Below are 576,716 nucleotides of genomic sequence, written 5' to 3'. Positions count from 1 at the left end.
TGGCTGTGAAAGTGTATTTATTGTCACTGGTGATTTCTGTGGAACTCAGTAAGCACATGCACATGGCTGAAACCCCGTAAACAAATAAATCGCAGTGTAAGAGTTGTAACACAGGCCTCTTCCTCCCCTTTGCCTAGAAGACGCAGCTGGCCGTAGGCAGGCTGCTCTCGTTGATTGGCTGTGGTGGCAGGATGGTCTGACTGACAGAGCTTTGCTTGTGAAACTGGTTTTTAGAGGAAGTCTGGCAGGCTCCAAGATGCCTATGTCGGGCACAGTACCAGTCCTGTTTCTTTCAGCAGGTTTATCCCTCCCACCCCACCATCCTGAGCTCTCTTGGGTACTCACATCCCTGCTTCCGCTGCTCCCTGCTCCATGGGCTGCCTTGGTCTCTGTCTTGGTTCCTGTAGTTTAGCTGGTATAATTTTGAGCTGTTGGTTTCTTCTTCTGTTTTTTATCAAGTAATACTTCAATGCCTGATTGTATGTAATACATTATGTCCAAAAAACCCCCCAAACAAAACAAACCTCCCACATCAGATAGATAGACATGTTTGCCCATAATCTTTCTTGCAACATCTGACTTGGCTTACGCTGCTTAGCTGGAGTTCCAGGAGGAGCAAAGCCCATGTTTGTCTGATTGCAAGGCAAAAGCTAGTGATAAACAAACCATTGCAAATGTATATTTGAAAAGATTAGGAGCAATGTATTACCAACCCATGCAATATTGTAATCCAAGGTCCTTTAAAAAAGCAGCGTTGATTAATTTTCTCGATTATCCACAGAGTCTGCTTTTAACAGGTTTCCCTCGTTCCCTAGCATCAGACAAACTGCTGATCTCTGCAAAACTTCTTTCAGTTTAAGTACAGGGTTCCCCTGAAAATTAGTGGGTTTTTCAGAGTTAATATGTTAATCTCCTAATGCACCACAGCAGGCATCTGGAAGAGATCTTACCAGACTGTTTACACTGTACTTCCTTCCAGGGTGGTTAGAGGCAAGGGAGCACTTGTGGCAAGAGCTGATGTGGTGTAGGGTTTGACAGCATCTTTCCACACCTAGTTGTTGCTTTTGTGGAGGAGGAAGGAGGGGAGGTTCCCAGTACGGCTCCCAGTATGGCTCCTCAGCTTCTTCCCATCACAGGGCTGTCGCAGATTAGGGCACCAGCCCCTGCTTCATTTTTCCCCTAGCATGCCCAGGGTGGCAGAGGTTTCCTTTGCCACCTTCTCCTGGAAGAAAAGGAGAAACCTGGTGGAAGAGTTTTACTTTCTGTCTCCGGGGCAGAAAACAGTTTGTTAAACCCTTTGAGGCCAGATGAGCATGCCGGGTGCTCCATCCGACAAGACAGCTGCTGGGAATGCTCTCAGCACCACACCTGATAGCAGCCTTCGTGCTAAAGCTGACAGTCTCTCCAGATGGATGGTTGTAGTAACTTTGCACTTTGTGGCTGTCATCATTTTTTTATCCTCTCAACCTGCCCCCCGGAAGGTAAAGAAGTGCTATTCATCATTTTATGGGGAGAAACTGAGCCACGGTGTGATGAGGCCACACAGGGAGCCTATGGCGTAGCCACTCAGCTAGCAGGCCCTCCTCTCCCTCCTTATCAGCTCTGCCTGATACCTGTGTGTAAGTAGGATATGGGGAAATGGCTCCTGAGTGAGGAGTGGGAAGGAGCCAGTTCCCAGTGCCAAAACTGGGCTGCCTGAAAGCCTTTCATACACTGAATGACGACAGATTTGCTCCAGCACCATGTTTTCAGTGGAGCAGATTTTTTCCCAGTTCTCTTGTTAGACTCTCAGTCTTGGTTTTCCAGCCACCGCCAACACTGTCTGGGCACAGGTCCATGTTTACTCTAGCTCTACAGCCAGAAATATGGTGATCTCTGGTTCATGCTAGTGTGTGGTTGTGCTGAATGCATCAAAATGCGTCATCAAGAGTCACCAGCTACATAAAGTGCTGAGCTGTGGCAGGGAAATCAGAGAGTATATAGCACAACATTGACGAGAGTAACAGCACTGGAAGCCAGAAACTTGCCCAGAAGCCTCTGAGGTTTAAAATCACTTTATCAGAAGGCCATTTCCTATAGTAAAACGTTTCTTTTGGAGTGCCATGTTTTGATTTCTGTGCTGGATCAGGAGTACAGTTTATTTTACAAGAGCCAATGGTACCAATTACAGCCTGAGACTTTTAGAGCAGCACAGGGGACTCAACCACACGTCTTCCATTAATTATCTCTTGGCCAAGTTAACTCTGCAATGATAGCACAAGTAATGTATCACAAGCTCATTTTCTGTCATTAAAATCAGCAGATATGACTCTGATCCTTGCTGGGAGCACATTTTCTCAGTAAGAAGATGCTATTTTATTGCAGGCGCTTTTCAAAGAACACAGTTTTAATGCCAGGTTGTGCTGAAGCAGAGCCCGGCTGCTGCTTTCTCAGACCTCCTGAAGCAGGGAAGAACTAAGAGCCTGCACCAGCCCTTTTATCAGTGCAGAGCCTGGACTATGCACGTCTTTGCTGGCCTTCTCCTCCTTCTCTTGGTGTACAACAAAGAAATAATCTTTGTTTCAAAAAGCTGATGTGTAGGTACAGCTGGCAGGCATTAGCACTTCAGTTGTGTATTGCTGGAATGCAAATAATTTGGCGGCTGTTTTTTTTTACTTGCTTGACTCCTTGGTGTATATGCTTAAAAAATTTTGGAAGCAAGTGCCCTGGATTCCAAATCCAACATTCTGGGCTCCATGATGAGGCAGCTTCACCCTGGGAAAGGGTGTCCTCTGCCCCTACAGCCATGGTCTGGGGTCAGAGTGTTGAACCAGGAGTTGCCACTGTTGTCCACCTGCAGAAATTGTTTCAGCTTTTCATGCTCCTGTTCCCTCTCCCATCATCCCATATAAGCTCTGGGGACCAAAAAGCATCTATTTCTAGGTAGCATTCAGTGCCTGCCTCTATGCATTAAAATCCAGCAATGCACTAACTGCTAGCAATGACAACTTATGCAGCAGCAGCTTGCTCTGCCAGCCAATTCAGTTTGTATCTGGGAAGGAAAAAAACCAAAAAATGCTCTGTCTGGAATGAATAATTCCATAACATGTGTGAGATTGCCATTTTAAAAAGAAAAGGTTGAAAAAACAGCCACTGGTATTGGCCATATCCTTCTCTTACCCTTCAGGAAGAGCAGTGCTGATGACTAGATGTGTGCATCCCTCAGTCCATCTGGCTGCACGGTGCCTCTGAAGACAGCAGCTTGGCTGAAAGTGGGAAGGAGGTAACCTGCTGAGCAAAGATGTCCAGATAACAAATTAGCCCCCCAAATCCTAAAAACAACAAGAAAGAAACTGCACTGTCCAGAAGCAGAAGTTAAAGAGGACAGGATTACACTATGTTAAGCAGCCTCTTCTGTTTGCAATTAGCAGTAGGCGTCAGTGGCAATGGAGGAAGTTTTCTACCAGTTCCTGGGAGGTGCTTGAGCAGGATGAACGTGGAGACTGAGTGGCAGTGAGAACCAGCTGAGCCTCAGCATTTTAGAGGGGATTGGACCTGTGCAGGTTTCTGGCAGACCCCAGCTGGAGAAGGTGCCACGTGGCTCAGGTAGGGTCTGCAATCCTGTTGGGATGCTGTGCTAATTCAGGCAGTATTAGTGGAAGGATCCAGCTTTAATTTCTTTCTGCAAATACCGATGGTTTTTAAAATTTATTTTTAATTATTGGAGTTGTCACAGAGTAAGTCTGATCCTTCCTTTACAGAAGCTACTCCAAGATTACCAGAAAGTCAGCTTGGAAGATGCACTCCTCCCAATGCACAGGGACTGATGAGGACCCCTACCTAAGAAGAGCTTCATGCAGACAGAGCCTGGCTGAAGTCAGAGCGGCTATGTGTAAGTGTGGAGTTTCCTCCTCTCCTGGAGTCCCAGTAAGATCAGAGGTGGGACTGTGTGCAAGTGCCTGCAACCTAATTTCAATTGCAGGGTTATAAATGTGCCTTGGACCTTTGCATGGAATCTGTGTGGCCCAGGGGCTCTGAAGCACCTCTCTGAATTGCTGTCACGGCTAGGAGGATCTCCATCCCTGCACTCATCCATGGCTACAGGCACAGAAAAACAATCCATCTCTTGGACTGATGTAACTGCAGAAGCTAAAAGCTTCTGTTAAAAGGCCAGTGAGAAAAAATATTGCTCTTTCCTTCCTCCATGTGCTACAGAGCCTTTCCTAGAAGGGCTCCGTGACGTACTGTGGAAGGGTGCTGGGGCTGGTTTCCCACCCGATGCCACAAGCATAAATGCGAGCACAGGTGAGTAAAGGCTGGTATTTCTTACCCAAACCAGCATAGATGAAGAAATAACTGTTTGACAGGAATGTCTTAAAGCAAAATACATTAAAGATTGTGGTGAGGTGAAATACAGTACCAGTGAGAACTGTACATATTTGCAGTGGGCTGTATCCAGTGAATGTTACAAGAAAGCCAGAATTTCAGGAATAAGAGGAAACTTTTAAAGCTGATTCCTAGTAACACAGGCTTACGCAGTTGTGTTATCTGTCTCTCTGCCTGCTTATACCCTCCCTGTTCTCCTCAATACTTTTGCCTCCAGTAGGGTCACTATCAAAGACGGTGATGATCCCACCAGGCAGCAATGTGGCTGGGGAGAGACGTGAGGAAATGCTGCCTGTGGACAATCAGTATTCACACAGCTCCAGGATCTGCTAGGGCCAGTGGCCATGGCCAGCCTCCCTTCAGCTACTGGCTGATGTAAACTTCCAGTGATGGTTTTCACCCTTTTCCCAGGGGAAAGACCTCTGCTTTTCTCTGCTTCCTTGTAATGCAGAGACTAATCTTCAAAATCTATGACATAAGTTGGTTTCACAGATGACTTCCAGGCTTATTTTTTTAGGGTCTGTTTTAAGCCAGGAGAAATATCGGTAGAGTCTGTGGCTGGTGTGGTCTTGCCTGACTCTCACGCTCTCGGGAAGTCAGTTATCAGAGAGAATTTTAATGGCTCTTTCGGGCTGTATGAAAGACTAGTGATATCAGAAGGAATTCTTAAACAGATTTGTTCCGAGCTTTACATGATGCCTTTTTTTTTTTCCTTGCTGTGGAAACGCAAGCCCTAGTTGCGTGCTGCAAATCGGCACAGCTGATGGGTGCTCTGGGGAGCTGGTGCTTGGGAGGACTTGCCTCCGTTGCTGGTTCTGCCTGAGGGGTGGGCTTGCATTTGCTGCCAGTGATGATAACCTGGCTCACGGGCTGTGCTCTTCTCCTGTGAAAGGGCTGTACATCGCACTGCCCCTTGTCCTCCTGGATGGAGCGAGCCGTCTCTGGATTTGTGGTTTAAAATCTGAGTGCTGGCAAGGGGGGAGAGGAAGATCAATAATCCTTCATAAGGGGATAAGTAAGACAGTGGCTTAAGGGAAAGCTCCAGAGAGCTCATAGTTATCATTAGGAGGGACAAGCAGTGATGTCTTATTGGCATATCTCATTAGAAATTGCTGGGAGCCACTGGACTGGACAGTCGCTTCAAATGCCAGCAACCCTGGGGGAGCTGGATGTAAATGTTGTAATTGATATAAGAATGGAAGCTGCTCCACTACAAAGTGACATTTCAGATATTGTGGGAACGGATGGTGTGAAACATCCTCAGTGAGATCTGTTTCCCTCAACTCTTTTGACTCCTGTCAGAGGTGCATGTTTGAGCTTTTCTCTGGGCAGATGGCTTCTGCAAATAGAACCAGCTTTGAAATACAAAGTTTTGCTGAATTCATTATATGCCTTCTGACTTCAAAGCTTTGCACTTTCCTCTTTAGTTTTAAATAGAGCCACTGGCCTGCTTTCTGGCCTGTTACATTTGCGATGGGTGCTGCCGTGGATGTCACCAGTGAAGCACAGCAGCAGTGGAAGAGTTATTTGGGGTACACTGAGCAGCAGTGTGCCCACTCAGCACTGCGTCTTACCTCTGCCCACATCTGGCCAGGAGGGACATGGTCCATACACGTACATGGATCTCAGGGGCTCTCCCCGTTGGGAACTTTCCTGATTTTCCCATTCCTTAGCAAGGCAGACAGCTGCACTAGCCTGTCCCTGCACCCACAGCTTTCCTGGGGTGCAGGGCGCTGTGCAAGGAGGAGGATGGGACAGGCTGGGGATGGTGTTCGCAACAGGAATTGTTCTGCCCAACTCGGCATAAGTCCTCTTTATTGAGGACTTCACAACAGGAAGCTTCGTCCCTGATAGGGAGGTTCTATATGAATTAATCTTTAAAGAGCTTTATATTGAATTTACCTTCTGGAGCATGCTGGTTTTCCACCTCAGTTTAGGAAGTGGATACTAGTAGTCAGTAATTATTGTAAGCATAAAGCTGTCTTCACTACTTTACTTTGGCTATGTGTACTTCACTTTGAGTGAAGTGATGGGTTTTGAGTTTCATATCTCACTTTTGAGGATGTGTTGGAGTTGCTCAAAGGGATACAAATTGGAGAGCTTTCTATTTGTATCTGCTTGCTACACAGAGAGATGACATTTTGTTGGCCAAAAGTTTTCTTGGGAAGAAAATGTCACTTTGGAGACTGAAATGTCAGTTTAGTCAAATTGTTCATATGCACAAAGGGGGGAAGAAATGAGCGCCCAAACTTCAAAGCAGCTGAACCATTCCTTTCAACATCATCTGATTTGCCACAACTTTATTTAAAAATCCTTCAGGTTCAGTTTGGAAGTTTTAAAGGATCAAAGCCAAAATGTTCAGACTGAACAAAATGTTTGCATCACCCACAAACTATTTTTTTCTTTTTCTTTTCTTTTCTTTTTTTTTTTTTTAGAACTGGCATCAAACAGAAAATCTATTACTTGCCCTGTTCTGGTTGCCTACAGCATCTGGGTAAGTTGGAGGCAGAACTTGCTAAACTGAAAAGCATTTAGGCAGAAAAAGTTCTTCATTTGTACCTCAGCTTTCAGCAGCTGGATCCTTTATGGGCACTCTAAAAGAGCAGTATATTACAACTTTCAGTGTTCTTCTGAATACTTTTGAACTGAGAAACTTTTGTGGGTACAGCAGTACATTATAAAAATGTCAACTTTTCCCAAACCTTTATCATTTCATTGGAAGGACTGTTCTTAATTTCAGCCCTGGAGTCAGTTTATGTGTGGTTTGATCATGTGTTTTCCTCCTTTCATACAGATGCTATCAACATGCGCAGCAGAGCAGCCTTGTCACACAGGATTAATAGCAGCGTGGTGTCATTTGTGGAAGCAAAGTAAGTAAAGGTGAACAGTAATATCGTACCATATGAATAAAAATTGGAATAATTTTTCTAAATGTTTCAGCATCCTAAGTACAAAGTAATAACCCTGTCAGGAACAATATTCACTGCTCTCTCATCTGGCTGTGATGGAATTAGTGGCAGCCTCTTGGGAAGAATGCAGGTATGTCAGTGATGGAAACCCATCATGTGGCTGTGTTAGAGCAAAAAACAAACAAATCTCTTGGCCACAGTATGGGGGGAGAAACTTAATACTACTTGGAAAATCAGCACTGCTTTGAATATGGTGTTTATCTTGGTTTGTGGGCAATGAGGAAACACTGAGTACTCTCTGCCTTAATACAAAATGAAGGAGGAGCAAAGCCTCAATGAAGGATGAGACTTAAAAATATTCCAGTTCACTTCACAAAAATAGAAATAATTCTGCAGCGTTATCAGGGTGAGGGGAAGTTACTCAGCCATTTTTCAAATTTGTTAAACTAGGTTTTTTCCATGTGCATTCATTTTTAGAGGTGCCAGCCAAAAGATGTTTGGCGCTGAGGAAATTGTAAAAAATCTAGCTCTTCCTAGCTGCTCCAAGGTCAGTGCTTAGAGCGTTTAAATTTTGGAAATGTCAAGTTGAGGCACTTGCATAGAAAAAAACAGATGCGCAATTACACTGTTTATCCTATCTACTCACAAACATGTTGAGCCCTAGTCATCTTTGAAATAAAATCTTCTTTCACAACATATTGTTGCCCAGTAGCATGTATCACGGAGCATATTTAAGATTTCTTCAGAAGAAGCCAACATCAGCCACTGCCAGGAATCAGATATTCAATTAGACACTCTCATGCTTCAAGCCAGTATGGCGAGGGTACCTCTTCATGAAAAAATTGCTGCTGTGGGAACAGCTGGGATTAAGTGATTATGGAGAGAGAATCTTTACATCAGCAACATGTGGTCCCTTGCATGTATGTAAAGGTGGGTTCTGAAGAGGACGGCCATGAAGCTTGGTGCATGTCTGATGTTGGCCATGAGTGCTCTTTTCCAGTCTGCAACTGTGATCTAGCCTGACTCTGGAAAATCACAGGGGAGGCAAAAAATTGTCTGTCCTCAGATGATGGCTTTACAAGAAGCAGTTGCACTCTGGGTATGGCTTTGAAAGAAGTGCCTGTGCTGGGACTATGGCTTTGAACCTTGTTTCTGACCACACAAGTTTGTGCATTCACTGCTTCTCCACCCTTCTGCTAGGCTGGCCCTGTCCATGCATAGGGGCTGTCCCAGCACTGAACTGCGTCACAGAGCGGAGCTCACACCCTCCCCCTTTCCCTTTAGCTTTCTCCACATTATTTTTCCCACCAGCTCAGCTCCCTGGGACCATTTGCAATGCACCCAGTACCTCGCCACAGCTGGGGATTACCAGGCTGGGACAGAAACTGTCCCAAGGGAACAGAAGATTTTCTGTGCCTGTGGGCGGATGTGTGAAGCATGGGCTATTTTATTTGCCTTTCGACCTAACTGTCTTGGTTTAGGTATTGTCAAACAACTGAAAGGGCTGACATTAGCTGCCTGGTTTCCATTAGCAAAACCACTTTAAAATCTTGTTGCAATCACTTTGTTTTCTAACATGTAACTGAAGGCCTTTCTACCGCTCCTTTACATGACGGCTGCTTTCTACAGTGTGAGCCATGCGAACAGAAATCAGCCATATGCATCTTGCTGATACGGGTATTTTGAAACCCTTTCCACTTCTGCCAGTGACTGCAGAAAAGCTTTTGTATCAGTAAGAATGTGTATATTGGGCTTTCTTCCAGGAGCTGTGAGAGGGGCACGATATGTGCTGCTGGATTATTTTACCAACTGAATAAATGTCATATTTTTCAAATAAGAAACTTGGACTATGGCAGAAGTACTATTTAACTATGTAAAGGGGTTCTATACATCCTGAGCGGGAACTCAATGCCTTCACTGGGCAGAGATGCTCAGATATATGCAGATAAAGCACCCCAATATTTTTATAATTCTGGCAGATTTCAACTGTCCAATAATGCACATGGGGTTTTTCCCCCCCTCCTTGGAGGAACTGACTCTTTAAAGCAGCAGCTGAGACCAAGGGGAATACGTGAGGCCTGAGGGGAAAAAGAAATCTTTAACAAAATCTCAGACTAGGCCTCTGATTTGGGGCCACAGGATTGGAAATGTGAATCCTGGAGTTTTACCTTGTTCTGGGGGATGACTGGGCTATATGCTGTTGTGTATAAGGCAATGGCTTATTGCAGGTACAAGTTTCACTGAAATATGTAATCTTTCTACCTGCTGGTATATCGTTGGGGTATACTTCATTCGCAGGATGAGAACGTACCAGGAAGCCACAGGTCTCCTCCAAGAAATACATTGAGAGGTTTAAAACGTAATGTACAGTGAAGGGAAGTATTACATTGAAATGAAGCCGTCTGTTTCTAATTAGGAGATTAGTTAGGTGCTGTGCTCTGCAGCTCTGGAAAAGTCACACGCAGCAGCTGAAATGCCCTGGGAAGGGCTGTAATAAGTACCTGTTCCTAAGCACCACCTTGTACTTAGGAACCAGCCCGTGGCCAGCTGTGTGTGTGCCCTGAAGTGAGATGTCCCACGGACCCTGCTGAGCTTGTCCTTGAAGACAGCTACCATGCCAGCCTTGCTGTGCTCCGTGAGGCTACTGCAGATTTCCTGTACAGATGGTGACCCCAGGGAGTCCGTCTCCTAAATGCTCATCCGGACGCTCGAGCCAGTGGCACTGTGCAGTGAACGCAGTGTCCTGTGACTGTGGAGGCTGTGGAGCCAGCTTCTCCACTGGTCTCTTTTTAGAAAATAACATCTGTATAAACCTATTCCTCTCCTTCCTCGCTGTAGGACTTTGGAAAGGGCAGAGGAACGTCTATCATCTCTGCAGCTCTGTGCCTGCTAGGATGCGAGCTGGGCAGTGCAAGGCCACCACAGATGCTGGTACCCATGGCAGATGCTGGTACCCACCCACCACCGGTACCCAACAGCCCAGACAAACCTGCAGCACACAAGTGCTCTCTGCTCACCAGCAGGTAAAGCACCTCTGTTGCACACCCTTGTTAAAAATTCACAGGTTGTGGCATTGTAAGAAAGAAATCAATGCATTTCTGTTTGAGTACGGTAAGTGTATTTTGCTTTTGTGGGTAGCTCCTCTGAGGCTTTAATTGGCATTGACTGGTGATGACTGGGGTGTAGAGGGAGAGCCAGAAGCAGACGGTTTCTCAACCACAAAGAAGCAAATAGCTTTTAGCTCAGTGTAGAATTAAGCTGGTTTCTTCTGAAGCTTTCCTAGAAAAACCTTGAATTTGTTCTCTAGTTTGTCTCTTTGCTAGATGGGGTACAGGAGATGTTTGTTTGAGCTTGCACGGAGGTTAGTTGGGGCTTTTTCTTTCCCATTGTCAGCAAATGAGACAGCGCTTTTGTTCCCAGACAGTTTTTAATTTTTAAAGCTGATGAGTGCCTCACTTTGACAGAGTGTTAAACATTTAAATGCACCGATAGGGTGCCTTCTTCATATCAAACTCAGATGGCTCATCTGTAAAAATAACCCCCAAAGCAAACTGAAAACAATTCTTTTCATATGCAGAAAACTTGGCCAAAAAAAACTTTCTTCCTTCTGTGATCAAAGCAGGAACTATATCGTTTGGTTTGTGTAACGGGGTTAGATTTTTCTTCCTCTCTGTAACATAGCTTCAGTCAGTTGTCAGCCAAGAGATATGTTTGGATTTTTCATCCCCATGTGGATTTGTGGGAACACGCGCTAGGAGACCAGATCAACATTGTAATAGTGCCTGCATTGATCTAACACAGTGTTTATGTGGACTCCAGCCATCATTCATTTATTCTCCAGCATCCAGGGGCTATAATGGATTATTTTATACAATAATCATGATAGTACTTAGTTGCTGTCTAGCATTTGCAAGGCATTTTATGAAGAAGGTCAATATAATTATCTCCATTTTACAGTTGGAAAATAAAGGCACAGAGAGATGAAGTGATTTGTCCAGGTCCATGAGTACCACAGCAGTGATGGGACTAGGCAGAAGATCCGGGCCCCAGGAGTCCCAGAGCAGGGCTCTGGCTGGTGTGTCCTGGCTGTGCTGCTAAAATGAGCCCCCTCTTTTCCACTCCAGTAGGACTGTGTAAGGTCAGCCCCCTGAGGCTCTGGGATCAGTGCCCGCCCCGGAGGCCCACGCCCTGGGAGGGGGTATCACCCCGAGAGCACATGGCTGCTTAAGAATACCATATGATTTTCCAAAAAAACAGTTACTCTTTCATTTGGTCGCTGCAACGACTACGTGGAGGTGTGCGCAAAAGGGAAGCATCTTTGTCTCCCTCCCCTAGCTGTCTTTTCTCTTTGGGAAATCCCATGAGTGAAGTTTGGCTGGAGCCCGCTTCCTCTGAGGGCACAAGGAAATGGGTCCCATCCTTCCTCAACCCTTCTCTCACGAAGTCCAAGGAAGTTTGGGAGGCCAGCACAGCCACCTGTGAAAACTCCATCCCTCCCAGCCCATCCGCAGCTCGCTGACAAGATGTGAGAATACAGGTGTTTCCTAACATTAAGCTGAAATTAAGATCTGAACCAGATGGAGGCGGTGGGCTGTCACCATCACCACAGAGCTTCTGTGCTTGGGGGTAACAGGCTTTGCAAATTCAGAGTCTGTGGAGAGCTTCTCTTACTGCCTCAAACTCAGTTTAAAAAAAAATAAAAATCAGAAAATTAGTCTTTAATAGGGCCTAAAACATCTGTGCTTACAAACTGGGCCCCAGGTAGCTTGTGCTGTGTTTGCAGCATATGCTTAACAGCTACGCAAGGGACAGGAGCAGGGGCTAAGTGTGTCATTAGGTTTTCCCTTCCACAGTCCTTGTAACTACAGGATAAAACCACATGAGCATGCTTAACCCACACCTCCTCCCAGGCCTGGAGTGGACTCCCGTCCTGTATATACAGTCTCCTTCAGCATCCAGCAGCTGTCGAGTGCGAGCCCTTCCCAGCCCCTGCTTCGGGTACTGGGAACGTTATTTTCCCTTTGCAGCTGACATCAGCGTATGCCTGGCATCCAGGTATATCAAACTGTCCAACAGGGGACTCTGGAAGGAGAAAAAGCTGTTTGTCTGGAGAGGTATTTTGGCAGGTTTCTAAATAGGATACAGGTCATTTGAGAGCTTGCGATATGAAGCAGAAACAGCTCCCAGCCCTTTCCCTTGCTTCTGCAGTGCTTGCTTCCCAAGCCTTTGGGCATCTGCAAATGCAAGAAATACTCGAAATTACAAAAATTGGAAGAGGCAGTTTGGTAGCTCATATTTCTTAAAGTACATGAAATGCCAGTAGGTCGCTGTCTGGATAAAGGGATAAAGCATAATCCTTGTGCAGAACATAAATAGGTTGTCTGCTCCCAGCAATGGGAGGGAAAGAGGGAGAGAGGGTGGAGAAAGTGGGGATTATGGGTTGATTAGGGGGAAAGATTTCCCACAAATATGCTATTATTTGCTCACATGTGTGAAATCAGGAGTCTATAGTAACTTCCCAATTCCTGAAAACACAGTTACTCAATTCAGAAGCTGCAGCAGCTTCGCAGGAGATGTCTGCTCCCGTGTGGAGCCCACCAGCCTCACGGGGCGAGTCCTCGATTTTGTTAAACCGATTGTAACCTCCTGCAACCGCATTCCCCAAAGCAGACAGCTGGCCTTTCCCTTCCCATCTTGCTGCACCCTCCGCTTCTGAGTCACCAGGGTACCTATGCTAGACGGGGCTGCGCCATGTCGGGGCCCCATGGGATGATGAAACAGGTGATGAAATGCACCTCATGACGGAGTTGGGAAATGTCAGTTCTCATCGCACAGTGCTCTCCTGTTAATTTAAAAAAAATCACTACTAATCCTAAAAAAAAAGAGGTTTGTAATTATATGTTGCTATATTTATACATAATATATATTTAGCTATATTTAAGAAAAATTTTGATTTTTTAATGTAAACTAGCAAGGATGCTCCCTTGTCTCTCCCATGTATTGAGATATGGTTTGTTGTTGAACCTGGTAGACTGCAGTGAGGTAACATCTTTCTGCAAGGAAAAGCGCTGACAGCAATCTGAGTTTTCCTGGAGTTAGTTCATACTAGGTTTGAGGCAGGTTGGTTTTTGGGTTTGGTTTTTTTTTTTTTTTTTGCTAATGTATTTATGGGCATTTCAGCAATACTTTTGGTCAGTCAAGGAATGAACAGAATGCTGTAATGTTAAAAAAAAAAAAAAAAGGAGATTTGATCAGTTTTTGAAGGGAACTGCAAGGCAAACATGCAAAAGAAGTTGCAAGTGCTAGGACAAAGGAAAGGGAATGGCACAATACTGCTCAGTTGCTTAAATGTTACCTTATTCCAAAATGGCTAGGTTTTGTTTTCTTATTTTCAAGGGAAGAAAACAACCCCTTCATATTAAAGTGACTTCTTTTGTGTGCTTTTTTTTTTTTTTGGGATTTGCCTACAGATAGAAAATTCTCACTTAGTATCAGGGAATTGTATTAGTCTCTTATCTTAATTATGCTTTGTAATTGTGTAGGCCAGGGGCTCATTAATGCCTTTCCCAATTATTGCAGAAAGGAAGGGGGAAAAAATCCTTGCCTACTTAAATAAAAAAAGTCTGAGGTTGGGAACCTGTGTGCAAAGCCCCTTCTCCTGTAAGTGGACTGGCGGGTGGTGGTGGAAGAGCTGCTCCCCACTGAGACGATGCCAGCTGACGCACAGCCTGGGGCTTCTCATCCCACTGCCCACCCACCGACAAGTTGATGTGGGACCCAGTGAGCTCTGCCAAGGCAGGAAGGCCACGGGAGACACAGGGAGCAGGACCTCAGCCATGGTAGTGTGCGTGGTGGGGATGGGAGCTTGTGGTGCAGGAGAGATCTTCTACATGGATGGCAAGGTCGTTCGTCTATCTGCAAATGCCCCCTTAAAAAAAAAAGAAGAAAAAAAAAAGCATTAGATGGGGAAATTAAGAAAGTCTTTGCTCGGGACTTTCCTTCATCAAATAGCACCATCTGGGAACAGGCTTAACTAACTTTGCTTTTTAAATGTTTTTTTAATAGCAGAAATGAAGGTAAGTCCTAAGTATTGACAAGAGGCAGAGGTATGAATGTACAGATAACCTTCTGTAGTTCTTTTTTTCCCCTCTCTGTTTTAAAAGAAATCCCCATGAGTGGGGAAAGTGGAGAAGACAGCTCACATCCTTCTCCCACCCTTCCCTTCACACGTTCGTGAGAGGGAAAGGTCATATCATAGAAACTGTACCTCCTAAAATTGCATGTAAGACTGTTTATGGACTAAGTACCATGAAGAATCATATTTGAAACACACAAAAATACCACTTTTCTTTTTAAATTGTTAACAAGGGCTAACAAATACAAATACAACCCCCAGAGGAGAAAGGAGATGCATTGTGAGGCACACGGCAGTCGGAGTGAGTGCTAGACCCAGCTTGTCACCTCCTTGCAGCATCAGGATGCAGCAAGCGTGGTTGCCTAACTGTGAGGCTGGGTCCTTGAGCAGTCTGCTCCTTAAGGAGACAAAACTGCCATTCCTGAGCTACCAAGTATGAAGGGGATTTCCGTGGTGATGCATAGGCAGGGAGGAGCAGCTACTTAAAATGGTAGAGTATGTTAAACCATCTCTACGCTGGATGTCCTCCTAAGCAAAGAGTAAAGGGACAGCCAACTCGACAGTGCCTGCTGATCTCAAGCATGTTTGTCACCTTTAAATTGTTTTCTCATACAGCCATGCATATGGCCCTTATGCAGGTTTGTTGTGTCTTGGGTGGGAATGGAAATTACCACTGGCTGAACAGAGTGTTTCCTTGTCTCTGTCCTCTGGGAAGCCTGCTATTCCTGTTTCCTTTGGTTCTGATCAAAATGTAGTATGTAAGTATAACCTTATTGCACATACAGCATGCAAACACTTTTTGGAGTGGTACGGCGAATTGAGAAGCACCTACAGCTGGGGGATAACGAGATATATATTCTGCTTGGCTCTGTCAGCTTTTAGTATCACCTAAGATAAGACGAGACAGAGATGCCAGTCCAATCCACTGATGAAGTACGAGAGCATCTTTTTATTCTTTAAATTTGTGGCAAAGAAAAGGTTAGTTTAGATGTTAGGGAGGCTGTTTTGAGCAGTAGGCTTATTTGGACTTGGAAACAGATCATCCAGGGAAGTTGTAGACTCTTCATCATGGATGGTTTTAAGAAGAGAATAAAACCTGTCAAAATCAATGTAGAGGTTGCAGTCGATCTTTGCTTAGAACGAAGAACAAGATCCAACATCTTGTAAAGACAGTAAGTGCTGCTGCGCTGGCTGCACAGACCTCTGAACCAAGCTGCACTTGTGAATGGGTGGGAGTGCCTTTGGCTGGTGTGGGATTAAGGGCTTAAACCAAAGGACTGCCCTGGGGGCTCCAGTCCTCTCTCTGCAGTGCAGTCTTTCCTCTCACAGCCACCGATGACACACCCCTGAGGAACCGAGTGATTATGAAGTGCTCCTTCCCCTGGCATAACCTCCCCATTTCTGGCAAACAGCTGTTGAGAAACTTTCTGAAATGAAGACTGCATCTGCATCATTGTGTTTAATAGTTACGAGTGGTCTTAGCCTCCAGGAATTTGTCAGATCTCTTTCTTGGATTCATTTATGCTTTTGGCTTCCAAAATGTACCATGGCCCTGGGCTCTACAGCTTCATTGTATGTGGTGAGATTTGGTTTTGGCTGGTGGTTTCTCTGAGTGTCCCCAGTTAGTGGCTTCAGAGAAACCTGGAGTAATCGTTCCCCTCCACGCCAGGCATGAGTCTATGCATCTCTAACTACCTCCACTCTCAGTGCAGGGGGGGTTATAGGGACTGCAGGAAAAAAAGGCTGGGAAAGGTTTTGAGCTCAGTGGGAAGTAGAAGCTGCTGCTTCTGCACAGCAGATGAGAACAGCCGGGCAGCTGCCCCTGGCTAAGCAACAGCCAGCAGAAATTCAGGGGCAGCCCTTTTCCTTAGTGTCTGCAAGAGAAGCAGCCGATCAGCTGAACCTTGCTCCTCTGTGGGGCAATGCCTCCTGCTGAATCCTTACCGGGGATCCTAATGCTGCTAGTTGCTGAAACCAGCATGATGGGGCTGATCGGGGGAAAAAATGGCATCCAGCCACTGCAAGTCCTTCCCTCCCACTCACGCTGGAGGCACCACCAGTGCCTCCCTTCCAGCCAGTGAGCCGGTGGCCTCATTGTGTCACTCACCCTCACTCCTTTCGGTGTTGTACCCGTTGGAGGAGCAACACCAAAGTCATCTCCCTGAGCCTGCTCGTCTGAACGGCTGGCAGCAGTGGCCCAGCGGCCCTGCAGGGATGACGCTACCTGATGCCAGTGCTGGGTTCCTTCTTTGATGGGATGGGAGATGTCTTCACAGCAGACTGTACACATGCCTCAGCCCCAAAGGCTCCTTTGCCAGGGGTATGCATTTCACACCTGCTTTACAGGTACAGGATTACAGCCTTGCTCTGTAAATTAACCCCCGTGTGATGAGAAACATTAGCACTCCAAGTTCCCCAGCACTATCAGCAAGGCCTCACAAGGCTCGCTGCTTGTTCCTTGCAGTAGGAGACACCTCGGGGGGATCCTGTGAATGCTGCTTTTGGTCTGAGCTGTTACCACAGTGCAGCACATTGAATTTTGAATGCAGAAATTGCGTGGAGCAGCCTGACCCTAGGTACATTCCTGTTCCATCTGGCAGTTTGCTGTCATGTTTTTCCCTACAGCTCTGAAGAAGATGCCATTTGCGGGCAGTTGACTGGGTGGGGACCGAAAGAATTGTGGCACTTACTGCTCTCCCCATACAAACACCAACTTCCCATTCACTTAAATTTGCCCTGAGCACCTTTTAAAAATGTGGTTCAATTTCCCTCTTTCAGAGTTTTTGCTGGCACTTATCATCCTGGAATGGTACTTAATCAGTCCCTGTCTGAATTCTCTGTAAGGATAATTGATGTCCATGTCTCCAACAAGCTGAAAATTGTTTTCCCCCTCCCAGTCTTTGACATATAAAGGGACTTTGTTTTCTTCAGTGGATGGTTTTGTCTAATAGGCAAATGACCTCGGCTTGCGAGTGGGGTACAGCTGCAGACACCTGCCTTTCAGCCCAGGGCGGGAGAGGTGTGGTGCCCTTTCTGGATTAAAGCTGAGGACTGTCTCAGCTCAGAGCTCACCCCATGCAGGCACTGGACATGTTGCAGGGGTGTGTTTCTCTCCAAACTGTTTGATCCCATCTTTTCCCAGGGCGATTTCAAGAACGAAGTCACCTTGTCTCAGGAGCACTTTCAGATGTCCTTCCAAATCATGCTGAAGCCCGCTTTGGGACACAGCAGCCGGAGTATCCACACCTGGGCAGGCGAGATCTTTCAGGTACTGAAAGATCACCGGACATCCAGAACAGCCACTCTGCACTGATTTGAATTTCCAGCCCTTTCAATGAGAAGGTAATTAGTCTTCTGAAGAAATGAGTCAGAAGCTCTCACTGCCACTTTCGAAAGTTTGAACCAGCCCAGTGCTGCTGACATGCCTTTGGTCTGTCCAAGTGTCGCAACATTTTCCGAACCGGTGGCGTGACTGGGAATCAAAGCTGCCATGTGTAGAGTGATGCACATCTCGTTGTGCAACACAAAATATCTAGTAAATACAAATATCACAAATATCACAAATATCACAAATATCTAGTAAATACAAAATATCTAGTAAAGCCCAGTATTTTGCTTTCTGAATTAAAACAAACAGAAAAAAAAAACCAAAACCCAACCTCTTCTGAAGTACAAACTGGCTCTGAGTCAGCAGCATGAATGCCTGAGTCTGCACACAGCCTGAGACAACTATCCACTTGTCATTTACCCTGTTCATCTCAACGCATGGTTAATGCTGTAGCCTAAAAATGATGCAACACCTAAGGCTGGTGTTGACCTCCAAAGCACCGTTTTTCACAAAGCCTGGTGAACAAACCACCCAGCTTACCTGTTCCATCCTCCCTGGACGCCTACCTTGTGTCTCTGTGAAGCCCAACAAACAGTTTACTAGAAAACATCCCAAACTTGGACTTTCCCTGAGTTTGACCTGCTGTCACGTGAGCTCAGGGTAAGCAGTTCTGGCGCTTTGTGAAAGCGTAGGGACAGAGCGAGCTGAGTAGAGTCTGTAAGAAAAACATCTTGAGGAGTTCAGTCCTGGCAGTGCCTTCCTTCTCCTCCCAAATGGAAACATGGATTTGGAAAGACACTGCACTGAAGTGCTGAAGACACCAGAGGGCTCTACTGCGAGGCGTACAGCTGGATGGCCACAAAAGTCCACAGGATTTTGCTCTCAAGGCACGCTCTCATTTTTGATCTCCCCCTCCCACCCCCAAGACTAGCTGCTGCTGGCAGCGTGGGCCTCACCTTCTTTCTTGCAGCATGACAGCAGCTCTAGTTCAGGCTGCTCCTGTCCTCAGCTCTGCTATTTTTTACCAGGATACGGTGGCATTTAGGACTTCTGTGGGAACCTATTGTGCACAGCGCATCTTCTGGAAGGACCAAGGCTATGCTGAGAAACCAGTTCCTGACAGCGCTCGACTGCATTTGGAAGGCAACCCCCTCTCGGTGTTTTTGGTGGTGTCATAGTTTTCCCCAACCTGTTGGACAAATGAGCCTACCTGTAGTTGCGTCCGTGCCTTTCCTGTAGGAAGTTTATGTTGAAGGATTGCCAGGCTTCGCTCCCTTGGATGGGGAAACCTCTTACGTGACTCGCCTTGTCTGCTCAAGAATTTGGGCCGCCTCTGTTGGCACGATAGAGAAATGTGTTTGCTTCGCTTTTACCCTTAAAGGGATAGAATCTCACTGATATTTTACACTAAAAAGGATATAATGTTTCTTCAAAACTGGAACGCACAAGCATATGCATTCCCAGTCTCTTGCCTGGGATATTAGCCAAGCAACTCCTAATAACGCTAAAGCCTGGCAATGTGAGATTAAAAGACATCAGTGGGGATAAACTGTTCATATATTGCACAAAAATCACAGTGCGCATGGGAAATGCGCCCTAAGCCCAATACAGATCTGAGCTGTCAAAGTCTCCGTGACGCTTAGGGGGTTAATGTCAAGAACGTCTAAGGGCTTTATTGCACTTGACTTAATTATTTGGGAATCCCTCCTCCTGACTCAAGTGACGCCCGGTATTCTTACTCGGCAGTTTTTGCTTGGTATCAAAACACCGGGACCGCCTGTGCTGGGTTTACAGCAACGCCAGGAAGCGGCTGGAGCGGGGCTCCCCGTCGTGCGCCCGGGGAAGGGCGCTGCGGGGCGTAACGCAGACCACGCATCCCGCCCTGCTGTGCCCCGCCGGGAGGGAGGGGCAGAGGGCACGGTTAGGCCGCGCTCCTCCCCGGGCCTCGCCACGCACCCACCCGCCGGCGGTGCCGCTGGGCCGACGGCGGGTTAACGCGCCTGCAGTCTGCAGCGCCCAAAGACCCCGCCTTCGGCACTGGGACGGCGACCCCCCAGCCCCTCGCTGCGCCGTGCGGAGCGCTGCTCCGCGCCCCGCGGAGGCGACGGGAGGAGCCGCCAGGCGCAGGGCGCCGCCCCATTGGCCGCCGGGCGCGGCGCTTTGCATGTCTCCGCCCCCTCACCGTGCCATTGGCCGTCAGCCGGAGGCACTTTGCATGGCCCCGCCCACCCCCCCCCGCCGCCTGGCCGGCGCGGCGCTGCGGTGCTGTGTCGGGCCGGCGGCGCGGCGCAGTGCAGGAGCCGGAGCCGGAGCCGGAGCCGGGCCGCGGGCAGCACCCCCGCTTCCCTGGCGTCTGGCGGAGCGGGGCAGCAGCAGGCTGCGGCCGGCGGGACTCGCCGCGCCCCCTCGCTGTTCTCTCCCCCCCCTCCGCCCCCAACCCCCCCCTTCTTCTTTCCTGCGAGCCGCTCCCCGCCCGGGTCCCGCGGGTGCAGCATGAAGTGCAGCGATGGCCCGGAGAGGTAAGACGGCGGTGAGGACGCTGGAAGACCTGACGCTGGACTCCGGGTATGGTGGGGCGGCGGACTCGGTGCGCTCCTCCAACTTGTCGCTGTGCTGTTCGGATTCGCACCCCGCGTACCCCTATGGAGGAAGCTGCTGGCCGCACCTAACTGACTCCATGCACAGTCGGCACAACAGCTTCGACACCGTCAACACCGTCCTAGCGGAAGACTCCGAGGTGCTGGACTGCGCGGGGCAGCAGTGCTCCCGGCTCCTGCCCGACCTTGAGGAGGTCCCCTGGAGCCTGGAAGAGGTGGAGGCGCTGCTGCTGCCGCCGCCGCTGCCTCCGCGCCGGGAGCCGCGGGCAGCGGGTGCCTGCGCCGCCGCCTCCAGCCCCGGGAGCCGGGATGCGGCGGCGCGGCTGTCGACGCTGGTGAGCCGTGCGCTGGTGCGCATCGCCCGGGAGGCGCAGCGGCTGAGCCTCCGCTTCGCCAAGTGCACCAAGCACGAAGTGCGGAGCGCCATGGAGATCGTCCTGGGCTGGACGCTGGCGGCCCGCTGCACGGCGGCCGCCCTCAGCGCTCTCTCCCTCTACAACATGAGCGGCAGCGGCGGCGACCGCTTCAGCCGGGGCAAGTCGGCGCGGTGCGGGCTGGCCTTCTCGGTGGGCAAGTTCTACCGCTGGATGGTGGACAGCCGCGTGGCCCTGCGCATCCACGAGCACGCCGCCATCTACCTCACCGCCGGCACCGAGAGCCTCTTCCGCGACATCCACGCCCGGGTGCTGGCCGGCTCCGCCGCCCCGCTCCCGCCGCCCGGACGACCCCCGCCCGCCGCCGCCAACGCCGCCGCCGCCGGCGGCCCGGCCGAGAAGGAGAAGGAGGGCGGCGAGGCGCCGCGGTTCACCCTGGAGGCGCTGGAGCAGACGGTCAACAACGACCCCGAGCTCTGGGGTTTGCTGCAGCCCTACCAGCACCTCATCTGCGGCAAGAACGCCAGCGGTGAGTTGTCAGCGCAACTGGGCGCCGACGACCACCTGTTGCGCCGGGACCTCCCCCCCCCCCCCCCCCGCCTCCATCCCCCGTCTGTCCGTCCGTCCCGCCGGGCGGGCCGCCGCACCTGCCGCCGGGGAGAGGGGAGGAGGGGGGCAGCGCGGCCGGTTCGCCCCTTCCCGGCGGTTCCCAGGCCGGAGAGCGGGGATGGAGCAGCCGAGCATCCCCGCCCGGCTCTGCCAGCCTGCGGGGGTGGGGGGCGGGGGGGACGGAGCCTGTCTGCGTGTGTATGATTTAGGGGCAGCTGGCAGGGGTGTCGGGGAGGGCTGGGTGAGAGGCACCGTTCAGAGCTTCAGTTTTCCACAGGAAATGGCAGAAGCGCAGCTGAGCGCTCGCGAGCGAGATCAAACTTTTGTTACATACGCAGTGGTTTGGCCAGAGATTGCGTGGTTGGCGCTGAAATGCAGTCTTTCTGGACAGATTTCATTCATGTTGCTGCTTGTTTACCCAGAGCTTGCCACAGATGCAACACGGTGATGCATCAACTTCCTGGGGATTTTTTTTTTTTTTTTTCCTCCTCTCTTTTTAATCGGAGAGTCCGGTATTTTGAATGACTTGTCGTTCGGGAAAGCAGGATGCCAAAGTTGACGTTTCTCGTTTCAGCTCCCTCTGTTTGTCAGGGAAGGGAAAAATGGAACGAGCCGCCTCGCAGGGAATCCGAGTGGAAAGCGGGTGGTTTTCTCCTCTTTGCACATGCAAACACTTTTATTCCGCTTAGATACAAAATCCCTGTCAAGCTGAGATGCAAATATTGGAGGGGGGAGGGGGGAGGAACTGGGAGAACAAGGATAACTGGAAGTCTAGATCAGGTCTGGAGATAAGCCCTGTGAAGTTCTTGCAGCCAGAGAGGATGCGTTACAGCTAATTAACCATTGTGTTCAGACACCTTCTCTCCCGTAAGAGACCCAAAGGAGGATGCCAAGCAGGAGCACAAGAAAGGGGCGAATCCTCCTCCCCGGTGTAAATAGATGTGGCTGTGTAATGTTCCTCCGGTGGCTTTACTCCAGCCGTGGATATCCTCCCCAGAGACGTCCCCTCGGACAGCGTCCGCTGTGGGGGCCGTGTGACAGGACCCTTGCGCTTTATTCTAGGGGTGCTGCAGGCGGGTGTGTCATCCCCAGGAGTGCCACCCTTGTTTTTTTTTTACCTCGAGTCCTGGTGCTGTGCCTGTAGGTTTCAGATGGCACTGTGTTGCATTTCTGACATTGCAGCACTGGCTGTGCAGGCTCCTAGCGAGCCTTTCATTTTGTTTTGCAGATCTCACAAACTCCCTCTGTATCAGCTCGGTGGATTTAAATGAACTTCATTCTGACCCTCATTTATCTCCTTTCCAGGGACAGGGTTTGGAGTTTCTGTCTCCATTTTGTTGTGGCTTTACCTGACACAAATCTCCTGGCTAGCTCAGTCCCGGCTCGAGCAAATGGTGTTTTCCTAAGATGTTCAAATCAGACCCAAGCAAGTTGTCCATTTTGTTTTGCCTCTCTCCCTGTGTCATCATGCTTTCTGCGCAAGTGACTGATGTTGTTTTGCTCTTTCGCATCTTGTAACACATAGTTTTACATCTTATTATATATATTTAGAGCTACAGGTGCCAACAAAAGTCAGGCCTTCTTGAAATAAAAGCCCTTTTTTATTGCTGTTTACATTATTTAGATTTAATCCGAAGACGTGTTGCCTGCTCTTAAGTACTTTCATGGCAACTAAAACAGCCATTATAAACCATTAAACACATCAGTCTGTTTCTTCACCAGTGAGATACGTATCTGTTTATATAGCCCTCACCATTTTGATGTCTGAGTGCTCCACGGTTGGTTGCAAATGTTTCCTTCTCAGGCACTTAAAAGGTGGGGAAATCTGATGCGGGAGATTGTTTGACCTGCTCGAAACTATTTGGGCCATCTGTGGTAGGAGGCTAGGACTGCTGGAAGCTACATCTCTACAGGGTGGCGTAACCACAAGTTCATCCTTCCTCTGTACTCAGTACTTGAAACACCGTGATAAAGAAGCTTAATAGGTAGCAGGCTTCTCGCATCTCTCTGTGCTCCAGGAGGAGAGACAGGTCTTGTACTCTGGAGGTTGGATAAATCGGGGTGCCATTCCCCAGTTGGGTGGCGTGTGGGACACGCAGGCACTGAAATTTGCGGACCAGGTCCATCAGACGTGGATAAGACGTGGTGCCTGGGTCCTTTCTGGAGGTACCGTGGCCAGTATGATTTGAGTGAAGGGAGGGGGAAGGAAAGCAGTGCAAAAGCAGAGCCCCTAGCAGCACCTTATCTGCAGGCAGTTTTTTGGGGGGAGAGGCAGCATCTCTCTGGCAGGCCAACATCAAACCTTTAAAATTTTTCCAGGCTAAGTTCATCACCTTAAATTCCATCCAGACAGCGAAACAGACAACCCGTGAAGATCATGGGATGCCAGTATGCGAGGAACATGAGTTTGTGCGTGATGTAGTGCGAGACTGGTCTAATGTAGTTTGTGAACACGAGTGTTGGGGAAGATGGTCTGAGGATCTGCAAGACACAAACCAGCCTTTCAGGGCTTCCCCGTCAGCTGTGCAGAGTGTTTAGTGGTTTCAGCTGAGGTTTTTAGCCTGCTGTCACACACAGTCATCTTGGAAGCTGCTGAATAAAGTCAGTATTGCGAGATAACCTTCTCCTTCCTCTAAATGATGGTCATGCACCTTCGAACAAAGATGATGTTTGAGCTGATTCTTCGGTGGGTGCTTCAGCCTGCTGGGCTTGTCCCGGATGCGTCTGGCCTGCACTCAGACAGCCACCTCGACAGGAGCCCAGCTCTCCAACAGCAGCAGCCTGCTCATTCCTCATTGTGCGGGGATGAAGGTGGTGGCACTCCTTCGTGCGTTGCAGGCTGTAGGCCACATCTCCTTGGTGAGCCTCCTGACAGCCTCTTGTGTGCTGTGGGAGAAGGGATGACAAAGGAGGAGCAGGCAGCAGCGTCAGGACCAAGCCACTGGATTACGCCGGCAGCTGCTGGCATCTTGGCTCAGCTTATCCTGGTTACTATATCGGAAATAATAGACCTTAAAAGCACTCTGAGGTAGTAATTTTTTTTTTCCCCCCTGCACAACCAAAATTTTAATGTCATGGTTGAATGAAAATTAAAAACTTTACGTTTGGGATTTCACTGCCGCTCAAATGTTTCAATTACGAGCTGCGTCTGAGCAGCACAGTACACATATTACACCCTATAACAGTCGTGCGAAGTGTTATTTCCCTGCAAATAGTGGGAACAAAATACTGTGCACTTGATGAAAGGCAGTAAAAGCTGGCACCTCTGTGGTTTGAGCTATACTATTTTTGTTTCTCTAGCGCTCATCAAACCCCTACTTTTAGGCCAGATCTGAGAGCTACTTTGAGATGACTGGGAAGTTTCCCCAGGTCTTGGATCCAGCGCAAATCGTAGGAGTGAGTCTACATATTTCATTTTCATGGGGAATGCTTGGATGGCAGGTCTGAGGAGCTTCAGGTCACCTATGCTGTATTATAAAGGTCCTCTTTCACCAGGCGGAGGAATGGTATTAGACAACGCTTAGATTAACATAGGGTTTAGAAAATAGGTTGTTTTCATTTCAGTCTTAGGGGTCTCCTTATCTTGTGTTACGGGACTCGTGGTGGGAAGGGCAGAGGACAGGAAGGAGACAGCCAGGGAGCCGGGGATCGCAGGGAGGAGGTTTTTTTGGAGCAGCCAGTGTGTGCAACTTGGCCTTGTCTGTTTGTCTCCAGCTACTAAAAATAGTTGTTTGGAACCCAACTGCGTCCCTGTGGTTTCTTCCTATTCTTAATATTATTTAGAGAGGAAGACACAACAAGTAGGAAGAAACCCAAGATTAGGTCAGGCTTGGCTGACACATGCCAGCTAACCTCAATTTAACCTCAGCCTCTTCTCCCAGTCCAAGTGAACTAGAGGGACTCCAAGCAAATGTGCGATACCAGCGTATTAGCATGGCTTAACCAAATCAGTTAATGCTTTTAAGTTCTGGTACATATGTACACATACACGTGTGTGTATGGAGACCATTCCCTTTCCTTACTGGTGAGCATTCTGTTATCTGTTTGTTACTTCTCTGCTTTTCATTGTAATTGAACCATGCAAGATGCTATTACAGCTTTAGGGGCAACGTAAAAATCAATCTAAAACTTATTTCAGCTAGGATGATAGAGGAATATTTGGGCACAAAATGGAATTTCATGCCTTTTTCCTGGGCTTTTTTTAACTGCAGTTTCAAGAACATTCTTATTCCTCGCATTGTATTTCAATCTTATTTTTCACTCGTAAAGCGAATACAGTTGGAAGTTTCCTCTATGTGCCTGTAGGTTATACTTAGGGGTCTTTGCTGCTATGTTTTTCCCGTCTGCTTCTGGACGCTTCAGTCCCTTGCCCACAGGCTGACATCAGTAGCGGTGTGACAAATTATGTGTATTTTTGCTTGATTCTCCTAACGGACAGCCTCCCAAGCAAACTTCCACAGCCTCTCTGAGCAAGGTGGGAATTTGTCCCCTCTCCAGATGGGAAGGAGAGTCACCTGCCCAAAGGGAAGAAGAGATGTGACTGTGGCTTGCAGCCACTGATGCTGGTGGGAGATGGGATGGCACTGAGGAGATCATGCTCCTTCCCTGGAATGGGGTGGGTTGCTTGAGCACCCGGCGTTGGGAGGAGCGGGACGGATGGAGGCTCAGTGTGTGTGCGCTTGTTGCAGACCTCTGTTGACTTGTGAAGCAATGGTGGGACTGGGAAGTAGAGACCCAGTGGGAGGTTGCAGTTTGACTGACTGGCTGATGAAGATTTGTTTCCCTCTGGACATTTTTATTTGTATAATTTGTTTCAGTTATGAGTGTAACGTTAAAAAAAAAATCCCAGAAATGGTTATACCAGAAACACCCAAAATAATCATAAGGATGATGTGTGCCAATATGATTGTTCCCTTTGTCATGTTGGAAAGTACGTTAATAGGAGTTATAGCCGTGGCCACGCTAGGGAGTTTTAGGGCTGCAGCTCTGCCACTTAGTTGCTGACGTAAACGAGGCTTTGGACTTATAACTGGGAAATATGACTGTATATGTTGGGGAAATAACAGTGTGACTTTAGCAGTGTATTGGGTTCCTGCTTTTTTGCTGAATGCTAACAGGCTTCACCTTGACTTTCAGCACTGCCGTGAGCTGATGACACACAGTGCAGGTGAGTCTTAGGGACGACTACGCCCCTTTCCCTATCACTAGTGCAGATGCTCTCTCTTCTGTAGCTGCTCAAAGTTGGCTTGAGTGAAAAAGACACCATGGTTAGAGTGTTGGCCTTTCTGCAGCGTGTATTGAACCAAGCTGTCTGTTATCAGTTAGAAATCTTCCACCTTGTCCAGAGGTGATACCCAGGGGTGCATCAGCTGGGGATCTGCAGAGCCTGAGCCTTTCCTCCCTTGTCCTCCCTTCTGGCAAGGGACCTGGTTGTCTCTCAGAAGCTAGAGGAAAGCTTTATGGTCTTTTCCCCACCTTACCCACAATGAGAGTGTGAAAGGAGAAAGCTGTGCTTGATGAGAAGACACCAGAGGAAAACAGAGCTCTTTCCTTGAGCATGTGGGCACTGGGAATTAAATCCTCTGCCTGGAGTGATTTCCTCTGGCTGATGTGTAGTGCAAAAAGAGTGGGGGCTCCTTTCAGGTGGCTTGCTGAAACTAGCAGCTTCCACCCAAAACAGCTCTGCTGCTGGCCTGGTAGAGTCTGTAAGGAAAAAGCAGGGAGTGGAGGGATAAGGGAGTTCTCTCTTGCTGCGGGGATCACGAGTAGCAGCGCTGCCACTGTTTGTGTCCCTGAGCAGGTTGGCTCTCTGCGTGCCCACGGGCCGAGATGGCTGCTTGGGAGCCCGCCGAACGGCTCCCGTTGCCTCTTTGAACACCAAGTGTTAGCGTTAACTGCTGGGCAGTGAAACAAGCAGGTGCTTGGTCCTGTGGGCTGAGTTTTCCCATGCTGTCGCCTGCGAAATCTCACATATGATCTTTACAGCATGCATCAGTGCCTGCTCACTTTCCCAGTCTCCCTCCCAATTTCAGGACTTTGCTGGTGCCTCTCCCAGTCTGGGTTGCTGTGTCCAACCCTGGCAATAGTGCTGTCCTGCCCGTCCCTCTGTCCCAGTGCTCCTGCCCCTGGCTCTGTCTGCAGGGTGTTTTCCTTTGCCCTGGATGTAGGAGGTTTCAGCATGGTATGAGGAAAAAGTAGGGATTTTTTTTCTTCCTTTGCTCTTCTCCTTGTTTTCTTCCTCATTGAAAACAACTCTGCACCATCTTCATATAAATCTGTAATTATAATTGGTATGTACCTGATAAGTATTTAAAAGACATACAGATGGAGTAAAAATTACCCCAGAGCTTGCACGGTCATCTTAACCTGTAGTTACTTTGCCAGAGAATTGGACAGCCTGGAAAAAACACAGAAGTTATAGAGGACTATGCCAACCAAAGCCTCAAACTCAGCTCTCTATCTATCCTTGCTTTCAGAGATCTCCTACAACAAAAACTTTCTATCAGTGGGCTCAGCCTGGTGACATCTGTCTGTCAACCTGTAAGCTTCCATTTTCCCAGAAGGCAGTACGGCAATCCTGCTTCTGTAGGCTGCGAGGAGATACAATCCGGTGGTCACTCACTCCTTTTGCTTTCCATAAAGCTAAATCTTCTGTAAAAACAGAAGAGAGAAGGCCACTCATCAGGTGGAATGGGTCAGTGAGAAGGCAGGTCTGGTCTCACTTTGATAGCAGGAGTGAGGAGTATGTTTCTGGAAGCAGGTGAAAAACAAGGAGCCATCGTCGGCATGGATGGGGCACAGGCATTTAGCCTGATACATTGCTGAGGCTGCAGAGGCTTGTCTTGGTTATTTTAATTAATTTAACCTGTTATATTGAACTGGTGCTTTTGAATCATCATGCTCCCTTCCCGTGGCAGTTTGTGGGTGAGGAGCAAGTTGGGCAGCATGGCTTATGGGAGGTGACCGCTTTCTTGGGCTCTGTTCAAGCGGTGCCTGTCATCTTGATGATATTTTATTCTGTTTCTTGATTCCTACACTCAGTTCGTAGTAAGCATACATTTTTTTTTGGTGTAATTATTCCTGAAACAACCCAGGAGGTTTTATAATAAAGTACTGTAAGAGGGCTGTTGGCATCCTGTGGTAAATACACAGACCAACTTGGGGGCTGACAAGATGTTTGGGACACTTGCAGTTTCCCATGGGGATTCTCTTGGCTCATCACTGATACAGAAAAGAAATCGCCTTTGACTTGATTTAGAGTCATACGATACTGGGTTGGTAGTAAGGAAGAGGAAGAAAATGACACCACTCTCAGGACAGGTGATCATGCCCCTGCTGATCCGAGCTGGCAGAGACAGGTGAGGGAGGACCAACTGGGTTCCAGGCCATTTAAAAACTTGGTGTTAAATAGCATCTTACTTGTTTAAAAATTTTGGGCCAGATTCTGATCCTGGTGGCTCTCACAGAGACCTGGTATAAATCTGCATGCATGGTGGCGTGTGGCTGGCTGTCGTCAGTGAGCGTAACTGATTTGCTTGGTGGGAACTTTGCTGGTGTGACACTTCAGGACCGGGCTCTTCCTACCATTGTGCTTAAGGCGGTAATGGATGTTGATGCTGGGATCCTTCAAAAGATGGATGGAAGCACAGGAGGCAGGTATAAGCTCTTTTTTTTCCTTTGTGTTGTAAGGCAGCTGAAAACGAAAGTGCAGAGAGGGACCAGTGCTGCAGGATGTGTGGGAGGTGGGATGCTCGCCAGGAGATGGGAGCATACAGAGGCGTTGCAGCCAAGCCAGGAGGGATGGGTGATATTTTTGGGTCAGCAGATTCGCAGCCTGCTCCCAGAGCCCTTACGTGATCTCATCCGTGTGAACCGCACATGGACTTCACACGGCCATAAAAGTCTCGGGACCAGCTCGTGAGTGAGCAGGCGAACAGGAACCTCGGAGAAGATTAGAGAGGAGGCCTCTTCAAGGACTGGATTTCTGTCCTCGAGTGCTGTGGAGTAGCACCTGGACTTGCGAGCGTCTGAGGCTTTAAAATTAATAAAAACACCCTGCTTTTAAATTGTGCTACAATGAAATATTGCTCCCAGGTGGGGGAAGTGAATGGGGCCGGGGTTGCAGCAGAGGTATGGTGAATGCATTTGCATTTTCAGGGCGGTCAAATAACTGGAGGAAACTTTGCATCCTGCAGTGTTTCGCAGTTTCTCTGGCCCCGTGGTAGTCTTGGATAAACACTGCTGGGCTGTAGTGCCTTCGCTAATATATTGTGTTTGGCTGTGAACGAGGAGCTGAAGTTGGGGAAGGTCAGCTTTTCCTCACAGAGGGCTGAGCAAGCTTTGCAAACTTGTCTCCAGGATCTTATCCGGCAGGGATTTGGAAAAATAGAGGTTGTGGGGCTGTGGGCTGTATCCACTCCTCAGGCTGCAGGTCCTTCGCCCCAGGTGAGGCATCTTCACTTCTCTGTCACCTCAAAGCAGACGACATGGCCAGTAGCTAGGCAAGCTGTCACCAGTGAGGTGGTTCAGATGCCCCGGGACTGATGCTGGACTCAGCCCTTTGGTGGGAAGTGCTGCTAACAGAAAGGAGAGAGATTTCAGAGGTCGGAGTCATTTTGGGTACCCACTGAGATGCTTCTTGTGGATTTGTGGAGGATGCTATGAAGATTATTTTATTTATTTATTTGTAATACAGGGCATTTTTTTTTGCATGCCAGTGTATCACAGAAATTACTTTCACTGAATCATTCACTGTGAGTCTGGGTAGGCAGATTATTTTGCTCTGGGTTGCAGTATAGTGAGTAAAATTGTTAGGGGCTTCATGCAGGTACCTCCAATGCTGTTACTTCCCGTGATGTTTATAAATTAAGGGTCACAAAACTCAGTACTTCAGAAAAATTATCCAGTGCTACTGGTGTTATTTCACTTCTCTAGCATACATTTTGTGTGGAGCAATGTATGATACAAGATATTCCAAAGGTTTTGCTAAACCCAATCCTGTAGTCCTCACCTGGGCAACATTCCCACTGATTTCGGGGTTGAGGGCAGCCCGTCAAACACCAAGATGGGCTCTCACATTTGGTGACAAATTAAAGAAACTCCGGAGTCAAAGCTGTAGGTACAGTTTAGTTTTGCTAAAAATAAGCTTTTAAAAACTGAAGATCAGTATCAGTACCTCACTGCAGATGTTTACTTATAATTGAAAAGAAAATTTTTTTTTTTCATTGTTTTACTGATTCACGGTGTTCAGCTTAAAGACTGCAAAGTGAACTCCACTCGGCGCAACCTGTAAGCCCTCACGCTAACTGGCTAGCCTATTTCCGCTGGCCCACATAAGGAAAATGCTAAAAATAGTCCAGCAGCGTATGTTTTCAAAAGTAAATTAGATTTTAAAAATAAGAGCTTCAGTTTAATTATCTGGCATGCTCTCAGTAAGGAGGAGGCTTTTCAAAATATGCAATTCCTTGAACACTGGGGAAAAAAAAACCCAACCCAAACAAGCTGCCCCTCAGTAGTGAGGACCCGCTGTTGCTTTGTTGTTGTGCTTTACCTATTAACTAGTTCTTCGTTATGCCAGCGCGCTCCCAAAAGAAATTGCCTTGTGCATCGAATGCTTTTGGACAGTGAAAACAATTTTGCAAGCTGAGCGAATGCAGGAACAGACCCCAGCAATGTGCAGGCTATTTTTAATGAAAAAAATCTCGCCTGTGTGAATGCGTACGATGCCTTGCCTTCCATCTTAAAGAGCGTGGTTGGTGAACCACAGGTGAGACAAGCAGGAGTAATTTCAACCATTTCACAGGTTTAAATGTAGGAATGAGATAAACACCTACCTAATGCAAAGGATGCTGAGCTTACGTAGCAATGTTCCTGCAGCCGAAAGCTGGGAGCCAAGGTAGATAAGTTGGTGACGCTGTCTATCTGACATATGTCAGCAGTTAAACTGTGGTGGCTGAATGCTTCTAAAGCAAGATAAAATACAACAAAGAGAAAAATACCCCAGCCAAAGCTCATTCCCCTTTAAGCGTGCAGATAGTCTAATTGGACTATCACCTCTCTTTGGCACATAGAAACTGCGTATGCGTGGGCTAATTGACGGGTTTTATAAGGAGACCTGTGGTGATGAGAGCCATCAAACCGCCAGAGCAGATGGGGATGCTCATGTCTGCTAGCTCTGCCTCCTCTCTGCTGACCAGGGATGTCACAGGGAGAGAAGAGCTTGAGACGGAGCTTGAGGTAGTGGAGAGACTTGGCAGTTATCAGATGGGTGGGAAAACACCACCTTATCAGGGCTGGTGAGATTCTATCGAGACACCTTTAATTACAGGCTGTGCCTGTGTGAGGCAGGAGCTGGTGACTCACAAATGGTTTTCTAAGGTTTTGGGCTGGCCCTGGATCCTCAGGCGTCGGCCACTATCACAGGTGACTTCTCTTTCATTCGGAGGGAGGAGGCACAGCCATGGCAGGGTTTTCCTTTGGAAGGGACCCTACCACCCTTACCCTTGCCTTTGTCACCTTGAGAGTACATCGCTCTGGTTTGCCCAACCTAGGTCTATACTTTGAGACTCCCTGGGAGTTCACCTGGGAGGCTGCTGCCTGCTTAATACCTGCTTCTCATGCAAACAGTGCAAACACACCCAAACTGCAAAACTGGCTACAAAGCCAGTTGCTGAGCAGAGTTAGACCTGTACCGTCGAATGGAGCTGCAAGGCCACGGGAAGCTTGTGCAATCTGTGTTGCATACTCCCAACAGCGTGGCCGAGACATCCCCAGCTGGAGCGAGAAGGTGCTGTGGGCATGCTGGGGTCTTCAGGGTTGGGATTCGCACCTTTCTGTGGTCTGTTAGGGTCTGAGTTGGATGAGCCCCTGGGAAAACGTCTGTTTTGGGGGTAAGGAGAGTGTTTAAGGGAAGAGGGGTTGAGAAAATGAGGACTTCTTTGTTTACTTCTCCCCTTGACTATGGCTTGAGGAGCATCATGAGGACGAGTTGTGGTCTTCGTTCCCCATGGAGGTTCGCAGTGCTGCTGGCATTGCACTGATACACTGTGATAGTTGTCGATATTTAAACAAACACACGGGTGTTAGCCGTGGCAGAAGGAAAAATGGGAACAATTCAGCACCGCCATAAAACATCCTCTGAGCCTGGAGTAATTAGTTCAGTTGCAGTAGCCTCATTTCCAGAAAGAGAAAGAACAGGGCAAACAGCAGAAAAGATAATGAAAGTCGGGGGCCCAGGGGAATATTTCGGTATGGCGATAGTCAACCAGAGTGGCGTTATTTGGTCCAGGAGAAGCTGTGATTGCACCGTGCGAGAGCCTGAGTGGCAAAGCGGGAACTGAGCAGCCACCTCATTTTTTTTGCAGAGAGCCAGAATGCGAGAAGATTAAATGAAACCGAAAGAGAGTAAAGCTCTCTCCGTTTCGCAACGTGCTGGGGTTTTGTGGAGCTTTATACTGCAGGGAGTGACTGGGAAACGATTTGCTGGGGTTATGCACGTGAAGGAGAATGTTTCTAAAGATAGGATTAATACTCGCCTGTGTTGCAGGGGAAGTACTGTTCGATGTTTTACGCCAGGCTTTACTTGGACAGCCTTCCCATGCATTGCACAAGATGTGGTCGGTCTTCCTGGCCTTCCTCCGCGCTGCGGAACCATTCGTGGCTGACCGGCTGCTCTGCAAACAGAGGCTCTTTCCTGCAGGATTGTTCACACAAATAAACTTTTATTCCTTTCAGTAGCCCCTCAAACGAGCAAGAGCCGCAGGACCGCATGATCTGTTGCTCTGAGCTCCTTACGGGATAACTTCTGTAGGCTTGCTTCTGCAATTTTGACATAGGCAAATCTTCCTTCCCTGGCTTTCATATGTGCTCTCCTCATTAGGAGCGGCGACCCTCTAGATATAGCGGCTTTTTTTCCCCCCTTAACTTCAAAGAAGTTCAGTATTTACGTAAGCAGCTTGCTAATTTACTGCATTTCGGCTTAATCTCTCTCAAATGCCTTTCTGAAAATAGTCTGTCCAGATGAGGTAAAAATATTCACTGTGGAAGCAGAGTATTTAGAAATAGCTGTAATTTTGAGTTGTATCAAATAGAAACCCAAGCATTTGCATTTGATTAAGGACAGGTGTTTAACTTTTTGCGCAGCTGGTTTTTAGGTTGTCAACTGGAATTTTTGACCTACTGGAAAAAAAAACCCTCACTGAATTTGGCATCGGTGCTATAAAGCCATGAACTTGGTCTTCAGTAGGAAGAGGGATGCAAAGCACCACTTCATTACACTGGCCGTTTGCATCAATAATGTAGTAACATAATGTCTTGGAAGGAAAATAATGGGCTCTAGTAGTGTAACCAGTGTGCTTACTGATACCGTAGCACAATTAATTGTGGCTTTTTTGGAATTGAGTGCTGCGAACAATTTCTTTTAAGCTCAAATTCCCTGCATCCACTTTTAACCTCCTCCCTGCAAGGAGGCCGGTAGCCTTACCCTGTTCCCTTGAGGCGATCCACAGAACAATAAAAACAGGGCTTGTTAATTGAAAATGATGGGAGTGGGTTTCTCCATTCATCGTCTAGTGGTGTGCAAGAGGCCAATTCTCTGCTTTCTCAGGCCTGTGTTTTGTGCCTCCGTGATAAGCACAGGGACTGACTGGTGGGAGAAGGGCCATGGAGGAGCTGTGGACTTCAAGGCTTTGCCCCCATGTCTTTCCCCATGGGACTATGGATAACAGAACAGAGGTCTTGGAGGAGGTCTGTCATCCTTCTAACAGCATGGAATTTGAGAGGCTGGCAGTGCTTGCTAGGGTACTGTACCCTCTGGGAAGGATTTGATCTCACTGAGAAAGGCAGCTGGCTTGTGGTGGCCCCTTGAGTGGTACCCAAGCATGGCATGGGGAGGAGGCCCTGGGGAGGGCTGAGCCAGCCGTGAGGCAGGATGGGCTGCTGAGACAGCAAGTAGACTCCATGCTTTATTCAATTGTTGAGTTATTTGTTATTGTGGCCAAAACCCAAGGGTGGAGGGATGAGGAGGATTTTGCACTTGGGTTGATGAAAGCTTTTTCTGTCTTTGCGTCATGCAGCACATTCCTGTGCCGCTTCTCCAGTGCCTGACAAAGGTACAGCTTGCCACCAGCATTCCCCTCCATAGGGGAATATGGTAATGTCTCTCCTAGATCTTTGGCTTCCATAACATTTGCAGAAATGCAGTTGTCAGTGGCCATTCTTTCTGCCACAGTCCTTGGCCAGAGTTACTTGAAATCTGCCTGTGAGCTGGAAGGTTACTGGGGGACAGTGGTGGGACTGGCAGGCACATACCAACTGTGTGAATATCTTTCTTAGAAACTAGATAAGAAAGAAATGCCACTTCCCATTTTGCAAGGATTTTGAGAAATAATCTTCATGTGCTCATTCGCATTTCTTGTAAACTCATGTAACAGTTGCACTCGTGTCACGTACGGAAGACAGACGCTTAACAGGAACTGCAGCTCAGGCTCCGAACACGGTGGTTTTTAGGCACCCGCAAGGATCCTGATGTCTTTGGCAGGCAAAGCTCTCGCTGGTTTTGTATCGGTGGGCTCCAAGATGTGTCCTGCTTTCTTTGCTGTGTATTACTGGGGGGGCGGGTGATCCAGAATAGGCAGGAATACATTTCTTAAAGCACTTTATAATGAGCCTTTGTTTCCACTTTGAAAGAAAACAGGGTGTTTCTGAAGGGATTTTAAGTGACAGTTGTCTGTTAGAAGATTTCTTTCCTATTATGAAATGAAAGAATTCTTCAGTTTCATATTTTAATTTGTTATAAAAGAGCCAAAAATGACACACTGAATCATTTCGTAACCACATGCTTTCAAAACTGTATTTATCTGATCTTTTTGCCACAGAGGATAATTGGTTTATATAAAACTAAGTATTTTCTGGTAGCGGATTACTTGCTTTTTCACATCTATGTAGCAACTTTGTTTTAAAAAGACTGTGCCAGGGAGAGGTCATACTTCACTTCACAGAAGTGACAGTGTGCATTTAAAAAGTGGGACACACTTTTTATGCAGCATGAAGAAGCAGTCAATAGGTATCAGTGTGATGCAGACTTGGGACTGGGACTTACTGGGGAGATTCACCATTTAATTACCTGAGAGTAGGAGTTCACCCTTTCACGGGATTTTGCTGGTGGCCCTTTCCGTTAATAAACATTTACCTCAATACCTGAAGATCCTAGGTACAGACAGACAATTTAATGTATTGTAGACTACCTGTAGCCATAAGCCCCCAAGGGCATAGCCAATTAATGGTGTTGGTGGAGTTTCCTCCCCGGGAACAAGGGGAACTTCATATGTGCTTGGGCCACAAGCCAGGCTTTTTTTTTTTTTTTTTTTTTTTTTTCTTACATTCACTACATGAATTTGGTGTCAGCTTTCTTCCAAAGACTACAAAATCGTAATTTATTTTATTTATAGAGCTGTGTGATTTATACCCTGAGATATGTCTCGGTGGTTTCAAATTACAGAGAAGCATGGAAATACTGGCTGATTTTTCCCTTACCCAGTCCAGAGAATCCAAGCTGCAGGTCTAAGCCTAAATGCCAGCAGCTGGTAATGAAAGCAGAATTTAGTTTCACAGCCTCAAGTCTTGCTGTAGACCTTTCCTAAATTTGTGCTCCCTAATATCTGATGAGGACATGCTGCAATGATCTTCCTTAGGCTTATTGTTATTGTGAGAGAAAGTGACTTTGGTTCCATTCAGGTCAGATGTATTATCAGGCTGATCTAGTGGTTGAAGGATGGAAAAGTTCCATTGAAGTCAATATAGCTGTGTGTTTAAAAAAAAAAAACCAAACAACCCCCCCCCCCCCAAAAAAAAAAAACAACCCAAAAACCAACCCACAAAATGAGTCTGTGACCTGGTATCTTAAGTTATTGAGAGTTGACCTAGAAAAGATATATCCATCCTTCTGTTAATCACCGTGTTTTACTGGGATTTCTATTCTTGGAGCGTGCTTGTCGGAGAAAAACATCTCTTATGTTTGAACTTTCATATAGCACTTCCCTCCTTAGACAATTTTCAGTGATACCAGCGTTTGTGTTTGAAGTGCCACTGTTGATGGAAGCTGTCCTTAAAACGCACACACTTGAACTACCTCAAAATGAATGACTGATGGGGACACTAGCGCATAGCAGGTCCCGGCTTTGGCGTGCCACTTGTTTGCGAGGGCAGCTTAAGGGATGCTATCCTGATGTAGCCAATATGCCATAGCCTGTTGCTACGAGGTTGCCTGATGCCTTCTCTACGTGAACACAAGTGGTTCTCCAACATGGAGTCATTTCAGGCAGTCTTGCTGCCTCAGGGTGCCGGATAAGCTGTCAGCTAGTTGACAATTGTCTCTGTTTTACACATGTAAATGCAGCATTGGGAAGCATCACCACGTCCCTTGAGCATGCACATAGCAACCTTATGCTTGTGCAGGTATCTTAGTCTGGGGATGTTGAGGTTTGCCGTCGCCTCACTGTTTGTGCAGGAGAGCACCCACAGGCAGGCCTAGCTGTAGCTAGTTATGGCAGTAGTCAGCTTGATGCCTCTTATTTTGGTGTAGCATCTGCTGCTTGACTGCGGGAGCTCTTTTCCCTGACTCTTGGGAAGCTGGAAGGGATGTAAAGCAGGGGTGGTTATTGCCTTCATGTATGGAAATGCCGCATCTCCTGGCCTGCCCTGCCTGGCTTGGTGCCCTGCTCCAGCCCTGGGCTCTGCCAGGTGGAAACCATGCAGAGATTATGGGTAGTTCGAGTCTCTTTGCTCCCCTTAGTTGTATGTCTGTCTCAGGAGGCTGGTGGGCCTGTACGGTGATGCTCTGGTTGGTGTCTAGCTTTCTGTCTTTGTTAGCAGGACACCTGGCTTTACATGTCTTCAAGAACAGTATCTTGGAAGCCTAGTGTAGAAAGTGACTTCTTGATCTTCCTTGCAGAGCCAAACTGCTCCTTTCATCCCCGTGCATTGTGTAGGCAGTCACTTCTGCAGTCTAGTCATTCCCAAAGAGCCGAGGCCAAAGCTGAGGGTCTCTGGAAGCCTTTCTGCTCAGAGGTGACCTTCGCTGCCAGCGCCGGCTCCTTTCTTAGCTCGGCAGTGCCGGAAGGCTGGCATGATCCCGCGGGAGGCTCCAGCGGGAGGTACGTGAACTCTGAATTTTTTTTCTGAGACCGCAGCAGAGCTTTTGCACGGCAGCTGATCGCATTCAGAAACTCTGCACCTTTTTATGGCAGCAGAGGGAACTAGAAGGCTTAATGAGTCCTGTTGGTTCCTCCAGAAAAAGAAGGAGGGATTTATGTTATTCTGTAGGCCTTTAAATAAAAATAATAAAAAGCCAAATATGTTTTCTGACTTGTGCGAGGTGAATGCCTAAGCTCAGTGGAAACTGAGGGGAGATTTATGCATCATCTGCTGTCCTGCATGTACCTGAGTAATTCCTCGAGAGGAAGTAAGGGTTAAGGAAAGTGGCAAAGAAGGACAGATCCCTGCAGGAGTAGCAGTTGCCGTGCTGTGGGAACGTGGGATGTTTCCCCTTCTGTTGTTGCACACATATGCACTGAACGTGTAAAGACACCTGGAATCAGTGTAACATTTTGGGCCAAGACATCTATCCAGAAAAAAGACATAGACAAGGCGGAATAACTTCACTCTCCTGAGAAGATGTATACCATTTGGGTGTCAGGATCAGTACCTGTTCCTGAAGAAAAACAAACACTCTTCTGGAATTGTGCATGCGTGTGGAAGAGAAAATGCATCCAGCCAGGAGCACTGTGGAAATGAAGAGATCTGATGGACCAACTAAATTGAATTTTGGTTTTGGTTGCTCAGGAGCACTGCAGTGAGTAGCTTCCATACCTGCTCAGCTCAGGACCACTTCAAAATGTGGGTAGCAGATGTCTTAGATCACATCTTCAGTGGGGCCAGCTGTTGATGTGCCTCGAAGAAAAGCAAGCAGTTGTTAGTTGCACAGGTTTGGCTAATGGTACTGAGCTGCCTGCATTTGAAAACCTGGCTCAGCATCCACCTCCATGGTTTGCAAGGTGTTGGTGGTACCTGAGGCATGGTGGTGCTCCACTGCCTTGCGGGGTGTGCGCTGCTATGGCTTCAATGGGAACAGAGCTGGGCCTGCAGCACATACGATTGTCAGCAAGCGGTGAGGATAAACTGTCAATCTGGAGAAATTCTGATCTTGCAGTATTTCAGTGATGGGCCCATAATTGCTTCTTTAGTCATCCTAGATGTCTGCTGGGTTTGTGATCTGTAGGAAAATAGGGAAAGGGGAAGGAGTGAATAATGTTCCTGTGACAAAAGCACTCGCTGAGTTAATGTGGGGAGTGAGCTCTGGGGCCTTCTTCCAGTCCTCCTCTTCTGTGACTCTGCACCAACTGACCTCTGTGGGAACTGAAGTTTCCCTCTCTGTCTCACTCCTCCTCAAGTAGCAGCTCTATCTTGAGGCTGATAGTCCCATGTTTCTTGTTAGGATGATGCTGTGCCAACTCCAAGTCTCTGCAGCTGCAGTTACGGTGAGTGATAAGCTATCGAGTGCTGCTCTTTGCCACGTTCACTCCTCCCTCATCCCCATTAGTAAACTCATGACTAGGTGGATTTTAAGGCTGAAACACAGAACAGGGCAGGGAGGAAAACCTTTCCGTCCCTGTCTAATGCAATGTCCCCAGAGCAGTGCAGTTAGAAACCACAGCGTATCCGCTGTGCAGCTCTCCTCCCACTCCTTTCAGGGGTGTCTGGAGGGAACGATGGGCTTTGTGTGGTGCCCCGGAAGGTTGCAGCAAATCTATTCAGTGCTTGAGAGCTTCACCAGCTATCGAGGCCGATTGCCTATTTTTACCCATGTGTACGCTGCAGGAAAATAAGAAAGGTGGATTCTTAAAAAGCAGGCGTTTCTGAGTGAATTATCTTCTCAGCACCTCTTTCTTCAACGTGTAAATAGTGGAGGCAAACAGCAGTGTCAAAGCTAACGGTGGGTGAAGATGGCATATAAAAGCGCTCTCCCCTTATTTGATAGTGACAGGAGCTGCAGTACATTTAACTGGAGGCGATAGCAGCAGCTGCCTATGCTAGTACATCCGTAGCAGCGTCCCTTCTGCCATCGTTCCTCCAAGGCATGCTGCAACACAGTCTTTTGCCTGCGTCGGTGCTAGACACCTTCCTAACCATGTCCAAGGCAGCACTCCCAGGGAGTGGCTTCTTCACAAGATTTCTGCTTTATGTCTAAATTTGGATCGAGAGGTTTCATTTAAAATGCACAGGCTGCAGGAAGCAGTGGGGCTGATTTGAGGTTTTCACTTGAAACGTAACATCCAGCTTGGATTTTTGTTGACCGTCACTGTGATGCATCCTTCAAATAAATTAGTGAAACTAAAACTGAATGTTGGTTTGGGAGGTCTAACCTCGTTCCTCTTTCACTGAATGGGAGGTTGCTGGAGTGACAGTGTCACGTACCATGTGTGGTGCAGCGTGTTACTAATTCTTGTGCACGGGTGCGGGCAGGCCCATTCCATACATTCTCGTTTCTGTTTGTTCCTAATTAGGAGTCATCATGCTGCCGGTGGTCTCTGGTGCTCCCCACGTATCATCTGTAGGGTAGGCATCTGTCAAAAGGTGGTGTTTACTTCAAACTGGAGCTAAGCAGCCATTTCCCCGCTCCCGCCACTCCTCCAAAGTTTCAGACTTCCCTGGCTTTAAAAATGTGAAATACCTACGAGCATATCAGTGGAGAATTACAGGTAGCCACTTTTGTTGTGAAGCATAACCTGATGCAGAGGAAGGTTGGGAACACCAGGCTGTGCAGTACAGTCCTACCAAGAATTAAAGGATAGTTAGGAGATAGAAAGCAAGTGTGGGTATACATGGTGAATTCTTGAAGGTGACCTGTGACGTGCTATAAAAATGAAATTGTCCCTTTAACAATATGCAAACAGCAACGGGAAAGGAAGCATTTAGTCACATACTTTATATATATATAATTATTATTTTTTTTTTTAAACCTATGAAGTTCTCAGAAATCGCTGCAGCAGGCTGTCCCCGCTGTGCTGCGGTGCCCCAGAATGCTCTGATGTCGCTGGTGCCCCGCTGGGCAGTTGATCTACCCCATACAGGTTCTGCGTGGTGGTGATTGCGAATTATGAGATGGCATAGCTTAGCATGGCCTATGATCACACTATTTTATATCCTTTTGAGATAATATATACAGAATTTTTTTTAGAGATTGTGAAAAACTGTTTCTCTCTTTAAGCAGTATTTTTCCATCCTTCTTTCCAAATCCATCGTTTTTCCAGTGAGTGGAGAAGTGAAATGAGTGGAGGTAATTGCCTTGGCCATATGGGCCAGCAAACCAAGTGGATGCACTTCATAGTCTGGTATTTTAATTTCCAAGTTTCTATCAGTGCTGGTGAAAACAGCTTGCTCTCTAGGTGCTCTTGGTTCTGCTCCTTTGGGATGGCATGAAATGCATCCGTATTGTTTTGCAGCTTTTAGCTTTTGTAGTTCAGCTTCTGATGGCTGAGTTGCTTCTGTTTTCTCTCGATATGTCTTCAGCTGGGCTGAAACTTGTGTTGTGCAGGGACAGTGGAGGAGCCACAAAAGTTCTTTCCTAACTGGGGCCCACAAAACTTACTCTGGTGAATTGGATCTACTGAGCATGGTTGTATGGGTTAGATGTAAACTTTTAACGTGTGTAATACCTGACTAGCTTGGGAGGTTAAGGGATAAAGCAAATCACCACCGCAGCACCAAATGGACTACGATGAGTGGTTTTGTCACCTTTTCTACTTACTTCTGTGCTTCATAAATGGTTGCAGAGTACGTGTCATGCACTAATTTACTGCAAAACATCATCGCACTGTGCAGCTGGTTAAAAGGAAAATGGACAGTGACCAATTTGAATAAGTCCATGTACTGTCACTGGAAGATATATGCTGATACAGACCCAAAGTTATTAAAGCCATATTTCCAAAGACTTTTTGCTTCCTCTTAGTGTGCTGCTTTCCTAACCCCATGGCCTGCAAGAGCCACCAATGTTGACCAGAGCCCTGGAAAATTGCAAAAATTAAGGAAGTCAAGGCTGGTGGGGAGGAGGTGCACTCCTCCTGCAGCTCATTTGGTGATGCTGCTGGTATGACAGCCAGTGCCGAGGCTCATTGCCACCAAAAGACTGGGCTTTCGGCACCCTTGTGCAGTGATTTCTTAAGAGCCTGTGGCCAGTGTCTCCTGATGCATCACCTGGCATTGTCTCTAAGCCTGCATCACCCAGCTTTCTGGGAAGGTTGCTTGATGTTTGCTCTTGGAGAAGGAGTCCCAGAAACTTGAGTGAGAGCAGAGAAAAGCAGCTAAAAAGAGATGTAGGGAGCAGCCCAGCTTTTAATAATCCCTGACTAAGCCACCTGGCACCAGGCTTATCCCCTGAGTTGCTGATACAACAGTTGGAAATAGCCTCTCTGTAAGGCCTGGGACTTCCCGAGAAGATAGGTTAAGGGTAGATGTACTGCAAATCCACCCCCCTCTCAGCCTTCACTCTGGAAATGCCCGTCATCTGTGAGCAGTGAAGGGGTCAGCTGCGGAAAAAAAAAGCTGTTTTCAGAAGGGCCATGAACTCCATAAAGAATGGGTGAGCCAGAATAAACTTGTTCTCCCATTCCTGTCTCGACAAGGTAAGCTGCCCTTAGAAAAACACAAAGTGTACACAACCACTTGTAGTTACTCCTTCAAGAAACAGAAATGACCATGTTGTGGGCCTTTTGATTGATAGCTGCTGTAGCAGCCCTAGTCTGGTGTGTAAGTGCCGTATAGCTTGTCAGAGCTATCGAGTGGGTCGCGCAGAAGCCATGGCAAACATCAGGCGTTGGACCTGCAGTCAGTGCGTCCCTTCAAAGCCAACGGCAGGATGGGGTGGAGGTCCAGTCCCCTCCCGTGGGTGTTAGGTGCCAGTTGGGAGGCAGAGGGATGAGTTGAGCATGTGGGGAGTTGCCTCAAGTGGACAACTTGAAATGTTGCAGGGAGCTGTCACTTGCTTGTGTGTTATTAAGGATGGTTTATTTACAAAGTACCTCCCCAGGCAGGGCAGATAATGTCAAATAAAAAGTGATTTTGAGGTAAGGTGCTAGTGGAGGAGATGTTTGGGTAAGTGCCAGGAAGCCCGCATCCTGGCAGCTTGGTCTGAGACTGGTTTACCATAGCCTACAAAAATCTTTCTTTCAAGCTGCTTATGACTTTTCATCTATTGTACATTATCAATCCCCTCGCTGTTATATATTGCTATTTTTTTCAATTAGGCGTAAATTGTCTCTGCTTCCTCTTCTCTTCCTGAAATATAAACTAATTTCCTCAAACCCACTGATCCTCTTTGTGGCATCTCCCCAGTTGTGCCTCTCTTCCATCCCCACAAACCTGCAGCCTTTGGCACAAAATTGTGCCTTTTGGCTGAATGAAGGCTTGCCCTTCCAGAGTGTGTCTGTCTCCCCGGCCTGCGGGCTCATTGCATGGTTTCACGCAGTCTTCCCCTGTGCTGGTGGTTCTCCATCACCTGGTGACCTCCTCAGTGGTCATCAGAGTGAAGTGGGTTTTCTTACCAGGCTGTAAGAGGAGGACTGGAGCAGATGCACATCAGCCCTCTTCCTGTCATTAGGTGCTGGTGCTGTTTGCTGCCTTTTGTAAATGTGATTTGATCGTGACATTTGCTTGATATTTCTGGTCTTTAGGTCATTTTTTTTGTAAAAACACCTTGTATGAGTGTTCTTGATGTGATAGCGCTTGGAGATCAAGTGGTTCTGCGTAGAGGTTGTGGGTGCTATAGGAACTCCTTCCTCTTCTACCAATATTGTAAATAGGCAAAATTTTGCATTATAATATTATGAAAATATATATTTGTGTGTGTACACACACACTTTTGTTCTAAATTGCCAACTGGCTAATTTACCCACATTTCTGATACATCTGGGTTATTTAAGCTCACAGTAAGCACGCCAGCAGATGTGGATCTGTGATTCATGTAGGTGACTGAAAATCTCCAGGCCTGCTCCCAGTGGTAATGCTGGTCTCCAGTGGAGAGAGTCCACAATCTGAATTCAGTTTTGAATCCATCTGTATCAGTCTTCATAACCAGCTCCTCCATTTGGCACCCTGAGGTCTGACCACGCTCGGTGATTTATGGTTCCTCTGGCATGAGTGGCGGTTCACTTTCCAGGACGAGCAGAGAACGTAGTTATCACTGTGTGCTAAGTTAGCACCTTTCCTAAGAGCATTAGTTCACACTGTGAAGGGATTAGGTCCCAGGCTGGTCCAGCCTTGGCTTCCAGCTCTGCTGAGCTACATCCGTGGCAGCCAGTGTATGCTGTCCAGATTTACAACAGTGTAGATGAGTGTAGACTGTGACCGAGGACTTTCCCCTTATCTCTGGTTCTGTGAGGTTATTGCTGAAAGCATGTTCTTTTGTGTATGTTTGTAATCCCATAGGAATAAGTAGTAAGGAGCAATTAATTAATTTAGGAGTTATTCCCTTCGAGATACTTTAATGTTTGGAAGATGTTCAGGTTTCTCTGGGCAGAATCATTCTTTATTGAGCCTTTCTTTTACTTGTCATGCTGTTTTATGTTGTGTATTTTATTTCTTCTAATAAAGCAGTTGATTGGAATTTCCTAACTCTATGTCTTACCCTATCCCCATGTCGTACCTCTTTTTTACAAACTGTTTATCTCCAAACTGCTCATATCTTCGTAGTTCCGTATGAGCTTCAAGACTGCTCAACAGCAGTTTTACGGTCTCAGTGTATATTTGGTTTCTTTAGGTCCCTTCTGTGCCTGTCGTTTGGTGTTATTGAGTTATAAAACGTAGGCTAAATTTATCCCTTGTTTAACTCTGTTGACTTCAGTAGATGTTTGCTATAGAAAGAATTTGGCACATTGATTAAATGGATATACTTTCACATTTCTTCTTCATTTTTTTCCCCCCAGGGTTATCTAGATCATGAATTTTATCTCCTACTTAATACTTCAGTGTCCTTTGCACAGAATACATAGGGAAATAACTATTGAGTGCTTCATCCGTCTGGATTCTTGTTATGTGATCCCCTGCCTTGTACAACAATAGAGCTATTCTCTCCCCTGTATTTTCCTTGGTTATATTTGTAAAAACATATACTCGTTTCCCATTACTCTTTCAAGCTAAAGGCAAAACAAAAACCCTGCTGTTTGTCCTCTTAACTTTATGCCTTGTAATATTTTACCTCCAGCGTATATTCAAACTTCGTAACTTCTTTTCTGTTTCCTCTCTCGTTTCTTTTCTCATTTAAGAAATGAGCTTGCTCCATGCCAAGAACCAGAGGAGCCATTTATTTTGACCCATGTGTTTCTCCCTTGCAGTGGAATTGCTTTCACATGTATTTCTTCCAGGTTAGCCTTTAGGGTAGCCCATTCTTTGCATTTTGAAATGCAGGCCACTGTTTTCTCAAATTTTTTAATTGAAGATAAATTTCTTTTCCTGAAGAGAGATTGTAAGTCCCTTCTTTAGTATTTGGTTCATGCAGAAAGGCCACCAAGATTTTTCTTCTAGGTTTTTAGTAAACACCTCCCTGCTAGCACCGAATTTAGCATTATCTCATGTCTCATTGCATTCCCCATTGAACATGTTATCGTTACCTTCACAGTTCACAGTCCTCTGACCTATATATTATAGAATGGCAGGTCTTTCCCAAGAGCTAGCTCAGCAATTAAAACTTCCCAGTGGCACAGATGGTTATGATAATAGGACATCATATATTTATATATAGAGAAGGTGAGAGAGGAGAGAGATGGCACTCCTACATTTTTCAAAGCAGTGTATAAACATTAGCTAATTAACCCTAATAACAGCTCTGTAAGGAAATTAAATGTGATTATTCCCATTTTATAGATGGAAAAGCGCAGGAAAGCAAACCAAAAGACATGCCAAAGGCCAGCACAAGATGTCATTATTCAGGGGTGCGATGAGATTTGAAGACCAAGAGCCATCCTGGCATGGCTGCTGTTCAGTCCAGCAGATTGCTAAATGCCAAGTGAGTTCTTTCCTGAAATCTAGCTGGTTTACACCCCTTGTATGGTTTTGAATTGTCCCTGGTGTGATCATTTATTTGAGAGAGTTAAACTGTTATTTTCAAAGTTTGTCCTGCTTTGTGTGGCTTGCATTAGTCACTACCCTGAAGCCAGGAGAGATGCTTGGTGCTGGAAGTTTATTTTCTATCCACATTTTTTGGAAACAAGCAGGTTTGTGTGGTAGGTGCACCGAGGACATCCACCTGGTTTCAGTGCAGGGAGCTCCAGCACTGTTTTCTGCACACGGCTGCAGTTGGAGTTGAAATGCAATCACTGAGACTGTTGTCGGAGGCTCTGACCTGCTGAAAAGAATGTCTAAGTAGCTGAATAGTGAATTGTTATTTAGTTTAAGTGACCTTTTTTTTTGTCATCTCATCCGCTTCACCCGCTGTGGAGGGGGAGTGTGTGTCCCAGTCCATGGGTGAGACAATTTGTGCTTCAGTGGACACAGTGCTCACCCCATAGCAGCATGGGGTGGCTGCACCTTTCGCCTGCTCTCAGTCCCCCATTGAAGCAGCATGACATCAATGTGCTTGCTCTTAGAAGGATGAACAAGGGGCTCAACTCCTTTAACACCTACCCGTTACCAGCCCTGTCTGTGCATTAGCTTACTCACAGCTTAACAGGGCAGCAGCTTTTGTGGAAGCTCCTTTATGCAAAGGGAGTTTGAGGTAACAGCCATGTTAGGCTCAAGTGGCCTTGAGGCTATGATGGTCTGGCGTTCCGGATGGTTCCTAGGATTTGAATGTAAAATTTGGATTTAGTTTTCCTAATGAAATAAAATGTGAAATCCAGTAGCACTTTCCTAATCTTTTCTCACCTTGCCTGTCACTTCTGGTTTTTGAGAACTGGGCAGAAGTGTTGTATCGTGTTATCAGCTGCTATTTTTAACCCGTGCAAGCAGCACCATGGATAACCTGCACACTTTGCGACTGTTCCTGGAATGTAAGTCTTTCAAATAACCTTCATCTCAAAGAGCACGTGCAAAATCCGATGCAGAGGTCGCAAGCGTTTTGGAAAAAGATGGTGGAGTTTTTAATGTCATTTGCTTTTTATTTTCAGGTAACCATCTGGCTGAACACCTGAAAGTGGAGTAGTATGGTGTTCACTCTTTCATTATTAGTCACTGGCAATAGGAAAACTTTTCCCTGGGGAGTTGTCCTGGTGAGGGCACAGCAGGAGCATTTGAGTTGAAAATGGCTGTGCTATCTGACTTTTTCTGTGCATAATGGAAACTACAGTGGGGAGCTGGAGGAAACAAAAACCATTTCTTTTTCTGTGACATCACTATCATAACTTAGAGTGTAATGAAGCCCAGTTTATCTCTAGTTGGCTTTCCACCTGGAAAACAGGGAAGCAGTGCAAAGCCATGCTGGGTGATGAAGGGCTCTTACTCACCCTCCCACCCCTCTGCACAATAGAAATGCTTTCTCAGCAGTAGGCATCTGCAAAACCTAAAATCCCTCCAAGGGCGAGTGCTGCACTTGCACCCAAGAGCTGAACCTGTGTGTGGCCGCCTGTGCCTGGGACTGGGACGTATCTGGGGGCTTCCTCAGGTCCCTGCCACTGTGGGGAACCCATTTTGCCTCCTTGCCGTTGCCCTGTGAGCTGGAGAAGCTTTGTTATTCCTGTGTTATGGAAGGAGGGGAATGCTTTTGGGGGGCCAGAGGAGGAGTAGGACATGGGTGGATGCCCTGGGAGGCTCTGCTCCTGGTGAGCTTGGAAGAGGGCCAGGGACTGAAGCAGCTGTCTGGGAGAATTGCCCTGGGTCCTGCCCAGCCTCCCCGGGTGACTGCAGCAAGCACGAAGAGGAGGCAGAAAGTGGGTGGCTGGTGAACTTTAAGGATTTGTGCCACAGACCAGGCCTCTCTGAAGTAAGGAGAGGTGAGGATGCACGGCAGTTTCCCCTCAATGACTGTAGCCTCGTGCTGCCATGGGTGCTGGCAGGGAGGTGGACCCCACTGCGGGGGCTGCCGTCCCACAGCAGTGATCTCTGCCCTCATGGGCCCCGGCCTTAACGCCTTCAAGACCTCTGCATTATGTTACTCCTCCTTGGTTTGTGCTGGGCTGGGCTTCATCATTTACATGGGTCATTCAACACGCAGGTAGAATTGGACTCAGTGAGTCCTAAACCTCGGCTAGGGTTAGGGTTTGGATTTGTAGGAATACATAGTAATGTGTATTTGGTTTATGAAGGAATGTAAAGCTAGCAGTGCTGCTTTCAGAGGAGCCTCTTTTGGAAAGTGACTTCACTCCATCAGGCTGAATGTTCTAGTTTGTTTGCTTTCTTCTTTCTCAAAATGCAGCATTTGTGAAGTTATTTCCATGCATTAGGAACTATACCAGCAAATGTCTGCCGGCTGGTGGCAAGGTCCTGTCTAGGCAAGCCCCATCTAGTGAGCTGGGCCTGCGAGACGGGTACATCACCTGAGCGGAGATTTTTAGTTGTCTTTTAAGAGCAGAATCATGCGCTACTGCCCTAAATCCCTGCTTTACCTATGGCTTTGGCATGTGGCCTGAAGCTTCTCCTTATGTTTCTGAGCCCATGGGAGCTGAATGCCTGGCCGGGGTTGTTTTCAGTGTGCTGCAGCAAATGGATGATGAGCAGAGGCTGTGAAAGAGCAACGTGTTACAAAGCAGCATCACAAGAATACGTGGGATTAAAAATGGTCTCTGGAGTTGCTATTGATATTCTGAGTTAAATTAAGGTTTCTGAAATTTGGAGTCAAGGGGGAAAAGGAGTTTCTTGGGAGGTGTAGCTCACAAAAGCTCATTACAGAGGCCTGAGTAAAAATGCCCTTAGGAATGGAGTGGTTATATGAAATATTGAGGAAAACTAGACCATATTCCTGACTTTGCTGTTAAATATACTTTCCTGTCTTCATTAAAGTCAGTGGTAACCGTGCATATACGTCTGAGGTCAGAGTTTCACATACTAAAAGAGGCAGGCTTAGGGTGTTTATTATTGCTGCGCAGATTGACTCTACAGGGGATAAATGCAGTTTATTTTCATATGATGTAGTGTAAGAATGCTTCAAGGAATTGCAGGCACCAGCCGGGGCTTAAAGCAAAATCTGGAAAAATACTCACATACTTAAAAAATTAAAGTACAAATCATAATTTTATTTCAAGCTTAGCATTATGATATTTTTCATTCTGCAGAAAAATAAGATTAAAAACTTGGTTTTCATATGACACTAATGGATTGGTTACATAGTTTGAGCAGATCTAGGCTCACGCTATGAAAAATCTTGAAACGTGGCTGTATAGTGTGAAAGAATATCGGTGCTGTCTCTGTTAAGTTTTCTATGCATTGACAAGTGGCCTGGATGAAGCAGGAGTGAGGTGTATAATACCCAGTTATCTGAAGATGGCAAATTGGGCATGCTTTTCACATAGCGATAGCAGCTGTGAGACAAAGTGTAGGAAGACGAGGAGAGTGAAGAAGAATGGGGAGCTGCTTGTGGTGTTGGAATTAGCATAGGTGTGTAGAAATACTCATGGGGTGAAAATACTATCAGCCAGAAATTAAAAGGAGAAAATTAAAATGCAGAGGAGCAGAGAAAGCCCGAGGATACCTCACATAACTACCTAATCAAATGCGAGTATTCAGTTTGATGTGTTGCAGAAAGCAAATGTTATTTGCCTTCCAGGACTACAGGAGAATATGTCCAAGAGCAAATAATACATTCTTAAGTGGACCTGCTTAGCATTCCTGTGTGCTAGGGTAAAATAAGCTGGTTTGTACTTGAGGCAGTGTGAGAAAGGACCTGGATTTCTTTCTTGATGTTGGTTATGCCAGTGGGAACTGGCTCTGGCTGGAAGTCACGCTTAAACTTATTGTACTCTCTTCTGTCATGCAAGCAGCTTAAAATTGCAGTCACTTTGGCAATGGTATTTTTCTTCATTTTATGCCATTTTTCAAAGGTTCTGGGAAAGTGGAAAAGGACGTGATGTTAGATGTCTTATTTCTTGACTGAGGGGACACCCTGCTGATCCATTGCTTTGGTGCTTGAGTATGCTTCCAGCCTTAACAGACCCTTCTCAACCTGTTTGCATGGCTCTCATTGGTTAATTCTTGCTGCCTGCCTTGTTTGAATGGCCTGACAAGGGAAGCTTTGCTGCTTTTTTCTCCTGCTATACTCACATGGCAAAAAACCTAAAAGGTCCTCTATCTGCTCATCTAAGCACAGAAGGTAGGGCTTTTGAGGGTTGTGACCAGGGTGCCAGCAAAGACTTGCTATTCTCTTTTCAAACTACCTTACTTTTCAGGTGTGTTTGCTGATAATATGTGCCCTGTGGCCCCTTCTGTCATTCCTGTGTGCTTGCAACCTGTCAAGGTCACTTCTCCTGTTTCTGGGACTTCGCAGCAGGTGAAAGTTAAGCGATGAGTGAGTTCTCCTTGGCCCCAGCCCAGTTAGTAATTTCCAACAGGGTAACACAAGATTGGCATGTAGTTTGTAGGCTTCTGATTTGGAGCGGGTAGCATCTACCTTCTCACGTGTGCCAAACAAGTAGGTTTACCCTGGTTTTATTCTCCAGTCCCTGGGGTGCTGGTTCACGTCTTGTACTGGAAACTAGAAGCCAGCTGTGCTTCTGAGAGGCTTCCATAAATACAGGCTGATGGTGTGGGAGTTTTTTTTTCCTTCATTCCTCTGTGATACTGCAAAATGTTTTATGTGAATGTCAGCGAAGGTCTTAGTAAATACCTATAACACAGTTGCTTTGTTGTTTTGTGATTATCCTCGTGCTTTTGCAACAGCAAACACCTTGGCTGGAGCGAGGTTCTTGGCTCAAAAAGCAGTTTGATGGATGTGTATATGTGAGCGAGATGTGATCAACTATTTGACTTGTGTTCTTCTCTGCCATCAGCCTGTCTTGCCAGTGTTGCCCTCTGTGAGCACTAGCCAGCCTGTGGGCTGTGACACCAGGGTGTCACAATTTGGTGGTGCATAGGGGCAGGGGAGACCATTGCTTTGTCCCCAGTAGTACCCCTAGGTACAGCATGACCTTCCACTGTGCGAGGCAGCTAGTGCTGCTTCCCTTCCCTTGTGCCTCCTAACCTGCACACCCCAGCCGCGATGTGCTCAAAGTAGTCTGTGCAATACGTGCACCCTTGGGTCCTCAGGATGGTTAAAATACCTCTGGTGTGCTGCACTGCCTGGTGAAGCGTGGCTGCTGCTGGCGGGACAGGTGATTGCTCACTGGCAGAGGTGGATGGACACAGTATTTGTGGAGGTGTAGAAGAGTCAGGGCAAACCTGTGTATTGGGGAGAGGTAGTCTACACCGAGGGTGAAGATGGCATGGGCATAGAAATCTCAGAATGTGATTTTTTTCTTCTCTATCTCGTTGTCTCCCTCAACCAGCTACTGAGAATGTCTTTTTCCTTAATCTCCTTTACCCCTTCCTCCAAAAAACTCCCCCAGAACAAAACAAACAAAAAACCCCCAGCAACAGCAGCAGAACTTATTTCTTCAAACTAATTGGCCGGGGGGGGGGGGGGGGGGGGATTCACTGCAAAGCGGACTTTCTTGCTGAGCAGCTTTTGTCCAGCACCTTGAAACTTGTTTCAGGTTAGCCTGGTGCTGGGGTCTGTCCTCCTCAGCCACAATCTCCACATTACATTGCTTCCATGCATTTTCTCCAATTGCAATGAATATTTCTATCTGTTATTCACTTTCTGAGCTTCTTGGTCTTATCTTCAAGCAAAGCCCAGGATGTGACATCCCAGCTAGACTGAAGGATTTTGCAGCACCCAAACATGAGGATGTTTCTGTGATACTGAGGCCTGACTCAGTCGCAGAGCGCTCTTGATGGCTTGAGCTGTAGAGACCAGGCTTGATGACCATATCTTACAGGACATTGCAGTGATGAAGCAACCACCTTGACTTCCTCAGGGCCCAAATACTATCCACTGGAAATTACATCTTAGTTTTCATGTGGTGAAGGGCCTCCTTTCCTTCCTCCCCCAGCCCTGAGTTTAAATCCTGCCCTCGGAGCCTGCTGCAGTGGCAACAGCTGAAATATAATGAGTGAATACTTATTAATTCAGGGAGCCCTTCAGGGACATAGAAGAACATTTAGGGTGACTCTCTTCCTTTTTAATAATTGCACGTGAGTGTTTCCACGTATATTCCTCTCTGCAAGAGGCTGAAACTGCTGCTGACAGCTCTGTCCTCTGTATTCTGATGCAGTGTTCAGATAACTCCCTCCACTCGAACCAGATTGCATCCCGAGAGAAAATCTCTCTGGGAATGAAGTCAGGCAGCTTGACTGTATCATTTTATATTGTCATTTGAAAGAATCATTTCTCTGCAGCTGGGACTGTTCCTCTGAAATAAGTGAAGGTTATAATTTACTTAGCTCCAGCAGGGCAGGGGATGCTGCACAGCCATACGCACAATCTTATTGTTTTCACAGCGTTGAGCAGCACCATCTTCTCCAACTCGGAGCCTAGGGTTTAATATATTTTATGAGAAACGGCAACTTTTGCAAGAAAATAGAATAAAAGTGTTAATCTGCATGCCTTTATGATTCCCACATGAAGTGAAAATTAGCCTCCTTCCACTTTGCAGGAAAAAATTTACCAAGAGAGGATCTGAAGAAAAGATTGTTTTATTTCTACTTAATATGCTATATTACATTTACTTGCTTGTTATCAGTGCCTGAAACCGAACTGCTGTTGTCAAAATAGGCAAAGCACGCTTTACGTATGTATAGAAGGGTGTCTGTGTATATTGAGTTAGTGCTTGGTTCTTGATGGTCATGACTGACCACCACATACATGTCCACCTACTCCTCTAGCCTCTTGGGACAGCGTTTGTGGTTGCTTGTGGTCCAAACCAGCTCCTGGGTATGTCACTAGGAATGCTCTTGCTGACTTAATTTGCAGTGGACTTGGGCCCCACGCTTCAAGATGCTGCGGGGTTGCTTGTATGTTGAGAGGCACAGAACTTAGTACTCCACGCTGAAATGAGTTATTTCAGCGTAACATCCAGAGCCGTGCTGGACTGTTCATTCTTGAGGGTGGTGGGAAGAATTTTCTCACCGGCAGTGGACTGGGGCCAGGGAAACATTCCTGCCCGTCGTGCAACAACTGGCAGAGGAAAGCACCTGCTGGGGATCCCATTGCCTGGTGTGCTGTTACTTCTGCTTTAGTCTGTCAGCTGTTGGAACAGGAGTTACATTTACTGGCTGCTGATGCCGTGGGGTGGGGATCAAATTGCTTCTTCTGGGCTGGAAGACTTGAATGCATTGGTAGATGCTCCCATATAAGGTGTGCTGTCTGCTTGATAGATAAGTGTCCCAGCAAGATTACCAAAATAGCGCAAGAGCGGAAGGTACGTAACCAACTGCTCTCTCCATCCCGATGTGAAATGTGATGGCTTCGGAGACAAGTGCAGCCACGCCCCGTCGGAAAAGTCAATTAGAGGTTAACAGTGAAGGACCCAGGTATGGAAAGTTGAGAGTATATGCCGTACTGCAGCTCTGTGGGCAAGTCCTCTGGGCCAGTGAAGTGGGTTTTTTTGATGGGCACAAAGAGAGGACATGCTTGGCAGAAGTCAGGCAGTGAGTTGGATGAACCCCAGAGGTCTCGTCTCCCAGGAGCGTGCTCTGGCCATTGGCAAACTCTTCCTCCTTGCAGAACCAAGGACAACTGTTAGATCAAGAATTATTGCAGGAGCTAGGTAATACTTTTATTTTTTTAAAAATAATGTTATACAGGTTTCCATTCAATAGGCAGATATGCTTGAAATCTGATTACAAACAGATTTTTTTTTTTTTTGCACTGAAAGATAAGGCTGTTGTAATTTGATTTTATTTTTCTCTTTTTTTTGTATTTGGCACAAGTTGGCTCTTTTGTGAGATGACTGGGGACACTGCAGGCGTTCTGAAGATGCAGGTGTGGGTAGACATAAGCATCCCATATAGTAAATACACATGCACACATAGAAGTGTGTATAGAAGTACATATATTTGTGTGAATTTAGCAAATTGTGATGGTAAATTCTATGCATTATTAAAAAAAATAGCATGTTATTTCCAGTTTCAGCCATTTGAATGCAGGGTTTTTCTGGCTGGACTACTCTGGAAACATAAGTCCAATATTTACACACATTGCTCATTCTGGAAATGCTGTAGACCTATTTCAGAGCAGTTTAGTCATTGATACCAGTGTAGGTTCACAGAGGTTAGATGATGTAAACATAAATCAGCAGAAGAAGGTTCCAGTGAGAGTTTAAGTTTTCAGAGCCCTGGAAGGCACTGGCATTCATCTTGACGTGGAAAACTAACACACAGATCATAAATGTGCTGAGTGCAGTGCTTTTTGTGGCCATGAGCAAAGCACATAATTTTTCTTTTTTAAAAGGAGCTATTTGTGTATATTTTTGCAGCATTTTACGTTGTCACTGCCAATCTAGCTTCCCTCTGCCCCCTTTGTCAGCCGTAATAAAGAAATCTACTTCTCTCCTCCCCCTTACTCTTTTTGGGGAACCCAAATGTCACTGTATTGTGCTTAGCAGAGATAAATGAAGCAGCAGCTTAGGAGATGTGTTGATGTGCTGCAGCTTGTATGTCCATACTTCTCTGAGCATTGGTTTTGCCCCACCTGTCCAGGTGGCTTCCCCCCGCTGTGGTTTCACAGCCCTTTGGAAGTGGTGGGAAATAGTTACACGTATCCCAAGTAGCCGTAAATTATTTATCCACTTTTTTTCCTATCCTTTTCATTTGCAGCACGTTTTCCCGTATAGATTTTTGGCTTTCAGTCTTATAGTCTTGTGGGAGGAGGCTTGCTCCTCTTCTGAGTTAAATAAGCTCAACCCATGCTGTCATTGATACGCTCTCAAATCAGACCTTGTAATCTCTTCATAAGCTGTCTCTTGACCAGATCATGAAGTTTGCGCTGAAATCAATAGGCGTTTGCCTGAATAAAAACCTCAATGTAAGGTTTTTGCAGGATGAGCTTATTATGTGAATTTAACCCTTCCCTTTAAGACAACGGTTGTGTTTTGAAGTGAATATTCATCCTTGCCTCCAAGTGCTTTGTTTTTCTTTCACAAAGGCTTTTGGTTTGATCCTGACTGCTGCTCTCATGTGCAACCATGAGGGTCTTGGTGCCTCCCCTGGGTACCTAATGTCCTGTCTGTCCAATATCTTTAATTCAGGACTTCAGGCATTGCATTTTCGTGGCTTAGCCTTTGGCTGCTGAAGCAGCAGACCCTCCTCTTCAAAAATGGAAAGAGGACAGCCTCTGTATAAAAATGTAACTCTGTAAGGTAAATTATCACCACTTCTATGTCATGGTACTCCAAAGAAATCCGTGTAAGAGCACAAATGCATGTCATGGCAGAAACTGGGCTATGTGTTTTAAGCCTATGTTTTGGAGACAAGCTTGTAAGGTGGGTGATCGTCCTTCTCCCCCCCCCCCCCCCCCCCCCCGCCCCCGTTTGTTTTTTGTTCTCGAAAGCTGTCAAAGTAGAGCATGGTTGTAGGCCTTTTAAAATACTTGTACTTAGGAGCTAAGAGAAAAAAAAAGATGTGGTGTGTTACAGTAATAAGTAGCTCTGAAAGAAGGATGTAATTGTGCTGGGCTTTTGGTGACCTCATGAACCACATGAGCGGGTTTGGGGTGGCTTCTCACCACATACCCCAGATGGGAGGTGCTTCGTTTGCATGGTTGTATTTGAAAATGAAACCAGTTATACTTTGGTCGCTTCAGCTCACTTTCTGCACTTCTCCTTACTTGTGATTGTCTCAGACCTTCCCCTTCTTCCATCCAAGAGTGACTTGAACATGTGCTGTCTTTCAGTGTCAGGAGCCAAACCTGTACGACGTGGGTCTTCAGCTACTGTCTTCTCTTGCTGTAGCATTTTCTGCTGAGATAGTCCCCCTTGGCTTCCTTGCCAAGCCCTCCGTGCATCCTCCCTGTGCTTCCAGTTAAACACCTTTCCATTGCTCACCTCCTCTGGCAGCTCCTGCCTGCCCTTTGGCCTTCAACCTCCTCGCTTTCCGCTTCCCCAAATGCTGTTTTTTGTTTTGGCTGGGAATTCTGAACATATTTTATTTGTGTGCAAAATATGGCACTAGCTAGTGGGACAAATTACCCAATCTGTGTTCATTGATGACCTCGCAAAATCCAATGTGTGGTGCAGCAGTACTTGAGCGTACGCGCTCTCGTGTCCCAGCGCGCGGGTGGTACAGTGACATGCTGCTCTTGGTGCCGCACACGGAGGAGAGGGCGAGCAGCGACCTGTAGGCTGCCAGGTGCCAGAAATGTGGTTTTATGCTCTTCTTGCATACTCAGCCTCCGCTGCAATCTGCAGGTGGGGTGGGTTGGTGTAGCAGTAGCTTGACTGGAAGCAGCCGTCCATACATGGGACTTCCCCAGGGCCAGAGTTGGGCTGGTGCGCTTCTGCTTGGGATTTTCGCCAAGGTCAGCAGGACCACTTGGATTCAGGGGTGGAAGCTGGTCCTACCCCAAGTTATGTTTGTTAAACCACAAGTATGACTCCAAACCAGTTAAATTTACACGTAGATGTTCCTGGGCTGACTGAGGGCTACCCAGTCCAAGAGATTTGTCTCAGCCGAGCTAGGGTGGTTCCTTTTACTGCTTTCCCTTGAATTTGTGCACAAATGACGTGTAAACTTTGTGATGGGAATGCATGTGGGGCATTACAGCCCAGGGTGCAGATTTCCAGGGGACTTTCACTGAGCTGAGTTTACAGAGCAGTAGGTTGGCGCTGCTTTCATATGGTACTTAACAGTGCTGATAACAGGGATTGCCTTTGGGTTTTGGTTTTTTTTTCGGTAAGGAGTGCCTGTTTAGAGGGAGGTGTGGTGACTATGAGCCGATGCATACAGCTTTGCTTGATAAATGGCACCTTAGCAAACGCTGGTCTGCATACAGTGCTTTGTTCCTTGGTTCAGAATTTCCATTTTTCTCCCCAAGGTTTGCTGATTTGTAATGCTAAGTGTGAGACCTTTGCTGTAAGGCAGCCTCCCTGTCAGGAAAAAACCCTGGTGAGCAGATGCCTGCCGCACTCAGCTCCACCAGCTGTTGCGCAGGCCGACAGCTAAAGATACATGTTTTGCATCTTCCGTGGGGAGTGTTTCATGTTAGTGAGTAATTAGCATTAATAATAATTAATGTTGGATAGAGATAGTTTGTACCTCTACAGTGCATTTATTTTGAGAATCTCAAAATGCATGTAGTTGCGGGCTGGCGGCCTGGAATAAATCTTGGTGCAGTTGGGAAAAAAAGAGTTTAGCAAATGGATTGACGGCTTTAACCCCGCTGTCCCTAATGAAAAGTGTGGGAAAGCTGGGAGGAAGAACTTGATGACTCCACTCCTCATCGCTAGTGTGGTAATTTCTGGGTAACATCCCTCCTATACCCACACAGGGCTGCTTGTTATGTATTGTTTTTTGTATATATGTTTTATAATAGCTCTTGTGAGCATCACAGGAGATCCATTATGCTCCCTGCAGAGCAAATTGTAAACGGGAGGTGATCGCAGCCCTGCTCATCGGAAGCAGTGTGCGGCTGCCCTGGTGTACCCCTGCCAGCAGCCAGTGCCGGCACCCTGCTTGCGAATGCTCGTTGGGTGCCTGCAGAAACCAGGTGCTGTTCAGTGAGATGGAGTGAGAGGGACAGAAGCAAATGGAGCGCGATGGTGGGGGCAGCTCGGGAAGTCCGCGGCGGAGGTGGCGATGGAGCCCGGCACTGCCTGCTGCAGCATGGATGCTCAGCCCGCACGTCTGCCACAGGCTGTGGGTTGTGAGCTCAGTGGAGAGTACCTGGAGCAAAGCAGAGCTGTCACAGCCTCGTTTTATTTAATGGGCAAAGCCTTGTGAAGGCACAGATTCATTTATTGGATCTTTTCCCTGTGTTTTTTTCCTAGCGCTTAGCTGTGCTTTACGTGTTCCTTGGAAGGCTGAAAAGCAGGATCATGTCTATTTATTAATCTTCGCCTAATAAAGATGACTACCAGATATGTTCTTTGGCCTTAACAAAGGGGTATAATTAGTGATGAGATTAGACATGACCCAAGAGGAGGTGCTTTGCTTAGGAAAATATTCAGCAATGGCTTATAATACAGTCTGTCTGAGGCACCACCTCCTCCCTGGAGGCCTTGGCTTGAACTGAGCAGTGACCCTTCCCAGCACTTCAGTGCCGTAGGAAACCTGGGAAGAATATTAATGACAAAGGGATACACAAAGCAAGCTTTGCCTCAGTCAAACAACGCACCGCCAACCTAAAATTATTCAGCAGAAGTTTAGTTGACAAAGTTAATAATTTATGGTTCTGGCTGATAGCACCCCATGCAATGGCAGTGTATTCAGCAGCCCCAGACCTGATTAAATATGCATGGGCTTGGATGCAATTTCAGTGCAATTAGTGTATGAAGGCAGAAGGACCTGTATCATTTCTGGAATTGTACAAAAAGGCTCTGGTAGTTCTCCCATTATAATGTTTTACAGGATAGTAATTGTTCCACATCAGCTGTGTTTAAGTACGCTGTTTTACGGAGCGCCTGCCTGCCGTGTTACATGTGATACGAGAAGACAAATACCCTGCGTGTCACTAGGCACGGAGATGGCTTGGAAATACTAAACTAGTGCAGAACGAGAGAAAACTTGTTGCAGTAGATGTTCTAGCCTCACACGCACCAAATTTGTATGCGCCAGCAGTGATGAGCGCAGCCTGAGGGAAAGGTTAGACTAGAGAAGATCATCGATCTCATTTGTTTTTTCTTTCTTTGCTGTAAAAACTTGTGTATCGTGCTCATCACTGGAACTTCTGGAGCTTAAATATTTGTAGAAATGCTTTAAGAAAGAACAGGTTAAAAATGGTACTGGATGTTCCACAATCAGCATTGTCAGCATCTGGGTGCGTATCCTGGCAAAACACCAGTCGCTCGAATGACTTTCCTTCCTAGAGCCACATCGCCGACGCTTGTGTTTCATCCATCCCCAGCATGGCCAGCTCTGCAGATGGAGACGAGTCTGACCAGTCTGCACCAGTTGACAATCTGGCTCATTCTGTTTAGTGACCAAGCAAAATTCTCGCTCTTCTCTGCAGCTTCCTTCGTTCTTTTCTCTCTTTTGGTCTCCTTGTTGTCCCTCCTTCTCTGCACTGGCTTCTTTCACCTTCCTCCTAGCTGTATGCTCTTCAGTCTGCTGCCCACCAGCGATTTGCAAGGCTCAGAGTGCCAAAAATGTCCCAGTGCTGTGGTGGAGAGAGTCAGAGAAGAATTAAGGTTGGAGTAGGCTGCTGCAGAGCATCTAGTTCAACACCTGGCTGGAGGCAAGGCTAACTCCAAATTTAGGTCACTTTGCTCAAGGACTGTCCAGTCAAGGGTGTTAGAAGGAACAAGAAAAAAGAAAAAGAACCTGTGTTCCTGCTCAGCAAATAAATGTGTAATTCACCTGTTTTGGCCTGTGTAAGTGAATTGTTCAGGCCATGGGAAGAACTTTCATATTCTTACTTTGGTTAAAAACCTGAAGATGTGCAACCTATATTTACTGGTCTGAGATCATACAGGTGTCTGCTCACCTGGTTGTTTGATCTGGGTGTGTTATTGTGTCTGTCCCGTGGAGGCTTGGTTTCGTATTATTTTTTGCAGCGTGGCAGTGCAGAGAGGGGATGGCTGCATGGTCCTGAGTGCGAGGCTTGAGATGGGGGGCTTCTCATTCAGAGTTTTGGTCCTCTGAGGACATCTCCAGCACTGGAGTTTTGAAAAGAGCCTGGGGGAAAGCCAAAAGCAGGATGGGATTTGGACATTGAGGACTGTGTTGATGCTTAATTTCACTGAGGTGCCTGTGGCTGCCCTGCCCTTCACTCATCAGTTCTCAGCTGGCCTCCAGAAACCTTTGGGGCCGTTGATGTCTGTCTAGGTACAGGGACCTGGGAATTTAGGGCAACTGAATGCCGCCCTTAATGCCTCGCAGTCCCCTTGAATATTCAAGCCTCCAGCTCCCTCCCTTGGCTTCCCAGTCAGTAATTTGTGGATAACAGAGGTGTCTGCTTCTCAGAAGTGCTGGCAGGATTAATGAATGAGTGTTTGGGAAGCGCTTTGAGGAGGAACATGTGGGTGGTGGTGTTGCAGGGTGGCAGCTGGGATTTGCTCTGTGCATGTGGAGGGGAGGATGGCTTGAGCCACTTCTGGCCAAAACTGCAGTCCCACCAGCATTTGTAGCATGTGCAGAATAGTTTGTAGCATGTAGACTGTGCTGCCTCAAAATAAGCATGCACCCTGTTTGCCACACCTATTACCAGCTTTGCAGATGCAAACACAGCTCTGCTGACGCGAGTCTCTTCTTTGGCCGTGATGGCCATCTGCTGGGTTGCAGGCCCTAGGAAGGGGTTCAGAGGTACGTGCATTGAACAGCAACTCTGTCTCGTTTGTGGAGCCCGGGAAAGGTTATGCCTGCGTGGTAGTGCTGGAGTTTAACGTATGATGTCTCAGTCAGCTGTCATGCCTGTAAAACCCCAAGAAGTCACCGTGTTGATGGTGCTTTGGAGGAAGGTCATACAAATAGCTTGTTTCACCATGGGCACAGCAGTGTTGACCTTTACCAAGCACTTAGTGCTTTTCATCATGGAAAGTGTTACTCTCAGCTGCAAAACAACCTTTTGAAGGAGAGAGCTGTTGTTAGGATGTGCTGTACAGATGCAGAGATCGGACACTAGGCAGTCTCTCGGGATATTGCATAGGAAAACCTGGAGGTGAGCCGCCCTTGAAGCCCTGTATGCCCTATAATCCTATATAGGTTCCTGCCAGACTCGCCTTCATTTCCCCCTTTGCTGTCCAGATTTGTTGAGGTACGGTGAGGTATGGTTGTCATTGACATGGACAGTGGGATAGAGTGCACCCTCAGCAAGTTTGCTGATGACACCAAGCTGTGTGGTGTAGTCAACACGCTGGACAGGCTGGAGAGGTGGGTCTGTGTGAACCTCATGAAGTTCAAGAAGGCCAAGTGCAAGGTCCTGCACAGGAGTTGGGGCAACACGCAGTATCAGTAGGGGCTAGGGGATGAAGGGAGTGAGAACAGACCTGAGGAGAAGGATTTGGGAGTGCTGGTGGATGAGAAGCTCAACATGAGCTGGTAATGTGTGCTCGGAGCCGAGAAAGCCAGTCGCAGCCTGGGCTGTGTCAAAAGAAGTGTGGCCAACGGGTCAAGGGAGATGATTCTCCCCCTCTACTCTGCTCTCGTGAGACCCTACCTGGAATATTGTGTACAGCTCTGGAGCCCACAACATAAGAAGGATGTGGACCTGTTGGAGGGAGTCCAGAGGAGGGCCACGAAGATGATCAGAAGGCTGGAGCACCTCTCCTATGAAGACAGGCTGAGAGAGTTGGGGTTGTTTGGCCTGGAGAAGAGAAGAGAAGGCTCCAGAAAGACCTTATAGTGGCCTTTCAGTACTTAAAGTGATCTTATAAGAAAGATGGGGACAAACATTTTAGCAGGGTCTGTTGTGGTAGGACAGGGGGTAATGGTTTTAAACTAAAAGAGGGTAGATTTAGACTACATATAAGGAATTTTTTTTTTTTTTTTTTTTTTTTTTTACAATGAGAGTGGTAGAACACTGGAACAGGTTTCCCAGAGAAGTGGTAGATGCTCCATTCCTGGAGATGTTAAAGGGCCAGGTTGTGCAGGGCTCTGAGCAACCTGCTCTAGTTGAAGATGTCCCTGCTCCTTGCAGGGGTGGTTGGACTAGATGGCCTTTAAAGGTCCTTTCCAACCCAAGCTATTCTATGATTGCATGAAGTAATAAGATTTTAATGGGTGTTGAATGGATGGAGACTCTTGAAGTTAGGAGAATCCTGTACAGAATTCCCTGTATAGGGGAATTCCCAGAATTTTTCCTCCTGCAGGAATAGTTTGTTTTCTTTCACTTAAAGGTTGTGAAGGTTACAGGAATACATTGCCTGAAAGGGTGGGCAAGGAGTTAGCTGCTTTAGTGCTTTACAAAGCATTTAATAGCAATTTGGAAAGCTGAGTAGTATTTTTCTTTACAGCATTTGTGTGTGGCAAGTGTAATGGCAAAATTCTCTCGTTAAAAATGGCCTGAGAGTTTTCCAGAACATTTTAATAAAAAATAATTATTGCAATTATTCATTAGAAGAGGCATTCAGTAACAGAATGAAGTATATATGCAGGGAACAGATTACTGCCTGTAAGGCGAAGATACATTCATATTAAGTTTTGCATAAACATAAATGGATATTTAATCAAGTAGACCAGTTCTATTGAGGTTCTGCATGTTCAGCAACTCTGAAAGAGAGGTTTGTTCTTATCTTCCATCGTTCTTCAAGAATGGAAGCATGTAAATAATTGTCCCATGAAAATTTAAGTTAGAGTAGCAACGTTATTTTCTGATTCCTCAGAACAACTTCTTCAAAAGCAAGGATAAACCAAGGAGCTAAATACTTGCCTTCAAAAACAAAACCAAAAGAAGCAGAATTTTTCAGTGGAAAGTATTGGTTAGTTGCGGCCATGAGAACTGTTTATTTAATGATGTAACTTTTAATGTAGTGGTGGTTTGAAAGAATTGGATAGGAAGGATTTAAATACTTTTTTTTTTTATTTCTAGAATATCAGCTGGTAACTTGAATGTAAACAGGAAAATAAGATTTCTTCATCCACCCAAAGCAGGGTGATACCTTCATATAACTGAAGTGGAGTTATTTTGGATTGCAAGCAGGAATGCTAGACTCATTTAAAAAAATGCTATTAGCAAAAACTATAGGGTGTTTTTGATTAACCAGTTATTCCTGGCCTCTTGAGGGAGAGTTTGGAAATTCAGAGCAAGAAGAAATAGCAAGACAAATGGAAGAGTTTGACATTGTTCTGGTTCATATCAGCGTGGACGGTGTTGGGGATAGAACTGATGTGATTGAAAACTTGACCACAAAGTCTGTCTTTGACTGTGGGTTTTAAACCTGCTTTTCTTTTTGACAGGAAGCAGAAGTTTAGTTGTCAAAGTTGAAAGCATGCTGCTGTTTGTGTATATCCTACAATTTTTTTTAAAATTATTTTTCAGTACTATTTGGTGATGATGATCATAGACCTCCAGTGTACTGAGGTCTGGATGCCGGTGCTTTTGTGTATCTTGAATAGTGACACTATTGCCAGCTTCTGTGATTTTATTGCTGGTGCTTCAGGGAGTGTTCCCTTACTCCCTGTAAAGCCCCAGCTACTACAGTGGGATTTCAGAAGCATTGCTGCATTCGTTTAATTTTCCTCCTTCCCTCAACATCCACCCCCACCACACGTGTCAATTTTTACATTTTGAGGCTGTGCAAAAGAACTTAAAAAATAGGAAGCATGTGTGCTCCAGAGACTCAGAAATCTGACAGCAAATAAAAAGAATTATGGTTTGAAAATATATACATCGGGGTTTTTCAGCCAGTCGCACATTAGGGGGAAAGAGGGCATGTGGCAGATGAAGTTTAAACCTTTGTGGTTGGCTGATCTGAGCCCCTGACCCCAGGTACTGATTATTTTTGTCAAAGGAGCTTTGGCCAGGCGAGCACAGCACGTCGGGAAAGGTGTTGGAGAACATACTGAGCATGAACTTCACATTTTGGTATAAATGCAGTTCAAACAGTCTTTTATTTAAATTAGTAGCCTGATGCCATTGCCACAGTTGCCTCTAAAACATAAGCTTTACCCAAGGATTAACTGATCAGAGATGTACAGGAGTATAATCTAGTTTATTCAAGCGGGTCTTCCAGGTCATGAAGAAAATGTATAAAGGGATATATGGCAGGGCTTTTCTGCTTGTACTGTGGCTGCTGAGTGGGTTTTAAGTTAGTCTCCGCCTGTAGAGGCCATCGAGACCTGGCTGACGTGGGTGGGCTCAGAACCAGACCCGTGCGGAAGCTTTCTTCCAACTCGTCGTCCGACAATGCGAGGCCCCGTTACCCAGCTCGTATGCTATATTTCTTATTTGAAATGTCAAAACACAGCTTGATGTTTCTTGGGGTATATGGATGCATTTGTCATGGACTCCCTTTTTCTCCCAAATCCTTATTAAGTAAGAAGCAGCAGTAGCTGGTAATCAAAGACATGAAATACATTTATTATCTGAAGACTAACAACCTGCCATACAAACTGATGTCTTGAATCTGCAAATACAGGAATTGTATGAGGCGCCAGGATACCATACAGCACTATAATTAAGTGCTTTTACCTGGGGCTTGTCCTTATTTAAAACAAGCAAGACCGTTGAAGGTAAAAATGATGGAGAAAAGTCTGCCAAAGGAGGTGAGCGTTTTCTACCTGTCATGATCACTAAAAATACACAAAGTCAGTTGTGGGAAAAGTGCATTTCAGGCAATGAAAGTTCTGTAGAAAATTGTAGTTTATCCACAATGTTCATTTAAGGGGGAGGCTGAGTGAGCAGCAGTTTGGAAAATGTACCCTAATGAGCCTTGCTGGACTGCAGTTCCTTTAGGCGTCTTGAATATTCAGAGCAAAATTTGTGGCACTTTGAGTTTGCAAGTCACAGGGTTGCTCCGAGATGATGTTGGCGTTGCCTGCCATGTCTGGTTCAGGCTGTTCTCCATCTTCTGTCTGAGCATAATGTCCTAAAAGCCTTGCGATGCCAGCGGCCCCGAGTGCCGGGGCTTTCGAGCTTGGCTGGCGGCCTCTTGGGATTAGGCAGCAGAAGCACTTATTGATTGAAGGTGGATATGGTGGCATTATTTGGGGAAAGCATGTGAATGTGACTTTTTGGCTGAAATTGTGTGCAGTAGCCGTTAGTAGGGTCTCATTTGGGTGGACAAAGAGGTCCTACCTTCTCTTGGCATGTGGAGGGGCTCCCTAGTACTTGTTCAAGTTTTTGCATAGTGTTGAGATCCTTGAGAATCTCCCTGCAGTAATGGGTCTGTGTGGTATGTGTGTACAGCATCTGTTGATTTACTCAAAGAGAACACTGTTCTTTGCATGATACTTTCTGGTTTGGAAGTACTTATTAATCCATAGCCTGTGTTGAGATTTTGGAGATGTGCTGGTGCTTCTTAGTAGGCATGTTTCTTTGCCACATGGCTACAGGGAAAAGGTACCATTTTCGGCTTCTCTGTCTTTCTGGAAGGCTTTTTTGCTTCCCATTCAACTATGACAGTTGTCTTCTATCAGCGCTAATGAGGGGTCACTTTAAATTCAGATTTTCTGGGATGTATCCCTTTTTCTCTGGATTTGTGCTGGATTTGAGAACTGTAGATTTGTCCATGTTTCTGACACTCTGAGGCATGTCCTGATGCCTGGAAGTGTCTGTTGTGCATGCTGAGACCATCTCTGTAGCACATGCCAAGAAGGTGCAGTGGATAGATAGGATGTATGGCGCACGTGTGTTGTACTGCATGTCTGTGGACATCAGACATCCACCTCAAGTGTGGACCATTCAGAGGTGTGGACGTGCTGCCCGCTCAGAGCTTCCCAGGAGCGTGGAACTCGCTGTGCTTGTGTGGCGCGGTGTGCCTGCAGTACTGCTTCTGCAGAGTTGCACCATTTGATGAAAGAAGGTGATGGAGATGGGAATATTTAGTTGTCTCTCAAAGAGGTTGGCCTCAGTAGGGAACAGCCCCAGGTTATTTTTGCATCAATTCTGGTTTAATTTTGCTGGCAGTTAGGAGCTCTGGTTATAGGTCAGGACTCTATTGTGCTGTAAAGAGCAAAGCGATGGATTTCCACCTCCCAGGCTTATTTATTGGGCTGTGCATTGGCTTGCTGACTTGTCCCCACCGAGCCAGTGACGGTAAGGAAGTTTTTGGACCTCAGGCTGGAGAAAAACTTCATTGAATAGGATTGGGCTTAAGTGCATGCAAAATTGTGAGTTATCGCTGGGTTACTTGAGCAACCCTGGAAGGGACCTGTGTGCTACGAAATGTCTTGTTTTATAAATTAAAAAGTTACTAGTTTTAGTTTTTTTAAATTATTTACTAAAATTCAAAAATTCTGTTTAAAGTGAAGTCTTTTAGGGAGTGATTGGACAAATCGCTCAAAGCTGATGAAGAAAGAGTGAGCAAAGACACAGCGTGATTCTGGCAGGAAGCAATATTTAAATATACAGAGTGTAAAGACATGTTAAGTACAGAGTTAGTGGCCCAGAGAAGAGTCGGGGTCTCAGGATGGTTTACCTGAGTGTTCCCATGATGTGGTCTTCAGAGAGGACTGAGGTTTGAACCTCCAGCTCTGGCTGTGGGAAGTCTACTTGAAATAACCAGCTGGATGGGTTCTTTTGGTTTTTATTTCAGAAGTAGTCCTTGATACTGAGTACTCCTTGTGGAAAAAAAAAAAAACCTCTATACTTCTAAGAGGTGATGTATTGTGCCTTTTGAAAGCCAAGCCTCTCCTAGTTCCCTTGGAGCTGGCATTCAAAGTTGCTGGTTGCTAGTGAGTAGCTGGCTTGTCAGATGTAAAGCAGGGTAATTTATTACGCTCTGCTCCCAGTACTGCTTCCTGCGCTGTATTTACTTGTGGGTACCATTGTTGATCTAAATGGATATACTAGAAAATAGTCAGAGGGGAATCAACAACAACAACAACAAAAAAAAACACCAAAAAAAAAAAAAACCCCAACCAAATGAAAAAGACGAAAGATTTGGAAGCAGAAGGCTTGTAATAGGAAAGGTTGAGGATGAGCTCAATGCAGAGAGATAAACAACTTGAGGAGAAACATGGTATCTGTAAATACATAAAGAACAGTTTCAGAGCAGGCAGGGATCAATTATTTGCAGCCAATTGGGACATAAATAGTGATGAATGCAGCAGTAGGGGAAAAAATAGGTGGAATTAATGGGAAAAAGCTTAAGATAACTTTGGGAAGGGCCATGGGACCTCCCTTGTAGGTGTTGCAGGCTTCCGGTAGCAGGGACTGCCTTTCACGGAGTGATGGTGCCCTGCTGGGCACAGCCAGTGGGCATCCCCACGGGCAGAAATAATTTCAAGCCCGAGTCCCAGTGCTAAGGAGACACCTGAGTGTCTGCTGGGATTGAGGTGCCTGCTGGAGTCCAAGTGGTGGCAGCAGGAGCTCAGTACCCACTTTGCTGAGTCATGGCTGTCCAAAAATATAACTCTTCAACTTTTTGCAAGTTTAGATCATTTCAAAGTGAGTTTTTTAAATGGTAGAGGGAACCCAGAGCATCAAAGGAGATGTTTCCAGTGGCATCTGAAGCTGGAGCATGTGGTGTTAGTTCCAGTTCAGGAGCTGTGCCTTTAAAGACCCTCAAGCTGGGCTGACTGGTGGTAGCCTGTGGAGGAACATGAGTTGTTCACAAGGGGTTGGAAGTTATTTCCAGTGTCTGTGTAAGGAATCCTTGGGTGCCAGGGGTGTAAATAATTACAGCAATGTTAACTTGGTTGGTGGTGAGGAAAATGCTAGTGGCAGAGAGAAATTAATGGTTCCATTTATATTTTTTGAGCGTTTCTTTTTCTTCTGTGAGCGTGGCTCACGCTCCACATGCCATCATCTGAAAGAGCTGAAGAGGTCCTTATGGGCTTGGGACAGGTAGGAGCCGTGTTCCGTGCAAACACATAGAGATTTTTTTTTTTGTGTGGTTTTTTTTTTTTTTTTTTTCGGAAGTGCTATCTACTTATAGAAATGAATGTTTCTCCCTCAGAAACCTGGCCACCAGCTCTTCCCACAGGGCTATTGTCTCTTCTTTGGGGAAACATAGGCACCTTTAATGCTGCAAACTGAAGCTGCCAACAGGGCAGGCGTTGACTTCGCTTCAAGCTGGATGCACTCAGCTCTGCTAAGGTCAGGCTTTCGGTAAGGACAGTTTTTGAGTAGATATCCAGCTTGAAAAGGTGTTAGCTACAATCCTAAGCATAGATTTGCTTGTTGGGGTAAGCTTTTTATTATGTTGATACCTGCCACACTAAAATCCGGTTTGTTTGTGTAAGAGTTGTGAACTTGTCCTGTGCCGTGGAGTCAATTTGGAGTTTTTGAGTATGAGGAGCGTGTCTTCAGGTGCCCCGGTATGAGTGTGTAGCCACGTGCGTTTGAACAACCCAGCCCTGCTCAGACAACAGTGTCCTTCTGCCTGCTGCTCCTTCTGGGATGAGAACAAATGGGTGAGAGATGGTAGTAATTCAGCTTCAGCAAACAGGAGAGTAGAGTGCCTCCTGTCAGAAACCGTATAGATTGGTGTATTTATCAGTATTGACCCGGTACCTTCACAGCTATGCCCAGACTTCTTACCTGTGGCAATTGCCATCCATCTTGCCTTTCTCTTTAGTTTCATTGTAAGCTGCAGAGAACCAAAACTCAGTTATCTGCACACAATTGTGCACAATGCAAACACCGCTGTAGAAGTTGCAGCCTGTAGTCTTCAGCATTTCTCATCCAAATGCAGTTATTCCGATTGCCACATTTCAAGCCTTTCTACAGATGTTAACCCTCTCCTACGACCTTTTTGTTCCTCCTCTATAGAGCCTTTAAATCCATATCAGCTGCTGTGGCAGATATCATGGTCCTATGCTCGTCCTTTGATTTTGATATTTTTGGTTTGGTTTGGATTTTCCTCCACAAGGAGGCCTTGGGCTGAGTTGAGGTCCTTCAGGGTCTGAGCTGTGCAAATCTAGTATTTAATCACGTGCCTTTGTACCACTGACTTCAGTGTTACTTAAAATCGTGTGCCTAGACACCAAGGAAGACCCTTTGTGATGACATGGGAAGATGTGGGAAGACGCAGCCACAGCCTAGAGGCGACAGAGCTCAGGAAAATAGAAATTTTAGCATCTGTGCTGCTTTCATTCCTTTTCTTCATCTGTTTTCCTTGGCACTAAAAATACACAAAACTTCATTATCTTAGAAACAAATATTTTTTTTAATTTCTTTTTAAAAATTCTTTTCTTTATTCCTGAACTAATGTCGGTTTTGAAATCTCATCAGGAGGACGGAAGGGAGAAAAAAAAACCACATTCATTTATTTATTTGCTTGCTGGGTTGTTTATCTCCACTGGGTATGCTGGTAGAAATCCTGCAATAGGCACTGCAAGGCAAAACGTGTTTCAGGAGACTTCCCAATTTAGCACCGTGATTCAGCGGGGTCCTAGAGCAGAAGCCGCAGTGCGTGGTGGAATTAGGAGCTAAAATCAGGCAGAAGGGAAAAAAAGCAGCAGAGCCTCAGATGGAAAGCAAGCAATTTGTGATTAGCTGTTAAGAGCGGCTTTCTCAATGGATTTGTGTATGCCTGTGTCACCCAAGCACGGAAATCCCAAATCTCTCCTCGCCAAGCCCCCTGGTCCCCTGTTTGTCCCCCTGTGCCCAGGCTCTTTCCAGCCCCATCCCGTCCTCCTCACTGCAGGCAGGCGAGAAGCGGCGTGCCTGCTGGCTCCTTCTGACCCTGTGTCTTGTTGTCAATTTTCATTCATTTTGAAGAGACTCGACATTTTGGAAACCTCGCTGCCTCCCTCAAACAGGGCTGAGGGTGGCCACAGGTTTGAAAGGGGACCTCAGGAGACCAGGGAGGCAGAGCAGGCTGCTGCAGAGGGGCACAGCCAGGGTAAAGAAGGGGAAAGATGTTTGGGAAATTCCTGTTTGGATCGAGAGGCAATGTTTAAGCTAACACAGTCAGCTAACTGTTTCTGAAAAGAAAATGGAAAATGAAAAAAAAATGAGCTTTTCTGTTTTGTATTGAAAAAACGTGGTACAGATTTATACACAATAAAATTTCACGTGTGAAAGAACATCTAAGAGTGAGAGATTTGGCTTATCAACGCTGATTATTTTTTTCATTTTCTATTCTCCTGAAATTATGTCTAATAACATTTTTAATTACCTTTTCAATGTTGTTCATTATCATAATAGTTTTACTTTTTGAGGCCGTTCTGGGTTTTCTACTTAAAAATCTTTTCCTTAAATTTCCTCTCTGCTTTCATGCTCGTTAGGATGTCGTTGAGTCAAGTATCAAAATTATTTTTCTTTTTTCTTTTTTTTTTTTTTTCCTAGGGATTATATAATTTTATGTCAGATACTCTGTTATGCATATGAAAACAGAGCTAAACAAATTTGATGCTTCGGGATATAACTGCTTCTCCGGAAATGAGGAGAGATGGTTTGCCGCATTGCACAGATGCCTGGGTGCCTTGGTCCCACAAGTGGCTGGGGAAGTGCTGAGCATCTTTGCCTACCCGGTGAAGGCTGGGAGAGCTGGGGGCACCCAGCACCGTACAGGATTGCTCAGGAAGTGGCAGCACTGAAGCCTGAAGACTTTCACCTTTTGCTGTAGTGTCAGGTATTGCTCGCTGCGGGAGGCAGGAACATCAACCTGGTGATTAAGTTAAAGCGAAGCACATACTTCTCTGTAGCTGCTAGATAGTTCTTACATGTTTTACGGTGGGGATCCTGTCTCTGCTTCTGTAGTTTTAAAAGATCTATGTAATATGCAGTGCAGGTAACAATCTCTGCAAATCACGTCCCTTGACTGACTTCTTGCACTTTGGGACTTTATCGTCTGTTTGTTGTGTTGCCAGATTGTAAATCCCTGTGCTGATATTTCCCAGGAAGGTCAGCAAAACCAATGATTTTACATATTTTATTTTAATTTTGGAGTGGGAGGGAATTTCAACTAAAAAAGCTTAGGTATTTCCAAGAGTGAGATTAAGGGAAAATAGGTTGAGTGGCCCAGGCGAGATACTTTGGGAGCGAGGATTTGGGATCTGGCAGAGAAGCTGCCTGGTAGCAGGCCTGCCTTCTCCCTGTCCTTGCGAGGATCTGCATGCAGTAGGTGAAGTGCAAAGCCTTGGGGAAAAAATGTCATGCTGGGAAAAGACCAGATTTGGCAGCTGGCTTCTCACCCCATCAGCATGCCCCTTTCCTGCACAGTGGCCATCCCCACCGGGGCAGCCCTTGCTGCCGGGCTTCTGGTCCCCGGGGCAGGTGAGTGACCTCGCCTTGCTCCCTCGGCTCCCGGTGTCACGGCAGTGTCACGGCAATGTCACAGCTATTGTGGAGCTGCTCCTGATGGGATTACCAGGCTGCTGTGTCCTGCTCCTGTTCTCCCTGAACTCCGGCCTCTGGTCTGTCACAGGTTTAACAGGTGCATCACGTAACGCACAGGTGATTTTGCACACCTTTTTGAGACAAATTAATCCTTGCTTAGGTAATGTGGGTAGATGTTACTGATATCCACAAGTCCTTCATGCATTTTCTTACCTCAGTGCATTTCTCAGTTCAGAGCTTTCATTGGTCTCACGTGCCTGGGGTATACCTCCAGCAACCACAGGCATGGCCAGCGTGTCTGGGAGCATCTCGTCCCCTCCCCGAGCAGCTCGCTTCGCCCTTGGCAGGGCTGGCAATGAAACAGCAATGCTGCCTGCTAAGAAAGGATGTTTTTTCTCTTTGCAGCCTGATTTCCTACCTGCCCTACAGCGGAGTGTGATCAGCAGGTTGCTCAACCCCCTGCCAGGGCTGTGCCGTTCCCAGCTACCGCAGATCCCATCACAGCGGTGGCTCTGCTGGATTAGTTTTCTCCCTTCAAGAGAGATTTTTTGATAGGTGTCTGCTGCTGTTTTGCGGTCCTGTTCTCCTGTGCTTCAGCTTAGAAGTGCAGGTTTTTTGCTTCTGCAGTTTTCTGATAACTGAGCAATAGTTTATGTTCGCTCCGCAGTAAATTTAATTTTCTCTGTACTGGCCTAGTTACATAAGTGATCCGAATCCCTCTGGATCTCTCTTGTGGTTGCTTTGTATTTACTACTCCTTTCAGTTTCATGTCATCAGCAATTTAGCAATTTTACAGCTGGTTTCTCCAAGTAATTTATAGACATTATCAACAGGGTGGAATAGATACTGAAAATTTGCTGCATAGATCCCACTGACTCTAAATGAACTACTGTTGCAGGAGCAAGAGTATTTGATGGTGGGTGATGGCAAATATTCATATCTCAGGTGGGCAACATGTGCAGATGGATGACCGGGAGGTAGTCCAGCCATAAATTTTAGTGCCAGCGTTGGGGAGTTTGGGATCAATGACTTCTGAATGTTTCCAGCTGGATACCCACGCTGATATATATAAGCTATTGCAGCTGCATTAACAGCAGACAGTATTGTCAGCATCACCTTGAAGGATGCTTGCAGTAAGATACTAGCTTAATTCCTTCCCCTGGGAGACACAGGTATTTCTTCCACCGCTCCTTTGGAAGGAGCGCTTAGGGCAAGGATGCTAAACCTCTCCACAAGATTAGAAAAGGAGAAGAGATCATAAGAACTATACAGCTGAAAAAGTCTTCAGCTTGGCAGCATGAGGAGTGAAAAAAGAAGTGGAGGGACATCTGTACAGAACTGCCTGGACATTTTTCCTGTGGCTACTGCTCTGGGAAGCAGAAATTGCCCAGGATTGGGCTTCTCTTCCATAGGGTGCCATAGCTGCTGGCCTCTTAGAGAGTGTGTAGCAGGAGCGGGCTCTGTCCTCCAGGAAAGTCCAACCCTGAGGCGTTTCACCTTTTACGTTGTGCGTAAAATCTCCGGCATTGCTGACCTCAAGGCTGTGACGACGAATGCGAAACTGGGAGGATGACTCACTCCATCTGGTAATTCAGGCTGAAATCTGGTGTTCACCAACCTTTCTTTGCCGTTTAAGAGATGTCCCACTTCCACTCTGAAGAGAAGTAAACTCGGAATGCCCCGGCCAGTCTCACTATTGCTGTGTTGTGTCCAGGACTTTCTTTACGACCGCAGGCGCTGAGGACGGAGTTAAAACAGTCAAATTAAAGCTGGCAGTGGGAAATAGTGGGAAGTGCAGGTCCCTGCCCCAGCTGGCTCACTCTTCCTCTTTGTGGGGGTGACCTGCACTTAGAGAGATGTTACCGCGAACATTTATTCTGAAGGGCAACAAAACACATCCGTTCTCATGGGGAATATTAAACGTTGACCTTTAGCAATAATTTAATGAGTGTTAGAAATTTTTAGTGAATAATACATGGGCTTCCCCAAGAAGCCTCAGATTATCTAGGGGGAAAAAATATCTCACCTCTTCTTTGGGTGAGAGTGAGATGCGTTGCGAGTGCTGCACACTTTGGTAGGGACCCACTGAGTATGTGCTGCTGGAGAGCCCTCCATTTCCAGTGGGAAAGTGTTATGAGGATCACAAAAACTTGTTTTGAATGTTGGCAAAATTTCTCTCGCCCGTGCCACCACTTCAAAATAATAATAATAATAAAAAAAATCAAACAAATCAGCCCTTTGAAAGTTGTTAGGATATTAGCTAGTTCTAATTGCTTTTCTCTGCAGTGTGAAAACAGTCCCCTCCCTGCCGAACACACCTGTTATCACTGATATTTTCTTTTTGCTTATCTGTGCATTACTGTGCCGTATTTTTGTGGTGACATTTCATACCTGGTTTTGATATTCTTTGTTTCGCTGCTTTTACTTTGAATCTCAAAAGGAATGAGAAAAATTCAGCCTTCCGCGGTACAAATAAGCCTCTTATCATCATAGTATCAAAAGAATGATTAAGAGAGAATTTCAGGTTCCTTTTCTGGTTGATTTTCAGGTCCTTTTCCAGTTTTCCATTTGCCTAAGTAATTCCTTGATCCCAGAGTTGACTCTCTTGATTTCTCAATTGATTGGAGCATTACTGAAGCAAAGAGCAAGACCAGCAAAATTGGTCTCTAGAAGAGCACCCTAGTAATTTAATAAATAGTATGGAGTGGATATTATTTAAAACCCAGCACACGTTCCAGTTCCTCATCGGCTTTGAACAGCCGTATCGGTGGATGTTTCTGTAGTTTAGTCCAGGAAATTCAGGAACAGGCACAGTCGGCGGTAGCGGTGAGGGAAATGTCTATAAATGTATAAAAACACATTTATGTACTGTTGCAAATACTTTTAATACAGCAAAGGTCTAATTTCTGAGGTTTTTCTTCAAAGTGTGGACTCAATAGCCTGCCTTGCCAGGCGTTTGCTGACTTATTTGCCCTGTATTCATTACTGCATCCTGCAAGTTGTTAATGGGTCAGCTCAGGAGGTGCTGGAATGTCCTGTCTGAAGACCATTAGTGAGGTGCACACATGCCTTTGAGCCCCGTGCACCTGCTCCTCTCCAAAACCTGCCCTGCAGCAATGCTGCCTGCACCTCCCTGCTCAACGTGGGACTTATTAGCATAGAAGGGCTGCATCTCTCATAGGGTTCCCCGCTCCCCCCCGTGATTTTACAATGCAAACAGGACCAGACCTGCCATGGGTCAGAGGAGCCAGGCAATCACGGAGGCAGAGTTTTCCCAAGGGGGAATGGACTTGCTGGCTGACGGGGTAATGAAACTGCTGGGGAGAAATGTCAGCTTAAATGAGTGTGTGCAAAAAGCCCGTTATTGCAGCAGGACTAGCGGGCCGTGGCCGTTTGCAGGACAACATGCTGGTTTGGTTTCACCGATGATTGGTTTGTAATGTTGTAAGGATGACTGCTTGCCAGTGTAAATAGGTGGATAAACAAATGTACAGGAGAGCAACTGTGGATGTTAATAAGCCACTCTATTTAGAGGATGTGAGAAAATGTGTAACCCTAATCAAATTTTCTGGGGAGGTTGACCGCGGAGGGCATTTGGGTGTGATGAGGAAATGGAAATGTTTGCCTGGAGGAGAAGAGCAGCTCAGCACCGTGGCGGAGACCCAGGGGCAAGGGGGCAGGAGACCCTGCCGGAGGGTAGTGCCTTTATCCATGGGCTCTCCATCAGTGGTGGCGAAGGGCTTTGAGGGGCATTGTCCCTGTGCTGCTTTTGGGGCTGAGGCTATGGAGTCAGAGCAGTGGTTTTCATGGCTGCGAGCAGCCCTGGGGACACAGCTGGTGGACAAAGGGAGGGTTTTTTTTTGTTTCCTTCCCCTGGGCACTGGCCAGCCTCCATGCCAAGCTACAGGGGTTGCGTGAAGCCTCCTCCGGTTGCCCTCCCCACTGCTTGCCTGTGAGGGTGATGCGAGGTGAAGTGCAGATTGGGATCCGTTGGGTTGGGATGCTTCTCTGCAAAGCTGGGTGGAAATCAAGGGCAAGCTGAAGCTCAGCAGAAAACTTTGCAGTTCTGTGCTAAATTTGTAGCCACTAGGACTAAGGGTGCTTTAATTCAGTGAGTCATCACTTGTTCTTATTAAAGAGTCTGTGGGGACAGCTTTTCTGGCACATGTGGCAGGGCTGAGGTACAAAGGGGAGCTGCTGTGGTGCATAGCCAAAAAAACTGGTCCCAAATGCATTGCCCCAGCTGGAGGAGCTTGGAAGGGCATTTTCTCACAAGAGACAATTGATAGCCCGGGACCAAACAAGAGAGACCTGGTGAGACATGACAGTACTCAGCTCAGGAGGGTCCTGCCTGCAGGTGGGGGTAGGGGCTGGGGTGCCCCAGCTGTGGGATGTGGGAGCAAGGGCAGGATGGATGTGCCAGTGGGGCTGGGAGACTTGAGTGCAGAAGCATTTATTCTTTCTCCTCCAATTTCCCCTGCTAAGACAGAAAAATACAGAATTTCAAATTGGACCATGCTTTCCATCTTCCCCCCCCCCCCCACCCCGGCAAGCAGAAGCTTGTAGTTTGCTTTCTAGAGTTGATGCCTAAATGTATATAAATAGATGATGTCTGAAGGGAAGAGCTTTTAGGGAACGGTGATGTTAGCAGTGCTTTTCAAGAAGTTAGCTACTGTTGAAGTACCTGGCGATATCTTATTACAGTTAAAGGTTTTGAGGATGGGTAGACCACAGAAGTAGCAGTAGGATGTGCCACGGGTTGTGTTACCAGTCTCTTGCTGCTGATGATTTAATGTGCGGCATTGCAGAGAAACCTTGTTGAAGTTGAGATGCAGTTCCACAAAGTCCAGTGCAGGTCAAACACAGACCTTCTCCAAATAGCTTATGCTGTTGATTTAATAAATGACAGTAATGATTCTTTTTTGGTCTGCAGCTACTTGATATAAAACCCATTGCATAGTTATGATTTCGTAGGGTCTGCAATCTTGTTGTCCATGTTGGATGGTATTTTCAGCTTTGAGAGGGTACCCCAGAAAACCTGTGAGCAAAGCCCTTGAAAAATTGGTGCCATGTGACTCCAACCTGTACTTTATATGTCTTAAAATTTGGTGGGAGACATCTTCAAATGGACATTTAACATGAATAGTTAGAAATAATCTTAATTTTTGTTGCATTCAGAACAAGCAAGTTGTTGCATGAGCACTCAGTAAAGCAAAGCTGTATTAGATGAGTGAAAAGCAAGGTGCAGTGCCATGCAAGGCAATAAAAAAGAGGCATTCATATAGATGTATCTTTTTATCCAGTAACATTTTCTGTGAAAATTAATTATATGTAAATACATAGAAAGTTAAACTGATGTTCACCTAATCTTCATTGCTAATTGGAACTCCAAATAGCTGTATTATGCTTGATAACAGATTGATTGACCTGAGCAAAGCTTGCGTGTCTCTAGGATGGAGACAATTGAATTACCATTCACAAAAATGCCAAGATGATTTTATCGTATCCGATGGTTCATAGAAGCTTTCTTCAGTAGTATTGCCTTTAGTTTTTAATAAGTAGCAGTCTGCTTAATATTAATGTTGCTGTGATTGTAATACGGCCTTTAGGGATGCGGGAATAGGTTCAGGAAGCACCACATCCTGTACTGGAAGTCAGACTTGGAGACCCGATCCCATCACAGTGGGCGATGAAAACTTGAACTAAATCAGTTGTCAGCTTTTTTTTTTTAAATGTTGAGTTGATGTCCAAAACCAGCACCTATAACAGCAGCATCCTTAAGAAGAGGAGTAAGAATGATTGAAAGCACAAACTTGTACGTAAGTTTATTGGATTCGGTGTATACTTGCAACTGAGAGGAAGTGTTAGGCTACAGGGCACAAAGTGCCGCATCTTTGTAGGTGGTCCAGAGTAGCAACTTTCAGGCAGGCACTTGGATGCTTTTTGATACTCATTTTCCTTTAGAAAAGTTTTAAGATCTCAGGTACACAGGGTAAAGAGCTCTGGAAGTTCCTCAGTTGAAGACAGCTGCAAGAGGATAATAGGACTGAGTCTAATTGGACTGGTTTTGGCACTTTTCCTCTAAATAATTAACGATGCTGTTTGCTGAAGCTGAGCATGTTTTGATTTCAGAAGGGTTTTCTTAGATTCTGAAATTCAAAATGGACCCCCTTCATCATCTAACACTTGCAAGGAGGTGGTAAAGGGCGTGCTGGGGTGAGGAAGGGAGGAAAAGGGGAGAGAAACAGAAAATCTGACCTATTCAGTCTGTCATGTCCCATCTTGAGTTTCCTTGCTACTAGTTGTGTTTGTAAAGCTTCCAGCTTACTAGCACAGAGACAACCAAAAAAGGTAAACTAAATTTAATTCTCAGCTTGAAAACAGTTTTTGTCCTGGTAAAAAAAAATTCTAATGAGCAGCTGCTCCTTCTTGGGCAGCTCAGAAGCTTTGGAGCCTGCCTTGAAGGGATAGTATTGATGTCTCCATATTCAGAGGATTGACAGGAAAATGTCTTTTGTCACATTAGAAGGAGCAATCCCTTGGGTAGGAAGAGCTGATGTTAATATCTAAGGGAAATCCATGTTCCATGGCTATATTGTACTGAATGCAGCACATGGTAAAATCTTAATAGGTTGGAGGAGGTTTTAGATAAAATAGATTGTCAGATTACTCCAGCAGCTAAGTAAGGTAGGAAAATAACAGCTCTATGGGCAATGTAGTGATTGAAATGTCCTGAAGATGTCTTCAGACAGCTAGTCTGAAGACATGGGGTGCGTGCTTATAAGGTAAGACGTCAGAGGCTAAACCTCCAGGGATAAAAACGGGGCTGCGATCTGTCGTTGTTTGACAGCCTGCTGCTGAAACGTGGTGCTGAGGAGCGCTGGATCTGAAAGCTGGATGCTTGCAAGGACGGTGGTCATGTTGCCTGTAGAGATCTGGATGGAGTGGCTGGATGAGTGTTCGTTGGCGGGTGGCAGGACCCTGAGATAACGCCTTCGTTATCACAGTTCTTGAAGTCCTGCCAAAACCTGTGTTTGAAATGATGTAGGAAAGTGGCACTTGCTGTGAGCAAGTGATGCCCTCTAGGAAAAGCTGGGAGCCGAGCATCATTGCACAAAGCATGTGTTTCATGCTGCTAAGTCTTTGTTTGAGAAACTCAATACATTGATTGGGTTTCTTCAACATAGCATAAAGCTTCTGGTGACAAGGCTTGTGTCTTGGAGTCATCTGAAAAGTCCTCAGGAGCAGGAAGCTGTGACTGGCGGTGAGGGACTCTACCTACTTACAGCAGCTGGCTTTCAAATCACTTTGCTGAAGTATTGCTAGTGTGCAACGAGTGATTTTTAGTCCAACGTATTTCATAAACTTGGAAATGAGACTCAAGGAATAAATTTCCCTTTTGACCGCTGTCAGAGAGTCTCAACAGTTTGTTTACTGAATCTGTACCAGCTCTTTCGTGAGCCTGAGAAATGGTGGTTTGGGACGTTATCTCCTTTCCCAAGCCTCTGTTTGCACCAGAGTGGTATTGTCTTTCTTGCTGGGGACAGCAAACACGTGAGCAAGTGCTTGGAGCTGGTGGTACTGCGAAACTTAACTGCACTGTTATTCCTTTCAGTTGGAAGTGTGCTTGTAATTTTAGGATTAGCAACAGAGATTTGGGTAGAAATGTTGCTTGACTTATTTATAAAGACACCTACATGGCAAATTCTTTTTTATTTATATATATTTTTAAATAAATGTCCTTTAATACAAAACAGAGTGCAGGTGGAGGTGACTGAAACATTGCTCGTATCCTGGGCTCCCAGGTTCATCAATGTTAGCTTTCTAGTTTTCTAAGTCCCCGTTTTTAGTGGAAAAAAAACAAGACACAGACATCTGAATCTGGAAGCTAACACAGTTCCAGAGCCCACGGAGCTCCTGGAAGCCATCTTGGGTCTTTTGTCAGATGCTTTCAGACCCCTTTTTTCCCCAGTGAGTTACTTCTCAATCCTGTAGAGTCCCTGCTGTTCTTCAGTTTAGGGAAGATGCTCTGCGACCTCAGGTAGTCATCAAAAACTCAGGGGATTTATATCAGCTGGAAATCTCATGGCGGTTAAAATAGTGCTGGGTGCTGGGAGGATGTGAAGATGGCAAACGCTTTGTCTGGGGTATCTGTACCTCCTGCCACCACAGCCTGGCTGCAGGCAGAAAACCAAGCCCTGTCTGCCTCACCCCTCTGCGTGAAGCGGGGATGTCAGCACCTGCAGTGGGAGCCTGGTTGAAGTGTGTTGAGGTCCTGAGACAGAAGGATCCACACTTTGTTGTCCATGTATTTGTCAAAATGGTCATCTTGTTCTTTCACCTCTAAGTCTGTGCTAAACAAGCAATGCATGGATTGTAGAGTCACTAGTTTACCTTCTTGAGCCTGATCAATACCAGCCAATGAGAGTTTTGAAGGCAAATGGTGTCCTTCCACCCTTTCGTCAGCATTGTCCTTCCTCCCATCCTCGCCCACAAACAGGAGGAACTCCTAATCTCCGTTCTTGATCACAGCATTTACCATCTCTCAGTCCAAGACTCTACTATATACTCATAAGAATAGCTCTGGGAATTATTTCAGGAGTCCACCCCTTTATGCCCAGTAGAATATCTTTGCGGTTTTTGGCAGAGTTTGCCTGTTCAGTTTATAAAAGACTTCAACATAGGATATTCCACAGGCGCCTTCAGCAAACTTGCCCAGGGTTATCTTTACCATTGGAAAAAAAGCCTTCCCTAATGCCTAAATTAGATCTTCCTTGCTGTAGCTTGAGTCCGTAAGTTCCTGTTCTGTGCGCTGTCATTGCTGAGAACAAATCAGTTCATTTCTATTTGCAGCAACCTTTGATGTGTTTGCTGACCTCAGAGCAAATCTGATCACTTCACTCATCTTTCCCAGGTCCAGACCTTTGATTATTCTTGTCCTCATCAAAGTGCTTCCTTCAGTTATCCGAATTTTTTGTTCCAAGTGCGGATGGCACAGATTTAGGATTTTTTTTTGATGAGATTAGTTTGTTAGATATGTATGAGTTCAACTAAGGAGCATACTTGCCTGACCGAAGTATCTTATGAGTCTTGAAAACTTTATTTTATAGACTTGGTCCAGTGGCCATTTTATTAATTCTATGTCCTTATTTCACAGTCTTGCTCCCCTAAGAAATCAAGTTGTTATTTTTGAGAGTTGAGGCTTCTAGGTGATCACTTGTTTTGCCTCCTTTTGAGATTAAATGCTGTGTTTTCTTTCCAATTTCAGATGACAGCAGGTAATCAGCAAGGGCATAACAGAAACATGCATAGAAATTGTGGGTATGGGCAGCTGGGGAGTCTAAATGTTAAGAAAATCACACAATCCGGTAAACTCTGAATTCTCCTTTAATGTCTGTGCTAGTTGGACATTATCTGACCTGTTCCCTGTGGGATTTGCTTGTATGGCTGCTTTGCTTCCTAGCCCTTCTGTGCAGTAATTTTCAACCTCTATTTGACAGTTTACAATGGATTACCTATGAGGTCTCTGCAAAAATAAGTCTAAAAACTGTGCATCCACGGTGCTACTAGAGAGCTTTAAGGAACTGAAGAGTGAAAAAAGGTTAAAACCACCCCTCCTGTTGCCCCCAAAAGTCCCTCCCTTTTCTAAAGTAAATAAATGCTGGTCATATTCTGTCACTCCGCTCTAAGCCCCTTTCCTGGAGAAGCACTTCTCTTCATCCTCAGAGTTCCAGCAGGAAAAAAAAAACAAACCAATTTTAGATATTTTGATTGTGATCCATCAATTGGGATAATTACTGTTGTTTAAGTTTTTGGATATTCAAAATGGACAAGATCTGGTAACCTTTATTGTTAGCTGTTTGTTAAATGGGGTAGTGAGACCAAGAATATTTTGTAGGTTAAGATTTTTTTGAGAGCAAATATAGCCACAATTACAAATAATCTGGGTTATTGTATTTTTTTTTTTTTTTTGCTTTTCTGAAAGTGGAGGGTGTTTTAACAGTAAGCATACATTTTAAAATAGTACCACGTGAGGAACACTAATATGTGTGTGGAGCTGCACTTCAGTCGTTTGCCAGACTATGCAGGTTGTAAATGACTCCCTGTCACTTCGAAAAGCTGCTTTTCTACATCCTACAATAAAATAATTCACAAGGTCAGAGAACATTTGCAAATACTCACAGGGTACCATTCATGCAGAATGGCAGGTGAAGATGGAGTCATAAATAATTACAGAGTCTTTTCTTTGCCTTCGGTGATCGGGACATGGTAACTAGCTGGCAAATGAAAACTGAGCTAAAAATATTTGCATAAACTATTTGTTTCATGGCCATGAATGCTGAATACACTGGGAACCTTTACAGCCTCTTTGAAGATCACTTGAAGCATATAAATATAAATTATTTAGGTAAATAACGTGCAGCTAGCAATTTGACAAGATTTGGGTTTTGCTGCTCTAAAAGGCAAGTGCTTAAATATCTTTGTAATGTGCAGATGAAAAATATTGACTTATTATCCTGTGAAGTTTGAAAGAGCGCGGAGGTTTGCTGAGCCTCTAGGAAGTCTTGTAAATCTCCTGTAATAGGGGTCTTGCCATGACACTAATAAAAAGGCAGTGACTTGCCCAGGTGCATTTATAGAGCACTTTTATAGGGACTGAGATTGCAGTTGACAGAAATGAGAGAGAATTTACCTAGGCAGAGAAGACCTGGTGGTTTTCTTGTCTCCCTGTCAAGGCAAAACTGATGTCAGGCGACGGTCAAGTAAGCTTAGGGATGCATCAAGAAGAGCGTGGCAGCAGGTCGAGGGAGGTGATTCTGCTTCTCTGCTCTGCCCTGGTGAGACCCCATCTGGAGTACTGTGTCCAGTTCTGGAGCGCCAAACATAAGAAGGACATGGACCAGTTGGAGGGGGTCCAGAGGAGGGCCACAAAGATGATAAGAGGGCTGGAGCACCTCTCGTATGAGGACAGGCTGAGAGAGTTGGGGCTGTTCAGCCTGGAGAAGAGGAGGCTCCAGGGAGACCTTATAGTAACCTTCCAGTACCTCAAGGGGGCCTACAGGATAGATGGGGAGAAACTCTTCAGTAGGGCCTGTTGTGACAGGACGAGGGGTAATGGTTTTTAAATAGAGGGAGGTAGATTTAGATTACATATTAGGAAAAGATTGTTTTACAATGAGGGTGGTGGAACAATGGACCAGGTTTCCCAGAAAGGTGGTGGATGCCCCATCCCTGGAAACATTCAAGGCCAGGTTGGATGAGGCTCTGAGCAACCTGATCTGGTTGGAGCTTTCCCTGCTTCTTGCAGGGGGGTTGGACTAGGTGATCTTTAAAGGGTCCCTTCCAACCCAAATTATTCTATGATTCTATGTTCAAAAACCTGTTGCATTCTCCTAATTTACTTGTGTCATTTGGCTACAGCTGGTGGTATTTTGGTGTTGACACAGGAGAGGTGGAGTCTCCCAGAGGTGTGCAGGTTCCCATCCCACCCTTTGTGGCACAGCTGAATTTTCAGCTTATGCCGCGCTGAATACCGGGGTCTGGCAGTCCTGGCATACGGGGAGGTGGCTTGGAAAGAGCTCTTGTAGCAATGCTGAGAAACAGTGGCTGCTGTTTAGCAGTCAGTATTTATTTGCAAACCTTGAAAAACTTTATTCTTTGTTCTGTTTTTTTTGTATTTTGAATCCTGCTCTTGGTAAACTGGTGGCTTTCCAGAGGGGTCAATAATAGTTAGATGCGTTGGTTAGAGGGGTATTTTCTTTGATGTTTTTTAGGACTGATGGAAGTAAACAGATGGATGTGAAGAAAGTTGTCTATAGAGAAACTTCAAAGTTTTTCTTAGTCTGTAGGAAGCAAATCTGCAAATTGGAGCTGGAATTAATCAGTGATATTTTTTTTGTGCAATTCTTATAAGCAGACTGTCACCTGCATGCAACAATGGCTTTGGTATTCTTTCGGGGTATTTTTTTGTTTGGGAATTAAAGCCGCTGTACCTGTAACTCACCTCTAAATGTGTAATTTCAAAGAATAACATAAATTTCTTTGCCTGTTGGTGTCGCGAACTTGAAGAACGACTGAATGTGAAGTTTTATTAACTGTAGCCCTAGCAATTTCAAAGATACTGGTTGTGCTGGAAGCTTTTCTGACAGGTCTTATTCATAATGGCCTGAATGTGTCCAAGACAGCATGATCTATAGCTTTTAATCGGCTAATGGATTGAACCTCACAGCGAAACTTGGCTGTATTCAGGAGGTTTAGAACAGAAAGGATTTTGCAATTTTACAGTCTTTGAGACTGGGACAAGTTTGTGAGGGAAGCAGCAGCATCGTTCCTGGCCACCAGTGAATGACACAGCAATGCTGTAACACAGAATAAAAGATTGCGTTTAGCTCAGCTTCACCAAAGCCTTTGTAATGGCCTTTACCATTGTCCTGTTTTAGGATTTTAAAAATCTTTTTATGGCTGTGTTTTGGTCTGGCTACGGGTAAGAGCAAGTAAGGCAGACAGGGAGATTACCCCAATTCAGGGATGGATTTCTACTGTAAAGCTTTATAATCTGTCCTTTTCTCCTGGACAGGAGTGTGGGGTGTGCGCTGTCTGAGAGACCTTTCAGGGACGTATGCGTATACATAGGATCTCTTGAAGCAGTATACTGGAGTCTGTAGAGGTTCCCTTGTCAGGATTTCTTCATGTCTGAGAGCTCTTCACGTTGATTAATGAGGTTCCACATTTCCATTTTTAGTTCTTCTGTCAGCTGTTTCCTTTTGTCTTTTAGTCCAAACTTACAAGACTGGGGAAAAGAAAGAGAAAAAAAGAAAAGAGAAAGAAAAATCAGACAGGTTGATTTAGGTCTTGGGGAGTAGGAGTTGCTAAGGGATAGAGAGGAGGAGTCATTCTGCTTTGAGCAGAGTAAGAAAATGAAAATTACCCTGTAAATATGAATTCATCAACTTTAACGTGAATGTGATGAAGGCCCCAAGCTCTGTGCCTCTAGTCACAAGGTAAGATGAGCCTTTATTTTTTTTTTTTTTCTCCCTTTTAAAAAATAGGTAAGGTACTGACCTCGGGATTGGCCAGCACGACTGCAGGTGATGCCCTGGGTGCCGGTGATGCTATTCACAGCCACACTTACTCTGTTGTAGGTTGGAGCTGGCTTGCCTGCCCTTCCGAATTCTGTGCCTGTAGGGTAAAACAGACTCTCTTCTCTTTAAACAGTCTCAGATTTCTTAAATGTTAGATGTGATATTCACACCTGGCATTGCACAATGAAGGCACTGTATTGTTGGTTAAAAAAAACTCAAAAAAAAGCGAGAGAGAAAAAGCTCCATTCCTTGATATTTTATTCTTTTTTCTTTTCTGAAGAGGTTTATCAGTCCCTGCAGAGTTGGGTGCTGAGACGACGGTTACAAACACAGGCGTGCAGAGCCGTCAGGCACCCAAATACTCCATTTAAGTCGTTGGGTCACTGGTGCAGCTGGGAGCATCCGAACCAGCTCCCCTGCCTGTTGGTAGCGAGGCAGATCTGTGCAGTGGCTTTTTGGGGGGCTGTCCTGCTCTCCACCCACCCCTGTGTGCAGAGCACAGCCAAAGCTGCCCAGAGGGCTGTGGCAGAGATGGATGAAGAGGAAGGGGTTTCTGGGGTCTTCCCTTCACCCAAGGAGGCCGCGGCAGCTCCTGGGGTGAAACAGGCAGCAGTGGGTGCTGGGGGACATGGCTGACCCCCTGCCCACTCCCAGCCATGCCCTGCGCACCCCTCCATCTCGGCAGGATGATGCAAGAGAAGGAGATGGTGGCGAGGAGCTGTGGCAGCGCAGAGCCTCCCTCTCCCCGTCCCACTGCTGCGCTGGGGTAGGTACCTCGAGCGAATGTTTAAAGGGATTATTTTACACGCTGTTACTACACAAGCTGGAACATGATTCAGCCCTTAATTAAAATGCCGTAGTAGGGAGCTGGCTGCATACAAGCAGCGCTGTTTTCCCACACGCAAAAGGCTCGTACTTCAGCTTTGTAGGGAGACAGCCCAGAAAGATGGGTTTTAAACTGTCGTGGAGAAACTTGTGTTTGCAGAGCATCATCTGTGAGCAGTGGTAATCTGTGCTCAAGGGCTGGCCCTGCCAGCAGCCAAACTGTGCTGAGCCTCATATCTTACACTGGAAGTTGGGGTTTTCTTTGCAATGATGGGTGGAGGAGGAAAAAGAGGAGAAATAAAGCCATGTTCCACATGGGACAAGAGTCCACATGGGACACAGCCCACCTTTGTTATTGCTGTGACTTAGCGTTTGCCTTGCCCAGGAGGTGTGTTCCAATGTGTGTTTCAAAGGGATTGCTCTTTTATATGATGTTTCTACAAGTGAAAATTGCAGCAGACCCTCTCATTCATGGCTGGTAGCTGTTGGCTCCACCTGTCCCCTGGCAGTTGTCTTTGAGGGATGGCGTGCTGGGGAGGTGGTGGCAAATCCATTGCCATGGGCAATTAGCAGGGATGGGATTTGTGCCAGGGCTGTAGGAGCGCTGGAGTCTTCCTCACTACTTCTGAAAGTCATTTAACACCAAGTGCTTTCCCTCATCAAGATAAATGAGATAGAAAGGTAGTTTTCCTAGCTTTTTTTTTTTTGCGTATAGAGACCTCATTATTACCCTTGAGTGGCTGTGAGTATGTTTGCATGCTTGTGGTTTGCAGAACACCTGTGATCATGGCTGGTTTCATGGTTACTAGGAGCAGTTTTTAGGGAGGCTTTTCTTGATCTGAGGCTTAGGTCCTGAACTGATGTAGATGTGTAACCCCCCAGTATTTAGAATGGGAAGCTGATAGCTGATGCCTGAAATATCTGGGTGGAAACTGAGCTGTGGGTTGGAGGGGCTGCTGGGGAATGCTCCAGGGAGTCGCAAGGAAGGATTGTGGATGAGCAAAGTCAGATGGCAGATCCCTTTGGATAAGGGATAGGGTTGGGCTTGAGTAGATGGTGGTGGGCTCATCCAAGACTGCCTATGTGATCTTTGGTACAGATGCCAAGATTTGTCCCATTTAAGTTTAGGCACTTGACCACACCTTTGGAAGGAGAAAGGGAATTTTCTACCATTGACTCTGTGAGAAGCAAAGTTCAAGCGCATCTCTGGAGGTGGCCATCTCTCCCCCTGGATTTCAAGGGGAACATTTGGGAAACGAGCGCGCTCTTCTAACCATCGTCCTGCTCAGCCCACGGGGAGAGTTTCTTCCTCAGAAGAAGGTTCTTTCTGAGGGAGTTGGGGCTATGGTGGAGCTGGCGCCTTGGGGCTCTGCCCATGGGTGGGAAAGGGGCTGTGGTGGATGTTGTTTGGTTATCCTACCCTCCCCAAGGGTTTGAGAGGAAGACAGAAGGCTGAGCTTGGTGGAGGAAGGAGGAGAAATTATTGGAAGTACAGTTAATCTTTCTTTAATTAGAAGACATGCTAAATTAAAAGGCCCAGGAGTGATCCCACAGATGTCGGCTTACTGAGAGATAATAATTGGTATAAGAATCTAATGTTTTGCTAAGCTTCGTATCTGCATTTGATAGCATTGTTATGCTTTTACGTACTTTGTTTAAACTGAGAGAAACTTGACCCAAATAGAGAGCTTAAGCTTTGTGTTCTGTCTTCTTCAGGACTGACATTGGACAGGTTTACTTAATAATGATATTGATGGTGATAACTATAATAAGCAGCAGCAGCATCTATTGTCTATAATCTTGGAGAAAATAACAGCTAGCTTTAGAAACCTTTGGAGAGCAAATCTCTCTGATGGCAGCTATGGACTTAAAATTTTTATAGCAGCACCTGCAAGTAAATTTCCAGGGGGATAAATCTGAGCCATGGGAGGCAGGACAATGTTTGCCCAGAGCAGGCAGCCCCTCACTTTGGGCATGACGCAGCAGAGATGCCCCAGCTCTGCTCAGTGGCAGGCAGGAAAATCTGCTGTCTCCTTTTCAACGTACAGCAAGAAGTTTTTCCCATTTTATTCTAGGGTATTATAAAAAATTCCTCTTCTACTTTGTGAGTGGGGGCTGGCTGACCCAGGCTTTGTCAAGTCCTTTGTCGGTCCTATGGGGTGACCTGCTGCCCAAGTCCCCGTCCAAGTGCCCCTACGCACCCCTCACTGCAGGAGCCCAGCATGGATCTGAGCATATCAGAGTGCGGCGTGGGACATCATCCTGTGTGAGCACACAGCAAGAGGCAAGCATCAGATCCTGGCTTGAGGACTTGCCTTTCATATATAAAATTTAAGCCACCAATTCATTTTTTCTTTGAGTGTGGCAAAGGATCTGTACTTTCCTTACTGTTAGTAGGAAATATCAGCTCTTGCTTTATGGGACATGAGTGTTGCTGAGGCCGTGCCTTAAGCAGAAAGAAGTCCTCTTTTCGTGCATGAAAGGAGAATCTCAGTGACCGTCCTTACAGAAAGTAGGAGAAGCACTTCCACTTCTGTTGAGAGAGGAGCACGAGAGCGGGGAAGATGATGGTGTTCACACCTGAGGATCGCTCAGGGTGCTGGATAAGTTACAGCTGATGACGCCTTCAGCCTGGGCGTTCTGCAGAAATAAAGCTTGTGGCACATGAGAAGGAAGCTTGTGGATTTTTACAGGCCTTTGGATTTTGACTTGAAAGCACTTTGTGTTACAGTTTGAACCGTGCAATGGCATTAGAACAAATAAAGATAATAATGTCAATTTTATTGATGTAGATGTAGTTACAAGGAAGTAAAGACTGTTCTTTTGAAACAGGTTTTCCAATACAGTAACATGTTCAACCCAGTGCTTTTCCAACTTAAACCAATTTTATACTAGTGTTTACATCAACGGTGATGGAATTATTCCCAGTTTACATTGGTAAGTGAGAGGAAAATCAATCGCAGCATATTGATCTTGAAACGCACTAATTACTTGCTGTACTGAGCTGGGTGCAGCGAAGAGCCGCTTTCTGTGTCCCACAGGCCTCACCTGGCCTTCCTACCCCCCGCTCCCCGCAGCAGCCGGGGACGCCTGTGGTTTAACGGCTCAAACAATCAGCAAAGTTTTCCTGCCCCTTCAGATAAGATTTCTTTTTTGAAAGATTCTAACTCTGGAGCCCTTTTTTCAGCAGTCTGCACTGTGGGCAGAGGAAGGGCAGGTCCTGCTTTCACAGGCGTTGGCATGGCCAGGTCCCACATCCTGGGGAAGACAAAAGTCTGGGAGATACTGGCGGCGTCTTCCATTTGCCGTGCAGACCCAGCGGGTGATAATGGAAGGCGCAGTTCCTGAGGGGAGAGTCCTGGCAGAGCCTAGAGCCAGGGCTGGAGGTCAGCGAGCGGGACTGGGACGGTCCCCTGGCCCCCACAGAGTGGCACTGGAAAACTGGGAGGCTCTCACGGCCTCATCCCAACCCCAGAAACACCACCCCATCATGCAGCTCTGGCCAGCATGGTTTTTTTTAGAGTCACTCTGAATCTCACTCAAGTGTGAAGTGAAACCTGAAGTTGTACCCAACATTACATAAACAGTTAACCATTCTCTCACATGCCTGTTTTTGTGTGTGATGTATCTTCGGGACGCAGAAGGGGGCTTTTTCTCTCCGTGCTCAGGGGCTTATGGTCTGGCTCAGACGTAGGATTAGATACAAGTGAAAAAGAGATCAAGATTTCGATTTCGCAAAGCACTTACACTTAATCCTGTGCCTCCCCTTAACAACAACAATCATACTTGTAGTGTGATTATAATCAGTATTTACCGCCTGAAATTTAAGTGTATGCCTTTGTGCTTGGCTGAATCAGCATCTGATTCTATATTTATGTAGCGGAAAGGGAGAGGAGTGCTGCCTGAAGAGCAGCTATTACAAGTGCTCGCTTATCTCATCGAGACCTTGACATCCATGTGCTCACACCGACTGGGGTGCCTTGCACCCATGCAGCTGGGTGGCTCTCAGAGCAGCACATCACCCTGCTCAGGGTCCAGGGGGTGGTCTCAGGGTGCTCTGCTGGGTGGTGGGAATCGTGGACCTCACAGAGGTGGTTGCCCATTCCATCTTCCATCCTCACAGAAGGTGTTTCCTTTTGCATTGGCACGGGCTGTGGTGACTGATCTGAGAGGCAGAGCAAAAGCCTTCCAGCAAATGAATGGCAGCATTATTTTATTTTTTTTTTTTGAAGCCTTCAAGAAAAACTGTTACTGATAACCGTACAGCCTCTAGAACAAGAGCTGCATTCACCTTGTGTTTAAAGCAAAGGCTGCTCCGTTATCTGGAAGGTATGTCTTCCCTTTTAATTTCAAACACAAGGAAATCCTTTTCTGTGTGGCAGTTGAGAAAGAAAACCACAGAAGTTTCCTCTTCTTTCAGTGCAGTCGGCCCAAAACATGCTTTCAGGAAATACGTGTTCCTGCCTGAGAAAGGAGAGCGCTGGAAGCTCTGCGGTTCATAGCCACGGCACAAAATTTGTGCGGGTAGATAATTTTGCAAGCTGTCCTCATACAACCATCAGTAGTTCTAAAATGAAGGAAATTAGGAGACTAAATAATGTCCAGTAGCTAATAGCAGTAATTTAAAGAAGGCATGCAAATAAGCAATTTTTTTTTCTCTAAAATAGCTCATGAAAATATTGTTAGTCCCGCTACTTTTAGGAATGCCAGCCTGCAGCTTCTGGCTCTGTGTGTCATTTGTACAGCCTTGTTGTATCGATTTGAAACATTCGTTACCTAGTTAAAAACATTCATGTTCATAGCTTTTTCTCTCCTGCTCTTCCCTGGGAGAAGAGTAAAGGTTTTCTGCCCAGTAAAACAAACTTTCAGGTTCTCACGTGTTTAGGGAGGCGGCTGCTGGCCTGCCTTTCACCAGCAGCACTGAAGAAAAGAATTAATGGGTAAATGAAACAGTTTTCTCCAGTGGGCAAAGGCCATTCATCTGACTTTTGACTAGAGCACTGGCTCTGTCAGTTTTGTTTTAAAATCTTTCAGCATTTCACATTCAGTGAGAAGTCCAGTGTAAAATGACATAAACCCGACATCTCCTTTTCCAGTCAGCCGTGCCATTTGATTGATTGTTTGTATAAATTTTGTGCAAAGGCCAACATTACGAATTGATGGCACTTCGCTTGTCCATGACTGATGATGATTGATGTGTTTTGGCATGCCGTATTTGTTCATAATTCATGAACTTGCCTTTCTGCCTGGGTTCATATGTGGCCAGAGTCTACAGCTGTGTAAATCAAGGCAGCACTTGAGCAGTCAGCGTCCCTGCTGACCTGAGACTCTTTCTCTTAAAGATGAGTTAAGATTGTCTCATCTCATTTTCAGATGTGACGTTTGCGTCGCCGTGGGGCACGGAAAAGGTGCTTGTGGTGGAGAGGTGGTTTGTGATTGCTAACCTCTTTGCATTTGAATTTGTACCCAGCCCAGCTGGCAGAGCAGTTGAAGCCGGGGTTGGACACCGATGTGAACAGACAGCGTGCTACCGGCCTCTGCTTTCTGACAGACAGATCTGCATCATGTTTTATACATAGGCTATACGCAAGGAGGCTCTGCAGTGAAAGAAATAAATGTTTTGGTATTGCAGAGCAAGTTTCTGCTCTCATTGTCATTGCAAGATCTATGCTGATAGTAAGCTCTGGTTTTAGCAGGGTTTTCTTGCTTTTGACCCAGCTAGTGACCCTCAAAGTGCCCTAATCCACACAGTACGGTCTCTGGACAATGTTCTAGCCAAATTACTCATCATGGCGGTACGGTCCCCGAAAGGCTTTAAATGATGCATTAAGCAATGCAGTAGCATCTGCCACATGTGGTTTCTCCTCTTGGGGATGTTTACACGCAGGCAGCTCTTTGTTTTGCTTTGTGCTTTGGAAGGATGGGGATGCATGTGAGCAAGGGAGAAGCGCACGTTGCTTGTGTTTGCGTGGATGGTGGTGAAGGGCTGGTGTCAGAGCTGCAGTGTTGACTCGACAAAGCCTTTAAGCTCCTAAGGTGTGAACGGTGTCGGAGAGTTCAAGGAGGTGCCTTACGCGTCTTCCTGGATGAGAGCCCAATTACTCAGCACCTTTCGGGTCTGAACCCCTGGAGTGGAGGGAGGTTAGGAGATCTGTGGGTGCTGAAAGCAGTGGAGGTGAAGCAGCATTTCTTGGGCAGCCTCTAGCAAGCAGTAAGCATGGTGAAGGGTCAGCAGTCATTCCTGTCTCATTAGCAAGGGCTCCATTCTGTAGATGTTTAACACTGCAGGCAGTGCCGCTGGAGCCTATTGGGCTGCCCCTTGCGTGGGACCTGGGCAGGAGGAGCCTGCAGTGGAGGTAAAGCTGCTGAAATTGTCCCAGCCGGGGTGAGCTTTTGCTCCGGTGACACCCAGGAGTGTTGCTGTGACAGTGACAGTGTGTATTACCCTCCAGGTTCACCATTGACGTGGCAGGGTGACCTCCCTGTCACATTGTGAAGGCGCAACTACCATTGCTGCAGACCATGTGCAGGGCTGCAAGCGCTTGTGTTGTGCTGCGCTGCGCGGTGTAACAGCTACACGTGTGTGCAGCTAACTCAGTATAAATACATGGTCTTGTGTGCAAACAGCTCTTTAAGCACTCTTATCCTTAAGGTTAATAGCACTGAAGGTGCTTGGCCTGAAGGAAAAGGAAGGTGCAGACTTCTGTACCTTGGTAAGTTCATGCAACGATTACTACAGAATTTAAGCATGTCCGTAGTGACAGAGATGTATTTATGAAGAGGAAGATTTGCCTTAGCAAATTCAGACCCGGAGCACAGGTGAGTTTTTCTTGAACCTTCAGTGTTTGGGATGCTGGGATAAACAGCTGTGGCTTTGACTTGTACTTGAGGAATAGCACTGAAAATGGTCTATCTACCAGTTGAACTTAGATGCTATAGTGACTATCACTGATTTTATTATATTATCCACATATAAGATTATAATATATATTACAATATCTAGTATTATCCAGAAGGTCCTGCTGCTGCTGGTTGTGTAGACGTGGTTTTGTTTTGGTTTGGATTTTTTTTTTTGCATTGGGAAAGATTAGCTCTTTTCCCTGCAAGCCCAGTGTCTTGTGAGCAGATGAGGACCAGGAGAAGATTGGAGGTTCACACAGATACCTTGTCCAGGGCCCCTTGAGGAGTTTGTAGAAGTGGACTTAGGACGAGAGGTAATGGTAATGGTTTTAAAATAGAGGAGGGTAGATTTAGATTAGAAATTAGGAAAAAATTTTTTACGATGCAGGTTATAGAACACTGGAACAGATTGCCCAGAAAGGTGGTGGAGGCCCCATCTCTGGAAGCGTTCAAGGCCAGGCTGGATGAGGCTCTGAGCAACCTGACCTAGTCAGGGATGTCCCTGCTCCTTGCAGGAGGGTTGGACTAGATGACCTTTGAAGGTCCCTTCCAACCCTAACCATTCTATGATTCTATGATTCCATGACCCCAGTGTTCCCTGTTTCAGTCTAGTGCCTGAATACAGAGATGGACTTTGTTAATGACACAGCATAACATAATGACTCAGTGAAAAGCATGGTGTCTGTAACACTGACAGATGCAATGTGATGATTGTCGGGATCCAGGGCTTGATAATTCCTTCAGTATAAAGAACCTGAGTGGGTTCCTTGATGAGATTAACACCTCCAAATCAACCCAGTGTACAGCAGGAAAAATACACAGATTGCCAGTTATTCTAGAATGATGACAATATTTCAAATCCCATTTGGATTTGGAACGGTATCAAAATAATTAGTGGAGTGTTTCTGAGTCTCTGCCTCCCTCCTGGAGAGAGTGGAATAGGAAAAAACCACTCTTGTCAAGGTTCAAGGTGGTGCAAACCTTTGCATTAATGGGTCTGGTTGGCAGAAACCTCGGTTCAGACCGTTGGTCCCCTCCAGTAGCTGCAGTTCCTACAGCAGTGAATACAGACACACCTGTGGGAGATGCCGTGATGCAGAAATGTCGGGGGGAGGAAGGGTACAAATAAGAGTCTATTATTTCTTTTTTTTTTTTTTTTTTAGGTAAGGGAGAGGGAGATACTTCTACAACATTATGCCGCTTTCCCCCAGTATTTGAGTTGCAAAAATCCTTACTCTCTTGGAAGAAAACACAAGGTAGTTCCATCCTGAGATGTGAAATTGGGAGACCAAAGGAAAATTTTAACTCTCTACCTGGAAGTGTAATTTTTAGCGCAAGGACCATCAGGATGACCTATTTCCCTCCTTTATCTTGGTAGTGCAGCTTCCCTGAGTGCAGGTGACATTATTGTTAAATTACTTTTTCAGTATATGTTCCTCTGTATTATCCTAATCTTGGGGAAAAAAAAGAAAAAAGGAAGAAGACGAGGCAAAAAATGCCAGAGTTAATGCATGTCTGTGGAATTTGTGTCAACACATTGAGTGATTCTCAGGTTATGTTGTAGTCCGTTGTGGAGATATTTAAAACCTTGTCAGTGGCAATGCTGGGAGAAATAAAGGGTTTAGAAAACAGAATATAGCTTCATTTGGCACAGAGTAGGTGCGAGCCATATGGAGCCCAGATGTTCCCGGTGCCTTCCGAAAAGGTAACAAATCCAGAGTCACTGAAGGAGGAATTTCAGACTAAACAAATGAGAAAAATATGTGGCTGAACACAACAGAGCTTTTCAGCACAGCAGTCTCTCCTGCCTTTCTCACCTTCTCGCCATTGCTCCGTTTCGGTGCCTTCTGTGGGAATTTTTAAATTCAAAGTAGCGAAAACCACATCTTGATAGGCAGAATAGTGTCTCCGTATCTGTATGCAGTTTGAAGCTGGCGAACAAGGCGAGGTGCTCTGTTTCGAGGGATTATAAATAGAAAAATGTTTAATAGGTGGAAATAAATAGAATAAATAGAAAATGTGAAACATTTTAAAAAAAATCCGTAATATTTCTGCTTCTTTCTTTCCACATAGGTCTCAATATTTTAGCTTTAAATCCTCCGTGCTGATTTGTAACTTTTTATCAATAATGCATAATTTGCATTTGCCACACATTGCCTCATTTGCATTTTACTTGTCAAGCAACTTGAATACAAAGAGGTGGAGGCCCCAGCTCTGCAAACTTCTATACGTATGAGTAACAGTTCAATTAAGCAAAGATATACATATGCATGTACTTGTAGGGCGGAAGCCTGTGCATTCCTCCTGAGGTAAATTTGGAAGTTCAGGGTTTATTCAAGTTGAGGATAGAGTCCATGTCTCTTGATAGCCAGAATACTCCGAAAACCACTCTTCATTAAATAAGTGAATCTGCCTTGCGTTTGCATGGAAAAGAAGTTTCCTGATAATTTAAGTTGCTTTTCTGGACGTGAAGAAGAAACAAGGGATGATGGAAATGTGTGACAGGGAGCACTTAGACATTCAGGACCATATTCCTCAAACCCTACACCACTGTTGCCTCGTCTGGCTTGTGCTGGCTCCATTTGTATGCTAAATTTACCAGATCCTTAAACTTTGTGTTACCTCTGGCTGGGATATCTGTGCCAGCAGAAGACTCATGGCTAAATGCGGACATAAAGGCATATTGTATATGTTGTCAGGGTAATTATTTTGCTTAAGGTGGACAAGGGGTGAAAAAGGAGTGGTAGAACTGTAAAACTGCTCTTGAGTTTAAGCAGTTGAGATTGTCTAGGTGTTAAGAAAAAAAACACTTCTGTAAGCTGCATCTCCTGGCAAGATGCGGCCACTGCACACCTGCTGTAGGAGCGTGTCTGGTGTGGAACTGCACCTTGAAGCATACCTCACATTTCCCTGACCTTCATTTCAGGGATGGATAAACCTAATCTGCAGGAAAAAAAAAAAAAAAAAAAGGTGAGGTCTCCTGGAGTGGGCTCTTTGTAAAACAGGAGCCCTAAGTTTGACGCCAGCAGCCTCCCTCTGCCCAGAGTTTGTGTGAGGGAGCAAGTGTAACTGCAGTAACTTCTTGTCAGGTTCACCTTGTCCAAATTAAGCGAGGAAATTGGTTTTCTTGAAGCACGCTCCCAGCATTTACCCTCATTAAGACTTCCTGCTAATATGAGTACTCAGCGGTATTTTGCCTTTGCAGATTACAAAGCTAATGGGTGAAGGCTGCAGCTAATGAATGGCCTCCTCAGCCTCCTGTGAGCTGAGAAAAACACCACTCGACTTGGGAGGATTTGGCGTGACTCGCAGCATTTTGCACTTCTGGATAGCTCTTGCTTTGGATGTCGATGAAGCTCAGGTACCACGGGCCAAGCGCACCCCTGGTGTAAAGCCGCGTGCGGTCAGGAAGAAATGGCCTTGGACCCCTGAATGCAGGCAGTCACAGCCAACATGGCTGTGAGACCCTGAGAGGGTCAACCTGTCCGCAGAGGTTCTTACCCTATGCCAGCTGCCCAGGTGCTTTCATAGCACATTGCCAAAAATGACAGCCCCCTTGCAGAGCTATCAACCGCCCAGCTCGTCTGCTCGCTCCCCAGCCCGCTGTGGTTGCAGGCCCCAGCCATTTGTGTGGCTGGGCAATTCAGGTTCAGCTGGCAGCTGGTGGGGAGTCCCTGTCCCCAGCCAGGGAGCTGCCATGAGCAGATGGAGACAGGCTGGCGCGGTCAGGTTGTCAGGGACACAGCTGGAGCCAGGGAGGATGCGCCTCTCACTGGTCTCGGCCGGAGGGAGGGATGGAAGGAAAACATCTGGGGGATTTGCTCTTGCACGCCGTTGAAGGTGCAAAAAGACCAGCGACGTGGGTAATTCTCTCCAAGTCTGAGCCACTCGTGTTCCGTTTTGTTCTCTCTAAATTAAATAGAAAACAGCAAAAGAAGGTAAGCTGGTGTAAAACACTAGGGTTGAAGTGCATCTTCTCAAAAAACAAAATGAGTTTTCAAAGAGCTGCTTTCTGAGGTTTAAAAAGTTTTGCTTTTTCATGTGTGTCCGCTGCTTTATTAAGATGCTTTGAATCTCAGTCTGGAATTGAAGTTGTGCTTCCTTGTCTACTTAAGTGAGGTGTTGTTTTGTTCCTACTTTCAAAGCTCTTGGTGTCAGGTTTGGCTTTTTTGATGTCCTGATCCAAGCGTGCCGGCATTGCAGCAGCATCTGGCTGGCATTTTTCCGGGAAACTACATGCTTTTTTTACTCCAGGCTTTAAATCAACAGTTTTTCTGACATTTAGGCTGTTTGTTTATTACGTGCATGCTCTTGAAACATCTGTAAGGGTCTGTTGTGGTGTAAGCAGTCTTGAATCTACCTGGTTTGGGTCTGGAAGCATTTATCGTCTTAAGGTTGTGAAGTCTTAAATTTTCACTCGGGCTGTTTTCGGTATTAGCTGAGAGTGCCTGAGCCTGTGACTATGCAGAAATACGTGGAAGATGATCAGAACTGTGGTTTAGTATCTGTTGCCTTTGAGACCACAAGTGGAGCCCTGTTTTCTGTGTTAGTGGCATTCAGGGACAAAAATGCCATTAAGTCATTTTGTTTCTTGTCTCGCAGCTTCTCAGATTTTCTTGATTTGTTCATCACTTGTTTCACCAAGGTGAAGTTTATGCTACTGATCCTGCAGGAAGATCAGAGAGGATGATTAAATGACTGAAGAAGAGCAGTTGAGGACACAAGTGCTGGTCTAGATTCAGTCACCCCTGTTTCTGACCACAAATAAACATGAGATTTGGGATGTATAGACCCACAGGCGGTTCTTTAGGTGTTAAAAAATGACCACAGCAGCTCTGTAGTCTTCATCACCCTGTGCTTTTGGTGAACCTTGCCCTTGAAATGTGTGCTTTTTGTGCTTTGTAAAGATCCTCTTAAATAACCTGTAATAATGCAAACATTTTTACCTGGAATTAGAAGGAGTCAGCAAGCTCCTCCAGAGGATTTTAGCAGTAGAGCTGGGACAGGTGATTCAAGGAACTGAATTTATAGTTGCCAGGAAGTGCTAATGATGGTGATAATGAAAGACAGCGCTTTCCCTTGGAGATTTAATGATGGAGAGAACAAACTGAAGGCTCCTAACCTTCTTGCCGTCAGGGTCCTTAGAGACGCCAGGCAAATCTTTGCTCAGTGCAGCAAAAAAAGGCTCTTGGACATCAGCCGTCCCTGAGTTCTCTGGGGTTTTGTGCTGCCTGTTAGAGCACAGAACCTGCATGATGACCCAGATGGGCTGTTTAATGAGATGTTCCTCTAATGAGAGGTTATCATTTTAAAGGCGAGAGAATAAAGGGTGAGATTTAGTTTCAGATGCTTCCTTTTTTGGGGTTTTACTGGGTGTTCAACTGTCCTACTTAGGGTGAACAAAACTCTGGCATTGCAGAGCAGTATTTCACAAAAGCAGATTTGTCCTGTGTTTTCATATTCCCTGAATATTACCTCTTACAAATGGAAAAAGATATATATATATATATGTATTTTTTTTTTTTTCCTCTCAGGAGAAGGTACTGTACTGTAGGTGTTCAGCCAAACGTGGCTAACTGTACTTTGGAAATACGTTGAGGTGAAGCCATCCATCTCAGTGACATGAGGACAAGGAAACACAGATGGCGATTGAGTTTCTTTTTCTTTCTTTCTTACTGTTTTTCTCTAGAACTGGGGACTAATCGCTGTAATCTTGTGTTATTTCTGCTTTCCTTCCAACTTCCCAGCGTTTTCTGAAGGTCTCTTGATAGTATTGTGAAAAAAATAGTATGCAGTTGTGGAGTAAAATCATGTGTGGTAGTGTGCATGCACAAGAGAATAAAATTATGATTACAGTAGTAAATTTAATCTGGCAGTTTCTAATTTTAGAATACTTGACTTTGTGACCTTAACTTTCCTTTAGTGTGGTTTGGATGTACACTTAACTAAGTTGTTCCAAAAAATTACATTTTCTGATTGCAGTGTGTGTGGACTATATTGTTACTTAAGTGAGTTATCAACCCAAAAGTATTAATTTGTCTCTTACGTTTTATTACCTATATATTGATGAGTACAATCGTTTTCCTGCATATGTGGGAGGGGTTTTTTGAGGTTTTAGGATTCTTTGGTTTCATGTAGTGCATATGTTAAAATATGTGCAGTTTTTGTCAGCGATGTAATACTGGGCTGTGAGGTTTAATTTTAGTCCAGTCATGCTCACACTGGTCACTTAAACGCTAGTGAATTGCTAGTAGGTGCAGTATATTATAAGGTATAGAGCCCCTTTGCCATTTAGGGGGATTTACATTGCTTTAAACATTCACTCCTGTTTTAAAATTAGCTGTCACAGTTTAAAACCGTACAATAAAGGCAGATACTATGTGTATGCAGAACATTTATAGAAAAATTAAAATTGTAAGGACAGAAAGGAGGAATCCCTTCACGTCACATCTCATTTCTAGTTGGTAAGCCCCTCGTCTCTTAAGCAATGACTTTTTAAAGTATCCCCAGTTTTGTAGCACAGCTCTGTAAAACCTTTAGTTGAGCAAAGATCGGTTATATGAGGGGATGGATTTATTGCTGTTCCCCCATATGCTTGCTGGTGGGCAGTTTTGCTGTGAATATCGCTTCCAAGGGTGCAGGATGGGGCGGTATTTTTGCACGTGTGAGAGCGCAGCAGCAACCCGTGTTTACTGGGGAAGGAGCAGAGCGGCGGCTGAAGCCGTGTTGGGGCTGGAGTGGCTGTCAGCAAAGAGTTACTGCCTCCGGCTGGCAAAGCCTGACCGGCAGAAAGCCCAGAGTTGAGATGCCGTTACACAAGCAAAATTACTGTTTTTTGAGTGTCTGTATTGCTGTGGCCAGGATCTAATGATGCAGCTTTTTATCTGCCTATGTAGCTGAAGATGAGGAGGCACTACTCCAAAAAGCCACCTGTGCTTGCAAAACTTCTAGTGTCATTTCCACTTTTCTCAGCTTTTTTTCCTCCCCTATCTTTTTCTGTGCAAGTTGCATCCCTACCATGCTTGCCAAATGTTTCCACCTCCTTTTCTGGGTAACCCTACAGCTAACAGACAGCCTTGGAGTAAATCTTTGCATCTCTTATCAATTAATTTTATGCTATATGCAGGATTTTCTGATACATTTGCTTCTAACAGTGTTTGTCTGTACCCTTCACAGATTTATAGCTTTCTTGTCTGTATATCAAGGCAGGAATAACATTTTGAGTTTGAAGACTTGGAATCTTCACGAGTTTGAGCCATAGATAATTTTTTAAATGAGTGTACCCTATTTAAGATGCTAAGCACAAATACCCTCTTTTCAGTTGGTGAAATTATCCCAGTTGACTCTGAATTATGGCCAATTACTATATAAACTGCATCACTTCTTCTAAGGCAGAAGTTATGTTTTAATTGCATTTTTTCTTCTGTAGCAGGCTCCTAATTCCATCTTCCTCCAGTGCTGGATCCAACTGTTGGCCTTTATCAGTCTTGCACGTTGGGTGGGATACACTTGGAAGACTGGGGGACGTCAGCAATGGCTGGATTTTGAAGGAGATTGTTGTTAAACCGTAGGTTGTTATAGTTATGTTTATTTTCCCAGTGAAGTCGATTGCAGTGCCCAGCTACAGAAGTGAGTGAATTCTTGCTGATCTGACACCAGCCTTTATGTTGAACCCTGTACTTAAATCTGCATTTGCTTTAAGTATTCAAGCTGCAGCTTGGTATAAAGGCTTGATGATGTAATTATTTTTGTTGGCAAGCCTAACACTTCAAGATGTTCCAGAGTGAATAGTGATGGAGTCTGTCAAGTGCTTTCTCGAAATCTCTGAAGTTTATGATGAGTGAATTTTGCCATTCTGTGCTTTCTTCAGTGATTAGTCCTACAGTGAAAATCTGGTCAACACATGAGCTTTCAGGTCGAATTATTCAGTCCCTTCCTCTTTCAGATTTTCATGGATATTATTCTTTCATTTTTTTTACTAAAATGAGTTCCTTGAATTCACTAAAGAAAAGTTTACTGAACTTGATGTAAAGTTTACATAAAATGACAGAGAAAAGCATGTCTGAAAAAATTACCACCAAGCTGTATTATTGCCATGGAGAATGTTGGTCAGCCTCTGTTTTTTTTTTTGTTACGAGGAGTGCCCGTCACTGAGGCTGCAGAGGCTGAGTATGGCTGCCAAATGTTGTTTCCAGCAAAGAGTAACAAACCCCACAACGAATTTTAGGTTAAATTACTTGTAAATGCTTGTCATCTGCCTGTGTTTTCAGCTGGGGTGGTTAAACAAAGGCTTTGCAGAGATAAGTCTGTTCTGCTGTGGAGCAAGAGGTCATGTTTGGACGGGCTGAGCGCCTTCCGGATGGCTCCCTTGGCGTCCGCTGCTTCCCCTTGGGATTTTGGAAGTAAACGCTTAGCAAGCTGCTGATGAGATCTAGTGATGCCCAAAAAAGAAAAAGGACACTGTATTTTCCTGAGTGTTTTGCTCAGTGTGATCTCAGTGACTCTGTTGATGTTCCCCTCATTTTTCACTGTGCTGATGGAGAGCTTGATCTGGTACATTGTTTTTATGGTAGGATTTAAAAAAACAAAAAGCAAATGAGCTGCCATCTTTGATCTTTATTGTGCTGATGATAAAATTGGTATGAGTTTAGCCTTGTCTGAAGCCTGTTTCCTATGGGCTTCATCTGATTCAGAATATTCTGCTAAATCAGTGGTTGAGTTAGTCGTTTATCACTGTCCCTTGGCGTTTTCATTAAACTTTCTCTTAAGAATGAGAGGGTGGTGCTTTTACATCGTTAGAAAAAAAACTGAAACCAAGGAAATGCTCTGACATTCAAGACTCAAATTTTCAAATTGCAGTGCTGTATATTAAATTTTAAATCGCCATGTTTTACACAATCATTAATTTCTAGTAAGTTCCTTCTGGCATGTTTGCATTCAAAGCATTACCCTGACAGGGGTTACTTCATTCTGCCGAGCACTTGGGCTCGCCAGTCCCACCACCGAGCTCCAGTCATGAGGGGTCGTGGGACCCTGCCCCAGCCCTTGGCCCACAGACCCAGTGGCTGTGCCTCTGTCCCCAGACCTGCAGGGATTTCTTTGTGTTAATACCAGCGAACACTCACAAGGACAGCTTACCAAAAAAAATGATCTCTGGTCCTGGGACTGTTGTGTGAATTGTATTTGTCTTATTTCATATTTTTATCAACTTTTATGGATTCTTTTTCCTAGCACTGAATTGTTTTCACTGTCTTCCTTTTCCCTGTCAAACGGGACAAGCTTTTCTTTGGCATTCTTCTTTATCCTTTTTCTTTTTTTCTCCACAAAAGATGAAAGAAAAGCAGAAGTCTTTGCTAGATTTATAGCCTTTAAATCTATGAAAGGTGCTACTAAAAACCTTGGACTGAATGGCTGAGATACTGGTGAGGATCTAGTTAAGGACCATGGCTGATGTGGTCAATAAAGGTCTCTGCCTGTTTGAGGGTTTTCCTAAAGCCTGAGCTCTCAGGATGCTAGGTTTTCTTGAGAACTTTTCCTCTGACATGCAGGAAGATGTAATTTTTGTTTTTCTTGTTTGAAGAGATAAGTTTGACAACATGACTAGAGCAGAGCGTGTGCTGAAAGCTGTGGAAATAAAGCACCAAATGAAAGAACTCCAGTTTTACTCATAAAAGTGTATTTATTTTTAAGCCAATTTCAGGATTTTTGACATTTGGATTTCCCAATAATGAAATGTTTAAAAGTAACTTTGAGACTGTTAAACAGTTCTACTGAGCTACTTCATAACATTTAACTGCCCTTGAATATTTGCCCTGTATGATTTAAAACGTCTGTACTTTGTATTTTTATTTTTTTTTTTCTTTCCTTCAACTCTCCCAGGTAGACTGTGCAGTACTCTGAGGTCTTTAATGAATGTAAAGTGTGCTTTCCTGCTCACATTTTTCTTTTGATTTTTTTTTTTTATTTTTACAAGGCATGGTTTTAAGAATTGAAATATTAGACATCTGGATTTATTAAAGTCCACAGCGTGGGTGAGGGGAGTATTTTTTTTTAAGAGCACTTCATTTTCACCTCTGCATAGCAGAGTTGTCTTTGAAATGCACCCGAGGAGCAGAGCGCGTGCCCTTCTGCTGTCAAGGCCAAATCGTCCGCCTGCGTTTAAATAAGCCACCATGAAGCTCCTGTTTTCCATTTTCACTGTTTCTTTTGAGAATTGGTTTATTGATAAACCTACGGGGGGGATGTTTATGTAGCATAGTCCTTCTAAAGATGCTTTTCGAACGTTACTGAAGCAACCCTCCATGGCATCACCACTTCTACAGAGGGGTAAATTGGGGCATGCGTAGGTCTGTGGGCTTGTTGGAGGCCAAGGAGGCATCCGTGGCAGACTGCAACTGGAGGTGGGAGTCCCGGGTCCCAGCTCATTTTTGGAGGTGTGCTATGGAGGAGCTTGCGCTTGCTGTAGAAGATCCTTGGACCTGGACAAAGTGTACGTTCCCTGTGCAGCGTGCTCCTCTGGATATCTCTCATTCTTCATCATGATGCGTGTTTTGGGCTCATACTTAGGACTGATTTGGGACCACCAATATTGTAAATAAGGGGCAGTGCCCCCAGTGTCAGCATACGTACACTGGAGTGAAGTCACTCAGTGTGACATCAAGCTAGAATGTTGCTTCTTGAATGAATTTTTGTTGGCTTTGAGTGTTACAATGTCTACTGGGTGCGTGGTTCATGCTGCCTGCTCTCGGTGTTTGTGGTCCTGAGCTTTGTGTTGCTGGCTTTGCCCAGGGAGTGTCTAGCGCCTTGTTTTGACTCTGCTGCTGACTTTTGCACTTCTGGTAGAGAAGGGGGTTTGGGCTGGCGGATGAAGACCTCTGACCTCTGGTTTTGTCACAGGTACAGGTATCTCTGCACATGTTCAAGGCAGGAGATTTGAAGCATTACATTGTATAGATTAAAAGAGACCTAACCATACTCACCCGAGCTACACAGGTCTGAGGAAAATTAATGCCCTAATATTAGTTAATTGCTTTGAAGATATATATTGAAAATAAAGTTATAAGCGTCTTGGCAAATATTGTTTCCTTTATTACAGGAATGTATCTCATTTTATGGGAGTCATCTGCAGTAGCATTTAGTCTGGGGTGATAAAGCAAACCCAGCAATGTGCTTTACAAACCCCCGCCAGCGCAGGGCTGGTTTGCACTGGTGGCTCTTCAAAGCCAGAGGATGCTCACTGGCACGCACGGCTACGCAAGCGCACCCAGGCAGCCCTTGCCTGTGCGCTGCAAAAAACTGAACTTGTTTTCGTGCCTGCGTGCTTGCAACCACAGCCTGCAAACCACAGCACCTACAGATGTCACGTACGTCCCTCGATGGGATGAAGGAGGTTGCTCCATTCTCATAGGCTGTGATCGGTGCAGAGCCATCCTGAAGTGATGGGGAGCCAGCCCAGCTTGGCGACGGTGCTGGTTTCCCCGCTCTCGGGCCAGCAGCAGTATGTCTGTGCCATCAGCCCCCATGCTGTTCCCCCATCGCCCTCACAGATTCCTGGCTGTGGGCTACGGCATGTGGAGATTTGGTCAATGGCCAAAATAAACCAACAGAGGGAATTGAATAAAGAGTGGGTGTTGGCACATGCACAGACGTACCAGCGGGAAGCTGTCGCTAGAACAGGATTTCCACAGGCGGACAGCTCATTGGCATTTGCCACCAGCTGAGCCCGGGCACAGCAGGGCATTTTGCATGCCTGCAGGAGTCACCTTCTACACCCAAACATCCTCGGTCCACCCAGCTTAGTGGCAGCTTTTCCAACATGTCCCGCTGGCCTCTGGATTTGATATCCAAAGAGGATATTAGTCAAATAAGTAGTTATTATTAGCCAAGTACCTTGCACCTGGACTGCAAGTTGATGGGACACCATGGGGCTTGTAGTTCTGGGGGAAGTGCGATGACTTAGGTGCTCGCAGGAGCCTAGGTGTATGAGACAATGTGCTGCATGAGTTGGGGCTTGCCAGGGCCTGAACGCTTCATGATCAGTAGATGAACTGCCCTTTTCCAGCTGAGAGGTGACAAAAATATGTTTCTCTGAACCTAGTCTAGGTTCATCTCTAATAATGTATTTCTTGTGTTTGGACAAGACAGCATCTCGGTGATTGTCCTGGACATTGTCTTCTTTGGATGAAGACCTGGATGTTCTAGCTTCCCCCAAGACGTGTAATCTTTCTCTGCGTTAGTTTTACGTATTTTGAATGTTTCTCCTTGCTTTGCTTCAGAGTCATTTCTTGGTCAGTCTGCTTTTGAAGCACCCAAATGAAGGTTTGCTGAGATTTGGTGTAAAGTTTAAGTGCAAACTGGTGTTTGCTTCAACAGAGCTGTCCTGATATGTTCCTGCCGTGCACACCAGTCAGTCAGTGTTAACTCATAAAAAGTAAGAATAGGTCAGAGGACTGTTATTGCACACTCAGCTGTCAGTTCATTCCCCAAAAGTAAGCAGAGTGGCTTAGTGTGAGGATTATTTTCCATCATTTATGTTTTTACTGTTTTCCTTCTCTGTAGCTGGGTGCATTAATCTTGTATGTCCTATCGATAAACCACAGTTCACGAGTTCCTTATCTCTCTTGTCTACATCATATTGCTCTGTGCTGACGCTTGAGTTATGTGCCTAAAGACATTTTAATCATACTTCCACTTGCACATGAAAGCCACTGCTTCATCCTGCATATTTCCCATGATTCTGAAGTCATCTCAAAAATATTTTACTTTTTTTTTTCTCCTTAGAGTTGCAAGCACTGTCTCTAGCAGTCATGTTTTTCTTTCTCCCCATCATGATGTGCATACCCCAAATTGTATTGTTCTGCTGTATGAACAATTACGATTGGAAAGGTTCAAAAGTATGCAATGAAGACCAAGGCGATGGATTCCGAGAAACCAGTTCAGGGCAGTCTGTGTCTGCATCTGCATCTTGTTTCACTATCTCAGAGTGTGCTGGGGAAAGCCATGCTGCTGGACTTATCCTTTCTGAATCAGATCCCTTCTGAAACTTTTTTTTTTTTTTTCTTAAAAACTGCAGTGGGTAGACTTTACAAGTGGCAATGTTATGATCCGTCCATAACCAAAACTGAAGGACAATTTCCAGTTCCCTTTTCCATCTCTATTTGAAAAAGAAAACCTTGTCTCAAAATGTCCCCTTCATTTCTTGATAAGGGCAAAGTCAAGGTTACTTGGGGATCCTGAAATGTGAACTTGTACAACTTTTAGCGTTTACAGTGTTGAATGTATGGTGAAACCTAAATTCACAATCTTCATAATTTTGAGAACTAGTCTTAAAAGCTTTTAGATTGTCACATCATCATTGCTTTTGCCGTGATTGTTGTACTCATCTCTTTAAGTCATTTGAATTGGAGACTTTTTTTTTTTTTCTCGTCAGTTGACACTAAAGTTGGTTGTGAATTCAGAGTTTCAAGTAGTGGCTGTTTAAGCAGAGGTGGGGAAAAAGCCCAGTGATCATATGGTAAGTCAGTAACTACCCGTGACGTGTACGTGCACAGTTGATTTTGGAAACTAAATAAAAATGTGTCAAATTCTCTAGTGACGTTTAGTGGACAGAGTGTACCACCAGAGTGCTGAAGAAAGACGAAACTGTCTGAGAAAGGAACTTAGGGATATATTAAAAGAAAAAGTTTCAGTGCTTTGCTGTGGTCTGGAAATACCAAGAATAACAATTTCCACATGCAATAAAAAAGTAGTTCACCTCTTTTGTCAAAATTCCTTTTCATTAAATGTAGTCTTTCAGTTCTCATACTGAAGGCTTTGCCCACTGCAGCCATGTTCATGGTGACCTGCATATTTTGGAATATTGCCTTTATAGTACCATACCCTTCCACTACAGGAGATGGGTAGAAGGGAGGTTGCTTCCACCTCTACCGGGGTAAAAAAACAACTGTTTACTCAACAAACCATTTTGAGCATCCACTAAATCCATCATTAGTCACCCAGGGATGTGATTAATGTGAGGAATTTGGGCCAGAAGAACTGTCTTTTTTCATTACGCAAATCTCATGTCAGAAAAGATGTGTTTCAAGTGTTTTGTCTCTGTAACTTATATATATATAATGGAGCAAGAAAAAAATGATATTGTTTTGAACAGTTTAGTTCTGACTATGAATAGTCTGTAGTTAGACAGTATATTTTTGTCCCTGAGTGCACTAAAACTTAGTTTAAAAGACCACAGCAATGAGAGAAATAGCATTGATTTACTTAATACAGTACCTTCTTGCTGATGGGTTGGTGCTGTGCGCATTATGTTCAGGAGCTGGCAGTATCCTAGGCACTGTGCTGTGGCTTAGCCCTTGCAGGAGAACACATGCTTTTAGGAGAAGAGTCGGATCCTGTTACCTGTTAACTCTTGAGATGAAATGAGTGTATAGAAAAAGAGGAGACAGGCATTGTAACTCTTTTTTTGCATGTTGTCTGTTGGCTCCAGAGGGGCCATCCACCAAGAGGGGTACATGTGGAGGTGGCTTTGCAGGCATCTTTCAGAACAGCCAAGTCCAACACATTTTCAGACTCTTGGCAACAAGTTTTCTTGATTACATATTTTTAGGCAAACGAGCTCAAAGTAGGTGACAGTTCTCCAGCAGAATGTACTCTCTGGGAAGTCTGGTGCATGCAGAAGCCTACTTTAATTTCATGGTGTGTGTGTGTGTGTGTATATATATATATATATATGAACTCTATTTAATTTCTTAATGAAGCTCATAGATCACTCTTGGCCTGCGGTAGTGGTCCCTGTGGCTAGGGTCCATGGTAGTGTGTTGTCCACTCATGGCTGGAGGCCATGAATCTACAAATGATTTAAATTGCAGAGTTCTGCCTTTTCACTGGAATAGAATTAAAATAATTAATTGCACATTTATTTTCAAACTAGAAATTTAGTCTATTTTTGTTCATTTTCCTCATGACGTGCTGTGGAGATGATGAAAACTTGCTAGTAATTCTTGTAGGTTTTGCAGTGTTGTGCATTGCAATTACCATTTCATGGCATGCAAAATAGTAGTTCTCGTTTAATCTATCTCTTTTCCAAATATTATGATCTTCATAATTCTCAAACTTTTATAATTCTCTATGGTTCATAGCACTGTTAATATTAAGAAAAATGAACCAAGGAGCATTTTGTTGTGCTTATCCACAGAGAATGGGATTGGAATAAATATAACTTTACTTCATTTAGTAACTGTAACCACCTGCTGTGAGGACTTCCAGGCTGAACCATGGGGTTGGTTTGTTGCAGGTATAAGATGATGCTCACAGTAAAAGGACTGGACATCTTTCTGTTACAGCCCTGGAAAAGATGCTGAGGAATGGGTCCCAGGGATGCTGAGAGCAGGTAGCTGTCATGAGCACAGCCTCTGTAAGATGGAGGGAAGCTCAATGAGGGTAGAAATGATGTCATGAACAGGTGACTGTTTGGGGACTGTACCTCAGTGATAGAAATGGAGTTTATTTGATTTTTGGGAAAATGGAGTACAATTAAGAGCTTACTTTATATTCGTTTATTGTGTGGGGTTTCTTTTGTATCTAGGATTTTGACTTGAATCGATCTCCAAGATTTATATTCGATTTCTGTATTTCTGTGTCCTGTATAGCCCATGTTGCTCCTTAGTCAGCTTATGTAATGCTAACCCACTGAAGCCGTGTCTGGAAGTTTCCAAATACCGTTTACTTTCTGTCAGTCTGCTTAAAAGAGAAAAGGCTAAATAAAATCAGCAGATGAGATGCAGCTGGCGAGGCAGTTAGCAATGCCTACTATTGTGGCTACCTGCTGATCATCGTTTTATGTCCCCAATTTCAGTTGCTTCTGATATGTTCCACTTGCATTTAGCTTTTTCTAGGCCAGTCAGTTCGCCTAAAATGATTTTAAAATACCTTTTTTTTTTTTTTTTTTTTTTTTTCTGAAAGAATTTGGACAAGTTGTCTCAGCCATTTCCAAGACCAAGGTTGTGAGGGAAAAACTGTTGTGCAGTTTGTTACCCTCCCTGGTTTTGGTGCTTTAGTACTGGGGAAGGGCTGGTGAAGCAGTGCCGTGGGTCAGCCGAGGCATCGCTGAGGATAAAGCTGTGTCCCATCAGGGCTTTTCCCATGGGAAAAGTTGAGCCCATGGGGAACAACATTGTGCTTTACGCGAAGCAGAGGATGGATAAGGTGCGGTCGTGTCAAAATCATGCCAAAGACCACATTGAACCAGAAGGATAAAACAGTGAGCATCTGTTTCTTCATGAACTGCTGTCTGTTTGGTACGCTGAAGAAGGGTCTGCTGTAGAGATGATTATATCCTTTTACTCTACGGTTTTGAGTGTTTGTGGATCTGTGTGTGAGTATCTAGGTGAAAAAGTGAAGGAGACTTGTAATGCAGAGGTTCAAATCTGAAGATTATGCATAAATGAAAACTGAGTTTGACCTTTAACCACTCTGAGAATAAACGTGCAGGCTTTCCTGTTTGGAAAAAGTAATAGAAGGCATCATTTTCAAAAAATGAGTGAGATATTTTAGGAAAAAAAACTGTGTACCTTGATATCATAAAATTCAGAATGTACAAATGGACACTCTGCAGGAATAAAAAATGAGTATTAAATCTCTGTAAAGTAACTTTTATAAGTCTTTTTCAGTAGCCATGTAGTGAGTTCGTGCACCTGAACACAGTTAGTTTGTGTTATAGCTGGATGGGGAAGAGGGTGTCCATCTGTAAAACCTGAATTATTTGAAATGGCTTCAGCCAGCCAATCTGTAGGGCAGGCAGTGATAAAAATATGCTAGCGACATAGTCTGATGTCTCTTGTAAATTTTTTTTCTTGTCTGTAATGATTTTACCATATATAATCTGTATATAGGTTAGCCTTTACTGGTCAGAGCTGATTTATTGTTGTAGGTGTCTCTATCAAAGCTCTGGATGGTGAAACGCATGCTATTAACAAGCCATTTCTACTTAGTAAGCCAAGTGGAATTTTTGAAAAACATAAAGGTTACTTTTAGAAATGACATCTGGCCAGCATCCGGAGTTTCCAGTCAGTGAAATTTCTAGGTGAATATTTGTCTTTAAATACGTGGCAGAAACCAGTTGAAGCACATGCTGAAGGCAGAGGGTTATTCCTTTGCTGAAGGTGGGAGCTGAGTACCTTGGTCCCCCGTAGGTTACAGCTGTCGGTGCCTGAGCTCGGGTGTTTGCAGGTGAGAACCTCTCTCCTGCTAGGGGTACCCCAAATGACGCAGCAAACCTGGCTTGGGGAGGGGGGGATGCAGGCTCCTGCGCTGGGGTTGTCGACAGCTCAGGAGATCGCTGTAGTCTTGTACTATACGCTGTCAAGGGTAGGTGGTTTTTATCTTGGTATGCTCCGTGCTAGCCTTAGCAGGGTGGGAGGGAGCATAGTAAATGCTTGGGTGATGGGATACTGCCCTAAAGCCAGTAAATAAAAGCGTGTGTTTCTAAAACATCTTATTCTTTACTTTCATTAAGTGTGGGCTTTCATGGTGAGGGTGGAGAGGCTAATCTGGTATTCATCTGTGCAAGCAGTTGAAAGGAAATTCTAATTACTTAACCTTTACTGTGGGCTCTGGGCTCCGCAGGCTCTCCACACGCTCAAGTTTACCCAAAAGTCATTGCTTGGGGGTAAAATCCCGACCCTTACGAAGTCAGTAAGTGTTCTGCCAGAGCCGCCTGCATTTCCCTGCTGAAGCACGGCAACGTGAGGCGGCAGGGCAATTTTGCTTACCAGTGTGCTGTAGTCCTAGGGGCCATCACAGCCCCTACATGCCCTGTGTTTTCACCTTTATGGCCTACCGACTGCAGATCTTACTTATTTTATTTATTTATTTATTTTATTAAATCACATATCCTAGTGCCCTCCCAGAAGCCTTTGGAGCTGGTGATATAGTAATTCAAAGTTGAAGGATGGTGATGGTTTAGCTGCTTTTGGATATTAGGGCAGCATTCCCTGGGACAGAGCCCAAGGCTTTGGCCTTGTGGAAGATGACTTAACGGAGCAAACACCAGGCAGCCAGCTCCGCAGAAAGGAGTGTCATTCTCCCATCAACCAGTCACCCCACCCTCGTAAGGTCAGGTGTTTCACCAGTTTGAATTGTAAACTATCCTTACTCCTGTAGGTACGGTTTGCATAAACTTTTGCATACATAACTGGCTCCCAAGCGCAAGGTGGTGATTGCTCCGTAGACCGCGGATGCCTTGTCCCGCTCCCGTTGATCCTGTTTCCAGCTGCTGCCCGCCTGTGAAATGTGGAGTGTGCAGCTGGTAACTGTGATGGGATTGCCCTGTGCTCAGTCTGAGCACCGAGTCTCTGCTCTGGTATGTATTATTCATGGGGTTTTGTACAACCTGATGGTCTTCCAAAGTGAAAGGTGGAGTTTTGGCAAACAATTCCTTCTCCTGTAAAAAGCAGACTAACCTTTACAAATATTGAAGCAAATGGAGGAGGTGTTTTTTAAGGTATTCCAAATATTCTTGGTAAGCGTGTTCTGTAGTATTCAGCGCATCTCCTCAGAAATGTAAGCGCGTGGGTGTTTTTGAAAGATGGGTCTAACCCTTGAAGGCATCTGACATGTGGTGCTTATGCCAAAGGAACGGTGACACATAGAGAAAGCAGTGGAAAAAAAAATATTTTTGCAACAATCACTTTGTACTTCTTTACTATAGCTGCAGTACCTGGTACAGGGGCCTGTTTGGATAGTAGGTCTTGAAAAATGGGGGATTATGTGCTTGCATGGGGTTATTCATTTGCAATTGAAATAGTCTCTCTTCTCAAGAAGTCCAAACCAGTATTGTTAGAAGAAACTCACAGCTCAAAAAAAAAAGAGATTCGAGCATATACCTATGCAATAGTACTTAATTAGCTGCTGGTGTTTTGTCTGTCAAATATTGGACGAGACTGGACTGGGTTAGGAAAATGCTGTGCCAGTGCTGTTGGGCTTTTTGGCCATTCCCATGTCATGGTTGCTGAAGGAGAAGTAGTCTGTGGTGGCTGGGAATTTTGGGGGGCTGATGGTAATGAATGAAGGAAATTACAGGCTCTAGGAAAGCATATTAAGCTATGAATCACTGAATCCTCTTGTTCTGCTGCTATCAGCTCATAGGCCTTTTTTTTTTTTCTGTAAAATAAAACCTTAACATGTTCTTTGTCATTTTCAGTGACTCAAAGGCTTAAACCTCTGTGAATTCTCGATCTAATAGAGGATTGTGTCTGTTTTTAGCTAAATCTGTTTTTTCATGAGTTACTACTCTTGTGTATGTCCAGAGTCTGTGTTTATACCAATGCGCGTCCTTTCTCCCTTGATTATGTGTCTGCCATTTTGAGTACTTGCTGGTAGCTGCAAGAAGCATCTCGTGGTTAGACTGGATACTGTCAAATCCACATTTCTCCGAGCTTCTTCACTAGTCAGCGCTGCCAGCACGTTCATTGTACTCTTTTCTTCCTACACATTCTCCACGACCTCTCAACTTCTTGCTTGTGTCAAGACACAGAGGGCTGCATTTGTTATGTTTATTTGCATGTAGCAGAGAAGGAACATGATACTGGCATTTTTAAATTTTATTTTCTGTATCGGGATGTCTCCTGTCAAAGACTGTAATAGAAAAATATTCTCCTCCAAATCACCAGGTCCAGGGTAGCATTGCTTAAGATCAGGGTAATCTCGAGCTGATGGGTACTTGGCGTGAAATAAATGCGCTGTGTCAGCTCTAACATCTCTCTGCCAAAAAAATCACAACTCGCACTGAAACTTTTCTGGTCACTGTGACAGTGGAATAGTGTGGCTGAGCACAGTGTGCTGCTGCACAATTTTCCTGTTCTGAAGTCGATAAAATGCCCCTTCATGGTCAACAGGAAGAGTGATAGTGAAAATCACAAGTAGGTGAAGGCTTGTGGCGCACATTGGTCTCCTCACGAGGCAAAGGGAGGAGGATACAGCCGTTGTATCCTGCAGCTCACTGTGCTGTGAGCACACGTATTGTCTGTCCAGCGCCGGGATGCATGCCCACCTGGCAGTAGTACCACAAAGACAATGAAGGGAACTAGGAGAGACCTTGGGATAAGCATGAGGGGATCGATCTCCATTTCTTCTCTTGTTTGTGGACTGGCTTGCTTCACGTTCACTGTTTTTGTTTTGGGGTCTTGTTGGTTTTTGTGGGTTGTTTGGTTTTATTTTTTTATTTTTTTTTTTTTTTTTTTTTGTGGTGATTTTGAGTATTTTGAAGTTTTGCAATGGATTTTGGCAGGCCCAAGATTTTATTTTCTCTGTATCCTAATAAAAATAAATGTAAAGCTGTAGCTGGTGATTTGGGAGCTTAGTTTCTACATTTAGTGGGATCTAATCTTCTGATTCTTCTTTGTTTTGTAATGCATAGCCTAAACAATCAAATCCATCCTGCGTTCCACTTGGTTGTGCACCACTTAACTGCTTGGTACTAGCAGAATATATCCTAATTTACTTGAGTTGTTGTTCCTTCTATGCCATTTTAAGCAGCAGTGATTGCCACTCATTATCATTAGGCTAAAACGATTGCCTTAGAAGGATCCTAATAAAGAGGATGTCCCAATTAAGTAGAATGTGTTGTGCTAAGAAACTCCTTACGAGAAAAGATGTCACAGCTGCCTATTGTAATATAATTCTATTATCTCGTCTTCCTATAACATCTGCTCTAGTATCTTGCAGAGGTACTCTCTGCTTTGGATGATGATCATCTGTTCTGGCTTTTGATGAAATCCAAATCCCAACTCAGCTGGGATACTGGCCTGAAAACGATCACATGTCTTTGGAAAAAACTGGTCTGCAGATATGCAGCTACTAAAATTTCCGATTGCAAGGAGCCAGAGACAAAAATGTAATACAAAACTTCCAAACTTGACCAGGTAGAATAAAAAAAGTTGCCCTTGTGTGGCTCAGAGGATCATTCTTCGCAGTGGTTCTGGAAGTGAAGTTCCTGCTGGTGAGAACCCAAAATCTGCAGAGTTTTCATTGTTTATCAGTGGTTACTGCCATTGATAATTTTTTGGCAGATTTTCTTAGGCTCTCAGTTCTTTCATTTTTAAGCATTATTCATTTGCTCTTCTACTGATTTTCCAGGAGAGAAAGGGTGATCTCTTGTGGTTAAACTGCATAACTAGAGGTCTTACGCTCTTTTCCTGGTTTTCTCTGACACTTCTTATTTCACCTTGAATTGGTTACTAAGCTCTCTGGTGCTTTACTTTCACTCTGTCTATAAATTGGACATGAATACTACCTTACCTGCTTAATGCCGGTGGCTTGAGGCTAAGTGGAAAGCCAGTAGTGGTTATTAATGTTGTTGGGCAGTAGGTGTTAAAGACACAAAAAGCAGTGTCCCTTTAGTCTTTTGCATCTGATTCCTGTGCCTGTTCCACCCTTCCTCATTTGGGCTGCTCTGCCTACTCTAAGGCTCAGATTCTGGAAACTTTATCTCACCACCTAGCTTTCCCAAGTGCTTTGCATTTTCTCCATGCAAAGCCACTCCCTGTTATTTAACCGTGCTGGAATGTGTGGAAAGAAGACACTTTGCACTCCTTGCCTTGAATGCTTTCCAGGTCTTCCGTTAACTGAAAGCACTGGCTGATATGATTAGCATTAAGGTTTTCCCTGTAGTCTCATTTCTGTAGGGGGAAGTCAAGATGTTTTCCATCTGCCTTGCCGGCCAGGTTGACAGGCTGAGCTAAGGAGTCAAGGTGCAGGTTGCTTCAAACAGCAGAGACCATAGGGTTTCTTTCCAAGTTTGAGCTTCTGCATGGTGGTTGGTATCACCTTGTATTCACCAGCTCCTTCTCGCTGGTGTCGGGATGCTGAGCTTGTAGTGCTGATGGTTCCCACACTGTGCTTCAGGATCTGGTGTGTACCTGCATGGTGCATCATCCTGACATACTCATGGTTCCCACAATTTCCGAATACGGGGTCAGGGCAGTTTTTCTGCATGTTGGAGTACCAACCAAATAGGATACTAGTGAAGTATATTGCTATTGCAAAGGCAGCTGGCAATACTTTTGTCTCTTTTTATTTCTTTCCCATATGCTTTTACGTTGTAGATCTCAAGAACGCTCTCTGGTGCTGGGAAATAATTTTGGTACATGAGCTCGTGGAAGAGAAGGAATTGTTTTTTTTTTAGTTGGATGTTTCATGAGCTCTTGAACTTAACATGATTCTTTATAAGAGCACTGAACTCAAAGACCTTCTAGTCCCGTGTTCCTGTGTAAAAAAAAAAAAAAAAAATTAAAAAAAAATTATGACAGTTGAGTGAATTTCCTATTCCTAAACATAGTCCTTCTAGGTAAGGTGAGCATTTACTTGGGCAGCGTAACGAGCAATGCCACATTTTGGAGACTGTTCAGGGTTAACTACCATTTTCAGGCTCATTTTGTACAGCAATTTGCCTGATATCTATCCTGCACACTTCATTACTATAAACTCTTAGTAGGATCCATATTCCTTGCAGTGGGAGTATAAGCTGTTTTCCAGATATGTACATTTGCTTAAGATGTAATAGATAGATAAAGAGGGAGGTCAAAGATACCTTGGAATTATTTTATCTTGAAAGTAGGAACACTTAATTAAATAAAAATAACAAGAGAGCAGCAAAGTCTTCATGCTTCTACCCACACTGTAAATTAATATACAGAGAGAAATCTGACACTCTTTTCAAAGGAATGAATGGTGAAATGTGCAAAAAAAATGTTTTATGGTCTTTATAGCACTTGTATTTTTAGTGAAAACAGTTACATTTGTGTTGGGTTTCTGCTAGATGCCTCAACACAGATCACTTGAGTCACATTGTCCAGTGGACATTTTTATTAATTTAATGTCATTGGAAATTTGTTTTGGTTTAGATAGTGGGATTTGAATACTAAAGGAGAGGGAGGAGGCAAAGAATTTGAAACATGTCTAACATTAGATATTGTACACCCATGCATGTAGGCAGTGCAGACTTCTTGCCTGCCCTGGTCTGTTGCTTTGTATATGGATACAGGTACAAAACTGAATTGAGTGATAGTTGAGGTATTACTTGATCGTGGAGAATTTGCTATATACTAAAGCAGTAGCGTGATTAAATGTCTTCAGATTCCTTGAAAGACAAATAATAGCTTCAAATGTGGTGGTGTATGGCACTAAAGCATGTTTACAATAGGTGAGAAGGGGAAGGTTAGAGCAGTAACTTGAGACCTGCAATAACTGGAACTGCAAGTTTAAGTTCCGTATCCCTCTCATTCCCTTTTTTTCTGAAATGGACTCACTGTTGAAAATGCTGCTTTACGTGGCAAAGCTGTTTTGGGACCAAACTATGTTTGAGGATACAACACAGCCTTGCCCAGAACTTTACTGCCCATTTCAATTAAAAGACTTGCCATTTTATTGCTTTCCATGTTGTGTAGTCATTCATGGTGGTATCCAAAAGACTGCTTGTCTTTTTGCTGGTTTTGTCATTTGATCTGTCTTTTCATGATGCAAATAGCTGTGCGGTGCCAAGTGCAATACATGGCCCATGGAAAGCCAGCAGCCTCTATGCCCAAGAGAAAGTGAAGTCCAGCCGCTGGCCCCGGAGTATGGGCACCATGGGTGCCAGCACTTCAGGAATCAAATGTTTTGCAACAGCTGGTATAGAAGTAAGTGCAGATATCTAAATAAAGGAACAGTGGAGGGGGCTTAGATTTTTTTAATGACTCCTCTGTATTTAGGTGAGATTTGGGCTACAAACCCCACATTTCTCCTGCCCTGAAAGCCAAAGAGGTGACACAACTGCTGCTGCATCCAATGTTGGAGTTGCTCTTGGCCATCAAGTCCTTCAGCCTGTTTTGCTGGGGTGGCACTTAGGAGCAGGGACAAGCTCCATTGGCGCTGCTGCTGGGTGCTGAATTTGGGATGTTTATGTGATGCACACAAACTTGTGTCATGTGCAAAGACGGCATGGGCAGCTCCGCGGCAAGCTCTGAAATAAGTATCCAGGAATGTATGTATATTTCTGCCAAAATATGCCTTGCAATGGAGGGTAGTCCATCAGCCAAGCCCAAGAGGTGGGAATGTGCATGGGGAAACTGGAAGGAAGCTACCAGGTGCCCCTGGCTTCAGATGAGTTTGCATGAAGATTTAAAATAACCGCTTCTTTTATAAGCTAAGACATTTTCAGTCTTGACTTTGTAAGTTTGTGCAATGATTCTTTGGTTTGAGATTTTTGAGTCCTTGGGGACAGAGCTCTGGCAGAGCTCAGCTGAGCCCAGAGGGCAGGAAAAATGTGGAGTGTATTAATTGTACACTGAATTTTCCCTATGATGTTGTTTTTTCTTTAGAGATTTGGGAGGGGGAGCGTTAAGAGGTAGTCACTGTGAAATTTTTTGTCATCCTACTGATTTTAAAACATTTCCTTTGTGGTTTTCTTCAGTTTTTTACCTACAGACTGCAGGGCACTCTGAGGCCAAGGGCAAAGTGAAAACTTAGAAAGCAAACTGGGTATCGCCCATTCTGGATATGTCTCCTTGCAGACAAGTCCTAGACAGATCCCTGCCTCAAGGAGGGTACAGATGAGGGGAAGCAACAAAGAGGTGACAAAATCCAAATATACCTGAGGGCTTTGGTTATCTCACCTTGCTCCAGTGGTTCACAGCAGTCATAAATGCAACGTATGGCTGCTGTACATTGCTGGGTTGCACAGAGCAGCCAGGGGCATATCAAATAAGTCTGGCCCTGTATTCATCAGGCAACAACTGACTGCTTAGTTTCCACTCTAGTGAATTAGAGGGAAGAAGAGGAATAAAATAATGGGCAAAGAAGCGCACATGGTTGAGTAACCGTGCAGAAAGGAAGGACACTGAACAGTGCCGGTTGAGGGAAAAGACAGATACTGCCATTCATTTCTGAAGATGCTGCATAGAAATCTTCAGTGTGGAATGACAGATAGCATCAGCAGCGACAGCCAGAAAACCAAGAGGGGAAAAAGTTCTATTTTTCAGGCCATTGGAAACTTGAGACCCTCACTTGTTTGTCAAGTACAACATAGTATGGCTGAGGCCACTACTGAAAAAGCAAGTGGTTAATACCAATTGGCAGAGAATTAAAATAAGGAAGTTGAAGTGTAGCCAAACCAGTGAAAGCTGGTGGTGGCTATTTAAATGTTTCTATTTTTAAAAAAGTATAATCACAAAGTTTTTACCTTTTTTCCCCTCCCTCAATTTGACTTGCTTTCTTGTTGCCGGGGAGAAATTATCTACCATAGTCTTTCATCAGTGAATATGAGCTTTACATCAAACACTGATAAAGAGAGGAACTTTTTTCTTCTAAAAAGCATTTTGTTCACTTTTCTTTAATCACTTTTGGGGAAAACAGCTGAAGGTAGAAAATCAGCAGAGTTCCATGCCTGAGCCATAGAATTCCCTTTCTCCATACTGGCCAAAACCAGATCTGATCCAACAAAATTCTTAAGAGTTATAAACAGATCTTCCATCACCCCACTGGTCACCCGCTGTGGTCAATTATAGTTTTGAAGCTGGCATATAAGTATCAGATGTTTGGCTATTGCATGTCTTTGCTAATCTCCAACCCAATGCTTTGGCGTGACAGATCCTATAATTTGCTAAGTTTTCGAACAATGGCACATTTTGCATTTCATTTGCACTTTTCATCCAAGAACCTAAGAATACACTCCCCTCGCTGAAGAACAGAGTAATTAATCATCAGAGCTGTTTGTAAGGAAAAAGCCCGGCTGTGGGAACGGAGTCAGAAACAAAGTAGAGGATAAAATGTCTATATCTCACTGCTTTAATTGCTTGAAGAAATATCTCCTGTACATATTATGCTTTTAAATAATTTGAATCTTATTTGTACAGGTATCTTAAACCAGTATTTTTTCCCACACTTAAGGTATGTTTTCACTCAAAGAGATTTTCTTGTTGGTTATTCATTTTTTTAAAGATGCCATAAAGCTGCTTGTGCTCTATTTCTTGTTTTTAGAAATATCTTTGAGTATTAGATCTGTTACACATCTGTTTTCTGCAGGGAAGACTCTTCCAATTTTGCCTAAATTTCTAGTCATTAAAAGTATAAAGAATAATTTGAATAAATGAGAAAGATTTCCAAGAGAGAATACTTATTAAAATCTGCATTTTAAATCCAGGTGTTATACTTCTTGAGCTCTATACATTCCCGGAATTTAAATGTTGATAAGTGCACCAAGAGAGTATGCGAGTCAGCTCCTTAGTGATGGCAGGAGAACCTGGAGAGCTTGTTTGATAAGCTGTTGTCGCTTTTTATCCCTTACCTCTCTGCTTTTAATTCTTTCCTCCCTGTTGCCGTGTCAGATGTCCTGCTCTTTCTCTCCAGGGTGCCTTCTCGTGAGTTGTGTTGATCTCTCGTGACCTTCCACATGTGCATATGGTTTTACTGTGGTTGTTACAAGCCAGGGCTGGGATTAAGGCTCCTCCATCTCCAGCGTTCAAACAGGCTATGAAGGAATCTGTTCTGGTGTTGCTATTGTGTGTGGAAGATGATCCTAGTTTAGGTTACTGTCTTCCAGCCATGGCAGACAAGACCTTTGGTCCTGGTTTTCCCAGCGTACATCCTTGCTTTTTTTGTTTTGAACGTGCTCACTGAACCTGCGCCGCCTCTCTCCTCCCGGGATGGGTGTTCTTAGGTCCATGCTGCAGATATAACTGCAGGGAGCAGGTGGATGTGAGGAGGGAATCCAAAGCAGTTTGGTGGAGTTAACAAAGTGGCTGAGAAGCAACCCTTCTCAGGCGTGTTAACTGCTGTTGCGGTGCTCCAGTGTAGTGATGTTTGTGGGGCTGTGCCGTTACTGAAGTAAACAGGGATTAAGGTGGCCGTTCTGCCCAGGATCTCCAGTGTTACATCTACTGGTAGAATTATTCATCAGTAGGGTTAGATGCCGTATATTTACTGAGCTGAGAAACTAGGTAAGTTCTTCCCCCAAAGAAAAACACTAAATATGTGCCTTTTCCTTAATGTATTTTCTGAAGTCTGCTTGGCCTGTGAGGTAGAACCTCTCCCCTGTGCTTAAAAGGAAGGAATAGTAAAAGCTAATGGAAAAAATACATTTCCTACTCTGGCTTCTTTTCAAAGGTAATTGTTGCATGTCACATAATTAAAGATAAGATGCAATTTAATCAACATGAAGAGGTACAATTCTACTGCCTCTGGCAGGTTTCCACCTGCGCGTGTCCCAGCGGGACTGGGAAGGTGATGCTGTGGAGAGCATGGCCATAGTTGGCTGTTTATAGACCACAAGAAGGGAGGAGAGCTTGCTCTTCTAAGCTGAACTTTTGTGCATCTGTTACCCAAGGGTGGTAATGCAGTCTTTGCTCTTGCAAATAAGTTCTGGTTTTTAGCATGACAGTGATTTTGACTAATAAACGTTGTGCCCTCTATCTGCGCCTGAGAGTTGGGATGTCGTGGCAGAAAGTGACTTTTGTGCCTGAATGAATGTGGATGTAAATTATTTTTTTTGTCAGTAGCTTTACTTAAGTCCTGCGCCACAAAAATTCACAGCTGTAAGGGCTTCTGAATAACAAGGTTTTGAAGCCCAACCGGTTCAAATGCCGAGTTGTATTTACAAAAGAAATTCAGTAAGCCCACCAATGACACTGCAAGCATCTTGACTCAGTCTGTTATTTTGGCAATTGCTGCTGGAGTTCCCCTTACAGGAAAATCCTGTAAATATATCATCTGTCTCATATAATTTTAAAGCCAATCTTTAAGAATTTTGTTGCTGAGATACCATTTTCTGGTAAATTTGTATGGGTTTGGAGTAGTTTCTAGGAGGCTTCTTTGTAACTCTCTTGAGCTCCTCCTTGGGCAATTCTCTAGGATTTTCTGTAAGAATTATTTCTAGATGACATCATAAGTGACTTGAGGATATTCAGAAGAGCATACAAGGACCACTTCTCAGAGCATGAGTCATCTGTGACATTCAAGTTATAGATGTTGATTGTCTTTGAGCTCTGAGCACACAGGCTTCATCTTGGAATGTCCACAGAATGATGTGGTGATGGCAGCAAAGTCATCCATACTGGCTGAAATTACATTGGGCTTCTCCTTTCTTTTTGTCCACTGTAGGTGTTCTCTGCCTGCCGGACAGCTTGAACCTTCACAAAGACCAGCAAAGGTCAAACAAGCCTGGGGAAGTGCAGATGTTCAGCCAGTCAGAGCTAAGGACCATCGAGCAGTCTTTACTTGCTACGCGTGTGGGGAGCATCGCTGAACTCAGTAAGTACAAGGTTGTTGATAATGTTTGGGTTTCTTTCCTCAGAGTAAAGCAAAGCAGCTTGCATTGCCTGGTTCTGCAGAGAAGAGACGAGGGGGCACGTATAATGTCCAAGGAGACAGTGGGTCAGATCCAGCCATGCTTATGCTCCGTGGCCAGTTTGAAGGCTGAACCTGAAGCCATAGGAGAAAAGCAGTCTCGTGCAGGCTTATAGCGATGCCTATGACTTGTTTGCATACACTGCTCTAATTTTTAAAGGTGAAATATGCTTTATTTCATCTTCCCTACTTTGTGTTTGAAAGCACCTCACAGCTTGGCCAGACTTGCAAATGTCTGTCATATTTGTGTCCTGTCTCGTTTCACTGGGATGTTTATTTTGAGATGGGCAGGCAAAAAAAGCTGAAGGTTGCAATGAGTGAGGGAAATATTGTCACAGATTTAAAGCAGAGCTAGTCTGACCTGTGTTATAGAGGGTCCTTCACCCTGCCTTTCCTTCTGCAATTCTAGCAGAGGAAAGAACCACAACTCAGACCTGCACCTGAAGAATTTGTCCTTGGAAGATAAATTGTTTGCTGTTAATCAAAACACTTTTTGAGAAATGTGAGAATCTATGATAATTGTCAATGTCTGAAAGCTTTGGTTTCAGCACAAATAAGTTGTAGGAGGCAAATGCTGTGCAAATCCTCATGTGACATGGAGGTAAAATTACCGGAAGTGCCTTTAAAATTTTTTTTTTAAATTAAGATAGAAGCCTTCCAATCACATGTTTATGGTATAGTTAGAGAGATGAAGCTGTGGGTGAGAAAACAGAAATGTTGAGACAAAAAAGGTTGCTTTTTTTTTTTTCCTGAGGTCTGTTTCAAAATTTTGGGGAGAAATTGAAGAGACTCAAATCTATGAAGACGCGGGCTGCCCAGCTTACTGTTGTTCTTATTACTGAATTCTGTGTTACCAACATCGTAAAGAACATGTATAGGTATCTCACGTTCATTTTCTTGGCATTTTCTGTAGCAATGGGGCTCTCCTGTGTAGCTCCATTATATCATCAGGGCTCAGTTTACGTTCATGAGCCCCGTGGATGTACCATGAATGTTTGTCTACAAGCCGCAATATGCATTTCTGGTTTCAGCTTGCTAATTTTTCTCTGTTCTGGTGAAACATCAACAAGCCAAGAGCACTTACATGCCTTGGCGTGAAGTGTTGTTCCGTCTCTGGAATCAGGTGTTTGGCGTTATTCAAGTTAAGTAATTTATGCTTATTTATTTCATGCACATGAAACACACAACAGTACTGTCTGTATGCCATGCCAACTAAATTATGCATGATACAGCTCTTTCTTAAAGTACATATGATTGTGTTTTAATAAATAAGTAGTCTGTGGATATTTAAGGTTGGGTTTTTTTTTTTATTATTTATTTTTTGAACCTCTGTGTGAAGCCCAAAAAGCCAGACTCCTTAATTACCCCCCTTTCCTCCTTTAAAATTTGATTTCCAGAAATCTGTCATCTCTAAGTAGTCTTACCTTAGATTCAAATGCTTGGTTGATAGGGTTTGCTTTCTGTACGTCTGTTGACTGCAAACACAGGCAAAACACTCTTCAGGGTGGCCAACTCGAAGAAAAGAGCGCATCAGTGGGAGTTAGATGCAGCTGTCAGAGCGGTTGGCACCTCCAGCATGCTGGTAGCCCTCCAGAAAGCCCTCTGGACAACCGTCGAGGGTGCCTCCCCAGCCGCTGCAAGCAGATGCGTGTCGGGGAAGAAGCAGTGGGAGGAGTGGTAGTTGGCAAAGCTTCCAAGGCGTGATGCTTAGCTGGGTAGAAGTCTTTGCTGTGGAGCAGTGCCGGTGCGGAGTTCAAAACATGGGGAGAGGCAGAGTATGCCGGTGGGCAAAAAAACCCTGTGACTTTGGGGGGAAAAATAATGAAATGGAAGGAAAATGGAAGAGTGGAGGGGTACCAAGGGGGTTTGTGTTTTGTTCCGTGCTTGTGTATCTGTCTCTGGCATCAGCGGAGGCTGTGACCCTGGGGGTTACAGCAAAGCCTCTGCCACGGAGGGAGGCTGGGGAACCGCAGCGTGGGGGCAGAAACGCTGAGCAGCAGGGAGAGGCCAGGGGGTAACACCTGGGGGTCAGAGCACGTTGGCGGGCAGGGAGTAGGCAAAGGAGGATTTATCGTTTCTCCGGTGGTGTGAGGGGGATGGAGAGCTTTAGAAGTGGTGGTGTGGAGAGGAAAGAGGATGTGGCAAGCTCTGGCGTGGAGAAAGTGGGGTATGATGGAAGTGTTAGGTACACAAAAGCCCTTACTCTTGTGGGGATGAGTAAAGGTGATGAGGGAGACTCTCTCTGGATAAGAGGGAATTAAGAGGATGGCACTTGTGAAGAGGAGGAGGTGGCAACCAGAAGTGAATGGCAAGAACAGAAGTTGGCCTGCTGGACCAGCAGAGCAGGCAGTCCCCGGGCCCGCGTCCACAATGTCCCACCGGCTTGCAGTATCCCAGGAGTCAGGATTTCATTTCTGTTCTCTTCAAAAGAGCACAAAAAACAAGGGCAAAGAATGATCTTGCAATGAAGCAATTTAATTTTATCTCAGGAAAAAAAAAAGAAAAGGAAAAAAAAGCAATTCTAATTGAATGAGATTTCCTGTAGTTTATCAACATTAATAATTAAAGCATTGCAAGTATGCGTTATAACTAGAATTAACAAACGCCTGCATGCAGAGGAAAGGCTTCCCCTGCTCTCAGTTCTGCCCAGCATCCTCACACTCAGCGACATGGCCAGCTGCTGAGCTGCTGGAGGCTTTGAGACCAGGAAATCAAATCTGTCCCCTGGAAGACAACAGCTGGCAAACGGGGCCTGTTTACTGCCCAGCACCTGTATTTTGGCTCTCGTCGTCTTTCTGTCTTCACAGTGTGTCCCAGGTGGAAAGTAGATTCCCAAGGTGAAAAGCCTTGTGTCTTGTGGTACCTTCTTCTTGCCCTATACTTGATGGCCGTCGTTTGTGTGTTCCCTTAATTTTTCCGTGTATGCTGTTTGTGTATTAGAAAAGACTGTTCAGGTGAGCTGTGTCTGCCTAGGGGGTGACAGAGGGGAGAGAAAATTGAGGAAAGATGGAATGGTGGACGTGACCACAGAGGAAGGGCAGCGCCCTCTGCGAATGCTGCAGAGGAGGAGATCAACCCAAGCTTCCATTGAGGGGTCCTCTATGGCCGGGCAGGTGCAACTGGACTTGCAGGTGCTGCTCTGGTGCCCCCCAAACCCTGCTTGCCTGCTTCTTCTGCTCTCATCTCCTGGGCTTAGCAGGCAGTGGGTGCCAGTCGTCACTGGGATGGCCCTGCCCTGCCTGGCAGTGGTGGGGCAAGGTAGCGTCACTGGCCCTGGGGTGCTCTCCCGAAAACAGGAAGAAGAGACGATGTTGCTGACCTAGGGAAAAAAATCAAAGGAAGCTTTCGTCTCCAGGATTTAGGAGGAGAATGTAAATAGAGACCTAATTCTGCAACAAAATTACAGTGGTAATGTGTGATTCCAAGGAAAAGGCTTGAAAAATTAATGTGAAACCTTATTCATTAAAATATAATGAACATGGCACAAAGTTAAGGAACAACAATAAATCTGGCCTATGTTATATTGGCATTTAGTATTCAGGAATTGTAATTGCCTACTACAGTGTGTTTTAAAATAATGTAATTTCATTTGAAATGCTTATTATATAGAGAACATTGGGAAGAACTGAAGCACAGCAAGAATAATAGGATTTTAAACAGTAGCCTGACGGTATTTCACTGTTTAATCTTAGAGAAAATATTTCACAAAAATTTTTTTCAATTTTTTTTCCCAGTTTTTCTTAAGGTTTCCTGTATTTCCAGACCAGACCTAGAGAAGAAGGGGAATAGATCTGTTTGGAATTTTTTTCAGAAAGTTTTGGGATTTTTCTAGATTTCTAGTTCCTCTCTTTTATTTCCTCCCCGTTAGAGAGGAAAAGATACGTAGACTGAATAGAAAAAGAGAGGAATATTAGGGAGAGCTTTGGCTGTTGGGAGATCCCGTGGTACTGCATTTTGACCTTTGAATATTTTTCCCAACTTCTTTGTATGCATGTTTGCCATCCACAAGCATTTATGTTATATTTAACTGCATAACATTCCGACACACCTATTCATCACACATCTAAAAATACCGCTGCGGGCTTAAAGACCAGATGCAGAAGGGATGAGGCTCACAATGGGAGGTCACTGGTGTTTTGCTGGATGGAGTATCCTCTTTCTCTTGTATATGCACATAGGTGGTGAGAAGGAAGAGCAGAGCCTTAAGGTGTGCTGGGCACCAATCCTGGCAGCAAGAAATATTCTTACCTTACTACCTTGGGGTGAAGACCGTAAGGTGTTAGTGTACGGCCAAACTGGGACAGCCACCCCATGTCGACATGCATGTGTAGGGCTGTAGAAGGATTGTGTCTTTCAAGCTGCACGGAGGGATAAACTGTTGCTTAGAATGTCATACAAAGCATGTCTTCGCACATGTCTTCAGGTTAGAGCAGAAAAATGTTTGGGGCTTGCGTTGAGTCCAGAGATGGCCAGTCCACTGTGGCTTTTCTGAGTGGGAAGCTGGCCACCCAGTCTTGTGCAAACCATGGTGATGGGTGGTGGTAGTATTACTCTGAGTATTAACCACAATGAATAGGCATTTTTATTTTAAGCTAAGATAATCTGAAGGTGAGGATGCAACTTAACAGTGCTCACCTCAGAGCTTTTTAGCTTTTCAATGGTGTTTAACTTTAGAGCAGCTCCCAAATGTGATGTTCAGGCTGTATTTCCTCCATGTCACCACTCAGGTCTCAGCAAGGTTTTCCTTTTTGCCATTCGAAAAACACCACCCCTCCTCATCGTCCTCTCTTTGTCTCCACAGTGCTGAATGTATATATTTCCAAAATAACAGCCTCCTAGTGGGTATTGGAACACTTTTAGGGATGAAAGGAAGGGTTACTGCTCGAGTGTAAGTAGGAATGTGATTGCACATACCAATACTGTTTTTCATTTCTCCTCGCAGCCCCAGCTGAGGAGATGATGAAAGTCGGCATCCCCTCCCTTGCCTTTTCATCTAGTCTCAATCCTCTGCAACCAACAGGAAGGAGCGCTGCAGGAGCCCTACAAATTGATTCATGTTCTGTAAATAAGAGGTTAAACGTAGGCTTAGAAGAGAATGCCAGGGTAGAGGTGCCTGCTGGAAGGGTGGCATCTGAAGGAGGATTGTTGTAAGTGCTCTGCTGATTTACTGTCAGAACAAAAGCCCTGTTTGTCAGGTATTTTTCTCAGACTAAGCAGCAGTATAGAGAAAGACCAAAGCTTATTCCCTGTCAACGGTTTGGTTCATGCAGCGCAGTGCTGAGCTAAGCGGAGGTACTAACCCAAACCTGCGATTCAGATGGTAGCCCTCCCTTCAGCGTGGCGTTTGGCAATAGACTGGCAGCCTGTGTGGGCACTCTCCAGATTGATACTTTCCTTAGTTTTTGAGAGCCCTCCGCTGGGTTATTTTACAAGATCTCTACATCCTCACTCTCCCACCACTCTCTGGGCCTCTTGTTCGCGCTTCCTCCTCGCTGTGATCCACAGGTGTGTAAAAGCTAAAAAGAGAAGTTATTGAGGTGCTCCTTCACCCCCCGGCAGAGAACAGAAGACAGATTAGTACAGTGCTTAAATGCTAGGTAGTTTCTTGCCCCCATGAAGTGCTGGCTGGTTGCAGGCTCCCCTAGCTGCTGCTCCATTCCCTTTGCAGCTCCTTCCAAGTGATGGACCTGAGTCTGTTCACTGTCTGCATCTGTGCGCAAGAAGGGTTATGGGTTACTCAATAGCCCCAAACAACCCCCTGCTTTTCTTCTCCTCCCCCTGAGATACCCACTATCGTAAACCATAAAGCAATGCATTTATTTATCAGTAGAAACAAAGTGGGAGGGAGGATAATTTGAAAATACAAGTCTGCACCTGTGGAGGCTTTATCTTCCCTTTCACTGCTCTGCTGACCAGGGAGGTGGGTTTCTATTTTGGGTTATAGGGGCTGAACAGAGGCAGCTATTGCTTGCCTGGGTCCCAGCCTGCTATCAGCAATCCTTTCGGGGCTCCACTCACAAGTGAAATTCAGCGCCCTTGACCTTCCTAGGGGCTGAGCCCAGATCTGTCCCCACGCAGGTGGTTTTGTTCCTCTGGTGTATCTACTTTGTGCATTTAAGCCCACTAAGATTTAATGGTTAAGAGGCAAAAAACATTGCCTTAGTGGCTGGGGGATGCTGGAGCTCCCACCCTCTACCACCCTTCCCCGATACAGCAGTGTTTTGGCTCAGGACACCCCTGCGTACATCTACCTGACTTCTCTTCACCCCTGAACTCCTGTGCATCACAGCATGCTCAGAGTTAAAACAGCATTTTCCTCTCCTTAAGTTTTCGGTCCTCCCTGTCCATGCTGTGCAGAGCACAGGCACTCGATCAGGCCAGGGTGAGGACTCTTCAGCTGGCCTGCTCGCCATGGTGGCCTCTTAAATTCAGAGTTTGAGGATATGGGTCTACATCAGGCCAAAGAAAATCCAGGAATGGTGGTCCATAAGGCAGTGGTGGTCCACAAAGGGAAGGCTCTGCATTAGGTCGGCAGATGAATAGCTCATCCGAGTCAAAGCTTGCTTTGTTTGGAGTTGACGTGGTTTAAGGGGAATCAGAACACAAACATCATGTTTGCCACATAGGATAGGAGATTTTGAAGGTAATGGTGTTGTTACAAATAGGTTTGTGAACTTGAGAAGGTTTAATTATTATTGTGGCTTTTTAATGGGATATATCCAATCCCTAATTTCTCAATCTTCAAAGGCTTTGCGAACACTAAATCGCACACAAACACTTATTCTGTAATATAAATAGAAGCTTCTTGCGATGGTGTGATAAGTGGAGATAAAAGGTTAAACAATCTGTGGGAGGCCACAGGGAAGCCACTGTGAGGAAATGGGCTACTTATATCCTAGTCTTGTCTTTTGACGCTGAATTCAGAGTCTGGGACCACAGCTCCTTGATTTGCTCTTCTGTGCGAGAGGTGAATGGCTGTTAGGGGAAGAAAAGGTTGCATGGGTTAGCAAATTCATATAGGGGCATGACATGGGCAAGTGGAGATGGCAGAAATGGAGAGGTTTCTGCAAGGTGAGCTTGACGGTGAATCCGTTGCGTGTGGGATGCTCCACTGACTGTGGGTTACGGCACCCCAGGTGCACCCGCAGCCCCAGGCAATGGGCTCTTGGATTTGGATTATACTGTGTGCCAAGAATAGCATAGCTTTATGTTTGAAGATACTTTGTGCTAAGAGGATGTGCGCAGTGAAATACATACTAAATACTTTCTAGTTTGCTCCCACCCTAGCTCTCTGCACACTCCTTTCCTGGTACAGCTGGGTTACCTTCAGTTAACGATAGAAAGGCCTCCAAAAAATAATTTCAGTAAAGGTTTCACTCAGCAGTTTTTGCTCGGCTGACTTTTAAAACACAGAGATTGATACAACACCGCAAGCGGAGCAAACGCGGAGGAACAGCGCAGCTGAACTCAAGAGTGTAGGGATGGCTGGAGGTGGTCTGTCATGGCACGGGAGACATAGTTCAACTGCTCCTGTTCACCTGCAGTCATGCACTTACAGGCACGTGCCAGGGTGAGCTGTAGCAACACATCACTTCGGTGCAGAAACAGGCAACAGGGAGGTAGAAAGGGAGAGAGGCTTAGCTACGGTATGGGAAGGATGCAGAATGGCCATGGCTGCCAGGTAGCAGTGTGATTGAATAGACCATGGTTTATTATCAGGGTTAGAATTTGTGTTTTCAATACAATCTCTCAGGAGCTGGTCATGGGCAAAAACATAGATCCAAGACTTCTATACTAAGGTGTGAAATTAATCCAGGTCAAGCGAGTTCTGCACCTGGCTCATACGGCTTGTAAGGAGGCAAACTTTGGAAACTACTGGCCATGACACAAAGCTGGCATTTGGAGTCCAGCTCCCTGACTGATACTCCTCCTTTTCATGTTCTGACCAGGACAGAGAAGGAGGAGGTTAAGGGCAATGAAGGACAGACACAACTTCAGTCTATGGCTCTGGCCCCCTCCTTGCAGGAGAAAAAGTTCCCTCAGGTAGCACAGCAAAGCAGTAACGACGCTGCTGTCAACGTGCCCCACCACTGGGCGTGATTCCCAAGAGCAGGCTACACAGACTGCAGTCATGGACAGCTGGAAGGATGATCAGATCAGCGTTATCAAACTGATGAGTGCTGCCTGCAGGATGCTGTCATGCTGGAAACATGGCTTGCTGCTGCTTTGCATGGTGCCCTTACGAAGTGGAAATGGAGATCCTCCTCTCTCCCCTGGGCTTTGAAGGAAAGACACAGGCCAAAGAACCTTGTAGTTTGTTTTTAGTGTGCAAAAAGATCACCATTAAGTTGTTCTTGTGGTTTTAGGACATGGTTTTGGAGAAAAAAAAAACTCAAGGTAGGCATCATAGGCAGTGGCTGTGTAAGGATCAATCCGGCGTTACTCACCTCCAGGTCGTGGTTGTGCAAACACACACCCAGCCGAATGTTTTAGGCTGTGGAAGTTTATCCCTCTGAAGGCAGTGAGCCTGCTCCTAGGTGGGAATGTTTGCAAGATCAAGTCTGTCACGACAGACCATAAAATCCCTCAGAAAGCTTCAGAAGTGGGCATTGGACATCTATAGTTTTTGCTTTCTTTCTCCTCTTCTTGCTTTTCTACTTTTTCACACCCTCCTCTATTATCATATTGGAAATGAATATGTTATTTTTAAAACTTTGGGCTCTAGAATAGTAAGAGCAGTGATAGTAGTTTTTACCAAAACCAAAGACAGTAAATAAAAATGCTTAGCTGGTCACTGTGGAGAGGGCTCAAGCTGTCCGGTCAAGTACTGTATGTTGTTGAACGTACCACCCCCATACAGACTGGTGCAGCTTAACTTGCTCTGTCACATCACATCTTTGGCTTGAAGTCAGTGAAGCTGTTCCGTAAATATTCAGTATTGCATTAAACCAGGCCCGTGTCACAATGTGTGCATTGCATAATATTTTCAATCTTTAAATCAAATGTATGTTTACCTTGCATTCGTAAACCGTGCTGAACTGACAGCAGCAGTGATGGGCAAGTCCTGTTTTAGTGGTGAAAAGGATGAAATGCTGGTAGCTACGGCGACAGTTCTCTACACACTGTGGTGTGTTGATGGTTTTGGGGGTGCTTTGCTAGCCAGCGTGCGAGGCACAACGTTTCTCCTCTAGGCTGACAAGCTCCAGTGCAGAACCTCGTTGCTGGAGCTCTTCTCCATCCTGATCTAGGGCTGCAAGGCCATGCCAGCCTGGGGCTTGCCTCTGTCTTTGCTGCACTCTGGGAGCCTGCCCTCCAGTTCTGGCTTCCCAGCTTCTGCAACAAAAATATCCTCAAATATCCCCACCCACCTCGCTGTTCATTTTTTCCTCTGTGTGTGTGTGTGTGTCTACCCTGCACAACGTGATGTCTTCCTCTCCCCGGCTCTGCCAGCAGAGCAGTTTGTGCATTGGCTTGGTTGGCTTACGTTGCATAAATTGTGAAAGTGTTTATTTGGTTTAAATTAAAAATGAAATAAAATTGGCAAGGTCTTTTGTCGGGCAGATCAGCTCCCCAGGCTGCTTCTCAGATGGGTTGCAGGTGGTGGTACAGGGGCAAGAATGAGCACAGGGCAGGGATCCCCCCCGAGCCCCTTGTGTTGTGACACTACAGCCCTCGAGAACAACATCCCTGGAGTTACAAGATTGACTCAACTGCTGGGATTTTTACTTTTTATGATTTTTTTTGAAATTATGCACTTGGGAATTTATTGACCTTCCAGATACACTCAGTTGATATATCTGAGACATGTTTTCAGGCCCCAAAATATGCAGAAGAGCCAGCAATGGTGTGAGCAGGTAACCTCACTTGCATAGTGTTGCTGTAGCTGAACACAGCTCTGAAGAGCAGAGATGGCTAACACAAAGTGATGAAGGGGACTTTCTTCTCTATACTTGGCTACAAATTCAAGGTTGCCCTCAGTATTCAGATGTACTGTGGCTTTTACAGCTGGCAAGGAGAGCAAATATAGGTTGGGTTTCCCAGATGAGACTTGAGTTGGGTGACTGCTGGAGACCAGATCAGTGAGTCCCGTCGTGGAGCTGGTTTCATGTCCATGGGCTTTGGAGAGCCCTGGCCAGGATCAAAGATAATTTCAATTCTTGGTGTATTCTTTGGAAGAAAATAGGAGGAGCAAAATTATATTTAGCAAGGAAAAATAGAAGCAAAATGTGGCAGGGATTGAAACACACGTGCATCTTGCACCAGATGTTAATACTACGCTCCATTTTACCGAGTATGCATAAGTACTACCATACAGCGTGTGCGTGCGCCTGTCAGCTCCCTCGTCCCTTCTTGGCACTGATCCTGGTGCACAGATATGCTAAAGCACAGTCTCTGCCCTGAAGAATTTGCATCGTAACTGGATGCAGCTGGAGGAGGAGAAGGGCACCAGGACATGCAGTGGCTTGTCAGATGTTACGCTGTGGAATAAAATAGAGAGCAGCGATTCCCACCCTGCCTCCAGTGCTCTGCCTGTTGGGTACCAGGATTATAATGCAGCTTTTGCTTGCTTACTGTCCTCTGTGAAGCTTGATGCTTTCTAGGTATTGATTATTTAAGCCTTGAGTTGTCTCTGATAGAGGAATGTTACAATAATTGTTAATATAGAAATTATTTGAAATGCAACTAGAGATAATATGGCAAAGGCAAAAGCAAGATCTAAGCCAATCAGTTTTTGGTATAATGTAATTAAATGAGGCTTAAACATAAAGAGCATTAATTCAGCTTTAGTAGCGTGAATTGGTTTGGGTTTCTTAAGAAGCAGTTGAGGAAATACAGAATAAAAGGATGAACTCCTGGTCATATTGAAACAGATGGGAGCTTTGTCACTGATTTCAGTGAGGCTCGAGTTCCTCCAGCCTTGCATCAGCATCGATGCTGAGCTGCCCGCCCTGCCTGCGACTCTCTTGCTGCCACTTTCCCTCCTTACTCACGGTCCAGCTTCCTCTGGCACTGGATGTGTCATCCAAGTCACATTGCCCCAGCGCTCAGGGAGGAATGGGGATGAAGCAATGCTGCTGCCTGAATCTGGGCCTAAATTGCATCCTGATTTTTATTCATCGTTTGGTACAGAAGCCAGAGGAGTTCCCTGGTGCCTACTGTCTCAGTCCGCTGAAATAAGACTAGTCATGTGCTGTGGTGGTTAGCGAGACTTTAACGAGACTTGGAAAGCCAGACAGTGTCCTTGGTCTCATTAACAACAACTCGTATCATCAGGGTGTTTTTATCCACATTCTTCACATGTGAAATCCAAAACACACTGGCTACTGAGAGGAAAATTAACTCCATCCCTGCCAAAAGCAGGACATGTGCTTTAGTGCCGTAGTGGCTTGGGTCTGAAGAGGCAGAATTCAGTGGAACTCCTTTTTCTCTGCTTTTGCTATTATTGTTAAATCTGCATATTGCAGCCAGCACTTCTGCACATTTTTTTTTTCCTTTTGGAGAGAAAAAGAGCAATTTTCTTCTGCTATGAGCAATGTTGCTGGCAGTTAAATTGGGCTGTGCTAGGCTTGGCAGTGCACGTCTGCTGTGACAGTGGGCTGAGTGAAGGGGGTCCCAAACTTTCCTGCTGCTGTGGTCGCCTGCAGATAATTTTCTGCAGGACTGGGGAATCATCTCAGAGGCACATCTGTTTCTGCCATGGACGTGATCTTGCAGGCTTTACGCATGCACAGCTTATCTCGGAAATTTTGAGCATACAGGGCTGCAAGATTGGTCCTGTCATGACAATTTTCTGGCAGAGGGAAAAGACAGAAACTATTTTTAAATGAAAGCTTTGAATCAGTGGAATATTGCAGAGTGCAGCAAAAAATTGTGTCAAAACCCTGAAATCATGGACTCGGCAGTTTTCTTATGCCAGCGGTTTTCTTCTCTTCATGGTTTTAAGGCTGTGTTTTTGGAGGACTGGCTGAGAGTTTTTCAGCGAGATGTTTCTGTTCTCCATGGTGTGCATTATCGCAGCAGCAGCATCATTTTCTGTGCAAGCCAAGCCAGAGGGAGGTGATGTGCTGTGATGTGTTCACAGGGGTCGGACTTTGCAAAAAAAACCCCGTAGCTCTGCCTTCCACACAGTCAAAATGGTTCTCCTTTAAGTTTGCCCAGGAGTTTGTTGTTCAGCCTCTTCCTTTCCCCCCACCTCTAGATTTGGTTTTATGTTCCTACCTTGGTGTACATTTCCAACTTTTCCTTCCAAGTTTCAGTGCTCAGTGATCGCTTGGGAAAAGGAAATAACAGAAAGTGTGTGACTTCTTCGTAACACTGGAAAATTATGTCCTCTTTTCCCCATCACTTGCTTTTGTATAGCTTAAGAATGACCCAAAGGGCTCTTGCTCAGATTTTCATTTAAAACAAACCATCTGATTTGATCCGAGATCATTATTTTCCCCCAAAGCACTCTCAGGGTGATTTGAACATGTGAAAACAGGCAGTTTATAACCACAATTGTTTCCTTGCCTTTGATAGAGTGGTCACTAGTCAACAAACGTAGAATTCACTGCCTCGGAGGGAGATGCTTTAGTTAATTAGTTACAATCAGTATTGTGCTCAGAGACTCACTGCTGCCTGCCTATATATTTGCCTGCTAATCTCGCTTGCTGGCTTTGCTGATCCTGGTCCGTATATTGTGGCTGGTTTCCCATTCCCGCCCTGTGAGGAAGCGCAGGGAAAACAACCATCTTGGGCCATTTTCTGTGCTCTGGAAACCTGAGGGGCTGGATGAGCCTACTTCACAGGTTTTGCTCTTCTGCTACCATGAAATTTTCCAGGCTCAGCCTGGGCTTACAAACTGTAATTTTGCTTGCCTGCTTCTGATATTGTCTTTTAGCTATTTTTTCCCCTTTTTTTTTCTTACCCGTCTGTCCCTTTGCACATTCCCGCATACATTTTCTGACTGCTTCCTTCCTCGTTGCAAGGGGCTACATTTCCCTGCCGCTCTCTACCCAGGAGCATGCGACTTTTGATGCCACTCTGCATTGTCTTCACTGATCATTTTTGGGACTATGGGTTTTTGGCAGCCTCCAAGGACTGCCTGTAGGTAGCTGTGACCCCAGCCCTGGTGTACTGGCTCTTCTGGTGGTGCTGAGATGGTCCAACCTGAGGCTGCTGACACAACTGTATTTGCAGAAACCCATCCCCCCCAGGCTTTCGGGGGCTTGTCTGCAGCCCAGGCATGTCATGCTGCGCTGTGTAAACCACCATGCAAAGTCTGACCTGGCAATGAGCACCATACAGGATCCTGTCCTTTGCTTTACTGTTTGTGTATGCGAAGTTAAATGGAAGGGAAAACCAACCTGGCACACCTTTTGCTTTGTACATTTGGGGAGAGGCAGCTGAAAAGCCTGGCAGTCACCCCGCTTTTGCTTTTTTCCCAGGTGACCTGGTGTCTCGAGCGATGCACCACCTCCAGCCCCTCAACGCCAAGCAGCATGGGAACGGGACGCCGATGCACCAGAAGCAGGGATCGCTCTACTGGGAGCCAGAGGCTCTGTACACCCTTTGCTACTTCATGCACTGCCCGCAGATGGAGTGGGAAAACCCCAACGTGGAGCCGTCAAAAGTCACGCTGCAGACCGAGAGGTAAGAGCCACTGCACGGTGCTTAGTGTCATGGCGAAGACGTTTTGTTAATAAATCAACCTGGCTGGCTAATTGCTAATTACAGCTTGCGCGTGAGAGGCTGCGGAGCAGTCTGGTTTGGTTTAGGATCACCTCTTTGAAATCTGTTTCTCTCGCCGAAGCGCTGCATGGCTGACCCAGTATATATCAAAAGTGACACCCAGTGGCTACATACAGCAAATTGGTTCCAGATGTGCACTCAGGAGAGATTTCCTTTTCCTTTCATTGTTGCTCAGCTATTCTGTGTTTTGGAAAAGAAAATGAGAACTTCTATTTCTGGCCTAGCAGGTTCAGGTTTAAATGTGTTTTTTCTGCCTGTTAATAGGGCTTGACAGCTGTGATTGGGGAAGTGGAAAATGAATGGAGTAGTGTGTGGAAAGGAGAGATCATTAAAGATGCTGGGCTCCAGCTGTGCGAAGTACCCAGGCACAGGAGTAACCTTGGGGCTGCCCTGGCTGAGGACGTGGCAGGCTCTGGCTGTGCTGCTCTTGTCCCTGCTCCAGGGATGGCCAGGGCAGGGGAGGCACGCCTGAGGCCCCGTCCTGACTCAGGGTCTGCTGTAAGGTGAGAAGGAGATGCCACTGAAGCTGGTGATGGGGTTACCAAATCCTGGCAGGCAGGCAGACGCCCAGTATAGGGCAGCTCTGCACCCGGGCACTGCGGAAAGGAACTGGGACAGCTTGCTCGCCGAGAAAATAAAGCCATCTCCTGTCAGAAACCCAGCAGATCCTCTAGTAACACAAGCCTCCACTTGTGTGCTAGGCACGCCATGCTCGTTCCCTGCCGTGCTTCTCACCAGCTCTAAACCAGATTTCTCCAGTACGGAGACCAGAGGAGTGGCTGGTGCTTGAAAAGTGCTGAGTATTCATTTTTAGGATGGGTATTGTGGTGGTGCAAATGCAAGCCGCTTTTTCAAGCTGTGCACCACATTTACGTCCTGATGTACGTACCACACTGTACGTGTGAGCCAAACTCTGATCCGCACGTGTGCCCCGAGAGCTGGGCATATGGGGCTTGTTTATTGTTTCAGTATGAGGTCTGCATCTCAAAAGCAGCAGCTGAGAATCTCGTTGTATGTGTAATCGTAAATAGTATATAATATGATATCTTCATTGAAATACTTTTATATTGATTCACAGAAAAGCATACAAGATGAAACTCTGGCATTAATGGTGTTGCTGGGAATTTTGCCATTTGCATTTGGATGGCATTTTGTTTCTTTTCAAGTTTGGGTCTCTCCGTGAACATGTTTGTCACTTTTTGCTCTATTGTTTCCAAATTTGGGGGGGGGGGGGGGGGGGGAGGGAAGAAAAAACAGGAGGGAAATGACAAGAATCTGGAATTTTCTCATTTTTCTAAATTAATTTTAATTTCATGATTTGTCATCCAGGCTTGTTATTGCAGAAGGCCTAACTTGTGTCCAAGATTGGTTAGTATGCACAAAAAGTAACCAAAATAGAAAATACCCATACCTTGTCTGTAGTCCCCATCTGTGAGAGTAATGCCACTCACTGGAACCAGTGGGAATATAAAAGTGAATAATGCTGAGGCTCTGGTTTTGTCAGAGTTCTGCAGACTTCCCTGTAGAAAGTGAAAAGGGGCAGGAATATTTGAAAAATCACTTTTAGCATCTGCTTTAATAAGTTTTGCTTTCTCTGGGGTCGCCTTAATACATGTTCTCTTCGTCGGAGCACTTGGAACACTGATTATTTAAAGCAATTGTTCTTCTTTGCTTTATTTTGAATACTCCATCTGGCGAGATGTCTTCCTTTGGCAGGGCAGTTTAACAACTGTGGCGTGCGGTTAGGGCCGGAGCAAGTACTTGGTGTTACTGCCAAGAGCTTGTGGTCACTTTTGGAAGGAGCAGATACTCCTCCTGTTGCCTAATCAAACATGAGTTAGTACTTAGCGCTGGAGTAGGAGTGATGCAGGGTTAAGCTTGAGCCTGGATATTTCCATGGGGTTGTGCTCTGGAGCTTCACCAGCTGGATGTAACCATCCTGTGCTGCTCAGAAAGGAGACCAGTGAAGCTGACTTCTCCTTAGTGGTCTGAGGAGCCTTCCTACCTATTTCCCATCCCTTTTTTACATGCAAGCATGCTTTGTGGTCCATGACTTATTTCTGGTGGTTTCAGTTTCCATGATAGGTTTTTGTGCGTTGCGAGGAAGTGGGTTTGTTAAACATGACTTTTTTATATGCAGAATATTTGCAAGCTTTGTGCCTTATCTGTGTGCCGTATTCCCTCTCTTCATCTCTGGCTGCAACAACTGCTTTTTATGTTGGAGGAAGCCCAGAAGGAAGCAGGGAGGTCCAGGTGACTTTCCCCATCCTTGGCCTCTCTGTGTCCCTGCTGGCACAGAGAAGCCAGGAGTGTGTGGATCTGGCAGTAGGCAGTGTTTCCTTGTAACGGGGGTTGTCCTTGGCTCATGTGAAGCCAGCCTGGCTACTGTCTTGGCCCTCTTCTTCCCTGACTGTGCATGTCCAGGCTGGAGGGGGTAGCAGGATGCGGCCAGAGAGCTGCCCCAGCAATTGCAGGGCTCGATGGCCCGGTGAGAGCTGATCCCATCCTTTCCACCCATCTCCAGCCCACCTGGGTTTCAGCTCTGAACTGGGTTGAATTAGGGAGCTGCAAAGGCTCTGCGTGTCCTTCTGCGGAGGTTGGAGGTTGGATACGGGAGGAAAGCCGGTACCATGGCGGTCCTGCCTGGCTTAACACTTCCCAGTGCAGAAGGCAGTACCTCCCTCAAAGTCTTGAGGGACGTGTAAAATGGGATGTTTGCCTTTGAATAAATCCGGCACTTTGTTTCTAGGGAGTGTTTTCTAGGGAGTGTTTCTCTGTGTTTGCTCTTCATGGAGGTAGAGAAACGAGAATGTGGTGTGTTTTTAATAGTGTTTGTCTTTACGTAAATAAAAGGGAAAAGTTATTATACAGCAGAGCTCTTGCGAGGAGGGGCAGCTTTCTTTCATGGGAAGGGGGAGGAGGTGGAAAGTGGCCAGGATAGCTCAGAGAACCTGGAAAGATTCCCCACTTCATAAATGCCAACAAACCCAACCATAAGATGGATGTGTGGCCCCCTCCCACCTCAGATTCCTGTTCTTCTTTCAGTCTGGTCACTTTGGAAGAAACCCTCTGATTTTTCAGCTGTGTTTGGACCCGTTTGTGGTGATGTAGATGACTTTTTTTTTTTTTTTTTTGTCATGGAGGTACAGGGAGGGAGTGGGGTGAATCTTTTCGTGGCTTTCTCCTTCCCTAATGTACCCAGCTGGGATGTGTTGGAGACATTTGTCTTGTATGGGGTGTTGCCTGGGAAGGCGGTGCTCCTCCTGTGCCTCCACCTGTGGGCTGCTGCAGATTATTTAGGTTTGTTCATTCTTTGCATTCCTGGGAATTAAAAAAGAAGAAGAAATTGTAGATGAGACCAGTGTTAATAAGATTTTTTTCTTACTTGCTGCTTCTGGTTTAATAAAAGGATCTGTCCTATGGTTCTGTTTTGCTTCTCAGCCTCTATAATGATTCCAAAATTATTGCAAGTAATTTCTTAAGCACCGGAAAGCACAGAATTTGTAGTTGCAGATTTGTGTGATGGTCTTTTCTTTAAGTGGTTCCTTACCCACTTTTATCCACAGCTGTATTGACAAAGTCCTCATTACTTCCTAACTCTCCATGTTCCCCATTAACAACTCATTGAGAAGTGGCTGCTCAGCAGCTCAGCCGGTCCACAACCACCCATTAATTCTTTTCACACAGCAGCAAAGTTCCTTCTCCAGCGTTTCCTCTGCTGCTCCGCCTTGGAGGAGCATTAACTCCCCGGCAGCCTTTAGCCTTTCCCCCGCAGGCTTTAATTGAGTTGATGGATACATGTCTGGCTTTAACCTTCTTTTCCCTTTTCCTTCATGACTTTTCCCTGTATACTGAACAATCCCTTAGGAAACTCCCATGGGCTATTGCTTGCTTTTTATTTTTTGGCCTGCTTTAACGCATGCACACACACTGCCACACAAATGTACACACCCCCACCACGTGCACACACGTGTAAATTGTAGCCTGTAGTCATCTATGATTAATGTGAATGATTTAGGTTATGATCTGACTTTTGTTTCGTGCTTTGAATAGTTATTAGTGTACCTGGCTAATTAATATGATACAGCACTCTTAAAGAGTGAGATGTTCCACTGCTCTAAAATAACCTGAACTTGAACCTTGGTAACTGATACAGCCATGTCCGTTGTACAGATTATACCCGGAGAAAAATTTCACTAGGAAGATAACTAGGGAAATGTGTCCCTGATTTAAATTATTTTGTGGTACAAACCCTCTGCTGGTCTCCAGCAAGGGCCAGTAGGGAGTCAAGGGAATGATGGGCAATGCTGAATAAGAACAGGTAAAGCGTTAGCACTGGGAAAGTGGAAGTCCTGCTGCGAAACCTGAATGAACCTTGCAACGTCTGTCTGAAGAAGGGATTATACATGCTTGATGTACCAGTATGGCATAGCTCTGTGTAAACCTATATATTTTTATTCACTATTTAATTGAAAACCTCATGTGGTAAAATCGTGGCCTCCCTGAACTCAAAGTTAACACCACGGTTGATTAGACTGGGAACCACTGAAAAGAAATCCCCAATCTATCCTTGCCTAAATCCTCTAGGTTTGCATCTTAAATATCAAACTTCCCACCTTTAAGAAATACCTTCAGAAATGGTATTGGCAGCTGCCTGCAGCGTGTGAGGTTGCACATGTTACAAGAAATAGTTCGGGCAGTTTCTGTAGCTCAGCTGTCAGACAGTAAGGCTGGGGCTGTATTCAACATCTAATTTATCAAGCTAGGCTTAAGTTGCCCATGGGATGGCTGTACGATTTTTTTAAAGAGAGAAAACTGTGTGCAGCACTGTGGGAACAGTGCGTTACCTGTGCTGTTCTGCACCATACTGCCAACGCTGGCATCTCTCCAGGAATTTACACCAGAGCCAGTCGTCTCAAATCTGTCAAAACTGCCTGTGACATATTTCCCCGTTGTGGCTGCTGGCCGAGTCATCACTTTGACTCAGTTGCATTTCAAGTCTCAGCCATTTATGTGTTTAACGCGGGAGAGGCAACAGGGATGGCGCATTTGAATGCTGGATGCAAGTTCAGAAAACATGACTTGCAGATACCCTTGTGCGGACTCTGGAGCACCAATGTCTTGGTAGATGAAAGCCTGAAGGTAAACCCTCCCTCCTCCTAGGCTGGTCTCACTGAGGCTTGTGTGAGGGCAAGGAGGATTGATCCTTCAGCCTGAAAAAAAATGCAGAATTGGCTTTTTCAGAGGCTGGTTATAGCCGGATCACCCTTAGCTGGGCTTCTGGGCTGGTGGAGGAGCTGCCCAGCGTGGGAAAGCTGTGTGGACTCGCGTGGTGCATCAGTCAGCCCTGCTGGGTCCCTGGACAGGAGCGGGGCTGGCAACTGTCTGAAGGCATCAGCAGGCATTTCCTCGCCAAGAAGACAAGTAGCTTATGGTGTAAATATAAAATTAGTTTTGCAGCCTGAAAACACATCTGAAATGTATGCCAGACATTGGAAAAAACATGCTTTTCTGGCCTCCAATAATGCTAAAAACGGACTAGCATTGCGTATATGGTTTCATCGTATTTCTAAATGAAAAGTGTCAGAACTGAGAATGCTTTTAATTTATACGCTGGGATTTTCTTTAAAAACCACCCATGAAAACATAAACATAAAACCAAACAAATGAAAATACTTTTTTATAACATTAGAGTTGCTGACTCATTTCTGCAAGCAGAAACATCTCCCTACCTTTGTCTAGATAGGCTTTTCCTTGTGAAAGTACAGCCTGCTGCTTCTCAGAAGCACTGTTAACTCTAAAATTGCAAAAGCAATCAGTAAAAGAGCAGTGACCTGCATGGAGCACGTTGGCTGCCATTGCCATGCAGGTTTGCAGTCACCACTCCTTGGCTGGAGTGAGTGAAGAACTCACTACCACCCACAACAGCAGCCTCCTCTGCAGCCAAAAGATCCTGCAGACAGAAATCATTCAAAGCAATTGTGATAACTGAACCAGACAGAAGGTGTTTAAATGAGGTCAGGTCTATGCAGCTGTGTACGCTTCACAGCTGGTGAAACTGAGGGAGGGACAGCACGAGGCGGCTGTGGGGATTCACATCCAAATAGGATTCTCCCTCAGGAATTTCTGTGTTCCCATTGTGATGCGGGCCATCAAGGCAGTCCTCTCCGTAGCAGTTGATTACAATAGATGTGGTGAGTTTGTGCGTGTGGTGGGGCAACGGCTCAGCATCTGAAGAAGAGCAACGTGGAGTGCCCCTGGAAATGGAGAGGCTGCTGTGCTGCACTTGAAACAACGATTTTTTTTTTTCTTAGAGTTCCGTGATTAATTGGGAAAGTCTCTTGTGCGTGCTTGATGAGCTCCTGGACCTGCAGTGTGCTGCAGACTCTGCTGTGAGCCAGGGGCTGGTGGCCTGTCCGGGGTTTGTGAGCCACGGCGGTGGAGGCGGGCCGAGCCTGGGTTAGGAGCATTCGAAAGTGAAGATTGTTTAAGTCTACGTGCCAGAGAAGGTTGAGAGGCAATAGTCACTCCTTAGGGACTCTCATCTCCTGGCACAAATGATTAGAGAGTCACTGGCTGGATGGGAGCTTGGGAAGAGTCACCCCCAGAGTGGGAACTGGGAGGGGTGATACAGGACACCGCTTTCCTGGCATTGGGGTCTGTCCAAAAAGGTGGATTATTCTCTGCAAGGGAGAAGGAGCGACTAGGGAGAGGAAGAACTGCTTAACCTGCTGGGAAATCAAGAAAAAGAAAGTGGGGTGTGCATGGTGGCCCTGCTCTTGAAGGACTGGGCAGCAAGGTGAACCATGAAGTCACAGTCAGCGGGCAGCAGGGAGGCTGTGTCCTGCAAGGTGGTAGGGACTGAGAAAAACCAGGGCCAGGTGTTACTGGGAGCTGGGATCTGTAGGAGCGCTGGCTCTAGTGCTTTGCAACTCCAGCATTGCAGCAGGCGGCATCCAAAAAGGAGCTCCGTCGGTCTCCTCACAGACCCACGCAAAAGCAATGCAGCATCCTGTTGCATTTTGCACTGCACATTTCTCCTGCTCTTCCATCCGATGATTCCTCCTGTTTATATACAGGTATACTGCTACTGATGATAATAATAATAGTAGTAGTAGTAATAATAATAATAATAATGAAAAAGCCTGAGCTATTGCATACTCATGATGGCACTTTTAATATCTCTGTGTGCCAGCAAGCCATGGAGGGAAATGTGCGGCAGCCTAGGACTACTGCACACATCTCAGGATGGGTGTGGTTTTTTGGTAAAAGGTGGCACAGTTGAGCAGGTTAGGCCTTACATTTATTTAGGCCCCTGAATAACATTTCCTTTCCTGATGGGCCATTCTGTAAGTGAAAGTGCTCCAGAGACATCAGCCCTGTAAAAAAAAAATGAGAGAAGTTTGAGGTCCCATCAGGCGTGGAGGGGTTGTCGGCCCTGCTCCGGAGGGAAGTGTGCTGGGGAGAGGCATGGAGGGGTGCCGATGGGGAGCTGCCACATCTGAGGGCAATGCAAAAAAAGGACATATGGTATCTAGGATTGGAGAGGAAGGCGAAGAAGGTGAGCAGTCATCCCTCGTGGTGGCGTACCAACTGCTTGTTGCCTGCAGATGTCTGCAAGGCACATGAGCTTTCGGGTTCCCGAGCCATCCTGAAATAGCTGTGAGAGGGGCATGGGGCGGCGTGAGGGATACTACTTGGAGGGAAGGAGTGTCAATGTGAGGGTTTGTGGGGCTCTGATAATTCCTATTTCTGTTTAAGTAGGGACCCAGGGAGAGAGGGCATGCTCCAAGAAGAGTCAGCTGTCCCCTTGCCAAGGACTGGGGAGACAGTGCCCAGAAGGGTCTAGCCCTTTGGGATCTGCTTTTTGTTGGCCTCTCCCATCTCTCCCCGACCTCCCAGCTCTTTTGTGTGGGATAGGGATTGCTCTGTGCAGAGACCTGCATCCGCATCTGGCACATTTTTTTCCCTTACGTGACAGGTCAGGAAAATACAAGCCTGTGCCGAAATCCGTCTTTTATTTGGGACATTACTTAAGGTCATGCTTAACTTTGAACTGCAGTGAATTAAAGAGGATGGGAGCATGCATTTATTAAAGTCAAGCACAGGTACAAAGATGGACTGGAGGAGGAGATCAGAGTGCTTGCTGACCTGCACCCCTGTAAGCTGTTTCTGCAGCAGTCGAGTTACTCCTGACTTTCCATGTCATTCAGGTCAAGCCCAGCATGTTCCTACCGTGGTTAGATTGTAGAATCATAGAATGGTTTGGGTTGGAAGGGACCTTAAAGATCATCCGGTTCCAACTCCTCCGCCGTGGGAAGGGACACCTTCCACTAGACCAGGTTAATTGAATTAAGGCGTGCACTTTCAAAATGTGTAACTAGCTGACTTAACTCCTACATGTCTGTGCTGGAACACAAAAGTACCGAACTCTCCTGGTTGTTACCTGCCTTTGTACAGCAGAGATAAATCTGTGTATACGCCAATAATGTGATGCATTTGCCTAACCCGTTTTTGCACGGTGTCATTTGGAAAGTGAAATATGTCTTGCTGATGTCACATTGTCTTATGGGTTGTCACCTCTCTATAACTTTGTGTTCCTCTTTCTCCTTTGGCACACAAACAGCATTAAAAAAAAAATCCCCTTCACATGGTGCACAGACTCTTAAAGGGTATTTTTAACCTATTGCACTCAACCATATTTGGTTCTCTTCTCAAAATACAAGTTCTCTGACATGCTCAGATATGCAGTGATGGGGATTTTTTTTGCCTTGGAAAATGGAATGTAATATATTCTGAGTGAATTCCATGTCCTCATGTGTGGACTGAAATTGGCCTTTAGAGAAAATCTCTCTGCTTCTGCTGAACACTAATTCTCTTCCCTTTCAGGATTTATTGCACCAAATAGCCACCTTCATTTCTATTTCTTTGTTGAAGGTTGCAAGACCAAGAAAGGGGGGAAAAAAAAGGAATTTCTTAGTGCAATTATGACAATTCCTGTAAATAATTTTGTTTGCTATGCTCTGTACTGTGGTGAGGCAGACCTTCTGCTGAGTGAGTTTCTGATGTGCATGAGGGAGAAGAAGGGATCGTGAACCCCTGAGCCCCCTGTTCATCTACAGCCCTCTGCTTTTCTGTTTGCCCAGCAGATGTTACGGAAAGGCTCCATACAAATGTATCTTCATTTCTCTGATCCAGACCATATTCAGTCATGCAAAGTGTACCCTAGAATTGAGTTTCCCTTTAATTGTTTTCTTAGCACCAAGTTTTGTGGGTGTCTGTATGCGTTTTTACACTTGCAGTGTGATTTGCAGCTCCTTTCTGCAAGTGATGAAAACAACTCCCACCGATCGGTTGTCCCCAGCTACTTAACACTGCGAGAGGGTCCCTTCTGCTTCGAGAACACATGGGAAGCAGGTCACCTTCCAGAAGCAGATAGACCCCTGGTTCTCCCCTCTCCCTCCTCTAACTGCCGCCACTGTCACGACGAATGAGCTGGGTTATGGAAATAGTGAGGGGGGGGAGAAGAATTTCTGTTCTTATCTGCCTCCTTACGTGGCTGCGGCAAGTCTGGGGAAAGTAAAAAGCCTTGGAAGCAAATCCAGCCTGGCCTTGAGGTGATGGCGATGTGTTTGAATAGAATAATGATGAAAGTGGCAAGTCAGCCAAAGATGTCATATTTCAAAAGGAGGTTGTTCATTTAAGCGCTCGTGAGATTTGGGAACTCTGCGTCCCAGGGAAAGTTAGTGGCCTCAGGGCTTCTTTGTCCTTCGGCGCTTGTGAAGTATCTCATTGCTCCTTAAGCATATTAATATGAGAGCTATGTAAAGTCAAGTCTTCAAAGGAGAAATAAATGGCATAAAGAGCTATATATAGGAAAAGGATATTCCAGAATAAACATCTTCTTAAATAATTTTTCTCAGGGTAGATCCTTTTGGGGTAAAGTTATATATTTAAGATGTAAAGTATTTGCCTGCTGGGCACCTAATCCAGACTTCTCCTCCCTCCACCTCTAGAAAAGGGACCACATAAGGGAAGGCAAGTAAGGGAAAGCAGTATCACATTAGAAGGAGCAGGAGAAGTGAAGGGAGCAGAAGTAGGGGACGATGCTGAACTAAAATGAAGATTTCTAGTGTTAGGGTGATATACTGAGTTAATAAACAGAGGGAATATGGGAATGCTTAGTTAAAGAGGAGGGGAAAGGGAGCCACATAGAAAATGAGACAAAAGAAAAAGGTTTGGAAGAAGAAGGCAAGAGCAGGTTAATTACAGACATTCTTTGAGGACACTAGTCCTTTACAAGTTTCATTTCGTCTTTTTTTTTTTTTTTTTTTTTAATATTATAGCAATCTCTATTAACATCCCTTAGCCGTGGTATCTGCTTCACAGTGTGGATGAAACAGTCTCACTGTGTCTAAATAGTTTTCAGCAGTCCTGACTAAATACAGGACTTTCAGCATAGTTTTCAAGTAGCTCTTGGACAGTTTTATTAATTTTTAAATGATTTTACAATGTTTAGAATTTTATAGTATATTTTTATAAAGAGGAATTTTTTCCTACTCTTCCCCATCCCTTCGCCACACAGACTTTGTCTCCTGTGTACAGCCACAGAGGAGACACCCATTTTGGACAGCCCAGCTAGGAGATGAAGCGGGCACAAAAACTTATTGGGAATGGGAGGGCAGTTGCTGCAGCCTGCATTGCTCTGGGGATTTTGTCCACCTTGATCTAACAGGCAGTGACCTTCTAAGATATTCAGCTGCAGGTTTGTTTTTTTTTTTTAACTCTAAACTAGGACTTGAAGCTGTGGTTCTCATTTAAGGTTTGGCGTATTTTACTTGGTCCCCAAATAATTTTTAGCATAGATGGGGGCAAGCTGTGTGTTTTGCGTAGGGCTTGGGCAATTCACGCTAGGACATGGGGCTGTCCAGGTCTTGTGGAGCGAAGGACCGTGTCTCTGATAGTGTCCATGCCTTGTTCAGGTGGAGGCTGCGGCCCAGAGTCCCACCATCCACTCTGGGGGGTGGTTTTGTGTATTTTTGCTCAGGTGTCAGAACAGCTGATACCCAAAGGTGTAGCGGATTGATGTCGCTAAAAATGAAACGAAACAGTCTGGTTTCTGATGGTGCTCACAGGTAATCTCAATAATACAGTGGGATCAGCTGCAAAGGTCCCTGCTTTCAGCTCTGAGCACAAGATGTGCGCTGCATTGGTAGGAGATGTTGGAGACTTCCTTGCGCATCGCCTCTCTATCCTTGGCATCTTGGTGTGGGGGCATCCCCTCTCGCTGCCCTAGTTTGTTCTCCTGTCCCTATTGCCAAGTGGCTGGGGAACGTACCCAGCCCGGCACGTCAGCCGGAGCAGGATGTGGTCTTGTGCCAGACTCCTGCCCTCTTTTTGGGATACAATGTGCGAAGGGTGGGGGGGAGGGAGGGCTTGCCAGGCGGGTGCACTGACCTCACAGCAGCCCCATAAATGAGCGTGGCTCATAAATCTCACTCTTCAAGTAATCCTGCTCCAGAGACAGGATGAGACATCTTGATTTAGACCTGCTTGAAATTTGCTGAGCTGGTTTGCTCCTGTGCTTTCATTTTGCCCGTTTCCTTTTCCCTCTCTCTGTATATGTATTCTCATATACATATATACACAGGCAGACACACACAGCCCTCTACCCCCTCTCTACCTGTTATTTTGATGGTGTTGTACTGTAGCATTCATGTCTGTGTGCTTTCCCAGGCCGTTCATTGTGCTGCCTCCCCTGATGGAGTGGATACGGGTTGCCGTGGCTCACGCGGGGCACCGTCGCAGTTTCTCGGTGGACAGCGATGACGTACGGCAGGCAGCGAGGCTCTTACTGCCGGGAGTTGACTGCGAACCTCGACAGTTAAAGTAAGTCCACAAAAAAAAAAAAAAATCAGCTGCTTTGTGCAAAATGTGTCTCTCTTTCCTAGTGACAGCGAGCGAGCAGGCAGGCAGAGGGCTCTGTTATTGCCTTGAGAGGTGCATGGATGCTCGGGCTCGTCGCTGTGTGCGTTGCAAAATCGGCTCCTGGTATTTGCTCACATCCATGGATAAGCCAGTTGCATGGTAATGGGTTCCTGAATATCTCACAGCTGGATCGAGCCTGTAATCAGCTCATCAGAGCTCATATGGTAGTGGGGTTTTTTTTCTCTTACTATTAGGTTCTGCTTGCTAATGAGGGGCTGAAATCTTCTGCTAATTGTCTGCTTCACATTGCTTTGCTACAAAATACTGAGCTGCAGATATTTTTCAGTGCTTTGTTTTCAGCGTTAGTGCTTAAAGGGCACCTTTAAACTTATAGGTAAGGTACTCTTGCAGTAAAATTGTATTTTTCATGCTAATGTCAGTTCAAATTAGTTGTAAATGTCAGCCTAGATAATTTGACGTTTTCATGTATGAGATGTGACCTTTCAGTTTTCTAATGAAGTCTTAAAGTATTTATTGCCAGGATATGTTTTTAGTGTCTGTTTTGCCTTACTATTATGTACCTGTATAAAAGCATGATCTAGGGCTATTCTGCAGTCAAGAATATATTTGGTTTTGATTTTCATATGAAAAGGCATTTTGAGTCTGCCAAAGCAGAAATTACTCACTGCTATTGCTTCACAAATTTGTACACAAACCCCGATTTTCAGCAGTCTGCCTCTTCATACGGCAGTAGGTGCATTCTTTCCTGCGAGATGAGAAAGCAGAGGGATGATGTACTTAATTAGCTGGGACAGCCTGCGTCGGAGCATGTGCCTTCTGTTGACTGTGGCCTTGACATGCTCTTTTACCAAAGAGTATACTTTACTTTGAGATCTGCATAAGCTTTTTATAGTCACAGCTATTCAGTATTTAATTGAAGAAATATGTTGAATTTCAAAAGCAAAATCTGGAGTGTTTCAGATTTCAAATCTTGGCTGTAATTGCTTCCCTTTGGTGTGACCATCTTGGCCCTCATTTCCAGAAGTGCAGCGTTCTGTGTCTCTTCTGAAATGTCAGGACTTAGAGGTAATATGCACTTTCTGAACAGCTAGCACTTGTTTTTGAAAAGGCACAATTAATTCAATATCCATTCCAGTATTTAGGTAGAATTGCAAATAAGGCTGTAATGTTTCTACTCTGTCTTAAAAATTAAGGTAGATACAGTTAAATATTTGTGGGTTAAAAAAATCACAATATACTATTCTTAAAGTTATATTTTGTCTGTGTGTATGTGTGTAGAGATATATATGTATATATAGATATATATATAAAATGCCATTAACTGTTAGACAATTTTCCAGGAATTTCAAAATCATTTTAAGTTGAGTCAAGTTATATTATGCTGCACAACAATTTATTAACTATGAGGAACAAATCAGCACTTAGTTTAAAGTTGCCATCAAGAATGAATTTCATAAAGTACAGAAGTGATTGCTGCTGTCATGCTCATCTTGCAAGGGAGAGTGAGCCTGAGGAGCACAGCCTGGGATTAATCAGGTGGGAATGAAAAGAGAAAATTCCTGAGAAAAATTCTGGATTTTAGAGAGACCAGACTTCATGGTTGTGCCCTTATTTGTCTGCAGGGACCCGAGTCACTCACTGATGTCCTGAAATGACAATCTCTCTCTCTCTACTGTGCTGGTAGAGGTCTGCCAAGGAGTGTCCATGTACTTTGTGTTTCTTTTAAGGCCTGTGCGTACTGCCGGTGTAGTGCGGCAGCATCTTTGTGTAGCTACAAATCAGGCCCCGTCTGCCTGTAATCCTGAGATCAAAGGAAGGACTGAGCTTTTCTGAAGAATAATGTGAGGTATCAGGATGTTAATTTGAAACCTTGCAGCTTGTAGTTTTTTATTTGTATTCAGTGCAGACTCTCAGCGCTTCTCATTTCCACTAAGCCAAGCCACCAATCTTTCGTGCCTCCCCATTAGGGAGTGAGTATTTCCAACTGTCAACTCTTCAGTGAGCATTAATTCCATAAAGGCAAACACTGGGAGGGAGGGAAAAATACAACAACTTTGCAGGGGATGGCTTTTCAAATAAGCTGTGTGACGGATGGCAGTTGGAGGATTTTAAGTGCAGTTAGCTTGATGTATTTTGTGACTTTTATAGAAACAGCTTAATAAGTAGAACCTTGAAACTGGTTCAATTTCTAGGCTTTTCTTAGCAGTCATCTTAGTCCCTAAAATATAGAGACCCACACTCAAAAATTCCCATGGTCCCATGTGATATTGCATCATTCCACAGTGTTGATTCACAACCTGTCATTGCAAACACATAAAGCAAAATCAGCTTCCATGCTGGAAAAACATGCATATGGGGAGAGGCGAGGAGAGAGAGACAGATTGGCAGGATCTCAAAGGCTATAAAGTGCAGGATCAGTTCGGATAAAAACCAAATGTTCAGTTTCTTATCTGAACTACAGCACGGAGGTCTCTCAGCAGATCCGTGTGACGCTTCCCAGCACAATCACATACTCCAGCAGTGAGGTTCCCGATCTGTGGCTTTGTAAATCATCTCTCCTTTTGTCCTGCCTTTCATTGCAGTACTTATCTTTCTCCTCTCTTCTGATCCTTTTTTAAAAATCATTCACCTTAATTTCTTGCAATGTTTTCATCTCCTGAAAGAGGAGCTGCTGTTGCTCTGAGTAGAGAGAGGAGTGAGGGTAGCTGGACTCAGGCAGAAGCTGCCTGTCTCCTTCCTAATCTCTCTTCATTTTACAGCAGCAGACGTGCCAGAAAGTTTATTCCCTTTCCTCAGCTTTGGGAGATGAGCAGGGATATAAATGTTCCCCATTGCCCAGGAGTGGAATCTTTAAATAGAGTAGTTGTCTCCACCTTTTGCAAGGAGATGAGTTTCACAGATGGACTGACTGCTGGATGCACAACAGCTAGCTGAGACAGAAGCCCAAGTTGTGTCAAAATACTCTTTGTCATAGTGGGAGATCAGACTTAAATAAAGCCCTGCCTGTACCCAGGCATAAATCTGGTGAAGGTGGGCGCTCTTCTCCCTGTTCTAGATCTTCTATTAAGGCATCAATGATGAAGGTTATTTGTTGCCAAAAAGGGGCACGGTGCTAAAAAACTGTGTTGACCTGCATTTCTGCTGCAGTAAGGTAGCGTCACGTCTCAGTCTGCTCTGGGTCTAGCTGGCTGTAAACAGATGCCTGGTTCTGACCGCTCTTCATTGTTGCATCTGCAAGGGGTACCTGTCCACTTGCTCCACCTAAACAGAAGCAACTCTTTGCATATCTTTCCTTCTTCCACTCTGTGGTACTTCTGTTTTGAAAAAAAACCAAACAAACCCCAATGTGTTAGACATGCTGGGAAGGATTGCTAATGGATGACTACATCTAAGGACTGGAGGCTGAGGGCAGAGAAACAGAGCAAGGGAGGAACATCCTGTATTGCTCAGCACAAAGGCTGCCATGCTTTTTACCAGGGTGAGTGGCTTCATTTCTGGTTGCAATATGTCTTGGCAGTCCCGGAGGATGTACAGCTGCTGGAACAAACTCACCCAAGAGAGGAGGTAATGCTGGGGATTGTTATTTGGTCATTTCTGCACCTGACTGGATAAAGGACTACCTTCTGGCCAGTCAGAGGTTAAAAGAAGGATATAGTCTGGGGTGTGTATGCAGACATTCATGTTCATTCTGATACCAGAAACAAAAAAAAAAAAAAAAGTGAAGAAAAATCTAGTCTTGGAGACTCGAGTGTAGTCCCTCTCTACAAAGGGGGGAGTTATTTGAAATAATTTTACCTACCCTCAGCATTGCCTCAGACCTCTTTGATTCCAAGTCATCCCCTTTCCAGCCTCTCTGGGGAAAGCTACTTTTCCCAGGTGTTTGTTTCTGGGTCTGGCAAGCAGCCCCTCACCCCTCCGAAGGGCTCTGCCATCTGCTGAAGGGAGTCAGGTGGGCAGTGTCTTCACTCCTGGGACTTACACTGGTGTGGGAGGAGGCATTTCAGGAGATGCCAGCTTCTAGTGTCTGAGGGTGGGGTTCTGGCTCCTGAACCTCAAATGTCCCAGCTGGACATCTGACCCCCAGCTTGGCTGAGGAAGGAATGGCCTGTGGGGTTGCTGACCTAGCCCATGTCACGTCCAAGGGACCTTCCTGGCATCTAAATGAAGAGGAACACTGAATGTGGTCTCATGGCACTGAGATCCTCCAGGAGCATCGCCCATGAGGCTGGGTGTTTCTCTGCAGCCACAGGGATGTCTGGAAGCCCTCTCATGCTCATTAGTCCCCCATCAACTTGCCCAGAAGGCTGAGATTTGGAGGAGGAGCAGAGTTTAGTTATCTTGAGGAGTGGTTTCTTATCCATAGATGAAAAGGCTCATGTCTTTCTCTTGCACACTGGAGAAGTGAGGTTGCTCCCTGCAGCATTCATTACCGTCCACCACGGGCCACAGGTGCTTCACTGGAGCAAGTGTTGGCAGGGGGAGCCCAGGACAATTCTGTAAGGAAATCTGAAGTCCCTTTTTGGCAGCTATACCCAAAAGGCAGCGATGGGAAATGGCATTTTTGCCATCAGGCTCCTCATGAGTGGAGTCCCCCAGAGGTCTGTTTTCTTCTTGCCCCATTCCATATTGATGTGCAGCCTGTGGAGACTCCTCTGGCTCTGGTACCACCAGAAGGATTGTGCGGTCCTTTGTTAGCAGTCCCTGATCTTTGAGGTTGGAGCCCGGAGGATGGAGCTAGGCAGTGGGATTTACATATACCGACCCCACTGGTGTTGTCAGTGGCCCCCTTACATTCAGTCAGATTTAGTTGGAGGTGGCAGCAGTGCTGCCAGTTGAGGCAGAGCGCTGCCGAGAGTTGGAGCTGGCACGACAGGGCTTATGCCTGCACAGAGATGGAGAGGCATGATAACCTGATCCCCTTTAATTACTTGCTTGTACACTTCAGCAGCGTTTCTGAGTTATGGCTGGCTTCTCTGAGGATACTGGGCTCACTACTGTGTAGTGAACACAGCAAATAACCCTTTTCTTCTCTGAGTGGCTCTGAGTCTGGGTCCTGTCTCTGCTCCTGAACACAGACATTGCACATTTTTTCTCCTCTATTCCAGGCATACAGAGGTGAAATTGGTATCTGTAAGTGCTGGCTTGAGAAGGCACCTGTGAGAGGCGCGCGTCAGTGGCAACAGGGGCCATCACCCAAGAACTAAAGTTAATACTTTGCCTCTTTTTTCAGGGAGAAAATCCTTGGGGGAACCAGAAGAATAGATTAAAACAACAAGGTTATGAAAATGGAAAAAACAGTAATCAAAAGGAGAGCAAATTATGCAGCTTAATGCACTCAAATTGGAGTGACCAGATAACCTCTATTCCAGTGATGAGAAAGAGCTGCCTCGCAAAATCAGAGGGTCAGAGGGAAATATTTTTAACAAAGCCCAGAGTGGTGCCATAACTCTAAGGATTAATAATAGTGATGCCCAACATTTGAAAAGGTTGAAAAACAATCCAAGGAAAATTCCAGGCTGTTAGTGCAAGGCCTTTGAATGTTTTTTCAAGCAAAGATTGATTTAAGTCATGTTGTTGAGGGAAAAATGGCATAAAATGTGACACAAATTTTCTAAAGATAGATCTTGCCAGACTAATCTAATAACTTTTTTATAAGATAACTGGTTTTCTATCCCAAGGAAATTCAGTAGACTTCATCTATTTGGACTTGAGTGAACAATTTGATGCAGTCCATGCAGGGAGCTATCAGTTAAGACAGAGAAGATGGGGATTAGTAAAAGGACTGGAAGGTGAGCAGGGACTGGCTTCAAGAGAGGTGGCAAGGGCTAGGTTGGCTGTGGTGGTGTTACAAGCAGAGATCTTCAGCTCTCCATCTTAAAAACTGGTCTTTTTTAATTTTCAGAAAGGGTTTTGGCACCAATCTGAGCAGTGTGCTCATGAAGTTAAAATTTGCTGATGCCACAATGCTGAGAGGCATTGTCCTGACAGAGGAAGTTTGGGAAATCATCCAGGAAAAAGTGGATGACCTTGAGGGCTGGGAAAAAAGAAATGGGATGAAATGGAGTTTTCCACAAATGGAAACACGTGGAGATTAATTACAAAAATACATACTGCGGTGCATATGTAACATATACGCTATATATACAGTATAATATATACAGTATTTGGAGCTGCATATTGGAAAGGTGGTGGTGAAGACTGTAGTACAGTATTTAATCTCAGAATGATTGTGGACATCAAAAGTGGCTTTTTCCTTAGCCATAAAAAAAGCAAATGCATTTTGAGGATGCATCAGGAAAGGTTTTTCCAGTAGAAGCAGGAAAATATTGGTGCCTCTGTAGGTGGAGGTGGTAGGAAATGATGTGGAATCACAAATCCTGTGTCTGGGTCAAGAAAATATTCACACTGGACGAGGCAGAGAGAAACGGGTTGGGGTAATTTGAGTTTTGAGAAAATATTCTCGTGGAGGAAGACTAGAAGAAAGGGGCTCATTGAGCTGAGTGAGGTGGGTGCTGAGGGAACATGTGACTCTTCTCCAGAAATACATCGGGAGTAAACACCACAGAAGGAAAAATACACTCTGTTTAAAGGGCAGCACGGACACAGGAATATGTGGATATTAACAGGTCATGAGTAAGTTCAAACTGAAAGTGTAGATGGATTCAAGCCTTGCTGCAGCGTAGGGCTGGTTTTATAAACCCTTCAGTCCCATGTGCTCCCGCAGCCACACGCTCGTCGCAGTCTCATCCAGGGCTCCGAGTTGCATTTACAGCTCAAATCCAGAAGGATCTCTGGGCAACTGCACTGTCTGAGTGCCTTTGAAAACCTGTCTTTAATTGAAAATCGGCCCTAATTTATTAATTAGCCTTGGCCTGAGAATACCTAAGTCTACTTTTCTGTCTGGGACCATCTCTTTTAATGAAGGCTGTCTAAGAAAACAGGATTATTGACCTCAAGAGTGAAGCTTATTTAACGTGAGCATCCTTGGCGCATTCTAGAGGGTTTTCTTAGAATGTGGAAAGGGAAAAATACTGCAATATAAAGGGAAGATGTGCTATTTCATTCTTTCAGAGCAGTCTATACCATTTGCTGTGTCATCTTAATACTATACCACACATATGCAATTCGAACTTGAAAGAGGAAGAGTTGCATTTAATGTTTTATTTATGGAAATCCTGTGCTTGTACTAAAGCATGAAAATATAAATAGACTTCAATAAATAGAGATTTGAAGGCAGAAGAATGTTTCCACTGCTCTTCACTATCTCTTAAAATGTGCTGGGTAAGGGGCTGATATTCTAGAGAGGGAGAGAGAGTAGAAAACTGCTGAGAAATTCTGATATTTAATTAGATACAGCCACTTTTAAGTAGGAATGGTTGATGTTTGCCTAGCTCCTTGAACGTCCTTGTTCTTCCCACAAATTTTCACTAATCCTTTAACACCAGCCTTGGCTATTGCCATAATCAGACACAGAAATGCCAAACCAGGGAGCGGTAGCAAACAAGCTACTTGACAAAATCCAGCAGTTCCTTGGGGCAGATGATACCAGTGGATGAAGGAGATTTTACTACTTAAAAGGTAGAGCACGGGTTTCCTGAGGTGAAATCTCAAACTCTCCTGCCAACCAGCTGCTTGAAGACAACCGTAATAAAAAAAAATTATTGAAAGGGAAGACCTTGTCCTCGTGCTGTCCTTCACTTTTAGGGCAGAACAGGGATTTTTACGGGCTTTAGGATCCAGCCTTCTTGGATTTTCTCCATTGCAAGCAAGTTCATCAGTGTTTCATGTGCTCTGTCTGTATACACATTCCTGAATACAATAATGAGAATACAGATAATATACTGTCTTCCCCTCATTAGGGAAAACTTGTGCTATCTATTTATTATGAAAGATTAATTATACCAAAATTTTCCTTTGATATATTGATCTTGTTCAAAATCTGAAGTCAGATTTAATTTTGAACATGATTCTTGGCCTATATACATGGAACTGTAATATTTAGAGTTTTGAAATATAGATTTGGATCTTGATTTGATAGTCACATCACTTTTAAAATGTATTTTACAATATCTGTAACCAATTTATTCTCAGGCCTCTGACGAGAATAAGAGGGTGGCTAATAAATATCCAGAGTAGTTTTATTTTTTTTTGTCTTAATTTGGGTCCTGATTAAAGTAAATGGAGATATTTTATGTCTGCATTAAAAAGTAGCACTCTTCATCACTTTGATCAACATGTTTGTGCTTATGTTTTCCTCTGTCCAAAACTGAAAATGCAAATAATTGTCTCAATATAGTATTTATATTGCACTCCTATTAATATCAGCATTATATTCCCTTTTAAAGCACCACATTGGCATTACAGAGTGCTCACAAGTTTAAATTGAATCATCTGCTGCTCCTGCTATTGCTGTTTGTGTCTATCATCTCGCTGAAGAGCCTCAGGACAGGACCCTTTTGTGCTACGGGCTGCGCATACCCAGATCAAAACTGTGATCCCTGACCCAAGAAATTCAGCATTGCAAATGCATGTATGTTGTTGGCTAAAATATTACTCCTTACATATTCCCAGCCAGCTGCACTATAATTTCTGACTTGAGACCTTATTCATATTTAGGACAGAGGCAGACTGAATAAACTCCACAGAGCTCAAGAGATGGGCTTAATTAATAGATTATCAGTCTCTTAATTGAAAGGGCTGGCGATTGAGTCCAAGGTGGACAAACAAGGTTTTGGTGCTTGGCTACCAGGATGATGATCTGTTCATTTCAGCAGAGGGGAGCATTTGTCTTGCTGCTCGTCGTAGTCTGCACTCCATTTCTTTTATATCAACTATTAGCATGCTATGCCAGCACATAGAGCTCGGAACGTTATTAGGATGTTCTTACTTTTTTTTTTTTAACATTTACAGAACATTTTTTATTTTTATTTGTTCACTACTGACTGTAGCAATAATCCCCTTGCAAAGAACGAATAATTAAAAAGCTATGTAATAAGAGAGCTGCTGTGTCTACCAGTTACGATGGAAACACTTCGCCTTTGAATCATCCATTTTCCCGAATGTATTCAATCCATGAGTAACTTATTAAAGATCTACACAGACCCTATCTTAGCCAATCTGAGTGAAAACGGAAAAAAAAAAAAAACCAAACCTTGCATTTAAACTGTTGCTGTAGAAGTGCTGCATTACATTTTCATAATGTGAGTTTGGGAAAAGATAAAAATAATTTGCTGTACCGCTAGAACCCATTGTAAATGAAGAAGATTATCTCTGACTCCTTTCAGAGGTTTGAGTATTTCGGAGTACGATAGAGTGTCATGGTCACCATGCAGCATTTGACAGTGACCATTTGCAAATAATTAATGTTACCATGGCATTCCCCATATAAAGCCATAGCAAAGTTAATTACGTGCAGTGGCAACACTGTAGTGATCTTGAAGATAACTGATGTAGAAGTATCTATGAGGAATTAAAAGAGGGCTTGGGGAAAACGGTATTGCATTGTAAGTTAAAAAACGTGGTCACAGCTTTGCTACAAATATAAAATCAGGGAGATTTCACCAGTTTCTAATTTTCCTTTTACTTATAAAGGCAATTGTTTGCTTGATTCAATGTAGAGAGGGACCAGTTAGGGAGTTTACAGGCCTTGTGATGGAACCCCTGAATTAGAGGGGTGGATTTGCTGTTGAGCGCGAGGACTGTGATCAGTGTATATTATTAATTCAAGCATATTACTTCTCAATTCTGGGAGTTGGAAGCATGTGTACAGTGATGGTGGTGCCGAGGAGCCTGCCCTGCTCCACAGGTTGCTAAATAGGGAAATCCAGAATGGGCTCCGAGGCTGCTCAGTCCTGCCTTTGTCACTGTCACCTCCTGCTGACCTGACGGAGCTACCATCTCAGGTGGTGATGTCTTGCCATCCTGAGACTGTCCCTGGGGAGAAGAGCGTTGGCCCCCTGTGGTCTTCTGCTTCTCCCATTGGCTTTCCCTGCCCCTTGGATGAAAAAGCACATTTTCTACAGGGTGAGGTCTTGGGGAAAGGGTGTGAGCCCTGGCAGCTGGTAAAATCTGGCAACAAACCCAGGTGGCCTTGTAGGGGACATCCCGCTGTCGGGCCGGTGTCAGCGTCCTGTGAGACTGGAAAGATCACAAAGACTTTTTGGCAAAAGGGCCGTGAACTGACTGTGCAGCTGGGGAGGTTTCCAGCTCTGTTTGCACTTACACTGGCTTCCCTCGCTTTGCAGGCAGAGTTTCACAACTCTAAAAAGTGACCCTGTATATTTAGCTGACTTAACTGTTCCTTGTCAACCTTGTTTTTCAAGCTTCTTCCCACCCCTTTCCCACCTCTTCATAGCTTGTCAGTGTATTTGTTGCAGTACGAAGTTAAGAAGTCTTGAGTGAGTCAAGCCTGGGTGCCTATTCCCTTCCTCCTTTTTTTATCGTGCATCCTTTAATGTTTGTGATTCTGGATGGTGCCTGTGATGGAGTGGCATCCCTTTCTACAGTAATATGGAGCAGAGACCTTCTGCTGCTGTTGGAATCAACATTCCGCAGTTAATGATATGAAAGAGGACTTGGGAGCAAATGCAGTGTTGTGTTGGCTTAGGGTTGATTTTCTGATGGATTGGAGCAGAGGGGGGAGTGTTAATTTTTCAGTTTTCATTTTGAAATGCGACTGCTTGGTCTGTCTGCTGTACTGTCTTCCCAGCTGGCTTTCTCCAGTGTTAAAAGTGATGCTGTGTTCTCCTATTCTGTACTTGTAGTTCCCATCATTTTTGATCTGTCTCTTCACTGCTTTTTATCTGTACATGTTAAATCTCCTTTTCCTTAACTCATTCATCTCTCTGGCTTTTCGAGGCATTGCTACACTTTCTCTTCTGAACCATTCTCTGTACCTTTCCCTTGTGTCATGCTCTTGTTTTATTAAACTCCCCAGTTTGATCATTATCCATTTTATTAGTCAACATATGACAACGGTAGCACCAGCAATGATCTATGTCGAATTTTGCCATTCAGTTTCCTATGCCGTGTCCCATAAATCGAGTCTATAACTCACTCATGATGGATCTTTATCTTTTTGAAGTGTAAAAAGGCAGTGGAGCACTGGTAATGGCACTGAGTTGTGGTTTCTTGCTCTGTGGTACTTGGTCTAGGTCCTGTTTCATCAGTGCTGCCCAGGAGCCGTGCAGCTCAGGCACTCCCTGCATCCGTGTTATTGTTGCAGTGTTTGTACAGCTGTAGCATCCCAGAACCCTTGGACCAAGACCTTTATCCCCCGAGTTGATTGAGGAGTACTAATTTGCTCATACCCAGTATCAGCAGTAATTAATGAGTCTCCTTCCTTGGCTATAAGCAGGTGAGCTGATGTGCTTTTAGGGGACCAGGGCCAACTCACGGAAGGGTTGCTTATGGAGAAGTAATTTCTGAACCCATGCCAGAGTAGAGACTTGGGCAGCCCATACAGGATAGCTAAGATTCCTCATTCCTCCCTTGTGTGGGTGTGCAACCCAGGTCAAAAATCTGACTTTTTTTTAAAGAGGAGATCATGAACTAGCATTTTGCATGCACCAAACTGGGCTGACGTCAGTGAAGCTCTGCCTGTTTCTGCCAGCACTGAATCTGACCCATTTTATCCAGAGTCTATGTTATATACCTCAGTACAAATAATGAAGCTTAACACAGGCAGTGATTCATAGTGGCAGACACCTCTGCAGTCCTCAGAGACTGTCTAGATCTTTCCATAGCTGCACTTTGCCAAGGATCCACCTCAGTTTCAGCCCAGAGTCATCTGGAAATGGCCAGCTGGAGCTGGGAAGTCCAGACTCTCTCTCCATGCACCAAAACCCCCAGAACCTAAATTCTGAGTGTGCCATACGTTAAAGGAGGGCACAGATGATCACTAGCATCTCATGCCATGAGGATAACAAGTACTAAATGTTTCTGTAGCTCTTGTGTCAGGAATGTGCCATACGGTGTGAAAATGTTAAAGATGCATGCTTCTGTGGATCTTGGTGTCATTGAGCTCAGCCCTGCATATCTGTGCTGGTTTTGCTTTTTAAACTTGCTCAGAAACTACTGCAGAAAACCCAGCCTTGCTATGCGTTGCTTTCATCTCTGTTGTAGGCATATCACTGGTGCAGAAGCTGTTATTGCTGTTATGGTGTATTTATCGTGATCAAGTGTTACACATTAATCTTGCAGCATAGTGCTGTGATGAAGCATCATCCTTGTTCCCCTGAGTAATGATACTCCAAGCTTATGTTGTTTGCATTCATAGGACATCAACTTTTTAGCAGTTAAAATCCAAACCAAGCACTTAGAACGAATATCGCCAAAATATCTGTTGTCTTCCCAACTGCTTGTGGCCCAGCGTGGTAGAGAGCAAGCTTGAGCTCCGATGCCACTTTCAGTTCTGAGTCCTGCAGAAGCTTTGATCAAAATACTTCGTATTTTCTGTCTACTGTCCTTCCTCTGCTGGAAGAGTGGTAGCTATTACTACATACTATTGCTTCTGTATAAACAGCATACTCATTGCATATTGCTGTTAAATATTAAACAATGTTATATATTTTATAAAGCTCTGATAAAGCACTTTGAAGAAGACATTTAAATGATAATGATGTACTGTTTATATTTTTCTTTTGATTTGCTGCATTTTTTTACATATGAAATAGGAAACAAATATTTGATGTATGTTTGACTTTTTCACTTTTGATCTTTATTTTGTTTTTCATTCATAAGTAGCCCCTCGTTTTCTGACCTAGCATTTTTGGAGAATGAAAGTTATGTTTTTCCAAACAGTCCTTTATCCAAGTTCACACCAAAAGCACTGTGGATTTGGACTCCACCCTCTGCCACAGACACTCCTCAGCATGAAAGAAAAGCAAATCTGTCTTTTAATAAGATGAAGTGGAGTTGGATAAACATCAGACTGGAATTGCTTGGCTCTCTCTGGAGCTGTAGTTTCATGTCTTGGCTAAATAACTCCTAGCCCTTCTTCCATTTGAAATTGATATCTTAAGCAGTTTACAGTTTGGGGATCTTTTGAATAAGACCTTAAAAGAATGACATCTCACCTGTTACGCACAGCCAGCAAGGATTTAGAATCATAGGATGGTTTGGGTTGGAAGGGACCTTTAAAGGTCATCTACTCTAACCCCCCCTGCAAGAAGCAGGGACATCTTCAACCAGATCAGGTTGCTCAGAGCCTCATCCAACCTGGCCTTGTGGTGTTTTGCCACAATTATTTGGCAAGATTGCCTTCTCCTTCCTCATGACATGGTGCCTTGCCTGTCTGCAGGTGGCCCCTGCTTGAGCAGGGGGGTTGGACCAGATGACCTCCAAAGGTTCTTTCCAACCTCAGCCAGCTTTCTGAAACTACTGAAACTTCTCAGAGATCAAGGGACTAGATAACTTCACCATGTAGAGAGACATCTTGCGGTGGGAATGTGTTGTGTGTTGTTAAACAGGGTAACAAAATCAAGTGAAAGCTGTGCACTTTTTTTGCCCAATTTTTAATGAAATCTGTAATTTGTCCTATGAAAGAGAGGCCAAGGGCAATCGCTGTTAGCTTGCATTAGCATTTTCCATTCAGCCCTTCCCTTCAACATACAGGTCAAAGGAGAGTGAATGTGTGCACGACCTACATCCTTCAAAGATAGGGCAAAGTATTATTTTGCTAGGGACAGTGAGGTCTGTCCTCTGATTGTCCTCTGAGGGAGTTTATTTCTTACATCCACAGAATTGACGACTGTTTTTGTGCATCTCGGAAACTGGATGCAGTTGCCACTGAAGCGAAGTTCAAGCAGGACCTGGGTTTCCGGATGCTCAACTGTGGCCGAACAGATCTGGTTAAACAAGCTATATCCTTGCTGGGGCCGGATGGGATTAACAGCATGAGTGAACAGGTAACGAGACAGAAACATAAAAAAGCAATTGTGAAATGTGAGAGTTTTGTCTGCTTGTCAAAGAACATGAGCACCAGCTTCCAGCTAAACATAGAGAGGACCTTAATGCTTTCCCTGCAGTACTTGCATTGAGTTAAAGCCCCGCCAGGTGAACATCTACATTAAGTTTGGTCTTTTCAAGTTGTATTGCTTCATTAGTACTGAGGTAACTCAGCATGAGGTCTAATGCATCCCCTTAAGTCATCTTAACAGTGAACTGAGGTGGGTGAAGCCAGAGGACATCTCAAGAGAGCTTAACGTTGATCTGGATACTTAAAACAGCTTTACTGCCATGAACAGTGGTGTGGGGCAGGGCTTTGTGAGGTGAACGTCCTTCCATTGAACACTGTCCTGGGATCTGCATTTCACATCCACCACCAAACCCTTGCAGGAAGCGGTTAATCACTGGCACTCTAATAAGTTGAGCCCAGTTAGAACTGACCTTCCAGATATGAAAGTCTCTCTGCAATGTTACCCCTCTGTTAGTCATTATGGCCAATGTCTACCAACTGAGGAGCCTAAATTTCTCTGGAGTTACATCTCCATGAGGCTGATGGTTGTGTCTGGTGATAAACCTGCCTCTGTGGCTGCCTACCAGTAGCAGTCTGGTTGACTGTGGTGCTCACTGAGCTCATTCTCCCTTCCCAGAGGGAAACGATAGCAAGGGATACTACCATTTTCTTTTGAAATGGAGTTCCCTGAATTTTCTTGTGCCCCTGATGAAAGTGTCACTGCGAGAACTGTGGCATCCCCTTTGGCAGAAGACAGGTGGCTGCTGCCCCTGTTGCAGCTGCTTGGGACAGAAGCTGAGTTGTTAAGTTGGTTTAGGTCTTCTGAGAGGAAAGCTGCTTCAGGAGTTGTTGCTGTTCAGTAGCTTCAGTCTGAGCCAATATGGTGGATTCATTTGAAAAAGGCTTTAGAAGAGGGCAGTGCTCCCCCCAAAAAATTGTATCAGAAAGTTATTTCCAACATTCACACATTATACTTTTAAAAATATGATTATTTTAAGTTAGTCTGAACCTGGAAACTTTTCACAGTGTATTTCCTCTGTCCTCCAGACTGAAACCTGGGAACTCTCTGGCTTGATTCATCGAAGTACCTAATCAATATGCTTAACTCTGAACACGTGCTTACATCTTATTTGAGTGAAAATTAAGCTTAAATGCTTCGCTAGGTCAAACATCTCACATCTTGCAGGATCCTACATCTTGCAGGGCAGAGCCCTAAGTGATACAAGGCTGAAAGAAAGAGGGTAATGTTTTATTTTGCCAAAAGCCAAATGCCCTTTGAGTTGTTTGTACACGTTGTTACCGTGTTCCTGCATGTGTGTCAAGCACTAATGATGGGCTGATTAAAAAACCATTCCTCCCACTTGCAAAGAGAGGGGGCTGAGTGATGCTGCAGCACAAGGCTGAGCTGCAGAGCAAGCCTGGCAGGGACAGCAGTGCAAGGGAAGGGGAGGTTAGAAACCTTGTTAACTTTTCAAACCCCTGATACTGCAGCAGGACATTCTGGGCCCCTTTTACCTGTGTAAGTCCCTCTTTGGCTTGAGAACAGCCAAAATATCCTGTGTGGCCCTCAGGCAGACCGTTTACTCTGGACGTCGCTGTGGGTTTCTTTGCCGTGGCTGCCCACGTGCTGCATCTTGCCAAGGAGAGCCCCAGCATGGGGTGTTCAAATTCTTTTCTTCAGATCTGATTAGACTCCTTGTGCTAAACACTTGATTTAATTGTTGAATGACATCACTCACAGAAGTTGAAATAATAGTTGAAGGAACATGTATTTAATTTTAAGCTGCCATCCCGTCCCCGTGTTTCAAGATCCAAACACAATTATTTGTAGTTCTCGTGGTCTTGTTTGTTCCTATAATGTTTATTGACCGCCAAAGAAAATGTTTTGCCATGGACTGTAGCTGAAGTAGTTTCAAATTCTCTTTGCAAGTAACTTCAAGTCACCCAAGAACTCTCCTTGCTTGGGGTGAACTTGTTTTTTCTTACTAATGGCATGAGGCCCCAAATGCCTATTCCCTTACTCTGTATCCCCCTAAATACACTGTGAATTTGATCCTGTGAAATACTCAGTGTGTTTTAAGGGGGCTCTAAGTACTTTGTAGGGACAAACCTTAATTTAGATTTTCTCTACAAAGGTGGCCTTTATATACATAAGCACCCACGCTACCTTTAACCCTGCATGCAAACAGGAAAAATGGGGTAGTTCAGCAAAAATAATGGTGCTGGCCTCTTGCTAGGAAGAGTGGTGTCATCGCTCTGTGGCTGGCCATGCTGGTGCATCCAGTTTATCTGAAAATAATTTTATTTCACGGTAGCACTCAGGTTAAACAGCAAATGGGGTATCATCTGGCGGTAAATTTACCAGGGGACCTCAAGGTAGGCTATAAACATGCATCAGAGGTTGCTGTGTGCTGTGGTAGATTTACTGCAAAACAACTAGTGGCTGTTGATCAACACCTCCTACTGTATTTAATAAGCAGCTTTTTCTGTTACAATTTACAGTAGATTTAATGATTTTTTTTCATGGTTTCATCTGGAGTCATTACCACAGCCACAGTAATACTTATCTTAAGAGAAATAGTGATCGGCTGCAGTAGCTATTTCAGGTTAATACAAATTGCATTGTGCTGGTTCTGTATGAAGGGTCACTTAATCTGCTTTTTCTCCAAACAGGGCCATCAACTTGCAACAATGCTGTCTGGCATTTCATTTAAAATTAAGTCCTTGATTGCTAGGGAGCACTATACAGAGCCTTTACATTTTCAGCCCCTTAAGGTATCTGTGTTGAAAAAGCTGTGCCCGAATCTAATCTATCTTCAGAGGAGCTTGGGATGTTTTTAAAGGCTCTTTCAGTAATTACAGAGTTAGATTTTATGGAACTGTGATCATAGAAAACTGAATAGAATTATTGTCTTTTTAAAATACCAATGGAAATACAGTTGCTTTGATAAGAACATTTATTCTCTACTGGGGCCCCAAAGATAAAGATGCTCAGTTTGGATATATAGAGCCTAGTTTCACTCACCGTGCTGAAGATGATGAGGATAATATGTAAAAAAAAACCAGTCAACACAAGTGACAACAAAAATTGTTGGCTTTTGCTAGTCTGAGGGGCATGTCTGTAACAGAGGTAATGGCTTTTGTTAAATGCATACTGATGTTAAATGCATAGTGATGATATATACTTCAATAATTGTTATTAAAAAATCAGAGTTCTGTGTTAAATTTGTCAATTCCTTTGTTTTTTAACTCCAAAAAATGACTAGGGCATGACTCCACTGATGTATGCTTGTGTCAGGGGTGATGAGGCTATGGTGCAGATGCTGCTAGATGCTGGAGCAGATCTAAATGCTGAGGTGAGGACTTTTTGTTGGTTGTATCTTTGTTCTGTTATTTGTTTACATCTTAAACTACTGCCTGAAACTGTAGCGGAGTAAAAATGCCAAGAATTAAAAAGAAAACTAATTTGTCTTATCCTGGACGACACCACTTGAAATGAATAGTGAAATCAAACTGCATTAGGTTAACACTGGGATTCACTGCACAGAAGGGGTCAAGTCATCGGACTTAGCCCACAGGTAATATTGATTTAGTTGTGTTTGCACACTGAAACGAATACAGGCATTAGCGCTTGCACGGAGCACCGCTCTAATGATATTGGAAGGAATCCCTGAATCTCAGCTGAGTTAAAATGAAGAGGGTGAAAGAAATACCCATCTGATAACCTGCCAAAGCTCGAGCATTTCTGTGTGTTGGGATGTTCCAGCTAAGCGTCCCCAGCACACAAGTGCAATGTAGGTTCCACTGTTTTGTTTTACAAAGTGCCTTGGGCTAAAAACTGTCGGATGAGGAGCCTGAAGCTTCCAGAATATAAACATCTCTCTGATGAATACACATCACAATCTGTCCACCAAGCAGGTTGTGGTCCAACTCTGTGCAATGCAGGTATGTACATTTTTAAAGAGCCATTTGAAAATCCACGAAAGAATTATTTGTTCATGATTCCAGTTTCAATTTGTTGAGGTCATGAGTAAATTAAGCTGTCTGCTTCACTTATCTGTGTTCCATCTGTTCTGTTTGGACTTGAGCGAGCTGATAAATTGTAGTCACTGCTTTCAGCCAGGCATTTTGCACTTTTAAGAAGTCTAATTTAAAAGTAGAAATGGATGTCACCTGTAAGAGACTGATAGTCGTTACTATCTGATTGCTGTTCAGTGCCTTATGTGAAATCAGCTGATGATTTCAGTTCCCCGAATTCAAGCATGCCACCATCAAGAGCTGGCAATAATTGAATACTTGAACCCTAGTTAGCACTCTCAATAGGCACACCAAAGGCACACTGGATGGGCATGGAGACTGATCTCTCCTTTAACCCTGCCTGTGGCTCAGAGGTGAGATGGCATTATTGGGTTCCTAGGACAAGTTTTCATTAGGACCAGTCCTCCCAATTGCTCCAGTGATCTTCCAGACTTGAGCCAAATGCAAATTTAAACAGTTTTATCTTCCTGAAACTGCTGACACATGAGAGAACAGCTCCAGTGAGGACTGTTAACCTTCCTGATTCATTTTTGTAGAGTGTTTGCTCTAAAATCAAATGAAAACACTTTGGGGACAAGAACTGTGAATAATTATGGTGTGCAATTATAAGATGATTTGTGCACACCACAACCAACTGTGCAAATTGGGCAATTACGGAAAAAAAAAAAGGCAAATCAACCATGAACAAAAATAAATACTCTGTCAGGTGCCTGCATAATTTTCCCCCTTTCACTTTGCAAATCAGTTTTATATATATGTTTCCAAAAGTAGCCTCAAATACTGGATGCCTCCCTTTCTGATTGCCCATCTTTAGTGAAAATGGACTCATTTCCAGATGTACTGACAAGCTGCAACTTGCTCTGGAGTCAGTGGGACCTGTAGCTGCTCAGCAAATCTCAACTGAGGCTTAAAAGCCCAGTCAAACGCAGGTCTTTTGCAAACACTGTGTCAACTCGAAAGAACAAAAAAAAAAAAAAAAAAGGAGCAAAGGAGTTAAAATGACTTGATTTTCTTTACCACTTGCTGTGGGCTGCCCTGAACAGCGGTGGGAATCCGTGCTTTAGGAGGGGCTGGATGCGTTCACTGAACCGTCACCCTGCCCATCTTTACCCTCTGCTGCTCTTGCTCCCCTGCCTAAACCCCAAGGCTCAAGCTGCTCAGTCCTCTTCCCTCTGAGCAAACCCAGACCCAAAGAATCCCCGTGCCTGTGCTCAGACACCGGCACGCTTCTCCTGTTGCACTTCAAGCTCTCCCTTTGGCAAATCTGGACAATAACAGCCAGGTGCTGGTGCAGATCCGCTTGTCTGGCAAGCTGCGGGATCTGCATGGTCTCTTCAGATTTTGCCCTCATCCCTGTCCTTGGGACTGAGGGCCGGGTTGTGTGCTTCTAGCAAAATGCTGCATGTGGCGCTTGGAAATGCGATCTGCTAATGCAACCGAGCATTTAATGACTGGCCCTGCTCCCCTACATGGATAAAAGTACTTCAGACAAGGTAGTGAAAGCATAGCTGGCTGATGAGACCGAGGGATGGTGTATCTTCTACTCTGATTTTCGTCTTCCTCTGAAGGTCAATAATAAGATTTTGAATTTTAGTGTCACACACCATCCGAGTGTGCAGTCTCAGATTGCAAATGTGCATTAGATTTTACCATCTCTACGAACCTCATCAATATTAATAACCCCCTTTTTAAGACAGGGAAACTGAAGTAAAGAGTGGTTATTCATCTTCCCCAATGTCTACATTAGAGGCATCAGGCACTAAAGCATAGAAAATGGAAGGAGCAATGTGAAAAATACCATTTTGTTTTCTAAGGATGTCATTTGCATCTCTTTTGACTGTCACCACCCTGCTCTTTTGACTCAACTCAGACAGGAGAAGGCAGTAGAAAGGAGCTTGCTTAAAACATCTCTGAAATGCCACTCTGCGTCATCACTTCTCAGTTGTCTTTTTAACTCCACTGGGAAAGGAGGAGCCTGGAAGCAAGGTCTGTGAACTCCTAGGGTAGGGCTTGTGATGCGTCTTTCTTCATGGCAGTGACAGAAGTCATACTGATTTATGTGGAAAGAATTTCTTTGGGCCTGGAGCAATCCCAAGACCCAGGGCTGTTGAGACACAGTCTAGAGAGTGGTCCTTAGCTGTAAGCGTCCTAATCCGTCCCTGCTTCCCCAGTATGTGCTACTGTAACCAGCTGTGGATGTTTTTGACCTTGTGCAAAAGTATCTGGTGGCCAGTGGTTTAGATGGAGCTACAGTAGTTGGTAAAAAGACTTCATTTGGTATGAACTCTATTCAAGCTGTCAAATCAGCATGAACAGTTTTAATACTGAGAAAATTTTTGCAGGAAAAAAATGAAGCAAATCATTTTATAAAACAAGTTTCCCAGGTTTTCTATTTCACTTACTCCCTCACATGCCTGGCTTTCAGGCAGGTTGAACTTTATTACGTCTAGCTCTTTAAAAAAAATAACTTTAATTTGTTTGTAGGTTGTCAGTACTGCTCATAAATACCCATCCGTCCACCCCGAGACCCGCCATTGGACAGCTCTGACATTTGCTGTGTTGCATGGACATATTCCTGTAGTTCAGGTATTATTGTATTTCCCTACCTGCATCTCATTCTTTTGTTTCTCCTCTTCAGTTCTAATTACATCCATCTCAAACCAGTATCCTCTTGTCATACTCGTATTGGTTACTTCTGCTTTTTCTAGAGTGTACTGATATATAACAGACCTATTATATAACGAATACGGTGTTCAAACCTTAACCAATATGAGGTTTAAATAGGAGAATTTTAACGCAAAGTTGCACCAAAGAAAGTCTGACAACTCCTTGTGCTCCTTCCTGACCACTGTTTTATATGTTTGTTTATTCATTCTTTACACTTTCTTACACTATAACATTCTAGCAAACACAAAACCGCTGCCTTGGTTGGGGAGAGGTGAACAACAGCCCTTGAGCTGCTCCAAAGTGGGAAAAGCACTCGCTCTCCTTTCCCCAGCGAGGTGTCGCGTGGGATATGCTGGTTCTGTGCTTTGGCATCTCAAAAGTCGAGAAGGTTTATTCTGCAAAACAGCTGTGTCTGTGGCACACTTAATGAAGTGCCAAAACTGTGAAGGCCTCGAGACAGAAGTGGCCAAGAGAGGGCTGGAGCACAGACTCCATCCTGCTCTCCTTGGCCACTTTTGTTTTCAGCTCTGTTGTTATTTACATAGAAGTGTCCCCAGTGGAGATCACAGCTTTTGGACTCATTGCTGCAATTCATTCCTAAGAATTGCCCTTCTTTTTGGCCGTGTCTTTATATAAAAGATGGAGGCAATTGGAATCCAATCCATTTTAGGCTGGTGCTGGGCTTCTGGAAGACAGTGAAGGAAGGATACTTGTCGGGCTAATTTTCGATATTTCCATCTTCAGTGCATTACTTCCTAACACTGACCTTACCCCATTTCCCATTCAGAAACACTGAGTTACACTTTTTTGGCTCTGAAGTTGGATACTAGTGCTCCTGGTGTCTGGCAGTGTAAAATGAGCGAAAAAAGGAATCAATTTGCCTCTGTGCAAAAAAAATGGGCAGAATTTGCATGTCACTTGTCTCCATCGTATCTGGTTTGCAGATAACAGGAAGCATTAGACTCTCATTCGTCACTGTTCATGAACTCTGAAAACTGTGATACCCTCAGTTGCTCTAAATGGTGAATTTTCTTTCTAGCTGTTGCTGGATGCTGGAGCAAAGGTAGAAGGTTCCTTGGAGCATGGAGAGGAAAATTACTCTGAAACTCCTTTACAGTTGGCAGCAGCTGCTGGTAAGGACTTTCTCCTCCCACTGTAATAAATTCTTCAATTGAGATGTGTGGTTTAGGTGAACAAATATTTAATTTTAAAAGAAGTAAAAATGCATCTTTTGACTTGCAGGAAATTTTGAACTGGTCAGTTTGCTGTTGGAGCGAGGAGCTGACCCCATGATAGGAACGATGTACAGGAATGGCATTTCCATGACTCCACAAGGTGACATGAACTCTTTCAGTCAGGCTGCTGCACATGGACACAGGTAGAGTGGGAACAAGTCTAGTGGCATCCTTCAAGTGCTTGTTTTTTTGCTGGGGCGTCCGGTTTGAGCAGATGGGTGAAAGTTCTGCATGAACAATTGAACATGCCACTAACTGAGCAGAGATGTAAGGCTTATTGCTAGCATGTAAAATTAACCAGTTGGTGATACAAGCTGCTTTTTGATAGCTGATGGAAAAAAAAAGGAAGGAGACTCCTTGTGATGTGTGGCAATGCAGTGGTTGTTAAATGGTAGCTGATGTGATGACAGAAAGGAATGCCAAAGACATTCCTTCTGAATTTCTTGTCAACATATTTCTCAGGTTTGGGGTGGATTATGTCTGTACTGCTGCAGCCTTAATTGTCGTTGAACAGAGTTTCTGCATCTTTGTTTACTGTTAAGTCCTGTGTGCCTTAATGTTGTATGTATGCTACAAATTTTTTTAAAAATTTAAAAGTCATGAAATGAGCACCTGGCATGCATGGTCTTGCAACGCTCAGGAGTTGACTGCAGTGTAATGGATTAGTATTATGATCTTCACATTCCTACTTTTCTGATTGTAGCCATCCAGAGGAACATAGATACAGGTTAGAGACAGTACCTACCGTCTGTTTGCTTAGAGACGAGCTGCCAGTCTAACAACATGCTAACGGCATGTCAGGGCAGGTTCGCACAACACTGCCCATCTGGACCCTGTGAGAGATCTCTGGGACAGAGAGGACAGTTTGGTTATTGGAATCTCACGTTCACTACTCTAACCTTGCTGTCATCTAGTGTGAGTGGGAGACGCATGCCTGAGGAGGACCTGCTGGCTGTGCATGTCACAGGTCATGGCTCTTACGATCCTACCCATACACCACACACACACACTCCCTCCTCTGTCCCCAAATTTGTTTTGGGACATGCCATGCCCCGCTGCCACCCCATGCTGGCGTCTGAGTAGGTGCAGGGAGGACGTTGGAGTATGAGGGAGGTGGGATGGGAACCACTTTGGTTTCTTGTCTCACAGCTGCAGAAACCGAGAGCGACTCTGTTGAAATTTATAAGTTACACTGGTACAAACCTCAGGGCATGGAGTTTGGGCTTTGCTATTTGATGGCCCAGCCGGATCAGTGGCTTTGCAGAGTAGTCCCAGATGTGCTCGAACCTGCCCTGACTGGCCTCATTGAATGTCTAGCTGCTCCAAGCTTTCCCAGACTGCTTTGAGTGTTAATCGAGTGGTGGTGCTTTCAGTAGCTCCAGGCAGCTCCCTTCTCAAGTGGCCTCTATGGTGAAAGCCCTCAGAGCTTGTCCAGAGGCACCTTGGCCTTCCCTGATTGTGAGAAGAAATCTTGAGTCACATTAAGCTCATGGGTCTCTATTCCCACAAGATGCCGCCATGTGTGCGACATCTGCACGGTTCCTGTTGCAACAGCAGCATCTTGCAGACATGGCCCAGGCAGTGCAGGTGGGCTAGCAGTACTAGTGCTTGCCCTCAGCTGGTCCTGCCATTACTTAATTTCCTGGATAGGTGTCCTAACTTGCTACGTAGCAGCAAGTATCCTGGGCACAGTGAAAGCCTGGCCACTGACTCTGCTCTCCCACCCTCTCTTTCTCTCCCTCTCTCTCTCTCTCTGTTGTGCTGTGTTTGACAGGAACGTCTTTCGTAAGCTGCTTGCTCAGCCGGAGAAGGAGAAGAGTGATATTCTGTCACTGGAGGAGATCCTGGCTGAGGGGACAGACTTGCCCGACTCGGCGGCGGCTCCGCTCTGCGCCAGCCGCAACAGCAAGGCCAAGCTGAAAGCCCTGAAGGAGGCCATGTACCACAGCGCTGAGCATGGCTACGTAGATGTGACTATTGACATACGAAGCATAGGTCAGTCTCAGTGCCCTCTCTCCTCTCCTTCAGGGAAGGGACTGTGATAAATGTGTCTCTCTTGATGGGCCGTTGCTTAAAATGACCACAGTTCCTCAACTGTTGTGGAAGCAGAAGGTGATGGGGGAATCCAGCAGGTTCCCAACTCATTTCGGTACCACAGTGTACCCTGCTCAGGGGCCGCTGACACTTTTCTGTAGGACAGGGTGGTTTCCACCAGCAGCCACCCTCACTGCTGCTTGAGCAGTTAGCTAAGGCTCTGGGGCAGTGTTCAGCTGCTGTGGGGTTCTTCCAACAGTTCGTCTTTTACACTCCACCATAAAGCAGTCCACCATTAAAACATCTTTATTATCTGAGGTTTGTGAGCCTCTGAGGGCAGGAGCAGGGAACTGGCTTCTCACTGTGCTGACTGTCCCAACGTGGGGCTTGAACATCGTACCAGACTGCTGGGAAGTTGCTTCTACCTGTGGGGGAGGGTGGTTGGGTGGCGGAGAGGGGAACCAGTCTGGACTGTATGTTTACCATCCCCACTGATCTGCATTCAGAGAGAGTACCCAGGTACCCGGCATGCCTCTGCCTGGTGCGCTGCTCCAGCCCTGGAGACATCTGGCGTGGGTCAGGGCACGCAGTGGTCTGTGCAGACAAAGCACCGGGGCAAGGAGGGAGACGAGAGTGACAGGATTGCTCTCCAGTTGCTGGACATTTGCTGAAGTGGAAGGAAAAACCTTTTATAGCCAAACGCCAGGCCTGCGTTTCCTCCCACTCAGTTCTGCAAGAGCAGAATCTAGGTCACCTCCAGCCTAGTGCCTGCAGAAGTAAATTAGCTTTGTGTGCCTTCTCACTCAGTGCATGGGAGCAGTTGCCTTTAAATTCCTGGAGAGTGGTTCTGACTACTTGAAAAGGCTGATCTGCCCAGTGCTATTTAGGGAAAATAGTAATGATCAGGAGAGGACATGGGATAGTGCTTTAAGAAAGTTTTAATCTGAAGACCACCAGTTTGAATCCAGGTGGGTAGTGACCAAAATAATTTTTTTACCATTTAATGTCTCTCCAGGGCCACATTCAAACAAATGAGCTAGTGTAAATCTAGTTTCCAAAAGGCTTTTGCATCACAGAGCACCACAGCAATTACCACAAATTGGCAGTCTCAGCAGAGAAGCTGAAAGCTAAATGAGCAGAGAGACCAGTGTCTTCTCTTAGCACTTGGAGGAGATCCTCTGTGCATTAGATCTGGGATGTCCTGATAACCACCAGCCTTCTCAATTGGAGATAAATAGGAATTTGATTTCTAGGGTTATTTGACAGCTTTTGCTTAAAAACTTAAGATTAACATTACAAAAGGTAAAAAAGCAGAAGGGCACATCCTTCTCTGAAGCTGGCAGTGAGCTCTTTCCTCCATCCATAGGTGTTCCCTGGACGCTGCACACGTGGCTGGAGTCCTTGCGCACATCCTTCCAGCAGCACCGACGACCCCTCATCCAGTGCTTGCTAAAGGAATTCAAGTCCATTCAGGAGGAAGAGTACACAGAGGAGCTCATCACACAAGGGTTGCCTCTGATGTTTGAGATACTGAAAGCCAGCAAGGTAGGATAAATGATGCGTTTTAAAGAAATCTACTTCATTCCCATCCTGTAAGACACAAAGCTTACAATAATGTTTTTGCATAGCTGTCCCAAAGCTTGTTTAGACTGTATAGGATTATTATTATTTGTATTATATATCTCAGATCTTTTTCACTGTGGAAGCATGGGTTAAAAACACACAAGCTACTCACGTCTCCTGCTAGAACAGCTTAATACTGATGCTAACAGTAAGCTGGAGAGACAACAGACGCTGATGCGTAGTGGCGAAATTAAAGTCAAAAGGATCACTGTAGTACGACAAGAGATGTTGATAACCGAACCAACTCAAAGAGTCATTTTACCTAGCTTGTTTTACAGGACTGTGCAACAAAGCTAATATTCATGTTTGTTTTGGGTTTATTTAAGGTCTCACGTGACTTTCTCTTCCCTTCATGTGGGATTTGGACTCTTAAACTTGTGGGGAGACTGGTTTCTACAAGCACACAGCAGGATGATTTTTTTAAAATCTTCTGTGTGAGTGTTTGTACTTGCAGCCTCCCCAGACTTATTCTTTCAGCTGACATTTTCTTAGCCAGACAAATCAGACTAACAAAGCCTTTTGAGGGGAGGTACCATTGACTCTGGAAGTATAATAGCAAAGGGGATGATCATGGGGCAAGCAAGGAGAGGAAAATGTCTTACCTAGTGAAGGCTGGATACTTTTAAAACTTGCTATAACCAACATTCTCTTCTCTGCTGGTCCCCTTGACAGTGAGTGGCTCCCAAGAAACGCCCAGTCAGCTTTACTGTTACCAGAAAATCATTTTAGTGATGAAAAGCATAAAAAGGATTTGATTGCTGTTCTTTTTCTTGTGCACTACAACAAATGTTGGTATGGTCTTCTAATTGTTTAAATGGGAAGTAAGTAACATTTCTCACCCAACTCTATGTAACGGCAAGGAGCAAATATTTTTTAGCACCTGCAGCAATAACCTAAACCATATGAAAAGTGAAGGGGTTCTGGTGCTAAATACTAAAAAGTTGCAGACTTAGTTCATCTAGGGAAAGCCTACATGGATTTATTTCTTGTATCCTGCTGCACGAGAGGGCTTGGACTACAGTCTCAAGCAAATCCTAACATTTCTTCCAGCAATTGTTCTGATTTTTGTTCCCACAAGCCTTCCCTTTGGGATTAGTTTGTGTTGGATGGACATTTATGGAGAATATTTAAGATAGCTTTTAGGAAATCATTCCAAATCCTAGGATTTGCAGATGCCTTGTTCTGAACTTGTTTGAGTTGATGCATTTTCATGCAGAAAATACCAGCAAGGTGCTATTTGGTTTGAAAGCTGATATGAAACTAATCGTATTGAAAACTTAACAGAGATTAAGTTTAGGCCTTGTAATCTAGGATGAGGGGTGGCTTTAATTGCTCTTCTCCTTGATGTCTGATGCCAAAGCCAATGATCATCATTAGAATAAGGTATTTACATAGGATTTTACCTTTGGAACATGGCAAACTGGGTCTTCCAGAGTCTTTTGTAGGAGACATGGAAACAAATAAGACTGCTACCTTCTGCTTTGGGTTCGCTTAAAACCTAAAATGTGGAGAGGTGAAACAGCTGAAATACCACCAAAAAACCTGACATGAAAAAGAACAAATCTGTGCTGATCTTTATGCCTGCCTCTGGGCCTAGGGGAGTTGCCTATCTTCACTCTTCATGAGCATGCATATTCACAAACACACACACATACCCTGCTTCATATTCTTAGAAAAATAATGAATCATTCTGGGACACTGTAAGGGTTTACAAATTGTCTGCAAATGGCATGAGTTATTGCGTCGGTCTTGTCCAAATGGCCTCTCACAAAGCTCTCCCAGAAAGAAATGAGGACAGACTCTATGCAACCCTTTGGAAGGAATCAAAATAAATTCAGCTGTAGGAGATTGAGCCAATAAAAGTTCTCCCTGGTCACTCTATAGAAGGCAGCTGAGGAAAGCAGAGATTCAAAGGATCTTCTGTTCCCCTTCTGTGGAAGGACTGAGGGCAGAGACTGTTATTTATATATACCCACAGAATGGAAATCTCCTTTAAGTGATGCAGAAGCGGCTGTAACTGTGGTTCACATCCCTCTCTTTCAACAGCAAATTGTAAAGCCCTGCATCTTGTAGAGCTGTGGGGAGACGAGGTTGATTTGCTCACATGGACATCCTTTTCCCTGTGGGCTGGGAACTTTGAGAGAGATTACAGCTCTTGCTAAGCATCACGGTCTGGCCCAGTACATTTCCTTAATGAGTTTTTTTCAGGGAAAAAAAAGAATAAAATAAGCAACTAGGAAGCACAGAACCACTTGGCTGATGTAAGACAAGATGTCCCATTTGCTACATATTGTGATGCTCGGTATATTTTAAATTGCATGGCAAGGTGCACCTAACAGAAATGGCATTTTGCATTCCTGTACATAGTTCCAACTATCCCATAATCTCAGAACAATTTACAGATATTAATGAGTTGAGATGTAGAAGATGATCTTATCCTTCCTTTACAAACAGGGAAACTGAGGTAATTAAACAGACAGATTTTCAGTGCCTCGTAGAGTAACAGTCGCGGCTTGAGGAGCTGTGTCAACCTGGATAAGCTGGACAGCAATTTGTAATTTGAGTAATCTGGCCAGAGAGTAAAATGGTTTAGAAACACAGAGTGGGTCTCAAAGTGGGAAGCACGCCTTCTGCCCCCGCCTTCTACTTTACATTGTCAGACAAAATGTTCTTGAAGGTTCCTAGGCTGTGCACAAAGGCCAGATACTAGAAAAATGAAAAGATTAAAGAAAAAATAACCAATACTTACAAGAACACCATCAGATGTAAGGAATCACTTTTATCTCATAGGTATTTTTTTAAATGCCTGTTCCTAGAGGGTCCAGCTGTGAGGGTTTCTGTGGGAACTCTGCCACCAGCCAGCACTGATGCTGGTGTCCTGCAGGGTGGCACTCCATTCCTATTTATGTGCTGGGACACTGACAATAGAAATAAAAAAATATGCGTAAGTCCTGATGCTGGAACACTGAATGGCAAGAAAAATTGGCAAATCAGGCAAAACTGGCTAAGCTGAAGCCCCTGGTTTTATTGCCTCTCTTCAAGCTGTGAAATAAGCAGGGAAGAACAGTGAATAGATTGAATGTTGGTTGCTCGCTGCTGCACTAAAGCCCTGGAGGAAGACTTCTAAAAGCACAAATGAAGGTTCGATACCCAGCTCGTGGTGGCTTCCAGGGGGACGGAGTGCATTCATTTCCTTTCATGCCTTTAAATGCCTTTATCAGCTGCACCATTGAGAATTGGATGGAGAGTGGAGAAGTGGCAGTATTTCCATGCTGGTGAGGCAGAGCTATGAGAACAGGCAGAGAATTGCTCTGCACTTGCTCCCCCCACTGTTCCTGCTGTCGCGCAGTGAGCTTGGGTCCTTACCAAACCAAAGACCAGAGACGAGGTACTCCAGAGAAAGCACCATCAGTGCAAAAGGACACGGAGAGCTCAGTTTAAGGCACTTTCCTAAGCAAAGCTCAAAACTGGGAAAGCTCTGACACTAAAAATGTCAATGATGTGGTGGATTTGGGCCATCAGATGAGGAGGTAAGGCACTGCCATTCTGGGATGGATTGAGTCGCTGTGGCAGACAACCACAGAAACAAAGCCTGCTAAAAGTGGTTTGGACAGGGCTGCGTGAGACAAAAGCCAGAGAGACGCTTCTGGGAGTGAGTAGCCCTGAGCTAAACTTTAGCTGCAGCGTAGAGCAGAGTTGAGTCCCTCAAAGCTATGATGACACTGACGATCTTGTTACAGAAGAAGGATAGGAAGATAGAGCCAAATTTCTGCCTGTTGGAATCTGTGTTGTGCTCTTCGTGGCCTGTGGAAACCCCCAAACTTCTCACTGGAAGCTCCCCTTTGCCTCCAAACGAGATTGACATTTGCTTTGCGTGAGCTTGGCTCTGAGCTGGATTGCCCTCCTGGCCCATGGTGGAGGACCATATTTGTCTGAGGAGGGCTGGCCACAGCTTGGAGATTGGGCCGCCCCAAATAGAGACTTTTCTAAAGGAGCTGCATGGAGGCCGCACCCCAGATCTGTGGGCGTATAGTGCCTGAGGTGGTGCTTGCAGGTCAGCTCTTCTGTTTTTGCAGGGAAGTTCTCTTGAGGATAAGGTGCTGAACATATGGGATGCTTCTTTGTCCTCTGTGTACGAAAATCCTGGAGCTGTTTCAGTTTGATCTTGACATTTCCACAACCTGAAAAGAGAGAGGCTCACAACCACAACCTTGGAAGTTAAACAGATCTGGCCTTTGGAGGAGGTTGGTTTTAGATTTCCACTCCGCAGCTCAGCGTGAGCTTGAATTGTCATTAAAATCACCCAGTTCCATCCATGCAGAGGAGCCAGCACCATTGCCGGTAGTATGAAGTTATGAGCCAATTTCATCCACTGCTTCTTCTGTGTACGCCAATTTAGATCAAATTGTCCTTGGCCTAATTTTTTGAGGAAAAAACCACAATCTTTTAATTCCAAATACTCTCTTACAACTTTGCCCTTTCCCCCTGTAGTATGGGCGAGGAGCTGCTATTTGCCATTACTTTGGATCCTTTATGGGCACACATCGCTGAAGTGCATGTGTTAGTCCACACGTGCATTGAGCACACTTGCTGAAGCATTGTCTGAAGCTCCACCTGACACTGGACATGCTTCATCCCAGGAAAACCTGGCTTAGGACTACAAGTATTCCTGCTAGTGGATGGTCCAAGACAAAATCAACCTGAAAAGTCATGGGACTGGTCCTTCATTGCCATTCCTCAGTTGCATTCTGCAGCTTTCTCTTCATCCTTTCCATCAGTAACAAGGTAGTTTATTTTAAATTTAGCCCATTAGTGAGGTGTTGATCACACTGCACAGCCAAGCTTGTTGAAAGATGCAGGAAACTCCTTTGCAAAGATGTTTCCTCAGAATTTAAAAACCTACAGAGTTTCATAAACTCTACAAATTTGCATTGCTGCCCAGAGGCACCTGTAGAAAGCTGCAGGGGTGCGCAGACTCTTTTGGAAGGCTGAACTGTTTGAATAACAGCCATCAGTCTGGTGTTGACAGTCATTGAGAACAAATAACAATTCAAAACAATAAGCAGTTTTTAAAATTCCAGAAGGATTCAGGCATGTGAGCATCTTGAGAAGCCTGGCCTATACTATTTAAAAGCTGAAGTACTTTTTCAACAGTGACTTAGCCATTTAGAACCCAAAATCTTTTAGAAAATAAAGTTTAGGGGGTTGTGTTTTAATATATCTTTTCAGAAAGAGCAGCATGTAGCCTCTGTCACAGATGCAGTAACTACTGAAAAAAAAAATTTCACATCTCCAACAAACAGGAAGCAGAAGGAAAAGCTGACATACCTGCCTGCTCTGTTGCAGCAGAATGTTCAAAAGCTGGCGCTTGAAATGGGTGGCCTGTTTCTTTATTGCTATGGTCTTTCTGGGCTTAATTCCTCTAAAACAAATGTCGGGAGAGGTCCCTCAGAGAATGTCAACACACTCAACTCGTGACTCTGTTCTACAGAGTCGAGGCACAGTGGTCAGCAAACATCTGCTTTTCCCCTAGGTCTGCATGTGACCTAGGAAGTGATGTTGGAAGATGAAGGAGCTAGAAAATTCCCCTTTTTGTCCCTTGCTTTATGATGGGCTGAAATGAATATTTAAGATGGGTTTGAGTGAAGCTCTGTTTTGCTATGTGCAGCCAGACTGCTGTGTTCTGCAGGAAGGGCTTAGGTTGGAGGGGAGAGGTGAACCCAGGCGCTGGGTCTTGCTCAACCCCTAGAGGAAAGCCCTCCCGTGGGAGAGCGCTGTGCATGTTTCTGCCTGGAGACGGATCAGGAAAGACCCCTGGATGCTGGGTGAAATTTTACTTCCTTGTTAAACTGCTTTTCAACAGAAAATTGAAGTTTTACTATAATGACAAGTTTCATTAGAATATTTGTTCTCCACATAATATTTTACCATTCTTGAAAAAAAACCCCACCTTAAAATGGAGTATTTTGGCTGACGACTGAAATTTTTTAACTGAAGAAAAATGTGGACTTTCTGCAGAGCAGACAGACACACCAAAACCTGTGCTAAAAATAACCCTGAAGATGTTCCAGGATGCTAAAGGGTTCCATGGAGAGGCTAACGCCCTTCTGCGTGTCAGCTAGCACCCAGCCTGTGCTCAGTGACTGATCTTTTGGCTGAGATTTTGAGTGATTTCTTAACACAGGCTTCACTGTTTTCAAGTAATTGCAGTGATCTGTAATGTTGCCCATTGTCATTTGTAGTACTTCTGTGTCTAAACAGTTCAGAGTAACCAGGACGCAAGTTATCCACACATGTACGTCGTGCATTCTCCATGTGAGATGTGGACGCCAGGTACCGAGTGGCATGTTAACAACAGTGTTAACCCTGTCTCGTGTTTTCATAACGCAGATTCAGCTTCGTACTAACACAAGTTTGATGGTTTTTTTTTTTTCTACCCCTGTCTGCCTTCTAAAATGTTTCCCTGCCAGAGGCAGGAGCCGTTTCTTCATTTACAATAAATAAATGCCATAGATGTGACACCTGCCCTTTTCTGGGTTCTCACCCAGGGACTAGACTGTGCCCAGGGATCTGTGCTTTTTACATACAATGCACAGCTGTGATATAAAGAGCCTTTTGAACGGGAGGCTTGGCAGCTTTCCCAGAAGCTAACTGAAGAGTCCATTTGTGCCTTACCTGTGATTAATTCTTTTCCATTTGTATTTGCAGTGGAAGGACTTGAGCCCAGCACTAACAAAACCCATTTTGTTACTCAGTTCACTGCCTCTAACTGTATCTCCAACCTCCTGGGCTTCACTACCTTTGCAACTGTTGACTAATATTAATTATGTGTATTCTGCTTAATCATCTTGGAGTGACCCTCTAAACTGGCATTTAATCAGTTTTGAGGCAGCTGGCAAAAGTGAATTATGCTAGAGGACTGTAGCAGAAACACCTAGGCAAGGATGGAAAAAGTTCAGGGAGATGGTGAAGAAAGTCTCATACATTTTGAGTGCTCAGGGCTTGGGGGGTCTGCAAAAAGCCCTCTCTGTTGCTTCACTCTTCATCTGCTCTTTCTGGGAAGAGGCGAGCATACACAGAGAAATAATTCAAGGATATCCCACCGTGTCGTGGAAGGAAGTTCATGGATGAGTCCTCAGTGGGCTTGGGTACTCTGAAACTCTGCCACTGCTGGAACAGCTCTTGGGGACCACATGTGAGATGGGTGACTAGAAACAGCGCTCCTGCCACTCTGCATTTAGCAGAGAGTTGGGTCCCCCAGCATCCTTAGGACCAGGGAGGAGAAAGATACCTTTGCTAGCGCCCTTGTTCCCTGAGCAGTGTGGTTTCACTGCTTGCTGAACAGGCAGACACTGAGCCCAGAAAAATAAATGTGTTACTTTTCTGCCTAATGTGGTGAGCTTTTGGTTTTGGGGCTTTGTGGTAGAGGAATTTGAGGGCTTGGCACACTTAGGTTAAAACAGTGTTAATGGGGCTGAGCTGGTGAGGGTGACATCAACAGAAGGAAAACCTAAAGTACTGTTTGGGATTTCAGAGGCAAAGAAAAGCAGCCTAACTTGTTACCACTGTAGAGGGCAGCCACATGGCGGTGGTGGGGTATCTATAGGCCAGTAAGGAGAACTAGACATTGGGTTTTGAGCGGTCCAGAGAGATGTGGTCTGGGAATCGGGGAGCCTATGAACAAGAGGCAGCTGAAGCAAAGTGTTGTGAAAGAAGAGCGAAACCATAGCCTAACTGCTGAATCCAACCTGAATTTTCCTCTTGAGAGTTTGGAGCATAGCCACCAAGATGACACATAACTTCTACAGGTACTGGAGAAAACTGGCTATGTATTTCCCAGCTGTGTCCAGTACCTTGTAGGACCACATCCCAGAATGGCTAGGCTGGGTTGAACCAGGTAAGCTGGAATGGAGCACGTTCTCCCAGGGTATGTGCCAAAGCCTGGAGGAGCCTTTCTTGAGTCCTGCCACAGACCTTCATCGGATGGAGATTCAGGAAAAAATAGCCCTGCACTTCCCACCCAGGTCTTCACTTCTTTTCAGATGAATAGACTAGTCATCTCTGCTCCAGCAACTTGAAAACCTTCAGCTTTGCTTCAAAAGAATTTATGAATTCCCCTCGCAGTTCAAGTGCATTCACCAGGAGTGGGGAATTCCTTTAGATCTCTGTTGAAGAATGCTTGTAAGTCAGGAGACCGCTTGTATCTACAAAGCAAAGTTGCTTGCTCACTGACCAGCTCTCTGCTGGAAGCACCGTTTCCCTCAGAAGATTCCCCGTTGTTCCCTGTTCCCTCTTGTCTGTCTGTAAACTACCCCATGGCTAGGTAAATATTTTTATTATATCCTATGCCAAGCTTTCTTCTAGAATATGTGCATTGGCTCCCTTTGACTGTGAATAAACGCCCTTGTCTGAAAGGAAGCTGGCCTCGCTCCAGATCTCAGCCTGGCACAGCCTGGCACGATGTTTTCCAACATCAAACTGTAGCAAGAAAACAAACTTTGGTTTGCTCCTCCGCTGTTAATACAGCCGCCCACCACTGCCGCAGCAAGCTCTCACAGCCGTTCTTTCACAGTCAGCTGGTAGGGTGATAAGATAAACAGGGAAGAATTATCCACCTCAGTCCTTTAAATGTGGTTACCAGGGTTACCAGGATGTGGTTACCAGGGCAGCTTCCGGGCATGGGTACTGTGTGAAGGGGAAGGTCGAATAGGCTGGACATGTCATCTTCTCTGCTAGAGCAATGCTGATGCTCCAGGTCGTGGACTCTTGCCGTTGTTCCCAGTTACTTCACAGGCAGCCCAGCTCAGCCCGCTCCAAGAGCAGGATTTGGCTTTAAAAAGCCACTTTTTTCCCCAACTATCCGGTCGCGGACTGTCCCTTTGACAAAGCATCCCGTTTCTCTCTCCTCTTTGCTACCCCTTTCTGCCTGGCTTATTCGTAAAAGCCAGCAGAGGCTCTGCATGGAGCAGACCCAAGGCCACAGCCCTGCGAGCTTGGCTGCGTGCGGGGTGGTGTGGGAAGCAGGCTTGCTGTGCTGCAAGAGCTCACCGCTCCCCTCCCTGTATCTCAGGGAGAAAACTTGCTGCTGTTTGTTAGCAATTACTCTAAATGAGCATGTGCCTCAGCTTTCTAGCTGTGCAGATTTTTTAGTCTTTTGGTGGCATGCATTGTAGGTATTTAATGTTATCAACAGAAGCTAAAGGTTTCCAACCTCCTCTCTGCCAAATGAGAGCAGTGTCCTGTGTTGGAGCTCTAAAGCTCTGCAGTGCATCCAGCCACTGTCTGTTTGATGGTCCTGCTTTCTTTGACACACCAATCCCAAGATCTTTCCTTTTTTGTCTCTTCTCCGTTTGTCTCATCTCTGTTCTGTGTCTTAGGGTTTTCGAGCAATCTCTCATATGAATGTATCACATCTTGAGCTAATTAGAGCTTAGTTTACACCAAGTTTTTTCACAGGCTTGTGGGCAGTCAATGGCAGGGTGGCTTTATAATGGGCTTGTATCTGCAGGCCACAGGGTTCATGCCCCATTGGTGACCCAGGGAGCTGGCAGTGCCTCACCTGTGTAGGCAGGCTCCCGTGGGGTTGTCTGTGTGCATGACCCTTTCATCATGCTGGTTGGAATTATGGGCAGGGATCCCCTTGTCACACCTGCATGACTAGGTTTGGCCCATTCTTCCCCTGTCTTGGTGCATCTGGATGTCCCGGTATGCGGTGCTGTGGCTTGGACCAGTGAGTGAGATCTCCAGCTCCTAACGAGGTGCTGGCTGGTCAGTACCCAGATTTTCCATCACCATATTCCCACAGGCACCCCTGGAAGGAGGAGATGTGTTTTCTTTGGTGATGTATCTGTGTGTTTTAAAAAAGCTATTGCCCAGGCACAGCTGTGGCTGGAACTGCTGCCTCCATGGACCCATTAAAGCCACAGTGGCACAGACTGGAGCTGTGCACCCCAGCAGATTTCAGAGGCAGCTGCCAGTAGCTATCCGCTTTAGTGCAGTTACTCTGCTTTTATTCACTGTGGATAAAGGTGAGCATTGTTCTTCCAATTATGCCTCTCCTCTCCAGAAGCTTCCCTCCGCTCTGAACCACGGAATTATCTCCATCCTCCATTGTATTTACTGACTTCTTAGCATCTGCCGGATCCAACTGGGAGCTGCCCTGCTGGTAATCAGCATCCCCTCGGACGCGCTCCTCCCTGACTGACTCAGTCGGCCGCGATGCTTCGGCACAGCCCTTCCGAGCAGAGAAGCAATTGCTCTTTCTTCCCTGTCTGTCTAGAACTCTCCCCGCCGAGCCCTCTCGGTGGCTGAGTCACTTCCTTCTTTAAATCTGGCCTTAAATCTTCCTTTTCTCTTCTCCCTGTGATTTCAGTCCCTTTGTTAAAGCACTTTGCAGAGCTCCGGCTGGAAGATACTGAGTAGAGAGATGCTCCCAGTGCGGGATGTCCTCCTTGTCTCAGAGCCATGTTGCTGAGCCCCTCTCCGAGGGCTGATCTCTGCGCTGTGCTAAATGGTGTCTCTTAGTATCAGTATTTCTCTTATCTTAGCATTTCATTCAGTGCTACATCTGACGTAGTAATAGGAGCCAACTCCTGCCTGCAGGCGAGCACGTGTAATTTCCTTTGACATCATCCTGTGCCTGTGAGGGCTCAGCTCTACACTTTTCCCACCCGGTTTGATTAGATGCAGTAAGGGAGTCATTACAGCATCTCTGCCACTCCTCCTCACCCCTTGTGGGATTTAAGGAGCACCACTCTTAGGACTGAGCTGAAATGTGCTCAGAGAAAGGAAAGCTTGAATTTCTGTTCTCTAAGCCTGGAGATATTCTTAGTGCAACATCTACACTCCTCGAATTTTTATATTAAGATTATGTTTCTCCCTTACCTGCTTATTTCCTTGGCCTTGGACCGTCTCATATGTAAGTGCCTCACCTTTTTGCAGTTTCCTAGTGTGGAAGGGAATCGCCAACCAACAGAGCAGTTAAAAAACATTGTCAGCAATTAGCCACATGGCACCATTGAACTTTGCTAGACCTCCTCCAGTTACCAGCAAAGAGTGGGATAAAATTTGCCAAAGCTTTTAAATCCTGTTTTCGGCTGTGACTCAGAGAGTTAAGCACTAAATGCATTTCACTGTCATTGCAGCTTAGGCGTGTGAGTACTCAAATTGCTTTGGTGCTTGGGAAAGCATCCTCAAAACTCATCTTTAGTGTTGAAATGTGGCTGATCTTCAGGTTTAAAGTCTAGATTGGGGCTGCCATCCTCATTCAGAATTCATCAAGACATAGAGCCAACAATTGGATATTTGGCCTCATAAACATTGTTGAAGATACCGTGCAGGGACTTCAGTTCCTCTTCTGAGTCCTGTCGTGTCATGAGTAAGGTGCCTTGCCCCAGAGTCTCAGCAGAAATGGGTAGAGCCAGGGACCAGACATTGTTCTGTGAAGGTCTGGTAGGGCTTCTTCAGGACAGTGGTGCCCAGGCCAGTGCCAGCGGTGTAAGAGGACATTAATGAAACCTTTGAGATTCAGTGAGGAAATTCTGAGACAGGCTGTGATGCTTCAGTCACTCTGCAAGGGAGGGTCTGTTTGTGAGACTGTTGCACTTAGGAAATGTATGGCAGGCTGTGCATTTGTATCTGTTTGTAGCTCTGCGTTTCTAAAATGTGACCAATGACCATTTTCTAAAGAGCAACAAGAAGTTATTTTCCAGTACAGTAACTTTGCAAATTAAATGAAATTGCTATTGTAAAGTAGCTCCGTTTCTACAGAGGAGACAGGGGCTATGGAGTTTGTTGGGGAAAGAAGACCTTGTGTCCAAGAAGAGGACTTTTCATTTTACCCGATTCCTACAGGAGACGTAGCAACTGTGCAAATGAGAATTGCAGTTTCTAACAAATACTGATAATCCTCAGCTCTGTTTTTTTAATAAACCTTCAGTAATCACGTTTTTTTTGGCTTCAAAACAAGCAGCTCTTGTGAACAACATAATGTCTGCCTTTGCATGCTTATCTTACATTGCATACTAAGCTTATGTTGCATGTATTTGTTTTGTTTTACTTAGAATGAGGTGATCAGTCAGCAGCTCTCTGTCATTTTCACTCATTGCTACGGACCCTACCCTATTCCAAAGCTTGTTGAAATTAAGCGCAAGCAGACCTCTCGCCTAGGTAAGCATGACTTGAAGATCCTCATTGGTTCTCTAAGGAGAGCTGTGGGAAATCTGTGTCACTGGCCGGGTGGTTGAGGGTACACAAGTCAGAGAAAGACCTGAATTTGAAAGGCAGAACTAGAAAAAGGAAGGGCCCTGAACTTAGCCTGACCTGAAATTCCCGCTGAAATCAGGAGGGTCATCAGGTGTGTTAGAGTAGGATTGTAAATCTGCAAAGATTTGTCTATGTTGCTAATTAGGTTGGGATCTGAGCCTGGGGCCCAGAGCCAAATGTCTGTCTGCATCTCAAACTGCCGTGGCTGGCTGCGGGTGATGCCGCGGCGGCACAGCCCTCCCAGCCCCGCTGACAGAGCCTGGGTTGTTTTAGTGTGACCCAGAGAAGACCTGAGCGATTTTCCAGGACCCTCTTCCCCTTGGCACAAAGACTTCCCCAGAGAGGGAGAGGGGCATAACAGGGTATAAATGAGCATGGGGCCCTCCAGCGTCCAATCAGCTGCAGGTTGCTTTGGGTAGCAGAGCTGGGAGGCTGTGCCAGCTCCTGTCATCTCAGCAAAAGTTGTCACAGACTTCAAAGCTTTGAATTGCCTTTGTCTGAGCTCCACATGGTTGTCTGGGAGGCTTCTGTCTCAGGCTGTCCAAAATAGCTTTATGGGCTTTACTCATTAAAAACAATATCCTTTTATGCTATTCTCTTCTTTTGTCAAAACAGGAAAATATTCTGTACGTTCACGACCTCTGCCAAACTAAAGTTATTGGCTTTTTTTTCCCTTCTTTTTGTGATTCTAGATCCCCATTTTCTCAACAACAAAGAGATGTCAGATGTTACCTTTTTGGTGGAAGGAAGACCATTTTATGCACATAGAGTGTTGCTGTTTACTGCATCGCCAAGGTAAAATATAGAAACATTTCTGGTTTTTAACAAAAAATAGAATTTGATTTTGTGGTTCTGCTTTTTTTTTTTTTCCCCCTGCTGTTAAGATTCTTTGAGGGCTAATGGCCCAATCTTAGTTTTTCCTAAGCAGAACATCTCAACAGCTTGTTTCTAGTTGATCCGCAGGATGTTTAACAAGTGCCCCCATCACTAGATTCCCACCCAGTAAATGATTAATGCTTCTGGCCATGCATCTGACTTCATTCAATGGAGGCACACTTGCATGGAGCTCGTTGCTGCATCCAGCTCTGTATCCTACAGGAGTCTTAATATTTTGATTCTTAATGATCATTTATCCTGTGAGTGGCTAAATCCTGCCTTGGATCAGTGTAGGCAGTCTCCAGGAAAACCAAGCTACTGTCAGACAATTCATTGACAGCATTTGACATTTTAAAAATAAAATTGAATAACTATGAAACGTATCATACTGCATCCAAAGGCAGTATTTATAGTCTGTTCCCTGTGCTCAGAAGGCTGGACGTGGGTTACCCAGCTCAACTCAGCCTTAACATTGCCGTGGCTCACAAACCTTATTTGTATGCAGCTTTATAATTAAAGGTGTGCAAATTTAGCTGGCCCTCCATCAGGGTTTATTTCAAGATGTGGCAAGGGCAAGCCAGTGATTTTTTGGTAGTTTGAGCAATGTGGGAATTGATGCCAAACGTGCTGCAAACCCACAGCACAGAGTAAAGAGATTTGCATAAAGCAACTGCAGTATCTGACCCTGCCTTCAATTAAAAAAAAATGGGTATTTTGGTTTAGAGCTTATTAGTAGAGGTACAAACATGTTTCAAACTCCAGCTTTAACCCTACTAAATTGTGTTCATAATAGAATTTGACACTAGTAAAAGCAAATCAATTGCTATCCGTATTTTAATTAACAAGATGCAGTTGTAACATAGAAAAGGTTACCATCCAGCAAATGCTGATCTTGATAGATAATCCAAGCTTTGCACTACCACTAGAAGGTCAGATGAATTATCAAAAAGAGAAAATACAAGGGCAGATGTTTCTGACAGTCCATTTCCCATTTTCACCTTCTAATCAAATGGGAATATCTAGTTTTGAGAAGTAGGTAGCTACATATGTATGTGTGTCTCAAATCTGCAATTATTAACTTAAAATGTGTTTTTTTCCTAAAACTTGTGTCTGAATTTCAGGTTTTGATAATCAGAGAAAAGCAACCTATCCAGTTTTCTCTCCTGCCTCTTCTTACACAATTGTATTGAGCCTGCATAGAAGCATTAAAAGTCTTACTATAATTGTTTTAATGTTTTTGTTTCAAAACAAACTGGATTTTTAAAGCATCATAGTGAACATAGGCCAAAATTTATTTCCTTCAAAAAAGGTGTACAAGTTTTAAATGTTGCAGGTCTTCCTAAAAGATCATTTTGCCTCCAAGAAAAAAAAAAAAGAATAAAATTATTTTGTTTTGTAATATGCATCATTACAATATCTGAATTTCCTGTGTACATTTTATTCTATTGTGATAGTAGATGTATTTTTCAAAAATTTCAAAATGAAATCTTCTAAAAGAGAGGCTTCTTCCTTTTGTTTTGAACTCTGTTTTATGTCAGTGTCTGAATCTTGATGCTTTTCGATGACAAATCTATTAATTTCAGTGTACTGTTTTTGCAAGAGCTGATACTGTCCTTCCACTTTGCCATACTTTTTCACAGAGGTAATTGGGCTGGTATTTCAATCTTGCTCCTTTTTATTTAGGTTTAAAGCACTGCTGTCTAGCAAGCCCTCATCTGATAGTACTTGTATTGAGATCAACTACGTGAAGTACCCCATCTTTCAGGTAAAGTCAATTTTCACATTGAATTTGAATGGACGAGTAATAGGAACATCGTACACGCCCTGTACAAATTAGTACATATGTACTTGATAAACATGTAGCTCAGAGTAGTGGTTTCTTGAGCACAGGCTTAATTTCCATTCATTCACTAAGGTGCAGAGTGCTGTTCATTGCAAATGTTGTGCCTGAGCAGATACAATCACATGCATTTCACTTATATGAGGTATGCAGACAAAGCAGTGCATGTCAAGGTAAAGCACTTGATTCTTTTTTCTCATCTTGGTTCTTTCTGTATTTAATGGACAGGCTTGGAAGAGACAGTTCATTCCCTTCCTTAGCAGTACTGTTCAATCAATTTTTTTCCACGAAAATACAGAGCTTGCTTTCTGTATTTGTAGCATGTACGTGTATATGCTTCCCTTCATTCGAGTCAGAGCTCAGACAGTTCCATGTACTGACTGTTACTGCTGCAGATAATTCCCAGCTGCCTACAATAACTTTAGGCTTGCTGGAAGCTCACTGCAGAGGGATCTTAGCTGGCTCATATTACAGTGCAAAGCCTCCCCCACTCTTTCTTATCGTCCATGCGTGCCCACACACAGCTGGGTGAAGGTGGGAGTGCCATTGCCAGGGAAGAAATAAGGGAATACCTATTATATATGCTGTATCTTCCTGATTCAATGATGTACTAAACATACTGGAAAATAAATTGAACGTTCAGAATGAATTAATCAATTTCCTGCAAACTATTTGGAGCTCACCAGAAAGTCCGGACAATGTGGCTGGTGAGGACTGAAATGTTAGGCTACCTGTGAGAAGGAAACATTGAACTGTGCAGAGAGAGTATGCAAATATATCATGAAATCAGGAGATTTGGGCTAGTTTTACCTACAAAGCTTTGGTGGTGTTGGAGAGCCTCGGGTATTGCCCGCAATCTTTACATCACCCCCCATTCCTTGATGTCCTGGATTGCTTTTTATAAACACTCCCTTTGTTTTATTACAGCTGGTTATGCAGTATCTTTATTATGGAGGTGCAGAGTCACTCCTGATTAAAAACAATGAAATTATGGAGGTAAGAGACATTTATCTTAATTACAGCAGGATCAATGCTAAGTGATCTGTGTACCGTTCACCCAAGGGCATGTGGCCATTGGGCGAGATGTGAGCAATCCTGTAAGAGCCAGCAGTGCCTCACTCGGAGCGCCCAGGCTGTCTGCAGTCCTGCGGGAGACACTCAGTCTCCTTCTCTGCCAGTTGCCCCTTATAGTCACTTTTGCCAGTATGAAGTTGACTGTCAGAGAAGAAGTAGAAAAATTATGATCATCATGCAAAAAAAAAGTATCTGAAATAAAAATATCTAGTTAGATGCTTTGAAAAGCTCTTTCAAGGAAATGCAAATGTGGTATTGCCAAAATCTGGAAGCAGCTCCTGGCAGCAAAGTATACTATCCTCTCCCTCTCTCAGCCTGACAGGTGAGGTACTCTGCTCCACCTAGGCTGGTCAGCTTCTCTCTGCCACACTCTTACTTTTGGCTCATTAGCTCAGGCTTACATGTCCAGACCTATTTCAGCAGCTTAAAAGCATCCAGTTTGATTCCTCAGGAGAATTCTTGGGCGTGTACTTGGCTTTAACGCTGGGAGAAAACCCACTGGAGTCACAGTTTAGTTCAATTTCAAGCATATGACTGTCAATTTTTCTGAATCAAATCTTAAGCTGCTCCCTAAGATAGAGACTTCTTTGCCCCTTTCTCACTGGATGTAAAACATTCAGTGCTGTTGTGCCCATTTGCAAAAGCCAAACGAAGCTGGCTGGAGCTGACTGAGCCTTCAGCGTAGGCACGCATCCACAACCTGTATGGGTGTTAAGTCATCCTCCTCCAAATACTTTGTTCTGTCATTGCCAGCTATGACCAGCCTAACAACTCCCAACTGTATAGAACTTCGAGACATTTGAGCAAATTCTTGATAGTCATTCAGGGATTTTTCCTGTTGACAGTCACAAATTATAGCAACCAAAAATAATACAGGACAGTAAATACGAAAATCAGAGCTACTTAAACAGCTCTAAGCATTACTGTGTGGATTATAGTCTGCCACCATAATGTTTTATTGTTGCCTACATTACTTAGTCTGTCCCTATGACACTACTGTCTGGGGCATCCTTGCAAGGCTTGACTTTTACCAAAGTACTGCTATCCAGAAACTGGGGTACGAGTGGCCAGGGTGATTCAATTCTGATGGGTACTGGGACATCTCTGCCAACCCTGCTGGCAGCCAGAGGATGGTACCAGTCTGGACTGAAATTGTCCCTCTCCAATTCAGGCAGTGGATTTTTAACTAAGTGTACCCACACTGACTTTTCTCAGCTTTATAGGAAAAGGTCACTGATTCTCTATTTTGCTCATAGTTTTGAAAGAAGCTGCTGAATTTCTAACCCTTTCTGAAATAAGGAGTCTCAGAGTAGGCAATGCAACAGCTTTATAGAGATGCATGTGTTACCACCTAGGCAGTTAAAAAGCTTGTGCTGCAGTTCAGCTGGCTGCTTGCTCTACTTTTGTGACATCTCAAAACTTCTGTGACTCAAGAATGTGTGACTGATTGATTGATCTGTTGATAACAGATCTCGCCACGGTTCCTCAGTTTAAAGTAATTACAAACTGCTTGAGCCACAGAGGCAGCTGGAATAGGATTTGGCTTTATCTTTCAAAACTGCATTTAGCAACTTGCCTTATTACAAATATGATAACAAGAAGCACCAGAAATACTCCACAGAAATCTTTGCTGCAACTCATAATTGGGGCCAGCTGGCTGCTATCACATCAGCACTGCAGATTTCCATCACTTGGATTTATTTATGGGATTAAAGTGGAGCTTGAGCGGACTGCATAGAAGTCAGAATAGTGTCATGGAAGTTTCAGGGTTTGTCCCCCAGTGCTTCTACCTAGCCGCATGAGAGCCCTTTTGGGATTCACAGGGTAGCTTTTTGTCATGGAGCCTTAGATGATAAGAGCCGTATAAATCCCTAAACACCTTGGCCTAAGAGACCTGGCTGGGTTAAAGCAAGGTGTCAAGCAATGAAGAACCCCAACTGGCTTCCTAAGCCAGAGCAGAGAGCCAGAGGTGATGACCTACCATAGAAAGACAAAAAAATGAAATTCTTTTTCCCAGCCGTAAAAGGACAGAAAGGGGGCAATAGAGGAAATCCTAGCACTACTGAAATCAATTGGAGATCTCAAAATTTAAGCCATTTTCACCCTACAGGCTTCAGGTCATGCCCACAGTATACAGCGGCATGCAGAGGTCCCTAACGCGGTGACAGTCCAGGTAGCATATCCGTGGGGTAGATGCAGAACCAGAGAGGTCAGCTCAGCTCGAATCCTGATGGCAGGAGAGCTGTAGTAGTGCAGCGATACAGGCACGTGACACAAACATGAGCGTTAACTAGGCAGCGCCTCCTCCCATCTTTGCATCGTATCCCGCTGTGCACCCGCTCGTTGTGGTAGCGTGGAGCCAGACAGTGTTTCAGTGCCCATGGCCCAGAGGTGACCTTACTGCTGCTCATGAGCTAGAGCAAGGAACATATGGAGATCTGACTCCCTTTCCTTGAGCCTGCTGAGGTGACAGATTTGAGGTTTATTGCCTCTCTAAATTTTGAAGACAGCCCAGGGTGGTCATCATAATCTAGTTTGAATTCCTGTGTACTCTTGGTCCTGGCCCTACTGCTGGCATCTCCACATCCAGCCCAGGTGCTCTGTTTCAGCCAGAGCTTGGGGAACAGTTGAACCAGAACCATTTTTCTCCTGGAATGTAATTGCATATGCCTCCTTGCAGAGGCATGTTTGCAAAGTGATCAAAGACTCACCAGGCTGCCATTCTCTTTCTCTCTCACCCACCGAAACTCCGACACCCCACCCCATTCAAAGTCAGCATGTGGACCAGAGCATCCTGTGGTGGCCTCTCCGTGTACAGCTTTCCACAGTGTGATCTAGAGGGGACTGCAAAGCAATCAAGCAACCTTCTCATTCTGTTTGTCAGTACTTTCATGCTAATTGAAGCAGGGGCAGAGAAAAAAACATAATGAAACAGTAAAGAAGCAAGCTCTGATTCTGTATAGCTCAGCAGTTCTGACTATTTTTTCCTTGCCTTTTTTTTTTTTAGCTTCTCTCTGCTGCTAAATTTTTCCAGCTTGAAGCTTTACAACGACACTGTGAGATCATTTGCGCAAAAAGCATTAATACAGAAAACTGCGTGGATATTTATAATCATGCCAAGGTAAAAATAACCACATATGCTTGCATGGTCTGTTGTCATGCTTGTAGGTCAGTTTTATGCTACGTAGTGATAGCTTGTTATGTATTTAAGATTTGTTATTTTCTAGGACTGAGTGGCTAATGGGTACCTAATACAGTGACAGTCCTAAATCACGTAGTGTAAGAGCATCTGTGGCAACTACTCACTCCCTTCTCTAACTGCTTCAAACTCAATTTGAGTGTACCCCCATGTGGCAGACCTATTCCTTATCGTGGCAACTCAAGCTGCTGAGTTACTCAGCGGGATTCACCTAACTGAATAAGACACCTCTCTTTTACCTTCCAAGCTGCATTTTCCCTTTACAATTTCCTGTTTCCTCCTGCCTGAAGCCCACTGCGGTGATATACTCAATGCTGGTGACAGCTTGTCAATATATAAAAATGCTGCTTTGACAAAGTGCAACATGTCTGAGCCGTGCAAGGGTGGTAATGAGAATTTAATGTCTTGGAGAGAAGAGATTTGCAGCTTCTTATTGGAATCAAATTATTTACTTAGCTTGTGAAGTGGCCTAAGTCATTTGGTATAAAAGCATAGCATTTTTTGACCTAGAAAACCTATTTTTGCTCATTGATGGAGGTGGTTGCCACATTCATTAGTTTCAGTTTTTCTCCTCCTCTTGTGTGCTTAGTAGTTGGACTTTAACTTGGAAGATGGAAATGATACACAAATAGTTGCAATGAAATATTTTAAAAGCATTCCTTAGATGATTTTTTTCCTATAACTTACATGGTCTATATGAAAGATAAAATGATGCAGCGTGGCACGGAGCTTTGATTGAACAGAGTAATCCTGCAGATTGCTCCAAACCCCTGCAGATCTGACCTCCATTCCCATCATCAGGTGTTTCCTACAGAGAGTAGCAATGTTAGATCTTGATGTACAGGCAATTAGTGTTTGAAAGAGCGTAAAGTTCCACCTGTAAAATGAATGAGAAATGAGACATTTCTGCAGGTCTGTTTATTGTAATAGGACAAAATATCAACAGTGCAGGAATCTTTTGAGAAATATTTGATTTTTCTTCTAGCTCATATAGGAACTTTTCAATTTACATTACTGTTACTAAAAGTAAAATTAATAATTTTGTTTTAAAATGACGTATTTTCTTTGATTTGTGAAGCGTGGCTGTTATTTGCATCCTGATTGACGAATGTTCTTACACCAAGCTTTAGACCTGTCTCAGGAATTTGTACACTGCTGATGCTGGGACTAAACAACCCCAGTGGCTGTATCCAGCTCTTTGTTTGCTCGCAAGGGCCTCAGCCTGCAAGTTTTCTGTGCCTGCAGTGGAGTCAGTGGAAACAGTGTACTTCAGAGGCTTTTACGTCTGGGGTCATGTTTGCACTGACCTGGGCAGTGCATTGCAGAGATAGCCGAGCTAGCTGTGAGTGAGATCTTGACTTCTGGAATTAGTTAAGCCACATGACACTAGAGCTCTGCGTGGACTAATTTACCCTCCTTCCAGTAAATTACCGGCGCTGTTTCATACTGCTATAGCTAGAAGGTTTCCAAGACCTGAACTACCACATTTAAAGCTAGTTCATTTACCTCTCTACTACACTGTCTGCAGAGCAGATAAGATGCTCCATCTTTTTGCTCCCAGTCTGTGTGATGTGCAGGTGGTTAATCTGAGCAGAGATCATTCTGCCCAGAGTGCTCCCGTCACACAGTCACTTTGTTTGTTTGTTATGTGAATATGAGATAATGGTGATAATGGTATGTGGCGGAGGAGGCCAGATGGTCTTGATGAGCCAGGGGAGCTCACAGGCAGTTCAAGCACAGCTAGCCAGCCAACCATCTGCCTTTCCATGTTGCTTTCCGAAGTGTGGATGAAGCTTGTGTTAAACCGCAGTGAGGATGGGAGTAAGGTGAGCAGGCACTGAAGCCAGGAACCACCGCGTCAGCCAGGAGTAGGTTTTGAGTAACTTGCTCCTGTTGTAGGTCCTTTCTAGTCCTTGCTACTTTGCAAGCTCAGCTGCACCTGCAGGAACTCAGGCGATGCTGAGACCTGCCTTTCCAGATGGGGATGTGCGAGCAGGTAGGCCCAGAGACACGTGGAGCACAGTCTTTGTCATCGTGATTGAGAGAAATATAGGTGAGCTGCGTAAAGAGAGAAAGGTGGTGAGCTGTGTAAAAGGAGCTGTAGGAACAAGAGATTGAGACCTTGCGTTAAACAGGTGAAGTACTGGTAGGAAGGTGAGACGATGTAGATTTGGTCACATTTACAATGTAAAAGCTGCATTGAGAGCATTAGAATAATCTGTGGCCTCCCTACGGGCTTTCCGTTCTTAAAATCACATCATCTACAAAGGCAGTCATTTGATTAGTATCACTTTAATGATTTCATTTTTCAAAGCCTTTGTCACTGTTCTCTACTTCCAGAAAGAAATTAAGTAACTGGACAAATTGGAGAGTTACAATGGTGATTGATTAGTTACCACTAGATACCAGTTGTGTTTTACATGAATGCCGGCAAACTCCCAGCAAAATCATTTGGAGTTTCAGTTACATGCCTAAAACACTCAGCACTCACACAGATTACAATCTGGGACTCAGAACAGTCCGGAAAAGAAAGAAAAGTACATTATTTCCTCAATGTCGTGAATATATTGAAATAATGAATAGGGATGAATGGTGTTTCAGAGAAGAATACAGATTCACACATATGCTGTCACATGCAGGTGCAAAATAATGCACTCATAATTCAATGAAAACTTGCATGGTTTGAAATCAAGTTGAAGTAATTCATTTTCCTTAGGAAGACAGATCCTGCCTAGCCCTAATCTGTTTTGACAGGGTTTTCATTATTAATTTTTAAAAAATTTTTTTAGCAATTGCCATTCTTAGTTCCAAATGTGATTTTAAGGTGATGCTGTGTAGTTGTTCCAGGCTGGACCCAAAGCTATACAATGCCCCAGCAGGTCTGGCCTTTCAGGACCTTGCAGCCAGAGGTTCCCGCTTCACTCAGAGCTCAGACCTAGCAGGAGCTTACCTGGGCAAGAGGACGGGCTGAGCACTGCCCTCTACGCTTGCCTGGTTTTTAATTAAATCATGGGAGACAGGCAGCAGGTGGTTACCAGTATGGGTCATCCATCAGATGACCAATGTGGGTCATTTAAGGTTTGCTCATACATTTTTGCTCACACATTTAAGGTTTGCTCACACATTACAGTATCCCTATTACCCAGATGCAGTGTACAGCATAAGGGGAATACTAACAACCCCAGACCGCATGCTCTACAAACCTCCATTTCTCCTCCAAAGATTCTTCAAAGCATGAAATTTGCATAACGGGTTCCTGCAGTCATGCGTCCCAGCCTTGATCTGCAGTAAGTTGACCCAAACCTGTAGGTTGAGGGTGTAACTTCAACCATTAAAATCATGGTTCTCGTGAACTCTGTGGTGAAACTCCCACCAGTTTCCAAGGCAGCAGATCTTCAGCCCTGGAAGTTTTTTCCTGAAGAATCAGGGCCTCTTCACATGGAATTGTGACCAGAATCATCAGTGTAAAATACTGTTTGATTAACTCCTTCCCCTCCCCACATATATATTCCTATAAGTTGAACTGTGCCTGTCTGAAAGGCTTAGCTTGTGTATTTGTTTGCGTGCCGCTCTTATGCACTGTATTTGTTCAGTGAGTTTTATCAGAATGGTTATCTTTCTCTAATTTCACTTCTTGTAGTTTCTCGGAGTCACAGAACTATCTTCTTATTGTGAAGGCTACTTTCTAAAAAATATGATGGTCCTTATTGAAAACGAAGCTTTCAAACAGCTGTTGTATGACAAGAACGGAGAAACGTCTGGTCAAAATGTACTACAGGACTTACAGAGGACGTTGGCCACAAGGATTCAGTCAATTCATTTGTCTTCTTCAAAGGGCTCCATTGTATAAAGCTGAGGAAGATGGTAACCCTCCAATAAAGACCCTGCAAGTCTGCTGTTGCAGTTGCTTAAACCTGTTGCAGTTGCTTAAACGACTTAAAAAAAAAAATTTAAAAATTCTACTTTGCATCCAAATAGTTCTGTGTTGGCCAAAGGTGCTGCGCTGGGGCTGCAGCCCCGTTTGGATGAGGGAATGCAGAAAACAAAGTTCCTCCCTGTTTTTGAGCAAACGGGGTTCAAGAATATCCAGTGAATCGCTGTTGTACTCAAATTGCGAACACACACACGCAAACACACACACACATGTGGAGCTCAACGCCAACAAAAGCCAGAACTCACATCAGTGAACAGCAGAAGCCTCTGCCTGAGCGGTGGTGCCGGGGAACACCTGAATTGACCGATTAATCATTTAAGGTGGATTTGTTTCAGTGTTACACATTTAAGAACTGTATCTATCCCGGAGTCCATTATCTCGTGCATTTAAGAAATGTAAGAACTGTTATTGCTGTCGAGCAAAGATCAACTATATTAGAGAGTGGGTAAGACTGTTACAGCTGAGGAAATATACTGGCAGATTTTTAGGGGTGGGAACTTTTTAAATTGTTCATAAACAATAACGGGGTGGCCTTGTAGTTTAAAAACTATTTCTTAAGCTTAAAATTTCATTTTGGAAAGAGCTGTGTTTGAGAATCTATGTAACATGTTTTGGTTTTTTTAAATGGTAAAATGTACATTGTGCAAACATACATATGATCAGGTTTTGCTTGTATTCTTTCCTAGGGTGGTATAATCTCGCCTAACAGGCTATGGTTACACCAAAGAGGTACATTACCCAGACTATCTCTAATACAGTGGGGGGGGGCAGGAGAACTGCATGCTACTCGTGATTTGGGGTTAAAAACAATGACAAACTCAACATGCATTTGCATGGTAACTGTACCTGTGAGATGTTACGTTTGTGCTTCGTTTCGCCAAGACAAATGCAACGTTACTTCTTGTCAAACTTCATTTGTGAAATTAGCCTATTTTTTAATTTGGTGCGATTGGTTGTGATATGATAACCCTGGAGACCCTTCTCGAGATGCTGATTTCTCTTTGTTACAGAGAAGTGATAATAACAAATCTTTACTTCAGTAACGTGTCAATACTTCACTACTGGCCAGAGATTGTGTCCGAGTTAGACTTTTTTAAATTATAATTAAATATGTACTATAGAATGATTTCTCACTGTATCCTGAGAATGTATAGGTTATCTACAATGCAGGGTTTGGGTGGGGTAGGGTGGGATGGGGGGCTGTGATTTAATGTCGAAGCTTTGTTTATTTTGCAGTGTATTGTTAGCAAGACAAATCTGCGACATGCCACAACATTCCTGATGCTCTGTCTCTGAAAACCACAGCAAGAAGTAGGCAAACATGTTGCCTTCTTCATGGCAAAGTGACATTGATATCTTTATTTCCTAACATGCCGTTCAGAAACTGTGCCCAGTTCATAGACTGTAGAAGTTTTATTTTGACAGTGCATGTTAACCTCTTGTTCTTTCGTTGAAGTATCTACGTCAGGTGCTCTTCCATGTTGATAGCTTTTGGCATGCTTAGAGAACACAGTTTTGACTTTAGTTATCAACACGGTAGGAAGCTGTTTCATGACTCTGAGGTGTAAATCCTCCTGTGTGCTTGGTCTTTTAAAGCCTCTACAGTTTCTGCAACAAATTATAAAAATGTTGGAACTGCCACTAATGCCACAAAGACATAGCAGGGTAGTCAATTAGACTTTTTTTTTTTCTGCACAGTAGATGTTCACACAAGATGTCGTCTGGAACCTTTAGGTAATGACAACTTCTGTGTGAATGTTTTGATCTTAGAGAAGCAAGACCGTGGTTCATGCAGCAGCAGCACGCAGGGGTGCTTGTGTTGTTTGGTGTAACTCCTCATCCATGGAAACCCATCCTTCCATGCCAATGAGAACTAGATAGAAGCAGACCTCACCCTGCAACTTCATGCTTTAAAATGGCAAAGTTTTTCTGATACTAATCATGATACTACAATTCATCCCTCGGGTACATGTGTACTGCCCAGTGAGGTCATCAGGAGTTGCATACGCATGTGTCGATAGGCAAAATACCTTTATCTGGGAAACGTGCCCACAGATGTACCTGTGGATAGGCAGTCTGGTGCCTAATGCTATGATGTGCAGTGTCCCTATTTCTAGCTTAAAAACTAACTGTGCTTTGGTGAGGAGATGTAGAGTCCTGTGTGCAGAGGTTGCCCCTGGAAGGTGATGTCTTTTGAGCATTTGTAGGAAGCTTCTTGGGACTCATTAGGAAGGAAACGCTGATAACTCTGTGCTAGTCATTCGTCTGATGACTTGAGAGTGTCTGTGGTAACCTTTACTGGTTTTCTTTCAGAGATAAAGGGCTTAATGTGTCCTTGTGGCTGTGCGTGAAGTGAGTGGTCACTGTGTTTGGGCACTCAAAGGCAAACACAATCCAAAGGCTCTACCAGCTGAGTGCAGCCACCTCCAAACACACGCTGCGTGGGTCTACCAGCAGAGCTGTGTCAGCCCACGCATGCGTGTATCTCATTGTTCCTTCGGAGGCTTTTGTGAGTCTGGATGGCTGAGTACAACAGAAAGTGTGGCACCCATTGCTGCCGCGAGATCTGCTTTCCTGGTGTCTAGCAAATGGTAGGAGAGAAGAAGCCCCAAGAAGCTGTCGTTCAAAGCTGTTACAGGAAGGGATTGCAGCTATTGATTTATAAAGGAATAACTTTTACCCTTCAAAACACTGCTGATCCCAAAGTCATAGATGTATAGCTGAAAGGAACCTTAATTTAAAAAAAAAAATAAATTTTCAATTCTTTTTTGACCTGTGACCCCCATCACTTTTGCCAGAAGAAGAGCCAGTCCCTGTGTAGGCCTGGCATTCATTTCTCCTGGAAGCAGTCAGCAGACCTTTGTGGATCCATAGACCAGTGTTTGAAAGCTGCTATTTTAGTCCACCTCTCCTGCTATGAGGCTGGGTGAGGTCTAGCAGAACCATGCCAGACAATGTGCAGCTTGCAGTCTCTTGAAACATCCAGTGATAAGGATCCATGATCTTCAATATCCTTATAATCACGAGGTTTTCCTAAGAGACTGGAATTTCTTTACTGCAAATTGAGCCATTTTTCCTTCAAGCCCTGATTGACAGGAAGACCAGATGTTCTTACAAGATTTTCTTGGAAGAGTATTCTGTGTATGAGAGGAACTATCCTACTTTCCTCACTAGTATCAGTCTTTCCCAGTTCCTTTGTTATTATTTTCTAGGTCTCTCATTTTTGCTGCCATTCCCCAAAATGCAGAACTCCAGCAGAGGGGTTTATACAGTAACAAGCAAAGGAGAGTAACTGTTCCCTGAGGTTTATGTACAGCATATCAGAAAATATATCCCAGAATATTTTCTACAAGAACATCCCATGGCTGACTTTGATCTAGTCTGCCTTCCGCTATAGTTCCTGGGTGATTCACTGCTGCTTTCCCAGGAGTTCCCATTTTTATTTCTGCATTTGTTTACTACACCTTCCAAAGTATAACACTTTCAACTTGTCTTTATTAAATGTATTCTCCTTTAATTGGGGCAATTTCCCCACTTCATCAAGATCAGTTGCAATCCTGATCCTGTCTTCTAGCCTGTTTTGTAATCTCCAAGCTTTATTATACATGGCTTCATGCATGGATTCTTCATTCCATTAATCTGGGGCTGGGGGGGAAGGGCTCTGTTGTCGATTTAATCTAAAAAGCAGTGTGAGTTTCAGTGGGTGCCCATGAATACCATCCCTATCAGATAAGGCACTTTCCAGCAGAGCATTTTATTAGCATTTTTTTAGAGAGATGGTGTTATCATCTTAGAAAATAAAAAGCCTTCTGCTTCTTTAGTCTTTGTATGAGTTGCATAATTTACAAATTTTAAGAGAAAATATTGCCTCCAATCTAGGTGAAATGGAAAAAAATACAACATCCTTAGAAAAACTTCTAATTTTCTTTTTCTTTTTTTTCCAATCACAGCTTCCCATCCTGTAATGAGTGAAGGGTTGGTTTTTGTTTCTTGCCATCTGTCTTTTTTTATACTAATCCACTGCTGTAATATTTGTGGACTTACAAGCCTCCTGCCCCTGCCTCATGGCAGATCTTTCCTTCTGCCTCTCTACAAGGTCTTCCCTTAGTTTCCAGAATTTCCTTACATTTCCACTTTCCCTCATCTGTTGCCAGTTTCCACACTTCCCAGTTTTATTTTTACTCTAGAGTCCTGCTGTATCCCTCCCCAAGCCCAGAAAACATATCTGAATAGGCGATTTTCCAGTAATTGACTTGGGACCTGGGAAGAGAAAAGGACAGGGAATGTTGGGGGGCAAAGGTTTTGGACATCGGAGAGGAAGGCTGGTATTCTTTTCACGACAAATTTCAGCACTGCCTACTTGTTTCTCAGATTTTCCCCTGATCTATTCCTTACGCTTGCTGTCCTCTAAACACAGCTGGTGGCCAGATGCTCTCCGTTCTGGAAAAGGGCCAGCTTTCTAACAGCTTAGACTTTTTTTTTTCCCCTAGCTAAAACTTTTGCCTGCTCGGTCTCGGCTTCAGAGTGGATTTGTGCAAATGTCTATTAAAGACAGAGGAAACATCTTTAAAGAGGTGTGAAGGCTTAGTAGCCAGGCTCCTGTTGGCACTAATGAGAGCTGCTTGCTGAATCCTCCACATGCTGCTTGTGACGCTGAGCCTTTTGGTACTGAATATCCACTGGTTTCGTAGCAAACGTTGCACAAGCCCTGGATGGGCCACAGCGTGTGGTGTGCTGGGGGCTTTTGGACATTCTCGTTTTGTTTTAGAGCGTAGAACGATGTGCTGCTTTTTGAAGAGTAAGAGAAAAAGGGAAATCCGCAGTTTGTACTGAAATAAGCTGCTCTGATGTGGTGTGGTGAGAAAAAACGAAAGGGCATCTCTTCTTCTCCCTGGTACCTGTCTAAAGTCAGAGGAGGACTGTGTTACGACATGCAATGCAACTAGGTCTGTGGAGACTCGGGCATGCAGGACGCTGTTTAAGTTGGTTTTTTTTATGGCCAAGAAAAATACAGGTGGTGTTAAAGTTCACACATCCTCATACTCAAGGGAAGGCTCAGGCCATCCTAGAGAAAAACCTGTTCCTAGTACTCTGGTCTATGGGTTAAATTCTTGGAGGGGCTGAGAACCTGCAGAACTTGTCAAAGTCGGTTGCAGTACTCAGTGTTCCTCAGGAGCTGGCTCTGTCTTAAAAATATTGTTGAAAAATGACATCCTGAAGGCTGCATTCGCTAAAGCTGCCTAAAGTCAGTGGATGGTATTTTTTTTTAATGAACAAGAGTAAACTAAAGTCAAAGACTTGAAGTTTGTTTGACAAAGTGTCCTTCATGTGAGGCTCTGCAAATTCTTTACAGAAATGAAGAGCCTGATGTTGCTTTCATCCTCTGGCCCAGAGATGTTGAAATATATAAGCATTTAAAAAGCTGCTTTGGATTTGACCTAGTATTTAATAAACCAGCTTGCAGAAAGTTAGCCTTGAAATAGCATTCAGATAATACCTGAAGCCCCATAGATGAGAACATCACTAATTTTAGATGTCTGCCTATAAGCACATTTGTATCTCTAACTTGCAGCTTTTCCAATCACATCTTCCATACATTTATAACAAAATTAATGTTTTTTTTTTATTTTGTAACTTGTTATTTATTTTGAGGTAAGGCCCATTATCTTCAGTAGATGAAAATTGAGGCTGCCCACTCTGACTAGATTATCACGTTTCAGTAGAATTGCACCTGACCAACCATTTATAACTGGCCTCCAAGGGCAAAAAGTAGTGAAGCTGAGTCTTCAGCTGTGAGTCAGTGATCCATGAGTTCAATGAGACCACTGCTGGAAACATTACGAATATAATGCCCAAAGCAGAAGGAAAATCTGTAAACTCACAGAAGCTAATGGGCATCTGTCAGCTGCCTTCAGTGAGCCTAAGAACTGAGGAAGCTCAATATGGATAAGAGGGCGATACGCAATTTCTTTTTGTTGCCATTAGACTGTCATTCTTTCAGCTTGGTTCAAGGCTTCTTGCATGGAACAGCTATGGATGGCCTGGTGTGTATTTCTCTTAGGTGCATGCAGAGGGCTCAAAATGTGGTTTCTCACTTTCTCAAGTCGGTAGTCTCGGTAGATGATGCTGTTTGTGGTTTGCTTGGACTGCTTGTCACTAGAACACCCAGGAGACTTGGCAGCAACTTACAAAAGAGATTGCATTGTCTGGATAGGTTAAATTCTACAAACATCTTGTGGTTTGCAAGCTATGTTGTTCAGTTAGCTAAATCTGTCCACCTGATTGTACATGATGTACCAGAACAGTAATTTCAGTGTTTGTTTTCCTTTGAAGAAGCATTTTTTCATCTTTCTTTGGGCTTACGGTTTTGTTCTTTCATCCTGCAGAGGTGATGACACTATGAATGGGCATGCTTAGACTAGGCACAGGTTTTTGTCTGTGTTGGATGGCATGCTAACGAAGAGATCTCAGTAAGGGAAGAGGATTAGATACAAGATTTTGAATGTCTAATCCCAGATCTTTGCCTTGGATTCCAGAGGTATAGTGTTCCCTATTTCATTTGTTCTCCAACTCAGAGTTTCCATGAAATCAAAGGGGAGGGGAGGAGGAAGCAGCCCCATCTCCCACCCCTTGCTTGGCACCCCCAACAAGCCCATTTGGCTCTGGTCTCCTCAGTGTTCACACAGAGGGTTTGCTCAGTCCCACTGCTTGGATATGGCCGTGGAGCTGTAGCAATTCATAGCTTTTCTTTGTCCTTATGAATATCTCCACTGCTGCAGCTGCAGGAGCAAATTTGCCTGAACCCCTTTGTGTGCGGTTAACTTTGGTCTTTCCACTTCCCATCATCTCTGCTGCTGTGTTTTCATTAAAACTTCCATTACCCGACTTTGCCCATCGCAGTGAGAGGCAATCTTGTTTCTTATTGCCTTTCTAAAGCAAACAAAGACGGGGGAAAAATCTGAAATACTCAATCAGAAATAATTCATGGTTTAAAATAAGCCACATTAGAAAATGGAGATGTTCAGCTTAAAAAAAAAAAAAAGACAGCCACCTTAGAAAAAGCTAGTGCACTAGGAGGTCATTTTAATTAATTAAGGTCAAAGCCTTAACACCTCATATGTTCTGGCAGGGATGGATTAACATGGTTCAAAACATCTGGACTTGTTCAAGCCACAGGTTCAAGACAGTCCAGCTGTACCCTTTCCGCCTCCCAGCAGTGGATAAATTGACTATCCTATAGATTACTGTGCGAGAGGCTTTCAAATGAGCCTTTCCAAAGTCTGGCTCTCTCTGCTCTGCGTAGCTTTTAAAGAATTCCCAGCACACCTGCAGGCTGAGAGTTGCTCCTGACCACAGTCGAAAGCCCCCTGCCCCCCAGTGCTGGCTGTGCCTCACTGGGGCAGAAGGTAGGAAGGAGCACAGGAAGCCCCTGAAGCCTCATCGGAGGGAAAGCTTGCTTTCCCAGCATCCAAGTATTCAGCTGATCAAATATCCAGCTTAACCTGCTCAAGCCTGGGTAGACCACTGATAGACAAATTAAGGACGGTAGGTTCAGTAACTTGGGAACTGATTTTTGCCTTGCAATTATTGAGCCACTAATTGTGCCGTTTTGAGGATGTGCTAAAATGTGTAGTCCTCCTTGAGATGTGAGTTTATGTTCACTGAGGAATACAAGAACTAAAGGAAAGTATCTGAGAACTTTTTGACCTCATGTTCCTGGCTAAATTCCAATTAATGCTAGAAAAACTTGACTTAAATTAAGTCCCATCAGTACATTTTGGCCTGTATGTTGCTTCCTGGCCATATTTCTCTGAGTGTTGCCTATGTGCTGTGCCAGTGGGGAACAGAAGTGCTTGGGCATTATGCATACAATAAATAAGTAAATTCCACTCTCTGCATGCAGGACATTCCTTCTACTGATCTCTTCAGTGTTATGTGGAAGGTTGAATAATGCATCTCTGCTGTTTACAGCCCCAAGATAAGGTCAACGCTCTTTTTCCCCACTCTCTCTTAACTCGGCCAGCTACCCATACACCAGAGGGATCTGGATTCTGCATATCATAGAATCATAGAACAGTTTGGGTTGGAAGGGACCTTTAAAGGTCATCTAGTCCAACCCTCCTGCAAGAAGCAGGGACATCTTCCACCAGATCAGGTTGCTCAGAGAGCCCTGTCGCACCTGGCCTTGAACATTTCCAGGGATGGGGCATCAACCACCTTTCTGGGCAACCTGTTCCAGTGTTTCACGACTCTCATTGTAAAAAATTTCTTCCTTATATCTAGTTTGAATCTACTTCCCTCTATTTTAAAACCATTACCTCCTGTTGTATCACAACCCTGTTAAAAAGTTTTTCCCCATCTTTCATACAAGCCCCCTTTTAGGTACTGGAAGGCTGCTATAAGATCTCCCTGGATATAATGAAGAGTAGCAGAGAATAAACCACAGGAAATAAAACATTCTCCCACAACCCCCCACAGTAACAGGTGGGCTACTAGAATGTCCTTCAGTCTCACTCATCTGAAAGCTTGTTGGAATGCCATTTGTGCATTACTTATCCTCAGAGCAGGCTTTTTCCAGAGTCTGGAAAGCATCTTAAGTCATTCAGGACAGAAGTGGCATTGTAAAATAATTTGTTCTGTATCATCCGAGCTGTGCATTTCCTGCTTCTTTGTGAGTTTTGGTGTGGTGGTGTTTGAGGTTTTTTTATTGGAAAGAAAAGGTTAAGCATATGCAAATACTTTGGATTTTCTGTTTGTAGTTATCTTTGTGTGTTTGTATGTTCAAGAGAGAGAGATGGACAGTAAATAGATCTACGGGGTCTGTTATGAGGCATGAAATCATGTTTGTAATGAGATTTCTTGTTAATGGCAGTCAGCCTTCCTTGATGCTCAGCATTAACGTAATACCCATTAGTGCAGCTAAACCTCCCTCCGCTCCACGTTCCCAAGCAGGTTTCACTTTGTACCTAGTTTAGCCTTTATACATATTTGATACAAGGTTCAAGAAGTAATTTACATGTTAAATGAAGGATGTATGAATGTTCTAGAAAAAAATGCAAGTTAAGATTCTACTGTAACATCATTCACAAACCAAACATGAAAGCATGGTGAAATTTGACCCATTAAAATTGTTGGAAGCCTTTTCATTGATTTTTCTACTCTGTGGATTAGGTCTGTTTTCTCTTTCATACTATGTCACCTTTGAAGCCTTTGCGCATCTTGCACTTTCCAAGCCGAATGCATATCTGTCCTTAGAAAGCACAGTCTTGATCTTTTAACTGGGAAGTGATCCTTCCTCTGTCATTCACTTCTGAATTGGCTGGTTTGTATCTTTATGTTTACCATTGAAAACAGCAACTGAATGGAGAGATCCCAATGTGAGCATCCTGAAAAGACAGAAGATCTAGCACCATCTGGGGAACAACTCTTTGCTTCCTCTTCGCATCCACTCCCACTTGTCCCTGAGATGTCTTTGAACTTAAAGCTAGAAAAGAAAACTGAAAACAAGAGGAAAGGATATGCTAGAAATATTTCTAGAAATAGGTTTCTAGAACAGTGCAGAATCATTGAGTTAAATCTTAATTTTTTGCATTTTTCTTTTTAGGCAGACCCCTACTTTGTGGAGTATAAACCCAGGAACGGTTATGATTGTTTTGCATTTGTTATGATTGTCATTAATTTGAGTTTTTTTTTTTTTTCTAGCAGAGTGGTTTTGTTTGCTGCCATTTATTGTTGGGGTTTTACAGGAAGGTTTCGCTTCACTTTTTATTCAGAAGCAAATGAAAGATCACACAACCCAACAGTAATCGTCAGCAAACCACAGAGATATTGTCCTCCATCCCACAGATGTAGCTTAAATACTGGTTTGTGGCTTCACAGGCATGTTTGAGATCATCTGCAATTGAAAACACAGGTGAAACTTTCTTCTCCTTTGCTTATCCGTTTATGATGGATAAAAATAAAATAGCAGAGGCAGAGTACAGACAACAGGATGGCAGAAGTTTTTCGGTAGTATAGCTAAGAAATACCAATGTTTCTGGAACCAAATATTTTTCCTCAAAAAGACACAGACATCTGTAGCTTATTTGAAGATGTTAGTCTCTCAAGTCTGTTAGATGCTTTTGAAAATTGCCTGTTTTGTACTGTTAATGTTCCAGAGCAAACTATTCCACTGAAGGACACTAACTGAGGGCCCTCTGAAATGAGACAGAAAGGAATGTATTAAAAATAGAGGAGCTCAGACATAATTTGAAGCGGCAGCTTTTGTCCACTGTGTCCACAACTTTATTTTTAAATGTATGTTTGTACTTAATTTCCTTTTTAAAAAATTACTATTTTTAAAATTGGCATAATTTTCCCTTGAGTATAATGTATTCAGTCAGCAAGGTCAGAAACCTTTACATGTTCTATCACATAATCATATCTTCAGCATAAACATTGGGAAGACTCATGAATCTTCTCCAAGTGCACCTTAGATTGTCTTAAATCCCATTCTGTCTGATGCTGATCTTTGTAACATTTCCAGTGAGATTATGATTCATTTGTCATTGCTAGATGTCATTTTGTCAATACTGTACAAAGGCAGGACAGCATGTGAAACCAGCAACTTGGATTTTTATTATGGTATTGCTTTGGAAAAAAGAAAAAATAACCAGATCTTTGTTTCTAGTGTGAAATATTCCCCTTAGCTTGAGAGGACATGTGCAAAGCCTCTGCTCTGAATGCCTTGTTGCAATCAAGTTACAAAATGGAGGAAAATTCTATTAGAGAAAGATTTTTAAGAAACTTAATTCCAGCAGTGCAGAACATGCACTTGTTAAAGTCTATTCTCTCTCATGAAGTCAGCGGGAATCTTTAATTGGAGTTACTGCAAGGCTGTATGTTTTTTTAATGCACTAGCAGATATAATTTCCCATCCAGTCATCTGCACAGTTGTGGTTGGTACACCATGAAGGCTGAAGGCCAAATCCTGCTGTCATTGCACACAGCAGCCCTGCTTTGGCAGGGATCATAAACCTGTACTTATGTTACATGAGTTAGTTGGACAATTTTGAGGTTTTTGCTGAAGAGAAATAGGAGAGGGTAGGCTTTCCTTCTGCTCGTTGATCACAGCCTTTGCGTTTCCAATTACTTTATTAGAAGCATCATATATTTACATGCTGCAGAATGAGGCCTGCATGGGGTGGGAAAGATTTTTATGAATTTAGACCTGGCTAAGGAAACATCAACCATTCTAATTTTAGGCAAGTTGCATTCCATATCCATCTGTTTAGTGGATCAGTCTGGTGTTTACTGTTTAGTAAATTACATTTGGTCTTTTTTTTTAAGTTTCTTTGAGGGCATTGCCTGCCGTCAACTAATGTAAAATAGTGCCAAGGACTTCCAGACGTACCCTTAGGGCCAAACTGTGCTAGCTTCACATACCGCAGTCCCATCAAAAGCAAGGAAATCTGGACTGGGCACATGAACTGCAAACCCCTCGATGTCCAGTTACATGTCCTGGCTCATTTAATAGAGATTGATGACTTCCTGGGAAAAAAAAAAAATACAAAACCAAAAACAAAACCAAACCACGTGGTGCCAATTCACCCCAGTTAAAAATGTATTGAAGTCAAGGAAATTATATTAGACATGACTGTAGCCTACCAAATCCAGTCCTGTGCGTAGGCAGAACTCCAAGGGAAAGTAACGGGAGTTTCTGTTACGGGATTTGCAGAATGAAGCCTATGTGATGAACTATGACAAAATGTCAACTTTGTGTAAACTCTCCTGGTGGGTCTGTGTAAAGTTTTTTAAGAAATCTTCATTGGAACACACCAGAGAATAATAAACTTGCACCTTGATAGAATAGCTTTATTTGTATATACTCTATGTAAATTTTAAACCAGAGGATACATGTCATTTCTTGTACATATCTGACTAGAATGGTGGCAGTGCTGTGCACTGCTGTTTAGGAGATCCAGGTTCTCCAGTCTTGGGTTTCCAACTGTAAAGGCTGCAGGAGACTGCTTGGGACCAGCCAAAACATGGGATGGATAGATGCTCACCACCCACTGCTTAGAAATGAAGGAGCAGGAACTGGAACAGACGTTGGCTATGGAGAAGATTGCTTGCCTCCACTCCTGGCTAAGGGACAAGTGCCTCCTTCGCTGTCATCTCCAACAGAAGTGATTTATGGTGAAAGAGTGTGGAGAACATTCAGAGCCCTATTTGCATCGGTCTTTCATAGGGGCCTGAGCTTATAAGGAACCCGCACTTCTGGTGTAACATGGGAAGGTTCTACAAAAAAAAAGCAGTGTGTATATACATCTACCTATCTGTCTGTCTGTTACCTAATTCCCAGTGTTTCTATAGTGAATGGTTTCAGTAACCTGTAAACAAGTGATTGCTCCTGTTGTGTTACTGCTTTGAAATTCTTTGCATGCACTCTGGCATATAATTCTTTAAGAAAGGAAATTATACATATTATATATATATATTGTAGCTTGCAAAATATTCATGTTGAAGAGCCATGTTTTGTGCAAATTGTACATTTATGTTGTGAGCAATATTGCAATATGAACTTTTATTAGTTGTTGTCATTAAAACATGTTTTTATTGATAGTAAATTTGTCACATTATTTTTGAGCGTATGCTTGTATCCCAAGCTTTCAAACTCAGGCATTAGATCAACTACTGAAGGAGACTTTTTCTGTGCAGCAGAAATAGCACAGGCTTTCAGTAAATAGGCAGGTATGCAAGTCCCATTCTGTTTAACGCAAGTTGCAAGGCTGATTCTTCATGCAGTTTGTCAGGCCAATATTTCTCTTTTGTCAGTGCTGGAATTTGTGTTTGGTACGAGGACACTGTTGCCCTCATCTGTAACAGAACTAAAACCCCAACCTTGCAAAACACAGTGCTAAACTCCTGCTGCCCTCTGTTTCCGCAGGTGCTTCGATATAAATACAATGAGGACTTACGAAACTTCCGATTTCCTGCCAGATAGCCAATGTTATATTTTCAAATGTTCACGCTAGATAGTTTTCAATGTAGGGGCTAGATAAAAGTGTAATACCACTATGGCTTTAGGAAAGCTACAGTGTTTGGAGCTTGACCTTGAAACTTTTACCTGATTTCTGAACATCATTGGTGGCTTTGTTTGCTCAATGTTTACCTCTGATAAATGTATGCTGTTGATTTAAATGTTTAATATATTGACTGCCTTTTTTGTATATTTGTTATCATAAAGGTTTGGTTTAAATGCTAACAATTGTAGTCTATTTTCAGACTTTAAATAACATACAGTTCTGTATTTGGAAGGCAAAAGTTATTAATGAATATAGCAATTTGGTATTTTATTCCTATTTTATACAGCTGCCCCCATAGGTTACTATCAGATGGCCATGAATATTGCTGAACAGCAGGTGGAACTCCTTTGAGTGTGTTTATGAGCCATCTCTGTTCAATAAAAATTCCATTGTTTTCTAGCCCAGGAAATGGCTGCTGTGAGTGTTTTTGTTGTTTATTCTCCTCTTCAGATGTTACTCAATGTATTTCAGAGAGCAGCAGGACTTGGGTTCTCCCAAGAACCATCTCCCATACAATGCTGTCAGTATGGTTGCTGTGTGCGTGTGAAGAAGTGACTCGAAGTCTGTTCCCAAAAATTTTTCTTTGAGCCCCAATCTGGCAGAAAGTGGGCACGTAAGACCCAGGAATGGAACTCCATGTTGCTTAAAATTAAGCATCTGCAAATGCATCACAACCCATTTGGATGCATGAAGACCCAAAAGGCTGGAAGCTCGCTTCATTACACAGTATTGCTGGAAGTGCATACAGATAACTTGCAAATGGGTATCTCAAGGAGAAGTCAGAAGTAAATAGGGGCAACTGATTTATTTTACTTTTTAACTAATTAACTTAGCATAAGTGTGAAAATCAGGCTTTGAAAATCATTTTTATTTTAGCTTTTATTTTATAACTTTTAAATTAATTTACAATGTTTTCTGTCTTCTATGTTTTAGTGGATTTGGAGTTAAGAGTCCTTTCTTCATAATGTACCTGATTATTAAGAGATAGGTTGGTCCAGGAGGCAAAAGGTGGTAATATCCTTTCAAGTTTGGCCTGTGTGTGAGTCGTGGGAGTGAAACACCGCTCACACCAGGCTGGCTGATTGTTCACACCAGGATCGTGACTCTGTCAGGTGCGTTTGGGCTCTGCAGGCTCGGCTGCCCAGGAGCAGAGTTTGAAAAACAGCTCATAGGGAACCCTACAGTTGTCAAAATTTCGTAAGAGATGTCAGCCACCTTGCCTGCCTCCCCAATATCTGGAAAAAAGCAAACCAAGCTTTTTATGTAGCAAACTGGGCTGATCTGTCTCCTTTCCCAATCAGTGATACCAGGGCAATTTTAAAACATTATTTCTGGGCATCTGAGTTAACTCTTCACTGAGAAAAATAGGGAAGTTCAGATATAATTGATAACACCATTTCTCTGGGTTCTCTCTAATCTGATCTATGCTTTTGCTACATTCAGTTCATGTTTTTTGAGCTTTTCTGGACAATCTTAACATGTAGAGACGGAGGGCTATGGCACATGTTCAGTGCGCCAATTAAGGTTTAGGACAGTCTCACCCACTGCTGTGTTTTCTCCTCTACAGGGCAGAAATGGGCAGCAATGTCTAAACCACCACTGCTACCTACAAGGCTTCAGAGGAGCCTCAGGTTTTGTCCTGAGGCAAAAGCACTGTCAGAAGTGCTTGATGTAGGTCTGCTGATGGAATCTGTAGCAGAGGCATCTGTATACCACAAAAAAAAAAAAGATCATTGTATGTCTCAGTTTGACTTCTTAGAAAGTAACAGTAACATTTAAACCACTCAGAGAAAAATATTTAAAAAAAAATCTGCATAGTGGCTTATACAGGTATATTTCTAGGGGTGTAGCAGTATCAGCCAAATTTTTCAATGTCACCAGAGCCTTATGTTTTAATGAATGCTTCTGCAGTGGCTTTCATTTTGTCTACTGAATGCTTCAAGGCAAACGTTCCAGAGTAAGTGTGTGGGCTGGCTATCTCTAAGCTTTGCTACAAAGATGTAAGACTACAAGGTAAATGATGTCTGAGAACCTGTGCAGCTGGGACACTGCCATACCCAGCACAATCCTACTGCCTGGCTGCCTTCCTAGAGCTTATCAACCCCTCTGCTGTACAAGCCCAGTGGCTTGTGTGAAAATTTAGGAGTCTTCTCCTGGAATAATGAATATTTGAAGCAACCAGTACTCAGCAATATAGTTGGACGTGGAGGAAATAAAGAGGTGCCACCATTGAGACAAATACAGGCTCTCTTCCATTGCTCGCATGGTGCTGGAGAGGTGGGAGTGCTCAGGTGTTTTGGTGTGTTCATCTGCCCTCAGAGGCATGATATAGCCCTGCCACATGCACATGTGCCACTTCTGCCAGTGCTCACCCCAGTGTACGCTGACACTGTGGACCTCTGGTTGGCAAAGCCTAGTGCTGGAGGCCGTAGTGACGGCTGGGGAATGCACACAGACCCCATTTCCCGTCTGCTGTGAGAACAAGCCTTACGGGGCAGAACTCGCACAGCTTGGCTGAGTCCCAGCACGTGGAGCACTGCCCGTTGGTTTTATTCCCATATCCATATGTTTACTGACTTTCCTTTACTAGTAAATCTTTAGCATGTTGTATCATTCCACACTTTTTTCAACTTCTTTCATTTTCTCTAAGTTGGCCAAGAATGGCTTGCTAGGTCCTTGACTGTGTTCTGCCTTCATGTGCAGAAGGTTCTTTCTCTCCCACACACCTCTTTTCCTCTCAGCTCTCTCCTTCTGGATCCTGGTAGACCAATGCATTTAAAGTTATTTTTCTCTATTGGCTGTATGTGGCAATCGTGACTATTCTCCATATCCAGCCATCTTTTCTCCAGCTTGCTGAGAGGCCACTGACAATATTTCTTTCCCTTCGTTTATGTTGATTCCAGCACTATCTGACAGCAGTCATTGCAGGGATTATGGGATTCTCACTCCCAAGCTCTCAGAACACATTTTGGGGAAGCACATGCTCCGTAAGCACTCCTCTCTGCCCTTATAATACATTCACTATATCCCAATAAGGATTTGATGCCTCTAATGTCTATCTGGTTCACACTGACATCACGATTATTACTAGACATAGTTAAAAGATAAGTGACACACCTAGTTTATTCCATAAAGTTAAGCAAAGAGCACCAAAACCAATATGTAAGATCTGGGAGAACAAGCCTTAGCACAAGGATGTTCTATCTTTTAAAGTGAGGAGGTTGATGGTCTCCCGGAGAACTCCTTAAGGAGATCATAGATGAAAGAAAACCAAAGCAGCCTTGTTTCATCTACCAGAAAACTTAACTTTGTGCTTAGCAATCAGTTCAAGAGTTCTTCCCCCCAGGCTATGCTGCTGTGTGCAAACAGAGTATGTAGTCTCCCTTGACAAGATGCTGCCCTACTGAGGTCTGATCTTCCTTTGGTTTCCTCCCACTTGTTCATCCTCTGTATTTCACAGAAAACACCCAGAGAATGCAAATAGACAATCAAAGGTAACCTTGAGGACTTTTATGACCACCCTTGGTGTTTCAAAGGCAATCCCTAAGTACTCCCTTCTTTATTTCCTAAGTTAGAGGATTTCTTGATGTTGTGACTTTGCTTTTAGCTGTTCAGCATCTCTGGGATTGCAACACTAATATTTTGCAGCACACTTGAGAAAACAGAAATTTTTTTTTGAGTGAGATGCCATGCTAGTGTATTCATCCCTTTCCCCTCTTCTCATCTGAAGAGGTTATATGAACCACAACCATAAGCCTACAGCATAACTTCTCTCAAAACACATAAAATTCCTTTTGTTTTCTTGCTTACAGCCTGTATGATTTGCAGTATGAACCTTTTCATGGTCTTGTAGTGCCTTCCAGCTGTCATATTAGAAATATTTACAGCATCTCTGACAGTTTCATGATTCATAGTATATCAAGGTCCCTGCAGAGTCTTGGACACTGGAGCTTTTCAAGTTTTCAAATAGTTATTGGAGAACCTGCTGGCACCAGCTTCTTCAACATCTCTCCTTCATCAGCCAGCTCTGTTCTCTCTCCATCCTTACTTAGTGTGAAGAGGAGTACTGTAGCAGCCTGGGTACCTTGACATATCCCCTAAAAAAGAAGTTGGACCATCCCTTTGGACTTTTCCCACTGACTCTGTTTTTCTTGACCTGGTAAATCCACAGAAGATTGCTCTCCTGAGCTAGGTAACTTAATCCAGCCGAACCTTTCTGAGTGTTTATGACAAGACCTTGAACAAGATGATACAGGCACACTCTTCCTGCTGATGAGAACTATATGGCACTTGCATCCTCAGGTGAAAAGCAGTAGGTAGGGATGGGTCAAATGCAGATCCAGAAATAGGGCAAATGTTTTAGTGCTTTTCACTTCAGACACCAGACTCTGTGACTAAACTGAAACAGTGAAAATCACTACTGTCAACTCTCGCCTTACTTTGCTGAGGTCTCTCAGGAGAAAAAAGAACTCAGCTCTGCTCATCAGAGGATAAGAAATGGGCCTAAGAGAGATTCCAGGCACAAACCAGGTCTGGAGGAGAAATACTGTTCTGCCTAATTGTGCTCTGATGAGGAAAAAATAAAATGAAGCCTTTAAGTTTTGGAAGAAGCCTAAGGCCAGTTCAGAACAGACTGTGGCATGAGAATGTTTGATGAAAATTCTTCTCATCAAAGACCTTCTATTTCCACAAGAACTGAACTTGGTCCTCGCAGGCTTCCCAAGACAGCCGTTCCAGTCCTTGCCTCCTGTTGCATGTATCCTTCTTCATGGCCTTTTCTTCCACCTAGCAGAGGTTCAGAGAGACTTCTGTCAGCTGTACAGCCTTGTTCCTGATTAGGACAGCTCTTTGGGTTCATCACAAAATTCCTCCAACGGTTGTGTCAGAATTCCATCCAAATTAAAAAATAAACATCTGCTTTCTTTCCCAAGCCTCGCAGCTCTGTGTTTGAGTCCTCTTTGGAGGACCATTAAATACCAAAAAGACAATTTTCTTTACTGGTGTGTTGTGACCTCTGCGTCATTGTGGCCGGTTCCTTGGGGCAAGTGGGCTGCACTGTAGTAGGTGTCAGTTATTACCAGTGACTGTCTCAGGTGTCTGCAGGGAGCTTCATGCCTGGGGCACCACTCTTTCAGCCCCATCTCAGTGACTGCCAAGGCACAGTGGAACAATAACATATCTTATAGAACAGTCTTTCTTTTCTTAAGAAGACCCTGAGACCCAGCTCCACATCTCCAGCAAGTGTATGATGGAGAGAAGTACTGGAATCATCCTGCATTTATGGACTGGGTCTCAAAAGAGAAGAAAAATTATTACTACTAACTGCAATTCTCTAAGCTGTAACAGCCATATGCACAGTTGCTGCTTATTTTCCTTCCTTCCTTCCTTCCTCTTTCTCCAAGTGTCTTTTTTTGGTACTTCTGTTGTTGACCCTCACCACAGTACACTGCTATTTTGTGATTATGTACGCGGCAGGAGGGAAGGTAGAGCATGTGTGCCCCCTCTGGGTATTGCTTCAGTAAAAACAAGTCTGGCTCAAGTGTTTCTTCTGCAAACCTCCACACTGTAAATGTATATATCTGCAAAAAAGCATATGCAGGAAACACTGGAAAGTAACCTTGCTTTCTTCCTCTTGGCTGCATATCATTCCCTTCTGCCTGTCCTTTGGGAATAGCATCCCCTTACACAAAACTTCCCTCAGAATCTGGAGGAAGACTGACAGTCAAACTGTAGCCAACTCACGTGTGGGAGAACAAGAAGGATTTCTTGAACACTAGAAGAGAAGGTGACCAGGAAAGCAAATAATAACAGCCCAGCAAAAAGGCAAGCATACCAAAATGCAAAATTGGTGATTATCTCAACCGTAGGTAGGACCAGGATGCCTGTGCTACAGGACACTATAAAAAATAGCTAGAAAGACACAGTGCTGTGCTGTGTGTATGTTTTACACTGAGGGTGGTGGAACACTGGAACAGGTTGCCCAGAAAGGTGGTTGATACCCCATCCCTGGAAACGTTCAAGGCCAGGTTGGATGAGGCTCTGAGCAACCTGATCTGGTTGGAGATGTCCCTGCTCCTTGCAGGGGGGTTGGACTAGATGACCTTTGAAGCTCCCTTCCAACCCTAACCATTCTATGATTCTATAAAATGCAGCAAATGAGTGAAAGGTAGTGAAGAGGTAGTAATGTTTTGATAGATATTTATTTCTTTCTCACACCAGAATCACAGAAGAATTGGGATAAAAATACCGAAAATGCTACAGTGGTGCTGTCTAGAGACATGTGGATGAAATAATGTAGCCATCCTATCTGCCAAGCTGGCGTTCGGTTGCCAAGTCCTTGAGCTTTACCATGAGAAACGCTCCCTCCCCTGACCCCAGCTTCCCATCCATGTAATCTGCCGTTATCCGCTGAATTAAGATTTCAGTGATGGAAACAGCAGTGGTTTCTGCCTGTTAGTAAGAGATGACCTTCCTGTGTATTCCAGCTGACATTTTATCCATTTTCTCCGATTTTAATGAGTTAGCTGGTGTATGGCGCTGACATTTGGGCAGGCAGAAAGCAGCCCCTCAGGTGAAGACACCAGTCCCTCACAACTTCCTGAAGCTCCTTCTCGCCTCTGACTCCATCCATCGGCTTCTTTCCCTTGGATACGTTTTAGACATTGGTAACAAAAAGGTTTTCCTAAACCTTTAATTTTGGGGGGGTCGCTGCTGGGGTATTTCAGAGCCAAAGTGGCAGCAGGGCAGGTGTCTCCCCATGGGTGGGGGGAAGCCATGATCCAGTGCCGGAAGCGAAGGACTGGAAGAGCCTGGGGCAGCACCTTGCTTCACCGGGGCACCCTGGAGGAGTGGCTGCGCAAGGAATTTTATGAAATTTTATGACATTTTATTTATTAATTTTATGAAAACCAGAGCAACTGCAGCTCAAGGCAATCAGTCTCCCAGCAAGTTCCCTCAGGAACCGACCGGTCGCCGCTCCTCGGACCAGGGCCCCTGGCAGCCGGGCTCCACCCTCAGCAGGCAACACCACCTCGAACCCGCGAAGGCCCCGCCCCTTTCGTGCCCCGCCCCTTCAGGCCCCGCCCCGCCGCTGGCCAACCCGTAGCCCCGCCCCCCATCCCGGGCTTTCCCGGCGCTCCGAGATGACCTCACGCGGCTCCGTCTCCGCCCCTTCCGTTTTCCCCACGCCGTTGCGGGCGGAGCCGCCACCCACCGGTGACGTCACTCGGGGTGCGCCGGAGCCGGTCGCACGTGCCGCACCGCACCGCACCGCACCGCACCGCACCGCACCGCACCGCACCGCACCGCACCACTCGCGTGCCGCCGTCGCCGCCGCCATCATGAGCTGTCCCGTGACGTGCGCCGCCTGGGTGCGCTGCGGCGTTGCCAAGGAAACGCCGGACAAGGTAGGGGCGGGGGGCCGGGCCGAGGGACCCTTCCCCGCCCGCCGCCCCTCGCCGCTCTCGCCCCCCTCACTCTCTGTGTGTCCGCCCCGCAGGTGCAGCTCAGCCAGGAGGAGCTGAACGGTCTCATCGAGGAGGCCCAGGACAGGCTGGGGTGAGCCGGGGCAGCGGGGTGGGGGCGGCTGGGCTGAGCCGAGCCGAGCCGAGCCGAGCCGGGCCAGACCAGGCTAGGCCAGGCCAGGCCGCGTCTCCCGGGCCTCGCCGGTGACTGAGCTGTCAGGGGGAAAGGGCGTTCCCCCGGGCCCGGGCACCAGCCCGCTGTTCTCGCTGGAGTTGCCGTTCCCGCCTGAAGTGAGGAAATGGGGCTGGGCCTGTAACCGTGGGTGCTGGGAGCGGATCCGGATTTGCTTCGGTGATGCGGCAAACAGAGGTGAAAGTCCCAACCTGATAGTGTGACAAAGTGGGTGCTGAGGGTGAGATGTTACGCTGGAAGCAGGTCAGGAGGCCGCAGTGGAGCTCGGAATGACCTGGTGTTGATACTTTGGCAATAAAGGCAGAACGTCACTCCGGGGTGTATTTGTGGTTCCCATGTGAAACGGGAGCCATCACGACTCTGCTCAGCACTGAAAGTCCTTGGTTGTGTCGTTGTGTTTTGTGGCTCTGCTTTTAAGAAGCTAAATGAACTTATGAAAAGAATAACAGAAGTGAGGGATTTAAGAAACATAACCTATGGAAGACAATAAAGCGATGGCTCTCTCTTGTCTAGAAAACAATGAGAGATTGGGGTCTTACTCAATTTTCTGGCCTTTTTCAGTTAGATCTGCTCATGGGTTTAGGTTTCTGATTCTGGTTCAGCTATGTAGGGTGTGTGGTTATACCACAGTGTGTAAGATTGAACAGATGCAACAGGCAGTAGGAAAAGCTTTTAGAGTTGGGTGGATGTTATCCACCTGATTCTATTAGATGGACCTGTGACTGTCACATTATTGCTGACCAGAGAGTTTTGTCCCAGAATGTACTTTGTTCTGTTTCTGGTTTTTAGTGGTTCCAAAATAATCATAAGCATTTGTTTCTGTTATCTCTGATGTTACTTATTTTTCCTTTATGCATGTGAACTTTTGGGGTTTTGAGTGGATTCCTTTCTCTTGCAATTTCAAAAACATGGAAAGATTTGAGGTGCTGTTTGTTAGTAATTATGCATTCTGTTAAACTTCAGCATGGAAATTTAAAGACCATCCATAACAACCAAAGGTATTATGATCTCTTTATAACTTCTGGTAGTTTGTAGAATTTGTTACAACATCAGTCACTTTGTTTCGTGTGCAAAGATCACAAATCAAACTTTGGGGTCTGTAATTATCTTGTTACCAGTTTTTACATAAGTAAAACTTGCGTACAACTTTTACACAAATGAAAACTGGTAATGTGAAGTGTTTCTTTTACTGAACAGATTATAAAAATAGGTTTCTGATTACTTTAGAACTGTTTATGAGAACTGTCTTGGCTCATTGTTGTCTGGGAATTTTGTATGCGGAAGGAGAGAAATACAGTGTGTTCAGCAGGGATGAGTTCCTATGGAGCATGCTCCACTGAGACATCTGAGACGTCTGTCGGGTCCTCAGCCAGTGTTTAATGTACACTCCCTTCTACTGAATTCCTTGCATACAGAATTGTTGCCTCGAAAGTTCCGAGTTTTCTGGGTCTTGCATAGTGTACTCTGTAAGAAGTAATCCACAGTACATCCCTACCCAATGAATTTTATGTTTTTTTTTTTCTTCTAGTGTAAGTATGGGAAGTATGAGGAAATAAGATCTTAAAAATCTTGAAGAAATGCAAATTACCACACATGACAGGGCCTGTGGGTGGGGAAAAACAAAAAGGAAGGAATGAATTGAACACATGAAAACGCACAGAAGTGAGGTTGAGAGCATTTTATCCGCAAAAGAAGGGTAAGAGAAAGGGATTTAGATACACAGGTTAGCTCTGTTGAGCAAAATTTGTGCCACATTTTGTTATGAAAACACTTTTAAGGAAAAACTTTGAAAGCCTGAGAATAATGGTGCCTTGCGTTTTGAGAAAACATAGGAAAGGAGTGAATGGATTTCCAAATTATTGGCGTAAAAACTTGAGACCCATGTGAACAGCCAGGGTTGTGTGCTGAAGTCTTGTTAGCAGTCTCCTAAGCAATTACCTGTGAGCATTCTAAATGTCTGTCAGTTTCTCAGAGCTGTGTACCCTTAAACAGGGATGGCGCTGATACGAGCGATGAAGGCCAGACAGCAAGTGGCGTGAATGTAGCCATTCCTGACAGAGCTAAGTCATCTCATAAAAATGAAGACCTGTCTGATAATGAACTGGATGAATATGATTTGGAAAATTATGATGAAGAGGAATACACAGGTAAGAAAAGTTTAAATGTCAGATATGCCGTGTAAGCGAAGAACTTTTTAACTTCTTGTCATATTTAAGACATTAGTATCCTAAAACTACACAGTGCTCTGTTTCAAATGCTGGAAATTCACATGTTCAATTATTTGCTTGTCCCAGTTTCATAAGTCATTTAGTGAGTGGGACAATGCAGTGTCCCCCTCCCTGACACTAGAACCATGTTGGAAAGACTGTCACTCCCCCTGCTGTAGTGCTGGAGCAGAGCAGAAGACCCTGAAAGCACTTAGTGATTTAGCTTGCTGAAGTTCTTATGTTTGGAACTTGTAAGTTCATTTAGCCCACTCCTCTTATTTTGCAATGCAGGTAACGGGATATTCTCATTTGACCTGTCATTGACATGTATAAAAATGTTCTGAAATTCCCATCTAGGTGATTTAAAACTTGGAGACTCTTTGGCTAGTTTGGCAGTATATGGGAGTAATGATCAGGATCCTTACATCACTCTAAAAACCACTGTAAGTACTTAAAAAATGTTAAATATCTTAAACAGCGTAAACTTAAAAATCAGTTAAATTTTCCACACTGCCTTAGGGTCTGTAAGTGCTTGCAGTCACTTTCCAAAGGTGTGCTAGATTTTTTTTATCAGGTGGAACTCTTTTCTTTTAAGGTTGCTCTGTGCAGTCCTTTCTATGTGTGTTTTTTATGTTTAAGTCACATCTCAAGGAGAACTGGCTCATTATTTCAACCACGTGTTTTGTATGTGGAGTGGTTTGTCACATGTCTAGTAGGACACACAAACTGCTTGAAGAAATAACAAGTCTCAGACTGCTAATGACCCAAATTAGAAAACTTGCCAGATTGCAAGACTTACACCTTCCACCAGTTGGTGGAAGAAACATAGCTGAGGTGGACTCAGGCAACATGTCAGATCAGGGGTATGGCATGAAGAAATAAGTCCCTGTTAAGCATATATGCACAGCATACTGTGTGTTCGGCTGCTTCTGCCTGTATCAGTTTCCACCAAGTAATAGGTGGGGAACATCTTTGCGGGAGCTGGCTTTGCAGGAGCTCTGCAGTGGGTGAAGAAGTCTGGCTGCAGTGTACACAAGCTGTGTCAACAGTGCTGTCCTGTTATGCAGCCTGTTTGTCTTTTTCTGGTGAACAGAGCTGCAGTGTGCAAGACGTGAGGTAATCCTGCTGTTCTACTTAATGTCGGTGTTGCCTTAGCTAGAATACTGGGTGCCTCTTCAGAAAAGGTAGGGAGAGGTTCCAGAGACTATCCCACAGTTTAGTTCAGGAGGATAGATTGTAACTTGTGATTGACTTAATTTAGGTGGAGAGATCTCAGAAATCAGTTACAAGGTGAGGTTGCGTGAGAAGAAACCATGTAATCTAGAGAGCAACTAGGAGAGATTATGATCAGTCTGGAGCAAGGTGATGGAGTAGGTGAATTTTTGAGACTACTTCTGAGATTTTTCTGGGTGCTGGCCTTCCCATACTATTTTGGTTTCTTTACAAAGCTAGTAAGATTGAAAGAAAAGAGTAGCTGCAGGCTTCTAGCGCAACGTCTAGTTTGTGTCAGGGGACTCTGCCAAATGAGTGGTCTCAGACAAGGAGTTGTTATGGTGGCTTCACGTACAGTTAACAACACTCGAAGAGGAAGGTGCGCATCTTATTTTTAAAACGAGTTCACTTGCTATGTGCACTTTGGGGCAATGTATTTTCTCTGTGTTCCATTGATCGGTTGATGATTTTTCTTGCTCCTGTGTACCAGTAGAGGAGAGAAATGCTTTAAAAGTTATTTTTGTAGTCAAAGAGATATTCACACAGGGTTTCGGGAGAATATAAGCTCCATTTATTCTGTGTCAGAAAAGCTAACCTTCCAAACACAGAAAAAGTGAACAGCTTTTTCTTGGGCCTTTCTTCCTACACTCAAGTCCTTTCCTCAGATTCTGAAGAAGAATACTTTTTAGTGCTTCAACATCAATTTTGTGGTGTCTTTTGGTATTTACGATTAGTACTGTTGAAGAAGAAGTACTGTGCAGCGTTAAGTTGATTAATTCAAAGAATTGCAGTACTTGATAGAAATAAAACATTGGAAAGATGCCAGAAGTGAATAAAAGTAAATTAAAAGCTTACAACAAGAAGTCCAAATAGTGTGTATATTGTGTTGTAGTGTTGTATATTTGAAGGATGGTACTCTGTTTGTGTAAGACTGTTGACTTTTATGTACAGTTCTTAGTTTTCCACTAACAAAAATTCCCTGAATGCCTTCCATTCCTCAGTAACAATGAAAATGAGATGAGAGGTTACATCTGTTCTGGTACAGCTGAATGCCCAGTATAGCTGTAGGCAGTACTTCTCTGGAAATATTTTCCAGAAAGTAGACAATGCATTAATGCTCTTGGAATTGCTTCCTGGGTGTGAGGAGCAGTTACAGTATGCTTATTGTGTAAAAAGTTGTTGCATTTGTATAAAATGCTCAAGGCATGAGAGCACAAGGGAAATAAGCTGTGAATGTGGGCTCCTGGTGGTGATTTTTCTTCTAAGCAATGGGCTGCATCATGGTAGCCTCAAAAGATAGTTTCATATTTGGTAATTAAACAACTCTCTAAATCCACGTAGGTCCACATAACCAGTCCTTCAGTCTATATAATAACTATTCAATCTCCCCGTGATTGATTCTGGTTCCTGCCTTTCTCTGTTTACCACTGTAAGATGGTTTTAGGTGAGTGGGTAGCAGGGTGTTGGGTTTTGAGTGTTTTCAGGTATGGTTAGAAGTTACTGCTGGTTCAACCTTTGGAACATATGTAATTTTGTGCATTTATGTGCCTTGCTTAATATTTGTTGTCCTCTCCTTTTTGCTGTTCAGGATCAATATGAACAGGAGGACTTTTTGATTAAGCCCAGTGACAATCTTGTCCTTTGCGGCAGGGTTGATAAAGACTACTGTAGTTTGGAGGTCCATGGTAAGTAGCAGAGGATTTGTTCCTTACAGTGAACCTAGGGAATAGGTCTTGCCTATCCTGTTCCATATGGCTGTATAGAAGGAGGGGGGTGTGTTTTTTGGAAGTTTTTTTTTCTCTCCATCTGCCCAGTGTGTTTTGTCCTCTTTCCTATGTCGTGGTGCTTTAGCCACTTTCCAGAACTAGAGTATTTAATGTGGAGTTATTGTTACTTAGAGGACAGTGTGCCTTTATCAGGCTGTATAGCATTTCCTGATTTCATTCTAGACACTTAGAAAATACTATGGTATTTTTATTCTCTGGACATACAATCTTTCTTCCAAACAATCTTACTTTCCATGTCGTTCAAGCTTCCTCTAGTAGTTTGTTGTTGGTTTTTTTTCCCTTGTTTTCTTCTTGCTTCTTTAAATGTGCTTTCCACTGCTAGGAGTAGAAGAATCGGCACCTTTATCATCATAGTTTTAGAAGAGAGGATCCTTAATAAGGTCTGAGTACCACTTGTCTAGGGATAGGTTTAGTTTTACTGTGTAAAAGATTTTTCTGTTGCAGCAAGGAGTACTAGTGACTGCTGAACTTACCATCTTTTCTTATGATGGTTCTTTGGGAATGTTTCTGGCTACTTCTGCTCTGGTGCATGTTTCTGCCAGCAAAGTATTCTGTTTTAAGAAAATGGCAAGACCAAAGTGTTTGAAGGCATCTTTTCAGATACCAGCCTCTGGCATTTTTTGTATCTGGAGGTGTTTACAAGTTTTGTTAACTGTGTCTTTTTATATGTGTGTGTGTATGTATTTTTTTTTTTGTATATATAAAACCCTGTATAAACTTAAAAAACAATAGCACAGGCTTCTGCTGTTTAGAACATTGGGTAGCCCTGTCTTAGTTAATTACTAAGACCTGTCCTAGTTAATTACTAAGAGTATGTAGTTAGCTGAAGACCTTAGTATCTGAACATCTGTCACATGCACTTAAAAATGGCACAGTGATTTTGTGTGTGTGATGATACCATGTTATTAAAATAATTAATGGGTTTTATCTGCTATCCAGTTAGTGTATTCTTTTATTATAAGGAGAAAAATAGCTGGCTAGAGGGAATGCTGTGTTTAGTATGTGGTTGCTTTACCAAAACTCTTCCTGTATCTCAGTTACAACCTGCTAAAACTAACTTCATCTGACTTCTCCAGCTTCCTGTAATTTGAAAACTGTTTGGGTTTTTCCTTCATTTCCCCTCTGATTGCATCTGGAATGATTTCATTTTTTTTTTTAAATTGCTGATTCTGTAAAGTGAATGTCTAAGCCTAACGTATCCTCATGTAGAAAGTGGTGGTGGTGGATATGGAGCATCTATTTAGAAGTGAGCTTACAAAGAAAGTAGTGTAGTATGCTAGCAGTAAAGTGTTGAAGCTTTGCTGAAGTTGCCACTTCATTATGTAAAGTACACAGGATAATGTTTCTTTCTTTTGTGTAATTCTGTGAGGCATAATATTAGTACTTGGAGGCTCTGGCCTCTATGCTGAAACTCTGAACACACTGCAAATTTACATTCTAGATTTCCTTGACAATTTAGTGTTTGCCATATCTACCTTTTTGCAGAAGTGAACTGTGTACAGTTGCTTGCTTTTCTTCTTCACTGATATCTTGTATATCTTTAATTCTTTTTCAGTTTATAACCATGAAGAGAATTCATTTTATGTACATCATGACATTATCTTGCCTGCTTACCCTCTAAGTCTGGAGTGGTTGAATTTTGATCCTAGTCCTGATGAATCACTAGGTAAATTACAAAGGATACTGTAAATGTCCAGTTAAATATTTTTATTTGAAAAGTATATAAATGTAATGTCACTAGATAATTTCCTCCAGTGGTATGAACAGAGATAAAATGAAGATATTAAGGTGGAAAAACTGAATAATTTTTTTTTTGTTTGGTGATACAGTCATCTTGGTGATGCTGCCTTAATAAGTAATTTGACTAAAACACTGGTTTTATTACAAATAATTAAGTTATTGTCAATTAGCAGACCAGAGCAAGCTCTCCTCCAATCTGCTTTATTTTCCATTTGCAAATGAAAGGTTGCTTTTATTTCAAACTCATTATGGCCAATGCAGTTGATTAACTAAAACACAGCAAAATGTATATATATTTATGTATTCAGTAACCTTTTTCCTGTGTTCTACAGATTTTTTTTTTTTTCTATAGCATAGGAAATGTGGTTTTGTTTTTTGTTTGTTTGGGGTTTTTTCCTTTAAAAAACCCAAACAAAACATGTGGAACTTTATACAACTTCTTTGAACAGTTACTTGTACTGAAGGGGCAAGTAAATTTTTTCTGGCAACATCTACTGTCAGTTGGTATTTTTAAATTGCTCCTTGTCAGTTATAAATATCAAATATGTCCAAATAGGAGATTCTTGCACATAAGTTTTACATAATCAAACAAATAAGTAACAACTGGATTGCCAAATATGCTGTTTCGTAACTCTAAATAAATGTGGTTGCATTTGGGTTTCTGCTTGTAGGAAATTATGTTGCAGTGGGTAACATGACCCCAGTTATTGACATTTGGGACCTTGATATAGTAGAATCCTTAGAACCAGTCTTTTCTCTTGGAGACAAGAAAGAGAAAAAGAAGAAAAAGAAAGGAAAGAAAGTAAGTATTGCAAAATGGTTTATCTGATTGGACGGAGGAGACTTGGACTAAGGATGATGATGTTATTACTTTTTCCTGTAGTGAAAAAATCATAGATAATCTGGTTTAATTTCATCTATCATGTTGAAAGGTGATGTTTAGACGGGTTACAGAAGATAATGCAATGGTCATCTGTGATAGGTCAAAACTGGTATTTCCTGTGACTCAGAGAGTTTAAAAGGCATTGTTTAACTAAGGACAAGGTTGACACTAATAAAATACATTTACTAAAGATTCATCTCTGTTAGCTTTATCTCCCTAAAATTTAAGCATATTTGAAGCTAGTCATTGAAATTGTGTAAGGTGAATGCATAGAGACACACTCGGAGAATGGCTGAGTTTCTTTTAATGGACTGCAGAAAAAACCTTAATTACCAGAGAGGAAGGCTGATGTTTGGACTGGATGCTAAGCTCTGTGAGGTGAATCTGACTCTCATTGTATGGTTGAATGTGGTGTTATGATTTGGTCTGTAAAACAAGTATAGAAGATAACGTAACTTAAATTTTCTAGATTTTGCATATAACAGATGCTTCAGGAAGTGCTTAAAGGCTCCCTAGACTAAATAGAGAAGGTGAACACTGGGTATATAGCAAAACTTGGTTTCCCAAGCGGAGGAACACTGTGGTGTTACCACTCTGTAATTGTGAAGGGAGTTTATTTCTTGAGCTCTCAGACCTTCTGGTGAAGGTTTAAAAACAATAGAAAAAATATCCTTGGAAGGGGAATTTATTCTGTGAAATTTGCTTCTGAAAATCACTGAGTTATCAGAATTGCTTTGAAGATACCATTCATAAATGTTACCTCAATTTGAAATGCTAATTGCTCTCTGTATGGATGGTTAAAGCCTGGAATTAAGAATTAAGAACGGAAGAGTAATGGGGTGGCTTGTGGATCGTTTCCAGTTGCTGTCCCAGTAAACTTTGAAGCTTAATTGTTTTAAATTAGAATTTGTCGGAGCTGGCAGTTACAAGGACGTAAAGCTCAGTTAACTGGGAGGAGAGAGAGCAAACTGCCAGGAATATTTAGAACAAAGCTGAAGAAGCTGCACATTAACTGGAGACAATGGAAATTCTTCTACTAGGCTGAAGGAAGTAACCCATTCTGTAAGCCCACCAGCTGCGAATGGAGCAATCTGAGATCTGGGGTAGGAGGCAAGGTGCAGGTACTGCAGAGACAGTTCTATCAAAAGCCTTGTTGCAGCAAGTGAGAATCATTTAAAATATGAAGTTGTTTGTGAAGGCATTAAGGAATTCATACTAATGTGTTGTAATGCTTCATTTCCATTGAAGCTGTAATTTTCTCAAAAGTCTGTTTGTTTTGTATCTCCGTACAGAGTTTATCTTCAGAAGGGACAGCGAAAGGCCATACTGATGCTGTGCTTGATCTTTCATGGAATAAACAAAGCAGGTAAAAGAAATGTGTGCAAATATGCATACTTAATTAGGCATACATTTTTCACACAAATCCAAAATCTTACGTAGTATAACATTGAACTTGAAAGCAATGCTGAAATGAATCAATTCTCAAAAATACACACACTCCTCTTTTTTTTAACTAGAAGTCTTGATTTTTTTTTTTTTTTCTTTTGATTGCTTTTTATTTGCAGTTTGTTTAGATAAGGGCAGGGCTAAGGTGGGTCTAAGCCGTTTGATAAATTGGCTACATTTAAGTCAGATGCACAAACTGGAGAAGCAGAAGGGCTGCCCTGACCTGTGCCCATTTGCCAATGACCTAAGCCACCATTTCAAGAGATAAAAGTAGATTTATAGAAGGAAGTCCTTGCTATGCTGGTTTCTTTTTTTCTTTCCTCTGGCTTATGCCCCAGAGCTGTTAACAGAAAAGAGAGTGTAAAGAGCCCAATAGCACAGTTACAGAAATGCCTCTGACCTTTGGGTTATCCCAGGCAGAGAGAATTCCCTATTGCCTGAATTAACTAGCAATGAAGTGCTGGTATTGAAGCAACACAAAGCTGGCCCGTCTTGGGGGAGAGGTCAAGGACAGTGTGCTAACTGAAATAAAGGTGCTGCTGGTTTTTATTGCTTAGGTGGTTGTGAACAGTTCAGCTGTCAGAGGATCCTCAGCATGGGCCTTGAAACTTCCAGTCAGACACAGGCTGATTTTTTTTTTTTTCCCATTTTTTTTTCTTCCCTGCTGTCATAAATGTCTCTGAAGATACACATACTCAACTCCGCATACTCCTGATGAGCAGGTGTAAGCCTTCACTTGTAATGCTGTGTTATCTAGATACTGAAGAAGTAAACACCCACATAGACGTGCAGTTAATGTACATAAATTGCACTCTTAATTTGCAGTATGCTGTCTATTATTTTTAAATTATACACATGTGCACAGAGTATGGTAGTGATCATTCCATCAGTTTTACAAAAGAGTTTTCATGTACCTAGAAATGGTTGTCTGGTGATAATATAGAGATAAGTCACAAAAATCAGGGCTGCAGTAGCTAAGTGTCTGGAATGCATAATTCTGTAATGTGCTGAGTTACGAACTCATCGATACTGGTAAATCTTTCAGGAAATAAAAACGACCTTGAAGTGGGAAGCTTATGGGCAAAACAAGGAACTCCTTGGAGCAGCTTATATTTAAATGTTTTGTTGTTTGGTTGGTTTTTTTAAGTAAGACGTGCTGTGACAGCTCTATAAATACCTTTCTGCCTGTAGGTCATAATCATGTTACTGTAAAATGTTCACAAAGCCTTCACTACACATTTTCTTGATTTTCCCTTATAACATCATTTTGGAGAACGGTGTTTCCAGGAGGATGTTGGCTCTTTCAGTTAGAAACACTTGGTTAATATAAAAAGAAAAAGGTGAGGGGGGGCATGGTTTCAATCAGAAACAACATGTTGAGGTAATAGATCCGATTTTAAGAGCAATGGAGCAGTGGTAGCAATTGTACTGTATATTCGACAGGCCTTTGAGAATGTTTTGAGTTTTTTCTGATTAAACTTCTAAACTCTGTGTTTATTGTTCTTAACACATTTGGTCAAATTTGTGTTGAAATGTGCGATCTGTAAACTAACTAAAATTAAAGTGGTTCCTTTCACCATTCTATGAAGGGTGTACAGTGTTGGGTCTTCAATAATTACATAAACACTCAGATATTAAAGAGCAAAGTATTTTAAAAACAGGTTTGTCTGGCTCTTGGCTGTATGCATATGCAAACAGAACTAAGTTGCATAGGTAGTGTTTAAATATGCTGTCTTAATGTCAAAGGAGAGGAAGTGCTTAAAAGCCTTGCTTGCTTCGTTTTGTTTGAGAAATTTTCTGGTAAATGATATTTTAAGTGGTGTCCAGGGGTAAATACAAGCAAAAATGTCAATGTTGTTATTATAAGTGATGTACTGATGTAATGTAATGTAATATAGTGTGTAGTTTTTACTTGTAACTTAAAATTACCTTCAGGGAGTTATCCCTCAGGCTTGAGATAGATATAGTCTATGGAACAGAATATACTCAGAATCAGGCTCTGTATGTATTTTGTATTTTTGACATTATTTGTTTGTATCTGTATAAAGATTTTTAAAACTTTTTTTTTTTTGATCCATTATCAGGAATGTTTTAGCAAGTGCATCTGCTGATAACACTGTGATTTTGTGGGATATGTCTGTGGGTAAGCCAGCAGCCAACCTGATGCTACATACAGACAAGGTATGTAATAATTGCTATGTTCCTTCCACTGTAAAATAGAGAGAAAAAAATAAATACAGGTTTCCGTTAGCTGCTTGGTGGTGAACCCTTAGAACAACAATTCTGTAATTTTCTAACAACTGTGCAGAATTCTTTGAATTTCTGAATTAGTTGTTTTTGCGAACAACACTGTATTTGCTTTTAAAAATGTAATTGAACTTATCCTTTAGAAAGTTTGCATTTTTTAAAATGCATTTTCTGTGAAAGCAGAAATGGTGATTGGGAATCTAATAGTGCTGGTGTAAGCTACAAAAAGTAGATCTCTGAGCAGAGGTTAAACTAACTCTCTCTTAAAGAAGCAATGAGTGTCAGTTACAGTTTGTTCTAGGTAAGAAAGGTTTAAAATGATACTAAAATACCGTAGTGATGGGTACTTCAGAAATGAATTCATCTCATAGTAATTAAAATGTGAAAGTTAGTTATTAATAGCGATAACTGTATTTTGCTGTTACAAAGTCACTACCCTTGGCAAGCTCCTAATTTTCATTTTTGCTAACATTTGCATTTTTCCCCAGACTGGAAGCAGCTATTGTTTTACCTCCTCCAGCTTATTTTTTTTTCATATCTAGGGCAAAAAAGGAGGCATGTGATTCTGTTCAGTTAAATTATATTGGAAAATATCTTGTTTCTACTGGGTGGAGTGTTTGAAATAAAAATAATGTGCATCTCTTGCACTGTTTTATGAGAAATCTGAGTATCAACAAGCTTAATAGGAGAGTTCTTTGGGGGGAAATGTGCTGGTTTTGGGGGGTGGGGGATTGTTCCTGTATGTGTGTGTTATATCTCAATGCTTATTTTAAAAAAATAATCTTCTGTTATCTAGGTCCAGACATTGCAATTTCATCCATTTGAAACTCAGACCCTTATTTCTGGATCTTATGATAAGTATGTCAGGGTAATATTTTCAAGTGTTATGTGTAGGGCGGGTATTACTATTGAATTAAGCCCGTGAAGTTGCCTCATGTTTTCTTTTTTATTTGCTTATAACTGTGCCAAATCTGAGTAATGCTGTTATTTTTTTCTAGCAAGGTAGCCAGGTTTGTATGTGGCCAGAACGTAGTTTTCCTTACCTCTTTCTCAGGGCTAGCCAAATCCTTTAACTATCTGGACTGACGCTTTCAGTGCCAAGTGTCTGCTCCAGACTGAATTTATTTCTTAATTTGGCCTTGTGGCATTTTCTGCATTGGGAATGTGTCACTGCTCATTCCTGTTAAAACTTGTCCAAATTTTGCCAAACTGTAAGACCAAGGTGGGGGCATGAAGGACTTTAAATTCCCAGTCTGCTCCCTACAGCCTCTATTGATAGGCATGCCATAGTCCAAATTTAACGGGCTGTCTCCCTCCTGTGATTGCAGCCTGGAGATGGTGTGAAATGATTTGTGTCTGCACACTTGGACTAGATCTGTAACTGTCAGTTCTTTTAAACCCTACCAGCCAAAAATCTTCCCCTCCCTCTACCATCTCATAGGGGTAACTTTTAAATTTTGTTCTATAACCATGACTTTCTATATTGATTTATTATTATTATTATTATTATTATTCTGCTTTTAAGACTTTGTCCTTGTATTAAAATATTTATAGACTTGTCAATCTTTAGCCAAGATTTAGCCAGAATCTCTGGCTTCTATTATGCTTTTGCTACATCTGCTTAAGTGAAAGTATTGGAATAAAACCTTTTATTGTTATTAGGAACCTAACATAGTGGATTCTGTTAGTGGCTTCTGTCCACTTTCCTCTCCCTCAACTTCCTTCAGTAAAAAGAAGAAAGAGTCCAAACACTGAGGTCAGCTTCTTGATCCCTTTTTAGCCCTTTGATACCATGGACACCTGTAAACTGGTATACTGCCTATAAACTATTAGGCTGCCTTTGTGGATTTTTCCTGTAAAGCCTCACAGAACCCCAGGCTATTTAATGAATATTGGCAGATGCCTTCATAACCTGAAAGTCAGACCATTAAAAATTGCATCTTTCTCCTTTCTGGAGTAGAGTTTCCCTAACCGTTTGTAAAGATTGGTTGTTTTTTTGGGGGTTTTTTTTTAAGTTTTTTTTTTTTCCCTTGTTATTAAAGCTTATTTCAAAATGTTTGTATATGTATCACAAATTGATTTCCTACTTAGTGTGTTATTTTTGAACAGTCATTACTAGACTTTACTGAAGTCTGTTCGTAATTAAGTGATATATTTGCATAACAATGGTCTCCTATATGATAAGTATTTTATGTGTTGAGTAAATTCAAGCTCTGTTTGCGTAGTTTCAGTAGAATGGCTGTTTGTAACCAAGATGAAACTTGGAAGCATATGGAAAAAGCTTGTGCTTATCTGAGAAATTTTCATCTGTTATTGAATTGGAAGACTAAATAGTGAACTTGTTTCCATTTTCATGTTTGAATTGTAGTTTACATGGACCTTCTATAGATGCCAGTGGAAAAACAAACTTCATTAATTATTCTGCCTTGATTTTTTAATTTTTTTTTTTTTTAATTTCCTGTCCTTTTTTCCCATAGATCAGCTGTGCTGTATGATTGCAGAAACCCACAAGATAACCATCGAATGTGGCGGTTTAGTGGTCAGGTTGAAAGAGTAACTTGGAATCATTTTTCACCTTGTCATTTCTTGGTGAGTACCTGCTCTTCTCTTCTTGGTCTGTTGACTGTTGCCATTTCATTTAACCTGTATTTTTGTGCTCGTAGTGTTTCTGAATCATATAATGGAGCTGATGGACAGTTGGACTGTTGGCATTCCTTATTTTAAAAATGCAGTGCGTGGGAGGATGGTTTTACGTAGTTTTTTCAACAAATATAACAAGACTAGCCACTTAGTTAGTATCTTCGTGATGACAGTAGAAAAGTGATTGATGCTGATGCTTTTTCACTCCAGAGGTGGCATCTTTGCCATGTTGTTTGTCTTCAGTGGCTGAGATGTATTTTCCTTTGCATAGCTGCTGTTGTGTTTCATGTAATGAGGCAACTGCAGCTGAGAAGCAGCTAATTAGAACTAAGATCCTGAATACTAATTAACTGTTTCAAATCAGCACTAGAGGGCACTGTCCTCCTAGCTGGTATAGAGTAAAAATACTTTGGTTTTATCGATATTTTTATAATAAAACTTCTAAACAGAATTTTAAAACTTATCTTTTTTTTGGTTATTATTATCTTAGTGGCTGTCTAGTTCTCTGTTGCTTTGTGTATACAGCCAACAAAAGCAGTTGCTCAGTTCTGTTGGGTTTATGATGTGGATCTCTCTCAGTATAATCACACCTAGTTTCGCACAGGGCTATTGTGCTGCCACTGGATGGCTCCACGAAGTTTGAACTGACAGTTAAGAGACTAAAGGGTCTGTATGTGATTGTCTAACGTGAGAGCCAAGCTTAGTAGTGCAACCATCTCCAAAATGAAATTTAAGAAACGTGTAGGATTCTTCCGGAAGTCTTCTTCCGTGAAAGTCCCTGCAGCATAGTTTTAGGTACATAGAATAGCTCAGGCACCAGCTGGATGGGGTCTGACTTTGGGGACGCAGAGCTGTGCACTGTGTAACGCGCCCTACTGAGAAGTACTGTAAGCCTGTCTCAAATCACAGGGATTTAATAGAGGCTGGGTGTGATTTCATAGGAGCTTATTTTCAAATGAGTGACTACGGCTGTTTGTTTTTAAAATGTTGTGGTTTCCTTAGGTGAGCACAGAGGATGGCTTTGTGTACTGCCTGGATGCTCGTTCTGATAAGCCCCTGTTTACTCTGAAAGCTCACGATGAAGAGGTATCAGGTAAATTGTGCGTGAGTTGTGTTTGCCCCAGTGGCGAGGCACATCTGGAAGATGTCTTTGACTGATATGACTGAGGTGGTAGTGATTTTTTGCTTACCAAATAAGAGTTATGCATGCTTATCACGGGTAGCTGGCGCGTGAAACAAACCTCTGCTGAGAAGCCGTTGTGAGCAAAGTATTTTAACAACAGTGAACTTTTTTCGGTGAATAACATGAGTAAGCATGTCAAAACAGATCTATTCACTTGGGACATGCTCCCTATGGTTTTTTGGGGTGAGGAAGAACAAAAACTATGGAATCTGGTCCAGGATTATGAACTATAATGTTTACCTTCTCTATGCATAATTAATTTTTACTGACTTTCACTCTGGAGATGATTTAGGGTGGTGCATGGGAAGGTTTTCACACTGCATCCTTTAGGTTACTTTAATTGTTTGATCAGCGTAGGAGCTTCTAAAATGCAACTGGAAGCACCTGGTTAGGTATCTAAAATTAGATCATATGAACATGCCCCATCGTCTTGGACAGCAGAAGAGATGGTCTTTGGCAAATGAATGAAGAAAACTACTTGGAGAAGCCAGGTTATGTGAAGTAAGAAGCAGAACAGCAGCATCTTTGTGCTGCTCTGTTACTGTTGTTGGTTTGAGAGACAAAATAGGCCTACATGAAGTCAGTTTGTTCTCACTGCAGGGAGCAGAGGCAGCATGAAACTTTCATTAACTTTTTGCTCCTTTGTGCTGGAACAGAGTTTAGCGTGAGGAGAATATTGGGTTTGTTCTCATGACTTTGCTTCCAAATGTATCCTCATCTCTGTGAAACAGTGATTACTTGGTGCTCTCACGCTGCTGCACTCTTAATCTTCCAGGGCTACAACTAAGCAGTCAGATCAAAGGGTGCCTTGTGACATCATCTGCTGACAAATATGTGAAAATTTGGGATATCCTGGGAGACAGACCAAGTTTAATCCATTCCAGGGTTATGAAAATGGTAGAGTAATATTCATTTATTGATTCTAAGAAGATTTATATATAAACTGTGTCTGCTTTATCTTTTTTTTCTAACTTGAATTGTGTTTGACCTCACATAACATCTTTTAGGAAAAAAAAAAATCCCATCTGTGTATTTTGGGTAAATCATGCTCATTACAGTGCTGTATTCAATTCAGCATGTAATTGTCAGACTGCTTCAAAGCCTCAGACCTGAATACCAGGTACAATGTTCTGAGTAGAACTGTAGGTACTCCAGTGTGTATCTGCCAGGTTCAAGACAAAGATGTGATTTACTGTTTGTAATTAGCAACTCTTGACTTTCATTTAGTGTCTTTTCAAAATAACTTGCTTGGTGAAAGTATTTTCAGAGGACAAATTCATTTCAGGATGATATTTAAAAAAAAAAATTCCTCCTCTTTCTGCCTCCCTCCCAGGGTGTTCTCTTCTGTGCAGCTTCCTGCCCTGACTTCCCGTTTGTTTTTGCCTTTGGAGGAGAGCGAGAAGGGCTTCGTGTTTGGGATATAAGCAAGATTTCTGCAGGTAACATTCTCATTTATTTGAATCTTGTGATTTTCCCCTTGCCCCCAGGGTGTATTTGTATATTCAGTGATGTATTGTGGCTTTAAGAGAAACTGTAGGTTAGTATTTTTAAATACCCCAAGACTGGATATGTGTTCATGTTTTCAGCTTCAAAAAGTGCCTGGTTTTCCTAACTTGGAGAACTGTATTTGCCACATGATTTATTTTCTTGTAGCTGAAGAATAATCATACTTATGTTCTACTTTTTTTTTCTTAATGTTCCTAGTGTAATCAAGTATCACAGTCTTGAGTACCTGTAGGAATGAAAGCGAGGACTGGTTTTGATCGGTTGTTGTAGCTACATGTAACTGAATGGCATTAATTTTTGGAGAAGGCTTTTAAGAGCTTGGTGGAAATCAGAGAGACTAAAACCAGAAGTAAATTATTTAAACTTAATGTTTTACTCTACAAAACTCATCCATTTCACAATACTTAGGTACAAGAATTATGCACAGGGAAGCCTCTAGAGATGCTGAGGAGGGGAGAAATAACAGGACTTGTAATTTAAGTATGATATGCAGGAGATTGTTCTGACATGTAAACTCTGACTCCCTACTCGAGGTAGGGGGGAAAGGTCTAAAACTGCACCAGCTTAGCATTTCCGCTCTGTGATGTTCACCGTGCTGTACCTGCTGTACTGCTCTTGTCTCTGGAACAGTCACATGTAAGCAATCCTCTATCTGTGTTGCAGTGAATGAAGCTTTTGGAAACAGAGAGAGACTTGTTCTGGCTAGTGCCAGCTCTGTGGCTTGCAGCTCCACAGCCAGCAGTAGCAGCAACGATACAGAGACAGCAATGGAATCGTGATGGATCGAACATCACAAAGTAATTAATGGGACTACGGCTAATGAGCATTCTACAAATCCCCGTTTGGTGAGAGTTCATAGAAATTACTCGAGTGTCTTGCAATCTGCAAGCTTCTTCATTGCAGACAAAGAAACGTGGTGATGGGGTTAAGCTCGAAGTCAGCAGTTCGAAGTTCCTGCCTCAATTAGCGGCTTTGAAAGATTAAATCACTTGCTTTTGCCTGAGATTACAATCCCTGAAACAGGGGCTACTATGTGTAAAGTTTATATATAAAATGAAATATTCACTAGAAAAGTATCCTGCTGCTACCAGATGTTTGTTGAATACTGCAGAGAAGGTAAATATCTTCTAAGGGCATCAGGAAAAATATTTCAGGCAGCAGTTGTGTAAGAAATAAAAGCTGAATGAAATGCCAGGTGTAAATAGGTAATTTATCCTTAATTTGAGGCTAGATTTACAGATTTCTAACACAGATTTTAAAAGTTCTTCTATGTAACTTCTTAAAGTCCTAGAAGTATTTCTTATGTAGTTAAGTTGGAGTCCACAAGTAGAATCTTGAAATGTATTTGTAACACCTCAGATCACCAGTATCAAACCAGGAATATCCCAGCTGTATCCCAGCAAGGGTTTCTTTTTCCTGGTTCCACAGCACCGGAAACTTACTGATGTTGCATGTGTATGTTTCTTGAAGCTCCGAATGTAATATATATAAAGAGAATTTGAGCTTAAATAAGGAGCTACTACTCAGAAGAGGATGAGAGGCTGTCAGGACATGAAGCCAGGGCAGAGATCTCAGCTGATCACTGTCACTGGTGAAAGCTGTCTGTGTTATGTACTCATGTTCTTAACTCCTTCCATGCTTTCTGCCTGAAACCTGAAGGCACTGAGGAACATTCTGAGTATCAGCCTAACCGCTGACTTAAACTCTTTGTTTATAGCATCAGCAGCCTCGTCAAGGAATGTGACTCAAACAATTTCCTCACATTTCAAATGAACACCAAAGTAAGTGCCTTACCCCAGGCTAGAAGTTAAATGATACTGTCATCCTGTGGTGAAGTGCTTCCCTCTCCACATACTGGAAGGTGTCTGTTAAAGCGCTGCTGCTGCAAAAATACCCTGTGTATTAAAGCAACTGCTATAAAGCAGGCATAGTGTCAGTGCATGTAGCTGACAAGATCTCACCACTTTCCACCTTAGCTCATTGTAACTCATTCTGATGAGGTAAAGCAGATAAATTGTATTGGTACAAACTGCAGCTGGGGAAAAGACAGGGCTGTAGGTTTCTTTCCCATCCCTTCAAGTGGCTGCTTCTAAATCCAATTTAGCTGTCTCTAGTCTGGTGACAGGTGTTTAGCATGGCTCTGCAGGAATCAAGAGTATTTTGGATGTTTTGGGATTCCTGCCTCAATCCCTTCTCTGCCAAGCAATAGTGAACAATGTGGGGACAACAAATGAGCAACTGCTTTTTTGAAGCTTAAGAACCTCTGTTCAAGTGCTCTCTACTGAAAATCTGCAAGTTTTTTTTAAGCTTTAATTTGAAATAAATACTTTATGTTAAGCTCTTTGAGGATTGTATTTTCTGTTCTTGCTATCTTTGGTATTAATTGACACTGAAGCTCTAGAAGTTTGACTTGATGAGTTAAATGATTCTGTGGATCTAAGTTGCTTTGTGTTTTAGGAAGAAATTGCATTACTGCAGGCAACTGATCTCTTCCTAAACAAAACCCCTCAACTGGTCTTTCTGGAGCTCTTTATTCACATACTGATCTCAGAGGGGAAGAACTGTGCATTTTCAGGTTTGAAGAACCAAGGGAACTCTCTAGGAAATACAGTGTACAGGGAGATGTACAGCTGAACATAGGCCTTTTAGGGCAAGAACTGGAGCCTCTTTCACAAGGGAACCTCCAGCTGACTCTGTCAGAGAGCAGAGCTCAGCTTACTGTTCTTTTGCAGCACAGCCAGAGGCGCCACACAACAGATCTACAAGGTTTAAAGAGCAGTTCTTAGCTGTGCCTGTTCATGGAGGTGCTCCTACCCATACCTTGTCCCAGGAAAGCTTGGGAGAAGCAGATGACGAAAAAGTGGTGTTTCTATCAGACATATGAGCCTTTTTTTCAGAATGTGTAAAAAATTTAAAAAGAACATTAGAAAAGAGCCACATTTTTAATTTTTTTCAAAACAAAACAACCGAATGAAATACATCTTCATTCCATAAATAATATTAGCAGCAAACCCTCCCGTCACTCTAGGTGGTACAAGGTTTACAGCACAAGAAGTAATACATACTGTAAACACTGCCTGATCATCTGTAAGCCTCTTCCTTACTGAGCCTATACAGTCTTTACCTCGTCACCTGCTTACACAGTGAACCAGAGTGAGAAGAGGCAATAACTGTTCTCCAAAAGCCAACATTTGATTTTTCTGTAGCGGAGTAATTGCTTTGTTTGTAAATGCTGATTTCACTGGTGCTGTGGGTTTGTTTTTGTTTTTGTTTTTTTTTAACCCAAAGCTTTTTTTTTTTTTTAAGAAGGAAACCTGAAGCATTGGTAAGTCTTTGCTTTGTGCCAAACCACATCCTTCAGTTAAAAAGTATTAAAAAGCAAAATACACCAACTGCCACCACCATTTTTTTTTGTTTTTCTTATTGTCATGGCTTTGGCAGTTAAGGACAGTAGGCTTACAGGTCCCTGCAATCACTCAACTACATTTCTGGTTTGTGGCTCTTTACTCAAAGGGCTACGCAAGGTGTGTCGTGTATCCCAGTAGTGGACGGATTAATCTGAGTGATCTGGAAAAGAAGTATGCACCGTGTGTGTGGAAAAATCTCCTTGCCTCACATTTCCTTCTCAGCAACTCTTGACTTGTATGTGCATGATCCTTTGTCTTTCAGTGTTCTGGCATCAGAGTTTATTAAGCAGTGGTAGTGTGGAGACCAAAACAGAAGGAAAACTCCTAATTTGACATACACTGTTGACTGAAGAAACAAGGAGGAGGTGGGCTTTTTTTTCCTTCCCCAGTTTTAACATCCAAGAAAATTTCCCTCTTTCTTTTCTTCATTTGTGTCCAGGCAGAGCATCACCAGTTGAATAGACTCCATTGTTAATCCTACAGTCTTCAGTCCTCATAGAGTCTATTAATTCCTCCTCTGAATCCTCCTCCTCTTCCTCCTCTGGGGCTGACAGGCTGGATGTGGGGCCTTTACATATTTTTAAGTGGCGAGTGAGGTGATATTTGGTTAGATAAGCCTTGGAGCATTTTTCACAGACATAGTCTCTCTTTCCTTCATGTGAATTGAGATGCTTCTTCAGGTGATTTGTCCTCAGAAACAGCTTGTCACACTTGGGGCACTTGATCTGCCTTTCTCTGCAGGACATGAAAAAGTTAGTTTGCTCCTGCCGCAAGGCGGTTGATAATTATATTAAATAGCGGGGTGGTGGGGACAGGAAGGGTGAAAGGGTCAGTCTTAGTCCTAAATCTTGCTTTCAATGTACTTGAAAAAGCAGCAGACCAGAAATAACAGCACTACTGCAGCCCTGAAGTGTAAGTACTGCTCAGATTTTTTTCTTGCACAGTATGTACACAAAGCCCCTCTTCTCTACTCCCTGCCCCCAGCATCACTGGCACAAGCTGGGCTGTTTGGATTAACCCCTAGCCTGCAACCAACTGTTTTTCTGTCCTGAGGATAAAGAGAAAAGATTCTACAAGGGGTTTGTTTACTTTTTGAGTAAGACCAAACTCTGGTTAAGCTCCATGTTTTGGCAAGGGCAGAGATGTTGCTGTGGTGGAAAGGTTAGTCTCCCTCCTTCCCACCCTGCATCAACAGGGAGAGGGAAGAATCTGTTCCACAGAAGTGGAAACAGATTCCAAGTGAACACAAGAACCAGATGCTGAAAATGAAATACGCAGAGGGAGGAGCTTTGGCAAGCAGCCTTTCAAGGAGGACTTTGGCTGGGCAGTAATGAACAGAATGGAGAGATTCTCACAGCAAAAGGAAGATGGGGCCTGGCAGAGAGCTGAGGGGCTGGGAGAAATCTGTAAATAACTGAAGGAGGACCTGGGGGTGGAGACCTGCCCTAGCCATGGGCATCTCCCTGCAGGAGACCAAGTGCATGGATGAGGCCTGAGGGGAGGTAAGCGCTGGGAATGGCTGCACTCCACCCCTGGTGCAAACAGAGAGGGAAACTTCACTAACGAGCTCCTCCTGAGAACAGCGTTAAGGAGTTTATTATTTTTCATGGTTAAGTTGGGATGTGGGAACAGTTCTCAGCAGAGCACTAAATGTAAATCAACTAACTCCCTCTCTCTTCAAAATGATGAACCCTCCAGAATGCCATTTCACAAGACAAGGTGCACGCCTGGAATTTACTGTGTCATTAAAATACTGCGAACACTAGAGTAGGACAGCTTCAGCCAGTAACAAGGAATTTGTCCAGATTGACTCCTCTGTCATTTTAGAGGATAAACCTATACTCCCTAGGCCAAACGATTTGCAAACGGGAGATTCTCTCAGGCTGTTCAGCTCCCTTATTTCTTGCACTGGCCCATCCAACACATCCTGTGAGACCACTTACTGTGTGTGAGTGAGTACGTGCTGCTTGAGGTCCTGCCTCCGCATGAATAGCTTCTCACAGTAATCGCACTTCAGATTCTTCTCCCCGGTGTGGATGACCATGTGCGATTCCAGGTGAGCCTTCTGTGTGAACGATTTGTCGCAGAGGGTACAGCGATAATTCTTCTGACCTAGGATTACACACACAAATTTACACTCAGTGTCCCAAGAAACAGAGCAAGCAAACGCGCCTGACCACTTCTGAAAAATAAAATTTTACCCTGAAAAAAGGCAGATTCTTTGTGAACAGGACCTGTTTCCTCCTGCGGCTCCTTCCAACTCAGCATAAAGGCCTACCTAGTTACAGTCTAGATTTAGCTATGCAAAAACAAAGCATCTGACTTCATTTCATCTTTCCCAAAGCTTTTCATCCTCCATCCTATGCCCCCAAGCCAAAACACCCATTTCATGCTACTGTTTTGAACGACTGAGCCCTTCATCTGATGCACAGTTCTGCACTCTGTCCTTTGCCACACCAGTGATTGCTCCTCCTCCAACGCTTGTGCTCAGAACACGGACTTTCTGCTTCTTGTCTACACCAACTATTCCTCCCTGTTCCATATATCAAACCATCACCAGTAGACTTGTAAATTGTCCCAGCAAGGAGATTCAGACAAACACTTAACAAGACTAGGCTATCCAAGATGAATTCCTGAGTAAAAACAATGGTAGCTTCCTTTCTAATAGCAACAATGGCAGCCATCTAGTTACTGCACATTAGTACATCCCCATCTCTGCTCATTTCCCACAGGATCTGTATCTGATGCCTTACTGGATGCACTGCATTGCCTTTGTCTAGAAAAACAAGTTCTCTTATCTAACAGACAGACACACAGGTACAAAGCTCACTGGCTCTTCGGTAACTTCTATGTTTTATCACATTTTTTTTCCACTTACTTATCTGTTGTTCTTCCATTGTTCTCTACCAGCAATAGTTCAAAACCCCTGCACACCACTGAATTCAGATTAAGTTTGAGAATCGCTGTCCCACTGAGTATCCTGTGGTCATGTACACCATACTCGTACTTGATCAGTTTATTAAAACTCCTCCGTGCTGAGCCCACAGCTTCCTATGCTTGACTCAAGTGCAGTGAACTCCCAGTTTTATTCCCTTTACAACTTTGTGATTTGCATTCTGTGATTCCCACTAGCTATTTCAACCTTACTGAAAAAAAAGAGGCAAAAACCATCTCCCCTATCCTCACTCTGTGTTGAATCCACACCTTTTCATATTTTCTCTTTTCTTAACACAGCTGAAAAATATTTCACTATTTTGCTTTCCTCTTTTAGCGCTCACTCACTGATCTGCTGGCCATTCTTCCTTTAACCCCCAAAGCCTCTAGTGATATCCAAATACCCACAGAAGAAGTCAACAGCATGTTCAGACTTAAATTTTGATGAGTGACAGAGCTGAGCCTTACCCACATCAGTCTGACTCCACAGTCACCCATTTCAGTCTTGTGCCATTTCCTTAAGATGATGAAAAACAATTCAAGCAGGCAAGAGGGGAAAGGTCTCAGCCCCGTATTTAAGTGGACAGCGGTCCACATTACAAGCTCTCAAATCCAGTTGGCTTTTTCTCGTGAGGAAAAAAACACAGGGAACCCTTGTTTTATCATAGCCTCCAGCACTGGATCTGCTGTGTGGGAACAAAGGGTTTCTCTCTCCCAGACGAAGGCTGACACTTCTTCCCAACTGCAATCAACTTCAGCTCATCAAATGGTTTTAGTCATGGCACAACCAGCCAGAACACAGGTCTACATACTGTTCTACAAGCACCCACACCACTGAACCCAGCACAGTCCCCATGCCAACCAGCGCTCTCTCAGCAGTGTCCAGGCATTAGTTGAGGTCAGCATGGACTAGAGATCATTCCTACAGACACTCAGGATGCTGCCATTCTTACAAAGGCAGGGCAAGGGAGGTGATTCTCCCGCTCTACTCTGCTCTTCTGAGACCCCACCTGAGCAGTGCATCCAGTTCTAGGGTCCCCAGTACAGGAAAGATATGGACCTGTTAGAGCAGGTCCAGAGGAGGGTGATGAAAAATTATCAGAGGGCTGGAGCACCTCTCCTATGAAGAAAGGCTGAGAGAGTTGGGGTTGTTCAACCTAAGGATGAGAAGACTCCAAGGAGACCTTATTGCAGCCTTCCAGTACTCAAAGGGGGCTTGCAAGAAAGCTGGAGAGAGGCTTTTTAATTGAAGCCTATACTGACAGGACAAGGGGCATTGGTTTTAAACTGAAAGAGGATAGATTTAGATAGGACATAAAGAATAATTTTTTTTTACAATGAGGGTGGTGAGACACTGGAACAGGCTGCCCAGAGAAGTTGTGGATGTCCCACCATTGGAGTGTTCGAGGTCAAGCCTCCAAGCCCACGGCAGAGGGGCTGAACTAGATGATTTTTAAAGGTCCCTTCCAACTCAAAACATTGTATGATTCTATGTTTCTAAGAGCACAGAGTTACGGACACAAGCTATGCCCTCTCAAGTGGCCGAAGGATCAGAGAGAACAGGTCCTGCCCCAATGTTTTACTAGCACAGGCATCTCTACAAGTCCCCAGCCCTTACCTGTGTGTATCTTGAGGTGTGTCCGTAAGTTGCTAGGATCACTGAAAGCTTTGCTACAGAAATCGCACTTGTGCGGCTTCATGCCCATGTGCCCCATGAAGTGGACGTGGAGCTTGGAAGGGGAGATGAAAGCCTGGGGGCACATGGAGCACTTCCACTTCCTCTCCTTGCCGTGGCCTGGCCCGTGGCTGCTGCTGTGCCCCTGGCTGGGGAGGTGGTTGTGAATATGGCTGCTCAAATGGGCTTTGAAGTCCGCATAGGAAGCGCATTCCTTTCCGCAATGGCAGATGTGCACGTCTGGATGTTCGGGGACACCTTTGGGCACAAAAGCATCACTTTTAATGAGGCACAGCGAGGCCTAACAGAGCATGAGCGTGATCCATGTTAACACTTTGTCTGTGGCAGCAAAGCCAGCTGCAGAGATTTTCACCCCAGCTCCTTTCAGCTCTGGTGCTTGTTTTTCAGCTCTTTTATGTAGGCCATTGCAAATGTTTTGGGGGGCCAAACTTTGGAAAGGTTTTCAGCACAGCTTCGCCAAACCTAAATTATCACAACCAGAGGCGTGGGACGGTAGCAAGCTAGCAAAACTCCTTTAGCACCAGATGAGTAACAGAAGAAAACCAACCCCTTTTCTCTGAAACGGCAATTTTTTCATCAGTGGACTTACTTAGATAGCGAAATGTTTCTTTTAAACAATGGTACTCCTGTAGTCATGAAATGTAAAAGAAATCTATGACATGCACCACTAGGAATGGAGAAGAAACATAACGCATTCCCAAGTCACAGTGCCCAGAGATGACACTAAAAGGGAATTCAAGCGGAGTACTCCCTACAAAGCCAATGAAGACGAGTGCTTACTTACCAAGCTGTCGTGCATAGTCCCGACTGTAATAAAAGAGAAGCTCGTGTTCAGGTGGGATGTCCCGGGAGGTGCAAAAGTAAATTTTTCCATCGTGAGGATAAGCTACCAGATTCTGCTCTTCCCGGTTCCTATAGCAATAACGAGAGTTATGAAAAAAAAGCCCACAAGAAATAATGACTTTTTGAGAGAGAGAAAAAAAGAACGTTCCTGAAAATAGGTAACAAGGGAATCTCACTGCTTGTCAGCTCATTATAAAAACCTTCATGTCTGTCACTTCTGTCCTTCTTTATTCAAGGAAAGGAAAACCAGACCTTCAGAGTCAATCTGCTCCCCCAGATGATACATTTTTCACACCACTGCGATATCTTGCTGAGAAAGTTATTAATAGACATTGGAGTAAGCTGACAGAGTTTATAATCTCTTAAGAAACTAAAAAAAAAAAATATATATTTTCGTTATTAACCCTCTTAAGAAACAGAGAACACATGAGGGAGGAATAAATACCAGTAAAGTCTTAAACCAAAATTATCTTCAAAAATAACTCTTGAAAAGCATTTCCAAGATGTGGTAATTCATCTTCTGAAGCTGTATCTTGCGTATGTTTATTCCTAGTGCCTGAAACCAGCAAAAGCTCTGCCCCCATTGCAGTGGGAGATGATGCACTAACTCCTGCATATGTGAGCAATGAAATTAATTGCAGGGGAAGCCTACTTTGTGCAACAGAGCAATAGGAGAGGTTCAGCCTTCTCCATGGACAATGTACGGAGGAACACTGAAGTCAGTCTGGACAGTTTTCATTGCAGGCTCCAGAAAGACTGAAAAGGACAGTTCTTGCGAGGTGTAAGAGCTTGGAACTTGGCCCAAAGAACCCACAGACACTTTGCTAATAATAAAGTATTAAAATAAAAAAGACAATCAACATCATCTTCACAGCTGTATCCAAAATGAATAGGATAGAGGGCAGGCAATAACAAGCTAATACATAGTAAGCTAATATACAAAGATCCTGAAGCTTTAGAACAAGGGAAACAAAGCACGTGGGCAGGTTTAGGGCTGTTTTACTACAGCATGCGTACTGGTTCCCCTGTAACATTCTCCTCTGGGTGATCTGTTTCCTTCTCCCCCCCAGCCCAAGATGTCTAGATAACTTCTGAAGGTCCCCTGGTCCCGAGCTCATTACCCATCTGGGCAGTCAGTGCAGCAGTGCACACCTTCCAGCACAGCCTCCTTTGAGCCTGCAGCTCAGACTCCAAGCTACTTAGCACAGTAGAGGTGGTTCTCACCTGGCTTTGCGTACAAACATCATCCAGTTACATTCATTTTCATCAGTTGTAATGATGCAGAACTCCAGGACACCACTGTGATAGATCTACCACAAAAAACAAATGCAATCTTAGGACAAAACACAGCAGCAAATGCAGTGAAAGCCAGCTTCTTTCTTTAAGAGAGGAAGTGTTTACATAGAACAAGCCAAGAGATCTCCATTGCCATTGCCAAGACCACAGCCCTGTTCTTACTCCTTACTTTCCCCTTCACACAGGGATCTTGACCTCTCTGCTACCCAGGAGGCCAGAACAACTGTTTATCAGCACCTTTCCCACAGACTACCTTTAGCTCTCAGCAGAAATGCATTTGGCTGCTTTTCCCACAAGCCAAGTCTTATGAATAATAATATCTGGGCAAACAGTACATGTTTTATTTATATAGATCAGTTTTACTTTCTCAACATTAAATGATGTGAAAAAGAAAGCTTTAAAGCAGCTTTTCTACAGCAAATAATTCATCACCTGGGGGAACTTTCAACAAACAATGATACGAAACAAATAAACAAGTCCTGCCTAGTAATACAATCTCTGCTGCAGCTCCACACAAATACTGGGAACTACATACAGCCCTTTAAAAGAAAAGGCATTAAAGAAGTTTGTTCCACTTCAGGACTGATTATCAGCATATTAAGATGGTATACAGCTCTGCCATGCTCCTATTAAGTATTAAACAACCAAACTGCATTAATTTTCATTTTTGGCAGCAACGATAATGTTAAAGCTGCTGTGTCATGTGGTGGCTTTCACCAGATAAAGGCAGGCCTACAGACTCTGCGAGCCACAACGTCCACTGACCTTCCAGATGTGACTAGCTGCTTTGTCTGTCCAGTCAGCCACCTCCAGAGAATGACTCTGCTGCCCGATCAAAGGTCCAAAACACGTCCTTACAGGAATGGTTTCTCGTGTCCACACACCTATCAGTAGAAGACCAAAATCTGCAGAAATTCATTATTTAAACAACTAATCATCCATAACAAACAGCTGGGAGGTTTATGAGATAACGCTCCAGGGGTGCTATCTAGGCATAAAATCATCAAAGCCTCTACTTCACATGTGAAACACACCTAAGGCAGAGACAAGAACCACCACCACCACATGACACTACTGGGAGCCGCTTTGTTGTAATTACAAATATTTATTTTGTTTGTCAAAAGCAAATAATTTACTTTTTAGTAAGCCGTAAAACTAAGATCCTAGCCACTTGTACCAATTAAGCTTTCATGGCACTTTCTGCAGAAGCAGAAAATACTAGTTCCAGTAACTACATTTCGCCTACCTAATCCCCAGGAATTTCCAGAATTGTTGCTGGGCATTGTTAAGCAGCTTCTGCATTTCTCCCCAGAGGCAGGTGTATTTCTGTCATGGGCAGAGGGATTCCTGCATGTATATTATTTATTATTAAACATTTACATATATATATATAGGTCTACATGAATACACTGAATAGCTTTTAGGAATAAAGTGGAAACTAGTGCAGCTTGAAAAGAACAGATGTAATCTACTCTCAACAAGCAGCATCACTAAACAAGCCAATAATCGCATTCTTCTCTAGCCTTCAGATCCTTAGGGTGTTGCACTGTACTCTTCGATTTCCAGGTGACAATGGCGTGAAATACAGTAACAAGGTCCACATCCAATGACAAGGTCACAGTCTACATGCCAAATGTAAATGAGGGGAAAAAAAAAAAAAAAAGAAGAGGGACTTGTGATCAATACTCCAATGAGAGCATCCAGAAGACTCAGAGGTAGCAAATCAAGATGATGAACAAGCAGACAGAAATCTCCTCCATTACTTCTAATTGTTATCTTCCCCTAAACTGCAATTGCTGTTAATGTTTTCTTATCAAAGCTGTGTCTGAGCTGTTTAGCACATGATAAAACATACACCATACCTTGCTTGTGCTTGACCTTATGAAGTCTTTCAGTAGCGCTCTGTGGCAGCACCTCTAGAATCTAGCTGAAATCTGAGCGGTAACCAGAGGACAAGAATCTCTTGCACGATGTAAGTCAGGGTGACCACAGACCAGGGAATCACCTCTCTACTGCAGTGTTTCTTTCCCACATTAAAATCCCTATGGTTTTGGTTTTCAGACAGTCAGTGTATTTCAAGCTGCTGCACAGAAATATGTACCAGTCCAATTCTTACCCGCTTCAGCTCCCATGATAGATTGCCGGAGGACAAGCTGCTTAGGGAGAGAAAGCCTGGCTCGGCTCTCTATCGGGGTGTCAGGGACAAAGGTGACGGGCCCATGATCTGGGCAGTCTGATGGATACGCCTTGTCACACAGTGTGCACCCTGCAGAAAGGAGAAGGGACAACATGGATTAAAAAGATGCAACAGCCTCCACAGTGCAATCAGCTCCCTACCAGTATGTTTCAGCTCAGCTCCTGCCAAAGGCTGCTTCTATCTGGTTTAACTCATCTGCTTTACTGGCTTTTACAGAGAAGAATATAAACCATATTGTTACAATCAGATGGGCGCCAACGTACATATCACTGTTCCTATCCAATTCAGACCAAACACGAGGGTCTCCACCTGCCTTCATGATGGTAAATTAATTGTCTAGATTCTAGACTATCCCTAAGGGGGCAAACTAGCACTGGGGCAGAGTCCACTCTTCATCAAAACTACTGCAAAACTGATGGTAGTTTCCCCAGAGCCGACAGTAATGCTGATGATAGAAGAGTCATTTTCTCTCTGATCACAAGTGAAATGACCATTATGGGCAGAAAAATCCAAGCTGTACCAAAGCAAACACTTTCTAACTGGTTATGTTTTTGGAACTTACGAGGAATACAGGAGTTTTCTTGCATGTAGAACCTCAAGGATGCTCATGCAAAGGGACACCAAGGTCTTATTTTGAAATTTTTTCTAATTTGAACCCACAAATCCCCTTACCTCAATTTAAATTGAGACAATGTGCAAATCTTCATGGCAGAAAAAACGTGACCTCACTGCTGCTTTTGAAGGACCTACTGCAATAAACTCAGAGAGTACAGCTCTATGGGATGCCACTGAATGGAACAAAAACAAAAGTCCAAGAAGAATCAGTAGCATCACTTTCCCAATCTGTCCTTAAGCATAAGAGCTGCTGAAAAATAAACCACTGAAAGTCCTCAGGTTAATAAATTCAGGAAAAAGTACAGCATAAAATGTTCTCATCTAAAAAAACGATGTTATTTCAATTCTCTAGGAATGGAGCACCTACTCCGCAACCACCCTCCAGATAAATCATTCTTCTTCTGAAGAAAGATGCTCAGTTAATTAAGCAGGATCTCCACAAAGACCTTCTTTGGCCTCCTGATGGCCCAACTCCAGTAAAAAAGCCCTATCACAGAAGTAGTCTTCAGCAGGGATAAACAGCAGCTCCATTATTAGTCGTTTAAAGAGATTTTTGGGACACTCCTTTAATACATCAGGGTAACAGAACCTGACCCTATACAAAGTACAGTTTGAGCAACTACACAATTACAGATAGGAAGGTACTCAGAAAATTATTAGGTAGAGTCTATATAAGCACTGCTTCAGGTGCACAGATGACATGTAGGAGTACAGCAACGACAACAACCAGACCTGAGTAATGAGGAACGCTATTTGGAACAGTTGTTTTTAAGGATTACCTAGCACACACCACTACAGGTCTGTGGACTAGCCCCAGGGAGAGGCAATGAGGAAGAAAAACAAGTTCTAGGCATGTGACACTTCCACTTGGAAAGGCTGAGGGAATCATAAATTTTTAAGAAGTTGAAAAAAAAAAGTCCCAAACTCTACAGGAAGCGAAATACACCAGTTCCTTTCCACTTCTGTGCTTGCCAAATAATGAGGAGGAAAAAAAAAACATAAAAATCACAGTGATTACTTCTCTGATTTGGGTGCCCAGAGCTGCAAGTAACGATGACAAAAAAAGGGGTACTTAAAAGTTTCACAAACATTTAGGCCTGCAGCAAAGGCATACATTTTTCTTCCCACTTAGGAACAGTGTAAGAAGATTTTTGGAAAAGCTCCTGACTCCTGCCTTCTCAGTGAGGAAAAACCACCAAGAGGCTCTAAAACAACTCCTCCTCCTTGCTGTCACCTGTCCAGATACAAATTCATGTTTTATTCAGGAGAATTTTAAAAACAGCAACAAAAAAAGTTTAAAAGTAAGCCTTCCCCAGCCAAAGATCTATTTGTAAATCACATGAAAGCACCAGGCCTGCGATAGCTGTTATAACATCCTAACAATGGGGAGTATCCTCTGGGAAACATCTTAGGACTATTTTAAGTATAGTGACAATAGGCTGGCACATCACATCTCACTTGTGAGTGAGCGACGTGAATAAGAGAAGTGATTTCACCATGAGCACATTGTATATCATAGTATTTTGATCCTTATTTGCTCAACACGCAACAGATGCTTGTAAGAACTTCCAAGTGCATCAACTGTAAAACTCTTCTTCTAGGAGTTGTAAATTTGTCATAGTTCTACACTCACCTGATTTTAACCGATATTTTACCCCACAGAATAGAAGTTTCAATTCAAATGTCTGACTAGACACTTTGCATTCAACTGCACCTCTCCCATTGCTAACCAAGGCACTATTTCTTTCCATTTCTTAAAAAAAATGTTGTGCAGGCAAAGCTCACCATAAGGCTCCGGCAGTTGTAGGGCCAGATTGTGTGCAAGAGCAGCACTCAGCAATGCTACCACAACTAATAAAACCGAATATAAAAGCTGGACTTCTGCTTTACTGGCGGGAAGCCAGACATGCTGGGGGGTGAAAATTCAAATCTCTGTCCCACCAAATGGGAACTTCAAAATTCTCAAACAGCACTCCTTGAACAGGATTGAGAGTGCAATGTCCAGTGCTCCTCTCTTCCTAGGACATCAAATAACCTCCGGACTGAAGTCCTTTGATGAGAATAATTGGAAATATTAAAAATTCCCTCCCTTTCTGCTCTGTTTTCCAGCAGGTCTCATTGAGAACATTTTCATGATGATGGTTTAATAAAAATTTCGCAAAATGACATAACGTCATACTCATCCACTGGACCCACTTGATGAAATGTATGGCTTGTGGTGGCGTTTGTTGTTTTTTTTTTTTTTAATGGAGCAAGAAGAGCCATTTGTGATGTGTCTTTAAAAAATAATATTCTCATTGCAAGGGATAACATCAGCATATTCACAAAAGGCAAGAGGTTCATAAGGAACTCAGCTTCCAAACTCAAGGCAACATGGGAGATGGATACAAAGAGAACGACGCTAAAACATCCTACTATGTCTACTTCCAACTAGTATCCAAATAGTATCCTATTTCACTAGGAATTTGTAAGACTAGCAACAAAAGTCCTGTCATCCCACCAGACAACAGCTACATTACAAACCGTACCCCAAGAAAGAGGGAAACGCTCACTCACATATGGTAAACAAGGTTGCCATGTTCTCCTTGTTCGAATTGGAGTCTTCCATTTGCAGAGAAGACGGTACGAAGGCAAGATTGTCTGCAGTCACATCCACATGACTTGGCCCCATGGCTACTTCCTGATTTATGGAAGATACCGCCACCGGCTCGAGGCTGAGGCCCACTTCATGCAAGGCTACCGAGTCCAGGGAAGCTAGGTTGTGTGAGGTAGAGAGCGCCACACTCACGGAGTTGGTGCTCATGGCCACAGTATGAATGGAGTCATTTAGTGTGCTGTCCGATATTCCTGTCACCCGCCCGGCAATGTGGTCGGCCTCCATGACGACAGGGAGTTCCAAAGTGCTACCGTGAATGGGAATGACACCGCCGTGTCCCACAGCGTCTGATGTCAAATTACTCTCCACCGTGTCTACGGCTAAAGGTTCGTGGCTCCGGGAGCTGTTCGGGATCTGCGAATGATCCCTGGCTACGTCATCCATTGTAAGCTCCTCTGTCATCCCATCTGTAGAGATGGGGCTGGTCACCCTTGAAACGCTCTCCATAGCCATTGTAGTATCCAGCGCTACCTCGTGGCTCTCACTAGGATGCAGATTTTGAGCACCATGCGTGTTCACTGTGCGGGAGTCCATGGAGACAATCCCTGGTTCCAGCCCCACAGTTCCACTGGGCTGGTAGGGGTCTAGGGCTGAGGGATTGCTGGAGACTGACAATGCTGGATTGCTATCAACATTTATAGTGTTGGGATGGATGTACTGAGGTGGAGGTCTGTCAGCCAAGTAAGATAATATACCTGACAGAACGAGAGGGGGAAGGAGAAGAGTGTGAGATGACATCAGTTTTCAAATCTTGAACAAAAATACCCCATCATTGCAGCATAGCACATTAAGACCTAGATCCCTAAAGACATGCTTTTTACATTATGCCCAATTAAAAAGCACTAATTCTAAAACATGGCTCACAAACATATGCCAATCCAACACTCGTCAAAGTATCATAGATAGATAGTATCATAGATAGATACAGAGCTTCCATCCAACAGTGCAAGTCTCTAGTTATTTGTCAAAATCTGAAGAGCCAAGTTTCTGGCAGCATTTAACTGAGCCTCCTCAGCACAGAGAGTGAATCAGAAAGAGGTTCTTCACATTTAGGCATAATTTTTCATTCTCAAGAAATAGCTCACAAAGGATGAAGGACTGCTAGTGGAATCTAACACTTAATAATCCCTCGTTCATCTTTGCTAGGACAAGTAGAAACAGTTCTCCAGGGTACACCCTTTTTACTTCAGTATTTTAGTTTTAACAATGACTACTCCTTTCCTCTACGACTAAGTGACACAACCGTCCATCTCAGAGTTAATCAACTGCAATTCTAAAGGACCAAGATAAGGTGTCTCAAAAGTATTTTGAGTGATCTGCTTTCTTTCCTTAGATAAAAAGTATGTTGTTCCTTCTAAAACAATAGCCCAGTTAAAATTAAATCAGAAATTCTAACATCTTTTTTAGCAGTTTTGGAAAGATCCTCCATGTCAAATAATCTTGGAACTTAAGATACAAAGAAATACCAATCTGTATTTACATACTACCAACTCCTCTTGTTGGACAAAGCTAAAAAAAAAAAAATCTGTGGAGGAAATACATCAGTACATTCAAGTAAACAGTACTTCCAGTAGAGACAGAGACAGATTTTACAGTTTCTGCAAGATCTGAGTCAGCATGTTTCTTTTTGGCCTTGAACCCTATGAGCCATTTGTTCTGTGAAAGTTTTCCATTCAAACATGTTCATCATTAGAAGGATGCAAGTACTGGTACTCTTTCTGCAGCATAACCCCATTAAAAATGGCAAAGCCAAGAAATAGACAGTTTAATTTGACCAGATGCATCAAATATTTCTGCATGCAATGCTGCCTTGTGGCTTGAACAAGGAGGATCCTTGAAGGCAGTAAGATGACTGATGGAAGCCCTATAAAACATCAGACAAAACATCACACGTATTAGAAAGAAAAAACAAACAAACATTTCTGCCTAAATTATTCCAGCTCAGAAGAATGACAAATACATTCAGTCCTCAAATGCACTGTCTCCTCCTCTACTCTTTGCCAGTGGGCAGGCACGTCATGCAGTAGGAAAGGTTACTCCTGAACAGTTGGCAAGTTCAGCCACTACTCAGCAGGTAGTTGGATGAATCTGGGCTGCTATATTTCTTTTCCCAACCTAGGTTGAACCAATAACACTCACTGGGTGACCTTGAAGAAGTTTATCTATCCCCTTCCACCCTGTGTTTCTTAGCTACGAAACAAAAGCAGGACTACATTTAAAGCTCAAATTTCTATGTCTTCATATAGTAACATGTAAAATTCTACATTTATACTCTAAAACCCATAGGAGAGAGGAATCAAAATAGGAATCAGTATGTTAAGCCTTTGGAAATTAACCCTGAACAAAAATGAAGAAAAGCAATGCCATGGGCTAAATGGGTGGGAAAGAGCCCAAACTTCTCAGTTGATGGCTTGCTCTTCTTGAGCTTTTAACTACTGTAACCTACTATTATGCACATATTAAGACTTCAGACTACAGGAGAAAAAAAAAAAAGCAGAAGCTTTCAAACTACAAGTCATTTGAGAAAGAAACCAGGCATGCTTTGTTTTCTGTTAATCTTAAAAACAAAGCAGCAGGAGGAGCAATCAGAGATTCCATTTAAGTAGAAAATGCCCTGCAATTCTCTTCGCACACACACAGAGCCACAGAGACCTGAAAATAAAAGTGTGTAAATGACACAATAGACTCCAGACAAACTCATGGAATTTACAGCTCTGCAAAATAAGTCAGTCATGCCTGCTTCAGGACAGAAACAGGTGGCTCTTAAAACAATTTTTCTCTCAGTTCCCATCCATCAGCACCAGACCACTTACCAGGTAGAATGTGTCTGAAATAGCTGCTCTCCAGATGAGGGTATGGTGGTGGAGGTAGGGTGTAGTTTCTCTCTGGTATACCACACATCACTCCTCGATCCCCAATACCCATGGGGAGCATCAGAGACAAAGCAGAGGGCAAGGAACTCAAGGAGGGGCCCAAGTTTGGAATTGCAACAGGCAAGCCTGCAAAAGAAAATGCCCATTTAAATTCAACAGAACTACTTGAGCTTATGAACACACAGGTTAACAAAAGAGGTTACTAATTTCTCAGGAGCTCCCTATGGAAGTACAATATGGTACTGTCAAAGTAAGGTGGCAAAAGGATCACAGTTATGAGAGGAGAGAGGCATGCTTGAATGTTGCTAGATCTTTTTTGGATACACTACGTAGGGCCTCCTTCTACTTCACAATTGTAATGGACTTTTGTCTATGTAACCCCCTGAAAAAAAGAAACAGAAAAATAGTTTTGCTTTATAGGTAAAAAATCACTACTTTCACCTGAGTGAAGACAGATGCAGATGGAGATAGATTTGCAGCTACAGTTAGTATTTCAAAGGATTCTGCTACCACCCACCCATTCACAGTGCAAACCACCTCATTAGAACAAAATAAGACTCCCATTAAGGCATAAGCCTGGTAAGCACTGATCCCTTTTGCTTTGCCCACATAAGCTATGGTTTACGGTCTACCCTTCCCCAATCCTACATCACCTCATCATCTGCTAAAGACATTACTTGCTATTAGAGCAAGCACTGCTACCCAGTTACGAACATTCCCGTTGTCAGTAAAACACAGAGCATGAGCTGCAACACCCTTTGTGGGAGCTTTCCCCATTACCTGGTGCTGGTATGGCATTGTGAGTGGGTGATGCTGTCAATCCCAAGTGACTCCCCGAGACCGGCAGGGCATTGCTTACAGAGGATGAGGTCAGCTGGTCCATCCCTACAGGACTCAAATTCATTTCATTCATTCTGGGAAGCAGGGAACAGAGAGGAAAAAGAAAGAGAAAGAGAAGCAAGAGCATTCCTGATTACTGACTGTACTCTGGTGAGGAAGGGCTGAGCAAACAAACTCAAAATCAGATACTGACACGTAAAAACTCTGCCTCAGAAAGCTAAGCATAAAGCACACCGACGACTCACACTGTGATAACATCATGATCAATACATATCGATCATATTAAATAGTAATAACCGGGATTAAAAAGACAGTTCAAAAAGACAAATCAGTCTACAGCTTTTTCCTCACCATCCAGAAAACAAAGTCTCACTCCTTGTACTCAAAGCCACCATGATTAAAGTTTAGTGAACACAGATCAATTTGCAAGCTGAATGTCACAATTACTCGGACAATGGCATCTGATTTCTATTTCATAACTTCTGGACATCACATTCATGTTCAAAAACCAAAGTCAGATGAGAGGAGGAGGAAAGACCTACGGAGGAAAGACTTAAATCTGTTAATGGACACAAAACCTCTAATTCACCATCCATTCGAACCAGGCCAACAGTGACAAGAGTCACCTCTGTGAAACAACCATTTTATAGACTTTTAACAGGCTGCCTCAGTCTGGTTCTGCAGATGCTCTTATTGCGTTAAAAACTGGCGCCATGGATGACATGTTATTTCAGAGCGATCAACCTGTGGCTCTTGAGTACCTGCACCTTCCAAGCTCCTCAAGTGCATACCACGGCTGTAGAGCTGCAGAAACCACCATGCTGCCCATCCACCCAAATCTCCAGCCTCGGAAAAAACCAAGCCAGCTCGAGGCATGTCCATCCATCCTCTGGGGTCTCAAGCTGCACATGCAGTCAGAAACAGTCCACAGGGATGGGGACACCAAGGAGACACGGTCACCTCCCACTTGTCAACAACTTTGCAAGCTCTGCCTGGCCTTTGGTCTGCCCATTCTGGCCACACACCAGCTTGAAACAGCAGTTCACAGGGCCAGAAAGACCGGCTGCCCCCACAGCGGTCACAACCCTGGCAACAGGGCCAAACAGCCTCCACGCTGACCCGAGCCACTCGCGTGCCCTCTGCAAGCAGCAGGCCCAAGCTTCGCGGTACCAATGGAGAGCGGGAGCTTGGATTGCCACTCCAGTAAGGAAAGGTACCGCTCACCCTGGAAAAACGGCCAAATACACGGAACTCACGCAAGTTAACCTGAAGGTCTGAGCCACACAAATGGAGCTGCTGGCTTCCATCTCGCTTCTGCCCAGTTTTCGCTATCCATGTTGCACAAACCGCCCTGCTTCCCTCCAGGAACGGCTTCGCAGGGACGGTGTCGAGGGGTGTCGGCCGCCCGGGGATACCCCGCGGCCCAAACGGCTGCTGAGGGTGGCGATGCCCGGGGATCCACCACCCCCGCCCCGGGATCGAGGGGCGGCGAAGCACCGGGGCCAAGCCTCGGGGCCTGCTGAACGCTTTAGAGACCCCTCCTCGCCCCTCGTCCCCTCAGCCGGGGTACGCGCCGCCGCAGCAAGGCCCGAGGTGCCTGTCCCCGGCCCCGCTCGGCCGCGCTCCCGCCCGTCTCCCCCGGCCCCGGCGGAGGCGAGGGCGCTCACCTGGGGTGCATGGGGCCTGGCGCCGGGGCGGGGCCTCTGCCGGGGGCGGAGTGGCCGCGACCGCAGCCGCATCAGGGCCCTCAGCCCCGGCCAGCCGCCGCCCCTCGGGCAAGCGCCTGCCCCCGGCCCCGGCCCAGCCGCAACCACCGCCACCGCCGCCGCCGCCTCATGGGCGGGGCCCCGAGCGGCGCGGGCCCGGCCGCGGGCGGGGGAGCGCGGAGGAGGAGGAGGCGGCGGCGGTGATGGCGGCGGCGGCGGCGGCGGCGGCGGGAGGGGGACGGGGGCCGCTTCCGCCGCCGCGCGCCACATCCAGGAAGCGGCGCCACCCCCCCGGGGTTCGGCCGCTCCCTGCCTGCCGCCGCCGGCCGGATCCGTCACAGGGCCGAGCTCCGGGTGCCGGCCCGGGCCCGGCCGCCCCCGCCATGCTGGCGCGGAGGGGCCCGCCCGGGGGTGGTTGTGGGGCCCTCCCCGTTCCGTGTCGGGCTGAGCCATCCCTGACCTGCTGGTAGCCGCCTGCCCGCCGCGGCGATTCCGCGGCCCCGCTGCCCCGTCTGCCGCCGCCGGGGCCTGTCGGCCTTCGGTGAACCTCGGCGGCGTTTCAACCCCTTCCACCGCCACATCCCCGCCTTATTTCCAGATTATTTCCAGGGCTGTGGGTGCCGCTGGAGCAAGGGAGTGAGCCCGGGAGCCACCCAGGCATAAGGCAGTTCTCCTTTTCCAGAGGAGCATCCCGGTTGGCGCGCTCTGGTTGAAGGCATCGTCCTGGATTGACCGAAAAGCCTTGCCCGTGGTCTCCCGTGCCACCTCTTTCAGAAGGGTGCGATGCTTACTCTGGTTTTCCACACCATAGTCCCAGCTCCCTCAGTGCTTTCTCATCGCCCCCTCGTATCGGCTGACGGGAGCGGGTTGCGTTTCATGTCCTGCAATACCGTCAGCCCATCCATCCCTAGCTACCTTCGGGACATCAGCTGCTGTTCAATTATCTATTGATTTATGGCTCATATGTACAATTCTGGCTAAGGCTACATTGCAAAAGAATCTCCTGATGTGCACAAGTAGTTTTTTTTCGCCTATGACATGTGGGTATTCATCACCTACACTGCTCAAATCAATCTACAAGTTCCTTAAGTGCCGGGGTGAACAGCTGTTTCCTGAAACACCGTAATGCGCTTCTGTAATTTGATCGTGCCTGACACTGAAATGATGCCTCGTTAAATGAGACATCCCTTGATAGGACGTCTGCACAGGAGGAAGCTTAAAGGTATTTTTCTGCCCGCTAGCTTTTGATCTACAGAGCCCAAGTGTAGGATCTGGAAGGGTCATTCCAGTTCAGTACAAACCCATCGGTTCTTCTGGGGGTGGAAACAGGCTCTCCTCATTTGGCTTTAGCTGTCAGAAAGTTAGACACCTTGTCGTATGCTGGTTCTTCAGGCTCTCTCTGTAGCTGACAGAGAGAAATAGGCTGCTGCAGAGAGTGCTTCATTGCATCCTGAGGCAGGTGTTGGAGATGTGTGAGAATTCCCTTTGGAGCTGCCTCTCTGTGTCTATGGCCAGTAACTGGGACCTGCGTAATTAGTTTAGCCTAAATATATAACCTCTGGAGGACTACATTTAGGCAAAGTAAATCCAGGTCTCTGTCATTCGTGACCAAAAGAATGACCTCGTTTAGTTTACCACATATCCCACAACCTCACCTGTTCTCCACTAAGCCAGATAATCCTTACTCTGACTGTGACTGAGTGTGTCTGAATTGGCCACTTTCATCAAGTCAAGAAAGAGCTCATCAAGTCCTCAGGTTTTTAGAGACTGCCAGTCTTGTGATGAGGAGTTTATCTGTGCTTCATTTTTAGGTGTGTAGTACCACATATTCACATGGTTGGTGCTAATACTTCACATGTTTCTTTGAAACTCCAGTGAATGATTACAACCCCAAAAGTTGCTCTCTTCACATTGCATTCCCTCATACACAGATGATGACCGGCGACCTTCCATTTTCAGTTGTCACCATTAAAACTTTGCAGTTATACTCAGTACATCTCAGTTCTGTCCTGAAATGCTATGTTATCCCAAGCCCTCAGCTTGTCTTAATGCCAATTATGATAGTGTAATTCTACCGCAGAGCTGCCCTCGTGCTGAAATCCTCGCGCTATTTCAACTATCTGAGCTGAAAGTAATACTTTGAGCTGATGAGCCAGATTGGATGTAGTCATAGGCAGGTAAGAGTGTTTTTTTCCTACTGTCAAACATGAGTCCTCCGAGATTCCAGCTTTTTTTGTAGTCGCTTTACTCCCTTGAACGAGTGATAGCTTAACTACCAGTTTAGAGCACTAGTATCAAAGGAAGCCAGGGATAATAGGAAGTGTCACCAAATGAGAAATTAATCTGTCTGCAGAGATGTATTCTGCACGCCCAAGGTATTGTGATAAAACACATTTGAGAACTGTTTCTTCTGCAAGGGAAGATATGTTTTTGTATACCAAACACTTTTATTATAGGTGAAGTGTTTTGATAAGACAACTGCACTATGTCCCCTGAAAGCTCCATTTATTGACATTTATAGCTGCACTTGCTGCATGAGGAACAAATTGCAGAGCTATTTTTTAAGTTGTCTGCAGATCCTGGGGATGTACTGAAAGATAAGGGAGATTCGTGAAACTACGGGGGAAAGAGATGCAGTAAAAACGCTTCGGTCCTTCTCCGTAGTGTGAGCAGAAGTCCCTGCTGGACCATGACCACATCTCGGTATGATAATTTCTCTTCTGCTATTGCAAACCTGCCCTTGGGTTCTTTCTCAGAGCAAGCAGAATTATACTGAAGAAAGACTACACAAAAAGCAATGGTCGAAGCTGGACATTTGGACATCAAAAATCCAAATTTCCCTCCAACTCTTATTGGGTTGCCATACATCACCTGTATTTTGGTGACAGTCCCAGTACGAAACCTGGGTAGGTTACGTGCAGCTCTCACTTTTAGCTCTAGAGCTGGAGAGAAATGGCCCATGCTAAAGGATAAAACAGGATTAGAGAGGCAGAAAACTATTCAGTCTTGTATTCCTGAAACTCAATCTGAATTGCAGTTATCACTGTAATTCTGTTGTATGCAAGTAATATGAGAATGAGTGCTAATTGTCCTAATTTCACAATTTTTATATCTATTCATAAATGCAGCAGCCCAGACAATCTATGATATGTACAATAAATACTAGAATTTACTGTAATTACAGCACAGTAAAATATAATAAATGCACAATGTTGTGGGGATCTCTTTTTAAACTCCTGCTATATTTTCTTTTTCCTCTTTCTCAGGAATGTGTTCACAGATAAAATAGTTGAGACATTGTCTTTTGGGAAGTAGGTAGACTTGCATGGGTTCAGCTGATTCTTGTGTTTCTACTATAGTATTTCCACCACAACTTTCATTTCAGGTGCAGAGGGACATGATGTCAAGGAGAATCTGTTGCTTTGAGTAATTCAAAGTAATTCAAAGCAATCACTGTGTAATGTCAGTAGTGTTATTCGTGATTCTTGTGGGAGTGTGAACAAGTTGAGGATTCTTTTGTACAAAGATTACATTCTTGTACATACTGCGTTAGGATATATGCAATTAAAACCACAACTAAGTTATATCTGGAAGGAAGATGTCTCAATGGTTTGTTTTTAGGTATGTCAGAAATATTTTCTATTAGTTTTGGCTGAGTAATTAAGTGCATATAGTGAAGTAAAAGGAAGGAGAGAAGGAATGGAACCTGTTTGAATGCCACAGGCAATGGAGTATGTAAGGAATCTCTCAGTGTCCCCATTTAAACTTTGTATTTAAAAAAAAAAAACCACAAAAAACCCCAACAGGCCTCCCCCTCAATCCCAAAGCAAAACATACAATATAAGTAGAAACAGAAAAACTTCTGCCCTTGCAGCGAATAACACCCAGTTTGTACCACCTGGAAAGCAGACCAGGCCATCTGCTTTGCGTGGAAGATGTTGTACTCTGGGGTCAAAGCATCATCCAGGCAAAGGTGTGAAGAGGAGTTAATTGGAGAAACAGTGTAAGAAAGAGGATCAAAGGCTTGTCTTAGGAGAGGAACATCATCCATGTAGTCTGAACCTACTCTTAAAATTAAAAATAATGCATATTAGCCGTTCCCTTTGGTGGGCCTGTCCTGCGACTTTCACCGAGTCTGCACGTGCAGGTGGGTTGGGAAGGGCCTGCTTTGTGCGGAGGTCAGTATGAGAGCGATACATTGCTTTAATCCTGCTTGCGCTCTCAACAGGGACCTTCAGAGAGAAGTCATGGTGCGTTGGCCTTGTGCTGGCTCCCTGCCCAGGGGCAAATCCCTTTCCGAGAGAGTGGCGATAGATTGTCAACAAGATATGACGTTCAACAAAAGCCTGTGGCATGTTTTCTTATTTCTCTTGCACAGAAACAAAATCAGACCGCAGAGTCCATTTGTTATGAGATCAGCTTCAGTCATTCAGATTAACAAATAACATTTACCTGTAATTTTTCTTCATGTGTTTCTCTAAAGGATTAACAACGTGGATTTTTCTGGAGGAAGAGCAGATACGTGTTTAGCACAGGTGCAATTCTGACAGTCTGGGAAGTGCTGATGACCTGCATTTACAGTAAACACAGAAAAGAGGTCTAGCAGCAGGGAATAGTGGATTTGTGTGACAGAACTGGAACATAACCCTGCCTTTTGAACATGGCTAGACTTCTGGCAAGGTCATGGAGAGCTGTGAAACAATCTGGCACCTGAGACCTCCAAGAGGCATGCTTCCATTTCCTTGCAGGAATACTGCCAGAGAGCAGTGTTTTAAATCTAATGATGACACAGATCACATATCCTTTTCCTACTTCAGATATTTGCTTAGAGGCCAATATCCTTTTTGTTTTAAGGAAACTTTAAGTCCTGGCCTAACTTAGTGCTACAGTGAAAGAGCTATTTTCATTTACGCATTAATTTCTGAAAACATTTCTACTGAACAACCGAGTTTATAGTGCAAGTGATATCAAAAAGCCCATACTGTTCAATCATTTCCAAAGATTTTTTTTTTTAAGGCAGAAAGGCTCTCTTGATTATTTGATCTGAAGTGAGTTGTTCATACCATGGAGCATTCCCCAGTAATTCTTGCCTCACAGCCATACCTTCCATCTGAGCTATGGCACATATTTTAGAAAGACATTTAGTTGTGACTGGAAAAGATCGCAACCTAATGAAATGCATTAGCTAACTCTTAGGTAATGCTGCAAAACCTTCAGCTTCAAACATCAGCTCTTGCTAGGTGATGTTAGTGATGGAGACAAAGTAGATAGATGGATACTTGCCCTGGCTTTTGAGCCATTTTGCTGCTGATCCTCCCCTGGCACAGGACCAGAGTCCAGGATTGTTCTCACTCATGGCCGTCTGGAACAGTCTGCCTGTACGTTTGTCATACTTTGAAGATTACCATTGGGTTTTTTTTGAAGCTGCAGAAAAGGCCAGCAAAGATACAAAGGCTGACTTGAAAATGCATGCTGACATGATTGCTTCTGGTTTCTGACTCAGCAGAGATATAGATGTGTTTCTCAGAGTGGAGGATGTTGTTTCAGTTACTCATGCTTCTGAGGCAGTTTGGCATGAAAGGCTGAACTGGGCGGAAACTTTCACTTTGAGCAAAATAACAGTTTTAATAGAGCCTACATGCCTGTACCTTTTCACGTCCGTCCCTTCTCACAGCTCACCCAGCCCAAACGTTCAACTCCCCAAACTGATGGTAGTGAAAAAAGGAAATTCAGTTAACTCTGAAGACGTGTTTTCAGAAAAAAAAATATAACTATGGGGCTCTTGAACAACAATATAGGAAAAGTCAAAGACCCTCCAGTTGCTGCAGAAGAAGATCCTAACACAACAGGGTATCTTAGAGGAAAGGCACAGGTGAGGACATTATGCCCTTATATTGCCAAAAGTCCTTGTCTTTTGTCCACCTCTGCCCCTTGGCAAGCTGCAGGCGAACTGGAAGATGCAGCACAGTACTGGCACATTCAAGAGGGATTTTCAGCTCCCCAATTAAAGCAGTGTGTAGGGTCCATCAGGCAATCCAATATCTATGTGAACATCTGGTAATAGCTACATCAGGGCATCACCTTTGTATTTGTTTATCTGAGGCAGATGCTCATGGTGATGACCAGAACGTTCCTGCAATGAGCAGAAACGCACAGAATGTTGAAGATTTTTTTTTTAAATGGTCATATGCAGTTTCTGAAACTCACATTTCTTGAAAAAGCCTCTGTTAGGCAAAGAAAGCTGTTTTCCTCTTAGGCTTGCACGTGTGCGTTCTTGATCTGACATGACTTGCAACCACAAGAGAGCACTCTTTCCTTTGAAGATTTCTCAGCTTCCCCAGAAAGCTAGAGACATGCCATATACGTTTTGCAAACTACTTGTGAGCTGTTTCAGTTAGACCAGAGCAGCCGAAACAACAAAGCTTGCAGTTGTCTTTTGGATTTCATTGTGAAAAGCCTTTGGGTACTTTTCAGATGACAGAAGATCCTTGGTTCCTGAAAGGGAGGAGTTCTGCCAAAACTTTGAAGATCCCTGTAAACTTTGCAAATTACCCATCTTTGGAGACAATTATATCAAACGATATTGTGGATTACAATACATGAGAAGTGTTTAGAGCCTGGAAGATTGTTTATGTTTGGCTTTAACTCTTATGGTCATAATTTCAAGAGGAGAGAAAAGGAATACACAGGAACCCTCTTATTATCTTTTGAAATATGAAGATCAGAGAAAAAGAAGGGTTTAAAGTGTGGAGTGATGGTCCTCAAAACCTGTCTGTAAATTAGCTGGCATTCTACGTCTATAAAAACAACAAGGCTTAGAGCTGATTTCCAGGCACAGAGTGGACCTCATGAGTCGTTAGCAGTGCTTTGAGATCTGAGTTTTTATACATCGCAGGAGGAAATTGCAGCCTGCGGGGCAGAGTACCTATACAAATGTTTCCTCCTTGCTTGGACTGATACAAGATTTGGAAGCCAAATTCAGGAACTGACATTCCACCACTGAGAAACAAAAAAAAAAAGAAGCATGGACAGCAATAAAGATGATGGAATATTGAACAACATTGCATTTCCAGGAGGTATGTCCCTGGCTAACAGCCATGTGCATCCCCACGGGATCCCCCTGAGAGAGAACCCCTTTAGGGTTCCCTTCCACCCGGACCTGTCTTACTGGGAGCAAGCCTATGGTGGGCACACAGGTCACGTCTCCTACATCCCATTCCCTGGCTACGTGGGCGTCTATGACTATTCCTTTGAGCCTGCCTTCATTCGAAAGAGGAATGAGAGGGAAAGGCAGCGGGTGCGCTGTGTGAACGAGGGCTACATGCGCCTGAGAGAGCACCTGCCCAAGGAATTTGCTGACAGGCGCCTCAGCAAAGTGGAGACCCTGAGAGCTGCAATAAGCTACATCAAACACCTGCAGAGCTTGCTGGACTGCCATCCCTTAGGGTCTAACAGTAAGGAAACACTTTCTGCCAAGGAGCTCCCAGAAGCTCCCAGTCCTGGTCCCCCGCGGGAGTGCAACAGTGATGGAGAGTCTAAAACCTCTTCAGCTTCATCCCCTTACAGTGAATTTGAGGAGATGGGCGCTAGGTAATGGCCGCTCTGGAGACAGAAAGCTTCAGGTTCATCTGGAAACCAAATCTAAAACCCTGGGGATTTTTCTACAGGTGAAGATGAATACCAGGGAAAGGAAAAACAGCTAGGGGGAAAAAAAAAGGTATTTTCAATCCGTCAAATAACTTTAAGTGTTGTCTGTACAAAATCTAAAGATGAGTCGTAAGCAAACAGGTATTTCTCAGGTTGCTTCAGCTGTGTTACTAAACTTCTTTTGGATTGTTAAAGCTGAAGCAGTGTTTGCATTCTACTTTTCATCCAGCTTTTATTCTGTTTGTCTGTTTTCTTTTGCCTTTCACTCAATGAGACAAGCAACACCAGATAAATCCATTTCAGGATATCGCTCTCCTCTTTCTCCTGCTTCCTCATATAAATTTTATTGTCTGTTTTTCCTGACTGCTAACCTGAGATGCGCTGGGTTGCAAACACTTGGACTGGGAAAGGTAAGATTTAGATAAAATGTCTTTCCCTAAAATTTTTAGAAAACTCACAGAAATACTTCTATTTCTGAAAGGACATTTTAAAAAATATAAAATAAGGCTATATGTGGGAATTATTTTCTTCTCTGGCATCTTCTAAAGTGAAAGAAGCATCACATACATTGGACACTGGCCATGTGGTGATTTTTCGAAGGATAATTTTCAGAAAAGGAAAATCTGACACTTTCACTCTAATCAATGCTAGGAAGAGGGAAACAGCGTTCTGTAAAACTGCACCTTCAAAAGCAAAGCTCCACTCATGATACTGAAAAAATGTTGCCAGCCTTTTTCCTTCTTTTCTGAAAATTGAGTTTATGGACAAAATAGTCTTGATTGTGTCTTCGTATTTTTGACAGGTCAGAGATTATATGCTAGAAATATGTTCCTGTAGTGATTACATACTGGTGTGTACAAAAAAGGTAAAATTAAATGTATCAGTTTACATCTGCATGAAAATGTAGGTATTTCTCCTTTTGTTTATAATATTGCATTACTTTTTCAAATAATACACCTTTTAAAATTAATATCTCAAAATCTGTGGAATACCTTTAATTTGGACCATGTCTACTTGAAATGAGAATTTGTCTCCAAACTGCTCTAAAATCTTCCTTCCTAGAAGGTCAGATTTAAATAACATTTAGCTATGTGCTTAAGTCTCATTCTGAATATGGGATAAAATCCTTCTTACCTGTACACTTTCCACAGACCATTCAGACTTGTTTTTTTGGCTTCACTTTGGTGAAATTGTTTTGTATCTTTTTGTCTTTACTTCATGTCATGCTGACTGAACACCTGGAAAAATACTCCTGTATAAATAAGAACAAGTACTGATCAAATACCTCAAAGTGTGTCCATAAATTTCATTTAAATAAAAAATTGAATTAATCCTGGCTGTGTTTTTTTTCACTTTCAGTTGATAATGAATGGGAGAGCACTGTTTGCAGGAGTAATGAATTTTCAGGAAAGAATAAAGAGAATGGATAGGAAGCAAATATGAACTGCTACCTATAAAAGTAAATTTTTAATCAACATTTTAAAATCTAGATAAGGAGCAGTTTTGTGCTGTGGGCATCTAGTAAAAATTATTTGGTGTAAAAATACTCTGTTGATTTCTAGCAAACTACTCTAAACATTTGTATACTTTTAGCTGTTGGGTGCTTTCAGTCCAAGTCTGAGTCTAGGTACTGCTGGAGCTCTGAGCACAATTACTTTTTCTTAATTTACAGCCAATAACCTTGAAAGAACAAACACATTTAGGCAAATTACACACAGTTCAGAAATGGAAAAGGCCTAAATGAGTTGTCCAAACAACTTGTGGCAAATTACGCACTCAGGCTGACTGTACTGGAGCAGCACTGTTAAAAGTGTCAATGGCAGTCACAGGCATTGTTCTTTATTCTTTACTGGTAGCCAGCTTCCTTTTTTAATGACTATTTTGTTTTTCTAAGGGCTGTTAGTTTTGCAGGGTCTGTTTCTCAGACCCAAAAATTAGAAGTCTTCGTACCTGGACAGTTCTCTCTAAGGATCCAGAGCTGGAGTGCGTAAGTGTCTGTATTTGTTACCCAAGAAAAGGGAGAAGGGCAAGGTAGTGGACTGAATGTCTGGTTGGGATCCATTATTTTTTGGCTTTTTTCCTTCCCTTTGCAGTCTCTGACAAAAGACTCAACCTCTCTCTCTGCCTCCGTCTTGAGATTTCTGGAAATACAGTAGTACTGCTGGTAACTCTGTCAGTAAGCCTGAATTGCATTTCTCCTTCAAAGCAGAGATTAAAGCTTTGTTTTCTATGAAAAACATACACTTCCTCAGAATACCTGAGATAATTCTGTGAAATCAAATCAAACCACTAAAAATAAAAATTACCAGAATGACTGTGACTTCCTGGGCAGGAGGCATCAGAAAATGCCCAAATAAATTTTTTGGTCAGATGATTATCACAGAGAAATATCCTGGAGCCATAATCCTCTGAGAGAGATGGTGGAGCATGCCACATTCTCCATGATCAGCTCGTTAGGCTGGCCAGAGAAGTGGACTAGGTCGTGGCTCTGCCCTCTTTCAGCTTCACCTCACATGGGATGTCCCTCAACGGGAGCCTAACCAAGTGGAGAGCATTGCACCCTGGGCCTGTGCTTGGCCGTCACTGCTGGAGGGTGTCTCGTCCCATGCGAGAGGCAGGGTGATCTGCTGCACGTCTAGATGGGATTGGTCTATTTGTTGCATATCCTTAATACTCTGTAGTCAGGACAAAACCTGGATTTATTGAAATAATATTCTGGAAAAAGCCTCTGGACCTCAAGTCAAGGAGGCTGGTTAAAAGTCTGTCTTTCAGTAAAACTGTAGCTACTGTTTTTTTTAGCTTATACATCTGTAACAGCTCTGGAGGTGTCCTGAAAACACCTCTCAATCCAGCCTCCATGCTGAAGATGCAAAAGCCAGTATGTCACATGTAGCTTAATTTAATTTTAAAAGAAAATGAATTTTTGGGTGAAAAGGAAATTCTTTCTGTGGGAAAAAAATCTGTCACAGCTTGAACTACTCTCCTTAGGAAAGTTGTACACTTTTATTTCTGACATTTCATGTCATCATGCAAACCTCTTGCACACTTTTAGCACAAGAAAGTAGAAAACAGCTCAAGATTTCCCAAATATGGATCGGTGCTTCCTACAGGTATCAACAAAGCTTTCATGTGAATGCTACATTTCAAAAGCTTTCTTGAGCTGTTTCTGTCTAGACAAAGTTTTTCTTAAAATTTTCTAAAGTGTTTCATTATCAGACTTTCAAAGCAGACAATGATCCAACTTGTCACCCTGAGAATTAAGTTTTAATAAAAATGTTGACTAGAAGAATTTTCTCCATGTGGTGCAATTCCTATTTGCAAGAAAGGCAAACACTGATATCCCTAGGCAACTGTGCTACAGCTTTATCAAGCTTGTGTACACCAAATGCAGACACTTTAATCTTTCTATCAAATATGAAAAAACCCCACACATCTGAAGCCTTCCCGCTTCTGCCATTAAATTAGAAATCCATTTGCTCCTTGATATTATCAACATTTTAAGGATGTGTAATCCTGGCCATGGGATTGCTTTTAATCCTTTAATAGCTATTTAGCTGATTTATTTGTAAAAGCCCATCCACACTCCTTTCATGTTATATTACTCAGTGTCAATAACATGGCCAAAGAAAACCAGGAGGCACTATAGAAAGTCATGTTCAGAGAGTAAAGCAATCGGGGCCAATTTATCTCACTGGAATACATGAACAGCAAACGTCCACACAAAAATAAAGAATCTTTGAAAACATTTGTCACCAGCATACTTGGGAAGAAGGCAAAACAAGATCCAAAACATTTTGAAGAGAGACTCTCAAGTGGTACCAACAGGAAAGCCCTGCTGAAGTTAACTGAGGTCAATCACTACAGCTGAGCAAGGTCTCGGTAATACAAAATATAACTTCAGCAAGTGCTCGTCACTAGGAACCCTCAGTGTATAGGTAAATGGCTACAGAGTAGGAGGCAAATTCATTCTAGACAAATGGCTGCAGCTATACCTATAGCTCTTATGCAAGGCTGTCCGGATCTGGAAGCCCTGTAAGCGCTAGATGAGCAACATTCTCCATCGACCTGAAGGTGTGCTTGTAGGTAAAAGTCTGCTATAAATGCTCACTCATGTATTTCTCACATGATTTTTACACATTTTTTTTCTACCTCCCAGTGTATAGGGCAATGGAAAAGTTCTCCAAGTTGCCCTTGCTGGGAGAACAAACTAGAGGAGTGGAAGTGGGAAGTGTTTCTAAAGGCAGATGTCTCTCTGTGTGTCAGTGTATCTCCATAGAGTCAATGGTGGATCAAAACCAGAAAGGGGTCATGCTAGGATGCTGGCAAAATGAGCACAGACTGCCAAGAACATTTGTTTGGAATTTATAACAGTTTGGCAAGGTGGCACTGCTCAGAAGATGCCCCAGAGCTGGCTGAAAATGTTATGACTCAGCTACCCTGAGCCAACACCCTGGCAACTCAATAGAAGCCAGCATGTTCATTTAGTGTGCTGTACAAGAGGCTGGTAGTGCTTTTTCAGGAGAGGAAGGGCTACCTTTTTTTTTTTGTCATGAGTGTCCTTTCCCCTACCCACTCATATGCACATTGCGAGATTATTCCTCTGACCCTGAGGTCTGAGCAGCACAGCAGGCACAGCCAGCTGGTGGGTCAAGGCCCCATCACCCAGCTGTGCTTGGGTGCAGTGGGGCTCTGGAGAGGCAGATGATGGCAGGCTGGGAGAAGGGCTGTTGCTTCACTCTAGAAAAGAAAATGAAGATACTTTCCTAGGTGGATGATTGGATGGAAGCTACCACTCTAAGAGTGGGATTCAGCAGGTCCTGTTCTAGCACCCACACTTCAGTAGCCTTGCCCTCTTTTATCATTCAAAAATTTCTCATTTAAAAAGCCAAGTCAAAAAGTGGAAAAAGACAGAAGGTGCTATTTGGGTTGCTGTAGCACTCAGCTCTGCTGGGGGCTTAACCACAAGGGCTTCACAGGAGCAAGTCTGCCTCTGAAATGAAATGAGCTTTTCTGGCTGGATAAAACCCTGTGTGAAAGTCACCTGGTGGCACCTCTAAGCTTGGTCATCACCCTTGTTGCCAGAACTTGTCCCTTCATGTCCTGAGCATGCAGCATGCACTCAGGGTACAACGAGCACCACAGCAGCTACTTGAGTATATGAAGGGTGTGGGTAGCTGACTCTACCAGGTCTGGCTTAATTGGTTTCCCTTTATTTGTCATGGCTTACACAGGAACCATTCTTCCCTAAGAAACATGATAGATACATGCATACAGCCTGGACAGGCTGCGGTACCCACGACCCAGCCCTGGAGGAGAGCTCTGCCACTGTACTTTTCCTGGGGAGACCAGGAGCTTCATGCAATCCCACACCTTGCTGATCCAAGACAAAGCCCATTAACATTTTTTTTTGCTTTCCAGTGGAACCAAAGCTTAGACTATGCTCTATGTGTGACACCTCCTGTCTCCAAAAGCTTCTGAAATTCTGCCTGATTTTCAGACAACTCCCATGGGAAAAGAGTCTCAAAATGCAAATAAAATTTCTCCTTTTTTTTTTTGTCAAAACAGGGGCTGGGCAGGGGTGAGGAGCCCAGCTTACGGTTTACGGCTCTGGATGATAAGCTGTGGTGCTTCATGCTGGGCCAAATTCCTGTGCCACACAACTGCTAGAGGCCACAACCCTTGGGGCAGACACAGAAAACAGGCAGTTCATCTGCTCTTTAGCCACCTCTAGTCCTGGTGTATTCATGTAAACTGAGCAGATTTGTCAAGGTCAAAACACCCATCTGTGAAGCTGGGTGGCTGAAGACTCTGATTCATTACCACCACTATCTTTAGATATGTCTGAAGGGGCCAATACCCCCAAAACTGTGGGTTATAGGGGTGGCAAGCAGCCAACAAGTCCATATTTCACTCTGAGTTCCCTCACCCTTTTTCAAAGGCTTTGAAGCTGGGCTTGTGGGACTTTCTGTCAGTCAGGAATGAGCCTGCATTTGCTGAAGCACCAAGGATAAAGTCTATGTTACCATGGACCTCAAGTTTTATCAATTGTGTTTTTGCAGGTGCAGGAAATGAAAAGCTATGTTGGTATGGATCATGTTTTTAGCCAGGCTAAAATAAGCCCTAACAGAGAGTCCATACATCTCTCTGCCAATTTTCCCCCTGAAAATTGTGGAGATCTCTCAGCTTACTTCAGATATGACTGGAGATAGAGGTCTCAAAGACAAGAAATTCCTACATGGTCCATGAACACTGGTGGTATTGGAGTAGAAATGCACGTCAAATAAAAGTTCTTACAGCGGGGAAAACCAACACTGAATTGTCTTTTCAATTTGACCTTCTTGATGGTCAGCCATCCTATGGGAACGAGCCAGCCATCAGCAGTCACACGTGTACAATAGGCTCCCTGTTGCCTGTTCTGCTGGGATCAAGGGATGAAAATATAAGTATTCTGAGGGAGTTATGGATTTGGGAGGATTTTGGATTTTGGATTTTGGAGCTGAATGAATAGGCTGTGAGAGGCTGAAGGGTTGAAAATGTGGGGAAGGTAGTGGGCAGTGAAGCTTGGGAGCGTATAACACAAATCCAAGCTGCATTTGCTGTGCTGCTCGCAAAGCACCTTGCTTGTCCCCATGATTTTATTTTGATGTGGTGTGGTTCTGGGCATATATAGCAGATTTTTGTGTTCCAGGGCTGTCAGCTGTCAGCACTGAATCCTAACCAATCTCTTCCACCTGCACCAAGATCACAAAGAGAACAAGTAGTTAAAAATAAATGGAATTTTCACGTCTTTTTATGTATCTGCTGTACTCCCAGCATTGTACTATATTAGGCTGCTCTCTTGCTGTAGCTTTTTTAAGTTTAAGAAGCACCAAAGAAGTCCCAGGCTCAGCTGCAAAGGGTTTATCCCAGGGGAACATTCATGAGGAGGTGATGTGTGTATCCCACACCCAGAGGTGTTAAAGATCACTGGTGCTTAATGAATGAAACTGATAATAAAGTGTGTAATGTATAAATGAAATAAGCCAGATGGACAAACACAGGTGTATGTGTGGTGTTTGTGCATGGGAAAATGAGGAAGGATGGCAAAGGGAAGGGAGAAAAGAAAGTGGTTTTGAAGTCTGGCACACTGCTTGATATCAAATCAGCTCTTGCAGCTGAAACAAGGGAAATAGGAACAAATTAGATATGACACATTTGGGGAGGATTAAAAGAAAAGACTTAATATATTTGAAGGCAAACCCTGTGGAGATATAAAAAGGCTGTGAGATTTTGCACAGCAGAAATGCTAATGAGAGCAAGCAAAGCAGCAGCTCTTATGGGTTAGGACTTGGAGCCACAGGCAGGTTTGGAGAGAGGCATGACTCCCTCCCTGGCCCCACCACCAGCCAATGCGGGTGTCTTGCACCATCTGAAGTGCTTTCCTCCATCCCCCATCATATTTATCCTCTTGCTCTGGTGGATGGGCCTTAATTCTGAAGGAGGAAAACAGAACAGTGGGGAGAGTAAGAGGAGCCCAACACCATGACAAGAGCTGTGACAAGGAGCCTGAAGCACAGATAGAGGCCAAGTGCAGGAGGTGTCTCTCTTAAATGAGTAGTTGCACCACTGGCATCACTCTGCCTCCTTCCTCCTCCTCCTCCTCCTCTGTGCCCCACACCAAGAGTCAGGAGTGCTGCTGGAAACCATAGGAACACTGTGCTGGGCATCACAGGGGCTCTGTGAACAGGGGCCATGGGACAGGGGTAAAATCTGTAGCATGAATGTCCAACCCAACACAGTAACACATCTGTTAGAGGAATCAGAGAGATGTAGGCTCCATGTGCTCTGCTGGTTGTGATGGAAAGCTTCACCAAGCTCAGGACTATAGGAAGGGCTGTTCCCTGTTGCTGGTGTTTTTCAGAGGGTGGATGTAGGTTTCCATCATAGCGATATGTCAACTTTCTTTACATTTTGCCATTCGCCATCCATCTCTGCCGTTTTCCTCTCCTCCCTCCTGCCTGCCCCTGTAGGCTATGACTACAGGGGCAAGGGTATAGGGATGTGCTCTGGCTGTGTATTTTGTGTCCTCCTCATACAGCAGCCTGATTTTAGCATCCCTTCTTGCCAACACCTCTCTGCTGATCACGCTACATGCGGTGCTTAATGAAGATGGATGTGCCTTGCAGCAGTGGGGTGGGAGGTGGGCAGGGAGCTGCTTAATAAGCAAAATTTAAATTAAAAAAAACCAAACAACCACTATCGGAAAAGAAGCAATATGATTTTACCACCAACCATTGTGCAAAAATGGCTGAGACCACAACATTTGCATGGCGGTGGGTCTGTCTGCCTGTACCTCAGACACACCACATTTGTCTGCCTGCCATCACTTCTCATTCATCTCTTCTTGTTCATCATTGCAAAATACTTCCAAGCATATTTCTTATCAAAGTGCTGAGCAGCTGTGAGCAGGCTATGCTCTAGCTGGGGAGCGGAGGGGATGATTACAGAGCTCAGCCTACCTGCTGTCAGGAGCCGAGTGATAAACCCAGATTACTTCAACACCAGGTTTTCCCTCTGTTTCAACAACAGTGTGGCCCTCCTCTCGCCTCTGCGCTGGGAACACCAGGAGATCCTGCCCTGTCTCACTGAAAAGTATCACTGGGCTGCCCCTGTACCACTTTACCCAGAGCTGATTGCAGCCGTGGTGCTGATGGGAGCTTGCTGGGCTGCTTGCCTCCTGTGTGAGTGGAAGCACCCAAGTCCCCTGCGCTCATAGGTAACTCTGCCCTTCCACATTACTCAGCTCTGGCCACTATCGCCTCCCTCAGCGCCCTGGCACCAGCAATATGCTCCCAACATGGCTGGGTAATGCTGGACCCCTGGTTCGCAATGGGGATGCCCCATGCAAGTGATGGTGGCACATCTCGTGGGGCCTGTTAGGACAGATCAAAGCTGAGCACCCTCAGCATATCAGCGTGACATGCTGTACAAATGCAAGGCATTTGTCTCTGTTTATGTGCAGCATGCTCCATAGCTTTGCATTTTGCAGCGCTATGAAAGCTTCAAAAGTTCCATTTACGTTAACAAGCCCATAAAGCATAAGGTTATTAAATGTTGTTTATAGTAGCCTGTCTGAGAAGCTCATTCAGTTACCAGCTGGTTCAGTTTTTACTAAAAGTGAGTTTCATAAGGGCGCCAAGTTGTAGCTGCATGTGTTATGGGAGTTTGGGTTGAAAGAACAAGAAAAACAGCAGCAAAGCCATCACCACGCAATGGCTGAACTACTCCATAGTAGGGATGGTCAGTGTTTTCAGAGATGAATGGAATATGTTGGCTTTGTGCTTGAAAAATTGTTGTGTTTAAAGATTTTAAAATTTATTTTTGGTAAAACTTTTAAAGCGTTGGTTATTTTCTGCAAACTTTACTGGAATTTTACTGAGGTCATTGTCTTAAAGAGCACATTTCACATTTGCATCTTTGGAGAAAGAGTCCCAGTTTAGGTCATTCCATCACCTAGTAATCACTGCAAAACCTAATAAAGTTGTTGCGTATGTCGAGTGATGGGTATCAGAAGCTGTGGCTGGGCAGGAGATGGCCATGTAGAGTGAAGATTAGGTGAGAGCAACATAGACAGTGTGGCATCATGCGGAGCAGGCATTTGCAGAGAGCAGCTGGATGGGACTGGTTGGGAAAAAGGAGTTTAGACTGAGTTAAAGGAGATGCCTGATGACACTTTGGGAAAGGATCCCAAGGTTTCATCCGTGTGGGCCTACTGGGAAGGTGTCACTAAGAGCACATTCAGTCTCAGGGATTTTTTTCCCAAGAAGGAAACCTAAAGTGGGGGTCTCTGGCTAGACGTTCTGTGGCTGAAGCACGGGGTAAGAGCATCTCTAGGAAAGTCACTGGTGAGTTTTCTTCACAGTTCTTAATTGCAAGAGATAAAATAAGAGTTTAGTAGTCAAGACTGGCATACAAGTGTGGGCACAGATGTGTCTGTGGGGCAAATCATAGAATAGTTTGGGTTGGAAGGGACCTTTAAAGGTCACCTAGTCCAAGCACCCTGCAAGGAGCAGGGACATCTTCTGCTAGATCAGGTTGCTCAGAGCCCCATCCAACCTGGCCTTGAATGTTTCCAGGGATGGGAAATGTTTCCTCTCTGGGCAACCTGTTCCAGTGTTCCACCACACTCATTGTAAAAAATTTCTTCCTTATTTCTAGTCTAAATCGACTTCTTTCTAGTTTAAAACCATTATCCCTTGTCCTAGCACAACAGACCCTGCTAAGAAGTTTCTCCCCATCTTTCCTATAAGGCCCCTTTAGGTATTGGAAGGCCGCTATAAGATCTTCCTGGAGCCTCTTCTTCTCCAGGCTGAACAGCCCCAACTCTCTCAGCCTGTCTTCGCAGGAGAGGTGCTCCAGCCCTCTGATCATCTTCATGACCCTCCTCTGGACCCTCTCCAACAGGTCCACGTCTTTCTTATGTTGGGGGCTCCAGAACTAGACCCAGTGCTAGGGGGGGTGGGGTCTCACCAGAGTGGAGTAGAAATGCCACAGAGCACCTACTACAGCAGACACCAAGGTTTGGGGACTGGGGCATTGGAGCACGGGGCAGAGCAGAGGGGCATCTGGCATCAGTATCTGGTATAATGTGTCACTCATGTATAACAATGGCAGCAGCAACCTGTGTCAAGGAATCATCAGGATGATGTATTTTATTTTACACCTGAAATAAGCTTTACAGATAAGAAAATGTTTATTCTGTAAATAATTTTGAAGGTCGTTTTCAGTTTGAAATAATACAGTTGAAAATACTGTAAAAAATTATTTGTATTGACCTATGCCTGCAAAACAGAGGCAGTTTTGATTTTTTTTCCTGAAAGCATTCCTCTCTTCAGCTAGCCCTAACTTAATACTGAGAACAAAGTCCACAAGCTTATGCTCAAATATTGACAGTGACTTGATCACAACAATTAGGAAAGTGACTTGGCAGATCTGAAGGTTTAAGGCGTTCACACCATGACAAGTATGAATGCAAATCCATTGGACTTCGAATTTACTTGGGGAAGTTTAAGGAAAAGCAGTTTGTAGGGCAGAGTAAAAAAACTCAAAAGCTTTGAAGAGTCAATGAGATCCCTGGAAAATCAGGTGCTATTTTTTTTCTGAGACTCTGTGGTATGGAGCTCTTTGGAGAGTATGTTTTACTGAGAAATTTCCAGTACCTCTTTGTTTCAGCCAGGTTACACAGATGCTCCAAAGGGAAAGCAAGTATAAGCCAGGCTATCAGCCAGCACTGGGAGTATATTCTGCCTGGCACATTATGGATATGAGACAACACCTACATGGTTAAATTATATCGCTCCTTTCTTTCTTGTTTTTTTTTTTTTTTTTTTTTAAATCCTAGATTCAGTGGGACAAACTCACCCCTTCATGAAAGATCTGGCAGCTCCCTCCTGAGTCCTGAACCCTATCCAAGTGATAATTATACCTGTTTGAAATCTGGGAGCCGAGAAGTAGCCTCCAGCCACTCAACAAAGGCTCCTCCAGTGCTCCGAGGAAGTGGTGCCGACACTTCCCTTCTACTTGTCTGCCTCCTGCTGAAATGCATTTGCAGAGTTTCCTGAAGCCTCTAAGGCTTTTCCAGAGATCTGGTGGAACTAGACCTGGTATCTTGTGAAGTATCATCGCATGCAAAGACAAAGAAACACCCCTACGGGGATAGTTAATACAGACAAACCTTAATGGCTGCCTTTTTTTTTTTTTCCTCTTCTCCAGTTGCAAATGTATAATTAATCTCAGTTCAAATTTACATGTTTGATCTGCTTCTTTTAGTCTTCAGGTGTCTTTGAAAGGAAGGGGAAGACCCTGTGATTTGGTGTGGAGTGCCTAGGACACGCTGGGTGTTTATGTGGACAGATCCCCCATGCCCAGTGCTGGTTAGATGTGGAGGGCTCCTGGCTTGCAGATGTGAGGTGGGAAGGCAGGGGCTGAGGTCCTTCCCAAGCTGAACTGCACCCTTCCCAAGCCCCTTCACCATAAGCCACCATTTCTCCAGGGCTCCCATGAGCGGTGAGGGCAGCTGCGTCCGGGTGGTGGAAACCTTCTGCAGAGAAGAGGAGCTAATCCTCATGCAAGCGGACCCCGCGAGTCCTCACTCCTGGAGTGTAAAAGAAAAGAAAGGCATAGAGATGAAAAACACATCCACTTCAAACAGAGAAATTTCCATTTGAAGTGCCATCTTGAGTCAAATCCTCCCCAGCAGCAGCACTTTTTTCCCCTCAGTAGTGTGTATCAATTTCTTCTGACAACAGTTTCATGGCTTCGGGATAAACAAGCCCATTGGTATTATATTTTACAACTACAGACAGACCACGGAGATTAAAATTCTTTGGATGAATCACCAAAGACGAGGAGGGGGGAGGCGGGTCTGCCGGGCCTTGTGAAAGGCAAGCTGAACACAAAACAAACTGAATCCAACCTTTCATCCCTGGCCGTGCCATGGAGGCCGGGCCTTCCCCTGCGCCTGGAGGAAGATGGACGCAGACAGAGGGCAGAATTAAGGGGACACCATTGCGAGGGACTCTGCATGCTGCAGAGATGGCAGAAGTGGCTTCTTGCCCTCGCATGGTGGCTGACTCAGGGCTGGGGAGGCCTCGGGGCTCTTCTCACTCCTCACGGCACAATATTAATTTCTCATTTCCCTGGCAAACACAAGTAGCTGAAGAAGAAAATCATTTCCGGCTGATCCACAAGGGCTTTGTTTTTGTTTTGCTTTCCTGCTGGAACCAAAGGCCTCCCTTAAATGTTTGTTTCCCCAAAGTGCAGCATTTTGGTTTGATCTCCAAACTTTTTTAAGTCTTTCGCAAAGTAAAGTGAAACAGAACCCTGCGTGCTGACACGCATTGCTGAAATGTTTCCCGCTGTCCCATTCCCTGGTCCACCCTCCTTTCCCACCTTCCCGATTGAACTCCCTGATGGATTTGACATGAAGTCTAGATGAGTCAAATATGCTTTATCAGAAAAAGAAAAAACTGCTGGAGGAAAACCACCTCATGGCATCCCAGCTTGCCCTGGAAAACTGCCTTCACTGGGAGGGTAGCCACAGGGAGATGGTTTAGGCCATCGGTGGAAACCTCTCTGCCTAAGGCGGCCTTGTGCACAGCTTTTATCCCATTGTGCCGAGGGAGCTGGAGTTGGCCAGGAGCTGCCACAGGATTATTTTCTCTTACAGTGTAATTTTTTTTATTGCGTCAGATTATGGTTTTAAACCTCAGCATCCAACCCAACCACCACTCCTCCACACTAGACGTAACCCTTGCGTGGAGGCAGGTAATCCTGGTCTCACACTGGGACATTCAGGAGAAGTCCTCCAAGAGCCTTTGCTGGCTGTCCGCACAACTGAAGATGTCCAAAAACTTCATTAACTTGCTTCATACCCAGAACATGTCCAGAGTCTAGATAAAGGAGGACTTAAATCCTCCAGGATTGCCCCAGCCCCTTTTGTGGGAAGATCCCTAGAAGACTTCCCTGCCTCTGCAGTTGGCATTAATATTAGGACTAACTCAGCTACAAGCTCTGATTTCTCCCTTGCTCATCTGCTTGCCTCATGGCTGGTTTTTTGGGCAGCAGCACAGCCTGGGTGCTCAGCAGGGCACTTCCCTGAGTGACAGTGACTTTCCCCAGCAGCTTGGTCAGCTCCTGGGCATTGCATGGGGTGTGCTGCAGGTTGGAGAGGGTACTTCTGGTCTCTCAGGCTGCCCTCTCAGCACTTCTTGTCCACGTCTCACCCCTCTGCTAGCTTCAGCCTGCTGTCATGCTGTTGTCTCATCTTGCAAAGAGAAGTCAAGGCTGCACATAGACAGAACCACTCAGTGGGGTTTTGTATGCTGGGAACAAGAGGTTGTGTCTTCATCCTCCTTGTGATGGAGACAGAGGGACTCAAACATCCCGATGAACAACCTGACACTCTCTCAGCTTCTGTCCCTTAGCACATGAACGCGTGCAGGTGGTAAAAGCGAGGTGGCACATTTAGCACGTCACACAAGTCTCGGTCCTATATCCTCAAAGCACAGCAAAATATAGGCACATCACTGGCACTGAACTCAAGGTGAGGATCTAGCTGAGAAGCTCTGCTTTGTGGCCAGAGGACTACAAAAAACTTTTGTAAGATTTGCAGTGACTACTTGAAAACTCTAAACAGCTTACAAGCTCTTCTGCTTTCAGTTTAGATTGTGACAGGAATCAACCCATCCCTCCAGCAGTGCCAGAAGTCACAGAAGAAGACAGGCACGCAGGGCTGCTGCACGACTGCGGGGCTGGCGCTGAGCATGGGACAGCCAGGGCCAAGCTCTGCGGAGAGGTACTGCCCTGCTCAGCAGAGCTTGTAGGTGCAGAAGGAGATGGTCCCTGAGTCAGAGCTCAGTATTTAAATAGGAAATATTGAAAAAAGCTGAGAGGAAAAGAAGTTATTTTTATCTCCGTTTGCAGATAGGGCACCAAGACATAGGAAGATGAAATGACTTGGTACAGGCTGGACAAGTCTGTGGTGGATGAGAGCACGGAAAGCTGCTCTCTGGAGATGTCCCCGAATGCCTCAGCCTTATGCTGAACTTTTCTCTCCAGGAACCTGTCTGTGACAGAGTATTCACTTTCTGCCAGAGGAAAAAGGAGGAAAGGAGACAGCAGTGGTGCTCTTGGCTGCTATTGATAATCATCAAATAGTTTGAATTCCTGTCTGAGAGACAAGGAAACGAGTATTCGCCTCACAGACAAGGCTTCGTGTTTCTCAATCAAGATAAAAGTTCTGCCTCATCCACTGACCATTAATGGAAGAGCTCGCGGGGTCTGGCAGGAAGGGCAGCCAGAAGCCTGCGTGTCTCCTGAACTGTCGGGATTTGTGGAGGCCTTGCCCAGGTTGCCTGCAGCCCTGGGACTGCGGTGTGGAGTGATGAGGGGAGCAGAAGGGACAAGCCCTCTCCAGAACAGCACACAGGTCCTGGCATGGCACGCCACGTGCCTCTGAGCAAAGGTCTCCCTCCCTGTTCACCCCTCCGAGGGACGGCCGGCTGCCCTACGGGCACTGCAGCCCCCCAAGACCCCTTCCCTGGGAGGGGATTCTGTGTCATGGAGGTGCCCACTGGGTCTCCTGTGGGGAGGAGAGCACCCAGCGCTGCCTGAACAGCCCTGCCTACACCCAAAAGTTCCCTCCTGCCAGCACAGCCCCACATCTCAGGCTGGGCAAAGAGGTTTCCACAGGTGGAGAGGTTTCACTTCCACCTCAGTCTCCCCACCACGGATGGGCTTCGGCCCTGCAGACACGCACAGGCTCGTGTTGGGAAGGAGATGGACAAAGTCCTGTCTGGGCTAGACTCAAAATACATAGATACTCAAAATGGGGAAGAAAATACTCAAAATACTAAAAAAAAAAAAATCAAAATGGAGAAGAAAGTGCTCGTCATGGTCCTTTCTGTATCCACCTGATTAAAAAAAGACCCTCTATGATAGGTGAATGGAGAAAATCTCTTTAGCAACAGCTACAGTATAAATACCCTGCAGGGAAAAAAATAATTTACAGTAATACTTTTTTCTTCCTTATCCAAGAAGTGGTTAAGGATTTGGCAGGGAAACAGTGGAGGAACTGATCAGCCTACCTGTGATTTTAAAGCTTGATAACTTGTGAATGCCGCAAATTTATAGACCAACAATAATAAGTGTTAATAAAAAATAAAACAACCAGCTTGCTTTTTTTTTTTTAAGATTAGAAGTGCAAACAGGATACAATTCTTAAAAGGCAAGAGCTGGGTAATCAGGTGATTTATCGGCAAGGCATTCCTCCAGCTGGGAAACCCATCCTTTCCTTCTGCCTGGAACTGGAAAAAGGGTAACAAAAAGTTACAGAATTTTATTATTTTTTGGCAGCACCACCTGCAGTCTGTTACCTGAGGACTGAAACAGAAACAAAGTGGGGCACTGGTACCCCGAGACCTGGCTGCTGTAACCCGAAGGGCTCATGGTTGCTTGCCACAGGGGGATGGATACTGCTGCCCACAGGGCCTGGGGAGGTTTTGGTGGCTGGTCCATGACCTGCCCTCTGCCCTGGAGGATGAAGGGCAACAATATGGGGCAGAAGCACGCTTGGATGCTCGTGCTGATGTAGAAGAGCTAAGGCCAAGCTGTATGCAATCCCTCATACAATACAGGCTAGGCAGGGTTCAGAGATCCTCCTCCATTATTCCAAGTACTGTATTTGCTTGCTTTTCATCTCCCTCCTTTCTCCCTTAAATTTTGTCATAAAATCCTAACGTCTTGTCCTCCAGTGTGTATATTCACAACTGCCGGCAGGCTGCTGTTCTCCCTGGGCGGCTCTTCCCTACGAGCATGCTCAGGTTTGATAATCTCCTCTGGCTTAATTGACTCAGGTAATAAGCTTGGGCTTGGACCTTACCACACACACGCACCCACTGCCACATCTTCCCCTACAGCAGCTGCACCCCTCCCTCCCCTTGGGTGCCCGTGGGGCCCACTCCCGGTCTATTTTTTCATCCCCTCCTGACAGATAGCAAGGGAACAGGTTCCCTGGGTTTGCACTTCACAAGGATAAGCAGAAAGCCCAGCCTACCCGACTTCCCACACTACGTTGGCTCGCTGGGTCTGAAAATGGAAAGAGCCTGGGCTCCCACCTTGCTTCCCTGACACGAGGCACAGCTTGTTAAGGGGAAAAAAAAAAAAAGGATGGGTGCCTCAGTTTCTTCAGGCACTGAGGGAAGGAAGAAAGGAGGAAAATGTTTTCCCCCTTCCAACCACCTGCTGGGCAAAGCTGAGCCTAAGCAGGAGGCAGGGTGCTGGCTGTAGCTCAGCTGGACTGGGGGAATGGGGAGAACAGCAATCCAGGCTGCCCTGGCTCCTCTTTTTAGGAACAGGCTCCATCACAAGGCTAGCTCAAACACCTCAGTATCAAAGGGAGCACAGCCCAGCCCCTGCGTGTCTTCTGCTAAGCTAGTAAACGTTAGATTAAGTGTTGGCAGATGACTCAATTTCCCTTTCTTGGTCCTTATCTGCAATTAAGAATAGTGATTATTTTGGTTTCTGAACTCTATATACAAGGTGAACCAAACCAGTCTCCTGGGTTTCGGGAATGGGGGCACCGTAAGGTGGGGGTGTGCTCACCACCACAAAAGCCAGCAGCCGCAGCTGAGGCTGGGGATTGCTTGGTCAGTGCCTGAGGACGCAGAGTTGCACAACTGCCCCAAGGGGTTCAGGGGCTTTTCTCTGCCCTCAACTCACATACCACTCGGCACTCCCCCCGCTGCTGGGAATGATCCCCACTTTATTAAAAACCAGAAATTAAAAACCCACCAGAAAACAGCATAATGAGTGATGTTTTCTGGGAGCCAGGAGGTTACAGTCTTCCCTAAGCACCTGTGCCCAGCATTGCCCTGGCTGGGGAGCTGCAGAACGCTTGCTTTTCTGCCATACGCCTCCCACTGCCACCGCTCCAGGCAGAAAAGCACAGGCACTGGTGATCAAAACCCCTCATGCTAGGACAGGGCTCAGTGTGCCAGGTACAGGCAGGGCCCACTGCTTAATTGAAGCCTTCCTTCTGCAAGCAGAGGAGCGTGTTGGCACATGCAGCAGGAGGGATATTGCTTTGTCTGATTGCTTTGAAGACTGGGGGGGCGGAGGGAGAAGAGAAGAGGCCAGTTAAGTGTGTTTATGTTTGAGAGGAACAAAGGAGAGCGGAGGAGAGGCCGGGGGTGCCTGCGCCAGAGATGTGTCAGAGATCACTTGTTCCTCCTGGGCCAGAACACCAGCCTGAGACCACCAGCGGAGGAGGAAGCGGGGTGTGTGTGTGGAGCCGTGTTTAAAGAAGGGAGAGGAAAGATAGAGCAGAGAAAAAAACTCCAGAGAGACTTAGGATGGTGATAAACATGTCACAGGTTAGATACCGGGCTCCCAACTAGCAGGATGTGCAATACAGCACAAATACATCACAGCAGATAGCACTGCAAGCACGTACCTTGCTGGGTCCTGGTTTTCCTTGGGGAAGGCTTAGTTAAGGAAGCTAGTGAGTACACACATCCGAGTTTAACCAAAGGAAGAGGAGGTGCCCGTCAGCTTTCCCCCAGCTCTGCTATCCATTATGGCAAATGAAGCACAGGCCCCCCAGTTTGCAACACTACTGAGAAAACTGCCTTCCTGGGGGGCTGTCACACCCAAGGGCTGGGTGCTGCCTCTTCTGCTTCGCACTGCACCCCAGCGAACGGCACCCACCAGCACAGGGGATGCGTTTGGAGGACTCTCAGTGACATCAACCGCCATCAAAAACCCAAAGAGCTTTTCTGTTTGCTATTTAATGCTATGCTCACGGTGATGGGATCAGCACCTGCACAATCCCCTAAGCGCACCACGAACAGTCAGTTCCTGGCAAGGGCGGAAGCGCTTGCCCACGGTCACTGTCTCTGTGAACATGAAGAGAAGGAAGATGCCACCACGAGAGGTGAGCCTTCTACTTCCCAGAGGCAGTAGCTCTGTTTTGGCAGGTTAAATTTGTAAGTTAAACCATCTCGTTCTCAAGCAGAGAGTAAGATAAAGGCAGTGAGCTATCTGTTCTCGCTAAAAAAAAGCCTGCATCCAAGGACTGGCTTTACTGCACTGGCTGAAGGCAGACTTAATGCAGATACCCTGTGCCTCAAGGCCAACAAACCTGCTGCAGGTCATCATACAGATCACTGAATCGACTACAGTTAGGCAGGGAATAGATGAGTGTGCAACAGCTCCAGGGGTGCGGTGTAGACCTGGACCTTCTATCTGCGGTTTTCTACCAAAAAAAAAAAAAAGGAAGAAAAACAGACCCTAACACTCATTCACCAAAGCTTTTTCAGTCTTCTGGGGAAGGGAGGGAAGTACATCATACCTTAACAGATATTTCTGAATTCTCAGTAACCTTTCAGTAGCCTTCCATGGAAGCAGAGATGGTTGAATAACCACATTGGCTCTTTGGTGTTATCAAGATGCTTCTGCAGATCCATCTGTATTTCAGCATATGAATTTTAATACTGCATGCCTCCCCTACCTATCATTTTTTAAGATTTATCTTTTAAAATTCAGATTATAAAAAGCTAGTGGACAGCCCTACTTGGGAAAAAAAAAAAAAAGACAGATGAATTAGAAGAACGTCCAGGTTTAAACAAAGAACTAGGAGACACCTTACATTTTTACTCTCACTTTTTTTTTTAGGTGGTTAGGAAACCAGCACTCTCATCCACACAGCACAACATGTAACTAGAACTAGTATTAGATTTGCAACAGGAAATCAAAATTGACAGCACTTCTTGCATTCTTTAATGTTAATACCTGAACTCTGATGATCAGAAGAGGCTTAAGGCATGCATATGAGAGCACCTCTGTGGTACACAGGATTTCTGCGTGTTGTAAAAAACCTTGAATTTGTCTCTTAATGGCAATGGTAGGTGAATGTTGAAAGAACTGTGTTTGAAAAATGCTTCTTTATTTTTAAAATGTGAATGTTTTACGGGTTCCCTTGCATTCCACATCAGAGAGTCTGAAATATTTACAGACTGAAACTTCTGCATGGAACATGCACTTCTGCAGAAGATTTGAGACCAACAATTTGTCTTTCAGTTACTGGAGACTAATTCACATTTCTAAGTGAAATTATTTTTGTTTGAAATTCAGCAAGTCTGTCTCAGACCTCAAAGATCGCAATCTGGAACAAGTCCACTGGAGAAAGCAGAGGAAAAGAAGAAACTGTCTTTCAAGTCAGACTCGCAAGGACTCACAGCAGTGACTATTACTGCACATGCTGCTTCAGAACCTGCAGCAAATAATTTGAACTTAAGAAAGCAGTAAGCACAAAGTGATTAAGACAGTAGAATGCCTTTACGCCTCCTGCGATCAACAGGTTTCAGCTAAGATCCTAAACTTAAAGGGATGTTTCATCAAAAGGCACTCGAGTCCATCAATCACAATCTGCTCCTTTTACATGAGTCCCTGGCAGGGCTCCACTTTTCCTTTGGGGTTTTATTTTCCTCCAACCGCCCTCTTGTGTTTGCATACAGGCAAGCTCCATCCCCTATCCAGTGAGGTAAACCCGGCAGGCCCTGAGAAAGATAAATCGTAGCTATCACACTCTCATCATAACCAAGCTGAGAAAACAGCACTGCATTGCCCTTCTCTTGTATCCTGCAAGAAATTCTGTCATCTGCACATTTCTTTGCAAGATCCATCAGCTGAAGTCACAAAATGTGATGGGTTTCAAGCTCATATGTGTAGTTAGAAGTGGACAACAGACATTTTAGCCACAGGATACACATGACACAGACACACTGCAGTGTCCATCTTCCCATTTTATTTGTAAATCCCAAAATGATCCAGTGGGAATGGTCAGTCTCCCCTCCAGTCTTGGTTAATAAATGTAAAAGGAACATCAGAAGTCACATCATACTGGGTCTGACCCTGCAATTGGACTCACTTAAATCACAGCTGCAGGACACTGTAAGCAGTATTATCCAATCCAGCTTTTAGATGCTTAGGACTTTGCCAAATGTTGATTAGCACATCTGTAGGTTGTTAAGTCACAACTTTTACTAGGTAAACCAACCCTCTCAAAGCAACATACTCAGTCCTACTAGCATTTCCAGAAGACTGTGGAACACCTACTTGTACTGAGCCAAGTACACCAGGTGCTCTGTTAAATGGGAGAGGGTTGGGGAAGAGGGGAGGACTATGCCTCAAGCCTAGCTAGTCCCTCTCAACCCAAGCGGGAGACCGCTCCCAACTCCAGATTTCTTACCCAATTGCCACAAAACATGCAACAATATAGACTATGCATAAAGGTAGCTGCAAACAGAGCAACCTCTCCCTGCCCAGAAGCACTATACTCTGCCTATCAGAGTACTTCTATATGTAGAAAGAGCTCCAGGCACGCAGGTGTGGAGACAGCGGGTCTGGTTCATACGCTGTCTTCGCTGATGGAGGGGGTCTTTGCAGCACAGAAATTACTGACAAGTCAGGCAAGCCTGAAGTCCTGCCTGTGGAATCATCAGGCAAATGGGGAAGGGACTGCATAATAAAACCCAAGACTTACTTATTTCTTTGCCCCTTCCTCACAAGAAAAGAGCACCATGTAACAAGGAAGCAGGGGGAGGGGGCATAATTATGCCTAGGAGTGGTTGAAAATAGGGGTATCCTCAACTGTTGTGTTTCCAGAACATGGATGTGATCTCTGAGCATCCTACAGAGTCCAAGAGGTGTGGGAAGATGATGGTTCTAGTCAGTTTTGCGTAAGGCCTGGAGATGTCGGTGCATTTCTGATGCCTTGTCAGTTCCTAGCCTTTTATAACAGCAATAGGTCTCAGTTTAATGGCTTTCTTGCTGATGCCAGCTGCATGGCAGGTGTTAACCACATCTGTCACATTCTTGTAAGACTCTGGTGCCTGCAGGGGGAAGAGAGGGGAGAAAAAAAAAAAATAAACAACTCAAAGTCACAGGAAGTTAGATGTAGGTTTTTGATAACCCCTCTTCTCTTTGCAAAAATAGAATCATATGAATTGAGGGTGTAGAAGTAGGTGAACATATTGACAATTTGGCCACCTTACATATCCAGGAAATCGATGAGAAACTTAGCTTTCCAAATAAGCTTTCACCGTATTTCAAATAAAATACTAGCTACTTTGGTTCACTTTTCCCTATATTGTCAGATAATCCAGTCCACAAATATACAAGAATGTCAAGCCTCATTATCTGGCAGGAAGTCACTCCAACTCCCTCCTTACAGATAGCCTTTAAGATTTATCTTCACTGCCCCTTAGTGACAGGAATCAGGGTTGAACTCTAGAGCTTCTCCCTCCAGCATTCTGACAAGGAAGCTGCTCTTCAGTAGAGATTCTAATGCGATCAACATGTTTGTACAACACCAACACCCATAACAGCATAGTTCCAAGTGATTAACATGCTTCTATGAGTGAGGTTATAAACAGAAAAAACATTCTATCATGTTAATGCAGAGGAACTGGAAGTCATTCAGAATTTTATAGCCATTCAGAGTTCTCTTCTAGCTGAGCAAATATAGGAATTCATCTTAAAAGAGGCAGATCTCTCATACACTGCTAATAATTTATATGGCAGCTGCAGTGTAAAGTAAGTTTAAAGCTGAGAGAACATAATTCAAGAAGACAATCCATAAAACATAAGTACTTTTGTGATGCTCACACAAGGACTTCTCAGAGTTAACAGTAATTATCCCTATTGCCAGGCAGAAGAGGAAAAAAACTACATCCCTCAAAACCTGTCAAACTGGCATCTCCCCTTTCAGCAGGATTTTAGGGACAGGGAAGACTTCGCATTATTTTCCAAAAGATTGCATAGCTCTATCAGAAACTACGCAAGCTGTATATTTGGAGTACTAGTGACCATTTAGCAATGTCCAAAAAGTTAAGTCAGGGAGGGTCATTCAGCTAAGGAGCAAGACTCCCTTTTCCCTTTCAGATAATGAAGTATTAAACTCACCTCTTCCATGACCAGTTTGGGAGAAGCAACACGGATGGCAATGCCCATGTCAGCCAGCTTGTCCAATACATCCTGGAAGTCCAAGTTACGTCGAGATTTGGCTCGAGATAGTGCACGACCCTAGACAGCAGTTTTGTTAGTTATATTTTTTGTAGAGTTATTTTTTTCCAAACTGCTTTCTTATTAAAGAAAAACATTATTGCATTATAAGTAAACACAGAAGGTTGAAAGCACAGACTTCAGTAAGGCACACAACGGGAAACTAATTTAGACTTTAGGTGATGGGCTTCTGCAAAATCCCACATCTGGAACAATGGCTAGGAAAGTTCCATGTGCATAACATACTAGTCTGCAAGTGTCCAAACCACTTATCAGACAGTGCTCAGGAGTCTGAGTTTTACTGGAAGCTAGCTATCTTCCTCAACCAATCATCCTGTCTCATGCTGTAAATAACAGGAGGAAACACCTTCTTCTAACTACCGAGGAGTTTTATACAGACAGCCTCAGCACAGTTAGTCCTTCTTGTAAGCTCAGAGATATCAGAATTTAGTAAAAGGAGCTCATTCTCCACATCATCATCTCAACATCTGCCTTGTATAAAGCAGCACCCCCTAAATTTTCTGCAGTAGTAGCCAAAACAAAGCGACAGAGGACTTCTAGTTTCCCATCCTCCTGGGCTGTGATTACTGTGGCAAGGCTACCTCTCTACTTCTATGACCGATAGATGAATCACACACTGGGAGACCCTTGAACAACCTTGTTCTCTGGATGACAGTCCCAATTCCAATCCCTTCCTGAAATAACTTTTTGACTTACAGCTCCATGGCAAGTAGTTCCAAAGGTCTCAGTCATGCCTTGCTCTGTGCCAGTAAGAACATAGCTACAGGTGCCCATAGTCCCACCAATCAAAACAGGCTGTCCAGTCAGCTGTGGATGCAAACAAGTGTTAATTCACCAAGAAAAAGCCTAAAAACCTCATTCTTAGTAAAAATCTGAGAGGAACTGTATCTCTAGAAAAGAAGGTCAGGTTCACGTTCCCTCAGAGCACCCCTGCTTGCCTCAGGTGCCTGGTATCAGGGATTCTGGAGAACTAACTGCACTGAAAGACACAGACCAGCAGATCAAAAGACTTGTGTCCAACAGAGAGACAAGGCAAATCACTGAAGCCTGTCCTAAGTATGAAACACTTCTTTTCCTTCATGATTTTCCAACCATTGTGGGTGTGGAGCAGAAGAGGGAGCTCAGTGTCCCAAAGATCTAACACACAGACAAGCAGAATATTGTCATCCTGCTAGGGTTCCAGTGCTTTTAGCTCAAAAAAGGAACTTGGAGCATTTAAATCTCTGCTAGCGACCCTAAAATAGTCTGATTCATCCAGAATTCTCTCCTGATTTCCTTCTCTCACAGCTAAACTTACTTGATAATCGACAGCAATAAGAGGATGGTGAGGAGGGAAGGCCCTGGTTGATCCTTTTCTGTGAACCAGCAGAGTCCGCTCCTTTCCATCCACTACATGTTGCTCCACTTTGGCAATGTTGTGAGATACATCATAGATAACATGCATATCAAGGTCATCTGGGGTTGTGTTGAAGACTTTGGCAAAGGCCTAAAAAGAGAGCAAATCAGGATGTCAAATTCAAGAAGATAAATCTTTCACATGTACAGAGCAGTTATAATATTTTTAGGAATTAAGAGGAAAAAATTTGCTTGAAAGTATTTCTTACTGATAAGGCAGTGACATAAACACCTGCCATGGCACGTAAGAAACTTCAGGCAAATTCAGCCACAATGGAACTGAATGCAACAGTTCCGGGTGTGACAGAATTGGACTGTCTAGATTGTTTGTCTGCCCACTGCCAGCTTTAATGCTGGAATTCAGTCAGAGATCAACTAGAAAAATTTTTGCAACTCTGAAAAGATAGCTTCAGTAATGTAAAAATAATTTTCTGGTATCCTCTTCTTCCAGTTCAAGGGATTTTTAAGTGGCTTCTGCAAGTACAATCCAGTGATGTTGAGAGGTTTCAGATGGATTGCCAGGTCTGCAGCTTTGTGTAAGTTTCTTCAGAAAACACAGTTTAAGAAGCACAAAAATGAAAGTTACGTTAAATACTGCAGCTACTCTGTGTTCCACATGTCTGGGATAAAGCAGATGTCTACCAAAATACTTGCATCAGAGACAACTCTGCTCCTACCTGTCTTGTTAGAAAAGTCATAGAAGAGCGGTTGACCCATGCATAGTTTCCAGCAGCTGCCATTCCCTTCAAGTAATCCTGTCCCTCTGCAGAGGCAATCCTGGCACATGCCAGCTGGCGATCATTCACTATGATTTTGTCCCGTTTCATAGCTTTTTCCATAGCCACCAATGCATCTGGTAAATAAACACAGTAAGTCCAAATAACTTCTTAATTTTGTTTCAAATTGGCAAGATTAATATGGGTGTCTATAATTTATATTCTAAAACAAAACTCATCTGTCCGATGGTCAAACCTACAGCTTCTTCTCAAATGCAAAAGCAAATCTGTGGCAGAACATTATCAACTGTTTGCAAACAGACAACCCTTGTCAAGGCAACTCAGAACAGACTCAGCCGTTACACTATCAGAAATGCTCTTTGCTGTTGGAGTTTACTGTCAATGACAAGACCGTGCTGAAGAGTTTGCTTCACTCCATGTACCTACGCCAGTCAGATCATACCTGTGGCAACTTGGTGGCCCAGTCCCCTGCTGCCACTGTGGATCATCACGCACACCTGCCCTTTGTGGTCGATGCCCATCTTCCTGGCAGCATACTCGTTGTAAATGTCATCCACAACCTGGATCTCGGCATAATGATTTCCTGCGCCCAGGGTCCCCAGCTGCCAATCACAACACACTGATGAGACAATGCTAGTAAAACAGCCTCTGGGAGCACAGGGGAGAGCTATGGGGATATGGGCAATATGAAAAACTGCTACAGCAAGGTTTTGGTTTTACCAAACCTTTTTGAGGAAAAAAAATCAAAGTCATATAAACTGAAAGGAAGTAGAACACAGTAGCATCATCACTGTCCTCTTTGTTTGGATTTTTAACTATTTTTTACTGTTGGAACAAGACTGCAATTAAACAAAAGGACCAGGATTTACAGACCGTGCTGCCACTTTTTTCCAACTTACTTAGGCCTATTTGAAAGACGGGAAGAGTACAGAATACCAAGAATTCATTTTCAATTTGTATAGACAAGCCAGACATATAGTCTTATACTTGGTTATAACTTTACAAGGATGTTGCAACATCCTGTTAATTAGGTACTTCCAACCTTTCAGTAGATTAAAGTAAGATATTCAATTTCCAAGCCCAATTTTTTTCCAACTTCATAACAGGTGATCACTTATTTGCAAGGCAAATGCGAAAACTGAGGACATAAGATTATTTTCAGGTTAGAATGCTGTAATATTGCAGCACCACAATTCATAAGACTCAAGAAGTCATATAAAAGAAAGCTTTACAAGTGGTAGCATTAGTATGGCAATTTCAGAAGTATTGCACCCAAAGCATTGAGACATTGTGTATAGAAACTAAATCAACCCTTGAACTGTTATTCAAAGCTATGGGCTAGTTCTATTTATTATGATAACCTTTCTCGCCCTGCTATTAATTTGCTGGGCAAACAAGGAGAAAAGTTGCAGAATAACTTGCCTGTCTCTTAAAAACAAAACAACATCTGGATGGGGAAATGCCACCAAACATGAATTCCAATACTAGGTGTTAATTGATGAAAAACTGACGGCCCCAGGGACCTTTGGTGTGCCCAGTATCGTTTTCCTCTGTTAAAGTTCTGTCAATAATTATTCAGAAATGGCCCCACCCTTTCCATGTGCCCAGAAATGCTAGGCAGAGTTTAAAGAACAGATGCAAAATTAGAGAACTACATGCTAACCTATACATTTCAACCCTGGGAGCACTCACAGTCCTCCTGAAACAAAACATTACCTGAGGCAAGCCCCTCTTCTTTGCTCTTGAGGAGACCTTGTTGGGGTCAGCTTGCAGCATTCTTCCATACTCCTCACAGTGCTCCTTGTCCTCCGCCCAGGCATAGCCTTCCCGGAGAGACCAGTCCACACCCATCTCTAGTGCCTCTTCCAAATCCCTGTAATTATCAAACACCTATATAAGTATTACCCTTAGAAAGCCTCAAAACTCCACTGGATACGGCCCTGAGCAACTTCATGCAACTTTTGTCATTAGATCTGCCTTGCGAGTTAGCCCTCCTTTGTGCAGGGAGTTGGACAAGATGACCTCATGAGATCCCATCCAGCCTAAATTATTCTATGATTTTATGATCAGCTCCCAACTCCCCTAACGAGAAGTCCGACTTCTTAATACTTCATGAAAATCAAGCTCTACAAACATATTCACTTCAGAGAGGTAATTCGTTTTTCCTTTTTGCTGTGTGGGGAATATCCTATTTTCTTTCTCATCCCTTTCAAAAAATACCTTTACATTCATGGAGGTTTTCTGTCAGAAGAAATTAGAACCCTTCAAGAACTTTTAGTTATTTCAGGGTTTTACATGGGGGAAGAAACAGCTGACTTGTGCACTGATGATTATGCCAGTCCTCCTAGTGAGGCACATATGCAGAAAGAATGGAAAGAGGTTTAGAATTGCTTTTTCTTTCTTAAAGTCTCCCACTGATGAATCTTTCATCAAAATAAACACCAGAGATGTCTCCTTGAATGATGTATGCACAAAATCATTCTCTTACTTGGCATTCATGGGGATGACACCTTTGGAGCCAACACCAACAGGAATGTGGTCAAACATAGCCTGGGCAAGCTGCTCCTTCACAGGCTGTACATCACTTTCATCCAAATTTGTACGTAGTAAGCGGACACCACAGTTGATGTCAAATCCGACACCACCTAGAAGCACAGAAAAAGCCATGGAGTTCATAAAATGTGCTGATGGTGAGCACCTGCTGAGTATTCATCTTTATCAGTGTCCCTGCTGACAAGGAGTATATACTGAATGCTGTGATCTTGCACATCCTTTCTGACACAATACTGGGAAAAAAAAGCAGAACTGCATTAACCTTCATTTTAATAGATTTACATGAAGCCTCAGATTTCAAGACCCTCAAAAATGTAGTCTTGTGGAGAAAAACTTGAAAACTCTTAAACTCCTTTTTTTTCAGTCTTGAGCATATACTCTACAGACATAGCTGAACAACTGCCTACAGAGCTCTGTGTTTACAAAGTTGCTTCAGCAAGCAGACAAAGAGAAGCAGATGCAACTATAAAATATACTGTCTTCAGAAAGTAGAGAGGATGTTCCTGTTCTTATGCCTGCCTAAAGGCAGAAGAAAAGTGACAGATCTTAGCATTGCTCCTGGATGTAAGATGTTCTCAAAAGCAAGTCCCTGAAACCATGTCCTTTTTGAATCCTCACTACAATAAATAATAACTAGTTATAATAAGTGATAAATACTTACAAGGAATACTAAACTTCAGTGCTTAGTGTTTTGCTTAACTCTTAGTATTTAATAAAAATAAATATTGCAGGGCAAGGCACAATGTGAAAGACCAATCATGCCACCTTTAGTATGAAAGTTCTAGTATTAACTAGTGTCAGAGTGCGGACAGCATACTAATAGATCTGGGATTTGAGTCAATCAGGAACACTGGAACTGCCTGAAGCAAACCTGAAACATGAATATCATGCTTCATGACAACCACAAAAGCATCTCCAGACCTAGGAGATGCTAGACCTAGGTGTTTTATTAAAAAGATAGACATATTTTAAGGTTACATTTTTAATACAGTGTAGAAATATTCTCAAAAGATATTTTCAAACATTGCTCAAAGAAACAGTAAATTCTTTATCAATCTAGCTAAACCCAAGACCAAAGTCTTGTGCTCTCCCTTCAAAACAAAGGAGTATCACAAGTCCAAGCCAAAAACACAAGGGCATCCTTACCTGGTGAAACCACTGCTTCAGGATCATTCATATCAAAGGCAGCCATGTTGCCAATGGCAAACCCATAGCCAGAATGGACATCTGGAAGGCCTATTGATCTCTGAAGAGAGAATTAAGGAAATTTTAAAGTTTTATGAAACTCTATGCTGCACAGAGTCATTGTGGTTATGCTTGTGGCAGTGGCTGTCACATTTGCAAACAAATATACCAAAAGGAGAATAGATGTTCAGATGTAGATGAAGTAAACAGATCAATTCAGGTAAGTATCTAAATTCCTGCGGTTACAGGACAAACAGTCAAAGAAAGCAGAGAGCAGATCTCACTCTGAAGCAAACATCTGGTGGCTAGTCAGCTGAGAAGCTCTCTTGGCTCTGCTCACCTGATCCCAAGAAAACTCAAGAGGAGCTTAAGCACCTAAACACAGGAATTGTGATCTCAAACTGAATTCTAACCTAGCTTTTTCTTGGACTCAAGAGTCCTTGCATTCAAAACTTAGGCAGGCAATAGCTTATGAGTAGCACTAAGCAGAGACATATGAGTGAAGTTCATCTTTACCAAGTTCCATCTGGAGACACCTGCAATATTTAAATACTGTAAATGTAACAAGGGAAGAGTTCAATGCGACGGAATGGAATCATAAAACAGTCAGCATTTTCCCTTCTTAGCTGTGTCATCGAACGCTGACCAAAGGCTGCACCCTGTAGGCAGGAACAAGTAATCCTTTTAGATGATATCCTGATAGGATAGGACAAGAGAGGAGTTGTGTCATTTTAATTTATAAAATAATTCTTTTCATTGAACTTTTTCATATTACTACTAACTAAAGAAAGCAAGGGCATGCTTCCATGCAGTTCCACAAGTCCAAAGTATAGCTAGCCTGGCAAATATAGATTAAGACACCACAAGCAGTACTCCACAATCTATTTAAGCAAACAAAAAAAAAAGTCCCTAAACCAAGAAAGCTGTTAGAAATTGAACTTTTCACTGTGTGTTAAACTGTTACCATACATGAAAAAGAACAGTACTTTTCAGTGGGATTACGTGCTGCTTCTGCCTCTCCTTACTATCACCAAGAAACCTCTTGGTTTGGAAAGAAAAAAGTGAAGATTTTAACAGAGAGATGATTGTAACATTTCTTCTACAAACTACCAGACAAAATTCCCATTTTAACAGGTTGTTACTAATCTACCTTACTGTCTTTTTGGTTGGCCATTTTAACAGAGCTGCCTTTTACTACAGATAGAAATTCAAAACTTTTGCCAGGTCACCAAGAGAAACAATTAAAAAAAGAAAATTCCATTATTTGTTACTTATTAATATATGCAATATTGAACGCAAAAAAGATCATTTCCACAACGTACTTAGTGCTTCTTGAAAAGTGACCCAGCCTAGTATTTCCCTCCTGCAACATTGTATCTGATGGTTCACTTCCAAAAACGCAGGAGGCGAGGGAAGAGTGTTAAGTGCATGGGAAAGCTCATTACCAGCATTAGGACAGCAACAAATAATACAGATAACAATATCACCTCCTGCTCTCTCCTCACTTCTCCATGCATTCCAGGTCAGCAGAGGCAACTCAAAAACAACAAACAGACAACATGAGCAGTGGGGGAAAGGTGGCTCAAGCAAACTGAAACAGTATAAAGCAATGCTACAAAAGCTTCATGTCAAAGGGCAGTCAATGAAGTAACTGGATAGTTCCCTTTCTGACGACTTAGTTTTACAGCCTGCCGTTGCAGTCGTTCCTTACTCAGAGACAGGCCCCTAACACATACTCTTGTCTCGGAAAGAACTTTGGTTCATACCCCTTCTCACAGTGGAGTCTCTACTTGGAAGGTAATAATCCTTGGCAAACAAGAACAGAAAAAGAGCAAGTTTTCAGAACAATTACTCACATGAACAATGCCGGGTAGTGCAGCCACATTCCCAATCTGTTTCATAGCAGGCAAAAAGCCACCTGCACCTGAAAAAAAAGAAAAACAAAAAGGTAAGTAATCTTATAATTTACCATGGTAACCGCAATGAAGAACTTTCTAAAGAGGTTGCTCAAACACTGGCAAATCAAGTCAACCAACACCAAGTATTCTAATCTGGTGATTAACACCTAGCATTATGCACAATCTCCAGTTTCATTAAATGAGGTATTATGCTAAAGTCCTCTGCTGTGTTAGTACCAATGCAGACTGATCTGTGCTAACAACTGAAGTGTGTTACCACCAGCTCAGCTGTCAGGTCTGGATCCAGCTCTGCACAAAACAGAGAGGCTTGGGCTATGGCCCTCACCAAACTAAATGAGACCAAGTATTCAGGGAATGCGCTGGAGCACAGAGGGCAGCCAGCAAGCCTGTGCCCACCCCTCTGATCTGGGCACAGGACACGCTACAGCTGCAAGTGACACCCCTGTGCTGCTCACAGTGGCTGGCAAGGCGTGTGGCTCACAGGCCGCAGTGGCTGGCAAGGTGAAAAAACTCATTCCAGTTTGCTGCCTCTCCAGACCCACCAGCCGGGACATGCACCCAGCCCACCCCCACCTCTCCTGCTACACTCCGGTCCCTTCAGGGCCCGTGGACAGCGTGGTGTGGAGCCGGGCACTCAGTGAGGGCTCCGAGGCCGTGGTAAGGAGCGTGTGAAGACCCCTCTGGGGTCGGAGGGCCGAGCCCCGCTCCCCCTCCCCGCGGACGCACCTCCTCCGCGGCAGGCGTTGCGCAGCTCCTCGAACATCAGTTTCTCCAGGGGGTCGTTCACGTAGAAAACGCCTTCCACCTGCGGGGAGAGCTGTCAGAGCGGCCGGCACCAGGCTGGGGCTGTGGCCAGCACCGTGCCGGACGGACCCCCGTCCCCTTCCCCCTCCGCGAGGTGGGCCTCCCCACACCCCCCGGCACCCAAGGCCTCCTCGTTGAGCCCAGCCGCTCCCCAACGCACATGCATGTTGGGCACGAAGCCTTTTTTGATCCGCCAGCAGTTCTTGTCGATCTTGTCCAGGTACTGCAGCTCATCGTTGTAGCTGCGGCTCATGGCGGCGGCGCGCTCGGTCAGCGGCTCCGCTTCAGCACGGCCGCCAGCACCCGGCCAACGGCAGGAACCGACGGCGGCCGCCGAGGGTCAGGCTGCCTCAGTGGCAGCAGGCGGCGTACAAGAGCCGACGAGGGTCAAACTTCTTCCACAAGGTGGGGGGGAGGGGCGCTCTGCGGGGCGGCCGCCGGCGCCCCCTGGCGCCCCGCCGCGGCGCGGCCCTTACTCGGGAGAGGCGGTGCCGCCGCCGGCCGGCTCCGCGCATCCGGCTGGGGCGTCTGAGGGGAGGCGGCTCGGTTCCTTCACCTCCGCGGCTGGTCGGAGGCTCTCACTGGCCCCCCGGCTTGCTTACGCCCTGCCGCTCCCGCACCCCTGCCTCAGGCCGGGCAGGGTGCAAGGCCGCGAGGCCCAGAGATGCAGGGTCGAGCCCCCCGCCGGTCCCCGTGTGCCACAGCCGCCTCCCACGGCACTGGGGCAGCCCGGTCGAGACAGCCGGTACCCGTGGGGCGAGGGCGTGAAGGGGAGTGCAGGCCTGGGCCGTGCTGCCGTGAAGGAAGTGGAGTTTCATAGAATCATAGAATGGTTTGGGTTGGAAGGGACCTTCAAAGGCCATCTAGTCCAACCCCCCTGCAAGAAGCAGGGACATCTCCAACCAGATCAGGTTGCTCAGAGCCTCATCCAACCTGGCCTTGAACGTTTCCAGGGATGGGGCATCCACCACCTCTCTGGGCAATGTATACCAGTGTTCTACAACCCTCATTGTAAAAAATTTTTTCCTAATATCCAATCTAAATCTACCTCCCTCTATTTTAAAACCATTACCCCTTGTCCTGTGACAGCAGGCCCTACTGAACAGTCTCTCCGCATCTATCCTGCAGGCCCCCTTGAGGTACTGGAAGACCGCTATAAGGTCTCCCTGGAGCCTTCTCTTCTCCAGGCTGAACAGCCCCAACTCTCTCAGCCTGTCCTCATAGGAGAGGTGCTCCAGCCCTCTGATCATCTCTGTGGCCCTCCTCTGGACCCCCTCCAACAGGTCCATGTCATTCTTATGTTGGGGGCTCCAGAACTGGACACAGTACTCCAGGTGGGGTCTCACCAGAGTGGAATAGAGGGGCAGAATCACCTCCCTCGACCTGCCGGCCACGCTGCTTTTGATGCAGCCTGGGATGTGGTTGGCCTTCTGGGCTGCAAGGGTGTATCACCAGCTCATGTTGAGCTTCTCATCCACCATCACTTCCAAGTCCTTCTACTCAGGGCTGCTCTGTACCAGGCCACTTCCTTCCTCATGCCACATACCAGGTGCCTGTTGCTCATGCACGCTGTGCGTTTGTGTGTGCCGTCCCCGTTAGGGCAGGGTGATTTTGGCCTGTGGGGTATTGAGATACCACTGCGCTGCAGGTGAATAGGTAGGTTTTGCTTAACTACACACATCAGGCAAAAGCTGCCTGCACCCCATCAGCAATTGGGTTTCTCAGCATGGGGAAAACAGCTTTTTGCTGTAGAGTCTTGGCTTGAAAAGGGCTCCTGTTAAGGAGTAAGAAGCATGGGGATGGCTAGAGCCTGGGCATCACACCGGGCAGATGGGGCTTTGCGCAGGGCTGGTTTGGGGCTCACAAAAGCAGCAGAACACAGCAGGACGTGGTGCCCCAACTTCTGTTTCTCCTCTGTTGGTGCTAGTTTGGGAGGCCTGAGTTTGCTTCCCATTCAGGCTTGGCCAAAGACCAAGCATTGCAGGGCAGGCACAGCCCTCTGCAGAACTGTGTTCAGATTTGCACTCTAATAAAGGAAGTATTGAAAAAGAAGGGGGCGAAAGAAAGAAGGCAAGACAACATAGCAAAATGAAGTAAAAAGTAAAGTATCTGTAACTATTTCAATACAGACAAACATTGACAAATATGTTGGAGGATGGGACTTGTAAGACTTGCACAGAAACTTTCCAGGAGTTCAGTGTGTCTAACCTGGCTATGCAATGCTGAACAGGGACATGACAGACACAGAGTCGTAGGAGCAGGGGACTATGAAAGGCAGTAGTAGTGCTACTTTGTCTCTCGTCTTGGACTGCTTCTGCATCTTTGTTAAGATTTACGTTAAGAGTTCAGTTAAGACACTGCCTAAGGTTTTAGTTCCCATTGTAACGGGGAAAGTTCCCAGTCTGACTTGGTTCTGGAGGGGGCTCATTTCATACTTAGTGTATCATGTTCAGAGGGAAGTTATTTAAGATTATTACAGTAGAAACAGATTAGCATGGCAGATAAACACAACAGCAGGCATGGCTGCCCTAGCAGCAGTTTGGCAATGTACTCTTTCTTCTTTTGAGACACTGTGGCACCTTTCTGGTAGTGTATAGACAAGACTGTATTTCAAGAGAGGCATTAATCTTAAAAACATTTTTGCATCGGTTAAACTCCAGAATAAATAATGTCAAACATGTGTCATATGTTCTCCTCCATTGTACAGCCTAACCATTCCATCAGCTTTCTTTGCCTCCCCGCATCCCCCCTCGCCCCCAACCAGGACAACATTGCCCTTGTCAGAGCTCAGGTTACACATTTCAGCCGAACTGGACAGTTTTTAGCCTTCAGAGTCACAGTATTGATTTGAAGTTCGTGCTTAACAAATGGTCTCTCTTCTCCTTTAGTGTTTGTAGTGGACATCAGTAGAAATCAACATGTATCCCTGTGGGGAGAAGAACAGTCACTTAAGTGCTGAATTACAAAATGAAAGTGTTTGTTTTTGTTAGGGTTGGTTTTGTTGTGTTTTTTTCTTTTTTTAAATTTCAACTCAATCCTGATGTTAAAGGTCATAAAGTCTACTGAAAACATCTGAGCCTTGGAAGCAACAAATTTTATTAAACTCTGTCCTTTGAATTTTGCAAAGAGCCTCATCTTTCCCTGGGTGCTATCCCTTTGCATCAAGCTAGCAACAGAAAGGACTCTAAAGATCATACAGCCTACACAGGAAAGTTCATCTGAGCCTCAAGGCAACTAGGCAATCATCACAAGGTGGGATTATTTTTTACCTAATTTGAGCCACTTAAGAATTACCCATCTAATCTAAACTTATGCAGGAATCCCATTCACATTGATAGGGTATAGCACTTCTGTGTCCTCTCTCATTCCCATTTACTGATGAGGAGACTGATTAGAGAAAGTGAGGTGGGGAATGGGCCCCACAGAGCCACTAAAATCCTTCATTCATGATTAGCCTATAAAGTTGTGGGCAACTAGTGCCACTGAAAGCAGTCTCCAAGCAATTACATTTTTTAGAGACATATAGCTGCAAAGAAAGATTTAAAAAAACCCCTTTGTGTTTCTTTCCTGAGTTGTGCTCTGTGCACAAGGATTTGTGACTCTCTCTGCAGAGCTGAAAATCACTGAGAAGCTGGTAAACAAGTGGAGAAATGTAACTGGCTTACCCATGGGGCTTTGAGAGACCTGGTCTAGTGGAAGGTGTCCCTGCCCATGGCAAGAGGGTTGGAACTAGATGATCTTTAAGGTCACTTCCAACCCAAACCATTCTATGATTCTATGACTTTCTGGGAGTTCGTTTGTTAGCAATGTCCTTGTACTGACTGATTGTCTAGTCACATTCTGTATGTTCGAACTAAGGGCCAGAGCGTGTTGCAAGAGGCACAGAATACGGCGTGATTTGTAGAAGAATAACCAGAAGGCAAAGAATATTTTCTGAGAGCTCACTAACTACTTTTGACTAATAGCCTCAGACATTTTCACCAATTATTAACAAAATCCAGTCACACTAGGTGCACAAAATTGGTTTCCCTCCCTCTCGTATTTCAACCATTCCTGTTAAATTCAGCAGGACTGCATGGATAGCGATAACTCAAATTTGATTTGATTGGCCAAACTTAATGAATTGTTAAAGGTAAACCTGTTTTCACACACACAAGCAACTTGAAGGGCTGAGCAAACTGTGCATTTGCACACTCTGTGGTTATGTATTTAATGCAGTTCTAGTTTTTCCTCTCAAAGAAAAAGATGTTTCTAATAGGTTTATACTATTATTACAGATTTCATTTTAAATCCAGAGCTTTTTACTGCTTAACTAGCTCAGATCCAGCAAGTTTTTTGTACAGACACAAGGTGAATAAATGCCTAGTCAAAAAAAAAAAAAAAGAAAAAAAAAACCAACTTTTTCATCAGACTGTCAAAATCTCACCTGTACAATGGTAATGTGAGGTCTTGTCAAGGTAACATTGGCCAGATTGGGAAGAGGGAATCCTTTTGACAGTTTAGCTTAAAAAAAAAAAAAAAAGATAAACAATGATTTAGGCATGCATAATAAATACTTGCCCTTCCACAACCCTCTTTGTCCAGAGATTTCTAGGTCGTTTATAACAATTAACATCTTAATCTTCACGAGCAACCCTGGGAGGTAGATAGATATGATGTTCATTTTCACTGGGGGGAAAGAATTACAGATCCTTTTCTCTTGGCAGAGTGCTGCAGTCAGACCAAGGTGTTTCATGTTCAACACATGACATACTCCATGAGTTGTCCCTGGTGCCCTGGGAGATTGTTAGTACAGCTCCAGCATAATTTGAACCTGTTCCCATTTTTAGAACCTGTTCCCATTTGTCCCCATTAATTAAGGAAGGTGAAGTTCATCCTGGTACAGAGGACTGGCACAAAGTTATGTCTCCCTCCAGGACCTTAAATAAGATTTATGAGAGGCAAAAGCCCTGTGTTGGTCTAATAAAGAGGAATACATTTCACACACAGTGGCCTCAGGCAGGTGCGCAGGCTAGAGAGACATGCTTCTCACTGATGCCTCAGGGCTGCCTTGAGTGAGGTGAAGGCAGATGAATTCTGAGTTTCCAAGCTCTTTTTGCTCTTTTTGCAGAACAGTGCCAGTGAGAGTGTACTTACACCCCTACAAATCAATATCCCCCTTCCGCTGCTTACTGGCTGATGGTCATTTTCCACTCAACTTAATAGGAACTGGAACCTTAAGCAGAAAGTCAGTACAAGTTCCTAGAATCACCCACTCTGCTGGAAGCTTTTAACTTTTAACTTAGAAATACAGCCTTACCATTAGCTGATGGAATTACTTCAGTCTGTAAAATATAAGACAGGATGTTCTCCAGAAGCGAGATCTGCCACAGAAATGAAAACTGAGTTAGCCATCACTTGCTGATGGTGGTCATGCCCTAATCCTGGATAGAGTTAGTAGGCTCATGTTCAACTTTCAGCTCTCACTTGGCCCAAAAGAGTCATAAGCTCAGGAGAACTTTGGATCTTAAGTCTTTGGAATGATGCAAAGCAAGTGAGATGCAAAATGCAAATGGTTTCCCTGGCTGGTGTATCATGTAAGGCTCCAGGCCTTAAGAAACATCATGTTGCCCATCATGCTTGGGGAACATTTTCAATTAAAACAGTCTATTTCCTTTATTTGTGATATAATTTATCACCGATAGCAAAGCAGGCACAGAACAGTTTTAATCCTTTCTCAGCTACTCAGAACTGATTGATTGTACTCAGAATTAAATGACTCTCTGTGGAGGCAGGGTTTTCCCCTGTGAGCCTACAACTGCAGTATTTCAGGCATCTGAGACTAGAATTTTGGCTCCCATTCCCTGCTGTAATTCTGAGCATCTGTGATGAGCACCACTGCAGCACATGGAGTGCCTCTGCCTCAGCTGGGCGTGTGATCGCTTAGACAGCACACCGCTCTGTCTGCTGCTACAGTTCAGACTACTGCTGTGCGTTTCACCATTTTGATTCGAGAGATCTGTCTGCTTACTGGTGAAATATGATACACCAGCCAGGAAACTACAGAATATATCATTTTCAGAGCACTGACTTGCCCCAAAGTATATACTTTTGAGTCCACAGCAGAGAAGTGGCTGCCAGAGGACAGGAAAAGAGCCACCCAGGAATGAAGCCAAATTATTTAGACATACAAATATAATTTAGCTGCTTACTCTTTAGTCTTCATCTCACTGATATTCCTGGTTTGCATTTCCTATGTGCTTAAACTATTTGCTTACCTCGAAAAAGCCAACATTGGAGTGGGCTAGGGAGAACTGGAGCCTGAGGGAAAGAAGTGAAACAAGATGAGTCACTAGAAAGGATAAACACTTTATTCTAGTCATGTGCAGTCACTGCTGTAGAGCTCCAGGCCTTAAGAAACATCTGTAAAGAGACTTTGGAACCAATATATTTTACATAATACATACTGCCTCACAGAGGAAAAAATGGTTTTCTTAGGGCATTGCTGAGCATGCATGCAAAAGAGTATGCTAGAAGGGCTGTAGCCAGCAATGTGAGTGCACTTCTCTCTCTCTGCTGTATTTTGGAAATCCTACTGACAATTGACTTTACCAGGGCTAGCATCAGGAACTTGAAGGCTCTCAGATATTTTGCAAGGATTTTGGTACATCTACATAATGATTCGATCTGAGCCTTACCGGGGTGGGAAGAAAAAGTCTGTTCATTGTAGGGATGGCTGTGTGGCTAATGTCTCTGTTTCCAAATTCAAACACTTATTCAGTACATATTCAAGTATCCAAACATGTATTCAAAACATGATTTCTGAGTTTTACAGAGTCAGCTCCCCAGCTCTCAGCACACTCTAGATTTTTTTCTCTGAATGTTGCTGCAAAAAATGCTAACAGCACTGTCCCCTTAAATTCCTAACATCTCTGTGCACTGACAAACTCTGCATATTCTTAACCCTATAACTGTCTTCCCAAGGGACTTTTGTGAAATTAGGGTCCCAGTTCCCAGCGGTGAGGTCCTGATGTACAGATCTTCTCTCTATAAATATGACGTGTTAGATGTCTAAATGCCTAAGCCTCTGATCTCCAGCTTTCTGACCCTTGGGTGTTGCAATGCCTTAGCTGGAGAATCTCTGCTATCAGAATATCAGTGTAGGGGAACTGCAGGGGTCCAGATTCTTTATCGTGTCCTGGACCCCTCTGCACTTTTCTAATGGCACAGGTGGGCTAGAAAGCAGTTGCATCTTGGCAGCTGGAAAGGTATGAAGGAAGCTGTGGAATGATTGATGGTCATCATAACTGCCCTGCACACTTCATTTAGTTAGCTCAGAGAGGAGAGTAGATGTCAGGAGCAGAGAAACCAATGAAACCACTGCCTTGCAACAATCCACAGCTGGTGGAGTTGGGGGGACTGTGGGGACTGTGGCAGTTGTCACAGAGAAGCTTCCTGACTCCTCTAAACTGTACAAGTACAGCCACATAGAGAATTAGAGAATCTAATGCAGATGAACTCATCAGGGAAACACGTTCTTTAAATTATGGTAATCTGATCTTGTGCCTAAACTGCTAACGCTGGGATTGCTAACACTTCCAAATGGCTGGAAATCCTTTCCATCCCAGGTTGAATTACCTGTTCAGACAGAGCGAGCCCATCAATTTCTGGTCAAATATATTCAGTGCAATGCTGGTGTTGGCTGCCTGCAGAAGAAAGAAACTATGGGTTACCAGACACAAAAATCCAGGACCCTTGCTGTGAATTAGTGACAAATAAAGAAATATCATTTTCCCAGTTATGTATGGAAGTTGTTTCATGTAGATGCAACTTTATCCCTAGCCCAAGGCCCATGCAATGCTGCACACAGTAAATGTCAGCTTGTGTGACTGGCACTGACAAGAGCTGAAAGGTAGGTAATGAGATTTCACTACTCACAGGCATTTTCAGTTAAATGAACAAGTTGCCGAGAAACATGACTCATGCCTGCAGAACTGTCATTCCAGGGAACAAAACTTTGGTTAATCAGAGTCACTGTATGTTTGAATTTTTGTCCTTCTATAGGAAAATGTTCTTCACCATAGAAATGGCCTGTAGGTTAAATGAGGCCACATAGGCACCACCAATGACTAAGGGGAATTTGTATGTTTAAATACTAGAAATCTGGCACTTTTTTTCTTGTACAGAGTTTTAACAGAAGGAAGGAACAAAGATATTTAACTCTGAGTTAAATGTCACTTTGTTCATTGTACTTACTATGTTCATTGTGAACAACAACTGGGTGGTTGAGTCTGGCAGAACAGCAAACACCTCCATGGAGCCCTGAATTTCTACCGTGAAGGAATCCTGCTCTAAGCTGATGATAGGTATTTCAGTAGCCATTAGCTTCAACATCACTGGGTAGGGTGTAACAGAATATTTGGCAACCTGTAAGGTTTCAAGACAAAAAAAAAAAACAAAACAGAAAAATGCTTTTCTTGTAGAACAGATCAGAATACTGCATTTTTCTCATTCCTGAAGCAATTATTTTGAAGTAGTTCCTTAAGATGAGGTTAAGGACAGCTGCTAACATAAGATTCTTTCAAGCAGGCAGGAAGTAGAAGTTTTTCTGTGTTTTTTTAGATGCATTTTGTTTAGATGATAAATTAAGAGTCTTGGCCACATCAGGAAATTCCTTCCACTCTAGGAATATGATTTCTTCTGCATCACTTTGAGAGAAATTAAATACTCATTTGTGAACATAGGAAAGGAATGGAACAGGAATGTGATGTTTAAGTCACTCAATAAAGACCTCAGGAGTCATTTCACTTTGAGATTCACCCATCTCATGAAACAGGTTCTTGTCCTCAGAGGAGCCTGCCTCTGTCCATTGCCTGAAGACTTAGAACACAGCGAGTGGAATATTAGCATCAATGTTCATGGCATTCTACAGAGAAGACCATACGATCCTGCCCTTGGAGCATTCTTAGATTTCTGAGAGAAGAACTTAATATCATCTGGGAAGCAAACAAGGATGTGAAGTTCTTTGAACCATGAGTCCGGCATGCTTACATTTTCTATCCTGTTATATTTATCTCCTCCACCTCAAATAAACATAAATCCTGTGTATCTGCCTTGTCTGTTCCATAGATGAAATGTTTCCTGCCCATCTGTTAGCTCAGTTTCCTGCACATGGCCACTATAGTCCCTTCCTGGGTCTTTACTGGATTCCTTTCTGCTAGTTAGTCACAGACTAGCAGTGAAGCAAAGACAATTATGTAGGTTTGGGCAGGAGAAAAATGTTATTTCTAAGCTGAGACCCCCTCAGAAGTCTGTCAGAGCAAGACTCACTTTTTCCTGCCTAGAGCTGGTTTTAGGTGGGAACAGCTGTGGCTTGGGCACAGTGCCCAAAGTAAAGATTGATGTGCAAGATTATGGGCCAAGTTTGGTAACAGTGCAAGTCATTCAACTCATTGTGAGGGTAGAAGGTGACAAGGCCCATCTGCTCTGCTGTTACGAGGTATACATGTGCCACCTTCTCCAGGGGAAAAGCCCTGGTGGCCCTACAAGCCTTTGGGATACACCAGTAGTGAGGTGTCTGACACCCATACCGCATGGTTTCCTAAGAGTTTGTGGAAGTAATGATACTCACCTCAGGGATGATACTGCTAAATATCTCTGTGCTTATATTAAAATAGCTGCAAGTCTGGGGGGAAAAAAAAAAAAGGTGAGAGTTTACCAGATTTGACCTTCATGGTCAGCTTTTGTTTAGATGCATTATTACAGTCCTTTCAATGAAATTTTTATTCTGTACCTTTTGTTCTCAGAAATATTCTTAAGTGACTAAGTACACTTAAAGCTGATTCCCAATAATATATGCCAAAATACTTCCTGGGAAAGCAAATGCTTAATATCATTATAGTTTGGGCTGCAATCTGTAGGTTTTGAGACTTATTGAACCTCCTGGAGACAGGATAGCCAAGTCTGCCAGCCTCCAAGCCACAGCTACTGTACTTTGACATACACTTTTCTTCCATGGCCCCTGTAGTACTTTCAGTCTGTGAAGACCCCTCAGAAAACAGCCACCGAGGCTGCTAAACTCCCCAGAGCTTTGTCAATGTCAGAAAAGTTTATGCCTCAGGTCTACAAAAACTTTCTTTTTTGTAGCAAAGTTGCCAGTATTTGGTACCTTGCTCAGTAGAACCTGGGACCCCTGACTATGGCCTGAAGCATCTATATAGAGCATAAATAAAAGAGCATAACAATACCCTAGTATTTGTGATCGACTGTCTCAGGCCAATTAGCAGTTTTATATGGCCACATATTGACAACCAGCTGCTCAAATCCCAATCTTGGATGACCTGAGCCACTCTGACCCCATTCCTCTGTGTTCTACTCACCTCCTCTGTAATGGTGATATTGAAGGCCCCTGCGGTGTAATAAGCAAATGAAGAGGTCTGAAAGAAATACTCAGAGAAGGCAAGGTAGAGCATGGAGTTGCTTTGGTCTGGGATAGTGAAGGGAGCTGCCACATAGGGAGGGCCAGTATAGTTTCCAGCTGCATAGACTGTCCCCTAAAAGGTATTGGCAGACATAAAAAAAAATCAGAGTCAAAATATGACTTTAATGTGACTGCAGACAATTAATTCTACTTTCCTTTTCCTTGCTCAGGCTATTCATTTGGTGTATAAATGAGTACATAGGTTTGTAGTACACTCTGAAGACTTGGTGCTTTCAAGCAGGTGGTGAAGAAAAGTTCCAGAGACTTGACACCTTCACAGATGACACCTGAGATCTGTCTTTTGAGATGCTGATCACCTACTGAAGATAGTCTACCATCTCAGAAAACAAAACCTTTGGATCAAGGGTCTACATATTGCATGAAGAGTATGACTAAGGGTCCTTATTGAAAAGCCTTACTTTCTCCTTTCTCCATCTCCAGGAATTTAAATCTGAGAGCTGCTGCCTAGAGCTATACAATGGTCTCAATTACAGAATCGATCTATAAAACTGGAGGTCTTTCTGGGTCAAAATCAGCACCTTATTCTACCCAGAAGCAAGCTGGTAGCTCATGCAGACAAAATAATGTGTATGAGAGAAAGGAAATTATGTCAGCCAATCGTAAAAACACCTATGTTGTCTTTTGCAGTACCCACGACATTAGCCAAGATGTGCAGATTTGATACTTCCAAATGCATTCAGATTAAACAAAAAGGTAAAACTGATTTAAAGTGAGGAAGGTACTCAGGAGTTATGATTTTTTAATCTCTTTTATTGGTTTCCCCTTTATGTTTCATCTCAAATGTATTCTGTGTGTCTTTATTTTATCAACTCCTCCCCATCTATCTCTAAATTTTATGTAGGGAGTAAATTTAAGGAGTATCAGAACGCTTACAAAGTGCTGAGTCACTTTGCCAATGACCTCCCCATTCAGTCCTCACCTGCTGGATTTAACAGTCACTCTCTTTGTATTTTCCCCCCATGTTGCATTTTATGTGGGAGAGTAGCTCTTGTAAACAGCCATGACATTACCTCTTTAGTCTACTTCAAGTCCCTGCTTAAAATCTAGTTGCCACAATACCCAGAAGAGCTTGACAGCAGCCGTTGAGCTAGTTTGCCAAAACCAATGTGTACCGCACCGACTGATACTGGCTTGTTGTTCCTTTGTGTTCCTGCCTCTCTTATTGCCTTGTTGTGTCTTGTTTACACTTCTTTTATAAGATCTTTGTGACAAGACTGTCTTTGCGTTTTCCCTTTGTAGAGCACCTAGCACAAGGCATCTTAAACTTAATTAAGGATCTTAGATACTATGGTAATGATAACTATCCTCAACCAGATCACCTTACACAGAATAACAATCAGGTCATTTTAGAATTAGGAGCTAGTCTGATTTTAGTTTCAATACATAAAGAAATGTTTTCCTTTGTTTGAAAGAAACTTCCAGGCCTTCAAACTCAGCATCACACCTTGGGCTCCTGTTCTTTTTCAAGAGTCATCTGTCTTCCCATTCCAGGTGCTAGGCTTAATTCTTGCTCCTATAGTCTTGCTCTTTCTTTTCCTCTCTCATCTGACAGCAGACATATCTAGTCAGTGCAATGTGTAGAAATCTTCCCATGACTGACTGAACAAAGAAGTCCCAGATATTAATCAACAGAGAGAGAAGGATAAAGTTGAATACTTTTCCCTCTGTCTCCTTTTCCTTTCTCTTTTTTCTTCTAACTTGCTTAGTCAACTTTTACTGCTCTCTATTTGCTATAACCAACTCAACAGCAATTAAAAAAAAAAGATATGGCTTTTAAATAATTCATTTTACAAGAGGATTGTTAAAAAATATTACAATAACAAATGCAGTAGTGCTTTGAAATGTCTGTCTCCTCAAATACTGAGTCGTAATGTCAGAACAGTGATCATGTTTGTCTTAGAAAGTGGATCATACAAGAATAAAAACCACAGCAATCTTGGCAAATAGCACTATAGGCAATTACCTTTAAGTCCAGGTCAATGAATGGTTGGAATACTGCTGGCAGGCTATTTAAGGAGTAGTCTACTTGAGCCAAATCATCAATCGGCATTGGGACTGTAAGGGTGGTAGATAAAGCAAAATAATTACAAAAAGCACAGAAAGAATTTTATGTACACTTAAAGCTAAGCCAGTTTTGTTCCAAAGAGTAGGGAAAAACACAACTGGGGACCTCCTCACATGCATTCTGACCTAAGGCTTGATGTTTCTACTGGCACCTTCTTTAAAGCACCTCCTTTAGTTTGTCTGATGTTTTCTCATTGTGGAAAAGTAAATTCGGTCTGACCAAAAATGCCAGTGATTCAGGGCATACGGAGGTGTTGGGATTTCTTGTCAAGCAGTTCTGAGAGCATCCAAAGTGCCTCTAACTTGCACGTACTTTCCCAGAAAACGTGGCTGCCTGATCTGCTTAGGTACTTGTGTTTTGCATATGATATCTGCTCAACACTTTAGGTGCCTTGAACTCTTGCAAATCTGACCCAAAATGGTTAAAGTAAGAAGCTTTTTTACAAAGGAGATTTTTCATTTTGCCTTTGGCAAGTCTGAAAAATTGACAAGTAAGACTTAAATTTCCAGGCATCCTAGGGGAGCTGGCTTCAGGTAGTAAAGTGCTACGTGTGCAGGAGGACTTGGAGCATGGGAAGGAAGGGAAAACTGCCTTTCCATCAGTGCTGTGTGGCCCCTAACTGGCATTTCTGACAACAAAGGTGCATGCTGACACGTTCAGAAGTTGAGAATCATGCCCAAGTCCTTGCCTTCTCAGAAATATCCTTTGCTCGTCCAAGTGCCACTCCCTTTTAACTGTGGTCCTGTAAGCAAGGGAGCAGACAGAATGTGGGGTCTGATAACCTCTGCTGGAGGCTTTGCTGACTAGCTGCTGTTAAGGAAACTGCTGTATTTCATTGAACAGGAGAGAGAAAGCAAAAGGAAAATATATCACTAGTGACTCACCATTCAGCGATCGGAGGTCTTCATCTATCAGCTGGATCCCAGATCTGATGTTGGGACATGACTGCATAAAAGCATACTCAAGTTATGGCCTGATTAGCATGGACCTGTAAGCATCCTTCACCTGTGTGATAGCAAATCTGTCTGCTTATGGGACAGACATTACAGCATTTGTTTGTAAAAACACTTAAACTAGTTTGCCTTCAGTTAACTGGTTCCCGAGGGTTCCTACTTGGTGCAATGTAAGCATGTCCTGTGTCAGAGCTGCCTTTGGGCAACAAAGTGAGAAGTTGCCACAGGCAGCCTGGCAGAGGTGACAAAACCACAGCCTTAACAGCACAAGGCGGAGACAGAGATCTCACATTGTTCTCACAGGAGAGATCCCTGTCCTTGGGCAGAATCACCGCCATCTCAAGCTCTGTCTCCTCTCAGAGGCCCGGGCAGGTTGTCATCAGAACTACTCACCTCTTTAATACAATGAAGTTTAAATACATCATACTATCAGGTGATGTACTACAACCTCTCGGTGCATCACCCAATATATGTTTTGTCTGCTGAGTATAAAAGTTATCCAAAACCCAGGATGCCTGTAGGTACACAGGCAGAGACTTATTCTGCATTGGAAAAGGAAAATAACTACATTTTCCCGCCCTACTGCTGGAATATCTTAGCCATGAACTTGACACTTTATCTGGCAGCATTTCCGGCTGCCAAAATGGTGACTGTGCTGATCAGACCAGAATAGGACTATGTTATTTTTCCAGGTCTTCCTTTGCCAAGTTCACAGCACTGACTTGTGAAAGTCATACTCCTTAAACCCCTCCCCTACACAATCTGAAAGGCTTACGTTAGTGACCAAGCTCCTGTGAATGGGTTTCTTCAGATACTTGATAAAGAAGTTATGCAGGAAGCTAGAGGAAAGGAAGAAAGCAATTCATGGGTCAAGTACTATGGTCGTTAACAGGAAATCAGTTATCTCTGCAGAACATAAATTTAATGGCCTCTGAGTGTGATATTCTAGTACACATGGGAGCTTTCTGCAATGTAACAACTGTCAGAGAGCCACGGTTTAAAAGGACATAATTTCACCACTAGGCATCTCAGCACTCATTTCTGAACCCTGGCTGGATTAATCTTTATCAATAAGGAATTCTTCATATTACCACCATCATGTATATACAAAATCAGAAAAAAATAAGTAGTCTCTGCACTAGGAACTTCCAATACAAATAAAAACAAACAAACAAATGCACAAAAAACCAAATCCAAAAACAGGTGACAAGAGTGGTATTCAGACAGTGCGAGAAGTACAAGAAAACAATTAAATAATGCTGCATGGGCTTGTGAACAGAGGCACAACAGACAGCAGTCTGGTTCTGTTCCATTTTGATAGCACTGTGACTAGGAGTACTTGAAGCATAGTACAAGTGTGTAACTTCTACCTAGAGTTGAAGATTAGAGCAGTGTTTGGAAAGAAGTGGGTGCTGAAGAAGGACAAGGGATTGTTTGAGTCTGTCTTTATCCTCTACGCAAGTGTCATTATGCACAAATACAAGGACCAATGTAAATTTTGGCCATTTTAGCACTAGATTACAGACCTGATTCTCACCTGTGGTGCCTATAGATGCCTAAAACCAATTCTAAGTGCCCTATTTTATGAAGTTGTCTCTGTGCCATTGAGTGACAGTTACTTTCTCCCAGAGTATATACAGATCTCTTCCACTTACCCACTTTTTCCATTCAACTTGATGTCTATATCACCAGAAGTTGTCCGGCAGCTGGTAAGTGATATTGATGTATGACCTGTGTTATCCAGGGGTGTTGAAAAGATCGCAGTAACAGACACCTTTGAAATGTACACTGTGCTTCTTCCACTGTCTTTGCTGCATAAAGTGAATATAAATAAATAACTGAAAAAAACTATTTTTAATGAACGTTCAAGACTCATTAATTCTTAAATGGACTCTTTTCTGCTCACTGAAGTTGAAGTTGTTTATCTGAACACTTTTTATTGCATTGCTCATAATGAAAATAGACTGCAATATGTCTGCAAACAATTGAGTATTCTACACAGATTTCCAGCTAGGAGTTTTGGAAAGTGATGCATTTGGGAAGGTAGATAATTCAGTACTGTAAAGTATTTTGCTCCGCTTTCCAGACCTGTGTCCACAGGAGAGGGAACTGGGATATGTCTGATATAAGACAGGGCAACAGAGCTGTACTAGGATCTAACCTATTGGTATCTAGGGAGGGTCCATGCAAACCCATGTCAGGGCCTGGAGTGCTCCAATGGGGTCTGTGCCCTCTTTCCCACCCCTCCCAGGGGTTTGGCAGCCCATGCTCCAGTCTAGCTCTAATATGGTGAAGCTGTGTTATTTTGGATCAAGTTGTTCATAGCTTGGTTGCAAGAAAGAGCTGTGAATAGCCTCATTGGGGGTCTGTAACCTTGGCAGATGAGCTGCATTGGAGCTCAGGTGTTTGCTCAAGCTATGTTGTAGGTACATCTATGTGCGACCTTGTACTTAGTTAATCCTGATGGTACTTGGCCACCTTGACTGGCTTTGCCTCAGACCCTCCTCTTCAGTTTGGACTGGTGGCTGTTCCTGGTCACTGACACTGACCTGCCTTGCTTGCCTATCTTAGGTACTTGCCAGTGAGGGCACTGCCCTTCCTGTCATCCCACCACCCTCACTCCTGGGTCCCTTCCTTTTGCAAGCAGCCAGCCCTACTGTCCCCGACAGCAGAAGCCCAGAAGTGCAGATCAGAGACTGCTGTAATACAGCTTAGCAATATAGGTAACGTGAGTTGTGGGGAAGAGGAGGAGGGATTTCTTTCCTCTGAAACAGCCTGAGACTAGGAAGGTGTGGAGACCACTCTAAGGATATTGCCATTTGCTTGTCCATTGTACGTCAGTTTTTGAACTGTACCTCTTGGAGACATAGCACAGGGTTTCTAACAGAGTAGCTGCACTGGGAGGATTTATTATACTACGCTGTGATCCACGGTACTACAGTTTTTCTAGATATGTCATTAGCTAGCAGGCTGGACCACACAGCTAGAACATCAGTCCTTTACTATTCGCAGAGGTGCTTCTCAGCCATGGGCTCTTTATCAGTGCTCATGTCTGAGTGGGCAGGAACTGTCTACCACCAGCAGACCTGTTGAGAAGGACCAGTCTATACTCCTGGGTTACTTTTAATAACTGTTAAAAAGCACCTTTGCTATGAAAAGGTCACAAGAAAAACTAAACTTTGCATTTTTGCCTTTATATTCTCCATCAAGAAAAATCCCAGGACACATGAGGCTGTACTTACAACATCCATGTCCTTATGTTCCAGTTCATATCGAAGGTTAGAGAAGCATTTCCAATCACCAGTTTTATCCCAGTCCCAGGTAGGAGGGAGATGGAAGCACTGGGGAATTCAACAGCAGTGACATGTATTCTAGAGGACGAAAGAGATATGGGGGAGAAAATGAAAAGTTTGTATTTCACAAGTCAGGGTGAATACAAAGCAAGATTCAAATTTCAGTCAAACATAAATTCCCCTCAGAGAGAATACTTACTTTGAGATGTTGTATTTGACATTACCAAGCCCAAATTTCTCATAGCCACTCAAGTCAGGGAAATACTCCTTCTCCATATTCCGCTTCAAGATTTCCAGACCAACTTCCTTGGCTACAGGAAAACAGTGGTCAGTTCAGTTGCCTTTGATACTGCCTGGGAGGTCATATTCATGTGCTTGCAGCTTAGGAGATTTTAAAACACTGCCTGCTTCAATTTGATGAGGCAGACACAGGGACAGAAGGATTAAGATGCCTCCTCTGAGACCCAGCAGTGCTATTTCAGATCTCACTCCTAGTCATGGTAAGAATTTAACTTACTAATTCAATATCTGAAGTAAAATGAACCTTGGTGTGATGTAGAATGTTGCCAAGCAGCTTACAGTATCTGCTTTATTGTGCTCTTAAAGCTTTATTTGCTTTATAGCCTGTGATCAACTCATTTCCTCCCACTGCCATTGTGTCCCTGTGTCAATCAATACCACCAGCAGCTCCTGAAAATATCAAACATACCATACTCCAGCCCCTTCTGGGTGATCCTCACTTTGAGTCCAGGGTTGGCATTGAGCTGCCCACTGAGCAAACTTAAGAGGAGGAGAGAACAGCAAATCTTCACCATCTTCCTTGTTTTTCTCAGGACCTGTTAATAAATATTTATAAATGATAGTAGAAGTTCATCCTATATCATGTGGTGGCTGTGCTCCCTTTTCCCTCCCTGGAGTGAGCTGTTCAGATACCAGCTTTCCCTCTAGAATGGAGAAAGAGGTAAGCCCAGCAACCATGGAAGAGAGGACCTTTAGACTGTTAAGAGAAATAGAGCTGCTCAGGGTAGAAGAGAAAAGTCAGCCTATTCACTGTCACAGGGAGTGGAGAAAGCACTTGGGATACAGCCTTCTGGACAAACGCTGTTGGAAGGGAAGTGGCACTGAATTTTTAGGCTGTAATTTTTTTCCCCTCTAGTTAGTGAAATAGTAGCTTATTTTTTTTTTTTCCCCAAATGTGTGGAGCTCTCTGTGCCTCCTGGTGATTCAACAGATGTCAAGTCTTAGCACTTTGGTAAACTTGATCAGCTCATTTAGTTATAGATATAGATACCCCCACTTTATGAACCACTTATTAAGATCTCAGCCACAACTCTGGGAAGCCCTTTATGTTCCTTCCTGACAGTCAACAAAAGAAAAGAATTTTGTGCCAGCAGACAATGTTTTTGTATTCCCTAATCTGCACGTTAATAGATGCATTGTTTTATCCAAAAACTCTCCTTGCAAACTTCATGGTCAAATGGATGTTTATTTTTGTTTTTTTTTTTTCATTCCCATTAAACCATTTTTTTTTTGCTCATGGAGAACCATAGCCTCATTCTCCACTCACAGATAGAGACTTCAGTGTTCAAAGTATTTTATAAGAATAAATTAATAAAGGCAACATAAGTGACATTACTAATAATTTACGTATTATTGCTAGTCCCTTGTTTCCCTTAACATATTTGGGCTTATCAGTGATGAGTCTGCTCTTCTATCATCTCCTTTCAGAAAATTTTAAGGGGATACTCATAGCCTGGGACAGTGACTTTATGTCCAGGACAAAAAACCCCATTTATCATTCACATAAGATTGCCCTTCCCCAGTATACTTAGGTGGGACTGTTTTTATTTAATTAGAGCCATTGAAGAGTTAGGTCTCTCACCTAAGACAGTAAACTTTATAGTGGAGAGGGATACATCCCACCTATCTTAAAATAAATTGCCCTGTGGGGAATGCTTATCTTCCTCCTGTAACTACAAGATTCAATGTCTACCTCTGAGGTGGGTCAAGATAGGTAAGCTGAACCTATAGCAGTTATATATATATATTATGTGCCAGTGGTGCTCAATCACTGTATGGTTATGGGGTGATCCTTCAGTTAATGGGGAACCCCCCACACCTCCTAGTCATTCTTCACATAGAGAATCTGCTCCTAAAGACACAGATGCCTTTTGAAAGGCACTCATCTTCTGGAAGATGCCAGCAAGATTAACCAGAGACAATTTACTTTCTCACAGTAAGTTCTGCTAATGGCAGCTTTTCTACAATATTGTGAGCAAGACCCATCACTCCCTTTGATGGCATGAGAAAAACCAAGAGCACTCACACCTCCCCCTAAAAAAAAACCCAACCCCCCCAAACCAAGCAGGAACTCACAATAAAGAAAGCACACAGGTGGCACAACTGACTGGCTACGCAGTGGACGATCACTTGGCTCTCCCTACCTTCTCATGCATGTCACACAGTAGTCCTCAGTGGCTCTGCAGGATTTACCACAGGGGTAGTGAACAAGTGGAGCAAATTCCCATCCCAGGGGCTTCTGTGACTGGATTTAAACTGAGGTGGAGCTATGAGATGGAGCTATGCTGTATGAACCATGGGCTGCGAGTAGTGGGAAAGTCGGAAGCCATTGTGGCCATACAGGTCTCCCGGGAGAGTGGGAGAAGTCACTTTGATGGACAATTTTAAAACCAAACTGGACAAAATCAGAGAGAAGTTTTGGATTTTTTTTTCCCCAGAACTGGGAACAGTCTTCTGTGGAGTTATCTGTCATCTGAGGTTGACAGTGTGAATGGCAAACAGGTCATATTGTAATGGTTTTCCTTATTTCTAGCTACTACATTGCATCATGAACAGCTGAAAAGAGACAAGAGTGTCTTTTCTAGTGTTATTTTTATGTAAAAAATTTCTTTAATTACCACAGGGCTGTGGAAGAGCTGGGATGAAACTGTCTATAAGCAGATGATTGCCTCTCTCCTAATACCTGAAAAATTGTTTTGATGTTGCTGCATTTTTCACTAGCTGTTTCATTATCAGAGGTAACCTCTAAAATATTTTCAGTCATGATCCCAATTTAAGCAAACTGCAAAATTATGAAATAACATTAACTTAAATAACATCAACTTTTTGTTGAACAGTTCAAGTAATCCCACAGAACAGAACACCTTTGCCTTTTAGTACAACTAATATTTTCTTTTTAGCATTAATTGATAGAAATTGAGATGTGAAAGAAACACATTTCATGTGTAGAACAAAGCCAAAGTACTGGAAGGAAATGTGTCTTTGACATAGGCATAGTTCTTGTAACTTAAAATCTAAAAATTTAGCCAGATTTAGCTACATCTATCTCTTCCCAACAAAGCCACTCCACCACAAAAAGTAATCACAACGTATTTTTTAACATACCTCTTCTTCAAAGGCCGAAGAGAAGACCTTTGCTGTACCAGACCACAGGGCTGAGGATGCTGCAGGGAAAACCCTCAGCAGCCACGATCTCGACTTTTAAGGGAAAGAGCTGCAAGCTTGAAGAGAGCCGATTGCTGCCATCCTCAGCACTATCACGCAAGGAGTGGCCTGCATGATACTGCTGAGTCACGCCGAAACAGAATCATATCTCAAACTGTTTTTGGTGTCCCAGGTTAAATCTATCACTCTAATTTCCTGTAGGGACTCAGCAGAAGTCCATGTAAACTGTTGGGTGGGGCTGCTCAGGCGCTGGGATGCTGAGCTCCAGGGAACATGCTGCCTTTGTGGCATACTGTTTCGGCACTGACTTTTCAGATGGACCTGAGAGGAAATCCCAGTGGAGATTCTATTCCAGTAGTTCCACAGGTCTGTATTGTTAAAGAAATAAATGAATGTGCCATTGCTAGGAAGAACAGATGGAAAACAACTGTGTAGGCCCATCTGTTCTGAAATTGCTTAGGACACAGAAAACCATAGATTATATAGTATTTATATTATAGTATATTTACACTGTAGTGTATGTATATGGTGCAAATATATAGTATCAAGCCCTTGCAGTCAATATTTTCTATTTCTTCTGCTTTCTTATCCAGTTAACCAGTACTTTAGCTAACCAGTACTACTTGGCTTGTCAAAGAGGTGATTTAATCAATTAGTTTGCATGTAAACCAAGCAAATTCCCTCAGGCATGGAAATTTGCTGGACAATGGAGTCACTTCATTGTGTAATCCATGAATAGAAAAGGGTCGAGATATTTGTCAGTCAGTCAACAAATACTCATACCTTACACAGATTTAACATTCACTGCAGGGAGTCACATGCATAATAATTTCATTATTTATATCTCTGGCAACTGAGGATGAATAAAAATCACACCCTCAGTTACATAAACCTCTCTTTTGAATTTTTTGCACAAATTCTGCATTTTTTTCAAAGCAAGGGAAAAGCTACACTGTTTCCATCCATATAGATCTCCAAGATTTACAAACAACTGAATTGTCTGAAAACTATCTCATCTTATCTCATCATATGCTTTAACATTTTATGGTTCTTCTAATGGAGTACCACCCAGTTTACAGAAAACTTGCAGCAAAAGTTAACAGATTAAGGCTTCCAGAACAGTTTCATCATTTCTTTCTACAAATATAGCAGTAAAAGCCAAGTATCTGCTTGCAGACACAATCAGATAGCACATTCAAATATGCTATAGTTTCTACACCCAAATTTTTCCTCTTTCAAGGTGTTACAAAGAGCCTCTAAAAGGAATGTTTTATTTCCATTTTCTCTGTTGAGCCACCAAGCATTTGCTTCAATCTATATGCTAAAAGGGATATAGATTGTCATCCTTTTTACCCAATATACAAGAAACCCAATGAGCTTATCAGTATGACAATCAATGCAGACTTGTTGCTGTATCTCTGCAGATCACTTTGGCTCTGCATGATTCCAATTGTTGCCTCTGGTTCAGTGCTCTAGTGGTCCCCTTTCCTGGCCTCCCCAATTCTCCCCGCACTCTAGTCTGCAGCACACCGAGGGACATGCATCATCTCCATTGTTCTGTCAATCGGGAAACGGTACCAGATCAAAAATGGTATACTGTCTAGAGGTAAGTATAGGATGATACAGGGGAACTGTTAGTGTATACAGTATCCCTTTTAGTCCTAGCAGAAACAATTGCTTTGTTTGTGAACAACAGCCAGAGGACTAGAGCCTAAAGGGCAGTGTCGTGCTAAGCCATGGCTTTGGCTTGAAAAGGCCCATCTAGCCATGGCACTTGTTGGTCAGTCCTAGAGCACATGTCCCATCGGAAGAGAGATGAGATGGACACCAGGGCTTTGGTTCTCTTTTTCCCCATCTCATGAATTCTCCTCCAGATACGCAGAAGAAAGCACCTGAAGTGTTATCAATAAGGCATATCAAACTATTTAAAAATCTTTTTTTGAGTTCTTCTTCCATTCGTTTTCTAGTCACTCTTCAGCTACCACAGAATAAAATGAATTGGAAGCCCTGCTGTGATTTACTGCTGCTTGGTTTCAGGATGCTTTTTTTCATTAAAAAAAATGTAGCAGCCAGCTAGATAAACAAACAGATTCAGCTAAAAATCAAACACAAGCCACATTTCTGTCCCAAGTTGGAAGTGAACTTTCTGTGACATTTGTAGACTAGTTTTCCTTTCCATACACTTTTAATATCTCCTGGTTGGATATCTCTGGCGACACTGACATAAGACAAAAGAAGGCTTCCAGCTCCATTTTTCAAGTACGAGAGGTACAGAATTATCTGGAGATTAATACCCTCAAAGAGCTGCAGCTACTCACAAACAAGGAAGAACTGCTGGATGATGTAAAGGCCAAGGGCAGCCTTGGCTGCAGTAAGCATGAGACTGTGGAGTTTCAGATCCTGGGAGGAGTGAGAAAGACAAAGAACAGAATTACAGGCATAGACTTCAGATGAGCAGATTTCAGGGACCTGCTTGGCAGGATCTGTGGGAAATTGCCCTGGAGAGCAGAGACCCAGAAGAGCTGGCTGATCTTCAAGGGCAGCCACCTCAGAGCATAAGAACAGTCCATTACAATGTTCAGACAGTTGAGCAACTGTGGCAGAAGGCCAGCATGGATGAACATGGAGCTCCTGAGTGAACTTAAACACAAAAAGGAAGATGGAAACTGAGACCAAGCTACTTGAAAGGAACACAAAGATATTGTTTGCACATGTAGGAATGAAGCAAGGAAAGCCACAGTTCATTTGGAGCTGAAATTAATTTGGGAGGTGAAGAGCAACAGGAAAGGTTTCTATAAGTACATTGATAGCAAAAGTATGGCTAAGGAGAATGTGGGCTTATAGGGAAAGGTTTCTGTAATTACATCAGTAGGAAAAGTATGGCTAAGGAGAATGTGGGCTTATAGGGAAAGGTTTCTGTAATTACATCAGTAGGAAAAGGATGGCTAAGGAGAATGTGGGCTTATTGCTCAGTGGGCCAGGAAACTAGTGACAAGAGACATAGAAAAGGCCATTTTTACTAGCAAGATTTATCCTCTGGCCTCCCAGGTCACCGAGCTCCTAGTAGAGTCTGCGGGAGTGAGGCAGCCCCCACAGCAGAGGAAGATAGAGTTCAGGATCACTTAACCCACTTGGACGTACACAAATCCATATCCCTGGACAGGATATATCTGGAGGTGCTGAAGGTTCTGCCTGGCTGCTCTCATTGTGAAGATGCTGTCAAAAAATCATGGCACATAGAGAGGTTCCTCATGACTGGTAAAAGACAGACATCACACCTGTCTTCAAGAATGCCAAGGATTATGATCCAAAGATACCAGTCTCACCTCAGTCCCTTGGAATGTTATGGAGCAGAAGAAGGTGACTGGGAGCAGCAAGCATGGCTTTTCCAAGAGCAGACCACTCCTGACCAACCTCATTGCTTTCTGTGATGAGCTGACTGATACTGTGGACAAGGGGATGGTAGTGGATGTTCCATACCTTGATTTCAGCAAGGCCTTTGACACAGACTCCCTTTGTCTCATCACCAAATTTATGACATACCTGCTGGAGAAGGTAGGTGGAATATTGGCTGGACTGGCAGAATCAAAGAGCTGTGATCAGCAAAGTCCAGCAGGTCCCACAGGAATCAGTACCATGACCAATACTATTGGTTTAATGCCACCTGGATGATGGGACAGGGTGCACCCCTGGCAAGTTTGTGAATGATACCAAAGTTGGGGAGCAGCCAACATGCTGGAAGGCAGGGCTTCTATTCAGAGAAACCTGGACAAGCTGGAGAAGTGAGCTGACAGGAACCACGTAAATTTAACATGAGCAAGTCTGAAGTCTTGCATCTGGGAGAGAATAACTCCCTGCAGCAGTACAGGCTGGTGGCTGTTTAGAAGGCAGCTCTGCAGAAAAGGATCTGGGAGTCCTAATGGACAAGAAGTTGAGCATAAGTCTGCAGGTCCAGGTAGGTTATTCTTCCCCTCTATTTGAGACTTCCATTTGGAGTACCGTGTCCAGTTTGGGCTCCCCACTACAAGAAGGATATTGACATCCTGGATCAAGTCCAGTAGGTGCCAGCAAGGGGGCAGGAGAACATGACCTACAAGGAGAATCTGAGAGATCAGGCCTGCTCAGCTTGGAGAAGAGAGGGCTTGAAAGACTTTTGTTGTCTACAACTTTTTGATCAGATAATACAGAGAAAACCAAGACAGACTTTTCTTGGAAGTGTGTAGTGATAGGACAAAAGGCAACAGAACACATTGGAACACGGGAGATACTGATCAGATATTAGGAAAAAAATTACATTCAAGGTAGTTAAGTAGTGGAACGTGTTGCCCAGAGAGGTTGTGGAACCTCTGTCCTTGGGGGGGTTCAAGAATTGACTGGACAGAGCCCTCAGCAACCTGACCTAATTAGCTCTATTTTGAGCCAGGGTCTGGACTAGATGATATGATTTTATAATTATCTGATAATTACTGGATTTTATGCATCTGTTCCCACTGTGTTCAGTTACAAGGGGACAAATTGTGAAATTCTTAGCAAGAATAAGGTCTCACTCCATAGACAAAGTATTGCTAACACTAATGGAGATAAACTGAATCACGCAAGAACTGGTTCCTAAAATTACTAAAACATAGTTTCTATAACTCTAGTGAAAAGAACCAGTTACTCCTTCTCATCAGGCTGCAACAAGTTTTCTAAAGCATTGATATCACTGTCAGCTACACTCACTGTACTAAAAACCAACAGATTCAGTTTGTGAAAAGTGATTAAGAAGTTTTACTAAAACATTAAAAATAGTGACAAAAAGCCATGCTTCTAATGTTATAGCATCTACTCTCTACAAGCCAACAGAAGGAAGACTACATTTTTCTCTTATTATTTTTTAAAAGTAAAGGGACATTAGGAATGACTGTGAAGGTCCTCATCTCCTCCTTCCTCATGTTTGTAGTGAACATCAGTGGAAATCACCAGATGACCCTGAGGAAAGAACATGTAAAATTATCTTAAATTTCAGAAGGTCATATTCAGGGTGAGTAATCTGTGACTAGGTGTCATGGTAAGCTCCTCAGTAGGGCAGGAGACCTGAGTAGCTTTATGCCTCCTGAAATTTCATTAACTTTAGGGTAGGAATGGGCTCTGACGTAAATTAATACAAGCCTCCAAAATGCTGAGTAACACCACAGAGACACTCAGGTTGCCTATGAGCCTTCCTAGAGAATGGTCAGAATAGTGAGGACTTACGCACTCAGTGCTCCTAAGCTGGGAATAACAGAGCTGTCCTTGTGGTGTCCCCAAGCTGGCATACCCCAAAGGGCTAGTGGGTCCTTTGTGACCTACAACTGCTAGGGGTGGGGGGCTAATTTTTCATCCAGACTTTAGATTTTATATCTAGTATATAGTTAAAGCTTTACTATTAGCAACATTTACATCTACCCAACACATGAACACACACAAATGCGCAGGCCTGAAAAAGAAGCAATATTCTTTAACAAGAAATCGGACTTCTCACCTGATTCATTTTTATTACAGGTCCAGTCAGGGTAGCGTGGGCCAAGGTCAGAAGAGGAAATCCTTTTCCTAGTTCATCTTCAGAAAGGAGAAACATAAATACATTTGAATGTAATAATAAAATGCACTTCATAAGCATATTTCTCAAGGAACTCAATTTGTTTTGCAATTTCCCTTTAATCAGCCAACCTTGCGCCTCTCAAGGGAGCTATTGTTCATATTTGCTAAAAAGCAAAAACTCCTGTGAAAAAGTTGCATACAAACCTCTTACCATCTCTCAGCTGTCTGACACCGGGATCCGACTGTCTTTGCTCCTCTCCAGATATTTGCCCCACAAAGTCTGGTTTCTGCTGTTTCCCACTCTAACTAATTGTCCATCTTCCTTTCATTTTCCTCTCTACTTGATCCTCTAATCTTGTCAGTCCCACTTATTCTCATCTATCCCTGCTTTCCTGGATCAAGCTCTGGCTCTATTTCTATTTGCTTTTCCAAACATCTGACTTTTGCATCTCTCCCTTTCATTCTCTTTCCTTTTTCCTCATCAATAGCTCACTTCTTTCTTCAGCTGTCTCCTCACCTCTATTTACCTCACAGGCACCTTCTGTACTCTTCCACCTGCTTCTTTCCACCTTCACTTCTTTCTTCATCATCCCTCACTCTCTGCATCCCACTGAGCTGATTTTCTGCTTTGTCCTGTCTGTGGCAGCAGGTGAAGCACAAAGGCAGAGGGAGGTGATAGAGATGCCACCCTGAAGCCCCACAGTGCAAGTGTGCTTCTGCACTTCTCCAGTCCAGGCCATTCTGTGGTCATGGCTTGACTCTGTGTCTCAGCTCTGCTGGCACATTGCATCCAGCGAAATGGAAACCCAAGCCCAGTGTTTGGAAGGAAGCCAAGACTTGCTCTGTCCCAGCCCCTGATCCAGGTGACTGAGGAACCAGGACTGGAGTCCAGCAAAGAGCAGATCTGTCCAGCTGTAGCCAAATGGACAGAAAACTTCCCATAACACAGTCTTTAAGTGGGCATTCCCTGTTATGGTTTCAGTCTTGCTTTCCCACTAACTGTGCTCAGGAACTGGCCACAATCCTTACCATTGATTACTGGGATCACTGCACTCCGTAACGCATAAGACAGAAAATTCTCCACCAGTGACATCTGTTGTGAGGGGGAAAACACATTTGGTGATTATTGCCTGATGCCTATGGGATTGCAGCTTGATGGGGGAGATGGAAGGTTAGAAGTGGAGTGACATGCAAAAAGATCAGAATAGAGCTTGTCAGTGAAAATCTCAGGTTAAAAAGATCTTCTTTGCTTTAAGTTGCAGCTGAACAATGTAAAATATACATGCTAAAGAGATGTCCATTTTTCTCGTCAAAAGTTAAAGTGAAGTATTTTTTTCCCTGTATGTTAAGCATCTGTGTTGAACCTTCACTTTAGGACTGAAATCTGTTCAATCCCATTTCAGCTGCCAGGACTCAGTTCTCAGAAGTTAACTGTTCTCTGCGTGGCAAGAACTGCCCTGTCCTGGTGCTCTGTCTTATGCCAGTGTAATTAGTGTCCTCCTCTCTTCACTTAAAGATGTAGGTTGGGCTGAGATGCTGCAGTCGCACTGACCATTTCTCAGTCTACAGTGAATGATCTAAGCAGTGGCATGATGTTTCTTTTATTCTCTATTTTTGACTCCCCTTTTTATGATATTTGGTTGAAGTGATCCAAGATAATTCCTGAAACTGAGTTTAAGTCTGACTTTGTATTCACTCCAACTTCTAAGCCTACTCAATCCTGCTGTGAATTCAGGTTTGCTGCCAGAAACAGCTAGAAGAGGCACTAGCCCCATGCCTGCCTTTGTCCTACTGGACACAGAAGTGAGCAGAATCAACTATGATGACTTGCTAGGTCATGCAGACCCAGGCAGACATTTCTCTTTGCTTCAATTAAAGTTACATGGTAATAACGCTGTAACATTTGGACCCTCTGATGAGAAAAAAACCCCCAACACTCCAAGAGGTGTTTTCTCTTACTGGAAAGAAAAAGAAAAGCAGAGAATACACTCTTTCAAGGCAGAAAGAGCTCTGGCAGATGATATCCCCAAGACAGACTAAGAATTGTCCAGCAATAAGTTCAGATGAATTTCTTTTATCTCTGAAGAGCTCATCTACCTTTCCTAGGCACTGAAACCATCAGCTTACCTTAGAGAAGCCAAGAGTGGAGTGCAGCAGGGAGAACTGGAGCCTGAGAAAAAGAAGTAAAAGAAGACGATTCACTAGGAGGGATGAAGGCACAAGTTATGCACACTGCTTGAAGATTCATTTGTGGAATTGCATACTGATTACATGCTGATTCACACATTTAACTTTGCCAAAGACTAACTGATTCCCAACAGCTTTTAATAAAAACTGGCACATCTACAAATGAGTTCTAGAATTACTGGGATTTTTCTGATATGAATCTACTCCCATGTGTAGTCCTGGGCTGTGACTTGGGAAATAAAATTTTTCTGGAATTGCCATTTCCTGCAATGGCTGAACTACACACTCCTCAAATGTTTTGAATAAACTCATATCCATTCCTAACCACTATGATTTTATAACTTTTTCCACTGATGCCTGTAATGCATCTTCAGATCACTGTAAATATAATCCTGGGGAAAGATAGCATTTTGAAGAACAGAAGAACACATGCTTGTGTCAAAAGCTCTAAATGAGTGGCACCATTACTTCTCAAACTTATACTGACAGGCCCTGATCACTCTAAGTCCTTTTTTAAAGGGAGCTTAAAAAGCTCCAGTGACCCAAACTAAGAAAAGACTGCTCATATTTTTTCTTTAATGAAAATGTAATAGGTTAAAAAATATAAAAAATCTGGAATTCTGCCCCAACTTGGAACAGAGAGGTAACAAGAAGAATCACTGATGTGCACTACTTGCCCAAAAATCTGTGCATTTACCTGCCCGGTGCATTTAGGGAGAAAGGGGCTGTAAACCCAGCCCAGCCTTAAGTGTGAATAAAATTTGTTTTAAGACAGCTGAGAACACCCATAACCATAGGTAACCACAAAACTAGCAAGATCTAAGCAAAATCTAAAAAGCTCTGAGCTTTGCTTCAAACTACAGACACCTTTCTAGTCTGATTTGTTTGATAGCATGGTGTCTGCTGTTCCAATATGTGCTGTGTAGTCTCACTTTTCCCTTCCCCTCATGTAAAAGCATACAGAGATACAGTGGTCCAGTGCAGTGTTTGCTCTCTGGCAATTGTTTATGATGCTCAAACATGGCACAGCAGCAATACTTAGAGGGTTTTGAATGAACTTCTGAACTCCATTCTCCAACATCAGCACAGACTGAAACAGGTGCCTTTAAGATAACCAATAAATCAAACATTGTCATCTGGAAAGGTATTTAACCTACAGAAAGAGGCAGTATCATGTTGCACAAGAGAGATGGTTTTTCCACAATATTATTATATTTCATCTGCAAGATTTAGACCAACCAGTCAAAAGTATCTTAGAGCCCCTGCGAGAAAAAAGGTAACTAATTTTCTTTTTCTCATGGTGAAACAAACACTGTCAGGCTGACACAATGATATTTTGTTGTGTCCTGATGTTGGGACCATTAATGTTGCTTTCTGAATTTTTCTTAGTTACCTCTTCAGAAGTAATGAGATAATCAACTTCTGTTTGGTTATTGTCAAATTGGCTCTGGTACTGGCTGTCTGCAGGGAAAAAAACAAAACAGTCTTCTGTGACTGTATACACAGATAGATACTGTCTTAGACACAGGCACAAATGCAATTGCTTTTGTGATTGGAAACACAATGTCTAAACTTTTTGCTTGGTGAATACATGTAGATAGTGAAATAATTTGTGAATTTGCCGCTTTCTGCCAGCAACTGAGATTGCGTGAGGGAAGTGATAATACTGCCCTGATTGCCTCCTTATCATCAGGATGATATAAGTCCTTGCATGGCTGACATAATTGGTTCACTTTCAACCTAATGAAAAGATGTCTGGGGACACACTGAACTACTTTATAACAAACAAGTTAGGAAGATTGGGCATCAGATAATCACATTTTTATATACAACAATTTCTTCCTGAATAATCACTCAACCTCCCACATGGAAAAAAAGGGCTTTCATAAATAGCTCTCTGCACCTGCCTATTAAATTCTACAATACGTGGTGCATGTTTCCTCCCTGTGAAATGCAACAGAATGGTATGCGTATTTGTGGCAGACCAATATATGCTGTTTTATGCTGATCTCTATGATTTTCAAAGGACTTGGAAGATTACTGTGTGATTTGTTCAGCCCCAGCACTGAATGTTATCTCCTAGCTCATGTTACTTACTAGATTCCCTGTAAAGATGTACTGGGTGGTTGAATTTGGCAGAACAGCTAATGCTTCTACGCAGCCAGTGATCTGTAGGATGCAACTGTCTGCGCTTAAACTGACCGCAGGTGGTGATGTAGCCACCAGCTTCAGCAGCACTGGGCACGCAGTTACATAACTCGGAGCAATCTGTGGAATTTTAAAGAGGGAAAAAATGTTGAATGCAGAGTTAAGCTTTTCTTAAGCTACAGTTTGGGGCTGTATAATAATCAGGTGCTATACACCAATCCTCTTGTTAATTAACCTCTTTTTAATTATGCTATGACAAAATTAGTATTGCATATACTCAGAATTTCAGAGACCATAAAACAAATGATGAAGTTTTACACTCACTGGTATTGAATGTAGATAGAGAAATAATTTAAAGGTTGTTCCTGAAAAACGTATTTCAAGAGGAGTGGATTAGCATTGCATGTTAAAGAATAAAGAAATGAAGGAAATGAGTGATTCTAGTAAAAAAAAAAAAAAAAAGACCTTGACAATATAAAGAATTTGGAAAAGACACAGCCTTCCAAAAGAGCCAATCTTTTGAAAAATAAAGAAACTTCTAGAGGACAAAACTTTAGTTTGCAATGCCACAGATTCCAAATTTCATAATTTTATAGTAAATGTTTCCATATGAGGGATTTTTAAAGCATCTCAGAGTGTCTTAATTTCTTGCATCACATTTATAGACTTAGCTACACATGACTATTACTTCGCATTTTATATAATCCCCAGTAGCTATAAATCAGGTGTCTTTGCATAGAGAAGTCAGGCTACCAATAGCAGAGATACCATTACCTTGAACAGGAATAAAAGGAGACTGATCTCACAGATGTCTACCACTTAGTCTTCATAACTATTTCAGAGACTGAGAGTGAATCTAGCACTTTGAGGGGTAGAGAATGACAAAAGAGTAGTGTGAAATAGTTGGAAGGACATAGTTATGATGGGGTAGACATGTATGCTAGAATCTTGCACTAATCATAAACCAGCTCAGTCTCCTTGTCTCCTCAAAACTTTTGCAAATGAGTTAGTACACAGATAAAATTCATAAGAAACATTAGCTACTGCTCCTTCTTAAAAGGTCTGTACAAGTAGAAATACCCACCTCAGGAACAAAATCTTTGAATAAGGCGATATTTAAGTTAAAAGTAGTTGCAAGCTGAAAACAAATGAAATAAATTAGATCATTATATCAGCTTGAAAATGAGGCTTTCCTTGGGAAAAAAAAAACATATCTTGTTTAGTTTTAGATAATCCATGTTTTGATTTAGTATTTCCTTGCCTCAGAATGATTCCTAGGGAATACACGGTGCTCTGTGGGACAGAAGAGAGACAGATTTCTTATGGACATGTTTAAGAAGCACATACCAGCGAACAAGCATTATTCTTTGAAAGAACAGATGTGGCATCCTGCTTACTTCCTGCCTTTTCTTAGATGAAATATACTGAATCTGTCAGAGGCAGGACTCAAAAATCACATTTGCCCTTTTGTTGCTGACCACTCTGATGATGTCTGCTGATGCCATTTGTGTCACCAGTTTTTATAGATCATCTGAGCACTGTTTCAGTTAGTAAAACTTCTTGGAAACTCTGACTACAAATGCCAGTGTGGAAACAGCCTGAGAGAAGGCTTCTATGTTCTTCACCCACAGCTGAAAGCTTAGTTTCCTTGTACCTGCTTCTTGCCTCATTTTTCTGCTCTGTTAAGTCCGATTGTTTATTTTAGCTCTCAGCACAGCAAACACATTTGTTGTGGGCCTCTATGCGGCAGACTGTGGCTTCAGTACACTTTGTCCTGTCTTGCCGTTTTCTTTCCTGTGTGGAATCCATGCAGAGGAAAGCTTTATTGGTTCTTTCTGCCACTCCTTGCACACCAACTCTGTAATGTTCATGTCTGTCATTCCTTGCCTAGAGCTGCTAAGAAGTTCAGACTTAGGTCTAAGGCAGACTTTGACTATTTTAAATGATAACATACAGAATAAATGTCATGAATCTCTCCTACTAGTGGTAATAGTGTGACCGAAACCTGAGTGAAATGGCAAACATAATGTGTTAGTCTCCTTTGCTGACTATCCATACTGCTGATATTTGTAATTCTGTTACAAGCAAATTATACTCACCTCTTCGGAGATGGTGATGTTAAAGGCCCCTGCTCTGTAGTAAGCCAGCAAAGCAGACTTAAGAAAATAACTGGAGACTCCCAGGTATAGCATGGAATCACCCTGGTTTGGGAGAGCAAATGGAGCTGGCACAAAGGGAGGGTCTGTGTGATTTCCTACAGGATAGACTGTACCCTGCAAAGAGTCATTATCAAGTATTTCAGTTGTAAACATTTGTATCCATCAGAATGCATTAGCAGTGGCTGAACAGAAAGAATTATTCCTAATCTGAAGAAAAGCTTGACATTAAAGAAAACGTGAAGTAACCAAATAAGTTTGTGATATGCCCTGAAAATCGGCAAATTAAGTCTCTTTTGGAAAAATACAGGAATCATCAAGAAAATCTGGCCTCCATCCTTTCAAAGTTTGAATTTGAAAATTCAAGTGAGTATTCTGAACTGTAGATATGAGACACACACAAAAAAATCCTCTGGGCCACAGATTTCTTTCTCTTGTGGCAAAGACAGATTTGTCAATTTAATTATAAGGGTGACATTTCAAGAAAAACTTCAGGCACACCCCAAAAGCACTGGGAGTTGTTAGGACAGGGACACAAAGGAGCCTTTTATGCCTCCTAACTCTTAGCCCTGGTGCAGCTGCCAGTTCTCCAAGGCCTAATTTGGATGCTGCACAAGTGTGGGACCTTGGTTCAGTTATACTAAGAAAATAATTCTTAAAATGTGAGAAGGTATGTGAGCTCAGGCCATGAAAGATAAGAAAAGTAAGAACAGACAGTAAGGAGTATAATTACTGACATTGTAATGGTTAGTAGCTGAAAGATTCAACAGGAAAAATGCTGACATGGAAAGGTATAAAACTCTAAGACAAAAATTGAGACTTGGAAGATGGCAACTCAAACCCATCAAGAATCAGCCTGTTCCAAGGAGCACTGAAGACCTGTAACCTCCTTAACTGGTTAATAACTGACTTACAAAGACTCATCTGATATCCCATCAGGATGTCAGCATGTTAAAGCTTAGCCAGTAACTTCTAGTTAGCTATAGTAGCTGATAGACAATTGCTTAGTACTTTTAGAATCATAGAAGCATAGAATAGTTAGGGTTGGAAGGGACCTTCAAAGGCCATCCAGTCCAACCCCCCTGCAAGGATCAGGGACATCTCCAACCAGATCAGGTTGCTCAGAGCGAGCCCGTCCAACCTGACCTTGAATGCTTCCAGGGATGGGGCATCAACAACCTCTCTGAGCAACCTGTTCCAGTGTTCTAAGCTATGTATATTCTTGTGTTTTAAGCTTGCAGTGGTTTTATTGTGGATGGCAAAAGTTGCTTGAACAAAATAACTGAGAGCGAGTTTCAAGCACAGCTCTAGCACATCTTTCTTAACTGAAGTCAGTTCTGAGAGGCACAGGGATGCTCTTAATTACAAGGACTGTTGAATCTGCTGGAAAAGCTGGGTGCTGCTGAGATCTCTCTTGCCAACAATGGTGAAAAATAGCTAAGAAAGAAACTGCTATGTGCTGCTCAAGGACTGTCTGTGAGAAGTCTTTTTTTTGGGGGTGTGACCTGTATGTATATAAGATGCTGAATCATCTCAAAACAAATGTTTTGGTTTGCAATCACACTGGTAGCCATCATGGATCACTGGTAACAGGTGAGGACCAAGCAGCAGTGGAAGAGCTGTGTATTTAAAGAACACTTGTATGCTGTTTATAAAGCACCTCTGAAGGGTTTCAACTCTGAAATAATTTAATTCTAAATAATAACCTTGGTTAATTAACAAATTAAGTTAATCTATTAAATAAATAATTATATCTGGTTTCCAAAATAGTTCTTGACCAAAATGTCCAAATGTCTTATTGCTTTTCTAATTAAATATTGGAGAGGTTGAGTAAGACTGTAGTGAAAGAAAATTAATCAACACAAAAAAAGAATCAGAAAAGTCTTAGAAAGCACACTGATACTAAAGATAAATTACCTTCAAATCCAAGTTAATGTGTGATTTGAAGACTGCTGGAGAACTAACTAGGGAATAGTCTATTTGTGCAAAGGCATCAATCTGGCTTAAGACTAGAACAGCAATGGACAAAAGCAAAAGAGGTATTATTACAAAAATACATCACAAACCATTATTGTTTAGTTAAAGGGAAAGGCATTATACAAATGATGAATCTGAAGAAGAAGAACGGTAGGAGAAGGAAGAAAATAAAAAAAAAAACTTGTTACAAGGGAAAAAGTGAGAGTATTCCCTTTGGAAACGTCACTGATTCCTCCTGGTTTAGGCCTTGTTCTCCTGTTATTCACAACTGAACACACTCCTCAGAAATCTTCTCCCACGCAATGAAAGGAGGACTGTCTAGGGTAGAGTCCTCTTTTCTGTTATGTGTTTGCACAAGAGAACTAAACTCTCCTATATGATGAGTGAAATGTTGGCAAATACTATTAAATACTTTGGAAGATGACATTAGCACATTTTAACGCATATCAGTGTTGAAGACAAGGGATGTTTGTTCACAACAATAGAGGGCACTTTATCAGACAGTATGATTGAAGACTATCTGAAAGGAGCTCACATACAACTTCAGTATGATTGTTATTTTTGATTGAACTCTAAGGTCTGTTCATACCGTGTAGAAATCAGATAGGTTTAAAGAGAAACGGTGAATTCACACAGAGGTTATGAGCTCCTCAATATGATAGCACAGCTTGGAGTGCCCATGAGCTTGAAGTGTTTAGGTATATGCTGCATAAGAAGATGTTATTCATGACCATGATTTTCAGTAATCCTTGCCACTGCTTGGCACAAGGCAGATATAAGCCATTCTGGGAAAAAGAAAAGTCTACTTACTCTGTTGCTGAATAGCAGAGCAGATAATAAAAATATCCACAATGCAAAGTGAAGCATGGGAACAAACTCTCTGGCCTGAATTATATGACTTAGGTGAACTAAATGAATTTGAATTAGCAAAAACTATAAATATTTGTAGCCTTGGACAAAAACAACAATAACAACAAAGAAAAAAAAAGAAAAGCTGTGGGATTTATCATAGAACTGAAAATCTTATATATATATATATATGCTTTTTGGACACAGATATCTATTGTCTTCATGTCTCTGCAAGAGTGACACAGGAATTGTTACTGGCATGAAGAGAAGCATGCTTACTGTGACACTGTCTTCCTGCAGCATCTTGTTATCTCACTGAACTCAAGTTTAAAACAAGATGTGCTAAGTTTATGAGATCTTACAGGGATGTTTGTTAGTTCTTTAGTGAATTACTGCTAACTCAGGTTTTCTTACATCCACAGTACCAAGAGCATAAAGGATCAGCATGAAAACGTTAATCTCAAAAATCTGAGGAAATAACGCAGGTCAGCTACAACAGACTGAAAGATTACAGGTGACCTGCTACAGACATAGAAGAAATCTGAATATTGTATACAAGGTGCATGCAAGAGATTTTTAGGGTGGACTCTGGAATAGGTTAAGGTACAGAACAACAGCTGTGCTTTTCTTCCTTAACTTTTTTTTTGTACTGTGAATACAGGAATGGTTTGTCATCTAATAAAAAAGTCTACAGTTTGAGCACTATGAAAAGTACCTAACAAAAAGCTGTTATCAACAACTCACCCATATGCTTTCGTAGCTGTGCATCCATCATTTGGATTTTGTATCTGATATTTAGGCATAGCTATATGAAAAGAGAGACAAGGCAGTGATGTAAGCGCTGTATTTCAACTCCTGCCTTCACTAGCTGAAACCATCTTTGCCAACTTACATTTTTATCCAATTTGGTGTGAATGGGCTTCTCAAGATAACCAGATATAAAGCTATAGATCCAGCTGGAGGAAAGGAAATGAACATAATGACTTTTTACCATGGACTGAAATCTTTGAAATATAAAATCTGGCGGACTGGGATGTCAACATCATTTATATTAATGAGACAAAAACACAGCAATATTGGTAGACTGTGCAGTTGACTGTTTCTATTAATTTGTGAGTCTCAGACAAATGATAGGGGTTCTCAGTCTTATAAGAGCTACTTAGAAGGCTATGTGCACAGTAGTGAATGTTCATGTTAACGTGTTTATAAACAATACTGAATTAGCACATTTTGTCTTTGAGTTAAGACCAAAAAAAATTCTAGAAAATCAAAACGAGAAGAATTACAAGCATTGTTTCATATTCTCTTTTGAAAGCTTTATTGTGAAATTGTATGTCAGATTGTTAAAAGGCATAACCAGTCTAGACCACCTTCAGATCTGCAAACCACCATTTGCAATCTTATATTCTTTAATATGCCCAAATGGCATTTTTTTTCATATGCAGTAGATTAACTGCACTTCACACACTCAGCAAAGGAGCCTGGTTTTGAAAACAGACCTTTAAAAATCTATTTTCATAGCCTTCTGTAAACTGGATCCCTAAAAGTCAAAATTTGAAAAGTAGCCCTTATGATACAGACCCTGCTATTTCCCACAGAGTAATTAGAAAATCTACTGTACATACCTAGATCCTCCATTTAACTTGACTTTCACACTACTAATGCTCAGCTGGCAATTGTGTAGCAACATGGACAAGCGGCCTGTGCTGTCCTTGGACACTTTGATGATAACGGCAATAAACAGCCCTGAGATGGACACAGTAATTCCTCCTTGGTCTTTGCTGCTTGGAGAAAAAAAGAAACAAAAAAAACCCAACTCAGTCAAGGAAACATCTGCTTTAACGGAACAATTTAAGAAACTACCTGTAAATCAAGTTTGAAAGGAGTTTTTGCTTCTATCATGTAGAATGAGGAATGGGTTTTCTAGGGATTAAAGTAGATTAGGGACATGCATGGTATTAAAAAACAGATTATATATGCAAGTTTCCAGGACATGAATTTTCCAGTGTTGTGCAGGATTTGACAAGTTTGCAAAAATGTGACAATTTAATGGCAACACAAGGCATTCCAGTCCTTCATGACAGATCACCCTGAAGGCCTCTGGGACTGCAGCAATAGAAGCCACTTTGCTAATATAGAACCCAGTGGTTCTCAATTTTGCAATTGTTCCATTTTGCTCTTTCCTGTAACAATTTTCAGTAACCCTTTATAATGTATACACTCCTCCAATCTTTGACCTGCCCCAAATCCATTCATTCTGACTACTTTCTGTAAAAATCCCTTCTAATACCCCAACAAAAATATCCTTATATCTAAATTCCAGAAAATTTAGGTATTAGGACTATGTGTAGGAGTTGTAGAAGCTGTAGACCAACCAAGCAGGATGCAGAGAGCTGAATGGATGTTTGAATAGCCTTATAAAAACTTAATTTGCCATAACAGCACTGGCACCAAAAGCATCACTTTTCATCTCTTCATCCTGATTACTCAGGTTTTCTTTTCCCAGTCACTACTACAGTGGCTGCACCATACTAAGAAGAAAGATCCAAGCCCAATATGATGCTTAAACCATGACTCTCTCAGCTTTCCTCTTTGTTTTTCAGACTAAGTAAAAATCCTGGGGAAAGAGGTTGTAATCCCAAAAGATTCCCAAATCACTCCCAAAGTGAGTAGTATTGCCAGTCAGAAAGTTCCTCCTACCACCACTACCATTTTCAACCCCACCTTTCAGTCTGTATATGTGCATTAAGCGACTATCTGAAGGAAGCACCACTCTTAGACCCTCATTTTCCAGTGCCCAACCAAACCCCCATGCCACAGGCCTTCAGGAAAAAACAGTTTCCCAAAGAGGGTTGTGCAGCATGGGACAGGTTACTTGCAGAGGTTGTGGCATCACCATCCTTGGCTAAACATCACCACTAGACAGCTGACCTGATCTAGTCTGGTGACTACTCTGTTTTGAGCATGAGGCTGGACAAAATGACCTCCAGAGATCCTTCCAACCTAGGTTTACCCATACTTCAGTGACAGCGACCATCGCAAAAGCGTCTCAGCCCTCCTCTTCCCTTTCTGGGCTGCTTGGGAGACGGGAAGAAGCCCAGCTACTTAGGTCCTCTGTTCCTGCATCCTTATATCTGCTTTTTTTCAGGAGGAATCCTAATTCACTGAGGCAAAGTCTCAGCTCCAGATCTCCAAGAGCAAAGGGCCTGCTAGGAGATTTTGTGACTGGCAGAGTGCTCTGGAACACAGTGGAGAGGAGGGCTACAGTGAGAGCTGGAAATGGAGGGATAACACTATCACAACTAAAAAGCTGTGATAAGACCCATCTTACTGACCCTGGAAACAGAACAGGAGGGGTACGCTGTCAACAATCTCCCTTGGAAAGCTTATTTTCCGCTGGCCCCTCTTAGTCTGCTATGCTGAAAGCAACAGGTATGACTAGGGAATTAATGGGATGAAGAGTAGGGCATATTCTGGATCTATCTAAACCTACAGCCATTCACAAAACATCATACTGAAAGGAGTGGCACAGATTATTCCTTCCACCTCTCAAAAAGGCAAGAAAAACTCTTCACCCTCTAAACTCCACCAAAGCTAGCTTTGACCACCTCCACCACGATCTGCTCCGCCAAATCCTGCATACCAGCTCCCTGCCTCCCTTGCTGTCTGTGAAGTCTTTGCCGTTTTATACATCTGGGATCTCTTCAGATTATGCTCAACTCCTTTTCCTTCAGCAAGAGGGAGAGGTGGCTTTGTGTTTGGGAACAGCTGATATATGCCCTGCTGAACACAGTATCCTTTTCCTCGCAAGACTGGTATGACAGAAGGAACAACAGACAGGTCACGGGCACAGTGACAGTAGTTTCCAGCCACCAGGACTGAGACTAAATGCAGAACTGCATGTCCATGCTCCCTTCAAATCAGGACATGCTGTGAAACTTGCAGCCTGGTGATCCATCTTGTTGCACTATCTGGTTCGCAAATAGAGCAACGCCTACTGCTGCTACCAGCTACTCCATTAACTCAAATTGTAGAGATTAGCTCCTGAAAGTTTTAGCCCTCTCCCTGGCCCCAAGAAAATATAGAATATTATCTTAAAACTCTAGAGCAAAAATGCTGAGATAAAAAAGTGGAAAAATCAGTATATAATCATGGCATTAAAGACAATCTCATACTGCACAGGCTCATGAAGCTAAATCAGTTTTCCATAGTGACCCAAATTCTGGAGTTTCTGAAGTTCTGACCTGAGAAATAATAATTACCAACAAGATTTCTGAATTTCATTTGCCATCCTTCTCCCAGAAGTGTCCCCTGCACCTGCATCACACTGTACAATACTTACAGCAGCCACGCATTCATTCTCCAGTCTGCACTGATTGTAGCAGAAGCATGTGCCACTGACAGACGAATGCCAGTGCCAGGAATAAAGGAAGCAGAAGTTTCTGGGAAATCTATAGCATTAATTCTGAGCCTACAGAATACAGAAAGGAGGGTATTAGACTGCATGTCAAAATAGTAAAAAGGAATTCTGATCACTGAAAACCCAGCAACGTTTATGCTTTGGTAAAAGAATTTATCAGAAATGACTGACCCCTGTATATTTTAGGAAAGAAAGATACCTGTACCATTACACTTAGTAGCATCCTTCAGAAAAGAATCCTTGTTATTTGCCCAGGGAAGAAAGGATGCCTGGCCAAAACAAAAATGTCCCCTTGGGAGAAAAAACCTCCTTAAAGTGAAATGTGCTTGCTGGGGGAAAATAAGTCTGCGTGTACACCCAGATACTACATCTATAAATAAATTTAGGTTGTCTGAATGCGAGCATTTGCTGAAGAACATCAAAGTTTCTCTTTTTCTATTCTGTATCCCCTCCCTTGCCTCAGCAAAGGGGTCTGGAGAGGATCCATTTTTCTAAACAAAACCTTACTTGAAGATTTCCCTGCCAAAACAAATGTTACTGATATTCAAGGATATTGTCTTACAAATGGGTGTGTTGAATTGAGCTGAACATTGTAAAGATATCAGCTGTAATCTTATCATGTAGTACACAATCCTTATTGTTTCCTGATATCTGGCAAAGATCTCTGAAACAACTGCCTTTAATCTACTTTCCTCGAGGCAGAAGGTACTAGCTACTTCTAGTTAAGATGACCATAATTTTCCAATAACATCTTGGGCAGCAGTAAGGCTGCCTTCAGTAATCTTGTTTGCAGTGAGCTAAAATCAGATTTATCCACTGGGAAGATGGCCAGTTTCAAGAACTATGACTGGGAGAACAAATAGGAGTTGTGGAATGGGACCTCAGGAGATTTTCTGTTTCAGCCCCGTACTCAAAGCTGGGCCAACTTATGGGCCCTGCCCCCTTGAGTCTTGAACACCTCCAAGGATGGAGATTCCTCAACCTCTTGGGGCCCTTGTTCTGGTGTTCCCTAGCATTTTTTTCCTAACTTCTAATTGGAACTTTTCTTGATGCAACATCTGTTGCCCAAGATCCTTTCACTGTGTATCTCCAGGAAGAATCTAGCTCCACATTCTTTATAATCACCACCCAGCAGACAGTGGAAGATATGCAGTAGGACACACACACCTCCACCCCTATAATCTCTTCTTCTACGGACTGTCCAAACACAATGCTCTCAAATGTACAGGGATTAAGGTTGCAAGGATGGTATTACACAATGAGGCCTACCAGAAAGCAGGCTATTAGGAAAATATTAGGTATAGATAAAGGACATAGGCCCTATGCAGCAGAAAGTACATGAAGTCTCCCAGATTGGTATTTCTTGCTCTGGGTAATTTGTAAGGAAAAGGAAGCAAAATGCTACTGAGCAGCAGAGCAAGGCTTGATAGTAATATTAAAAGACCAGAACTTTCTGTTTTTCTGTTTATAGCCTATTGGAAAAGCTTTAACTGGAAGACAGGATTGAAGGCTGTAGAAAAACATTTTATATTAGCGTCCTTACTTGGAGAAATTGTAGGAAACTCTATAAACCTGTTTTTCTATTGGCTGCTCCTGGTACAATTATTTTCCTCAGCAGGAAATAGGTATCAAGCCCTATCCAACCAAAATTCTGATTTACCATTGTAAACCCATCCAAAAAGATTTTGTACAAGTCAGCTTGCTGCCATGTCAGTCCAGAAAACACCATCCCCCTGCGCACATTTTCATCTTATCCCTTTGTCGGCTTTTTCTGATCAAACACACACAAATTACTTCCATTGCTACAGGTCTTTCATAGTAGCAGACTGTTAATAACACCGATTCTTCCCTCTTTCCCATCCATTTCCCCTGCTGTTTCATAGCCATGCTTACACCTGCCTTGCCCCAAACTCTGAGACAAACCAACTAAAAAACAGCCAAGGTGCTCCTTGAGAAGCTTTCTAATGCTCATCTCTGAGTGTGGTAGAAGGAAGTACTTATAAAACAAATCAGTGTTCGGGCAGTGGGAGCAGAGTTAGATAAACTATTAAAATTTTACACCCAACAAAATCAAATGGCTGCATAATTATTATTATGCAGTAATTATCCAGTAAGATGTTTCATCCTAAAACTTTGAAATGCATTTCCTTTACTTACCTTGAAATTACATAGTTGACCTTAACAACCGAGAAACTCTCCTGACCACTCCAGCTTGGGAAGGTCTCTTTCAATACTGCTTGCTTGAGGAGCTCCATCCCAATCCCCCTGCCTACAAGGAGACAGAGGAAAGCACATGCTTTGCAAATCGGATTCAGGCACCTAAAGGTCCAGATATACTGCCAAATAATTTAATAACTTTTAACATAGTTCATAAAAACCTCTGATTCTTATACCCTTACCTAGACCTCCTTCCAACTACTTGTACATCCTTTTATAACTTCTGTTAGCCTCACATGCAAACCATTTAACCAGGATAATCTCATCCCTGCGTTGTATTTTATATGCTAGAACTCTCGTCAGGTTTCTGAAACTGTTATACTTCCTTCACTTCACTGACAATGTGGAAAGCCTTGGGAAATGCTTGGTCATCACCTTTACCTCAGATTGTCTCATACCTGTTGAATGAAAAAGCCAGTTAAGAAGTAGCAAGATGGCTTCTAGATGCAGTGTTTACTTAGGGAAAAAAGTGTGATATATGCATCTGAAGTGCTGGTATGTCAAATGCGGAACTATCTGGATTGTTGCTTGTGTACAGGAAGTTGTTTGAGGTTTAAAGACAATCCACTTAAATGTTTTCTTCCCATTTCTATCAGAGAGTGGTTTTACCACTGCACCCTATCCATTACAGCATGCTGCAGATGTCTCACTTATTTCCTTACTTCTCTCCTTGCTTTAAGGAATTTCTACTTTCCTGAGTGCTTCAGTGTTACTTGGCATTGATAATATACACAGACTCTACCATCAACAAAGAGAACATCTTCAAATCCCAAACCCCTTTTGTCTTCCTTCTTTTTGCTCATCTTTGATGAAGACGCTGCTAAAACTTTAATACTGGATAGTGTCCTGCTTTCAGATATTTTTAGCACAAGTTTCTTTAGCTTTTGGCCTCACAGTTGCTGAATACAAAACATCTGTTCTTTTTCTTCCTCAGTGTATTAAAAAAGCAAGGAATTGAAATAAATTATAAGTCAATACTGGAATATTTTTTTATAAAATGCATCTTTTATGAAGGAGAGGTAAGTTATGATGCCCTGGGAATTGCTGCCTCCAAAGCAAAATATGGGCTCTGTCGGCAATAACTTAAAGCTCTCCTACAACTGTCAATGAAGGCAGCCAGTGATCCCAGGTGGAATTTCTCTCAAGGCTCTTGCAGCAGGCAAGAAGCGTGCAGGCAGGATCTATTGCTTCAGCCTTAAAATCTCTTATTAAGGGAAAACACATGGGAGGTACCATGCTCTTCAGATATGAGAAACACCTCTGGGAGGTGCACTGTTAATATCTGCTCTTAATATTAATGCAGGAGTGTGCAAACTTAGTCTGTTTGATCAGCACTTGAAGGCCATGCTGAGTGTCATAAAAATAGCTGGGCTCACAATAAGAAATACTAGGCTGAACTGTCATTTCTAAAGGCATGAGAGATCCCTAGGGAGTGATTTCTCCTGTGTGCCATAAAAAGATACGGAGATCAGTTCTGGTTTGGGTGACTGATGTTTGCCCTGCCCTTCTCAACCCTTCAAAAGCCTTTAAAACAATGCTTATACAGAGAAATAACTGGACCTGATCCTTGCTTTCATCTCAAAGGCATAAACCCTGAGCTTCTACTTTTCAACTCACAAGTCCATTGTTTACCTGTCAGCATGTTCAGTACATAAATGACGATTAATCCTTAGCATGACCCAGTCTTTGTTGAATTTGTACCTTGTTAACCTTTATTATTAATATTAATTCTGTAAGCAATTGAAATTATATTGTGTGCCCTCCACACCCATGGAGTAAGTCTTAGGTAAGAGACAGCGAAAGTTAGTATGAATAGGAAGAGTAAGGAAAATATATTATGGAAATTGCTGATATTCTGTTAAGAGGTGGAATACTGCCAGTTACTAAATTTTTTTTGAAAGAATGGCACATGCAGATGCTATCCCGTGCCAAATGGAGGAATGAGAGTAAAACTGTGGAGCTACGTGGCTGTTCCCAAATTGCAAGCTTTTTCTCCAACTATGTCTTATTATCTTCAATTAAATATTGTACTTGCAATCAGGTTTTTAACACTTTTAAAAAAGGAGCAATTATATGCTCATTCTGGTTCTAAGAATGTAGATTGATAGGAGGTATGTAGAAGAAACACCGTTGGACTGTAGCAGAATGCAATCACCAACGCAAGGATAAATTCATACCTGGTGTGCACAAAAACAAAGGAAATAAGTGAGAGAAGATACAAAAAGTGTTCCTGGTGTGAAGTGACAAAAGGAATTTATTCTATTTCAGTATTTAAGGGGCTTGTTTCTACATTGCATCTTTATTAAGAACTACATTCTCTGCATAGAGTATTTATAATGAATTAACTTCTGGCACTGTTAGACATACCGTAGTCCAGCCCCTTCTGAGTAATCCTCACTTTAAGACCAGGATTAGCCTCAAGCCGCATGGAAAGCCAACACAGCAGGAAAGAATACCATGTTTTTAGCATCTTCTCACCTTTGTCACAGGGACCTGCTAACAACATTTATGATGCAAACATGATCATAGATGATGCATACCATGAGTTGCAAAAAAATCTGTATCCATCACTTCCCTCAATGAAACTGGGACAAGGGTGGGATAGTCAAGAGAGGTTTACCCAATGATTTTACTGCATGAAGCAGTCAATGTGGGAGCAGACACAGATTTTGGATTACTTGGATAGCCCTTTGGCAGGCATTAGCTGTTGATGAGACTGAATGTTCTGCTTCACTACTCTATGCTTCCTCCACACCCATGTCTTGGCTGAATTACTTTACCATCTGTTCTACCTTCTGCAGAATGAACATGACAGAGAAATCCCAGCCAAGGAGGAGTAGGTCTGCCCTCCTACAGAACAACACCCTTTTTATATACATATCCACTAGGATATACTGGATTTGTGAGTTCGAAAGTTTTGCAACTAAATCAGCTGGTCTAATAAAAATCTAATAAAATACAGTAGGCCTCCCTACAAAACTTGCCTCCCTGTTACAAACCTCTGACTTAATCCAACCACTGATACATGAGATTGACTAAATCAGATCACATAAGAAGGGAATGTAAGGGCAAATTCAAAGCAAACATGAGAATTCCATGGTGGTCACACAGGAATAGAGAAGCGTTTCCTGGCATAAACCTACAGCAGAGCGTCTGAGTGCAAAGTTGCTCCTGTTGGAGTGAGTCCAGAGGAGGACCACAAAGATGATCAGAGGGGTGGAGCACATCTCCTATGAGGACAGGCTGAGAGAGTTGGGACTGTTCAGCCTGGAGAAGAGAAGGCTCTGGGGACATCTCATAGCAGCCTTCCAGTATCTAAAGGGGGCTTGTAAGAAAGACAGGGAGAAACTCTTCAGCAGGGCCTGTTGTGATAGAAAGAGGGATAATAGTTTTAAAATACAGGGAGGCAGATTCAGACTAGACATAAGGAAAAAAATTTTTACAGTGAGGGGGGTGGAACACTGGAACAGGTTGCCTGGAGAGGTAGTAGATTCCCCATCCCTGGAAACACTCAAGGCCAGGTTGGACAGGGCTCTGAGCAACCTGCTCTAGTTGGAGATGTCCCTGCTCCTTGCAGGAGGGTTGGACTAGATGACCTTTAAAGGTCCCTTCCAACCCAAACTATTCTATGATTCTATGAAAGTGAGACTGTGAGCCACTGCGTGGTGGGACATAACCACATGACACAGATTCACAAAAGCTGTGACAAATTATTTCTTTCTGTTACACTTTCCTAGGACAAAATTAAAGTATCTTTGTTCAAAATTCTTGCACTCATCCTGATTTTCACTACCATGACAGCCACCGCTCAATTTCCTAAAAATAACAATACTGTTTCTCAAGATAACTTCAAGTCTTCTCAGTGCTGCATCAGGAAATTGATTATTAGGGACCTAAGGTAACTTTACTCTGGCCTTCCCACTGAGGGGAGTGGCATATACTTTTCTAACATGTCTGACTGTGCTCATGGTACCTGCCTATGTACAAAACCATGCTAATTAATAAGTAGCAAAAAGGTCTTGCTCGTTTCCCAGGTATTCCAGCTGATAAGGTCATGCCTGTATTCCTAATAAGTATCATATATTATTGGACAATTCATTCCATAATCTGCCAGAAAACATATAAATGTATTTTAAAAAACTACAAATCATTCCCTCCACAAAATAATACCCAAACCAACCTCACCACCCTTTGGTAGCCTTACTTCTGTGTTGGAATTAATATTATCAGGTCAGAGTCTAAACAGCTGCAAATCAAACGTGTACCCAGTACCTCACAAAATACTGCTCTTTGGTGGATTTCTGAATGATAAGACAGACAAAAGGCATTATCAATATTGCCCTGACATCAGTTCTCTGAGGAATCCTTACAAAGTTACCCCAAGGTACTACACAAGAAAAAGTGTTTTCAGGGAAAAACACTCTGAAAACATAATCCACATTTTGATAAAATTTGAAAATCCCCCTTTTAACTGGTCATTCCATCTCTAGTTCTTAAGTCTTTTTGGTTTTCTCCATTTATGCAACTCAAAATAAATAATTCCTTTAAGGCAACAATATTACATTATGCAGAACAGCCAGCTGAAGTCACAAATCATAGAATCATAGAATGGTTAGAGTTGGAAGGGACCTTGAAAGGTCATCTAGTCCAATCCCCCTGCAAGGAGCAGGGACATCCCCAACCAGATCAGGTTGCTCAGAGCCTCATCCAGCCTGGCCTTGAATGTTTCCAGGGATGGGGCATCCACCACCTCTCTGGGCAACCTGTTCCAGTATTCTACAACCCTCATTGTAAAAAAATTTTTCCTAATATCCAATCTAAATCTACCTCCCTCTATTTTAAAACCATTACCCCTTGTCCTGTCACAAATCCTAGCTTTTCCTGCAAACATGCCACTTGCTATCTGATTATTAAGGGTCAGTTAAAATCAATACAAAATGAGAACGACAGAGTTTTCCATTATTAAAGTACATAGGTATTTACTAGATATTTATTTAGCAGGATTGCTAGAAGCTTTGATGCAAGTGGAGTACCTCATTCTCATTGAATCTCATTGCCATTGAGGAACAGAAAACAACAATCTGAGTCACTACTGTGCTTTGGAGTTAATATATTCTTGTTTGGATCTTAAATGTATGCCAGGTGAGAAGCTGGAAGAACAAACAACTGAACTGCCATGGCAGTAAAAGACAGTATAATTTCATCCTGCTTTCTCAAACAAACAAGGCTGATATTCTTGTTTTTTTTCTTGCACTCCAAGGCTGATATTCTTGGCTTCATCAAAGCCCCAAGCCTCTATCAGACCTAGGATTGATTGTACAAGGTCAGTCAGATGACTGAGACAGACAGAGCTACGGAGCTGGACGCTGTCAGCTGCCTGATAGTCTAAATCAGAGCTGCCAACTGCATTGTTGATGACAATAGATGGCAGACAAATTGCTCTGATTTTTATCTCCAGTAACTGAGCATGCACCAAACAATTCCTTGATGTAAACCACTCTTTTAATTCTTTTGTCTTCTCAGAGATAGTGTATTCAAGTTAAGCAGAGGAAAAAGACGAAAAACTCCTTTGTCTCACTATGTGTACCTGTCTTACCCTAATGAAGTCTCACCAGTCTGTAGATACCACATTTGGTTTCTCCTTTGTGAACAGTCTGCAAAAACTTTAAATAAAACTTGCAATAAAGATTACAGCTGAAATCTGCCTAAGAACTAAGAAAACTTCTGATGAAAAAAAAAAATCACTGTCATTGTCTTGTACAGGTTTAGCACAGCCATAAAAACACACTATCTTAAACTGACCAATCCCCAAACAGAATAGAATATCTCTGAAAAGGAATTCTGTCCTTGTCTTGCCTTGGTCCTGCACAAAGCTCTCCACTTGCAGCCCACAGAAGAATTTCTTTCACTTCCAAAAATTCAGAAAACTCAGTAGTTAACAAACACAAGACAAACAGTTCTCAAACATGATAGCAAATATAGTGTCTACCCAACCTGAAGTCCAGAAAAAGCACTTAAGTTTCACAAGTATCTCTGCTGTTATCACAGAACAGGAACTGGATTTTTCAGTTTCTCCCTTGCTCCATTGTTTCCAGTTACTCTGCAGCATGCTCAAGAATAGGTAGTCTTTGTGCAGTGCACTCAACAATGTCAAATCAAAAAGGAGTCAATAGCTTCAAGATTTTAACCCTTCCTATACCCTGGCATTCCATATGAAAAATCACCTCTGAGGGAAAAGGAATACAAAATTTATATGGTTGATAGGAGAGATACATTGGCAGGAATGCTTAAAGAAACCAGCAAATGACACGGACAGGAGTTCGCTAAATGACATAAAAGCATGTGATCTCCACTTCTCCATAACCACTGGAAATAACGATGGAAAAATATAAACTCCAGTAAGTTCCTGTTCATGGTTTCCTCCACTCAGTGTGGAAAGCAATGCTATCCATCTCCCAAGTCAGCAGGCGATCTAGCTCAATGAAATCTTCAAACAGAATCCATAGGAGGCAATGGCCACCCCTGCCCTCACAGGTTCTATCTGCGAGTAGGTCTGGGACCCCTCCAATCTTTCGGAGGCTCTGCAAAGCCACTGCGTTACTACAACTCTTCCTGAGTGTGGCTTGCCTACTGAGGCCCTTCATAAAGGCTTTCAAAGCCTTGCAGCAGAGCTGCCAGAGAACTATTAATCTGTGCCAGGCTGCAAAATGAATAACATAGCTGCAATGCCCACAGGTGAGGTCCCAGGATGAAACACCAAGCTGATTGCGATGAGCATCAGCTCTTTGATTGTTCACTAAGTGGCATTCTTCCATTTCAGGAGTCTCTTTGCTTTTCCTTTCATCATCGTCATCAACACAAGCCTCTCCTTTCCACTGAGAAATTTATTGACATGTTGAAACCAGATGATGATTGCCCTTGAGCTTTAGACATGTTTGACAGCAAACTCTAAAGTGAAGTGAAATTTAGCAACTGCATTTATCTGGGGTGGATGACCACATTCAGATGGCATAAAGGAGATTTCATTTGTAGCCCAGAACAGAATTTTTGAAGTTTCAGCCTCCTTTTTCTGACTGGCCCTGTAAGTGCCGAAAGGACACAGCCAGGGCTGTTCCTATAAATGTTAAGCAATGTGAATAGTGCCATAAGAAGCAGTTCTACTTGTTGGCAGCTGTGCAAGCTAGGTCTTTCAGGTTCACTTTACCTACTGTAAACATGAGCCAGCAATGTGCTCTTGTGGCCCAGAAGGCCAAGTGCATCCTGGGCTGCATCAAGAGGAGTGTGGCCAGCAGGTCGAGGGAGGTGATTCTGCCCCTCTACTCTGCCCTGGTGAGACCCCACCTGGAGTACTGTAGCCCCCAACATAAGAAGGACATGGACCAGTTGGAGAAGGTCCAGAGGAGGGCGACGAAGATGATAAGAGGGCTGGAGCACCTCTCCTATGAGAACAGGCTGAGAGAGTTGGGGCTGTTCAGCCTGAGAAGAGGACCTCAAGGGGGCCTACAAGAAAGATGAGGAGAGGCAGTTCAGTAGGGCCTGTTGTGATAGGTCGAGAGGTAACGGTTTTAAAATAGAGGGAGATAGATTTAGATTGCATATTAGGAAAAAAATTTTTACAATGAGGGTTGTAGAACCCTGGAACAGGTTGCCCAGAGAGGTGGTGGATGCCCCATCCCTGGAAACGTTCAAGACCAGGCTGGATGAGGCTCTGAGCAACCTGATCTGGTTGGGGATGTCCCTGCTCCTTGCAGGGGGGTTGGACTAGATGACCTTTCAAGGTTCCTTCCAACTCTAACCATTCTGTGATTCTACTGTTATTTTTATTATATTCCTAGAAAGTACATCCTATTTCTCATATTATTGCCTTTGTGGAGGAATGTAAGCAAATTGTATTGTTAGAAGGAAAAATAAGATAATCTGAGAACAAACATTGTTCAAAAATTACCTCTTGAATTCACTGTTCCCTGAAATGTAATGTAATTCATTAAACAAAGTAAAAACTTGAATTGTGCCTTTTACATTTTTCCCTCATTAACATTACACTTCTACAGGTGTGTATTTCTAGATAAAGTATACTTTTGAGAAGATGCACGGTGTAGGGAGGAACCTTCTTTCAAGTATGACAGATAAAGGGGAACTAAAGTCAGTAATGCAAAGTTTGAGACACTTTGTAATTTTGGTGCAATTATTTGACTGTGAGTGTGAAAACTCTACCTCTGAGATGACAATTCAGTAGTCTGCCTTAAAAAATCATATTCCTTTATAAAACTAAACAGTCCTGGGGGCAGTGTCCTCCTTCAGCCCTTCTGCTAGGACGTGTTTCCTTGAACTCCCACAACAGTTTAACACCCAGCTAGCAAAAGGCCTTCCTTGGTATTTTTGTTTTTAGAAGACATAAACTTGTTGGAGCAAGTCCAGAGGAGGGCCACAAAGATGATCAGGCAGCTGGAGCTCCTCTCCTGTTAAGAAAAGCTGAGAGCTGGGGCTGTTTAACCTGGAAAAGAGGAGGCTCCAGGGAGACCTCACAGGGGCCTTCCAGTACCTAAAGGGGGCCTGTAAGGAAGACGGGGAGAGACATCTTAGCAAGGCCTGTTGTGATAGGGCAAGGGGTAATAGTTTTAAAATAGAAGGAGATAGATTTAGACTACATATAAGGAAATAAAAAATTTGTAATGAGGGTGGTGAAACATTGGAACGGGTTGCCCAGAGAGGTGGTGGATGCCCCGTCCCTGGAAACGTTCAAGGCCAGGTTGGACGGGGCTCTGAGCAACCTCATCTGGTTGGAGATATCCCTGCTCCTTGCAGGGGTGTTGGACTAGATGACCTTTGAAGGCCCCTTCCAACCCAAACTACTCTGTGATTCCAATAACATCTAAAGTGGCATTACACTGAAGAAGAGAGAAGAGCGGCCCAACGAAACCACTCCCCAGGGCCACAGGCAGCCCATGTGCAGAAATCACTCCCGCCAGTGCCTTATCTCCTACGCACAGGCGGGAATAAACTGTTGAAGCGATAAGTTCCTACTGAACAGCAACACAGTCACCCGAGCAATGGCAGCGAACGGAACCAACGGCCGCCACCGCCTCTACTCAACCGACAGCCCCCAGCACAGGGACACCGGCTCCCTACAGCGCACGCGCGGGTTCAGCCGGAACGCCCAATTATCGATCGCGGCCGCGCAGGGCCGCCGCGCAGGCCCACGGGGTGGCACGCCGAAGCACCGATCGGGCGCACGGGCGATCGGCGCGCCACTGGAACGCCTCAGGGCGCCGGGGGCGTGGCCGGGCGCGCTGAGGCGGTGCCGCGCTAACCAAAACAACGACCCGCCCCGGCAGCCCTTGCGCCGGCTCCCTGCCGCCGCCGCTGCTACCATCGCCGCCAGCCGGCGGGGCCCGCTCGGGGCGCGAGGTGGGCGCGGAGACCCGCCGCCGCCGCCATGAAGCTTCGCGTGCGGCTGCAGAAGCGAACGGCGCCGCTGGAGGTGCAGGGGGCGGAGCCAACGCTGGGGGAGCTGCGCGCGCAGCTGCGCCGGGCTCTGCTGCCCGCCTGGGGGTACAGGTAGCGTGCGGAGCGAACCATTGCGGGGAGTGGGGGGGGGAGGGCGGTAGTGCTGGTGTTGGGGAGGCCGCCGCGCGCACGCGGGGCTTGGGCCGGCGGGGCCGTACCACGCGGTGCGGGGGAAGGGGAGGGGCGGCCCGGCCCATCTCCCCCACCCCGCGCTGGCGGCGGCGCTGCTGCCCCCTGCCGGCCGGGCGGTGGCGGGGCCGGGGCTGCGGCTGGCGGGGGGGGAAGGAAGGGGCGGGGGGTGCAGGTTTAAAGTTTTGCGGGGTTCTTAGGGAACCCCTGGGGTTAAATTTCATAGACCTGGTGCCGGAAGAGCTCGCGGCCGCCTCTGCAGGGGAGTAAAGCCTGCAGAGCCGCCTGAGGGAGCGCCTAGGGAAGGGCCCGCTTCCCGGCGGGGGCGGAAGCGTTTGTGCTCGCGGGGCTTTCGTTGGGGCCGAGGTGGTTGCGTTGCACCCGTGAAACGCAATTTTTTTTTTTTTTGGTAATTGTTCACCCTGAAGCGTCTTTTCTTATGACCCTCGTTTGCGGCTGCTGGCCTTTTGAAATGAACGTTTGGCTTAATCAGAGAGCAGGATGGCTGAGTCTGCAACGCTGTCTTGTTTTAAATTAATCTCAGTCAGTAGTTTGTTTAAAGCTTGTTTTGCTGGATATGATGTCGCCTAATTTGGAGGGTGCTTGTTTGTTTTCCTTTGTAGCTGTTTTATGAGCATTTGCTATAAATGAAGTTAACGCCTACCAGGCAGCTACAGCTACTTAAAACACACTTTGAGAGAAACATGGAGGGAAGTAGTTTCATACTGTATGTTTTTCCTCACTCTTCCTTTAATGTATAGATGATTATTAATGGATTAAAACCCATAGCATAGTACTAGTGTAGTATGCATTTCTAACTATACTGGTGTGTGCAGTTACCCAGTTGCAGCCAACCGTGTTTCCTTATTTTTTCCCCCTGTTTTGCAGTTCTGATACTGAGTTTTCAATAACGTTGAACAGAAAAGATGCTCTCACAGAAGATCAGAAGACCTTAGCTTCATATGGGATTGTTTCTGGTGATTTGATATGCTTATTACTAGAAGAAGCAGATGGACAACCCAACCTACCTCCTCCTCCTTCTACTCCTTCCCCACTTGAGAATGGTCATGGGCCATCCACCTTGATCACCAACAACAGCCAGGCCGACAGCCCAAAAGAAGAAGGGCAGAATGAGCAATCTGACAACCAGAAAGCTCAGATGGACAGTCAGAAGAGTGATGAGAGGGTAAGTACATGAGAATTGCACTGTAAAACACCAGGCAAAAAATAAGGTGTCTTCTTATGTTAGTTGTTCTACTATATAGTAGAGAATCTTTTCAGAATATTTGGTTCCTTGTACTTGTCTGATCTATAGCCCCTTATTTGGGTGGAAATTTGTCTCTATTCATTGTATATTAGCTGTGACACAGAAGCTAGCTTAAAGACCCTGAGATTTTTCAGGTCTGACATTTTTAAAGGATTTAATGTTTTTGCTGGAACACGCACCTTACGTAAGGAAGTTAGAGGTATGTTTCTTACGTGCCTCAGTGCTGTCTTATCAAGGAAACTGATTCTAGGGACTGAACAGATACAACAGGCACTGCCTGTTGGAAACATCACTCACAAGATGACTGCACGATTCATTTGTAATGGGTTTTAATGTTCCCTGTGATTCAGAGAGCCTGCCATAGAGTGAGACCTGTCTGTCTTGCGTGTGGAGATTGTGTTACTGAGCTGGCTTCTGCCTCATACTCTGTAGGAGTGCATCTGTAGGATCCTGTATCCTTCATGCAGCTAATAGGCGCATTTTTTCGTGTTACTCAGTGGTTTGTTTCCCATGTGACAGTACACACAATAGTTAAGCAGGTAACAGCTCCCACCAACTGCTGGGCCTATGTTGAATGGTCTCCCTAGAGGAAGCTCTTCAGGTACAGTGTAGTAGTACAAGTCTCTCTCATTACATGATCCTGTCTGTTCTAGGCAGGAGCTTGCAAAGCTGTGAGGAAATTGTCTTCCAAAATTCTTTCAAAGCAAGTATTTTTTTTGTTTGTTTGTTTTGAATGAATTTCAAATACAAAACCATCCCTTAATACAACCTTTCTATGTGGTCTTTCCCCCCCTGCCCCCTACTTTCCTGACCTTTCCCTTAGGTAAATCCGCTTATAATTTTCATTCACTACTTTTTTTTTTTTTTTTTTAATGTGTCTCTGGGTAGTTTTATCATTTAACATAATAATATGGTGTGATTTTGGTGAAAGAAGGGAAACCACAATAAAACCACAGTTCTCCTCAAGTGTCAGCAGATATACTCCATTTATGATTTTTTTTTTTTTTTTTTTTTTGTCCAGCTATTTAGATCTATTGTGTTTCTAAGCGGTGCAAGTTATAATTTTAGTTACTTGCCATGCATGTTGGCTGTCTTTAAATAAATGGTGGTACTATAGTGAGTAAGTTATTCCTGTATGTGTTGCGAAAATTCTGATGAAGGTTTAATATATTATTACTTTGTCTTCAAGTAGTATATGCAATCAAATGACAGACCCTTTTATGAAGGGCTTGCATTATAAGTATCAAAAAAATACAGAAGCTATGTGTATAATCCCAGTCTCCAGCTGGGATGCTAGAAAATGGAGGTTTGTCGAATCTGTAAAACCTACATGAGAAATCAACAGAGTAGACTTGGTGCCTGTGAGGACTGGAATAAACAGATTAATAATACTGATGTATAGTGGTTTAATTTTCTGAATTAAGGTATATTTTGTGTTCTCTTGAAGGCAGGATCCAGCCTAGAATTTCCTTCTGGATTAGTCCCAGAAGATGATGATCTGGAAGAAGGTACAGGTTCTTATCCCTCTGAACCCATGCTGTGCAGTGAAGCTGCTGATGGTGAAATACCACATTCCTTAGAGATGCTCTACCTTTCTGCTGAGTGTACCAGTGCCACTGATGCCTTGATCGTCCTCGTTCATCTTCTCATGATGGAGGCAGGCTATGTACCTCAGGTGGGTGCACAACCAGTCAGGAAATTTCTTGGTCAGTATGAGAAAGCTGTACAGTATCGTGGGAATATGTGATACAAGATGCATCTGAAGATCCACTTCTGGTTTTGTATCTGTCAGTCAGCAGCAGGGGCTGCTGAAGTATCGGCTTCTCTAATTTGCAATAAGCCTTAAGGCTAAAGAATAGAGCATCTTTTAGGTGTGAGAGAAGAGGCTTGTCCCCGTGTTTCTTTCAGTCCTCAGCCTCACTGGGACCTAGCTGATAACATCCGGTTTCTGCTTTATACTGTTGAGCTTGTGTAGATGTGCTTAGACTGTAGCACTTCTTTGAAGCCCTGCCTTAAACACCAATATCATGTCAATTGTATCCTGTTCAAACGGTGGTTAGCAAGGCCTAGGTCTGACGAAACATTGTCTCCAACTTCATATTAACATCAATTGAGTTCACTTAGGCTTTGGTTCCACTGTCGTACAGAGATATCTAGCTCATAGGCAAGCACCTACAGCAGTACCTCTTTACAACATGTGAATTCACCTTTCCCCTTAGATTTTGAGATTTGCATTGTATGTTTACTAATAATGTAACTGAACATGTGAAAAAAAGACTTGCTCTCAGGGAAAGCATTTAAATTCTCATGTTTTTTTTCTCTCGGTGAGACTAACTAAGCACATGTAGGGGGGGTCAGTTGAGGTGTCCGATTGACCAATACTAGCTTAATAAATGTGCTAAGTTAATTACATTCCCATAGCCTCAAAGCCTATCTGAAAAATATGTTTGCCACTGCAGAGAAACTTTGTTTATGTCGAAGAGTAGGCTTGGAAGTGGCGAAGATGATTGCTGTGCAGATTTAGGAGGAAAGAGAGTCTACTTGTACTTGGTGGTTATGTTGTATCCCCTTCTGGGATTCCATCTGAACCTTTTCATACTGAAATTGAAAGGAAAAATTGTTCATCCACGTATATTTTCAAATGAATTTCAAGCTCTGATTCTTCAAGCCTGTCAGACCGTGTAAGTTCACAGAAAAGTGTGATAACATGTTTTTCATGCAGCAGATTTAATATACATGCAGGAGTTGTCAGCGTGCTGAGATGAATGACAGAGTGAAGTACACGTCTCAAAGAAACAGGTGTAAGTCTGCCCACCTTTCGTGACAGAAACTGGGACAGGACAAAAAATTACTAAACATCACCTTAGAATTCCTCTTAGTCTTGGGGAAAATAGTATATAATCATGCAATTATAGTCTGTGTCATAATGCATATTGGATGAACTAAGATTTGAATGGCAAGCAGCGTTCTGGCATGTTTTTCACCCCTTAGTCTTGGTATATTTTTAAGGTATGGCAGTGTTATGTCTGTGTATTTGTAGGGGACAGAAGCCAAGGCAGTGTCTATGCCAGAGAAATGGAGAGGGAATGGTGTTTATAAGCTACAGTACACACATCCCCTTTGCGAAGAAGGTTCTGCTGGTTTGACTTGTGTGCCTTTGGGAGATCTTGTTGCTGTTAATGGTAAGTCAGTCAAGATTTTATCCTGGATACACACTGCTAAATACCACTGTTGTTTAGCAAGACACAACTTAAATGCACTTTTGTGCACTCTGTTTAGAACTGTACCTTGATTATTCAGGTTGCTGAGGTGCAAGAGATACCACTTCCTGATGGTGAATGTCCTTGGCATTTTCTGTCTCTGTGTTAACTGTTTCTCTCCTTCTAATCAGAACAAATCGGTGCTTAGGGGGTTCAGCTGGCCTTTTCGTTACAGTGTTGTAAAAATCTGTTTCTTGTTTAATTTCATAGGAACTTTGGTATACATTGCAAAACATCAAAGGAGGTAGATTTGCTGCAGCTACAGTATTTTGTCTTGTCTCATATTCTCTGCAAGACTTATAAACAACTTCCAGACTATGTATTCTTTCGTTTTAATGTATAATCTTTCCTGTCTTTCCTGAAGTATGCTAACAGTTTAACTGTGGTCTCAAAAACTGTATTAAGTTAAAGCTATTCAATCCAGAAAATCGAGGGAAGTCTAATTTTTTTGAAGCAACTTCCATATCACTTGGTGGTTTTGTGGAGATTTTTTGTTTGTCTTTTAATTTTTTAAAAATTATTTATTTTTGTATTTTATTTAGCATTTGAGGAATTCCACATTTCTGCAGAAATAGTATTAAATTGGGACTTGATATCTATGATTAAAATTTTGTATGTTTGTTTGTAGAACTTGTAACTGCCTATGCCAGTTTTTGTAAGTACATATGTTTTCTTAGAACGTGTATGCTATTTGCTCTCTGAAACTATGTTTTTAACCAAATCAGGTTAAGGTTAGATTTAGAACAGTGTTATAACTACCCCTCATATAGTGTTGATATATTGAAAACTTGTTTAATTTCTCTAGAGTTTAAAATATTTAGTTAATATTTCTTTAATGACTGGTTTATAATAGTGGCGTGCTGTGTACCTCTTTTAGTTGTGTTACATCTCTTTCCGTGTGATAGAATTGTTGAAAGCAATGCTTGATTTCTGTCACCAAGATCTTTGTTTATTCCCTGTTATTTTAAGTTCCATTCTATTTATCTGAAATTTTTATTTGTTTACCTGCTTGCTAGAATTAGGTATTTTCCTTGAGGGACTCTGGTAAGGGAGGACAGTAGAACACCTCTGAAGGATAAGGTAGTAATGAAGTGATCTTTGTCATCTGTAAAAGTGTTTTAAAATTTGAAATGTCTTTTTTTTTTTTTTCTCCTTTATGTTTGCAGCAACGTTAAAAATCAACAAAGAGATTAAAGGTGTTAAGAGAATACAGCTATTGCCAGCATCCTTTGTTTGCTTTCAGGAGCCAGGTATGATCGAGCTATGATATTAATAGTAGTAAACTGAAAATTAAGGAAGTCACACAGTGAGTAAGGATATACTTCAGTAGAGGACTAAATAGGTAAAGAATAGCAAAAAAGGAATAAAAATGTGGTTACTCTTTAGGTGAGTCTTAGTTTTCTAGTAGAAGGAATTCAGAGTGTAGCCATTTACTCACATTTTGCTTTGAAGCAATTTGAATTTATTGGATTAGCTGTGTAAGGAAAGAACCTTGCAAAACCTGAGTCTGTTACTTATGAGGTCCTAAGTGTATGTGTGAATCTCTGGGGCAGCAATGATGGATTATACCCCCTTTCTGCTTGGCAGTTCAGGACTTCAGAGGCTAATGGTACCGACAGTCTTGTTGTGGCACCGTAATTGTTATTCTTTTTGTCAGAAAACATGTGCTGACCACATAGCTCTCTTCAGAATTGCCAAAATTAGAGGGAAAACTAAGATAAGGGAGGAGAGGAGGGCAGATAGATGTGGATCCTTGTGAGCATGGACCTGACTAGCCTTTTGTTCTCTGAAGTATGTATGAACTGCTTTGTTGGCAGTTGGGGCTGACTCGGTGTCCTACCTTGGGTAGGCCCAGGCACTGATGTACAGGTCTAGTCGAAAGGCTTTAGAAGAAGAATTGAGCACTGAAATGTGTCCAGTATAATAGTAGAGTCTTCTGGCTCTTTCCATCATGGAAAAACATTCCTGTAAAAAAATGAATATTGCAGATATTTACAACATAGGTGCATGTTACACGTTAGCTGTGACATCTGACGAAGCTCTGACAGCCTCAGAGTCAGTTTGTATCTGAAGAACTCAAGTATTTCTCTTAATAGTGCTTTTCAAGGCCAAAGAAAAGCCTAGCCTGACCGTAGAACTGGTCTGTAATTTGTTGATGAATTACTTACTGCATAATTGTTACATTTTAGCTGCAGAACTGCTCCCATTGAGATCACAAGCAGATTACAGTTCTGCTTATAAGAAAAACATAATTCTTCTGCTCTTAGTTAATTTTTGCATTGTAACCTCCTGAAGTTAAGCTTTTTACCTCTCTTCTTTGATAGAAAAGGTTGCAGGTGTTTACAAAGACCTTCAGAAATTATCCCGTCTCTTTAAAGACCAGCTGGTTTACTCTCTTCTGGCTGCTGCCCGACAAGGTGAGATGAAATATTTACAATTAGACATGGTGCTTCACTTTTGAGGATGGAAGGAAGGGGGTCTAGCTAAAGCCTTGAAGGAAGAGTGTTAGAAGCAGCTGTTCAGTGATGGGTATATAAAGAATAAGCATAAAGTAGTTTATACGTTCTAAAGAAATTAGATTAATCTTTGTATCTCAGAAAATGTTAATATAGTGATAATTTCATGGTTTTGATTTTTTTATTGCTCTAGTCTTACTGAAGAGAGTGGAGTGGCTGTTTTCCACAGTTAGTGATGAGAAAATCATACTGCAATAATTTTGTGGCAGTAGTTCTGTAGTTTTGATCTGTTTCTTTGTCAAAGCAGAAAAATTTATATAGCATCATATTTGGAAGTCTAATCCCAGGAATTATCTCAGTAACCGCTCATTGAGGGCTTGGAAAGGATGGTAGAAAGTAACCCAAGCTGGTGTTTGTGGAGCAGTAGGAAGCCAGGCTTTCTCTGCATAGGTATTGCCATAAAAGGTCTCAGCTTTGTGTTCTGAAGACTGTTCTATGGAAGTCCCTCCTGACTTCAGTGTGGGAAGGTTTTATGTGAAGCATGTGCTCTCTATTTAATGTGTTTTTTTGTGGGCTCATGAAATAGTGCAGTTCTTTTTTTCTTTACCTATTCCTTTGTTCTGTAGCCTACAAACATGGTTAGGTGTGTGGAATGTTTCTTAGGTTTACAGTGTCCAATAGTGGTCAGTATAAAGTGCCTTTTGCCCTATTTTGTGCAGTCGGTAAATGTACTTAGAGTTGGAAGAGATTTGTTTTATAAGAAGTCACGCGACAGTACTTTCTGAGAAAAGTGGTGTAACTCAGGCATCAAAGGGAAATTATTTCAGGAAAAGGTTATAATGTCCTTTCTTTTTTTTAGGATCTTTAGAGATAGAGTAAACTCTGCACCACTTAATTAGTGCTTCTGTTTTCTCCACTTTGTAGCTCTGAACTTGCCAGATGTGTTTGGGCTAGTGGTCCTTCCTCTTGAGCTCAAGCTTCGGATTTTCAGACTTCTGGATGTCCGTTCGCTCATCTCTCTTTCTACCGTTTGCCGTGATCTTTATACAGCTTCAAATGACCAGCTTCTGTGGAGATTTATGTATCTGCGAGATTTCCGAGGTAATGTTGAGACACGTTTTTCTAATTACATTCTCATGTGAACAGAGGGATTAAGTCTGACAGATTTTGTTAAGAGGCTCCTCAGGCAACCACTTCTGATTTTCAAACACAGTGAGTAAATGCAGTCATTTGTGATGCTAACTAGTACCGTTGGTTCAGGTGTAATTCAGGTGGATGTGCAGTTTTCTGCCATGAAAACTGGTGACAGCCTGCTGAGCCGTTACTGATGGACCACGTAGTTCTTCCCATTGTGTGGTGCAGACTTTCCTTGTTTTCATCTATTTCGCTGGCTTCCTTGGTGTACCAGCTATTGCAGATGTGCAATAAGGAGGGAATAGTGGAGGGAAGGGATATTCCTGCTGTAATTTCTCACAAGAGATTGAAGAAATAAGATAATCAAAGGAAGTGCTGTCAGAAGTCAGAGATGGGGACAGTGTTTCTGGGATTTCTCTGCTTACACTTTTGGAGATGATGCTTTACATAGAAAGAGTGTGCAAGTAGATTACCTATGGAATGGTCCTGGAGCTTTATATTTTTTGAGATATGTTATCTTTATGAAAGATGTATTGACCAAAAAGTGTTTTTTCATCTCTTGATTCTTCTGCAAGTTCTGATAAAACTGTGGCTATTTGTGGCATTGATGCTACTTAAAATAGCATTTTGATTTTTTTGCTTCTCTTTGTAGATCCTATTGCAAGGCCTCGTGACACAGACTGGAAAGAAGTAGGTGGCTTTTTTATATGGATTCTCTGAGATTAGTCTCCGTGGGCTAGTCTGAGAATAAGGCATAGACTTTGGGAGGCAGTAACTTTGAGATAAATTTTAGTTTGAAAGTGTGGTGTTCCTTGTACACATGTTGAGTTTGGTCAGAGTAGGAGAAAACAGTATCAACAAGTTACATGGTGCATGCCCAAATTGTAGATTAGGGATCTTCCAGAGATGCTGTGTTGGGTCTTTGGCAGGCAGGGGAATTGCTATTCTGGGTTTTCAGACTGCTGAGGAGTGCTTTTCTGAGATGTGCTGCAGAACTGAATGCAGTTGCTGAAGGTAGAACACAATGCACTTACAGAGCTTTAAAATTCCTTTGTTTCTGTCTGCAGCTGTACAAGAAAAAGTTGAAACAGAAGAAGGAAGCCCTGAGATGGAGGCACATGATGTTTTTGCCCCCTACACCTCATCCCATCCCCTTTCATCCCAACCCCTTCTATCCTAATCCCTTTCCTCCCAACCCATTTCCATCAAACCCAATCTATCCCCCAATGATCATTGGTGGAGAGTATGATGAGAGACCAGCACTTCCATATGTTGGAGACCCAATTAACTCACTCATTCCTGGCCCAGGAGAAGCACCAGGCCAGTTTCCTCCGTTCAGACCACATTTTGACCCAATTGGTTCCTTGCCTGGTGCAAACCCTACACTTCCAGGACGAGCTGGTCCCAATGACAGGTTTCCACCTAGACCCAGTCGGGGCCGCCCCATGGACATTCGCCGTGCATTCATTTGATTTCTGCTTTTTCCTTCAGTGAGTTTTCTAGTCCCTGAGCTTGCTTTCTAACTGCAGGAGATTGCAAGTCCTAGGCACTAACATCTGCCTTCTCTTCAGATTGTGGCAAGAACATGTATCCGTGATAATGTTTCAACCACAAAGGCTGTGTTTATTTTATGCTCTGGTAGTACTCTACCACCTGGCACTAAGATCTATTTCATGAAGAGCTACAACTTAAAACAATTTGTTCTGCTTCCCCCTTCCTCGCCCTTAATCATCTGTGAAGTGCTACTTAGAGACCAGAAGGATACCAGCCAAATATTTGCTGCATCAGATAAAGAGCACTTTAAATACAAACCCTATACTTGCCTGTCTTATTTGAAGAATTTTATTAAATTGCCAGGAAAAATGATGCTGTTTAAAATCTTCTTGGCTAATAATCTTTATTAACAAAAAAAAAAATCTACCGTGTTCCACGTAGTTCCACAAGATACTACCATTGTTATGGTAGTTGTGAGTTCATAGAAGTTGTCAAAGATGACATTTTCTTTTTCCTTTAATGTTTTATTAGGTAAAAAGCATTTTTGTATTGTTACTTAATACACAAAGAATACACGGAAGGGATTTTCTTTACAGTGGAAATATTAGGACACACATAAATTAGTTTTACAAACAACTGAGTAAAGTCATGCTACAGTGCAATTCAGAAGTCTGAACAGGAACAGGGCAATTTTACAAAGAACTGGCAGCAAAACTTTTGTCTTTTTCCTTGACTTTACAAATAAGGAGCTGTAGTTCATGGCTGCATTTACTGTGTGTCAACTAAAACTCATGCAAAAATAAATCTTTCCTCCTGCCTAACTTACTTAAATAGGTTGACCTGTTTGCAGTGGAAATGGAATCACAGCAGGAAAAGCAGAATGAATCCTCACTTTACTGCTGTAAATTCCATTTAATTCCATCACTTAAGTTTCAAAATATATCTTGCCAAGAGGAAATGTGTTGTAGCATGTTATGACCACCTTTCAAGTATTGTCCTGCTAATTGATGAGCGACTAACAAGACCACTGTTAAAGTCGCCTGATGAGACCTAGAGGCTGATGCTGGAACTCAATTAAAGGAAAACTGGAATGACTAAACTTTGCTAGAACTTTTCATTTCTTATGTATTTTTTTAAGATGTGTTTCTGTAAATATGAATGGTAGTGATGACTGTTGTCACAGCTGATATTGTTTTCTAAAATCTTTCTGAAATTCCAACAGTGGAAATGGAATGACATTTCCTATTAAATACAAGCTATTTCATCAGTAGTACTTGTGTGCTTTTTCAGGTGATATTTCAGTGATTCACCTTGTTTTGTATAAAATCAGCTGACTTCAGTAGGGTCAGGAAGTTTTGCTATTAACTCCAGTGGAAGTAAAATACAATACCTTATTTTGCTGTCAAAAGTTGTATTTCTTTCCTCCCTTTTCTACTTCACAGCCATGGCATAGCAGTGCAAATCCTGCCATGATTAAACACCTAAGAGTGTGCATTTATAGAGTTTGGGAATGGTGGTTTCCCTTCAATACCCAGATTAGCCTTAATTTTTAATGTTTGCCTGCAGTGGTTGAATCGCCTTGTTCCAAAAGAGTTTTCACTTATGCGCATAGTCAAGCCTCTTGGAGCTTAGTGATTCCTTATATTCCACTGACTATAAAAAGGAAAAGGGAAGGGAAATCTACACTGCATTGGTCTTGCACCGTTTTGTCCTTGTGACGAGTGCTTCAGAAATGCATACATAATATTCAGATAAGGTTATACAGCTTTAATTGAGAAAATAATTTGTAACTTACTCTTTTCACTTTTTTCAAACTGTTTTTGGGAGCAGTGATCTCTTTGTGTGTGTGATATGTTAATTTTGTGGTGTCAATGGCACTCACGTTACCAGTGCCTTGATGACAGTTACGTTGCTTGCTCTGCTGGCATGCCCCATGCTGCTCTGGAGTTGGGCCCTCTCTGCCATGAACACAACCCCATCATACTTCTGCCAGGCTGTTGCCACAGGTTCTGTTTATCCTGGATTTTGTCATTTGAATGCTTGTTTCTGAAGAAATGAAGTCAACCTTTTTAGAGATAACGCCACTAAGTGGCTTGAAGATGTTCCTTCTCTTTCTCCATTCTTCGTTCGTATTGTAGTAAAGGTATTGTGAGCCAAAGATAAAGGAACCTGACTTCTGAACTTCCAAGTTCCCTGAAGAGGAGTTCCCTTTATTCATAAAACATGATATGAAATATAATGTGAATATCTTGGGACCAACAGTATAAAATTAGAAGACAAAACAGAGGAAATACTTGAAAACTAGCTGCTTTATTCACCAGCTCCTAAGTCAAGTATGTGTGTCATTGCAATTTGTGAACTCTTCAGAAGAAATCACAAAAGGTGAAATGCCTGAAGATAGGCACTTGTTACCTGTACTGTTCATCTGTATCCAGCACTGTTAGGGCTGCTGCTAACAGTCACCTGGAAATAAGGAACCATTGTCCTTGGCTTTTCTATTTATTGTTTTGTTCATGAAACTTCAACCAGATGAAGTAACTGGGTCATATGCAGGGTGTAAGGTCTTATGTGAAAGAGAAGAAAATACTCCTGCAGTTATTGGAGCAGGATTGCTATTCTTCTGAGCCTTAGCTTGATATAAGATGTTTAGTTGCATGGGAACAAGTGCCATTCTGTTTGAAATACCACACCTAGATATTACAAGAAAGTAAAAATATTTCTCAGTCTGTATCTAAACAGCAAAATGTAAATTAATTTTCTGGGTGGTGGCTATGAGTGGGTGTCTTACCTGTGTCCCAGCTCCTTGGGCTGGATCAAATGCACAAATCTATTAATGTTTCCTAGCTTCCACGTGAAGAAAATTAAAGTATGCAGGGCGAAAGGGAAGTTTCGACCAGGTGCTCAATTTTCATAGCTGTATGAGAAAGATTGCAATGGGGCATGTCCACCCTGTGCTTTAAATGTAACGTCTATTCACGAACTTTTCTGTTGCCTTCTTACTGCCCCCAACTCCAGCTGTTAAATGTGGGTACCTAAATACGTCTTGGGTATACCTTAGTTCCCCATTCATAAAATGGAGAATATACCCCGTGTATTCCTTCTCTGTCTTGCTTTGTTAGATTATAGGGATTTTGGAATAGAAACCCTGTGTCAAAGGTGGTAACCTGGATATATGATGATGCATTTGTGGATCTCCTGCTAGCCACAGCGTCATAGTTGCTGATTGAAGTATACTGTTGGAACATTTATGGGACACAGTGTAGAGCTTCATCATTTTAATGTGGGAAGTGTTTTTGTTAAAGCACTTCTTTGGATAGAACGGAAGATGCTTTTCAGGAACTGTAGAAGTAACCAAGTTAAGCTGAGAGTGCCTGTGGCTTTTGCTTGGTTTTTGCAAGCTGGAGCTACGAGGGGTGGAGATGTCATTCTGTTTGCTTGTCCCTTGAAAGATGATAGCTGGGAGCTGCAGGCAAATGAGATCTGAATCACTGCTGGGGATCAGGTCAACAGTGCTATCCTGTTACTGTGGTCCGTTGGAGGACAGCCCTGCTCCGTTCAAATGCAGCATCAGCAAATGATCCAACCGTTGTGGTTTCAGTGATTTCAACTGGGGTTGATTTATGGGGCCATGCCATACTAGTCACTAGTTAAGTTATTTTTTATATAGGTTGTGTTGGTAAGAGAGACATAAAAAGATTCAGAGGATAGAGCAATTGAGGATTCTGGCAGTAAACTTTTATTTTTGTCTTTGCATCTCTGGTGACCATTTAGTAGGGAAAGGCATAAACTATGCTGAGGGAAGTGTTACAGAAGGAAATCCTCTCCCACCAGGGTTGTATTACCTCCTCTCCGTATACTGGAGCCTGTTAATCTGCTATTGTTCTTGCCAGTGGGACAGTGCTCGCTCAAGGCCATTTGTCACTCTTTTATTGCTCCTGGAGACTGCAAGGCAGCAGGGCCTGTTTTTTTTCTCAGGCAATGACATGTATTTATGATGCTGCATTGTAAACTGCTTAGCAAACCTGGAAGGACAACACAGAACTGGAGGAGGAAAAAAAAAAAAAGATAAATCATCAGGGAATAGGGTGGTTCTATAATACTGAATTTGAAGTATAAATCATTGATCCAGATGAGTCCCTTGAGAGCCTTCCAACCTGGAAAAGCTATGCTGTTACTTTCCTGAAAGTGCACAGGGCATAAAAACCATTACATGTGTGAAGGCCTGCTCAGGGGTTGGTTTTACAAGGTCCAGATGACTGCATTGGATTTAGGTGTTCGTTACAGGTGCTATGCAGGAAGGAATTGCTTGTTTGGCTTTATTCCCAGCAGTGAATCATAAGATCCAAGATGGCAAATGCTGCTGTTCCTTTTGCTGCTTTGAGGATCTCCCAGTTTAAGTGACAGCGAGGATCTGTGCCATTGGCTCAAATGTCTTTAACTTACTGACCTCCCTGTCTCCCTTGGCATTCCTAAGTGCCATCAATGTGAAGTTGCTAAGAGAAACACAAAGCCAGAAGTCTGGCCTTGAAGCTGTATGCACGGTTTGTGACTAAAGGAGGTGATTCTCCCCCTCTATTCCACTCTGGTGAGACTCCACCTGGAGTACTGCATCCAGCTCTGGAGCCCCCAACATAAGAAGAATGTGGACCCGTTGGAGCGAGTCCAGAGGAGGGCCATGAAGATGATCAGAGGGCTGGAGCACCTCTTCTATGAGGACAGGCTCAAAGAGTTGGAGTTGTTCAGCCTGGAGAAGAGAAGGCTCAGGGGAGACCTTATAGCAGTCTTCCAGTACGTCCAGGGGGCCTACACGAAAGACAGGGAGAAACTCTTCAGCAGGGCCTGTTGTGATAGGGTGAGGGGTAATGGTTTTAAACTAGAAGGAAGTAGATTTAGACTAGATATAAGGAAGAATTTTTTTACAATGAGTGTGGTGGAACACTGGAACAGGTTGCCCAGAGAGGTGGTGGATGCCCCTTCTCTGGAAACATTCAAGGCCAGGTTGGATGGGGCTCTGAGTGAGTTGGAGATGTCCCTGCCTCTTGCAGGGAGGTTGGACTAGATGACTTTTAAGGGACCCTTCTAATCCAAACTATTCTATGATTCTAAAGTACTTCACAAAACTTGAAGCAAGGTTCAGGAGGTGGGATGGGGACTGGCGCTTGCATTAGGTACGTTATAAATAGAACTAGCACAGTGCAAGGGGTTGGTTCTCAGCTGGTTGAAATAGCCATCTACACATTGATTTACCCAAGGTGTTTTTTTCAATTGTGAATGTAGCTTGTGTCATTCCTGGTTTTTTTGCCATGTCCCAGTTCTAGTATATGTGCTTGTGCATGGGTTTGTTCTGTGATGCAGGCTTAGAGGAAAAGTACACCTGGCAAAGTTCCATTTCTGCCTTCTCTGGAAAAATAATTCTTGGAGGTGGTCAGGGAGGACTAATAGTGGTCATTACCTGCTTGGGGCAATCCCATACATGCCCTCCCATGGCTTGGTGTCTCTGGATGGACTCCAGCTCATCTTATTTGTAAAGGATAGTTTTCCTGTTCTATTGCAGGTTTGTCACTTGGCATTCATTTTGCACTCACTCCACTGAAGCCAGTGGGAGTTCAAGGAGGGAGACAGGATTTCACTCCATCTCTCTGTCCGCTCGGTATTATGGAACACTCAGCACAGAAGTATGTGCACTTCATCAGCTCTGCTATTAATTAAGCACGTTCCTAGGGGACACACTTAGCCAGATGTGACCAAGTCACCCAAGTGCTTGGAGTTTAGCTGGGTTTTGTCTGGAATTTGTGTGAACTGTGAATGTGAACTCTGGTGTTTCCAGGGGCAGGGGAAGAAGTTGGGGTTTTTTTTTGTGTGGAAGGTCCATTTCTCAGGTTATTTTTGAGCTAAGGCTACAAGGTTAGAACATGACATTTTTCTCTCAGAACTCAGGAATCATGTTCAGGGGACATAAATGCAAGGCATGAAACAGAGACATTTTATCTGCTCTGAGCAGAGTGGTCTGCAATAAACCAGCAGTCCATCTGGATGATCTGCTCGTGTGATTTTTGGCACTTACTGATGCCTGGTGCCGTATTTAATTTGAATATAGATTTGCTCTGAAAAATTACTTTAATTATAAAGTTGGTATCATGAAGTTTCACAGTTCACTGTGTTTCCATGCTTAAGCATGCTCACTTTATCAGTCAATTAATACTTATTCTTGACTCCATCTTTGTGCACGTTTCTGAAATAAGCCTATGTATTTTTATAGCTCAACGTCAACAAGGATTCAGTAATTGGAAGTTAGCAATTGTATTTACTATATACAAATAAAAATAAAATCTAGTTTGCACTGTCATAACTGTGTTGACTCCACAGGGGTTAGCAAGAGTAAAATTTGCTTTACAGCTCAGTCATTTGAACAGATGTGATTCTGATTATGCACAAAAACCAATGAAATAGTGTCACTTTTATACAGTTACTTTTCAGACCGTTATTAGGATATTCTCTTTGTATGAAAACAACTATAGTTTTCTAAATTCCCTTTACCCAGGTGTTAGTTGTAAATCGCTGGGTACCATTGCGTATATTCCAGGATGACATCAGGTACGCTGATATGAAGATTGAGGACTGACAAAAGCACAGATCCAGCTGCAGGGCTGTTAATCAGAAAACAGGCTAGCAAATGATTTCCTCAGATTGCGGATGGTCTCAGCTTTTGCTTCATCTTCGTTAGCATTTCCCCGCGGAGATGATTCAGATATGCTGAAGGTGTTTGTCAGGGACTGCGATTTGCTGCAATGGAAAACGGAGTTCAGAGTCAGCAGGGGAAGATGGTAGTTCAAGACTGGTTAGTGATGCTTTATGTTCCATCACACAGACAAATTCAAGGATAAATTCAAGGATGAAAGGAGAGGTGAGCAAGGACAATTTCCATATGCTAAGACATCCAGGAAGGAGGGTAGGGGAGGAGAGAGGATGGGGCATGGGCAGGTGGCTGATACTGATCACAGACCAGACTAGTAAGTGTTTATGAAAACATCTGATTAAAAACATGCAATTGCCATTTGGTGCTACTGTTGTGAGGAACAGTTTAAGGCATTTTACTACTACTACAGAAGAATGGATTCATACTGAGAGTCACCTGTCTCTCATCAGCCGTACCACGAATGATGGTCCTCTCCTTTCAAATGTGAGACCCTGAGAGGTTTGGCAAGTTGGTAGCTTGCCCTCCCTGGCATGTCTGCTCTGACTATCAGTTGTGTTAGGCTGTGTTGTCTTTTGGTTGGCCACACTGCTCATGCTGGGTGTGTATCTGCTAGTGTTTACGTTCAGATCAGGACTGTGCTTTTGATATGAATCTCCTGATTTTCCCCACTACCATGCTCTGTCACTGAGTAGTTTATCCTGGTCAGTAATAGGCATTCAGCACAAGATCAGAGTTGGAATTAAAGTACCTGAAATATACATAGTGTGATGACTGCATCCTCCGCACCAGCATTTTGATGCTTAGGTACATTGCTCTTGGTTGGCCTTGCTAATGTAGACATCATCACTGAAAACCTGTTCCAGAACATCGCTCCTCTGCTGCCTAGAAACTCTCTTCTCATTCCTAGACTATATTTTGTTCTGGTCTGCTCATACCAATTTGCTTTTATGTCAACTTTTTGTTAACATCAAAGATTTTTTTGCCAATCTTTCCTGCCATGGTGCCAGCCATATATGTTCCATGAAGGGTGGCAGCAAAGGCTGCTGACAAAGATCCACAGTAATTCAGTGGTGTGCTCTGATCCAGAAGAGCACTTAAACATACAGTCACCATCTGGACTTTTATATATATGAGTAGTGCTGCTTTTACACAGCCTCCTGCTCTGCCCCTTTTTGCTACCAATTGCAAAAAATAGCCCAGTAAAGAACCTTGTGTGGCTCCTGCATTCAGGGAATAGTGAAGGAATGACTCTTGATGAGCTTTCCGGCCAATAATGTACTGAATACAGCCTGTGGGGAGTATACACCCTGCTGGGAAGGTAGTAGCTGTGTTGATATGGCCAGGGTGAAACACCCAAAATATGAGCGCATGAGCAAAAGGAAGAATGTGAAATCTTAGAGATGTCAAGTACAACTTGTTCCTCCTGACAACAGGTGAATGGTGGCCTGTTATGCCTAGGCATATATACCTCTGAAGTGGCTCACAGTTGTCCAGACCTTTGTCCCTACGGATTACTGCCTAACAGCAGGTGACACGTTCTTCATGCCAGCTCAGGGTACTCTACTGAGTAGAGTACCTTATTCTAATATCTACAGATATTAGTGGTTTAACAGAGCACCTACTTCAGATGCGGGTGTGGGGTGGCTTGCTGCTTGGACGTTTCGGTGGGGCTTGGCTGGCTAGGAGCCCGACCTTGAGCTGGAGGTCTAGGCTGCTGTGGAGGGAACATTCCTGCCTTGGAAGCCTGGACTGGAGAGGACCCAGTTGCTGATCGGACTTGTTGTGGAGATCCAGGTGACCTTTGTTGCTGAGGTGAAGTGGACTGGGGACTCTGGGGCTGCTGTCCTTGAGGAGAGAGCCGCTGCTGTGGTGGTGCGTTTGTCCGTGGAGGCTGAGATCCCTGAGGCTGGCGTGGTCCACCTGAAAGGGACACGTAGACATAAATATGAGGAAGTGTATGTGGTAGACAGCAAGCAAGGAGCATCTTGCTAAGGGGAGAGACTATTCAGAGTAGGTTCATGCAGAAGCACAAGGGAAAACCTCTTTTATAGGCCTAACACTGGTGTCACGCCCACGTGTCTAGAGCTGTTGTCCATTTCTCTACCTCCTTCAGCACTAAAGAAGCTCTACCACTCTCCCCAAAGGGATTAACTTCAACATGCTATACTCTTTCATGTGTATTTTTTATCCTTGGCAAGCACTTCTGGCGTTGGGAAGGAAGAGTCACTGGGCAACAAACTCTGGAGGAAATGAAAGCTGTATCTGCTGGTTTGGATCAGCAGTCTCTTCATGGGGTCAGCAGTTTGGTGTGAGAGTGCACCCTGCTGCTATCCTTACATCTGTTTCAGCATTACCAGCAGGTGTTGGTAGCAGACTCTCAAAACTGAAGAGGATGTGGAAATTAATTGGATGTGACATGAGAAATTGCTGGACATGACAGATAACAGTGTGAGAAGCTGACAAAAATTACAGATAGTGTTGTAAGGGCTGGCTGGATTCCACAGATGGTCAAGGGGGAGTTATGTGAGAAAAAACTTCACAGAGAATTGAAGGGGAGTACTGGAAACAGATGGGGAAGAAGTATCCTGCAAGGCCAGCAATTCCTAGGTCATCATATCAGTAATAGCATAAAATGCCAAGATTACATACATGCCTTTGGTATCAGAAATACCAAATTTTATATACAGCAAAACTGTGACCAATGAGGGAAATGTAATTAGAGGTGGGTGTTAGTTTAGTAGGAGATTGGGGTGGACAAATGAAAGGACAAAGGTGGCAAGAAGGAGAGTCTAATTCGTTATGTGAATTGAGTGCTTGTTGCGGTCTGGGTACCCACAGGGCAGCCCTGTGCTTCATCCCCTCAGTGTAAACCACATAAGTCAGATCTGTTTCAACTGTCAGGAGGAGCTGGAGGTGTGCTTGTGTTGACAGGGGAACACCTGGACAGATGAATCAAGGGTGCTGGTATCACCACGTTGGTGCCTGTTCCAAGCCTGACAGCACCAGCATCTTCCCATCACTTCTTAATGCTTGTAGCCTCTACAGCTTTCTGCAAACACAAATACACTCTGTGCCCAAAATCCTGCTCCAGCACCAGTTCAAGTGGCCACACTTCGCTGAGCTAAGTCGTACCAGCAGTGTCAACTGTATCTTTGTCAAAGTTTGACGCCACTTTCTGAGCTGCCGTGGAATATGATAGCAGCTGCTTTAATAGCACACTAGATTTTCTGCCTGTGTGTCAGTGAGTTGGAAAAATGAGTGAAACCTTTACCCCAATAGCTTTCATTTAGAAGGAAAACTCATGTCTCTGTCCACACTGTCATGGGGCATGACGAACTGTACCTTGAGGAGGAGGCCGTGTTTGGGACAGTTGTCCAAGCTGAGGTCCAGTCTGAGATTTCATTGACGCAGGCTGAACTTGTGGAGGCTAGAGGTAAAAAAAGCCATTCCAGTTAGTACAGAGTCCCCAAAGAGAAGCCCTGAGGTAATATAGGAACTGCAGAGTCATGAAGTGTTCCTTAAATACACACACACATCCAGCATCTGGCTGGTAAAATCTCATGGGACTAAAATGGAGCTGAGTAATAAAGAGTACAGAAGTTGTTTGCTACAGGGAATAATGAAGTTACAATTTAGAATGTTTTGTAGGCAATCAGGAATTACCAAATGTATCAGGCCAGAGGGGGTCTCTTAGTCCGATCTCCCATTTTGGACAGTTGCCAGCACCAGATGTTCTGAAGGAAGGAGGGATGAGCCATGGAAACATCTATGGAGTAATCACCTCTTTACCCTAAGGGGTCTCCTCTTGATTGCTAATAAGCAAGGGCCGGCTTAAACCCTGAAACATGCAGCTTACTATCTGTTCCACAAAATCTTTGCAACAGCTCCAGATATTTTGTTCTGGTATTTACAGCCAGACCCTTTGAGTCTTGCTCAGCTCTCAGCCTCACTGCTTTTCGCATTTCTTACCTCCATTGCTTTGTTCTGAGAATAGTTCTCACAACCTCCCCTTGCTAGGCCATTCATTATTTTGCAAACCTTTACTGCCCTCTCTCTCACTCACCCCCATTCTAAAGCCAGGAGGCTGAATCCCTTAGGTCTCTCTGTGGGAATGTTTCCAGGCCCTAATTGTTTTCATCGCCCACTTCTCTTTCTGAGCTTTGTGATTCCTTCTGCAGATACCAGATGCAGATCTGCTTACATTATCCCAGACGCAGCGGTATCTGGGTTCGCTGTATAGAGCACGAGCTCATTTCTCCTGCATCCTGATTTCCTGCTTCTCCCTTGTCAACACAACCATAGGCTGAGCAATGGTTTTCATTAGCCTGTATGTGACAGTGTCTTTCTCAAGGGACTTGGCTAGGGCCACTTGCAAAGTCTACAGATTGTTTATGTTGCTCCTCTCTCTACCCCTAGCTTAGCTTACCTTTCAGTCTTCCATATGGAGTTCCATTTGCTGTGGTTACTTAGCACACATAGCTCTGTCAGTCGTTCTCCACTGCCATCCCTGCTCCTGACTAGTGCAAATAGGTTGGTGCCATCTGCACTTTTTTCTCTCTGACTGTTTACTCTTTTTGACAGATATTTTAATAAACAGATTAAGCAACACAGAGCTGTTGCACAGAGGGCCAGTCCAAGGTTAATGAAAGTCTGAGTAAGCCTATTACACAAAATTGTTTATGAAAGCAGGGGAAGCTGGAGACAGATAGGCCGGTACGTGCTGGATTATTTACATGGAGAACACGGTGATAAAAGGATCTTCAAGGCTCCTGGAAGGTCAGAAGAATGACCTAAATTATTCTGGAAATGGGAAGAAGTGTTTCATAGTTGAAAGCATTGAAATGAGTTTCAACTGACTAACATAAATGTGATGAGGTTGCCATCCCATCTTTTACACTATTTTTTTGGGACTTGCCAAATGGACGAGGAGGAAAACCTGGGAATTTTCTATTCATGGCTTCTAGTCCTACATTGCTTGGGACACTAAGCCTTCCCTTAGTGTTGGTGGAAATTTACTGTCCTAATGCTGTGAGGCATCCTGATCAAATCAGCCAAAGAAAGGGAATCGGGTCTCATATTCACCTCTATTGCCTTTGCCTACAGCCAACCCAAGGCTTCTCAGAGATGAAGGCAAAACAGGATTTTGAGGTTCAGAGACTGAGAGATGAGGGCCAGCCCAAAGTCTTCTGCCTTTGGAAGGGAAACAGTGACAGGAAGGGATGGAATTGGGGCAGAGATGGGAGGAGAGAACCACAGCTGTAGCCATGAAGCCAGGTTTCATGTTGTAGCCATGAAAAAAACATTGTCATTAACATCTTAGAATGGTAGAATAGTTTGTGTTGGACTCAATAGACTAGTTGACCTTCAAAGGTCATTTAGTGCAAACCTCCTGCATGGAACAGGGACATCTTCGACTAGATGAGGTTGCTCAGAGCCCCATCCAACCTGGCCTTGAATGTTTCCAGGGATGGGGCATCTGCCACCTCTCTGGGCAACCTGTTCCAGTGTTTCACCACCCTCAGAGTAAAAAATTTCTTCCTGTCCTGGGCTCAGCTAAACCAATTATCAACATGACCAGGCTTAGCATTCTTTACGTATCCCCTCTGCTAGCTGTTTGCAAGAATTAAAGCTTCTCGTATCTTTATCTGAGGCTGGCTTCTGCTCCACAACAAAACTGCCTTTTAGCCTCTCCCTTCTTGCTTTCTTTAATAATACTTGTCTGTTACCTTGCCTAAGGCTTTTTGACAGTCTAGCTACATTATTTTGACTGATTGCCTGTTATCTACTACTTTATGAAATAATTCTCAAAGAAATGATGGGAAAAGAATCAAAAGGTAATGGGACATTTTCCTTTGGAAAAAAATGTGGTAGATGATCTTAAGCCATGGTTATGTTCGTTTATTAGTCTTCTGTATTATTTTTTAAATTATTGTCTGAGATAATTCGTAAGGTCCATGACTCTTACAACTTTTTAAACACATATTTTGTATTTATTATACACCAGTCCTCTGGAGCAAAAACTGTTTCTAATGAAATTGCACATTTTTTCTTGGCAGCTTAGTCACTTCCTAAATTCACTTCATTGGATGTAGCCACCTGGATCTGGGGGCTTAATATTTTTTTTAAAGTATCAGTCATCACTGATTTAATCACTGTTTTTGCTTTCACTCCTGTCTTTCTTATCAGGAAAAAGTCTATCTAGTTTAAGAAGTTCCCCATTTTCAGCAATTAAATTTACTAGAATCACAACACTGTCCCTGTTGTCTTCCTTTTCTCCCTTAACTTTGGGTGATCCATAGAGCCTGCCCCCAACTGTTTGGTGGGGTTCCATCTTTTGATGAACTCAAATAATTTGTTTCATTCTTCCCTCTATCTGTTTTTCAAAATAAATTTCTATCCTTTTAACGTTTTCTTTTATTACTTGCATGGTGATGCATAAAGGTCATCTTAAATGTCAGATTTCCAAATTTGGAACATTTTTTTTTTTTCTGTATATCTTGAAAGTCCTCTATGACTTTACCACTTAACTCGAGAAGTTTTTTTTTCTTGCATTCCTAGTTCAGGAGCAGATCAGAAATGCATATATACATTCTGGAAAACAATGGTCTCTCAAATAACATCCATACAGCTTTACTTTTAATGTTAGGGAGTTGATTAATTTTCTCATTTTATTAAAATAATCTTTTCTAACTGTTTGTGTCATACTGTTACTTTTTGATATCACTTCTGTCCCTTGGACATCAAACCTAATAGTATATTTTAACTTTCTGCATTTGTAGCTGGGTGTTTCTTAAGGTTAGGTTTTTTTTCCTATTGCACTCGGATTTTGCAGTTCCAGAAAGCAGACATGCACAGTGGGGAACTCCCTCTGAATTGCTGTCCCACTGCGCTATTTGACTTGCATCTTCATAGCTGTAGTCTCACATTATTATGACTCGTTGCTTCTTCCACTTCTGTCAGTGCTGTGCACTCAGTTTCGTAATTTCTCAGTTTTTCTTGGACATCCAAGGATTATTATTTCTATGTATTCAGTACTGCTGTCCTTCTATTCAGAATTGTTATTCTTTGTTCTGTGAAGTCTTCACCTGTGGCTCTAGTTCTGCATCTCACCAGCCTCACATGTAACTAAGTGTTACAGCATTATGTTTATAATTGTAGCTTGTGCAGTTTCTGCAATGTTTATTGTACCAAGATCTTTCTCTATGGCAGAACACCCTAGTTAACGTGTTTGTGGTTTTAATTTTCTTGATTTTGTACAGAGGTATTTGTAGGTTGTATACTTGATGAAGACCCTTTTCTTATTTAACTCTTCTATTTGACATCCTATCGCTCCAAGACAATTTGTTTTGTTCTTATTTTGGCCCTATTTTAGGTCTGTTGTAATCCGATTCAATCCTGTACCAGTCTATTACATAGACAACAGATGCATCTGCTTGTGTTCTCAGTTTCTGTTGGCTTCCCCTTTGCTCTTAGTTTATACACTCTGTATCTTGGTTATTTCAGATGGCAGTTGTTGATTTAGCTTTGGCCAGAGTAAATCCTGTCCCTTCTGTATCACTTTCCCTGCCTCAAAGCATTTTTAGTGTCTATTAAATGTTTACCCCCTCACTCTAGCTAAAATCTGGTTTGGAGTTACCCTGAATGCTCTTCATGCTGGGGACCTGGTTTTGCGGGAGTGGGCTGTCATATGACAAAAGAAGAGAGCTATAAAGTCCTTTCTCCCATTTTTTTTGTCTCAAGTGGAAATGGAAACTGTTCCAGTGCATTGCAGTCAGGATTATCCCTCTGCCTTTTTCCTGTCCTTTCTTTTATACAGATTTATTGTCCTCAAACCTTCATGCTTGGCTTCTTAGTAGATACTGAAAGAGGTGTAGCGCATATACCTGGATACACAGATTATGTTCTTGTGTGTTTCATTTTTACAGAACTGCCACTGAGAAATGTGGCACTAAGATTAGATGCATTTCATACTCAAAACGAATGTACATGAGAAGCACTGAGTCAGTTTAAATGCAAACATGACAGGTTCTTATATGAATTCAGCATTAGTCAAGGCTCCTCCTGATGAAAGTGGTGAAGTGCATCTCCAAAGAAGAAAGGCTGCAGTAAGGAATGGAACAACTCTTGGTGGAGATTCCCTCTTTCCATTCCGGGAAGCACAGATTTTCATCAGGGATGCAAAAACTGAATTGAAAGCTCTCCTGAGGGACAGTATTAGACAGAGATGAAGTTGGGCATTACAAGCACCTCTGAAAATGGCTGTCTTCAATATGAATCTATGACTTTAGCAAGCCAGAGTGTCTAGATGTATGAATCACGCCACTGGTGTGATGCCATGGTCATATGGAAGGAGAGGAAGGGGGAGAGAGGTGTTTCTTAGGGGCACTCACTGCAAAGAGTCTATGAGATACTTCTCTGGAAGAGCAGGAGTCAATCTATCCAATATACTCCCATATGGGACCGATTACCTGACACCACAGGGAGCAGAGAGAGAAAAAATGTTCCAGAAAACAACTAGGCCTCTATTCACTCATACCCAAGGCCTCAGTGGAGACGGTGTAGATCCAGCAGTGATGACAAGCTGAGTCATTTTGGAAACAACCAGATCGGCTATAAGCTGTCTGTCCTCTTCCACATGCTCCCCGATCAGGGGCATTGAGCTGTCCATCACCTGCCACAGGAGGGAAAAACAACCATTAGTAAGGAGATTTCCTGGTGGCTGATGCCTGTTCCAACTCACCTCTCACACTGACCTGCTTTGTGTCTCCACGTCCTTGCCAACATCTCTAGTCACCACTCTCCTCCATGCTGAAACATGCTTGACTTTCCTAGGTGTGGGATTTCGCTTAGGGTTTTTTTTTTTGGAAATGGCATGTACTTTCCCCCATTCCCCATCTTCCTTCCCTTCACAACCTGGAAGCCAAGCCAAGCCTTCTGGTGGCTGGAGGCTTTCTAAATCAACTAAACAGAAACTTCATTCTTCACATGCCCTGAGCAGATGCCTCCGATGAATGAGATCTCTGTCATTGTCACACAGCATTTGGGGGTAACGCTGCAGCAGAAAGGGCCACAGGGGAAGGGAGACAACGTGTACCCGAAGCCTGAGGACATGAGTCCTCCAGGGACTGGAGAAAACCAGGAAACATTTGGAATTAATCAATGTAAAGCGCTGCACCCTGAGAGGGGAAATAAACACCACAGATGTGTAATGAATAGAATGTCACCAAAACAACAGCACCCAATGCAGGAAAGTAAACTTACGCTCTGCTTGTCTTCTTTATATTGTTGTGATACAACTGCTTCCCAAGCAAGTACTACAACTGTGCTGGGGAAAGCTGGGAAGGAAGACTCTGGGGATGGGGGTCTTTGAGGTAAGAAATGGTCTGACAACAACAATAATGCTGAAAGCACAGCAGACCCTCAGCTGTATAGCAGGCTAAACATAATTTTCAACAGTTCATCATAAATCAAGTGCTTTGCAAACATTAGCTAAATCCCACAGGAAGAACTGCATTATGAGAAGTTAAGATTCGGCTGGAGTAAATATAATTGTACCAAAATATCAGGGTTGGAAAAGTTTATTTTATTTTGCTTTTATTTTTAAACGAAACATAAAAAGCCCTGGAAATGCAGAGTTAAAGGCTGCATTGCTCAAGAAAGGCACTGACTCACGCTCAGATAACAATCGGAAGTGCACTCCGCCCTGGCAAGGCTGCGAGTCCACTCTTGGGGTGAAATGGAAAGTTTTGCATCCTTTTTTTTTTTTTTTTTTTTAATTTAAAGTAGGGAAAATCAGTGAGGTGGGTTCACTGAGTCTGTGTTCTAGTCTTTTCTAGTAGAATATTATTTTGGATTAATTTCTATAAGTGTCATTTACAAATGCTAGAGAAGCTGCCCAGGAAGTTTTAGCTAGGATTCACATGAAGAATGAGTTGGTGTTTACATCCATGGCCTACTTGACCCAGGGTGCAAAAGGAGTAGGTTAGAAAATTAGATGGCAGTGCTCAGCTAAATACACAAAGTGGTTTTTCATTCCACTGTCCACTTTGCTATTTCTCTGTTAAAAAATGAGGTGGGGAGAGGAGATGTTTCCTAGCGGTGTCAGGGAATGTCCAGCTCCCCTCTGTGTCCCACCAGCCAGGGGCTCCTGAGGCCCTCCAGCAGCTTCCTGCGCAGGTTTCCCTCCCCTGCACTCTCACCTTAAAAGCATCCCCGTCTCATTTGGCAACTTCAACTCATGAGTGAGAAAATAAGTCTCTCCCAGCTCCCTGCGATGCACCGTGCGAGGGGCTCCTCTGACCACTAGATGATGCCATTACTCTGCTGACAGCCTGGCCAGCCAGGCCTGGCTGCTGAGTCCCTAACCCTCCCTCTGAGTAACTGGGATACAGCTGTGGGCAAAACACCCCAAACCCCCACCCTGTCTTAAGGCTGCTTTTCACTGTTTCTGTGGAAGCAGTGGCTGGAGAGGAAGGGGAAGATGCTGTTTTATGAAACAAAGGCTCCAGGGGGAATGAACCCTGGAGCAGGTCCCACCTGAACCAGTGAAGATGCAGCAGGGATGAGGGTATCTGCTGTCCTGCTATGTAGTGTCTGGCGGGGGGAAGGTGAGCTGTGGGAGACTGCAAATACGGGAATGAAAAAAAAAATATGGGAAGGCGTTCCAAAATACGGGAAATGGCAGCGATTTCTGTGGGCAAAATGACATGGCTGGTTGCCACTGAACTGAAAAGGAGCATGAGATGTCACCTTGTCTGTCCTCCAGGAAAGGAGAATTGCTCTGGAACTGGGCACATATGAATGCTAATGCTGAAATAAATCACATGGCTGAGAGGAATATGTGAAGCACAGACAGATTGTACTTGTCTCTTCCTGGGGAGATCACAGAACAGCTGGGCAAGACAAGAAGACGTCGGCACATATGGACCCAGCCTTTGTAGCTGCCCAAGGTCAGTGGCTGCTCCTGACGCAGCTGCTGTTGCCTGATAAGGTGTACAAGGGGGGGAGCGGAAAGTGGCCGGGCAGAGATGAGAGTCAGGAAAATGCCATCCCGGTCCTCCCCCTGTGCCTATCTAATGCTGAGGACTGAAGGCTGGACTTGTTATTCCATGCTCTGATGTGCAAGAGAGAAGTGTTAGGTGATTTTTAGGGAAGGAAGGAAGGAAGGAAACAGATGATTAGACATATCAAAAGAAACGATATGGCAGTGCTGAAGGGATGGGCAGGGCTTCTTGCAGGGCAGCAAGGAGCATGTCTAGTAACATAGCTTAGCTGTATGGCAGGTAGGGCTTAGCTGATCCAGGAGGAAGAATAAGTCACATTGATCATTTTACTCGCCCTCCACTCAGTCCATATTTGCCAGCACAGCAGAGATGTGGAAAAGGGTTAGATTACCAAAAAAAAGGAGGAGGGGAGATTATTAAACCATAAACTCTGCTGAGCTCTTTTGAGAATCTGGCTGCTAATAGCGGTACCAAACTTTCACTTTTTGAGGATATGGCTTTCTGATCAAGTGCTGACTATTGATGTTGAATATTCTCTTAGAGTGCCAAAGTTCTTTAGAGCCAGGGTAAAAAATGTAACAGCATTCACAGTTAAATTCACAACTGTTTTAATAGAATGAAATTTTGAAGAAATCTACTGATTTTTTCAAAGTTTTCAATATGAGCCATGAGAATGGTGCTTAAGTGTGCTGGTGCTTTGAAGGGCAGAAGCATACCAAATTCTACTCTTTGCCATGGGAAAAGAAAAGAAGGTGAAGTTCAAGTAACAGCAAATACCGCGGGTGCAAGATTACTCTTGTGCTGTGCTGATAACTCATCTGTCTTAATCTGATTCTGTTTGCAACAAACCACTGTGATAAATCTCAGTTCATAGAACTGCCCATCACTACCTCTGTGAATCTTTTCTAGAGAACTGCTTTGCACTGTGAAAATTAATTACTGCCTGCAATTGCATTGTGCAAATTCCTTATTTGTTCAGCCCGTTTAGGCGTGTTTTCTTGTAAAATGTCACAGCACACTGTTCCTTCTCACCAAGAAAAATACAACTGTCACACTGTCAAATAACTTTTTTTTTTCTCCCACTAACAAAAGAAAAAAAAGCAAAATAAAGAATCAGTTTCAGACCAAGAAAAGTACCTCAGGAAGTAGGCTAGAGGCAATTAATTACTTGTCAGTATTTCCTTCAAATCTGCATAAAGTAGAAAAGGTGCCTGTTTGGCTTTGTTCTACTCTTTGTATTACACTACTCTACTCCTTTCCCAACAATGTCCATCAGCCTGGCATCTGAATGCCTGGTAGATGTTGGTACACCAGGCCTGCTCAAGCAGGTTCTCTGCTGGGATAATTTGGCATGACCCATCTGAAGCTGATGTGTTTCTTCTGATTTGTGTCCTATTAGATCCATTGCTTTTTACCTTGGTCTCAGAGGAAGGAGTATTAGTGTGCATTTCTCTCTTTGTGTGCAAGCTGATGATGGCTGTTAGTGTGTGGATGTGCTTTTCATCCAGTCAGTCTCACACAGGGGCAGATGTGAAAACCCAGAGGTATACCCAGCCAGAGGCATATAATCCTTAAGCACAGAATTAGCCATGTGTGCATGTACGTAGGCTTATATGCAAGAATAGATGCAGGGCTATAAAATCCACATCTCACGTCTGACCATGTATGGACATGGTCCAAATGTCCTTACAGTTGTCTCTGGCAAGACTGCTTTCTTGTCCTTCCTTTCTCAGCTACATGTGCGTAGAGATATAAAAGTGCCTGGCAGGGAAACAGTCTGCTCTGGGGGATGCTCCTCTAGGTACTGATGAATTGCATACAGGAGCAGACCCATCAGCCGTGGCCCCATCACTGCAGGAAAGACAGAGGCTTGCCAGCATTTTGTTGCTGGCAGCATGCTTATATCACATGGCCTTTGACAGGTCACTGCTCCCCGGAGAGCAGATACATAATGCAGGAATGTGCAGTCGCTGGAGGGCTCATGTGGTTCTCATCAGCATCCCAACCCTCAGCGGGTGGGACTGCTCTCCCACACATAGCTTTCCAGTGTGTCAGCACCCCTGCATGAAGCCATAGGCTGATTGTGCTCTTCTTCCTCAGCTGGCCTGTGTTGGTGGAGTTTACAGCAGGTCAGATGCTGTGTCTCCTTTAGTCACATAGTGACAGAGGCACTTGCTTACTTGCCAGATTTTCTCTCCCCCAGAGTGTCTCTTAAGTTTCCACTTTGATTTTCTGGCCAGCTTTTCCTTCTCTGCCCTGTTAGGATGACCTGAGTGTGCTATTTACCCCACTCCCACGTCTGCCTCCTGGCCTGGCAAGGAGCATGTTGAACTTTAGCTCTCAGAGCCACAGTCTGTCCAGCTCTGAACACAAAAGTTTGTTGTCCACACTGCCCGTGGTAACTCTGTGGTATTTTGTCTTGCTGGTCTGTTACTGTAGTGAATGCGGTTCCAGCCAAAAGATTTCAGAAAATACACCTGCTACTTATGGACCTTTTTGCTACACTCTCACCATTTATTTTCATTTTGAATTAGATACAACTAGGATTTTTGTTATTGAGATTCCATTTAAAGTGATTGGAGGAAGACAAGTTAATTCAGAGAGAAACTGAGATTTTTAATGGAGTTAATCACCTGCTGGACCTTTGTGTGGGTAATGGGGGGAGGTTAACATGACTAATATGCTAGCATCATCTGGCACCTGTATTTAGGTTGAGCAGAATATGAGCATGTTTGTTCATGATGCTGTTGATCCCTACAAGCAGCTACGAGAGATGCGTTGGCTTTGCAAGTGCCTAGGAAGGATGGTACTGGCGCACTGGTGCACTGAGACACAGGAATCTTTGGATGCTGCTGGAAACACTTGCAGGCTGTTATGTGTTTGATAAGAAGGGAGCTTCATATCTGTCCCATGCTGGTAAGGTTCTGCACTGTGGGGATTTATCAGCTGAAACGCTGGCGTGGCCAAGCAGTCTGTGGCTCTCCGTTTCCTTTCACATTCCACACTGAGACATGAAAGCACTTCAACTCTGACACCTTGTTGCATAACTGCTAGTTTAGCTGGGACTCTAAATCAGTTTCTTGCATATCAGCGGGCCACAGCTTCTAGGATACGAGTGGGCACCAAGGAGCAGTGACTGCTGGACCATGCACACAAGGGTAAGTGAGCATATCAGTGCATATGAACTCCGAGGGAACGTGTTTGCAGATACACTTCCTAAAGGAGACTTGCATTCAGGTTCCCCATGCTCTCACCTCAATGATATAGTCTTTTCCATCTTTGCTGTGGACAGCTTTGACAGCGCAGATGTCAAGACCTCCAAACATTTCTGCACAAGCATCCGCCCAGAGTCTGTACCTGCAGAAACCACAGAAGCATGGCCTAGGATTAGCTGTCATTGGACAGTCCACCAAATACAGCCACCCATCCCGCTGCCCATAGGAGCACAAAGAAATTTCGGAGCCCTTCTTATCACAAGGCATACTTCATGTGCTTTGCTGGGTCATTGCCTCCCTCTCTTGCACAGGAGATGGAACAAAAAAAAAGAATCTTGCCTAAAGTTTCCCTTCATTTCAGATTGTTTCAATCCTGCCTTCAAAGCCACCTTAAAATATTTCTTTCCCTCCTTGGTATTTACATCAGATCTCCAGTTGGCTGTCATTTAGCCAAGCTATAAATGTTTAGCTCATTTAATCTCCCAGTAGTGTTGGCCCCTTAGCGTTTTGTATTGGCTTTGCCTGAAAGCCTTCCATTATGCAGGCAGCTTTCTCCTGATAAGAAGTCCGGCACATTAGGGCTGGAATAGAATCGGAAAGTGAGTGCAGAATTTAGCAAGGAGTAGCCACCCGCCCCGCGAACTGTAACCCAGTGGCTCCTGCTTTTTACTATTTACTCTTTCAATTTCATCCTTTTGTGGTTTCCTGCTTCCCCTCTATCCCTTGGGTGTTGCTCCTAGCCAGGTGGTCCCATCACATGGACCAGGCATTGCTTTGTCAGAGAGAGAGCTACAGGCTGCAGCTCTTTTCTTCAGCCATCCTAGAATGGGAATGTGAGCTGGTATGAACAGGGGCCAGACCTGGCGGGTGCCCCCTTAGCCATCCTGGTGTCAGAGGAGGAGAGAGTATGACGAGAGGCATATTATGAGGAGACCGCATCCCACTGCTGTGGAAATGAGGAGGGAATGAGATGGCCTGGTTTTATTTCCTGTGCAGCTGCACCACAGTCCTGACCGTTTCAATAAAAATAAGAATCTCAGAACAGCAGATCTGTAAGCATGACTATGACAAGAGGGGAGGGAAGGCCACAGTCTCATGAAAACACTGACATTTTGCAGACCCTACAGGGACTGGGAAAAGAGCTGTTCCAGCCAAGGAACAAGTTTATGTCCTTAAAGCCAGCCAGAGGTACCCCTCGCTTGACAATATAATGACCAGCTTGTGCAAACACAATGTCTGTGGGAAGAAGTAAGAATATGGCTTATATGACTGCTGGTGCTCTCTTATCCCCAATGAGGAGACCAAGCATGTTCACTGCAGCCCCCCCCAAGGAGGACGGTGCCTCAGGAGGAGCCAGTAGCATAAGGAAGAGGAGAACTATGGACCCCAATGAGCCAGGCAGGAGGCATGGCAAGCCCCCTTCATGCACTGCTATAGCCATATACCCAGGGGCATCATCGTGGGAACCACCTCTCTTCCTGAGGGATGTCTCTAGGTGCTTGTGTTCAGCAGCCAGGCTCAGGGAATTTTTTCCCAGGCCAGACACCCCAATAGCTATGTGTCTTCAATGTTGCTGGCCCTAAGTGAGCACTGGGAGGTGTCAGGGCTGCTGGGGTGCAATAGCAGTGCTATGGGACAGAAGAGCCCATTTATGCATATGCATCAGGGGTAGCATTTGCAGAGGATTTACTGCCATTTTGCCTAGTATTACCTGAACATGTCAATCCTTTGGGCTGCTGTTCAGTACAGTAGGTACTTCAGGTTGTTCCTATTCATCAGAGCATTTCAGCACACTCCCACCTAGTTGCATGCACTGATGAGTCACAGATTTCAATGGGATTTGTTGCCTTTGTAGCTGGATAAGGCTAGGGTGATGAATTGTGGTACTATATTTACAAAATGAACCTTCAAAATGCAGCATGGCAGGCTGGCAGGAATCTGGATTTCAGTCCTACAACACTGCAATGAGGGAATGTCTACCTTTTGTCTCTCTAGCTTCAGCTGTGTTATAAGCAACCAGGACGCATAATAATGTCCAGTTCCCACAGTCCTATTAGGGTCTTGCAGAGTCACCTTCAGCGTCTGATTTGAGGCTTGGGTTGGCTTCCCCATTGCACAGAACTAAAGATGCAGAAGGGACCTTAGATGATCACCTGCACAACTCTTGTACCCCAAAGAAGAGACATTTCTTTAATCTGGTCTGAAAGAGTATGGAGATTCCCCATGTCCTCCAGGCAATCCACTTCTGTGCTATGCTATCTTTACTGTCAGGAAATATAGGAAATTTTCAAATGAACCTTTTCTGCTATAATTTAAGCCCATTATTTCTTACAGTGTTCACTAGTAATATAAAGAGTGAGTAATCCCCTATAAGCAGCCTTTTACATATTTGAAGTGCTTGTGCGCTTTAAGTTTTTTAATCTTCAGGATGAAATGGTGTTCAGCTTGTGGACAACTTCTTCCAGCTCTGTGAGAGCTAGTGAAGGAAAGTGAACCTCTGCACTGCAGGCATAGATTCTTTATGCGTGAGTCTAAATCTCTGCTGGAAAAATATCAGTGGTCTGCTAACTGAAAAAGGAGGAAAAGTACATCAGCAATTGTTACATTCTTTTTCATTCTTTTTTCATTATGTTTTATCCTCTGAGCATTCCCTATATTGTCCTTTGGGCTCATTGCTGTCTTTCTTCAAATGTGGTGCCCAAACCTGGACAGAGTCAGAATTAAACATGGTCTTGACAAATTTGAGGTATAATCTGAAAACAAGTCTTAGATTCACTGGGGATGAGTGCCTATATATAATCTATGGATTCTATAAATCTACGAATAATCCACTTAAAGAAATAGGGTGGAGAACAAGTGACTCGACAGCAGTTCTGCAGAATAGAGTTTGGAAGTGACAGCAAAGCGTAAGTTACCGTGAGTCAACAATGTCATCCAGTGGCAATATTAGCAAATATCACAGTGATTTGAATACATGGAAGTACCGTCTGCAAATTTTAGTCTGTAAGATGCATGAGGCAATTCCTTCTGCTCTGTTCGTCAGTGAGAAGACCTTAGCTAAAATACTGTCCACTTTTGGGAGACTAATGTAAAAAAGCACTTTCAGCACTTCAGCTGACAGATTTTTCCCTCTGTTGAGCAGAACAAAAACACTTTTCTGTGTCTGCCTCTCGTTAGTAATGTACTTAGAATAACTTCTTGTTACTTCTTGTTTTGTGCTGTGACCTTTCTGATTTTATCCCTACATGTTTGTGCTTGTGTGTTTGGCCTTAGCATGCTCGTCTTGTTTCCTGTGGCTACATTCACTAAAGATCTAATGATTTATCAATGTTGATCTCTAGCTGTACTTCCAGTCTCTTCTCCAAAATAGGACAGTTTGCCTTTGTGCCCTTAATATTTTTTTAAGGAAACACTTGGTCTTTTAAATTCCTTTATCTAGCCTCCCGGGAGACCTCACTTACCAGTTCTCTCAATTAACCAAGGTATGAAATACAGTTCCTCCCTTCTAACCCAAGAATAGCTAATACTGTCTTGAAACCCATTTCCTTACCTCTCTGTCATTGCAATCTGTTCTAGCATCGCAGAACCTGTGTTTGCCTTCCAGTTTCCAGAGATGGATGTCCTCCTAGGAAAACAAACCAAAAACATAACCCGAACATGAAAATATGCTCCTGCCCCATCCTCCCTCATACTGTAGTCCTCATTCTTGACTCAGTGCTTGTACAGGAGGAGATGAGGTGAGGTTCTTCCTCACAGAAGCCTTTCTAAATCCTGCCTCAACAACACTCCATACAGGATATGTTGTTCAAACTGATGAAAAACTGAATGAGGAGTTAGACAGGGAAACCTCCAAGGAATCTTGAGCACACATCAAGCTCTGTGAGTACTTTCTTTCTTTATAAATCAGGCCTAGGAGAGCTGAAATGTCTGTGGAAGATCTCTGGGATAATCACCCTTGTGTTCTGCCATGGAAGAGCAACTCTCCGGGCAAACATCTGCCTGAGCAGCTTCACAAATATCAGCTCTGACATTCTGAGTCTCTCTAGCTTTGATTTCAGTTGTACTGGTGTCATAGAATAGATTATTATACCCTCTTTTCACTGACTTTTCATTGACTTGTCCACAGCTCTTGTGTCTGGATTTGGAGAATATATAATTGCAAAATTGTTGGAGTCTCCTTAGCTGCAACTGATGGTTAATTTCCATAAAAGGTACTGTTGCTGGCAAATTCTGGGTTTCACCATCATCCATGAAGGGGTGAAAATGTTCCTTTTCTTGACCTTAGGCACAAGGCAGACCTTAGATAGCCTGCTGTGACAACACTGTGCAGATAACCCTGGCATAATGTAAAAGCTAGGACAAGTCAACAAGCTGACAGGATACATCCAGGGAACATCTCCATGCTGAAGAAGATTTAGGTAGAGATTTATGAGGGAAGTATGAGGTGTGATCCAACACTTCAACATGAAGTAGTGGGAACCCTCGCTGCCAGTTGTCTTACCTTTTCAACACCGTATGGAAAAAAGACTCTGAACTTGCAAACAAAAACTACGTGAAGGAGTGGTAATACTGATGTCCTGCTTGACTATAAACCTATATGATTATAGTTGACTATTAAGGTTTCCCCTTTACTCCCTTTTACTGTCCCTTTACAGTGAGGGACAGCCTGGAATCCTTTCTCCATTTCTCTTCTAAAGTGGTATGCATAGTTTCTGTGAAATTTAAATATTCTTTGTAACCATATTTAAAGGAGCAGGAGGAGGGGGGCAAAGGAACATGATTACTGTGTTGAATAATGGTGTCTTCATATAGTTGACTCTTATCTCTTGTTCCCTTCACCCAACATCCATCTTCCTGCCCTACTTTCTAAGCGAAAGAATGAATTCCTCCTCAAGCTTTGACCCTTATGAGCCCTTAGGTGGTCTATAAGGTCAGCGTTCAACCCTTAGCCTCTCTTTTTCTTTTGGCATGAGATTCTTAGGAGAATGTTTTTCAGTTCTGCAATGAGAAGAACCACTCTTTATTAACATTTACGTTCAGAAAATTGCTCTGCAGTCACAGATGGCATCCAGAATCCCATCAGTACTGATGAGAACTCCTGGAGTCCAATTAGTGACAAGATGATTGGATATCAGTGTTTAGAAAATGTACCTGGCATACCAAATGTAAGCAACTGTGTCATCCCTAAGGAGACCAAACCACAACTATACAGTTTTACAAGCAAATTTGACATGGGAAAGCTCCCAAAATAAGAACTCTGCTCTAGCCATTGGGCTGACTGGTTTGACTTGTTTACACCTACCCATCTCCAGCCAATATTGGGCATAAGATATAAAATATTTCCCTCAGCTGTATCCCTAACTTTCCTGTTATGGAACTTTCCTGGTTTTAAATAGAAAAGCTTCATCTGAAGTCCTCCGAACCAGTCACCAAATTCCTACACCACAGCATCTGTCAAGATCACTGCCTTCCAAACATGTCTGAGCAGTTCAGGTGTCAAGTGTGCCACCAAATTCTTCTTCTTTCTTCTTTCCCTTTTTGTATTCAACCTGAAGTGGAAAAGGAGACTGAAGACAAAAATCTTTCCCTGAGCATGCCCTGCCTCAAAGTCTATTTCTCTCAGGGACTGAGAGTCAAAGTGCTTCCAATCATCCTAAACATCAGGGGGCCACAAAACTGTACAGCCAATATCTTAAAGGAAAGGATGACCCTAGGCTTTTAGGGATCAGTTGATCTAGCACATTTGTGACCAAGATACATTCAGCATTGCTTAGGATATGTGGATAGACTAGCAGATCATGGGCTGTTGGTGTTTTGGGTTTGTGCAGCAAGATTTTGGTAGTCGGGAGGGACTACAGGGGTGGCTTCTGTGAGAAGCTGCTGGAAGCTTTCCCCATGCCTGACATGGCCAATGCCAGCCAACTCCAAGACGGACCCACCGCTGGCCAAAGCTGAGCTCATCAGTGATGGTGGTAGTGCCTCTGGGATAACATATTTAAGAAGGGAAAAAAACCCCAAAACAACAGCTGAAGAGAGGAGTGAGAATATGTGAGAAGAACAACTCTACAGACACCTAAGTGAGTGAAGAAGGAAGGGAAGGAGGTGCTCCAGACACTGGAATAGAGATTCCCCTGCAGCCCATGGTGAAGACCATGGTGAGGCAGGTTGTCCCCCTGCTACCCATGGAGATCCACAGAGGAGCAGAGATCCACCTGCAGCCCATGGAGGACCTCACACCAGAGCATGTGGATGCCCCTGAAGGAGGCTGTGGCCCTGTGGGAAGCCCACACTGAAGCAGGATCCTGGCAGGACCAGTGGACCTGATGGAGAAAGGAGCCCATGCTGGGGCAGGTTTTTACTGGTAGGACTTGTGACCCTGTGAGGGACCCATGCTGGAGCAGTCTGTTCCTGAAGGACTGCACCCCATGGAAGGGACCCACGCTGGAGCAGTTTGTGAAGAACTGCAGCCCACAGGACGGACTCACACAGAAGAAGTTCAGGGAGGACTGTCTCCCATGGGAGACACCCCATGCTGGACCAAGGGAAAAGTGTGAGGAGTTCTCCCCCTCCAGGAGCGGCAGAGACAATTTGTGATGAACTGACAGCAACCCCCATTTCCTGTCCCCCTCTGCCACTTGGAGGGAGGAGGTAGAGGAAACTCAGGAGTGAAGTTGAGCCTGGGAAGAAGGGAGGGGTGGGGGGAAAGTGTTTTAAGATTTCATTTTATTTCTCATTAACCTACTCTGATTTGATTGGTAATAAATTAAATTAATTTTCTCCAAGTGGAGTCTGTTTTGCCCATGACAATAATTGCTGAGTGATCTCCCTGTTCTTACCTTGACCCACAAGCCTTTCACTATATTTTCTGTCCCTTGTCCAGCTGAGGAGGGGGAGTGATGGAGTGACTTTGATGGGCACTCACCGTCCAGCCACAGTCAATCTGTCACAGGGCTACAACAGTGTACAGTCAGTATCTTAAAGGAAAGGACCCCAGGCTTTTAGGAATCAGTTGATCAAGCAGATCTGTGACCAAGATGCCTTCAGCATTGCTTAGGACAAGTGGATAGACTAGCAGATCATGGGCTGTTGGTGTCCTCTACTCACCATCTACAAGCTGGGCCATTTCAGCCTAAAAGTAGCTCTAGTTTAGACACAGTTGATATTGTATCCCCTGCAGAGCACACTGAACCACATTTGAGGTGACAAAATCAGAAGTCACACTCATTAAACTAGAAAGGAAAGGGTATTACCCTCTTACTAAAAGCTGGTGGCAAGGAATACTCCACTCCTGAAGTCAGCAGCTGCTTCAAAGAGTCTTAACTGGAAATGATCCCTCAGTTTGTCCCCGAGTGTGGAAGCATAATTTCTGCCCCAATTTCCCCTGCCACATGAGCAGTATTCATGTTTTCTCTTCACCAGAATTACAATGACAGTCAAATACATTTGGTGGAATTTTAGGCATGTATCACATGCTGCTTATCTGCTGCTTTGAGACTGGCCCAAGGCCAGTAGTGGGCTAAGTAGGTGTTAGTAGTGTAAATCTGGAGTCACTGCGCTGAAGTCAATGAGAAACTGAACTCAGTCCTCGGGTCATGGGCTGGAAGGAAGTGCACTGAACATCTGAGGCGGGGAGGAATGCATGAGTCACCCTGGAGCATCCTCCCTCTGGCAGATGCTTGGTGCAAAGTAAACATATTCTGGAGAATTTCAGTACATAGTCTTCTCTCAGAAAGAAGGGGGCTTTTAAAGTCTACATGTGTGGGTAAAGGTATAAAAATACTGAGTAGATTCCATGGCTGCCAGATCAAAGCAATTCGCTTAGTACGACGCTACTGCAGATGCTGTAGTTGCCTTTGAGGCTGAGATTTGCTAGCATCACTAATGATTTTGAGTCTTCTGTTTGAAACACCAGTGAGAGCTCCGATATTCTGGGTACTTTTACCTCTGTCCTTGGACATAATAGGGACTTATTTGTACCATAGAAATAACCTTCTGTTCTGTCTGATGCTGGGATGGAAGGAACAGCCTCCAATGGGACTGAGGATACTGTCCTCCCAGGCTCATGTCCATAAATGGATCTCTCAATAGAAGTCAACCTTTTGGGTTAGCAAGTTGCTCGGTGAATTTTGCTGTTTGCTTTCTTTGCTAATAAGTTTTGTTTCTCATTAAGGTGTTTCCCGTTCATGGCTGGTTTTGTGTGAAAACATTTTTCATTTAGCAAACAATTGTTTGCGCAGCTATATTCCCAAGCGGGATTAGCTCTTACTGTGACTGCTTTCTTTCCTCAATCATCTGGTATTATTTCTGATCCCTGTCTGGATGAGTGCATGGTGAGTGCAAACAATAAATGGGGAGAGGATATGGTCAGGCTAACTGGGCCTTTGGTTCACTTAGAGGCAGACTGGGAGCAGACTCCGGAGCCAAGGCTGGGTAGGTTGGCAGGAACAGGGAATGTTAATTGATATTTTAAACCTTCCTTCCTCTGGCCAATTTGAGCCAGCCTCCCTGAGATGTTAGTGTAATATTAGGCAACTGTGCTATTGTTGACCTGATCAGATTTAAAACAATTTTTTTTCTCACTGAGTTCACATGAAGTAGCCAAGGATTCCACAGGTCCTTCCCATGAAGTCATTATCTAGTTTACTTAAATACCTCTGCGCTAGGAATCCACCTGGGAATTTTAGGCAGCTAAAGCTGAAAAAAATGTGATTGTGTACATTTGATTATCTTATTTCAGTATGTTTCACCTGAACTATGGCCTGGGTGTTTGCAAACATGGACCCAAAACTCACAGTGTTGTGGGTGTTAGGTAACATATAAAATTTATCCGGTGACCTGAAGAATGTACGGCTGGAGCTGTCTACTTGTCCAGAATTTTGTAGCTGGATAAGGAGTTTCTGGAGAAGCTGTGCTATTTGGCTTTCCTCACCTACTGGTTTGCAGTAAGAAGAAACAGGTGTCTTACTGACTCATGTGGTTACATATTTAATTGAGCTTGATGACTGCTGTAGTTTGGCTGAACAATTTTTAATATTTTTAAACATACTAGTGTTGAGGGTTGCCTTCATGCCACCTCCCTCCCTACCCCACGGGGCAGGGAGAAGCTCTGGGGCACCTACAGAAATGTCTCTCCTTCTCCTTTCCTTTGTACTTTTCAAGGAGCATACATGCAAAATGCCCACAGAAGTCCTGCATGCTGACCAGGCTAAGGCCGTTTGTACCTGGTGCTGTGTTCTCCTCATGTCCTCATGTGATTGTGGTGCTGTGATCTCCAGCTGGGGAGAGGATGGAGTGTTGCTATGGGTTGGACACTGTAGGACTCCATGAATTGCAGTTGGCTCAATCTTTTTTATCGTTTCCCCCAGGCGGGAAGTGGGTGGGTTCAGTTCCCACTAGAGGGCACTGGGAGCTGGAGAATTTTGCTGGGAAAGATGAGCCCTTTGACAACAGGAGGGAGAGGTGATAGGTGATGGCAGACCACAGTTGGTATAGTGGGAACTGACTGATTCTCAGAAACAGGTAGAGAGAGAGAGATTTACCTTCCAGAAACAATGAGCTGATGGGGAGTAATGGAGAAGATGATCAGTGGATGAAGGATCTGGGTTCAGAGGTGGGAGGAGAACAGCAGGGCTATTCTTCAAAGAAATTAAGTCAGCTTCCTACTCCTGCCCAGAGCAGACACCGACTGAATCACATCCACAGCACTGTCTCCCCCCCCGTCTCACTCTGACATAGCCACGCACTCACATGTAAGCTTTGTAGTTGCTGCCGATTTTCTGGATTCGGATGTCATACTTGGAGTCAATGAACGGCTCGGCGGTGGCATAGGTTTTTGCCATGGCTACTATGCTGGCCATGTCCCGGAAGTCGTGCTGGTTCTCAACTTTGACCTTGATTGCCGAAATCCAGTGAAAAAGTGAGAAGAGCAAAAAGAATAGGAATAGTTTGTGAGCAGAAGTCGTCTCTGTGCCTGAATAGCGCAATGTTTGCTAAAACCCACACAGATAGAGCTGAGGACAGAGAAGGAATTGTGTGATTTAGAGGGAAGTTCCCCAGACCAAACCAACCCAGAGCAAATCAACCCCTTTCTCTTTCCTTATGCACAAGCCCTAGTAAACCTGGCACCAGGGAGGCAGCTAGACCTTTGCCCAGATGGCTCTTGCTAATGCTTATTGCTTTTATGATGTTTCAGAAGAATATTTCATCTCTTAAGGGCCATTACTTCATTTAAACATTGGAACTACTATTTCCCATGTTGAAATGGATGAAAATAGAGTATTTTGGATGGTGAAGAAATAGAAACCAAATGCCAGGAAACCAACAAGAAAGCTGGTTGTCTGCCACCTCTCGGCTTCAGTTCCCTGACATTTCACGTTAGCCCCCTCCAAACTTGCTTTGAGGAGTGGTGCAGGTCTCCTCACTGGAAACAAGCTCTGAAGGAAAAGGATGTCTTTGGGGCAGCCTGTGATTCTCAGGGAGATTTGTGTGAGTGCGATGCCATTGGCATGTGTGTGGGACAGCTGGTTGGGTGTAGACTTGAGTCACACTTGGAAATGAGAGTGCAGTGGCCTATGAGCTGGAGTTTTTCTGAGAAGTTGGCTTTTCACGGATTTCTATTCAGAAAGAAGGACCAAAACAGTAGAAGCTCTAATGATATTATCAAATCTCTACAAAAGCTCATTGATTTGGTAAAGGAAAACTGAACAAGCAGGTAACAAGAACACAGTGGACAACTTCACCTCATTCATGCTATCAACCTTGGCCTTGAGTCTATTGGCAAAAACTTGTTTGAGGCACCAGAGAAACCCATGCAAGTCTTGCTTGGATCCAGGAAGAGTGGGTTAATTGGTGGAAAAAAGACCAACACTGTGTGAAAAGGGTGAGCAAGTGAGTGGCTTTCTTTATGTATTATCTACACTTTGTAGTTTGGAAACACTTCAAGACCACAGCTGGGTATCACAACCCTGTTCTGCTAAGTGTCTACTCTCTCATGACAACCGGTTGGTCTCTGCCCCAGAAGAGTTTCCCAGTTGCGTCAGTGTGTGTGTTAAAGGAGGGTAATGCCAGACTGTGTGGAGCCAGCTGAAGGAAACACATGCAATGGTATTTGATGTTTCTTCGCAAAGAACAAACAAGTGGTTTTACGTATCTGCTTTCAACCATGAGAGGGCAGGAGCCATCTTCACTAGAGAACAGCGGACAGGCTTGTTGCTAACCTGTTTTACTCTAGATGGTTTTGTGTAAGTGCCAGCTGTAACATAAGCCAAAGATGCAGCCACATCCTGGTGCAGAAAAGCTCTTGAGAACTGGACAGGTTGTAGGGAAGGTGAAAAGTGTAACTAGTTTGACCTGTGACCAGGCATTTCTATATGCCTGAATAAGAAGAAACAAGACCTAAGTCTTTGCTTCTCCTTTTGCTGAACGCCAAATACTCCTGTTCTTTCTCCCTTTTGCTGCGGTGAGGGCTGTGCTCTTGCTATTCAGGGACTCCTGAGAAAAGGAGCAGAGGAAGACAACAGTCATCTATGGAGTGGGACGGTAGGGAAAAAAAAAAAGGAAATAACAAACACAAAGGGGAAATGTAAAGGCAACCATTGCATGTCATCCAGGAGGAGCAGCCTTTCTCTGGGCTGCGTTGTTCCCCTCTGTGCCTGAATGGGGCTGCATGTGGTGGTTGCTGCTCCTGGCACAGCAGGGCAGGATGAGGTAGTAGGAATGCTCTGGAGGCAGTGGGGGGAGTGGAAGAGGGGAGCACCTCACGTGAGGGGAGCCCCCAGCCTGGGCACAGCTTGCAAAATACTAGGAGGGACAATGCAGGCTGTGTCAGGGCCAGGTATTTTTGTTGCACAGATAAGAGCTGTGCTGGGCTGAATGCCATCAAGCAAGAGAGTCCCACCCAGATAAGATGATCTCAGAAGGGACTGCATGGGCAGGCGACGCATGGTGTTACAACATATTCTCCCGGACCCTTTTGGCAATGCAAAAAGACAAAAGCCATTATATAATGACCTACTTGGAACAAGAACATTTGTGGGATCTGAAACAAAGTGCTGCGCTTGTGCAACAGATGTCTTTGGGCCCTAGCTGAACTGTTTGCATCCCTAGCCCAGGAACATTTCTCCCAGAGGGAGACAAAGGGATGCTGCTTCCCTCTCTAGATTGGAATTAGATAGTATTGTTATAACTAGAGAGGAGCTGTACATTCATCTCATTAAATGGGATTCTTCCTCAAGATACAGCATGCTGTGGAAAGATAGGGTCCATTTCTTCCTCCTCTCCATCACCCCCTCCCTATAGGGAGAGAGGGAAAGTAATTTAAAGCGTTTTCTCCAATGGGTCTGAGAATTTTTGGCTGGGTAGATAAAGAGGAAGGGGCTCACTGAGGATACAAATTAAGAAATGAAAAACAAAGAAGATGACTCCCACAGTGATACTCAGGAAACAGCTCTGCCATCTTCCCTGGCCTGTGCCAGAGCTCTTCCCACAGACTTTTCAGAGAAAGCCCCTCACAGAAGTCCCCTTTTAGGAGATTGCGACTTTATTTCCCACCAGGCATCAAAATAATTACCACATCAAAGCTGAAATCTGAGCCATCATTTGTTAATTGTTAGAGCCAGCCAAATTTGACAAAATAACAGCCATGTCCTGGGTTAAGGCTGGTTTAGTCCAGGGTACGGTTATTACTTCATAAACAGGAAGCACTTGAATTACAGTCAAGTTAGATTTATTTTCCTGCCTTATCTATCAAGTCCACCATTTTATTAGCTTTCTACTTTTACATTTTGTATAATTAATTTCCTCCTGCCTTGTAACCCTTTTACACATCAATAAAATATCCATTCTTCTAACAGGACAAAAAACCCTAGAGATAACCAAAGCCAGGGTGGATGTAGTGTGACGCCAGAGGGCATTATTTAAGAAGGTACTATTAAAAAATCATTTTAGAGCAAACAGTTACCAATTTACCTAATAAGGGATAAATCTGTCTTCTAAAATGGCAGGTTTGGCCAATGCATGAAACTGAGAAAAGAACTTGGAAAGAGATCAACAGGAAGCCATTTTTTTCTCTCTTTCTTTTTTTTTTTTTTGCAGCCCTTTTAGGATAAATGCAATATCCCATTAGCTGCGTAGAGGAGTGCAAACAGCGAGTGCAAACACAGCCCCTGCCCTTGCGGCCTGTTTGCTTAGCTGTGCTGGCTGTTTGACCAGCAATAGATTCATTCTGGAGCCATCAGCTGCTGTTTACTGTAGCGTTTTAGTGACCTGTTGTGAAGACTTTGGGCCAGTGTGTTGACAAATGCCTTTTCTGAGTAAGAAAGCTCCCTGGGATAGCCCCTGCTTCCCTTCTGGCTCTCTTCTCTAACCTGAGCACCATCTGCACCCTAGCATGCTCCTTGTTGCTGCACTGGAGAAAGGAGTCTGGCTGGATCCCTAGGGACATGGTCACAGAGATATGACCATCCCTTTGCCCCGTGGTGGCATCTCAGAGGCTGATGCCATGTGACCTGCAGCTGGTGCCCGTTCCTGTCCTCAGCCTGCCCAAGAGGCACTGATCTTCCTGCTCTTGGCTGGAAAGCAGTCTGAGGGACAGATCAGGATGGAACAGTTCTGCCCCATCCCTGCTGTGGACCTTCTTTTCAGGCCTTCCTGCAAGTCAGGATTTCGGAGGACGGGTCCTGGCATTGTTAAAAACACACTATGGATATTTCCTGGGCAGTCTGAGCCACCCCTGAGATCTGTGTAAGCACAGGTTCCTGCAGTGAGGGACCTGGGTAGAAATTTCTCCTTCCTCTGTCTCGCAGTTCCCAAATCTACTGCTTCTTGTATATCCCAGATGTTCCTGGACACAAGGGTCCCAGGACTACGGCACTCCTCTCTCATCTTTAGCCTAAGCACTGCAAGGTATTGCCTCATAGTCTCCTTTTGCTTTCATTAGTTATGTGGCCACATGAGAAAACAGTCAGTCAGCCGAAGTGGCATAATTATAGTAATCATCCCACAAAACTTTGGAGATGGCTTGCAGAAGCAGTTTCTGTGTCCAGACTGGGGTTAGTGGCAGGTTCAGCCAGAAGGTAAGTGTCCAAGGCTGAGCCAGGGCCGGGCTTGGCAATGTGGTGTTTAAATGAGTCGTGGTAGGCTGTGAAAATGCACTGTCTGAGTGTTTCCCTCCAGAGGAACTGGCATGGCCACACAAAGCTTGTGATTTTTTCATCTGTCTTGACCTGTGCTTAGCCTTTCTGTAGTGACTTTACCATTTTGGGATAGCGAGTCTTCAGGAATGGCTCTGCACAGAGGGTTTCCTGAGTGTCTTCTTCCCTCTCCCCCAAATTATACTGCTCTTCTCAAAAAATACCCAATCCAACCAACCCACATTCAGTTTAGGCCTAACTTTGACCCACCTCAAAATAACAAAGACAGAACAGAATCTGCATTTCCTTATTATCCTCACACTGAAGTTCTCCAGAGTTATGCTGCCTTTGATGCATTAAACCTTATAATCCCTACTAACTTCCTAACAAAGAGCTTCTCTCAGCCCCAGGTCTTGACAGCTTTGGTCCCCAGTGCCCTGGATCAGTCACTGTTTTCTGTGTCCAGCAAAAGCTTCCAGAGTGATGTGCAAGAAATGGGGATGCTTTTGCTATTTTCAAGACGGGTGGTACCTTCTCACTCATGAGTCAGTGGGAATGCAGTGATTGGGCTGCTCTGTTGTGAATGTTACATGTCAAGTCATTATTTGTCCTCTGTAAAAGAAAATATTTGTTCCTTGACAAACCAAGGCAGCCCTTTCCCCTTCCTTTCCTCTTTAACCCACTGGATTTTCAAAGCTCTCACTTTTGGAACATTCTATTTTCAGTCCCGAGAGAGACAAGGTGACGAGCTGTCCTTCCTGATAAAAAGCTTGCAGTATTTTTACATTACAGAGTGGCTCTGTTTAGTTTGTGCTATATTTATACCAGGGAAAAAAAAAAAGTAGAGAAGTCTTTCCCATCCCGTAAGAGAGAAAATAACTCTGACCACATTATTATGAACAACAAGTTTTTCTTCTACAATGTAATAAATTCATCTGAGCCGGGATTTGTACTGGGGAGGTGTTTGCATAATTATGGAGCAGGAGGGGACAGGAGGTGACTCTTAAACTGGCCTAATTAGAGAGGTCTAAAAATAAAGTAAGAGTAGCAATATATATATATAGATATAAAATTCATATAAATATATATAAAGCCACATGAACAGATGCTGTGTTTCCTCTCTTTGCAGATCTGGCAGTTGTTTCCTTCTCATGATCTGATGGGGAAGAGGTGAAGAGGCTCTTTGAGTGAATTTGCAGTGCTGGGGTCTGTTCCTAGGGCACTTTGGGGTCATGTTAGCACACAAATGGCAGATATTAACACACTCAGAGCTTTATTCTTTTCCATGAGCTCTGGCATTATGAGATCCGGAGTCAGGAAGAAGTGTTGTTCCTTTCTCACTGTAGTGCTCACCCTATTCAACAGAGACCCCCAGTCACTTCTAGGGTGGGTAGGCTCAAACTGCACAATGCTTAAAAATGTCTTGACCTCTTAGGAACTGCTGGGAGAACAATAGTTCTGTTCTGCACAAGAAAGGACATCTCCTCTCAATGTCCATCCATGGTTTCCCTGGAAGAGTCCTTGAGTACTGTTGGCCCCATGAGCCTAAGCAACTTAAATACAACATGAGAGAGGTCCTTCTCTGCTGACTTAGTTGTAAACAATTGTCTAAGCAGTATTTCTACAGATATGGTATTTGTATTGATACTGTATTGGACCAACAACTCACAGAGCACTTGTTATGATCTTCCAGTGCCAATAAAATATGAAGTGACTCCAAATTTTGGAAGGGGGATAATGGTGGTCATGGGAGGGGCTGAGCGGCATATGTCCTGTTTTTAGACAAAAAGATTGTCTGGGGCTCCTTTGTCTCTCTGAGTGAAGGCTATTCCTGGTGCGTCTGTTCAAGTCAATAGAGTAGCTGTTGTTTCTGGATTTCTCAATGGAAATTTCAAAAGATGCCTTTTATTGCAAAATTATTGCACCCTACATGCATGCATCACTTGGAAAGAGCATTTCTGTCATTAATGGTATACTGCCACTCCTTTTGGTTCTAACCTTGAATACTAACTATTCCTCTTCCAGGCTAAAGACAGTCAATAGACACTGTTTCTTACAAGTCCTAACATGGTTATTTTTCATCTTAGCTTTGAGGATCCTCTGTTCAACCTTCTGATTAAAGAATGTGGTGAGTGAATTTTGTCAAAATGTTGTGAAAACAAATGATATGTGAAAATGAAAGTCTGACTATTATAATTATGCTCTTTCTAGCCGTTATTGCAAAATATAAACACTCAGCACTTCTTAGAGTGCCAAGAGCCTTATGAACATGAATTAGCAATAAGTATCAGGTAATCATTATCATCCCTCTGGTCTGTAACACAGAGAAACTGAAGAAGAACAACTGTGAAATGACACAAATCTCCCTGCAAGTCAATGGTGGATCTCTTTGGGGAAGAGGCCTTTTCTGTGTTCAGAGTTTTTCTGGCTCCTGGCCACTGCCTCCGTACAAATAAAGAATAGCAGTGTTTGGACTTCCCATCTTTGCTCATTCTTCTAAGTCTTGATGTCTCTGAATACATATGATTTTATCATTAATAACAAGAAAAATGTAAGTACTTCCTTGACAATTTCTGCTGTTAATGAGATTATTATCTGAACGCTCACATCCTTTGATGCACCCATTACAGGCACAAATGCATGGCTTGCTATCTTGGCATCGTTTGTTGCAGTAAGTACTATTTTTAATATTCACATGTGTACTTTGGCTAATAGATTGGTTATTTTATCCTTTGTTTCTTCAGTCACTACTTTCACACAAAACATGACCCAATGCAGGTGCTTCATTAACATTTACTTTCTTACACTCATCTAAACCAAAAGCAAACCTCCCTCTTTTCATACTATATTTTACAGGTGAAGACCTACTATGTCCTGCTATCACCTTCCAAAGACCAATGCAAAGAAATCCTTTTAGCTCTCTGTAATCTCCTTATAGTGACTGGTTATTACTTTTACATTATGATGGTTAAAACCACCGTCATGTCTCCCGGAAACTTTCCTCTTCTGAATCACTTAATTGGAGGCTTGATTTTTTTTACTTATAGCTGTTAATTTTATAGTATACCCATAATTCTTCTTATCTGTATTTCTCGTGATGTTTTTTATCATTTCTTTCTGTCAGTCTCACTTGGGCTTGAACCCTATTGTCTTAAAAACAACATGAAAAAAATTCATGTTAGTTATCTTTTAAACCAACCTATTTGTTCTTTATTTTATTTTAACTTTCTCTCTTCTCTTTTTGCTCTATGCAATGAAATGCAATGGGACTTCAAGAAGACTAATTTAATCAGTCTCAATTTTTCTTCAGGCTGCCTGTGGCTGGAGAAGGGCCCAAACTAAAACCATAAGGTCAAAAACTCTTCCTTCCTGTACCTTCCCCATCTACTGAACAAAGTAATCTTGAAACTCTGTGCCCAAATCCACATCCAGACTTTGCTAGTAGTTCCTAATTTCATAATGGTCTAAAGTAAACTTGGCCTCAGACCAATTCTTTCTTCTAAGATAGTGGCTGTCAGCCTATCTGCATCTGGAGTGACTTCCTACTCACACCCCTTGTACCACTGTGTACAACTGTGCCTGGAGTTTGAATGGAAACTCTCTTCCACTATAACTTGTAATAGCAAAATTTAACATCATTAAAGAAAAAAATGAGAGGGAAAGTGAGAGGTGGAAGAAGATCTTGTGTCTGGTGCAGAATGCAATAGCTAAATATTCTGCTGAGAGTTTTGTCTGGAAAGACTGTTAAGATTGAGGTACTTTTCTCTGATCCTACCCTCATTTCTGTAGCCACCAAGGGTCCTTTGTGCATAAGAGAGACACATGAAGCCCTCCCTACATTATAGGTGAAATTGCAGAGCAGTCCAAGAGATCCAGGATTACAGGGTCTTGAGGAACTTGAAACCTTTCCTCAGGGAGAGGTTTCTTCCTCCTGGTTTGTCCTGGTTGGATTTTGCTAATTAAATCCTTCCTAAGGATATGTTCAGTGGCTCGCTCTACAAGCAGCTCTAGGCTGTCCACATGTACTCTAATTCAATGACACCTCTGCCTGTTTAACATATGCAGCACCAATATTTTAACAAACATTTCCTGCTTATTTAAATGTTTATTCTTTGATGCTGAAAGCCAAATCCACCACTGGACCAGGAATCCAAGCCCACTTCCTCTTCGGCAGGTACCATCCAGACAGGGGAACATTGCAACCAAAACAAGAAAGATTTTGAGAGCCTTCATGTGCAATCCAAGAAGCCAGAAAGGGCCTCTGTTTCCAGAGCGTAAGCAAACAAGCTATACCAAGTTTAAGTTTGGCATACCTATATATAATTTTCAAGCAAAGTGTGAGGCTGGGAGAAGGTCTCTCTGCTCTAGGGAAGCACTGTGACAGGGGTATCAGTTACAAAGTTCGTATATCACCCATTTGGACTCAGAGATGATACAACAGAATTTCCTACTTCTGAACAAATCAAGTATTAGACAGATAGGGGATACTTTTTAAAAAGGTATATGCAAGAAAGAGGAGGCTAAAGTGCAGCAGGAATGTGCTGGCGATGCCTCACCTGAAAGGGGAGCCCAGTCACCCCAAGAAACAGGGCCTGCTAAGTCACTGAGGGAATAAAGATCCCAGAGAGCCTGGGAAAAACAAACAGGTCCTTCTGGGGAGAGAACTGTTTTTCAGGATTCCTTGGCAGACAACCAGACACTTTGCTTTGTAAGGTCTTGTTCTTCCTTGCAAGGAGGAAAAAAATAACTGAAGGGCTCCAGTTTTATTGAATAAGGTCATCATAATGTGCTCAAAAAGACCAGTGCCACAGCTCCTTATTGTGAGAACTATGGGGTGTAGCTGCACATTACAGGTGCTTGAATAAACAACATTACCATTTTTAGGAGAAGAGAAATATATAAAAGACAAGCCTAATGACTTCAGCCCAGCCAGCTTTCCCGCCAGTCTTCACAACCCCCCTTCCCACATCCCAGACAGCCTCCAACCCAATACCACTGCCTGTCTCCCTGTGCGTGACAGCGGAAAAAGGCCTTTTCTCCCACAGGAACAGCCAGTGCAACTCAGATAGGCTGTGGGGAGGTTTAACCCCTTCGCTGGCTGGCCACATTTCGTGTACGATCACAGGAATGCTGTGCCAAATATATATCTGTTTCCTGAGATATACATATTTTTTCTTTTACTTACCTTCCCCATTCCAGCATGAGCATGTCCCAGCTTGACCACTACAGGGAAATTCGGAGTTGCGAGCTGAAAGACAAAAGAAGGAGCTCCTCATTAGTTATTTCTTTCCAGCCATTGTATTTGAAATAGTTTACTTTTATTTAATAGCTTTTATCCTCTTCCTGGATGCTGATGGGAGGATAAAAAGGTCAAACAAAGATTGTCCAGGTGGTAGGACAATAAGCAAATAGCTCTTCACTGGAACCCATATGATCAGAAATGGAGGCCAGGCAGAACTCTCAGATCTGACCTACTTTTGCTGCCTGATAGCAGTAATCTCTAAAACCTTCTTTTTTTTTTTCCTGTTGCTTTTTCCACCCTGTATGGCATGGATGTGTGTGCACCTATATGCATGTAGAAAAAGCTGCACCTGCAAGCTTAAGTAAGTGAAAACTTTCAGATGCAGAAAACATCTGAATTGTGAGAAATACAAGTGCTGTTTTTTTTTTTTTTTCCCACACAGACCGCTTTGGCCTTTAAAGTGAGTGTGAGCAGTCCTTAAGCAGCTCCCGTTCCCCTCCTGTCAGCAGCGCGGCAAGGAGAGAGGGGACGGGGGCCAACCCTTGAGTGCAACTCACAAAGTCCGTCTATTCATAAAGCCTCTTCCTCTCTTCTCTAACTTCAGGGGTGTGTATAGGGAATAAAAGAAAACAAAGAAGGGTTGGAATCAGCAATAAAAATAGAAAAAATTTTGTCATGTCTTCTCCCTGGGTTGTGTCTACATTGGGCAGGGTCCTGCCATCCGAGCCATGCATCTTAGTGCACATGTGGGATTTTACTTGAAGAACTGCAAGTATCCTTTCTGCCTTCTACTCCCCAGTTTCATGCTTATGCAAGGATTCACTTGGAGTGATTGGCTGAGAGCTGGGTGGTTGGACTGGTAGGAAGTGCACATGCCAGGAGTAACTGGGATATATAAACCACACCTCACCTATGTACTGGTGGTCCATTTCTACGCCTCTGCTTGACATCCCTGGGATCTTCATCTTGGCCTGTGCTCCCGATTCTTGTGATCCAAATATTATCTCTTCAGCACATGACCTGTTATTTTTTTTATTGCATATTTCATTTTCATTAATGAGAATTCGTTTAAAAGACACTTTTGTCTTTACCTAAATGCCTGAAGCGATGAGCTCTATTCATTAAACAGTTAACCTGGAGATCTGGCAATGGGACGGAGTTGAATTTTGACAGATAAATGGCTCTCCTATTTATTTAAGCTTGAGAATAGATAAACAAATTGTTCTTGTGCTAATTACCAATTGTCTGTACGGACAGGCAGGCGCTACACCCTAAAGATAGAACGGTGCTGCAGTCTCCATCTGTGGCAGCTCACTATAAATAACAAAATTACTAATGAACACTGATATGTTTTGCTATTCGGCTGCTTATGTAAAGAAATATCACAGGAGAGGGGAACAGTGAGTGCATCACGTTCTCAAGCAACCTGTGTCACTTGTGAGGAACTTCTTCAGGCAGAAACATGAAGGATCCTCTTTGGACCACATAAGGGCACACAGCTGCAGTAAATCACAGTCCCGGCACAGGCAGGGGCCAGCACCCACTGTTTCAGAAGAAGAGGCAAAGGACTGTGACAGGTGGCCATCCTGAAGTTCTGTAGTTAAGCATGTGTCCAGACACATGGGTTTGTGCTCTGTTTCCTCCTCGCATCTCTAATTCATTGTAAGAGCCTGAAATTTAATTTGCTGCTGGCATAAGTGAATCAAATGGAGGACTGCACCTGAGGCTTACTGAAGATAGGGCTATGGATGGACCGCACCAGACCTTTAATGCTGGAAGATGAAGTTAACCTAGTAGTCAGGGCATGCACCTGCTCAGGCTCTGGGAGAGGTGGCTCACTTCCCGGCTCTGTCGTCCATGCCCCTATTTGAGCCAAAATGCTTGCAAGCCCCGGCCTCTGTTCCCTGTTTGTGAATGGAGGTGGTAGCTGTTCCTACTGCACAGGAAAAAACAAGCTGAATGCTGCAAGCTGGCCTGATACCCTGGCAAGGAGACCGAAGAAGTGTGCGGGATAGATAATGTTGTATCACTGGCTCAGAGCAGCTGAAGGCAGGAAACGGCATCTCTGCTGCCCCATTTGTGTACCCTACCTGCAGGTTTTGCTGAGGGAGTCTGGCTTGAGCATGGGGCCCAGGAGTGGGAAGCATCTGTTTTCCTGTGTACATGCAAAGAAAGATTGGGATCCGATAAACAACCAAAGTTTACTGCTAGCCTGGAAGAAAACACCGGCAATGACAACGCTCTGTTCAAACCTTTCCCTTTCTCTTTGCTTCTTGGAAACATGAGCTCAACTTTCTTGGTAAGGCTTGGCCTCATCCCACGTAGGGGTGACCAGCTGGTGCCAGAGCATGCTGGAGTCACAAGCCGCTTGAGCTGGCCATAGTGCGTGATGCTTGGGCTGAAACACAGATCCAGACTTGGACTGTGTAGCAGCCTTGCTGGGTAAGCTGCAGCTCTGGGGAAATGCTGGCTGATTATTTGCCGGGAGTTTGCTTCTGCTACTGAAACTCCACCAAATTTCCATGTACATGAACCTGCCTTATGGAGGAAACAATGAGACAGAGCAGCACATACACATGGCTGCATTTTGTAATGGGTTTATCTAGTGACAACGGAGTGCCCTTAGTCTATGCTGAAGTTAAGTGGAATCAAAAGCTCTCAATAATCCACAGGACTAAAGCAACCAAAGTCCATGACCAGCCGATAATGGAGCTAGGAAGCCCTTGCTGAAGTGGTGGAAGTGAGCTGAACTCCATGGCAGTCAAGGAGATATTGCCAGCTTCCACCAGAGTCTTGTTGGGACCCAAGTCCCATTTCTGTTGCCGTAAAGGTGGCCAGCCAGCATACTTGGCAAGCACCCAGATGGCTAGGGAAGCCAAAGGAAAGGAGAATGTATTATACACGCCACTGTGAGACAATTCACACACATATGCAGTGGGAAGTTCTGGGGGTGGCCACAGCCACCACAAGGGCAGACCCCTGAGATGTGTAATTATACATGCTTAGTCATAGATTTCCTGGGAAAGAAGATGCTCATAATCAAAGGATTGCACTGGAGTTTAATAAGAAAAGCATGTTTTTACTGAAATCATGCAAAGCAATGTCTTTCTATGTGTTTGTTTCTGTGTTGTAAGGGCTCTTTATACTTGAAAAAAATGGGGAGAAACACTGTGATGCTTTTAAAATGTGCATGAATTGTTGATGGGGCTGGTATATATGATGTCTGTGGGTTTTGAGATGGGACTGTAGCACTGCAGCTAGCTCAGTGATCAGATGCGGGATGTTAGTTCATATACATAACTCAACCCTTTGAATTAAAATCCTATAAATATATTCCCAGATATTGTCACACAAAAGCCTTCAGATGGCAAAGTTTACATATGCATTTAGAACTTGATGCATGAAGATGCCTGTTTAGAGTCAAGCAGGAGTTTGAATCCTGAACTGGGAACTCAGCAAAGCCCTCCTGGGTAGGGGCAAAGGGAGAGTTATGAAGTTAGTTCCAACTTACAATACTGGTGGCCCAAAGTATAAAATTTTAGCCCCTGATTTTAAGGGCTCTGCTCTGTGTGTAGTGTCACTGCAAGGATCACTTTGCAGTTAATCAGTATTTTGGCACTGGTGTGTAAAAGTGAGTGCTGGTATGCATACATTAGCCTTTATTTGAAAACACATGACTGTAAATTATGACACTTTCCCCTTTACCCTCTGCCTCTCTTTTCCAACAAATAATGAGGTTTTCAATACTTCTTATAAATATACAAATATTTTCTGTATTTATTGCTGGTGGAGCAGTGGAACAGAGTTGGATATAAATTGATCTGCAGAGAGAAGTCTTAGATGAAACCTGATCTGTTACATAAATACAATGCTTTCCACACTTTAATTTCACCTCGAGAAAGATGCTGGTCTTAGATCCACAATTTTGTGTACTGTCCTGTAGTCCATAAACAATGCAGAATGGTTTTTTTTGTTTCCTTCTGCCGTGTTTAGTTTTGTGTGTTAGTTCACATTATCCAGCTTATCTCTTATGATGCACTTGCAGTTTCTGGTGTTACTCTTCTGCAAAGCCTTTTCAGCCAATACTAAACTGAATAGTCCAGAGTGCAATGACATCATGCATGATATTAGGAAGGATTTAGGGAGATGGGAGAAGGAGACATTAAAACTTTGGTCTCTTGGCACCAGTACTGTATTACCATAGTGTCTATGGGCCTGAAGCCCCATAGCATAGCACTGTAATTTCTGCTTCACCCTTCCCTCAGAAGTAATACTGTGAATTTTTCAAGTTTTTATGCTCTAAAACTGACCTTTCTGCTTATTTAGCTGCCTTTACTTGTATGATGACAAAGTTTGTTCTGGGTGGGTACCTAATGGATTATGGGAATGTTGTTCATGCACTTGAGAGCTAAATGTTGAAAGTAATGTGTGTGACATTTCCCTGGTGCCAATTAAGTTAGAGGAGCAGTGCATATATATGACATCCTGTAAAAGCAAGCAAGCTGATTCAAACCTACAGGAAAGTAATGATGTCATGACACGATGTCATCGTGTTTATGGAACTATCTTACTGAAAATCTGAGCTGAAAATCAACACTGGTTGCATGCCAGCCTTGCCAGGCATGGCAACGTCAGGGCTGTATAGTGAAATACGGAGGAGAAGCAGTAGTGCTCCCTATCATTCACTTACTCACTCAAGATTTGATGTAATCACCAACTCCATGCAGAATGGCTCACTCAGGGGATTAACACTGTGGCCCCCCGGAGGTTTGTGGTGGCCAATGATTATGAGAGACAAGTCCGTCCCTTCTGCCGTTTATCAGATCAAATATAGTGTAAGAAACAAAAAGCAATGATGGGAGAACATGTTAAACAATAAGAGTTGCCAGCATTAACATCTGTGCTCTATTAAGGACATGTGATATGGATTCCTTTAAAATACACACGTGTGTATTCATTACTGTATTATAATTATAGCACAATAATGAAAAAATCATTAGCTGGGGAAAGAGGGCCTACGCTTCCAAGACAGCTGAACTAAATCCTGAGGAGCAGTAGGTGTCCTCAAGGGTCTCTGGAGGAAGCAGGAGATAGGTGTTATGATGACAAAAACCAGGAGATATTTGTGACAGAATGAGTTCAATAACAGCTGGATCAAGACAGCATTGTACAAAGTAGGACCTAAAGAAGCATGGTGATCGGTAGATCAAATTGGAATAATCTAACACACTTGTTGCAAAGCACTGTGAGGCCAGAGGCCAAAGTTTTAGTTAGCAAGCAAGCAAGCAAGTTTTGGAGGTGGCATAAAGAAGAGGCAAGAATGAAGCTACTGATTACAAGGTTTTAGGGGAGAGAAAACATTCAATAATTTGAAGGGGACCTCACTGCTGCAGGCCTGGATATCTACGAGAGCAGTGGGAGGACCAGGAATGAGTGCAAAGCAAAGGGTTAGATTTAAGATGCTTTAGATGGATGGACTTTCCATTTCATTTAGCACTGAAGCTGAGACCTCCAGCTTCAGCTAGGAATGAACACAGTGAGTAACTAGATGGAGATATTCTATAAAACGGTTTGTACAACTAAGTGAAGTCAGCAGTGCCTTAGGGCACGAAGATCCTTCAAGGTGGTAAAAAATATCCTTTGATTCTATCATTGCTTTTAAAAAGCACAACACACACACACACACAAAAGAAAACCCAACAGCAACATGACTTAGTCCCCACATCCTCGAGTAAACAAACCACAAATTGATCTTTCAAGGATCCTAACACTCACTGTAGTTAGAACAATTCACGGAAGTGAGTGGAAAGGGTTAAGCATGAATTGCAACTTTTTGTCATTAATTCCACCTCTAATGTTACTTAACTTCTCCTTTATTTGAGACAGGATGCTTTTGGATTCCCAGTAGTCCCCCTCACCATTTGGAGGATAAGAGTGCGAGCATTTGATATTATTCTCATTCCCTTGGAGCTTCAAGTGTAAGAATTATATGAACATATCCAGACAAGCAGATGCTCAGCAAAAAAAGAATATAGTATGTGTGTGTATGTGCATGCGCGTGCTTCTATTCACACATAAATCTATCAGTCCTGGTCAATAAATTCCCATTACCACATGTTAAAATACAGGCAGATTTTTTAAACGTTGTTATGAGTACACAGAAAAGTTTAATTTCTTAATGTGTGGTGTTTGCTTAGCCAGTATTTTGCAGTGTTGCCTTTAAGGAAGCCTCTTGTCTTTCCTTGTTTGTTAGGAGAGCGAATACATTCCCCCAACTTCTTACCTTGAAAAACTGTTTAAATATTTTTTTTTTGTGAGATGCAGTGGAAGAGAAGTAGAAACTCTTGAGTTTTCTCTCCACCCTGACCTGACCTGGGTACCTTTTGCTGTGTTTCTCTCTAGTTAGAGAATTCCATTCCCCACTTAAACACATTGCAGAGGGAGAGATGGTGAATACCAGTTGTTGACAGGGTGGAGAACTCTCTAGGAATTTTCTTTTGATGGGTTACCTGTGGAAAAACTGTAATGCCTAAGCTGTGGTAGAAGATACAGGAAGGAGACAGAGGGAAAAAAAATGCTTTATGAAGCTATGCTGGAGCATAACTTCAAAGCCATCTCTCTTCCAAAAACCCCTAAGGTTCACAAGACGCTGGCCGACAGAGCTCTCTCTTCACTCAGAAGATTTGACTGTCCCTTTTTTTGCGACAAACTCTGAACTCTCACTGATTTCAAAATGAACAGCATGGGGTTTCTTTGGAGAGAACAAAATTTCCCTGAACTTCACAGTGGAAAACAACCTTCAGCAACAAGCACCGTAGGAGTAATTAGGTCTCGCTGAAGCTGATCACTCCCGTATTACTACTGGTCTCTAATATCCTCATGTAGTCTGCTGCAGGTGCTTTCTTGTCTCCAAAGGGCAAAGCAAAAATGGTTCTCACCCCAGTTTTTACACAAAGTGAAGCCACATGCCCTGACTGAAGGACCCTCCAAAGGCTTGATGGTGATTTCACAACCTTCTGTAGCACATTTGAGACTGATGCAGTTATGTCAGTGTAAAATGAGAAGCAAGCCCTGGGCTTATTAGTACATTCATCAAGAAGTACTCTGCCTAACGCAGAAACGGCTCTGATTGTTTTATTGTAAGTCTCATGCTGTTGTAACTGTGCCAATGACCCTGTGTGGCCTTGGCTGACATTGCCATGTCAGATGCTGGCAGGAAGAGGGCCACAAGCAATGAGCCATGGATGCTGCCTTGTACAGGGAATGGTCCACTGGAACATTTGAAATACCCTCTGGGCTTTTGAAAGCTGTTGGGCAATGGATCACTGCCTCCTTCCTTCTTGTCATTCTTCAGTACTCAGAGCTATAAAAATAGCAGCACAGAGAACCAGGCAGTCACAGCTGGACTTTTTTGAAAGATCCCTGTTTTATTTTTATACTTTTTTTAAAAGCACAGCTAGTAATCTTGATTAATGCTCCAGACCATAAGGGACTTCAGACACAAAGAAGAACGAGGAACATGGGAAGTGCCACCCTGCAGCTGGCATCTCAGGCTACGTCTATACTAGTAAATAGAGTAATAACATAGCAAGGACAACGACCCTGCATTGCCTATACTGTTAAATTAGACTGATCTCTGCAATATTCTGGCTGAAAACAAACAGCCTTCTCCCAAACAATTCCCAAGCACAACATGGAAACCAGCATAGGTCTGCAGCCATACTCTACAGGATACTCTAGAGGCTGAGAGAGTTTGGTAGCATGGCTAGGGTTGGGCCATGTTTCCAGAGAATGTGCCTGGCACTGTATGGTTTGCTGTTGTTAATGTAGCCTTGGTCTGTCTCACAGGGTTGAGCAGGAGAATAGTTTTTATCTCACACTATGTCCTACCTTTCTGTGCTCTCACATCAGTGTTTTATTTTGGTTGTACAGACGTATGGTCTATCACATGTGGCCATATGTCATACCATTCCCATATGATAATGTTCACCAACTACCTTTGTCAGATCGAATTCGTAGTGGGTGCATTTTTCACCTACAGCCACACATACTTACACCACATTTCTTTTGTCTGCTGACCTGGAAAGTCAGGTATTACCTCACATGAGAAATGTTTATGCTATGGGCCCAGTTTGTCCTATTTTACAGCCAGATCTTATTTTCAGCATTTTGAGCCCTTAGGCTCATGCAGGAATTTAAATACTTCACTAATGTGACCCAGCAGTGAGGTATACGTCCCCTCCTTTTTGTGCTCTGGGACGTAAATGTGGAGAGTGTCTCCAAAGCCCTATTCCATGGACCTACCTCCTCCATGGGCTGCACATGGAGTTGACCATTAGCAGCAGCTCTTCTGAACCCTGAAATTGTTGTGGTATCTTTTGTAGGCACCTAGAGCAGGTGGGGGCCAAGTATGAGCCTTGTTCTCCCTACATCCTCATTCTTGTGCTTCACAGTTTCACGCTTCTTTCTCCAGATAAAAATCTTCTATGTTTATCCAGACTAATTTTTGACTCATGTCAGGGACACTGAGGACATGAAAGGCAGCCATTGTATCCTATGATTGAATTAGCTCTGTGTCTCTTGAGATTTCTTAGGAACTTTCAAATTACATGGTTTTGGTAGGAGCCAAAAACTGTGGCTCTGCTCCACCATGTCTCCAAATTCAGCAGTTGCTTGGGGAAGAAAATGAGGTCTCAAAGTGCGAATTTCATGTTTTCAAAGCTGAAAGTGTCATGTTTCAATAATTCTGTGAATGAGCACTAATTAACTTCTTTTAATCCAGAGGGGAAATTAAATGCTTTCAAACTGTAAAAGGGAAGTTTTTCTAACATGCATTTTATTTCTTCATGTTTCATTCTTGAGACTTTTTGAGATTTTGACTTTGGGTTAGGGAAATAATCTGAAACCTTGAAACCCCTCCAGAGCTGAGAAAACCTTCTCCTACTTAGGCTTCAAGGGCATGAGCCCACAATGGCACCACATGGGTATTTGTCTCCCTCTTGTGGCTCATTCCACAAGATAAGATAGGATCCCATTCCACCTGTTTGGTAAAGCCATTAAGAGCTCTCAGCGAAGTGGAAGAAACGTATTCAGTGGGTGCCCTGTGTGACTCTGCGACCTCAGTGCCAAGGGACAACATCGTTTGCCATTAGGAGTCAAAACCAGCAGGGGAGTCGAGCAGGCTCCACACAGGACACAGGCAGAGTTATTTTCAGCTGGGACTGGCTTCTATTTACATCTTTCCCAGCTGTAACAAGAAAGGAGCTCCTGACGCGAACACATTCAGAGGAAGACAGAAGAAACCACTGTGTGGATCAGCCTTTTTCATCTCGCAACCACCACCTCGGTCAGCAGCATTTTTCCCCCGCTGAGCACACACATTGATGTACCGCAGGCTGCAGCGGCCAGGAATGGCAAGCAGCAGGAAGCAAAGAAATTCCTTTCGAAGCAACACATAGACCCCCTTCTTTAGCTTGGGCAAGCCTGGAGCAGAAAAGGATGCTGTGGTGTCTGTGAGCCCACTCCTTCTGTTTTGTCTAGAGAGAAAGGGTTCGCCCTTTACTGGAAAAAGAGGTGGAGATCTGAGTTGATTTCATCTGTGAGGCAATATCTCCACTTCTCTGGGATAAATGAGACAAATGTGAGTGAGCTGGTTCACGCCCAGTACAGGAAGGTATTTGTTTCTTTCCCAGGCACATTACTAAGGCTGTCATGGGATCCAGGTAGGATTCTGGAATGTGGGCAGAAACTCGTATGGAGGAAAATGGGCATGTGCCCGAAAGAAGGGCATCGAGCTCACCAGGGGAGCTCATGCCTGGCACTTTGGCTGGAGGCAGGGCAGGCACAGGGGGTGAGGCAAGAGGAGCAGAGGCACCACTTGCCTACGCTACCTGTTGTCATCGAACGCCCTGTCCTTCCATCGCTGCACGAGCATTGTGCTCGCTCACAGGGAGAGCCTGAAACTAATCCAGAAAGACAGATACTTATTACAATTCTAGCTCTTTTCTTCTGATCAGACTTCATGCCATTAAATTATTTTCCAAAACTGGTCACTGAAGTCTTTTAGAATGGTCCTGGCTTTATTTCTTATGGAGGTAGTGCCAGCACCTCAGAAATGCATCAGCTGAACTTCTCTGCTGAGCTTCTGTGCTGCACAAACACTTGCTATCAAAATACATAGACCAAACTTCAGGGGAGTGGGAGCTCCTTTTAAACAACAACAACAAAAATTTTTGCACCAATGAAAAAAATGTTTACTCTCTCAAAGAAGCTAAATCGTACCTCAATCTGTTTAGGACTACTTAAAAAAACCCTGTAAGATAAAACCTAATCCCAAGTGGGAGAAGCCAAGTGGGATTTTCACTTTTTCTTGTTTTTTTTTTTTCTTAAATTGTGAAATCAAAGAGAATTTTGTATACACTTATCCATGTGGGCTTCTCAACTGATGATTTTTCACTCATCGGTTGTGGATGGGACACTAGAGAAAATGTTCAAAACTTCCCAAGCAGAGGTGGCTCGGCTAATTCCATGCTCAGAGAGTAGCAGGTGTCCAGGCTGTGCGTCTATGCACTTTTGGACTTCAGTAGCCAGACTTTCTGATACCGGACCTTGAGGACAGAGTACTATTTCATATGCATTTTGTAGACAGCCCTAATTAGCTAAATTAGTTTGTCTGCATCATAAATGTAAAGCAGCGCACACTGGATTTGTCTCTAATTTTGGCATTGCTGTGGTGATGGGTTGCAGACTTCTTTTTTTTTTAACTTTCTCATTAGTACTTAGCTTTAGGCATTTGTGAGAAACCACAGCCTCCAAAAGCTCCCACTCCTGTCCTCTTAATTTTGACTCACAAGGTTTTAATGGATGAACAGAAAGCAAAGAAAGCCTTTGGTTCTCATACCATTCAGCAAACCTCCGGCTGGCACTGGCATTGTTTGGGAACCCTTGTGGGGATGAAAGCAAATTCTGTACAGATGTGGCCTCTTCTGAGACCACTCTTTGAGGCCTGTTGATTCTCAGAACAAAAAGCACGTGAGGAGGGTGACTGGCAGGGGATTTCCATGGAGCGCTCTAAGTGAAGTTATTTTAAACTGATCCTTCACCACACAGGGATAGTGATAGTCCTTGGTGGGAGGGGTTTCCCAAAGCACGAATGCTGCTGTGACCCTTTGTACGCAGTGAAATTTTCTGTAACCTCAGGGGGACCAGAGCTGACACATCCGCTTGACAGAGTGGGACACTGCGTGGAGCTCCTCTGGACCGACAGACTCATGAAGCATGTCATGATGCAGGCTCACCAGTTTGGAGCTGGGAAAAGTAGAGCTGGATTAACGTGGCAAAAATGCCACATGTAGATAGATTATACAGGGACAGCTTGGGTGTTTCTGTTCCCAGGCCTTTCTAGGGAGGGAGAGGGATGTTAGCATACATGGATCTCGCTGCTGTGTATTTTTGGACCTTAGGGTCCACCTGTGAGAAGTTAATGGGGTGAAGCCATCTGGTTGGGTATCTCTGTGCCTGCCGTGAAGACACGCTCATGGACCACTTATGATAAATCCTGTCCTTTCTTCCGAAACCCTCATGTAGGGAGTTTATGAGGCATGATATGCAAACCCTGCCCTATGAAAGGATTAACCAGCTCTCAGAAACTGGGAGTGGTAAATGGGGTCCCTCCTGAAGCAAATCCCACAATGAGTACAACTGCTGATTAAATTGAGGCTTTGGATAGTAAAACTGTAACCGGGGCAGGAAATTTGATTACATCCATCAATCCAGCTGCCTGACTTGATGTGGCTAATGCTATCCTGAACTCATCACTATGGCAGCATGGCATCTCACACGTAAAGACTGAAGTCCTGGCTGCACTGAAGGTGATGGGAGTTAGCTAATTCATTTTGATGAGGCTATGGTTTCTTTTGTAATGTCTGGTAAAGAATGTTTATCTCAAATTCCTCTCCCACCCTGAGGTATTTTCACTGTTTTATTGCTCAGTGATGCAACTTTTAAGCAATCCTGTGAGGATGGCCTTTTGCGCCCAAAGTTGAGGTGGACCGAGAGTAGGAGGGCAGCTGAGAGACTGTGGTCCATCATCCAGCTTATGATGCAAGGTCCCAGGGGAATGTGGACCAAAGCCAACTCGAAGCGTCCCCACAGCAGGGAGAAGCAAGCTCTTCCGGGAACTTGGAGCAGTGCTGGAAAAGCTTGCAGAGAGGGGAAGCAGCTGGCCCCTTCTTCCCTCTTGTCTTTTCCCACATATCTGCAAGGTCTCAGATGAGACCATTAGGGAAAGACTGGGAGTCGTCCCTCTAGGGCGGCACATCTCTGTACCACACCAGTGCTGGCCTGGGACCATGGGCCTCTTTTGCCCCAAAGTTTCCGAGTTGCCAAGGTAATACTAGGAGACACAAATAATTTATAAATGTGATTTCTTTCTTTTATGCCATAAGCTAATTGCTTCCTTGTACTGCAATATGTTCCAGCTGTTGGTCTTTATCTGTTTCTGGGTTTCTTCTGTCACTCTGGTGCATGGGTAATTTAGAAATTGTTCCCATGTTTCCTCTTTTTTCTTCAAAAGGAACAAGAAAACAAAACCACTCACAGGCAAAATCTGCTTGCTCCTAACTGTATTTCTCCATGTGAGAGGCTCCAAGATCAAATTCCCTAAAATGCTACCTATCAAAAGGGTTATTTTGCATTTGTTGATGCAGAGCAGAGCTTCTTCCTTGGTGACACTGCACATTCAGGAGCCTAGACAGAAGCAGGAGAAGCTAAGCTGTGCAGTATGTGACAAACAAAGCTTTAATCTTTAATGTGGTGAGATTACTTGTCCAAGCTTACAAAGACTGCCCTGGCTTAAGAGTGAGGGAGAATGAAGACCTTTCAGTTTGTTTGTAAAATTTGATGTAGTCCTTCTCTGTCCCTGCCAATAGATGACAATAATTGTATCTAATTCAATTCCTTAGGTCCACTGGGCTGTTTTGAGAGGTGGTTAGATGGTATACAGGATTAGATAGACAGCCAGAGATCAGATTTTTGGAGCTGCAAGCAATCCATGTAAGAGGTGGGTTAGACAGGTCCTTCTTCTCCAAGCACAGCCTCAAAACATTTCCCAACACCCAAGAGCATGATTACAATTAATGTGCTTTCAAGATACAAAGTAGTACACCAGTTTTAATTATTTTCAACTGCAAAGATGTTATGAAGGGAACAGAAGAGGTACAAGGAGTTGCCCAGAGAGGCACCAGGTGGGTGAACTTGGCAGTAAGAATCAAAGCTGACCTTTCAAGATCTGTATTAATCACTGGCTAAGCTAACATCTGACTTGAAACTTCAACAGAAGACAGGCTGCTGGGTTTACGGAAAGAGTGAGGGAGAATTTTTCAGTGAATCAGGAGGAAGAAATGAAAATGGAAATGGCTGTATGGGACAGGTGTGAGTTGCAAGTGAGCTGGCTAAATGGGGTGAAGCAGAGGCTATTTGCTTTAATTCAGCACGAATGTTATGGGATGCAGATGCCCATGGACACCCTGATCCCGTTTTCTGACTGCTCTCCTTTACTTACAGCTTATTGATGGGAATCAGAGATGTGAAGAATTGAATACCCAGGTGCAAAGTGAACCAGCTCTGAACTTCAGTGACCTCTATTTTAGGCTCATTAGTTTGATCTGTCTTGGGAGTGTCAGCGGGTGGCCAGAATTTTTCTCCTAAAGTGACAGCCAGCAAGAGAGGTTTACTGCATGACCATGCTAGTCATGAGCAAGGTGAGTTGCATCATGAAGCTTACAGTGCTGTTGGGCAAATATATCCAGCAATGAGCAGGGCAGATTTAAACTGTGCATAAAATTTTTATAATGAATGGGGTTTATACTGACTCCAGATGATATTTAGAAAGCTTAGTGCTGCTGCAGCATATCCTCGCCAATTCCTCTCTGTGAACATGATCAGACAAGCCAGTGGGAAATGGCCCTTTGGGTCACGCTTTGGACATGGGTCATGCTGCCAGGTTGGCTATGGGAAGTGTGTCATTTAGTGGAAGTTCATTTGGAGTATGGGGCCCAAAACTGGCATGTGTGTTGGCAGCAGTGCAAGGCTGGGACCTTTTCTGTGACATGACAGCTCAGGCCCAGCTGGCCAGGCAGTCAAAGGATTGTCACCCTGAGCTCACACATTGAACGGCATGTTAGATGTGTCTCAGTTGCATTTGCAAAGGATGGTACAATGTAAGTCAAGTGAAGAAAGGCATTTTAGGCTGATAGAAGTGTGGCTACATCAGAACTTTGTGCAGGTAGAAAAATCGTAGGGCTGATGTGGCCTTTACACTGCTCTGGGGCAGACACAGGCAGCAGGAAGGGAGGAAGCCCCACAGATGCTGTGGTCTTTTATAATGCGGGGTTATACTGACTGTAGATGACATTGAAAAACACTCTGTCTGAGTGCTGTCAGATAGTAAAGTAACAGCGTACTCCCATCATGCATTAGCTCCTGCTCACCCTCTTTATTGCAAATATAGCCTGAATTCCCAGATTTGGAGAAATAAGGGCTTAGATCTAGAGTTCAATAGAGCTGATTGGTTGGTTTGAGAAAAACGATTCAGCTAAAGCCAGCACTGCCTGAAAACAGAGGGCATCTCCTCTGGTAAATGTTACTCCAGTGCTGCCAGCTTAGGGCTGAGGTCTTGTATGTACCCGGCATCGTACAAAACGGTAAGGCAAACATCCAAGCAAAACATGACTGGTGAATAAACAGGAAAACAGATGTGCGCAGGCGTAGTGGGAAGCTGATCAGCACAAATGAGCATACATCAAGTTGTGATAGAAAATAATCACTGTTCCTAAGCAGTTACCAGGCTAACCAGGGGCAGATCCTGCAAGCCCAGTGGAGCCTATTCTGATATTGATTATTTGACAGAAATGTGAAAAACCGTCACAGTGAAGCAGGTCCTTCAGCCGTTCACATGACACTGAGTTTTCCCAGGCGTGCCAGCCAAGTGTACTCAAGCCAGAGTTTCTGTCTTACCTAACCCACAGGCCTGGGCCTGATCTGTAGTAAAACTCCTGGTGAGATTTCACAAACTCCTTAGCTCAGATGAAGTTTAAGGATGTAATGAAAGAACTAAGCTCTTCTTGAAGATGAGTTCTTGACTTCCAGAATAAAAGCCCAGGGTTTGGAAACCTGAGATCAGCATATTTCCACTGATGAAAACTCAGTTTTGAGCATGATCTGACAGAGCTCTGACTTATTGCCTGTCTGGGTGTGGTGGAAAGTATATTTGTTTGCAAATCTGTGCATTGGGAAGGACTTACAGAGGTATTTTTTTCTTGGAGACAAGATGACCTACTATCAATATATACAATTACAAATTAAACTCAGAGTATATTATGCTGAACACTCTGCCAAATAAACCCTGCTCCAAGCATTTACAGTCAAAACAGACAAGATGAAGGAGAATTTCCTTCATTTTGGGAATGAAGAACTGAAACATTGGGAGATTAAATGATTTGCAAAGAGGCAATTTATGGCGGAGCCAAGAATAAAATCCAGATCCCACTGAAGCAACCTAACCAGGAACATCCTTCCCATTGAATAGTTTAATTAACATAAATTAAGCAGCAAGTTGATTCAACATGTTTTTAATTTTACATGTGTACTTCAGAGAACATGATCATTGCATTTTATAATCTAAAAATAAACAAACACATATGTCTGTCAAAGAAACAACAGGCACACAGGAAAAACAGTTCAGCCTTTTATAATATTTGGTGTGAAGTCCTTCGTTAGGACTAAAATTGTGATGTGAAGTGAAGGAAGAAGGCAAACTACCTCCTTCTGTGGTAGTTTATTAAAATTAAAAATAACTCTTCTTTTAGGGCTGTGCTGTGTGAGTGCCAGGGCTCTGTGTAAACAGAAGAGCCAAATGACAGATTCTTTACACACAGATCCTGTCAAATCTGCCACATCCTCAGCCAGGTCGGTGATGTTCAGAGCTGAGAATTTGCTAGCACCTAATATATGAATTTGAAAGGGTCCATAGATGGAATGAGACTGGAGAGCACCTGAGCCCTCCCATGTGCTGAAAGGGAAGATGAGAGCATAAGAGATACAATAGCAAATCCCAGTCAAGGGGAAGATGTCTTTTAAGCTCAACAACAAATCTGTCTGGTCTTTGAAGTTAGCTATGCCGGGCTTCACTCCCAGACAGCAGGGTGAGCATTCCTCTCTAAAATTAAGCCCCTGGCAATTGCTCCCCCCAGGAACAGGCATGTACTGAGTGTAGGAAAGCTACACATGAGTGACAATAGGATTTAAAGAGCAAGAGAGAGAGGGGAACTGATTTAGACCTCATGGGAACATTCACGGAGCCTTTTCTACATGCAAAACACTTGCATTGAATTAAGCTAACTCAATATAAGCCAGCTGGAAACTGATCAATGGCAATGGCGTTCACTAGCAAACAAGAGATTATTCGGCAGGGGCTGCATACCAGCCAAGGGCCACGTAGCCCTGGTCAGCACAGATTCACCAGGAAGGTCAAAAGGCAACAGCTCTTGTGGTAACCACTCGTGATGCAAGCCCAGTCGCATGTCTGCACACTACACCCGTCTCAGATCACAGTAACTTCACCACCACTGACAACACAGTACTGAGCCTGCGGCAACTACCCTTGCAGAGGAAAACATATCAGCTGGAGCTTGACGCTGCACTGGGCAGTTTATGTATCTCCTGGTCAGCCTAGAGCACATGCTGAAAAATTGCAGTCTGCCCAGTGGGTGTTTTTTATGTATATCAGCCTTTACTGTCTTGGAGCCTCTTCTGCAACTCTTTTCCCAGAGTTAGAGTGAAACAAGAAAATTGGCAGACCCCTGACTTTTGTCTGCAGAGCTGAAAAGGCATAGTACTCTTCCTGTGATGCTCCTACCAGTACGACAAAAACCTGCTTTGATTTTCACTGGGGAGATTTTATGCACTTTTTTTTTGTATGTGAGGAATGTCAGGAAAATGCCAGAAATATTTGATGCACCCAGAGGTATGTCTAAGATTGCACTTTAAGGTACAAACTTGGCAAATTGGAACCTAGTGGCTGCATCCTTCCAGCCACTGCATCATTTCCAGGAGAAACTGCTCCTGTTGCACTCTGCTTTTCTTCCATGATCAAAGCTTGAAGACCCTATAAAATGAAGGCTGGTGCCCTGTTTTAACATTTTGATTGTGCCTATAGGCTTCCATAGTAGGTGCCATTCAGAAGGACAGGAGAAGGGGCTTTCACACAGCATGCCCAGATTGACCCCACTCCTGTGCCCAGTTTTATGTTATATCATTGCAGAAGAGAGACTGAATGTGACTCTGTTTCTCACCTAACATTAGACATCTATGTATCTCATTTTTACACCTGCAGCAGTTGGTCTCAACAAAGTTATAAGTGGAAAGAAATTGGGAGTTTCACAGCCTGATTTGTCTGAACCATTTGATAAATGTACTTCAGACTGAGAATAGCTGCTCCCCAGTAACATCTGTATTTCTCCCCACTGATGCCAAAGACAGTGGTGCTGGTGACCAGATCAAATATACATCCCTGCATAATACACATTTACAGGATACATGTCTGCATTTGGTTAGGTGAATCCTAGCCCTTGAATGAAATTGAGTTTGAGCAATATGCTGGTGTCCATAGGTAAAAAAAGCTAAGAAAATGCTCTGACTAGAAGACTGGAGTCACTGAGAGCCTCACCTTGTAGTAGCTGGTGCTCTCTGGGAGCATGGAAGGTAATTGGAGAAAGTTTAAACAGGGCTTTTTTTTGTGTCTCAGTAGACATTGGAGGCCAAGGAAAAGGAGGATCCTGGTTTGCTCTAAGGTGCTGGGTAGTGGTCTGTGGTGATTTTGCGTGGGCATGTGGACACCCTGTGTCCTTCTGGCCTCCACTGCTAGTATGTGGCCCTCAGTGATTGTGGGAAATTATGCTAAGTGACTCTTCAGCTGGATGCTTCTACAACAGTTGGAGGTGGCTTTATTTTTTATAACAGCGGGTACTGAAGTACCGGATGCTTCTAATAGTTTTGAATTAAGTCTGACATCTGAAGCTCATCAGGATGCTGTATCACAGGAATTTGAAGAATACTGTCTTCCACGTAAAAATGAAACATGTGGGCCATATGTCATTAAACAGTACAATAACCAGGCAAAAATGCAGCAGAGTTTGTGGCTGTCAAGGGGTTGAAGAGCTCCTCCTTGATTTTGAGGGGCTGAGTCTCTAGAAAGAGAGCAAACATGGCTGGAACCTGAAACAAAGCAGTCAAAATCTACTGGAGAAGCCAGAGTTATTTTTTGGAAATGTTGTTAAAATTTGCCCGCCACAGGAAGTTACCTAATTCAGACAAAAACCTACATAAGACAGACAGCGCTATCATGCTGCAGAGGATCTGGGCTGTTATAAGACAAGAGATGGGCAGCAGAATGGAATAGTGAGCACGGAACTGCCATCCTCATAAAGCAGATCTACAAACAACACAAATCAGACAATGTCTGGTATTTGGAAAAACCTTCAAGAACCACAGTAATTTCTATCACTTTCCAAGAGCTTCCCCAGCATGGACAAAGAGGACAATAGCATCTCATATCCTCAGATGACTCTTCATGGGACCAGTGAGCAGTGCTGCAGAGGATTAAAGCACCATCATCTCGAAAGCAAATGAAATGCCTGTATCTTGAATGCAGATGTTGGTGCAAGCTGAAGTGTTTCCAGGAACAGGCATGTTAGCATAGAAAGCAAGACCATAGACAATTAACCATAAATAGGTGAAGCTCAGGACTTATCGTCGTGAGCAAATTCCTATTAGAGTTGTGACTAAACTCACGGGCAATTAGAAAATTGGAAGAAGTACAATTTATAATCACACGAAGGGAAAAAAATTATCCATGAATTAAAACATGCCACTCCCTACATCTCATTAAAGAGGTAACTCACCAAAGAGGTAACTCACCAAAGAGGCAGAAGATCAAAACAATTGGAAAAGAGTTTGAGGATATCTTCCAAGGGAAAGGGAATCTGTTAAGGCTTGTCACATATACTGAAAGCACAGGCTAGTTGAGTGAAAATTCCCATGGCATGGGAACAGTTGGTCAGCTGACCCAGTCAGGCATAAAATTATTTATGTTGGAGAAAAGAGGTATTTATTTCAGAGACAGCCTTACTAGACAGTCATAAAGGTGACCCTATCCACTTTTGCTAGATCTCATTGCCTGGCATAGCTAATGGCTAACACAGCACCACAGTTTAATGGATCTGAGTTTAAGCAGTCTGTGGTGCAGCTCAGTATGAGACATTTTACTGCTAGTCAAAATTTATACTCAGTACAACAGGTTGGTAGAAAGCAATATCAAAATAAGAAACCACCCACTAGAATAGAGTAAGGTGGTTAACTGTGACCTGCATTTAGCATTGTTAAATTACAGGATTGTACAGAAGATGAGTGGTTTGTCAGCGGCAAAGATTTCCTTCAGCAAAAATCTGAAGAAGTAGGAATGCCTGCAGTGTTAAGAAACTGATGACACCAAAGCCTGGCGCATCTACAAAGAAACAGTTGAGGTAAAACAAACCTTTAAGAACTGAGGTCCTGGAACCATCCACTCCTAAATGAAAGCAAAGCAGATGATCTACATACACACACACAAAAAAAAAAAAAAAAAAAGAAAGAAGAAAAAACCAAGAAAAGTTGCAAGTAGTACTGAGAAAAGAAACGGTAGCCTTGAATTAATGACATTGTTGTAACAAATGGGCATTTGATTTCTAAAAACATAGCGGACTTGTCATATTTTTAGAAAGGACAGAGAGATGAAGATCACAAGGTCAGTTATTTCGCTCAGAAAGGTTTCAATCAGGGGATAACTGGAGCTGGCTGAGGCAGCTGCCTCCTAGATTTATGGCACAGTAAGAATGAACGAACTCAGAGGTGTTGATCAGTAACTGTGCTGGTGGTTTTTTTTGCACTGATGGGGATTTTGTGAAGCTCCATGCAACTCTACAGGGTAGAGAAACCAACTGAATATTAGTTACTATGCTGCACACATGTATCCGGCATTCTATATTATGTTTTTACTGGCAAAGATGCATCTGGAAAATCATACTTTTAAGCAGCTTTCCGAAAGCAAGTGGCAGCAGCAAGTGCCCTGATCACAGGCCCATGTTATGCATTGATGGATAGGAGAACATCAGGTCCCAGTGAAGTGCACCTCCTTCAGATATGGTTGGTCTAAGTGATTTCTGAACAACAGGCGCAGCTCATTCAGGAATACTGTTTACTGCCCTTTAGTGACAAAGTACTCCATCAACTGGCATTCAGGATAAGCATCTCTTGAAGTCAAAATAATTTTGCAATTGCTCAGAAACTGGTTGTCATTTCATCACAATACTGATTTGCCAGAAGATCACATATCAGTCCAGTGTAATATGGGAAAAACAAACCAGAAAGTACTTGAAATGCAAGGTTTCTGCAATTCACAATGGCTTATCTTTTTGTGAAAAAATGTCATCAAGACAGCATTTTCCAGTGGAAATGTCAAATGACAGCAGGAGCATTTTAAATAGTAGGAGAAGATTTTATTTCCTGTAAATGCAGATCTTTTCCCCACAAAAATACGTTGGAACAGTCTACTGACATTACTTTTTATGCATAGCAGTACTATCAGGACATTCCAAACCACACAGACTTTTAACTTTGTAATAGTCTACCTGCTATCTTCTGCTACGTTTGCAGTCTCTTGTGTTATCAGAATACCACCAAATCAACAGCACACATCTAAGAAGCACCTATGAATGTTCCAGGAATTTCAATGCAGCTAGTTACAAGCATTAATAATTGTAAAGTTAATTAGGCCTCAGAGGGACTTACGTATCTAATGGCCATTTCTGTGGTCTGGGCCTTAACATTTTTGTGTGTGAGAGAAAAAGCATTGCAATTGTATTGAAAATAGCTGAAAAATCTCTTATTTTATCACAGCTTAGCTTCTAACTTCCAAATTCCTTCCCCTCCAAACTCCTATAAACCTCAAAATGCCAAAAGCAAAAAATAAATCAAAGTGGAAAAAAAGGGGATCTCCTTAAAATAAAACAGAAAATTAAATTTCCTTCTGGACTTCTCATAGGGTTCTCCCATCCCAACAAGGGAATAGTGACATCAGTTCAAGGTGTCGTACCCTCTCTGAGTTACTCAGCTGCACAGAAAGGAAGGGAAGGGAAAGCATTTAGAACGGGTCTCCAGGGGTTTAGCCCACTGAATTCCTCCTCAGCGTACAATTTCTGGAAGAAGTGGAGGAACCCCTTGAGCAGGAAGTGATTCAGAAACATACGATGGTCTGTTTGCAGTGACTCAGAGCACATCAATAGCAGAATTGTCCAGAGACCTATAGAATGTCAGGACTCTTTATACCATTGTGCAACCACAAGTACCAAGAAACATGTGTTTCCTATCACTCAGCCCAGCTTTATGCTAGGCTAATATGTATTAGTCTGTCTAAGTGCATGCTTGAAAACAGTCCTGGGCTTGCATATATGTTGAATGTTTTGTCCTCAGACATATTATTATTATTATTATTTTTTTTTTAGATCAGAAGTGTTTCTGTTGGAGATTGTATGGATGTAATTACAATTTGTTTCCAGCAGACTGAAGTACGTAAATATATATACTTTGAATGGTACATATGTTTAACAACATCTTCTTAGAGCAGGTTCCATGCAGTCATGCCATCAGGTCTCTGTGTCCGATCACGGTGGTCTGTAGCACTGCAGCATTGTCAGAGGACCGGTGATACTCAGGCTGCCTGAACTTTTATAAGATACTGATCTACCTTTTGAAAAATTTGCCTTCTGATGACCATTCAGGCTGGAATAGTCCACCAAGTGCCTCCCTTAAGGGGAATATATGGAGAATTTCAGGTAAACCTGGAGGTTAAATACCCTTACACATACACACTCACACACAAGCAAAGAAAGAGTTGTTGCTTTGCCCATAGTGAAGAATACTCGTGACTGCTTCTTTGGGAAACTGACAACCCCAGCTATGAAAAAAGCCAATGAAGTGTTGCATTCTTTGGATTTCTTCATCCTTACGAAAATTTGTCCAAATTTGGTCCAGTTTTAGAATTCTGGTACCTGCAGTCAGCACCTGCTAAGCACAGTCTTGCCAAAGATCTACCCAAGCCTATCAAAGTGCCTGCATTGAGTGGGCTGCTGAAGTGTTGAGGATCACCAAGATCATCCCCTGCAATTGCAAGTCTCAGGTGCTATAGGTACTGAACTGAAACGAGGGAGTCTGTGGGTGTGGAAACATGAACAAACACAGGGAAGCAAATTACTTTGTGTGAACTGATATGTAGCAATTATTCCTCTTCATTCTTACTCTGCATAAATGGGGTGGGTAATTCACGGCGATCTAACCTTCAATAAAAGCCAAATAAACTACCTTAGATTTACAGCGTGATAAGAGTTGTCATGCAGACAGATAGCTGTTTATGGTCATTAAAAGCTGATGGGATATGCTACTGCATGGTGATGTTTTTGCATATCTGTCCCTTTCTCTGTGCGTACCACACTCACTATGTTGGGCCAGTGTCAGGGCTGTAGCACTGCATGTGAAAGCCAAAGTTCACACGTAGAAAAAACAAGAATTAGCCCTGGGGAGAAGGACTGGATTTGGACAGAAGGCAATGGAAAGTCAGGTGATAACACTGGGATTGAGAACTGCTATGGAAGAGAGAAACTAGAAGTAAAAATCTGGCTGGGATGGGAGCCAAGACCAGAATATACCAGGAGCAGTGGGACAAAAAGTCTGTGTGGAGAGACAGCACAAATGTGATCTGATGTGCAGCAATGAGGAAGGCAAGGAGCGGCTGGGCAAGTAGTTATGGACCTAGGAAGAGCAGGGTGTGGACAAGTATCTTATGGAAGGCAGATATCTCACAGGGATCAAGGTGCACACAACTGGGATGGGCTAGAGAGTTTGAAATAAAGGGATGCACTGTGAATGAACCAGGTGTCTGGGGAGGGAGTCTGAGAGAAGAAATAAGCAGGAAAGCAGAGTATTGGCAGGGAGGTGAGAGAGCATGGACAGAGAACCAGGGATAAAGGCACTGGATGGGTCAGCCAAGACCAGTGGCACTGGTAGCAAACACTGGGACTCAATGGGCAAGATGTTTAGGACAGGGAAGAATAGGACAGATATTAAAACCAGCTACATGAGAAGAATGGGACTTGCCTGAGGAGCCAGAATACAACAGACCCAGCATGAAGACACAGATGAACTGGAGGCAATGGGGCAGGAAAGCCTGTCTCCGCTATGACCTTTTCCCTTCAGAGCCCAGAGTGGATTTTAAATGTCCTGAGTGTGACTAGTTCTCACCTAATAGAAAATATTTTCAAAGACATCCGTATGGCCACAGGTGATGAATGTGAATACATGCCTGCTCTTCATGAAGTGCAGGTCAAAGTGCCAACCTTGGTGAGTCATACGTGTACCAATATACGGCTGCCAGAGGGAATTTTTTTTTCCAGTTTGCTTTGTGGTAAGGGTAGGAACCGCCATGCCCATATATCATGTGAAAAAAACCTTATTAAGGTCAAAAAGTTAAGCACCCAGACTTTAGGAAATGCAACCTTCATTTTCCTTCCTTGTACATAAGCATTATGAATCAATCTTTAATTACATGGCTGTGAGTTATTTTTTCCACAAGTCCCCTTCAGAAGGGTCTACCAGGTGGACCTGCTCTGAGGCTAAATCTGGACCTAAGGAGGAGGTTGTTTGCAGGACCCCTGTTTCATTTCTTCCAAAAGTCAGAAAATACATATATTATGAGTCAAGGAGTAGCAGAAAAAGAAAGGGCACTTTGATGATTAAGGCAGCTGAAAAGGCATCTTAGTGAATTGGAATCTGTCTCTACCTGTGCCAAAAAGTCCATATAAAAGTCTGAGAAAATCCTTTAAATCACAGTTCTCTGTAGGAATTAATGTTGTATCCCTCAATTTTTGGCCTTCTTAGTTTGAAACACTGGAAACTGACCTGAATATTTTTCACTGCTGCTGCAATTAACTCCTGAGAATGACATCTTGGACTGCTGTTTACATGTAAAAAAAGAAGAAAGACTTAAAAATTGGTGTGGAAAAGAGCAACTGAAATTATTTAAGAGCTGAAGAACATGTCTATCAGTGAGTTGTTTACCAAACTTTTTGACATGTGACTTGAATACAGGTTACAAATACGTTCCTGAGAAGTAAAGACCAACTGTAAAAAGAATCTTTAATTCAGTGGAGAAAAGTCAAGTAAGAATCTATGTCTGTGAGTTGAAGCTAGAGAGATTCATATGAGGAATTTGGCATAAAGCTTTGACAGTGAGAGTAATGAATCACTTTTCAAAAATCAACCCAAGGAAATCATCAGCTCTTTATCTCTTTAGGTCTTCAAATTGAGACTGTCTTCCTGGACTACTTGCTTTATACTTTGGATAATCCTGAATTATTGGACTAATTACAGGGATAACTGAGTAAAATGTATATATATATCTGTAAAATACAGGAAGTGAGACTCTGTGACCTAACAGCCCTTATCTTTACTAATTCAAGTGCCAGGCAGTCATGGTTGCAGATGAAGTCAGTGGAAACTTCTCTGTGATTATATAAAATGCTAAATAGTGCTACACAGACAGAAAAAAACCCAAGGTCTAAGGTATCTCACATAAGACACTCAAATATAGTACATACTTTCGAACTTAATCTCTTACTAGCTCAATTGTGCATCTATAAAATGGGGCTGATAATCTCCCCTTAGCTGGAAGAGACGTTTTGAATGTGCACTGATTATTGTTCATGAAACTTCAGCAATGAAAACTACTGAAATGCCAATAGGTTAAATAATAATTCTCACCTCAGGTCAGCATTTGAATAGTGTGAGAATAGCGGACACAAATATATGAGAAGGTAGCAGCTCATTCAGCCAGAACTGGGTGTTAAATGATGCAGAAAACTTGTGAAAAAAACCCCTCAGTATGTGATACAGTAATCGTGGACTGGCACATGGATGCATAAGCATAAGGGAAGCAAATAAAGTTGCACAATCAACCCTGATTCTATCATTTCCAAAGAAACCTGGAGTCTTCAGCCTAATTGTGTTCCTCAGTTTATTAGCTGATACATCCTCCATAGGACACACAAAAGAAAATTTAATATAGTAAAATACATAACTCCAGCATTACATAAATTCAGGTGTATCTCCTTTGAGCCTCACTAGAGAGAAACCTGTCTCAGTTACACAAACCAACGACTTATTCCTGAGTATTTGCAAGTCTAACGAGAGTCACAAAGACTGGAAAATGGTGAAGATCAAAGCCGATGAGATTTCTACAACCAGATTTGGAAAGGAAAAATCAGCCTAGTGAGGGATGGGAGGGAGGCATGATTAGAAAAGTGGATCATGTTGAAGGAGAGCTGTCAGTGGGTAAGGAGTCAACGGCTGGAAGGCAGTATGTAAATGCAAAATGATCTCAGATTACATGGAGCCTCTGGTTTTGTCAGAGCCCTGAGCTCATTAATGGCCCTAATGATCCTTATGAACCTCACCTAGGCCCCACACCCATGGGCCCAGGAGCTCTATTTAAGCTCAGCCCTGGGCACTTACTCCTTGCTGGAGCTGTACTGGAGGAGTACTAGTCCCCTGTACAGCCACAGCCATGCCTCTGCTTGGCTATGGAGCCCGTTGAGCTGGACCTCAGTCTATGGATTGGCTTCTTGGCTTGATTTTTGTACAATGGGCCTGCTTGATGATCACTGGACCTGGTCCTGTTTCTGACCTACTGATTGACTTCCTGGCTTGACCTGAGACCTGTCTCATCACCATTATACTGCATTTTAACCTGAGTTTTTGGTTGGACCTGTCTATCACCTCTGAGTCTGTCCTGCCCACCTTTCTCTGGCACTCGGGGATTCTGACCTGGCTGGCAAGGCTCTCCTTCGGCTCCTGACTCACCTCCTCTTGAGAAGCAGCCCTACTCTCACCACTCCCTGACAGATTTATCCTGGTGTTTGGATGTTGGGTGCTTTGGAGGGAGAGACTGCGTTGCTAGCTGGAGCCAGAAAGCAATGTAGCAAGCCTGAGAGAGAGGAGAACGCTCCAACCAAAAATAACTATTTTTTTTTTTTTTTTTAGCCATAACAAAAGTTTGGTGAGTGGTGGCTGTGTGTATGTGTGACTAAGTGCTTGCACCCAGAGCTCTAGTTGGGCTGTAAGATGACATCAGCTCAAGGAACATGCCAGCAGCCTTTCAGTCATCTCTTTCCTCTTGCTTGCCAAGAGCTCTTGATGCTTCCCAAAACATGTGGTAAAAGAAGCCTCATGCATGTTTACATCCAAGGCAGGATGAGGGCCTGCCCCTGACCAGACTTCTGCAGTATACTTCAGAGCTTGAGTCAAAACAATGCTGCTTCGGCAGAGGCTAATTTCTGATGGCTGATTCTTAGCTGGGTGAGGCTGCTCCCCATCTTGATTCTCTACTCTATCTGCTTATCTTCTATGACATTCTGACATCTGAGGAATCAGACTTAAAATCAAGTGGAGAACAAAAATGGCCAGTCTAGGAAGGAAGGGAGTAAGGTGTCATGCTTGAAGCCAGCCTTGGTGAGTGGTTTCTGAAAGCTGGTACAAGCACAAGAGTTGTGTATGAGCTTTGTGAAAAGCAGTGTGTCCTCTGCCTATTTCCCAACAAGTAAGTGTTGTGTAATGTAACTACTGTCATTATCTTCCATAATGGAGATTAACATGAAGGAGTTTATTTTGTTTTATATATATTGTAAGTAATAACAATGGCCAACTTTTACCTACTGAAGCAGACTTTCATTTGTGAGCTGAATAGCTGTAGTTTGAAGGGGATAACAACCCATCTGCTGAGGAGAGAAGGGTCTGATGGGGGCAGTGTCCCCTCTCACCGTCTTGGGAAGTGACTGTAAGGGACTAATTGGTAGGCTTGAGCCTGTTCAGCTGGCACATCAGGTTTTCTCATGAAAGTAGTTAAGTTTTTTAAAAAAAGTTATAATATAAAGACAGGGGAATATTGCAGCTTTTAATTATGTGTGCTAAGCTGGGCAAACCAGTGGCACCTAAATGTGCACAGGAAGAATTGGAACACTGTCATCTTGGGCAACAGCTGGTGCTCTTGGGCAGTAAAAACCTGGTCTAAGAGATGGATGTCTAAAAAACCTTTCTTTGGACAGAATGGAGTAGGTATGTGTCTAAGCTGTGCATGCTCTTGTTAAAACACAGGTGGTACAGAAGAACAGAAATGGCTGTCAAAGTCAATGCAGGTGGCCAGCTGCAGTAATCTGTAGTGAGGGTTAATGGGCTAAGAGTGACTGGTAGAAGTGGCTTGGGCATGCTCTGTGGTCTGCTGAAGCCAGGGTCAGGACTTGCTACCCAGCTGTGGCAGGCTCAGGCAGAGGCCAGCAGAAACTGCAAGCAGGTGTCTCTAAAGCAGTGCTAGCAGCTGCTTCACCAAAAACTGAGAGGGCTTGAAATGATGCTCATGTTTAGGAAAGGGCTAATTGATTAATCTCGCCCTTACACTACATTGGTCTTAGAGTACATGATCCTGTTTATTTTTACTGTCTTCCCTTTCTTCAACAATGTGCTGTTTTGGTAAGTCATGAGATTCACCATATGGCAGCAGGGAGGCTGAGCTCCCAGATGAGACCATCAGTTCTTGTTTTCCATGTTTTGAGGTGGCAGATTCAGCTGGTGTTTGTTAGAGCCTTAGAAATTGAGCTGTACCATTTTGCTGCCAGCCTAGAATCATGCGGGAGCATTACACAGGCTTAGCTTCTCTTCAAACTGAATCTTTGCTCTGAGAATCTGCTTCATTTCTGAATATAACTAAACAAGGGGAAGCATGGTACTTTCAAGGAATATTTACCTTCTTAATGGCTTCCACAGACTTCAGGGGGAAAAGTCCTCATCTGCCTATAAGATGTAGAAGAGTGGCCAGCTGATAGGACCTCAGCTTTGGTAAATTTTGGAAAATTGCAGAGGCCCTGTTATCCCTAGGCTTTTTCAGAGTTCAGCACGCTCTGCCAAAGGCTCTGTAAGCCTTTCTCACCCCCCTACAGCAAGTCTTGGGAAACTCATTGAGTTCATCACCTCCTACCACTAATTTTGAAAAACTTCCCTAGGGGCTTGCTCTTTTGTCCTTCAGGATTTGTGGTTTATAACTACAGAGGCAGAGCTGTGTGAAAAGCAGACTCCTGAATTTGGTAGCAGTACTGCATTCAGAGTTTAATATAACAAGGAGCTGCAATTCGGTGGGCACAATGACTGGTGTTATGACAAGTGTACAGCACAGTATTGTTCTCAGTGTTGCAGGCAGAGCTAATGCGTACGCAGCTATTTTCCACTCAGTCGTTATTATCTTCTGTAGAAGGCAAAGCTCCACCGGGTTCTCTGGTCCTGCTGTCCTTTTGTAATATTTAAGACCTTTCCAGTTCATGCTGTTTCCCAGAACAGACACTGTCCCACTAACTTCAACGCACAGCTTCACCCAGTTAAGAATGAAAGATGCCTGACTTGCACTAAGATTCTTTTCAATGATGGAAAAAGTGAGTTCACCTGACTGCATTGCTGGGTTTAGTGGACACTGTCTTTTCTTGCTTAGTGTGAAAACTCATATGCTCTGCATCATGGATTTCCCTTGATTATTGAATTTCTGATAGGAATCCAGAAGCCTTTTTTTGTCAGTCTTTCTCTGTGTCTTTTGTACCCACTTCTGTAGATATTCACCTTCTCTCTGATTCCAGGCATGTGCATGAGTCTGACATTATGTGGTGGTTTAGCCCGGATCACATTATTTATGAATTAAATCTCCCTTGTGTATTTATATTTGTGTTTTACTTTTTTGGGGATAGCTTTTAACATGTCTGTAAGGATGCAGAACTCTTCCGGTAGAAGGGAAAAAAACCCCACTTTTTAGTTCTAATACCCTGGGATCCAAGTATTTCCAGTCTAAAGTCCAAAGAGCCAAGTGAATAAAACATTACCTGCTTATACTTTATTTTATTTCTTTCAATCTAGACATACTGGTGCCAAGAGAGTTCTGAAATTAGGCAGTAAGATAGAGATAATCATGTCCACTTTGTTTTTTTTTTTGTTGTCTTGACATTTGAATCAACCTAGATCAGGTTAGAAAGCAACCTAATCAGCAGTAGGCTCAATTTTAAAACTATGTTCTATGTTGAAAGCTGGAGGTATCAGCCCTGGGCTGACATCACTGATAAGCATTTGAATGTTGCAATTTGTAAAGAATATTTTAAAATGTCAAACATAAAATTCCTTTTTCACATTTGGTGGTTAGAAAACAAGTACTTGGGTTTTTTCGCTGCAGTGCAGGTGATATAAATACCAATGGAAACCTGTACCATCACTTAAAATGGGTTTGGATGAAATGGTAGTAAAGATGTCTGTGCTGGTATTAGTTTCAATGGTTACAGTAGCAGCAGGCATTTAACAGAATTAATTATAAACGTTACTTTTGAATGCAGTCTCCCTGTTTGCTAACTATGCCCTTGTCCAGGCCGGTTTCTTCAGCTGTATGTTTGTTAGCTGGCTGCAGTGAACACATCCAGCCTGTGGGCTATTTTAGAGATATTTGTAGCTCAAAGCACAATTTGTTACATCATACATGTTATTCTGTACTTTCCTGGATGTCAGAAACTACAGAAATACTTCAGAACTAAAACAGATCAGACAGCCAAAAAGGCAAAGAAAGGAAACATTTTATAGGCAAAGAACTGAGGATGAGAGACAGATTAAGCAGCCTGCCAATGCTTACAAAGGAAAATCTATACTAGACTAGGAATTGGACCCAGACATCCTGAATGTCAGTTCAGCCTTAACCACAAGACTGTCCCTTTTCTGATTCACAAATATTATTACAAATTAACTAGTGGTTCTCTGAGTCCTTGTGATTCATTCATCATAAACAATGGAGTAAAGCTTTTGCATTCGTTGTTAAAATGCAACACTTTGGCTTTGGGTTTTTCCTTGATACCACTCAGCCTTTTCAGCTAGAGGATCATTGACTGTGATCTGGCTGTTACCAGATTTAGACATAGCTGGCTGTTTGTCATCATTCTGTGTATGTAGGCAAGATTATCATAGGATACTACTCTATGATAAGAGACTAGACTGGTAAAAAGAGGACAAAGCATTAGCATTTTAGTTGTCAAAGCAAATGAATGGTTCTTGTATTCCTGTCACCTGAATAGAGCGTTTTGCTCACAGGTATGGTATATACATCTGGGAACACAGACATGGGCTTCCAGAGATGTTTTAGATGACAAAATATTATTTGAAGACAATTGGTCTTTTGCTTCAGGATTTTTGGGGTAGCATGTCTTCATTGTGGCTGGATACCTCTGAAAATGTCTTTATAGCTTCACAGGACCAAGGAGAAAATCTAAAAGATGTCTCTGATCATCAAAAGCAGCTCTGACCTTGCTCTCAAAACCTGACTTAAGGGTAAGCTTTTGAATTCCTATGTTACTGCCTGGTAAGGCTCCCTCTAAGGACTAATTAGAGAAAAGAGGTCAATTGTGCAGCTGATCCAAATATTACTCTCAATGAGCATATGCATTGCAGACTCAAGTTCTACCTAAGCATGATCAATGTCCAATCTATAGCCAGCAAAACAAATGAGAATCATGATGTGGGGCATGAGGAAATCTAACTATAATGCTGCTCACTGTATTTTAGAAGAAAAATGGCTGTCAAGCATGCAATGATGCATGTCTGCTAGGACATGAATCTATCTGGGCAGTGAGCTTTGGGAAATCCCCTTGTCAAATTCATTGACTGTGACCGTAAAGAATCACAGAACAATAGATATAATGGTTGAAACAGCTGTAGAAGTCATCTAGTCCACCCACTTATTCACAGAAGTACTATTGCCAACACATCATTAGGTCAGCCCTAACTTTGAACAGCTGAGTCCTGAAAACTACCTAAATTGGATATTCTATGATCTCTGTGTGCTGTCTATTCCAATGCTGCAGTACCCTTATAGGATTTTTTTTTTCTTAATGTCCAGCTCAATGTCCCATGTTGTATCATCTGATGCTATTGAGGAGAATGTGGATCTGTTATGTTTGTAATTACCCTTCAGGTAGCTGTAGGCTATTAGATTAGCCGTCCCTTCACCTGCCTAAACAAGCCAAGGTGCCTCAACCTACCCTTGCTGATCATGTGCTCCAGGCCTCTGACCACTGTGGTAGCCTTCTGCTGGATACTCCCCAGTTTTTTTCACATCCCTCTCCCAGCAATGAAGAGGCTCCAGACTGGACAATGTCATATCCAATCTCACCAGTGTCAAGCAGCAGGGAAAATAGCTTTCCTAGACCTGCCAGCCATGTTCATCCTAATGTTGTGGAGAATACAGCTGCCTTACAGTGACAATGCACTGTCAGCTCATTCAGTCTGACACCCACTGCAACCTCCTGATACTTTCCAGCAGTGTTTGCTTCCAACATGTAGGGATGCAAGAAGTCATTCCACCTCAGGTGCAGACCTCTGCGTTTCTCTCTACTGGACTTCATGAGGTTTCTGTTGGCACAATCTTTAGGTGTTTGAGGTCCCTCTCAGATGGAGATGTCATTTGTTCTGTCAGTCAGATGTCACAATTTTGCATCTTCCACAGATATGCTGAGGGTGCACTTCTGTGTTATCCAGGTTGTTGTTGAAGACTGAAGCATATGAACACAGAATCAACCTCTGGAGTACACTGTTTGTTACTGGCTGTGAGCAGATTTGATCGTTGTTGTCCTTTCAGTCCAGCTGATTTTCCACCCACCTAGAAGTCCTTTGTTCTATCCTTGGCACTGAAAAGTCCAGAAGGTAGCAGAGCCTTACCATTACTAGACATTTCTAAAGCAGCACTGGGGGAATGGTTTCCTAAATTCACTCACAGTGATTCACTAAAAAGACTGTATATGACAGTATGGGGTTGATAAAGGAAAGATTGTGTGCAAACAGGAATTAGGCATTCATGGAAGGCAAGGTGGCTCTGTTGTACTGGAAGCTCCAAACTATTACTTTTCCCTTCCCATTTTGACTTTGCTTCTTTAGTTACCTACAGAAACTGAAATTTCAAGTTGATCATGCAGCTTAAGGAAAAGTGATGAGGCCTGGAGTAGAGAAACAGTGAAGCTGGTACTAGTAGGTGGTGTCTACAGACCCAAACAAACCATAGTGGCAAAAGGCCACTTTCACCTTATGTTGTCCAAACCTGTTAACTCAAAACATCCTTTTCTAGGAAAAAATTACTTGGCATTCTGTCATAATATTTAATTACCACAGTCTTCTCCCCCCATCCCAGATAGATTGGAAGAGTTTCAAAAGGTGAACAAATTAAATTAATCTGTCTTTAATTTTACTTTAACTGCAAGTCCTTCTTCCTGGTGTGAAAAGATGGGTCCAAACCAAAAACATTCACTGTCCAAACACGCATGGCTCTGGATTCAGATATTTCATATCTAAACTCTCTGCCTGTAGTCCATGTCTGTTAGCAGGAGGTCAGAGATTAAAACCACCTCACACATCCAAGTCAGAGCTTTTACAAAGAGGTCTTTTATTCATCCATCTCTTCCTCACCACTCCTCTTTAGGGTCCAATTTCTTTTTGGTTCCTGTTAGGTTAAGGGGAATTACACATCTATATGGTAAAGAGAGAATGGATTCCTTCTTCCTTTGTAGACAGTAAGGAAAACTAGAGGAAGCATCAATATGTAATATAAGATGACCACGGAAATCTCTAGCAATTATTACTTCACAACTGTGTAATTATGAGGATACGGTTTCCTCTCTACACCTGAGAAACTGCAGGGTTCAGCTACATCCCATACATGTGCAGTGTGACTGAACAATGCCAGAAGTAAGTTCTAATGGTGAAGCTCCTCTGGTTGCTAAGCTGGCTGGGTGACCTACTTGTACTGTCACTGGATACTGAGCATCCTTGTTTGAGCACAAAGTTGGTATTATTGTTGATGCTTGGATGACTTAGTTATTTCTCTCTGCCATCCGCGATAGGATTTAATCTCAAGTAATCTGAGTTGGAAATGAAACATAATGCAAAGCAACTTGAAGGGCTTTTCACTTCAGACAGGCTTATTTAGTTTCCCCTGTGTGGCATAGTTTACTAAACACCAAATCAGAAACCTACTGGTAAAGCAATAGCTTTTCTCAAAGAGGGAAGAGAAGCCTCTCACAATGTTCTGGTGCCATGGTGTGTTAATACTGCAGGTGTTACTGATCACGGGAATGCATTTCCTACAGCCAGGTGTAAGAGAGAAGAATTGTGCAAGGCTGCCTTTTGTACAGACAATGTACTTATTCTACGTTCTGTTAATTAACCTCTGGTTTTTATTATATCAAAGCTCTGATCTGAAAAAACATATGCTCCTCTGGTCCTAAATCCAGTCCTGCTGTACCTGCGGATTTCATTTTTAACCTTAAGCACTTGACTGCGCAGACCCCTGAGGAAACACTTGGGCGGTGCTGCCCTGTTGGAGGCCATCTTGTGTGGCCTACGCAGATTAACACAAGAGATTAGTATGCTGCTCACAGCACTCACGCCCATGAATCTTTCTTGATTTATTAACCCAACATACTACACACCCAGCAGCTCTCTGGAAGGATTGTCCTGGATCTGAGGGAATGTTTCCTCCATATTCCATCACTTGCCTTCACAACTTTCCTCCTCTGCACAAGGCACGTGGCTGTTTTCCCTGGATGAGCTAGCCAGCATTGCCACTGTCAGGCTGGTGAGAGCCAAGGCTGGTTCCTCAGTCAGCCCCTATCTGTTTATCCAGCTGCCTTGTACTGGATACCTACCTCCACATACCCTTATGATGACTTGCTGTAGTGAAGGAAGCTGCCCTGCCCTTGCCACCATCCCATCTCCCCAGACCTTGCTTTTGTTCCTCTCTGATGGCCAATTCAAAGGCACAAAACAACCCCCCAACAAAGAGGGGAAGGAGCTGGACCCCAGAGGCAGTTTCCAGCAGCCTGGTATCATCTCTGTCCTCCAGTATAAGCCCCTCCAAGCAGGAAGATGGGTGTGAACACAGCTTTGTCACTGGCTTCCCACCACCCAACTCCCGTGGTGGAGACTTCCTCTGGCCTTGGGGGTGAACAGGGGGAAATTTCCCTTCAGCTCAGTAAACTGCTGCAATGAAGTGACTTTGAGTCCTCCATCTTTTGGTTACTTATTCTCTTGGCATTTTAGTGAAAGCCAAAGAATCTGTTTTCCATTTGCTGTACTTTTACCGGAGACTGTAATTGCTCTTTGAACCTACAGGAGCAGGAAACCCATTAAAGGCCCAAGAGGAGAGGGATTCAATGCCAGCCAGCACATTCCTCAGCTCCTTTCATCCTGCAGGAGGAGAGTGCTTCTGGCTTCTCCATAAGGGATATTATTAAATTTTGTTCAAATTTAAGACCGATTTCAAGAGTAATTCTAACACTCACCTTATAGTTATCATTATTCCAGCTATTTGCATTATTATCTTTATGGCTATTTTTATCACTAACACAGAAATTACATAGAGGTAATTAGAGAAAACCAAAGTATTAAGCTTGGCTTTCAGTATCTTGCAGACTATAAGGGCAGATATAATAACAAAAAAATATAGATGAAGGGCATATAATATCAAACAATGTGGAAAACAGTTGATTGGGTCTTTTATGGAGCTTCTGGAAAGAGAACGAGAAGGCTGCATATTGTATGGGAAATAAGAGCTACTTGTTTCAGTTAGAAAAAGTATGCAAAGTCTCCCACATCTGAAATACATCTTTAACGATGCAGCTGCCACCCAATAGAATGCTTTTTGACAAGAAGTGGCATGGCTTAGAATAAGTGGGATTGGTATGTTGCTGGATTAGCCTGGATGTGCACCCTATCTGCTAACTGCAGATAATCTTCCAGAAAGTGAGTTGCTCTCACTTTGCCTCAACACAGTATGTTCCACGATGGCTTTCCACTGCACAGGACCCTTAGATAGCTAGTCAGGCCATGGCTGAGTTTGTTGCATGGATTCTGGAGTGGGAGAGGGGGAAGCAGCACAGCACAAAGAGAAAAGTGTAAGCCTCAGAAGGTAATTCAAATAAAACAAAGGTAGACTGGGGTAGTGCTGGGAGGGGAAAGGCACAGATATTCTGAGTCTAAAAATTGAGAATGAAGAGCTTGGATCTGATGCAACAGAAGAAGGAAGCCAGAGAAGACTATTTTAAGGATGACTCAGCTGGAGTTTGAGTCTGTTATTTCAGTGAACTTCACAACAGCTAGTCTTTCTGTGACAGGTTTTGGCCCCTCCAGTAGCTGGCTCTGTGCCATTCTAGTTACACAAATCTTCACTAAAGCTATCTTGGTGTGCAGGAAAACAAGCAAAGTGGATGACACTGCTGTCCCATCCTCTGCTGAAATGGTCTCAGGTAAGGAGACAAGAGGATATCCCATGTATCTCATGTCAGAAAGGCCTTGAGATTTCTTTAACTTTTGCCTGGGACTGGGTCCTACTGGAGGGAGCTAGACAAACCTGTGTAGAAGTCAGTAGTGGCATCTCCCAGACCATCCTAGTGATGGCAATACTTGAAGAGGAACTGTCACATCTTTTATGTATTTCTGCTTATAAGAGAGGAAAAAAAAGGATTTTGGTAGGCAGTGACATGGAGCAAAGCCTGTTCATGCATGCTCTGCGTGTCCAACGGAGTCACTGATTCCCATATTTGCAGCAGTCATGGGTTACGAAGGAGCCTGTGCTGAACATCACAGCAACCATCTCACTTCCCAACAGAAAATAGCACTTTACATGGGGAAGCTTTTCTGTGAGTAACCAACAGCCAGTTCAGCTCTGCAGTTTACAACAACAATCAGCTTCTGAAACTGGGGAGACTTTGCTGGCAATCATTCCAAAATCCTTTATCTCCAAATAATCTAGCATAAAGAGCAAGAAGAAACCATTTGTTCCAATCCCTGGCATTGCCCAGATAGCTATCGCCTCCCTTACTCATTCTTCTTGTACTCCAGGTTTTTTTTTTTACTTTAAATGAGGACACATATTGCACATAAAAAGCCTGCATAAAAACTTTGTAATGGTTATGGAGTCGAGTGCTTAAAAATTTAGGAAATCCGGGATTAAAGTTACCCGGGCAACATTTGTGCAGATGGGTCATGATGCTGTCTGTCTTCATTTCAAAGCACACAGACTGTTGTTTCTCTGGACACTTTCTTGGTCCATGAGCAGGAGGGAGCTGCTCTGAGGGCTACTCATGGCTGCAAAAGCCTCGCAGCAGTTTTCTGCAGTACCCTCTGCCTCATACACTGTGGAAAGTAGATGGCAGTGGTTACTGGAGGAGGCAGAGGACTGCAGAAGGAGCAAGAGTCATCATGGGACTGAAGCAATGGACTGCTGCCCTGCAGAGCTGGCTGGTGTCCCTGACTGCCTCACAGCTCCAAGTGTGATGCTGGGCAAGTTACTTTGTGCCAGATTTCCCACGGGTGATCGTGACATGGCTATCCCTTGTTCTCTGGGTGCCTGACATACTCTCCAGTCCCAGACTGTTCTCTGAGACCCAGAAGGGTTATTTTTAATATGAATTGATTCCCAGATCCTATTTGCAGAACAAGCCCACAAACAGCCCTGTGTCTGTTGTGAGGAGTTGATTTGCTGTAGGGCAAGGGTGGGAAGGCATGGGTTCTGGCGACAGGGGTGCAAGCTACTGAAGCTGGCATTGAAGCCAGAGCCCCTGAATAGCTGAACCACAGCCGACTTGCAAAAGGGACTGAACACTTGCAACTGCATCTGGGCTTTGTGCTTTGAATATAAAGTGCTGTAGCATGCTAGAAACTGCCCAAGTCCTTGCCGTTCTGTATCAGGTACACAAAATCTTTTGACTGCTGTTTTGAGCAGACAGCCTGTCATCTACAAAACACATAATGTTTACACATAATGTTGTAAAAACAAATTTGTTAATGTTTCTGAAGCTGTTAGATATGATATCTTGCTGAATGCCATGAACTCAAATGGAGTTTTGGTCATTCTGCTCTCAGAGCATGGTTTAAATCCTGTGGATTAGAGAAGATCTAGGTCCATCCACTGAGCAGAAGGTTAAAGCTAAGTATGAAATATTAATATTTTTTAATCGCAAAAGTTCTGAGGCAGAACTCCTGTGTAAGAAATTATCTACATTGCAGGGCTCAGAGAGGGGAAATTAAAACTTCAGTAGCAACCCTTGTAAGGGCATTTCCTGTAGGCACTTCCTGGCTTTGCAACTATAATATTATTTGAGTGTAGTTTTGGTGCTCAAACTATACATTTACAGTCTTCATCTTTTGTAGCCTACCAGTCCCTGCTGACCTAAAATGTTCTCAACAGATAACATTTTATTGTTTTAACTAATAGCCAGCCACAAGCTCAATTAAACCAGAGCAAATCTTGTATAGAGAAAGCTTGTTTTGGAAAAAGTGGTTTATTTAATTTGGCTTCCTTTCATTTGTTTACACAGGAAAAAATTATGAAATATGTGACGATCTCTCATCAACTTTATATTCTACAGACCCTTCTGGATGGGCTTATTAGCACATCCCTGAAGAGATAGCAGGTATGCGTGGGAGCTGGAGTATGTCTGAGATGGTGGCTGATGACCTATTGTCAGATTTTTTTTCAGAAGCCAAGTTCAGTAACCCCTCTGATGTGGCAGCCTTTTAGCAATAAAAATATTATTTTTTGTTGTTTTCTCTGCCTTCTTTTAGGCCTCTGCTCCTTGTTTACCACTTGGAAGAAAAGGAACCAGATTCTTTCACCCCGTGAATGGTTTAACACAGGTTAAAGCAGCAGCTTAGGATTTTTCTTTAGTAATAACCAGCAAACAAAGCTAAATCCTTTTGCAAAATAACAAATTTAATCAGACAGGCAGCTTTGCACCAGCTTCCGCCAATCTACTGCCCAGTGCAGGGGCACAGGAACCTACGGGGCCACAGCTGGTCTCCAGGGAGGCTGGCAGGGCTCCAGCCCCAGCCTGCCCAGCAGATAAAGGTTTCAGCCTGCTGGGAACACGCAGCAACGTGTGTGACTGTCCCATTGGTACTCAACGTTGGGAAACTATTGCAGGAATGCGTAGTTCAACAAGCCTCTACACACAAGCCTCTGTTTTTTTCCCTTGAGATAAGATTTTGTGTTATGAATTCTCAGGGCTTCCCCTGTTTTGCTGGGCAGAGGAATCCTGGATTAATCCAGCAAACGATGAAAGGGGCCCATAATATGGGACACAGGCAGGCCTTGTCACCGGAGGCTGCAGCAGGCCACCTGGCAGTACATTAGGGAAGAGTTTTATAAAGCAGGGAACTGTCACCCTTGGCGCAGCTATCCCTGCAGAAAGTGCTCAGGTAGTCCCATCCATGCTAAGCTCAGGCTACCCGAGCTGGGTGCTAATAGCAGCATAGCTGTAGCAGCTCAGAGCTCGGCGCAGGCTGGAAAACCTGCCCAGTTCCCTGGGGGAGTACGCTTGCTAATAGCTTTACCATGAACTCCATGGCTACGGTTATCAGCACACACGTGAGATAGTTTAAAGCTAGTACAAGCTTGTCTGCGTGACCCACTGACTGGCCTCTGATTACAATGTCGTTGTATGCTTAGCCTCTACACCCTCTCCTGCGCTGGCTCCTCTGAGGGACACTAAATACACATAACACATTTTTGAAAGGAAGGAACAACCCCCCTCCACTCAGAGGCTAATGGAGAAAAGCCTTGTTCAAATACAAGTGCACGAAAGGCTTCAAAGTAATTTTCTTGAAAATAGCTGGGAATAATTTCTTTCTCTGCCTCAGAGATTTTTCTTACTTTTTTTTTTTTTTTAAATGTAAATACTTGCAACAATGGTTAATTGTCAGAAAAATGTAAGCTATTTCTTAGTGAGATTCTTGTCTGCCCATTTCTACATTCCAAACTTCTGTCTTTATAGCTGAGATCTTGACTAAATTATATAGCTCAATGTTGAGCTAGGTACTGCCTCTCCAGAACTAGCCTGCTGGGACTGAGAAGTATTCTTGTTAAAAGCCTGAAATAAAATAATCTGTTCTAAGTGACTTATTCTTGGCTCCGGCAACTAATTGTGTATATATGCCCTTAGTTACGTTAGTGTGGAAGTAATAGATCACAGAGAGTTTGTAGTGTTGTATATATTACTTACACATTAAGCCTATGGCCATGACATCATTGCCCTTGTTCTGGGCTCCAGTGATGGCGTAGCCAAAAAGAGTAACTGACAACACACCGCATTGTTCCTCTCGGCTGCTGAGGCCATATTGACTTTGTGAGTCACGCTCAGCATGCAAGGATGATACATTCAGTCATTAGTGTTACTAATTCCCTTGGTTTGAGAAAGGAATATTGCCCACTCTAAGAAAACAGGGAAGGGGTGGAAAAGCACTGGAACTGGTTACAACTCATTAGCATCTCTTAGGCTTTCTGAGTTCATTTGTCTGGGGCACAGATATAACAGTAGGATCTTAAATTATTATAAACAGAGGATTGTCTTGAGGCTTATATAGGACAACTATTATTTTTTTGGTGAGTCCTAATGAGATGATTAGGCTGACCGCAGGACATAAAGAACTAACTTGGACAACATCTTTTACTTTATGTTTTGTTGGCCTGCCGGCAAGTAGGCCCAGAGGGTTTGAGAGCTAGAAGGGCAGGACTGCTCTCCTGGCCTCAGTTGGAGAGAAAAGGAGCTGAAAAGGCCTACATTCTGATTTTTATATGCTACCACATATAGAAGAATTTGTGTAAGAAAACAACAATCTCATAATAAAAATGAGGATAATATGAATTTCAAAAGGTGTGAAAAGCTGGGACTAGCTGTGCCCATAGTAGGTGACCAACCTTAGCTTCATGTAATCATTTGCAGTCTTGGGAAATAAAAATATAGCAAACTAGGAAAGGAAAGTTTGTTTAAGAAGTTGTCTTTGAGCAACAAAAAGCCAGGACTTACTGACGACGAGGAGTGGCTAGCTGAATTGCAAGCCATGGGGGATGCTTAGCTGAAGCCAGTAAGAGGAGATGCTAACAGAGTTAGAATGGCTACAAAAAGCAGCAAGCCAGAGGGATTGGTCAGGGGTTCCCACCCCAGCTCAGTTCCAGCTCTGAAGAAGCCTTTGCTACCCAGCAGGTGAGTGGCAGTACCCCAAAACTGCCAGCTGTGAGTGGAGCGTTCCTAGAGCAGGGGGAAGCCATGGTCTGCTGTAGCAGTTGTGTCAGTAAGCAATGAGAGAGGACTTTGGCAAGTATCACTGGGGGAGCGGGTGGATACCTGATATTTTGTTTATGTTCCTTTGCCCTTTTCTTCTTTATCTCCAAAACAGTGCTGTTCTGCTAAGCCATTTATGATTTGTGAGCAAGGAAGTAGAGCTCTCTGAACACTCAGTTAATTTAATTTTCTCAGGTTTGGAGTGGGAACACAAAATTCTGTTTATTAGTGACCCTTAGAAATTGAACTCTGCCCTTGCAGCTGTCATTCAGTCTGTCAGAAAGGGTACATTTATTGCTTCCTTCATTTTTTTTGTCTTTCCCCTCTCTCATATACTTGAGGCAGAGATGAGGAAAGGGGCTTATTGCTTGTGTTTGAGTTCTTTGCAACCTTGGTGAGTCTCTAGGGAAAGTCTGCAGGACGAGCCATTGGGAGCTTGGTCTAAGTTTATATATAGGAAAAAGATAGATAAAGAGCCCGGACACTTGACAGCCTAATAGTTTTTTACACCTCTGCTAAGCAGAGCCTGAATTCTTGACTGCAGCTGAGACATGCTCATCATGTGTCGTTGCAGTATGTGAAAGTGTGTAGGAACAATAGAAAATAATTAATTTGAGTGGTAGCACAAGTCCAAACACAACAGCCTGGACTTCAAGACAGGTCAAACATGCCCAGGCAAGATCCTGGGTAAAAAGCCAACAAGTGAAGCACACGCAGGCACCGGTGCACTGCACTTTGGTACCTGTGCTAGCTAGAGGAATGCTAGATAGGTGTGCCTCCGCACTGTCATGTCTCTGGAATATGGTGTCAAGGTGTTCTGAGTTTCACCTGGGAGAACTAGGAGAGGAAAGAAGTGGCTTTGGTTATGTCCCTACTGTAAGCAGGGCCAGAGGAACCCTGTAATCATGCCATCAGCATTGCCCACAGCCATCGGGAAGGCTTTTTATGGGCAGCCCACAGCCATCTGTGAAACAGCTTCTGTTCTGATGGCCACTCTGCAAACTGCATTTTCAGACCAGTATAAGTGGTATGAGCAGTACGAAAATGTTTGTTACATTTGGAGCCTTTGAACTCTAAGACTGCTTTTAACTCTTATGATGGTGTGAACAGCCTGGAATGATCTCCAACATACCAGACTGCTCTCAACCTGAGAGACTCCTTCAGTAGTAGTCAGGACTGGCAGAAGCCAGCTGGGGAACACAGCTACAGACTGGCCTGAGGCTGACTATACAGCCCTGCAGGACTCAGCTGCCAGGAAAGGATTTCTTGGAGAGACAGAACCAGATCTTACAATAGTCGTTCACTATACAGGACTGAGAAGAGGCTGTTGCCAACCTAAGAACAGCAGTCCTATTGCAGCTAATTCTCCATGAAAGATACCTTTGTCTATTCTCCCAGCATCCTCCACGGTATTTGTACATGGACCCTCTCATGGAAGCTGACCCCCGTTGTGCTGTTTGAGAAGCTCCACTATGTCTACAAAAAATTGCCTTGCCAGGGCAAGAATCCTCCCTGGTATAAAAATTGGCGGAGCTGCCCTGTTTGCATAGTAAATGGTGTATTGGCACAATGGAAAGGACAAGCCAGATACACTCCAAGAGTTTCAGATTCCTTACAGAGAGCGGGCCAATGACATGAGTGAGAGAAGGCTGCAGGGCATTTTGAGCTGTGGTGCTACTGGTGCTCCAGCCAAGGCTGACCAGGTTCCAGCAGTTCTTTCCCTGATGCTGCCCTGCCCTGCCTCGCCCTGGCCAAGGGCTGGATGCAGCACTGTGTCCAGCCCACTCTTTCACTCCCATTTTATTCACAATGGACTTGAATCCATTCTCATGCTATTCCATTCACATGAACTTGTTCTATTCCCACACTCCTCCATCCCCCCGGGAGAAAAGTGTTTTCTGAAGTCTAGCCCAAACGACCTTCACCATCACATGCCTGTTCACCCTGGTGCTCTTCTTGGATCCCCCTTGAATCCCCCTTGAATCCCCCTTATAACATACTCCATCTTTGACTTTCTGAATTCCCTCTTCAGAGCCTCTTTCAGGGCTCTGCTTATTTCCCACAAAGGGGAAGGCTCCATTCGTAAGACGCTGCAGAGAGCCTTTGCCCCCACCCAAAGTCTTGTTTTTCAGAGTGACGCACACCCTGCTCTGCTATTACTTAATAAAAAGTGAAGTCACTGCTTTCCTCCCCTTCAAACTGCTCCACCCTCAATCAGGAGCTCTGCTTCTCCACCCTTTGGCAAAACAGCTGCTTGGGGGTGGAGGTGAGTTTAGGGGTGGTGTTGACCAACCTCTCATCTGGGGCAGGGGGGAGAAAAAAAAGAAATTTAAAAGTCCGGTCCTGTCAAAGGGCTGCTCTAAAGCTGGGAACAGCCCTGGCAGCCTTCCCCCCTTCTGGGCTTGTGTGTATTTCATGTGAGCACAAGTGAATACGATCATTCATGTCAGTCTGTGGGTCTAGTTTAGGATGCAAGGAAGAGTGTGAGCACGGCACAGCACTTGGCTGTTCTTTATCTGCCATTTTCCTCACCCTGGTGAGAAAATTTCACTGAAACACCCACCCTCCTACTATGGCAGGGAGGAAGAGGCAGAGAGGTTGGTGTGTGTAAGTGGTGTGATGTGGGGCTAGGTTCTCTGCTCTGCTCAAACTTTGCTGACAAGGGTGAGAAGGAAGAGCACCCCTAAGAGCTGCCTGCAGCTGCATCATTTTGCCTTACCTGTATCAGTGTGAGTGCAAGTATCCCAGAAGCTGCCCTAAACATACACCATCATGTATGGCATATTTTTAGGTCCTCAGGGACCATCTGCCAACTAAGCGTGCCTGAAACACAATGTGGTGCAGCGAATCTTCTTTCCCACCCTTGACATGCCCTTCCCAGCATGCTGGTGGCTATTCTGGCTGCCTGCTTGCTGGAGACTTTACAGCTTCGAAAGACCACAGCATGGGAGGGAGGCCTGGATTGCATTCTCCATCCTTGGAGGCAAAAGTGTTGACAATTGGGTCCACAACATCATGGAGAAGGCTTTTGGGGAATGCATTTGCTCCAAGAGGTGTTATGTCCCTCCAGAACCTCTGTGTTTAAAATGGGAAGTCTGCAAATGCTCAGAAAATAAATTGTATCGTGCAAGGAAGCACAAAAACTGTGCAGGGAACTTGTTACAGTAGGGGAGCAAAACTTTTCAACTGGTTTGTGCAGAGTGTGACAACTGGTAGGCACCACTCCCATAAAAAGGACAAACAGATGATGAGGGACAAAGCAAAAAACCACAAGCTCTGGCAAGCGAGGAGAGAGCTGGTAGGTCCTCTGGTCATGGTGGCTGGCTGTCCTGGATTGGTAGGACTGTAACTTTACCTGCCTTAGAGCAAATCCAGTTTTCTTCCAGCTTTGTTTGGACCAGCTGAGGAGCTCTGCGTACATAACTACCTTTCTGCTATCCCCTGCTTCAGCCACTCCAAACGAGTTCATGGCTTCTGTTCCACTGTGCTACGGCAATTTATATGCCAGTCCCTGTTCTCACCCCTTCTCAGCCATTTCCTGGCTGAAGCAGCCATTAGCGTTGCTATACTAACTCAGATGCTTTACAATTATTCACTCCAGAATAATAAACCTAAAAAGAAAGTGTTGAACATGGAAACTAGGAGTCCCACTATTTGTTTTATTTGTTTATATGGAGGTAGAACCCCGCTCAAATACTGGCATCCCCTTCATACCAGGTGCTACACAAAAATGGAACAAAAAGAGAGTCTGTCTCCCAGAGTGACAATGATTTTCATATTAGATGAGACATACAGAGCACAAAGAAGTAATGAGCCAGTAATTAATGCCAATGGTCTAGGACTTCAGCTTTGCCATTGTTACAGAGCTCACATTCCTGGGTCAGAAAAAACATATTTTTGGGAAGGTTCAGTGGAAATGGTTTTGGGACTGTACCAAGGTCCTCCCAGGATTCCAGTTTTCTTAGTCTCAGCCTCAAAGGAATTTACAGCTGGCTCGGGCAGAGCTGGAAGTCCCCACAGGAAGGATTTTGTTGATATTCAGTCTCTGGAGGACAGTGAGCTACTCTGTGAAGGGCAACACATATATCTGGCCGTGTCCACGGCACCACACCCACTACTCCTGCAAAGCACATAAAGTTTCAAGGACTCTTATGACTGTGTCTATCTGTTCAGGGATTATTAGGAAACCTGGGGCGGAAGGGGGATGTCCCCATCCATTCCTTCAGTTTGAACAGGATTTACCTCTGTCTGAAAGTGAAGCAAGCTGCCAAAACCACTCTTAAAAATGAAGGAGATCTTCAGGAATCGGCAGAGCTCACAGGAATCTGTGGGAAGCCAGAGCCAACATGCGATGGCCCCTGTGCCCCCACATGTGCTCTGCTCACTTACTGCAAGCAGCTTGTTTATGCCTCTGATACCAGTGAAGCAGGCTACAGTGTCCTGGCTGGGTGTCTGCAGAGTGGAAAATAGCTCCTTGTGCAGCATAGCCTCACCTGGGAAATACCTACAGGGCATGAAGAAGAGTGATCGGTAGACTGACTGCTTCCTGCCAGGCAGTCTTGTCCAAGATACCGTAGTTAGCCTTTTATTTCCGGTCTAACACAAAAACAGAGCTGTCTGCCCAATGAGTCACGTAAATCTGGCCTCTGTCAGCTCAAGGAATAGTGCTCTCCTGTCCTTGAGGGGAATAATAACTACCTTTTTCTCCTCCTAAACAGCTCCCCAGGATTCTGCACTTGAATGAAAGCCTTCTATCAACTGAAAATAAGGATAGTGATCTGATTCCAGGCACTGGACTTAGTTTTCCTACAGAGCAGAGCCAGCATCTCTTCCAGATCCCTTAAGGGTCCATATGCCCTTTTACTGTCCCATGTCCCACACATACATCACTCTGAGCATATGCTTCGGGTCTGTAGAGCATCCTCTACAGATTTGTGTGTGGAAAGGAGGGGAGATCAAGAGAGGGAATCCGCAAGAAATTTAGAAGGAGAAAAAGTGCCACTTGTTGCTTATGTTTCTGGGAAAATTTGGTCGAAATGGAGGAGTCATCCTAAACCTTTTACCTTCCTTTTACACTCTGTGGTGCTTCTGGACCTCAGATTCATCACAAACTGTATAGAAAATTTTGTGGGAGACAAAGCATTGACATCAAATCAACACAGGAGTGTAAAGCAGGTTAGTCTCAGACTTATATGAACATGGTGTCTACAGTATGAATGCCACATGCTGCAAGCTCCTTCGCTCCTGGCATCACAGCTTTACTTCCACTGTGTTCATTTTAAACCTTCTCTAATATGTACTCTACGCCCTTTGGCAGGGACTTGCTCTGCCTGTTATGTATCAGTACAATGTTTGGGACAAGGTGGTTTTGGTTTTCCTACAGAAGAGCAGTGCCAATAAATAATGAAAGCATGTCAGTCATAGTCTGCATAGGAAAGGCAGTGTCCGTGGGATGATAACATCTTCAGTGGTTACCATAAAATTTTCAAGAATAGGTCATTCCCCTCATGCACACTAAAAAAACCCTCACAAACTTGGTATGCTAAGAACTTCTAATATGAATGTATCTCCCTTATTTGGAAGAAAGCAAATCGTGCTTCCAGCTTCCTGATCCCACTTTATTTCTGATATTTGACCTGCAGATTAGAGGTTTTCACGTCATCTGTCAGCCTACAGAGAGCATCCCAAGGTTCAGTGTGTGTGAGAGATAGGAAAGGGACATGAGGAACAGGCCAACCACAAATAGCTAAAATTAGCTCTGAGAACTGGAGTGCTGAGGTCTCTGAGGAACACGAGTCAAAGAAAGAAAATGGTTGTTTGCTAAACTCCCACTTACTCTACTGCCTCTGAGGACTCCTGGCTCACATCCCTGCCCAGACATCCTACATGGCTATTTAAGAGGATTTCCCCCACCCCTTCCCCCTCCACTGGCCATCATTTTCCTCTTTTGTAACTGCAGTACAGCGTGATCTGGGATTCCTGCTCCAACAGCAAGTTGCTGACTGGAAACAGGAAACGGGGGCTATGCAGGGGCTCAGCCTCTGTGATAACATGGACGTCACACCCACGTGCAGACAGGGATGCTTCTCACATATGGCAATGATCAGCAGCTCCCCCTTTTTCTCCACTTCCCTCTTCCCCAAAAGGGCTTACAAAGCCCTAGAGGGGCCATACATCGAGTTAGAAGCAGTCTTTAGAAAGCACGGCTGTGTGAGGCCTCAGCTATCACAGAATATGATTTCTTGCATAATTCTTCTAGATTCTCCAAGACCACTACATTTGAGACTGTAAATCTTCACGTGACCAGGGCATATGGCCTTACAATAAGACATGGAGTGAATTACAGAGAGACAGCCTATCTTCGGCAGAATCTGATTAAGGGAATCCTTTGAGAACAATTCCTTACATGCAGCCATAGGCATGGCTTTGAAAGCTGCCCTCCCTTCTCCTTCCCAAAAATGCCTGATGGGATAAGGGCTTTTTTTTTTTTTCCAGCACCAGCTTCTCCCCTCTTTTCTTTCTTATACTCAAAAGCTTTTTCTCAAAATAAAACTGAATGGCAATGTCTACCCGTCCTTCAGATTATAGTTTCAGTGGAAAAAAAAAATCATTGTTTAAAGTAATTGCACTGATGCTTGTGGAATCACCTTAGGGGAGTTGGAGGCATTGTCTAAGTTAAGGAGGTAGGTTCTGTCTCCGCAGGGAGGAGACGGAAATGCTCTCACATTCACTGGAAATAATATTTTGCTTCCTCCAGCCAGCTCTCTGTGGTGCTATTTGCTTACAGCCATGCACAGCTAATACTATACTAGTCCCTCTAGGCTAAATTGTCTGGAGGTGAAGGTTTATTCTGGATAGGGAAACCAATTTCAAATTAAGTAAAAAATTCCCTTCCTAGCCTGCCCCTTCTCCTTCCATGATGCAGGCTGTGCTCTTTTTGATGATCCTGCTTCTTTGGCACAATAAATTCCTTGGAAAAAAAAAGTGACTTTCTGTAAGTATCAGTGGGATAAGGTTTTCTCCAGCAACAGATCATTTAATCTGAACAATAGGAGAGACAATTGCAGTGCCTTCGGAAGATATTCCCATAGCTATACTGTGAGATAAGAGGGAACAGATTAGTGCCTTCTATTCTAGCTGCACTGGAGCAGTCCAGGCTGGAGCACCTGGGCTGATGCTGAACCCCTGGCCAAATCTCTGGGTGAGATTTGGTAGGACTATAATAAGATCAGAGCTACAGAGAGGTGTTTTCTTGCTCAGGGCACAGGTTCAATCTTTGGTACCTTCATAGCTGAACTCCTGGTACGTAATCCATACATGCATTCGACACCTTCCTGGTTCCTGCAGGCTCCGGGTAGTTCTCATTGCTGCCTCTGCTATGGATTTGAACTCCTTCTTTCTGGGTAGTACCAGTGGCACGCAAGTACATTTACCCACACCGTGTGCCTCCTCTTCAGAAGAGCACCCCACTGTTGCTCTTGCTACAAACAGAGTTAAAATAAAAAGGAGTTGAACTCTGTCAGTAGAAGATACTTTTTTTTTTTAAACTTCTGCAAATAAAGCATGTGATCATAATCCTAGCGCTACAGTCCCTGGTAAAGATACTTTCATTCAGTGCAAAGGAAAAACAGAGGAAGTTTGCTGTGTTCCTCTTTCTTGGCTTCACCTCCAGCCATGCTGTATCTGGTTACAGATTAACTCTTGCTGTACAATACCCGTTATCACTCTCAATGAAGTGGTAACCTGGGCTTCTTCACTAAATGAACAGAAAGGTTCTGTAATTACACTGTGATGTCTTTCCATGCGTCTGCGTCCCCCACTGAAACACCCCTCAGAAGCACATTAAAAAGTCACAACTAAGGGCTTTCAGATTAAAGGAAAGGGGAACACGGGCTGTAGATTGTTCCCTCTGTCTTCAGTGGAGAAAGAATACTATTTTCACACATCTGTGCTAAATCAAACACTGATCTTTTCACTCCTGACATTAATACATTAGGTGTGGAACTCACACCGCCAACCTGAAAAGGTCCTTTGATGAACGTATTGCTTTTCTCTCAGGAAGAGCAAGACAATAAATAAATGACTGAGTCCTCAGTCCAGGCTGCAGATCTACCGTCTCCTCATCTTTTATCTCACACTGTACACCAAGATTTATGGAGAAAAATTCCAAAAGAGTGAGGAAGCAGAAGTGCTGCCTTTTGCTCTGGAGAAGAAAGAGATCCGTCCTTGAAATCTCACATCAGAAACCCTCCAGCTTGTACTGGCTGAGACCTTGAGTCTGTGTGGGAAGGCCCTGCCATAAGTGAGCAGTCAGCTGCTGTTTAGAATACAGCACTAATTTGGGAAGACAGGAACAAAAGCATTGAAAGAGACAATTTGGATTTAAAAAAAACCCTGTGCCAAGGCAATGATCTCTGTTGGGATCTCCACACAGAGAAACTGCTTCTCACTTTTAATACCCACGTGCTGACATACATGACAGGAATTGCTGAGTTTGTTCCCTGCTGGGACACTGTCCTCATCATTAGAGACTGTTCTTGTAACTAACACCTTTCTTTGCAGTTTCAGGTGAGAAACTAGTAACAGCTGGACTGTGAGGATGAAGTGACCGGCTTATTCTTGCAGGACATTTTTGCAGGTTGTGCAGGGAGAGGCAAAGGACAGTAACTCTTCCTGCAGCTGCACCTGTTCTGCAAGTAAAGAGAAGACCCTTCCTTCAGATCTGACAGCCTGACACTGTCTCCAGGCTCATTAATGTAACAAAAAGAGGCATGTCAGCCCCTTGGTGCTGCTCCTTCTGCTTTTTACAATTATGGTGATTTCAGAGAATTCCAACATGCTTTAAAACCAGTGGCATATCCTAGGGATTGGCTGGCCTACTGCATATAGAGGCACTGCAGCTCTGCTAGCCTCAGGATAGTCTAAGAGATACAGGATTATTGTCTCCTGCCTGGGATCTTTCTCTACCTCCCTACGCTCACACAGGGTTGTGGAGACCACTGTATCCTGACAATGCCCTCTGATGTGTAGAAGGGGAGAAAGATCATGCTGGGAGATGAGGGAGCGGGTTCAGTCAGTGTCCTCAGAAGGCTGGTGAGAGCCAAAGAGATGAGGGGAGAAAGATCTGGTTGCTCAACATGCCAAAAAGTTCCTATCCTCAGGCCAGTCAGATACCCTCCCAAGAGAGGCTGTATTCAGTTCTCCTGCTAACTCCCTGGCAGTTCATCACTGTGAGAAGCCAGGCTAGCTCTTGGGGGAAGACCAGAGATGCAGTAGCCAGCCACCTTCAATGACAAAAATGGAAAACAGGAAAATGAAATTCTGAACTGTGCCAGGAGGACTGAAAAGCAGCAAGATACTTCCTTACCACTGCTGAGCAGAGTAAACATCATCACAGGGAGAGCAACCCACTATGAGAAGAGAGGCTTGCCAGTCTGCGAGATGTTCTGTCTGCTAAACACTGGGGAGATAATGTGGACCCCTACAAATACACACAGCAACTGCAGCGGCCCATACTCAAATGAAAACCCTCTCTCACAAAAAGAGATTTTTTGTACAGTACTTAGGAGGAGGCACTATGAGTAACTGATATTACAGTGAGAGGTAGAGAAGGTGTAAGTGCTGTCCCACACTTGAATTTGGGCAGGACATTAAGGCTACAGTGCAAGAAAGCTATGAGATCTCTGATGACCACACCAACCTCTAGGCTCTCATCTTGCCGAAAGGAAAGCTTGCCCCATAGCTGCTCATGGAGCTGATGCAGGGAGATGTTACTGTTTTTCTGTGTCTACTCCTTCTTCCTTAAATTCCCCTCCAAGGCCTCTACAAAGATATTGTCTTCTTCAAGTTACGCTGATAGAAATGTCAAATCTTGATTGCAGCCATGAATCTGCTCATGAACTCTGCTGGCCACAATGCCACGGAGCTGGCTTAAAGCACTCATAAAAATGTGAGGCATTCCAGTCATTTTAATTACTGTGCATTGCATAAGCCAGAAACCAGTTCATACAAAGGAACAACAGAAAAGTGATTTTCAATTGCTCTCACTCTCTTCTCTGCTTAGTGCCAGCCTCCAAAGCTCTGGGAACACCAGCTCTTATTACCATTTGAAGCACTTCATCTATTTGAAATCTCTTTGTTCAGTCACTTAAAGCTATTGATGCAGTTTAGAAAGGTTTAAAAAAAGAAAAACAAAACTTCAATTTGGAAATGGCTACAGCAGCATGAAAGCAAAGTAAAAGAAATGCAAAAAACTTATTATAAACAAAAATGAGAGAAAATTAATTGCTTGGAATGAGGCACAGGCAGGTAGAGCCAAGCAAATCACATCGTGTCCTCCCTCCCCCCCCCCCGGACTCTGTCAGACCATCTAATCACAGCCTCCTGGCTTGAACCCTGCATGGTACTGAGCCCTTTGGCCCTCATCCAGAAATGCACTTAAGCTTATATTTAACTTTGTGCATGTAAATGGTCCTGTTGACTTCAGTAGAGCATCTTGTGTGCTTAAAGTTCAAAATGTGCCTTAGTGTTTTGCTGGACTGGGGCCAAAGAGCGCAGTCATGTGCAGGAAACATTTTCAGCTTGATAAGGCTGTTAAAAGATATTTCCTGGTTGCCCTTCTGCAGCTGATGCCACTTCACAGCCTGACTGGAGGATCCGTGCACGACTGAGAAGGTGATTTCATATTCCATAATCCTTTATAATGTAATACTCCTGGTGACACATGGTGCCTATGGTCTGCTCCCAGGCTGGGCACTCTCTGTTAGCACAATCTGTAAAGGATCATTGGAGACTGAACACAGCATAGGACCGTTAGAGCTGATGAAGGTTTAATGGTGTACCTCTAATTAAAAGCTTGGGATGGAATAGAGTGTTACCTATGTCTGGCTTGCAGACGGGAAGGTGACATAATTCCTTTGCAACCTCAGAGAAAGAGATCAATTTTTTTTCCCTATGTATTTATAGAATTAAAGACATTTTTAATAAGACAAAAATAAGACAGCCTTCTTATTTTAAGTAGCATATGAAGTTCACTGATACAACAGAGGAGGTTTTTTCAACCTTTTTCACACTCATAAATGACAGCAAATACAAACATTTTAAACAAAACAGTGTTCTCAAAGGACAGTGTCAGAAAAAAAAAGACATTCTGAAAAAGAAACAGATAATCAGGAAATACGAGAATCTTTTGCTAACGCAATGCATGACCACTCTGTACTGCCCTACACGATGGCGTGACTGTGCTGTAAAAAAGGCTCCGAAAAGCACCTGTCCTTTCCCACCTGATGCATAAAAGCAGAAAAACAATGATATCTCCTAGAGTGTGTGATGCTGAGCTGGTGTAAAAGATATGAGGATTGTCAACTTCAAGACAAGTTTTTACGACAAGAGGAGGCTTTTGAGCAACTTGGCAGCTGAACAATTTAGAATGTTAATGGCAAGACTCCACGCTCATGAATCAAGCCATGTTACTGTGGAAAAGTTAAAATGGAAAAATGCCCATACTTCAGAAGCTTTTAAAATTAATATATTGTTCATGGAAGTGGCAGGACTGTTTGGAGCGCAGGCTGAAGTCTCCTGACTTCATCCATGCCATGCTCAGTTTAAGCCAGCTGAGGTAGGGTGATGAGCTGGAGTATTCTCAGCCACTACATGTGTCAGGGTTTTTTCCTCTGGTGGTGGTAGTAATGGGGGGTATTTCTTTCTCTTTCTCTCTTTCTTTCTTTTCCTCTCCCTCCTTCCTATCTTCCTGCCTTTCCTTTTTCTCTCTCTCTGCAGTTCCTGCAGTTTGATGAAGCCCTTCTGTACTACTTACATTCAGGTGCTTTTGTCAGATCAGAAGTAGCTCTCTGCCAGCGGCCAGCATCCCTCACAATGAAATGTGATCAGAAGGGAAATGAATCTGCCTTTAGTTTTCTTAACAGCAACATCTTATGCCTCTTGAAAGAATATCCCAAAGTGATTTTATCTCAGTTTCTACAGCTACGTCCAGGATGACGCTTTCCAGCCACAAGTAGGATTTGTGGAAGGAAAAGGATACTGTTGATAATCTCCTGATGTAAACTGCAGTGAGTATCTACGGAAACATAAGGTATTCTCTCCCCTCGAATTTAACCAAGACACCCAGTTTAACATCTTTCCTTTTGCAAAAAGCGAGTTCTTCAGATACTGCAAGAAACCCAGCTTCATGCGCAAAAAATGCAGCCATCTCTTGCAGCGCAGTGCCCCCTAGCACCGTCCCTACACACGCACGCAGGATGGAGGGAGGAAGGCCACTTTCCTCAGTCAACAACACCTGCAGGACATGGCTTTCCCTGGGAATTTTCACACCAACTATTGACCCAGCCCAGTCATGCTTAGCTTGTGGGATCCGACAAGATCACAGCGTGAAGCGGTGTGGCTGCCCAGTAAAGCAGAGAGATCCTTAATTGTGTTCAACAGTGTGTTCTTGGTGGAGGACTGAAATAACACAGATTTCTTTATTTGGTGACATCAACCAAATGTGAACTCTAATTTTCTCATATGAAGATCAAGGTCTTTATTTCCTTCTTTCTCTGTACATTTTTATGGCCATATAAGGCTTAAAGTTTTATCTAGGCAAAGGAGCTGAATGCTAAGTTTTATTTTATTTTTTTCCCTTGCAGTTTCTCCTGTGCAGACAGGGCACAGAGAGGGAATTCAGATAGAGTTCTCCTTTCAGTTCCTTTACTGACTTTCTATGTTACTTTGGCACCATTATCAGAATTTTCTCATTTAAATAAACACTCAGAACCCATGCCTGGCTCTTCCAGAGTGCACTTTACTGGTAGGTCTCAAAGAGAGATTAATATCAAATTATCTAATAGATATTATGAGAGGATAATATACAATATCTCTATTTAGAGATGATAAAATGAATGTACAAGCAGGTTAAATGATTTAACCAAGGCCTCTCAGCAGGCCTGAGTGTGACTATTATTTACCTGTGATTTGCAAAAATAAAGCACATTGGTTTCTGTGTATGAAATGAACACTTTAAGTGGCAAATAAATACTGTTATTATTGTTCAGTATCCAGTCCTGGATGAAAAACCTGCATCCCTACTACTGTAGAGAAGTTCATCTATTTGAAAAAAAAAACATATAGATGTCAAAAAAGCAGATGAATGATCTAAGCCCTATCTGACTGAACACAGGTACTACCACTTCAGGCAAAGCTAACACATGCATTAAAAAATTTCTGGGTCACCACTCAAATAGTGGTGTAGAAGACAGTGGCAAGCCTTGCCACACAGACAGCCTGCACACCATCCCTTCCAAGGAGATGTGCCCTGCCACTGGATCAGGCTGTGGCGCTCCTTTTTATCCTGAAAAGTAATTGCAGATTACTTCTCTGGGTTATAGCTGAAAAGTGAACTAGATCCTGTAATCAGCACAAACTTGGTGTTACTTTAACAAGCTTGGTATGTCATACTGTAAACAAGTTCCTTCCATGCCTTGGAGAGCCCTGTGTAACTTCAGTAACTTCTAGCCCCTTCCTCTCCCTTTTCAGAAACTGAGAAGATGACTGAAGGATTTGTTTTTCAGTCTCCTCTGAATGTGTCCTGCATCGGTCTATGTATCGTAGTCACTCTTAGCACTCACGCAGCACCCAACATGTTTAAAGCTTATTACAAAGTATTAATCTCGTTAGTCTTCAGAACATGCAGGAAAGGTGTTATTATAGAAATGAAGAAATGTACTTAGAGGAGTTACTCGGCCAGAGAGCGAAGGAAGGTGGTGCTGGAGCTGTGATTGTAATCTAGTTGTGTGTGGGCCAAACTCTCCCTTATTTACACCAGTGTCAGGTTATGGAATAACTCCACTTCTCTCAGATACTGATCTGAGATGTTGATAGACCAGGTGTATCATGACGTTGGTGATATCAAACTTTTTACAACAACAAAGAAAAATGAAAGTGCCAGACACACCTCATTTTTCTTCCATGTTACTCTGCTGTAGTCAGTGGAGTTGTTCCTTGTTTACGCCAGTGAGACTGAAACGATAGTTCAATCTGACAGACTAAACTTCAGCTGTGGTACCTTGAGCAGACAGTTCAAGTACCAAAAGAGTTTTTTGCATGGGGCTTCTCCTACTCCAATTTGAAGCTGAATGATTCAGGCACTGACATGTCTAAATCCAATCTCCTGTTTAACACCCTGCCTCATATGTACTTATATGACCCGTTAGCACCTCAATATCATCTGATTTTTCCAGTGTGTTCACTAATACATATTCCTGAGGAGCTCCCATCACTATTAACCCGATTACACAGTGAGGCAAAGCTGTCCCACAGGTTGTCTGTGTCACAGCAAGGGTAGGAACCTGCGTTTCCCAGTGGTAGCATTGTAACCTTGATCTCTACTAGCAACACCCATCCTGAAGCTTTTGTGTACCAATGCTCCAAATAAAAGCCTGTGTTTCCATACGACTGGAGGTTTTAATTTTACAGGGACGGTATGATTAAAGAAAAGGTGTAGGCAGGCTGTGCTTCACCCAGATGGAGCAGAATTGTAAATCTAAAGACTTAGCTGACTATTTAGAAATTTAGGACAGCTGGTCCCCAGCCTTTAATACCAGCATAATTTATAACTAGACATGCTTAAGTCTTGTAAACCCCGTGGAAAGTACTCTGACATTATATACACTGGTTTGATACTGTGATTAATCAGCCCTCGGTGCCCTTTGCGGGATAAGGCGGCTGTCCGTATCTTGCAGCTGGCAATCTCCTTCCTTACTCTCCCAGCTCTTCTACAACATTTACATTTCTACAGCTGATAGAAATCTACGAGTCCAAAAAAGGAGAAGGGAAAACAAAACAAACAGGGCTTTTCTATAAATTCCACTAAAGCTGCTCTGCTAAAATATACTTCGAGATTAAATGTTGGGAGTGCCAACAGGTAGGGTAGTTAGGACACTGCTTTTTTCCAGCTTGGTTTTAGCAGTTTATGACCCCTTGCTGCCAGAAAGCCCTGAGAAAGTGATGGGTGTTGGTGGTGCAGTGACAGCAAAAGAAGGAGCATTTGGGCAGGATTAAAAACCGCAGGATGAAATCCTGGTTTACAGTTCAACAAGGTCTTGTCCTTTTCCTCCATCCTCTTTTCACTGCCTGCTGAAAGAGGAAAAGCAGCAACTCTGCACTCCCCTTGCGTTTCCCGATCTGAAAGCCCCGTAGAACACCGTTTCACCTCTCCCAGTTTAAAAATCAGCTTGCAGACAGCCGAGGTGGTTTCGAGGGAAACAGCCCGAGCTTTATAAGCCACTAACCCACCCCGCCTGCGCTTTCCAGGTGCCTCTTCGCACCCCGAAGCACGGAGCGGGGCGGCTGAGGAGAGGCAGCTCCCGGCTGGGGTGGTGGTGGAGGGCTCCTCGGGGCCAGACGGGGACGAACACTAGCAGATAGAGTTTTTAAGAGTTTAGGTTTCTAAGTTTTAGATTTTTAAGAGTTTTAAGTACCCGCAGCGGCACCAGCAGCGGAAGGGGACGGGAGACAGGGACCCAGAGCGCTCGGCTACCTGCGCCACCAGCCGCGAGCCGTCCAACCGCCACCCACGCGCGGCGCTCCCCGCACTATTCCCTATAAGGCGCGGAAGCAGCGGCCGCGGCCCCGCCCCGGCCCGCTGGCCTCTCCCGCCGATGAGGTAATGCCGGGCTCCCATTGGTCGGGAGCGGCGGCGCCCCCGGAGCCCGACAGGGCGCGATCGAGGCTATAACTCCGCGCACCGGCCCGGCGCGGCACAGCGCAGCTCCGCGTCCTGTTGCACGGCACTGCTGGCGGCTGTGTCCTCAGGCTTGCACCGTCCCGTCGAGCGAAGGCTTCGTTGCCGAGGCCAGCGAGCAAGAGAGAGAAGGGTAGTACGAGCAGTCAGTGCAGGCGCTCGGGCTGTTAGGAAGCGAGCGTAAAGTCAGGCGAACAGAACCGCGGCCGCCCTCCTGCTACCGCCGAAGTGAGGAGGCACCTCGGGTCGGGGGGCAACATGACGGCGTGGCTGAACTTCCTCGTCGTCTTCCTTTGCAGCTGGAGCCTGCGGGACCTGGTGGTGGAGGCTTGCACTTGCGTCCCCATCCACCCGCAGGACGCTTTCTGCAACTCCGACATCGGTAAGTGCCGGGGGGTGGGCGGCCCCATCCTCGCCCCTCAGCCGCCCCAGGCCCAGCGGGGGCTCCGTGAGGGGGAGCCCAGGCTCCTCGCGTGGGGAGGCAGCACCTGCCCCGCTGACGTGAAGCCTGTGTGCCTAGAAAGTTCTGTGGGACCCTGGTGGGGGGCTGTGGGCAGCAGTTGGGCTGTCACCACAAGCGAGCCTTGGTGCTACGAGTGGCCCAGTGAAAGCAGAGGTGGGGTGGGTTAAGCTGGAGAGGGGTGGTCTGGGCATTCCAGGTAGGTGAGGGTCCGTAGCTGTGCATACACATGGGTTAGCAAGAGAGGTGTGTGGTGGTGGACCCCCACCCAGCCCTCCTGAGGGGTGGCAGGGAGCGAGGCATGCTGCAGCAGCGGTCCTGTCCCACGGCCGTGGTGGCAGCCTCTCCAAGAAATACTTTCAAGAAGTCAGTAATTTTAAGATTGGCATGTTTCCTACAGCAAGACAACTGCACAATTGGAGGTGTGGGCAGCCAAAACTTCCTCCACAACCCAGTGGCAAATAATAGGAGGCAGGATTAGGACAAGTCCTCTCAAGCCAGGAAACCACCTGTGGTGGTTGGTGTTGCAAGGTGCAGCTAACATAGGCTTGGGGTGCTGCGCCAGTAACTTCAGGAGGGGCTGGAGAAGCAGGTAACAAGTGCCTCTGTGCATTCTGCATGCTGCGTTGTGATCTTTGCAGCTGCGGGAGGTGTGCAGACATTCATGCTTTTTATCCTTGCTGATATTCTCCAGTATGGGTTTTGGCATCCCTAAGGGTTGTCACTATACTAACTTTAGATGGAGAACAGGGGGAACACCCAAAATCTCTCAGCGAAAGAGGTAATGGAGACTCTGTCCTCAAGGTTTTTGGTTTGTTTGTAGCCAAGGGTGGTTAACCATATACGGTTGCTGCTTGCTAAGTGTCCTGTGGTCAAGTGTATGAAATCACTTAGTGGTGCCCTTTAAGTTAATGCTGGACACATGTCCACATAACAGTGAATATAGGCTGTCACCTCAGCGTTTGTGAGTGGACTGCATGAATGAAGCCTTGCACCTCTCTAGATTGCCTTAGTAGCACAGTGTCAAAGGGGTTGGGGGGACTTGGCACTGCTGGTACCCACACAGTACTAACTCCAAGCAGAGTCTGCAAAGAAATCCACCTGGCAACTGCTATGAAAGTCAAATAGAAAATAATTTTCACTCCAGCAGAACACCTATTGCTATGAACCCTGCTAGTGGCTCTTTCAAGTTAGCCAAACTTACTGGGGGGAGGGGGGAGAAACCCCTCTCTTTCTTGTCTCTAACTCTTCTACAGAAACTGCAGTTATGCCTGGTTATTCATGTCTAGTTTATATAGTGCATCTGGTCTTGAATGCCAAAAAAACCATTACATGTTAAAAGTGCTGGGAAGGTTACAGTTGGCTTCAGTGACGATAGCCTGGAAAATATTTATAGAATAACTTTATACAGGGGAATTCTTCCAGGAAACTGCAGTATTCAAAGTTCTCTTGCCATTTTCATAGCTGGATCAACAAGCATGCCACCGAAGTGGCAACAGCCAGGGAGATTGTTCCTTTCTGTGAAAGTGAGACTGGGAAACCATTTTTCCACAGCTAAAGCTGATGACAGCATGTGGCCTTCATTAGCTGCGTTTTGGAAGAAGGTCTACTTTCTTGCTCTGATTAGGTCATGTTATACTAGGTTAAGGGTAGTTTTCAATATAATTCAACTTCTCAAAATGGTGTTAAATACATTTTTGTTATGAATACACACTGGCAGTATATTTTTTGCTAGATGCCTAAGTGACTAGGAGTATGGTAAACTATGAAGTTTCATGTAACAGTGCTCCTAAACTTTAGCGTACAAAACTTCTCTGATTTCTGATTGAGTTCAAAGTAATCTCCTTTCTCTCTCCTTTCTCTGTTCTGGACTCTTCATTATATCTCATGCCTTGGTTTTGCTCTGGTAGTTCAAAAAGTTGGTGTCAGAGAGGCTGTCATAGCCTCAGGTATCACAGCAATGCAAAGGAGGAGAAGCACAAGGGGAAAGAGCAACTCATTCTAGCAAATGACTTAACTGCAAGTTTGGTTAAGACCGCAGGACTGTATAATGGGTTGAAGTAAAAGTAAATCCTTGCATTTGCTAGGACTATCTGGAAAATATGATGTTTCTGTAGGCTGATTTTAGTAAATGCTGTCACGTTCTTCATGTGCTGAAAGGGCAAAAAGCACACTAAAGCTTTCTGGCTCTGGAGGAGTTAATAATCTCCATGGAAACTGATGGCAGTGTACTAGTCCAGTGTTTAGACAGACTAAACTACATGCTGGGTTATAAAACACATTGTGGAGAAGAAAGGGACTTGGCAGCAAGTTTTTATCACTCTTGAAACTCCTGACAAAATACCAGCTCAAAAGGGAGGAGTCAATGAAATAAGGGCTGGAGCAAAAGAGCTTTCTAAAATAGCTCCTAAAACAATACAAGAAATTAACTAGCTAGGTGGCAGCCTAGGAGAGGCTTTTCATCTTCAGAAGCACTGAATGTTGAAGAAGAAGAAAATTTAGTTTAGGAATGTAATGTAAACTCTTACGCTTCGTCTTTCATGCCTAGCCAGTGAAGTCCTACTGTTAAGTTTATTCTCTTTTTCTTCAGTGTGGTGTCACTAGACATTTAATTTTTGATCTTCTTGTGGCTGAGTTCTGATACAGCCTCCCAACTCTGCAGTCATTAGAAGGCTTTAATCTTTTTAGAAACAGATGCTCAAATAAACCCATTGGAAAGGGCCAGATTTCAATATGTACATAATTTGAAAGTGAAGGTTGTGGTCTTCTAAAGGAAGCTGGGACTCCATACACAACAATAACTTTTTTTTATTTATTGGAAAAAGGAGGTGGGGGGGAGGAATGAGAAACTACTGCCAGACTGGTCACAAGGGGTCTTTTCACTCAGCCGAAGTGTTTCAGCATGATGAATGTAGCAAAAGTGAAGAGGTGTGTCTCATCTGGCCCTCTGAGGTCAATCAACAATAAAATTGCTGTTTTAACTCTTGGCTTTCTTTCTTTAACTGGATCGATAAGTGCCAGAACAGGCAGTACAATAATTAGACAAACAGCAACTGCTATGACTTGCCATCTGAACTTTGCTTCCTTCACTCCCGCCCTCTGCCTATGACCCCTTCCAGATGTGAATATTTCTCTTTTGTTTGAATTAAGAGACCTTTTGAAAGAACAGACACCAGGCATGCTTTGTTGCATTGAGACAAAGCTGTGACATTTCCAGCTGGACACAGCTGACATGAAAAGGGCTTGTTTGTCCTTTTTTTTTTTTTTTTTTTTTTTTTTTTTTTTTTCCCGCAGGAGCAGCAGGAACTTTTGAATTTGGCTGCTGAACATTGCATTCACAGGTTTGGAAATACACCTCCAGCCTGGCTCCTCTGCCCCACCTCCTCTTCAGGAAAAAAAAAAGGAATATGTGAAATTGCAGGCTGGATTTTGACAAACCAGTCTGCAAGCGATAAAGAAAGTACTTTGTCCACTCTACACCTATCTCACTTTCATCTTGTGCATATACTTCAGAAAAAGAGCTATGACACTACTAGCTGTCTCTTACCTAAGTTCAAAGGAGCTCAAAATAACATTCCTTTCTACAGTTTGTGGTGGGGGAAATACCTGTTTCAGCAAGGGTGCTGATGGGTCCTCTCTCCCTTCTGAATAGCCTCGCTCTTGGTGAGTTGGAGTTGGCAAGCTTTGGGGAGATGAAGGTAAGCTCTTAAGAGTCCCTTGGTGTTAAGGAAGCCCTTCATTCCTCTGTCCTGCCATACCCTTAGCACTGAGTTCACACCACCTCCAGTGGCTAGCCTCCTTTGAACTGAGAATGTGATATGAGAAGAGCAAGAGACAGCAGAGAAGCAGGAAGCTCATGAATTTACTTGGCCTGAAGTCTAAGCATCTAATTGAAAACTTGCCCTTTTTCTTTCACTGATTTTCTTGAATTGATCATTCCACCTCTCACTAGTAAGCTAAAAGAGATATGCAGAACAACTTGATCATGGATGAGATTTTGAACATGTGTTCTTTGCCCTGACATAGCCTCTGTAGTGAGATCACATCCTTTAAAGCATACAAGTAAGGTCTGCCAAATTAACTTAAAAGTTAAAATATACCAACTCCAATTAATTATTATACCAATCTTTTCATTAGAGATGAATTTAAAACAAATTTTTGGGTTACATGTCATGATAATGGTTGCAAAAGTGTTGTATCCACTTTGGAATCAGACTTTTGTTGAGGAAGTAATGATGTAGTTTCATTTTTAGAATGGACTTCCCATTAAGGGATTTTTAGAAGCAGGAAATCTGAGAAGCATACTATAAAGCTTTTAAAAAATAGTACTCTGAATTCCATTTTACATGGGAAGAAATTGAGGAGATTTGTTTAACTTTTATGGAATTCCAATGTCCATGGTAAAAACTGTCGTGAAAGAGGGTGTTCATGGTGCCTGGTCATGTCTTCTGACAGAAAGATGGCCATTCTAAACTGGATTGTCTTATTTGATAGAAGTGGAACTAGAAGTTGCTTATTTGCAATTGAAGTCCCAAGCAGAGTGGAGAGAGAGCCTTTTGGGATCAGAAGTTTGTCACTTTTCCAAATGTATGTATTGAAAAAATGTGGTGGAAATTAGTGTTTGGAAGATGTAGTGCAGAATGTTATATAAGGCTCCTTTGGTATCTTGTTACTGTTGCATCTGCTTACTCCAGATTTCCTGCAGGAAGTAATTCCACCAAGACCTCTGAGCCAGCAGAGAGCCAGATGTTCTAACCTTGAGTCTTAAAGCTCCTTGCTTTATGTAGATGTTTGTTTCATTCTTGTTTTCACTGATTTCCCACCTGTTCTTGAGAACTCTCCATCTGCCAGCTGCTGCTGTAGTTTTTCTGGGAAGAAGTAGGCTGGTGGGAACACAGTTATGTACTGCTGTGTGTAGTACTAGCATTTTTTTAGCTTAGCAAAAGTTTTCATCTGAGGTTGGGAAGGGCTTGCTTTGTTCATGCCTGATATTCAGGATGAGCAGATTTTGTTGTTTGACCATAAGAAAGTGGCACACATTCTTTCTCAGGTTCATCAGTGGACTTCACATTTTCCAAGACATTAAATACAGAGTCTCTTAGATATGGAACTAGATTGACATCTGATGAAATGGATCTTTGTACTCATGCATAATCCTGACAGTCATGGTGGATGGGACCAAGAATCTTTAGTAGGAGCACTCAGTGAGTCCTTTGGCCTTAGTTAGATGTTAAAGCTATTAAGCTGAAAACTTAGTTATTTGATGTAATAGTGTTGTCTGAGGTCATATTTCTCTTTTCTCACAGCTCCTATACCATGTGGTGTTCTTATGTAGCCCAACCAAGTATGCGTCACTGAAGAAAGGAAGCTGTTTGGTCTGGGCAGGAGGTCTTGTCATTAAATGAAGCTTTCACCAGATGCTCTCTGGAACTTCATAAGAGCTAGTAAACCTGAGAGGGCAGCTTGGTTTGAGTTAGCGGGCATGGCCAGGCATGCCGTGCTTGCCAGCTCTGAACCAAACTAAGCTGAAGGACTAATTTCAGTCCTTATAATGTTTGGAGTGCATGTGGTTGAGTTTCCTTTTAATGATGAGATTTTTATTTATTTTTTTTTTTTTAATTCAAGATGAAGAGGCTTTTGCTCTGATGTGCTCCTTATTGCTCTAGGCTTTTAGGGTATGATTCTGTTTTTCACATGATATTCTAAATTGGAAGCAACTTAAATGACACTGGTGAAATGATAGTAGTGTAAAAGATACGAGAGGGAAATTGAGCCTTCAAGTACCAATTAGTTAAGCAAATGTAGAGTTTATTGACTTTAAAAGCCTATTGTAACTCATCTAAACCTCTGAAGAACTCCACATGTGACACTTGAAATTTTACTGGTGTGACTTTAATGGACTGTTACTGCTCTTTAAGCTAACTACACCTTACATAGACTTCTCTGAGACAAGGCTGATCATGGCAGCTGACTATATTTGGAACTGTTGGAAGACTGTCTTAACTTTTCCTCAGCTTTGTAGCACTGAATACTTGTTGCAAATAGCAGAGCTGAAGGTCAACCTCTTCGGTAGCCCTCTGTGTTTAAGCATTTGGGGCACAGAGGAGGGCACAGTGCTGGGACTTTACTAAAACCCAGAGCTCTTTCTCTAAAGCAGATACCTGAAAAAGCATGCCAAAATTATCGGTGCTCTGCCCATTGGTGACTCTGCTACCAGTGTTACTTGTCCATAGTGGGCTAGGTCCTTCTTTAAAACCAGAGTTAATTAGGATTTGCTTTGGAATAACTTGAGAAAAAAATGTTAGCCAGTGAATTTCAAATTTCTTCTGTTTGGAAGTATTAGGCTGGTGCTTGGTTTGAGGTAAATGAGACCAAGGTGGCTTACATGGATTTATACCCTCTTAAACTAGGTCTGAAATCTGGCCCAGTTATCAATATGGAAGGGAAATACTGGACCAGCCTCGTAACTTGTGTAAAGCAGGTGCAGTGCCACTGGTCTCAGTAGTGTTTTCCCATCTTGTATCAGAGTTGGATTTGACTTGATGGTTTCAGGTTTCTAACAGGAATGTTACAAACACTAGAGAGCTTAAAGCTATTGTTAAAGAAAAAAGTTAACCTTCTACTGTAATGTCAAGTAGTTCCCTTGAGTGAACAGAGTGAAGATTTAGTGCATTAATTGACAATGTCTAATAACATAAAAATGCAAGTAGTTTTACACAACTGTGATTACTTTATTTATTCAATGTTTCTGCCAGCTAAAAAAGATTCTGTGAGTCTTTTGGAAACAAGATAGAAATCTCTTGAGTTGCGTGCTGGTAAAATAAATGTTGACTATGAATAGTCCAAATTCCTGCTAGTGTTTATATAAGACCTTTCCAAAGGGCAATTTCAGCCCTTAGAAACCGTACACAGACAATACAACTCAAGTTAAATAGCAGAGACACATATGCAAAAATAACATCAAACCTCATCAAATATCAGCAACAGCTTGCCTGAGATGTAGAATCTTTTTTTTTTTTTTTTTTTTTTTTTTTTATCTTGGGAAGAAATGAGGTGATCTGGGGTGTCCCTCCTGGGACTGAAATACAGAGAGTGCTTGGGGAGAAGGTGAAGGAGGCTGTTGTTAACTCGGGGATAAGGTTGTGCTAGTGGGGAACTAGTGGTGTGTGTCAGTAGGCTCAGCTCTGAAAACTTCAATCTTTGTCACAGGTGGGGGAAGAGGATTATCACAGCAATAGGCTCAATGGGAAGGAGGTATTCAGGAGCTGCGGGAGTGGCAAAGGCCCTTCAAAGACAAGTCTCAGAGTATGAGGAGAGGAGAAGGATTACTGGAGAAGGGAGAGATGTTGTATGGAAGCACTGATGAAGAACCAGGTACAGGCTGGTCAAACTAAGTAGAATCAGCAGTTGTGACATGTGGTAGGCCACCCCATCTGAAATCTCAGGGCATGCCCAAGGTGGATCTAATCCTTCCAGAGAGTGAATGGATGCTGTGGCTTCAGGGAACACACAGGTAGGAGAACACACATAAAACAAACTGATGCTCTGCTGATTGATCTGTAAGTGCCTGTAACATGTTTGATTCTAACTGGCAATCAACGCTTAGGCTTTGAAAAAGCCTGGCTGGGTGGACTGGCCATGGACAGAGGATACACACTTCACTCTATCTGGATTCTAGCCAAAGCTATTGCCTTCTTCCATTCAGATGAATGCCAAGTTCCTTCAAACAGCCCTTCAAGAAGTGCAAGTTGCATGGTGTGCATGCAGGGGTTGGGCTCCTTTTGTTTCTAGCAGGTGAGTTCTAAGGAAAATACAGCGTAGCTGGAAAATGATGCAGATTGTGCAGCAGGAGAAGCAAATGCAATTAAGCCAGATGTAATGTGCTGTTGAAAGGTACTTTTGTTATATGTGAAGTAATTACCTGACCCACTGCAGCCAGTAGGTAAAAGGAGAGTGTGCGAATGGCAGAGACGTCATTGTTCAACACCTATTTGTTAGTGATTCTGGACAAAATTATGCACTCTAATAAAAAAATCCAGTCTTCCTTAGTTACCCATCTCCGGTTATAGTGTTTGAGCATTGTAATCCTACTGGCTCTTAGGAGTTTAGAACTTGTTTATTGGGGAGGTAAAGAAAGGTATGTGAAAGGGCCCAAGGATGAAAAAGAGACTCCATAGATATTCCCCCCGCCCTCCCCCACCTTCTTAATTCCTTGACTTTGGTATGAAGAGGCCCAAGTTTCTGCTGGCCTGCATGATCACTGGTACTTTAGCAAAGCAAATATAAATTGCACCAAATTTCCACAGTGCTTCCACAGATAGTGATGGCTATACTAGATGCAACAGCATGAATGTAACACATTATTACTTCTTGCTCTCTGGTGGTTCATTTAAAGAAAAAATAAATCCCACAACAGCACATAGGAAACAGCAGTACTTCTGTTCCACAGGGCAATGTTCAAAGTGACCCAAGCTGCTGCTGGCCTAGACTGAAGGACATGAATTTTAACTCCCTCATGCTGCATTGTAATTACAGTATGGGGACTTCAACATCTGTTTCCTTTTCTCCATGTTTCCCTCTGTACTGGGTGTTACTGCAGTGCAGCCTGCGGGGAGGCCTACTGGCATTATGTCAGTCTGTTAATTTTCTATAGAAGAGCACTGGAGCATTTGTTCAGACAACAAATTCAATCCCTCATGCTCAGTGAACACATGAACAAGCAAAGATCTTTCTCATCTGATGTTTAATCAGCCCTCTCAAATTTCTTCTATCGGCAGTAAATAGGAAGCTCTCCCACTAGTGAGCAGGTTTTGGTGTTGGTCTCCAAACAGTTAAAATATAAGGGCAAAATTATGCTGACTTGTACCAAGACAGGAAAGCCACAAACTTCCACTTGACTTTGAAAGACAGGAAATGGCTGGTGTTGGAAAGGCAACAGGTAGAGGATGAGAGAGCCAGAGGATATCTCTAGAAAACCAGCTATTCCCCAGACACTTCTTCAGCTCAGCATTCTTTTGGGGGAAGGAGTTCCAGGCTGGCCCCACCTTTCCAAGCCCTTTATACACTTTCCTAACACCTGCCCCGGTTTCCTACTTCCTGCCTCTTCTGGCACTGCTATAAATATCCCACCTGCCTTTCGTAGATCTAGAGAAATGCACATTGCAGATTAAAGGGGATTGAGGGGACGGTACGAAACAGCCTTTAGACCCGCTCTTGTGAAGTGTGTGATTGCAGGGTCCTCTGCTTTAAATTTCCCTGGGAAAATGGAGGGAGTCCTTTAAGAGTGAAACAATCTTCATGTTTATCATACTCACCTGTGGACTAGGATATGTGGGCCTCTTTCTGAGTAAATAGTTTCTTCCAATAAATAATATACTACATATGGCGCAGAGGTAAAAGGAGAAAAATTTCTGGTATTTGGGAGAAGGGAGAGTGGGGAAAACAGGTTTAAGAAGGAACAGGAAACACTAGTTGAGAGACCACACTGCATGGAAAAGTAGAGCACTTGCAATAATGAATGCCTGAAATGAACTGATGACAAGGATCATTCCAAGAGGAAATGAAACAGCAAAGTGACCCCAGGGGCACTTAAGTAGCCATCGTGTACAGTACTTCAATAGCCACAAGATACAGGACCCTCCTTTAGCATCCCACAGGGCAAGAATCAGAAACCCAGAGAAGCTTAGGAAGACAAGAGCAGCAGTTCCTGTGCAAGAGCCTCGGTATTGCAAAGGATTGTGCTGGGGGTAAGGGCAGGATGAGTTCCTGGGCCCTTTGTTTTACTTCTGTAAATATGAAGAGCAGCACCTGTCTCTTTTTTTCTTTTCTTTCTTTCTTTTTTTTTTTTTTCCTTTCTCTTTTCCCCAAGGGAGTGAGGGATTAAGGATTTAGTTGGTTATTTCCTTAGAGGATCAAGATAAAAAGGAGACTTCAATAAGTCTGTTTCCATCGTCTCTACAGGCAGTATATTTTCAATAGAATTAAGCAGCTGTCGTGCTTTTCTTCCACTCTGTAACAGTTTGCAGCTTTACAGAGAAGCACAGAAATAGAGGATTCCATGGTATCACGCAGAACTGCTAAGTGGTACTTTAAGAGACCCCAAATTATCACGGGAGGATTTTAATAGAATATTATCCATTCAGAGAGAAGCTCAACCAGACCTGGTGGCAAACAGCCAGTGACCCGTGTAAGTATGTTGCCTTTAACACCTTTACTTTGGAACAAGCACCCTGCAGCAGAACCTGTCCTAGTGGGTCAAATGCATCACCAGCTTGGCTGGAGTTCTGATGGTGATAAAAGATACCTTCCAGAAGCCTGATGTGGGATAGTCTAACTTTCCCATAGCCCCCTTCTGTGGCTATCATCCTAATTCCTTGTAGTTAGAGATTGATTCAAACCATGCGATTTTAATTTCCTTCCAAAACTCTTTAAAGGCATTTGTTATTTTAACTTTGGAGAGTCTATTTTTGTTATCAGTATGAATGTCTAATCTACCTCCCACATGCATTCGAAATTACAGCTATCTCTTGAGTTTCCCAGTGCACTCTGGTTTGCTCTTTTTCTCTTTGACTGGGAGGACAACAGGATGGGAATAATGTATTTTGTTCTGAGGACTCTCCTGATGCCAGATAATTATGGGACTATAAAGCCAAATACTAATAAATACTTGTATTACAGAGCCCTACATCCCTCTGTGTTGTGTGATTTAGCTGGAGCCTGCTGGAGTAGCACTGCCGGCTTGATCCCAAGGAGACTTGACTTTTCCAAGAAAACTGACTCATTTGAAAAAAACAGCAAGCGAAGTGAGAAGCAGGTCCTTACTGGCCTTTATTCCTATGCAATTTTAAAATTGGTTGAAGAAATAGTGTGGATTGAAAAAAGCAGACAGCACCTGTACGTTCCGCTGGATGGGAAACAAAGCTTTCACTAGTACCGGAAAGTTTTCAAGCCAATAGGTTCCTTCCTGTCAGTGCAAGATCTCATGTTTGTTTCTGAACACCCTGCTCTCATACTGATTTCCTCCAGTACTAAAGGCTGCTGGAAGAGGTAGGGTAAAGGAAAGCACTGGGTCTTCCTTTCCTTCCTGTCTCAGAAACTGTTTTCCTGTTTGTCTTTTATGTGGTATGGCAGCTTGGGCCGTTGACGTAAACTTTGTCCTTTGTGCTGTTTGAAGCTCCCCTCTTCTCAATTTGACAACATTGCCTACACCCATCCTGACCAGGCAGCCTTTTTAACAGAAGGACAGGAGAGCAAACAGAACAGGGTTCTAGGGTGACAGTTGTCTTGGCACACTGAGGGGTCCACATTTTTGTGCAGGCTCTATATTTGTTCATCAAGCCAACATAAGGTCAGCACATGTCACGGTTCCTTCCAGCATATATTCTTTAATGTATACATGGACCAACAAGGAATGATAGACCAAAGTTGTTACTGAAAGATTATTATGATGGTGCTTTGAGGCAGTACCACCAGACTACATTAAAAAAAAAAATATATCCAGAGTCCTGAATGGGAGGGAAGTAATTCAAAGGAATTTTCTAAGAGGAGCTGCTTAGCCCACTTGGGCTTCAGAGCTCACAGCAACCATCTTAACTTGGGCAATTAGAATGCTGATGCATGTTGTTTCCACTCTGAATTTTGGACTATGTCTCTTTATTTTTTCCTCATGAGAACATCTCCACTAGAGTTCCTGCAACAGCTGTATTGTCAGCATACTAAAATTCAATTATGTGCACAACCAGTGTACACTGGAATCCAGAGAGCTATAATGGTTAAAATTTAAAAAATAACCTTGTTTCTGTATTCCCAGAGTAATTTCCCTTGGCAAAGACCAAGCACTGAATGGAACTATATGCTCATGAGCTAGTTACGTGTTTGCCTGCCAATTTAATAGCAAGAGCAAGCAGAATCTGTGTTCCTTTCACCCAGAAAAGGAAAACTGTTTTGGTTAGATTTAGTTAGATTTCACTATAATGGTAGTGGTTTCAGCCCCATTTTGGTTTTAGAAGGTATTGGCAGCAAAGCTACAGCTGACAGAAGCAAGTAATGCCGGTCTGCTTTCTGTAGAAGCAGTAATGCTTTAACTATTCAAGGCTGTATTTCTTCCTTGTCCTGTTGGGAAGGTGACAGGGGAATTCTTACTTGTGTTGGTGCATTTTCCCTAAAATCCCTTAGCAGAAAATGTAACTGTGTCAATGAGAATGTAATCTGTGGCTGTTTTGCATAGCTGGATAATTTGTTGGTTTTGTTTTTAAGCCAACTTGTGATTCTCTGAGGCTAGCACTGCTCCAAACCTTATTAATAGCAGTCCTTGACATTTTAGAGGTTTTATCTTTCAATTATTTTTCATACATGCTCATTTCTGGATTTGCTAATACGCATCTGCACTTCCTCAGCTTCCTTGCTTGTGGAAGGAAACAGTGTGCACCAATAGCCCAGTTTTGTTAACTGGGCTTCTGCTTATCCCACAGAATATTAGAAGTGGACGTGAAACTATACATTGGTAAGCCACGCCTCTGATTTTTCTCAAGGGGAAAAAAGTCATGTAACTATTCTTAGTTGGTGTATTAAGTGTGAAATTAAGCAGTTCCAAGAGGATGAACAACTGCTGTTCAGAGGGAGTGCCTTTGTGCTTCTGTCTTCTCAGAGCTACAACAGTTCAATGTTTGTGACTCAGTGTTTCCTTGGGGTAGTGGAAAACCAGAGCCGAGCAAGGTTACTGAAAACCCAGGCTTAGACGTGTGCCTCATGTGCGTGTGTGTGTGTACATCTTGCTGTTCAGCGATGACCCTCATGACTTCTTGAACTTTTAATGACAATGCAGCTGTCTGTTCATGGTGCTAATTAACCCAAAAACTGATTCCTCCCTCCCCCTCGTTATCCATTCCTGTGAATGAGATGTGAAAACAAGAAGGCGACTCTTCCCGTGCCCTTAGGGCTGTCTGAGCCTGGCAGCAGTGACCCTGCTTGAGTAGAACTGAAAGACCTGCTGCGCAATGGCCCGTACCCCTTTTTAATGGGTTATTAAAATTCCACCTTCTCCCCCTCCCTCCAGTCCTGTTACAGTTTGGAGAGAAGGCACTTAGGGGAAAACAGCTGCAGGAATAACTTTGCCTCTTTTCTTTCGGAAAGGCAGAGACAGCTGTTCAGTTCATAAGTCTAGGGATTCCACCACTACTTATTTAGGGCCTGATCCTGCTCCAGTTAAAATCAGTGGAAAAATTCCCACTGGGTTCAACAGGCAGTTGAAGGAAACAGCTTCAGGAAGCAGCCTGCAATGAAACAATACTACTTCAAAATGTTGGAAACTGCTAGAGAGGAAAAAAGAGAGTAGGAAGGCATTTGTCACAAGGTTGACTTGCTGACTTGCCGGTGGTCTCACAGTACAAGCACTCAGCAGGCCAATGTTTTATTTGAGGAACAGATTAAATTAGTGTGTTTGTGGTATCCTACATCGCTTTTAAAAGATAGCCCTAGCATGTCTATATTCATTTACAGTCTGCAGTGTTGACAGACTTTTATTGGCACAGTGATTAAAGGACTGATCTCTGAAGTTGAATGCTTATTTTAGTTTACTCTTTGAGATCATAGGGGATAATAGCTTGCTTTTTGAAATGATGCCAGTTCTTAGCACCTGCAGCTCTCGTTGGTATGAATTTACTTCCTGCTTCTGAAAAATGAGGGGGAAAATGGAATTTAGTCTTGTTTCTGTCATTAGAGCTTGTTGTTGTCATCTCTGATTTATACAGTGGAAGTCTAGAAACTTGCTGGAGAGGGTCAGAATTTCTGTTCCATAGAGAATTTTGAAATGGTGGAAACTTACCCTACCTGAAGTGTGAGGAAAAATGAAAACATCTGCATCTTCAGCATGGAATTTTCTGGAAAAAGTGATTCTGATACATCTGAATCTAATATTTTGAAGGATTAATTTAAAATGTCCATTTTGAACACAGATGTTGTTTCACATCAACATTTAAACTTCAAGTGTAGTTGAAGAGAAATACTGATTCAGGATAAGAATAGGTCTCGGGTTTTCTGAGAAGATAAATAAAAAACAATTTTGCTGAAGTTGATGCTTGCTTTAGAAATTTGTGCCTTCAGTAGAACCGTGTTTCCTGACACGAAAAAGCACTTTCAGAAACATTTCTACCAGTCCTAGCCCTGATGGTTTAGTAGTAACAGCCTCCCCTTCTGGAAGTTCTGATTTTGATCAGGTTACACACCACCTCTCAGGCTGGGAGAGATTCCAGTTCATTAGTCCTCTGGGGTTTATAGTTAACTTTTTCTGAATGCTGAAAATTCCCTTTAAAACACAAATCTGCATAGCCTTCACTTGCTTCAGTCCTTGGCAATGGGCAGTTCTTGGCTTTGTTGCATTACTCTACAAACAAGTTTGTGACTGCGCTGCTGCCAGTGGAGTGAGACGAGGTATTTCCCTTTGTATTTCTGTTAGTTCCCTCCCTGTCAATGTTTAAACATGCTTACACCTGGGTTGCCAGGTGTGAGCTTAACTGGAGCCCTGAAAAGCTGGCTCTTGGGAGGGTGGTTCATTACTTTACCATAACAGGACTATTTTGGCAATGTCTTAGGAGACCTAGACAGGCAGGAGGCTGTCAAGCTCTGTGTATACCCTGGAAATGATTACCCTTATCTGTAAACATTCAGTAGTGCAGTGTCCAGAGAGCTTCTGCCTCCCAAAACAGTTAATGGGTCTTATAGCATTCAGAAATAGCAAACACTTTGCCAGAGTGGCTGTGAAATGACTACCCAACCATATCTTGTGAGCTTTTGTGGGGGTTTTTTTGTGTGTTTTTTTTTTTTTTTTTTTCTAAAAAGTTACAAGGACACATAAGAAGTGATATCAGAACGGAGGCTTACTTCCCCCAAACTGGAACTTTATGAAAGTTCATGGTAAGAATACTTTACAAAGCTCTCAAATTTCAGTAGCACAGATGAGCTAGCTGACTGGTAGGTTCACTTTAAGTAAATCTCCATCAGATTCATATGTCAGACTTGAGAATTTTCATGTAAAACCCACTAATTAGCAATACTGACTAGGAATAAAACAGTATGAGGTAGTCTTGGATTTGTTTAAATATCTGTTGTGCAAAAAAAAAAAAGGCAACAGTTGGTGGTAGACAGGCACCATTAACCATTCAGTGTGTCCTCTGTGCTTACAGAAGTCTAGGTAAGAGTCATCTCATTAGTATTTGATTGGGAGCACTGGGATGCGTATGAGCATACAAGTAATGATTATGGCCTCTTGGGCTGTTCATGAACATGAAATTTTGATGAAAAGTTTGTATGAAGGAAGTTTGGGTAATAAAAGAATGAGATGATTATATTGTTTCTCTCTCCACTGCAGTTTTTGTGGAAGAACTTTGGCCAGTCTGTCAGTAGGACAGTTTGTTTCTGAGCAAACTGAAGAATGAAGGTAACTGGCCAGTGTCTGCCTACCTTTTCTTCTATCAGTACTCTGTGTCATTGTACTGGGAAAATCCTGTGTCTTCAGAGCTAGAGGATGTACAGTGTGGAATATTTGTTACTCATGTAACAAGTTGTTGCCTATAGATGTTCTTAGCCTCCAGGTCTTCTCATTACCTCTTTCATGAGATATCTCATATCATTCTTTTTAATTTTTTTTTTTAACTTTATTCCTGTAACAAATCAACACTGAGTTCTTCTGGTCTTTGATATTCCTTTAAAGGTCCGAAATGAAGGATGATGTTTTGGAACACAGTTATGACAGGCCACTACATGGGATCCTGGAAAGTTCTGGATAGGTGGGCAAATTGCTCAATGTGAAGTTTGCCCTGATATTGTTCTGACTTTGACCTGTATTCTAACTGCTAATTGTGGTACATGAGGTTGATTCAGGACTCCAGGATGTTTTCCACTTGCTTTAATGAACACTGAATCAGGATCTGAGTGCTACACCTGTCTTTACGTGGTACTCAGACTCCAGGGTAAAATTCTTCATGTAGCTAAGCTCAGCTACATAGTATTAATGACTGTGGTTACATAATAGACACTCATAAAATGGGCAATTAGTAAATTCCTTAAGCATTATGATAAACCAGAACTGTCGTGGACATGCCTCTTGAATGTGAACACCCTGCAGAGGCTGTCAGCTTCTGAACAATTTATAATGGCTCAAGAATGGTGACCAAAAGTACTGGCTTCTCACAGGAGAAATTGTTCGAATGTAGGTTTAATTCCAGGGTCCAGCAGGCCTAATAGTGCTACTGGGAACAGCAGAGCAGCACATAGAGACCTGACCTGGTTAAGTACGTATACCTCTTTGGCGTGGACAGCTGCTTAGCCTATCAGTTTAATACAAGTTTTCTAATGCAGGAAGGAATTTGCAGGCCCACCCAGTACCCTTGAAATCTATACATGTTCCCAAACAGTTCTTCCTCTCTAGCTCCTACGTGCAAAATTGAGTGTAAACCATGTGATCAGTGGAGTGCAGCCTCCTCACAGAATGCTGGCACCCGTCCCAGCTGGGCGAGGTGCTGAAGCAAGGAGAGTCCTCTGAATTAAGTTGCTGAAGCAGGGAGTGTCCAGGCCTGTGGCTTTTGATACTCCCTGTTTTGAAAGGTTTACACGAGCTGTCAGAGCTGCCCTATTTTTAACACACAGAAGAAAACTGCTTTCAGATGATCTCTTTAGCGGGGCTCCTTCCTCCTCCTCCTCCTCCTCCTGTTGGTCCATTTGGATGTGAGCTCCCAATGCATTCACGGATTGCACGGTGGGTTAAGAAAGACTAATAAATTGGCAGATTTGGCTCAAGAATTTTCTGTTGCCTCCTTGAAAAGTACAATGATGAATTTCTTATGCTTGCTAACTCTGGATATTCCATAGAGGAAATCTAGCACTAAGGAGCAAAGACATACCAGTTCTATGTATCTGGCTTTGCAGATGTCTTGCTGTTACCTGAAATGCAAAGTAGCATCTACCAGGTTCAGCCCTACACATTCACTGTATAAACAGTTGAGTGCTGAATCAGAGATCTTTCCCCCTGCCTTGTCTTCTTGTGATGTATGCAAGCAGTTTCTTGTGTGTTTGGTGAAGATAGTGGTTTTGTTCTGAGAACCAGATATCAAGCTGCAACATAACAGCTTGCAGCTTGCACATCCTAGTAGAGGAACTTTTCTACAGCTTTGCAGGCTAAGGACTTTTATTTCCCAGCAGAACTGGAACTTTATGGGAAACTTGCAGTTAAAAAGAAAAAATAGAACACAAGGGTGCATCTACACTGCCTCTTCAGCCTCAAGTTTCCTCACTGTGTACAGATTTTGATGTACATGTAAAAGCAATGTCACTTGAATACTTGCAGCAACAGACATCATATTTGAGGACTATATGTTACCCTTGTTTAGGATCAACAGTGCTTTATTCTTTAAGCAGTGCTCATGACCTTGAGGCAGTAAAAGTTTGCTCCGTGTGAAACAGAATGAGATTTCTGTGATTGTAGTAGGTTCTTTAAAATACCACTTGATCCATTTTTAATCACTCTAGCACTCGTTCTTGTAGTTTATTATAATGATCTGTGGAAATGGAAGATCAGCCTCACTTGCAACTGTATCACTAAATCACAGGCAAAGGACATGTTTTCTCCTTGCAGAGGCTGCTTCCCCTCACTGTACTTCTTTAGGCAATTCGTCTCTCATCATATGCTCCAACTTGCTTTCCATGTTACTCCTCACTCGATGGGTTGGGAAATGATCAATGCCAGATGCACATTCCTTTCAGGCAGTAAATGCTCCTGCAGCAGTAAGCCATGTGGACCAGCTCCTTGTTTCATTAAAATCGCATATGGTTTCTGTTTGCCCCTAATTAGTCTCGCTTCAGCTCTGCCATATTCTGAGTGGAACGCTTAGACCTGTGGCTCCTTCCAACAATTCCAAAGAGCTATGAGAAACCAGAGCCTTGTCTGTCTCAGCATGGCCTTCCCTCATCCTGTGTGTACCATGTCCAGAAGTACTTGATCTGGAAGTGAGAACTGAGTTAAATCTTATTGCACAAATCTTATATAGACCAAAAGAGAATGTAAAAGGGGTTTTCAGCTCAGCATTGCTTGACCAGCTTTGAGTCAGATGCTTGTTATTTTTATCCACTGTTGTAAGCTGGCTTTGGAAGCGCTTTTGTCCAGCACTGCTAACTTTGGCTGAAAGCAGTTTGTTCTTTGGCAGTTGTCAGTGGCACAAAATGAGGCAAAACATGCTCTGCTGAAAGCATCCCTTGGAGAGAGGTGCAAGGTGCCACTCTGCTGCGCTCTGTTCATGAGGCACTCCCCTCCCCTCCCTCCACTTGCATCACTTCTCCGTCCTTTACTCTGATACTTGCCTACTGCCTTTTGCCTCTAGCCTGAACTCGGCTTTCAGTAACCACTTTAAAAATACTTAGGTGAAAAGCTTAAAAAAAAAAAAGGCTGCCAAAAAGGAGACAGAGAAATGGCGAGTTGGCAGGAATGACATTGGTTTCCCTTTTTATTTTACCAGAGGTTTCTCAAAGCTGTAGGCATGTTTATTGTGTAGTCTGCAGTGTCTCTGTTTGCTTACATCTTTAGCAAACCTACCATGTTTTGTTGATGCAAGGTGTGAAACTAACTTAGTGATGCGTGTAACTCTTGTGACTCAACTAGCTACACTCTGTGCCTGTTCTAGCTAATCTCCTGGGCCTCCCTGGCTTCCCTGTATTTAGTAGGTGTAGTAGCTAGTAACAACAGACATTGGTTGTTTTCTTTTTTTTTTTTCTGCCTTTAGCTTCTCTGTGTTTTTCACAAGGTGTTTCCTGAAGCTGGTCTCTCTTGGCATGACACATACAATCTATACACAGATCTAAAAGATTCTACTTGTCAATGGATATAAATGCGTTTTAGATCCCTCATTTCTTCCTCCTTCTTTCAGTCTTTCCTCCATCATTTGAACAGAGTATCTTGTGTATGATGGGAAAGCAAGGGAGCTAACATCAGGAGTTAGATGCAGGGGCAGTGCTGGGCAGCTAAAGAGCCTTCAACCAAATTGCATACAGGAACCTGAATGAAATGTCTAGAAAAGAATTTGCAGTTTCTTATCTAACAGAGACCTCTCCTTTCCCTATGATTCTAATGTATTTCAAAGGGAGCTTGGCTTCCATAAGGTGAGATGCACCATATGAGGAGGGAGAAAAATGCTTGCTACTGCTGCCATCAGAAAAACTTGGTCTAGTTAATAAGGTACAGGTGAAATGCCAAGCACAAACCAGGTTCTGATTGTTTTTTTGCGATCTTGCATCTTTAATTTGTGGTCTTGTTGGGAGGATTAACTTTCTCACAATTAAAGCCCTTCTAGAATAGCTTATACTTTTTGAAGTGGTAGGACATCTCATGCAATCATAGTCTTGTATGACAGAGTTGTATCACTCCTTATTTTGCAGTGTTGGAAGTCAAGAAGTACCATGTGTTGTGCAAACAGTCTCAGTGGCAAGGAAATCTGCAGGGATCGGAAACATAATTAATATTTAGCAACTTACAGGTTGCCCAGAGAAGTGGTAGATGCTGCATCCCTGGAAACATTCAAGGCCAGGTTGGATGAGGCTCTGAGCAACCTGATCTGGTTGAAGATGTCCCTGCTTCTTGCAGGGGGCTTGGAGTAGGTGATCTTTAAAGGTCCCTTCCAACCCAAGCTATTCTATGATTCTAACTGCAATTGTTATCAGTTGTTTTAGACAGAGCTTGGGCCTGGGTGAAGCCATTAAATAGCCTTTCACTTTTTTTGGTGGTCTTCAAACAGCCTTGCTATGCCACAAACAAGGAAAGTTTTTTGGATCTGTAAAACAAAGACCAAAACTAAATGTCCTAGTTCTGGTTAGAAAATGGGAATATCTGTGTGTCTTGCCATCCTGTTTTTATTTAAGCTTTTATTGTTAGTCAAAGTGTTCCAACACACTTGCTGAAATAAGCACAAGTCCTTTCCAATGTGATATTTATGTGGCAACTGTCTGACTGGTAGAGGTGACTGGTGTCAAGAAGGTTCAGACAGTGTTCCTCAGAGCACTTTGAAAAGGCAAGAGGTCAAGATTTGGACTGCCAGTAATGGGAGCTAGTTTGCTGGTGAGGGGTATGAGAGTAAAGCAGCCAGCAGTGAACCTCTTCATTACCTTTTTTTTTGCTTTCTTGATGAGGTTCTCTGGTGATGCTGTGTAGCAGCACAGCTGGATTTGGCTTCTTCCAAGACAAAGCAAAAGAGGTTTTCTTTGCTTTTGTGGCATTGGCTGGAGGTCATGATGGAACGAGGTGAGAGAAAGCTCCCCTATTGTATTTCTTCATCCTTCTCACGCTTTGCAAGAAGGCTTCAAATTTCATACTCTAATTTGTAAAAGAATTCTATTTTGGTTATGTAGGAGGAGGTGACTTTCAGTACAAACAGAAAATCAAACAGAGTGGAGACTTGTATCTGTTTTTTTTCCCTCTTCATGAATCCCCAGCTGTCATCAGCATTTTCTCCTCTTGCTGTGGAAGTGGAGGAATGGGTGAGAGGTTGCTTTCTTGTCCCTCTTCCAAAGCAAGCTCCACCCACTTGCTCCTCATACAAACCTGCAGACAACAGGCAACTTAATAGAGCTTCCCAAAAGGCTACGAATAGCTGGGCCAGACTTCCAGTCCAAAGGACACAATCCACTTGTAGTTAACATCCTCTGCTATTAGGGAGGCCAAGAGTGTTGGTAATAATTGTTAACAGATCTCCCAAGGGGTGGGAAAAGGAATGCAGCTCGTGAGAGAGAGTGAGCAAGACAGAGCAATTCTGTCTTTTTAGCAGCATCATCAGCACCAATGCTAGAAAATCTGTGTGTAAAAGCATCCAGTCTTGATCAGGTTAGGAGACACTCCCATAAACAAATACCTCAGTAGTGTGCTAGGTACACTCAAGAGTCTTAAACATACCAGCTGCCTTAGCCCTGCGTGCTGTGAGCCCTCCAACCCGTACCAGCACAGTAAGGAGTTTTTGAGACAGGCTGAATGAGAGAGCTGCTGGTAAAGGTGGTAAAAAGTGAGTCTTTGGATGAATAAAATGGCAGCCATCCTCCTTGGCATGTCCTGTGTCTAGTGTTAAGGTAGCACTGCCAAGTGCGCTGTTCCATTGGAGGCTCTTTTTGCTGTCCAGTTCTTGGTGTAGTCAGTTGCCTCAGGATAGGAGCCTTTCTTCAGCCTCCTGGCCACGTTGCTGCTCCCCGTATGTTTTATTTTTCCGCTATTTGGATGTCAAAGAATGGACTGGGAGAATAACTTGTCCCTTGTGTCTCCGTTAGTAAACAACATGAATCCTCCACATCTTTTACTTAAATGCAGTGAGCATGCATCTCAGCCAAACCTCTCACTTGAAAGTACTCATATTTCACAGCAATAAAATAAATCCTTGAAACAATAATGAGAAGTGTAACATTTGTTACTCTCCTGAGCTGTTCATGGTAATTGGTCACAAGGGAAATGGGTTTGGAGCAAATCCTGGTCTCTAAAGGGTGTGTGCCTCCACTTAGAATGCTGTTTATGGATGACAACCAGCCCGCTTGCATGAAAGCATCTGGTTCTCATGGTGCAGCTGGGCATGTAACTGGGATTCGCGTGTACCACCGCCCTCTTGTTAAGGTAAGTTTTTTGACAGTGTCACCATCTAGTGGCTGGTCCCGATGAAGGACACAGGCTGGGCTGAACTAAGACGGTTGATGCCTTTGCTTTTCAGTTGGGGAAAAAGAGCTACTACGCATGTAATGGCTAGTGTGTGCCTGAATGAAACGACTTGGTAATTACAAGTCTCTTCACCATGTTGGCAAATGCTTGCCTTAATCTCACACGTCCACTTCCCCCACATTGGGCATTGCCTGTTTGTCTACTCTTTCCCTCGTGCAAAGAATGCCCTTTGCTATCACAGCTGTAAACCCAGTGTCCTCTTCTGCTTCATATCTTACATTTAGGCCTATTCTTCATATGAATCCTTGAGAAAATGGACACAGAGTAAAGAATAAATTTAGAGTACTTGAGTTAGATATGTGTGCATTGAAAGTGCTTATAGGGCCTTTTTCCTCTATGCTCAGTCTGATCTGTTTGCTTTTATAAGACCTCACCCAGTGACATTTGGAAGAAGATGTAAGTGATTGTTTTGTGTGTACATGAAGATACAGAAAGTTTGTACCATGCTAGAGATGCCAGTGAAACACAAACCATTAGCTCCTTGCACTATACTAATCCTGTGGCAAATCTGAGTCATCTCTGTTTTCCTAAGCACTGAGGTCGTTTACATTAAAAATTAAAAAAAAGGCAAGGAGAAAGAATGTTAAATAAAGAATGGTTAAATATGTTAACCATTTGTGATACGTTGTTAGGTGTATTTCATGAATTCTCACACACAGCAATACAGCAGGTTGTTATTTCTTTTTTGAATATCAACTAAGTATCTGCTTTTCTTTCTCTCTGTTCTCTCCATGTCCTTAATTGTGTTGGTGCCGAGAAGCAACTCCTATGTTTTCTCCTCTTTGAATCACGGTATGGCTGCCATGCTTATCTTATCAAGATTTATATCCTCATCTAATTTAACTTTTCATAAGTAATTACAAATCACTCATGAGACCTTGTCAACTGCTCCAGTCCCACAAAGTGACCCGACCTGAAACCCCAAAGTACTGAGAAACATTCATCTCTGTATTTTCATAGGCAGTACTTCAAAGGATTTGTGGTTTAAAAATATGCAGCTATTTTGGTGACCACTTGTGTGGGATAAAGTTTCCCATCAGTAATAGCAGGACTGTAATAGAGCTTCATGGAGAAAGGAGGAGTTCAGGAACAGTCACAGCACCTTTTTTCTCATTCTGCTCTAGCAGTAGCAGTCCCAGAAGTAAACAATTGACTTCTTTAACATAACATGGACTTAATTTGCAGCAGAAATACTGTAAAGTTCTGATACTTTGCAGAGGATGAAAGATTCCTCTGGCAAGCGTGTATGGCCCCATCTCAGTTAGGAATAATGTTCTTTGTTTTGACCAGGTGTGAAGAGTGGTACATCAGTGTAACTGGTGAGTGGCAGTTTGAAGGAGCAAAGACAGGAGCTGGGAAACATGTGACTGCAGATCTGCAGCTTACAGCTCTGTTCTGGGCAGATTTACAAGTGTCTGTCATGCATGGAGGCTTAGGTGATGAAGCTGGACATGGAAGAGCAACCTCTAAGCAGTCCTGTCCATTCAGCATTTCTCTCTAGTTACCCAGGTGCACCTAATCCTCAGGGGGTGGGAATTTAGCCTCACAAAATACAAAGAGTAGACTTCAGTTGGGGTATCCTCTGCTCCTTGGCTAACAGCTTGACTTTTCATTTAATATGGGAAAAATGAGGCAGGATGGGTTCTTTGTTCATTCCTAGCTTTTTGGTAAAGGAAGGAATTTACCTAGAAAAGTTACCTTTTAGGTAATAATAAAGGCAACTTCTCTAAGATACAGAGGGCTTGATTTGATTACAAAAGGCTTGAAGTGATGGCCCACACTAAGGTTTTTACTAGTGAATTTGCTAGGACGGTGGTTGTTCTCTAACATTACTGGGGAACAATAATCTGAAAATACAAGGATTTTAGTCCAGTCACAGATCCTTCCACCTGCTTGCAAGGGTAGCATTACTTGAAACTGGGATGCTGTTACATGGCAGTGTAGATGCACATTTTGCATCTTTGGTCCTCTGGTGAAGCTGTTGATTAGTCCATAAATCAAAGTTGGTTTCTTTCTGAAGTGGCTGTGCTACTCTAACTCGAAGTTAAAGGGCTGCCAAGCTAGTAGTGAAGTACATGAAGAAAAAGAGTTTTTAGATATTTGTCAGCAATTGGGAATTGTGTCATCTTTTATGATAACCATGTTCTAATTTTGAAACCCTAGTGTTTTGTGATATTGCCTTTTAGTATATTTCTTATTGTTGTCAATAAAATATAAGTTTTCATTGTTAATTTTAGATGTGCTGGGCAAACACCAGGTTTTTCAATTTCAGTGTATCAGATATACAGTAGATTAAGATAAGACTTCTGACACCCTTTGCTATAGACTTCAGCATCAGTGAAGTGCCCTGGAATTCACAAAGCCTAAAGAGATTGTATTCTTTCTCATTCAGCCTCAGGCAGTCTGGTTTTTGTAGCTTCACTGGTGGTGGTGGTGGTTGGGGGCAACACATGGAAGAACCTAGTTCTTTAAGGATATTTGCAGTCCTTAAGGACATGCTTCAATGTGGCTAATAAATTTTTAAGAAGGGAGTAAATCAAAGTCTGAACAACTTGTTAAATAGCAGAATCAATAAAATTATACTGGCTTTTATACTGGCTTTTACTGCCATTGGATAATAGAAGTTTGAAAAAAAGAAAGAATGAAGTTTGACAGTCAGTGAATGAAGGTTTTGTTGGTCCTTGGAATCAAAGCCAGCAGAACTGTCTTACCTAGTTTATTTGACAAGTCTGGCTGAAGCACAGGATATAAATCAGAGCAGAGTTGGTTTGTCTTCGTTTCACACCATCCTCATGGAACAAGTTCCAGGAACTGGTGTGTATAACCAGACCTGTCTCTTCCTTTAAATCTGTTCTTCAGATTATTCAGAAAGCTGGGACAAGCTTTTTGCCTCATTAATTCGGTCTAGGTAGTGAACAAAAACTTAGCCGCCTCTTTTTCTCATTTCTTCCAGTGGGCTTCTACAGCTGATTGAAACCTAAATCAGTTAAGAATCAATGAGATGCTTGTTTAATATCCTGTATACCTAGCAAAATGGTTCCCTGAACTTTGCTGCTTTTAGATAGTGCTATAATGCAAATAATGGCTTGTTGCGTTTTCCTGCTTGCAGAGGAGTACCTCCACCTCTTAGTCTCCCTTTCAGGCCTTCTTGCTTTTTAATGAATTGTTTTCTGTGATGCATCAATACGATGCATTCAGCAAAATGCAGATGAAATACTGGAAAAGATTGCTGTTGAAAGCACTCCCTCTGTCCTGTTGTGATGAAGACCTTCATAGGCTCAGAGGAAATGATGTATGTGGTCAGTTTTAGTTGCTGGATTTCAGTAGTCTGGAACCTTTGGGCCATATATTCAGCAGAGGTGCGTTGTTTGCAATGTTGTACTGGTATAAGCTTTATGCAAAAGTATCTGATGTCTACTTTTCCACAAAACAGGAGTTTCTGGGGGATTTATATATAACTATTACACTGTCAGTCGTGTTATGAGTATGTTGCGTTCTTTGGATTATTCTACTATTTTCATAGCCCTTGCAAGGAGAAGCTTAATGAATAAGGTTTTATGTAAGACTTGCATGATCATGTTTCTCTTGATTGGAGTTTTGAGTTCCTTGTTTTGTTTGTTGTGGTTTTTTTTTTTTTTTGTCCTGTTGTTTTTATGAGTGGCATTTGGGGTACAGAGTTTTCTAACAGCGATCCTTATTCTTCCCAGGATTGGTTGTCTTCAATCTCATTTTCTGCAGCCCTTGTGAAAATTAAGCCACTTCTGGTGCTTGCGTAACTGGACGCGATTGTTCTAGAGGAGTGGACTTTAGCTGAATAATGTCTGCTCTATCACTAAGTTTTGCTCCTCTACTGAAATGAGCAGGTGATTGCAGAACTTTTTCAAAGAGGATCAATGGAACAGTAGGGTTTTCTTGTGGAATGCCCCAAAATAGATGAGCGGGAGAACTCTTCATTAAGCGCTGACTGTAAACTACCCACTAGATCCATCTGAGGGACCTCAAAATTCTTATCTATGATGGCTTGGGCTCAGTTGGCATTGCTGTGTTGCGTTTGTGGTACAATGGAGGTATGCTGCGTGCAAGCACACACACACACTGCTCCTTAGTACCCATGAAGAAATGAGGTGTAGTGTACATGAGGTCTGATGAGTCATCTTCAGTTTATCTTCCAGGTGGCTTCTGGCTGCCCTGGCAGCTTTAGATGTGTGCTTAATGGTTGCTGAACAATCTGGTTTTGCACAGTAGCGATTTCAAGGGAGCCGTTTGTTGTGAGTTTTGTGGTATCTGAAAGGTGACAGCTGTAGTGAAGTCCCCAGATATGGGATATTCCAGTGGACTGCACGGTATTGTTGTGGTTATTGGGAAACAGAAGCTGCCTTGGGCACTCAAAGAACAATTTAAAATGCTATCTTGTTGAACATCATTCTGTAAGTTGGGAGTTCAGACATTAATTACGAACTTCATCCTAGTGGTTTTGTGCAAAGATTTTAACCTGTCTTGGTCCCAGCTATAGTCTGCTTTGCAGATTTCAGTGAGATTTCAACATAAGTAGTGGTTGTTCTTGTTCTTCACACAGAATTAGATTTCATGTAAATAAATACTTGCTCCGGCATCCTGTTTTATGTGCCTTCATTGTGTGTCAGATTTAGAATAAATTGAGAGGAAGGTTGGCCTGCAGTTTTGTTTTATTTTACAGGATAATATATTGAAGTGGCTTTCTTGAAGTGGAGGGTCTAGCCTAAATGTTCTGTAAAGTTCCTTATAATTTGTTGTATTTTTCCTCTCTTGTGACAGTGATCCGAGCTAAAGTTGTGGGGAAGAAGCTCATGAAAGATGGACCGTTTGGAACGATGCGATACACTGTCAAGCAGATGAAGGTATGTTTGCAGATATTTCACATAGGCTTGTAGATATGATAATGATTTTAATTAATATGTAATAACAAACAGAGTTTGCATACTTTTCATATTGGTCAGCCAGAATGAAAGGTAACCAGCAATTGGTAGAAATTTGCCTGGAGAAGGAAAGAAGCAGGAAGAGGTCATTCCTGACATACAATGCTGAATACCTGAATTCTTCCTTTATTTTTAAAATTTCTGGAGTAAAAGATGACAGCCTTCTCTACTTACTGGAGTCCTGTTTGTGTTCAACATACAGTGTCAGACTGTGGATATACAAGCTTTCCCATGCAGCGCTTCCGTTAAATTCAAGATGTGGCGGTGGTATGAGGTGGGCCAGCCTTGGGAGAGTGGTCTTTCGTCTCTTCTTTCCTTGCATTCTTTGTGACCACCAGTTAGACCGATGGCATTTTTTTTTCCACGTACAGAACAAATGAAACTCATATAGTGAAGTCTTTATATAAAGCTAAACCAAACACTGTAGCTTTCAAATATGATCAGCTCAGAGGAGCTGTAAAGTACTGACTCTGAGATGAAAAGAGGGAGATCTATGCTGTTGCTTGGTTTCTCTAGTTCGTCTCTTCAGGGCTCTAATTCTTTGCCGCATAAACTGCATTCAACCTGCTGCTTTGGACTTAGGTTTTTTTTTTTTCTTAAACTGATCTCTTGTTATGTAATGTTAAAAATGAGCCCTAGATTGTTTTTCTTGGCTATGCCATTCCAGTCATAAGACTGGTTTATGTCTTTAAAAAAAAAAAAAGGGGGGGGAATGGAAAAGCTTGGCGGAGACTGCAGAAATCTGAAACATATTAGACAAAGTAAAGGTTCAGAAAAAAACAGTCGCTTGCCTGCTTCATAACAGTAACTCTCTTTATAAGGCAGTTCATAGCTAAGCACGAAAGCTGGGAGGAGGAGACGCAAAGCCTGTTTCATAAGCTGTCGCAAAACCGCACATGTAGCCAAATCTGGTCCTGGCACGGCTCTTCCACTGAAGTAGAATGCTTGCACTTTGAATAAGAGGGAATGAGGTGCTGGGCTTACTAATTTCCTTAACCTTAAAATTTTCTTTTTAAGACTCGAAAGGAAATATATATTTGTTGATTAAATTGTGTTTGTAAAAGAGGCAACTGGTTAGGTTGGCAACAGTGAGACAATACTGCCACTTTTTTTTTTTTTTTTTTTTAAATGGCTGTCACGGGCTTCATCAGGCTTGCAGCACTCTATGCTTTTCTTGTCCAGTTTTGTCACTCTCCAGCTCAGCAAGTGTACCCCACTTCACGATACTACGATACTACTCTATGCCTGCTACATAGATGGCAGACTGGTGAAATGCTGCATTGCACATTTAACTGTGACCTTTGGCAGGAAGGAACCTGAAGCAGTCAAAGCGCGCAGTAGAACTGGAATGTCCAGAGGACATAGTTCTCGATAAACAAACAAACAAAGTGTCATCTTTGAAACGCTGCTATCTTTCTGCTGAGCATACAGACTTTGGTATAAAGAGAGATTCAGCTCTATACAGTGGGGAACTCAGAATGACACAGCAAATCTCTCCCTTGCTCACCCCAATGAAAGCTGACTGTCCTCCTGCTGAAAAGAAAACTGAGGAGGCCTATGGCTCTACACAGCTGCATGGGAACAACTCTGAAGATAAAACCAACGCGTCAGTGTTTTTTGGCCACCTAAAAACCCATCTGCACCTGCAGATGAAAAATAAGCAAGCCATTTAGTCTGTCAATATGTACTGAATGGCCTGTGAAAAGCATTGAGAGCCTTAAAAGGCAACAAACAATCTTTGTGTTTCTTTCTTTGGAGTTTGCTGTGGCTGGTTCTTGCTCTCACTAATGCTCCTGAACTTCTTGCTGAATTTCACAACTAAACCAGCTTGGGGCCTGAACTGAAGCACAAGGTCAGCCTATAGGCACAGAACAGTGCCAGGCTTTCTAGTGTTGTCTGAACAGGCCTTGTGCTTTTTTAAGCACCCTCTGCCTCCCCCCCACTGCTTTCTCAAATAATATAAGAATATTTCAAGCTCACATGTCAGAAATCTGGACAGGACTGATCTAACCCCTGCATGCTCTGTGATGTTGTGGTACATTCTGAGAATGGCCCAAACCTATTTCAGGAAACTGCAAAGGAAACAAGGAGATAATATATTTCTACTTGGTGTACACAAACAGTCCTGGTTGACTATGGCAGCACTCTGCACAGGCTGCCAGAAGCAAGGAGGCTTTCCTTGGTTTGTTGCTAATCTGTAAAATGAGTCTAAGGGGTGAAACCTGATAGTCCCAAGAGTAGAGAAGTGGGGTGGCATTAATTTAGTTTAATTTTAGATAGACTAAAATGAGGTGTTGTGTCTTTCCTGCTCTCTTGATTGTCAATGAAGAGAGACAGGAACCACTAACAGGTAATTTAGCCCACCAGTTGCAGATAGCTATTTTAGGATGGGCTGAGTTGTTCTGGAGGTGCCTGTCCTTGACGTTTGACTAGAGAGGATGCCTAATTCATATGAAGTGCCTAAATTTTAGGTAGCTGAAGGTTAGGCAAGATGACTCCAAACCTTGGTATGTAGTGCGACCTCATATGGGAGGGGTAGAGGGAGGAACGTCGTATCACAGGGTAAAGTTAATCATGCAGCAGGAACCACCACAGGATTTGCATGTGTGTTTCTGAGGCAGTATGGGAGCTGCTAAGGGGAATGCTGATACAGCTGGAAATAGAGCGGCAGTAGCAGACACCACCATGTGACGCTTGCTAATACTTTGTTCCCTGTCATTATGTTTCTGAAAATACACATTTGTGGCGACAGGAGGACTCTGAGGGTAGCAGTTAGTAGAGAGGCTAGCTTTATTGGTTGGTTTTCTTCTGACTAGTCTAATAGCACTTCCAGGACATCTTGTGTATCCAAAAATAATGTCTAAGGTATTGTTTTCTTTGTTTTGAAAGAGAGCATCTGTAGAAGATTCCCCCTTGCCAAGTTTTCTTTTTCCTCCCCTGAGAACCAAGGTCATGGTGAAATTTTCTTAAGTCACCAGAGGATGAAGCAGGGCCTGTCTGCCTCCAGCACTGAGTCAATTAGTGTCACTGAGAGGTGAGCTGAAGTGCTTTTTGAGGGTCTGAGTATGCTTCCTTCAGCAACCCTGACAGTGCTGTCCCTGATAGTAATGTGAACAGGAACCTAGGTCCAGGAGTCAAAAACCAAACCCCAGTTCAGCATCACTAGTTACTTCATAGGCAGTCATGTCAAGCCTGATGGCCCAGGAGATGCGAGGAGTGATGACTGTAATGGTCCTGTAGGAAGGCCCCAAACACCTTCTTGGAGGAATGATTAGTCTAGCTTGTAGCCCTTTCTGGAAAGGTGAGAAGGGGCTCAAAGCGTGCCTGTGCATGTGTAGAGTTTATAGCACAGATACTTAATTAGCCCAACACTACTGGGAGCTTAGTACTTTGAGTGACAGATCACTTGTACCACACATGCACAGCATACAGCTCTCTGCAGCATAGATAATGCACTGCCTGGAGAGACTGGGCATCCCCAGCTGTTGTCTTAGCTAGTCTTATCTGCTTAGATACTGGTATCATAGCTTCTTGCTGCAACGCCCACTAGAATGGGGTCTGAGGCAAGGCAGGGCTGTTCTACAGATCAGGAACAAAAGTGTGCTGAAGGCTAAATAACTCATCCAAAGACAGACAGGATGCCTGTGCCAGAATCTAGATCTCCAGCTGTCTTGAGTAGAATTGGAAAATCTGAGTAGATTCATCCCATACCAAGAAAACTGCAGAGATAAAGTAGGGATTAGGCAACGTTTGGTTTTTCCATATTCAGTGTAAGAATATGCTCTTTGCTCACTTATGGACACAATGGTGTGCTCCAAACATTATCTGTGAGCTTTTGTCCATGCAGTATGATTAATTTGTAAAAATGCTTTCTTTGTATGTTTTCTGGGCGTAGAGGGAAGGCTGGAAAAGACAAACCCTTTAGCATATCTTTTACCATACACAGCAGTGCTGTTACTGAATTGTGATATGGTTATAAGATTATGCTGATTGGGGTAATATAACTAAGGAGAAAAACAAACAAAACAAAACTGGCACACATTCTATGGATGCTGAGAAGATAGTTTGACATCTCATCATAGAAAAATTAGTGGTATTTTAAAATCCTTTTAAACGCAGTATCTGGGCCTAGCATAAAATCCATTAAATCAACAGACATCCTTTCACTGACTGGTATGAATCAAGCCCCTAACACCAGAAAGAATAGCAGTGATGCATTCTGTAAAAGAAGAAGGTTTGTCGATTTTAAAGGAGGGGGGAATAATGAAAGATAAAAAAATGGAGACGCATACCTGGGGATAATAGGGGACTTTAAGAAATAGAATACATCATGGAGGAGAATACCACTGCTCAGGTGACACAGCAGCAAGGACCTATATCTCTGGGATCGTTTGGGATGTTTTTTGCTCTTTTGCCTCACTTTAATATTTGCAGTTAAACTGAATGTGAATGTGCTCTATATCAATAAACCTGATAGAGAAAAGGATAGGCTGGGAAATGCTATGAAACTGTGATTCTCTCTGACTCCTATTGTTTTCCTTTATTGGTCATTCATACAGTTGGTGAGGAAGAAAAAGAGACCAAATACTTTGAAAAGATAACCAAATTTTAAAGATGAAAGTTGGAGGAAAATAATCCTCAGTGTTTCAAAATTAGGTCATGTTTTATTTGGTCTGATGTACGCATGCAGTGGTTGTTCCATTGCTATGCAAAGACTTCATTATGCTCCTAACAGGCGTGCATGAGTTTCCCTAAATTGCAGCGGTAAGGTCAGGTCAGATAGGGACACATGCTAATTTCTGACTGAATCCAACTGCCAGTAGATCTGTGGGTTCGTATTTCCATTAAACTGAACTGCATGTTGGCTTTCACTTAAGAAAGGTTACGAAAAAGGAGAAGGAGCATGGAGGAATTATGTATATGTGATATTTTCTCTATGGTGCCCATCAGCACCAGGCTAATTTTAGGAGATGGGGTAGAATTCTATTTCTGCATTCATTTAGTTAGAGAAACATCAAATCCTTGCTAAGGTCAGCAGGAGTTACGTATGCTAGGTGTTTGAGAAGGAGGTGTCTGGCTTGATGACTTAGATCAAGTGCCAAAGGTTTGAAACTCTTACAGCAGCAACACTGGAAAATAGGGTCATTGTTTAAAAGAAAAATCCCTTAGTTCAGAAGAAATAGCTTAAATCATATGAAGGAGAAAGAATCCAGACTTGAAGCAATTTAATTTCTCCCTAATTATGAGCTATATAAAGAAAAAAAAAATCAGTATGTTGGCAGAGCTTATAATGTTGGTGCTTTGCTAACTCAGTGCCACTGGAACTAATGCAAGTAGGGAAAAGTGGTCCCTGAGCTGAATTGCAATGGCTTGTTAACAGGTGGGCATTCTCTACCAGCAGATCTGGTGGGGAGACTTGCATCAGAGTCCAGCTTGTGCCATTAGTCTTTCATATTTGCAGACCATGGAAGTTCACTGCTTGCCACCACAGTCTAGGAACATAGATTATAAATAATCTAAGTGAAAAGTTATAATCTTAAAATAACTCACAGCATTTTTGTTTGTTTCTCTAGATGTACAGGGGCTTCCAGATAATGCCACATGTTCAATACATCTACACAGAAGCTTCTGAGAGTCTTTGTGGAGTCAAGCTGGAGGTCAACAAGTACCAATATCTGATTACAGGTAAGGGACAGTGTACTTCTTCATAATCGAAAGCTCTTCTGCTCTGTACATATATCCGCTAAAGACATGGGCAGCTGTGTAGACAGCTCTATAGGCAGCTTCCCAAGTGTTAAGATAGCCAACCGTGTTTTGGTGTTAAGTATTCTTTAATGCTCAAAGCCATTTCACTCTTTAGATTTCCCTCTCTTTCCTGAAGTATCTCTGATACCTAGCCACATTGTGACAAATATACTCTATGACAGACCACAGCTGTCAGTTCAAACCTGAGCTGGCATGTCTGTCACAGGGAACAGGTTGCTACTCAGCTGCGCCAGAAATTGAAGATCCCTTTTGGAATAAGCTGGAGAAATGCAGGCTGCCAAGTTGGGGGGATGCGAGAAGATAGAAGTGTGACAGTTACCAAGTCTTGTTTCTAATGAAGGTGTCAATTCACTTAGTTTTGCTCTGTTGTTGAGAGGAGCTTGACAGCATTACTCACCTGCATGTTGTTGCTGGTGCTTATAGCTGTCACAACACTCCTAACGTACAGGAGTGCTGTAATCTTACTGGCCAGAGATTCCTGAACCAGTTAATAAAAAGAAAGCAGTTGCTGAGCAGTGACTGAAGCCAAACATATTGAGAGCATTAGCAGTCTCAGGAAATGAGAAAAGTGCTTGAGCTGAGAAGTGCTAACTTGTGACCATGTCTCTGTTTTCAAGGCCGCGTGTATGAAGGGAAGGTTTACACTGGCCTGTGCAACTGGTATGAGAAGTGGGACCGACTGACTCTGTCCCAGCGTAAAGGACTGAATCATCGTTATCATCTGGGCTGTGGATGCAAGGTATGTGCATCTCTAATTAGGTGGCATTAAGACATTCAGACCCTAGAATTCTGTTTCCCCTGGCTGGTAATACCAATGATGCTGGTGAACAGCCAGGAAGAGAAATGGAAGACAACAATTTTTACAGGGAAAAAGTAAAACCCAATGTAACATGGAGACTAGAGGAGAGATAATCAAATAAAAATGTAGAGTCTGTGCCTTTTTAATGCCCTATTGGAGTTAATTGGGGCTGGGGAAGGCTTTCAAAATCCACATGGAATTATTGGCAGGTGAATGAAATCAGGTACCAGAGACTTAGCAAGATATGTCCAGCTTTTTTCCTGTGTAAATATTTTGAGTGCTTAAAACCTCACAGCCTGGCACTGGCACTAAGATTTTGCAGGCCTTGGGCCATGAGTAAAAAACATAAACTCAAGATCAACTTTTCTGCACCTAAAAAGCCCTTTTGACTCTGGAATTACCTGTGTATGTGAAGCTAAGCACATGCTTACGTGCTTATTTAACTGAGGCTGAATTTTGGGTTAGTAAGCAAGGTTTGAGGGAGTGGAATTTTGAATCCCTTGTTTCTGGTAAAAAGACATTTTATATAATGTTGTTTTTCCATGTAGCCTTACCTGATTGCTCTTTACAATTGCAGATTAGGCCCTGCTACTATTTGCCCTGCTTTGCCACCTCCAAGAATGAGTGCATTTGGACAGACATGCTCTCCAACTTCGGCCATTCAGGACACCAAGCGAAGCACTATGCCTGCATCCAGAGGGTGGAAGGTTATTGCAGCTGGTATAGAGGATGGGCGCCTCCAGATAAAACGATAATCAATGCCACAGATCCCTGAGCACGCTATTCCTTCCTTATCTCCCCTCTCCCTTACTTGTGGCTGATCTTCCTTTGGACACTAACTCTTACCAGATCATGATGATGACAATGAAATTAGTGCCTGTTTCCATGCAAATTTTAGCACTTCGAACACTTAAAGAAAAGAAAAAAAAAAAGAAAGAAAAGAAAAAAAAAAAGAAAGAAAAGAAAAAAAAATCTGTGCTACCTTACTGAATTTGTAATCACCTTTTCCATTTTTTGATACCACTCATTTTGATCAGACGACATTTGAGAGCTTACTTTTGCACACCAGAGGGAAAAATGAGAGGAAAAAAAAAGAAAAAAAAAAAAAAAGAAAAAACATGGAGCTCTTGCTCTCTTACATGTATCATTAGCTGTAGCAACATAATCTCTATTTTTTTAGGAAAACAAAAATCTAAAAACTATGCCAATTAGGCACTGTATTCTTCTATGTGCTGGCTTCCTGTCACCCCTCCTCATGCACTAAGTGCTGAAAGTACATAGACAAATCTATTTGAAGGAAAACAGGTTTCATTAATCAGATTGGCAAATGGAACAAACTGAAAATAAACTCAGCCTAAGCTCTGGAAAAAAATACGTCCAAAAGAAATCCTCCTCTATGGGAGAGACTGGCAATGTGATTGACTCCAGCAGTGGGAGAATTCACCTGATGTGTCTGACCACATCATCTGGTAAAAGCATTATTGACTGATTGTCCTAGCTAATTCAGTCAGTGTGAATGCAACAGCACATCTAAAGTTCTGGCTTTTCCCAGAACAAGAGAGAGTATTTTGTATTTTTGTTGTTGTTTAAAAAACAGAAGCTCCATTCCCTATGTTCAGGGAGGTAAATCCACCTACAGTAAAGCAGATGAAGTGCTGTGCCATCCTGTTTTGAGCAGCATTGGCCTCTGAAATTTCTGCTGTTTAACTTCAACAACAGGACCAGCTTGTGAACATCTATCTTAAACCAAACACATGCAAAACTACCAACTGTATGTCAATCACATGGAAGAGGGAAAGGGGAAACTTGCTAGAGCTCTTACTATTAAAAAAAAAAAAATCATCTATTGCCAAAATAGTGTTTTACTGAACTAAGATGTATATACACATAATGACATAAGCTATTTTTGACAGGATGTCGATTTTTTTTTTGGTGTTGTAAACAAAAGAATGGTTTGATTATGTTTTAAAGACAGAAATATTGACATTCCAAGTCAGTGAGGAGTTTTTAAGATATTGAAGCTCCAGTGTTATCTGCAGTAGTTGCTACAGTCATTGTTTCCTCTGTATCTCCTTGCACCATGGTTCCTCCCCTGCAGCTACACAAGCTGCACTTGTTTATATAGTGGAAGGAAGTGGGGGGCGGGGGGGGGGTTGGGGGCTAGGCAAGGAAAAGTGGTCTCCTAATAAGTGCTGGCTGGGATCATAAAATTTCAGCTGCCCAGAGGATTCCTTCTGTGTCAAGTGCTGTATTTCCCTCTAGGCACTCTTAAGCATAGCTCTGTGCATGTGCTCATACCATGTCCTGCAGTGATATGGGAGGAGGAGCCTTACTGTCTTGTGCTTTGCTGTTGACTGGAGAAGTTTGGGTTTTTTTTGTTGTTCTATTTTGTTTTTTATTAAGAAAACTATAATATAATTTTTCTTATCAAATAAAAGTATTTTAAGTTTTAATGATGGTGAAGAAGGGGTGCTGACAAAATGGGTGACTGAGTTTTGGATGGGGAGGGTTCGGGCAGGGAGAAGATTATGCTTAACTTCATTTTTGTATTATTATGATTATTTATCTTAAGTTTCCATATATCTTCAGTTCATTCCACATAGAAAGCAGAGCTGCCACCAGCAGGAAAAAGTGTTGCAGTGATTCCAGCCTGGGGCAATACAGCATTTTACAGTCAGTGACCTCAATTACTGAAAAGTTGTTTGGGGCCTCTTTACCAAATGGAAAGGAAGGGGTGTCTGAGATGGGCCCTGATGTGTTTTTATGTTTCTTTCCCTACCAGAACTCTGCCAGACATATATCCCCTGAAATGCCCCATTTACTAGATGAATTGTTGCAGCAGAAAGCACATAGCTTCATTTTTAACATGAGCTAATTTAAAGGGCATTTTCAAAGAGTTGATGTAAGAGGTGCCTAGGTCTGCTGTGTATCTCTTTTTTTTTTTTTTTTTTTTTTTTTTTGAGCTGTTCTCAGTGGCAAAGCAGCACAAAAAAAACATTGAAAGTCTATTAGATTTTCCTGTGATTTGGGCTTGGAACACTTTTCAGAAGTCCTCTTCCCTGTGACTGCTCCTAAATTATGGATTGGAGATGAGAGGGAAAGCAGGGTGCTTCACAGCACCTATCATTATAGGATCAGGCAGTGGATTGCCCCTTCTGGCAGAGTATGGGGTTGGGCTTTGGACACAGTGGAGCAATCTGCTTGAGCCTTGCACTGCTGACAAAATCTCTGAGGATCACTGAGGAGAGGGAGGAGCCGGTCTCGCCACCCTCACCATTTGCATCGTGTGAGTTGGCATCACTGGAGATGGCTCTCCTCATGCTCAAGGCGACTCTGCAAATCTGACATCTGTTTGAACTACAGCCACTTTTCTTGGCTTTGGAAGGCTAAATGAAAATGCCCATCGATGCAGTGAAGTGTTGATTTGGATTTTCATTAAACTGCAGCTCTGCATATTTTAGCTGTCACTGATTCATTTAGCTAGCTGAGACATCACAGTATTGCACTCAAATTATTGTGAAAATATTTGCATTCTAATGCTATAAGGACTTGTGTCCCTGAGTAGGATATAACGTAGCTATATGCTTTGTAAACAACAAAACAGCAACCACATTACCAGAAAATGAAGCATGTTCCCATTGTATATTGCAGACAGTAAAATATTTGAGATGCAGACAGCTAGACCAGCAAGGGTTGAGATTTGGTAGCAAATCTTTCTCTTTGCTGTGTAAAGAAACAGTTGTTACTGCTTTTAAAAATGTGGAACCAAAAGGAGGGGGAAGAATCCAGTAAAAATACATTTCTTTTGGGAGGCTTCTTAATTTTGTTTCTGTGCATGCTATCAGGGACGTGTGTTTCTTGGGCCGAGCTTTAGCTTGTGCTTGCATTAAGCACCTGACTGAAGGCTCCCTTGAAGTAGGAGGGAGCCATTAAATGGATTGAACTGGCTCTAAATCAGACTCAGAGACTTCTTCTTCCTTTCCATCTGCTTTCCTTCTGTCCTGCTAATTCATTTCTGCCTGCCAATGGACAAAACTCTCATTACAGCAGATCATGCAATATGTGGGAACACCATGCATGGAGATGTGAGGAAGCAGGTGTGAGGTTCTCCCCAAAATGTTAGGCTGTGGAGAATAAATGGCTTGCAGCAGGACAAATATCTTCCTGTCACCTCTGACATGCTCCTCACTTCACACCATAACCTCTAAGGTTAAAGAGGAACTGTCAATGGCACAGCTCACATGAGCACAACCTTTGGGCATATACAGGATGAGGGTTTTTGGTTTTTTGGTTTTTTTTTTTTCCCCCAAATGCTCTAGATACACCAACATTATTAAAAGTACTTTTTAAAATGCATAGGTCATTTCTAGACTGTTGCTGTTTGCTTTCTTATTTATAGATATTTTTCCTTATTTGCTTGAGAGTATTTTCTCCTTTAGAATTACAAAACAAATATTGAAAATATATTGGAGCTTTAGGAAAGATTGGATTCGATTTTCCTTTTCCAAAGTGGAGAGGGTAGAGAGCGGGAGATCTGTGCATGGAGTACCTTGAATAAAGTCCTCTTGTGAGAGGCTTCCCCCTCCACTGTATGGGACAAACCTGCAATTGTAGGTCTAAATTTTCCATGTTTTGAAGACTTACATGGTCCTTTAGGTAGGACTTTTCTAAAACCTAAATACATCACCATATCCCGTTCATACTTGGCCAGAGTGAAATGCTACCTCACGGTGATGGGAAACATACTGTTTTTCCAGTAAGGACTGTTTGAAGTAAAGGCCTCCAATGGGAACAAGTTTTCATTCTTTCAGATGTCTTTGAAAGTGTATTTCACTTATAATGCATTTTATAGCTTAAAGGGCAGAACAAAATTTAGGGAACTGCAAAAATTTTTTGTCTTTTTTAAAATAAATGTCTTTTGGGGCTACCAGTGTTGAGAAAAATCCACTAAACATTTGCTGCTGCTTTGCCTGTACTGGCTTCTGCTTTTCTCTGCTGCTGTCCTTCTTTCATAGAGCCACTCCACTGTTCCTGATAGTCATGGAAACTTGGGGAGGGAACCAAACCCGTGTGAAAAATCTTGTCCAGAAGGAATGTATTTGTTGCTAAATTTTCTAGCACTGTTTACAGTTTTCCTCCATGTTATTTATAAATTTTATATTCAGTGAATGTATATTGTCTTTTAAGGTAATGTTGCATAATGTTCACTTTTTATAGTGTCCTTTTATTCTAAACAGTAAAGTGGTTTTATTTCTATCACAGACATTCTGTCTCTGCTTCACTTATGTTAGTTTCTGTCCACTTCAAATGTACACAAATGGATTTGCAAGTGGATTTATTCATTTCCTTCTCTTTCTTGATACCGTTTTATGGGGCCCAAAGCCGATATTCCACCTCTGGCAGTTCTTGCACTTTGGCAAAGAACCCTCCAGCAGTCTCTCCCTCTTTTTAAGAGATGATCTCTCTAAGAATTGTTATTGGAGTCGTAAGCCCAGAAGAAGCAAAAAATCGCTTTTGAAGTTAACATATCCCACTTGTTAACTGGCCATAGGGGGTCACTATGGAGCAAGGCAGTCATGGTGGCTGTCATGTAGCACAGGTAGGGCCTTGGAAGAACAGTTGCCAAATTGCTCTAATTTCCAGTAAGCTGATCACTGGGGGGATCGGGTACGTCCCAGTGGCAAAGGAAAGAGAGGTTCACCTTTTGGGTCTTTTCTGCTGCGAAATGTCTGAGCTTTGTGTCTTTTCTTCAGGTTTACTGATTAAGGCTGGTTAAAAATGCCCTGTTGTCATGAGAAGGAAGCTTCAGAGAAAGAGTCCTTAACTAAATTAAAACGCTCACAAAAATGGGCCTACTGTTAGAAATTTCCTTTATCTCACTTTTACTTGAGGAAAATCTGTGCTCTCTGCACGGATAAAAGAACAAAACAGATTTTTAAAAATCTGTTCTAAGTTTAATCCAAAGGTTTAGAAAGTAAGCTTTGGAAAGTTTTAGACATAGAAGGATGAGGATCTCTTATGTGAGAACTTCTTTGCTTAAAGAATATCACATTGCAAAGAGGTAAAACCATAACATTAGTTATAAACACTTCCAGGGGGCCAGCCGTCAAAGGACCATGGCATATATTACAAGTGCTAACTGGTGCAGCTTGAAAACGCCTCCAGGAAAGGCAAGAAAAAGAGTGAGAAAGGGGGATCGTTATATTCTGATCTGACACATGAAGAAGCTGACACACAGTGGGCAAGCAGCTTTCACAGGTATTTGGTGGAGTGATGAGTGCAATGGAGCTTGCTTGGCTTAAGCACTTGCCCTCTCAGCCTCTCACAGCCCAGGATAGTGTGAAGATGCATCTAGAAGAGATCTTGAGAAGTTACATAGATTCATTTTGTGAGGCAGACACCCCCCGGCACCTGGAAAGGACTGGCCTGAATTTGCCTGAGTGGACTGCTGCTTGTGTAAATGTTTGGAAAGTGACTGATTTAAACCAGATTACTCAAGCTTGCATATCAACAATAGTGTTTGTGTTCACATGAGATTATCTACAGTTTAAAAATGTTCCTGTGTTCTTTTGGAAGTAAGCAATAGCATCTGCAAGTAAACAATAGCATCTCCAAGTAGGCGATCAGTTATAAAGATGACAAATATGTGAAATTAAGGTCAGTGCTCTGCTAAACCAAACCACTGTACTGGTTACAAATGTATTTACGTGCTGAGGCATCAACAATCAGATTTCCAGACAAAAAAATAATGCTAAAAGTGCTAGCTAACATACTTGCAATGAAAACCTTAATCAAGTCTTCCAAAAATACAATTCCTGAAGTGACGGTCACACAAAGTCACAACTGTCCTGAAGCATTACATGTGTCAGAAACCCCTCTTTATAAATCACCAATAATTAAATGCAACAGGATTTATCAACTGATTTGTCTGAAAAGTCTGCAACAAACTGTCACATAATCTTTAAGGACCATCCATTTCTTTAGGTCTTAAATGATAATACAACTCTTCCCACTGCATTACTTACTGCAGTGCTCCACAGCACTCAGGACTACTTACCTCCATGACGTGCCTGTGAAGTATGGAAGTGCTGTCGTCCACACAGCACAGGGAGAGAACAGAGTATAGGAACAGAGAGTTGAAGGACTGGCATTTCAAGCTCTTCAGGCACCTAGGGAGCACTGGTGGGATTTTTCACAAGAATCTAAATTCCTTTTGAATTCTGAAGCTCCCACTAGGTACCTATATCCACCATCAGGTAACTACACCCTATTATGCATTGTGATTGGCCCACAGTTTTGCAACAAATGTGTGAGAAAAGAGATGTTTGAATGTTTTTCAGCTCTAGTTTGACATCTCAACAGTCCTAATCTTCAGGCTGCCAAGAGTTCACAAATAAGTGTGGGAAATAAGCTCAGCCAACCAGTGACTTACATGGCGCGGGGGGGTTGTGTTTCACACAAGGTCTCATCAAAGACTCAACCAGGTAAGAAGGGCCACTAATCCATGGATTAAATTGGGAGCAAAAATTCATGAAGGACTAGCCACCCTTTTAACTCAGGGAAAACAAGAGACATAAACAGTTTTAAACAAAGCCACTTGGTTTGCCATGTTCTCCAGGACTAAAGGCACCTATGCAGATCTCTTTGGAAGGCGCCCTAAGAGTTTGGTACAGTGCCCAGTAGCTACACAGGGCACTGACTGTTTGGTTGTTGACAGGATGACCAGACCTCAGAGCCACTGTGCAAGGGAAACATTACAAACTGAAACAACTGCTGTTTCAAAAACTCTAATTTGCTTTGAGCACCTAGTCAGGCTGATAAATGTTTCATGGATGGCAACCACATGACAGACCAAGCAAACTGACCCTGTGAAACAAACACTGCTTATGGCCCATGTCCCAGGTTGTCAACATATTTTCAACAATTCCAGGAGGGGAAAAAAAAAAATCTACTTTATCTGAATAAAGTGACTCCTTGTTCTAAGGGATGAGCTTTTGTTGATTAGATTTTACAATGGATTTTTATTTTGGTGTTGAGCCTGTTCTAATTTTTTACTTTTTCAGGGTCCATACATGACCTGTGGGAGGGCTGGGCAAAAAGGGAAAGAGGTTCCCAAGCACTGTTTTTCACATGTTGCTTTTAGCTAGTAATTCTCTGGAAGTAAAACTGAGACTCCTCCCAGCATTCACACTGCCATCTCTTGTGCCCAACTCACATTCGTTGCTTCGACCCTATAGTCAGAAGAAAGCAAAGGTACTCACCATCTGCTTATGGCTTGGGAAGAACGTTTGCTCCACGAGGGGGAACTTCTCAGGACCCAGCGAGTTGAAGATTTTAATGAGCTGAGAGAACTTGGGGTGAGGGAGGGAACAGAAAAACAGACACAGTGGATGTCAGTGGCTTACTGTGTAGCAGGTAAGTGCTTGCAAAATGTTCTGATACTGGTGAAGAAGGTGAGAGAAACATTATTATGCCTTTCCCACCTTGCTTTCTTGACCTAAGAGCAGCAAGAGAATATGAAGTTACTGTATTTACCTAGGGCCAAGCCAGCCTGTGTACACAAACCCTGGACTAAGGGAGCAAAGTGTTTCAAGAGCCAGAAGGGGATCATTTTGGTTTTGTTACAGATCTGCCATGAACAAACTTTGCTTTCCAAATGTGGCTGAGGAGAGGGTGAGGCTCTTCTTGGTAAAGGGCTCAGAGCAGTGGCCAGGCAGGAAATCAGTGCCACCACTCCTGAGCAGAGATAAAATAAATCAAAGATCTCCCTTGGATCTCTGTCCCACAGCCAAATCAAAGCAAAGCACATTTACTCATCATGCTGAAGGGAAGGAGAATTGCTAAGGGACAGTGATGACTACATGGAATTGTCCATGCTACCTGTTTTGAGTGTTAGACCAAGGAAGCATGAGCCCACTGGCAGTCATAACTGACATCTACTATGAACCAAGGGTTTCCCAACAGGCCCCCATGCAGGCCAGAGAAAGGGGAGATCATCTGATACCCCTTGTCCTGTCTACCAGTGAGGTCTGAGGGAAACACCAATCTGTGAGGAATGTAGCCAGAGAAAGCAATATGTAACATCAATGGGGAAAGCAACACTGCTGGTATGTCATGTACAAGGGTGAACATTTGTCATTGTCCCAACCTGTCAGCATGAACTTCACCATTATCACGACTATCATCACTATTATAAACTGTTCATCATTCAGCATTGTGCCCAGCCAGACACAAAGCTCCTCATGGTAGGACTGAGTTGTGATTTCTGCTCAAATTCCTGCTCCGCTTTGGCCACCTGTGAAGTGAACAGACTATTCTGTACATTGTCTGCAGCCTCCCTGTTCAATCCGTCATTGATGAGTTGGAAAAAAACCCCAAAACTGTAAGAGAGGAACTTAATAATCATGACAGAAAATGTTGCTGAGGCAGGGTTAGTATACCAAAGAGAATAAGAGGTGATATATATACACCAGAAACCGTCTGGATCTCAGGGGCAACTTAGATTCTTCTCAATCACACCTCTAGGCATTCTGCTTTCTCTCTGAAGAGCTTCAGCCCGACGATGCTGAACTGGCAGTGCTGTTGGTGGAGTCGTTAGACTGGCAACCTTGCAGAAGCTGAATAAGGCAGCTTGATTGTTTTCATGGACATTAAAAGAACAAAATGATTGGGAATTGCTCCACAGATAAGAACTTTGTTTCCTGCTGAGCTGGTAGATGTGACTGAATTCCTTACTGATATCCTATTTGCAAAGTAATTTAGAAACTGAATCTAGTTGCCAAGCCTCCTGTTTGGTAAGACCAAGCTAAACTAATAAAGGCCTCCAGTCTGGGCCAAGTCTCACTGTAAGTCCTTTACAAAAGTTCCTTCAAGTTCCCCATCAAAGCTGGGGATGCATTCATCGTGAAGATCTTTGTGTCAGCTGTGTGACAAGTGGTAACACACAGGGAGGTAACACACAGGTTAAGTGACGGAGACAGACATCTAGAGAGCAAGGAAAGGGAAAGAAAGCCCTCTTTCTTCCCAATAGCATCACCTGCCTAATCTTGTATTCTGAGCACTTCTGAGGAACCGCTGAAGCCAGAAATTGTACCAAAATGCAAGCCCAAGATTCCACTGCAGATAAAGAGAGAGCTACTGAGAGTATTTTCTGTTGAGTAGCTACATTAGGGTTCCTGCCCTGGTTACGGGGCTAGTTTAAGCAAAAGCATTTTTGTATAAGAAGTTGAAACTTCACTTGAAGGTGGAGAAAAAATACCCTTTTAGGAGTTAAAAGGTGATATGAGTGTAAAAAAAAATGTAGCCAGTGTATAAAAAAATTAGGCTGTAAGGTGTGTGCCAGTCCCAGGCCACATGCTAAAGGGGCAGCTGACAGCAGATTCACAAAAATAGCCAATAATCCTTTTGCTAATCTTGTAGGTCAAAATGTGGCATTTAAACAAAACCAGAAAACATCAAGAGGTGTCATATCCCATCACTAACACCACCACCCCCTCACATGCATCGGCAGATAAGAGAAAAACTCCCTGTGTAGAATAATTATCATTGGCAAGGAGAGTATTGATGTTGGGGAAGGAGGACAGCTTGCTTTTCTTAACTACTTGCACTAGCCCTGCACATCCTAGAGAATAAAAATAAGGCTCTGTTTTGACTAGTAAAGTGAGAAAACAGGGCTTAAAAGTTAAACAGAATGAGAAAGAGCCAGGGAGAGGAAGAAAAACATCCTGGCTGAGAGCAGCACATGCCCCTCGCTGCGAGTGCACGCAGGCCTGGCGAAACACGGATGCCGTGACGTTGAGGCGACATACGTTTATCCTAGGACAACAGCTCACACAAAATAAGTGGAACGACTATGCACCTGATAGACAGCATCCTAACTTGTTCCTTGGGCTTCCTCTTGAAGCGTACAGCTCTTGGCTGTTGCTGAAATAAGAAGCGTTTCAGACGGACAGATGAGACACTCAGCCATCTGGGAGCTTCCTCAAAGGGCCAAGCCTGCAAAAAGGTCTGACTTTGGCATTGACCCTCATGGGAAAATTCCCTCCTTTTTTTCCTGTTTTTTTGTTTTTTTTTTTTTGGCAATTACTAGGGACAGGATATTGACAATGAGACACCCAAGTTATATGGTGCAACAGCCTCTTAGATACCTGAGAGCCGAGCTCAAGTAGCACCTCCCAGTACATTTTAGATGGGTTACTGTCAGCAGCTCAGCTAGATATAACTGTCCCTTCCACATTTTGGTATCGGGTCTTACTTTCTGTGGTTCCACTGGTTTTAGTGAGATTGCATCCAGACTGCAGAGCAAGACACATGGCAAGGCAATGGCAGTCTGGGCTTTAAGTGAGATACTTTGCCTGACTGGCTGGGTTACTTACAGGAAAATAAAAAGAATCCAGTCAGAGGCTCTCAAGGCCTTTTGCATATTTTTAAAGTGTCTGCATCATCAGGGAGCCTATATAGATTCATAGAATCACAGAATAGTTTGGGTTGGAAGGGACCTTTAAAGGCCATCTAGTCCAACCCCCCTGCAAGGAGCAGGGACATCTTCAACTCAATCAGGTTGCTCAGAGCGCCGTCCAACCTGGCCTTGGATGTTTCCAGGGATGGGGCATCCACCATCTCTCTGGGCCAACCTGTTCCAGTGTTCCACCACCCTCATTGTGAATTTTTTTTTCCTTACGTCCAGTCTGAATCTACCTTCTGCTATTTTATCCCTTGACAGTCAATAGCAGTTTGTCTGGAAGTCTCTTGGACTCTGTAGATGACTGCCTTCAAGACTTGGTATTTCCTGCAGTCTTACAGATGCAAAAGTTGCCTTACAATTACAGACATTAACTGCATGTAAAAGGAGTACTACTCTGAGCATTGTTCCCACTGTATTTTGTACTGTAACTTTTATAACACAAAAATTATTGTTAGTAGTAGTTACAGCATTGTGTTTAGGTTACATGTAGCATTATTTATCAATAATTGTGGTATCATCTTAAAACTTCGGATTCTTGGATGTTTCTCAGATCCCCCTGAATATGTCTGTTTCTCTTTCAGAAACACCTCTCAAACTGTGCCTGTGTTTAATGCAAATTTAAACCTTTGAAGAAATTTGAGTATTGCAATACTGGAAACCTGGCAAATGTCATTAAAAAACAGGGCTGCATGTTTGAGTAAACTCAAGCCCAAACTCAGCTGATTGTAATTAGAGTTTCTGAGGAGAAAACATTGTTGCAAATTGCCAAGGAAAAACAGTCTCTCTTCCATCCCCCGCCACAGAATCATAAACATTTCTATGCAATGGAACCATTTTTGGAAAAAGTAAAAAGGGAGAGTGAAAAGCACATTTCCCAGGGGTATTTAATTTCATTTCTTCTTCTATCTCATTTCAACTGTTTTCTAGGTCCAAAAAGTTCCCAGTAATCTTTGTTAAGCAGAGCTCTTGTTTCAAGATGCCTATTTTGCAATCAGAGTGGAACATACACTGAAGTGGTCTGTCCCTATCTCTCATTTCCCAGCTATCACAAAATCAAATTTTTCTGATTCTGCTGCCAGCAAAGCTTTCTGCCCTCAAACGCCCCAGTGCAATCTCTACCTGAGCTTCCACCTGATAAAATTTCAGCGATGCCAAGTACTAGCTCACATCCCATCTGAGCTCTTAGATTACTTAGAGCCTTACAATCATTGGTTTTAGGGTGATGTGGGTGCGGGGGCAGGAGGGAAAGGAGGCATTCTGCAAACCTGTTTTAAGTGTTTACAAGTGGTTTCCTTGACTTCACTGGTAAGGTTGTCTGAGCCAGCTGTATTCCCCATGAGGAAAGTATGGCACAATTGAACCCAGTACAGCTACAGCAGAGTTACTGGCAGAGCCAATTTCTCCCACACAGCCTTGCCAGCCCTGCTTTTCTTTTTTTTTCCCCAATGTGCTGAGTTTGTTTGCTTTCTTTTATTTTAGATACCTAAAAATAGGCCTGTCATCTTGAGGCCCCTGAACACCATCAGAAACATAACTACAAGGCATGAGTTAAAAAATGTCCACTAAACCTTGACTGACTCAACCCTAAAATCAGATGTAATAGACCACATGATTGTCTTCCTCAGTAAAAGCCAGTGTAAATGAGGAGGCTTTTTGTCTGGTCACTGGGGTCAACACACTTGTGTGTGTAGGAACAACTGCAGAAAAAAATGCAAAGGAGTTTTATGGAGCCTGGTTCTTGATCCATGTCTTACTCCCCTTTCTGTTCCCAGCAATCCTGACCATTCAAATGAGGACTGAGGCCAAAGGTGCATCATCCACCTATACAGTGATGGCAAAATGAGATTTTTCTCACTGCTCTCTTTACTGCACTAGAGTAGTTTTGGAAAAGACTGAACCCTGCTTTTAGTCTTGACAAACTCCCCAGATGTGATTAAATGGATTGAAAACTGAGAAGACGATATCTGTAATGCTGATGGATACCATTTTGGCAAGGAGAGAGTTAAATCCAACACTGCATAGTCATGGAAATAAAAGTCTGAGTCATCACAGTCCTTAGCTGGATTTGAATTGCCAGTCAACATACTGAAGACCAATAGGCTATTTATTCCAGGGAAAAAACAACAACAAAAAAAAGACTTAATTAGGTAATGAGGAAGATAGTTACCACTTGCTGTAAATGTCATATCTCATCCCAAGCCGTATTTGTGCAATGAGTAAGGAGAATTCCTAAAAATTTATCTAAAATCTTTCCATGGGGGGCATATTGGAAAGTCTCAGCTTGTCACATCCATATAGCTTGTAGGTCCCTGCTTCAGACCTAGAACAATGCAGGGAAATTTCCATTCTGGGAGCATCAGTGATTAGAGAGGGATGAAACTGCTTGGAAGACCCAGATGTGGACTCCAAAATGATGTCAGCATCTGACTTCTTCCTGCAGGTGCTACGATGTCCCGCCTTGCTCCTCTGGGTCTCCTGCTCCTGCAGTTTCTGCTGACTTAGGGTTGGTGATAAAACAGGTCTGGATATTTATTACAAACTTTGATTTGGGGCTGAGATAAGCCAATTATAATATTTTTAAAGATTTTTCTGAGATTTCCAGATGAACTTGACAAAATTTAAAGACCAAGTGAAGGGACGTCCCAGGGCAAAATAGCAAAATACTGTCCTGTTCTCCTCAGGAGCTGATTCGGCCCAAAGTGTTTCCAAGGTGCAGTCTTTCAGACTCAATGAACCAATACTTTATGACAAACTTGTATTTCCTTCTGAAACTGCTGAAAAATTCTGCATGCTCTCCCCTTTCCTTCTGCCACTTTCCAAGGTCTTTGTCAATCTATGTTTCCTTTTTCCCTAAGCCTAGTTGTTGAAGAAATAATCTCTTCACCTTTCTTCCCTTTCTTTTAATCTGATTTCCTCACAACAGAACACCACCCAGGAAAAGCAGGAAGAGAAGACACGTGCAGGTTGCACTTCTGTAAGGAATCCTAGTCTTAACCTGGGGCACCTTATATCTAATAAAAGATGCTAGAAATAGTGTTGTCCAAATACCCTCTAAAACAGTGAATGCCAATGTTTCTTTTAAGGTTGTTTTACTGTGTTTTGGTCAGGACAGAGATGTGCTACTATTGATCCACTATTATTAATCTATTGCTATTCATCTACTCTGTCTTACAAGAAATCTCAGTGTTACTGTACTGCTGTCTGCTTGTGACATGTTAGAGTCTGAGACAGGTGAAACGTCCTACTCAGGGTAAGGAAATAACACCTTGATATTACTAGAGTCTCATAAAGAAGAACTGCTGATGTTTTTTTTTTTCTTCAAATAATTTACAGTTGGATTCCTAAGGTTCTTTAGATGGTCATTTTATCCTAAAGGGACAAATTCCAAAACAGACTGGGTGCTGAGTTTGATGCTTTATTGGTACCACATCTCTACAGTGTTGGCATGCAGTAGAGCTGGATCATCACTTACCACCCAGGGCTTGCTGCAGAAGTTGTAGATGGAGTAGAGGGAGTTGACCGTGTGGATGCCACCGTACTGGAGTCCAATGATGAGGCTGCGAAAGTCTTCTCCCAGTGCCATGCTGTAGGCATGCTGCCGGATCAGGACAAAGTCAGGCTTGAAGGACCTGGAAGAGACAAGGGGAGCCACATTTTGCTTTCAAAACACTCAGCAACACTTCTAGCCTCGTCTTGTTTCTTCTCTATCCTTTCCCTTTTCATCAATGCATATTGGTCTTCTTTGTGCCTCATCATGGGTTCCTTGTGTTAAAAGGTAACAAACCAAAGAAAAATCCCTAGTCATTAATAAAAAAGGAAAAATCCAGCATAGCTGCAAGTGTGAGAGTGTAGAAGCAAGCCAAAGAGATTTGCTGCAGTTTCCGTGTCACTCAGGCATGCACAGGAACAAGCCACAAGCAGAGCCAAGGGTCATAAATTCGCTGGTGGGGAGATTCTCTTTTCTCTCTAACAGCCTGGCCATGTTTGGCAAGCTCGTTGCAATGTGCGACACAGATGAGGGAGCAAGTTTGTTTCCTGATGATTGAACTCGATATTGAAGCAATGCCCAGTGGGTGGGAAGATCATGAGGGATTTCAAAAAGCTATTGTGCACATCCATACATTGACATACATTCTTCTGCTAATCAGTTTACTATGTATGCAGCACATCCCAGGCTCTTACGGCTATGAGTCAATAAGTAAAGGTCAGGCATGGTAATGTAATTAATCAAAGGAGCAGAGGCCCTCAATCAGTGCTGTGACTCATGTTGTGGACTTCCAGAATATTATTTAGCAAGACTGGAGCTGGAACTCCTATGGTTCAACACCAGCAGCTCTCAGCAAATACACAAGAAAAGTGAGGCCCTTTCTAGGTAAGCCAACAGGCTATGGATTATCTTCCAGAAAGCCACATCTCATTCCTTGCTCATGCTGTGTCTTCAGAGCCATTCAGAAATCTCTGGAAACAGCAGCTGAAAATAAACTCTTCCCAAAATGGACCTTAGCACCTCATTCCTGAAGGCACGGAAGGGGCTTTTCCACTTAAAGAGGGGATTATTTTATACTTTAACAGAGGTTGCATCAAGGACATTGGAGAAATTTCCATACTGTATTAAAGTTTTTCAGAGAAATGAGCTCTGTAACCCAGTCCCATTACCTCACTACCCTCGAACATTTTCCTTGCTAAGAGGCTATAATTTCTATGCTTTGGATGTATGAGTTGGAAATACTTTGGGTTTATAGCCTCTATTTATATTTACGTCATTCTGGCAGGGAAATTCGAGATGGTGACTCTGGGCCACATTGTGGCAACAAACACTGTACACAAAACCCAGCATAGCTTTGTTGTTTCAAAGCTGTTCATTTTGTTTGTTGGCCTTGGGCTTTTGTTATCGCCTGAGACATAGTGAGGAGCATGCTCTGCTTTTGTGATGCAAGAGGCCAAGCTTTGGAAATGTTGTGATTCCCTCCCATGGAGTATTTTTAAACACAGGCATGTTCTCTAATGTACTTGGCACCAAAGGTGGTGGTTTCCTCCAGCAGCAAGATGCATAATGAGCATTGGGAGGGCTGCGCTATCACTGTGCAGCTGATTTATGGACCTCCCTGCTGTCAGTGGGGGTGAGGCAAGTGGTGACTCCCTGCTGAGAAACAGCAAGTGAATGCAAATCTTGGAAAGCTTGAGCTGCTCCATTCTGCTGGACTTGCTGTGTAGAAATACCCCAGAGGCAGACAAAGGTCCCCAGGAAGGATTAATGAGCTTCCTAGCACCAGGATTTGATGTCTGTACTGAGTTACTAAACAGTTGTGGTGTCTGGAGGGGTAGTAGCATGTCCCTCCTTCATTCATCTTTCCGAGGACATGAAGAAGAAAATGATCCCTGTTACAGCTCAAGTCTTTCCCCGGACTTGACTTAGGGAGTAGCACTTACTGGAGCTGCATGATAATGGCTCAGACCATTGCTTTGGTTTTCCTAGAGGAGGCAGCAGTATTTGCTCTTTAACATCTCCCCCAGCATCCCTGGGTGGGGATGTGGTGCTGTGGTGGGAAGGAAGCATGCAAATGAATGTGGCCAGCCACAGGGGGAGGACACACAGGGGCTGGGAAACTGCCTTCAGTGGCTTTACTTCTGCCAGCCAAAAGTTTAGGAAAAAAAACCTCTTGTCTTTTCAGATCTTGGCAAAGGAGGAGTTTTTCAGCTTAGAAGATGGACACAAGAATACAGAATTAATGTAGAAAAGCCTATTCTCAAACTCTGCATTGTGTAGGAAGGCAGGGCACTCTTTCATGCAGCAGATGAGGAGTGAATCTCTAAAGTGAAGGTGGACACTGAATCCCTGTTTTGAGCTGTGGGACAACGAGGATGTTCCCATGGATACTGAGAACAAGGCAGAGGAGTGCAGGGCCTGGGACTTGCTGCGAATAAACATCAGCTGAAGAGCCCCAGAGTCTGCAAGACGTCTGTAACAGAGAAACAGAGACCAGTGGCAAAACGTGAGGTGAGGGGCTTGGAAGGATAGCAGGCAGTAAAAGGAAAATGAATAGTCATGGTAGGACTGGTGAGGTGAAAACTGAATACCTGAGGGTACCAGTGAACTGGGGAAAAAAAGAGCTTAATTGCTTCACACAAGATTTCTTACTGTTTTGGTAGAAGATTACTTTTGCAAGCTATTGCTCATTCTCAGAGTGTAAATCTGACTCTAACATAGCAAGCCTCGGATTTGGAATAGCTAGTCGTATGACTGTTTTCTTTGCTAGTTCAACCCAACCCAATAACATCTCCCATGACAGAAAATTGAAATCCTTGGCATGCAGACAGTTTAGGCAGAAGTCCCACATTTGAAACACCATTGCCAAAACCTTTGGATGAACCAAACTCAGTAGCGCCTACTGTGCTGAGGTCCTAAGCATCTGAGTTCAGCAGGACTAGGAGAGCAAGGGCAGCAGCACGTACCTTTCCTCTCCACTAGATCTGTCTGGCCAGTGCTTAGGTGACCACAAATGGTCTTGAATAAAACTGCATCTAGACCTCTGCTAAAGACAGGTCATGGGAATAGGCTGGTCACAGAAAGACCGCAGGAGAGCCTGTTCAACAATCTAATGGACAGGGAGATGGGATAGGTAAACGAAACTAAAAGTAAACCACAGATTTAAAGCATCTCGCTAATGAGCTGTGCTCTGCGTGTTGGTGCAGTGCCCTTTCTAAGCACTGCGTGGCAGACACCCATCTGAAGTCCTGAATCTTACTTAGCTTGATAGCCAGACGGATGAAGCTTCCAGAAGAAAGCTGAAGCCCATCTTTGGCCATGACCCTTTTACAGAAGCCCTTTCTCAGACCCCAGGAGCTCAGTCCTCATTTAGAGTTTGGCTTCTAGCACTGCCTGGCAAAATACAGGCCACTAAAACACATGCAACGTTCCCAGAGTGGAATAGAGATACAATAATCTTTTGTTCAAAAAAAAAAAAAAAAAAATCCAGGAGACTGAAAAAATTGAAATAGCTGATGAGATTTCATTTTCCTCTGGAATGGAAAGATGCTTTCCTTTCAGCTCGTTTCGCCATACACGATGGCCTCTGCCACATATGGCACGAGTCTTTCAGTGCTCTGAGTGGTGCACGACCGAACTGACCACCCCCAGAGCGAAGCAGTCTGCCACAAGTCCCTGTGGCTTTTCTCACTTTGCACCACTTTCTCACCTTGTCCCAGATGCTAGCCAAGGCACATGGCAGCTGCTGAGCCTACCTCTCCTCCTGGCAATTGAGATCTGTCAGAGATCACCAGAGTCAATCACCCCTGGGTGATGACAAGTATCTGTCTAGGAAGATGCTAGTACTGCCAGTCATGAGCCTGGACTCTGATACTGCGGTGCAGGATGCTTTAACTAACTCTTTTTCAACTTGTTCCAATGCATTTTAGCAGTCTCTTTCTTTCTTAGTGGTAAAACTATAGTTCAGAGACAAACCTAAGCATAAAGCTTGCATCCAAAATACCTGATAGGAAGAGATCTAATTGCAGGGTATAATTTCTTAGGTCGGACCCATCTACCCTTAAATCCGTGACAGCATTAGCTGTCTTGGAAATAGTTTTTGTCAGAAATGAGGGAATATAAAACAATTTAAAAGATTCTTGATGTTAAACATGGAGGTTAAACATTTCAGGAGCAGCAGTAAGTATTCTGGTCACCATGTGTCTAACTTCTCTAGCTATGAAAAGAGAATCAGCTCTGAAAAGATAATTGATAGCATTTCTCTACAGGTCTCTCTACAGTCTGCTTTAGGGTAGAGAAGATGATGAGAGCAAATCCTGCTGGGAGGTTTCACACCTTAAAGAGATTTTGTATTTCTTATTTTTGCATATAGCCATAACTCTGACTTGCTTCCTGGTACTTCAGCTTTTCTCACTGAAGCACAAAGAGCTTCATGAGCATGAAGAAAGAAGACACAAAAGTAGATTATGTTGACAAAACACCTTTTAGTGATCTCTTCCACTGTGAATAATCACCTGCAACCAAAGGGTAGACCTGCTTTTTACTTTAGGACCTTGATGGATGTAGAGAAGTTTTGCCTGTGCTGTGGGAGAAAGATGGGCTCCCCTGCTCTCTTTCTTAAAGAGTCCCAGTCTTATTTCTTGTTTCTCTACATCACCTTATTCATATAAGTAATCACATTCATCCTTTCTTTCAATAACTTCAGCGGAGTTTACTTCTTTCTGTGGAAAATTCACTTCACCCTTCATGTCAATAGAAAAAAGATCTTGCTTGGACACTGAAGAAGCACATCCTCAGTTCAGGTTCTGTCTACCCTCCATTTTTCAAAGAGGTTTTATTCAGTTTTCTGACACTTCCCAGTGATCAACACATTTTGAGTAAGTTCTCTTACAAAGCCTTTCCTATCTACTTGGCATGACACAGAGAGGAAGAAAAGTGCATAATGAAGCAATATGATACAAGCTCTGGATTACTAGCAATTAATGGAGCCTTGAGGCAAGCTTCTGAGGCACAAGTCCAAGCCTTAAGTGGCTGCAGCTACTGGAGAAGTGCAACAATCCCTCCAGCTATGCAGTGCCTCAGGTGTCTGAGAGCTAAGAGAAAATGACATTTACAAATAGGATCAAGTTATTTTTTTTTTTTTGCTTTACTTGGGTGTTAATAGTATTGTTATTACATTACTGAAAATTAATAAGAAATCAATGACATTTTCACCTATCATGGTGTTAGATTTAATGTTATGTTGGATGTCATAGTAAAATGGGAAATTTGCTAAGAAAAAAAAACCTTATTTCAGTCAAAACCTCATGTCATATTTTTCCACAGAAAGAAGTAAGCTCTGCTGAAGTTATTGAAAGAAAGGATGAATGTGATTACTTATATAAATAAGGTGATGTAGAGAAACAAGAAAGCAACATGGAATAACGAATGACCTCACTTTACCGGGCTGGAAGAGGGGAGTACAGCATCTTTTGGGACAGTATAATAGAGGATGGCTGGGGAAAAAACATGGGAGAGATCAGTGTAGCAAAAGCAGCAGAAACCAGGAATCACAGCTGCAGTAGAATGAGTACCACTATATGTAGACGAGGATACCCTGGAAGATACTCTGATTTGCTTCTCAGCAACAGACCAATGGTCAACGAGCCTTAAAATCACGTGTCACACACTCTCTGGACTGTAGTGTTGCAGTCTCCTAAGTCTGCTATATATTTTGCATGTAAACTGATCAACCTTGACAAGGAAAAGCAAGTGGACCCAGATGATGTCTCAAAGTAGGAAGAGCCACACTTGTCAACAGCAGTTTGCCTTCAAAATGCTTGTGACCCAAAGCTTTGACAGAAGATGATCTGAATACTTTCCAACATCATAGAATCAAGTCAGAGAGTAATTCAGGTCAGAGAGAATCCCTGGATATCATCTGGCCCAACACCCTGCTCATTGCAGGGCTAACTTTGAAGTGACAACTAGCTTGATCAGGATCTCGTCCAGCCAAAGTTTCAATATTCCCAAGGATGAAGATCCCCTAACCTCTCTGGGCACTTGTTCCAGTATTTGACCACCCTCACTGTTGAAATAAAAAAAAAAAAATTGCAGCTAATTAGAATTTGACCTACTGCAACTTGTGTCTGTTTCTTCTTTTCCTTTCACTGCACAACAAGAAGTGTCTGACTTCATTTTCTCTACAGTGTCCTCTTAATTGCCTGATGCCTGTAGGTGGATCCACCTCAGCCTCCTCTTACAGAATGAACAAAACCATCTCTCAGTCTCTCCATGGATGTCTTTGGTCCAGTTCAATGAGCCTGGTGGCCTTTCACTCAACTCGTTCCAGTTTGTCACTGCCTTTTTCGACCGGGGAGCTCACAGCTGGGCACAATATCTCAGATGTGAACAGTGTCTCATTAGCTACACTCTTGCTAATACCACCCAGTAAGCCGTTGGGCATCTTCCCCGCAAGAGCGCACAGGACCTCCAGGTCCCTTTGTGCAGAGCTGTCTTCTCTCCAGCTGCTCCCTAGCAGTACGGAGGTTATTCCTCCCTCACCGCAAGACTTGGTGATTGTCCTTGTTGAACTCCATGAGGTTCCTGTTGGCCCATTTCCCCAGTTGTTTAGGTCCCTCTGAATGGCAGCTCTGTCCTTTAGCATATCTATGCTCCCTACTGCCAGCTTGTTGCCACCCATGAGTTTGTTGAGCCACCCTCTATCCCAATATCAGGTTGTTAATGAAGATCTGCCTTGACCAGTATATTGCAGGTGCAGCAGGACTTGGCTCTTCACTTCTTCGTTTGCTATTCCTTGGAAGAAGCTTTATAAAAAAATCTATGTAGAAAGGAGATGAGTTAAGGCAGGATTAGGGGAAAAAAAAAGCCAATTGGGACTGAAACAATCTACAACAGTCTTTAATCATTCTTGCATTCAGTTCAGGATTAACTAATTAATGAGTGCTCTAGGCCCTGGCAGCACATTTCTTATTGGAAAGAATTACTGTAAATGTGAAAAGGGCCAGGGAGTAGTTTAGTCTCTGAGATGCTCCCCACCCTGGTCTGCTCAGAGTAACTTTTGCTTTCTTGCAGCTGCCTGCACGCCAAATGTTTTCCCAATAACTGTCAACATCCTGCCTGCGCGTCGGCTGGGGGCCAGCTGCTGGGGAGGTGAAGGGGGACATTATTCATCTGGGAGATCAGTAAACCCCGAAGAGAGAAGCAAGCCTCCAGGCAGCTGTTTAGCAGCAGGAGCTGAGATGGAAGAAACTGAGAATAAATACATAAAGAAGAACACCCCAAATTGTCTTCCCTTTTTTAGCTCCTGCTCAAAAAGAGAAGGGGGACAGGCAGGTGAGGAGTGGGGAGATATTAGTGAAAGGTGATGGTAAATCATCCCCCGTGAGGGAATAATTTCTCAGTTTATAAGTGTTTACTGGAGGTGTTAAATTGCTTTGTGTGTAACTGCAGCTTGCCAGGATCTACCCTATTTGACACTTTGTCCCAGCCCATTATCTCTTCAGGGTATTTAGGTAAGGGAAGTGGTCATTTGGCACGCTGATGTTTTGCCTAAAGTGCACTTTCAAAAGCTTACATGCTGTTACACACAGTTCTCCATTACATTTATGGATTGCCATGCCATCAACAGAAAAACATTGCCCAAATGTTGCTCAATGTTAAATATATAGCACATATTGTACTGTTCTGTGGGGCACATTCTGTGAATCTTGGGATAACCACATGCTCAACGTATTTTTCCATCTGACTTCTAGAAATCTAAACTCTCCCAATCAGTTTCTCCATTTTTTTCTCCCATCTGCATCTTTGCAGAAGTTTTCAGAATTTTGGGTTGGAGGCAACAAAAAAAAAAAAAAAAAAAAAAAAAAAAGAAAAAGGTATTCTATAAAAGACTCCAATTAGGTCAAAAGTTAAATTTACAAAGACAGGGAGTAGACAGAGCCTAGGATTCCTCTTTGACCCAAGCTTCCTGAAAGACGAGAAGCTGGAAAGTGATCTACTGTCTACCAATTTGTCCTACATCAGTGTCCAGCAGCTGCTCCCATGATCTTGTTGTTCTGGTTTTGTTAGTGAGGGGGGGCCTAAGGTGGTGGCTTCTGTAGGAAACTGCTAGAAGTCGCTCCCCTTTGTTCAGTGGACTTGGCCGGGCCTAGGGCGGACCCGCTGCTGGCCAAGGCCGAGCCAATTGGTAGCAGAATGTCCCGTGATAACGCCTCTGCGATAACGTATTTAAGTAGGGGAAAACAGGAAAAAGAGGAGAAGAAGATGTGAAGCAGCTGAGCGGGGGGCAGAGAGGGGGAGGCGCGAGCCTCATGGGCCTTGCAGGCCTCACCCTCTGGCCTCCCGCCAGGCAGCTGACTGGGCCCAACTCGGCCCGGCCTGGCTGCAAGAAGTGGAGAGGAGATGAGAAGTGAATAAGATGTAAAAAGGATCCTGAGAGGCGTCTGTCAGCCTGTTGTGAGGAACGGCTGCAGACGCCAAGGTCAGTTCAGAAGGAGGGGGAGGAATAATATGGCTCCTGGCCAAGATTCCTCTGCAACTCGTGGTGAAGACCATGGTGGAGCGGGTTGTCCCCCTGCAGCCCATGGAGGTCCACGGAGGGGCAGAGATCCACCTGCAGCCCGTGGAGGACCCCACGCCAGAGCAGGTGGAGGCCTGAAGGAGGCTGTGGCCCATGGAGGGCCCGCTGGGACAGCTGTTCTAGAGGGACTGCCCCCCGTGGAAGAGATGACCCACGCCGGAGCAGTTTCACAAAGGACTGTGGCCCGTGGGAGGGACCCCACGCTGGAGCAGAGGAGGAATGTGAGGAGTTCTTCCCCTGACGATGATACAGCGGCGTAAAACAACGCGTGATGAACTGACCGCGACCCCCATTCCCTTTCCCCCCCCGTGCCGCTCGGGAGGGGAAGGTAGTAGAGATAATGTTAAGCCCGGGAAGAGGGAGGGGTGGGGGGAGGTTATCTGGTTCCCTGTCTCATTCTCCTGCTAATTTTAGAAATAAATGAATAGTTTTCCCCAAGTCGAGTCTGTTTTGCCCGTGACGGTAACTTTAAGGATTTCTCCCCATCCTTATCTCAAACCTTGAGCCGTTTTTCTTATATCATCTCCCCCTGTTCTCTCGGAGGGTGGGGGGAGCGAGAGAGAGACTGCGTAGTCTGGTCCCGATCGGGGCTGAACTACGACACTTGTGGACATTCTCCCTATAGAAAAGCTGCAAGAAATCACCAACTTTTGTGAATGAACAGCCCTTGAGAGGCAGAAAGTATGCCTCTCGTAGCAGCTACTGTGTGGTGAGAAAGCATGGCCTCTGTAGGTTACAAAACCCACATGCCTCTTTCAGGGAGCAGATTGTCAGCTGCCCTGTGGGGTGGGTGAACCTACTGGGATGGGAAAAGGTGTAGTGGGAAGGGGACAATATCCTCATTGGGCTTTAAGGAGTCTTGCATCCTGGAGTAGGCAGATCTTTTCTAGACAGAGCACAGGTCTCCTGGGGTCTGCAAGCTCTGAATAGCAGGAAAACACCTGCTACTGGCCTGGCCAGTTTCTTCCTCACTCCCCCCGCGTAAAAGGATTTGCTTCCTCGTGCTGTGATTGTACTGCAGCTTGCAGTGTAAAAATACGTTTTGGGAAAAAGCTCTTCCAGGTCCTGGTCTATTTAGGATGGTGATTCAACAAGCTGCTGTCCATTTATCAGAGGGCAGAGCATAGTATAGGCACTGAATCGACTGGAATCAATGGGAAAGTCAGTGTTAATTACAGGAATGAATGGGCCTTTATGGAGGAATCGGAGCATTCCCTGACCCCACCACAGTTGCAAGCGACAGGGGTGTATCAGCAGGGGTGAGCAGGGTGAGACGTGCACCTTCTTACACAGATTGGCCAAATTCAGGCAAGGCCTGTAGGACTAAGCACCACTCCATGGCAGAGATCCTTCCCCATAGCAAGGGATTGTCCAAAGTGCTCGGCTCCTGTTGGCTTTGCTGTCAGCTTTGTCTCCCTTCCCCACTTGCCAGGGCTGGTGGTCCCCAGGGGGACCTCCTCATTTCAGACCCTGGGCATCTCCTGGTCCCTCAGCTGCTCTCTGCGCTGTGGCATTACAGCCAGTCTGCGTACCACACTGTAAGTGGGATGGCCACCGCTGTGGTAGGTCCCATGCAGACTCAAAAAAATGTGCTTTCTCCCCTGGATGATCAGCCCCGATGGTAAAATAGCCAGCTCCACAGGGAGACAGGAGATGAGAGCAGTCTGATGCATGATTAATTTATGCCCTTAAAAGTCTGAAATGCTCCCAAGGACATTAGTATTCCTCATGTGAGAAAGCTGTCCAGATTTTCAACATATCCCTGCCTTATTCCCACATCTACTGGAATTAATAGTTGAAGGCTTGTAAAGCCCAAAAGGCAAACACAGGACTGCATTTAATCTAATGCAGAGGCTGAGATCATAGTTCGGGAGTCTAAGTGTTGTCAGAAGCAGAGACAGCCCAAATTTTCATTTATACTGAGACACTTAAATAATATCCTGAAAGCATAAATGCACCTCAGAGTGGGTGCAGTGCCAGGACTGACGGCCTCTTTGTGCTGTGGAAACGTTGGTCTGAAGGTCCCTTCAGAGAAATGAAGACAAGTGAAAATTAAAAGCCCGTTCCTTACATCTAACCCCAGCAGGGGTGACACAGCCCAGGAGCTTTCTAAGGTACATTAAACTCCAGACAGTTCACTCTGTGTGTGTAGACCTGTGAAAAAGGAAGTTGTGGATGCTCTGGAAGGAGGATGAAAAATCCACCCAAGTGTTTTAAAAGCAGGCGTCAACCCACACCTGTTTTTTCACACTGCTTAGTAGTCCAGCCATTGCACCTAGAAATTACTCCTTTTCTCTGTCGAAGGTGTTGCTGTGTCTAAGTTGGTGAAGGATCCCTTGGGACGAATAAGTGCCACCTCCAGCTTCCCATATTTAACTTTTCACTGAGGAAGCTCTGGTGCCAATTTTACCCAAAGAAGTGCTGGGTAACAAGGACTAACGTGTGGGAGATTCCCCCCTACTAGCCCTGGCTGAGCCCAGTGCTGCTCCCAGTGCCCAGCTCATCCCCCTGTACTGTCCTCAATCAGGGCACATGTTACAGGGCACTGAAATAGGAAAGTGCTTGCTAAAGACTGTGGAAGATACTCCATGGCCAGCTCTTTTTCTTCTAAATCTGGAGAAAATGTGCAGAACGGGCTGACGGAGCCATCGCATACCATGGTGGAAGTGGCACAGAAAAAAACACATGCAGCTTTTTAGATTTGTTAGATGATAGTCTCTCTCTCCAGCAGCACATTTCACTGAGACTATAAAATCGCTCACCTCATCCTACAGATGTGCAGAACTTAGTAGCTAAAAAAGAAGAGGTGGAAACCTAGAATTTTGTTACTGTAAACTATGGGAGTCACACTTGCTTTACAAATCAGGCAAGCAAAGTAATGCCTGGCTTCAGTTATGTTGTTTGCTAGCTTACTTGTAGCTACTTGTTTCAAGAAACACAGGGTAGCAGTCATGGAGGTCTGTACACTTCCAGTTCCTTGCTCGCTTTAATTGATAACAGTGCTTGTACAACTTCTTTTTTTTTTTTTTTTTTTTTTTATTATTTGCCCAAGGCAAGTGGTAAGTGTAGGGCTTCAAGGACATGCAGCTCAGATCAGTTGGCACAGGGTTGAAAAGAATGCCTTAATTCCAAGGTGCCAGAAAGGATCAAGGGATCAACAAAGAGCGAGCTTTGATTTAAACATGCAATAGGATGTTCCCAGTTTGAAGAAAGAACTAGGGGATCTGCTGCAAAATAACAGAATTTAATAGGCTGATAGATTGTTAGAGAGTTTATCAATTAATGTAATTTCAAACTGGAGAGAAAAGCTCAGTGGTTGCATTGTTATTGTTGTTGTTGTTGCTGTTATAAATGTTTATTATTTCGTTGATTTAAAATCCACTGGTCTGTAGTATATTCACTGTCTTTTGAATAAACTGTCATGCTCTGTTGCGTGTGTGAAGAAAGCAGAGCTCCTGCAAGGAGGGAATCCCAAATGTGCCTGTTAGAAAAATGCTGTCATATTTCCTTCCTATAACTTCTCAGTGGGATTTTGAAGGACTCTGGGTATTCAAAAACCATGATGAGTATTATATGTCACCATCTAGAAACATTCTGACTTGTGACTGAATATCTCGCTTAGAAATTACCAGAGGCCTAATAAGTGATGGAAAAAAAGATATATATGACTACATCATCATCGGCGGGGTTGGTGCACACGTGTGAGCAGAGGGTATCCCGCATGGCATCTCCCTGTGTCTGGGCAGCCTGGTTTGAGGCCAAGGAGGACATGGATGTGGAGAGGACAGGGGCCCTAAGGGAAACTGGAAGCTAGCTGTATGGGCTGAGGGGCCTCCACATAGCTCAGCAGGCTCAGTAGCAGTATGCTCTGTAATTCACTTTCTAAAGTGAAGAAGAGTTATTATCTCTGTAACTTCTAAAGTATCGGTAAGAGTGGCTGTGGAAGTTGGCTGGCCTGAGCTCTTAAACTCACTGAGCTGAGCAGGACAGGGGCACATCAGCACAGGCTGTAAAAAAACGCCGAGGGCTTCTAAGGACTATAATGACCCACAGAAAACACATGCCATATAAATTGGGTATCCAGACAAGTACGTATTTGCCAAATCCACCACCCACCACACAAATGCATGTGTCCTTAAACACACATAGAAGAAAACAAAAAAAACACGAACTAATGCCATTCATAAAAACATGCATTTTCGTATATAAATAGCAATGGAAAAAGACTAGCTGTGATACCTGTGTATTTACTGCGAGCAGAAACATGAACACTATGCCTCAGACACTCTTGTAAAATAAAGTTTGTCTTCACTTTCAGTTTAATAGCTCAAGATCTTTCTGCCAGATGTATGAGTGGCTTTGGGAGGAAAGGCATGGGAAGGAAAATGAAGATGTGATCAACCTAGGAAATGGTTCTTGGGAAACCTTCCAGCGTCGTGAGCAAGCGAACACGAAAGTGCATTAACATGGCACACTGTCTGATGGATGCTCCAGTGGCTGGTTCACGGGACATACGCTTTGTTTCACTGAGAAACAGATATTTGTGGGATGAGAGAAAGCAAATGGATATAACAGACTCAAGCTTTAAAGTTTTTAGCAGAAGCTCGTGAAATTGTACCAAAGAATGAATGGAGACTTGTGGACATACTAAGAGCTGTCAAGACCTGAAATGAATTGATGGGCCACAGTCATAGCTAATTGACAGTGACAAGTGTTGTTTTGCACTCTTTGGATGGGAAATGACATATTGAGAAATTAAACTGAGGCCAGCACACTCAGAATCACTGCTTTTCAGCTGTTCTAATAATTCCTTTCAAAAATTTCCCTGCATGCTGTATTATGTGTCTATATCGCTATTTCTGAACTAGAAGCAAACAGACAAAAGCGTTGATTGAGTGTGTGAACAATATTAAACTCAGAGACGCTGTATACACTGAAAAGCACAGAATAATTGTACAAAAAGAAGTAGAGAGGCTAGAAGAATGGATTTGGAAAAGCTATTGTATCAAAGATGAAATGTAGAGTTGGAAGTTGTAATGACAGAAACTCATAAAGACGTGGGCTTGGGAATAAAAGGGTGAAAGGTAATATCAGGGCTGTGTAAACAGGGGCATTTTACCATCATATATAGATCTGACAACTTAGCTCTTTATATAGCACCATTGAGAATGTTCTAACATTAAATCCAGGTACTCTGGTGCCAGAAAGAAGGAGAGAAATGCTTTTGGAAAGTGAACTGGGTGTGTGATTGGGGAAGCATTGCTCAGGAAAAGAGTCTGCTTGTAATCACTGCAATTACGAAGTAATGCTAGCAGGGAGAGAAATCCCCATCAAACAGAGGTATGGTATTATGTCTGAGATACACCCCAGGGCAAGGCCAGAACATTAGGAATCTGGAAAAAAAAAGGTGATATTTCAGGAGCAAATTAGGCTGTGAGGATCAGGATCATGGAAAGGATTTGTGGCTATTATGAGGGTAGTCCACTGGGATAAGGATCTAACACAGGTAGGTTAATGAATGCATCAGTGTATGATGAAGGTTAGTTGCCACAGCAGAGAAAAATCAAGGGAAAGGAAGATCCATTCTCCCTTTCTAAAAAGAACCTGAAAAGAAGGCATTTATGGTTGCATGGAAGATCTGAACTGGAAACAATGACTGTATGGAATAATGTACAACTGAAACCTGATATAAAACCATCAGAGTCAGGTCAGTATTTCCACTGCCTTCAGGAAACCTTGAAGTCATCAGGATCGATCAAACCCTGAGGTCATCCTGCTTGCTCCCACATCGCTCCAGAAAGCCTGATTTTCAAGAAAAGCTGGTGCTCCTCACCTTACCACCTTAGTGCCGTTCCTCATGACCTGCATGTCCACCATGCAGCCGCCTGTGACGTAAGCAGCCAGGTTCAGCTCGGAGAACTCAGCCTGGAGCGGAGCAAAAGGACAGAGCATTACTTGAGGACAGCAGGGACACAAACACAAGGATACAGACACAGAATTGTCTTTGGTTGGAATGTGCCTTTCCTTCTTTTTTTTTTTTTTCCATGAGGCAACTGGAGATCCAATTACAGCTGATTTTCCCTGGAGAGACTGCAGAGGTATTTACAGCTCCCAGACTTGGGGTGTACAAGTATACAGGATTAGGCTTATTGCAGTAATACGTACTGAAGGAATTAAGAATGAGCAAGCTGAAAAACGCATACAGGAAAGAATAATAATAGTAAAAAGAGGTAAGGCCATTCGAATTCAAATTCCAAGTTTCCACTTGGAAACATCAATTTAGGATTATGTCTGAGTCGGCTGTTGTGCCACTGGCCAGCTATAAAGCTAATACAAAATTTAAACCTCCCTAAATAGCTAAAAAGCCTCATTATGCTGCAGGACGGTGATAAGCAGAGAAATCCAGCTGATGTGGTTTACTTACTAAGATTTTAACTAGTAAAGGGTTAGCAAGCCTGAATAGGCTAACAGTACTGCTCAATTATTAAAACACTTTATCTTTCAAAAGAGGTGCAACTTTCAAGGCTGGAAAGGTTGGCGAGAAATATTTAATCTATGGGGAGCAAAAGGCAATGTGCACAGGGGCGATTACGACTGCGGTGGGTCTCAGTGAAGGTTAAGACACAAATCAAAGCGATTAACTGGGCGAGAGGTGTGATAATCCTCCCGTGTGGCCGCCGGCTCTGCCGCCCCTCAGACAGGAGTGCCAGTGAGACTCGATGGTCTTAGGCCACTCTCAGCAGGAGGAGGATGGCAGGATTAGCTGATCAGTACTCAACTTAGGCTACAAATAATAAACCTATCATTATGAGCAAATGAGTAGACTCCAGACTAGAACAGTCTGTTATTGTGCCATGCCAGTCCTCCCTTTCCAGCACGATGCAAACATACCTGTACAGATTCAGAATCCTATACTAAATTAGTGCCTGGGTATATAAATAATCAGGTTTCAGTTTTTGAGACAAAATTTAGTCTTCTCCCTTTGAACATGTTTTTTCCCCCCCCTTGCTGTTAATACATTTTTTTTTCAGACTTACTATGGGTAGTGGTAAAATAATCTTCTAACCAGTGGCTACCTAATATCAGAGCACTCAGATGGTGTTGCTAATGCTTGTGATTTTACTGATATTCTTGTAGTATTTAATGTTCTTCTGACAATTCTATTAGCTGGAACCAAAAGATAGTGCCAGGAAAACTTATATACAAAAACCAAACCAAAACACAAAATCATCCCCCCATGTTTTGTCCTCATGAAAGTATGGAAAACACTTGCCAGTGGAAAACCAGTGCACCTGTAAAGGCTCAGAAGCCAGACGACAAATGAAAAAATCACTTCCAACTTTCTTTTTTTAAAGTCCACATAATTTTAAAGCAATGACCGTGGCTGGTGACCCAATGATGTAATAAGATTTCATGTCTGCGGCCCTGTGCAAACTTTTTAAAGTAACACCCTTACATGATCTTACATCACTGCAACTCCCTATTACAATGAAAGGAGAGGGAAAATTCCTGTTGCCAAGAAATAAATCCTGCTTCAAACACGTACACACACACACAGGGAATGGCAGTGGTTTAGGTGACCAGCTGGGCTTTTCTTATGAGATTACACAGTCCTGCCTTGGCCACAGCCATGCTGCTTCAGTGACCATATTGGATCAGAGATAAGAAAATATATACCTCTAAAGGGCACCCACATTTTATAAATTTAAAAATCTCAATAGATGTAAGGAGGGGAGAGTTCACGTTGAACGAATTCAACAAGAGCAGATGCTCTGGGTACTATCAGTGAGCTCCCCAGTGGGTCATGGCAAGCTCGTTAGCTTACACGTGGGTTCGAGAGGCTCTAGGGACCTGGGAGGTGAAAGGGTGGTTCTCCCACCTCTGTGTCTGGGTATGCCTCAGAGGTGTCCCACTCTGAAAGTGGAACTGAGCTGGACCTTCAGCTTCTGCAACTGAGGAATGCATCATCTGATGTGAACACTAGAGCAAGAAGGGAAAGTTTTAGGTCTGTATTTTCATGGGTTTTTAGGCTTTTCTTCAGTATTTTTTTCCATAACAGTTTTGTACTAAAGAGTACTTTACTTTGCTGGGGATGAAAATGGGCAATCTTCATTTGATGATTGGCACTTACAATCTAACTAAGTCAGTCTGACAGGCATTGTCCAAGGCAGTCAGACCAAACAAAGCTGTGTTCAGACACCTGACATCCAAACAAGCCTGGGAATCCACCGAGCTGGTAAGCACTCTGTACCAAACTGCCAGGACCAATTTCAGGCCTGCTAATGTCAAGGGCCAGAAGCAAGGGAGAAATCCACTTTGACAACCATTGTCCAGGGCACCCTGGCAAGGAGAGAGGAGCGGAGAGAGGTCTGTGGGACTAAGTTACCTCGCCCCAAAACAACCAGATACACAATCACAGCCGAATGACAATCCTAATCTTTTCCTGGCATTCGCTCCTGCTTTAACGGACTAAGTTAAGGACCGCTGCTGCTTTCATGTAGCTGCTTTGTCCCATCTGACAGGCTGCTGCTAGCTGGCATTTGGAAGAAGGCTGAAAACTTCAGTCAGCAGAAATTGTTTCCTGTTGATTTTCCAGTGCTCCCTGTATTTTTAACTTTGTGGGTTTTGTAGCCTGATGACTTCCCTTGGCTGGGATTTCAAGTCTGAGATCATCTCCAGCCTGAGTTTACCTTGCAGACAAAGAGGTCTTTGAAAGCAGCCCATGCAGATAGTGTGACAGGTAACTATGCATAAAACAGGAGAGCCCAGCTCCCCGTGGCCTCACGGAGTCGTCTGCATTAGGACTCACCGAACAGAAGGCAGCATTACTTTAGTCTGATGGTATTTTATACCAGCTTTGCAATGGTGCCAGTGGCTGCAAAAACATTTAGGGCAACAGCAAACCACGTGTGACAAACGTGACACAATCCGTCTTGAAGAATAACGTAATACAGACTGTGGGTGTAGAAATATTTTGTACCTCTGTGAGGCCCAGATTTGGGAGGATGCTCACAGATATTTTGAGGATAGTTCTATTAAAAATGCCTATTTCAGGTATTCAGATTCAGAAATCTCTCCAGATCATTTGGACTAAACCTTAAGCTACTCTCAATTTCTCCCATCAGTGTTCTCTAGGTACTAGACATCTTTTTGGTGAACTATTTTTAGAGCTTCTTTTTCTGATTGTTGAAAATAAAACAAGGAGGATTTTGTAATTTTAAATCATGTGATAGTAGAAATGCCTGGTTTGTTAGCCATAACTTTTAATGCTTCACAAGAGGCACAGGTTGAAAATGGATTTTAAGCATTTTTATACAAAACCAGAAAGCTGGGTTAGAAGGACTTCAAGACATCACATAGTCTGACTCTGTTTCCTAAGGCAGAACCAGCTCTACCTCTGCTGTTGTGTGCAGATACTACATGACCTTCTTGTATCTTCCACAGATGAGGAATCTCCTCAGGCAATCTGTGCCTTAATAACCTTGGAAAGTTTTCCCAATATTCAACCTAAATATCTCCCCTTACTTTTTAAGACTGTAATTTTTTTTTTTTGTCCTTTACTTCCTCCTGCAGAACCTGAAGACTTACTGCTTGAAGACTTATCCTTCCTTCTCCCTTATTTTCCCTAGACAAAACCAACCCCATTCTTGTAAGATTCTCTTGTAGATGATGTTTTTCAACACAATGATCAGTGTTGTTGCTGTCACTGGGATCCTCTCTGACAGGTCTGCAACTTCCTTGAGTTGTAATGGCCCAAACTCACCATGTTCTTTCAGCAGAGACCTGACCATTGTTAAGTAAGATGTAAGGCCACTCGCCTTACATATAATACTGCTGTCCATGTATTCCAGTATGGATTTGTCATATATGCAGCAATATGACTTTTTAAACTTGTATTCTGGTTGAGATATGCTGTAATCCTTGCATTGCTTTGTCTAGGCTACTGACTTGTCTTCAGTTCCCCAACTTGTGCATCTGCCATTGATGACTGGTGCGTAAGGGGCAGATTTGTCAATGTGCTTTTCTCAGTGGTGCCCAGGGAAAGGATAAGGGGCTGTGGACATAAAATGAAATACACTGAATTCCATGTAAACACAATAAAACTTTATTTTTTTTCTTTTTTCAAAAACACTGGAACAGGTTCCCAGAGAGGCTATGGAGTCTCCATCCCTGGAGACACTAAAACCTTTATCGTCCATGCTCTTGGACAGCCTGCTCTAGGTGACCTTGCTCAGAGTAGGGTATTGGACTATGAGATATCCAGATGTGCCTTCCAGCCTCAACTGTCCTGTGATAAGTCTGGTACCTAGCACATGTCCTTATTAAACATCTCTCTGCATGTCAAAGGGGAACCCCAGGAAAGCATCCCAGTTTGCTCCTTGAGCAGATATTGAGGGTCAGTTCATCTTAATTGTGGCACAGAAATGCAGGAATAGGAATAGGGATGCAAGACAGTTTCTTGGGTTTGTGTTTTGGAGGCACAATAGCTGATTTCTTTTTTTTTTTTTGTTTTTAAAGCAAGAAGGCTTAGTGTGTACATGCAGCAACAAGCACATTGGGGTTTTTTGAGCTACTGAACTTTCTAAGCTGCCATCTGTACATAACCTAACCAAAAGCTACTCAGGTTGGTTATTGCTTAAAAGGGAGACACAAAATTATATTAGATTTCTGTGTGAGTATCTGCATATACACCCCATTTGCATGTATAACATTCATACACAAATATAGCAGAGGGGGGTTTAGCACTGCCAGGGAACTGTTGCATTTTCCTCAGCACAACATGCCACACACTATAACACATACACTGGCTTTTTGTGGGGTTATTCCATCACATAAATCACAGCACTGAGCTAACTCTACAGTATGCAGCTTTCCATAAGGCAATGCGGAGTACCCACATCAGGACCCTAAGCGCAAGTTCGGTAGGTAGTCTGACAAGCCTCTCTCACCCACATGGTTGTGGAGGAAGGTGGGTTGACTTGTGACACTGGAGCCACAGGTGGCTCACAGGACACTGGGTCTCTCTTGTAGCCGGAACTCATCAGTCTCCATGTCTCCTGTGGCTCTCCCCTGCCCACTGATTGCACTCTGACCAAGGCTCTCCACTCTCCCAGTCTTGCTCCTGAAACTCCTCACCAATTATCACTTCACGTCTGTTTTTCTCCCCCTGCCCTGTGACACAAAATGCATTCACAATAACAGGCTGGTCTGGGTCATGGCTTAGGCACTTAGGATGAGGAATTACTGCTGTCTAATCAAATTATGTGCATTCCTCAGTGGATTTTATGCCTTCGTTTTTGGTGGATCTTCCAATATGTACAAGGAAACAGACTTCTATGACTTCGGCAGACACCAGACTGCATTCCTGTAGCAGCACATTTCACTCCAACCGTTACAAGCATTTCAGGGGGGAAGTAAGAGATCCCTAAACCATGCACAGGCAGAAGGGTGAACACATTGTATGGATGTGACAGGGGGAGCTCTGGGGCTGTGCATGCTTGGTGTGCATGTGCATGCGGAATTAGAGATTGCACACCCTGATTCCCCACGTCTCTTTCCTGAGACATCTTCCCTTTGGAAGGTACCCTGCTCCCCACCTTCCCCCAGTACTGGGATTGCTCTCTGGGAGAAAAGGAAGGATGGGGAGTGTCCAGCTGGGAAGGGGATACTGCTGTACAGCTCCAAGAGGAGCTTCCACAACTGCTCTTCTTAAGTCCTGAAGCTAGGATGCATGTTCCTAGGCTACAAACACTGCTGATGCTGAAGGTCCACATGCCTTGACCTGTGAGAGTGCCTTTTGGTGCATCAGCTCCTATGGCATTTGGCATTGTCTCCTAAATTTCCTTTTCAGAAGTTGTGTGACTGCCCGAAAATTGGAGCTGTGGCAAAAGCATATTTCTAAACCTTTTGATCTCAGGAAACAGCTCAAAAACATGAATTTGGTAAGCCTCCAAAAGCCAATGGAAAACAATAAAAAATTGAAGATATTATTTATTTAAGAAATTAATGATTTTTGAGTAATTCTTGCTATTTTTCCAGTTCCCTCTATTCATGGTTTCTGAATGCCTGTATGTGGCAAAGCTATGAGAACTACTGTTGCTTTTCTTGAACTGCTTTCTGGCTTTCAGTTGGAAAAAAAATTCCCTAAACGTATAATGAATAAAAATTATACAGTTATTTGATGAGAGGCTAATTTTCCTCTCATCACATACAGGCCTAGCATACTCTACCTTTTGAAAGGACCACTCTATGCCGCACATGAAAATATCACTTTAGGATGGGAAGTACAATGCAGCTGGAATTCATGATTTGTATTACAATTATCTTCTGTGAGCGCCAAGTACAACTTTTTTTTCCTGACAATGCTGCCAATGGAGTCATAATCTATACCACAAGACTTTTCCAGAAGCATGTACATAGGAGTTCACTGAATAATCATTCCCTGAAAATAAACCAGAGAGCAGGAACAAGTGAATGAGCTGTGCAAGAAGAATGCGTGTCAGATGGACAGACGGACCCACCTCGTCACAGCAGGAAATGGTGGGAAGGAGATGGGTGGACAAACAACAGGAATAAAAATTTAGATGAACCTTTTGGCCTCATCACTCCTCCTTCATCCTTTTCACCCCTCTCCGCCATCAACTAGCTAATGCCAGGAAAGATGTCTCTGAATATATTAAAATGCCTTTAGGAAATTCCTGAAGGAAAGGTGCCCCAAAGGTGGCAGATGATCTCTAAGAAGTGCTGCTTGCTCTCACTTGCTGGGTCTGTGCTCTCCTCTCTCCTTCCTGTGCTCGCATTGACCAACACAGGGCACAGGACTGGAAAAGCCCACCAGAGCCATAGGGTCTAACGCCTTGCTACTGCAGGCACCATGTCACAAAACCCTTTCTTAAACCAGTGCATTTATTAAAAGCAGTCGTGTCTCCTTTAGCCTCTGCTTTGGCAGGGTAAACAAAAAACTCAACTCTCAGCATCCTCTCATAAGTCAGGTCTCCATGGTCATCCCAATGACCCCACTCTGCACATCTCCTGCTTTGTGGGCATCTCCCTCCCAGACAGGTGGCAAGTGTGGCACCCATCTGGCCACTGCCCAGTGTCACAGTCTGTCCGATGGGTCTATGGCTGTCTGGGTCTCAGCCCGGGCTCTCCTGCCCTCTTCTGCTTCTGGGGTGTGCTGGGGATGCATGGCCATGCGGCATCCCCCTTGTGCATGGGACATGCCTAACGCCCAAGAAGACCCCCACCCAGGGTACGTTATGATCCATATGGGAAACCCCAGACTCATATGAAATCCTTAGAGCATGCAAGGCTTAGTTTTCTCTGGGACAGGGCAGAGAGTGTGGGAAAAGAGGTGCTGAATTACTATCAGTTGCCTCTAGTGATGGAAAACATTCAACATACTATAAGGCCTATGGTACAATTCCTTCTCTTCCTGAATATACTCTGTTTCCTAATGCCTCCTGTCCTCTGGTCCGTGAAGGATTGAGTATATAAAATAAAAATTAATTTTGAGAGAGACTAAAAGCAATGTGGTCAATTCCTGTGGCACCTTAAGGTTCTTCTTTAAGCTCAGCTTAACCTTAGAACCATTTAATCAAACTTACACTTTTCATTTCTAAAATAATTTCTCTAGCATTTGTATGTCTAGAGAAAGGAACAGGAGATGTATACAGTGCAGTTCTCAAAGACAGAAATCACAAGGCAAGTAAAAGCAACAACATGGATCCAAATCTATGAAGATTTGAAGAACCTTATTTTTAGCATAAAATAGTGATAGTCTTTTTAGACTCAGCTGCTCCTTAAAGCTTAGGGGTTTACCCACACTGAGTAAAACTTAAACTATCAAGGTTTTAATGGGAACAGGTCAAACAGGTTTTCACTTTTTGATCAATATTTCATTCACTCTTACGAATTACTATCATTGCTACAGAAGGGCTTGTAGTGGAAAAATATCCAAATAGTCAAAACATAATACAAATTGCCTCCAAAGAAAGAGGAGTTCGGATTCAGGAGAGCTTCCCACTGCCCCAGCCCTCACTCAGCCCCACGCCTCCACCCCAAGGAGGAGACAGGCGTTCCACGCCTGGGTTTCAGTCAAGGGTGGGCAACAATAAATCCCACAGCCTCGAAAGCACATTAATAAATATGTTTTGGGTGTTACTGTGGAAATCAGAGATGAAACGAAGTTGGAAACAAAGTCAGGCCTCACACTCATTTTAATGAGTGACAGGAGACAGCGAAGGCTGGAGGGGGTGTACCTGCCATGGTGTCCCGGTCTCTCCTATTCACTGGCACTAGGCAGTGCCCACAGCGTCTCTTTTCTCTTGCTAGTGGTAAAGGACCTAGCTGAAGAACAAGGGCTTGGGGATGGTATCAAAGTCATGCACTTCATTTCTGTGCTAAAGAACCAGAAAAACTTTTGAGAATCCATACAATCTATTTTTCATACAGGCTGAGAATTACAGAAGCAGCTTCCTCAGCAGCAGGATGGCATTTAACAGTTTCTTCCCTGCAGATCATCCAGTGTCTGATACAAACTGAATTCACCTCTTGAAGAAACTCAGTGTCTTGAAACTTCTGCCTGTTTCTCCAATTCGGCTGAACTCAGCCAATGCCTTCCACAGCGTTGGGTGTGGGGGACAGACGGAGCGAGACAGTATGATCGCATACGTCTCGCATTCCTCGGATGACAGCCAACGGGGAGAGGCAGCTCAGAGAGCTGGTAGGGATGTATAACCAGATTAGATAAGTGACTTCCCGCTGCTGAGAGAGGGAGAGAGAGTGCTGCTTTCAGCACTCCTGCTCCATTACAAATAAGTGATGTCATGACTTTTGAAAAGAAAAAAAACACCTACTATCCTGCTCTGCTTCCCCCAAAGATTACTGAAATGGCTTGCTAAGAAAGAATTAAGATGTAATAGAGATGGAGATGAAAGAGGGAGAGAAAAAGGAACAGGGCAAACTCTTCCTTCAGCTTAAACCAACTGCAGAGCATCCTGGAAGGATGGCAAAAAAAATTAGCATGGTAAGAAAAAATAGGGCAGTTGCTTCTTCCCAGTGTGGTTTTTCAAGAGTGTTTAACATTTGTATTTCCTTTCACTGCTTTCTGCCACTCAAATCTTTTTGTTACTTAGCTTCTCAGATAAAAAGTGGTTTTTCCTACAAAATATAAAAAAAATTCCTAAGGCAAACTGTATTTCTGGCTGAGGGAATAATGTGTGGTTACCTGAAGCAGGATCAAATGGAAAACTGAAAAACTAAATGCACTTACTGAGTAGAACAAGTGGCTCAAGAGGTGCCCAAGAGTCAAACTTTGATCTGATGTAGAGTTTATTTAGAACTGAACAGCCAGGGTAGGGCTTGTGCACCATGGCACAGTCTGCGTGCTGTTCATGGGACAGTTGTAGTAGTGAAGACTGGTGAGTCAGGAACTGAAAGAGCAACACATGGACCAGGCTGGTCCAGACCACAGTTCTTTCCTGATTGTTTTTTTTTTTTTTTTTTTTTATTTTTCCTGTAATAAAATTGTGGAAGAATATTCATTTTTCAGGTTGAGATGATCTGTGTTCAGCCTCAGGGAACCTGTACCACAACTGTTCAATTGTGCTTGAGGAAGAAGATGAAGAAGTGCAGCTGGAACAGGTTGCCCAGAGAGGTGGTGGATACCCCTTTCCTGAAAATATTCAAGGCCGGGTTGGATGGGGCTCTGAGCAACCTGATCTGGTTGGAGATGTCCCTGCTGCTTGCCGGGGGATTGGACTACTTGACCCTTGAGGGTCCCTTCCAACCCTAACCATTCTGTGATTTCATGATTCTAAGGAGCAATGAATGAAAATTAAATATCAAGAAATACTAAGCAAGGATGTATGGGCAAAAAAAAATGAAGGGGACAAAAAGCCAGAGTTTGAAGAAAGAAGTGCTCCTCTCTTGGCCTCAATGATACGCAGAGGGGCCTGAGGCCAGATTCGAGGACTGCCCATGACAATGCAGCTTCTGTGTTTCCCTTGATAGACGAGGATCCAGCTGGGGAAAGTGATCATCCCTTTTTCTTTTGAGATCTGGGGGAGTCAAACACAGTTCCCTGTCTGCTATGTGGAGGCTCAGTTTTCCAATCTGAGGGGCAAGAAGGGGGCAAGGAGTCCTTGTTCATTGTTCCTCAAGTCTCCTACCCACCGTGTGCTTTATTACCTTGGGCAATGCTGCAGTCATTACAATGAGTACTTAAAGAAGACTGTGAGTGGCCTGGCAATGGTACTTTCCAGCAAAGTCATGCAAGCCTTCTGGCCTTTGCTTGGAGCAATTTCGTGCCTCTTCTCAAACATGGACATTCAGACTATGTGAAAGGTACCAAAAGACAGACTGGGAGAGTCCCCCGGAAAGAGTCCTAGGGGAAGTTCGATAAGCTAACTAGTGATGATGACGAGGGTCATTACTGGGTTTAACCCATCAGGGATCAAGTGTCCACTTCTGCCCTTCTCCTTTCATCAGCCATTTGAAGAGAGTCCATTTATAAGGTGCTCAAGTGCAATAACCTTTGAGGAGAGGGACTATAAGGGGAAAGGCAGAGGCTGGAGGCTTAGGAAAGAATTAACAGGTCATTTTGAAGAGTAACAGGTCTAGCTTTGAAGATGACCCTGCTTTGAGTGGCAGGGGGGGTTGGATCAGAGGTTTGAAGGGCAAATCTGAATTATTATTCGATTCTATGTTTCTATGTGAGAAATGTGATTCTTTTTTTTTTTCTTTTTCTTATTCTCTTTCAGGACATTTACCGAAGCAGCCACCAAAATAAAGACTTTGATAGAGAAGTGCAAGTGAGGATTGTTCTTGTTAATACTAGCCAGTACTAACAAGTGTGATACCAATTAAAAAAAAAGAAAAATGAAGTGTTCATAGTATCATAGCTGCAAAAAATTTGACTTGCTAACTTTTCTGTCCCAGACAGAGCCTTTGATCAAAACATACAGGCTCATGCATAGTCCTAGGTAACTGGACAGCACCCCTTTGAAAAGAGAAGGAACACCTTGTCAAGGGCAACAGGGCCTGAGAAAGTCTTCAAAACCACTGCGTTAATACTTCTATACACACACACACACAGCAGAATCACCAGCTTTCTGAAGACAGAAAATATCAGGTCATTCAAAGAGCAGTCACCAGCTTTCTTCATCCATCCAAGCAATTTTATTACACTACTGAGTATAAAACAAGCATATGATTCAGGATCACCATCTGACATCTACATTTCTCTTTTCTTATTCCTGCTTTCAAGTTAGGTGCCTGCAGATGATTATTAGTAGTTATTTCTATTTTGACAATAGCATCCAAAGTCTCAGTCAATACTAGGCCTTCGTTTTGACAGACACTGCACCAACGCAGAGAGGATGGAAAAGCTCCCAATGTGAAGAGTTTTCAACTAAAATGAACGGCTAGTGCCAAGGCTAACAGAGAAACAGAGAATTTGTCCAATGCCCTGCAGAGCACATTTAAAAACAGGTCATGAGTCTCATTACTGTTCCTATGGACTTTGAACAGATAAAAATATTTTTCTGTACGTAGTTATTTTGCACACTCAAACCAAACGTTTTAGGCTTAAATCAGGATAAGTCAGAAAACTTGTATAGCTTGCATGTGGAACCTAACATCACTGACATGTACTGATGCACACTGTCTTTGCACCTTTTCAGACACATATGTGGAGCTGTGACGTAGTCTTCCAATTGAATTGTCATGGTTTGTTCCCAGTCAGCAATCGAGTACCATGCAGCCAGTCGCTCCCCCTCCCCCTCTCCAGCCAAAACCAAGACAGGAAGAAATTGTAGTTGCATCACCAGAACAGAAAATTTCATTTTAAGGTGAAATAGTGACTGATTCTGCAAAGGTGGGAAGGATGAAGGGATGGCCCAATAACATGTTTTCATTTATGGCTTCCATAATTCTATAAAATGGACAGGCCTTAAAACTGCTCATTAGTTCCTTTCTTCTCTTGAAGAACATCCATGGATTATCTGTTATTAAGACCTCAGCTCCCTCCACACACATTTCTTAGAGCCAAATTCAGTTGTCACTGACCTGTTCCACTCTGATATCAAATTCTCCATTCACCTTCTTCCCCTGGAAATATCTGGCCCTGCAGAAGAAACAAGAGATAGATATGGTTAAAGAAGATTTTTGGCTTTCACTGCATACTGTTTTGCTCTGCATTTCCCTTTTTGCTGAAGAATTTCTATCCAGCTCACAGAATGTTTTCCTAATTCCTATCTTCTTTCAGCTTTTTGTTCTCCAGGAGAAATCTGCCAAACCAGATGAAAACCACATTGGAAAGTTCTTTCAAGGCTTGTGACTTTTTCATTTTATTTTCAAACTGAAAACCAAATGCTCTCCTAATCTTTCCCAGAGCAACAACTCTAATCAATAATTCCTTGCTATACTTCATTTAATACCCAATATTTACTCTGTAAAAGAAGGACAGTAACATGTGGCGTAGCATCAGAAATCTCTTCTGATGTTGAGCAAGGTGAAGAACTTGCCTTGCTATTTTGCTACAGACCTTCTCTACCATTCTGTTTGTCTTTCTGCTGCTGATTTAGAGAAACAGTATCTGAATCTACAGGGTCACTAATGAAGGATCTTTTCTCCTGAACTGAAAAACCGTATTTGCTTTGGAGTTGAACAGTGTCTTGAGAAGGACTTCATACCTTCCATCACCTCTGCTCCTAGCTGCCTATGCTATGCAGACAACAAAGAACGTCCAGAAGGATCGGTTGTTCATGAGAGGTGAAGGCTGACAGTAGTGCTGGAGAAGAAAACATAGGAAAAGAGCAGGCAGTTTTAGCTTTTTTATTCATATTTGTGTATAATGCCCCTTATATTGATTAGTCAGCAGCAGAACCGCCAATAGAATTTTACCTGTGAATATTTCTCCCCAGTTCTTCCACTCATCAAACAAGCTCGACAGAAGAAAACATGAATTTATTTTCTCAGACCTCCCCCCTAAAACTTCAGGAAGAGCACGTAGGTTTCAAAAAGCTCTTCTATTTGGAAAGCACTAAAAACACAGTTAAGCTCTGCAAGAGCTGTTTCCAGAGACAAAGTAACTCTGCGTTCTGTTTCCAATTGGCAAAGACAGGATAGAATAAAGAAGTAAAGGAAAATGAGGGGAAGTCGGCTTTGCTCCCTGTTTTATAGTATTAGCAAAAAAATAAACTGGCTCACATTTTTACTATGTGTCTATTTGTTCCAATAAAAAAGGAGAGACAGTAGGAAGGCAATTTTCCCCACGGCTGAAACATTACTTTTCAGCTGAATGCTTCCCTCCCTCAGCAACATGAAATGTAAATAAAAAAAATGTTGTTTTGTTTTGTCATCCTGGCTCAAAACCAAGTAAAAAGTTTTCATTTTATTAGAAAAAGACATTAAAAATGTCAAAAGTTTTCTGCTTTGTTCTAAGAACAGTATCTAAAGGCTGTATCACGCCTCCCTTCCCAGGCAGCCCATCCATCAGCATGGTGCTAAGAAGACCTCTGCATAGATGTCAGTGAGGGACAGTGCAGCAGCCAGGTGTGACCGAGACCAAGGAGACTGAACAACCCCTGTCCAGTAGAAAAAGCAGAGCTATGACCATTTTCCCTCCCCTTTTTGAATTTATGAGCGTTGCATGAAAAAAAAACAACTCATCAGACAAGCTGAGACATCACACCTCTAACAACAAACAGGAATGCTAAATGCACTTAATAATTCCATCTTATTTCTAGAGGCATGGCTCTTGAGGGTCTGGTAACATTCCCCACTCCTAAATATTTGCAATATTGCTGGAACCCGCGACTTCTCAAAAACTGGAATGAGCTTTAAGTGGGCCCACAGGAACTGGTCTGAAATTTGAGGCACACTATTCACTGGTACAAGCTTGTTTTTATTCCCAGCATGCTCATAATGTATACTCCTTACCCACTTTTATGAAACACACTTCCTCCCTCTATGGCCTCTGCTCTCTGCCGACCAGCTGGTTGCAAGCTCCTTGGTGCTGCTTTGCTTCAGCTTGTAATGAAGTGTGATTAACTGTGATCTTCAGCCTGGTACAGATGGAGCAAAGAGGCTTCCACTGCCTGGTGCAGAAAATTAGCCTTCACATGGTTAAAAAAATCCTCTCTCCCATTTCTGCAGCACTGGCTTTGCTCATGGATAGTCACAGAGGGCACATCCAGCATGAGGAGTCATGGGAGTAGAGCAAAGGACCTCAACTTGGACACTACGTGATGTCTCTTTCTTATCCCTCTTGACATCTCTTTCTTATCTCTCTTTCCACACAGGTTGTCTCATCCCATGTCTCAGATAACTTTCTTTTAACAGCACAATATATCACTTTCTAACAAAGACAGCCCCCACAGGAGGGTTAACCTGCCCTGAGTGTCTCTGAAGACTACAGATGCTAAACAATTTGCAGCCAAATATTTTGGTCAACCCATCACTTTGACACAGCTCAGGGTAAGAATGAAACACTTCTTACTGAAACATCTCTGAAATAGATAGGGGTATTTTCAATTTGCACCTGGGGTTTTGGAGCCCCTGGGCAGTAGAGGCTATCATGCTGAAATGAAGAATTGCTTTAGCCTCACCCTGAAGCCCCTGAAATTTCAAGCAAAGTGAAATTGTTGCTAATGCTGCAGAAACATCATGATGTCTCTGTTGCAAGAGGGAGAGTTTCTTGTCAGTACTGTGTGATGTATGAAATGGCTTCTGGTTCCTACAGTGGATGTGAGATGAAGGAAAGGAAAACCATGGTGCTCTGGCAGGAGAAAGAAAGATGGATGCTTCTGGCAAGTGAGACTGTGCAAGACATTTGTAGATGTTCTCTGCCCTAAAACCACTTGAGCAAGGCTCTTCCAGACCTCTGCCTAGGAAGTGGCATGCTGCAGGGTTATCTAGACAGCCTGCAGTGCAGCAGGGGAATGGCACCTAGAAGACCACTCAAAAGCCTTTCTGGGGAGCCTCAGAAGTGCCCCCATTCACCTGCAACACAGCCAACTGCCAGCAGATCAGAGGAGTGGCTCATTACCCAGGGAGGCTGGCTGTCTGCCTGGCATCCCCCAGCTCGGGGCAGCGGGCAAGTCACTGGCCATGCAAACCCACTCGCTTTCCCAGGCAGCCTGCAGCACTGACCACTGCTTGGTCAGCCATCCCTTTATTTTAAAGCATGGCAGATGTTCAACCCACTGGAACACAGCATTATAGCTTGGCTAGGCAGGGTGCAGATGGGGTGGTGCGGTTGCTGTGATCTCAGCAAATTAGCGTGTAAACATGTTTTGACTGAAGAAAAACTGCAGGGCCATGCTCAAGAGCAGTTCCTGGGTGGGATTTACAGTGACAGGCAATGCATTTAAATGTGGCCGCGCTGGCTGGGAGGGAGGAAGCACCATAATAAACAGTCAAAGGTCTGTCCTGGCTTCCACGGAGAACACTTGCCTTGAACTGCTCTCTCTTTGTGATGAAGAAGCCACATGCTCTGGAAAAGGACATATTTTCTGGGTGCAAGGGCATCAGACAAACATAACTTCTGCTTTCTGTCTCAGTCCTGACATGATTACAGGGCCACAAGAAACCTGATTCCTCTTCTTATGAAGTAATTTGGAAAGAATAAAAGCTTATTTTCCAGAGCTGCCATTAAACGGTCCCAGTCTGCCTCAGCAACTGTGGTTGGAGGAAGCATATACACGATTTTCTGTCAGATATGGAGTGTATCCTTAATAGCGTCAGGGAAAAATAAATTATCAAGTCAGCTCCAGTTACCTACATAAGAGTTGACTTACAGAAAGTCCATGTATAACATTAGTGCCCTCAGGTGTTTGCAAAGCAGCTGTCTGAGCAAGGGATGCCAGCACTGAATCAAGAGTGCAAACACTCCTCTAAGACACTCGAATACCAGCGTTTATCCCTCTGGTGTCACTGACAGCTGGGACAGCTCGTACTGCACCTACGCAAGGGATGCCCAAATCAGTGTGCTCCCCTGCACCTTTGTACTAATGCCTGTAGTTTGCAAACACAAGGATTGAGTCCTGATGAGACATGAAGCCTCCCTCAAAGCCTCACAGGCCACCAGGCCCGGGGGGGTAGAGCTAGGCCAGTGGGCTACAGGTAGGGGAGCTGGGGCCAGCCTGCACCGCTGTGCTGCTCCAGCATCATGGGGAAACACAGCACAGGAGAAGCAGCTCCCACATGTGAAGCAGGGACTGCAGCAAAGGGACAAAACTTATGAGTTACTTCTGTTAAGAGAGCACAGACAGGTCACTGTAAGTGACTTTTAGCCTGCAGTTTCTCTCTGTACGATACACGACCAGTTAGCTTGCCTTGTTCTCTTTCTGCTTTGAAAGAAAAGTAGGTGCAATGAGCGCTCAACCCATCAGCCAATACACGTGCTCAGCACAGGAATCCTGGAGAGGCTTTTTATGCAAAGCTTGTACTGTCTCTCCTAGAGTTACTTCTCTCTAACTCTGCTTTTTTTTTTTTTGTCCTGGTACAAAGAAGCATATCCAAGCTGCTTCAGAGCACTGCTTCAGTGTTTTCCTCTGGATCTATAGGAAACAGAGACATCAGGGATGCAACAGGTGGCTGCACAACTTCTGCCAGGCTGGAAAATGCTCTGCACAGGTGAGGAACAGGAAAATATGCCCAGTTCAGCTAGAGAAAGTGCCCAAGGAGCTCTTCCCAAGGTACAGTGCCACTAGACAGCAGCCCATGTAAGAAAAGATGCAGACCACCAGCTTCAGCATTGGGAAGGGAGTAGCCAGGAGGGACAAAAGATCATGATGGACTGGAGGAGTACAGTGATTCAAAGCTTAAAGCTGTTCCTGCAGGACCATTTGCTGCCTAAAGCAGAGGATATGACACATTATGCAGTTTTGAATACAGTCTGGTATTTTGTATTAAATTAATGGAACTTCTTCAGGGTATCATGTAAAAAGGCTCCTGTGTGAAGTAATTTTCTAGGCTAGGAAGAGATCAAAGACCTATAGCTCAAATTTTCCTATGAGACACCTCAGTGGAGCTGACGTAGCACGAACAAATAAGCTTGAGCCCAAATCCCCTGTTATGTGAATGAACCCAGGCATTTTTGGGGCAACACTGTTCGACAGAGGCTGTGAAATACAAACTCAGGAACAGGCTTCTACCTTCATCCCAGAGAAGTGGGCTCAGTATCACTGAGAGCGTGCCAAAGAGGGGCACTGGGATATTGTAATAGCAAATTCCTCCAAATCCTCTGATTGAGCTTGTGCCTACAGAGCAAAACACAACCAGCAGAGAAAGCCAAGTCACCCATTGGATGGAGACTACTTCTTATCCAGAGCAGGAAGCAGCCTTTCCCACCCTGTGGAACCAGAGCAAACATGCTGAGGAGAGGGGAAATATGCAGAACTTTTGGGAAGAGGTGGGCAAGGGAGCAGGTGGAAGAAAGAGGGAGAGAAATGGTGAAGAAGAAATCCGGGTAAATAAACCAAAAGAGATCTACGGGTAAATACTAGAATTATCTGAATTATTTCCCTGGAATCACATTACACTTATTTCTCGCAAGCCCTTTGGGAAAATAAGGCATGTAATTTCTTTCTGGATCAGCCTGGAAAAGGCGAGGCTGAAGCCCCCTGGATTGGATGAGGGGGGACCTTGGGGAGGGATGGGAGGGGGTTAGCCACTGTACGAAATCCCCGTGTCAAAGGGCCTGGGGGCCCAAGTGATGCACAAGGCACTCACTGTATGTCTGCATTGTCTCCTTCATAAAAGGGGCTGGGACTGGGAAAAAGGAGGCAGTTTCCAGGATACTGGCCAGCAGCCGCTGGAATGTCCCGACCCCCCCAGCCCCTACACGTTATAAAGGGAGGGGAGGGGGGAGGAGAGATGCATTTGTGCCCTTTTTTCTTCAGGGGTGAAAACAAGGATGGTTTTCCTTTCAGGGTCCAGGCCTCAACTCCTTCACTGCTTCTCCCCAGTTTAGCAATTCCTAGCTGCAAATAGTAAGGACTTTTGAGATGGTCACGTCCTGGCTGCCCAGGACATAGGGAAGAGAAAAATCACTCCACAAATGTCAAGGTCTGCAACCTACTGGAGCTTTTGTCCACATCTGCTTTGGCCCACAGAATTTTACACACCGTTCAGCTGTGGGGTGGACTGGTTGGTAGTTTAATATTTGTTCTGTAAGAGCATCTTGGGCCAGGTGTGGGGGGTGTCAGGATGCTAAAAGTGGTGGATAAGCATCATGGATGTGTGCTTCGACACCTCAGAAAACAAGGTCTGAAATACAGGTTAAATGGATCAGAGGCAACTGCAGAAAGAAGGAAAGGGTACCCATACTGTACAGACAGACAGGGAGGCACCAAGAGGTAAATCTAAGTTTTGGGTTGGGTCAAAAGGCAGCCCTGAGTACACTGACACTTTGCCAGGAGCTCCACAAAAGTTTCCGCTCCAGCCCCAGGGTGCAGCATGGTGTCTCCCCGGGGCAAAGTCACCTTGCTCTTGGTGCTGTCACCACCTGGCTTGCTGGAGCCATGGAACAGAGAGCCAGCTCAGAGGTGCTGCAGGTAAGTCCTCAGTGTCCGAGGCCAGGCCGTGGGAACAGACCGCCTTTGTCGCCTTCTGGGAAGAACCACAAGACCCAGCCCACTCTGGTTACCGTAAAACAACCCCTGAGGCATTATTTGTTATGGGATTACACTAAGGAAACGCCTCTGCTGTAGAGGTTTCTATCGGGCTGTGATGGTGGTATGGAGTGGGGTATTTTTTTGATAAAGGAAGTCCTCATGGTGAGGTCCTTGATGAGATCCCAGGTCCCACCCTACAGGGCTGGAATGATTTTCTTGGCTTGAATACACACAGAAAGGGAAGCTTTGGTGCAGGAAGAGAGAAGAGCTCTTAAAAATCTTATTTTGTGCATCCTTCTGTTCTCTCAGGGAAACAAAGGCCTGTTTTTGGGGCAGACCTGGGTTGGCAATCCACCAGCACTTTTAACGATCGCAGACACAACCATTCAGGCCATTCTTTCTGTTCAAGGAACTGCAGAGTCCCACACAATATCGGCCTCCCAGCATCTTCCTGTGCTGCCTCCTGCTTGTGAAACGGGGGTAATCAAAGCTGTCCCCCCTCAAGAGAAGCAGCAGTAGTTAGTGCAGCACTATTGCTTTTGGGCACAGCTTTTTGTGCATCTCCGAGCTGTCAGGATAGGAAGGACACTTTGCTGTAGGTCTGATCCCCCACCCAGGCTACATCGCGGTCACATTCCTCCTGGCCACAGAGAGCTTGGGGAGGTGGTCAGGCGGGGGGTGGGATCTGCTTTAAGTACAACATGAGGCAGCAATTTCATTTTGCTTATTATCAAAATAGTACATTGCTGGAACATCTCCACATTGCTAAATCAGGATGGTATGGCCTGGAGCTGTTTGCAAGGGGTATCATTTTGTTGAGGATTGTGCAATATTTTATTCCAGCCCACTTCTGCCCTCCCTGAACTTGAGGAGCAGGGGGAACAGGGCTAACTTGAAGCAACACTGGGGCAGGGCTGCTGGCTTTCAAGCAGAAGAAATCTGGCTCACAAACCTTGAGAAATACATCTGAGGGATTTATTTTTTTTTTTAATATGTATAGGACTAGGCAGGACATTCTGAGGTTAAATTCTATGCATTTATAGGAACTCTGGTAAAGCAATTAGGGTCCCAGATTTGACTTGCATTAACATATTTATAACCTGGTAGGGAATGTTTTCCATATTCCTTGTGTCTATTTTTGTAATGATACTAATCCTTTACATTTCTGTATCACCTTTCATTTAGGAGGACTAGATCCCAAGTTGCTTCACATATGCAGGACAAAAATACAGGCAGACATGATGGTAATATACCTAAAACAGACTGGAAAGCAACGTGATAGATGCAATTCATTGAAAATCTTTGACAGCCTTACCTTGTTTTCACCCCATGCCTGTATGCTAGGGAATATAGAAACTCTTCATGCTGCTTCCAAGCATGTGCGTGCACACAAACACAGACATACATTTAACACAAACTTGCCTCCTCTTTCCCTAAAGTGGAATTTTTGCCCTCAAGTCACACTTGGCATGAATTATAGGAAAAGAAATATTTAGTCCTGAGTAGACATGGGTAAATGATGAAAATGTAAGGTTTTTAGCCAGATTAGTGAAAACAAAAATTTTACTTGCAAGTTTTTTCAAATTATAGCTGCATAGTTGCATAGTGAAACCTTAAAAGGTCATCCCTGCACAATAAAAGCTAATTCATAATAATTTATTCTCAGTTACCACCATGTTAGATGATTATGGGCTTCTTATTAGGAAAAACAGACAAAACCTTGCAATTTAACCTGCAAGTTCCTGAGTTCAAGCTTAAAGTATCGATAATGAATAATAATAATAAAGATAAATGATAAGGAAGTCCAAAGCCAAAAGCTAGTCCAAAACTTCCCATTATATTTGAGTTAGGTACAGAAATATTCCTCTGAATGGGAGCCTCACTATATCATCTTTAGCCTACCGAAAGCATGAAATGACTCATGACACTCATTGAATATTCTTGAAAAGGAATTCCTTCGAAAAAAAAAAAAAAGGATTTAGGGAGGCCTACATTACTAAAATTCAGTATTACTGTTACTATTTGACCAATTATATTTTTTTGACATATGACATATTTAAGGCTCAATATTGTCGTGTGCTAGAAGAAGTAAAAATAGTTTTATTTTAATAAAAAAGGATTGATAATTTCCTCTGAACGGTATAAACCAGTAATCCTGCCAGGTCAGTCCATAGTTAGACCTGAATCATGACATTATTGCTGTACAAAGAACCATTTCAGATGTATTAAGAGGATTTCATTCAGTATTAATCACAGTTTTTCCCCTCCTTCACCTTTAAATTTTTGAAGACAGTATGTTCAGGCAGATTTGGCTGTAAAGTAGATAGGAAAACAATAATGCAATTTTGTGTCTCCTAAAATATCCTCTGTGGCTTTTTTTTTTTTCTGTGAAACATGGCACAAGCCCTGCGTGTAGAACCATCGCACATAGGGCACATGTATTTTGTGCAAGACAGCATGTAACACTGTTAGCACTTAAGATGGCCTGAAATTTGGAGAAAACATACCAGTGGCTTTGAAAAACTACATAAGATATTTCACAAATTCAACCAAGGTATCTAATAAATGCAACAAACCCAACTTTGTTATGATATCTGGTCTAAAAAGCAATGTTTTTAGCACATGTTGTTAAATGGGAGCCTTAAGCTGTGCTTGATCGCTTCCCAAATAAGCTGTTTAAACACGAAGCATTAGGCTGGAAAGCTGAGCACTTTCACAGCGGACAGGGGTTAGCAATTCACAGTACTAAATCCTGTTTGATCCGCTGAGAAATTCAATCCAGCAAGAGCGTGATTTTACTTAATAGCGCGTTGGGCAAGGAAGTTGCCAGCGGTGGGATGCGTTCCTCCTGGCTGAGGTCGGGCTGCCGGAGCTGGCCCATCTGCCATGATGTGGGGTGCTGCCACCCTCCTTCCTCATGGTCCCGCTTCCTTTTGCTGTGGGTTTGCGTGTGTGCGGTCGTGCATTCATTTCTGAGCTTCTTTTTTTTCTTTTTCTGGCAGCTGCTGTAGGTGAGTTGTGGATGCATTTTTGGAAGTCTCCCAAGGCACAGATACTCCACAGATACTGAAATCTGTACCATTAATGGCTGAAGGGAAGCAGAGCTTTTCCCTAGCGTGTCAGTGCACAGATATATTCTCTGCTAGGGTTGCCTCTGAGGGCTGCCTGTCAAAGCCAAGAGCATGAGGGAGCCGTACATATAGCGTTTTCCTCTTGTGCACATCCTGCATGCAGCAGAAACAACTGTGTGCTTCCTTACAATGCACTAGAGCTGGGTCTTGGAGAAGGATGGAAAATTTGTCAAAACATTGCCATTTGAACAGAAAGCTGGGCGAGTTCCCTTGTTTTTGATGGAATGTACCTTTCTTTTACTGCTGCTAATGCAGAAAGCAGCTGATCATATTCTGTGGTGCTCACATTATTTTTATAGTACTTTGCCTTTGGAATAAACCAGAGCATTTTAGGTGTTAAGAGTGGTAAGGATTTTATGAAGGAAGACAGGCCATGGATACTCCTCACTTCCTCCAGACCTCTGAGAGTTGAGTGCTATACTGTACCATTATAGACATAGTGGCTCCTTAAAAATAGAAAGGGTTGCCATTTGTCACTTTGAAGTGTATTCAACATGCACTTGCCTATTTGGGTGGTTAGAGCATTTCGTCATGCACTTGTGCAACACCTCATCCTAATCCACAACTGCAGCCCTTTGCCTCTGCTGTAACACAAACAGTGATGATAAATTAATGTCTGGCTTGGCAATATTGCTACAGTCTCCAATTGTGAGAAAGTGTTTTCATTTAGAGAAGAGAAATCAAACGGCAGATCCCACTGTCTCTCACCCTTCCTGTCTGTGAATAAGCTGGTCCTTGTTGTAAACCCCATGCAATTTGCTGTGGGGGAGGAGGCGTTGTGGAAGCCCCCTGCCCTTAAAATAAAGGTAGTAGCTTCAGTAGTTATTTCTTAGGGATCTTTTCTAGTAGAGTTAACTATTTCAAAAGAAGAAGGAGAGGGTTTATTGAAAACCAAATAGGGTGCACAAGCAGCAAGAACCAGAGCATGTAGAGCTGAAATGCATTGCAAACATGATGCTTCTTGTAATCCCAAAATCACTAGCACAGAAGTAACAACCAGGTTGTGTTTTACTCTCCAAATCTGAGACTGTTCCCATTTGTGATGCAGGGTGGACAACCAGAATCCCTGGATAACCAGCTTCTTCAGCTGTGCTCCCACAAGACAAACACTGCTGCCTGGGGCTGGTCAGCCTCAGCTCACACAACACCCTGGTTGAGACCAAGAAGATGACTGGCATTGCTCAAAAGTACTTTACCAAGAATAAACACCCACGGAGCCATGGAGCCACTGCTCTCCAGTGCTGCTCTCAAGGGCTCGCCGAGTTTCCTGGAGACACAAAAATCAGCTGCCAAGTAGCACTCCTGGCCCACTGGAGTGGTTGCATCGGTACGTTCTCTCATAAAGGACCACATGTCACATTTAGGCTGGGGAAGTTTCTGGGCGTGTGTTTCTATCCATGCTACAAAGAGACACGGAAATCTGTGGCAGGCAAGGGTTAGTAATGTTGTTTCCTTGGTTTTCGTGTCATACATATGTCAGGATGCAGTCATGAATGAATACACAAGTTTTGTTCAGTGCCTTCACAACCTTAGGGAGAGCGAAGTCAGGGAGCCTTTGCAAGCAGCATTATTTGATATCTGCAAGCTTGTGGATAGAGGCAGAGAGCTGGCAGAAATGAAAAAGGTCTCCCATCGTGTGTGGAAACTAAGTTATAGACAGCAGAGGGATAGCCAAGACAGCAGGATGTGCGGAGTTCTTACACACGAGTGGAGAAGTGAAGACAGGATGGGTAGCCGTACCTCCTCTTTATATCTCCCAGCTGCTGCTCCATGGGCAAGCTCAGCTCACCAAAGAGTCTGCACAACAGAGCAGCAGCTGGGAGATATAAAGGCAGGGATTTGAATGCAGTGTGTATTTTAAAACAGGAAGACACTGTAACAGAGCCCAACCCCTTGTCCTTTCCCCTGCCCAGACTACCTTCGGCACTATTAATCTCAAGGAAAAACTAGATTGGCCTTTGAGCTAGGGCTTTCCTCTCTGATTACAGTGTTTAGACTAAGCAGTGCCGGCAAAGCCCCAGATGCTGGAGCTGTGCGTTCGAGGCACTCCCATCCCCAGCCGGAGGATGCTGCGTTAAGGGACTGCCACCTGGCAGCATCTTCAAGGAACTGCAAAAACGCTCAGCAGAGATGCAGGCTTTTGAGCATCAGCCTGGCTGGGAGACCTGCGGGTACACCCAGGAAGGAGAGATTAGGGTTGAGCCAGACTGGTGTTGCCGACTGAAGACTATCTGGTGTTAAGAGGCTGCTGCTGTGATAAAAGACACTAGGCCACCGAAATGTTTGATGTGACAACCGCCCAATCAGGGACTTTCTCACTCAGTTAGAAAGTTGTTTCTCCTTTGAGAACAAATCCCACTGTTTTCCTTCTCTTCCAGTTGGCTGAAGAATCCTGACCTAGTTGTACTTGGTCATTGCCCCTTTTTAGCCAAGAGCTAAGCTCTTGCTTTGTGAAGATACACCCAGGGAGGCAGGTCCCACCTTGTACCTGCTCTCTTAGGAAAGCAGAGGAGACCATAGGTGGCAATTTTACTGAAGAGTGGAGTGGGATGAAAAGAACAATAAAATAATGTCCCTTGGCCAAGGTCTGGTAACACAACTTCTTTTATTTTGAAGTCTTCAATACAATTCCCTTGCTTATGCTACCCTTTTTTTTTTTTTTTTTTTTCTGTGTTGTAATGAGCTGGAAGACAAAAAAGAGATTCTCCTCAATGCATCTTCTGGATTTTCCCCCAAAGAGATCTCCCAACCAGCTTGCCTAAATCTTTCTAAACCAGTTGACTTTGAAAAGGAGCACACAGCAAGTAGTAAGTCATTTCTCTAACATTTCAGAAGACTTAAGGTCTCCTACCCTTTGGAAATTGTCATCTACTGCCCAATATCACAGGAAACAAACTTCCAAACTTCCATTTGCAAACAGATGCCTGCATGAACAAGACTAATTTGAGGCTTAGCCGAGCCAGAAAGCCTTTTGCCAAAAGTTGCCGTACATAGCAGGTGAAGGGCCCTTGACCACTGAATGAACTCCAGTCGTTACTATTGGTAGTAGTAAGTTTGGGTTATCTTTTTGTAATTTATGTACAAATTTACATAGAGATAAAAGCTCAAGGGAGATTGAGAGCTGGAGAAATTGAGTCCTTTTTTTACTTTTAGAGCCAGCACAAACAGTAGGCTAAGGTCCTGAACCACATCACTAACACACTTTCAGCTGTGACTTCTTCAGACCATTGCTAGATGTGACAAGCTCAGCTAAGCCTACTGAGTCAAGAATGCCTTATGTGTGCTCATATACTGAGGCTATGAAGAACTTTGCCAATGAGTACCAAATGAACAATTTTCTCTCAAGAAATATAGGAGAAGAGTCTACTCTGCCATTTACACAAGTCACTGGACAGGCACCGACCTGGGGCCAGAGTTGGTGACCTAGATGTGAAAGCATGCCTATAGCCCCCTGCAGATGCCCCGTGCTCTCCAGATACCTCTCATCCTCCAAACTTCATGGAGCAGGGAGGACAGAGATGACTTACCAGTCCGTGTGCGCATCATCGATCACCAGGAGGATCTTAGGTTTCTGGGCCACAGGTGGTGTTGGGCTGGCTGAGTGATCTATTAGTCCTGCAGCCGCTTGTGTAGTTTGCTTCATGGCACTGGAGATGGAGCTGAAGATGCTGGTGCCAGCAGAGGGAGAGTGTGAGGGCTGCAGCGGCTGTGGATGCTTTCTCTCCATGGCAGGAGAAACTGGGGAGCTTGTGGAGCTGTCGGGGCGCTGCAAGTCCATCATGTAGCCATTGGGCAAATTTGCCACGAAACTACTGTCTGACAGACGCCTCCGGAGGAAATTCATCGTTGCAGCGTTGTGTGGAAACCTTCTCAGCAAGAGCGAGGCTGAACAACAGTGTCACCAGCCACGGAGAACGTTTCTGGGTGTGTGTAGCCTAGCAGTCCAGGCAGGCAGGATTTCTCCCTTGAACTCCTATTGGAGAAATACACCTTAGTTTTTCAGTTATATTTTCTTTCTTTCCTGTGGGAAGAGAATCAAAGATACATATGTGAGATACATACTGTGAGTCTGAAATAAGAAAAACTCTTTTGGCCTTTTAAAGGAGTACCTTAATCAATGAGAGGAAAAAGGACTACTGGGTTCTGTGCAGCATACTACACTGGTATAGCCAAACAGACAGGATAAAGTACATTTCATGGCACTCCCTCATCCCAAAACATCTTCTGGTTGGGTCAGACCAGCTTGCACTGGCTTATGGGCTAACAATTCTATACCTGTTCACTGTGGAGAAAGAAAAAATATTCTGACTGTTAATGTTAATTTTCAAAAAAGAGAGAGCTTATTTTTAGTATTTCATGTGTTAGAAATAATGCGTGCTTGTTACAGAATAACCAGTAAATGATCCAGTAGGATAAAAAGTTATACCATCTTTGGGAGGCTTGTAAGCAAGGCTCTGAATTAAAGGACTGAATGTCCTAAATTTAAATAGCTTATAGAAAATAAATAGAAAAATCCCCATATACATCTTGATCAGTGGCAGATTCAAGCTGCTCGTTTCTGTCCCTGCTGCTCTCTGCACTCCAAATTAGACTTTGAGCCAAGTGCATGCTGGTGGTTGCTAGACAGAGCAGACTACCTGATTTTACAAGTTCACTGGTAGGATTTTTGCAGGTACTCAAAAGTAGAAGTCTGGCTGTCTAATCTTCACATACCTTTTTTTTTTTTTTTTTCTTCCTCTTTCTCCTGTTGTTGGGTGTTTTGTTTTGTTTTCTTTTAAGAAGAAAAGTTCCTTACTTTGCTTTTCTTTTGCAGAGAGAAAATGAACAGTGTGAAATATAAGTATCTAGCTCTTCTCCACTGACTATAGTATGATGACTTTGTTTTTACCCTGAACACTTGGTTTTTCAGCAGTTAAATAATCTTACAGAGTTAGTAGTTATTTTTAATTTTTTTTTTCACCCAGATGTGAGATTTCCACAGTAATCCCCCAAGACATTTTATCTGCTGAGACAGTCTTTGAGTCTTTGACCAGAGGCTGATTGCTGTGATTTAGGAGGGGGGGAAGAAATGTATTCCTAGTAAAGCAAAAATTTTTTCAAGACAGACATATCTGCTGCAACAAAAGTGAGAGTTATCCTATATATCAAGTGAGATGAGTCGCATGAATTCCTGGAATCATGGTTAAATCATGCCTCAAGCCCCTTCAAGTCTTTTTGAATGAGACCCCTACAAACACTGGAGCTCCTTGCTTTCAGCTGCCTGGATTGGCCTCCCTCACTGCTCATGCTCTTGTCCCAGTCTCTAATTTTCCCCTAATGGCAGGAAACTCTCTTCCCAGTTGCTCCAGGAGAGCTCAACGTCTGCAAATCTCCCTCCTGGAGCTGTGGTCGAGAGCTCATAGAGCAACCAAACAGCTTTCTTACAATAACCTGTTATGTATTTCCACCTACAGGGATTTAGAAAGCTCTAGAGACAAAGGATTCAGACCTGTCTATGCCCATACCTCCCTTAGACCCCAGAGCCTTAGGGAGGCTTGGATGAGCCTGCCTGGAGTAAGTGAGCTACAAAGAGACCCTTGGCACATGTCCTCCAAATCTCATCATCCATCACCACCCCAACCCCAAGGGCACAGGATCTGGGGCAGAGGGCTCCCTGCTAAAGCTGCTCAAATTGGCTTATTAGAGCATTTTTTCTTTTGATTTCTCAGCCCTGGCAGTACGAGTCCTCTGACTTTACTGGACCCTGGAGGTAGTCTTTTCCCAGGGAATAGCTCAGGAAATCTTTAATGACTTCCCGCCACATTTACAGTTGATAACCTATCTCAAGAGGCATTGTGCTGACTTCCTGCGCGGTCCTGACACGCCCGGTGGCTGTACAACATCAGCAAACACGTGCACCAATGAGTGCTTCTGTTTATGTAGTAGTTGTTCCAAAAAGCAGGTAACATATTATCCATGAATTATAAGCCAACTCCTCATCTCCTGTACACACACAGCACTTGGTCTACTCATGTCCTACTGCAGTGAATTCCAGCACAGAACCATCCACTGTTACCTGTCCGGAATGAGCAGAGTGATGGAGCCCACAAAGACTTTGGGGTATTTATATACTACAGGCTGGGTGAAAATCTGCTGTGCTGTCCTGTACTCAGGAACCCGTGTTTTCTACCTTGCATAAGACAAATAAGAAGAATCTCCTCACTTTAATGACAGTCCACTCAAGAGTATGTCTGGTCCTGGCTAAGAGGAGTATCCCAGAGATCTCTCTACTGTCAGAAGGGCTCCAAATGACTGTCCTGTTCCTGCAGACAACAATTAGGCATGCTCTCTTGGAGGACCTTGGCATTAACTGGCAAGAGGCTGAAATTTTGAACACCAGTCTCAGGAGAAGTGGTTTTAGCATGAGATGCCTGCCCCTTGCACACTTTGCACAGCATCGTAGAGCTGCTGGTTCCTGCTGTGGCAGCTCTCAGCCACGGGAGGGAACCTGGCCCCAGCTGTACAGGCTGGACAAGGTTTTTTTTCAGAAGCCAGAATCCTTGGGACAGGGTCCAGCAGGACTCGCACACTCTTGAAAGTGTTTCTCCCCGACTGCCAAGCACTGGCATGGCTGCTTTCTCCTCTGTGTGCTCTTCAATCTCTAAAAGAACATGAGATCCTTGCAAAGCATCAGCAAATACAGCGATGGGCAAATACCTCTGCTCTGCCCTGCACTGTGGGAGAAGGGCACGGAGGCATGTGGTGTAGGTTGTCCCAGGGCTGGGAAGGGCCAGAATACCCTGTGATGCGCCTGGAAGTCACACAGGGTTCCCCCGCTTCCCAAATTCTGCCCTTCAGTGTACTGTTTACAATAAACAATATATCCTACTTACTGCGAGGTCATGACCACTCGCTTTGTGGACCCTTTTAAATGGCAGTATTTACAGTGCCCCATCATTTTTTCCACCAGGGGTTTGGCAATGGAAGATGTTGCCCAGAAGACACTGGGAGCTGGCAAAACTCTTTTGTCTGGAGAGTGTGGGATGCTGCACTGAGGCTGGCCTTTCTCTCTGCCGGCTGGCACTGCCTCTGCTTGCTGTGAAGACTAGGCTGCGTGCTGTTGGCTTCGGGAGGAAGGAAAGAAAACCTGAGCAATTGATGTCACAGGGAAATCTCCCTCCAGCAAAGCACGTAGAGGCTAGATTCAAATAGGACGGCACTGCTGCAGCAGGGACTAATGCCTGGCTCCACTCTGTGACAGGGGATGGCAAACCCACCAAGAACTTTCACTTTGGGTCTCTCAGAGCAATGGCACAGACTGTTCTCCTCTCTATTACTTGAACTTTTCTATGAGCTGGGCAATGTAATTAAAATAGGCTCTTTTTTTTTTAAAGGTAGTTATTTGTGGCTTCATTGGATCGATTTATCGATGGTGATTAGTGCCACCACAGAGGAGATCTCTGCAATGGCAGTAGATTCCTTTGCTTACTGGAAAACCTCATGGTTTGCTTCTGCATCATGCACACTTGCTATTATTTAACTTTCAGCAATAGACATTTTCGTACATGCACAGGCTGAGCAGGTTAGGATCTCATTTTCCTACTGCTTGAAACTGCTCATGGAGATCAGGGCTCAGCATGCCAGGCCAAATCTGTCTCTGTGCAGCTCTCACAGCATGCAGCTTTCCTGCAGCACAGCATCCACCCAGTGTATATATAGATCCTACCCTAGCAGGCAAGCAGGGCTGTAACTTCAACAAAGCCAGGAGCCAACACCTCCATCAGAAGCAGGACAAATCCAGTAAGTGGTATTTTGTCACTCCAGAACCACAGGCAGGAGAGTTGCTGGCTGAACACCAGGGTCTTCTTATGGCTCACATGGAGACACGTAATGGCACAAACCTGCCCACAGGAAGGCCTGTAGCCCCCCGCACAGCTGAAATACAGCCTGCGGGCTGCTTCCAGGTGAGACAGCAGCTCCTGTTGAGTTCCTCAAGCTGCAATACAGCAACTGCCTCCCACCGCGCACCAGTAATCTGCTCCTGCGTGAAATAGTTGCTCCCGAAAGCTAGCTGAGAAAACAGGGGGCATCTGGGCTGTGGAGCTGCAGGCCAGAGATCTGGGCTATATTTCAGGATGAGGAAATAATAAACAAGGCACAGGAGAATGAGTGAGTCCTGAGGAAAGAGAGTAGGCAGGAGAGGTGGGGAGAGGAGGAGAAGGCACCAGCAGAAAAGGAGGAAGTAAGCGGGAATCGGCTTAACCAGAAGACAATGCGGGAACATGCAGAAACCCTAACAATGAGAGCACAGTCAGGGAATCAAAAGGAAATTATGTGAGCAACTAAATGAAGCAAGAGCAAGGTCAATTAGAGCTGACCTTGAAAACAACAGCAAAGGGGTTGGCACCGTCAGCCCCTTTACTAACACGCCATTAAACTTCCTGGCTGATATTTTTGGAAGGGCAAGGGAGGGTAAGCAATCTGCTCCCTCAGCATGCTGACAGCAGGCAGGCACCTACCTGCTTTTTCACAAACGTATACTCCACAGAGATGCAAGTTATCTCAGAAAACCTGTGGACATGTGGTAGAAAACAAGGACAAAACTCTCACTTAAACCTCTTGCCAGGTTACTTTCTAATGTGCTGTAGCATCCAGAGGGAACAAAACTCAATTAGTTGGTATCTGTTAACTATGCTTAGATTTCCCCTGAGCTTGTTATCTCTGCAGTCAGGTAAAGAACCGACACGACGATACCAGCCTGCGTCTCATTCCTGCTCTTGACACCCTCAATGGAGCAATGCTGGGGGTGGCAAGATGGAAAACCCACATGGAGGGATTATCCTCCCACCTCATCTTAAGGGCACACTTACTTCTGCCCCATGGTAGGTGGAAAGGTGAGGGAATGCTCCTCACCTGGCATCAGCCACTTACTGATACCCCTCATATCCATTTTGTGGACAGCCTTCTGCATACGTTCGCACTTTAAGACACTCCCATGGGTCCCTTTCTGCCTTCAGGCATATTGACACAATGTGGGAGTAGACTTTTGTGGAGGGACAGCCATGTTAGGGAGCTCCAAATCCAGCTGGATGGCTTTCCGTAAATATTTTCAAAAACAGGAAAGCAAGACGTTATTTATTGTCAAGCTTTCAGTGTTTCACTCTGAATGGCTTCAACACTGCCAAGCTTGGCATAGCCTGGCATTTCTTGGGAAGAACTGAAAGCAGAATAAAACAATTCATTCTGAAATTAATTAGAACTTTTGTTGGGTTTTTACCTCACTTGCAACAGTTTTGGACTCAAGAGGCTCACCTGTTCAGACATTTTGTGGTATTTTTCAATGGAAATCCCATAAATTAGGAGATTAAAAAGACAGAGGTTAGAAAAAGAAAAGGAAATGGATGCCTCACCAAAGCTCCCACATTTTTTAGACCTGAAGCATATACAAAAACTGTAAGGGCTGGAAAGACTATATGCCATCCTAAAGAAGAGAGGAAAACAGAGTTTCCATGCCCGTGTTCAGTTTGCAGAGAGCTTTCCCAAGTGCCAGCAATGCAATACAGCTGTAATGTAGACACTAGTGGATATTTCCCAAAGCATGTAAAGCTACAGCACGAATTCCATATAAAATCGGAGGGGTTTGTGCATGCTGGTGCCAGAGACGCTTCTGGAAATTGCGTATCTGCTATGACTGATGCTGGCAGAACCATGCTGTCTTTGAAGCAGTTGCAAGAAGTCAGGACCCTGCAGCTGGAGCAGGTGACAGGGCAGGGGAGTGGAGACAGCACGCTGTCAAGGACAATGGTGTCACCCAGAGCCCAAGTTCCCTGTTGTGTGTTAGAAAATTAGTTAGTCTTTTTCCTCTTTTGCCTGTTATTTCATAATGGCAGGCAAGGAAAAGAAGGAGGAAAAAAAAAAGACTAAAATGACAAAATGTCATAGTAAGATAATCAGGCTTTCAAGTAGATTGCAAAGGAAGATGACTAAAGCCATGAACAGCAGTGAAAAAATGCTCTAGTGAGAAGTAAATCTGAATATTATGATAATACTCTGTCGCTTTCATACCCCCAAGATCAAAGTATGGTGTGCTACTTCTTGGAAACAATACATTATTTCCTGATTTTATTCTCATTATGGAAATCCTGTTGGCACCTTCCAACCAGTGTTGTGTCGGTGCTAATATCCCCCTGTCAATGAGCTTAGGGAGGCCTTTTGCGGCCTGTCTTTTTTCAATATCAGTAGTTACTTATCAGCAAAGCCAGACCCAGCTCAACTGGAGCAGACAGTATGGGGTAAATAAATCATGTGCTAATCCTTGAATACTATAGAGCCATCTCCACCTGAAAGCCAGCTGAGTTGGCATACAGTCTCCATTTCTTGTTTCCCTAGAGTATTGTGGTCATTCCCACCCTGAGCAACAGCGACGCTAATGCATCCATAAAGGCTAATACTTACACATATGCCGAAGTGGCTCCTTATGATTACGTTAAAGAAAAGCAGGAGACAGCAGTACAAACCAGAGAATTTATAGAGACAAATGCTCTGCAGATTAAGTGGATGAAATTGTAAGACGGAAGCAAGCAGGGCTCTGAAGCCCCTGTCTTTTTCCTTCCCAGTCTTGGATCTGACACAGTTCATGTTGTGTGTTTGTGAGACGTGCGCTAAGGTCCCTGCAGTAAGCGTACAAGTCCTGATTTCATGGTGATAAGAGTGAAAGCAGCACCAGACACGCCATTAATAGAGCAGGGATTTCCTTCAGCTGAGAGATGCGTTGCTTTGAAGAGTGCTGATCTGAATAAAATCAAGAAGCTGGATGTATTTAATATGTAGGGCCTGCCAATATGCATTAGGACTCATCCAGATAAAAGATGCCTGAGGGACCGACAACTCCCAGGTTCTCAGAGGAAACTGCAGCAGCCTGCCCAGTGCTAATGGGGCTCCTGTCTTGATTATGATCACATACCCTTCCTTATTTCTGTGCCATTTTCGTTCTACTGTATTTCAATTCTGCTACAATAAACTGGTTATTCCAAATGCAGGTAAACAGAATATTTTGTTACTATAGGGTTAACTAGATGTGTTTGGGGGAAAAAAAGTGCTATGGGTCATGAAATGGAAGAAACAATTCACAAGAGGTCATAATATGCACCAAATAGGGAATTATTAATTAACCAGTGATGATAAGAAGGATTTTCTGTTCAGAGCACAAATGATATTATTTTTCATATGTTTATAAGACAAAAAAGAGATGGCATGTTTCCAAATAACATATCTTCAAACACAACTCTGCAATTCTTGCATCAATGCTTCTAACTCATTTTAAAATGCCACAAAAATTCCATTTCTTTCCCAAATGTCCTATGCTTCTGGAGGTTAAAAAGTTTTCCTTCAGACTTCTGAAGTCTTCTAAACCATCTATAACACTAGCATATGCCATCTGAGTTTTGCTGCCGTTTGCATTCACCCCTTTTCTCCGCCTTGCACTCTTCCAGGCACCACCATAGCCCAATTTCCCACATTTTTCCCACATGGTGAGGAACCTTTTGTAATACTTGAGATTTACTTAACCTGATTAGGTGAACAGCAGATACCTGGAGAAACAAAGCCTGTCATTTTCCTTTGTGCAAGAAGGTACTAATTTGCTTTCTAACCATACATGTCCATCTCATATAGCAGCACTTCATACAAAGAGATGAATAAGGTGGGAATTTGAGCACACTTACTAATTTATTTTGATGATGGAAGAGAAAGACAATGTTTTACTGCACTCTGAGGAAGATTTCTGACACAACTGTAAGACAGCTTGATCCTTCCACATGATGGGGAAGTGGCAGGAGAGTGACTGGCTAGACTATTCTGCCCAAAGAGGCAGAGAAAATGGGGATTGGTAGATCTTCATCTGGAGCACTGTAGGGGTTTAGCTGGCTACGTGTCTCAGGCTCTGTGATGACCAACCCAAATTGTGCTGAGCATTTCCAGGAGATGTTTTTCCTCACTTTTTTTTTTTTTTGCATGATTACTCTTGCTCACATGGGGACACATGAAAAGCTGTGTAGGTTTGTGTAATACATCCCTTTTGCTTGCACCATGTACCCACACACTTCTCACCCCAGCAAGAGTGACAATCCCCTCTCCCAGAGCTGGGATAGCACCCCAGTCTTTACACCGTTGCCAGTGGCTCCTTTCTAGCTGCAACCTCGCAAATGTCCATGAGATCCTGCTCTAGCATGGTTGCAGGTTGGACCTGCAAGCTAAGTATATTTATAGTGCCAGCAGGAGCCTGTGCAGGACAGTCAGGGAGGAGCAGGTGCTTTGCTGCCTTCATGAAGCATCTGGCCAGGTTTCAAATGCCATAATCACGAATTTGTGTTGGCTCTGTAGGAATATTTTGTTGATGAAGAGTTGTGTGTATATGTATATATAAAATGCTATAATTAGAAAGTATGTTTTAAAAGCCTAATGACAACATAGTTCACCAATTGTCCTTTATCAAGCTGTCTTCTCTCCTGGTTCCTGTCTCCTTGCCTATCCACTTCTTGCACTTATGCTGGACGGTGTAGAACCTATCTATAATTGGCTCCAAATGTCAGAAAATATGTTTGGGCATCAGAAAAATATAATACATAAGTGTGAGGACTGGAATAGGTTCTGGACCCAGACAAAGCCCCGAGAGAGTAGGCTGTTGGGCTAGGCCCAGATGTGGAAATAAAGCACCACATAGTTTTAACAGAGTCCTCTGCCATCACCATGGGGAAGGGTCCTTCACTGCCTGTGTTTTTGTTCCCTTTTTTATGAAGACAAGCTTTATTTTGTAGAGCACAGAGATACTGTAAGGCTCAGCTCACACACCTCATACTGCATCACAGAACCAAGAATGAGCAGCTTCTGCTGGTCAAGAGCTTTGATTCCCCTGCTGATCAATAGTTGAGTTACAAAGCTTTTAAGGGTGACAAAATTGGCCAAGCTTATTTAAGAACTCAACCACAAAGTCTTTCAAGGGCTGCTGAATATATAGCCCCCATGAGCGGGAGGGGAAAGAAAGCTTCCTCAGAGGAAGAAATGTGACACTTGGAACCATTTGGTAACTCGGAATATAAAGGATTGATCCACATAGCTATTTTAGTTTCTCCTTCTCCCATACTCACAGAACGTCTTTCCCAAGCCTGGAAAGGAGAGAAGGAAGGGGAAGAGGTGAAGGGAGAGTGTGCAGTGGCACAGCGGGAGGAACTTGAGCCACATGCATCGGCGTGAGCTCTTACCAGGTACACGGACAAATACGGCACGACTAACCGGTTACAGAGAGCACGAGCATCGCAGCAGGCAGAACAGAAATGGGGACATCCTACAAATCTCAGACAGACATAGAAGCCAATGATAGAAGCAGTATTGCTAAATATTCCTATTCCTCTGTGGGACAATCTGCATTTGATCAGAGCTAAGCAGTGCAATCCCATGTGACTGAAGCTTACTGATGAAAGCCACTTTTACTGTGGGTATGTATTTACAGAAGAAAGATGTGTCCAAAAGTAGACTGTAAGATCAGCTGAAGAGTGCAAAACACCTCAACAGAGCTCTGAGTAATAGCTAGACAGCTGCCTCCAGGTTTAGTTTCAGCCTTTGCCCAGATCCAGTGCCTGAGCCCCCATGTTCATAAAGGCCAGTGGGTATGAAAGCTTGTGTGTTGAAGCTGGCCATCTTGTAATAACTGCATGGCTTTGTTATCCCTGGGCTGTCACAGAACCGGTTTAAAAAAAAAAAAAAAACACACACACACAAAAAAAAACCCCAAAAAAAACCCCAAAACAAAACAAAAAACCCCCAAACAACCCTGGGGCACAACTTCTTAGCTTCAAGATTTCAGAGGCTGGCATGGATGTCAGGGTGTTGGCTACAGCAGGCTAAGGAAGTATGTTTATTCCCCGCAGCTTCGCACTCATGGAGCCGGGCCTCCCCCTGTTAAGGCGACCAGCCAAATTCTGCCTGCGCTTGCACTTGCATATTCAATGTTTTCCATAGGCTTGAGCTAAAGAGCAGAGCTGATCTTCCTGCATGTTGTAGTATGGCAGTCAGTGCACCAAAACACGCAAAACATTATTCTCTCTTTTGAGAGAATAAAGAAAAAGAAACCAATCTTACTATTTCTGCAGAGAGAAGGAGTAGCTTCCTTTCTCTATGTCTTTTTTTTTTTTTCTTACGGACTTTTTACTTTCAGCAAGCCACTTAACTGCTTTGTGCCCTAGTGTGCCTGACTGTATAACAATATTTCTGTTAAATAAAGCTTGGAAAGCCTAAATTGGGTCAAGTTTGAGACAGACTGAGATGTGTCGTGATATAAATACAGACTGCAGAGGTGTTCTATAATATACAAAGTAAGTATTGCAGCTATTTAAAATTAAATCTACCTGAAAACTGTATTACTTTTTAACATGGAAGAATATATAGAGTTCTCAGCTCAAATGAGAGCTGCTAAGGTCACCAGGAGTGTAGTTTCAGAGCTGATCACTGCAAAAACAGGTGCAGATACCCAGAAGATATTAATTGTGTGAGAAAGTACTGCATGGTTGAACTTTCCTAAATAAGCCAGGTTAGACACAAGGATCTCTGTCCCCTTCCTATCTACTCCAATGAAAACACAGTAGCCAAATATGACCCAGTGAATGATGGGGTTATGAAAATCTGGTATCACCACTCAAGTCCATAGAAGTCATGAATCACCTTCACATGCTGGTGACAGGAAAATACATGTGGATGTGCGGGTTCAAAGAGCTGTAGGAAGAACCCTGGTTAAATTACTTCATATGGGAATCCACATGTAAAACCAGGGCAAGAGAAGGTCCATATTATGAGCACTAGTAATAATGTACACTGCATGATAACAAATACATAAAAGCCCTTCACTATTATCAGCTTAATCACTTGCTCACTTCTTGCTTCAGCTCCCCATCATTAGTATCTCATTCCTGAAAGAGGATAATTGTTTTGGATCTCTTCAATTACTACTAAAGCACTGCAGAGCACTTGTAAAAAAAAAAAATCAAGTAGATTTGAAGACTAGGATTATTGAGCTTGGCCTCCCATGAAGTGCAGTTTGTGTACTTTCTCCCAACAACTCGTGCTGTGTGTTTATCACTTCTGATTGAAAAATCAGCTCCAAGACTAGTTTGTAAATGCTCACCGGTGTGGTCCAAGCCAGCCCTATATCTAAGCCATCACCACTGCAGCAAGAGCAAAGCAGCAGCTTGCTGGAAGCCTGAAGAAAACAGCATTTTGTCCAGCTGTGATGATCCCCCAACTTCAGCAGGGACTGTGTGACCATATGATACCCTAACATGCTTAGGCACCCCAGAACAGCTCAGATGTTCACACTGCAAGGCAGCAACTGCCTCCTGGGCAGCCAGATCATGAGCAATAGCTGCTGCCAGAGCATCATCTGCAGGGCTAGTCAGTGCCTGGCAGCAGTCCCTACCTGAGCTGATTTTTTCAGTTTGCACTGCCCTGAAGGTTGAATAAGAAACACTGCCAAGCGATGCAGGAGATGGCAGCTGGTTTGTCAGCCTTGGCCCTGCCCTCCCTCTGCCTGTTCGTCACTAAGCCTCATGGCAGAGCTCATCCCCTGAGGTTGCTGCCAGCCATGGCCCACCAAGCTTTCTCTGCTAGCAAGCAGCAGCGAGGCTGCAGACTTTGATTAAAATGTTGGTCTTTGCTGGCATCTCCACGCAATCACAGCACCTGCCTGATGCTCCTTAATACTAATGAAGCAGCAGCAGGAACCTTCTAGCTAGGGAAACTGTGGTAGAAAACCTAGTTAGTAGCTGAGTATTCCCCACCTAGTAAGTACAACTACTGCTCCATGTTAGCAAAGAAACCTGAGTTCTGCCAGGAGGAAGTGCAGAACCTGCTGTTAGTCAAAATTGACAACCTGGCTGTATTTTTGGTTTCAGAAGTGCTCTTTAGAGGCTCACAAAGATTTATTGCTGATGATTCTTCCACCTCCCCCACCAGCTGCTAGCCCTGACCATACCATGAAACAGGCATGTGCTATGATCTCTTAAAAAAAAATAAAATAAACCCCCAGTTTTTCTTACCTGCCCATAGCCTGTGATGCTTTACCACTAAGCATTAAAAACAGGCACTTAAGAGGGTAGACAACTCAAGAGTCTATTCATTCTTCACCACCTACTCTGCTCTGGGAAAATACACTGGTCTTACATCATTGTGCGAAGATAACAAGCACTAACAACAATTAGTCCAAGGTGTGGGAGGCTCTGGAGAAAGATGCAGTTGTAGCTGCCTCACTAAGAATTAAACCCTATTGGTGTCCTCTCTGTTTTCAAGCCAGAGAACAACTACCTCAGAGCTACCTCAGGATCCTCAGCAGATCACAATCATCTAACAATCAGATGGAGAGAAAGGCAAACTGACAGAAACAGAGCTGAAGGTGTAGATTCTTCCGAACAGAAGCACTAAGGTCTTTTCAGTCATGGATGTATGGGAGGAACTACAGTGCAGGGAGACATACAGAGCTGGGCTAGGAACAGTCCGGCTGAAAATGCTTATACCTGTAAGAGTAGGTTGAAAATCAGACTGCTTATTGTGAAGAATTTGCCATTTTAAAATGTTTTGCACCAAAACAGCACAAATATTCAAAAAATTTCTTGTAACACGTACATGTTGTATCAAATATCCCATTCATTTGTAGGCTTTCCCTTCCAAAGTGTCAAAGATAGCATTTCCAGAGCCTGCCTCACAGCCGATGAGCTGTGGTCTTTCAGTAAAGAGAGATGTTGCTGGCTGATTACTTCGAACTATGGTGTTGAAGGAGCATTATGAGGTTTGGATATCACAAGTTAACAGCATGTTGCTGTTATTATTTATTCCAAGCAACCAAAGCTGGCCACAAAACTTTTCTGCCTGAAAGACAAAATGCCACAGCAATGCAGAAGCTCATGTCTTATGTCTTCCTCTGATTATTGCATTACTTTTACTGGAACATTTACTGAACTCTATTATTGTGTGCAAGTTAGCAGCACAGAGCGTACAGAAAAACTTGCAACTCTACTTGTTGAACTAGCAACTATCTCAGAAAGCAGAGAATCAATCCCTTCCCTTCCAGCTCAAGCAAAATTCTCATCAACTTCAATGTGATTCTCACTGAAATGAAAAGAAATGTGGGGCTTGGATCTAGTCCCTTTCTCTGTCTGACCGCAGTGGGAGGCAGATGATCTTGCAGGGCTGGCGTGACTTTTGCAGGAGATGCCAGCTAGTGACTTCAGAAGATCTGCGGCTCGGTAACTGGGTAACTAAAGGCACCGCCCTGCTCTTTCTGTGGGTCGCGCCTTGTGAGGGGACAATAATTACGCAGTCTGACCGCAGGGCTCAGCAAAAGAGGTGGCACCTTCTTTCAAGACAGAGGCACGACATGTAAAGCCAGAGGCCCATGACCTGTGGCCAAGAGTCAGAGACATCAAAGAATCTTCCTGGGAAAAGCCTCTCTGCACATTAATAGGGATTGTCAGCTCCAGCTCTTGACAGGCACCATCCCCTCCTCTGCCTGGTGTTTCTTAGGAGCTGGCGCCTTGAACAGCCTCAAGAAACTCTCATACACGAAGCAACCCCTGCAGGAAACAGCAGGGGAAGCCCTGACTGAAAGGCTGTGTTGAATTATTAAGGTTGCCCAGAGTAAACCAAGGTAACCTTCATGTTAATTCCTGACAGCCTCTTTCAGTTTTATTATAAAACAGCACCCCCCTATCTTGCCTATTCCTCTCTCTCCCATTAAAAGAAACCCTCACAAGGCTGCTGAAGTAAGAAAGCCTGCCCGCAAGATTAACTGAATACACATAGGCCTATTTTAGATAGGCGCATCAAGCTAAATACGGCAGCCTTCGACTGCTGGAGGGAGCGCAGCGTTTCATCCAGCCCCTCTCTCCAAAGCGCATTAATGCTTCAGCAACCGGAAGGGAAATACTGGCACTGTGTCTCATCTTTAAGCAGCAAAAACCAAACACTTTGGGGCTAAAAAAAACCCCAACCAAACAAAAAACGCTTCCTAACTTGTCAGATTGTTTGGTTTTATCAAGCCCACTTCAGAAAAGAGCCGGGTGCTGGGTGTGATCCCCTGCCCACAGGTTGTGTCCGCTGTCCCTGGTAGCAGCCTGTTATGGGCACAGCACATCAGAGTGGTAAGCACACCATCAGTCAGGGACAAACATCCAGTCCATCACCTCCAGGACTGTGTGATCATCCTTTTTCCCAAATTTCTTTTTTTTTTTTTTTTGGTTCAGTGTTCTGTAACTGTGCTAAGCTGACAAGTTGAATAAGAAAAATCCTGATTTTCTTTACTTCTTTCTGCAACAAGGCTCTATATTTTTTTATCACCTGTAGCCAAAGTCTTTGACATGTTCCTGGGCTGCGATGTACTACAAGGCTGTTCAACCCTACTCTAAGAGCAGCAAGTTACAGATTAAAGTGAGGGAGGGAAGATGACAGCATAACGGATATGTTCATTGTATTGTACAAAAGAAGACAACCACACAGTGCCAACATAGCCTATATTAAAAATAATACATTTTCTCTAAAAAAGGAGTGTTACTATATTTTAAACAACAGATTTCAAGGGTCTGAATCATCTTGGAGCTGAATCTTCTGCTGCTATTATGTTTGCTTTTCTAATAGTCCTATGTAAATATGGTTGTGTTTGCTTATGAAGTTAATTTAGTGGTGGTGAAAGTCTACCAGTCCTCCTAAATTAAAAATATTTTACATTGGCTACATCAAGGGTATGGCGTAAGCATTTCTGGCTGGTTTTTTCCACCAGGCTTAGAAGTTCTGGGTCCCAGTGGAGTGGGACATTCTTCATTCACTTGGATGGCAATGATGCATCAGTTAACCTCTTATTCTGCTCCAAATAATGTAAATGGTCTTAGCTATCACTTTTACCAAAAAAGTGGCTTATTAGTATCCTTTCTTAAACAGCCTTGTGGTTTTAAAGGGCTAGAACCAGCAAGTTAAAAATATTTCCTCCTGTGTTTGTGCCATACTAAAGGTAAAATTAAATTGTTAATTAAAATGTAGGGCTTGAGGTAACACACTTTTTACACTTGAGGGAGCTGAACAAACGGTCATTTGAAATCATGAAGACCTGGGATGAAGACACTGGCTGCCATCTTTTAAAAGGATTTGGTCTGTGTGTGTTTGCTCCTGTGTATGAGAAAAAATAAGAAAGCCAATGCTTTTCCATGCTTCCCAGTTGAAGTATACAGTGCTGGCTCTGGTTCGTACTGAGAGTAGGAAATAAATCAGACAAAATCCACAATGTCTGGCAAAAGTGAAAATTCCTTCTTCAATAAAAAAGGCACTCCCCTCTACCTCACTTCATACAGCTCTTCACCTCTCTCTCCAGTCTTGTCGCTTTCCTCCCTTTAACGTGAACTCTGACTTCTTCCAACCTGTAGGAAGATAATGCTGCTGATGTTCTTCAGGCTGGAGAGTTGTACAACACAGCAGCTCTGTTTTGTTCATATCCCAGTCTGACAGTTTACAACAAAATTTGATGGGCCTTGAAAAATGATTGCAGTCATTCTCTCAGAAGTGATTGGAAGGCAACATTCCCAGTTTCAGGAAGCCTGGAAAAGAGATCTTTCCTACCCTGTCTGATCTACTTTGTTCCCCCCTCCATGGCAGCCCACCACAGGCCACCCTGGGAAGCAGAGGATCTTTTCTTTCCCTTCATGTCACTCCGATGCCAATGCAGAATTCAGCCCTTTGCCACTGAATGCTGTCACCAGGACAAAAGACCATTTCTACCCCAAAGGCCATATCACAGACTTTCCTCCTCCTTTTGCAAGGCCATCTCATAATTTTTTTCCCCCTCTTTATGAGCAGGGTCCACATTACAAGCACATGCCCACTTTCCAGCGGCCAGTGTAGTCTTAACGGCAGCAAAGTCATACTGCACCCTTGCTTTAGCATTTGGTCTGCCCAGACACAGTAGCATTATTTCTCATTAAATAGACAACAGAAGAGTGTCTGGAACCTGACAGCCATTAATATAGACATTGTTAGTTCTGCATAATCACTTAATTTTCCTTGATAATTGTATTATACATATATACGAGTCTGCAGTACTGAACCAGTAACAGATCTGCTACAGCTGCTAATCAGATCCCTTGAATGCTGCTTGTCAGCATTCAAGAAAAATTCCTCAACATTTTCTAATCTCTAGATGAGGTAGGAGAATACCATGACAAACCTTCAAGTATAAGAAGAAGCAAAAAATTATCCAGAATGAAGAAACAGTATGGTTTTCCCCACTGCCTAAACAGAAAAGAAAGCATTTCATCCCACAAATAACAGGCGTATCTTGAAATAGTAAGGTTTCCATGTAGTCTTATTGAGTCTGTTTGAAAACTTAAGATCCGGGGCTTTGTACACCTCTGGGGTATACAGAGGCCCAAGGGGAGAAGAGAAACACTAGAGTGAGCAAGAGGGAGGGATGCAGGAGGCAGAGCAGTGGTGCTGTTTTGTTTGATATTTTGAGTTAGTAGCTTCATCAACCAATATTATCAGATCAAGTCACTCCACCTTTATCAGCCAATAATTGTATCTGGGCCAGGGCAGCTCTTTGTTTGCTCATCTGGGAATTCTGTGTTTATTTGCTTAGCTATTGAAGTGGCAGGAAAAGGATTTTTAGACTAAAAACTTTGAAAAAGAATAAGATATCCTAGAGTGTTACTACAAAACTCAACATTCTGTAGAATTTCTAAGCTGATTAAAAAGTGATCATACACTTCTATAGACAAAACAGCATCCTCTGAGGGCGAAATGCCACAATATGATACACTAGTCACTGTGCAAAAAGAACCAAACTCATATCTCTCCACCCCCCCCCCCTTTTTTTTTTTTTTTTGAAGGAGGATTATAGGTTGTTTTTTCTTGCTGTAAAGTGCAACATAAATACAAGGAAGTTTTGGAAGGTGGAGTGAGATTTGCAAGGTGGAAAAATCCCAAATTAACTGTTAAAATTAAAGCAACAAGCGTTCTTAAGAAGGAGTTGTAGAAGTTAAGGGCACTATATTTCAGTCCTCGGGGTAGAACTTGCAATACTGCAAATCCCATAAGAGCCATTGCTCACACATCACATGCCAAAAAAGAAAAAAGGGGGAAAAAAAAGAAAAGAAAAAAAAAATGAAGGGGAAGAGCTGAGAGCTAGAGAAAAATGGTACCCTTTCTGCCCTTTCTCGAGGAGGAAGGATGATCTGGAGGAATCTATGGCTATCTTGTTGTAATTAGAATTAACATCAATAAGGAGAACAAGTTTTGCATCCCATCACGTCCCTCATTACTAGAGTACACAACCTCCACCCAAGAAAATGAAATCATCACATGAATTAATCCTCTGGGCAATTAACAGCAGGAGCGACCTCAGGTTTCCAGCACAGTCTCTGGCACCAGTGAATTGGCAGTGACGTAAGCTTCCCTGGGAATATGCTAGCGTTTTGTCCGTTCCTGAGCCTCGCGGTTGACTCTGAGGGCAGAGGCAAACAATGTCGTCACCCAACCGGTGGTAAACACTGTGAGAGAATGCCATGCTACAGCCTCTGCTGCATCAGAGGGATGCTTCTCCTGCCAAAGCCTCTGTGTGCCTCTCCCAAGGAACATGCCTATCCCCAAACAGGCAAGTGCCAATGGCTTCCTCTGATGCACCAACAGATGGACTCTTCAAGTGCATCCAGTATCCTTTTTAGTAAGGAGAGCCTCCTGCCCTGCACCTGGAAGCCTTTTGGAGTATGTGAATCAGCAAGCTATTTAATTATTCCTCTTTTACTGGGACAGAGGTAAGGACAGAAGTTTTTTTTTTTTTTTTTATGCTGGGGAGTTTATTTTCAGATGGCCAGGCTTGGTTTGCTTCATTTCTTCATTGCTTAGCTCACTCTGTTGCTGTGAGTGCTTTGAAAGTTGGAGTCAAACTCAGCTATGAATATGGTTTTTTCTAACTTATAGGAGCTGAAGGACAGCAAAGGCATGAGAACGCAGGAGACAAAAACCTGCTAGCCTACAGGATATAGCCAGCTATTCCAGGTCAGATGAGGAGAGCACAGCTCTGTCCTATGGGAATCTGCAGCACATTCCCTTTGGGTTTTCCATCATCAAATACAAATATCCTCTGTAAGGTGGAGCCCTTTTGTATCTGTGTCAGGTGAGTGTCCCTTCGGTCTCACCTGGGACACATGCCCAAGCTGTGAGGCAGAAGGGGTCCGATTCAGTCCCGGCAGCACATCCTAGAGACTTCAGGAGAGCTGATGGGCAGAGAGTAGACATGAGCAGGGAGATGCTCTCTGATGTGAATATTAGTCATGTTTGTATTTTCCCATCTTTGAGTCGCATGAGAAAACCATAGAAAATAAAGGAGTTTGGGTAGGGGACAGTTAACCCCTGATATAAAAGATTTGGTGTCAGGAAGGAAGGAGAACTTATTTGGACAAACTAGTTTGGTTAATCCAAGACAAGCCATTTTGCTGCATCTCCCCATGGGGCTTCCTGCCTTACTTTTCTTTTTGGACAGAGCCTCTGGCTATTGCTTTCTGAGCAAGCAGAACAAGTGTACTTCTCTCAGCACTCATCATGACTTAGTTGCCAACTGGGATGAGACATCCACAAGCAAGCAACATCTTTGTCTCAACACCACTTTCCTCTGGATCCTGACTTTAAAAGAACAAGGTGATAAAAACATACAAGAAGCAGTTAAACCTGTCTGTGCCTTGCAGCAAGCTGCAATCCCCACTCCTGTTAGTGACGGGGCTGAGGTTACCCAGCCCATGACAGCCTTGTCTTAAACGCTTGCAAAGACTTAAGCTGCAGAAGTGCGATTATAGCATCATCACCATAAACAACATTCCCTGCCTACAAGGCTTAATGCCACTTGTCACATCGGTCATCCAGCTTCCCCCACCTGCCCTGTGTTTAGCAGTGGCTTGTTACCAGAGCAAAGGCAGTGAAACAAAGGGAAGGGCAGAGGCTAATTTGCTTCATGTGCTCCTGCCCTTCCAGATAACATTAATTTGTGAGCTCTAACCTGATCCTCAGAGATGCTCACCCTTTCTTTGCATCATTAAAAGGGAGATAGCATATCTGTGGAAGTAACTCAATAGGTTATCACTTTAGCAGCAGGCAAACAGGATGGTTTGATCATCAGGTCTTCTCACCAGTCAGATAATCTGTCCTGATTTCTCTCCTTGCTTTCCAGGTGTAGCTGGCTCAGCAGATAGGGATTAATCCACTTTCCTACTCACTTGCACTCTTCATGTTAGAGAATCTGATTACACAGATTGCTTGCAATTTATCTCCACCTGCCATGACTAATGCTCCACTCTGACCTCCTCTTTGCCATTTTCACATCTCACTGTGGATCTGATACGTACACAGACACACACTCACTTGCTCTTTTTTGTTTGCAAACAGCTCACTAAGAATGTTGGCATTTCCATGTTCAATCAATCCAGAAAGCACCACTGTTTTCCCCACACTGCCCATGAGGTAATTTCTCCCCTGTGACTCCTCTTGATACAGTTATAATGCACAGGGTTCATAATGTTGCTGCTCTGTCCACACAGAACACAGGAATTTCCGCACAGACATACACCATGCACACGCGACGTTATAAAGCCCTGCAGCACAGATAAAGACAAAGACACACGCTATATGCACGGAGCAAGAGCCAGCACACGTATTCCCGTTCCCTCCAAACCCTGCAGGAACATATTGCCTGAGAATGCTTTCCTAGAAACAAAACCACCTTTGCAGCACAGGTTCAGTATATGATTCTGGCAAATCCTGTTCCTATTTGCTTCCTTACCTTTCCTTAGGCTGCTAATCTGGGGCCCCTGGACCGATTCGCTTTCCCTCCTGCACACAAGCTGCCAGTCCCTCCTGCTTCGCATTCACAGCACACGGGCAGGATTCACCGTCATCCCATTCTGCCGGATCCTTATCATGCTATTGGCCAGAGCCAGACAGTAAATTCAATTAGGCTCCTCCTTATAACTCTATTATCACAGGAACAGGATGAATAATTTAGTGAAACAACAAGGGTGTGCAGGCTCTGGTGTCACAGACCTCACCCCCACTGGCAGGCTTTTATCAGGGAGAGCGGGGTAAAGAAACCAGAATCTGTCACTCTCCTGAAAAAGAGACCTTCAATTACCCGCTTGTATTTCCCACTCCGTCCTTCTTTTCCTCCTCCCCCTAAAGCCGCGGCATTCCCTTTTTTGTTGTACATCCATCCCCAGCCCACAGCATGGCATTTCCCTGGTGAATGGTTATTAACATCTCAGTGAAGGGAGAGATGTCTGCCCAGGCAAAGCGATACTGCAGCACATCAAACACTTCGCCTCTTTCTTGAAGGCAAGACACGAGAAAAGAATAAAACCGTTCTGCAGAAGGGAGTGACAAGACAAGCAGATCACAAGGAAATGGGAGAGTCTGTCTTGTATCACGATACCTCCTGTTCAGCAACTGCGCTGTCATCCCATCAACTCAGACAGCCAAGGGATGCAAGTACAGGACTCCTGAATGAGAAAGGCTCAGGGACTGTGATTTCACACGCCTGCAATGGAAGCCTGAATCCCTACACCAAAAAACCACACCAAAGTGGCAGTCTTCCCCCAGACCAAATGACTAAGCTGCTCTATTTTGCCTTTTTTTTTTTTTTTTTGGACCAGAAATTCGTAGTGACAACTAATGACATCTATTTTTCCCAAGAAATAGTTTTCCCAAAATGAACACTGCTCTTTTTCCTCAGGTGACACTTTGAAGAATTACAGAGCATCGCAGCTTCCCTTAACAGGGTCACCACTATCCAAGTCAAGCCTCATTTGCCTGAAGAGTTTTTTTGTTATGGGACCAAGTGCTAGAAGCAGAGGAGCTCAGTGGGACAACCCCTTCCTACCCCCTCACCAGACTAAGCAGTCAGCAGGACTTTTTAATGACCATTCACAGCAACATTGAGAACTATTGCTCATACATGTTCATGTGTGCAGTATTTCCAAACAGCCATATCATTTCATCGTAGTTGCAAAATAAACAGGCAGGATGAAGAATCCATTCTTCTTCCCTTATAGGAGCGTGCATCACTTAGAGCCCAAGCAGACCCTTTGCAGCCTGTTTTCCCCATACTAATATTTATCAACAGAGCCTATATACCTACTCTTATAATAATGTGAGGTTCAAATTTGCACTAGAGTCCAAACTCCTTCAAGCAACTCCTACACCAGCTCTTGGCTTGGCTCATCTCCCAGGACCGGCTGGCTGGGCAGCCCTTAGCTCTGTCTCTGGAGGCAGCAGGGACACGCAGCTGAATTCAACACCAAGTTGAATGAACACACAGCTACAAAGGCAGACCACCAGTGAGACACCAGCAGTTTTCCTGAAGGCAGTATCTTTAGGTACAGCCTTCATGGTGAAGGACTGGCAGAAAGCTGGGACAACGCACAGCTATTGCCACCTTCTGAATTGCTGGGCTATCTACCTCTGCCACAGCTCCAGTGCAGGATGGAGAGCCATGCTACCTTCCCCAGGAGAGCAGGACACATGAATGGTGGATGCTTGTGCCTTTCCTGCCAAGTCCAAGATGATTTATGAAAAGAAAAATTAAGAGCCTCCACCAAATTTTTGCCTTTGTCTGTTGTGGATTTCTCTGGCATAAAAAGGGACAAAACTGCCCTCCTGCTTCTGAAGAGGCTTCACTTTCGAAGAATGGCAGCTGCTCCTTCCCTTGCAGCCATCCAAACTTTTAAGAGCTTTTTGTGTTAAAGGAAACCGTGAATTATGCACTTGGTGATAGCTTCAGAGCTATTAAATAAGCCACATGGCAAGTTGCCCAATGTCACTACCAAAACTCAGAATGTTTTAGCATCATTTATTGAAGAATTTTTACATGATGCTTACTTAAATCACAAGAAGAGAGGAAATTAGGCTGTTGCTATGACAACTAGAGAATCCACTCAAAATTCAGGAGAAACTGGGGTGAGGGGGGAGCTCTGCATCGTAACTATGGCCCTTGGTTATCAAATTCCTTTCAAGTTAATTCCTAGCATCAAAGCTTCCCTGACAAAGGGTTTAATAATCAGGAGCAAAGCTTTGGCTAAAGAGGGCACAAGTCAACTCTCTCAGCAGTAATGTGAATTTACTTCTGGTGAGAGGAGCTCAGCTGAAAGCTCCTCAGAGCAATCACAGCAGTGGCAGCAGTAGCACACATGAAGCAGGGTGGGAGAAGTGGCTTCGTTGCAGACAAGCACTGAATCAAAAGGCAGATTGTGACTCCATGGTGCTGTAAAGGTGAATGACAACTTTCAGAGAATAGATGGGGAGGGAAAAAAGGAAGCAGGGTCCCAGCCACTGCTTGTGGAAAGCCTTGGGACGTTGGAATAAGCTGAGCAAAGTCTTCCACCAACCCCAAGAAGTCAATTATTAATTAAAATAAGAGGACAAAGTGGCAAGACAAAAAGCAGGATCAATGGCGTCACAGGAGAAGCCGACAGGCTGACCAAAGGGAAGACTGGCTACTAAAGTTCTTTTGCAGGAATTAAATCCTTGGTAGAATTGCTGAATATTTTCCATCAAACCTGGTTCTCTGTGTAAGTTTTTTTCCCAGCTGAACATTTTTTGTGTTGCAAGCCTTCTAAGAAAATTCCTATTTTAGTATAAATTCTTCAGTGAAGTCTTTTGGTTCACAATTGCAATAGCGGAGGTATTTTGCGATTAAAACAAATAACTTATTTCAGAAAGATTCGTAGTTTACTTGGAAGATCTCTCCTTCCTCATAATTACTTCTGATCAGACAATTTATTGCCTTTGGAAGCTTTGGTGTTCTCCTTTGAAATGATGCCACACTGGGCATAAGCCCTTTTTGGAGTCTACCAACAATAAATGGGAGCATGTTCAAAATTAGAAAAAAACTAAACACACAGGCAAATGGAGTAACCTGTGAAAGTTTCTCCCTCTTCATCCCCAGATGAGAAGAACTGTTTAGAGATGAAAAGAAGAAGCAATTGAGAAATTTAAGGAGAGATATGATTGTATTGCTGTGTGTGTTATACTCCAAGTAGGATAATTGCCAAGGCAAAAGCACATACACTGCAGAGATCCAAAAGTTCAAGAAATTATTAAAAAATACTTAGAACAAGTATGCATTTTCAAAATATAAGTACTCTGTTATCTGATGTCCTGTTCACCCTTTGAGTCCCAAGATTGATTGCCACTCTGCCTCACTTGGGACGTTGTGGTAATTATTTCAGCACCTTGAGCTGGAGGTGTTGATCTTCTGATGGGGTCTTCTTCCTTGTGACTGGGTATCACTTTTAGAAGTTGCTAATAAGGTCCAGCCCCTGATTGGTTGGAACTGAATATAAAACAAGTCTTTAATTGGTTATCCTCTTGCAAATGAGACTAGCTATTTCTTTTTTTTTTTGTGTCCCTTCTCCCTACCCCTCACTGGTATCCTGCTAAAGCCTTGCAAAAAGTGTTTATCAGCTAATCACCTTGTAGCAGTAGGTTGGGCTGCACAGAAGCCACGTAGGCTTGTTTTGGAGCCACAATATGTGCCAGAGATGGGAGGTTGAATTGAACATTTTTTCATGCTGATTATGCATTGACACCCTCTTTACCAGCTGTCAGATTGGCAAACACGTTCTTGGGATGGCATAACAGTGGCATTGAAGTGACAGGTTCCACAAAAATCTGAGGAATAGAAGACAGGGTCAGAGAAAGAAGGAGGAAAGGGCAATGCACAGCAGAATAGAAATGGGCCCTTGGATAATGTCTGGGATGTTATTTTCTGAAGTGAGATGCCTTTGGGGCAAGCTGCATTTTACCTAGTCAGACTGAGGCTCTACAAGAAGCGCGTTACCATCCCACTGAAAACATCTTTCCCTGTCCCAAACGTGCTCCTAATTAAAATAATTTTTCATTCTTCTGCAATAGTGACTTGTGATTTTAATAAACTTTTCAAGACCTTCTAGGTATCATGTCTTGATCTAGAAAAAAATTCTATTGGCATAATTTACTTACGTCAGTAACATTTTTCTAGAATAAGTTTATCAGTTGCAGTGACTTCTTGCCATCTCAAACACCAGAGCAATGTAAGGTCTTAAAAAGACATTTTATCCCACTATGCTATTTTAACACAGGAAAACACAAATATTGTATCGTATCATGGGGCTCTGAGTGAGAATCTGTTTAATAGCAATCAACTTTAAAAATACAATTACACCACTTCTTCACCAGATCACCTGCCATATTTTGCAAAACACTGTTCCTAGGCTGTGGACGTTTCTAAGGTGAAAAGAACATTCCTGTTTACTGATAGGACAGGTTTTCCATTCCCAAAGGTAAGAAAATAGAGGGGGAGACATGTGCTAAATCCCTGTCAGCATAGGCAATATCCTAATGTAAGGTACTCATTTAGGATGCAGGAAACAGAAGGCCCAAACCTGAACAAAGCAAAACATTCACCTCTGGGTCCTCCCCAGGGCAGAAAATAACTACACCAAGACTTTATCAGCTATTCAGAAGAGAGACTATCACTATATCTCCTGTATAAGAGGTACAGTGATATACTGCATAGAGACTCTTGTAACATTGAGCCAAAGACTGAATGGATGACCGGTGGCCAAGACACTCGTCACAAAGTAAGATTCATTGCAGCAGCCTGTAACTCACAGAGAACAGCTTTGACTTCTTACTGTCATGTCCTTGTTGTCTCTAAGATTATTTTCATCCAAACCACCATCAATCTATTTAACTGCAGATGGAAACTTCTGCTTTTTTGTTTGCTTGCTTTCATGAAATAGGAAAACCTACATCTTCCAGAGCTTTTAGCCTTTTTGACAACTGCAGAGAACATCTAGTACAAAATCTGAGGCTAAACATCATGTTTATAAGGGATAGCTGAGTTGAATTCTTCTTTGGCTTCCTTTAAGTCAAGGGCCACTGCTCAACCACACGACATAGTGAAGACACCACAGGCAAGCTCTGTGCACTGACCGAATCTTGTTTCTTACCTCACTTCTTCCCATTCAAGAAGAACGGTTCTGGCCATGCTAAAGGATTCATATTAGGGTAAAACTTGTTTCAAATTAAAGCAGGATCATCATCCTTACCTTCAGCAGACAATCTAAAAAGGGCCAGTGCAGATGACCTATTGCAATGAAGTAGCTCAAGAGAACAAAGAGCTGATTTGGGCAATCTGCTTGCTATAGACAATCTGCTTCTTCAGGTGCCTCCATGCTGTCACATCCTCCTCCTCTTTTCCCTGGTTGCCAGGCAACTACGAAAACGACCAGAGAGCTCACTGGAGGAAACCACCCTGTAGGGCACCACGTGGGTTTGAGTTTTCTTTCTTAGAAAATACTCAAGGGCAAAGTGGCCTTGGCTTCGGAGGCAACGTCTTGGTGTGAAACATTGCTCTGCGTGAACACTGGCTGTGGGGCAAGTGATGTATATCCATAATAACCAAAATAAATGCCTTCACAGGCTCCAGGCTTACTCCTGAGCTTTCTCTGGGGCTTAGCTGTTCTCTGCCAATTCTACAAATCAATAATTGAAGGAGCTCAAGCATACAGATCACCACCTGCCTGTTCAGCAGGCAATTTCACAACACCAGGTATCCCATGCAGCTGCAATGTCTCTGAGGTTCTCTGCTGCAGCCAGCCACAGCCGTATGCTTACAACACCGACTTAAGTGTCCCATAGGGCAAACACAAAAGAAACAACAGTTTTTGACCCGAAACCTGTTTCCTTATAAAAGCTGAGGCACTTCTGGATGAGGAGTAAGGGAGATCCGACACTAGAAACGGAAATGGAAAGCCCTGTACTGGATTCCATTAAGTTCCTTGGCCAACTTGGTGCAGGAGATGCTCTCATTCTCCCAGGTTTATCCAGCTTCCTCCCCTCAGAGTTTATATTGAGGGATAAGCCTCCAATATATGAATGAAGGAAACTGGAATCTGATGTTCAGAGCTACAAAAAACAATACCTACACCCTGAAATGACGTTATTATTATTTCAAAATACAATTTAGCTTAAAAAATCGTGGTATGAACTAAACACAGGTACAAAGTTAGGTAAAAAATACCTGGAAGATTAAACACACACCTGTGGCTTTGATTTCAAAACAAGCTTAATTTGCAAAGTCTTACCCTGTGTAGGATTGAACCTGACAAGAAAGAGGAGAGAAGAGAAGAAACTTTCTGTTTCAGCAACTTTAATATTACTTTTTGATTCCTGTAATTACAGTGAATTCTCAATGCTTTTCAGTATTTCAAGCATATTTTTGAGACCTATTACTGCACAATAAAATCTGATTTTTACCCCTACCATCATATATCATGCCAGAAAGTCCATCTTTTCTAAGCAAAGTTTTCCATTTTTATTATATAATGTTGTGCCTAAAATGATAAAGGCCCTGAGGCCATTCAACCTAATAGCACTCACTGCAGACTCTGAAGTCATAGTTTAGGACCATATCCTCTTAACCATGTATCCCAAATATCTTGAGAATTTGGCACTAATTTTCACAGTTTCTCTAAGAACCCCACCCTTCTGAGCAGCCACTTGCTATTTCTGCATAGTTTACAGACAGTTAATTACTACTGATCTACATCATAGAATGGTTTGGGTTGGACCTTTAAAGGTCATCTAGTCCAACCCCCCTGCAAGGAGCAGGGACATCTCCAACCAGATCAGGTTGCTCAGAGCCTCATCCAACTTGGCCTTGAATGTTTCTAGGGATGGGGCATCCACCACCTCTCTGGACAATCTGTGCCAGTGTTCCACCACCTTCACTCTAAAAAACTTTTTCCTTATGTCTACTGTGAATCTACCCTCTTTTAGTTTAAAAAGGTTACCCCTTGACCTATAGGGCCTAATAAAAAGCGTGTCGCCATCTTGCTTATAGGCCCCCTTTAAGTACTGGAAGGCCACAATAAGGTCTCCCGGGAGCCTCCTCTTCTCCAGGCTGAACAGCCCCAACTATCTCAGCCTGTCCTCATAGGAGAGGCGCTCCAGCCCTCTGATCATCTTTGTGGGCCTCCTCTTGACCCTCTGCAACAGGTCCATGTCCTTCCTATGCTGAGGGCTTCAAAGCTGGATGCAGTACTCCACATGAGGTCTTACCAGAGCAGAGTAGAGGGGCAGAATCACCTCCCTCGACCTGCTGGCCACACTTCTTTTGATGCAGCCCAGGATACCATTGGTTTTCTGGGCTCCAAGTGCACATTGTCAGCTCATATCCAGTTTTTCATCCACCAGTACATCTAAGTCTTTTTCATCATGGCTGCACTCAATCTTTTCATCCCCCAGCCTATATTGATACCAGGGGTTGCCCCAACCCAGGTGCAGGACCTTGCACTTGGTCTTGCTGAACCTCATGAGGTTTGCACGGGCCCACTTCTTCAGCTTGTCCAGGTCCCTCTGGATGGCATCCCACTCCTCAGGCATATCAACCACACCACTCAGTGTCATCTGCAAACTTGCTGAGAGTGCACTCTCCGCTATGTCATTGAGGAATATATTAAACAGTACTGGTCTCAGTACAGACCCCTGAGGGACACCACTTGTCACCAACAATGATCCAGTCATAACCAGACCCACCTGTAGTGCTCAGTTGAAAGGAGAAATGCTTTTGCTTCCCCCCCATACACCTCAACCAAGGCTGAGTGTTGCTAGCAATAAGTTTCTTGACTTCAAAGGTTCTGTTCTGGGTCCTGCTCTTCTTGTTTGAGCCTTTCTTAAATGACTGCATCCAGCCTTCAAGTTTACAACTTACATCAGACAGAAGAAGTAGATTTCTGCTTTGGTTCTCTAGCAGTGCAAACACAGGTAGGAAATTTTTGTCCCCGATATGTTGGTGGGTTTGTTTTTTTTTTTTTTTTTCTTCTTAGGCATCCAAGGTTTCCTTAATCCCCTAAGGTCACAGCTTATCTTGCTGCCTTTTCTGCTGAGGTTTGAAGTCTAAAGCAATACTCCATTACAAACTCTCAATCATAACTTTGCAGTCCTTAGAATAGAAAATGGAAGTTTAGAGTTATTTAGAAAAGAAAACTAAGATTCAGGAATAAATTTTTGCTGAGTTGTCTCTTTCCTCCTTTTAAGCACCACTTAAATTTAGCACCTAAGTGTAGAAAACAAAGCAGATGTTCTGATTAAGTGGTCATTTCAGCTTATTTGTTTGTTTGTTTGTTTTAGCTTTTAAACATCAAGGTGCCCCTGCTATTACAGGATAGGTATGGATGGGATAATGAATTCCGGTAACTAAACCTTGCTATTTTTTAAAAATGGTCTATCCCTTTACCAGCTCTCATTGGAAAAGTCTTTAGAATAAGGAAATTGGGTATGAAAGGGTTTCCTTGAAAGAAATGGACAGGCTGGATAGATGAACATATTTTTCTGTGTGATGCAAAGACCTCAGTTACGTACTTGTGTGCAGCAGCATCAGCCATGGCAGCCCAACCGGGCTCTGGACAGAGGCACATTTGATATTCTCACAAAACTCAGGACATTGCAATGGGCAGGCTGAGGTGGGAGGAACCAAGCGGGGGGAGACAAGGGGGTAGGGGGGCAAATCGTGCAGAGAGGGGAGCGGTGAACAGCAGGGTGGAGGGCAGGTGATGTGGAATGATTCCGGTGTAGACACATAGGCTCCTTTCATTTGGGGTGATTGCAGCCTTGCTCTGTGTGGAAGAAAGGTGAAGGAATAAATTCTTTCATGAGTGCACACATCCTAGGGGAGCATTTCAAATAGCAGTCTGCAGTGGGCAAGAAACTGCTGTATTTAAATACAGCTCACTTCCCAGGGGCTTGGGAATCAAACGAGAAGCTACTTATAAGGCTGTAAAAATGAAACCACATAAAATGTTAACAGAAAAGTCATGTTTTAATTTAGAATTACTCACTGCCTGATAAGAGAGCCAAAATATGAGCACATTCCTTAATGTCGATGGCTAAATGCCTTTCTCAAAGCACCTTAAAGGAGACAGCAGCAGCAGACTGGAATGAATTTGAGAGAAAGCTGGGCATATGTTACAGCACCAGACAGAAGTGCAAGGACCACATGACTCAGCAGGGCAGTGTAGGGATGGACCACTATTTCCACTCAGTGCCTTTGGTATCTCCTCTGGGGTATCATAAATAACATGGCTTCAGGGTAATTTTGGAAATGGCCTGTTCTTCTTTGAGGATAGTTTTCTATCACCCTTAACATCTCTTAGGGTGTGTCTACACAGTGCCCAGCACCATGCAAGGGTGCCTAGAGCAGTTTAGGCCCGTATCTTGTCCTAGCTGCGTTACTGTGCAAGGCATAGGGTCAGCCCACTTTAGGCAGAGGAGCATGCTAACACAGCTCAGCTCTTCCCGGTCCCAGTGCTACTGCTGTAGCCCCAGCTCTAGTGTCCGCAGCACGGTGCCCTGAGCCATGTAAGTACGCTTCCACGTTCTCATAAGGCAGCAGCTCTGGCTTTAGGGACTGTGGTACTAGTTAAGACCATTTACAGCCTTAAGAGTAAAAAATGTGCTATATATTGGGCCTATAAAGCACGGAAGTGACGAGCAATGATCCCCATCAATTCTCATTGGTTATCTCCAGTAGTGTCCCACAAATACACTTAAGCAAAACCACATGGTAGTCCTGTCTCCTGCACACCCAGGAGAATGCTTTCACCCTGCAGCTCAGACAGACTTTGCACAGATGTCTACCATGGAGTCTTCTCTATTTCTTCTGCTGCTGCCTAAGTGACCTCCTGCCTGAATGACACAATAGCAAAAAGATGGATGTGTTTCCCATTTTCAGGGGTTTTAAATTTATATCTTAGGTCTATTTCTCTGTCCAGTTCCCTACACTTTTGGCTTGAGCATATCTGGACAGATTCAAGATTTTATACCTTCCAGTCCCAGTACTATTTCCCAGATGCCCTGAGACATCTCAGTAAAACGCTGTTTTCCACATATGCTTCTTTTCTCTTCTCTGGTTTTGTAGGTTCTAAGAGATCCCACAAAGAAGGAAAGACAACATCCCAAACATTTTAGCAATAACACCTGCCCTTTCCTTGTGAGCATTACTAGGCAATCTCTGCCCATTTTGTTATTCCACATTGGACGCGGAGCAGAAGTTCAAAACCACCTCGCAATACATGGACAGTGCAACTACACACTAAGCACTACAAGTAAAACACTGAGAGGTTTATGTTTTCTGAAAAGAGCTGCAGCAATTTATTTGTGCTGGGATGATTTCTCAATACATATTTCTGGGGTCTGTTTACTCAAAAAAAAGCAATGTGTGAAATTCAACAGACACAGAACCTCACAGGGAAGTCTTCTGTCTGCTTTAATTAAAGAGAAGAGGAAAACACCCAAGGATTCTTTACTGTAGTGAAAGTGAAAAAGGATCAAAAGGAACTAGTGTGGGTGGATGAGTCTTCTAAATTTTAATGACTTCTGACATGTCTTTAAGTCCTCCAGGCTTTCAAGCCATTACGATACAAGGAAGTTCACTGCGCTCACCAGACAGGCAGATACTGTCCCGGATTACGTACTGCCAGTTGTTAAGAAGGAGCAAAACAAAAACAAAACACCTTCCAAAGAGAAGGGGAGAAAAATGACACACTTTTAGAAAAACTTCATAAGAGTCTACAATACTCAGGATGCAGGGGATGAGGGCAGAGGAGCCCTTACCCTGCGTTAAAGCTCTCTGGTTCTAATATGTACATCACAACAAAGAAATTAAAAAAAAAAAAGAAAAAAAAAAAAAAAAAGACAAATCTTGGGAATGCCAGTTAGGAAAGAAAGAGTCTAACTATGCGAAAGAGAGATTCATACGCAAGTAGAACCACCATGCTTCCCCATGTTTTCTTCCATTTTTTTGGGGGTTGAGGTTTTATTTTTTTACAGTATTTCAAGCTCCTTTTTGATGAGTTGTGTGAAATCTGCCAGACACATAACTTCTTTGAACAACAAAGAGCTTCCTCCATTAATAAAAGGAGGAAAGCAAACCAATAATTAATTTATTACAACACATTAATTACTACATGAAATAAAAGTTCAAATAACCAGCAGGAAGCACAAGGGTGAGATAAAGGTGAGAGCAGATAAAATACACACGCTCTGCTCTGGTGATGGGCAAAAAATGGCCCCATTACCACCAAACAAAAATAGAAGAAATGCAGCTGGAGTTTGTTGTTGCAGAAGAAAATAATCATATTGAGGTGACTTCCGGAAGTTCATCTTTTTGATAAACAACAGCTCCAACCTGACAGAGAGGGAGAAAAATAAGACCAGAGGCAACTCAACCATGGCTAAACAAGAGTTAGTGGATAGACATACAGAATTGCACAGCTTGTTCCGAGGCAGATGCGTCACACACTGAAAAGGCAGCTGAAGACGTGGGGGAAAGCTTTGCCACAAAAAAATACCCCAAAATCTCCAATCACATCTAAAGTCTCCACTCAAAGGAAAGGTAACCACAATATTACCCAAAGCCTGGCATTTCCAGTCTTGCATTCGCTGCCTGTTGCCACAGCTCTGAGAGCAGAACACAGTGTTGTGTGGTACGTACTATGCATACAATGCACTACGAACAATGGCACTGACAAGTCTCAGTAGCTATGCTGATGTCCTGCTGTTGCTGGTGACCAGGAAGAAGTGACCCACTGTCACCTTCCACATTCTCATTTGAAAGGTTTGCTGGGAAAAAGCCACGATACTGAGCATGGGTTATGAAATGAACGGCTACAAACTTCCTGGATTAGCTGGCTTGAAGAAGTTTGCCAAGTCAAATGTTGAGATAGCAACTGTCTTCTTTAGTTACCTCTAAGATGGTCTGCAAATCTTTTTACTGGAAGCACAAGATGAACATTTGTGGCCTTACTTGTATTCCTGTGGCCCTAGGTTTCCCCCAAAGAAATACGGCTTTACAGTCAGTAAGAGATGTGGGAGTGATAATGATTCTCCATTCAGCCGTGAATCCACAGAACAAAAATCAGAGCTACAAGTGGAAGCTCAGATTTCCCATAACACTACTGACATTTCCCTCTGTGTGAACAGTCAACATCAGATGGAAGAGAGAGTTGTGTTGCAGGGGACATTTTGATACTTGTTTCTGGGTATCCCACAAGGCCCCGCGAACCGCAAATCACTTGCTCTAAGAAATAAGGGATGATGTGAGACTGCTAACTGCAAAAGGAAATGGATCGACTGACTGCAAGACCGAGAGGACAGAAACAAGGCACTTGGAGAGGAGGTTTGCTTTGGAGAGGACCACGTCTTCAGTCCTGGTGTGTGGCCAATGCAGATGCCCTCAGAGATCACACACAAGCCACAAGCTGCCACGACAACCTAAGGAGCTTCAAGCCTACTTGGCAGCTCTTGCCCAAGTATGTTGGTGAGGACAGTGTTTCCCGGAACCGGAGTGCTGCTCCCTCCCCTCCCAGCTCTTCTGCTCCAAGCACTGCTGGTTATTTCGTGAACAGCCTCACACGCTGTGTGCTCCGCTTGCCTAAGACTGGAAATCCATCTCACGCCTTCTCCTCCCCAGGCTGCCTCTAGTTTTGATGCAAGATTTTTCTCCCCGCATTAGCCTGCTCTCTGCTCCTCTCTCTACCCAAGCTGGGCCCATTTCCTCTGCCCAGTTATTCACGCAGAGGAGCAGATGGCAGGGGGAGTGGATTTGTCACTCGCTGGGAGTGCGTGAGCTCGTACAGACACTGGGTTTTGTCACACAAAGAGGGAACAATGCCAACTGCAGAGGAAAGCACGATATTCCGGATCCTGGTTCCCAGCGTCTCCTAGCCCCTGTCTTTGGGGAAGCAGGATCTATTTTGGGCAACACCGTTCAGTTCTCGGTATGTGTCTATGCCACTTACATCACATCATGCTTTCTCCTTCTCTCGTTTCAAATTCTTAATTAGGCTGAGAAAACAGGAAAAGGCCGGAGGGTGGGTCAGGCCACACCCGCGGGAAAGGGGGGAGGGGCGGAGGGTGGGCGTAGGGAAACAATCTCGCATGGGATAGCTACAAGGACTTTAAAAGTGGACAAGAGTTTTGGGTATGATGCACGCAAAAAAGCGTGAGGGCTTTACTAAAGTTCTCTCTGCAACCCTCCAGTCCATTTTTACAGCCATATTTGAGACGTACACGCTGGCTACTTCATGCTGCAGACCATGAAGATGCCGTGATCTTCAAGTGACCCTCCCCTCCACCTCACCTTGCTTATATAGCAGCAAACAAGCCCTTCCAAAACAGGTTTAGAAACCCGTTAAGCTTCAGCCCTGAGGGAAGCTCACGCTACACAAAGCTGCAGTTTTTCCAAGACCTTCGGTACCATTCTCTCAACACCTTAAATATCCACCTCTGCGGGCCAACCCGTCCGTGCCAGGTAACGGCCCGTACAGCGGCTCCTGAGTCAGCACCTTGGACAGGGGAACAAAGGCGAGCCCGTGGTTCGCGGGGAGCGGCCGCCTTCCCACCGGGGAGCACACGCGTAAACCCAGTGGTGCCTCTTCCCAAAAGAGAGAGCGACCCCTGAGGCTTTCTTGGTGAGGAAGACGCCAAGAAGTCCTAGAGTTTTGACGCTAGTAATAAGGATGATGGGGAATAAGTATAGGGAGAAAAAGTGGATGAACTGTGAACACAACCTCCAAGTTATCGGTACTACTGACAGATGTACTAAGACCCTGCAGCAGCTGCAACGTAGAGGCAGTGAGGTGAGGAACCCCACGGGGCTTACTTTGAGAAGCCTGGTCTACTAGGGGCAGACGGCATGCGCTTAACTTGGAAGGCAAAGAGCGTGCTTGGACAAAGGCTTGCCAGACTCGTCCAGAGGGCTTTAAACTAGTGTTGCTGGGGGAGGGGGAGCACAGTCCAGCCCACCACTGTCAGCATGGCAGCAGTAGCAGCACTGAGTGCCCAGAAGCCGAGGAAGGATTGCAGGTAAGTGCGAGTGAACTTAAACTGCGAACCAAAAGAACTCCTGTCGCTCCAGCCAGCAAGTTGGCTTTGTCGGGGGCCCAGCTGAATTATCAATATACCAATGCACACAGCATGGGGAATAAAAAGGAAGAGCTAGAGTTGTGTGCATGTGAGCAGGGCTACGACCTTGTTGGCATCACAGAGATGTGGTGGGTTGACTTATACGACTGGAGAGTCAGCATGGAGGGGTATAGGTTTTTTAGGAAGGACAGGCAGGGAAGACAAGGAGGGGGAGTCGCTCTCTATGTCAGCAACCAGCTGGAGTGCCTGGAGCTCCACCTGGGGATGGAGGAGGAGCTGACAGAGAGCTTCTGGGTCAAGACTAGAGGAAGGGGAGGGACAGGGGACATTATGGTGGGGGTCTGTTACAGGCTGCCTGGCCAGGAGGACAGAGCAGACAAGGCCCTCTATGGGTAGATAGGACCAGCCTCTCAGTCACAAGCTCTGGTCCTCATGTGGGACTTCAACCACCCTGATATCTGTTGGAGAGATAACATAGCGGGGCACAGGCAGTCCAGGAGGTTCCTGGAATGCATGGACAACAACTTCCTCCTGCAGATGACAGAGGACCCAACAAGGAGCCATGCTCAACCTTGTGCTCGCCAACAGGGAGGGACTAGTGGTGGATGTGAAACTGAAGGACAGCCTTGGCTGCAGCAACCACGACACAGTGGAGTTCAAGATCCATGGGGGCAGCAAGGAAACTACACTGCAAACTCTCTGCCCTGGACTTCAGGAGAGCGGACTTCGGCCTCTTCAGGGACCTGATGGGCAAAGTGCCATGGGAGGTAGCCCTGGAGGGAAGAGGGGCCCAGGAAAGTCACTCCATATTCAAGGAGCACCTCCTCCAAGCTCAGCAGCGGTGCATCCTGATGAAGAACAAGTCAGGCAAAAAGGCCAGCAGGCCTGCGTGGATAAGCAAGGAGTTCCTGGACCAACTGAAAGTAAAGAAGGAAGCCTATAGAGGGTGGAAGTGGAGACAGGCAGCCTGGGAAGACTACAAAGAGGCTGTGCGAGTGGCCAGGGATCAGGTGAGGAAGGCTAAAGTCCTGACGGAATTGAATCTGGCCAGGGATGTCAAAAACAACAAGAAAGGCTTCTATATGTATGGAGGAGACAAAAAAAGGTCCAAGGAGAATGTAGGCCCTCTCTGGAAGGAAACCAGTGTCCTGGTTACCCAGGACATGGAGAAGGCTGAGGTGCTCAATGACTTTTTTGCCTCAGTCTTCACCGATAAGGGCTCTTGTCTCACCACCCAAGCTGTGGAAGGCACAAGCAGGGACTGGGAGGATGAAGAACCACCCATTGTACTCAAAGAACAGGTTCAGGAACATCTGGGGAACCTGAAGGTGCACAAGTCCATGGGACCTGATGAGGTCCTCAGGGAACTGGCAGATGAAGTTGCCAAGCCACTGGCCATCATATTTGAAAAATTGTGGCAGTCTAGTGAGGTCCCCAATGACTGGAAGAGAGGGAACATAACCCCTATTTATAAAAAGGGGAACAAGGAAGACCCAGGCAACTACAGGCCAGTCAGCCTCACCTCTGTACCTGGCAAGGTCATGGAGCAGATTCTGCTGGAAACCGTGCTAAGGCACATGGAGAGCAAGGAGGCGGTGGGTGACAGCCGATATGGCTTCACCAAGAGCAGATCATGCCTGACCAATCTGGTGGCCTTCTATGATGGGGTGACAGCATCAGTGGACAAGGGACGAGCAACGGATATCATTTACCTGGACTTGAGCAAAGCATTTGACACTGTCCCGCATGACATCCTTCTCTCTAAACTGGAAAGACATGGGTTTGATGGACGGACCACTCAGTGGATAAGGAGTTGGCTGGATGGCTGCACTCAAAGAGTTGTGGTCAACGGCTCAATGTCCAAGTGGAGACCGGTCACGAGTGGTGTCCCTCAGGGGTCCATGTTGGGCCCAGCCCTGTTCAACATCTTTGTTGGTGACATGGACAGTGGGATAGAATGCACCCTCAGCAAGTTCACCAGTGACACCAAGCTGTGTGGTGCCGTTTTCACACTGGAAGGGAGGGATGCCATCTAGAGGGACCTTGACAGGCTGGAGAAGTGGGCCAATGCCAACCTCATGAAATTCAACCAGGCCAAGTGCAAGGTCCTGGGCTGTGGCAATCCCAGGCACAAATACAGGCTGGGCAGAGAATGGATCGAGAGCAGCCCTGAGGAGAAGGACTTGGGAGTGCCGGTGGACGAGAAGCTCAACATGAGCTGGCAAAGAGCCCTCGCAGCCCAGAAGGCCAACCACATCTTGGGCTGCATCAAGAGGAGCATGGCCAGCAGGTCAAGGGAGGTGATTCTCCCCCTCTACTCTGCCCTGGTAAGACCCCACCTGGAGTACTGTGTCCAGTTCTGGAGCCCCCAACATAAGAAGGACATGAACCAGTTGCAGAGGGTCCAGAGGAGGGCCACAAAGATAAGAGGGCTGGAACACCTCTCCTGTGAGGACAGGCTGAGAGAGTTGGGGCTGTTCAGCCTGGAGAAGAGAAGGCTCCGGGGAGACCTGATAGTGGTCTTCCAGTGCCTCAAGGGGGCCTATAAGAAAGATGGAGAGAGACTGTTCAGTAGGGCCTATTGTGATAGGACAAGGGGTAATGGTCTCAAAATAGAGGGAGGTAGATTTAGATTGGATATTAGGAAAAAATTTTTTACAATGAGGGTGGTAGAATGCTGGAGCAGGTTGCCCAGAGAGGTGGTGGATGCCACATCCCTGGAAACATTCAAGGCCAGGTTGGATGAAGCTCTGAGCAACCTGATCTGGTTGGGGATGTCCCTGCTCCTTGCAGGGGCGTTGGACTAGATGACCTTTGAAGGTCCTTTCCAACCCTAACCATTCTATGATTCTATGAATACTTCCTAATCACTCCAGCTGTATACTGTTACCTACATTTCAAGTCCATCCAAGGATAAGCAGTATGAAAAAAACCCTCCAGAAGTAGGGAAAAAAAGAAAAATCAACATGTGTAATCAGAGTTACCTCTTCTGCAACTTGTGATAGCACATGAGAGTTTTTTTAAAAAAAGAAAGGAAAGCAACTAATATGATGAACTCAGTGGATGGAGATATCCCAAGTCATAAAAGGGCTTGAAGAATCAATGAATTCTCAGGAGAATAGGTAAAGAGTATGCTGAAATGCTCTATAAATTCCTTGGTCTCTTCCACCTTTCTTTTTTGATAGCATGCTTCAAGAAACCCAAAGCCCCTGTCGTTTCGTCAGTCTCACCCTTACTTATAAACCTCATCTTATTCACACAAGAGAAACAATTAACCTTCCAGCACAAGCACCAATTCATACACTTCAGAAATGGTGAAGTGATGTGCAGGCTGAATTTCAACTACACAAATGTTTCCAGCTCTTGAACAGCCTAATGAAGATACCTATTAAGACAGAAAGACATATTCCTTGAGGGTGCCTGCTGAACTGATCACACCAGTCTAGCCACAAGAACAGCCGCCTCGTTACATGTTGCAACATGTCACCTTAAGCTGGAAGAAGTGTAGGAGAACTGGAGAACTTCAGCCCAAATGTAACTTCCCTGAAGAAATGACAGCTTTACTAATATTGAGAGTGCAGATTTGAGTGTCACCAGCACAGCTAGGCTGGGCATTCTCCAAGAGGACTTCACCACCCTCAAGAGCTGTATTTACTGCAGGGACCACCATCAGCAGAAACATTTATGTTGTTCAGGAAACCAGTTCATGCTGCCAATGTGCACGTCTTCAAGAAAGCTCAGACTGGGATTTATTTTTTGGTCTAGTCTTAGAGCAGCACTTGCCAACAGTCTTATGCCACAATCAGGGGGAGTTTGAAGGAAATTTCCATAGCTGTTCATTTGCAAGACTTTACAGAAGATTAACAACAGTTGCATACAAAACCTCGAGGAATTTTGTGTCAGAAGGAGATCTAATAAAATACACATTGAATTTCGAATACAGGCAAATGCATTTCTACCTTCCCTGAGACTGGAAACAAAGCTGCTATCACAGCAGAATGTGTTAGTGTTCCATTTCAGAGCTATCTGTAGAGACGCTAATATTAACTTTGCAGACACGTCAATAGCAAGCCGCCCAGAAGACAGAAAAATAGCACTCATCTGAGGGCGCACGCACACACACATATACATATATATAAATTTATAAATTTAAACTGCAAAGAGCCTGAAGGAGATTGGCTACATTTCAATTTTAAGTAGCAAAATCAGTTCCACAGACTAGACAATTATTCCCACAGGGTGAGGGCTGGAATATTTTGTGTTTTCACTCAATATTTTTCTAAACTTCTCTTTTAACTCTGAAATATGATACAGGGCAGAAATGTTTCAGCATGTTTGATACTGTTACTAATGAGGAAGAAACTGAAGAAAATACTGCATTAGTGCATTCAGAGGGATTTTGTGGACATGGATAGGGTCTCAGTTTGACTAAAACACTGAATCCTGGTCCAATTCAATTACTATGAGGAATTTAATTACTTTCTTACTTGTTAGAGGGAATGTGCAAAAGCATCCAACAGGGTGAGATCTGCATACTCAACTCCTATGGCTAGGTGAGGAAATATCACCTAAAGCGTGCTCTCTCTGAGGTGATATATTAATCAAAATTTAGAAAACCAAAGCAAGGACTAAAATATTGAACCAAAGGGATCCTCAAGTGAGTAACTGAAGCTCTAAATCAGTCAAATAATTTGGATCATCCAGATCAGTTTAACCTGGTTTAAGACACAACAGCCATACAGACTCCACCCATATCATTAACATGAGTGAAAAGTTTGCTGTAATGAAACAGAGCAGCAAGTTTTTGAGGGCAGTAGAAAGTTGTCATTAACTGTCATTAACTCTCTCGACTGCCATTTTTACAACTCAGGAAAAGG

The 576,716-nt window shown here is 43.7% G+C and overlaps 10 protein-coding genes across 14 annotated transcripts; 5 read left to right on the top strand and 5 right to left on the bottom strand.

Annotated features, from left to right (window-relative positions):
* The first annotated feature begins 20,243 nt into the window (after positions 1-20,243).
* On the top strand, positions 20,244-194,687 carry ABTB3 (ankyrin repeat and BTB domain containing 3). 2 transcript variants are annotated; one of them, XM_086740138.1, is made up of 18 exons: positions 20,244-21,237; positions 119,307-119,456; positions 132,980-133,184; positions 145,020-145,172; positions 158,974-159,139; positions 162,456-162,545; positions 165,712-165,813; positions 166,934-167,027; positions 167,137-167,272; positions 168,904-169,124; positions 170,530-170,708; positions 177,048-177,119; positions 182,849-182,954; positions 183,743-183,845; positions 185,610-185,691; positions 186,694-186,762; positions 189,848-189,961; positions 193,680-194,687. In XM_086740138.1, exons 1-18 carry the CDS (start codon positions 20,244-20,246, stop codon positions 193,887-193,889), a joined length of 3,246 nt encoding a protein of 1,081 aa, XP_086596264.1. In that variant the 3' UTR covers positions 193,890-194,687. The 2 variants fall into 2 exon arrangements, with proteins under 2 accessions (XP_086596264.1, XP_086596263.1); XM_086740137.1 differs by lacking the exon at positions 177,048-177,119.
* Positions 194,688-214,292: 19,605 nt separating this feature from the next.
* PWP1 (PWP1 homolog, endonuclein) lies at positions 214,293-233,890 on the top strand. Its single transcript, XM_086753875.1, has 15 exons — positions 214,293-214,446; positions 214,539-214,597; positions 216,689-216,843; positions 217,261-217,346; positions 219,704-219,800; positions 221,458-221,568; positions 222,314-222,444; positions 223,818-223,891; positions 226,056-226,152; positions 227,015-227,076; positions 228,696-228,807; positions 229,861-229,951; positions 230,817-230,938; positions 231,375-231,480; positions 232,211-233,890. The coding sequence occupies exons 1-15, from the start codon at positions 214,381-214,383 to the stop codon at positions 232,324-232,326; spliced, it is 1,485 nt and encodes a 494-aa protein (XP_086610001.1). The 5' UTR covers positions 214,293-214,380; the 3' UTR covers positions 232,327-233,890.
* Positions 233,891-234,475: 585 nt separating this feature from the next.
* Positions 234,476-252,815, bottom strand: PRDM4 (PR/SET domain 4). Of its 3 annotated transcripts, none has more exons than XM_086753849.1 (11): positions 252,572-252,815; positions 250,845-250,978; positions 250,005-250,190; positions 247,092-247,886; positions 243,840-243,989; positions 242,489-242,628; positions 241,652-241,737; positions 240,369-240,496; positions 239,507-239,821; positions 236,898-237,066; positions 234,476-235,689 (listed from the first exon to the last, which is right to left on the bottom strand). In XM_086753849.1, exons 1-11 carry the CDS (start codon positions 252,580-252,582, stop codon positions 235,380-235,382), a joined length of 2,424 nt encoding a protein of 807 aa, XP_086609975.1. In that variant the 5' UTR covers positions 252,583-252,815; the 3' UTR covers positions 234,476-235,379. The 3 variants fall into 3 exon arrangements, with proteins under 3 accessions (XP_086609975.1, XP_086609992.1, XP_086609983.1); XM_086753866.1 differs by having other exon boundaries at positions 242,489-242,607; XM_086753857.1 differs by lacking the exon at positions 252,572-252,815 and adding an exon at positions 252,161-252,303.
* A 6,819-nt stretch (positions 252,816-259,634) lies between these two features.
* ASCL4 (achaete-scute family bHLH transcription factor 4) lies at positions 259,635-260,204 on the top strand. Its single transcript, XM_010119100.2, has one exon. It carries the CDS (start codon positions 259,635-259,637, stop codon positions 260,202-260,204), a length of 570 nt encoding a protein of 189 aa, XP_010117402.1.
* Positions 260,205-280,584: 20,380 nt separating this feature from the next.
* Positions 280,585-291,848, bottom strand: RTCB (RNA 2',3'-cyclic phosphate and 5'-OH ligase). The gene is made up of 12 exons (XM_086753836.1): positions 291,634-291,848; positions 291,396-291,474; positions 290,607-290,674; positions 288,712-288,811; positions 287,501-287,657; positions 286,729-286,885; positions 285,455-285,614; positions 284,953-285,128; positions 284,178-284,366; positions 283,577-283,687; positions 282,761-282,880; positions 280,585-281,688 (listed from the first exon to the last, which is right to left on the bottom strand). Exons 1-12 carry the CDS (start codon positions 291,724-291,726, stop codon positions 281,581-281,583), a joined length of 1,518 nt encoding a protein of 505 aa, XP_086609962.1. The 5' UTR covers positions 291,727-291,848; the 3' UTR covers positions 280,585-281,580.
* Positions 291,849-294,357: 2,509 nt separating this feature from the next.
* Positions 294,358-309,079, bottom strand: LOC104475725 (BPI fold-containing family C protein). The gene is made up of 15 exons (XM_010115287.1): positions 308,974-309,079; positions 308,464-308,575; positions 308,214-308,342; positions 306,627-306,782; positions 305,747-305,810; positions 304,903-304,963; positions 303,917-304,008; positions 301,832-302,005; positions 301,084-301,137; positions 299,709-299,879; positions 299,091-299,158; positions 297,731-297,773; positions 296,773-296,836; positions 295,900-295,976; positions 294,358-294,399 (listed from the first exon to the last, which is right to left on the bottom strand). The coding sequence occupies exons 1-15, from the start codon at positions 309,077-309,079 to the stop codon at positions 294,358-294,360; spliced, it is 1,413 nt and encodes a 470-aa protein (XP_010113589.1).
* Positions 309,080-316,576: 7,497 nt separating this feature from the next.
* On the bottom strand, positions 316,577-335,715 carry LOC104475736 (BPI fold-containing family C protein). Its single transcript, XM_086740139.1, has 16 exons — positions 335,613-335,715; positions 333,186-333,297; positions 330,951-331,079; positions 328,234-328,389; positions 327,501-327,564; positions 327,353-327,413; positions 325,700-325,791; positions 323,726-323,899; positions 322,711-322,764; positions 321,576-321,746; positions 320,872-320,939; positions 319,419-319,461; positions 319,119-319,121; positions 318,321-318,384; positions 317,233-317,309; positions 316,577-316,700 (listed from the first exon to the last, which is right to left on the bottom strand). The coding sequence occupies exons 1-16, from the start codon at positions 335,713-335,715 to the stop codon at positions 316,623-316,625; spliced, it is 1,449 nt and encodes a 482-aa protein (XP_086596265.1). The 3' UTR covers positions 316,577-316,622.
* A 6,821-nt stretch (positions 335,716-342,536) lies between these two features.
* FBXO7 (F-box protein 7) lies at positions 342,537-353,756 on the top strand. Its single transcript, XM_086753826.1, has 9 exons — positions 342,537-342,803; positions 343,770-344,067; positions 345,596-345,823; positions 347,189-347,330; positions 348,575-348,658; positions 349,733-349,825; positions 350,789-350,965; positions 351,651-351,688; positions 352,066-353,756. Exons 1-9 carry the CDS (start codon positions 342,682-342,684, stop codon positions 352,468-352,470), a joined length of 1,587 nt encoding a protein of 528 aa, XP_086609952.1. The 5' UTR covers positions 342,537-342,681; the 3' UTR covers positions 352,471-353,756.
* A 5,020-nt stretch (positions 353,757-358,776) lies between these two features.
* SYN3 (synapsin III) lies at positions 358,777-563,069 on the bottom strand. Of its 2 annotated transcripts, none has more exons than XM_086753814.1 (14): positions 562,962-563,069; positions 537,354-537,847; positions 524,142-524,199; positions 511,906-511,997; positions 497,477-497,633; positions 490,802-490,891; positions 392,722-392,784; positions 383,155-383,297; positions 376,958-377,032; positions 373,447-373,549; positions 367,726-367,860; positions 362,532-362,616; positions 360,812-361,109; positions 358,777-359,275 (listed from the first exon to the last, which is right to left on the bottom strand). In XM_086753814.1, exons 2-14 carry the CDS (start codon positions 537,668-537,670, stop codon positions 359,143-359,145), a joined length of 1,749 nt encoding a protein of 582 aa, XP_086609940.1. In that variant the 5' UTR covers positions 537,671-537,847; positions 562,962-563,069; the 3' UTR covers positions 358,777-359,142. The 2 variants fall into 2 exon arrangements, with proteins under 2 accessions (XP_086609940.1, XP_086609932.1); XM_086753806.1 differs by lacking the exon at positions 562,962-563,069 and adding an exon at positions 557,660-557,727.
* TIMP3 (TIMP metallopeptidase inhibitor 3) lies at positions 448,846-487,803 on the top strand. The gene is made up of 5 exons (XM_086753800.1): positions 448,846-449,212; positions 475,815-475,897; positions 481,549-481,660; positions 482,359-482,480; positions 483,118-487,803. The coding sequence occupies exons 1-5, from the start codon at positions 449,089-449,091 to the stop codon at positions 483,313-483,315; spliced, it is 639 nt and encodes a 212-aa protein (XP_086609926.1). The 5' UTR covers positions 448,846-449,088; the 3' UTR covers positions 483,316-487,803.
* Positions 563,070-576,716: the final 13,647 nt, after the last annotated feature.

Source organism: Chlamydotis macqueenii, chromosome 1 (assembly GCF_036417535.1).
Source record: "Chlamydotis macqueenii isolate bChlMac1 chromosome 1, bChlMac1.mat, whole genome shotgun sequence".
Taxonomy (NCBI): domain Eukaryota; kingdom Metazoa; phylum Chordata; class Aves; order Otidiformes; family Otididae; genus Chlamydotis; species Chlamydotis macqueenii.
This window is presented reverse-complemented; position numbering and strand designations above follow the sequence as displayed.

Coding starts and splice junctions, on each gene's coding strand:
- ABTB3 (XM_086740138.1), top strand. CDS start 20,244: ATGGCCCGGAGAGGTAAGACGGCGGTGAGGACGCTGGAAGACCTGACG. Junction 185,692..186,693: donor TGAAGTACCCCATCTTTCAG/GTAAAGTCAATT, acceptor GTTTTATTACAG/CTGGTTATGCAGTATCTTTA. Junction 189,962..193,679: donor ATATTTATAATCATGCCAAG/GTAAAAATAACC, acceptor CACTTCTTGTAG/TTTCTCGGAGTCACAGAACT.
- PWP1 (XM_086753875.1), top strand. CDS start 214,381: ATGAGCTGTCCCGTGACGTGCGCCGCCTGGGTGCGCTGCGGCGTTGCC. Junction 217,347..219,703: donor ACATCACTCTAAAAACCACT/GTAAGTACTTAA, acceptor TTTGCTGTTCAG/GATCAATATGAACAGGAGGA. Junction 221,569..222,313: donor TAGTCCTGATGAATCACTAG/GTAAATTACAAA, acceptor TTCTGCTTGTAG/GAAATTATGTTGCAGTGGGT.
- PRDM4 (XM_086753849.1), bottom strand. Junction 250,191..250,844: donor CAATGCCATACCAGCACCAG/GTAATGGGGAAA, acceptor TTTCTTTTGCAG/GCTTGCCTGTTGCAATTCCA. Junction 237,067..239,506: donor ACACCTCAAGATACACACAG/GTAAGGGCTGGG, acceptor GTGTAATCCTAG/GTCAGAAGAATTATCGCTGT.
- ASCL4 (XM_010119100.2), top strand. CDS start 259,635: ATGGACAGCAATAAAGATGATGGAATATTGAACAACATTGCATTTCCA.
- RTCB (XM_086753836.1), bottom strand. CDS start 291,726: ATGAGCCGCAGCTACAACGATGAGCTGCAGTACCTGGACAAGATCGAC. Junction 288,812..290,606: donor CACTACCCGGCATTGTTCAT/GTGAGTAATTGT, acceptor TTCTCTCTTCAG/AGATCAATAGGCCTTCCAGA. Junction 285,615..286,728: donor AGAAGAGGGGCTTGCCTCAG/GTAATGTTTTGT, acceptor TGTGATTGGCAG/CTGGGGACCCTGGGCGCAGG.
- LOC104475725 (XM_010115287.1), bottom strand. CDS start 309,079: ATGGTGAAGATTTGCTGTTCTCTCCTCCTCTTAAGTTTGCTCAGTGGG. Junction 308,576..308,973: donor CCAGAAGGGGCTGGAGTATG/GTATGTTTGATA, acceptor GTTTTCCTGTAG/CCAAGGAAGTTGGTCTGGAA. Junction 295,977..296,772: donor AGTAATTCCATCAGCTAATG/GTAAGGCTGTAT, acceptor TTTTTTTTTAAG/CTAAACTGTCAAAAGGATTC.
- LOC104475736 (XM_086740139.1), bottom strand. CDS start 335,715: ATGCTAAAAACATGGTATTCTTTCCTGCTGTGTTGGCTTTCCATGCGG. Junction 327,414..327,500: donor ACACCAAATTGGATAAAAAT/GTAAGTTGGCAA, acceptor CTTTTCATATAG/CTATGCCTAAATATCAGATA. Junction 322,765..323,725: donor ACATCACCATCTCCGAAGAG/GTGAGTATAATT, acceptor ATTTGTTTTCAG/CTTGCAACTACTTTTAACTT.
- FBXO7 (XM_086753826.1), top strand. CDS start 342,682: ATGAAGCTTCGCGTGCGGCTGCAGAAGCGAACGGCGCCGCTGGAGGTG. Junction 344,068..345,595: donor GTCAGAAGAGTGATGAGAGG/GTAAGTACATGA, acceptor GTTCTCTTGAAG/GCAGGATCCAGCCTAGAATT. Junction 348,659..349,732: donor TGTTTGCTTTCAGGAGCCAG/GTATGATCGAGC, acceptor CTTCTTTGATAG/AAAAGGTTGCAGGTGTTTAC.
- TIMP3 (XM_086753800.1), top strand. CDS start 449,089: ATGACGGCGTGGCTGAACTTCCTCGTCGTCTTCCTTTGCAGCTGGAGC. Junction 449,213..475,814: donor TTTCTGCAACTCCGACATCG/GTAAGTGCCGGG, acceptor CTCTTGTGACAG/TGATCCGAGCTAAAGTTGTG. Junction 475,898..481,548: donor ACACTGTCAAGCAGATGAAG/GTATGTTTGCAG, acceptor TTGTTTCTCTAG/ATGTACAGGGGCTTCCAGAT.
- SYN3 (XM_086753814.1), bottom strand. CDS start 537,670: ATGAATTTCCTCCGGAGGCGTCTGTCAGACAGTAGTTTCGTGGCAAAT. Junction 490,892..497,476: donor TCTGCAGCAAGCCCTGGGTG/GTAAGTGATGAT, acceptor CCTCACCCCAAG/TTCTCTCAGCTCATTAAAAT. Junction 361,110..362,531: donor AACACGGCCTCCTCCTCAAG/GTACAGTTCGTC, acceptor TGTCCCTTTCAG/GTGGACCACGCCAGCCTCAG.